Source organism: Tympanuchus pallidicinctus, unplaced genomic scaffold (genome assembly GCF_026119805.1).
Source record: "Tympanuchus pallidicinctus isolate F22 unplaced genomic scaffold, pur_lepc_1.0 scaffold3, whole genome shotgun sequence".
In the NCBI taxonomy this organism is placed as follows: domain Eukaryota; kingdom Metazoa; phylum Chordata; class Aves; order Galliformes; family Phasianidae; genus Tympanuchus; species Tympanuchus pallidicinctus.
In genome coordinates, this window is record NW_026294747.1 from 35957318 (window position 1) to 36534033 (window position 576716).

At 36.9% G+C, this 576716-nt stretch overlaps 4 protein-coding genes and 3 long non-coding RNA genes across 26 annotated transcripts; 5 read left to right on the forward strand and 2 right to left on the reverse strand.

Annotated features, from left to right (window-relative positions):
• Positions 1-1076: 1076 nt before the first annotated feature.
• On the reverse strand, positions 1077-223580 carry SLC25A21 (solute carrier family 25 member 21). Of its 5 annotated transcripts, none has more exons than XM_052696864.1 (11): positions 223420-223533; positions 146000-146074; positions 99808-99856; positions 59333-59416; positions 25636-25702; positions 20857-20916; positions 19048-19155; positions 15288-15452; positions 5700-5881; positions 4868-4920; positions 1077-2354 (listed from the first exon to the last, which is right to left on the reverse strand). In XM_052696864.1, the coding sequence occupies exons 3-11, from the start codon at positions 99834-99836 to the stop codon at positions 2284-2286; spliced, it is 819 nt and encodes a 272-aa protein (XP_052552824.1). In that variant the 5' UTR covers positions 99837-99856; positions 146000-146074; positions 223420-223533; the 3' UTR covers positions 1077-2283. The 5 variants fall into 5 exon arrangements, with proteins under 5 accessions (XP_052552824.1, XP_052552825.1, XP_052552822.1 ...); XM_052696865.1 differs by lacking the exon at positions 146000-146074 and adding an exon at positions 127732-127823 and having other exon boundaries at positions 223420-223526; XM_052696862.1 differs by lacking the exon at positions 146000-146074 and having other exon boundaries at positions 223420-223580.
• LOC128087373 (uncharacterized) lies at positions 223061-225365 on the forward strand. Its single transcript, XR_008209803.1, has 2 exons — positions 223061-223444; positions 223938-225365. It is a non-coding gene; the product is annotated as an uncharacterized LOC128087373 (long non-coding RNA).
• Positions 225366-226527: 1162 nt separating this feature from the next.
• On the forward strand, positions 226528-400811 carry MIPOL1 (mirror-image polydactyly 1). Of its 10 annotated transcripts, none has more exons than XM_052696878.1 (13): positions 226528-226683; positions 238574-238630; positions 252443-252522; positions 265287-265479; positions 266882-267017; positions 268563-268668; positions 280330-280459; positions 284724-284757; positions 285017-285187; positions 305409-305516; positions 348122-348216; positions 374616-374846; positions 392456-400811. In XM_052696878.1, exons 3-13 carry the CDS (start codon positions 252504-252506, stop codon positions 392520-392522), a joined length of 1290 nt encoding a protein of 429 aa, XP_052552838.1. In that variant the 5' UTR covers positions 226528-226683; positions 238574-238630; positions 252443-252503; the 3' UTR covers positions 392523-400811. The 10 variants fall into 10 exon arrangements, with proteins under 10 accessions (XP_052552838.1, XP_052552842.1, XP_052552835.1 ...); XM_052696882.1 differs by lacking the exon at positions 238574-238630 and adding an exon at positions 375670-375746; XM_052696877.1 differs by lacking the exon at positions 226528-226683 and adding an exon at positions 247903-248021 and having other exon boundaries at positions 238541-238630.
• Positions 400812-405975: 5164 nt separating this feature from the next.
• LOC128085894 (uncharacterized) lies at positions 405976-408473 on the forward strand. Its single transcript, XR_008209145.1, has 2 exons — positions 405976-406072; positions 406274-408473. It is a non-coding gene; the product is annotated as an uncharacterized LOC128085894 (long non-coding RNA).
• Positions 408474-416292: 7819 nt separating this feature from the next.
• On the reverse strand, positions 416293-420583 carry FOXA1 (forkhead box A1). The gene is made up of 2 exons (XM_052694628.1): positions 419779-420583; positions 416293-417886 (listed from the first exon to the last, which is right to left on the reverse strand). The coding sequence occupies exons 1-2, from the start codon at positions 419848-419850 to the stop codon at positions 416630-416632; spliced, it is 1329 nt and encodes a 442-aa protein (XP_052550588.1). The 5' UTR covers positions 419851-420583; the 3' UTR covers positions 416293-416629.
• Positions 420584-422235: 1652 nt separating this feature from the next.
• LOC128086257 (uncharacterized) lies at positions 422236-424748 on the forward strand. 2 transcript variants are annotated; one of them, XR_008209312.1, is made up of 2 exons: positions 422236-422463; positions 423543-424748. It is a non-coding gene; the product is annotated as an uncharacterized LOC128086257 (long non-coding RNA). The 2 variants fall into 2 exon arrangements; XR_008209311.1 differs by lacking the exon at positions 422236-422463 and adding an exon at positions 422470-423296.
• Positions 424749-429913: 5165 nt separating this feature from the next.
• On the forward strand, positions 429914-484137 carry TTC6 (tetratricopeptide repeat domain 6). Of its 6 annotated transcripts, none has more exons than XM_052694629.1 (32): positions 429914-430020; positions 430378-431473; positions 437040-437123; positions 437928-438017; positions 440927-441066; positions 444368-444577; positions 450594-450750; positions 451217-451321; positions 452308-452409; positions 453149-453211; positions 454772-455196; positions 456564-457047; positions 458307-458436; positions 461069-461244; positions 461619-461755; positions 462892-463061; positions 463524-463644; positions 464899-465049; positions 466286-466368; positions 466831-466907; positions 467706-467866; positions 468985-469119; positions 470352-470501; positions 470718-470858; positions 471984-472097; positions 472509-472628; positions 475203-475276; positions 476609-476819; positions 478459-478611; positions 478808-478978; positions 480842-481067; positions 483167-484137. In XM_052694629.1, exons 2-32 carry the CDS (start codon positions 430688-430690, stop codon positions 483301-483303), a joined length of 5484 nt encoding a protein of 1827 aa, XP_052550589.1. In that variant the 5' UTR covers positions 429914-430020; positions 430378-430687; the 3' UTR covers positions 483304-484137. The 6 variants fall into 6 exon arrangements, with proteins under 6 accessions (XP_052550589.1, XP_052550592.1, XP_052550591.1 ...); XM_052694632.1 differs by having other exon boundaries at positions 430378-431248; XM_052694630.1 differs by having other exon boundaries at positions 429929-430020; positions 430371-431473.
• Positions 484138-576716: the final 92579 nt, after the last annotated feature.

Below are 576716 nucleotides of genomic sequence, written 5' to 3' on the forward strand. Positions count from 1 at the left end.
GCCATGCTTCCTCTAGTGTAGCTCTTCATGCATTTGCCTGGTGTAAATAATACCTGACTCCATGTGGAAAATCAGCAGGGCTGTGTGGGAAGCATTGGTCAGCATGAATGAAGGGGCCTGACCTTGGCCCTTGATGATTGGCTTGTAGGTATTTTTTGGTCAAATTTTTTTTTTTAAATATATATATGAACATATGATACAGAATACTTTTTTGCCTAAGGATTTTCCTTACTGCTTATACTCACTGGTAAACTGAAAACCACAGTATGCTAGCTTAGTACCCATAGAACTTTAAGCCATTTTATGATTAAAAAAAAAAAAAAAATTGTTTTTCAAACCATAAAAAGGATCCAATGCTGCTGTTAGATACAAGGGTACAAATCTGGAGTGAAACCACTTAGCTGAAGGGGTTAATTTGGGAGATGTGCAAACTGTGTGAGCGCAGAACTTCAGTTTTTGGTACGAAAAGGCTAGGCTTCATTTCTAGAGCATCAAATGTTTAAATGCTTTCAAAAAAATCAGCAAGCCTAATACTCCCATTGACAGCCTCACTGTGTTTGCATAGTCCTGTGGTACAACTCAATCTGACATGTATAATCAATAGATATCAAGATGCTACAATCACAAAATAAACAAGAGAGTTAGGTGAAGTAGACTGTGATAACAAGAGAGAATAAATGGAAAGCTTACCCTTATACTGGGCTCACCACAAAACACCAGAAGGAGAGATCTCCAGACAAGATCCTTTCCCAGTGGCAGCCAGCTCTTAAATAGGTCTAGGAGGGGTGCAGCCAGGCTCCACCCCTTCCGGCAGCACAGGTGAATTGCCTTCAGCTGTGCTCCTCTGGCTGACTCATAGCTCGCCTCAGGCGATCAATCAGAGGTTCAGGTTGTGACTCAGTAGTTCCCATACACTGACACCATATTACACCAGGCAGGACTAGCCTGGAAAAGGCATTAAAAAAATGGTATACCCATTGGTTTGTTTTCTAAATGAATGCCATGGTTTTTTTTTTTTTTTTTTTTTTTTTTTTTTTTTTTTTTTTTTTTTGTGTGTGTGTGTGTGTGTGTGTATGTTTTTCTTTCAAATGGCTCTCTTTTTTCATCAAAGATCAGGGTGAGCTATTACATGGAAAAAAAATCACATTGGAAAGGATGTAAAACCTAAGGCTATATGTACATACAGTATGTTTAAAGTCTTCTATTTTTTATATTTTGAATGCCCTAAATTAATAAAAGACTAATTATGAAGCATTTTGCTTTTCACTTTTGAAATGATCATAGTAGCATTTTCTCTTTGGCTAAGTGCTGATAGGGAACATTTGCCTTAAAATTATAAACTGCAACAGAGCTAATTTTATTGATTTTAGCTACAAAGTAACATAGGAATGAGAAATTGCTGTTGTCAAATAAAGAGAAAAGAGAGGTTAACTGAACACCGTTCTTCTCCCTTGTGGTGGTGACAGAGGCAAAAAGATAATCAAGATACCCTGAGGATTTTTAGGATATGAAAGTGGATGAAAAAATTGCAGTAAGATCCTGTACATACAAAAATATTTCCTTGTTATTTGTGCAATTCTTGTATGATTTCCATAATTGCTTTGTATCTGAAACTAACTTGGTTAGAGTAATTTTGTTTAGTATCTTCTGTAACCTGCGTGAGCTTTATATGATATATATGGCTTATGAACAAGTAGGATATTTAATACTATGTTTATTTCTAAGGCTGTGGCTAGCCTTGCTGTACTATGTCTGTCCTAACTCTCAACAACTTAAGAAACAATTCTGCCACTGCTGCTGAAATTGTACCAAACATGGTACAACTGGAATAGAAACAGGACCCAATTTTGACGCATGAATTTCTAGAGTTTGGCTCTTGTTCTTAATCCCAAGCTGTCATTTTACATGATCTCAGTATCTGGTCCTAAGCAATTATTCCAGTTTTCTTTTTAAAATGCTCTGAAGGTCATTATTTTATCATTTCAGCTGCACTTTTAAAAGTACTGTCTGCACAGTACAATTCAGTGTGCAGAATTTTCAGTTTGTCCTTGAAAAACTACCTCATGTCTCTTTTATGTTTTCTCTTGACATGGACAAAGAAATTACAAATATCAATTTGATTATTTACTTTACACATTTTCAGACAGGTATCTACTTGAATATTTTCTTGTACCACCAATAATCTGAGTACATTCAAAACCGTAACAGCTGAGAATCAGTTTCACTTTATTAAAATGTATTTTAGAATGCATATAGTTTTAAGGAGTAAAATTTTCAGAAGCACTACTTGGGATCAACTGTGTCCTGAAGCCATGCATAAACGTATTCATAAACCAAAAGCATCACTGCACCACCTGGAAGAAAATGTAATAGTTTACTATGCACAAAATTCAGCACTTTCAAGATTTTTCAGAGTATTTAAAGTGTGTAATGTGAGACAGAATATGGCAAAGCCTTATTTAAAAAATAGTTAATTCTAGCAGTTTCCTAATCATGAAAAATTCACCAATTCTTGGACCATATGTATTTTACTTGATGTTAGACCATAAAATTGATGTGAAAAGGTTGCACATTAAATTAAGCTCATCTACAGTGCACTTCTGATATTTTTTGTAATATTTTTGCAAGATTAATTTGTGTTCATTCTTTTGCAAGTCATTGTTTTCATCTGTGAATGTGTGAACATTTGTGTGCCTGTTTGGAGTTGGATTTGGCCAAGAACAACTTAAATAATGGAATGACAAAAATACACAAAAGGTAAGATTCATGAAAGGTTTTCTACTGTTCATTTATCACATCTAAATTAGAAGACTGCAGTATTTAAATGATTATAGTCTTCCTGTGGCTTTACCTAACTATGAATTCACTGTTGAAGTGTTGATGAAGTGGTGTTATCTGCTAGCTAATGGTTAACAGTACAAAATCACACCTTAAGCTCAATAAATAAGCGAAGCCAGACTTAAGCCCTGATGTTGCTGTATCAGCTGAAGTAGGAAACATTTCAGAGGTGTATATATACCTAAACATACAGAAAGAAGCTGCTAGTGGAATCCAAGATGGGAAATAGAGCCAGGTTAAGGGCTGCAGTAGTGTGTTACAATGTACTATTTGCAGGTGCCAGCACAGGGGCACAAACGTTTTTCTTCCTTTGCCTTTTGCCTGTTGGCTCTTTGAGCAGGCTGCAGAGGCACTTGTAATAAACAAGTGCTGCTGAACTGGTCTGACCTTTGCATATGGATGGATAGGCTCAAACAACTAGGAACACAGAGATACCATGTGAATTTTCTCAGTTATTTATTCTTATGAACAAAACCGGACTTGAAATCTGTGAACAGTAACTCCCAGAGAGCTAGACAGAGCAGAAGTTTGCAACAGTTTGACCAACAAACAAATCATAAACACAATGTCTTGAAGATGTGATTTGAGCTCCAATCAGGGCTAATTCCACTCTTATACTGTGTGATGTTTGTGTATCTCTTTTCCTGAAAGTTTTCACGTTGAAAGAAGGAATTACCTTTCCAGTCACGATAAAGATTATGTCATTGTTTCATCAAAAATCCAAATCCTCTTACTAGTTAATGAGACTAAAAGGTGTTTAAAATGAAGCACACGCTTAACTGATTTGCTGGACCTGAGCCAGAGTGCATTGTCACTTGTAAGATGAAAAGTTTAATTCCAAAGTCAGCTATACTAAAGTATACTGGGGAAGTGAAGCCCTGTTGGCTCCTTGTCCTGTATGTAATTTAGTATCTGAGGGAAAAGGCTTTCAGCTGCAGTTACACTTAGCTGCCTTTTTTTCCCCTCCCCATTTTCTTCCTTTGTCCTGCACCATAACCAGGCATGGTCTTGTACTTAGTCAGAAGGATTGGATATACAAACATATACAGACAAACCTAATGCCTCCTTTGTTCTGCAGAGCAGACCTGCACCTACTTTCTTTTAACCATGTGTGCTCTAGCCTATTAAACCACCTTGCAGAATTGGAACTACGATTTCATGCGAGCAGGATACTATTCATACTGGGGCTTCTGCTCCTTTTTACACAGGCTGCCTCTGTGGGCTGACAAAGTCTAAAGGCCTGTTGCTTTGCTTTCATCATTGATCAAAAGCAGTTTGAGAACAACAATCTAGAAGTTTAAGAAGATCATAGAATTACAGAATCATAGAATCAGGGAATTCTAGATTGGGCTGGATTGAAAAGGACCACAATGATCATCAGGTTTCAACCCCCCTGCTATGTGCAGGGTCGTCTAGCACTGTGCCTTTGCATGCGGAGCAACAGCTAGTGAGAAGGGTCAATAAACAACCTACTCTGAAGCTATCCATGTCCTCTTGGTCTTCCAGTATCCTGCAAATCTCCTCCTAGCCCATATTATTGGCTCTTAAGAATACATTCCTTACAGACCCAGCAGAGCATAAGAAGCAGAAAGTAAATGGAATGTGATATGTTTGGGCTCAACTAGCTGAGAGCATTTATGCTGGAAAGACTCTAACCTGTGTTTTAAGGGGACATTACAGAATCGGCACAAAATCACATCAGAGGGAATACAGTAAGCTTTAAGAAACACTTCAAAAGCTTTTATAGTTCTGGTATTTGCAAAGATGCACTCTGGCTTATTCACAAATAAAGTAATTTCACCAACTAGAAGTTACTTGGAACTGTGATCACCTCATCTGTCTAAAATTTTTTAGATATTTTAGCCAAATTTTTCTATGATGTTATTAGATGATATTATCCAAAGGTATCATTCAAAGATGGTACAGTATCTCATTTAGTTGTTTGACACTCACTAAATTTTTTCAAGAAATTGAAAAAGAGGAAGACGAAAGAACGAAAACAACAGAGAAACGAGAAAGGAAAAACTACCTGGACCAAGCCTCATGATCTTGGGAATCAAGCCTTTGTACAGAGCCAGAAATCTGCAACAGAAGAAAAACAAACAAAGAATTTCAAACAATATTCTTGCTGTAAAAGAAGAATGGAATTTTAGCATGTGTTTGTTAAAATGCTGGCAGAGCACTTAGAAGCAATTATTTGAAATTACACATGTTCAATAGCAGGCAGTATCTGGATTTTAACATTTTACAGAGGCAGATTAGATGAAGAGAAAAAGTTAATCAATGTTCAGTCACAAAAGCTATGTTGTGAGTGCAGCCAATCAAAAATATGACTTTAATCAGTGAGATGGTTTTACTTTCAAGACAAGTCTGTTAACAACAGCTGCATACATGGACAAAATGACTGCTATAATTGAATATCAAAGCTACAACTTACTCCTCACTTGAGAAATATTTTAAAAAGTTGGAAAATGTTACTGCCACAAAGATTTGTCCCTAATTTAATTATTTCAGCAGCCATTTTACAAGTAGAGTTAAATTGTGAAATACTGTGTTTTCCAGCGATACTTTATTTTTTACAAAATAAAGAGTTGAAAAAATTACACAGGAGATATACAAAGCATTTATTTGTGGACCATGAATTTTGACCAGTAAGCCTTCTGTAAAAGTTCATGTGAAATAGGAAGAAGTTTCCTTTAATTCTAAAATACATTTTTGAAGCGTAACATTGTGTTCTTTTGATATGTGAATTCACGGTGGCTTCATGTCCTTGTGAAATCTGAAATATAACAACATGGCTTTATGGACCCATATGAACTAAAACAGAGGTCTGGACATTTATTAAAATAAGAATGTTTTACCCTTCCTCTTTATAGACTGTTGCCATAGTTTTAAGACAGGTTCTGTACTTGATCTCTCCAGGAACTGGCTGTGGTCCTTGAATCCTACTTTTTGCAACATCAAAAGGAATGTTAATAATTGAAGCTATTGTTCCTGAGACTAGCCCAATTCCAAATTTCCTCAAAAACTCCAAGTTTGGATCCTGGAAAAAAAAAAAAAAGAAAAAAAAAAAAAGAGAGAGAGAGAGAGAAAAAGAAGGAATAAGAAAGGAAGGGAAACGGAAGGACCTATGCAGGTTAAGCACTATAAAGTAATATGCATTTAATCAGAAAACTCACACAACACAACACACTCATGTTATTTTAGCGGAACACATTAGGATTTCCTATGCTGGAACTTGTTTTCTTGACAATCCTATTGGCTATGTTTTTACACATGGTCTAAATTGCTGAAGTACACATTTCCTCACACAGGATTTATAAACACAGTTCATAAAGAAAGACTGGTATGGCATATGGGGATGATTTGTATAATTGGGCTTCACAATGTACTTAGTATTACTGTATCAAAACAGGAGAAATCCAAGCACACTATTAGCTAATTGGCCAGAATATTTTACAAATGACAGCAACTTCCACCATGAAGCCTACTAAAATGCTCATTTGTGTGTTGGACCCCCAAATGCTAAATTAAATAAAGGCTAATCTCAGTCTGCTGCCATTCCCCTCCAGGTTTTTTACATTTATTTTCACATGTAGCTGATCCACTGTACTGAGAAGTGCTAGCTTCCTGCTATTAACAATCCAGCTCGGTGCAACGGCAAGGGAGCCTCCACGTTCTGCGCATTATAAGCAGTGGTAACTCACTCAGCTAATTGGCTGAAGAATTCACAACAGATTGCTTCTGAACCCTACTTTATGCTCAGAGAGCAAGTTAGAAGCAGGTCAGAAGTGCATCTAAAGTTTTTTGCTCTCTCTAGGTTCATGATCTGACTGGGTTTTATTTGATCATTTAGGAAGACCTCCTACCTTGCCATTTTCTATGACATCCGAGAATTCAGATCTATCTGGGAGTCAAAGTCTCTTGAAGCAAGCCTAATTCTACTTTTACAAGTAGTAGAAGTCAAGGGAAACATCCACCGGTGCCTTTCCTATGCATGTGATTCTTTTGCTACTGATGTTCCAAAACAAGGACACTTTTGTACTGTATCAAACTCCATACATGCAGTTCTATTTTTTCCTTAAGTCACTTCAGTTATAGAAAACCATCAGTAAAATAATAGATGATTTTGCCACGTCATAATGTCAGTATATTAGAAGTCTTTTGTTTGCTAAATCTGTACATTTGTAAGTGAAAACAAGAACAATGAAGGTTTCCTTTCCAGACCAGCAACAAGAATATACGTTAAAATCTGCACAGTATGCATTGTTGGAAGTTCATACAGTTGTTTGGATATCAAAATCAGCACAGCATTTTATTACTTGCAGAAAAACTCAACACTTTGATTTTACAAAACATGAAGAGTACTGATAATACATTTCAAAATTTAGAATAGCTAATACCCATTTCTTTCTACACAACAAATTGTACTTACTAGTAAAAAAATTAGCAGAAGACCTCTGTTTGTTCTGTACATACTGTCACTGGTTTAAATGGAAATAAAATGAAGCCTATTTTTCTGGTACCAGGGAAGAAAAAGAACCCCTTGGAAATCCAGGCACAGCAGCCCCTTTATAACAAGGTGCCCATCCCACAGCCATATGATCACATCTGTACCTGGGAACTGAGCTAACTCCTCTGGCCAGCCTGCAACGAGGCGGATACACTACTGATTTGACATTTCACAGTCTGGAATGATCTAAAATACCCCTTTCAAGTGCAAGAACAATTTTTCTGTAGTACTAAGCACACTGGGTTATACTCTGGGCTAAGCAATACATGTAAGGCAAAAGTATTTACTTCTTAAACAGTGAATTTCAAGCCTTGCTGCTTATATTTGAATGATTGCTCATTTTCATGTTTTGGTGAATTCTTGATGTCAGTGTTGCTTGCTTTGAAACTGGCAGTGCAACAGAGTACTGTATATGCAGGAGAATCCCACTAGGCAGCTTCTTTTGAAATGTAACATTGCACCAACATAACTAAAGGGAAATTAAAACTGCTTCATTTCTATTTCAGTATTTGTGACATTAAGAATGTTGGAAGGCAGCATTTTGCTTATTCATAAAAGTGGATTATAACCAAATTTGCTACAATATACACTAACTTTGCTCTGTAACTTCAGTTTTTATTACGTACTTTATGAGAAATGTTTTTCTGTGGTATTCATCACTGCAATACGCAAGTCATTTAATAAATACCATGGATTCCACATTAATGTAAAATAACTAAGAAGTTTTTTTCTAAAAGCACAGAGTAGTTTCTTTTTAGTGTGCTACTACTTCTACATATAAAAAAGAGATTTCCAAATACAACTCAGGCTTCTGCCTACAAAATTTATATGGACAAAAGAACATTGGTTATCTCTCACGCATGTGCAAGCTGGTGCTATCACAAAACACTTTCTTCTTACAGTGAAATCCAACCTTTTCTACTCAATGGACAATGCCAAAATATTCCTATCAGCCTCAGACCCCACGGAAAGACACATGAGGTAATGCATCTGCCAAGTGCAAATGCTGGAACTGGTTACCAGAGAAAATTATGATCATGCTATTGTCACTACATACATTTCACCGATTGCATATTATATATTTTATATTTGGTACATTAGAGAAAAAGATTCTGACGATCTCCCATTGCTTTTGTGAATGGCATAGCTGAGGAAGAAAAATGACTGTTTTTAAGCAAAAATAACTTTTCTGTAACATGAGCAAAAATGTGAATTAGAGCAGAAACATGATTTTATATGGTGCCATACCACAGTATAGTGTACCTCATGGAAGTTAACAGTTTTCTTATTCATAACACAATAACTTTGTTGTGGTTAGAAATGTAAACTTTGATCCTCTTATCTTTTTAGCACGTCCTTCATGATCACATCTCCTATACACATGAGCTCCTGCCATGTGAGCATAAACAGAGAAAAGTAGGTAATACTAACAAATGCATCCCATGCTGAGTATCCATACATTCTTAGGGAGAAAAAACAATTGAGATATTGCATTTCTGCTTGTTATACTTCATTACTATTATAATATTGTGAACAAAATGGAGACTCCGTAACTTCCACCTAGATCAGATGCTGCTTAATTCCTTCTTCTAAATACTATAATTTCTAGTAACAGAGCATTCTAACTCTGAATCTAGCACATATATACCCAAGTACAATATTGTTCCCCACTGGAGACACTTCACTTATCAGTTTCAGAATCCAAAATCCCAGGCTCTCCTATAACTACTCTTTATTCACACGCTTATTAGCTAGGTACTTGTCAAAACTATCTGTTTAAATCTTTAGTATAAGTCAAAAGTTCCATACTATCTTAATCTGTACTGAAGGAAGGTCACTAAAATCCACAAGCAGTATAGATATTAATCCAACAGTGATATAACTATTTGGTCAAGCCATATATGCTTGGAATTCAGTTAATTTAAGTCACTGATAAGACGTTGTGAATCCAAGTGCATAACTGATGGAGAACATGTGAAGAGAGAGCATCAGAAGGTTGATCTCTAGCTCCCTACCAGAAAAACTGAAAATTAATTTTAGAATAAATAATATGGTACTACTCACCATAGCAGATACATGTGTATTGATTTAGATGCTTATCTCAGATGCAATTCAATGAATGAAAGGTGGAATACTACACTCACTATAAAAAGTGAAGAGAGTAAGTATTTTCAAAGGAACAGCTGAAAGTATATAAGGTAGATGGTAGAGACAGATAGTGTGCACATACATGGTAGCATGCATAAAAGTGTGAAATAACTGCTAGAAGTAAGTACTTCTGCTCAACATGACATAATAGGTCAGTGGAGAAGCAATGAACAGAACTGAGAGGCTTTGCACTTTAGGCTGCACATCCATCTCCCTGTGTATAAAAAGGAAGACTTTAAAAGACAGAAGTCTGTGATTTGGCCAGAGGCCTTATCTCGGCTATATTTATTATTATCAAGTGTGTGGCAGCGTAACAGACCATGGTGTTGCATAGACTGAGTCTCAGAGGAGAGCTGGGAAGAAATGTTGTCATACTCTACTAGCAGGGAGGGAGGAGCTGGTACCGGTGTGTTCAGGTAGTTTGGAGGCACACAAACTCTGGGCAGAAATCAGCAGAAATGAAGAGAATTTAATGTAGATTCACTGCAAGGCTCCAGAGAGTGTGAAAATGAGAAGTGAAAACTAGTCTTGTCACTGTTGTGGTAATATCATGCTGTGATTCTTTTAAAGAACAGTCATAATTTTTGTTTGCAACTTACTCAACACTTGACCACAGTTTTACAAACAGCTTCATGTTCTTATTTACCCTGAACTTCTGAACATCTCGTGCACTTACATAGTAAACTCCTTACTGTAAACTATAGCTTGCTGTCTGATTAGTATAATCATGTTCTGATTTTTGTCAAGATGCATAGGAAATGCTCAACAACAACAAACATAATCGTGAGAGGCATTCCAAAACACGCAGTCACAGCTGCGTTTTGTTTGAATTAAATGTGCCTCTTCACACTGGTATTATCTTTGATTCCTCCTTGAGAGCAATCTCATTGTAGCAGACATTTATTTAAGTTTTTAAAATCCATCTGTCAGATGGCCAACAGCATAATAAATGAATGACAGCTACTAGGATAAGTATCCTGGCTATGCTCCAGAGTGAGATGACTGTCTGCTGTAAAATGCAGGCATTTTCAAACAGTTTGCAACCCTATCAGTGATCTTTCTTTTCCCCCTCACAATAGAATTTCCTGATACAACTATTAATCTTTAGTTACAAATTATTACCTATTATCTACTCTTCTGTCATAATCTTTCAGACCTCTCAGGCAAAGCTGGGACTCCTCTCCACTTAGTCCTAAAACAAACAACTGCACCAAAGAATTTTTGATATAAATAAATAAATAGTTAAAATCCAGGAGATGATAAAAATATGGTCACTGAATACAAGATACACAGAATTCTGGAAGTTCTGTACAGTCCCCAAGAGAAGAGGCAGACTGATCCGTACTTGTTCCTCTCAACAAATGTTACATTGCTGTAGATTACTGTCAGACCATTGAAAGTAGAACAGCAAAGAGACAAAAGAAACTCAACTCTTTTGTCTCCTCACAAACTCTTTATCGACTGTATCTTTCCATCACCTTCTGCATTCGTCCCATACCAGTGATGTTCTGTTTACCCAAAAGAGAGTACTTAATATTCCTGTCATTCAATATTTAGTGCTTGATGTTACACTTCCTAGGGAACAAATACCTGGAAGACTATCAACTACACTTCTAAAAACAGAATCAGTCAGCCAATTTCACATGAACCTTCTTTTGTAATCCCAATCAGCTCTACCACATAGAGTAAGTCTACACAGATCATCAGATTGTTCGTGATCTGTTGGGGTTACAAGCAGGCCACATCTTCAAGGCATCATTTAGACATCAACTATGAGTCCCTTCAAATTCCTTGAAGCAGAAACTGACACTCTGGAATGGACATCTTTTTGTGTACCCCCCGCATCCATCTGTTATCCATCATCAGCTTCAGTTACACAATTAGTTATGAAACAGGAAAAAAAAAAAAAAAAAAAGAGTAGCACCATAAATATTAGAACTAAAAAAGGCTGATGTCCTATGAATTCTTGTCTTGTGGCTGACTGACTGTGTATCTAGAAAGGCGCAGACTCAGACTAAGATTTACATGGTCTTTGTTTCCTATAAAGTTCAGTCTTTAACCAAGCACAAGCTCCCACTGACAATTTCCCTTAGCTAGGATGCTTGTACGATCTCTCCTCCTGTTACATGACCATTTATATGTCTTGTAAGAACTTAGCTACAAGTGTGCCTCTACAGGAATACCACAGACCAGGAGAAGGTAAGATAGCAAAGGACACTCCCCCTGTGATACAACATGTGGTGACGATGGCCAGGGAAGAAGCCCTTAAACAACACTGGTCAACATTTCAACAGCCTCAGGACACCTTAGCTGGAGAGCCATGATCAGTGGATGGCTTGTGACATTTTGCTGGGTACAGCACTGCAATTTTGTTTAGCTGATAGGACATCCTGAAACTTGAGATTGCACAGTATCTCCGAGGTTGTTCTGCCTTCCACTCTGATCCAGCCTTCTCCTAAATCACCTTGTTTCACTACTTATTCAACTGACTTGCACCATGTTCTCCTTGGACTCTGTTTCTACATATAACTTTTACACTGAGGTAGATCTGAAAACAACTGGAAATAAATCTGTTCTCTACAATCTTATTTATTTGCCAAACTGAATAGTCCATTTCCTTGCCTATAGGAGTTTAGGGCCCTTTCGCTGGCAAAACAAGACTGCTCAGCTACTGCTGCCCACTGCTCCCTTTTAACAGGAGGCAGCTGCAGCAGGCAGTGTCTGACTTGAAATGAGTTTTGCAGCTGACTATGATTCAAAGGGAGCTTTCGCCAGGCACTGTTTTCATATTGTTAACAAATATGATAGCCACTTGGAGGTGGTAGTGAGCAATGGTTTTAATGAAACTAATGTTTGCCATCAAACCAAACTGTGATAAAGTAAAAAAAGCAAGAACTGCTGGAAGCCTATGAAGCATGCTATAAAGGCATGTGCCATAAAACTGAGACGATATAAATTTTCAGACTAATTTGATTGCTAGTGCAGATGCATAGCCGTTAATGCTCTATGGGTGATACATTAGCGGCAATTGAAACAAGACTAGCTTATTCCATGTTCAGTAAACTGAGCATGAGGTTGGCTGTAAATGGTCTGTTTAACAGAATAGACTGAACATACGAAAAATTATTCATTATGAACATTTACAACCCACACATGTCATTTATATCATTTGACCACTCAACATAAAAAGTTTATTGTTTTTGGCAAAATAAGCTGCAAACATCCTTAATTGGGATGCAAATTTAATGCACAGTTTAGCACTGTTGACAGCTAAAAGGCTCATATGGATATTTCCATACATTTTTCCACTTACGCTACAGAAGGTGAACAGCAAATACATAGTCAAGAGCCAGAATTATTTTAAGTGTAGTATTCTTATTTCACAGTTTTAAATGCTTGTCAGTATCACAAGACTGACTTACAAGATTTTATGTGAAAAGCACAAAGTGAACAAATTAGGTTTTATAATGAAATCAAATGTGAGAAAACATGAAAAGCTACAACTAATTTTTCAGACTAACTGCCTAATAGCTTCTATCAAATTTATTGTATGGGTTTGATAACTCAGCCTCTACTACTTGCCTACTGACAGAAAATATTTAGAAAATACTTATATTTGATATATAGATTAATATATATATATTTATATTTAAAATAATAATATATAGAAAATGTTTAGAAAATATTTATCATGACATATTATTGAATGCTGATATTTTCCAATCACTGAAGCAAAGTTCAATTCGTATAAACATATTTGACATACTGTTGGCTAGCACAAGCAAGATGAGGCCTGACCTACACCTGGTTAAACTCAGGGTAAGACTTGAATCAATTTTAACGGGAGGTTGATCAGAATTATTGGCTACATCTGTATGTACAGAACTGTCTATGGCATGGCTGCCAGCTGGCCTACAGTGTCCTATTAACTTCATTATTGCTACTAAGAGCTATCATCATCTAAATCAGAGATCCTGCAGGAAATCTGCCCATTAAACTCTTTGCGTGCACAAACTCCCAAGCCATATCCAGGAACAGTGCTAGCTGTCTTGGGCCAGGGCATGCTGAGCAGCACACACAACTGAGTTTCAGTGATACTGCTTGATTTACTAGCTGAGATGTAGCCACTGCAAGCCACTGTACAAGCCACTTCACAACTGTTACGCACAATAAAAACCTCTCCACTTGTAATTAATACATTCTTGCTGTACAAAGATCACAGATAGCATACACAGGACACCTGTGTCACCAGGTGACACCACTGAAGTAATTTCTCTTTCACTGTCTGTATTTATTTAAATTTATGTTCTAGACGTTAACAATTCTCTTCGTCATACAGAATCTATACAAAGAGCTAATTTCTCACAGGTCATAAAGCTCTGAATCTTTCTAATCATGTGCTATACATAGATATTTAAATTGAAATGCTAGAAAAGCATGCTTATGCTGAATACTATTACTAATCTTCCATCACTATGCAGGTAAAGTACAGCATTTCCATAGAAGTTGTGCATAAGTTTCTGTCCTTACACGCATGTGGTTCTGAGTATTCCCCATAGTAACTACAATTTTCCATCTTTTCATCAGATTAAATGTTTTTACTCCTATCTTTGCATCAAGCTACCCTTGTGTCTTGAGTTTTTAGAATGTACGATTAAAGTACACTGCAGTGTATGCTTAAATACACTAAAATAAACTTGTAGAAACTTGTGGGTTAGCTGCTCTTTAACAATTCAATTTACTGTAATGATCTGCAAATAAGAAGTGGAGCTTTTCTCCATTTATACGGTCTTGCCAACAAAAATACCAGGCTACTCAGAAGTGCAGAAAAAAAGAGGTGTTGCTTCATATGGGAATAGAAACTGATCCCTTTTGATGCAAATTGCAGCTTCTTATATGAATATCCCTACATATTACACCTGTGACTGTTTAACTGTCATCATCTAAAAATCACATTAGTGAAAACACACTTCAGTAAGTAATGCACCGGAGTCATTAATAAACCATTAGTTGTGGTTCACACAGCCATTTAGAAAGTTTCCAGTATTAGTACATTTTCATTCATAAAATTTCCTTTTGTTATAAAGGGAAATGCCTACTTTATATAAAATCATATGAGACAATTGACTAAAATTTCTTCAAGAACAATTACAGCTTTATTCTTTTTCTCAGCTTGCTCATAGGTTATTCTACATAAAGTCTCTTAACCGTGTAAGTCCTGATTCTGGGCTGGTTCCCTCCCACGTGGGTAAATCTCTCCTGTCATCTTTCAAGATTAGGTTGAACTGCCTTCAGTAAACAGATCTGTGTATGGTCAGGATACCTCCATAGTGCAGCCCTATCTGCTCATCAAGCTTGACACCTTGCTTTGTGAGTACTTAGAAATTTTCTAGAAATCTCTTTCCTAGTCCAGTTTACCACAAACAAGCAAACAAACAAAACAATAGCAACGCACATACATACCTAGCATAGCATAACATACTTGCATACTGAGCATACTTGCACCATGTTTCTGCCTTTTCAATTTGCTTTTGTGGTACAAAGAAATATTCATAAAATTGTGATTTCAAACACGATTACTTTGTTTATACTCAGCTTTTCTTCAAAAGGTAGAACCTTAACTTGGTTCACAAATTTTGTCATGAAAATGCTACAGCATTTTCTGCAAAACAGGGAGTTATGTTAATCAGCAGTTAGTCACAGTACAGCTTTGCACTGTAAAATACAACGTTAATCAAATTGCCAAACCTCTTATCTGCTTGTCTACTCCATTGTATGAGAAACTTACTTTATTGACCGGAAGAATGTTTTTCACATTGAAGTAGAATCCAAAGTAAACCATGTTAAAAACTCCGTGACGGCCCAGTGTTGCAGTAAGACCTTTGTTGAGTCCATGGAGGCCCAAACCATCAGTTCTGATGATCTGCTGAGCTTGAACAAAGCTAGATGGTTGCTTCACAAGTTAAGTAAAGGAAGGAAGAGATCATCTTTAGAAAAAGAAAACAATAACCTCTGCCTCATTTCAATCCCGTTGACAAACACAGAGTTGTCAGCTCTTGTCATTTTATCTTAAGTATTGCCTTTTTTTTTTCATTACAAAAAATATTACTCATTTTTCTGATAGCAGAAAAAAAGATGAAAACATCCCTAAAGCAAAGAAAGCAATCTTAAAATCGTCATTTCAAATTTTAGTTGAATTTTATAGAGAAATTCATGGCATCAGATATGTGAATTTGGCAACAGTTTGCTTTTTTTTTTTTACATCACAGTGTATGCTGTTAAGATTATGACAGATGAAACCCTTGCACAACTAGAGTATACAACAATAATTCTGGACAATTAGAAGATTAGAAAAAAAGCTTCTAAAGTAAAACCAGTGGCACAGGGGCATGCACTACAAGGCAGTGATGAAAGCACAGAATTGGAAGAGGAAATAAGTTGAGCCATTATGGATAGGATAGCAAGTTGTTGGGAGCCATAGATTGAAGCAGCAAAGGACAATATAAATATCTGTTTGTTCAACTGTGTTGAACAGTTTGGCAGTTCCAGATTCAGTGTTAAAACACTGACTTTTGAAGGAGTTACTGAGCACACAGAACTTTTTAAAATTAGATCACACATTAAATGATTTTCTGTCACAGAGCAGGCAACTGACTTTAATATTGTAGTAATGAAACTGTAGAAAAGAAGGCACAAATTCTTTTTTCTCATAAGCATCCAACTGGAAATCCTGTTTTGCACTCCTGATGAATAACTTGAGGTAAAGGTGTAGGTAGACTTTGAAAATCACAACACTCACTTATATTCCAAGGTATAGATTTAGAAAATTGACTTTAGAAATTCTGTTTTGAAAACAATGTCCAAAAGGCATAGAAATCCTCTTAGCCCTTCCTACCTAATAAAAGCCAGAAAGGACAAAACTTCCTCAGGATCCACTTATATAACAATGAGTTCCACAGACACTATCTGCCTAAGTACACATTTGATCTGTACCACAATATACTGTGATACTACTGATGATACTTCAGAAGTATTAGATCTCTTTTTAACAGAATTATAGAAAAGCTCCTCTTAAAAGCTCCTCTCAAAGTTTTATGCTTTCCAAAGCATAAAACCAGCTCTATCAAATATTTAATTATAAGGGAAAAGATGACTTCCACTAGGCTGCTCAAACATGAAAAGATGGAGAAATTCTGACTACAGCACTGTGAACGTTGCTAATTTCAATGTGCTTACTTATTTATTGCCTTCTCATTTCAAAATAGCACTGTAGTAGATCAACACCATCAGCCAAATTATTCCTGTTATAACTGACACAGTATATCACTGCTTATTCAGGTGACTGACAAATTTAGTCTTTAATACTAGGTTTCATTCTGTTTCTTCATATTTAGCAACCAATATTATCCTGCTAATGCTTTGAACACATTTTACTAAATTTATTTTCCTAACTACTACCAGCATTCAAATCAGAATCTATTAAAAAATGTAGATTCCCAATATGGAATGTAGTCCACACACTTGCAATAGCATCTTTTCTCATGCACAAAGAATGAAGATTAGACTTAAAAAAAAAAAACACCACAAAAACAAACGAAAACTACTAGTTGTCTGGAATAAAGTCATTTAAGCTGAAGAAAGCAGCTTTCAATAGTAAGGTATTCCTTGGTCTTATACTGAATACAGATTTACTCCTGACTCACAAAGAATGCCTGCCAGTTGCTGAACACCCAAGATGAGATTCATCAGTCCTGATGTCTATATCTGCAAACTCTACATCTGCAGCTGAGCTACTCAAAAAGACTCATTTTTCAGTCCTTCAGCAATAAGAAGGGCTACCCTAGACATTTAAAATGTCGGCTGATCAAGACACAAAGTTCTAAATTCTATGCTGATGACAGAAGGACCTGAGGATAACTAACCTGGAGAAATGTGCTGTATAAACAACTAGAGTTTGATTCACTTCAGACAATTGCTGACTTGTACTTAATAGAGACCTGGACAGCATGATCTGAAGACTGTCATCTCATCTTAGAGCAGAAACTTGTAAAATCAAGTGAGAAGACTTTTATAATCACATCAGGATCTATACCCAGTGAGTTTTCCATGGCTACAGAGAAAAGACAAAAAGAGAAATCCAAACAAACAAAACTGGGACTCTATCTAAACAAAAAAAAATTGCATTATTTTTACCTGTAGCAATCCAAATGACAATAGTGCCAATATGTGATTTATTGCAGCCTTCCTCTTTAAATCTATCAGCCCTAGAAAGATGATCTGGTACCACTGAATAATTCAACTGTCACTGTACTGTGTGAATATTTGTTTTGGGGGTGTGCAGGAGTCTGGGTGTGGGTGTATGTGTTCATGCTCTTCCTTGTTCCTTTAGACGAGATGTATTTATTATTTCAATACAATAGTCAAAGAAATATGTGACTTGCATTAGGTTTCATCATATAATATGAAAGCTACACAATGGGATAGGTACATACCTTACTTAAACCTTTTAGAAAAACAGTGCATGGTAATGAAGTGAGTGTACCATTACCCTACACTCTGTAATAACATGCAAGAGCTTCTTCCAGTAGGCTTGAGTTTACATGCTTTGTATGGAATGTCCTTCAACATGTTCTTAATGAGAACTTGAGATTGTGGTACTGAAGCCACTAGTTTTTCTGATTTACAACAAATTCTAAAATTATAATCCCTTTTAAAATATATATTTAAAATGGATATCTGTGATTTAAGAACTTAAGACCCTTGGATTTTTTAATATCTGGGCAAATAGATACTTTCAATCCTATGTTAAGTGTAAATTAGGTACTTTCCTGAAATGGAAATCCTCCCATGCACTGCTTTCTCCTTGCAGTAACTCAACCCTTTTTTTTCTTGTGCAGTATGAGCTCTTTGTTTCAGCGGTTTTACTGCTCATAGTTAAAAAATGACTAGGCCAGAGACCCTGGGCAACCTGACATCTCTGGTATGCATTGAGAATGTAACAAAAATTTATCAAATGTTATAAAATTATTCTCTAGGAGAATGCTTCTCTGAGTGAATTACAGAGCCCATAACAGCTACTTTTAACATCAATAAATTCATCCAAGATTGTGAAATCTACCAGCTATATTTCAACATAAAAGACATCAGCTGGACCTGCCCAGCACACTGGACCTCAGCATCTTATGCCAACTCTCTGTTCTCACTAGAAGTCTGGAGACTGCCAGGGTAAATGTACATAAGAGTCTCAGATTTGTACTTCAGGATAACAATTCTTCACAGTGCTGTACTACTGGCTGCTGTGGGAGTAAAGAGATTCACTGAATATATGCAATGGAAATACTGACACAGAGGACAGTACTGTATGCATCTTGATGCAAATCTGACAGCACAATTTAATGAATCTTTTATCTCATTTTTCCTTCTCCACTAGGCTTGTGGAAAAATCATTTGCATCAACCCAGTACAGCATAGATATTTTGGTCTAAACATGAACTTTCAAGTGCACGACGCTTAATAAAACAAAACAAACAGTGGTGCAATTCTCATACCTCTGTGAAACTGTTTCGATTTGCCTGCAAGGTAACCTTTACTACTTCAAAAGGGTTGACCACTACTGCCTCTGTTAATCCAGATCCCAAGCCAGCAACTGCAAATGTCTAGGAAAGTTAAGTCAATCAGCATGTAAAAATCAAGTAGTAAAATATATTCAGATTATGAAACTGAATGAGAGAATACAATGAAATACTTCAGCTATGTCAGTGCTCTACTACAAAAAAAAAAAAAAAAAAAAGCTAGACCTTGATTGGATGCTGACAATTCTTGAAGACAATATGACAATAGCCATAAACCACATTCCAAAAAATGCAAAATAAAATGTCATTGCACTCTGTGGTATCGATTTATGATGAAAACATGGAAAAACAATGCCCTCCTAGTATCTTTGGGTGGAGCCTAAGTAAAAATACAAATATAAATGCAAGGGAAAAAGCTAGAAGCGAGGTACTTAGACAAACTGTGCAAGGAGAAGAAAAGTCCTCCTAAGTAAACATCCATCCTTGAAAAGGATGGGAATAAGTGGCACACATGGAAATGTCAGCATTTTTTCAAAGGGTGAATTATTTTTGTCTACTTAGAAGCTGATGGTACATTACAGCCACAGAAATGGTGATATTTACTACATTGCTTTCCACCAGGAAAGAGCAATTAGAAATACATGCTTTTTGGTAGGGTTTTTTGTTTGTTTGTTTGTTTTTGTTTTTGTTTTGTTTTGTTTTTGTTTTTTTAAATTACAGAAAAATAATTTAAATATTCAAATCACAAGAAAAATCAGAGCGATCATTTAATTTTTGTGATCACTTTGCACTTTTATTGCCTCCATTTCTTGTCTCTGAACTTTTGAGTGGCTGAAAAGAGTCCCAGTACCGTTATACAATACGTTGAGTATATCTGTCAAAATTTAAGGAAACCAGTGGTAAGGAAAAAACAATAGTGAGAAAAATAATTCATTCAATACAGAGGGTTTTGAGCCAGGATTCCAGGGAGCTCAAGAAAGAGAACGGTAAATTGGAAGGGTAGTGGCAGGCTTTATCCATAGTGCCTTTGCCTCCAGCCATACTACCATATTACCAACACACCAATTTTTCCAATGTAAGATAGAAACAGAAATCTATCTCTTTCACTGTCAACCAGCAACAATATAATGCTATATATGATGCATTATATATATAATGCATCCCTCTTTTGGCAGTAATTTTTATCTCAGAAAGAATCATGTGGAGGCACCTCTGGACATTCTGCGTAGCTTTGGCCAGAATCTCTCTCAGTTGTTTTTTCTCTCTCTATCATGCCTACCTCAGAAGCAAAAATGCCTCTATGGTAATCAAAAATGCACCAAAAATGTGCAAGAACATTGGGATGGCTGGTTGCTGTTTTATCTGCTGTATGAATTGGAGCGGCTTTTGGTCAGCAATGATGTGTTTGTTTTTTATGGGCAATTTTCTCAAGATTTTCCTGCAAATTTTAAGACAGTTGGTATTAGGAATTTTTCACTAGCCTAACCTATGTAGCATGTCCAGAAATATATCTGTTCTTTCATATAGTTGTCATGCCATTATTGTGAAAAATATGCATTAACTGTCATTTATAGAAAGTAGTAATATAAAATTATCTTATTCTAAAAGATACCATAGTAGAATTAAGCCCTATATATGAGCAGGCAGACAACACATGCTAGCCACATTTCGTATAAAAACATTTTGTGTACCCCTTAAAATTTGGGCTTCCAATATGGAAGGAAACAGATGGGGTTGTTCAATATATATGTATGAAAATAGAACATGAAGTGTTATCATACATACCAGTCCTGGAGGTAAAGATGAATATCCTAGTAGCTTCTTGTATTGTTCAAAGGTGAAAAACTATAAAGAGAAATTAGACTGAAATTGCATGGAAAAAATTATGAGTCAATTACGCAAGTTAGTAAACCAAGCTACAATATTTCACTACCTCACATCTAAAGTAGCCACATGGAGAGCTGAAAAATAAACACAAGCTACTTTCCATTTTTCAATGAGTTTCATGCTCACTCTATCAGTGTTTAATGTCCAGATGAAGATAACTAGGCTTCAAACCTGAAGTATAATATGCACATCAGCATAAATACAATTATTATTTCATATAAGAGTTCACTTAAAACACAGTTTTTGTTTTCAGTTTATTGTTTATCATCTAATTTTCTTGTATTAGTTTAAATGTACTAGCAGATACTACATCCCACAAGAAATCGCCCTCGTATTTAATGTAGAATATAGCAATCACCTTCATATTTCTCATATATTGGTCTACTTCTCAACAGAAAGATGTAATTGTACATTTTTAAGATGGAAAGTGAGTAGGTTATTATAGTTTTTCATTTTCAAGAGACACATTTTTTATAGTTCTTGTTCTTTATAAACAAGTGTCAGTCAGCGGCAATGGCGCTCAGAAGTTCTGATCGTCTGAAGTTCCTTATAGGATGAGTTTAACATGCTATGCTGTTTTGTGTTTGAACTTCAAGAAAGAAATGAGAACCTTTTTTCACCTGCACCAATGGTCTTCAGTTAAGACCTGCTTACTCTAAAAAGATGTTAAGATCTCACTGAGTACAGCAGAGATACAGTATTAATAATAACACCATATTTACAAAAGTAGGAAATGTATTACACTTCTGTAACATAAAATTAAGATTTTAAAAACTGAAACTGAAGGACTGAATACTCTAGCCAGTGGATATACATTTTTTTTATTACCAAAAAGGATTACAATGTTTTGCAGAAAAGGCCCTATAAACAGAGCCTTGATTACAACTGCAATCCAAATAGTGTACAGATCTAACATCCATTTTGCAAACATCCTGCAAATACATTTAAAATCATTGGATGGCTTTGACAACAATCAGAAAAGACAGAAGATTTTCTTAGGTCTGTCTTATTGGATAACTGAAGATATCATTTTACTTATAGTTAAAAGGAAATCTTTGAGAAAGTGTCAGTTGTAGGATGAGTTACTTCTCAGAACTAAATTCAGTTCTTACTGCAATAAAAGTTTGCTTTATTCACTCTCCAGCATCTTCCTACTCATTGCTGCCCTCCTAACCTTTAATGGAATTTCTGGTATTCCTTAATGTTTTCCATAGTGTCACAGATCTGTAAAATGGTTGTAATAAAGGCAGAAATACATTGATAGCAATTTTTTGGTCTTAAAATTTTTACCTTAAAAATCAATCACTTCCTACAGTCATAAATAGAATAAATACTTAATAGTAACGATGTTTCATATCATTTTTGAAAGAAAATAAATACATACCAGTAAAACCCAATCTAAACGTTTCCGGATATAATAGAGTAGCTAGTATACATACAGTTTTGCTAAAAGTATCCAGCTATATCATATGGATTTATATTATCTATATCTACCCAAGTTGCTTTTAAAAAAAGAGCAATTTGTCTTTCTACAGTTGTATTAAGTTAATAGCCTTGTGCAAAAATAAAATAAAATAAAATAAAATAAAAATAAAAAAATTCCACCATAAACGTATTTAATGCATGCTTTTGTGTATATAATAACCAATATTGTCCATCTGGCAAAGATACACTTTAATTCACAGAAAATAGTCAAAGTACTTACCAGATGTCTCAATAACACTGAGGTAAAAATACATGCTTGAAACAAGATGTCTGGGAATGCATGAACAATATAGATTGCCCCAAAAGTTCATCTGTTAACCATTCTATCGGCATCATCACTTCTTCCCTCTGAGTTCAATCTAACATAAATTTATAAACTTAGACTTTTCATCTTACAGAAATACCTATTTTCCTTCTTGGGAAGGGAGATGAAGAGAAAGAATAAAAAGAAATAGCAAGACAGATATGAGAATCTACTTGCCTAAATTGAACCTGCATCTTTGACGCAACACGAAAGCTGAATAACTGTGGCTATATAACTTTGTTTTAGCAACTTTATATTTTTTAGCAAATAATCATTTCAGGTAAATATATTTCAGTAGAAAAATTAAATCAACAGCAAAATTAAATTTCTTCTTAGTACAAAATCTGCCTAGCTCATGCTCTATACACTTTTATGAGATATAAAAGACACCTTACCTAGAAGTTTTCAAAAAAGTTCATTACAAACCCAAATCAAGGCAGAAAAATTGTCTCTCTATCTTTTGTGCTTTCTATGACCTCAAACACATAGGCATTGACAGAGATCTTCATGACCCTAGCCAGTTTGGCAATGGGCAAGGGACATACTTGGGCCTGTTGAAACATTTAATACCTTCAGAGGAATAAAAGGTGGAGAGTGAGCCAAAGGAAGCAGTGAGTTTCCATTAGAGTTTTACATTTATAACCAAACAAGTTTAGTGGAAATTAAGAGAAGAGAAATTAAGCCAAGCCTAATTCTCTTTGGGCCAAAGCATAGATTCACTATCTCTATTTGGATGTTAGAAATTGTGCTGGCAGATAACATCTGACATTAAACAGCTTCAGGATCCAAGATCTTACAAATACATCACTGTACTGTCCTATTCTTCCAGTGTAGAACAGAGCTGCTATGTCAGGATAACTTAATGCCACGTTGGTGTCCTTGGAACAGCAAAAAGTTTATAGGAATAGTGCAAAAATTAAGAAATCAATTATTTAATTTAGAGGCACGTTTAGCATTTAGACCTGTTTCTCAAAGTTTCAGAAACCATACTGGGCCCTCACATTGATGCCCAAAAAATATGTAGAAAGCATCTCACTAAGTAGCAGGTAGTAAAAATATATAAGAAGCTTATGATGTACAAAAGGAGGCTGAGACAACTGAGTTTGTTTATCCTGAAGTTATGAAGGCTGAGGGGATCTACTTCCTGCCTTATACTGTCTAGAGAAAGGTTAAAGAGAAGACACTCAGACTGTTCTCAGAAGTTCACAACAACAACAACAACAAAAAAAAAGAAGCAAGATGTAAAGCTGCAACAGAGAAAATTTGGACAGAATATAAGGTAAAATTCTTTACAGTGAGAGAAATTGAGCACTGAAGCAAGAACACAGACAGGCTGCAGTCTTCATCCTGGAAAATTTTGAGAACTCAACTACACAAGGCTCTAGCTATGAAGTCAGAAATGTTTTGGGTAATAGGTCACCAGATGACCCACAGAGATTTCTCCCAATTTTATATTTTATAACTATATTTAATATTGTGGAGACTAAGCCACAGGACTAAGAGAAAGTGATTTCTCATTTTTGAATGACTCAGGCTGGTAGGAGAGAAATCAAACTCGGGTTTGTATTTTAGTTAAATGTATGCTGGAATCTGAAATGCATGATCAGATGAACTTCAAGTCATTCGTACTGCAATGAAATAGAGAGACAGCCAAAACATCAGTCTGAAGAAAACAAGTTATTAGGAAGCTTTTAAATATCATCCATTTTTCTCCACTGCCACTTTGCCTTTAAACTGAACTTTAGTTTGCTTAGTTGAGTATCAAATAATTTTGAGATAGATGACATCATTTGCATCTAAAATGTTAATGCAAACAAGAAGATAACATTAACAGAACTCCAATTACAAGGTCATATCCTGGCACTTAATTCTAATATTCTTCCTCTATAAAGGAATTGGAATGTGAATGATGAATGGCAGGCTAAGGCTCAGGACCAGGTGCAGTTTTTTAGAATGAAACAAAAGAAGAAAGAAAGGAAAATCAAGATGTTCTGTATAGTAACTGCTTTCAAACATACTTGACATAACTATAGAAGACTTCAAAGTTGTGAAGTGAAAGACAAAATGGATTCTTTGATAGATTTAGAACTGTAAGATGAGGTGATTTTTTAAAGTATGTTTTGATAAAAGGGATTGTATGGTATAACTGAACAAAATTTGGCGTAATGATATATTTTGCATAGGAGTGGTACTAAAACAATGATCTACAAATTTACATAGGGGATAGTAAAAGGAAATCAGATCAACATTTGACACTGAATACACTGTTATAGGCTAGCATCCATTTCAAGAGATGGAGTAAAACATTCCTTGCATGATAGGAAGTTGTACCCACATATATATTCCATCTGGAAAAAAGCAACATTATAGATAAGGCTGTTCTTTAAAGTATATGAAAAATCTCAGGCAGCACTTAAAACCTACAGATACACCACTTCAAGTTTCTTAGTAAATACTTTCTAGGAGTGGCTTCCTTAATTTTTTTTGTGTTCATTTATTAAGCCATTCAGAGTATTAGCTGCTCTGTAAATTGTTAGGTGTTTCCAATTAAAGTTTAACGCAGAGGTAATTGTGAAGCTAAAATCTGACTTCTAGTATTTTATTATAAACTTTGCTTATATAAACTAATCACAATTTGTTTTTCAGTAACATTATATTCACAGATAAAAAATATCCTAACTTTTAAAAGCATTATCCTGCACTTCTTAGTCAAGTAGAGTTTTTATTCAACAGAAAAGTTTACTCCTTCTAAAAATCAGAAGATCAACATGCCAAAGAATCTTAAGAATCAAATGTCAATCAGTGTGGAAGAAACACAATATATTAGAGCTGCTCTTCTTCTTGCTTATGTTTTTAAAGGGAAAAGCATGTTGATTTATATTTTTTACCTTCACTGCCCTTTTGGGCGTCTCAGCCAAGATGGGAGGGAGTATTCCTTTGTAGAAACCAAGCAATCTATTGGAGAAAAAAAAAACATTTTTTGTATGGATAAACAGCAGATCATTGCCATATTGCCAATTCAATTTTCCCTTTCAGGCAAAGCAATTAATGTTTCCAAACATACAAACATATAATAGTAATGCTTTTTCTTTGCTTTACTAATTAATGTATTACCGATATTATTATGTGCCGGTGAAAAGACAATCAAAAGTCAGCAATTAAGAAGTAAAAATTCAGTCAAATTTTCCCAAGTAGACAAGAAATTATATTTAAAAGAAGAGGAACAATTTTGACACTGATGAGGAAGTAGTATTTCACTATATTTGTTTTTTTGATGTAGCAATAATGATATTTAAAATAGAAGTAACAAAATACAAATTTGAAAAAAAGCTTGATTTCAGCAAACTACATATAAAAATCTGCATGCTCATTTCAGATACTAGGTTAAGGCACCTTTTAAAATTTTGTTCTTTACATGCTTGAAAATACATGAAATAACTTTTTGGGGCAATTCATTTTTCAATACAAGTTAGGTATTCACAGAGACAGAATACATGGATTTCATCTTGGAAAAAAACTAAAAAAAAAAAAAAAAGAAAAGTAGCAATGTCTTGCTACTGTACTCATTCAGGTCTTTGCCCTTCTCTAAGCCTGGCCCCTTAAATGGTCATGGGATTTACAATAGGTGTAGTCTTCTGGAGTTCATATGAAGCCAAGCGTTGATCTACCGTGATACTTTGCATTACCTAAATTTTATATATATATATAATTTAGGTATTTAAAGGCAGTCTGAGTTCCACTTACTATACAAGGTTGGGTCTTGGGAATACATCAGATAGTTCTCAGAATCCCCAACTGATGTAAAAGTAGACATAGTTTGTGTCTGCTAGGCCTCCACATTACAGAGGTAGTGCTTTGCAATCTGCAAAAAGCTACCTTGTCAGCCAACAAGAGTATATCTTAACGCTTATCCATCTTCAGATATCTTATGCTTCTTTCAGGACTGTAAGAGGGAACAGTCTACAGAAGAAATCACATTTAGAAATGTTTAAAGGTGATTCATCTTTATAAAACTGCCCATTATGCTGGATACTTCTGCAGGGTGTAAAACAGTAATCACAACAGAACCTTCTATAGCTATCCTATGCACATCAAAGAAAAACAATTAAATTTACAGTCCTCATCCAACTAAGCTACAAATGCTATATCATCTTTTTCACCCTCCTAACATTTCTTTGAAGTTCTGTTACTAAGCCACTCCAATGTAAATAAAATATTTAGGTTTTGAAGAGTTTCCAGACTGGGAATATCACTTATAGCTCCTCTGAAGTGAGCAAGATATAGATTCCAGTCTACTGTGAAAAGAAACTTTGATCATTTTATACATTGATGGTTTCATGACAAAACACTGAACGTTCCTAGGTAAGAGATTTCAGGAATTCATTGGAGGAGTCAGATGTTTGAATTTCCTCCAAGTCTCAGTTTAGGAATATAAAAAAATACAGATATACAAACATATACCTGTATGTATTGCTCTACAGATATAGATATAGATATAAACAGATATATAGACATACATAACCATAGATATTGGTAAAACAATATAGGTATAAATAGAGTGGCTACAGTCTTAGCTTTTAACAGTTTATATATATTCAGAGTATACTCTTGCTGATTCAGCAAGCTATTGAAACATGGAACAACTTTATGCATGTGATTCACATAGTTTAACATGAGTTCAAACTGAAATCAAGGTCCAAGAAGGATCAGCAAAAAAGAACACAAATTCCTATAAACACCTTCTTCCTTACAGTTCAATCTAAAACACTGTAAGTGTATTTACAACAGGCATCACATTTGGAATTTCTAGTACTCCATCATGATTGGAAATTGAAAATGGAACATGCTCCGCTGCTCTACTCTCAGGTGTAGTTCTAAGTGATGAGAAGTGAGACCTAAACTTTATCCAGATTTTCTCATTACAAAAATATGTATAAATTGAGAGATAACTCTTTTAGCTCTAATTCCCACAACAGCATTACCTGGACTTACACAGCGGTTCAGGTTGCTTTTTCAGTGTAGCCTTCGTGCATGTTAAAATATATGTAGCTATTGAAAATATAAGTTACATAACATTCCAGTGGGCTCTGAAAATATCAGGAAAACTCTTCAGAGAAATTGTAGAGGGAAGGATAACCTAAAGTGAGCAACACATTCACAATCTCAGCAATATTGGTAGACCAAAAAAATTGTTTCTAAAAAGAAATCCAAAATTCTGCCACGTTTCAATATTGAAATATCAGCTATTCAGATGATCAGTAGGCCAAGCTGTGGGCTGTTCGAAAACTCTAGAGAAGTGAAACTGAAAATACTAAAAGCGATTATCCATTACTCCTGAATCACAGAATGGTTGAGGCTGGCAGGGACTTCCAAGTCCATCTGCTTCAACCCCTCCTCTACCAGGGGCACACAGACTAGGGTGCTCAGAACTGTGACCTGTCAGGCTACAAATACCTCTAAGGAGACAGACCTCAAAATGTCTCTGGTTACCCTGTTCAATCCTTCTTACAATACAAAATACAAAAGTGCTTCCTGATGTACAGATCACACCTTTGGTACTCTGTGCCTGTAGCCTCTTGTCCTGTCACTGGGCACCACTGACAGGAGCCTGGCCTCATCCTCTTTGCACCTTCTCTTCACATATTTATACACATTGATAAGAGCCCCTTAAGCCTTCTCTTTCCAGGCTGAACAGTTCCAGTTCTCCCAGCTTTTCTTCCATAGAAGAGATGTTTCAGTCATGTACTCATTTTTGTGGCTCTTTGCTGGACTTTCTCCAGTATGCCCAAGCATGCCATACAAGTCTTGTATGGAGGAGCTCAGAACTCAGCACAGCACTCAAGGCTTCATCACAGCTGATCACAAGAGAAGGATCACCTGCCTTCACCTGCTGGCAATAGTCCTCCAAATGCTTTTCTTGCTTCAGGCATTTATTTGCTTAAATGCAAACGCTTGAATCTGCTTGAGGTGACAGCTTATGGTGACAGCTGAGCTGTTGATGGTGTGTTCCCTTAGGTTCCCACTACCCATGCCCTTTGTCAGCCCCGTCTATTGCTCAGTGACAAGGCTGCTGATAAACTCACCTGTTTTTCCTGGTTTAAAGTTCTCAACAGGACAGCTGTCCTGGGCACATTATGTGAAGCCAATCTGCTATAAGGCCAACACTGATGGCTTTTCCTTGAAGAACCTCTACTGTGAGCAAGGAAAATCTGCAGAGATCAGCAGCTATATTCATGTCCCTGCAAGTGGGCTTCACTGTTTTAATCGTCTTTTCTTTCGTGGAGGCAAATTTTACCACACAAAAACAGAGAGGAAGGAGTTAAGATCTATTCCTATGGAACATATTAAGAAGTCTAAAAACACATGAAAACTTTGAGGATACATACATATAGGCAATATGTAATTCAGTAAACATGGTAAGAACTAGCTCAGTATTTAATTACAAAATGTGGTTTGTTTGGTTTCTTTTTCCTTGTTTGAAATAGAAACATCAAAAAAAAAAAAAAAAAAAAAAATGGTTAGGAAGCACAGTTATTGAGATGAAGTGAATGAGGGGAAGGAGAAATTAAAATAGTCCCATCTCATCACCATCTCTTATCAACTGAATACATTTTTGCATGAAGCAGAGACTCTTCTGTTCCTCAGACGAGTTGAGCAGCTGCCACCACATTTTTCAAGTAATGCTTTACAAATCATGCTCATTAAAGATTTCATTATTTGAAATCTTTGCAGAATGAGCTATTTAGTTATTTTTAAACACCAGCATGATGATAGCAGAAACTTAAATGGCTCCCATGCCAGCAAGAAAATGCATCCACACATGAAAATGTTATACTTCTTTTCTCTTTGGTCAATAACAACGAATTAGCCTACTTGCACACAGTGTACAAAATTTTTCAAAGTAAACTAATGAATGGTGATGACATTTCACATTTGAAAGATGTTATCACTTGGACTCAGAACTCTCTTCAGAAAACCAGTGTTCAGAAAAACTGTGGAACAGCAGCAATCACTGCAGCTTGTGATAGGAGAGAGAGTGTGACATCATATTCCTAGCTAGAAACATTGGAAAGAACAAGTAAATCTCTAACAGAAACACAGCCACAGCTACATCTTATTTTGTTTCAGCAATAATGGTCTAAATGAACACCACCATTCAATTGTATTCTGGGCCACAGCCCAAACTTGTCTTTGCAGAAGTTGATTTTGAAACATTACAGTCAATCATATATTCTCAATTTGTTCTTTAGGCTTTAGCTATCCTTCTGGTTTCCATTTCTTCTTTGGAAGCCTTGAGTCATTCATCCTGGCAAGACAACTAACCCAAATCAGTTATTTTCTCCAAAATATGCTGAAATTGTGATCTTGCTTAGTTTGTTGTTTTCTTTCTCTCTTTCACATAATTTTCTCTATAAGGATCTAATAAAGCTGATTGAAGGCATGAACACAATATTGCTTTTCTTATATTGCTGTCAAATTGAAGTTTCTTACCCACACTGTTTTATAATTGAAACAAAATACCTCTTAGGTCCAATACTACTTTCATTACCTCTATATTATCCCAAGTATAAATAAAAGACCTGGGTTTCATGATCATGTCACTTATACTAAATGGAATGTGCAACTTTCTGTTTTTACAAGGATTTTTCTTTCAACAAAGAGAAGGAATTCTAAAGACATACTTGGCAGAAGAGTGGCTATTCTTCAAAAAGAGAGAAAGAATACATATCTGAATGTAACAAAATTTACTTAAATTTTTTTACACCAGGGAAAAGATATTTTTTTATTTCATGGTATGTAGCATATTGTGAACTTATTACTATCAGACGGTAAAACATTTGAAATTGGAGCAATATGCCTTTAATATATGCACTAGTGTGAGGTAATCTCTATGTTGACCAAGCCGGAGATTTCAAAGATTTTGAATTCCCAGAAGTCTCAGGAAAACTAGCAAGTGTTTAGTGAAGACAGATGCAAATTAGTACTTCCTGCTGAGAAAAAGGGAAGAAAAATTTAGCCATTTATTTTGAGAGTAGCAACCCACCAGCCAATAGTCACACATGCAGTTCACCCAAATAACCGTGCCTACAACCATTTGCCCAGCTGAAGGGGCATCCAATAGGGAAATCTGGATATCCTTCAGCAGGAACAGGCAAGGAGCTGGGCATACTTGAAAATATATTAAAGGTTAGGAACATTCATAGAAAACCAAGTTTCAACACTCTGTTGCTATCCAAAAATCTTTTTTCTTGTGAAGTATATTATTCTACTGCAGATGTTAAGCACATGACACTACAGGAACCTCAGAGAAAGCTAGTAATGACACACTTAGCCGAGTTAGCTTCCGAACTTTTATTATGCAAATATTGCTTTGTATCTATTCTCTGCCTACACAGATACCTGCCATTTTAGCCACAAGCACCAAATACTAGGAACTTGTTTTTATAGCATACTTCATTATTTTTTTTTCACTGAGCTCTCATTCATCTAAACTACTATTTGTTGCAACACATAGGAATTAATGGAAAATATAATTTCTTCCCAGCAAGTAGAAGTAGTACAGAATTATATTTTATCACGGGGCTGAAGAAACACTGTACTATGTATTAGAATATCAAAAGTCCAGCTACAAGAATACTAGAAGCAGACTGTCTCAGGAAAGAAATCTCCCAAATAAATTAAGGTAACAGTCTGAAAAGTAACTGGCTAAAAAGGAAGAGACTTTCAGTGAAAGGTGCTCTTAAGATACTTCAGAAAAATACTAAGAAGTGGAGGAATTGGCTCAGAAACAATCAGACAGGCCAAGAAATGGATTAATAATCAGCATCAACCTACTTCACTTATTTAAAATGACAGTCATCCCCATATTTACTGCATGTGGGTCAGATTATGAAGTTATTATGATGCATCATCCATGTGTCTTTGTTATTCTTACTGAGAAATGAGTCTTTCTTTCATGAGTTTTAATCACCTCTCAATCCCTTGGTCAAAATCCTTGGTAATTTTTGGCTTTCTGGTCTGCGCTGAACCTAAATGAGCTACAGGACACACTTACATGTAAATCCCTCAAGAGGGGGAAAGATGAAACCTTCTTGTGTCTATGGCAGCAAAAAGTGGGAGTAAAAAAAGGGATCTTTGTTAGAATTTTTCACTATTGAAATGATTCTACTCTCTATAACTTATTCCTGTATTCTCTTTGTGTTTCACTATACCTAAGCAGCTAGCAAAAAGCATCTAGGAAGTAGAAGTGAGAGCCCTGCACTGTAATGGACAACATAGCCTCAATAGTTCTCCATGCATAAGAAAAAAGAATATCTTGTTCTGACTTCTTGTTTGGAAGATGAGTATCATTTAAGTAAGAGGGACATTTTTACCATGTCCTGCCTGAGTAACAGATTCACTTAAAGTAAGCCAGATTTTTAAAAATGTGAGTACTAAAATCAGATAGAACAATTAATTGTGTGCTTAATTAAAAGGGTGACTGTCATCAGGCTGTGCCATGACCCACCATGCCTTTTGGCAGAGTACTCAGATGGTGCAACCACCACCCAGCAGCCTCTGGCAGCGAGCTGAGGGCCTCCTTCTGAAATGTTTAGCTGGGGAGAGCACAATGCAAGTACCAGGGCTGGAAAGCTAGAATGACCTCCCCTACTAAGGGAGGATTTGGGCCATATGGGATAATGTTGGCTGTGACTGCCAGCTGCAAAAAGTGCTGCTGGTCTCTGTATCTCTGCAGGAAGAGCAGCAAAGCACACCCCATGGGGCTGGGTGCTGCCTTTCCTCTTCTTTCTTACCACTTTTTTTTGCATTCTGCCCCCCATCACCAATGAATGAAATACCAATTTTGTCTGTTTGATGCAATTCCTGTTGAAATTGGAGCAAATGGAAGCATTATCTCTGTCAGCTGCTCTATTCTCTTACAAAATTGCTGGGCTGCAGAATGGCTCTACATGTCTTATTTCTTAAAACTGACAGCATTTCCAAAAGACTTTCGCTGTAACTGCCCCTTTGTTTGCAGTTGGAATAAGCTACAGACATGCCAAAACAGCTTTGCCTAGAGCTTCTGAAACAGAAAAATTCTTCATTGTATTTTGGATTGTCAGAACTGGCAGAATGCTTCATTTGTTCAGTAGAAGTTTTAGTTGTTCAAACACTAGAAGAGAATTTAACTCTCCCCCCTCTTTTGCTAACAGCACTGCCATAACTGGTATGACAGGAAGCAGTCACTGCCTTAAAGCAGCTCCACACCTATATCTATTGAAGCTAAAGAATGCAAGAAAATGATTCATTTTCAGTTTTGAATCAGGTTAAAAAATTGGCTTTTCTAGCACCATACTTAGAAATCCATTTTCAACACTAATAAAAACATAGAAAGGATAACTAAGTGAATTTTCTGGAAGAGGCTGACAGCATTTGTCTGTGTTAAACTGATGCTATGACTCATTAAAGGAAAATTCATGAGATTAGCAAAATTTTCTGTACTTGCCCTGGGAGTTTGTCCTACTTAGATCAGTAGTGACTTAACAAAAATACATCATTTTAATTTCATCAGAAAGAATGTGGCTCAGGAAGGAAATTTTTGATTGCAAGTTAATGTTAGCCTTCACTAGAATAAGTTATACTCTTCAAAATCCACATGTGCAATCTCTAGGGAGTTATCTGAATACATGTATTCTTTCCCATCTGTGAGATAAATATGAGAGTCAAGAGGCTTTCAGTGTCATTATATAGATTAGTGACTCTCCCAGGAGGACTCTAGGTTCATGATACACTGAATAACTTCCAATGAAATTTGGAAGACCAACTATCAGAGATCATTTTGTCTGTGCATGGGTTTTGCACCTGCAATTATTTGTGCTTGTAATTTAGGTTACTTAGATGTTTTTAATTTTCAGATGCAATCAGTGATGTAAATACTTAAATAAATTGAACAGCAGGCAACAATTACTGCAGGTGCAAAATTTTGTCTGGAATAATTTGGATTCATAAACATATTGATTTTCTGAATTTAAAGGCATAACTAGGCCAGTAATAATTTTACAGTGTTTTTAACAAACTAAAAGGCACATATATTTTTCCTGTTTCTTCAAAAACCTCAAAGCAGCAGTTTTTAGTGTTAATAAGAAAAAGGTATCATCAAAAATACACAAACTTGTGTATAACAAATAATTTGATTCCATCTTTTAACACCTTGACCTTCTGTGTATTTTTGTTACTCACTTCATAATGTTTCTAGTAGGAAATCATAAAAGATTCATGACTTTGTAACAGGAATACCACTGATAGGTGCACCAGCAGAGTGCAACAGTCCTGTATGCACCAAGAACAAAGCATGTGGTATTTGGAGCACTGATCAGGTAGTGACAGTCTCAAGCTTTCGCTCCAGCCCATGTTATGCTTCTAAGAAAATTGCCACATGAAGGCCTCTGTTCCACACTGACTGCCATGGATGCTGGAACTGTGCCCAAAAACAATCTCCAGTTATTCAAGCACTGTGTGCAAATGCCCTAAAAATACCACAAGGATTAATAGCTTTTCCTTAACTTTATCCCAATCTAAAAACAAACAGAGTTGACAGTTAATAGAAACAAACATTTTCACTTTTTAGCACAATACATTCTGACTGTGAAAGCTCTCTTTCCAGATCATGTGAGGTAATGCTTCCAAACTTATTCCACTTCCAATACCTCCTATGCTGTGTAGGCACTCCTCTCGTGCTTCTCATGCAAATATTAAGGTAAAGCACCAAAATGTCACACTGTTACTTTGTCTGGAGAGGTGACCAAACTTCACACCCAACTTCTCAGAGAGAAAAGGTAAGGTTAAGCGACTGAGAAATGCTGAAGTCTTAGCGAAGAGTTACCGTAGAAATTCAGCCAAAGCTGAATGCTGAATGACAGGAAAGATTTTGCAAGGCTTTAGAGAAGCTCTCTCCCTCAGTGTAGTTACTGATGAAAAAACTGCTACAAGGCTTTGGTGTAGAGATATGTAAACACCTTCTGAGATCAAATCTATAGGAAGACAAATGTGTGAAGGAAGGAGTTGAGTAGAAGCAGCTGTCCTAATTAATATTATTGCTATTTATTTTTTAGCTGTATATTTATGCTTTCTATAGCCATGCCCCCCCTGCCAGTAGCCTCTTCATCTGCATAGCTGTCTATAACGAAATCAACACTTTATTAAATAAAGAAAGCAACGGTGTTTCATTGTGTCTCAGCGATATGGCAGTTTCTACCAAATTATTTATTTTTTTAAAAAAACTTGCATCTTGTTCTCTGAACAGCATACCTGCCTCAGCAGGTTAAACTTGAACATCTCTTTTGAAATGTTTTCTTTTTCTCAATATACTCCTCTGATCCAGTACCCTCCTCAACTTGAACCCTTCTGCAGAAAAGAAATTTTGCCACTTTGGCATTGAATAAACAAAACAAACCAACCCTATCTCCTAAATTACTTTTAAAAGCATGCAAAGTATTTCACTTTACAGATGAACAAGTTTCACACAGCAATCCAAGTAAATGTAACACAAGCTATTTAAGAGCACACAGTGAGATTAGTTTAGTAAAATTTTTCAGCATTTTATGACTTAAAATAGTTATACCTTTACAACCAACAATACCTAAAAAGTAAATAAGTTTGGATCAAACATTTTTCTTTTAGATCTATTTTTCTCTGAATTCCCAAAGAGAAATCTTTTTTCTTGCACAGCACACCAGCATGCTATTGGGCTTGTTCCACAATCAGCCCTGAGTGCTTAGGACTCAGCTGCATCAGCTGGTGACTACCACTTCCCTTCAGCAGCAATGTGGCTTGCAGTGATCACAGTTTGCAAGTGTAACTGCAAATTGCAACCACACTTCTTCCCAGCTCACCATCATCAGAGATCATTACAAAGTGAATAGAGACAACAGTTCAGTAGCCATGAACAAACTACCACCTGGTATTAAAGAGAGTTAATTTAGAAACATGTGAAAACCATTCCTCCACACAGTAAAACCAGAAAGGACACAAGAAGACATTTTTATCTTGTTTTAAGGGAGCAAGAAGCAGTTATAACTGCAGCTTCATTGTGAACCTGCACCTGGCAAACTGCTGTTGAAGAAGAAAGAGTCTGCTCTGAGCAGATTTGCATGGCAAGGGTGGGCTGGGAGCTCAGGCTGCAACGGTTGTGCTGCAGCTGCAACTGGTGCTGGAGGAACAGGTGCTGAATTGGTCGTGAGCTCTTGAGATCCACAGGGAACGCTAGGTGGAAATACTGGCAGTACTGACATGCAACATGGCAGATCCTTTTACAGGCCATGCTTTACTATGAGTTAATAATACTGAAAAGCCCTCAAGTGTCAGTACGCTTTAATAAAATATGTTTGCAGTGCAAGAAAGAACTACACGATTTATGATTTTGTACTGAAACCATGTAAAACTGGCAATGCAGTAAAAAGGCAGAGAAATTCACCAGTCTTGACAACTGCCTTGTGTTCTCCTTTGGGTTATGAAAATTCGCACGAGGACATCACCCGAGACCAGATGAAAATTATTTAAATAGCTCTGCGACTAAGAAGAAAAAGAAGTCATAAATTCCTGAGCAGCAGTAATTCTGAAAGAAGCTCAACCTAACTTTCTTTGTGCAATGGTGCACTGGTCGGTTCAGGATAATTTTTGTCTCCTGGGATGAACACACTTTTAAGTAAGTTTTTATATTTTCATGTGTAAAAGAGAGTGATAATAACAGAGATTCTTCCCTTCAATTCTCAGTGAAATCAAATCCTCTGTGTTTTTCTTCTATTTTTGTCTATGAAGCCCATGTGTGAAGATGTTTGGTACTGTAAGTTATTCAGAGACAAAGCAGAGTAGATTAACTGCTACATTCAAGCCTTGAGCAAAAATACTTCAATGAATTTGATGTACAAATGCTCACATATGTCTATTGCCTCATATGTACAAATATATAAATATGTATATACATATATACATCACTAACAAACAGGCTCACATGAGAAACATTGCACATTTTGATTCAGAATTTATAATAGAAACTTTTTGTTTTGTTTTGTTTGAAAAATGGCTAAATGTCTGTTCTGATAATGGCTGTGTAAAACTTACACTTGAGGATATAAGAAATCATAAATAATCAAATGAGAGTAGAAAGAGAAATATGATGCTTTCTGCCGTCTGCATGTGGACCCCTCAGAAACCGCAAAGCATAAACTGGTGCCTCATAATGTAATGAATACCTGTATTTGCAGGAAAAGTCGCTCCACATACAGACAGATGCAGGATGTAGCAGTGTACAGAGCCCTGGTACTGCAGCTCGAGCCTGCTACCATTTGAACTAAAGCAGAACTGCACAAGTTGGCACTAGCAGCAATTCCTTTATCCTTTCTGTGGGCAAGCCATCACAGCACACACACAGGCAGAATCACTTTTCAAGCAAAATGAGAAGAGAAAGGAAGTAAGGAGAAAAACGCAGCCTTGGATTAAGTTTGATGGATGTACCTATCTAATTAATTCTTTTAAAAAAATTATTTAAGCCTCTGAAATGCAGTCTTTCTACAGGATGTTATACTGGAGCAGTATTGCATCACAACAAGTCAAACGCATAAATTCAGATTAGAGTTGATGAATAATGAAGTATTATTGCACATTTTCAGTTTATTCACTCCATACTTGTTTGTGACGATGCCTTGGATCTCAGTGTTAACCATTTTACTGGACATCTGGTGTTTGCTGCCTACGGTTTCACTATTACCAGAGTCATTGTAATTCTATAGCACATCTGGGCCAAATTCTCTGGCAGTTCTTAGTGAATTCTGTGGCAGTGGAAACATCTGTGGTTGCACACAGTTCTACACATACAGAATTGTGAGGTGTGTAGAACGTTTTTGAACATTTCACATGTCAGTGAAATCTCCGGGAAATCACCCACCCATAATGGATTATCTTCTGGCATTTTTTAAAAAAAGTTTTGTGAGATATGTTCAAATCAAGTAAAAGCACAGAGACTCTAATCAATATTTTCATCAGTTATTAAAGAAAGAACCAGTGCCTCAGCCTTCATGTTTTCAGAACACACAGCATTTGGAAACATTTTCTTGGAAGTAGGAGGACTGATTCAATGTGAAACCGGCCCACTGCCATAGAGAATGTTGAGTACTGTAAATAAATCATAGGCTACAAAAGCTGAAGAGAATAAGAGGAGAAACTTAACAACAGATTCTCTCAATGAATACCAGGCATAATAATAATTTTTCGAAGGTAAAAAATAAAAATTAAAAATTGGAGCATTGCCATGCATCCAACATTTGTGTACTAAAAACTTTTTTGTTAATGTTCTTTTAATGGCATTATAACATAATCTAAATATCAGTCATTTTTTATGTATATTGTGCAGTTAAAATGACAAAATATTGTGCACTTTAAAATGATGGACTATTATTTGTTATAAAGAAAGGTTTGTGAGAGTGAGTGTGCTGGAAGAAACAGTTTTTACTCCACAGACACTGAAGTATTCCTGCCAACTAGTTAGGTATAAATCAGATATTACAACTGCATGGACTTGATGCAATTATTTCCCTTGGAAAAGGAAAAGGAAATGGAAAAGAAAAAGAAAAAGGAAACAGAAAAGAAAAAGGAAAAGAAAAAGAAAAAGGAAATGGAAAAGGAAAAGAAAAAGGAAATGGAAAATAAAAATAAAAATAAAAATAAAAAGAAAAAGAAAAAGAAAAAGAAAAATAAAAAGAAAAAGAAAAAGGAAAGAAAAAGAGGATCCTAGCACCAGCTCTCTTTCCAGGAGCACAACACACCACTGACTAAGCCACCAGATGACTAAAGTAAAATTGTCATTGACTGAGTCAGGTGGCTCTTGCTGCACATACTTGGATTGCTCAGGGTGAATCACTGGAGGGGGTAGAACCTCATCTAAATTTCAGCCTAAATCCTAATCTGAATTCAACTCTAAATTCTTAAGTAAAAATACCAAAGGCAATAAGGCTAGAGTTACAGTATCTTAGCTTACAGAGTTCAAAGGAGTTCTAGCCTCAAACGGGACTTTGAGATTGATTTTACAGAAGGAAAATAAAAATGTAGTACACCAGAAGGATTATTCGTAGTGATAACTACGATAAGGATGATGAGGAGCAATAATAAGTACAAGGAGTGAAAAACTGGAGAATGTATATCTGCAGTTAGAGCAGTGTGGGAAAACATAAGGATGACTACCATAGGAGGGAGAATCTGTGACTGAATACATCAGGAAGATTTAGAACACATTTAATGTCTGCATACAGTAATTGCTTGTTATAGGGCAAGTTCATCTCACCAGTGAACCTGATTTAAGAAATGCCTACATGTTCCTAACACAGCTTTTCCCAGGTTCTTGTTTCTATATGTGTATCATAGTCTTTCACACTAATTTGTGCTAATTAGTGTTTTTGTTGTGCTAATGTTTTTTGTCATGCTAAATGTTATGACCACACTTTATACAAGATTATTGAAGAAGAGTTCTAAAAAGGAAATGCAAGGTGACTAGAAATAGTGAAAGTCTTCTGAAATGGAAATTTACTTCCAAAAGAAACAAAAATTTGTGGAGATGATAGGCTGATAGTAAAAGAAGCTGAAATGGCAGAGCCATGATGGATGAGTAACACCAAACATTTATGGCCTGAAATTCTGTCTGGCCTGGCTGAAAGACTTTTCACTGTGCTATATTTGTTCTCATGCAGATTAAAGATGACACTGATCTTCAATATAGGGAATCTAGGCAGCAGACTAGGTGGAATGTAGAAAACAGACAGAAAGAGCAGGAAAGGGTGCCTGGAACAGGAAAGTTATATATCCCCTGCCAAACTGAGGTAGAAATTCAGAAATTCCTTCCTCAACCCCAAACAGTAAATAGGTGAGACTGATCTTCAGAAACAAACCATCCTCCTCTAAAGGATTTCCTTTTCACCTCAAAGGACAAATCTGTACTATCTCATCATCATCTGTGTCCAATCTTCCTTAAAAGAAAGGAAAAAAAAATCCTCTCTATCTTGCATCTAGTCAATTGTGCATTAAGAAAAATAATCCCTCTTGATCCCTGACAGTGACTTGCTGAAGCTCTGAAGCATGATGTAAGTGCTATCATTACTATAATGCAAACCTGCAAGTTTATGGCAGGTTCAGGGAAATGCAAGAATTCTTGTTCACAAAGCTTCATTCAGGAAGGGAGATGAGCTGGGAAACTGGAGGACAAACTAAGAAAGAATCCATCAGGATCTATCACTTTAATAGTACATACCTTCACCTAGAAAGTACATTAAATACTAGTACAATAAATAGTACTTTAAATTGCAAAGATCAAGTAACAGCCCTCCAACAAAAATTCCTCTATCTGATTGGTCTGGTGCTTTTAATAAATTGAGAGAATATATTTGAAGGCTGAATTTGCCTAATTTCAGGTTCCCAGGTACTGTTTACGCTGAGCAATGTTGAAAAAGCTTGAATTCACTGGTGTCAGAAAACATTTTCCTTAGGTGAAAAATATGCCTATGTATAGTTATCAAGTAACTTCTCAATATTCTCTTTTACTACTAGAAAAATGTAACCCTTGAATTGTGTGACATAAGATGTATTGTATTCCTAAAGCAGTTCTCTGGTTCTCTCAAATTTCTTCAGCATCTATTTTCTTTGAAGTGTTAAATAAATTAAGTATCATTTAATTTAGTATCTCTACATTTTCTTTGAAGCAATGATTTAATTCAGTATTCAGAACTTTGAGTTGTCTTACCAAAGCTGCACTCGGCATTTCTCTTCTTTTTGTCTTAGGATTGTATGATCATTTTTGCTACAATGCACTGTAAGCTCATGCTAAAGCAATTATTTGTAACTATTAATTCTTTTGGTGCTTATACTACCCAAGAAAATGCTCTTTATGTTTTTGATATAACAAATGTAATATGAATTCTGATTCCTCCACGAACTATTTTGTATTCGGCTATATAAAGACATAGTTGCATGGTGACTGTGTAATTGGGTGCAATTCTACATCCAATTTGCTAATCCAGCAAAACAGCAATTGTGTAAATTGAATCACTTACCACTTTCATTAAATGTTCACCAAGAAAATATCACAATATTGATGCATTTTAATGCATATTTTAACTTCCGCTTTCTGTATGTGACTTCTTTGTTTTTATTTAACCCAAACTCTTCCTACTCTTAATTACTGTTCTCTTTCTTGATTCAGAAAGGCTGGGTTGAATTATACATTTGATTCCAGAGATAACAATGGCTTTGAAGCAATCCCAAACCAAGCTTGGGAAAAGAAAGGCTATAACTGATAATATTTCAGCAAATGTGAGAGCATTAGTTTCACATCAGTGAAATTCTGAATTCTGTCATCTGTTTGGCAGACAGAAAATTCACCCTGCCAAGATAGCAGGGCCTGGTGATACCACAAATCTACTTTAGCCCATCTGAAGTTCCATTCTGTATTGTGGAAAAATGTCTGGGCTTGTTTTCACATCGGCACAAAAAACAAGAACAAGAAAACAACAAACAAAAGGTAGAGAGGATCTCCCTTTCAGCTGCATCATGTAAGGGCACAGACTTTTTTGCCAGATGAAAGGAAGGGACAGTGTGTAGCCAAGAGAGCAACTGGTAAAGAGATTATTTCTTCTTCTAAGTAGTTAGTTTATGTCAAATGTGGGTGAAAACAGAGCTTAAGAGTAGCCAGAGCTACTGGAGGCAAGCGGATGGCTTGTGGAGACTTGGCCTAGGATGTGGAGATATTCCCTAGCCACTGTGGTAGGATTATGACATCAGGTAGAATGCAAAATTAAGAAAATCAACAAGATAGACTGGCTTACTAAAGAGAAGATGCCAGAGAATTGCTACGTCTGTTATCAGTAAGACTGTAGTTCACAACTTGAGCTTGAATTCAACAAGCCATTTTCACTGCCTTCATGACCACTCAAACTGATCACCAGCTCTTAAACTCCAGGCATTGTAGACAGTTATTACTTTCACAAGGCATTTTCTGTAATCATGACTAGGAAGCCATTTGTTCACCCGACGGAGAAAAAGTAGTATATGCTAATATTGGACAGAAAGAAGATAGCTTAGATATGTCAAGATATGTAATATATATTTTGAAGATGTCTGATAACGACTGTTTGAAAGGAGAATCACTTTACTATCTTTGCTAGCATTATTTGATTACAAAACCTTGAAAATAATTTACCAAAGTAATATAAATCAACAAAAAAGGCTTCTTGTCTTTTGCTTTTGGTGCTATAATGTTTAATACTCATTACACAAATAATTTCTGGAAAGTGTTAGTCCCACTCAGTAAACCAATTCATGGCTCACAGACAGGTGCAGAAATGCATGAAGAAAGACACAAAATCAAGAGCATACAGGTCTGGGCACATAACAAGTGCTTGCTTCTTCTGGAGGCAGAACTGGTTTGAAATATTCATGGAACTATGGCTTTGGTTAGGCAGAAATCAGGATGTAGCTATTCTGTCATCTTCTTGAATTCAATTTTTTAATGTAAGGCTTACATGTTGCTGTATATTATACTCATCCAGCTGTGCTGCAATAATGGCACTTTTACCCTCTCATCAGGCAGTAATTTTGAATTTAAAAGCTTCTTTTAGGGATGGCTTCTAAAGTACAACACATACCACCTCATGAACGTGGTAACTGATATGTTGACATTCCAGAGTGCTAAATAGGTGAGGATGTTGGCTTTCAGGAACAATCTCTTGCCAGATAATACTTCATTATCTGACAGACCATCTGGTTTCCAGTCCATCAGTGCTATATTAATACCATCAGCTCTCTATGCTTGATTATTGCCCAACATTCTATTACTTTGTAAATAAGAGAACTCAAAAAAAGGAGTCTTCCAGGGACTGAGCAAGACAAATCACCACTTGCTCATGTACTTGTCATTGTCATTTTTGGATAATGGCCAAAGAGTGGATTTTTTTTTTCTATGTGACTCATGAATTCAGAGTACAGCATACTCCATTGCTATCAGGGAAAGGATCACCAAATTTTAATTGCACAATATACATAAACACAGCTGGCCTAATGACTCAGGTAGTAATGCAACATGTTACTCTCCAAATTTCTGTTTCAGGTGTGACCTCAGGACTCTTTCTATTCCAGACATTGAAAACTGTGATATTTACAGTGGTTTACTCCTAGATTACTGGGAATTTTCAAAGGGATCTTCCTTTTCTGGGATTTCAGAAAGAATGTTTGGTCTGTAAAAAGAAGCCGTACCTATTGGATATACTTTTGGTGTCTGTTCACAGCACCTTGTTTAAGAATGACTAATCACAAGAACATGCAGTTTGTAAATCTGTAAGCAATAATAGTTGATTTCTTTACAGTAAAATATACATTCCTCCAGTAAAAGAAATGTCACTGTGGTTATGTCATAACATTACAGTACTAGATCATGAAGAACAATGTAGGCTGCATTTTAAAATAAAGATATACATTAAATTATGAATCAAAATTTTGTTTTGGTGTAGTTAGTAATTGAATGAAATATTTATAAATATCAGATTCTATCTGAAGTACTTCTATTGTCAGTTTGGAAAGCTGGTGAATACTCAGCACTCATTTGTTGTCATCTCTGAGGATTTGCCTTTTGCACAGAATTCCTCTTTTGACAGGAACTAGCAACAACCTTGTTCACTCACGCAAATACTCTTTCTTTCTCTCTCTCTCAGTAGCGCTGACTTAACATTTTAGCTATCCTTCAGTGACCGATGTAATCATTACCGGCAATACAAGGGCAAAGTTAAATATCTGGTTCAAAATCTAGATGCCTAAGGAAATCCTGCAGCTAAGTAAATAAATCTCAGAACAAAATACTTTTGAAAAAAGGATTGTGGTTAGCGTCTAGTGAAAAAAATGCATAAATAATCAATTAAAGAAAAGTTCAAATTTTTTAATTCTCTTTTCTCCCAATTAATTGAATGTTTTTCCTGTGAGTACTCAAAACACCAATGATCATATTCTTATCAGGAGTGTCTCAAATCCTTTTTCCAATAATAAAACACAAGCATAAATACCAAGCAAGTTACTGTAAAAGAAAGACAAAATTGTTCCAAAAAGCACTTGCAAGTAGATTGTATCAGTATTAAATGCCTGTTTCAAATTTAATTGTTCTCCATAAGTCAGGTCAAATAAGAAAAAAGCAGGAAACAGAAATTGTCTCAAATAGCTTTCTTGAATTCCAATTTACTGCTTGATGCCTAAGAGACTTCAAAACATATGCCTCCGAGCCCAATTTCAGGGAAGCTCTTCCTCTTTTTCAGAACAATAAAATGTTAACTTAACAGTTTTGTAGACCTCAACTATGCATCTCAGCAGAGATACTACAGCAGATGGAACTCTGATGAAATAGGGTCAAGTTGAACATTGGTGGACTGTACCCATTATGCTGTACAAGAGCTGGCCCTGTCCCAGGGGATGCTAATGCAGGAACTAAAGCCCTGTATCCTTTGAAAACCATGCCAAGCTGCATGCATATGCTAACAAAATAAGCAGAGATGCTGCTGCACTGCCTCAGCAATGATGTCTACAAAAACTTGGCAAGAGGCCCTGCTCTCTACTTCTACAGTCAGTGCTATCCCTGCAGCGCAGATCTGCTTTTACAGTGTGTTTTCTTTCCCAGCAAAAACAGAAATTACTCTTCAGAGGCTGTAAATGCCTCCCCTGCTGAAGCAGTTCCCACTGCCATCTCCTGCAGTTCTGCCAGCTTGGTTTGCAGGACCTTCCCCCTCTCATGTCCTACACTACTCAAGAGTACACTCTCAGCACCCCAAGCCTCAGCACTTAAAGACTCGCCTTGTGATGTGATTCAACAACTACAGGCTTAAAATACCTCACTGGGTCAAAGAGAACCTAATTCAACATTGAAACACTTAATGGGACAATATAATAAATGTTATATATATATAACATATAATGAGAAAATAACAAGCCATAGTCTCTCAAAGCAGATCTGCAGCAACACATCCTGCCTGATTTCTAATCACAATTGCTCCCTGCAGCTTTGGGTATACATATTTTGTCACACACATGAGTGTTTACAATGGCCAGTTCTCCGAGGTACGCTGGGAATGCTGGAGATAGAAGTGAGGATGCAATATCTAATTCAAGATGCTGTATATATGAAGGTGCTGTAACTCCAGGTACATATATCCAGGTACAATACTCCAGGTATTGCAATGCTGACTGAGAAACAGGTTGATGAAATTCCCCAGACTCAAGTTTTTTCACACAAGCAGAGAGCTAGGTTTCATGAGCAGAAATGGTGAAGCATATTAAAAGCTTCTCAGCATGTGATACTGCAAAGCTCAGATTCACTCTGCAGAGTGAACACTCACTGTGTCTACAGAAGCTTTAATGTCTCAGCTTTTACTGCTGTGTATGTGGCTCCACGGGAAACAGCTCCTTTCATTTATGACCCATGGTTCACAACCATTCCTCAGAGAGAGACTCCTATTTCTCTTACAGTTAAGAAGATAAGCACCTTCTATTTTGCAGGGAAAAGAGTGGGAGGTATTGGTTACCTCTCAACCTCTCCAAAGTAGCTTTATTATAAGCAATTCACACTGTAGCTTTCCAGTATTTCCCAATACTTCATCACTGCTTTCTACAACATTTGCTGAGACAACCAAAACTCTAAGATTAAAAACAAGATCTTTCATAGATGAAAAGTATTACAGTTTCTAGAAAACAAATGGTTAGGAAAAATAGTATAACAGGTAATGCCTGGCCTATACATTTCAGTTATTGCCTAAACAATTTTATCTGAATTCAAATTTTATACAATTCTCATGATTTTTAGAAATGCCTGTTTGCCACACTACATGTATATTATTTACACAACAGAATTATTGGCATCTAAACTCTGCTTTCCACACTGGATATCTCAAAAAATTGGGTAATCATAAAATTAATGATTTTATAATTTACTATGGTGTCTTAAACACAAGTTTGGGAAATAAAACAGGAAAGACTTACAGAGAGAATGCAAAATAATCTGCAATATTGAGGGTGAATGTAGAAAGAGTACAGTGTTTATATGGAGCCCATGGCACTGTAGACTGTAATGAACACACAGCAGGACAAAAGAAAATTTACGTGCTAAGCTCTGAAAGGCAATATGAGTTTCATTTTGAATGAAATAACCTACTCAGCACAGAAGGAATCAAGGAATCTTCTAAGTAGGAAAGTAGCAACATGTCAAAGATCCCAGATTTCTTTTTGGTTTTAAAAATAAGAACTGAACTTGTGCACTTTGAATAATCTGCATTTAAATTCAGGCTTTTCCTCTACTCAAAAACAAATCTCGTTGCTTACATGAACTTGAAAGTACACATTCCAGTTTTCAGATTGCCTTCATCTTACACTGTACCCTTTCAGAACTACTTTTGAAAATTTTTGTTCTTCCTCACCTGCCTTTATGTCACCTTTTGGTATGGATCTCTTCCCTTTTCTCTGGCTACAACAGCTCCCCAGATTCTGTCTATTCAGATACATGCTAGCAACGTATTTCTTTGAGGAGATATCCTGAGAGTTAACACACAAAACTATGGATATTTCAGGATCTTTCTCCTGCCTTCCCCCTTTTCTACTTTTTTTTTTTTTTTTTTTTCTTTCCCTATATTCAGTACTCATTTATTTCTTTGTTTTAGAGAAATAGAGATGAGAGCATGTAATGCAAATGGAGAATATATAAAAATAATGAGAAGTGTATCTGTATAATACTATCACTAGCTGGAGCATGAAAATGGGCGTTGTCTGGCAGTTTTGGGTGGACGTCAGGGGATTATTAGTTTTATTAGTATTATATCATTGTCTACACCATCATGACAGTTTATCTCCCCAGAGAATACTATTTATTAGGTCATTTGAAATAGGAGTTGCTATAGAAAACATACTACCTAGTAAGTAAGCAGTTATGTGGAACCTTTATGGCTGTAACTAGAATTAACACCCTACTAGCCTCTAGCCATTATAAACTGTTGTGCATACAGGGCTAGTAAAAAATAAGGTCTGACACTTGAACAGATTTTGGCTTAAAATACTCTTTTCTTTTAATATGTACTACGTTTATTTATGTAGCAGAATATAAGAAGGAAATTCATTATTTATATGACACATAATTTAATGAATTATAAATGCTTTGGCTACCATCTGAACTTCTGACAAAATCTGCATGAAACAGATCTTGGCCAAGGACAGATTTTAACAGCCTACAAAAGTTTTTAACTCTGTCTTCATCAGAACAACTTCCAGAATAATGCCCATAAGTAAATAAAGTATAAAATCAGTGTACAATCTTCAAAGTCTATTATAGCGATAAGAAGAATCACGGACAAAAGAAAAAAATTAAGAAGAAATACCGTGTCAATATTTAACACCTCAAGCCCTGTTTTGATTCTTTCATGTGAAATCTATCAGGTTCTATGATCAACTCTCTGCATGGCTCCATCTTTAATCAAATCATTTGTGTAGGACAAAAAATTTAAGACATAAAGTAAGATTTATATTAATGTTACTACTGCGGTGTAAAACCATATGTAGTGAGAAATGGAAAAATATTTTCATGACAGCCTTGAATACCATGTCTTAAAAGACAAAGAAAATTAAAAGACTGATATGAAGACCATAAAGTCAACAGCATACTTTCCATTGATTTTAGAAGGATGTGAATCAGGCCCTTAAAGTAGCAACTCATTTACTACTGACTTCTAAATTTATAGCACTTCTTTATTTTCTCTAAGCATAACAGCATCCATTCATCAGACTGCAGTAACAAAGCCGTAACCTGATATATGACAAATATTACAAGCTCAATGGCTGATGTCCATTACTGACGGGACTTGCTCACCATTTAGAAAAGATTGGCACTGAAGGATTACTGAGCAAACATAGCACCTGAAAAAACTTGCATGCAAAAGTCTGTCATCAGGTGTGTGATCGAGGGCATTATCTGAGAACTCTGGCTCTTTATCTTCAGTTGGAAACTGCTGTAATTGCCAACAAATCTCAACAAAGAGCTTCCGTCATGGAAGGCTGAGACACTGAGCCAGTCTGGTGATGGTTTACCTTCCCAAGGCTTCATTCCTTTTTATGGATCACCTGAGACCAAGCAGCACACCAGTCTCTAATAGCTTAAATAGCAGGACAACCTAGCAAACTGATGACAATCAAGGGAAAACCAATCCTTTTTGGTAGAAAGACAAAATTCCAAGCATTCCCTCACAGTAACTGAGAAAGACCTACTTCTCAAGCTGCATTTTCCCAAACCTTTCAGTGGGATAAATAAGACAACTTTCTTGCAATTAATTCTGAGCATTTTGCAAAGACTGCTAACTCTTCTCAGATGATATCGTTCACTGGTTATTTTTTCACCTTTTAAACCACTATGATTGTTCCCATGAGTACATCCTATCCCACTGTCTCTTCCTCTTTTACTGGATAAAATTTCTAAAATTTTACGAGACAGCTTATAAAAATTGTAATTTGTATAAAAGCAAAGTTATTTTTCTTGTGTAAAATTTTTGAGGTATAAAAATATAACCATGAAGTATAAAAATAACTATTAGAAATTTGAAAAAATATTATTTACAATTTATTAACATGAGTTGCTGAAATACTGCATATTTTTTTTTTTTAAATTTGACAATACATTTAATTTCAATGTGAATTTTTTTAATGTACCTGAAAGTTCTTGCTTGCCTTTTATGTATGTCTTTAGAAAAACTGTTATTTTTCTTATGAATTTGTAATTAAATTACCAATTTATTCAGAAACATTTTAAAAGGAGATGAAATAGTTTAATAAGTTGTAAACTAATAAGCATGCAAATCTGAAGATTGTCAAAACAATTTTTGTTTCTACATTCAAAAGTAAAGACGTTATGTAAGGCTACATTAGAACAAAGGCTCAAATACATGTTAGTATTTCACTTTTATCCACAAAATTTATTCTTCTAAATCATAATTAAAATGGCAACAAAAGATACTACCTATATGTTAAACAGCAAATCCTAGACATTTCCAAATAAAAATTATGTAAAAGTCAGCTTAGCTATGGAATTTTTTGAAATTATTAAGTATTTTATGCAGATAGTTACTTACACTTCTATTTTTACTTGAAGAAACAAGTATATCTTGCAAATAGATTTTCTTATAAAACAGGGTTTTGCAAATAAAAAACAAATCCTGCTAAGCCAGGATATATATATGTATATTCTTTTTAAGAAGGACTCAAATAATGAAGAAATGAATTTTATTAAGAAATGCTCTAACAGTAAGTAAACTGAACCCATATCTACACTAGGAAGCATCTGGCGCATAGAAGAATTCATTCCTGTTGTGGAGTTCAACTGCTGCAGAATATAATGATTAGATGTACTGGGTTTTGGCTACCAAATTCCTATGATGTAAAAGTGTCTACTTTTTTATAGAAAATCCAATTTAGCAGATTAAAAGAACCTTCCAAAATCTTGCTGTACTTGAGACGCCCAATGCATGACAGTCAGCTACAGAGCAGTGGATACACAAGTTCAGGCAAAGCCAAAATATGCAAAAATACACAAACAGTGAAGGCAAGCTGTAAAAAAAAAATGCATTTCTGCCCAGATGGGAATTGATCTTGTATTCATAACTGGAGCCAATCTTTCAGTGAGAGTTACTGCCCCATACGCTGTATTAAAGAAATTTACTATGGAGTGTCAGCTTGCTAACCGTGAAAGAAACTTTCTACGCTAGACAGTAAGACAGAACGCAACAGCGTTTTTCTACGTTTATATGCATGCATTCCTTTAAGAAGATGCAGCAAATTATATGTACAGCACATTTGAGGCAGGCATTTTTTACAGTCAATTAAAATTATTTTTACTACATTGAAGTTATTATTTTTATTTGTACAGCAAAGAACAACAACAGACTGCATAAAAAAAGAATGTGAAAGTTAAAAATCCCCACTTCATATGTATTTAGAATTTTATTTCTTTCAGACAGATGATTGGCATGACAGGCAAGTGAACTATTTGTTTTTCAGTTTTCCGGAGTCATACGGAATGCAATGTGCCTTGAAATATGAATTAGCATTGTATAGAAAATATATTTTTCAAAAATATTTCCGTATCTAATGCTAATTCTTCATTTTACCTTGCTTTATTTAAGATACATTCAAAAAAAACCTACACAAAACTATCAAACATTCATAGATTTACATTGCCTTTTCACCTACATTATTATTATTGCTATTATTATTTTGTATTTATTTAGATGAAGATTTTTTCCTCCATGATCAAGCACAGCTATTCTCAGCATCTAGTTTACTGGATTTCTTTTAGAACGTGAAGCATAATACTCAGAAAACCATCAACTGGGGTATTGCAAACAGAAGAGCAATTAGCGATGGTGTTAGAGGGACTGATCAGCGCACCCAGTACTGACAGCTGCAGTGGCAGTTTTACATCTCCTCAAACATTCTCCTAATGAAGATACATTTTAAAAGTTCATCATACAATCGTATTAATCTTATGCATTTAGGAAGACGCTAAAGTAATGTAGTGTTCAAAAAAAAAAAATGAAAAAAAAAAGAGAAAATGTATTTTCAGCATACGGAGTAATAATAAGTTGTTAATAAAAATGCTAAAGATAACATATAATTAACCTGCCTTGAAAACATGGAAAAAAAAAAAACAACCCTATTAAATAAGTAATCTTATAAATATATTCTTATTACATCGTCATAATTTACAACTAAAGTGAGGAGCAAATTGTATAGTGTAAAGCTCAAATTATTCCTGAAGTGAAAATGTTTTATCAGTGAATGCAATACTTCATTTTGCATAGGATTTTCACCTGCATCTTTTAGAGATTAAATATTTAAGGGATTGAAGTGAATCAGAGTTATACATAAATAAAGAACTGAGGACTACGGTAATCAAAATGATTGACATAAAAGAGACAAAGCTTTGTTTTCACATGTAACAAGTGAAGAAAATGATGTTAGATGAACTAAACATATGCAAATTAAAGAACAGTATTACAGCATCATTATAAATAAATACGAAATACAGTCTAAGAAATGTGCTAACTGTATGTTGTCTGATTTGTTAGGTCTAGATGTAAAAAAAAAATCCAGATTTTTAATTTTTTCCTCTTCATTTTACAACTTACAGACTTGTACTTTAAAAAGGCTTTTGACCTGAAAAACTGTTGCTCATTTTCACATACATGCTTCCTACAATCCAAATAAAAATGCTTTACTTTGCATTTTATGCTGTCTGCCAGGTATTTCCTGTGAACATCCCATCTAAAATCTCTTGGTCCTAGTAACTAATGTCTGTAAAGAAAATCCTGGCAAAACTACAGTTCTAATCTTTGAGAGCAGCCATTTTAAACAGAAAGCTGCTTTAGTTGTGTTGACAATCACATTTTAAACTGATTCCTTCCAGATGAAAAGATGCTTTTTCAAACACTGCAATAAAAGTGTAAAGTCAGCTGTTCCAAGGATATAAAAGTGATTTATCTGTTCTCTGGTCACTGTTTTTCCCTTGGTACAGTAGAATTTTTCTTTTAAGGAATAGGTTAACAATTCCTTGCTACTAGAATCACAAATCACAGAGCAGTAAACAGTTTGCCTCTAAAAGAACTGCAGTACATAACTGAAATTAATTTTGCATTTCCTGATGCATATATGATTGTGATTGCATTTGTGAAATGTTAACCAATAATTACTAGATTTACCTAACAGACACACTGAATTTTGATAGCTGACTATTGACAATGTCACACTCAGATTTTGGAGCTATTACTTTTCATAGGAAAGAGGGCAGTGTGTGATTTTCAGCTCCTTTCCTCTACCTACAGCTAAACCTGACAGTACTGCACAGGACTGAGTTTGAGAGATCCCCCATCCCTCTGTCAGAGCTGGAAGCAGTTGTAATCTTTATAAATAAAGTTTTAATTCTGGTGGCAGAATATATGTATGCCATTTCAGAAATGAAAAGCTGCACAGGGACAGAGCCCCCTGAAGCAGCATGATTCAGAAATAGGACTTATGCAGAAACCAGCCTCTCAATCTTGAAGCAGCAATTAATTACATCTTTGCTCAGAGGACATGCAGCCTGCCTGTGACCACTGCTGGTAGTGCCTCTGTTTTTGACCTGAAAGCTCTTAGCTCACTAGCTGAGAATTTTCTACAGCTCCAGGAGAGACAAAGAAGCCCTGGAGAAGGGTGACATGATTGGGAGGGTGTGAGCCTCCCCAGCTTCCCAACTCTAGATGGCTCTGCTTAGCATCTCGGCTGCCTACTCTCCACTGATCACTGATGGCTCAGGGCTCAGCACTACATTGCAGCACCAAGTGGGGCAAAATTGTCCCCACTGAGGTCTCAGGTGCGAGCTCCTGCCTGGAGGAGCATTTGGCAGTGATGTTCTTCACCCTCAGAGAACATGATGTTGCAGGAAGTATAATATTTTCCATATTCTAGACTCAAATCTGTTTTTAAAATAAGCGTAATTATCACATTGATTTCTTTAAGCAATATGACAAATATACCTGAATCCAGCAAAAAACGAATGGGGTAAAATGATAAATATTTTTGAATGTTCACATCATAAGACTAAAAATTAAAGCTCTACTTGTATTTTGCTAACTAAAGTAGACAAAGGCAGATTGTAAACAATCCTTGGTATCTCCTTATTGCTCTAATCTTATAATACAGTCACCTATATCCAAACCAAACCCTACAGAAATTATTGCTATAAATATAATCATCTGAAGAGCTATATTTATGTGATATTAGCAAAACAGAGACACATAAGGAACCGTAACTCTAAGATTAAAACAATCTGAAAATATTTGAAATCTAAAAAAATATGACTTGAACCTTTAAAAATACAAAACAGATATCCAGCATAAAGTGGCCTTAGCAAAAAGTAACAAGTAAAACCAGTTAAGGCCTGGCCTTTTCACTTCTAAGGTGCTTATAAGATTTACATAATTTTATCATGTTCTTTTCCTATGGGAAATAAAGGAGCATGTGCTTCATCTTTAAGGCATCTGATCCTCAGAATTGATTCTCTAGAAGTGTCCCTGTTTACTGCGTTGCTATATATACCACATCAGGTTTTGCAAGTAAAATGTCTGTCTGTCAGTAATAAAAATGTGGTTGGCCAAGTGCTGCTTGAAGTTACACCAGTGCAACCTCATTGTATCCCAGAAAACTACACACATAAAACTGGGAATAAAAGTTTTTCACATTCCAGAGCCATTTCTTATGTTTTCAAGTGTTAACATATGAAGATGGGGATAGGGAACTGATGGTGAGGAACAGAGAATTGCTGAATGAGCAGGATGATGAAAACCTGCTGACAGTAACATTGGTGTAAGTGCTCTGGCTGCCTGCAGACAGTGCAGCCCATCCGGCAGGGCACTGGCTTTGCTGTCAGGATATCTGGCTACAGGCCTAAAACTGCATGCAGCTCCACAGAAAGCCAGAAAACAGACTGCCCCAAAAGTGATCAGACTTATGAATTATTCGTCCAACTCACACATTCTGAAGTGCTCAGATATTGAAATGTTACTGTGGGGCAAACAAATTACATGATGTCAGGCTGCTTCATGAGAAACATCTTTATTCAAGCTCCTGTCCATGTCTATTCTACTGCCTGGCACTTTACAACCCCGTATTCCCAACTGTGCAAATAAGATGATGATGATTCATTTTTCAGCAAGGTGTTTTGAGATGTGTAGATTAGAAGAATGGTTTTCAGCTTTGTTTCATGACTGACCAGTGTTGCAAAAGCATCCAGGCACTTGGGACTGTTGGCAAAACTTCACTGAATTATGAACAGGGTCATTTTTATCTACCAAGAGATTAAAAGAATGTATGAATATTTTACGAGTAGGTATGCATATGCATATAAAATTTTCTAAGATTTTTTGCTGTTTTTACTGGGAAATGAGATAAAATTTAAACATCAGATGTGAATGTTAATTTACAGAAGAAAGCACAGTACACATCACCTTCAAATAGCCAAAAGATTCTCCTTTGTGGCAATGCCCAATCTAAAACCTTGCAAGCATAATATAAATCACAGTCTTAAAGCAAATAATCTGAAAAATCTGTCAACTAACATTTCTGCCTTTCTCTTCTCCAAACTTAACAGCAATCTTAATGGTAATTTTACCCAAGGTTGTTCCATCACTTAAATTTTATGGCTTGATTCAAGGTAAAAACACAAATGATTTAAAGATGCAAGTGCAAACAAACTATAGACAATCAAATGAAACTGAAAACAGTAAGATCAGGTAAGTATGATATTACACATAGGTCTACAGGGAGTAAGAGTAGGAGTGAAGGGAGAGTAAATGGCAATGGAAACAGCTGTGTTGTATACGCTGTCCATATCCATACTGCAGGGTAAAGAGAGATATACTATTGACTATGGACTAAGTGGATTCAGAATAGGTACACATAGACATTTTGATACTGTAGTGCCCTTTTTAGTATCTTCATTGTCACTTTAGCAATCATATTATTATATGTTTCTAGGGCAGACATGTAAGACTAGAAAAGAGATTCATGTATGTATATATATTTCTGAGGTGTAAGCACTAGCAGCACTTTCTAAGCATTCATGTGGAAGTTTCTGTCCCTGTAGTAAGGGGCAGTAGAGAAAACGCGCCTTCAGCTGGCAAGAATACAGTCAAGTGCTGATGCAGGTGGGTCTGTGTGAAGGAATCAGGTTCCAGAAAGCAGTGATTAAGCACAAGTCCCAGTTCACCTCTGCTCCTCATGGTATAGGTGTTAAAATGAAACCAAAGAGTGGGGCAGATATCTGCGGCAGGAAACACCTTAATCTACCACTTCTGTTTACTTCAGAGCACTTCAGTCAGAGTCTGAACTCTGGTCTTTTGATACTGCAGGAATTTATGCATCCAGTATGTATAAATGGATTTCTGCTTCATAACTGCTAGATGGGAAAAGGGATTTTTGGCACGATTAACCACATCACAGTTCCCTGGTAGGCAATTTCATTGAAAGATTCTTGCACAAAGTAGCTAAGCATTTGTATGTTGTATAACATTTATTTGGCAGCCTGTTGATATGCCTCCTCAGCCCAGCTGGAAGAGCAGACAATACAGCTGGGCCCCAGGAATGGGCAGCGATGAGTTCTGGTATCAGAGATCAGAACTGGTTTGCAGCGCTGACAGTCCTGCAACCCCTCCTTCCCTGCCTGCTGGCAATTAGAAGAAACAGAGTATCATCCACTCCCTACCTGGAGCAGGGCTTCAGCACTGATCACCACAATAGATATCCAAGGGGTAGCAACAGGACAAATGGGAGTGTTAGCAAATTCCTTAATCAATGAATTATTGCTGGTAACACATAAGCCAGGAATCCTCTAGCTTCTGCATGTTTGCTGACAACTTAGCATTCATTCAGCTCCTGCTTAGCCTTGGCTGTTCTCCCACCTGCTACACCCATAACTAAAAAGTTTCATGCAGCTTTAAAGCCTAATCTCACTAATGTATGAGTCAGGGTGCAGCTTAGTAAAAGAAAGGTGTGTGGTCATATAAGGCACTTATAGGTACAACTGAGTGGTAAGACCACTCTGAAAAGACAGAAATAGTTGTAAAGCTCATTGGGCTTTTTTTTGTTGTTGATGATGTTGTTGTTTTATTGGGAGGCTCCTTTCCAAACCAAATTCAATATGAATAATCAAATAACTCAGCAGAAGTAATGAGATCTCAAATCAGATCAATAATCATGGTGTTCTGTAGTTTCCCACAACCATCTTAGTCCTAAGAAAAGCTAACAGCGCTTTAAACTTACTAAAATATTGAGTTATGAAACTAGAAACTAGGATTCTACTACCCTTTCTGTTCCAGGCAATCTAACCAACGTATGAGAAAAGTAACAAGTTTCCTTACTAAGTACCTATCAAAAAAGCCAACTGTAAGCCAGAACACTTACTGTTAAAATTATGAGCCCATGAAAATGTAAGTTTATATGAACAAAGTTGTTTACAGACCCAAAATAACGGCATCTATCATTTTAGTGCTACTCTAAATTAAGATAGTGCTGATGAGCATAGTTTTCCATTCCTAATACAAGACACAACACCATTATGTCTTTAATATAAAGCTATACTGTTGGCTTATTCTTACATTTCATATTCATATCTAAGTCATTATCAAAGAAGCAAGTGAATACAAATGTAGTGAAAATGTCAACAATACAATACAAAAATCAGTCATCTAACATTGTCTATCTCTTATTTGTAGGCCCTAAAAAGAATGAAAGTTTTCACTATTAATGGTTTCAGTTAATCCTCTATCCAAACATTTTCCTCAATAAACATCAGATTATTTTTATGTTGACTATAAAGTTGTCACCCCTCAATAAACAGATATACTCCTGGTGGTTTTACCTCTGCTTTCAAAGATCTGTCAATACATGCAGCATCTCGTAAGTGAAACCAGAGAAATGCAGAGGAAAGGCTCCTAGTGAACATAGCTGAGCAGAGTTTGTTCAGAGAGGATTCATGGAGATGTTGTCCAGCTTTTCTTCAGTGAATTAATTAATTTCTCAATTAAATTTTATGTTTTGTTGCCCCCATTTTCTTGTAAGACAAGAAAAGAGTTTCAAGGGATGAATCCCCATGGAGGAGATTTACTCCCATTCAAAATGCTCACCAAAGTTTGGGAGCTGCGGGAAGAGAGCTTCTGTAGGTTTTTGTTTGTTCGTTTGTTTGTTTGTTTCTTCCCTGCATTTTTTTCTTTATGAAATTTCTAGTGTTTTGTGAAAAAAAAAAGGAATCTTCAGAATCTTTGGAAAGGACACTATTTCATTAGTGGTTGGATTGGAAACATTTTCTCTGCCCTTTTCATTAGAACACGGAGAACATGGTTAAATGGTTAAAGAAATCCTGGCCACCATTTCTGATGAGTTTTCCATGAAAATATCAGATTGTTACTGTGATAAAAATGATGAGTGGCAGTTATTATGGAATGGACATGGGGCATCATTTCATTTGATGAACTCCCTGAGATTTACACACTCAAATCTGGATACCTCATGTGTTGTTTTTGTTTGCTTGATATCTGAAAATGAAACCCTTTCTGGTGCTCTCTTCTGTATAATTTACTGGCTGGACAAGGAGAGGATATTTGGCTTTAAGGTTTTCACTAACTTAAAGATTTAAAATAATCTCCCTCATTTCCCTTGAAGTGTCACAATCACCAAGCTTCAGAATCCGGACAACTTACACAGTCTGGAATAACAGACTTGAAGATTCAGACAAGTATGTCTGTTGATTACTTCTGTTTTTTGTTAGCCAACTTTTAAGACTATATTACATCTGAGATCTCCTATTTTTTGCCTTGTGCTGACTACTGATGACTAATTTTATGTAACTTTCTGTCTCTAACTTTCTGGACAAAAGTAGCTACTCAGAAGAATTTGCCTTTCATTTACATCAGTATAGTCTACATTGCAATTGGTAAGTAAAAATCTCCATTAGCTCTACCCTGATGGAAGTTTAGTGCGAGCCCCTGCTCAGTTGTTATTTAAATCTATAAAAATTTCATGTTATTATCTTTCATTCCTGGTTAAAGTTTCAAGCCTTGATACTCATAAATTTATTTTAAAAAATTCTAGTTTTGTTCAAGTATTGAGGCAATAAGCATTCCACAGAAAAAAAGCCCACAGCATTCATCTTTCCTCTCTGAAGCTCATTCATAGATGATTACTGTACTAAGACCCTTCAACATTTCTCCAGAGTCAAAAAGTTAATGTGTGTTACGTAGCATAGTGACACATCACACTGACCATTGGGAAAGTGAAAACAAAATCAAATCCATGCAATGGACATAGCTCTACCTCTAAGAAGCATTTGAAAAGCAGAACATATAAAAAAAATGAAAGATAAAGCATTTATTTCCTTTTCCCTCAAAATTAATAAGGCAATTATATCTTACATGGTACATTGAGACTTGCAGCATCTTACTAGTATTTTATGCATGTGGGTTTTACAAATATTTAATTACACAATATAATCACATAGGCAATAAAGCAAGATCCTAAATAAATTAGCTTGGAAGCAGTCTCTTGATTTAGACTCTTTCTCCAGATACGTCTCCCCATCACTAATTTTACATTTTGAGACTTGTCAATAATATAAAAAATAATAGTGAGTTTGACTTAATGTTCACTGTTTTAATTTTGAATCTATTCTGAAAAAAAAAGTTATATTGACATGAAAATAAATGTTACTGCTTTTCCATAGAGAAAACATTTAAAAAATCTTTCTGGAAGGAGCATACTCAATTTAGAAAACCCCAGAAGCCACAGATTATAATTTTTGTGATCCTTTTAGCTTTGGGACTTTTCAGCACCTTGTAGGTATAATGCACAGCATTAGTCTTTCATCAGAAATAAATCTACCACTGATAAGGGCAAATGTGACAATTCCCCCCCCTTAACACCTTAGTGAAACATCTCTACATTTCTCCTTAGCAATTCAAATCTAATTCTATATCTATGTACGTACGTAGTGTTATTTAGCTAATTATCATTACAAGAAAAAAAATGGGTCTAGTTCTTCATTTTCACTGCTACTTTTGCCTCTGCTTTTCCAGTGCAACTTCTGGACACCAGAAATCTGTGCCCTGCTGCATTAATGCTGCCTCCACATGTGGTACCTATAGTGCTCTTTATGAGCACAACTCCATTTTGATCAATATATGGACAAAAAAAGGTTGCAATTATGTTTGCAAAGTTCTTACGGAAAGTCTACTAGCTACTCCAAACTGGGATTGACTAATTAGAGCCACCTTGATTAAAGGCTAGCTCCTGAAGAGCTCCTGTGGATAACAGGCTTAACTAAGCATGTGATCAGTCCCATTACATTCACTGGCTTTAACAGGACTGCCCATAAAATTAAGCGTGTATTTAAATGCTGCTCTGGATCTGAGCCCATATCCCTCAGAGGAGCTGTGACTCAGAGAGTGGTGGTACCTTCTGAAGCCAGTTCGATTCAGGTGACTACGGCCCATAAATCCTCTTCTATATTCTGTCCAATTGAAAACTTGTGGAATTTTACTCACAGAGGTCTTGGAATCACTGCATACCACAGCTAACTGGGAATACCTGTTCATCAGAGCTAGGAAACAAGCACTTCACTCAACTCAAGCTCAGGCAGAGCTAGTTCAGAAAACCAGGAAAACAGGATATAAGAACCTAGACACTGAAATGCACTGCTGTGGCCTTCCAGCTCCTAGCACTGAAGCAGAGTTTACTCAATTATCTCTGCACAGCTGTTCATCACAGTCTTTAAACATATCCTAATGGCAAAATTTGGGATTGAGAGTGTAAGCAGTGGTAGGGCTTTTTACATTATGATCATTACGTAAGACTAAATGTTTGCTGAATTCTGGCAGTTGCATAAAGAGTGGAATATAAAGAGGATCTAATGTCTGGAAAATGGGTGATTAAAAAAGGTCACATAAAATTGACAATTCAAAAAACATATACTCTTACCCTTCTCTCTGGAAAATAGTCCTAAAACAGTCCCCCAGGTTCTTGTAACTGGTAGGATCAGTTTTCCCTCTTTGAATTTGGAACCTAAAAAAAATACAATTTACATCACAGCATGAGAAGTTAGGGATTTTAAGTCACTTTTAACTTTCCAATTATTATATAAAAGGAGTTTTAAAGGTCTGTTTACATATCTGATTCATTATTATATACTGTTCCTGATATACTTATTAACACTGTTTTCATAGAAGCTGTTAAACTAAGGAAAAATAGAGCTTTAGTAGTAACTTTTTTTGTAGTTTATGGAACTCACAGTATAACTATCACCTTTGACATTTACACCTCTTTCCAGTTGTTTGAAAAATAAGCTGCTAACCCTGTGCCTGATCCAAAGCCCACTGAAACTAATGGGAGACCTTGAATCAAACCCTGGTTTTGAAAATCTGAAATGGAATACTGTCGTGTATCCAGTGTGCAGTTTCCTTCTTTTTATATCTGATGCAGTTACAATTAAAATCAATCAGAGAAATGGCCATTTTTCACAATTTATGAAGAAGACAAATAATAAAACAAAGCAAGGGATTATTTTAATTAAAACTGTTTCATATTTTGATAATAAAAATTTCAACAGAAAGGCCTGGAAAGAAAAATCAAGATTTTGACTTATGGTTGTAAACATATTTTTATTTACAATTTTTGAATAGCAACAATAAGAGCAACATATATATTTGTAGTATATTATTTTATTCAATATCCCAGTTAGATTATACTACTTCTTGCAGTTTTAAAACTGCAGGCAAGACATTCAATGAAATAGTATGGATAAATTTTGAATACATCTTTTGCAGTAAAATATCTTTTGTTGAGATTACTACATAGAATTCAAACCAACCAACAAACAAAACAAACACTGATACAATCAATTCCAGCCTGCAAGAGCCTTCTATCAGGCAATTGGTAAATTGGCTTTATTACTATGTATAATAAGAATTCTAATCAGCAAATGTTTTCTCCATATATACATTTGTTTTGAAAAAGTAATAACCGCTGCTCATAGAAACATTTATTGTTAGTTATTCTGATTATCACACCAGCTCTTATTAAAATACAGAGGTGTGAAGATATTTTTAACTCAGTGTTAAGCAGTAGTGTTTTCTTTCTCACCAGAATTCAGTAGGATCAAATCAATGCTTATATTGGGACAAAAGACATTTATTGTTTAACATCAGTATTTCCTAAGCTGTGTTCTGTGCTAACACATCTAAAGTTTTATTCACTTTGAGGAAAAAAAAAAATCAAATGATGTAATACAATTCTTTGGGTAGTTATGAAAGCAAGCCCACACCTTTTTTGAAAACAGTCAGAAGGAAACACTGAGCCTCTCCGTAGTCCTAATAAAAGTAGTTCAGGCACATCTGGGATCTCTATCTGGGGTAACTTCTTTTATTAGCAGGAGAATGTGCTGCCAAGTTGGCAGAGAGGAGAATGCTATTCAATAGGCTTATGCTCAAATAAGAGCTGATGCATAACATTTTGTCTGAAACTCTGGGGAAGGCTAATAGTTGAAAATGCCTCAGTGTCATTGCACCAAGTCCAACAGTAATATCAGCTACAGAAGCTTTTACACTGCAGTAATCAAACAACTAACATTATCATTGAAAGTAGACTCTAATCAAATATGAATATATTTAGAACTTGATTATTTATACCTCTCATTTCAAACCAAAAATGTATTTATTTCAGGAAATCTTGCAGAAATTCACCAGTAAATTAGTTGTTCTCATGTACATATTTCAAAAGGAAAGCTTTCTTAACCCAAAGCTTTTCTCAAGTTTCAAGATTTGGCTGACTTATAAATTCAGAACAAAGCATTACTGTTTCTATAGCATCCTCAGAACAGTGTGCCTTCCTTCTCTCTTGCTCTGCAAATGCTCAAACCTACCCTTCCAGAACATACGCAAGCTTCCCAGTTACGTGCACACGCACAAGTGCTTGTAGAATGGCAGCATTAATCACTTGCTGTGCAGCCAACAACTCAATGAAAGTATATTACATAATTTGGCTTTACAATTATACTTTATCAATTTCTCAACAAAATTAAAATGATTTATTAAAAATGCATCTTTGACAGCAATACCGAAAATCATAACAAAATACATGAAAAAAGTATGTATTTTCTTTGTTTCGGATGAAGAAACACAAGGTCTATTTCTAACTGAAAAGTTAATAAAAGGGATTTGCATTTGTTTTTATTTTCTTTCCTTTTGTTTTAAAGTAGATAAGACTTTAGTATTAAATGAATCCATTTGTAACACTGAGTTACATGAGTAACATATTCCCTCCTTTAGGGTTTTTGGATCCATTCCTTCCCTAGTAAATCTTTTTTATAGCTTTAACAGCAATCCTAAAATACATGCCAATTATGTGCTTCAACCTAGATCTGCAAATTGCATTCTTTGATTCAGAATTGTTTGCCTCAATAAAATCATGTGTAACTTCTTAATGAACTTGCTAATTATTCACCAGCAGTTGTTATAAGAAGGTCAAGGAGGATTTGAAAAAATGTCTGTTAGTTTTTCTGGAGGCAGCAGCCCCAGTATCTTATTAATACAGAAGAGTGAAAACATTCACTTTAGAAAACAATCTGGCCTGTTTTTAATGATTGTTTAGAGGAATGAATACAACTGGGGGATTCATAATGGCTTTCTCTACTTCCAATCTATTTTTTTCTAAAATCCTTTGGATTTTATGCTTTTTTTTTGAAAACTGGATGCCAGCCCTGCAAGATACCAGCTTTGCTAGAACAAAAATGATAAACTAATATATAATCAGAGCACTAACTTCTGACCTAACTTATTGTTTTGATATCTGACAGGCACTATATGCAGTCATTGATCAATGATGTGCTGAACAGATGGCGAGGCAGACTGCTTATTGCTATCACCAGCATCACAAGTCACTGGATGTCTACACTGAGAGCATTCTCACCCTAAAAGACTGTCACATCAGACAGTCTTCCTTCCCTCTTCTTCTTCTCTTTTTAGGCTGTCCAGTGAGGTCCCACCTTGGCACTGCTGGCAGAGCCATGGCAATGTGTTAGGTCCCAGGTAACTTCCTCCTAGCTGGACCTGCAGCCAGCTCCCAGGCTTCTCCTCACTGTTCCCACCTCTGGTCCCTCAGGCCCCTGGGGACCTCACAGTCTCCTTTGTGAGTCACAGCAGCAACCTTGGACTTGGTCTTTCATGCCCTCAAGTCTGAGCACCAGACTTTGTGGTAACTACATTTGATACCAAAGTGTTTTGATACTGGTTTGAAAGAGAACATCAATGAAGGAAGGGATGCCATTCAGAGGGACCTCGAGAGGCTAGAAACGTGGGCCCGGGTGAACCTGATGAGGTTCAACACAGCAAAGTGCAGAGTTCTGCAGTTGGGCTGGAGGAATCCCAGGCATCCATACAGACTGGAAGGAGTGGTCCTTGAGAGCAGCCCTGTGGAGAGGGACCTGGGGATCTTGATAGATTAAAAACTTAACACGAGCCAGCAGTGTGCCCTCGTGGCTCAGAAGGCAAATGGTATCCTGGGCTCCATCAAAAGAGGGGTGGCCAGTAGGGACAGGGAGGTGATTGTCCCCCTCTACTCTGCTCTTGTGAGGCTCCATTTGGAAAACTGCATCTATGTGTGGAGCCCCCAGTAACTCTCTGAGTAACTTGGTCTTTAACGGTAGGTAGTGCATATTGGGAAACGACTCTTCTCTACACAAACACACGTATCTTTTTCCAATGCCTGACTTACAGGTCTTGTTGGCTTTATAATGGCCAGTATTTTATTCCAAGTTTTAGAAAATCCTCGTTCCATAGGATGTTTCCTGCAAAAGGTTAAAAGTTCTTTTAAATGTAGCATTCCTGCAAAAGCATCATATTGCAAATGTCCTTTAAGTAGTCTTTTCTAACACAATCTGTATCTACAAGAGAAGGAGATGTGTATTCCTTCTGGAAAATAAATAAATAAATGCATACACACATTTCTCTCTCCCTCTGTTACTCAATGAATTTTTTGTTTATGCTTGCTGAACATCTTCAAAAATGTGTTGTGGATTTTGCCACTAAATTATCTGTACATGTAGCATTCAAACTCTATTCAGCACAATGTTACCTAGCACTCCTCAACCTTCTATTTACTGTTCTGGGCTGCATAAAAATTATAAATTCATGCTGAAATTTTCTTAGTGATTCTAAAATCTAAAAGGAAGTAACTGTTATTTTCATATCTATATTCAAGTGAGCTGCTAGTCCCAGCAATGTAGAAGAACTACAATGTGATGTGCAGCAGACTCATTGAATTCTGTGATATGAACCAGATTCACCACTGTGATTACAAAGCCCATCCTCATTCATAAAACCTAAAATTTCTTGATGCTTGTATACAGCGCTGCTCACAAGTTTCTCAACCACGAAGTTCGGGGGGGGAAAGAAAAACATTTACTCAGAGAAGCAGACTTTATATCATGTCACAGTGCTTGCCAACGAGTGGCAGACTTAGCTGTATTTTCCCCTCTCTGTACATCTTGTTAGGATTTTATCATGTGCTCTACTCTATTTTGAATAAAGCTCCTAAATTTTTCTCTCATGATTGGGACCAAAACAAATAATCTCACTTACTGAGCTGTTCAGTTGACATAAAGAGAGTCATGTGGCCTAACAACAAAATGAATTAAATGATCTGTGCAATGTTAAATTTAAAACAAATTTTAAACAAATGTACAGCATTCTGAAAGCTGAAAACAACATTTATAGTTTTCCAGCACTTTCAGTAATTCCCATGATTCCAGACACACCTCTGTAGTTATTCCTAGTACAATAAATTGATCAGGAATGTATAGCCTGAAGCTCTGTATAAATATACATCATTTAGTAGTTCACATCTATAATAAAAATAACTGCATCATAATTTAAAAACATTTCCCTATGCTAACTTAAACATTTATTCAGGTGCTACTACTGGTTAGAGCTATCTACTGATGCTTAGATTTCATGCAAAACCTTGCTCTGCAAAATGGACCTTGATAATATATTTTATTTTGTTTTTCTGGCTCAGGTTCTTTGCATTGCATATGTTACTTACAGGATAATAACTAAATTGAGAGTATAATTTGGACACTTATTTTAACAGTAAATCATTTGAGTTGTTGAAGAACTAAATATGAGATTTCAAAACAAACATCCCAATTACTCAAAGGCAAAGATATAAATTATGCCATTGCAGAGGTCGTATTTTAAGCAATATAGTATTGCTTTGATGATTATTTAACTGCAAAAAACTTATATGTGTACTGTTAATTAGTAACACAGAAACAGGTGAAGAACAGACCTTACCACAGTCATTCTCTACTGTAGATGTTGATTTGCTTCCATCTAACACTAAATTTGTCTACTTTCATACAGTTCATATTTATCCTATCAGAATTGTTGCTAGAGAAGTATTATCAAAACAGATTTCAAAATTTACCTACATGAAAATTTTATTCACTTAGATGCAATTCATGATGCTTTTTATTTTATTTACCACTATATGTTTTGGAAGAACATTTATTTTTGGAGAAGAAAGAAGTGGTAATAATGGAAATAATTATAAAGATACTCGAAATCCTCTGCAGAGATGACTTTCATGCAAGTTATAACGTCAGTCAGTGGATATAAAGGTAAAATAAAGTTACCAAACACAAACTGATAAATTCTCATATGTACTGATTTATTCATCAAACAGTGTATACCAAGTATATCACTGGGAAAAAGAAAGCAACACTATGTATACCACTAGAGTGTAAAAAAGCATTTTAGAAATAAGAGCTGTATTTCGTCAGTTACTAACAAAAAACTATTTTCTTCTCTTAACACTGCATTGACTTTTCCGTTATGTATATGGGACAAAGTATGCAGAAGTTACAGTGATAGAAAGGAATTTTTCTCATATAGCTTGAGAAGAGAATATTTAGTGAAAAAAAACATTACCAGAAGCAGGTCAGATTAACCCATGTCATGTTTAATGCAAATCTCCTCTGATAACTCTCCTAATAATAAAAGTAACTAATTATACTAGTCAAATAGAAATTATTTACTGTTTTTCTGAGCAAGAAATATAGCAGAAATTAAGATCAAGTCCTAAATATTTCTAGCAATCAGATTCCATAAATGCATGTGTACATGTGTAGGAGAGTTCAAAACAGAAAAAACAAACAACAAACAAAAAACCCAAACCAAAAAATACCATTTTTTCATTGCTCATTAAAAGTTAGTCAGAGAAACAGTATTGTTCAAGTTTGCTTTTCTTTGAAAGATTAAAATAGTGACAACACTGGCAGTGCTCAGTGCAGTGCTGACCAGGTAATAGAAAAGCCTTTGTTTTGTTTACTTAAGCTTGGCACAGGAAATGCAAGCACACTTGAAGGAGCAAGGCCTCAGACCCAGTTGATTTCTGAGTTCAGTATATTTTATGTTCAAAGAAAATTCTATCTTTTTCTGATTTCCTGTACTGACGCTGTTACATAATCCTGATCAGGGTGAATCTATAAAAGGGGCTCAGTGCAGATGTCCTCCCCACCTATTGCACAGGCACACTTGGCTTCAGCTGCCAGCCTCCAAGCTCTGCTATGCTCTTGTGTTTCTGGCTGCCCAGGCACAACTGGCAGCTCTGAGCTCCTACACAGTCCTCTCAAAGTACCAATCCTTCCACTCAGTTAAGGATCTCATCAAGACTGGCTAGGAAGTGACAACTGTAAATGTGATATGTAAATTTAAAGACTTGCTGTGTTTTTTTTTGTCTATATTTTATTGCGCATAAAGTTTAGCTATGCTGGTGAATGTGCAGAAACTAGAAACAAAAAAAACAGCATTTTGTTTTTAAGAATGATACTTTATTCTGAAACCTCTTGTGATTTCTACTTCCTAAAATTTATGGAAATTTTTGTCATTAATCTAAGCAGAACAAAGCACTGAAATTGGCAGCATGAGGAATAATTTTGCATTGTCAGAGATGCTGAAGTTTCTTCTTGTGATTTTACATATGGGTAATTACCAATGGCCTAATACATCAACAGAAATCTGGCTTTCATTACTTTTGGATCAAGTCTAGAATGTTTTCATTCAAAGCAGCTTATAGATGAACAACAGACAAAGTGATGAGGAATACAAACTAACAACTAGAAGAGATTTCACAAGAAGCCAGATATTAGATTATATTACATAAAGGCTCCAGCAACGAGTCCCAATTCAGGGTAAAATGAAAATGTGGTTTGGCTGATTTGTGTGTGCAACATGTGTCTGCTTAACAAAAATGTCCAGTTCCTTATCTTAGTTGAATTGCTATTATAAAAATTTTGACCTTTCTTTGTTGGATTAGATGGAATTTAGCCTAATCCAGAAGTCATTCTTGTGTCCTGTGCCATTACTAAGATCAATGAATTTGTTACTGAGCCTCTGCAAATTACAGCCTTTGAAAAATTTAAAACTAAGAATGAAAATTTTATCAATCATCTAAAATTGTTATGAGATCAATTATATCAGATAAGAAGACTAATTTAGCTGCCTATAAAAAGTAAGGTTATTCTTTATTACCTCAAAAAGATACAAAGGCAAATCTTCAAACAGCTTTGTAAAACAAAACATGTATCTGATAAGTCACAGGAAGGATTCAAAGGAATAATTACTCTTAAATATGAATAGTAATCACTATTCATAAACCCTTCCAGTTTAAATACTGAAATAATATGCACTTAGGAAAATATATATCCCACAGGAAAAAGATACTTTTTTCTTCAACAATTCCTACAGAAGGAGCCAAGTTTTGTTTTTTTTTTTTTAAACAAAGCTTTGATTTCAGTTTCCCTTCTGGTAATCACACAGCACTTTTCCTTCTGAGAAGGCAGGAAAATTGTTGCAGCTTTATTTCTTTTGGGGGAGACATTTTTGAAGGGTTGTTTAATTTTTTACAGGGTTCATTAGCACTTTAAGGTTTTTTGATGAGATAAATCCCAGCTTAGTGTATTCTTTTTTTGTATGTGTTTTAAAAGGATTTATCACAAAAAATTTGCAAAACACAACAAAATATACATTACACTTGTTCCCTATGGCCAAAGTTGTAAAGATAACAAAAAATATCTTTTTTCTCAAAGGAAAGGAGAGAAATACAGAAATCCAAACTCATTTTCAGTGGAAAAGAGCCAAAATCAAATTGTGAGTTGCTGAAAGAAGTGTTAGTTTTGAGTGTTCACCCAACCTCCCATGCTTGTACTGGAATATATATAAGATTTGATTAAGATATTGTGGCTGAGGTTTTGAAAATGCTGAAAGGGATACAACACAGTTTACCCTCCTGAAAAATATAGCAAAATGCTCTGTATTTGAAAACTTTACTTTATATGACTTTTCTTATTAACAGAAAAACATTTTAATAAGACTGATGACAAATAGATGTAACATGAGCATTACCTTCTATGCATATGTTGATTCCAGGTTAAAACGTTATTTTTTCTATTAATTTGTATAGCTAAACAACAGAAAGCCCACATGCTTCAAGCAGCACTACAGTTTGAAATATAACTAGTAAAATGAAGAAATTCTGAATTAAAGACTGAAACTCAGTTCTTACTCACCCAGCTGCGCTCCAATAATGCAGCTTATATGGAATTCATTATCAGGCAGTGCTCAGCGACCTCAGCAACTCTTAACATACAGTAGGGTACAACAAGGCGAATTAAAGATGAAATTTCTTCTGAAGTGATATGAATTTCTGCTGTTGTAGCTTAAAGTAAAACTAGTAAAATTTTGGAATTCTCTCGCTTTCTGTAGCAATTTATCTGAAAGAGTACGAGAGTTTTCTTGTAACAAGAAAAACGAAAACGTGATCCCAGGAGTTTAAGTTTGCTGCACATTGAAATGGTAGCATGCTGGTATCTTTTAGACTCAGTGGATACATATAGCCACAATTTTGGCAAATCTCTGTCTGACAAGTTAAACTACATCCTAGGATGTGAAAACTTTGACACTTCGGAATATACCCTACTAACTCACAGCATGAAGATAAAGAAGGAGAGTTCTCCCTAATGCAGTATAGTAAACTACTCTGTAGGAGCAGCAATAGCATCTATTTTCACCCTTCAGTAGATTTATTTCTATTTTTCTTGTAACACTTGTACTATTAATAGGTAACAACAAAAGAATGATGTTAAACAAAACTTGGGAGAATCTAGAATACAGGCTATATGCTGTGGCCAGAAGACTCATTATGAGTATCCAAAACTGTGAATCACAATTGCTGCAAAGCTGTCAGGATATGTGTATATATATATATATATATATATACATATTTTTTTTGCAAAACTAATAAGCTTTTCCCAGTCAGATGATTCATCTTATTTGTAAATACATTTTGAAAATTATCAAAGTTTGACTTCAACTATTTTATGGCCTGGTTATAAACACCAGAAAACAAGATTTAATGCATAATGGAAACACTACCAGGCTCTTAACAACATCAGTGCAAGAGTGCACCTTTGTATCATAACATATTCTCCCAGCTGAAAAAACTCAGTAGTTATCTACGACATGTGAAGAGTACTACTGTTTTAGAAAAGACAATTGCTTGAAAACTGGCATAAAGTGGTGAAAATTAGAAAGGAGGGTATCCTTTTTTTTCCCCCATACGAACCTAACTACTCCATAAAGTAATGCACAAATCACTCATTATAATGAGTCATAACAATGATTTGTGATCTTCCAAGTTTTCATTTTATGCCCCTCTGTTTTTCCTTAAAGACAGGAGGATAGACAAAGACTGGAAACTGGGTCATATGGATCACGGCACCACTGCTATGTCTGGAATTTTCTTATAAATATCCTATTGCTCTGAGGTTCATAGGCCTGACTGAAACAGCAGGGACGATCTCATTTGTACTTTTATAGTTGTAGAGGGATTTGCAAGAGTTAACGCAATTTTCCATAATATTTCTTACTGACTTTAGGAATAAAGGGGGAGTTTTCTTTTTAATCAATATCTGAAACATTTTTTAGTCTAAGGAAAAACAGGACTACTTTCAGATTTAACAAGACTTTTCCAAGTGCTTATAATTTTAAAGGTACAAAAAAGGGAAACATCTGAAAAAAAGAGAGGATTGCAAATCTTCATGGGAAGCAGGCAGTACAGTAGCTGGAGGATAAACTTCTCAACAGATTTAACTGCATATTTGCAGTCTTGTGTCTTTTATGTAATGCTTTCAAAAAGAAGTGAAAGAAATAAAGAAAAAAAAAGTTAAATGACTGCTTTCGATTTCATGAAAAACTTCAAAGAAAGATTTGAAGATCCTGCTACAACAACCTGAGAAAACAAAATGTTCCATTAATCATCAGCTGGAAATTAGAAAAATTTCTCCACTCACAGAAGAGTTTTAAAGATATTTTGCTTAAGTTCCCCAGGCAGACTATGCTAACATATTTGATCTGCTCAGCTGCTGAACCCTAAGAGTGATGTTGTCATGCAGTATTTCCCAGGGACTACTTCTGTGTTTCTTGTCATATTCAGCACATCTTCCACACACCCACTTAGTCAAGTCTTTGTAGCAGTACATGGCCTTAGAGATAAAGCTAATTGATTTATTGATTTATTGAATGCCTACTGACAAATAAAATGGGCTTGTTGAAATATGACTGAAAAGACAATGTTTCATATAGAATTTGAAGACAATTACTATGTATAAAATAATATATAACAAGCAAGATTACAAGTAGGGTTACGTCTTTGTTGGTCCGTAACTGCTATTTGCTGTTTAAGGCTGAACTGAATAAGAGTGCAATAAATAAAAAAACAAAGTACAAAATGTTGGCCATACAATAGTTTCTCCTCTTTTTCTTAGCCTATATGCTAATGGTGGAAGCAACTACAGAGAAAGGAAGTTGTACTCTGCTTCTTCCAAAGAGATAGCCATATAAAAAGCAAAAACAAACCATCTCTCTGATAACAAACTTGACCGTAAGGGTCTGCAGAAGAGAACTTCCAGTTTCATTACATGCTAGGTAGCTTTTAGCCTTTTTCTGTTTCAAGACTCTCTTGAAAATGCACATAGCCATTCTGCCTACCAGCTAGCACTAACCCTGCTGTTTTTGGAGATCACAAGATGACGACTCATCACTGGAAGTGTTTGCAGAAACCACAGACTCATGATCCACAAACATTGCTGATTTTGTTGCAAAAAGTTTTCACTATGATACTGTGAGCCAGGAAAAGGGCAAATGGGGAAAGTCAGTTGCAGGGGAAATGACTGAAGGACACACAGGGAGTGAGAAAAATTATGAAAACTGGTAGGACAGAGAAGAGGGTGGTCCAAAGAACACAATATGTAGAGAGCAGATTGCACCTTCAGACAATCATTCGTCAAAATATCAGCAATGTATCATCACTTCTGACCCTTGCATGTCATCTCTTAACACCCATAACCAAACTCTGCAATTCTGAAATTTCCCTTTTTTCTCTACTACTTATTGAATGTACAGTCATAACGTAGACATCAATGATATCTGAATTACCATATGGTATAGATTTATTGTACCGTACTATATCAAATTAGAATGCTTAAATCCATCCACTTCCATCAATAGAAAGAGCAGCTTAGAAAATACATTAGAATCTCATGTTTTAACTTTATAAGAGAAACTTCTATAGGAATTTCTATATCTATTTTTAATCCTGAACAATAAGTATCACAACAAGGTATTAAGTTTTCAGAAGTTCTCTACATCTACACCACATCTCATCTCTTCATAATTTCAACAGGCATCTTTAATATGTCTTAAAGTCTTTTTTTAGGATCAAAGGCACTCTGATCACCATTGTGTTCAACATCCTTCAGCAAATGCTGTTTCCCTCCCTACCACCAGACTATATGTGTGCACAAGTGTAGCTTCCCTAAAATATGCTGTGAAAACATGATATGACTTAAGGAATTAATTATCTTTTAAGGAATGTGTGAAGTGAGAAAGGTTCAATTTATGCATCACTGTTATAAATTATGTCTGAAGAATAAGAATGATCAGAAAAGTAACATGTTTCCTGATCTGGTCATAAAATGGCCTCCAAGAAGCCTGCAAACTTCCTGCCCAGGTTAGGACTGTGCACTAAGAAGCACTTCAGCTGCTTCATTTCTTGTCGTTCTGTCACTGCCCTGAGAGCTATGAATTTGTGTTGTTTCAATGAATATCTTGAAGAAGCTCTTCTGTGTAGATGATATGGACAATTGCAAACATTGATCAAATAGTACTTGCTGCCTCCAAAAGTAGAAAATTTCTCTAAAAATGAATCCTAAAATATATGAAGTGTCAATGGGTATATATTGAATAAACATAGGCTAAAAAGTGTGAAAAACCCTACCCCTGTACCTAGATGGTGTCTAGATATGAAAGTGCCTAGAACTGCTCATTAACATATAGACTAAATAGTGCTGAATATGAAATACAATTCTGAAAAATGTAGAGGAGCAAATCAGTTTCCACTATTCTCCCTTAATAAATGTAAAAAAATTAAACCATTTTCTAAAAAAACCCAAAAACAACAAGCCAGCTGATCTATTTATATTTATGTAGCTAAATCAAGACCCACTTTCCAAAACTCTACTATAAATCCATCCTTTTTAGCAGAAACAAGACCTCATCAGAATTTTAAGAAGCTTTAAGAAAAAAAAAAGTCACTGTTAAAAACATCTACCAGTTGTTTCAAGTATAAAACCAGAATGATTTTATACATACGTACGTACACATACACACTCCTTGTCTTCCCTCTAATTATAAGAAATAAAAAGAATTAACACTTATAGGAAGAAACAATGAATGTAGCACAAATTCACATCTTAAAATTTGTTGTTCTTGTTGTTATACACTTGCATATTACTTAACAAAATATAAATCAGTAGGCTGACATATGCTGTAGAGTTTAGATACCAATTTAACACCTCCACATAAAGTTAGAGAGAAGAATTTATTATTTCTAAAAAGAGTAGACAAAAGTCTTTGAGGATTAATTTCATGCTGTGGGTTAAATTTCACTCTCACGATAGGCCAACTATTGCCTGGGGCACTACAGATAATGAACCTGCCAAGGGATTAGCAAGGAAACACTTGTGTTATTATAAATTGTGTACACTTCCCTTTCTAACCAACTTCATCCTTCATGACATTAACAAATTACACTCTGTCCATGTTTCAATATAATGCGAGGCTGTGAATGACCCTGGACCATTAGATAAGATCTTCTCAAGGCATACATAGCTATTAAATTTGATTGAAAGATCCAGACCTCTTGAAGTGAGAACATCAGATTTGTTCTCAAAGATCTTTCCAAGAAGCAGAGAAACATTTGTATGTAAAATCTGTTGAGAGTATCAGCTGATATAGTGTAAAACTGCTTATGGAGGACTGCACAGAAATTAAGCGCAACACTGAAGCAGAGAGAATCTAGGGGTAATTAATCTACCATAAATAACTATGGAAAGATGCTTATTACTAGGTATCAGTGTACGCATTGGATTTACTAAAAAACTACAATGCAATTTATCATATCTATTTTATTTTCAGTAATGATTTTATGCCTCAGTTAAAGGCATACATGATCAGTTAGAATAACTGATGCAAATCTAGATGCTTTGTGTATTTGATTCTTTTCTCCTTTCTTTTCTTGCAAAACTTCATACTTCTGCTCTTTTTCCTGTAGAAAACAGGTCAGGTTCTAGACAATTCATGTTCAGCTTGGCTGGCATCCACAGTGAAACTGCATAACATTACAATGTTAAAGTAGAAATCTGGCATCATGAACTGGATCCTGAACAGTATTTACACACTTCTATACAAATAAAATGGCAAGAATGGAAAGAAAGAGGTCTAGTCTCTGAAACTTCTCTTGTTGACCTGAATTGGCTTAGGACATCATTCCCAGAGTTCTAGAGATGGTAGTACTACTGCCAATGATTCCTAAAGGGAGGCAGACTTGAGGAAAAAAAAAACCAAAAATCAAAAAACAAAAAACAAGTAGGGTTCTAGCATTGTAACTTCCTTCTGCCGATTTCAGAGCATTTGAACAGAAAAACAGACAGCATTTTTCTGTACTCGTTTTGCTTTCTCACCCCTTGGAAGCCAAAGCTGCCTTTGAGACAAACCATCTCCAGGGTGTGGCAGCACATCGCTTCTTATCACCACAAATTAATCATTTGTGTTAAATTGCTCTGTGATTTATTTCTTGTGGCGGATTGTCAAAGGCATGGGCAGTTCTGCCTTTTATTCCTCTTGTCAAATGGTCTGGGCAGGACCCCTAGCTATTACTCCCTTAAACACTCTGAGAGAGCATGATCTGAGAGGGATCCTGGATCCAAAAAGTGTGAGTTTATTATGTTGGAAAAGTTTTGTCTATTCACCCTCAAAATGAGACCAGTGAGCTCTGCTCTGTTGCTGTGGTTTTGTTCTGCTGCTCTTTGGGGAACAGCCTGCACCCGCCTCTCCCAGCCTCCATGAATCACTCTGAGCTCTGCCAGATGATTCGGACCAGCTGCATGGCTGCAATTGTTCTCACGTGACCAAAACAGAGAGAAATTTTGCAATTGTTCTCTTACCATGTATCAGCATGACTTTCTTATACTGCTTTGGCAATAGTTGCTATATTTTCCTCAGCTTTCTAACAGGACAGGAAGTAATACTGTTGTTTTAGGAAGCTGATAATACAGAGTAATAAATGTCTCAATTTTCAGAACTTGCCATTCTGAGTCCTTGGCAATATGTAACACTTGGCAGCTGAGCTTGCTCTGCACCCAAGTGGAAACAGGCCTACTAAAGTGGCAACTAGACATTATCATAAAGGAATACTTGGATAGTATAACGAATCTTGTGGCAGCTCAAAAAACACTCCATCTTTTTTCCAGGATTTGAGGTGTTACAGGCTGGACTGCTAGGATTCAGGTGACCTTCTCTGGGAAGACAGAAATGTGCCATTAACATTTTGTACTTTCCATTCAGGATGTGATTTGGTGAATGGTTCTGCTAATGGCAAAGCCAACTGAAGAAGTTCTTATCTCCATCATTGTTTGTTGTCAGACTTTCTGTTTTACTGATGCAAACAATGAGATCATGCAGCCGAGCAAAAATTTTGCGTTATTTTTCATCACAAACTGCCTTTGGGTGCCTACATACAATTCACACCAAAATTAACATAGTTTTGCTTTAAATACTTTCATTTTTACTGATGCAGTCTGTTCTGTTTTATACCAGAGTATTTCATAGATACTCAGCATAGAATGAGATCTCAGCAAGTGCTATGTTTGTAGTAGAAAGTGATGCCTTCATCTAAAGAAGTTGAAAGAAAAGAGAGCAAGCAAAGACTGCATTCAAGTGAAGGGGAGACAAACTCGGAGGAATAAAGTGGGAGTTGAACAAGGCAAAGAATGAGAGACAGTACAGGTGAGATACATGTGGACAGATTTGAAGGAAAAAAAATAAAGCGAGCCACTGGTGGTGAATGGAAAAAGAGACAGAATGTTAGAGTTAGAAACTGAAAAGAAGGTTAGGGAGAAATGGGAGGTTGGCAGCAGAAGTAGATGGGAACACAGGAAGACTGAAATTATCTGGGCCTCAAGAGTCTGCAAGAATTTGTGCACATGCCTTATGATGCATTCCTTAAACAAAAATCTTTTCAGCATTTTCATTGAAGGGAATTGTTTCATAAAAAATATATGTTTTCTACCTCTTTGTGTTTGTTTTTGGAACTGGCAAGCTTTTCTTGTGAAAATTCTTAGAAAAAATGTCACCTTCAAACATCTTCACAAAATATACGTTTTGGTTATAAAAATGTGCAAGAAGACATTTATTTTTTGAGGCCCCTTCCTCATTAAATCCTCAGGATAAATTAGAGTCTGCAAACGAATCAGCTTGCATTAGCAACAAAGATGCTGAAGTTGGTGTATAACATGCAGAAGAAATTAAATATTGTCATGCGGCCCATGTCACTAAAGAGACACATTATTATGGATTGTGCAAGTTGTAGTTTCCTGAAAGCTAATGACTTTAAATTCAGACATATTAAGTTCACTTAGAATGTAATAGTACTGCGTATTTCTCAGTTGCTTTTTATTACAATAACAAATCTTAAGTCAGCTTAAAACAATTTTATGCTACGCTTCTAATCATAGAATAATATACATTCTACTTTGCATTAAATAATCTATATATGTTCACATCTGTTGCATATTACTTGTTGCCTCTTTGTCCCTTTCCCTGAAGGGAGCTTCTTGTTTTGGCAACATTAGTGTCTTTACTTCTGGCTAACTCTTGATTTATAAAGGAATAATTGCAAAAATAACGTAAATTTACTTCTAATTTTGATATTTCCACTTCCTCTTCAATGGCTAAGAGTTGTTACTCTTAGCATAAGGAGGAGGATTTTAAAGAAAATCCTACTAACAAATGGAGTGAGAGAAAAAAAAGATCCACCTGATTGATAACACCACCTGCTTTTATTACCTGTTTGTACTAAAGAAAAGGGATAAGAACCATCATCTTTGAAAGAGATTTGCCAAGTAGTTGTTAACAGACTAACTGATATCTTGGTCCACTTTTTGCCATTTATGAACTTCCTACTAATATATGGCAGATACAGGTGAGATCTGTTGGGAAATGCTTCCAGCAGACAGCCAAGTGGCAAAGATTTTCAGTATTAATTTCATTATTATGAGTACCCAGTGATACTGATCTCTACCCGAAAAGGCACTATAATGTAAAGAACATATTGAATTTTAAACAACTTTTACAATCCATAAACACTAAAAGCAGTAACTAAAAAGAAACGGAACAGAAAAGTTAATTATCAGTAATCAAAATAAATTATTTAATCTTATGTGCAGTACTAGTAATAATAATCAGCCTAAACTTTTTTTTTTTTTTTTGTCAGATTTGTTCAAATTTACTGTTAGCCTGATCTGCAAAAGAGAAGAGCTAGACACTGCTTGACAAGCTGAATTAATGTGTCTATCAGCATTAAGCCAATACTACACAGTGACATCTCTCTAGTAGATCACTTGCCTTTGAGACTAATGCGTCTTCAGTTACTACTTCACCACTCTTTGGCTAAGTTCTGAAATGCAGGCAGACACAAATTGCCTTGACTTCAAAATAATTTAAATCCTGCTATAACACAGATCTGAAAACAGTGAGCAAGGTCTCGTCAAAATGCAACATCAGCAGTGAGTGTCAGGAGGCAGAGCTTGCTGTCTGCAATCTGATCCTTCCACACACCATAATCTCCATTTTATTTTGCCTAATGAGGTAGGAGTTAAAGCAGTTGACCTGATCAAATTCAGATGGCAGCCCTAAAGGATGAGCCCCCTGCTGCACTCTTGTCCCGACACCCTTTGTTACCTCCAAGTGTGCTGAGACCAGGCTGTGAACCATGTAAATAGGAGGTTTCCAGGTTAATGAAAAGCTGCAACACCGTTCTAAACCGGGACTGAAGGTTATGCCTTTCTAATCCAAAGAAACTTTCATGAACCTCAGTAATAAAGTTTAACGAATGCTGGCCATTTTGAACCTTGCAAATAGAGACTGGACAAAAGGTAATAGCTTCCTTATAAAATTTCCCCTCTCTATAGTTACTGCTCAGGACATATAATTAAAGTGACATTAATTTATTTGCTTATGACAAAATCAAATATATAAATTAAAAAAGGAAGTATTCAGAAAAGGCAGTTAATGTTTCTTATGAATTGATGTTTTTATTAGGTGATGGCATGTTTGCCGTTTCATTTCATTACTTATCGGCCAAAGAGTTTCTTTCAACACCAAATCAGAATCTACATGCTACAATCATGTGACACATTCAACTACAGTCCATGTGTCCCAGCTGCTGACACAGATAAATCTTTAAAGGTGGGCAAGGCATAAAAGTGTTCTACATTATTTTTCAGCATGTGTTGTAATGGCACCTTTTACACAAATGCTATAACTGGTTTCACCAGTTTCACTTCTGCTCATTACTTTAAAGAAAAAATCCCATGTTTGATGGTAATGTCTATGGTGTCTACATACAACTATGGAGAGTCAAGGCATATGAATTTCAATTTACTGGTTGCATAGCTTTTTATTCAACTTTGGGTATGAGGGGGAGGGCAATCTCAGACGCAGTAAAAAGATCATGTACATTAATTAACTGGATAAGATATGCAAAAGAATGCCTCATTTAATCTCTGGAGTTTCATTAATATGTTGGAATACATTTCCTGGTTCAGGATGTCTGATTTGTTTTAGCATGTAAAGGATTCCATATTATGAAAACATGCATTTTAACACATACAGAAAACATTAAACTGGATATCGAGAAAATAATGCCTCTATGGATGAAAAATATATGTATAATTTATGGTAACATAATTTAACTCTACTGAAAATTTATTTTAATTTATCTGTCTTGAAGAAAACTGTGACAGACTTTACATTTGTCATTTTGGACTTATCTCCTGGGTGGCTATTCATTTGTTACTTAGTATGAATTATTTTTTTTGTGTGTGTTTAGATTTCACTGGATTGTATTTTTAGCCCCTTTTTCCTTTCCTCAACTTAGGCAGTCACAACACCACTTTTCCTACATACCAGTAATCAGTTCTGAAGCCATTCATCAGGATTTCAGAAGCTGCTCTTGAAAAATTAGATACATGTGCTCAGTATAAATGAGAATGCAATGATTTATGACACAGGTCATTCTGAAAACTCACGAGTTCTTCTCCTGTGACATGCTAGAAATCACAACTATTACTATTGGGCTGTAATCTGTTTATTATACAGCTTTTGGGTGGTGTGTGATGTCTAATTCATTTTTAATGTGTCACATTTTTCCTGGCTGATTTTTGAAAACAAGATTTACAGTTGTTTAGAGTTTGACTAGAACTGTAAACTGCTGGTTTAGTTAATACTTTTTAAAGTGGATTGATTAAACTACCGGCCTGTTTGCACTCAGTGTTTGAGCTGTGAAGGCAGTGTTATGTTAACTGTAACTACAGCAGTCAGCAGTTCTGTAAATCATGTGTTATGCATCTTCTGAGTGAAAAACCTGGATGGTCAATCTGACTGGCAGAAGAGAAATTCTATTCCTGGGTTCTTTTCATCTCCCTTTACAAAAGGGAGATGAGGAAATCACAACAGAACAAGAGCCTTTCCCAAATTCCATGGTCTCAGTCACGTGCTGGTGAGAGGATCTTAGCAAGTGGGTCAAAGCAGGTTCCTGACCTTACATCTGAAAAGGCCTCAGCATTTTGCATTTGCTGCAGAGTTCTTAGTCAGCTCCTGCTCATCCCTCTGTTGGTGATACGAGAGCAACAAGTCAGCACTGGCTGATCAGTACCAATTTACCCAGTGGCAATGGTTTGAAATTACAGATACTGAGATTTGCCATGACACTCAAAACAGCCAACAAGACAGTGGGGTTATTTTCTGCTTTATAGTTGGTGCAACTTCTAACCGCTGGCTAAGGGTAACCTGATAGAAGATATCAGCTAATTTGTTTCCAGTGTAGACACAGACATGGTTATGTGACACACTACTACCCATACAGCTATAAACATTCAAGCAAATAGCATCTCTGCTGCTGCCAGGGTGAGAACTAAGCAATATCTAGAAATTCCTATTTAATGGGACAAGGGGAGGATACTTAGGCCTACCCCAGACAACCCAGTGGCACAGAAGAGTTCTGTGTTCATACAGAGTCAGAATCTTGCCCAAACTCCTGTCACTATGCACAGCCTGTTCTGTACGCTAAAACAAAACTATTGCATACATTTTAAGTGCTTAAGAATGACTCATCTTGTTTAATTTCAGTCATCATTCATTTAAACACCCAATTTACATCAGTCACATAGGCTCCCTGCAAAATCAGTGGAGAGACTAGCACATCCATCACCAAATCCTAAATTGTGTATGAAGGACAGATGGAATGAAATGTCCTACATAATTGTTCTTCTCTTTCCCTTGACTATAGATGGAGCTCTCTACCTTTGGTACACTGCCCATATTCTAGCAAGTATCCTAGAAGAAGGGGCACACACTTGTCAATAGTTTGCTTTATTAGGTGACTGGTTTTCTTTTCCTTTATTTTATTTTTAAATCAGTAGATACTTCATATGAAGGCACAAACAACTTTTCATAGTAGAGAACAAGTCACTTAAACTTGCCAGCAGACTATTAACAAGTGCCCCTGTTTTCTGCACAGATTCTCATAATTACATCCTCGGGGAAGAGCAATCTGGCATTTAGCAGGTGTCTGAATATTTTGTGTAGGTCACCACAGGAGCACTAATGGTGAACTTTGGATAAGAGGCTCCCTTTGGTTTCCAAGATTACAGTGTCTGGGAAGGTTGTATTCTCTGGATGTGTGATGTAATTCAGAATCTGAAGGATGCCGAGGAAAGGTGGAAAAGGTCTAGAATAGAGACAAGGAATAAAGGAGGTTCAAAGATGCCAGTTCCAATACCTCAGTGTCTTGAGCAGCCACAAACATGTGCATGAACAGGAAGTTAGTATAAATCCATATGCTTGACATATAACCACTAGACTTGTCTGCAATCTAAAATATCATGCAAAAGAGATAAAATAAAGCACTCACTGAAAAAAAAAGCAACTAAGTCAGTCTCTAGTGTGTATTTCACACTGCTTAAATCTGGAAAAGCACCTATAAAATTGCAAAAAACTTTGCTCACTAAAATTTGAAAACAAGTATGTTCATTCAATTAAAAATTGATACCAGAATCACCTGAATCTTGCAAATGCACAAGAGACAAACATAAAAACAGAGAATAAACAAATTTCAATGTCTTGGACAATGACACTATGAATGATCTATCTACTATCTGTTGCTGTTAACTGTAATCATGGCTGTAGCTAGTACTGATGTACCAAGAAGGCTCTACTTTCTGTGCTTCTATTATGGAAGGGATAATACCTTCATGAAATGCACAAAGGAGAGAAATTGGGGGCAGAAGCCTGTTGTTTTGTATGTGTGCTAGCACATGGAGAATGAAGTCAGGTTGTAGCACAAGACATCCCCTACAGGGATGATAATATTTCAGGGCACCCTGGCAGGTCCTAGTGGTTATGATGTGAGGTGTGGCTTGCATATGGAATGCCTGAAAGATGTCTTTAAATGTGAGTAAAAAAGTATTTCTCAGTGAACTGCATGAGCAAGTGCTTCGTGGCTGCTAGGGGCTCACCTTGTGCTTGATCAAGGAGATTGTCATTTTGTAATAGTTTTGGATTAGAGGTCAGAAAAATTATCTCCATCTGTAAAACAGTTTAAAAAATATTTTTTACTTTAGCAGCCCTTTATTTAATTTTAAGATGAAGAACAGTAATATTTATTAGCTACAAATGAAAATCAGTTGCAGGAGAGAAAAAGAAACGATATTAGATTCTGCATGAAGGAAAAGATTTGTTGGCAGATCAGAGCAGAATACTGTAAAATGAAAAGAGGGAGAAATAGGAGTCAGGATTTAAATTGTTAAGGTTTAAGAAAATATATATTAAGCATAACATAAATTAATTTGGATTCAGAAAGTCCGCAGAAATAACATAGGAATTAAAAATAATGCCAGGGGAAGAATTTACATTACTAGACACATGAGGTTTTATCTAGATTATGTCTTATCTTAGTTTCCAACTTTAATTACCATCTTATCTATGAATAACTGATTCAGTAGCAGTAACTTTTAGCAAAAGATCAAATTAAATAGGCTGTTAGAAGCCTTTTCAGGCATCTCCCACATGCCTGTGTTATGCACACACAGCTTTGCTCAGACTTACAGCTACTGTTTTAAAAGATAAACTCTTCTGTAAGCAAACATAGGAAGACTGTGTTTCCACTCAAATGAAATTAACTGCAGAAGATGGCAGGTTCCCTAAGTGAGGAAACTTCTGTAAGCTTGGGCAGAGTGGATTTACCTTTCATAAATTCCTGTAACAGTGATAAATGTAGAAGGTAGAACTATGTTCTATGATGTTTCATCTACACTGCACAGCCCTACTGTCTCTATTTCAATCACATCTCTCTAAGTTGGGTGGGATAATTACTTTTTCAACAACACTTCTAGATACATTACTTACTGTACCATGCTGATTAAATACTTGAATGATCTCACTTCAAAATGCCAAGGGAATATCTATTAGAGTGAGTGTTGAACACCTTATCCAAGACATTCTTGATCTAGTAAGACAAATCAAGTTTACTTCTCTTAATCATGGAGTCTTTCACCACAGCGTAAGAAAAGGTAAAAAGCTATCATTAGGGCAAACACTGATCATCACTGACAACTATGAGATATGCTGAGTTAAAATCTACATGGAGGTATTAATCTCAGTACTATGACAGCATGTCATGACTTAGACAGGGTTAAGAATCTACCACAAGATATCTTTTACATCAGGTTTAAAGAACCTATGTCAGAGACTCCAAAGACAAAATGTCATCTTAGGAAAAACTTGGAAATTGGACTCAAGATTGTTCTTATTATTGATGGACTTTAGTATCTGAACTTGTAGTTCTGACAGGTAAAAGGCTAAATAACTTCCCTATCACAGAACAACAAACATTTCTGAGCAAATGTCAAGGTTGAGAGCTAATCTCACCAACACCATTCACAGAGAGGAGAGAAGAGAAACTTCTCGCAAGAGAAGATCCAGGGACATATTACTTTGTAAGCAAAGTAGCATGATGACCTGAAACACTAAGAAAAGGAAAAAAGGAATTCTGGAAGCATACAAAGATAGCTTTATGCCTCCAGAGTCAGCTGGCTGTATGAGCTTTCTTTTTCCTTTGACAATCCCAGTGCAGCTGAGTAACATGATCATGAGTGGAAGCTTAAAAATCAGCCTGAGGCTGGAAAAGTCTCCACAAACTTGGAAGACTCAGAGCTTGTCTATTAGTGTAAGCAAGAGCACTCGCTTTTGACTGTAGGTCTATGGATGAGCTACCCACGAAATAGGCACTACACTGTTGCTCTTCTGCTTGTCTTTTGTTTTTTTGGTATAATGTGTAGCAAGATTTGATCTGGGATCATTTCAGTCTTAAGTAAAGAGCAACAGTTTACTGAGTATATGCTTATACTTCGAGTGATCTCTGATTTTTGGGGTTAAGATCACCAAAAGTTGAATATTTGCTAAGCACTCATAAGGTAAATTTGCTAGGTACTTACAACAAGAAGTAGATGTGACCATGGAAAATAAGAATCAGACTTTCAAAAAGTCAAATGTTGTTTAAAGCCAGATAGCTGAAGCCAGAGAGGAGACATTTAAAGACGTGGCAAAAGCTGTAAGAAATACCATCCTGAATGGCTGAACAAAAACAATATGTGAGGAAACAAAAAAACTGCATACTTTTTTCCTGATGCTTTAATTAAATGAGATCGATGGAAAAACCTCAGGAGTAGCAGTAATATGAACAATGCTACTGACAGAACAATGGATGTGCCAGCATAGCTAGAGCACTGGGCATTTTCCAAGTGCCACAAAGACAGGAGATGCAGGAATACATTGTGGACACTGCTAAGACTTAAAAAAAAATTCGATACCTTGAGTGTGCAAATTCTGCACCTGCAGTATAAATATACATGAGACAATGATTATAAACATGACTCTATTTGACACAGATAAATTTTTTTTCTATTTTAAATTCCTTTGAGGAACAAAAAGTGTGCCCTTCTATCTTGTTATTTTGATCAAAGGAAGCTGTAGCTGTAGGAGAAATGAGAAGCAGGATATTAGTAGCTGCAGCACTTGTACTGGGATCTGGCAGATAGACCTTAAAGACCTTTCTTTAAGGTTTCTTACACAGTGCAGTTGAACAATTGCGCAAGTGAACATGCTGGAAGAATGTCTTAGAGCTCATGCTTCTAGTATTTCCTGGAAGAATTACTAAGGCTTGAATAAAGAATTACACCACAGAGACTCAGGTGAAGACACTGTGTAGTTTTTGGAAAGGTCAAGTCTGAATCTGACCAGGAGAGGAAGAATTTGAACAGGTTCTCTCCCTTCTTAGTTCTGTGTTATGAGGCAACTGGCTATTTAGATGAGAGCTTAATCTGTTGATTCTATTCTGAAATTAAGTTTCTTCACTGATGCTTAAAATGTTTCATTGATGAACATTTAATTTATATTTATTTCAGAAATTATATATTTCCTAAGTGCCTTTGAAGATTTTCATTGACTGTCAGAATTAGCACCTGAGTACTCAGAGATCCCAGCCCATCATACTTCACTTCAATGACCATGAAAATGAGGACAAATGGATCAAACTATGGTGAGCTTCTGTTTAACTACATGACGGAAACCAGCACAGCTGGAGGCAATTCTTAGCAAATTGATCAAAATTCCTTTACCTTAACTCCAGCTTAACTAATAAATAGACTTACATAATTTTCTGTAATCAATCTAAATGTATTTGCAAAATTAGTGAAACTGTTGATCTTGAAATGTTCACTAAAAATTAAGCACATGAATTTGAAAACCTTATATAGTTTATCTTTCTGCCAACCTGAAAAAGAATAACAGTTTATAACAAAATCTTATTAACTAAGTAAACTTTGTAGAAGGTACATGTTCATCATTCCTTTTCCTTGTAACAGAATTGTTTTGTTCGTGTTTCACAGCCCCCCTTCTAACATCCAGTATAACTTTTGAGGTCTGTACTCTGTTCTCTTATTTAAAGATATTTTTGTGTCAGTGTCTGGAAACACATTGAAAATCTGAACTGATTGCATGCACGTTGATGCTCTTTTTCTAAAATCACTCTTCATCCAACAGCCATTTTCTTAGATGCACAAGTTTTTTTTAAGAGGTTTTTCAAATATTCTGTGATCAAGACAATCTTGAGTTCCCTTTGATCATAATAGGCACTGGTAAAATTTAATGATAATGCACTTTTTTTTTTTTTTTAAATACAATTGATCTGCCTTTCACCTTTTCCTCGATCATTTTTGCAGTTGTAGACCATCAAAATCTGAAAGTGATAGAAATATCTTATTTGCTAAAATAAACGAATATACTGAACTCTTTTTTTTTTTTTTTTCCCCCTCCTAAAAGCCCATATTGCAGTCCCTCCTAAGGGACAAAAAATAACAAGAAAAAGATGGAGTTTGAACTCAAAGCAAACATAAAAGCTTTCTTAGAAAAAATCAATTACACACCCCAATTTGTTTTACCAGCAGCCAAAGGAAAACCTGGCTAGCATGTCTCAGGATCCAAACACCTTGGATCTATGTTTCACCAAATTTTACATTATGGCTATTTCTAAGAAGCAAACTAACAATTAGAGACACCTGTTAAAAGTGCCTGTGCTCTGTTCACACTTCATGTAGTATCTTAAAGTGACAGCATATTAAAATGTCAATGCAATCCTTTTACATTACACAAGTATTTATAACAACAGAAAATGCAATTAAATTCTCTGCTCCTAAGTACTTGTATTCAACTTGGTTAGTAGACAAGAAAAGTATTTAAATACACTGGATTGCAAAACTATTGAAAATAAATGCTAAAATAAAACAAAAGACGTGGCCAGACAAAATTCAATACCTAGATTAATGCACTCTGCTTTATGTACTGGTTAAGCACATATTTTTTCCATAGAAAAAAGAATTTAGAGTCAATTTAGAGAAAAATTCAAAAAAAATATAGAAGTTTACATTTATGAAAAAATGATTTCTTACAAAATTTGTCATAAACATCCATGTCGTGAGGTCATGCCTATGCAGATGGTCAGAGCAGAACATCTAAAATCCTCCAGCTCTATTTAAATGCTCAGAAAAGTGTGAAGGGTGCCATGCTGTCCTTTGATAACTCAATAGGGAAATGTAAAATTAGGCTTTAAAAATGCTTAATATTTTCTAAACAACTTGAAGTCATGGATGTATAGAACATATCACCATGAAATTACAGAAGATCTCTTTTGTCCCACCAAATCATCTACCAATACCAGATGTATATAACAATATTCTGAGCCACAGGACTGTGAGGAATAGATTTGAAAATACTGTTATTTTGCAGATAACAAAATAGACTCTTTCTAATGGCTTCTGACTATTCACACTGATTGAAATATGGTGCAACTGCATAAATTATGTTCTTCAAGAGCACCTGTGAGTTGGCCTAGTGCTGCACAAGTTTTATGATTTGTCACTCTGGACTGAAGTTTACATTATCCTTAAGCAATGTGAATAAGTGGGAGGAAGGACTGTGGATCAAGCTTTTCAAAGCTGTTTCTTGTAGTTCCATTACAGTCAGGCAAGCCAAGAACAGTGGAACTGTGTTAGCCCCAGCACACATAACACAAGTTTGGGAGTTGTTCTAATTGATGCTGAATTCCTATTAGTCACAAGGGTCTGTCCTGGCAGCCACAAAAAGCTGGAGTATAAAAGACATTCTGACTATTGACTTCTTTCCAGAATTACCAATTCCCATATAAGAGTTTGTGAAAAACAGGTGAAGTAGAGTCATTAATCCACCTCTATACCACCTAAGGATTTCTGTTCCATTAGGAAATTTTTCCAGTGCCAAAATCTCCCTCAAGGACCCTTGAGCAGTCAGAATAACATAAAAAGACAAGACTATTACTTTGTCCTCTCTTTTCAACATCTCTAAATACTTCTTGTATATATATTTCAATAAAGGCTGCGAAGTGAGTAAGTAAAAAGGGCATCATTAGTACATCTAACTAATCTCAAAATAATAACAAATCTCACTGCTGAACTGTGTTTAGACTTTTGATTTATGCAATTTAACAAATATTATCTGTTTATTTAATCAGGGAATGGTTTTGTGATATGGCAGCTTCTGTAGCATAGTGACCTGAAGATATTCTCTAGCCTGATCTAGTGATTGGTTGAAAATAGATGATCATTACAGTCCTTTTCAACCCAGGCCATTCTATGATTCTACCATACGATTCTGTTATTTGGCACTATTAACCTGGTTTCACAAATATGATTTTCTCTGGAAATTATCTTGTTGCAAATGGACAAAATGCATATAAGCATCATCTTTCTTTTGTTACTTTATTTTATAATTTACCAAGCAAATCAAACACTAGCTTGAAAGGGACTGGCTGAGTCAATGAATTCAGTCCCTGTTATTACAGGCAGCTATGTTACGTTAGCTCTTGTATGCAGCATATGCCCACTCTGTCACTTGTCCCAAGAAAATTACTAGGCTCCACTGTAAGCACAGTTCAGTAGTATACCATACTTATTTCTATACCCAGGTTTGCTTCCTAGGCAGGACAGGCCATGCACTGTGGTTATTCACATTTTTCAGTAGAGTTGATTGAAAAACTCACACCTATGTCTGGGGAGAGATCTCAGTTTACTTTCTTCCTTGTTCCTCTCTGCAACTATACTTATTCTCTTTTTGTCCTTGTTGAAATAATTTTTAGTTAAGTTAGAGAGCTGAATCAGCTGAGAGCAGGGCTGGTGCAAGGGCTTGTGAGGCTCCTCATAGTAGTCATGAGCTATAATCTGCAGAAGCTAGAACATGAAATTTCAAACTTAATTACATGTTTTACAAAGTCAACAGCTTCTTGTAACATGTAGTCATTTCTTATGGTGAAAGCTTCAAGTGACTATTGTAAAATTGTGCAACTTTATTAACAGGCAACTTCAAGAATCTTCTATTCATTCAGATTTGGCAATCTATTTAGACATATGATTTAAGTATTCCAAAATGATAAATAAGAACTCTGAAGAACAGGAATTTATTCCCGATTTAAATGATTTGAAGTCTCTCACTTAAGCTGTTTCATAAACAGTTGAACTATCTAAGAATTCACATAAGAAAAACAAGAAAAAAGGGAGATTTCACCATCAGTTCCTTCTCTCCTTTTCTTGTGTGGCTCTGCTCCTTCCTCTGTGGTAATTCTAGTACTCACTAACACTTCTATAATAAGCTGATTCAATAAGAAATTCATCAAAAAACAGTACAGTAAGTTTGTCTTCTCCTATCACGGTGTGTTGCACAGCTCCAGGAGAAACTACAATAAGGTCTACAGGTTGCACAAGGAGTGTTGCTGACATGGGAGGAGAAATGTATCCTGTTCTTTAGCAACAATCCACTGTAAATTTGGCATTTCTCATCTAATGAAATTGAATTCCAAATTTCAGCATATTCCTCAATTTCATGAGGTGTATACTGTAGTGCTATGGTACATGAACTACTTAAGAATAGAATTGTCAGCTGTTTCAGTTCTTAGGTATGTCAAATTGCTCAGACAATAAAACAATTCAGAAAAAGAAAAAAGAATAAGGAGAAAATATATGAGAAGGAAAATGATGCATTTAAAAATTCACCTTCCAGGGACTAAATTAGGAAAGTCTTTTACCTATCTAACATTCATGCTTTAATTTTATTCCTCTTGTAGTGAAACTCAAATTATGCCTTAGGAGGAACAACAGCTGCTTTCATCTTGAGTTTTGTATTCTAAGGAACGATACAACATTATGTGTTAACAGAAAAAAATGGCAATGAAAATAAAGTTCTTAACTTGGATATGTACTAAATAAACATGTAGGCATCTTTGATTAAGATGCAGTTTTGCACCTCAAATGAGTTGATCTAATGGTTATCTAGTGGCTGCATACATTTTTTTATGGATTAATTTTCTGACAAGTCAATAAGCTGAATCAACTTTTCCTGAAGTTTTGCATTTTCTAGGTCTGAGTAAGGGAAACAGTAAGGATGTAGTACATATAGAAGTGAAGGGAGCTTGGCAGCTCATGGTTCCCTAGCCATGAGTAGGACTGACTTGTTAATCAACAGATCACCCTTTCACCAGATTAAATGCAACATTACACTATAACGGTAGAGTATGCATGCATCGTTTCATGCATACCGTTAGCATACAGTTTGGTGATTGCCACTGACAATCTATGTGGTTTGCTCCCTTTTCTGCCCTGGTATTGCCTGTTTTACAAGAACCATTTCAGAAAACAAAGCTAGCAAAAAAAAAAAAAAAAAAAGAAAGAAAAAAGGTAATTAATTGATCGATTTTCCACTGAAATGTCAATGCATGGCAGTGTAAGTGTCAAGGGGAAAAACACGATTCTAAAATAATTGAGCTTAAACCTTTGTGAAATCATATTTTCAAATGAAATATGCCCTTTCTCAGTTCTTTCCAGGTACAAAAAGAAATGTCCAAAAAACTTTTCTACTTTTATTTTGCTTTCCTAATTTGTATTTCACTTTAGCAATTTCAGAACTATTAAATCAAAGCTTTCTAGTTTGTGGCTGACTTACTCAGGGAAACTGTCATGAGACAGTAGAGGTGGCTGTTAGGAAGACTTTCTGCTATCTGCAGGCACTTTTCCCATTCCAGAGGCACTTTTTTTCATCCTTTTTTCTCCATTGAACTGTCTCTGCCACATGTCTGACTCCTGAGTTGAGCTGATTCAGCACACTGATGTGCTAAAGAAAGAAGCATCCAAGTTGCATTCTGGGAGAATCCAACGTGATCCAAGTTGCTGCAGATAAAGTTAAAAACTAGACAAATGCTAGATGATAGCACCACATGCACAACTTGCAAATCTACTCGCCTTATCACAGTTACAGACATTGAAGCACATTGTACATGTGGGCACTTGCAGCACTTTCTAAGCACTCCATTGCAGACATGCACATGGCAGCCAGCACACGGGACTGTTGCATCTTCTTTTGTCACTGCTTCAAATGCATGGGAATAGATAAAGGTGAGGGGATGACAGAACCTTTTGTAATTACCAGCAGTTAGTACTGCTGCAGATCAGAAGTCTGCACTACCTATCAGGGACCAGGGACCAGCCAGGCCACAGACACTGAGGCCCAGCTGCTGGCTCTGTGCTCTGCCCTGTGTGTGACTCCGGCTGTAAAAGTACAGTCTGACCCTCTGTCTTCTTGCCAAGGAATCATCAAATCACTACAGCTTCACAGCAGTTAAGAACTTGAAAATATTTCCTTATTCCCTTCTGCCCCTCCTCCCCCCCTTTCTTTTCCTCCTGAGAAATAAATTCAAACGACAGTTCTTTTGTGCCAAGATTATTTTGGAGATGGTATTTTCCTTCATCCTACTCAACATCAAGACTTTTTTCTCAAAATCCCCTACAGACCCAGAATATACAATGATGCATCTGCTTGTAAAAACATACAAAAAGCATAGTTCATAATGATATTATCTCTCTTTTTTTATTTATAGATTCATTTGGCACATATCAGCCTAATGCAGTTATTTTAAGGACATACTTAAATACAGTATCAATGGCCAACTTCTCTGACAAAATTGTTGGCATTGCTACAGTTACACTGTGCTTCCAACACACAGACACTTCTATTCTCTTGTATACATATTCTACAAAAGCTAGTGCAAATACGAGTAAGAAAAAATGAAACATGAAGAGGCAGAAAATTGCTTTTAAGGTTATTATAATTGAAGATGTTAAATGGGGGTTTTCCATACTTCAGTTACCTCCCACTCAATCCAATTCATGACTAAATAATAACAGTTGTAGTAAACATAACTATTTTTTAAAATACAAAGTAATTCTTTGCTTCTTTTATTTTAGGTTTGTTCCATCCGTGGTTAGAAATCAGGCATGACAGTTGCCTAATGCAAAATTTTTGTCCATAGAGAAATCAGGCATGACCATGTTCTACCCCTGAATGTGATCTTAACTTTTTATTCCATGGACAAATCATTAACATCTGCTAATAACTACCCCAACTGATTTGTTATATTATTTTAAAATAATCTTATGTATACCATGATGTTTCCAACTTGCAGCCTACCTAACCTTTCCCAGCTGCTTAATCCTTATTTTAAATATCATTTAAAAATGCATGCATATTTAAAACTATCCCATTTCTTTGTCTCCAGACTACTATTTAAACTGTGCTAACATCTGGTTATTTCCACTCCCAATTCCCATTTTAAATACTTATTTTCAGCATATATTTTTCTTGTAAATAGAATCCCACGTACTTTATCACCTCCAAGCACTCCACTTTTTCCTTTCTGTTCTTGTTCTCATTCCACTCTCTCCCTCATGGTTTCACTTGACTCATTATATTTTAAATACAAGATTGATGCAGACGGAAGATTATGTGAAGAGTTTATTTGATTATCTACCCTAATTTAGACTTCGGAAAAGAAAATGCGGGCATGTCTAAAGGGAAACATAAAGAAAGGAAAAGGGGAGTAATGTACAGTAAAGGGGGTATTGGTTGTTGTTAGGGATGAAATTGCATTGTAAAAACATACGAACATTAGAAAATCCTTTCTGGTTCTGAGAGCTGTAGGCTATGAAGGAGTCCCCATAGGGAATTAAAGGGCACTTGTCACCTGGCACACCCTAAAATAGGCAGGACACAGCTGTGGTTTGCAGCTAGGGAGCCAACAGTGGTTGGGACTTCTGAACAGGAACAGAAAGCTGCCCTCTCGTCCTGCTTAGAGAAGGAGAGAATAAACAGAAACTGCCTCAGAACCAGGCACAAGAAAGCCAGGAGAAGAAAACAAAGCCAGTATTCCAGACTACCTGGGAGCCATTTTCCAGGAGGAAAAAAGGGAGAGGAGAGGCAAGAGAGGTCAGGATGGGTTGGGATGCACATTTCTGAGTGCTGCCACAGCAGTGGAAGAAGAGGTAAGATGAGCATAGGCTGTAACATCTTGCTTGGAAACTGGCTGCGAGTGTAAGCCTTGATTCTAGACTGGCCTAGTCTAAGCCGCCCTCTGTATAGTCCTGGGTGAGAAATTAGCAGTTTTGGTGGCAGTCCTCATTGCCATAAACACACAGATAAATAGGCAGGTGTATCTTCATTCAAAATGAATAAATGAGATTCAGAAGTGCGCACTGAGGTAATTTATGTAACTCAAAGAAGGTACATTATTATACATTATGACAATTTAGATTTATTTTTTTTTAAACAGAAATCAAATGGAATATTCTGAGGCTGTGAGAATCTAAATGAATAAAATAATTAAACATATATATTGTGTTTAATGAAAACCAAAACATACTATAATACTACAGGGTATTTTCTGCATTAACGTGTATATATTGTTCCAGAACTCTTAGCCTGACCTCAGCTGACCCACATAGCCAAAGTATTTAAAATTGAATTTCACTTTTAGTCATGAACGTGATACATCACCAAGTTTCTGATCTGTGTCTCTCTCCACACATCTGCATAAATCTTGAGATACTACAAAGAGAATGCAAACAGCTCTATTCTATTACTTCTTTGGAAGGCTCTAACTGGCGAAGCAACCAACTGTAGGATGAACGTAATTTGGAGAGCATTTTGTTCTAGATAGTCTTCCTCTCCCCATCAGACAGTGCTATGAGAAAATAATTATTACACCCTATCAATAATTCGTGACATTACAGTTCTGGAGCTCTTTTGTCACATTTACTCTGCCTGCAAGTGTTATCTGCAGTCTTATGCTATGAAAGGAAGTATTAAAAAACAAACAAATAAAATAAAATAAAATAAAAACAAAAGGAAGGAAAAAATTCAGAGCTTTTTTGGATTTAAAAAAGGAGTGCACAATGTGCAGCCCATGAAATCATAAAATGCAACCCACACCTACCCTCTTGCAACTCCATCACGGGACACAGCCAATAAGCTGCAGCTTTCTCCCAGTGCTAGAAATCACAAACATCAAGAAACTTCACCTTTTCTACTATGAAAGATACGATACCAGTAGAACCAAGTGGGTCTGTACACATCTGTTTTTAAAAGATTTAAATACATATTTATGTAGATTGTAGAAGTGAAACTCTCAGGCTTTTTGCTATTTCATAAGTTCTGCTCATGTAGTTGTCAGGAATTACACACTTCAATCTGGAACCTGATTGTGGTAAGCAGTGGAAGACCAAACACAGAAAGAATATTATGCTTTGGCATTAGAACAAAATCAAAACATACAATAAAGGGATCTGAAATTAGCTATTCTAATTCATAGCTGAAACAGAATGAAAAGCATAAAATTGTGAAAACACATATGCATTTTTACATTTGGCAAATATTCACAGTCAAAAGGCTGGTCACTATCCAGACAGATAATATTTGGTATGTCTTTTAGTATGATAGTACTTTAAGTTACCCACACAAGGAATCATCTGTGAAGTGTTCTACCAGACAGAGTTGTGTTTGGGGTGTGTAAAAGGACAGATTCACTCACGCAAAACTCCCCAGCAGATGTACAGACTACAGTTTGAAGAGCACTAAGGCCAAGTCAGCTGCGATCCAGCTTCCCTCCAGAAAGCACATCTTCCACAACTACTGAACTGAGAAGCAAACATGCAATATACCATCAGACATTTCCTCTTATCAGCCCTGGCTTTTTCTCAGGCATTCTTTCTCATTTGCCTTCTGTGGGAGATATTCATTTACTTCCTCTTCTGAGGAATCTCATCCCACATCTATCACCACTTGTCCCTTCCAGAGACAGCTTTGGCACTTACCTCCTGCACAGTGACCCACTTCTCTTCCTCCCTACAGTAAGGCGCTGGCCAGCTGCACACTTCTAGCATCCAGATTGCTAATTAGGCATCCAAAAATTTCATTTATTTTATTTTGTTCCTCTATTAACCTTAGAAGTAGGATTCTTTATAAGTGAGATTATTGTTCTATCTTGAGCATATTCATGACAAACATGGCTTATTAGGTGGATGTTGGAAAGTCCACATTGTTGCAGCACCCAAGTTAATTAAAAAATAGGATAGTTTTTGTACGTCCAGAGAAATGGCACAGATAACACATAACCTAAAGAGTAATATCATCTTACTACTGTGTAAACTGGAAATAGTTGTTTCAGGTTTTTAAAAAAGCACCTAGAATTCAAGAAGGCAGAGTAAATGGCAGAACACTCAATGAAAATAAAGGAAAAGCTTTAGAGAAAAGAACTCCGGCAGTCTGTTTTGATGACTAACAAATTCAGTTTCTAACAGCAGGGATAAGCTCATTCTAAAATCAAGAACTCCATGTTACTTTTTACAAAAATCAAGTTGATTTGAAGTAAGGATGCCATTAAACTGCTGCTTGATCACAAATGGTACAGTATCACATGAGGAGATGATGAAACTGTATTTATACAGTTTCTTTTTATCCTGAAGGATCTCAACAGACTTTAAAAAATATACATATGGCATGCCTACAAATACAAAATTAGAGCACAACAGAAATCACTTTGACTAGCACTGCAAATCAGAGCATCTGTTTAACAGTGCACATCAGTACTGTTCTTTAGTTCAGGGAAGGATTTAAATTGGAATAGTGTATCTAGCTGGGATTATTAACCCATTTGCCCTTATTAATTCCTAACAGACTGTATGTAGAAGGAAAATAAAGGGCAAATGACTGAGTCCTGGATCACATCCACAACCAAAAGATTGTAAACTTGAGATAAGTTTGTATTATATAAAACTTGGATCTGTAAAGAAATACTCAAAGTATTTAAATGCTGAAATTCAAATGCCAAAAACAGTATCAGATACAACAAGCCCAGTGAATAAATGTACTGAAGGCCACTGATTAATCAACTAAGACTAATATCCCAGGGAAAAACCTTGACATTTGATTGAAATAAGGACAGTAAGTTAATTTGGTCAGGGATTACTTTTACTAAGTATTTTCTTCCTGATGAAAGAAAAAATTTCTCAGGAAACAATCAGATCCAGTAAATCTATATATCTACATATTTGGAGAGACCAATATCCCTAAACATCTATTCTCAACATTTTCAAAGCAAAATTCTATTTTCCTCATTAAAAAGAAAAGGCCAAAATTCATTGTTTTTCTAGCACTTTTCCAAGAGCTCAGTCCAAAAATGGAATGCCAAAACATTTTGTATCCTCATAATTTTCCTATGATAGGAAAACTATTTTCTGCTTAAAATTATTATGAATCTAACTAGAGCATTTTGCATGAAGTAATATGAACTTATGCAAACCAAATGAGTTATGATCATTTGGAAATGGTAACATTGTATAAGGACAATGAATTCTTCTTTATACCATGTTTTTTCAGGGACAGGCTCCACTACTGCTCACTTAAACAAAAAGAAACCAGAAATCAAAGAGGAATTAATGATATAAAGGAAGTAGCTCTTGCAAAACAACAGATGGAATGAGATCGGAAACATATGTAGTAAGCTGAACATTTTTAATAAGACCAAAATGACAGAATTGGAACAAAGGAAAAAAATGGATAAACACACAGAAATCAGCAGAACAGTTGCTAACTAGAAATGAGTCTGTAATGCAGAGTTCAAATTTGGACTTAGATCCCAAATTCTTTTCTAAATGTGGGGCTTTAGATCCACGATGTTGGTCTGGATTGTTGCAGTAAGAATAGCAAACCATGAAATCTCAATTTTGATTGGAGGAAAACTTCCTCAAAATTTTCTAGGGTGAATTATTGGCCTTATTTTATATGCTGATATTCTGAATCACACAAGAGATGGAAAGTCACTTCACATTAAGATCCTGATCTAACGCTAACCTTTGTAAAAGAGCATTAAAGTAGAAGCAACTTGTACCATATCTTTCCCAGATTGTGAAGAGGCAGAATACAGCTTTAAGAAAATTAATGGTGAGGTCCAACAGGTTGACCCATAAAGCAAGCTATGTATATAAGGTATCCTCCTGAGAAACTAAAGTCAGAGATTTTGAAAAAGCGCCTCCTAGATTTCTCTCTTGGGTGTTGCTTCCCTAATTGCACATATCCATCCCAACGTGAGGCCAAGTTATGAGAACACAATTAAGTCTGAAAACAGGAGAGATTGTTTAAATATAGAACAAAACAAACACAAAATTAAAAGGATTTGGACCTATCATTATGTGAATTAACCAGAGAAGCATTAAAACACTGCCTCCTGAATATATGTTTAATTTGTTTAAACACAAGTTATCCTCATGGTTTTCTTTAGTCTAGTTTGTTACTAAATATCTCCTAGTCCTTTAGATGGTAGTTGGTTTGTGATGATGTTTAACACTCTCTGATTCCACATTATATGGAATTAGGAATCCTTAATACTCCAGATAGGAGGGATATATTAGCTGATGCTCCTAAAGTCAGCACAGATCTGGAGCACAATTTTTTTATTAATATAATGTAACAGAAACAATCTCTTTTTTTTGCATATTTGTCTCAAAATTTATGACAAATTACTGTCGAAATGAAAGAGAAGTAAATAATTCATCTAAGTCATGTACAAATTTTCCCACTCACAGGACTTTTAGACACAAAATTTTACATGCACTGTGCATTGGAAAGCTTTTTGTGATAACTTGTTAATTTTCTCTATTATTTCAAATCACTTAATCACACATTTCTTCACATTTTTTTTCTATTAAATTATCATATAGATGCGACTGTTAAAAATAGTTACAAAGTATGGTTTCCATTTTCATCAGTACAGAATACCAAGCTGCATCCAAAATCCGTATTTCCATTTTGATATATGCTTTATAGTTCTACACTAGCAACTAGGAAATCTGTTTTCAAGAACAGTGGAATGACTAAAACTCAAATAAAAAAATACTGGTGATAATTAATGAAAAAGAGGATTCATGTGTAATCAATTTACAAACCTGAAGAAATTAGCCAACATTTTATTTTTTGCTATAGGGTTTGTAAGTTCTAAAATGGACATAACCAAGAGTGATATTGCAAAATCAGAGGTGTTAAAATGTAGAGGTGTTAAAATGAAAATTGTCTGTCAGTGCAGAGGTAGTTTGGAAGCTAGCAAGCTCCTGGAAATGTCAACAGCAGGAAAATATAAAAAACTTCTTTTCTTAAAGCTGCAAGGTATTGAAGGCTGTGGGACTTCATAAAACCATAACCTGACAGACCACTGTGACTTTCTCCAATTATCATTCAGGTTTGCCTGGCTGACCAGTCAAACTGCATTAACTTTGGCCTGACATCTCCCTTTAACTCTCTCCCTTCTTCTCCGCAATCACTCTCATCAGCTGCTGCACAAGAATAAATTTTTTCCAGCAATAAATGGCAGTTCTGAATTTTGTACATTTGCTTAAACTGAAACGTATGTCATTAGGACACAAGGGATAAATTATAGGTAGAAAAGCACTCTACTGATTTTAATATAATATATAAATTTAATATAAGTATGTGAGATAATGCTTTGTCTTACATATCATGATCCGGCATATATTTTATCATCCAGATGTAAGTCTGATGTACAATAGATCCTCTAAGTTTCTTAATTAAAAAAAACCAAACCTTCAATGTCTTGGCTGCATCTGTACTAGGAAAATCTTCCTTGCTACTGTTCTCTCCGCTCATACATAGGCAGACACACACACTCTTACCAAATTCTGCATAACTTACTCACATTTAGGATGACAGGTGCAGAGATAAGGTATTTTACTTAATCCACAAATGAATAAAGTCATCATAACGGTAACTGGTAAATTAAAGAGTCTCTGTTATATACACATATACAAATTTTTTTGCGGAGTATCATCAAAAACTATACCAATGTATTTTCTATTTGAGAAGAAAGCATTATTTCATTCAAAGAAGAACTGAGTTTCATTGGGTTAAAGTAATGAATTTAGCACTCTCTAGGTAGGTAATTTGTATGAATTTCTTAAACTAGTCATGTTGATGCTATAGCAGTGAAGAAAATTATTTCGAAATTTCCATTTAGCAAAAAAAAAAAAAAAATTAAAATCTATTATGCATGCTCCTTTTCTCCTTTATAGATATGCATTCTTCTAGCATTGTTACTGTAGAATAATAGAATATTACTAAACAGAAAAAATATTGCAAAATGTTGTCGTAAAAGAGCCAAACTATTTTCCAGCATTTCAAAATAACCTTTGACAGAAACTTTCTTTTCTCCAAATTTTTATTAAAAACATACACAAAATAAATATAACAACCAAGCACTGATGCTGAGCCACAGATCCACTAGAAGTGAGCCTCTGGCATCTTCCCTACACTTCAGAATGCTAACTTTGATCAAATAAGATTCTACTAATTTGAAAAGACCATGGGAGTTTCCACCAAGCAAACACTTCATAGAAAAATGCAGGAAATTCAAAACTTCATAAAAAATAAGCAACAAGTGGCCCTTTTGTAAATCCTTTCACCTAGCCATAAGAAAAAATCCCAGCAACATATATTAGCTGGAAGTAATTAAGAAATGACAAACTATCAGTACAATGTTGGAAAAGACTGAGTGTACTGCAGTGCTCAGAGACAAGCAACTAAGGAATTAAGTGAAAATGTGTTACAAAACATACTAAATTCAAAGTCAATAATTAAAAACAGTGTTTCATTTTAACCTTTATGAAAAGATTAAGCTACTCTAGTTTTGAGAATTTTTAGCCATCACAAAATGAACGAAAAGGATACAATATACATAGAACTGAATGGTGATTGAGATCAGAGAATATTCCATTTTTGGTTTTACTACTGGCTTTCAAGATGTAAATATTTACAAGTACTGACAAATACTAAACTCAGCAGAACTATCAAAATCCATGTAATATCTTTAAATACATCTGCACCAACAGAACAGAGATAAGCTATTGCTTAGGTACTGCTCACTTCCACGGAGTTGAAATTAACACAATGAGAGAAAAATTTGCTTAGCAGCTTTTTTACTTGACTCAGCCCCTTGGTTTCCCTCTGAACTGTAATCTGCTTTCTCCCACACGGCTATTGTTCTTTTACTCTTTCTTCTTTTTTAATTTAATTGTTCACTGGCTCAGATTTCACATTTAAAAAGGCTCCTAATTTTTTTTTTTTTTTAATGTCGATAAAGCTTCACAAACATCCTCTTCAATTCTTGAATGCTATCCATTTCTAGATCTCACATATGATCTCTTTTAACAGTATGACACATAAAAAAGTAAAATCTACAATAGAAATGGATGGATTGGATGACAATCTCAAGGACAGCAAAGACATGAGAAGTAAAGTACTGATGGTGCATTTATGCTGAAGGACATACGACATCTAGTTTAGTATAAAGAGGAAGACATGAACAGATAATTCATCCACGGAGTTGAAGAATTCTTACAGCACTGTCTGCCAAAATGATGCCACTGAAGTACACTCACATGGACTACAAGAGAAATAGAAGAGCAAGAAAAATTTTTGTTCTTTTAAGTTTGGTCTTGTATCTCTTCTGCTTGTACTTTAATTTTTGTCTTGCTATGTAAATTAGGTTGTAATTGCAAAGCCTCAGTGTACGTGAAGAGTTACAAAGAACCTAGTTTGAAACTACTAGGTGTACTCTCTCTATAGAGCAATCAAATTATTCCTGATTAAGAATTTCCTGAGCAAATTCAGAGCACTGAGGAGCACCTCCTGCACCCAGTCAGCAATTGATGTGGATGCAGCCTGCACTGCTGTTCTCTGGTTTGGACCAATGACCATAGAGGGTCTCCCGCAAAAAAGCAAGCTACAGAAAAGTATCTAAAAGCCTTAGGTAAACCTCAGAAGAACCTAAAATACATCTGTAGCAACATGCTGACTAACAAACCGAACTCAGTGATGAACTCAAGTCCTCATTGACAGCTTCAAACATATTCTAGCCAATACAACTGTTCTCTTCATCATTTGTAGAGGTTTGATTCATCTTCCAGTGAAGCTTTTTTACTTAAATCAGTGAAAACTACACAGAGATACATATATAGTAAGTATAGATATTGCATGAAGTATACATGGAGTGACATTTTTTCTTCTCTTTGTTGTATACTTCTGCATTCTAGTTTGCCTTTCATATATGGTAGCACTCACTTAAGAATCAGTATGCAAACTGAAAAAGGAAAAGGAAAAATATATTAAAAAAATTAGGAACTTGACTATTATTCTTCTATCTCAAAAACAACACTGAAAAAAAACGTATAACCAAATTTTCCAGGTCATTTCATCATTTATACTCACATAAACGAGTAGTCAGAAAAGAAAATAGTGGCAAAAGGTAAAAGCATGAAGTTACTTAGCTCACAGAGCAAACACAAAACACCCCATTTCAACATTTTTATCATTTATGTCAGGTCTCAGAGATCTCTGACAATAACTTTGGAGGCATATGTTATTTCCCATTTACATTAAAAAAATATTACTGCAGATAATATGTATCTGAAGCAAATTTAATTGTAGCCATCTTCATACAGGAGGATTTCATTACAACCTCAAAATATGTGTCATAAAATATATTTATCACCTTTAGATGACCTCTAACCAGAAAAGTGTTGTGCTATTCAAATTCCAACTGTCAAATGCTGTAGATATAGGTAAGTAAATACAAATGCCATTAAAGACAGAAGTTATCTTACTTGGAGAAGTTCTAGCTTTTTATTTTCTGACAGCTCCTAAATTGGATGTCTTCCAGTGTCAACAAAACCTGTCCGAGCAGAATCTTACCTTGTTTTCACTACATCAAGGGGATGCATCAGGCAAATTTCTACAAGACCTATAAAATAATAATAAAAAAGGCCTAGTAAGCACTTGTACAAACTAATTTCGTTTTCACTGACTTAGCTAGTTCTTGAACTTTGAAAAGTGAAAACCTAAAGGTATCCTTAATGTTACAGTACTTAAATACCTCATATATGCAACATACTCTTCTTCAAAGAGTTTAGACACTAAGCTAAGTGATAGCTGTTTGCTGCAGAGAGGAAAGCTAGCACATATTAGCTATGGGATCACTTTATTCATCATTTCTGCTCAGTTCTCTGCCTTAAGATCACCAGGAATATTTGGCTGCCATCATAAACAAATACATTAATTCTCACAGAAAGTAGTTGGAGTTCAGGTTAACACAAGCTTCTTTGTCATATGTGACTAATCCTTAAAGATACTGTTGTTAAGGAAGACAGTGTTGGCGGCTCTGATGAACCTGGTATTAAAATGACTGGCCATTCTTGAGTTGGCCATTTGAGCTGAGGTCTTATTGGCTCTACATCTTGTCCTGCTTCTCAGCTACCACTGAATGCTGTCCACGTGTTCTCCCTTCCTGTTCCACAAGCCATCATAAACACTTAAATTCACATGCTGGGGACTTTCCATGTCCAAGAGGGGAGGGTGTGGATGGCACATGGAAAATTCTGGCAAAAGAAGAGATCTGGAAAATCCCTAATGCACTTGAAACCACTGGCTTCAAAGCTGGTTCCATTACCGTTTTCCACTCTGCTACTACCTCATGAAAAGCCCAGACCTTTACCACCTATTTATTGCCCCTGATCCATGGCAAAATTACAATTTTTCCCTCTTTTCTACAATTACACTGTAATGTATAATGCTTGCAAAACATAAAACTGGCCAGATAACCCCTTACACCCAGTCTCTTCTGGCTGTGTTTGAATGAAACTATCAAAGTAATATTTGACTATTGTTTTGCCGTGTTTTCTTTCCACCCTACTCAACATTTCATTTCTGCAAAAAAGGTAGACAACACACATGGGCATCAGCCATCAAACTAACATAAATATTAATATTAATGAAATTCATTCAAAATCATGTGATTTAATATTTTTAATTTTTTTTTCTAGAAAGTTAGAGGTGTAGATTTTATTTCTGAATAGATATATTTATTGCCATAATTATTGCCCAGGAATGACTTATATTTTAATAAAACAAGAACAAATCACATGTCACATAAGCGAACACAGACTGCAAGTTTTCTGTCCTCATTCTGTCCCAAAACCTATAAACCACGTCACAGCTGCCAACAGGTGCTTTACAAATAGAGCTGCAGTCAAGTGTTTCAGTGCTGGCACTGCCTATGAGTTTTTTCTTTTCTAATGACCCTCCTTTTCTAACTTCTCTCACCTGCAAGTGTTAGATCTTCTCTTCTGTTTTGTTTTGGCAGATACAAACAACAGTAGGGGGGCAAGCATGGGGTCAGGGGCTGTTCACCCTATTCTGTTTTTGTAGCATTAATGTCCATTTTGGGAGAAAAGTGTATAGTGCCAGAATTTGGCTCTATTTTCTTGGTCCTCATAGAATAATTTTTAATTCAGGCATTCTTCCAGCAACTGAATCAGATGAATTCCAAGGTCTTTGGCACGAGATCTGTTTTGATAGCTTCAGGATTCTATTGGTTATCTGTTTTTCTCAGTCCTTCTTTCGTATTATCATTTAATTACACACTAGGTTTTAAACAGTGTATAATTACTTGGGATTATTACAAGATTCTCTGAAGAGCACAAAAGGAGTGCACACTGTGCAAGATGTTAATGGAACAGCTACAAACACAAGCTACATTTTTCCATCTACTATAGTAGTCATGCAGATCATTACAACATCCTACTTGATAGCCTGCCCAGAAAGTGTGGTGGCCTTACTAAATTACAAGCACTCTGAGATGTGCCCAATAAAATAAAATATATTGCTCTTTCTTCAGCTAATGTTCATCAGGTTTGTGGCAAATTCTATTAGCATTATGAAAATCTAATTAGTTAAATAGATATGGTGCAATATATTTTAATTTATCATACTGAAAAGACTACTGTTTACCAACTTTATTTTCATGATAAAGTAGTCAACATAGCTACATAGATAGATTGTCCAAAAACATGTTCTAATAGTTCCACTGGGTCTCCTTGGTGATGTCACATGTGAACTAATTCAGAGTGATTTATAATGGTCTAATTATGTTTAAAGCAATTCAGATCCAACAAACTGAACAAGAGCCCAAAGGAAACATAGCAAAGAACAATTACTGGAGCAATCCAACCTTCGTTGTCTTCTGGGTGGGAAAACGTTCCTTGTGAAAACTGGATACCAACAATAAAATAAGACAATAAAAATCTGTGTGTAGAAGAAATAACCAGCTGTCATCATTGACAACATTTTGAACGTACACAAGTGGAAAATCAACAACCAAGAGGGAAGTCCAGAGTTCTGTTATGTAAACCATGATGCTGATTAGCTAAGGCTGCAGAGGGAGAAAATATCAGAGAATACTGACACCGAAGCAACTCTCCTAGGTGGAACATTTTCCATTTTCCAGATAATACTGCCTGTTTTTATACTGTTTTCCATAGTGGATTACATTACATTTCCCTCCACAAGAGTCACACTTAAAATATCAAATTGGCAGTCTTCTCTTCAAAGTAAACATTTCAGTGAGTGGTAGCTATGTTAAGTTCCTTTGCTCTTTGTTCCGTTGTTCCATCATACACACAAATCTTGTACCAATGAACATATAATATTTCCAGAAAATGCTATGACTCTTCAAAACAAGAATGATTCCATGTCTTGCATGTTCACTGAATAGGAAAAAAGAATGAAATGTAGCTAACAATTCTTGCTTAATTCTTGCACAGATAAGAATAGAATAATTACGGTTTTGGTCAAATTGGACAAATTCTTGCCTTCAGCTCTTCTTAGAACCTATGAACTGACTGCTTTGCTGTGTCTGTGATACACACTGCCCTGTCTTGCACAGAAATCTGAGTAGCTGACCTTCTATATGTTTTCTGCAAAATGCACCCTGAAAGGGTGTTCCAGTACAGACTGAGGAGATGCAGAGCATGATCCATGTGTGTTAGTTCAGACAACCCCCTACTGCTCAGAAGTCATTATGCACCCTCCTACCCTTGTGTTATTCATTTCCCTGGAATAACACAGTCACTGGAGAACCACAACAGAAAGGAGACTGGTCACAGAAAATGTGGCAATAAACACTTTAGGCGCTGCGCATTGTACAGTTGGAACAGTCTGTATTTATTTTGGCTTTTACGTAGACATAGTTACAAGGTAAGAAATGATGATAAATATTTTATGTATACTATGCATTTCCTTCTGAGAATATGTCTGACAGACAAAATCTTGTGTTGTTCTTTGTATCCTAACAAAGCAATGACATATTCTTATGTTTGTCTGTTAGCTAAAACGGTTTGGCAATATGAAGTGGAAGCACTTCCTGATTATGATGGCACTGTTGGAAAAATAATCAATGACTGTAAAAAAAAAAAAACACAAAAAACACAACAAAAACCAAACATTCCTGCAGTCAATTCCATACAGGCTAATTTTTGTTAGCTTGCTGTTTTGCTATATATTCATAGATACATAATGCTTTTACCCGTTCTGTGAGAGTAAATCTGAGTCATAAAAAAAACCAACAAAACTCTAGATTCACCATAATACATATACCTCTTTTCGCCTTTTCCAAGGAGATGGTCACATATTGTGCCCTTCCCATTTAAAGTAAGTGTTAAGTAATTCAGCAAGAAAATCTATTCAGCAATTAGTATGTGATATGCTGAAAAAGATCTGCACAATAGTTGTTACTAAAGAAAGTGATGCATATTTTAACTCTTGCCCAGGATTCTACTTAGCAGTTTGGTATTAACTAACAATACCCTGGAGCTCCTCAAAAATCATTAATGGCTATGTAATGAGCCAAACCAATGCTCACATTAGAAAATAGGGAGAAATGGATCCTTAGCTCAAAGAAACTCCATAATGGCAATGTAGTATTCATGAGTCATTCTTCCCTAGAGATCTTGTCTACACTGAGAAAATATGCTAGAAAACACGTTAATTAAACAAGATGTTGTATATGATTTTTCTCTTGGCAGAGACAATGATACCTGCGTTTAAAAATGTGTTAGCTGCTGATGATAATCTCAACAGGAGCTCCTGGTTTGCCATTACCTAGCACTTATTAGAAGAAGGTGGCTTTTGCATGCCTACATGATGAGCTGAGTCCTGTTCAACATCTTGCTAAGCAACAGTGTTTCCTTAATAGAGGCAGCCTGCCAGTGCAGCACTGCTATCTGAAACCTGGGGAGCAGTAGACTGGCTTTCAGAAAAGCAGGACTTCAGCTGCAGACAGAAGCTGTTGATGTTTGGTCCATAGTGCCTCTGCTGAAAATAGTGAGAGTCTGTTTACAGTGGGTTCTTAGAGCCCTCTTCGCAAAAGCAATTCAGCCTCTGTTGAATTAGCGAGGACTCTCTGGTTGTGCAGCAAACTAGCATTTTAATCTTCAGAATTTCAAGGAAAAGTCACTTACTGGAGAACTGCATCTTAGATGTGAGGAAGCTAAGCTGGAAGTTAGGTTTTTTTGCTCCTCTGGACTGGCTGCTGCTCAGCTGTGGATTTACAGCTGTCTCCAATTCAGAAGCCCTAATCCGGAACTGTGGCCATATTGGTACTCACAACAGACAGTTTAAATTGCTCAACATAGACACTGACAACACTCATGTAGAATCAGCATGATTTCACTGGTGCATGCCCAGGTAAAGAAAGCATAAAATTCATTAGTATTACAGATACTGAACTGCTTGTTCAGTTCTGTTGCAAATAAACGAAAATGGTAATTGTATTCCCTTATTTTTGCTGAGCTTGAAAAACTAGGTTATAGCATTTATGTGAATAATGACAGAAAATGGCATGGATCTTCTGAAATGGCAATAGCACAAATTAATATATTCAAAACTAAGCTTTCACTATACCTGGGCACAAATTCATAAACATTTATCTGCACTTACAGCCTTTGAAACGGCAAGTTTCACCTTGTGATGTCTCATGCAAATATAAGCAGCAAGAGGTTGTTCTAGTAATAAATCAGTATGTATATGAATACGAAATGTATGGTGAAGATCTTAATCCTTTTCTTCATGTTACTGAAAATTTGTGGGGAAAAAAAAATAAAAAATAAGCATTGCCTTAAAACAAACAAACAAACAAAAACAACCAACCATCCCTGAGATTATTTCTTTCATTTTATTTCAATTTGACTTATCTTTATAGTATCTCTAAATTGAAGATAAATGGTCCTATCAAGCTACTGTATTCTCTTTCACAGCCATTCTAACACAGAACATACTTTTCATCTTTTTCAATCTAACACACAGCCATGCTGATAAATGTAAATCAACTGTAAATAAAATAGGTGTAATTTAACCAGATCCCCAATCTGCATCTATCTTACATTTATCAGAATTCTGCAATAATTACCAATATATTTCTTCGCTCTGGTGGAAAAAGAAATCTAGCTATCTAGCTATCTAGCTATCTAGCTACATGTTGAAAGTATGCATGGCAAAGTACTCTAAATTTAGCATAAATTTATTCATTGTTTGCTTTTCACAATGTTTTTGGTACTATCAGCTGAATCAGTATATTATGCTCAAGCTGCCAGCAATACCCACATATTTATACTTGATGTTGCCTAGAATAGAGCTCAGTGAATCTTGAGATGTGCTTCAAATTAACTGTTCAGTGCTCATTTGAATACTGTTTTCTCTTTAAAAAACAAAGGTCATCTTCCAGTTTCATTTGAAATTTTTATTGCTCATTTTAAACTGGATACATTAAGTACTCAGTTCATAGATGTACCGGCTTGATTAACTTCACCTGCGATGAGTGAGAAATGAAGAAGTACCTACATAATTGCCTTTAAACATATCTACAAAAATTTGGAGGATTAAGTTAGTTTTATGTATAGTTAAATGCCTTTATAATAAGGCTAGGAGGAAATGCCAAAACATCCATGAAAATCAGTGGCTACTCAAAGATGATCTTTAATTTCATCTCCATCTCTTTGGAAGACAAGTTCTTCCAGATTCTGGTAGCACTTTCATAAGCAAGCAGTTCCTACTGCACTACTCACAGAGCCTTTCTGAGTAAAATGCCATGTAAATCAATTACTCTCTATAATAGTAAGACTTGTAAGATTTGCATTTATGGTATACTCAAAGAGAGAATAGACATAACCATATTTTATATTCCAGATTCCTCACAATTTTATCTGATTAAGAAAAAAAAAACAAAGCTGACTAAGTAAGGTTGAATACTACAGAAAATTTGATTACACAAATATAAGCAATGTTTAGGTTCTGGCACAAATGATAATTGAGAAATAAACAACAGAGCACACAGGAAAAGCTCAGAAATATACTGCATCCTTAGGTGGTATAAATTATTGTGGTCCCACTAAAGAAATGAAAAGATATGAAAATAAGAAACTGAAACTATAAAATATTTTCTCTGATTTCTTAAAGATTAGTAAGGTAATATAACATGCATCTCCAGAATTCACCATTGCAAAAATTTGCTTCATCTTAATTTTCTCTTCTATTCCAATTCTGAAAAAAAACATTTATTGGACTCACAAATAATTCTGAACAAAATCACTTTTTCTGAAATGATTTGCAATAGAGTTGCTCATATAACTGCTATTTTTTCCTTTATTTAATCTTTATACATCTTTTACTGATTTTGTATTGTCATTAAAGCTTCATCTTATAAAATAAACACTTGCAATTTACAAACTTAAGTGTTTGAGTCTCTAGACACAAGTGAAAGTCTATATTTCGACTAAATTCTCCATAAGTACTTTGGCAAGCATTACATACTATTATGTCACTCACAGATGACATATTCTTTCCATCACTTGTGTCTGAAAAGTAAGTTTTTTGAAACACAACGAAAGAGACCCACTGAGGTCAGCACTAGGTTATTCTATGTCTGTGTCACCACAGCCTTAGATATTTCAGTGCATATTGAATCAATATTCCCACAATGAAAATGTGTAACCTGTATTTTCTTTGCTGTTATAGTAAAATGCTGCTCAATAAACTTGTTTTCATAAGAAGTTTGCCCATTCATATGTCCCAAAGCTGTTGTAATCTTCATTGCTAATGCTGATCTAAGAGCATGGACATTATTCTATTTCTTGACACATTTAAAGTTCTCTAATGAATAAAGCAAGCAGCTTATGGCTGCTTGGACTGTCCCTTGATTGCCCCGGAGGGCTTTAATGTCTTTAAAATAGGCCTCCTAGTTTGTATTTAACTACCTTGTCCACAGAGGTCTGAGGGGTAGAGCAGATCAAAGATGTGCTAGAAACATAAAAAGCAGCTGTCCTTCATTTACCTTTAATTAGCTACATCTGACCAGATTCTTTATGGTCTCTTTGTCCCACATTCAACAGTCTATAGGCCTTCTGACCTGTCCTTGAGGACTGTATCATTACATGATTTTCAACAAAATACAAATTTAAAATATTTAATACAAGACTTTGAAAAAACCTTGGTCTTACTATGGAACCACTGCTACCTAAGGATTTTGGTTTTACTTGCCAAAGCCTACAAATTACTCAGCATTTGGAGTGTTAAAATGGAATGATTCTTCAACTTAGATTTAGTTATTTATTTATGCTCCTTTGTATACTACTCGACATTGCAATGCATAAATATCACCTGACAAGGAATCCCACAGAAAACTGAAAGGCAAGCAAGCACCTCTCTGTTGGCACAGAACTACTGCACTTCCACAGGATACTCCACAAGCGCTACAATAACTGAAACTGGCAATGATGCTGAGACGTTCAGATCTACTAACATGCATTTCAAGAAGGTCAGCTTTGTCTTCAATGCTAGGAAGCTAAAGAACATGTTCAAAGGAATACGATAACCTTCACACTGAATTCAGCATGAAGGTTTTATGTTCCTCAATAAAAGTATTTTTGAATACATAAGCTTTAAATAAAGCACTTCCCATGATGTCAACAGATAATTATAACACAAAGTCTACGAGATATTTATAAAGAAAGTCACATATCTGCACTCCCTTGTGCCCTTTTACACAGATCCCATTACTTAGAAGTCTCTCTATGCAGCACAGGCATTATATAAAGACACTGAGGTAAATGGATTTTGGATTAGGTCCAATCATAAAAAGAATTAACTAATCAAATCTGCTAACTTAACTGTAGAATCATAGAATGACTTGGGTTGGAATGGACCCCAAGAATCATCAAGTTCCAACCTCCTGCCACAAACAGGGCCATCAACCAAAAGCTTGACTTGGAACTGACCTCAAAGATGCTCAGTTCTCCTCTTGTGTATGTAAAAGCAATTTGTAACCCATATGTTCTATTTAAAAATGTAAACCTTGTAGTCTTCCCTAGGAAAGTTTAATTAATAATGTGCTAAATTGCTTGTAGACTCCTTCAAATGCCATAGTGGGAAGGTTCACAAGCAGTCAAAAAGCCTGCAATAGTATCAATACTGGAATCAGCAAGCAGGTGTGATGAGAAGCAAAACTATATTCTTCAAGAAATTCTTCTGAATGGGATGCAGTAAGAACTTTCTCCTAAACTAGGAACCATGAGAGATTATTGTTGCACCTCAACTTTATTCTTCAAATCTTCTTTTCTAGTATCTGATCCCAAATGTATAGCTGGAAACTTCAATTATTTATCACTTAATTCAAGAGGCATGCATCTTTCACCTATCATTTAAGAGATTTGATTTAAAACAAGAGTCAAAACTACTTCCACATATAATTAAAGGAAAAATTTGCATGAACAGAATAAAACTGAGTTTAAAAATCAAATCAACGTGCTTATTTTTGCCAAATACTTCCTGAAGTTGAGAATATTCGAATAGTTAATAATGAGATGTAGATTTTTTCCATTATGTTTTGAACCATCAATATAATCACATAACAAAGTATCTAGATGCATGAATAATGAAATGACAGTGTCAGCTGCTGTTCAGGTTGAAGAAAGCAAATAGAAACAGGCATAGTAATGCTGGAAGTGTAATATAGATAGCAGCAATTTTCTATGCCCTACTCTATGTTACCTCAAAAATGTATCATGTCTGACCTAAAAATTTCAGTTTAGGACACTGTACAGAAGGTATAAGAAAGTTCAAATTAAAGCTTGTCCAACAACAAATCTAATAGCAAGAAGGAAATGTTCCTAAAAGATTAACATTATAAAGCAGAGTAAAACCTTATTTTTTTTCTGGAATCACTTAATATAAATCATTCTTCTGACTAAAAAGATGCCAGGTAGCTAAAGAAAAAGACATACAAATTTTGTAAAAAATATACTGGTTAGCTATGGAACAAGCTGAAAACAAGAACTTTAGAGCAGGCTGTTCTGGAACAACTACTGAACTCCACAGTGCTATGAAAAATTAGAAGTGCAAAAATTATACTGTGAAGTATATGCTCTGAAGTGAATTAACTATTCACAAAGTGAGAAACTATCCCAGGGTGAGTTTTCTTCCTCAATCCCCACACAACATTTCAACAGCTTCACTTTCACGCTGATGTGAACAGAAACATTTCAGAAATATCAAAGAAGAATATTTTCTGTTCCCATCCAAATCAGTGATGTTACCCCACATGCAGTATGGCAAAATACATGACACTTCACAAAAAAACTAGCTAATTTTCATCTAGGATAAGCTTAGTATTGGATGACCAGTAGCTAGAGATTGAGACAACTGACCATGAAGAAAAGCAAACATTTCAGAATTAGGATTTGACATCGCTGCACCCTAACATACCAAACTGCATCCACCTTAGTTTTAGAAAGTGTTTTTGTAGCAATATCTCTCTCTGTTAATCTGTGTTTGAATGTTTTGGGTTATTTTTTATTGTTGTTGTTCATGATAAAAGACGTGGTTTGCATCAAGATAGTTGAAAAAAGTGGGTAAGTTGTTCTTTCCCCCCTCCCCCCCCCCCCCCCCGATGAAATCCACCACTAATTGCTGGAATGTAAACTGAACAACTCCTACTTTCTGAATTGGCTGTGAAACAACTCCATGGCTGATAACACTTTACAAAACTTTCATGGGAACATAAAACATTCAAAGTTCTATCTTCCCTGTCTAGTGAAAATGTACTTAGGATAGAATCCAAGAGTATAGGTATACTACTGCTATACAAATGTAAAAACTTAATTTTTCCATATGGCTACTGAAAAACTGTCTTACACGATCTTTCTGTTGTTTAATAACGAATGTTACATAAAAGCAATTATAAGACAATGTTTTTTTCTCATTTGAATTGCTAACTTTAGTCTCAAATGACATTTTCTTCATTTATTCTGATCTTAATTATGAAAGATTAAATTCACACCAAACTTTTCCTCTTTAGTGGGAAAAACAGTGATGAAATAATCAAATATATTGTATTAAAATCAATTACACAGCAGAAAATCTTTTTTACACTGCCAAAATCAGCTGTTTTACAGTTGAGACTCTTTCTAGTAAATATTTCATTTAATTAAAAACAAAAAGTTAGTACTGCATAAATTTAGATATTCATCCAGTGGTTTGCATATTCCTAAAATTTTCAAATACATTTTTTTTTTCTGCTTTACTACTACCAACAATTATAGTATTACAAAAGAATATATTACTGTTAAAATTAGGTAGACCTAGTGCCACTTTAAGATTTAGGTTTTCATTAAAGATTTTGTATTTAACATTTGCAGGCAGGGCTCATTCATTTTGTAGAGCTTTACATAAATAAGTAGAAATTGAATACCCACTCACAAGTACACCCATCTTTGATTCTTTTCTGTCCAAAATTTCCACTGAAGCTTGTAAACATTTATTGACTTAAAGCACTGCAGCTTCCTAGCATTTCAGAGAAGTCTGCTAATGTATACCAGCAAGGAACTGGACAATTGGTGCTAAAGCTGCTGAACACATCATCAAGTACCTATGGATAAAATAAAGATAAAATACCTTTTTGAGTAAGACTCCTATACAAAACACAGTAAAATACTCTAGATTCTTCTTATTGCATGCAATTTTTTAATTTTATTTTATTTTTTATTTTTTTTAATTCTGTGTTACGGCAATAGGTGATGACAGCACCACTATTTTGTGTTATTTTAACAGTCACTGGTCTTCCCATTATTTTTCACCACTCCCATTTGCTGGCAGTATATCATGGCAGAGTTTCAGAGAAATCTACTACAAAGCTATGTGTTAACTGGGAAATGTCAACATGCCATATCTAGAATTTTAACCTATCTTCAGCATTTTCAAGCACTAGCTCCCCTTTCCAAAACTATCACAGCAGCAGCTTGCCAGCATTAAAAAAAACAAAAAACAAGTAAACAAATAAGAAGGACAAAAGGTGTATCTCTATTTAACACAAAGATAGAACAATAATCCTTCAAGAGGAAGCTGCTAATGCTGAACTCACCAAGAAAAAAGTATCCTACATTTTCCACTAAGAGCACGAGGACTTACTACCATTACTGATAGCTATTCTCAACTTTTTCCTTGTGGAAAGCATTTTCCCAGGTAAGGCAGAAATGTCCTTATTCTGTTGTGCTGAAAGTGACTCTGAATTCATAAGGGTCTTTCTTTCTTGTTTTTTCTTTCTTTTCTTTTTTTCTCTGCTCAGTTTTGTAAAACAAGATAATTTACTTTCGGGACAAAATGAATCAAAAAAGCAAATGAGGATTCTTTAATCACCATTTATTTCTGTAATACAATTCTAATCTCTGACAAGTGTTTTTTACATGTAAACTAACAGCCAAAGAACACAGATGATCTGTCACAGAACTAATTCTCTGAACAGCATTGATGTGAGATAAAAGAGAAAGAGAAGGCAACCGGTGGCTTTTGAGGTAATTTGCAGCTCATCTACCAGAGGCATACCAGCTCATACTCTAGGTATTACAGAGCACTGAATACAGTATGGGCTGTGGATGAAATACCGTATAATTCAGTTTGGAATGCACATCCCTACATAATTAAGTCAGACACTAGAAAGCCCTGGTCTTCTGCTCCAGTCCCTTTGGTGCCACTCACAAACTTGCTGAGAATGCTCTCCACCCCATCATCAAGCCGATTAAAGAAGACTTGATTCACTGATACTCCTAGTATCAATTCCTAAACAATATCACTAGTTACTGGGCGCTAGTTGGACTTGGCATCACTGATCAACAACTCCCCAAGAGCTTACTACTAAAAATACCATGAGAAGTTAAATATCAGAATATGGATTGCCAGAAATATTTTTTATTATCATATTTCAGCACAGTCATCTGATCAGTTAAAGAAAACAGTTGTATTCACACAAAGTTGTAAAGGACTGTTTTTATATTATATATATATATATATATATTTTTTTTTTCCAAATACAAGCTTGCAACGTTGATATTAGTGAATGCATATCCCTGCCTGACTACACTGCGAAAGTGATGGCATCTCAACAGACAGAAAACTTGGAGTGTATGTACATAAAGTGGTATTAACAGTAGGGATATAATACATTCTTTAAAAATGGCTTGCAGGAAATAGGAAAAAAATAGGTTAGAGTATCTTACATACTTTACGTAACAGTAATAACTAGTTTCAAGAGCTAGTCATGTTCCAGTGCAGTTTTCTGACAGAGTAATAACCTCTGAATCACAGAGATTTTTTTATAATGCTGATTGCCCAAGCTATATTCAGCTTCTTATGAAGACAAAAACTTGAAAGGTGTTTGGGAAACTATCTGATGATGATTAGTTAAACCTAGAATTAAAATCTAGTCTCTATATCATCTAAACAAGTTATACCATGCAGAAAACTAATCAACAAAGCCATATTACATTTCCAAGAACAATGCATCTCATACTCAAGCCTTTACATAAACTGATGTAGAAACAAACTGTCATCTAGTGTTGTTGTCCTTTAAATAGTTAACAAAAAACATACATTATACAAACGAATTTTTAAAAGATTGTTTTGGATTTGCTTTAAAGGGCACAATATTTTATTCATTTCATTTTTTAAATGGCATTCTTTCCAAACTGTAAGATCTTTATTCTGAGCAACTATTGCAACTATGATCTGTCATTGAGCGACAGGTTTTTGAGATCCATTCATGAAATTCTCCTAGCACAGAGGCATCAGATCATTTTCACAGTTGTTAGCGATAATTTCAGGGAAGGGGTACTGACAAGGGAAAACTCCATCTACCTTATCTGACCTCACTAAGAATAAAAGAATTGGGCTAAAGAAGAGTTAAGTATGTGAAATCTTCGTTGTCAACACTGACAGGATGACTTAATTTAAATAAACAAAGATGGCTTAAAACAACTTGTCGGATGGCTTCCACAGTGATATTTTTAAAGGTGCTGAATAGTGCATAGTCATCTTCATCTTCCTTTGTCATTTTAGGATGCCAATATTGTGGTCAATTCTTTTGTCTATTGAAGGTGCCTACTTGTTTTTTATATGATACTGTAATCTCAGAAATAATACCTAATTTACAGTGATTTATTCCAAAGCAGGAATAGCCACCAGATTTGAGTCTGCCCTTTAGAGCAAAAAAAACCCCTCGTGTTTGTACAGTTTGATCTAAACTGAACAGCTAGTTTTATTAAATTTATCAAAATTCTATCTGTTAAATTACACAATTTCTCCAGACTTCAGCATTTATTCCAAGCATGCACAATGCGCACAAAAGTCTGAATTCTGAGGTATCCCTACATTTATTGAAGATTGAGCTGGGAACCTTCAGAATCAAAAGGAATCTCTCTGAACTGAATAGTTAGTGTGTGTGCATGCATACACACAGAAGCAAATATCTGTTTGTATGCTTGCATATTCATATGCACAATCAGACACTCACGTGTTTTACAGAGTTGTGTGAGGCCAGTGTTCCTTATCACCTGCATGCAGACAGGGCAACATTATTTTAATTCTTTTGCAAACCCTCAAATGCATGCTCCAGCTGGTGGCATGTTGCCATCAGAATGGTGGATTTTTCCCTAATTAAGGAATATGCTACCCTAACACCTTGTCTTCCTACTCCTGTCAATAGTCCCATAATTACAGAGGGCATTTCAGTTAGTGCTTCCAGCAGGAAGAGACCCAGAGGCATATTTCCTTTTGTTTTGGTACACAGCTCAGCACAAAAGGCAGAATGGCTGCTATGACCATGGCCCATTAGCTTCCTAAAACTGAAATCAGGTTACTAGAGCTACTGTTAGGAAATCATCCTACATTATTTTTTCTGTATTTATAAAAACAGAATCAAGAGATCTCACAAGATTTCAGAAGTCTTTATTTCACAAAATAACAGACTTTTCCTCAAAACTCATGCAAGCATTTCATCTCAAGATTCTAGATCTATTCCTAAACTATGTGAAATCATCTAAAGTATAAACCTTCTAGCTCTGACTCCAAGAATCAAGATGCTTTCTGGATTAAATGAGTACTGCACAAACTAAGTATTGCATATATACTATTTCTAAGATGCTAGAATAATGACTGTAATTGCTTGTAGAAGCTGGGAAAATGCCATGAACTTACAGATAAAGCATATAAATTTAAGAAATAGTTAAGATTATCAATAGATTTACCTTGTGAATTAAATAATCCAAGAGGCTCATCTTGTAATTTTCAACAACAAATTTCAAGACAAGTTTCTCATAACAGACACTTATGTTATTGAAATATGAATGTTAGAAATCAAGATTGATAAATAGTAAGAACTCAGAGGAAAAAAAGTTGTTTCAATAAATCCTAAAAACACAAATAATAACTTCAGTTCCCAGTATGTAAAAAAATATGTCAACCACTAAATTAATTAATTAATTAATAATTAATTAATAATTAGCTTTTTTGAAGGATCTCAGAGGCTATTTAAGATCCAGGTAAAGAGAAACATCAAGTTACAAAAATAATGAAAGTCCCCTGAGACTTAAAAACCCAATTGGGCTGATTGGAAGCCTTGGCAATAACAGCCAAAAAGACTTTTTAAATATTCCTTATATGCCACAGATGAAACTTCATGCCTCAGACACTGTAAGTATTCACATACTTAATTTGTAGGTTATGACTTCCTTGGAATGACTACCTTGGATAGCCTATCAGTATAAAATTATTCCATTCATTCAGAATTGTTTCTGAGAATTCATTCCTGCAGAAAACAGAAGTTCTTCAGAAGATTACCACCATTTTACTTTAGTTTTCCTCAAAAATAATAGCTGGTACCTCTGGATTAGACAACTTGCAATCACCGTACAAGTCTGTACTGGGAAGCACTCCATACCTGACCTACAAATGGAGGTAGGAAATAGGACAAAATGAGAGTGTGAGTGTGTGAGTGTAACAGAAAATTGCTCTGAGGAAACAATCAGTTCTCTGAACCAGTACAGATTGTGTTAAATAATTGCTATCCTTCACTTAATCTAGAATTAAAACACTCATTTTTTAGGAAAAGAAACAACATCTAAACAGTTTAAAAATTATATGAATTTTGAAGTAACAAAGAAGCTTCAAACCTTAGGTACAGCAATCTTTCTTCTAACAAACACAGTGTATCTTCCAATAACATTCAGCACTCAGAAGTGCTATTCGCAACACATGTAATTTTTTTTTTTCTCTTTTACAAACTAAACCCCCAGGACATTTTTCATTAGTTTTTGAGTATCAGTTTGCCATGGGCATCACCATCATGCTTCAGAATCAAAGTCCATCTGATAAGAAGGTTTGCATCTCTGTAAATCTATGTTGAGCCTTTGCTATTATAAGAAACATATGCACAGAACACAAATGCTATCAAAATAGAATTCCTTGTTCATCTGAGTGAATGGATCAGATGAAATCACATCAGCCGACATTCAAGGATAATCCTTGTATGCATCTGATAATGCACACACTATACAATGGCAACACAGAAGGTAAAACTTAAGTAATGATAGTTTAATCTGCTGAATCCAGATAGTTATAGCTATATCCAAACTTTGCACACATTTCTCTGTCATTGCATTATTCTTCTCCCTTTCATCTTAATTTATCACTGCCATCCACCTGTTGTATCTTGCCATTTCTGTCAGTTGCAAGCACCTGTATAGACACAGCCTAGCAGTAGGAGGCATAATCAACTCACAGAGGACATGATTTGCTAATGCTGTTACTTCTGAATATACAGCATTTTCCAACTTTCATCTTTTACCTTAATGTCTTCTTTTAAAATGAAACATATTTGTTTTCTCCATTAGAATCCTCCAAAAGCACAAATAAATATTGATGACATGCATTTTCTTGTTTTTCCCAGATCTCAATTCTAACCTCATGCAAGAGACTCATTTGTTAGTTTGCTCCAGGCCATTACATTTCTGCACATTTTACTTACACTGGCACTCAGCCAGCACAGTCTGTTCAACTCCTGAAAGCTCACAAGTTTTTGTGTTTTTTTTCAAACTAGCATGACAACCATTCTGAAGAGTAGCTCTCTCACCTGGTATATTAAAATGTAAAGCCATGAAACATTGATGTTGTTCTCTCACTATTTAGGGCTGAAAATGAAACTATTTTTTCAGGTGCAATAAGAGTCATATGAAATCTCCCTAACGTATAGGCGTTCTGTAGCTGTATTTTTAATGGAACAGATCCATTAAACTTATCTAGAAATGTTAAAAAAAACCCATGAGGAACAAGCTTGCTAAGCTGAGCCCTGCATATAATACAGGACAGAACCTTCACTCTGACAAATGCTGGGTATGCACATCTCTCAACTTTAGAAGAAACAGAAATAATGTAGTAGAAGAGGCCCCTTGTGCAAGCAGAACATAAGATTTCGTCTAACATCTGAATGCATCAGAATGAACTCTGATGCATAACTTAGGAAATCCTGAACAGAGAATATCATCATGTATCTATAAAACTAAGAAAGTATACATTGTTTACTTTGTCTTCACACATTGATGTAAGAATTATTTTCTTCAGTATATATTGCCTGAGTAAATTCTTAGACTAAAAGCCGAGCATGAGAAATACCTTAATCCAAATAATTAGCCAAAGCACTTCTACACTGTGGTGGGAAAAGTTTTGATTTAGCTAAGGAATCACAACCCCTTGCATTTCTAGCTTGAAAAAATCCAAACAGCTTTTTGCTTCCGAGTTTTTATCTGCATGTGTTTCATCAGTATCAGGTCAGTGGTCTGCATCTTCTCTGTTCACAACCCCATGAATCACAACTGAAAAATCCAACAAATCAATAGGGACCAATATTAGTAAATCCCAAATGCCACAAGTTAATTTGCATTTGCTTTACGAAGCTGAAACACAAACATTCTCCTTCTACCATGATCCTTCATCAAATAAGTTTTTTTTGCTATTGCTCATAAACCTCTAAAAGACACTGGGGAGGAGCTGAAGTTTTGACTTTATGAACAATTTTCTCTTGGAGATTTGTCAGCTAAGTTGCATGACATGCTTTTCCAATGGAAGCTCTTCTATCTGTTCTTGCCCTGATGTTTTCTTTCCTACTCTATTTGAGTCCCTTAATGGCTGGTACTCTTTGAACTCCTACTGGTAAGCAGAATTATCTCTCTGAATAAAGCTGGAAAACTAATTTGCTGTGTGTTTATTGCTAATATTACTTGAGAAGCAAGGGACAAAAGAGATTTTGAGTAAGTAACTCTCATTTAGCGTTCTACATCAGTTGATGGTCTTAAGCAGTGATCTCCTGAAAATTTTGGTGCTCAGTTTTTGTAAATAACTTGTCCTTCAGGTTCATTTGTACACTCAGAAAAAGAATGCATAAAAAGTTTTCAGGATGAGGAAGTAATTTGGTATACTATAAAAATAATAGCAAAAAGAAATGGAATTTTGGATATTGTTTAAAAAATGTATTTTCTATTTGCAAAATTAAATTAGAGTATCAGTAATTAATTAGAGAAATAGCATATGTTACTTTCTTCAATTAATCTATCTAAATATTCATTAAAGGTCACAATAACCTTTATTAATTGATGTCACTAATTGTGGGCTCACTAAATATCTTTCTGACTGAAGACAATTCTTCCATCACTACTTGCATATCAAAGCATATTATCAAATACAAAGATCAGCAAAAATCCTGACACAATCGCATTCTGTAGAGCATTACATTTAAAATTCCTTTTGTTTTTAGAGATTATAATAAAATGCTATTTTACGTGTAATGCTATTATAACAAATAGCATTTTATTCTTTTGAAATGCAAAAATGGAGAAAGAACTTGCAGATTAGAATTGCTTTTTCCTGTATGTCTATCTCACTTCGCTATGCCTGTTTTCTAGGCTTTTTTCATAATTGCCACTTCTGTATTGGAATACATCATGTTTCTTTAACCAAATGACAGGTAACTCAAAGCAAGAATACAAATAGTAATATAAAAAAACCCAAACAAATTTGATGAGGTGCAAGCACATTTAATATTTAATGGCTATTCTACAGTGTAACTACCTAAAAATGTGTACAATTCATAGGCATATTTTTGGTCCAAGTCTTAACTACTGAAATCAGTAAAAAGAATGTTATGCCCATACTACAGAACAATTTCCAAATTCACAGCTTCCAGCTAAAGTGACTTCTTTGAAAACAAATTGTGTCGGAGAGCACATCAAAATTGGAAGATTCAAGTACTTTCTGCAGATCACTCATATGTTTATATAATCTGCATAAAAGTCATTAAAAATTGAGGTGCAAGCAGCACATGGGATTGAGGCATTACTTTCCCAGTGTACTAGATTATTTTATCAAAGTTTGTTTATCCTGAACAACAAACAGTACTGTTGGCTACAGCAAAGATACTGCTTTCTTGCTGTGAAGAATTCTGCAAGTATTCCTTGTTGTAACTTCTGCACTTCTGATTATTTTACATACAGAGAAGAAAATCAAGTATACTTTTAATCCCATTGCCTGATAGTTTTTGAACCGATGCACAAAAAAATAATCACCTCTGACTGCTCAGTAAGTACAGCTTTCATACATACATTCTGCAGGACAGAATGGTAAGAACGGTGACAGGCAGCATGTACTGTCTTGTGCATGAACAGAAGGGATGTGGACAAACTGGAGCAAGTCCAACACAGGGCCCAAAAGAGACAGGAACTTCTGAAAGTCAAGGAAAGTCTGGGATCTGGCACTGCTTTGCCCTGAGAAGGGCAGGCTCAGGGAGATCTTGTCACTATATGTGAAAACCTCATGTGTGGGCTGCGGCTGACGAAGCCAGACTGCTCTTTCGCATTGGTGCCCAGGGACAGGACAAGAGGCAAGCTGAAAAACTAAAATACAGGAAACTGTTTCAACATAAGAAAAACTCTTCTCACAAAGGTGACTGTACAGGTTACCCAGACCGGTTGTGAAGTTACTCAGAACCTAAGTGGGCATAGCCTGGAGCAGTCGATCCTTCCTGAGAATTCTTTGAAATGAAGTTGATATGGACACTGCCACCAGAGATCCCTTCTAATCTCAGGTATCTGGGATTTTGTGACTGACCAATTTCAATTAAAAATATCACAGAGATAGATATAAAAAAAATATTTTAAATTATTATTACTATTATTATTATTTAAATCAGCTGCTGGAAAGTCAAGCTAGACAGGTTTTCAGTCTGATAGTCTTACCTGCTTTTATTTAAAGAGAAATAAGTATTTTATTTAAAGGGAAATAATAAATAAATAATTGTGCATTCAACAGTCATATATCTAGTTGCAGCTATTAATTACAAGTCTATTTATGCAGCCACTGCACCAATCTAGCCATAGTTCATGCTGACTCTGCCTAACAGTAAAATCACATGGGTGCTAGCCAGGTAATGAGGTTATGGGAAGATATTAGGGAAGAACTGAAGAGAAACACAGACAGAGCATCCCAAAGCACGAAGAAAGTACTGAAATAGCTGCTACTTACAGATAATTAATACATTATTACAAATTGATTCATATGAAACAGATAACAATGAATGTCACTTCTGAGTCTATTGTTGTTACTTAAAATGGGAGAAAAAGCCTTGCCTTCTTGCTTGTGCTGCAAAAAGATTGCAGTATCCTAGTGTTACCTAATGTTAGCAATAAACTATTCAGCTAAGGGTTGACAGATGATGCTATGGTTTGTCTACTATCTAGAGGCTATACTCTTCAAAGTCTCTGAAATAATGCTGCCAACTTTACATTTAGATTCTATGCATTTTGCTGTAAAACACTGAATGCTGTGAGGTCCTTAGCCATTTTTAATAGGAAAGGCAGTTCTTGCAACTGAAAAGACAAAAGCCAGATGCTATCCTTCCAACTACTACATTCTGTGTTAACATTCCAATTTTTCATTTAATTTGAATGACAATAGTTCTTAAACCTCATCCTCCAACTAGTCGTATGTTCCTTAAGCTAAGAGAACTTTCTTTTGCACATTTCCAATATTGTCTAGATGAAAATTTGTAAAGAAATAAATACAAAAAAAATTCAAATAAAAAGAAAACACCTCAACTGTGAATGATGCAACTAAAACTTATAAAACGAAACAAAGTAAATAAAAAAAAACTAATGCTAAAATTCAAGGCCCCCAGATTACCAGTGATTTTGCTTATGTGAAGTTAATGGATTTATGAGAAGGCATTTAAATCCTTGCAGGATCAGAATACAGGGCTTGACCCGATAGCTGCTGAAGCTGACAGAAAGCTTTATTTTTACAGATTTCAGCAAGTTCAGAATTAAACGTCTTTTTTTTTTTTTTTCCTTTCCATGTGAAACATGGAATAATGATGATCAAACTTTAGCAGCAAAGGTATTGCTTCATACCCTATTTTGTAGAGGGAGCTGCTAAGAGCATGACTGATCTGATGCTTCTCTTGCATTGCTATAAATCACAAATAACTAGAGTCATTAGTGTAATATGAGGAAGGTAAGAAACAGACTGCACCAGATGCCCTTCAAAAGCAATCTCTAGTTACTTTTGTTGTGCTTACAAACTGCTTACAGCATCTGCTTGCAACGTATGATAGAGCTTAGGTTTTGCTTTGGGAAAACATATACAAAACACAGCTAATTCCTCTCAAATACTAATATTTTGTTAACACTAATATTTTTTAGGTTTCTGAAATTGCATCTTGTAAGATAACATGTTCTTTTGCTCAGATGTACTTTACATGTACTTTAACTCTGTCAGAAAACCATTAACTTTGATTTATGTGCACCTCAAGATAGTAGAAATTTTCAGATATATATTTAAAAAAAAACACTGATAGAAAAGTATTTTATAATTTCTCTTTTTTTCTGTAATGGCTGAGTTTGGTCATAAACACCCTTAACTACAATTTGATTGTGGAAATTATATATTGTTTACCAGAAAGTTATGAACGGGAATGCCTCTCTGATTCCTGAATTATTGTAGAAAATTGCGGCATTTTTGTAAGTACAATTTTTTTGCATTTTTTAAATCATCTCTCAGTTAAAAGCTCAGTAAATTTTGTTTAACATTAGTGCCTATTATTTGTGTAACTAATTAACATCATGTATGTAGATTATTTCACTCTACTAGTATAAAACTGAATGGTACAGAAATGCTTCTTATGTTGTGAAGCAAAAAGATGGTATCTGCCTGAAATATGATCAATTACCACAATGAGCATGCATTTGACAACGTAAAAGGTATTAGATCTTGACTGTCTGAGAAAAAAAGCAGGAAAATGATGCAAGTTGTGGATGAACTCTTTAAAAAGTGAAGTATTCTCACTTCATGTTGTAGTAAAAAAAAAAAACAACAACAAACACAAAACCAAATAGCAGTTATATACATATATATTAAATGATGTCTCAAAGGCGAACCACAGCATTTCACTCGAAGCCCTGAAATAAGCCAGCCTTTAGCGTCACTAGAAATTCTAAGTCAACATACAAGGCGATCCTTTGTAATGCTCTATCATAAATTTTAAATGTGCAAGCCACACATGATCCTCAGCCATTAAACAGAAATGGGCCAAATTCTATTCCAACTTGCACCATTGCGGGGAATAATGTTTGTAACCAGAGCATAAATCCTGTCAAAATTTCAGCTAACAATTAGTACTGTAAATCATACTGAAATTCTGTCAAGGAGTAGTGAGGAAACTACCACGAGTCTTTTTTTTTTTTTTCCTAAATATTCAAAATAAACCTAAAAGGTTCACGTTCAGGGTGCTCATCAAGTGAGTGAATGTATTTCATTTTTTTATTTGCTGACTAGCATGTTTTGTAATTAATATGCAATATTTACTCTGTGTATCTAATTTGTCTATCTAATATTTAGATTTTTGTTTTAAAGATTTATTCTCAGAGAGTAGCACCGCAAGGATAAAATCAAATAATTCTACTGTGTAACAAAGTCCTTTTCTTTAAGAGGAATCACATCTATTTAGTGAGAATATACAGTTACACAAAATACAAGCAATACCCAAATTGAAAGTGTAACAAAAAAAAAAAAAAAAAATCATTGAAAAGATGTGCCATTATCAAATACATTCAAAAACTTGTTTATTATTAACAAAGGTATTACACTCCTGGTCTTTTAAAATACTTTCACCTGTTTTTTATATAACTGAAAAATGATCAGTTTGATTTATTATACACTTAAATGGTATTTATCTGTACTAAAATTAATTTTTACAGTAATTTTTATCTTGTGCAGGGACAGTGGTAGAGGGAATTTGTCTACAGAATTTGTCTACTTTCAGATTTAATTTACTGAAGTCTAGAGCAGCAGAGAGAAATGAATGTTAGCAGGGTCATTTTCCAAAATGCACGCAGCTTTACAAGGAAATATAGTTCTACCTTCTACTTTCCAGTGTTTGGGCTTCTAAAAAATTTACAAAAAGTAAGGAGTAAATAACTGCTGAAGTAAAAGACAACTACATTTTAAAACACAATTCTTTCATATCAGTAGCCCTGGGACATAGAACAGTAGAAGTTCAGAAAGTGTGTAACTTATTTTTGACCAATACCTGTAACAAGCCATCTAAACAAAGGTCAGTTACACTGTGCAATCTATTCTTTATTTAAAATACAGTTTTACTAATTTAAGCTCCTTTCTCATAGACAAATAAAAACATAACTGTTTTGCATATCTTACCTTGGGGCTGCAAACCGATTATTTTTTCAGTTACTTCCAGTGTTTGCTTTTTCGATAGTTATTTATCAGACCACAGCTAAGGCACTCGGTAGTGCCTTTCACAGTTAAAAGTAAATATGTTTGCCCAACGATGAGAAATGTTGTTTATACTAATTAACTATACTGATAAAAAATTCTGCACAGAATTTTTTCCCATTACAAAAAAAAAAATAAAGCACACAGCACGTACTTCTCAGCTGAAAACAACATGTTCTTAAGTGTGTATAACACGACTTTTTAAAAAACACCTATGGACAAAGATACAAAAGGTAAAAGAGCTGTACTGTCACCTAGTGGATAAAGGTAGTAGACAAGTACACCTAGGATTACTTTTAAGCTACTTGCTATTTTAACAACCTTAAAACATATATTTTTTTTAAATTGATTTCCTGGAGGGGATGAGTAAACAGTAAGATTTGGATCTACTGTGTCAGAAGTCCTATCCGTATTGAAATGACACCCCTACAGATCCTTTGGCTCTGAATACACCTTTAATTGATTCATTGTAATGTGGAACATTACATTCTAAATCTGAATGAAAACATTGCATTTTTAAGATCTTCAGATGTAGGGGAAAAGTCTCAGATGAAGAGGCTGACTGGTAGCACGGACAGCACTTAGAATAAGGCTAAAAAAACAGTGTGACCATTCTCTCTGCCTTCTGCTCTGAATATGTCTTCTTAGTATTGTGTTACTGCCATAATATGTCTTTAAAGAAAGCTTGACAAAGAAAAACTATAGGAGCAATGTTTCTGAGACACAAGAAAGCACCAACACTAGAAAATTTAAGAAACCAAATTCAATGAATAATTCAGTGTAATTATATGCATGGGTTAGACCACTCACTTAGTTTCCTTTTTTTTTTTTTCCCCTCCATAGATAATTTCTTAACATAGGAGCAGGCAAAAATTCCGCTGAAATTTTGCCAAAACTTCTTACACTAGAATTTGGGATTTAGTTCCAAAAAAGAAAATTTGCTGCAGGACACAGGTGTCAGAACTCAAGCCAAATAAATGATGCCAGTCTTCCCACTGCCGTTCTCCTTCAGCAGACGTGGTAAAGTGAGGTGCTAATGCCAGACATCTGAGGGGGCTTCCCTCCACATCCCATAATATCACAGAAGAGGAAAAGGATTTTGGGAATGGTCATTTTACTAAGATACAGGAATTATATGGGAAAATAGTACATCTTATTGAAACAATTTAAGGTAATATCTTCTACTCACATCCCTTGTCACAGCTTCAGAAAAATTATTCTATTCTATTCCAGCACTTGAAACATTCCCTGAAGTTATTTCTTTTCTTTTTTATAACCACTACATCCTTGTCCATGGATTGAGGAATTCTAGAAGAATGTAGCAAACATTGATTTCTCCTGGATGACCATTTTTAGGACTTTTTTTTTAACCCATATTCATTTTGCAACAGTTATGCAGTTCTGTGGGAACATGTATTAGAACACGTTACCACAGACCATTATTATCATAAGAAGTAAGGCACATGCACAGGAACTCACTAAGAGACGCCCTCATGGTGTTGTATTACCTGACTTTAAATCATTTCACCCTTGTTTGCCTTCAGCGAAGCAAACAGATTTACTTGTTCTTAATGCTCTGGTCTGAAGGCTAATTCATTCAACCAAGGTTCACACTAGAGAGAAAGAAGGGGAAAAAAAAAAACCAAAAAAAAGGCAGGCTATCCTACCTTATATTATACTTTTCAGAAGACTTAAAAGCTGAAGTATAGAGCTTAGCACCAGAGAATTTGAAAAACACCAACACTCTCTTTCTATGTAATACATATAGATTCTATCTCGAAAAGTTCAAACAAGTAAATAGTCAACCAACCAATTAAACATTTGTAGATTTCAGTAATATGCACTATACTAGGAGCTGTTTTCCAGTGAAAAGTATATTTTTCCTTACACATTCCTTATATGGGAAGTGATGGCTACACATTGCAAATACACAGCTTGGAATAAACAGTCAACTTTCTGCACTGAACAAATTCTTATGAAGAATAGAGCACAGGCAGAGGTAAATGACTTCAGTGAGAATATCCGCACTTTAAAAGCATATTTTGAGTGGCAAATAATATGATATACTGGGTTGTCCTTAGCGTGTGAGAATTTTGCCTGAACTCGATGTTCACTATAATTACTTGCAACACAGATTCCTAATTCTTGTTCTGGAAGTAGTCAGCAGTATATGCTTTCAGTTTGTTCTTTCAGTGAATGTTCTTACAAGTAAACATGTTTGTTAGAGTACTCATGCTGGAAAGCAAACATCAAAGGGCAAGATCCATCATAGCAATTAAAATAAAAGGGGTTGGAAAAGCATTTACAAATTCCTTCCTAGAATGCAACACCTTTTCAAACATTACAATATTTGCAATATTCAGTGTTACTGCATACGGACATTACAGCTCTTTAAGTGGTACTATGACATGAAAAGATACCTCTAGTGATAAGTAAATAATAAATAATTTAAATTCAAGAACTACTTGAGCTCTAATAATGTTTCACCTGTAGAAACTAGACACGAGTTTCATAGCTATGGAGGTGGGGAATTCATTTTCATTCACTGCACCTTCTTTACAAGGTATAAAAGGAAAATTGGTTACTTTGCACAGACATGATAATCTCTCTGATATGCACAGTATAGCAACATGATGATTTGCAAAAACATTTTTAATTTTGCCCAAGCATGTGTTAGCAAATCATCCAAACTCAAAATACATGTGCTAATAACCCATGTTAAGGCTGAGGACAGTGCAAGAACTGTGGAACTACTTAGTGAAGCAGATATAGCAGTAGAAATCAGGCAGAATTTGCCTGCGATGGGCAGAAAAATTTGGTCAGTGGGTTTTTGTATCACCAGTCATCTGCTTCCTTCCCTATCTAATTAAAGTAGGATGGTTGTGGCATGGCTGCACAAGTTATCAACATCCATATTCTCCAAGCCCCTGAGAGCAAAAAACTGACACCACCTCTCCAAGGTTCTTAATAACTTTATGAGTTATTAAGTTGACCACTTGTGCACTTCTTTTCTTTCATATCTGCCTAAAGGGACAACACCATAAGCAAAACTTTCCGCTAAGTTTTCCTGCTAGTCTTAAGTTTTGCAAGGTTGAAGATGTTGCAGTTTCTTCTTCTATTTCTCAATTCCACAAAAGCAGAACGTTCAGAGAAGTAAAAAAAAAAAACAAACAACCAAACACAAAACAACCCCAACTCTTAAAGAAAGTTAAGAAAAAAATTCCAAAAGAAAAATGCAGCTTTTGTTTAAGTTTCATTTCAGTGAAGATCTAGGGATTGCTCTAAGGATTTATAAAAAGTTCTATTTTAAAAAAGAAAATCCCAGCCTAACACAAGTACTAAATGAGAATTAAAATAACAAATGGCTTAATATATAGCTCTAAACAAAAGATGAGACTAGATCAGGCTCAAGAGACCTTGCTGCAATTCTCAGCCCAACCACAGGCTTCCTCTGTGTGACCTCTGTGTGCCATTCAATCTATCTGACGTTATAGTTCCTTGCCTATCTAATTAAGCTAATACTTCTCTGTCTTAGAGGGCTCCACTGAGGATAAAATTAAGAAATAATAGGTTTTCTATTAGTATAGTTAAGAAACTTACATAAGTAGATTCCTAAAAAGAAATTACAGCAATAAGTGTTACAATGTTTAACACATTTGAAAATACAAATAAGGATTTTGAAAGTAGAAGGATTTATGACCCAAATAATTTTTAAATCTTCCTATATCAACTTAAGAAAAAAATAAAAAGGAAAGAAAAAAAATCCCACAACCTGTTAACAAGCTGCTAATTATACAAACTGTTTACATATAGAACAGGAAGTTGTAAATGCAAAATTACTTTCTGCAAGTAGGTTAATTCCAGAATTAACCTATAATAATTTTAACAATGAACTGTAACACTTGTTCAAATGCACTTGTATTTTGTAAGTTCTAAAGTATAATGTCATAAAAGACTAGTGTTAAGAGCTTTAAATAAGAATTAGCAATCCAGTAAACAACAGATGCCTGCAAGGCTTTCTACTGTTTTCTAAAAGCAGCTGTAGCCTGGAAAATGGAAGCATCATTGCCTTAGGAGAAGACAGCAAGGATGCCAAGCAAATATAGTTAAGAACTCTTCTATGATTTGTTTCAACATGGACACAAATTCTTATGCATCAAAGGGACATGACAAAGTTATTTAACTGCATTTAAACATGCAATTTTTGCTATTTTCATCCAGTATTAATGCTTACATTTGAACATTATGATTAGAAGAACAAGAAACTAAAAGGTCTAAAATTCGAAGGTATATAATTAATACACACATTCATAAGAAATCAGAAAAAGTGCTTAGAAAAAGCAATAGCAGGAATAAATCAAAAGTAGTTTGCTGTCTAGATTTAGCAGAGACAGCTTACCTAAAAATACATTTAACACTTCATATCACTGTAACAGGTCAATGAACAGGGCTACACTTCAGCAGTCTAACTGCATACCTAGCTTGCAGTCAGGGTATCACAGACTGGGCACAGCTTCTACTGTGACAGATATTCTTAGCATGACTGTTGACACAGGCTGACTTGCCCAGTCAAGCTTTTAATATTTCTTGTGTATCTCTTAATGTTACAGCTTCCTTCACTCATCTCACCTCTGATAGCACCGTCATTAAGAAAACCTGCTTCTTCAGCAATAGAAAACCGTCAGGTCCTTCTGAGTCAAAGGTGAAATGCAGTCAATTTACTAAAAAAAAACAACAACAAAACACTAAAAAGTCTCAGCTGCAAGTTACTACTTCACTCTATGCAGTTTTATATTTTCCTTGTCTTTTGAAACAACCCATAAGTGATAATGAAATGCTTAAAGCAGTGAGAATCAGATTTCATCTACCTGAACTGTCTGGCAGCACACTGTGTAACAATAAACGAGTGTTCTTAAGTCACAGCATTTCACTGGAAATGAGGCAGAACTTGTGTATTTTAACAGCTTTTTACAACTAGTAACCACTAGCAAATTTATTTTACTTTCTCAAGGAAGACCAGTGAACGTCCTTAATTTAAACTAAAGGGTCTTTCAGCCCTGAAGACAAAAAGCACTTCTGCTTAGCACCTGAGTAATACATGGAATATGCACAGGTGAATCAAGAGTATTGGAATCAAAGATAGTTTGTCTTTGGCTGGTCTGAAAGGTCTGACTCATTTCCAGTTCTGTGATCATTTATTATCCAGAAAAGAAAGGCTAGCTTTTTGCACTGCAAACACGGTGGTGGTCTGCAGCTCATGATGAATAGATTTCCCAGGTCTGCTCTGAATTGCATGACATAGAGTTTTCCAGCAGGCTCTGACACATATACACCTGATGCATGTTTAACTTCCCTTGCATAGTCAGACCTGAATATCTACCTGTATGTACTTTTTCTTTAAACGTATTATACAGAAAATACATTTTGAGGTGGCAGGTTTTCTAAAATAGTATTATAATACAAACCTGTTTTTCATCAGTAATTTTATTTGAGACAAAGTCTTATTCCCTGCAGGTGTATAAGTCCTCTAATTACTTCAGTACAGCACGGGAGCTTAATTTTGGTGCTAAAACATCAGATTCCATATTTTCAAATTGCATGCTATATTGTGTTTACATACTACTGCGTTTACATTTGTGAATAACAAAAAAAGTAAAAAATAGCATTGATGTTTCTCCTAATTTACACTGTGATAAGCAGCAACTCTATGCAACTGTTCCTGAATTTGGGATTTATATGCCAAACTAAGCTTTTCAAAGTGCTAATCAAAATCAAAATATTAAATGGAAGAATATGACAAAATGAAGAATATTCACTGGCAACATTTAGCAGCTGTCAGTTTGATAGCTACACAGTTCTTTACAGTTTACCTGTTTTTGCAGATAAAAACTAACATGATTTAGTTGATTAGCCTGATGATTATTTTTAGTTCCATTTACAAAGCAAATGTGAAGCCAGTGACAATACAGAAGAAAGAACAGTGAAATGCCTTTTCATTCAGTCCCTACTGAATCAATCATGGTAAATTCTACGCAGCATTAAGCAAAGTAGTTAGTACTGCCTAAGGCTTCCTAGATAATGTAAGCACTGTCTACGATATCCAAAATGCAAAGGAGTCCTCTGAGCATTCATAAATGATGAGTTGTTTTTCAAAAATAAGTTATTTTTAATCACTGAATTCTTTCAAAACAGACCATACTCTAATATTCTTCTAGTTGTACTGAAGTTTACTTGTCCCTACTCTCACAGTAAATTTTGTTGAGCACAGGAACTTCCCTTCACTGTGCTTTGTAAAGCTTAGCTTCCTTTATTTACTCCTCCCTTGATATACCCTCAGTTGATGTCTGTAATTCTACCCAGTTCTTTAACTTCTTTCTCACAAGGAAGAGAATAGAACATTTTCGTGTGAGTGGTAAAGAGTGTTTTGTCATTCTTTCAATACTGATATCTGACCTCTACATTCAAGTACCTCCTACTTCTCTAGTTAACAGGGTAAGAGAGAAAAAAAAATTAAAATAAATAAAATTACAGAGCCCTAAAGAGCATTAGCTATCACCAAGCTTACACCCTTACAACCATTACAAATTTGGAGAGACATTCAGATGACTGAAAGAAGTAATTATTTCCTGGTTAAAATGGCTTGACCACAACTAGAAAAGATTCTGAACTGAGTTCCTTCAGAACTAAAATCAGATGTATAGAACAGTCCTAGTTTAGCTAAATTATTTCAAGTAGTTCCAATTTGCTGGAAGGGAATAGTTCTTGGACAGGTTAACTCCTGGTGGCCTAAGGCCTGAACTGTACATGCACTAACAGCTGTCACTTTTCTACAGTATCTGTGAACAGTACAGCGGAAAATCTACGAACTGTAATGTTAGACATTTTATATAGTAGAATCTATACAGTGACCATCAGACAGAAGTGGTTATTCAGACTAACAGATGAAGGAGATTCTCTTCCTATGCAGATAAGATATTAAAAAAATGAGATGGCTGGAGAGCCCTGGAGTACTTTCCATGATTTTTCACAAGCCAGATGCTCACTGTGAAGCTGAAAAGATACAGATAAAGACTACATTCTCCATGCGTCTCTAAAGATATCCATGAGCCAAGACAACCTGGACCATTTGATTGCTACTTTCTTGATATTGTTATTTTAAGGCCAGGTGAAAAACAAACAATGTATAAAGTACCCTATCTATGTGAAGAGATATTGAGCCTATTTTTTTGGACTGAAGGGCTGAAGAAGTTCTCATTTCACATTTATTTCAATTAAGAGCAGTATGTATGCTGCTCTTCTTGTGATAATGTTGTTAATATACCTTGCCAAATTTTTTTGTTTGCTTGTTCTTTAGTATTTTGAATATCAGAAAGTACCCTAAAATATTAAATTCTGCTTCCAGAGTGGAACTTAAGTTTTACATGGATTTGAAGAATGGTTTTGGATATGCATATATTCACAGTTTTAATTTTAATTCTGGGTTCAGATAACAGGCTGGTGCAATTTAAAGTGTAGTATTCTGAGCTGTAAGTGAAGATATCCATTATTCTACTGATTTGATTGTGTAAAAGAGAAAAAATAATTAATTTATTAATAGTGACATGATCTTCCAGTTCCATTTGCAATTGTTAGGAGCTGACGTTCTCCCATTTTCTTAGAGATTTTTCTTTACACGAAATTCAACAGAAATAATCTTCCAAACTGAAGACAGATGTATTTGAATTGTATATCAACTGTTATTTTTGCCTTCAGTAAGAAAATGAAGGTAAACAAAGTTCTATAACATCTGCTCAGAAAGTCAATCCCAGAATCCTTTCTCTAAATATTCTTTAAATATTCATCTGAAATTTTCAGTTCAATGGAGTATTTTTAAAAGGAAAAATTAGATTAAGAAAAATAGTAGTTATAAAATAATCTAAGGTCATCCATGAACTCATGATGGGAGAGAAAAGGTCAATACAGATTTTTTATCCAGAAAAAAATGAAGAAAAAAAGACACTATACCAAGTCCCAGTTTGGTCATACATTTTGGTACCAGTCAATAAACCAGACCACCGCATATAAACAAAACATTCCATTCAACATTATGTCAACCTTTAACAAAAAGATCATCAATCACTGCAAATGCATGTTCTGTGCACCTGTATAATCTGATGGACATTCTTTCAAGTTTTTATTTCAACACTGTGTCTGTCAGAATTACCCCCCACTATAAACTTACTATTAATGTTGGGAGAAGTATTCCAAATGTCACAGAAATGAATTAGTATCACACTGAGCCCAAGACTTAAGAGAGTCACCATGTGCATTTATGTATTTTTCCTCCTATAATACTGACATATTTATATCTTTTCCAGTCTGCTCTAGGTCTGGTGGAACTGCACAGCACATGTCTCATTTACTTTGCTATAAAATGGTGACAAAAAACCCCACAACCATTATTTGCATCATTTTTTTGAAAAAAAGTTAGTAATGACCTCCAAATCTAAGATGCTCCAAATTAAAACAAAGAAAAAAACCTGGCCCAATTATATGAAAAAATGAGGTAGAACATGTGTTGTGCTGTATGTCATTTCTATTGCGATGTTAGAACTTTGTTGGGTTTCACATGTGATGTGATTTCATTTTTGCTTTCAAATAATTTTATGAGAAGTAAATTCAGAGTTTCAATTTGTACATTTAGGATGGTATGTTTGATAACAAAATACCCTTCATTTAGGCAAAGATATAATAGTATAAAAAAGCTGCTAGGCATAGCTAGACAATTAAAACTAGAAATAAAACACTTAACAATATTGGTTAGTCTTCAAAAAATTTCCTAAGTCCTTTGTATTCTCTGCCACAAGGTTTTATGATTTTTAAAAATATATAGGTTAGTTTAAACAAGAGCTAAGTAAAGGAAGATGTGTAATGCCTCTTACATCAGAGAACCCTACTGCAAAATAGTGCTTTTCTGATTTCCACAAACGTTGAATCAAATTGAGTATACTGCTCATGAGCACAACATTTGAGAGATTTATAGCAAATATATGATAGGAACAGGCTAACACTGATTTGCCACAAAGTAAGAAAACAACTTTCAGATTGGGACAGAAAATAGTGTTTCAAAGAAAAGAGACTATTTTCCATTTTAGTTTTTCAAAAAACATATACGAACACGTGCATGATTTTGAGAGCAACCCACTTGATTTGTGTCTATCCCCTATATCTATAAAGGTAGGGACAGGATAACAATATATTTGGGATATTATGCATTTTGGAATGTCCATTTGACTTTCTGAAACAAAAACTGTACTTCTCAACTTCCTCATTACATATGCAGTGTAAAGAAATCCAAGTGCGTAAATGCAGTGTGTTTAATTTTCTGTAATCTAGCTAGATTTTTTATTTATGTTTTTCCTTACATCACTGATTCAATAATTTGCTCTGGCACAATTCAACCATCTGAAGTTTCTTCAGTCTTCACTTGTACCCTAAAAGACTGTCACTATGAACAAAGCAGAATCTTGAACAAATGAGTGGTGATCCAGGTCACAGCTCCACTGATTTTATTAAGATGAAAAGGCAGTAAAAGTCACTAAAGGTCATATTATGAGACCCTCATCCAGATTTTACTAAAGCAAGATAAATTCCAGCTTCTATAGACTTCAAGAACAGTTTGCCTGAAGAAAAACTTGCTGTATGTTTAATGGTTTGTCCTGATGTGAACAACTGTCACTCACTGGTAGTAAGGACGCAGACAACTCATAAATACATTACACAGATACTAAAAACAGAAAACAAGACTTTCACAAAGAAATTTTTTTGGCTCATGTGGCTTAGGAATTCTTTGCTGGATCCTGGAATTGTTTCATTTGGACCAGGTATTAGATTTCTCTCTACAGCTGTGTGAATCCTGCAGGGTTCAGTTCACAAAATGAACCCCTGCAGTTTGATTCAGAGGGCTTGGAAAGGAACCAATATTTCTTTGTTCACTTACAGATTTAGGCATTTGGTCATCTCTTGGCACCTTTACATTAAGAGATTGATCCCTGTAAACACTAACGAATGAATGCCAGGCAGCCAGAAGATTCCTCACGTATACTGAAAGGGATATAATTAACAGAGCTCTGCAGTCACAGAGTTCCCTGAGAAGATGACTCTAAGCAGGAAGAATAGAAGCATTTTCCTCTCCTGACTACTGGGAAATCATGCCATTAAAGAGGGCCAGAAATGGGGAAAGCACCAACCAGTACCTTGGGTAACTCCACTCACAGCGCATGACTGAGATATATTCTGAAGAAGCTGAAAAGTAACAACAGAACTGAATTCCTGTAGATTCTCAGAAACTATGGAACAAGGATGTACTAGGCTACTTGATTTAAAAATTGTTAAGCATTTCAGGATGAATGAATATAGTCGGCTACACAAAGAAAATTGCAGGATATTCATAGTTACAAATGGTCACAACCTTCGTAAACACAGACTGAGATTCTCTTCAAGGCACTGCTTCTGAATTAGAATAAATTTCATACATTATAAAACAATTTGTTCACCTCTCCCATGCTTCCAACCTCACCACTTTGGGCCCCTGCGTTCTTTGTATTACACAGTAACAGATATGCAAAATATTTCCACTTTGTGAAGTTACTGCTTCTTTTTACTTGACCTTTTCTGATAGTCTGCAGCTATCAAGCCCTGCATTAAACAGAAGTTAACATCTTTCACTTGTGCCTCCTTTCAGTCCCTGCATCTCACAGCATCAAATTAGACTGAAGGCATTAGGTTACCTTCACAAATCATTTGTCCACCAACGCTACAGCTGAGCTATCATTTATACTAGCAGAGTTGCAGATTATATTACTCACATGCTGTGCTGGCTTCTAGTGTTTCTTCAAAAATGGCTGATAAATTAAAGTCAGTGATTGAAATTCATCACTTTGCATTGAAGAGTCTGGTGTTAATCCAAGGGTGAATCATCTTATGTACTCTCCCTGGTGTGAATGAAATGCCTATATCTTTGCTGGTGATATTGCAGGAACAGGGTGAGTGGGGTAAATGTGAAGAATTCTGAGAGAATGCATGTGAGAATTTGGATGAGATTGAATCAACCTCTTCTGCAAATTTTTTCACAAGGCAAGAAGGAAAAAGAAATAAATGGTTACAAAATTAAAGATTTGCTAACTCTACAAAGTGTTTTAATTCAATGGATGGACACAATTTTAAACAAACTTATTTTCATGTCTGTAATGAAAGGTTACACTTTAACCAGTAACAGTAACCAGTAACACATTCAACCAGTCAAACTTTAGACCAAGCTATTATAATGTACTCCACGTGAGCCTGCTTTTAAAAACTAACTGTACACTGGACTTTTGTAGAGAAGGGTAATAAAAACAAATCAAGACCTGTGCCTGTGGGACTAATGTTACATTCGGTATTTGCCATGTGTCAAGGGAGAGCAATGTCAAGGTTTTGCAGTCTTACGCTATTTGAGATTAGCTTTGCTGGGAAGAAAAGATGGAAAGAAGAAAAGATTAAAAGGAAGGAAATCTTCAAATTGGGAGAGGATAAGAAGCAAAACCATTCTGCTGAAGATCTAGAAGTCTGGGATCAACACTGAAGAGAATCTCCAGCTGCACTGATGGCATAGTTCTTTGAAGTAGTTCTATTGCCTTATACTTCTGTGATTCATAGCTATTTTATTCTTTTGCTTTATATGTTAGAACTGTAATAGATTGTGTGCTCCTCCTGTACAAAATACTGATCATCACATGCATTTCATGGGTAAGTGCATTTAATGTGGTTAATTTGTACAAAAGCAGGTCAAAACATTCAAGACACTGAGAACAGTGATTATAGTATGAAGTAAGTGTTAATTTATGAGCAGTTCTCTCTGCTTAATGTACTGAGGGGATGGTTTTAAATCAGTGCTCCACAAGCTCAGAATTAATCTCCTTGTATGACATGTCTAAATGAGGTAGCATACAGTCATGAAAAGAGGCATTTAAAAGCACAGTCAGTAGTCACAATGTCTGATAAAAATATTCAAGCAGATAGTTCTTTGGAAGCGGTTTTCCTAATCAGAAAGGAATGTTGTATTAATTCATCATATCTTGACACAGTTTCTGGAACCATATGTGCTGCAGATCCTCTTCTAGTTTGGAAGACAGCAAGACTCTCAGGATAGAAAAGCACACAAAGCACATCTGGGAATGAAGAAGTCCTGTAGACTGCTGGTTCTAAGCGCATTGCATGAAGCCTGAATTGGAATGGAGTTTAGGTGTGCTGAATCACTTTTAGATCTATTATGTGGACACTGCTACCACTGTTCTATAAAAAGATCACATTCTGTCCATTATGTACACTGGTGTTACAAACCCATAAATCCAGTCATAATTCTGCTATTCTTGCTTCCTGAGCACTAGAGATGAACATAAGAAGCATGCAGGGTTGCTAGGTTGTAAGCAAAAATAGGGGGCTGGGCAGAGGGGAAGCAATGGGTGAATAAAGATAAAAAGAGAATGTGACAAAAGTAATTTAATATGTGAAATGCATTTATGATTTTTCATTAAGGATGCAGATATTAACAAATAACTGAAAAGAATGAGAATTATTTGGGCCCCTTATAAAGTTTTACATATCACAAAATACTATGATTATTATGCTATAGGCTGTTCAGTTTGTTCAATCATATGAGCACAAGCAAGTCTGTGCTAGGTCAGCTCTGTCCAGCCCAGAGCCCACCAGATGAATGTTAGAGAATGGAGTGAACAGAGCGATGCCCTTGCCCTTCAATAGGACCCAGTAATTCCTTCTGTATTTCGTATTCCTCGGAACTTCTCAGCACTTCATTATTTCAAGGTGAGTCTTACTCTGAGAGTCCCAGCAAGCTCCAGCCTATCTTTATAGACAGGGAGAGGCAGACTGTAACTGTGTATCTTCAGAACGTGGTAACACAATAGCTGGAAAAAGAAACATAAATTCTGTTCTCGTTTTGTTCTGTTCCCTTCCACATAACTTCTAACACTGAATCTGTTCTCCTTTGAAAGAAGCAATTATTCTCATGTTTTCACCAGACTATTATTTGCCTCTTTTGCTAAGCTTGAGATCTAACTTGGTAAAAATAGGTATATTTATTCATATGCAAAGCCGACATCTTTTTTTTTTTTTTTCTTTTCTTTTCTTTTCGAGAAATCTCAATGTTGATTGTTTTCTGTGAAAACTGACCATTTGCACAGTTTCTATTTGTTCAGTTATTTATCCAATGTCAATAAATTTTTTGTTATTCTCTGGCAGATTCTACAATAATCTAATGAAGAAATTCTTGAAAATCCATCTTGCCCACATCTCTCTTGACTCCTTCTGAATACTCCCATAGCTTACCTTAACTTTACTATTTTGATTTACCCCAGATGCTTACTAAATCTAGACAATTCCAGTTCCTGCTAATCTACATAGCACAGATGATAGATTCTTCCCTGTGTGTTTCCTCAATGTCACCCAAAACTCTTTGTAAAAAATAACAGAACCATTAATCTTAACAAAACAACAGTATGGTATTCTGGCTTAGTTCCGTGGCTGGCTTACCATGGAGCCTAGCAGGTCCCTCACTGATCATAGAATCACTCAGGTTGGAAAAGACCTTAAAGATCATCGAGTCCAACCACAACCTAACCATACTACCTTACTAACAACTATCCACTAAATCATGTCCCTGAGCACCACATCCAAACGGTTTTTAAACACATTCAGAGATGGTGACTAAACCACCTCCCTGGTGAGACTATTCCTGTGCTTAACCACCCTTTCTGTAAAGAAGTGTTTCCTAATATCCAACCTAAACTTACACTGGCACAACTTGAGGCCATTTCCCCTCATCCTGTCACCTGTCCCCACTGAGAAGATACTAACCCCACTCTCACTGTAAGCATCTTTCAGGTATTGGTAGTGAGCAATGAGGGGAAACCTCATTATGGCCTTCCAGTATTCAAAGGGAGTCAATAAACATGAGAGAAATCAACTTCTTACATGGATCGATAGTGATAGGACAAGAGAACTTGATCTTAAACTAAAGGAAGGGAGATTTAGATTAGATATCATGGAAGTTCTTCACTGAGAGAGTGGTGAGATGCTGGAACGGGCTACCCAGAGAGGTTATGAATGCTGGGTTCCTGGAGGTGTTCGAGACCAGGTTGGAAAGAGTCCTGGACATTCTGGTCTAGCATTTGATCTAAGCATTTGGCAACCCTGTCTGTGGCAGAGGGATTGAAATTTGATGATCTTTTACATCCTTTCCAAACCTAGCCATTCTACAATTTCTATGACATACATAAGAAAGAAAAGAGAATATGGCTACCTTTTTCCATAATAGCTAGCTGTTTGTCAGCTGAGGCATTAGAGTCTATATGAATAGTTTAAAGCAACTTGGTTGATTTCCAATGAAGAGCACAGGTGAGCCACCATATAGCAAACACGCAGTGGAGAACCGCAAACGGTCAGTGATATATTCAACTGGCACAACTGAATGCAAAAAAATTTTCAGGCTAAACCTGAGCGTCACTTGCCAAACTGATATTATGGCTTAGGACAAATATTACTGAAGTGGATTTTTGTAATAGCTTTTGTTTTTTTCTGTATAATTGTAAAGGGAATCCTTAAGTTCTTTTAAGTAGATAGGCAGTTGAAATGAAAACAGTTTTTACCCAGATATAAGTAGATACAACCAAATCTGGACAGAGATGTTCAGCTGCATGTGTTTGCCCATCAATAAAATTGTGACAAAAAGCCTAGAAAAAAATCATTGAGAAAGCAACAAAGCAGGACTGAACAGGTATGTAATGACGCCGCTTTTTCAAATTCAGGAGACTCTGCTCTTTTCGGTGGGGTAGTACAAAGCAGCAATAACATGAGTGAGAGAGAAGAGGGGACACAAAAAGTTTCTCTCCTCTGCGCCTTAAAATTATGATGTCTAATCTCTGCACCAGGAACAATACCAGAAATATTTGTCCACGTGCTACTGATTCAATAAAAGGAGGAATCTTTCATAAAAGGAAGTCATATCTCACAAGGCTGCTTCAAATAATGCCTGTTGCCGGCAAATAAGTGAGACTGAACCGGTTGATAAAGACGAGGTGCAGGAAGCACATAACATGATAGCCAGAAGCTGGGGAAATATACCGGAAGATATACTTATATATTTTCCACTTGCTCTGTTCTTGAATTATTTTCCTAACCACTTTCTCGTGGCCATTGTCATGAAGACACTTACTGGACATTTGCTCTGACCCAGTGCATACATTCCTATCTCATGATATTGCACAGTATTTATAGAAACTTAATAGTTCTGAGGCTTTCGCCCCTCTGCTAAACCTGGTTAAGACAAGCAAAAGAGCGAAAAAGTTAAGAAGGGGAAGGAGCAAAAGGCAGCAAGAGACACACTGCAGGATTACATGAGCCTCCTTTCCTCACATTCCTGAACAATTCCAGTAACAGCTTCTGCTGAAGACTTGGCCACAGTTTTTGCCTTGAAACATTAAGACTTCAGTAGTATCCAAAATTCAACAGGGCATTTTGAATATTGCTCACAAACATATTTGGATTTAATGATAAGAATCCCATGGAGAGCATTTTTCAGAATTCATTTTCTTTTAGCAATATGTTCCATTTTCTGCGATACATATGAATTAAAGTTTCCAAACATATTCAAACACTATGTCCTTGCTGATATATTAGCATTTACATTTCTCTATTCTAAGTGAGGAAATATCTTAATTAAGGCTATTGAGCAGTTTAACCAATTAGGTATACTATATTAGCTGATTTAATGTGGAATTTTACTGTAGTTTTGCATATTTCAATTTTTTTAGAACTCACTAAATAACATTGTTATTAAAAAAGCAAGGAATTTATCCTACTCTACATTAAATTTACTTTGACTTAATAGGTTTAAATTATTTACTAGGACATATTTGAACATACCAATACCATGAAAATCAAAACTGTTCTAAGCTCTGCTGTTGATTCATATAACCGAGTAAGAAGTTAAATAAATCATTAAATAAATAAAATCTAAACACACTGGAACTTTCAAAAAATGAAATTGCAATTCTGTAGCATGAACATATTTCTAATAAGAATTTATTGCTATTTTGAATTGTAAATGAGCTATTTGGAATATAAATAGGACCATCTGTAAATAATGGTATTCAAGTACCCATCACAGATGAAAACAAATTTATTTTGCATCATTGTAGAAAGCACTTTATTTGGAGAGATCCATAGTAGTAATTAGAGAAAAGTGCATTCAGTATGTTGAAAGCAACTGGGTTAAGGGAAGAAGTGACAGGGAAAACCTCGTGGCACAGGAAGTCCTTTCCCTTTTCAGAACGTCATCCATCATGCTGGGGAAACGGCAGGAGAGTAACCTACTACTTCTTAATAGGCTTCTGCATAGAGAGCTCCTTTGAAGCAGCAGCTGCCCATAGTAAATTTCGCTGACCCTTACAGCCTTTCTCCAAATTTTCCAACTGCTTTGTCTCCTGACTTACAACTTAGTGTTAGGTCCAAGTCACAAGCACCTGACAAAACTTAGAAGCTCCAACAATGTGAGAATGTAAAGCTTTCAGGGATGTTGTTTTTTCCATACAGCAGTAGCAGAGAAACATGATGCCATTATATTTACCTATAGAGAAACTTTTCTCCTCTCAAAACAGGGACTACTTTAAAGGATGGCATTACATTATAAATGTATGAAGTACAGAACCTAAGAAAACCAAAATGTTAGATTCTTGGCACAGAAATTAAGACTCTGCAATGACACCAAGTGCTATATCTTATTTATTAAACCTTAAGCATGTAATAGTTCAAGTCTGCTGTATGCACCAAACTGTTGAAATTAAATATTAATATGCAATTATAAAGAACAGCAAAGAACAGGATCCTAACAGTATTCAACAAATCAATTAAGCCTCACAATGCACGTTTAGTCATGTCTTCCTAATCAAACGCAGTCTTGCATTTTTTTTTCCAATGCAACTTCTGCTGTCACAGTGCCAGCAAATTACTTGTTCTATTTAATTTATTCTTAAATCTTTCCTTCTCCTGTCCTCTCTGATACCAGAGTGTCATCCTATTCCTGCTCCTTGTCTGTTTCCTGTGGATTGCTGTTCTCTTATTTTTCTTAATGCTGACTTTTTTTTTGTTTCCTATATCCATAGCAGAAAGATAGGTGTTCTTTGCACTCCACATAATACTCTATGTGCATAAATCTTTCACATCTTTCACACACAATCCTTCATCTACAAAAAATATATTGCAACAAAAGCAAAAAATCACATGTTTGTAAGATAGTCCAGTCTTTTCCACAAATTTTGCAAACCAGACTATAGGTATATTTTCCCATTTTCATGTGCCTCTGTTTTCTTAGTCATTTTTCACATGGATTGGATAGACAATACAAGTTTTATTTAACTTCAACAGTGGTGAGTAATCTAGCCCAATATAAATGCTTGGCAGGCTTATGTTAGTGTTGGAGCTCCAGCTATTCTGTTAATGTTCAAGGTTAGCTCTTCTGTACAGAATGCTGCTAGATTAAATTGTGTTTAACACCAAAAATAGAACATTAGCACACTACAGTACTATGGCATTGCATGATCACCATTTGTTCTTTACATGCATAATAAAGGGATTGTACATCTTCCTTAGTTCCTCATAAATAGAAAGCCACATAATGACTGAAAAATATTCATTCCAAGATCATCTGTTCCCAAACAACAGGAGATCAGGTAGGAGATCAGAAGAATATTTGCCTCTATTGGAAGTGTAACAATGAAGTTAGAAAATAAATAAAGAATGAGATTAATTTGCTAGCAGTATAAACACATCTAACCAAAACAAAAGGAAAAAAATGTTATGTGGAATCAGAATTTATGACTTTATCTGTTTTTGAGATAATGCAAGTTAATGTTGTCCTTTACGCACCACTCTATGTGAAGATTTCTAAATAAACAAGTAAAAGCATTGCTTCATGAGAAAATTTCATTGCGTTTCCTCTTTTAGAATCATTGTGAATGAGCAGGAGAAATAAAGATTAAAATAGAAATCTGACCGAATGATTTGTACAGCTAAACTTATATTCATGAAAATCCAACATATGAGCACTGAATGTGTTGTAGAGCGACCTGAAAGCCAGGCAACACTAACATACTCATTAAACATTGAAAATGCTCCTAAATGGGGAAAATCTCACCCGCACTTGTAGTTTTTAAGATTCTAAGTAAAGCACAATTAGAAACAAAATTGTAAATACACAGAGTCTTGGAATGTACTGAGTTGCCTAATGAAAGCAATATCTTCACTAAGTACCAAAATTGGAGAAAATGGTGTAAAAATATTTTTCTCCAGAAAAATCATGGAGAATAAATGCTCAAACAAGCTAACTTTTTCTTAGCAAGGGTTTTGTTTTTTGTTTTTTGTTTTTTAATTATTTTTTTTCTACTTCTTTATGTTATTATCTTTTACCTGTGATTAAGCCCATCTCAGAGCAAATTAGAAATACCCATTTGAGAAATGGGGCATACACTTGGGTCATGAACTCATGGTAGGTCCTAAGCAACTGCAAAGCACATAGCAGAATGTTTGTATGTTGTCAATAACATAGTACTGATCACAATGAAAAGATGCACACTTGTACCAGGTAGCATAGCAAGAATTAATTTGGCAAAATTAAAAAAAGCACTTTGCAGGGCTTTCTTTGCTTTCTGTATTATGAACATACAACTCAGGCAGGATTTGTAAAGATAACTCTGAGCTGAAAGTTTTGGGTTAGATAAAATGTAACTCAAGGAATGCTTCTAAGGTCCTGTACCTTGCCAAGTATTGTAACAGCCTTGCTACTTGCATGAAATAAATCTGGAATCTTTAAAATTCTGGAATATAATAAAAGCCCCATTTAAAATAAACAGGGTACGGTCTCCATCAGGGAGAAGAAGGAATATATGAACTCAGATTAAAACAGCTTCCAGAATGAATTAAGACTAATTTGGTAACATGAACTTTAGAAAGCAGTTTTGAAAGTACATTCAAGATCTGAATTGCTCTGGAGTATCTCAGAAATTCTCAGTAAGTGTGGTAAAGTAAAAAATCTAGCTCTGTTTTGAATGAAAATATTAAGATGGAATACCACCAAACCTTTGGCTCCCACCTGAGGAAGCGACATCAATTTCTCAGGGTAATAAAATTTGAGTCTGTGTGTCATGGTTCTATGTTTTTTGTTTGTTTGTTTGTTTGTTTTTATTTTGGGTTAACAACTACATCCCAAATGGAATAGCTGATTTTACAAACAAACAAACAAAAAACATAGAACCATGACACTGTGTTGCAAGGCCTTAAAAATTCAATTGAAAAATAAAACAACAAAAGGGTCTACAAATTTACTTAAACATTGCAGAGGTAGTGCATGCTTAAGTACTGAAACCTGATTGTCAAAATTTAAGCTAAAGAAGAAGCTAGTAAGAAATCAGTAAAATGCCATATGAAATAAAACTTCTTTTAAAAAGTATGTACTGGGAGAGATGGATATGGAGTTCAAAATTCAATATACACAGAGGCTAAACCACGGAAATAATCAAAGATGAAGAATAGCATGAACCATCTATTTCCCAACAATTAGTATATGAATAGAGAAAGAGAAATGGTAATATACATATATATATATATATATGTATGTATATGTAATATGTATATGTATATGTAATATATATATATAATGGCATAATGCCCCATGAGGGAAAAAACTGGAAAAAAAAATGCAAAAACTCAGGACATCTAGTAGGAGGTTAGGTCACAAAAAAAGAATAGCTGAAGAAGAAAACTGCAGAGAAAACATCTGTGTGTAGTGCTACTGCTGAGAGAACAGGGATAAGAAAATTCTCGTGTACACCAATACTAAGCAGTCTGAAACTAAAACAGCATTGATATGGGACTTTTCTTACAAGATCAAGAGGAAGCAGCAATGCCATCTGCTGTTTGCTTTGAAAAATTGCTAGAGTACATATTCCCATGTGTGGATCCTCCACCTCTTCTACTAAGAAGTCACTTGAAAAATAACCATGAAATAACACAGGGAAAACATCTGCATGGAATACAGCAGACCACCAGTAGTGAAGCACAGGAAAGCCAAGAGAGGAGGAGAGAAAGGGTTGGAACAATTCAAACTCATCTAAGACTAGGTCAGAGACAGGCACCCCATGGTGTGGCATAACCTCCATATGTATACATATGTATAACCACTCACTGATTGTCTTTTCCTTTCATTACTCAGCAGGAGTAAGCCAGACTTCTCACCCATCAGACTTGTATCATGCGAGACACTGTGTGTGTAGTGAAGCCAAATACTACAAAGAATGTGCTAAGGAATCTGTAAGGCATGGCATGAGAATGACTTACTCCTTCCTCTCTCTATATGCATATGTCCCACCTAGCACAGTAAGAACATGGTAGTGTATTTATCATTATGGATGGAGAAATTACTCACTTCCCATATTTCTAAAACTTATTTCAAAGAATATGAGATCTTCAACAATATGAAGAGCCTGGCTTGTATAAATTAATTAACCCCTCACTACTGCTTTTTCTTATTAGAGAATTATAGTTACTGATACTCCAGCAACTGTATTTGTAACATTGTATGTGTTCTGTTAAACCATTCAACAATAAAAATACAGTAAATTCATGGGCACTAAGATATTATGGTACAATCTAATTACTGTAGGAGACAGACAGCATTAGTGTACCATAGAAAGAAGATACAAAGCATATTTACCATCTTATAAGTATCTTGGCTGTCTTATGAGGGCACGTTCACCAGTTCCACAGTCCCTTCAGAGGTGATATTAAAATACACTGCCAACATATAGACTAGTCTTAAAATATACACATCATAACAAAAGGAATTCTAGATAGTTGTGAGATTAGGTAAGTAGTTTGTCTAAATAGAATTTTAAAAAAACAATGGCAGAACATTTTAAAAGGATTGATGCATTTGCACAGTATGTGATTGCAGTTTAGAAATTATACACTATTAAAAAGTTATGAAATGAGTTAGAGAGGATGATAAGCATCATTGCAAAATGACTGAAGAAAAGTCTACATAAAGAATGAATTTTTTTTAAACAGTAGAGCAATCATAGTGAATTGTTTCTTTCTCTTCATCTCACAATCTCATTTTAATTTTAATAAGTTAATTAATTAAGAAAGTTAACTCATTTTCCATTACATATATACTCTATATCTGTAGTTCTGTAAAGAGCTACTCCACATTTCGTATTTCTGTAATGCAACAATAGGATGGAAAGTTTTGAAATAATAGTAGAGTGGCGAAACTGTTGGCTACAGCAAATGCAAACAAGCCCAAATGCAGCAGCTGCAGAAATGAAGGAAAAGATCTTCTCAGCTTCAGAAGGCCTTAGGTAGGCACGGATCTCAATAAAAGACACCCTCACCCCCACTGCCAGGTGTGCACTGCGTACACCTGAGCCCCCCTGGGTTGGCCTTCCCTTTCCACCATATGCTCAGTCACTGTTTCAAGCTATGGCTTAGCATTTCCACTACAGTTTCCACTGATATTACTGCCTACCATCCCCACTCCCAAAGAAGTGCTTTAGTTTTAAATTTGAAATGGTAGCAATGAGGACTAAGCATGATTTTACCAGCAAAGCAAAGAAAGAATGGGATGCTGCTACATAATCTTTCAATATTATATGACCATAGAGTGACTGAGATTGGTAGGAACTGTAGACAGGGCCTCATCAGTCCTGAAGAGAGGAAAGGGATCAACATTCCATTACCTGCTGGCAACACTCCTTCTAATGGAGCCCAGAATACCATTGGCTTTCTGATATGGTTCAAGTAAAAAAGGTGTCAGATTTTTTTTTCTGAATGTGTTCCTCAATCAGCTTACATTAGTCATTCTCAGAAGAATTTAGCACTTAATTTAATGTGTTGTGCAGATATTCCTATCTTCTCATGCAGTTTGAACCATCTATTCAGTATTTCTATAGGGTTGTTCACGTGGACTCTACACCTTATACATACTTCTTCCATTTCATGAATTGATGGAGTAACACCTCACCCAAATTAAGGCTGAATAGAAAATGCGAATATGTCAAGATTACTTCTTCAACCATTTCTCCTTGATTAACAAAAAATGCTGTTGGGAGGATTATTGCCTGATAATTCCCTCCTTCATGATATTCCCCAAGATGTCTAATGAACTATCCCCAGAACCTTACACTCCCTTTGAGTCACTGAGAAAAGCATAAGCTTTTTGAATTATTTAAATGATATTTTAGAAAATTCATAAATATATAGCTTGTTCCTGAAGGCCTGAATTTGTCTTACAAATGACTGAGAAGTAGCTTTGTAACTGTATTAACAGGTAGCTATGCATTTCTGTGTAAAAAACATACAGGCAGTTCAGCTCTCAGAGACACATGAATCTGGATCTGCAGAAGAAATTATACTCAAGGCACTGAAAGCACAGAAGTGACTTTGAGAAGTCTGGAAATTATTTTGGCCCAACTTAGTTTCAGATGGCTACCATCTGTGAGTTTCTTAAAGACCTGACACAGATAGATGTGGCAATCCTTCAAATAGGAAGCACAGCAACATGTACACACATCTTTCTATTCAGATCCAATATGATGAATAAGAAACAATGTATGCTGATTTATTACAGCAACATTTCTTCTTTATGCATTTTGGTGCCTTTTTTTCTCCTCCTTTTCTTTTTCTGTTTACTATTTCTCTTTCCTTTCTATTTTTATTTCTCCTTCTCTCTTTTAGTGATACAAATTAAAACAAATCAGCATGACAACAGAACATGATAAATATTTGTGTAAAAGTAAAAGTTTCTTACTTGTATTTCCAAAGCCTGGTTGTTTGACAGTCAGAAAACTCCTTTCTAAATCCTATTTGAAGGTTTAGTCATCATCTATAGTGTAGAAATAAGGGGATGGATAAGAGGCAACAAGAGACAACCATTCTGTAATTAGTATTAAAAAAATTAAAAGCCACATAATCTCAGCAGCACCAAGTTCTAGTAACATCCACTGAGAGCAACATGCTAAAAATACTGCAGTTTAACTGGTGACTAAATGAATGCTTATGTGTGATTAAAAGCTATTTCATCCAATTTTGCCATTTTTTTCCCTTAAACTGGCAAAAGCAGATCATGAAGATAACTGCAAGTATGTAAAATTTCAAAGATAGTATTTTTTTCAAAACCTTAGGTAAGATGGTAGAACTTACATGCTTATAGTAATTTCTTGTTTGCTGCACTTTTGTCTAAATTTTCAGATAACAAGTAGTATTATTTCTGCGAATTTTTGAAGCCAAAAAGTATTTTGTATAGTATTACCATAAATAATTGTTTACTTGTGCATTATATGTTCAGTTGATATCAAGAGCATGACAACAGACTGTTCGGGCTGGTTCACATATCCACATCTTCTATTGCAATTAAAACCACCATGCCTGTTTTAGATTTATATACTACTTCCACTTGCAAGTTTTGCATTTTCACATCAGAAGGCTTGCTTCAGGTGGGGATAAGAGATAAAAAAAAAATGATTCTTAGTTCCAGAATATGTTTGTATTAACAAAATATTTTGAAAGGACAAAAGGTTTTCTCAAGTGATTACAGCTGGAGACAATTATTGCCATTATCCTACCAGTGATTACATTTATCCCATAGGGATAGAAAATATATCTCTGCAATGGATACTAGAAATGGACGTGTGTTATCAGGACAGGCAGAACAACTGGTTTTCAAATGGGTACTCTCAATATGACAGTAAAGAATGTTGCTACCTCAAAAAAGCAAGCAAAGAAGATAATAAATTAATGGGAGAAGTTCAATATTATTGATTTCTACAGTGAGATTCATATTATGTCACTTGGCGCAGATCTAATGCTTTTACCACTTTAATCTTGGATGATCCACTTTTGATTCCAAACATCAAATAGGTCAAAGAATAATTATTTTCTCTTTCTCTGGTTTCTGAAGTATTTATTTCTGATTATGCTACAAAAGCAGCACCACTTGCACACATTAGAAAGTATTCAGTGGGGACAGAAAGACAACAACTAAAGTATTATTGTTGGTAAGGAGTTTTGTGGATTTCATAGAATAAGAGAATAAAAAAATCATCTGAATTGGAAGGGACCCTAAAAGGCCATTAAAAGGCCATCTAGACCAACTCCCTGCAATGAACAGGGACACCTACACCTAAATGAGGTTGCTCAGAACCCCACTCAGTCCTGTCCTGACCAGAAAAATAAATCAATTACAAATGAAAATTGATTTCAGAATGTCTTTAAACAGAGTTCTTATTCTTTCATGTTATTTTTATCTTTATAAAAAACTTTAGTTTTTTATCAAAACTAATTTGTAATTGAAATAAGATAAGTGGTTTTAAAAGTACCAGTTTAGACCTTTATACTACCTAACTTGTATCTACCAAAAGAAAATGTGAGGTTGCTGACTGTTCTTAAGATCTGAGATCCAAGATGCATGTTTCAATGCAATATTTTTACCAGGAAATTCAATCATATAATGGGCACTAAAATGCAATATCATAAATTCTGTTCAAATTAAATTGGTCACATATTGTCTATCTTGTTCCTTATCCATGAAGGCTGCCAAAGGAGGTAGAATACTGGACTGTGCCCAGAACTTGAAATTCATGAGTATTTTTGTTTGTGAAAAAGCATGCTTCTTATGCCTGTAAGCAAGTGAGAGACAATGAAGCTGAATAAGAAGTCAGCACACTGTGAGCAGATGATGAATGTGTCTAGCTTTGTAAAGAGTTCCATCTGGTTTTATAGTTTCTTGCCTCTCCAACTTTGATAATTAAATAGTATATATTTTCCTTAAGAATTTTGATTAAAAAAAAAAAAACAAACAAAAAAAAAATTGATGTACAAACCTTGCAATTCTTGAAAATATGCTTCCTACAAAACTTGCTGGTTAGGGAGATAGTCAGAGATTTTAATGATAACTATGCTGAAGTGCAGTAAATAAGAGAAAAACATCGGAATACTATCAGAGGAATACTATCAGAGTTTAGCTTTCAAACACACCCATAACTGTAACTAGATCTTCCATACATCCACAGTATTGGAAGTCAAGTGGATTGAATGACAATCCATCGTGCAGTACAGACTTACAAAATGAGGCACACTTGACTCTCAGGGTTACTGTGGGCAGCTTGTTGAGGAGTAAATGTGATCAACTAGTTAGATCTGCAATTCATTCAAAAGTTACCTTGACTTCTTTCAGTGGTTGTGATAATCAAAACTGTTTCACAAAGTATCGTGGATAAGCACTAAAACGGTGTTAAAACTAACTGGATTTAACACACCCTTTTTCTCAGCATATCCCACCTAGCTCTTTTACATACTGAAGGCTTCTTTTTTTCCCTAAACTCTATCTTTGCAAACTCTGTCTGAAGCAAATATATATATATATATATCCTCATTTAGCCTCTCATCTTTGCATGAATGTTACTTAATTGTAATACAATTCTTTTAATTGCCATTAGCATTTTGTTAATATGTCCCATATTCTCCTGCTATATAAGCAAATTTCAGTCATTCTAGAGCTCTGATCCTTCACCCAACAGACCATAAATCACACTATATCCACCAGCATCCTTTCTGTAGGATACCTTACTTCTTTCTCCATGCTCCTGCCTAGTGTAGAACTATGACAGGGAGGGAGAAAAAGCAGCTTAGATTCCATGTGGCTCTGCAATGTATGCAGTCTTTCCTATTTCTCATTCTTTACAAAACTATTTCATGCTGCACAGAAAAAATAGAATTCAAGAAATTAAGCTGTGTAACCTGAAAAGATAATGAAAAGATGCCCAGGAAATGGCGTACATACAAATTTTAGGAAAGTATTAGACTCATAAGGATGATAGCCAACAGATTAATTAAAACTATTTTCCTATACAAGATAGAGTCCAATCTACACTATCTTGTTCGAAAAAGAAATCTTCAACTGAAATGTAATATTTGAGTAACAAATATACCACCGCCAAAATTGCTATTTTCCTCTTCAGATGAATGAATTCCCACAAAAAGGACGAATGAGAAAGGAAATAAATCACACAAGACATCTTGTGCATAGAAAACTATTTTTCATGGAGGCACATGGAAATGGAAGTTCTCTACCACAATCAGTAAGTAGTTAGAATGCAGCACTATGCTAAGGTAACAGAAAATAATTTCGTAGGCACAGTCCTCATGACTATGTAAGGAACTTTTCCCACACTATTCTGATGAATTTTACTTTATATGAGCAAATGCCATTGAAAAATGCTTCACCAGGCTCCCCAGCATGCAGTATGACCCCACAATTCAGATTACTTTCCTATGCAATTGTGGAATCTGTGAGGCAATTTTTCAGCAGAGATTCTGAATTTGTTATGCTGTTGCCATCTGGTCCTCTGTAACCAGCACAGGCATGGATCTGGTTAACAACAGGATCCTAAGTCACAACGACAGACAGTATTTCTATTCTGCAGCTCATGACCATTGCTCTTCCGGTTCAGACCGTCTTGATCATTCTTTTGGTCTTTTTTCCTTGGGGTGACATAGTGGTATGAAGAAATCCATTATCTCTCATGAAAATAAATGCTTTTCGAATATTGTATTTGCACATTGTGAATTTCAAAAATTCATGATATAGCTTCCCTTAGCAAGATAAACATATTTAAGACCTGATTAATGATTGAAATCCTCAAATATCCTATGCTTTCTTTCAGATTACAGTTATTTATCATCCCTACCAGCACAACTAATTTAAAGTAAAAGCAACTGTGAAGAAAAGGCACTTTTTTTTTTTTTTTAACTTTTTTCCTTTTTAACTTTTTTGTTTTGTTTTGTTTTGTTTTTTAGCACTTGTATGAGAAGTGTCATGCAACAAATTACTTGCTTATTTTTGCTAGCATCATATATCAAATCAGCAACTGCTAAACAATGGACAAATCCGACAGGAAATCCTATAGAACTGCCTGAAAGAGCTGGTCTAATAAACCATTGAAAAATGGAAAACTAGCCAGTCAGAGCCACAGACTAATGGAAATAGCCAATATCACCATGAACAACCTGATAGCAAACTTTAAGACTGTACAGAATTCTACTAGAGATAGCTTAATGGAAGTTTTCATTTATGTTGCCAACTTGATACTTCTGAGACAAGGAAAAAAAAATCGAAACAAAAAGAGGAACATTTTAGCAATTTCCACAGCATAAAATGTAAGGATATAAAAATATCACCACGACTGAGGTATTTTGCTCTTCATACTGCCAATATTTCTTCTGGCAGTATTGAGATTTTCAATTTCTTCAGTTGAAAAAAATACGCATAATCTCCTATAAATTCTGCTTTATTGATTTTTAAAAACTTATAAGGTTAAAAATGAAATAATTTCATAAGCGAAAAGATATAAGTGATGTGTATATATATATATGTTCACTATACAAAGTAATAAACCATTCTGATCAAAGTCACTGAAATAAAATTTTCTACCACAGAAAACCATTTTTTTTTAATGTAATGAAGTCAGAAAATTGTTGCACTCTATCATTTCTATTTTTATTCCTGATAAGTTGTCAAAAAGACTTGTTTCTACAAAACTTTTTTACTGCACTAAAACTGCATGTAAATTTTTTATAGAAAAAGTTACATTAAAAATACTTTAACCAGTTCTAGTCAGTCTGGAAACAGATGAGCACATGTGATCTGCTGGAATGTGTTACAGAGCCTGCAGAGGATATGAATGATTGTTAACTGTAGCTGGGGAACCATGAATCTTTTAAAGGTTTAAATTTTGGTTTCTATTCCTTGTTTACCAACAGGATGATCAGTGTGCCATCCGTCACATGCATCTGGAGCCAAGAGGCTAAGAACAACAGTGAGCTACATACTGAGAGCATACAGGTGACAAACTACAGAAAGGAAACTCATGCAAAGGCTGAGATAAAAGGCCTACCAAATAAAGACAAGGATGAAACAGTACCTTTTCAAACTTACGTTGCTACTTTATCTGCCTAAATCAAATTGACAGGCATAAAGTCAGCAGTTCTATTTTCTCCTCATTCTGTAAATTATGCCAACTTAATTAAAAGCTTCCGTTTAATAATAATTAAAAAAAAAAGGGGGGGGAGGGAGGGGGGGAATAACAGTAACATTCACCTCTCCTCCTTTATCTTGCATATGGAATAAATTACCAGCACATAAACAGTTGACAACTACATATCTTTGAGTAGAAACTTAGCCCAATCTTTTCGTGTTCTTATCCAAATATACCGCTGAATAGTCTAGTTGGCCTTGGTCTCAACACTGTTTTACCTGTCTGGAGGCCAGAGCTCATATGCCAATATGGCAGAGCTCTGACATTCAATATCACAATGCTTACTTTACTGATAGATTTATTTCACCACAGATGAACTCCACTACTGCAAAATGGCTCCAGAATACAGCGTGAGAATTGAGGACTGACATAAACAAAGTAGATAATGCAAATTATTCTTATGCATATCTATTATTATTCATACATACTTGTATTTTTTTATTTAGTTCATGATTTAATGCTTAGTTGTGCAAGTTACAGAATGTATTGCCTATATGTGAACATTCAGCTAGGAGTATTTTTCTAAATAAGACATTGTTCTATTCTCACGATTCACATTAAAGATCTCATACTATTGTGGACATTTAAAGAGTTATCCAGGAAAATACCTAACTATACAAAAATGTCTGCTTTAATTTATTGATTCATTTTGGACCATCATGGGAAACTTAGGGCCTAAAAATATCTTACCCATAGGCTTTATGTTCACATTTCACATGCACTGAGAATGACTGACTGTATTAGAGGCCCTTGGTACCTGTTGCTGAAGTTTCTGTTCTCGGTATTTTTCTTGGATTAGATTTGTAGCCAACTGGTTGTAATTGACCCTCTACTGGGAGAAGTTAGGATAAGAACATATGCCTTTCCTTAAGAAAGGGAAAGAGAAAAAGAGAAGGAGAAAGGCAGAGAGAAAGAGAAATATCACCAGTATTTATTTTAAGTTGCCTTCATTTCCAGCTTTTCTGGCAGACTGTCAAGCTTCTGTCACAATGCAGAACTCCATTTAACAGCAGCTCCTGGAAGAATAGACTATACAAGGAACTATAATCTAACTAAAATATAAAATGTAAGAATGAATCTGTAGAGTTATTTCTGCCCTGTAGAGTTGACAGTACACCTGATACTGCCTTACAATTTCTGCATATGAAATGCCAGGCTGGCATTTCTCTTTAGGGCAGTCATTAGTCAATTTGTCATACATCAGGCAAACATAAATTACTAAATTCTAACTGCAAATGTGCAAGCCTCCAATGGTTCTTTACCTCAGGCCAACTATTTCTAGGCTAAACAAACTTGACACCAGGCTTCAGCAGCAATAGTAACAATTCCACAAAGATCTCAAGAGAGTTAATGGCTATACCATGTGAAAAGATGCAAATTCTATCTAATTTTTAGTGCATGAAAAAGGAACTTTATTTTTGCTAAACTTTTGCATGCAAAAAAGTATATAAAAACACAAAGTTATTGTTTGCTTCTATTAATCTTTCTGCAACATACTATATGCTAAACTTTGGTGCACATGAATGAAGAATGTTGCCATCTTGCAATTACTGATGAGCTTACACACATGGTAGCTTCATTCTGATCTTCAGTGTATAAAGTGAATCTCACTCTGAAACAAGCAGTCCACACCTAATAAAGCTCAGAATCCTCTTGGTCCTTTTCTGGTGTCCAAACACAAGATTGCATTTTAAACTTACTAGAAAGTTTTTTTCTTTAAATATGTGCAGCAAAACTTTTCAATTTTGATATGCACGCATGTCTTACCAAAGGAGTACATAACTTTTTTTCTAGTAAAGTACACAAACACTTTTTTCAGACCTAAATTAAATACTAAACTGCAAAATATTGACTGATTAGATACAGCCCCCCTTCTCTCCTCACACACAACTCAAAGACAGATGAAATTATTTCATTTGTCATTGAAATCTATATTATAAAATACCACAATGGGGAACTGCACAGCCATAGACTCCGGTGGCATCTTTAACAAACAAATACTTGTTATCAGTATTAGATATTGCTCCCAAAGGACCACCGCAAAAGATAAAAAAAAATATTCTTACAAACACATTAACAACAAAAGTAAGGCCAAGGAAAATTCCCATCCTTTACTGGATGTAGTGGGGAACATTACCACCAAGGATGAAGAAAAGACTGAAGCACTCAACACCTTCTTTGCAGTCAGAACTGTTATCCTCAAGGTTCTCAACCCCCTGCGCTGGAATATGCTTTTGGGTGTTTGGGGGAACAGAATAAACCACCCACCATTCAAGAGGAAACAGTGATCTGCTATTCCATCTAGACTATCATAAATCTATGGAGCTAGATTGAATTCACCTCATGATACTGAGCAAGTTATTGGAAGTACTTGCCAAGGCAATTTCCATCATTTATCAGCAGTTCTGGTCAAGCGGGGAGGTCCCAGATGACTGGAAAGTTGTTAATCTGTAAGAAGGATTGGAAGAAGGATCCGGGGAGCTACAGGTCTGTCAGCTTGACCTTGATATCAGGAAAGGACATAGAGTAGGTCATCTTGAGTGCGATCACACAGCATGTGTGGGACAACCAAGGGATCAGGCGAACCAGCATGAGTTCATGAAAGGCATTTCCTTCTTGACCAACCTTCCAAAAGCAAGTGACCCACTTAATGGATAAAAGAATGTAATCTACCTAGATTTCAGCAAAGTCTTTTATGCTGTCTCCTACAGTATTCTCCTGGATGACAGGGAGGTGGTGGAGTCACTGTCCCTGGAAGTGTTCCAAGAAATGTGTAGATGTGGCACTGAGGGGCATGGTTAGTGGGCATGTTAGTGATGGGCTGATCTTTGGACTAGATGACCTTAGAGGCTTTTTCCAGCATTAATGATACAATGATTCTATGATTCCACGAAACAATGCAGCCGTGTGTGTGTGTGTGTGTGTGTGTGTGTGTGTGTGTGTGGCAGGGAGGAGGGGGGGTTGAAGGAGAAGGGGAGATAAGTGCAGAAGGAAGCAGAGTATCTGTTCAGCTTACTTTTAATACAGCAGCCAATCATGGAAGAAACTTCCATCCGGGTTGTTGGTATGAAGCCAGAATGGCACTAACATCGACAACATCTGTTAAGGTGGACTGCAGCACATGGCAGTGGGTACAGCTGGGTCTCTGAAACCACCCAGGAGAAAATGGGCCTCAGCTTTCTCACAAACTTGGCTTACGTATTTACTCTTTCACCACTGAGAGGGAACAAATTCCTAGCAAAAACAAGCAAGTAAGCTTGCAGAGAAGCTGTCATATTCTGGATAGTGCATGGACACCTTCAAAATTAAAAAAGAGTATCAGACTTCACTAAACTTCTGGTAGTTTAGGATAATCTGAAAAGAAAAATGTTAATGCAGAATACAAACAGTTTTCTCTCTTTTGTATCTTTTTCAAAAGCAGAAATGTTATCCCTCCCATGGATTTAACATCATAATTTGTTGCAACCACGGTGTTTGTATTAACTATGTTATCACAACCAGAATAGTCAAAGAAATTGTATCAGAAGACACTGTTTAAGTACAAGTCTAATTGCTGCAATCATTTTTTCTTTTTCTTCCCTTCTTTTTGCTTCCTTTGCATAGATCCACTTAATCCCATCTCTTACTGTGGGCAAAAGCTGACAGTTGCATGACGTGGAATGTTTCCCTTTGTAAAAGCCTACTTCCTTTCTGTGTAGTTTTAGCCTAATTGAAATGTTTCCTATTAAGCTCAATCAAGGCAGCAATTATCTAATTACTCACTTATGCTTTTCCAGTCAAAAACTGTGCAACCAAGCATATTAGAGGGCTGCATACATATTTATTATTGTTTTTATATGTCCTTGTTTGGGTTTAAGCAGCAATCAAACATTTTTACAGTTCTTTTGTACTGCCTCTAAGTCAGCACACAATTATTTTTTCCTATAAAGATTTGTGCAGGTCACAAAATCTCTTCTGTGCCTCCCACAAGTTCTCCAGTAGGTAGAGAGCAGTTTCAGAATCAAGTTACTGCTACATCATATGGTAAAGAGAAAAGAGGGTTACAAACAAACTTATTTCATATGAATGGGTCTCGAATGAGTAAGTTTGCCAGACTGAACTAATCTATGGGAACTTTTAGGCCTTCTAAATGCATCACATATATGATGTAATTTTTTTTTATTTTTTTTTTAAACTGGATCAACCAATGAGCCAGTAAACATACCTTGTGAATATCTAGACTTACTATTTAGCAGGATTCCTGAAATAAAGAGTATTAACACTGCAAGTAATCTGAATTCCATGTCAGTAAATTCATTGTTTGTCACTGAAAAAAAATAGTTGTTGTAAAGCACCTGACTTTACTAAAGGTACATTGACTAAAGCAATTTGTACAACACAAATTACATTACGTTTATGTTTTCTATGCCAGTGCTAGCTAGATACCCAATTCTTCTCTATACAGATATAGACAGCTATCATTTTGTTATTTCAATAATTAAAAAATAAATTAGGAAGACTTTGAATGCAAGATAGTTTGTTTAAGAATGTTTCATTATTCTTGAAGCAGGCATAAAATTTTATTGAAGTATTCTACATAATTTACATGCAATAGTTTGTGGCTGGAATTAATTTAACTGATGCTAATTATCTTTACAAAACTGACTATAACTTTGGATCCCATACTTCCTAGGCTCATAACACACTGAACAGTAGCAGCATGTTTTTCAGAATGGTACTGAATAAATCTTCACTGAACACAGAGGTCTACACACTATCCCACTTGTATCCCACAAGAACGCAAAAGAGTTAAAGATCAACAGTGATGAGTCTAGATTCCTCTCTTAAAGGGCACTTGAATCATGTAATTGGGATCGTGGACATTTAGAACTCCATTTGAACCCAGAAATAATTTTGCAGGTGCAAAGGACTCTAGATTTCTATCTGAGCCTTTTAGAGCAGTCCTTCCAACACTTGTATGGCCTATGAAACTGTATACTCATGTTGCTCTCCTCACATTCATTTTTGTACAGCAGCCTCTTTGTGTGAGATAGAACAGTAACACAGCTACAGAAAGCTTCTGCTCTGTGTTGCAGAAATAGCACGTTAACAGCTTTGACTCCTCACTAAAGGCTCCCTGCAATGCACTAGGGAGACAGAGATCCTCTTTGACATCACATGGTCTATTTGCATACCTACACAGGCAGTCTGAAAACTTAGTTTCCTATGTGCTAGTGTGTGCTGCCACTGCTATCTCTAATTTCTAGACCCAGAACATTTGAGGTGAAAGTAAATGACATTCATTACATTCCTGTCCTTGCAGACTGTAATACCTTCTTGTCATACTGTTATGAATATGTGCCTTTTTTTTCCCCCCTCGTTTTCAGAGCTAAAACGTTCATTCTTTGTATGAAGGATAATTTTACAGGGAAAAAAGTAGAAATTTCAGAACTATGTTGTCATAGTTAGAGTGTAAATGGATACTTACACTGTTTTTTATAAATGCATGAAATACACTACTTTTCCTGCCACCTGACTGTGATGTTACATATACAAAATACAGCTGTCTGGACTTTCTGGAAGATATAGGTATGTGGCACACATGTTCTGAATACACACAGGTAATATCCAAGTGAAAAATTGGAGAGGTATGTCATATCCATGATTGTATCACCTGCTTGCTAATCCAGCTCCCTAGAAGTTAGTCTAACCTTCCAAACTCCTGAGCAGCTTCAAATAGCTGCTAGGAGAAGATAGAGGAGAAGATAGAGAAGAGAGACCCAACCAGCTAAGTATGACAGTGAGACCATGGAATACATCTCCCAGTGTATGCTGGTGGATACTTTTCTACCTGTAGAAAATCCAGCCATTTCCCTAGTGAATTTTAAAACTATCATGGTATTGACTGAAAAGATTTATTATAATAGCTGCAGCTATAAAGAGCAATTTCAAATTTAAGAAAACATTGAAAGACTCAGAATTCCTGATATCCCAGTGCAATGATTGATATGCCCTTAAGAATGAGCACAAGGAAACAGTCTAACTGCACAGAGATTTTCATTCAACTTTAAAAGACTATATCATTACAATACGAAAAAACTCAGTGAAAAACCGATATAAACTGTATCAAATGTGCAATCCATGCTGTCTTTAAAATTACAAGAGGACATTTTCAATCAGTAGCTTTAGTAGGGCTTGTCAATGACAGTACATTTTATTTTCATCAGTCTAGATAACACAGAGCACAGTCAGACCTATTATTTCTTCTAGGTGACATAAACAATGACATAAATACTTGAGTTTACTAAATATTCCTTTTCATCACTGCTGTAGTGTAGTCCACTTTGTAAATAAGTAGGACCATATGTTATATCAGATACATCTCGACTTTAAATAAATCTGGTCCATCTGTCATCAGTAAAAAAATTCTATAACTTAACAGTGGTGTTTTCGTCACATATCTACCAAGCAATATCAAGTTCTGCAAACAGCTAATATGTAAAAAAATGACACAAGGAGACCTTAGGTTGTACATTAGGAAATACTTCTCCTAATGAGTGGGCAGGAATGGGCTGTCCAGGGAGGTGGTGGAGTCACAGACCTTGGAGGTATTCAAGCAACTTCTAGATGGTCCACTCAGGTACGTGGTTTAGAAGGAAATACTGGTGATAGATGGATAATTGACTTTGAGATGATCTTTGAGATCTTTTCCAACCTTGGTGATTGTAATTTCTTCCTTGTGAATTCACTGAATTCAAACATTTAACTGTTGGGAAGGTGCATGCTCCTTGCAGAGGAGAAATCAACCTAGCATTCCGGTACTAAAATTATTTACATAGTTGTTTTTATTTCTGTCAAACAATGTAAAACTCATCCTACATTTTTAAAGTGCAATGCTAACCCAAAGTCTCAGATCTTGATCTGAGTGCAATATACAGCTACAGCAATTCTACAATTTTTTAAAAAAAATTTTTTATTATTTTTATTTTTTACAGTTAGTGTTGTCAAGCATTGGAACAAGATGCCTGAATGGATTCTGGAATCTCCACTCTCAAAGATATGATAACTCACCTAGACATGGGCAGAGCAATCCCATTTAACTCTGTCCCAGAACCAGATGACTTCCAGAGGTTCCTTAGGACCTATATGAGTCTAACAATAATTTTAGTACCAATAATAATATTAACAACACAATGAGTCTATAAGACAAAAGCTCCAAATGAATATGTACACTAAATAAGGTAATTCATCCGAAAATTTCTTACGAACATGTGTATTATGGAAAGTAAAACATCTCAAGATTTCCTTTACATCACAATTCTATGAATTCAAATATAAAGATTACTTGTATATGTAACATTTCTGACTCTCTTTCCAAATATAAAGCTTTGGAAAATACGAAAGGTCTGAAAATTGTTTGGATTAAGTTTGTTAAAAGGTTTAGGGGAATATAATCCATACAAAGCCAGAAAGAAAATGCAATAAAAGGCACATTAGTGCTCCAAATTCTATTATTATTACATCATTGCTAACTAATTAGTGAAATAGATAATTAGGAATTCTGTTTTCATGACACATTAACACTTACAGAATTTGGATAGTTAATACTAATAGCTGAAGGAACAAAAAATATTTAAAAAGTATTTATCCTAACATTTTTCTTCATACTGCAGAGAATAGAAGTAATAGAAATAAAACAAAAAGATTAAAAATAGCTACTGATTTGTAACTTTTCCTGAGACCAATAAAATCTAAAGGTAGAAATGTTAAGAGTGGAGAGGGAAAGGACTATGAGAATTAAAATCCTTAAAATCTTTAAATCATTGTAAAGTCAATAGGGCCAGAGGGGATTGAGAACATTACAAAAATCCCAACTGCACATGTGAAAAAAAAGAATGGAAAAAACATATGTAAAACATGAACATTTTTATATTAAAAAGAACAGTACTTCAAGTATTACTGCTGTCTGATTAGAAAATTGAAGAATAGTGAATGCTGGAAAGCATGATCTCTACAATTTACCACACTGTTTTCTCAAGAAAAACATGACGTAAGGAACTTGGTGGTAGGTGGTCTTTGAAGGCAATGTTGATTTCACATAACACAGATTCAATTTAAAGTTTATGTGGAAATAGACAGTGCACATCCAAAGCACAAACCACAATATATTACCTTCATACACAGATATGTAACAGCACAAATTCCTCTAAATTAAAGGTTAAACTGCTCCCAGAGGAAGAATTGTCTAGCCAGCCCCATAGCAGTATAATCAAGTTACAGACCCCAGAGGAAGTTAGGAGCCATCGGGAAAACTGCCTTCAGAATCTACCATGAAGGCAGATGCTGCTGCCAGTAAGTGGCTTTCCACAAGCAAGAATTCATTCTTAAAAACAGTTATAATCCACTCTGCATTGAGCACCACAGCCAAAACAAGGAGATAAAATAGATAGTCAAAGGCTATCTGTCTTATTAATATGGACCTGTTTCCCAGGGACTTCCTACATGAAGAACTCACTGCACACTCTAGAACAAGCAACTCATCGGAAAGTAGTATCAGAAATTTAGTAAAAAAAAAATACTTGTTCAGTATTGGCTTCCCCTCCAGATGTGCCCACTTCTCCCCACTGCCTGCCTAGCTGCTTAATTCTCACATTCCACCCTCTTGCAATACACAAACACCTGTTCTTTAAGTATTGTGATCCTTAAATTGAAGGCATCTGGTAGGTATTCTGAGCATTAGTCTGCTACATGGATGCTGAGATTATTTTTTTCTCAGTCTTAATGATGTTATAGCTATGCAAATCTGCCAATGTCCAGTTCTAGCTGTAATGCCCATCCACAGGATCTGCTAGAAGAAAAAAGTAAGTGGTATTTTGTAGTAACAGCAACATTAAAAAAAAAAAGCATAAACAGTACATGGCTACTTTATTCATTGTCTACTCCTAGGGCAATTACAAACTGTAGCTCAACCTCTAGCAGTCAAATAATTAAAGAGAACTTCCAGCTTAGCCGGAATAAACTTGTTCCAAAGATCTAAAAATTCACTTTCAAAGAACCTGCCACAGAACGTTTTCTCTGGTGGCTTTTCATAAAGCTTGGCTGAGTGTTCTTTTTTGTCCAGTTATTTCTCAGCTAGCATCTTACCTCAATTGCCAGCTCACTCACATAGTTAAGAGACACACAGCCAACATCACACTTTCCAACTTCTGCATGATTCTGTCTTATAACACCTTCTCCTCTCACAGGAGGAGTCATTACTGGGGTTCAGCATAAAGTCATATTTTCTTTAGATTTAGGCTCAGCATGAATATTTGTCTGTTAATACAATAATTGCCAAAGCATATGAAAAAGGGAAAATTGAAAAAGTAAACTTCTGTATGAAGTAACTGTTGATATAAAGAAGCCTAATGATTAATTATATTTTCAGTCACTAAGTACAATATATCCTCAATGTTGTGTATTTTTGTATACTTCATTATATTTGTAAAAAATGTTATTTAAAATGATCATCCACAAAGGCGGTAAGGATGAACCCAATGACGCCAGATGTTAAGAGCTCTCAATTCCAATTAATTTTAATGAGAGCTGAAGGTATTCAGAATGTCTACCCCGTTGCTAGTTAAATAGAGAACTTGCAGTCATACTGAAATTTCTGAATCCTAGTAAAATTATGCAAAGACATACAGAGCCCCGAATTGAAATACATAATCTCACTAGTATTTGCAGCTTACTAGCACAAATACTCTCATTCCCTCTTTCAACAAGACCAATCAATTTCTACCCATTTTATCTCTGTGTTTACCATGTTACAAAAAAAAAAAAAAAAAAAAAAAAAAGAAAACAAGGCAACTGGCCACAACCCACAACTGGCCTGCTTCTAGACGCCCACTGAAAAACTCAAATATTTTCCTGTACCACTCAAGCTTTACATCATTTCAGACACCCCACTCATTCTGCCCAATTCTGTGGAGTTTGAACCAAGTTACAAGAATGTGTTGAGGCTAATCAGCTGTATGCTGATTAGGGTAAGGAAGGAATGTTCCCTACTGAGCCAAGTTATCTGAGATGCAGTCAACTCATCACCCTCCCAGCAGGATTATAGAGACAGGCATATTTGAATTCAGAGCAGTACAAGTTAGAATGTAATATTAAAAGTAAAGTAACATACTGTACAACGAGCTGCAGCTAATACATGTGAAAATAGGCTAAATATACTGCTTCCTAGATGTAAATGAGATTTTCACCTATATTTCTAAGGAAAATGGGAATACTGAACCCTTCAGATCATTTCTTACTTCTCCTACAGCTGGAAATAGTGAGAAGAACTATAAATTGAGTTTTAAGAGGGACAGACCGAGGGCATCTGCCTCAAATCATGTTGGGAGCAACTGTTACATAGTATGTTTGTACTTAAATAGGTGAATTTCTGCACACTGCCAAGATTATAATTTCTAGTCTGCCTCAACCTCTATTTCTTTTGGCTACAAAGCTAGGCAGAAACAGAGATGCTATGCGACTTCTCTATGGGAATTATAAGGTCCCAGACATACAGCCCAGTTATCTCAATTTTGCTAGTTAACGTGGTTCAGCTGAACCATAGTAACTGCCTTTATACCCATTCTAAGCCCTAGGAATACATACTACTGTAATTTACAGGCTAAACTATAGACAGAAGGTTAAATTTGAGGTTCAACGAATCTAAATGCAAGATCTTGCACTTGGATAGAGGCAACCCTCACCAAAAATACAAGCTGAGAGACAAAACAGTGAGCACAGCTCTGCCAAAAAAGTGCTGGGGGTACTGGTGAATGGAAAGCTGGACATAAATCAGCAATGCACCCTCACAGCCCAGAAAGGCAACTGTACTCTGGGCGGCATTGAAAGAAACATAGCCAGTGGGTTGAGGGAGGTGATAATGTCCCTCTGCGCTGGTGAGGCTTCATCTGGAGTACTGCATCCAAATGTGGAGTGCTCAGTACAGGAGAGACATGGACCTGTTAGAATGCACTCAGAGGAGGGCCACAAAAATGATCAAAGGGATGGAACAACTCTCCTACAAAGACAAGATAAAAGAGCTGGGGATGTTCAGACTGGAGAATAGAAGCCTTCAAGGTGACCCAATAACAACCTTTTAATATCTAAAAGGGAGCTACAGGAAAGAAGGGGACAGACTCTCTGCAGTGATAGAGAAAGAGGAAAAGACTTCACGCTTAAAGAGCATAGATTTCAGTTGGATATAAGAAAAAAGTCTTCCACAGTGAGGGTGGTGAGGTAATGGAAGAGGCAGCCTAGAAATGTGGTTGGTGCTCTGTTCCTGGAGACTTTCAAGGCAAGGCTGAATCAGGGCCCAGGGAACCTGATCTAGCTGTCCATGTCCCAGTTCATTGCAAGGGAGTTGGACCAGATGACCTTTAAAGGTTCCTTCCAATTCTAAAGGATTCTATGATTCTGTGAAACCATAAAGCCATAATAGAACTTGCTTCATGTTGAGCCTTTATGGGTAAAGTGAAAATTAAAGTGGAGGTTCCCTCTCTCCCCATTTTGTCAGTCAGTCCTAAGATGCTCATGAGGCGACAGAATGTATCACATTTGTATTTGCTTCCTCAATGCTTCTATACAATACTTGAAATGTTTAATAAACATGCAGTTAAGAACTCTAAAATTACTCTGAAGTACACAGAAATCAGCTTACTTTCCTGACTTACTGCTTTGGCTTCCAGTCTTACATGGATTTGATCACATGCTTAAGTTTAAACGAAGGAGAAAGACAGCTCATGAGGGGGTGGGCGGGTGTTACTTTCAGGCCAAGATCACTGTCCTCTTCTGCCTGCACTATAGAAGCCTTTATCACAGAAAATGTGATCTACCACCAAGTCAGGCATTTAATCTATGGAAATGACTTCCCACTCAACAGTGAGAGATAAGAGCCCCAGGAGTACACTTGTCCCAACTTTAAAGACAACTCTTAGGGAAGCTTTGGACAAGATGTCTCACTGTACTCTTTATTAACAGAGGAATCTGAGACAACTTAGACAACTGAAACTAGACAGAATATATACATTGCTAAAATTAAGACAACTTTGGCTTTCCATTTTGTTTAAAGTTTTTAAATTGTGCAAATTTTATTTACATGAATCACGCATATACAAGCACAAAGAGGAATATGCATGTGATATTTACTTGTAATAATAATACATGCCTAGCAGCCACGTGCCATCCTATTTACTACTGTTCTGTATGAAAAGAGACACATTATTTGTTCATGTGCTTTGAGAACAATTACTAGAATACAAACAGACCTATCTTAACAGTGCTTGTTTTCTCCTATTATCTGTTGTTCATCATAAAAACCCACTGCACAACAGAAGTATCACTAAAAAGGTGGCCTCAGCATTTTAATTGTAAATACTTCCAGAAAGAGATAGATTATTACACTATATTGATGATCATTCTGCAAATCCTTAAGTAGAGAGTGATACTCCGGAGTTGGCAAATCAGCCAGTGATTCATCTGAGCTCTATCAGCTGCTGCCATACTGGCTTAAGCGTAAGAGTTGTGCTTCTCAACACCATCAATAATTTAAAGTTTAGAAAGAAATCTAAGTAATTAGTTCTTCCTTGGAAATATCTCAGTCTTTCAGTTCTTATGCAAATAGGAAAAAGAAGAGACTTCCGCTCAAAACAGAAGTGTAATTTAGATTTTTTAATTGTATATATTTATTTTACTTCAGTAGCTTGATTTTAGCTTTTGAAATCAGAGCTGAAGTGCTTTAAAAACAAAAAACAGACAAAAAAAACCAACAAATATTTCAATAGATCTACAAATCTGCTCATACCAGCAGTTTTCCACTGGAGGACATCCTAGAATTGATAACTGCAGAAGATCAGTGCTTCTTTGCTTGGAGCCACAGTTAAGGGACCTTGGCATGGAACACCAAATCAGCTATGTGACAGGCTGAACATTTGGCACACACTATACATACTACATACTACATATCCCCCCTCACTGGTTAGGCAGTGGGCAGACATGGCTTATTTCCCTGGCATATCATCACACCTTGCTGGTAGCAGGCAGAACTTGTCTTTTTTTTTTTTTTTTTTTTAATTTCATTTCTCTGGCTGCACTGATACTACGGTGGTATTAGTTGAAATTAAGAAAAGAAATCTGAACATTACAATTAAGCATGGGTGAATTATTGCTTAAAAAACAAACAAACAAACAAAAAAAACCCCACAACACCAGAAAACCACATACTGAGCATGTGGAATGGGTGAACAGACTTCAGCCTGCTCTGACACAATATACAAAGCAGCTGGAAATCTGCCTGTCTTTGGTTACTGACCAACTAAAAATTGATCTGATGTAATTTTTCCTTAAAGGTTGTGTATGCTTCCAGAATCCTGGCCAATATTTCCTTTCTCAATAAAGTAGGATCTTAACACCTGTAATGCCCCACTTACTCACTGCGTCACCAATAACCAAAAATGTTACTTTGTAAAAGAATTTTGTATTCCTTGGTATTGAAAAAGTATGTACGCATTTTTAATATGTATATATAAAATAAATTTTGAATATATACTGTTTTGTTTTGATAGGTCCCTTAATATATAGGCAGTAAAAGTTATATATGTACTTTATGTTCCCAGTTCCTTATAGAAATGGATTGGAAAAGCTGTTTTCAATACTTCATCAGTGTATATTTTAATAGGAAAAAATAACTGCTGATTATTATGAAACCTATTTCAAGTAATCCAGCCAATCAGTAGAAAGGATTTTAGGCCTTCTGTTTTGTATTTGCATGCAAACAGCTGTATTTCATTTTTTAGCCTCTTTTGTTTTGTTAATTTTTGTTTTGTTTTGTTTTGTTTTTTGTTTTTTGAAGCTTTTTAACTTTTTGTCAGATAAAAATCCCTGTTGTCATGGTGGCCAACGCACTAGTAAAATTAGAGTGGAGGAAGGGGGAGAGCTATAGAGGAATGGAAAGCCCCTGGTTGAAGTTTGTAAATACATAACATGAAAAGAATGAGTAAGATCAGTTTGTCCCCAGGGATAATATTGATTTCATAACATACTTTAAATTGCAAATATTGCTTTGGTTTCAAGTCAAAACATTGACTTACTCACATCTACAATGTACTCATTGTACATGCCATCATACAAAGATAACACCATAGTATTCCTTGCTTCCTAATTTTGATAACCATTTATAACTTCCTTGAGAGACAGTTTAGATTTATTTTGTAAAGCCAATGGGAAAAATGAACACTGGAATAACTCCAGCTGTAGTGCATGCAGTCCTTAAAATTAAAAATAAAATAATTTCATGACTTATTAGTGGTTTATTGGTTATTTTGAGATTTACTTCAAAATTTAATAATTTTGTTGCATTCTAGGAAGAATTTGGAGTCAAAAAGTCTAAATCTAGCTGGCAGCACAAATTTAAATGAATGCTGAATTCTTGGTTTGTTTTGAGATCTCCTGAGACAAAAGTTAATGTAACAAAACTACTTTATGTATATAGTAAAATGATGGAAGTGCTCCATATTCCTTGTTCTCCATGCATGTGGCTTACACGCATGCCGGCTTGATCAAGCCTATGTTTTAGAATTACAGGGAGCTTTGATCAGGAAAGATCCAAGAAATAACTGCAAGACACAGCTGCTAGGCTAAAGGAAGAACATGTCAGGGCAGGCGATGGCCAAAACAGTTTAACTAAGCAGAGAAGGCCTTTGTGGTACAGAAGTCAAGTAGTGCATGAATTCATCTGTTCTTCCAACCTCTTTTCAAAGAGTAGTTCATTCTAAGAATTTTAGCTAAAAGCTGATGTTCAAGAGAAAACCTCAGCATTTAAGCTCAGTTGGCCAAACTCAGAGACATGCTCAGGATTCTCTCTGAGAAGACATAGCTTTGTCATGTCAAACGCAGAAAACAGTTAAAGTAACCTTTTAAATCTTTTATCTCAGCTATGGCCCAAGTTGACCCTTGAATTTCTTGCAATATTTTGCTGCAAACAAATCAGAAACACAACAAGTTTAGTCAAAATTGTTTATGTAATTGTAAAATTGATTTTTTTCCTTTAATACTAAAATTTAATCCAGCTGTTGATAAAACAAAATATTCTGAATATACAGAGTAGAACTGCTTCATTCCACTGAGTACACCCTGTGATAGATGCATTTTCATCAGAATGTTAGTCTTGCAGACAAAATGAATATCAGATGGTCGTTTTGAAAAAAGGCAGACCTAACATGAAGTGATTAGTTTCAAAAACAGATTTTTATTCTTGATAAATTATTACCAAATACAATCATCTGTTGATTGAGGACATAGAACAGATTGGTCATATAATAACCCACAGGTCAAGTGAAAAATTGAAATAAGTTTATCTAACATAGTCTTTCATCATGTTCCCAAGCAGTGAAAAGCTATGGATATATACTAAAGATGTATGATTTATCAAATATATATCTTTAGCTATATATTTAAAGTCATTTATGTCTTCGTTGGCCATGCTATCTACATTGTGTACTACATTTGTACACAGACTTTTACACATGTATATAAATACATCACTTCAACTTGCAATCAGTGATTAATGTACTTTGCACAGAACTTACTAGAGTTGCCATTGTCCTTTTACTCAATTAAAATCTGTAATCTACAACATTTGCTGATTATTTGTGAAGAAATCAGAGAAATATGCAGGCCGACAAGTAATTCTAGTAGAGTGCACTCAAAAAAAGGAGCTCATAAGAATACTTGCATAGCAGTTCTTATTGAAATGCTGGCATAACTAATAACTTATGTTTCAGGAAGAAATTATATACCATGAAAATTATCTTTTACTTTCTCTTACAGTTTTACCATACTTAACATGAAAATGGAAAAAAAGAAAAACAAGCTTCCATGTTTCTTATCCTACAAAGATGATATTTATGGAAAGAAGTTTTATTAAGAGCAGCAGAATATGATCCAAAGTTTTTATGTTATTGTTTTGGTTAGTATGCAAATTTTTTTTTTTTTTTTTAACATGTAAGAAAAGCTTTACACTTTCCCATCCTCCAGCTGTCAGTAGCAGGCTTACCTTTCCAATGTGAACCATAATGCACATGTACACTATTGAAGTGAGGAAGAAAACAGTAAGTTTCGCATTCTTGAGTACATAGGACTATTTAAATTGAGAAAAACAGAAGCATTGCTAATTAAGTTTTATTGCCATTCTGTAATTACTAATTATTTGATAAACAGTTAAGTGGTTTTGGACATTCCTGCTGAATAAGAACAAGTTCATTTGTTACTTTCTCCACAGAACTTAAAGGTACCTAATATATTAAAGTTCCACTGACATGTAAAATGGTAGGAATTGTGAATTCTCTTCCAAGTGTTAACTAATACGGAGTTAAAGAACATTTAAACATATTACTGCATTTCAGAAAATTCTGTTAATGACACTCTTTTTTAAAAAAAAAAACAACAACTCATTTCCTAATTTTTTATATTCTCAACCTATGGTATTGTTAACTTCCTCATTTTGTTGAATGTATTCAGGTTTTTTGTGAAGGCTTTATTCAGATGGGGACTAAATGGGATCTGAAAGAACTTACAGTCCTTAGTCAGTAGAATCTAAATAAAACTTTGTGCATTGCCTTTTGAATATCTTTTGTTCCATCCAAGTTCTATTACTTAGACTTGAGTCAATTACATAATATCCTGAGACTCCTCTGAATACCATCATTTGCTTCAAAAGGCAGGAGACACACTGAAGTAAAAGGGATCAGTAATCATCATTAGAACATCATTCATATGGAGTTTAATTCTTCGCCCTCCCTATCAGCCATTTATATTTATTCTCCAGTTGTGATTCCCCCTCCCCTGCCTCTCCCACCCCCCGCACACACACACTTATTTGTTGCATGCAAGATGCTCCACAGTCATAAAATTGTGTAGGCACTCCTGTTAAATGAACAAGGAATTGATCGATTCACATAACCTTGTTTGTGTAGCGTGTTCTTATACATTCAGCCCTCTTAAGCAAAAGAGGGAAGAGTGCCTAGCTGATTATCACTGGTTTTGCCAGCTTTACATCATACATTAGTAACAGTAAAATTGTACTATTTAGCTTATGTCAGACAGGAAAGGTGAAATGAGCAGCATCAATGGGAAAACTCTAAAAACCAAAACTGAGTGACCAGGAAAATGTGTACACAAATGAGTACACAAACACAGTCCTTTGTAGACATCATCCGAAACCAGCAGCTACATGATCTCACATCCGTCCTGTCTATTATATGACTGAAGTGTACCAAGTCTGCAAACACTAAGAACACATTTCTACATACAGCATGCAGAAACCTAGTCCTCAAAAACATCAAAATATGCTTCAAAGCTTATTTCATATAATGAAATCCACAGCAAAACATTGTGATGCAGACATAAGAATTCCTGCTTCAGACTACAGTGCAACATCAAATCCTTTTCAAAATATTTTTTCTAGATCTGTTCCTATCATTGTCACAAAAGATTTTAATGAAGCGCTGTCATCTTCCATATGTTTACAGCCTCATGTAATGTGAATGTATGCATAAAAGCTAAAAAAAAAAGTGACTTTTCCTACCAGTTGAGCAGAAGTTCATTGAGCCTTTCACCACAACTACTGTTTAGAGAAATAGTTCCTTCACTGAAATGAATCCTCAGCAATTTATAGCTCAGTTGCTTCCCTCAGAATCTGGAAACCAGTGTATGGACTCACTTCATAGTTTTCCTCTATATTCACTAACTCTATTTAACAATGTCCCCAAGAAGTTCCACCTTTACATAGGCATCATTAAGCAATTTAAATGAGCATATACTAGTGTTCTGTGTCCTTCCTCGATGCTCAAATGCTCCCTAGCTTTAGTTTTGGGTATGAAGTAATGTTAGCTTACAATCTTCAGAAAGCATAAATATCTGCTACAGAGACAAAGTTTACCATGCTTACATTATAGAATACAATATTACATAGATCTTGAGGATCATAACTCTCCACTAACCAAATAACATGCTATCAGTGTGTCAGCTGTAACAACACAAACATTTGTCTTCTCCCTTTCTGCTCAAGATATGAAAGCCATGAGAACACTCAGTACCCACTGGAGATACTCTCACAAAGCTCCCTCTCCAACTTTTCCATGTTGAATTTTTTCCACGTTGAATTTTTTCCACTTTTATTTTTTGCACTCTAAAGAGCATTTATTTGGTCATTGCATTAAGTAAGGTGATGAATTGGTGAAGTTTGCACCTGTCTCAATGAAAGTGAGCTCAACACTAAACTGATTAAAAAAAAAAAAACCCAAACCATAGGTTTTTCTGCCTGAGATGAAAGGAAGCAAAGTATAACTTTCTGACGAGTGAAAAACATACAGAAATAGTGTAACCATTTTACTGTTGTTTACTGAGAATTACCAATTAAACTTCAGGAATTCTTTATCCTATAACATTAGTGCCCATGTCTCCCTAAGAATATTTCTGTGAGTCTTTCAATATTAGATCACTATCAGATGTGTTCTGAAGGAAAAAAAACACCAAAAGCTAAGCCCACTCCTTAAAAAAATTCCTATTTAGCCCCTCTGGGTTCCAAGTGCTATTGGAGGGTTTTTTTTCCCCCCCTTTCCTGTATCTAGGCAGACAGAAATTCTAACACACCAATGCCTAAGTAAAAAGAGGATGATAGTCTGGGGGGGTTGTTTGCAGTATGAAATGCTACATACTTAAGCTAAGAAAGAACTCAGATCCTGGCTGAGGCAAATGTAGAAGAATGAAAACAGATTTCACAGAAAGAGAAAAACCTGAGTTTAAGCTTCCTCTTGGCATGCACAAGTTAGTCTGAGGATGCTGAACAGTCTTAGGCCTCAGGAGACCCTAGGAACAACCACTAGGGAAAGACAGCACTGTCTTTCGATCTAAGAAACTTAAAAAGAGCTTAGGATTTAAAGGCTTGGAACAAGAGAACAGCTACTTTCAACTTGCAGTTTATAATTTAACTGGGAGGAAAAAAAGCACCCCATGAAGCCTTCTCAACCTTGTCAGATGCAGGAAAATCACATATAGAGATGTATTTTTAGTGTTTCCATCAGATCACCCTTTTTGTCTTGTATACAGAAAGTTCTAGAAAGAGCCAGCAAAGGGCAACTGTTCTTAGGCTAGGTTGACACTTTGCCTACACTCAGAGAGGCACTGGGATTTCAGAGCCAAGGGATCAAAACCCAGTTTCTTTGCTTTCACTTTTTCTAGGCTGAAAGCACTCAAAAACAAAAAACACCAATTCCAATATTATATCCTTATTTTTTCTTCCTATTTTAAACCACAACACGAAGAACTTGCTTGAGTGAGATTTCCAAGAACCAATCTTAATAACAAGATGCCATAACAATTTCATAAGAAAGTGTTACGGATAGCCTTCTCAGGAGGTGCCTAAGTATCGATCACCTTCAGTCATACATTGTTTCTGTCATTTGATACTGCACATGGGTTTTCAAACACCAATTTGAATGCCACACATTTTTAACTACAAAATTAGTTTATCATTTAAGTATTCATGTGGAACCAGAGAGCAAGAGCATCACCAACATCCTAGTATTTACACTGCATGAAGTCTCCCCGCTCAAAGAAAAAACAACCCATATATGTCAGGATAAAACCTAATACCACTGGAGGTAGAGTGAACTAGCAGTTTGAGCAATCAGAAGTTCATGTTTCCTATACATAAAATCCATTGACTTAAAAGTTACAATGCAGATACCTTGACAACTTCAAACTCCCAAACTGATTTTTGTATTAAGTATGTACATGATATGATGAGACTAAAATTCTACTTAATACATAATTACTGCTCTGAAGGCAAGAAAAGCCAAGCAAAAAACCTATAGTATTAATTTCCCACGTCACAACTGAACAGATAGATAGTCACAACAAGAAGTGCAACATTTGTCACCCCCATTTTCCAGGGGTTGACTTTTCTGAAGCAGTAGAGGGAGGGATAGAGTACAGAAATGTTAAGTGTGCTTGATGAGGAATACAACTAATGAGGCATAGTACTATCTTTTCTAAATGGAAAAACATAATTAGAAAGGGCAGGAAATGCAGTTACTGAAAATGTTACTTCCGTGTATATGTCTTTATACACAATTGTTGATTTATATATACAAGTTTGAAACTACTTCCAAAGATGTGAGATATGTTTAACAGTTCCCCTTTCCCGTGTCTGCTTTTTGACTACCAAAAAAAAAAAAAAAAAGACTGCAAGAATGGAACTCACACTGTAAATGAACTTATCAGAAGCTTCTTGATTCTGTCAGCTGCTTCAGGCACAAAAAAAATCCGTCATCTTACAGATATGCTAAGACATTCTTACAGCAGGCAGAAAAGCCAGAGAATGTATCAACTGAAATAACAGTAAGAAAAAGATATACAAAACAAGGAAAAGAACCCAATAATTTTAAGTCCCTAGATTCAAACAATAATGCAATAATTTTAAGTCCCTAGATTCAAACTCTTTCTGTCTCCCTGTATTATCAGTACATCCCACTGAAGCCACATTAACACTACAGACCTGGTTACATCCTGCCAACAGCTAGATAGAGGACAGTGTTACATTTCAAACTTCACAGCAACAAAACCTGGAAATTAAAGGAAACTTCAGGCAGCAGAGATGCATTGACTTTGTACAATACCAACAAGAAAAGCGCAACAGTTTGTGTGTCAAACAATTTCTACACCACATATTCGCAATGATCCACCATGTTCGCTGATAAAGAGCTATTCAAATTGCATTTATTTAAGGTATTTTCCCCTCTACTGCCATGGAAGAGGACAGAATAGGCATGTAGATACATGTCCAGGATGACATGATATATGAACTTGGTATTTGAAACTACTTACACTGAAAACTGGTATCGGCGTAAAACAGTAGCTCCCCCACATGTTGGGTGGCTGTGGCAGTTCAAGCATGCAATTTTATAGCAGGCAGCAAACAAGACTGGGAATTCAGGGTTAAATATCCAGTGAAATTTTGTCTTATAGAGTAATGAAAGTTGACCAAAGGAATAAATCAAATGGATCTCCTAACAAACTGAAAACAGCTGTTTGGCTGACTTTGTCTTTAAATTTGGTAATTATTACCCTACTGTGGTTCAAGGTTATTCTGTATTAGTGAAACAGGATATCATATGAAAATCTTCCAACTTCTTAATTCACTGTAGCGTCATATATTCCACTGTATAAAAATATGGTGGAAAGTAGCCATCTAAAAACTTACCTATAAACCTTTTAAATGATTCTTTATTTACTCATCTTACACACAATTATACAAAAATTAAAACTAAAATACCTATTTCAACCAAATGATATTTCACTCTAGTCACTACAAATGTCTTGTCACACAGATGCATTAAAAAACAACTTTATAATTACAGAGTCAGTCATAAATCATCTTGGCTTAGTTGCCTACTCCCTGGACTACCATACTAACTTATCATGCAGAATTATTTTTATTTATTTTTATAGGGTACTTTTTCTGAAATAATTTTTACACCAATTGCAGCACACAACAGATAATGACTAAATTTAATTTTCTGAAGTTTTCAACTTCAGAAAGAAATCATGATAGACGTGATTAATCTAAGTTGAAGTCATTCAAATTACGCTTTATCTCCTATTAACTCCAGCATACATTGTGGCTTTCTTAGTTACACTTAGTTAGTGTCATTAATGCCTAGCAGAAATGAATGAAAAACCTATGTTAATAATTTAACTACTATAATATTCTTGGTCTGCCTGCTGGGCACAAAGTCGTGTTCAAGTACACGTTTACTACCCATAATGTCATTTTAAGACCTATAAAATGAAGAACATCATATGTGTTCTACAAACAGCATGCTATTATTATGACATAACAAGATGGAAAGTACCACAATAAGAGCAGGATAGAAAAGTCTGGCTACAGCAAATAAGAACAAGCCCAAACACAGCAACCACAGAGACAATTACATGCACCTGAGCTACCCTTGGTTGGCCCTGCCTTTCCTTCCAACCAGGTGCTTAATCACTTTTTCAGGCCATGACTTAGCATTTCCACTACAATTACGATTTCCAGAAAGTCAGCAAAAAGTCTGGCTATCCCTCACATACTAGCTGCAATTTTTGAGTCAGTACTGATCATTGTACTTTACTGGATTGAATCTTCAATTCTAAGAACAAGAGAGTAATACTGAAAAATATTTTATTAAGCAATAACATATCTCTGGCAAATGACTACAAATCAAAAAGATTATTCTTTTTGAACCTTTCTTTTAAGAAGTCTCAAATCAAATGATTCAGGTTTAAGGTCAGCTCCAAATAAATACTGAATTCAGCTCAGTAAATTATTAGCAGAAAAAAAACTGGAAATGGAGGGTCATTCAACACAGACTAACTGCAAACAGGTATTTTAAGAGTGTCCTTGTGTTACCCAGAACACCATTCTCTTTTTCTGTTTCTTATTTCCTTGGTTGAAATATGGGCAAATAAAACTTTTTTCCAGAACAAAATTTGCATATATACGGTCTAAAAATGTGATAAATGCTGAGTACATGCCATAGAAGCATACTTTTGAAAACAGTGCTAATACATTTTTTTAATGTCAACATAATTGGACAGATTCAAGCAAGATTAGTAATAAACGGACTCTGCTTGCTCTTTAAATTAGAATGGGCTTTATGCAAGCCTGTCTGAATTTTTAACACAGATCAGGCAACAAATATCAATCTGAAATCTCTTCTGTATATTCTTTGCCAAGGAGCAATTTCCATTGACACTGTTTAAATACACATACAATAGAAGCCAACAAAAGCACTTTGGCTATGAAAAACATCAATACATACATCCACACAAAACTTCCTAGCAGCATTTCAGAACAAACAGCTGGAAAAAATGAAGTTTACACTCTGTTTTGAATGAAGTGCCCATGACAGAAGGAGATGAATTGAAGGAGGAAAGGAAAATACAAGGGCATATTAATTCTAGATTTTTATTTGCTGATCTTAAGCTGCTTTGTACTTAGGGCAACGTCAGAAATAAGTACTAGCTAAGTAATGAATGCAGTGCGCTCCAGCCCTGACTCTTACAGGACCAGAAGCAGAAGACTTAAAAGCAAAGCTTGCATGTTTTTAGGGATTTCCCCCGGTGTCCTTTTAGGTTACACTTTTCTAGCTACTTCTTACTCTGAATGTATTCTGAAGTACAAAACTGTATAAAATTTTGCACTTTACTAGCAAATACAGGCTAGACCCAAAGAAATATCTGGTCATCCAAAGTCATTCTTTAGTTCCAGTATCTGATGTCAATTGCATCACCTACTGCATAACATTTTCTTATGTGCAAACATACTCTGGATACATGAATGACAGCATGTGCTGACATAGCTAGAAGTCAAATATTCTCTATGTATTAAAGGACTTCTATTCCTGCAATTCCATTCAAAGAAGTATGAAGCAGTTATTCCCTTTAAGAAAGCATACATGAGGAGAGTAAAACAGAACATTTTAATTTTCATATCATTAAGTAGATTGTGAGGAAGGCTTACTCCAAATGGAAGTGACAGAAGTCTTTCATTAGCATTTTAGTTCAATAAAGCTGACTTAATTTATTTACTATTGCTTTTAATTAATTATATTTACTGCTGATTTCCATGGGAAAACAAACAAACAACAGCAACAAACAAAACAAAACATGAAACATCTGGTAGAGAATGTAAATTTCTAAAATAAGATGATAAGATTTGGGACAGCTTTATGAACTCATTTCCAAACAGTTCTATTCAGGAGCTGCATAACACTGAAGGCAAACCTCTAATCTTAATGTGCTCATCAAGATCTGCCTTTCACAGATAAATTAACTTCTTAAGTTAACTTCTTAAGAGTAAAAGTAGAATGTGGTATGCGCTAGTAGGAAGCGCATCGATCCAGAGTATTTCATAACCTAAAATGTGATCTAGCCTTCTTTGGATCTAATCACCACCCAGGAATATAGAAAAGATCTTTAACATGACTATTCTATAATGTTTCCCATGAAGTTCATCTGTTAAACTGTGTATATTGCAGGGAAATACAGTTTTGAAAATTCACTGAAACAGTTCTACAAAGCAACCATAAGGAATGCTGTAATATCAAGGTAATCATCTCTTCTGAAGCATGATAAAATTGATTTCTCAATCATAGCAGTAGATTCAATGGAGACTGTTCTTTTTCAGACAGTAGCCATATCATGTCTTTTAAAAGTCTGGAAGACATGGCCTATGTATCAAGAACATTTTTTTTCCAATTTCATATGCAATCTCATCTCTCCTTATGGGGAAAAAAGAAAAAAAAAATAAAAGGAGGGCTATGATGTGTCTGTCTATTACTAGATGGATATTGTTTCTTGTAAAAAACGTCTCATACAAAAGCTGCTAATTCTGTTAACAGCAATGAAGTAGTTAATTCTTTAAAACATGTATTTACTTTTTTCTTTGAGAAAACCAGTATTTTCTCTATTTCATTCAGAAGGAAACACAAATTAGTTCCCCAGAATGTTCCTAACTCTTTTCTACATTTGGAATATTATTCAAATGTGACACAGAAAGAACAGGTTGTAAAGATGAAGGAGTAGTGACAATCTGCTGGGATCCTGTGTTTCCATAGTGCCTTTAATTTCAAGATCAATGATGCCTTCTCCATTTTACTTTCACATGCCTGATATACATAAAGAGGAGATCATCCAACATCAAAATGCTACTATCTCTGCAGTCAGTATGCAATGAATTTTACAATAATATTTTGAAGTTTCAAATGACAGTCCTAAACAGTGATGACAGGATCCAGCAACACTAAGTTCTGTTTGTTGACAGTTTGTATGCATTGCAATCCGCATTATTTATTGTGCCTTAACTAGGGATAGCAATAATAAAAGAGGACCCACTGTGACAATGAACAGAGGCTCACATATTTCTCCCTCCTCCAGCACACTTTTGGAGCACAGTGTTCAGCACTGCAATGCTTCTAAAGCTTCTCTTGTAAAAGGATCAAGGGGAGAGGTAGCTTCTTTAAAACTCTTCACCAATAAGTTTTAGTAAGATCTGTTCTCTTCAACTTCCACAGATGATTCAAAAAGAGGGAATAAATCCTGGGCTACGTTACAAAAAATATGTTATACTACTGTCTATATTTCAGTATGTGGCTATCTGCAATGTCAAATTGCAAGTGTCCTTGCACATAGTGCAAATCACTGCCCAGCTGTACAGCAGCTGGCTCACACTAAGCCCATGAAAGGTCGAGGGTGACACAAATCCTCAAAGTACTGCTGGCTCATCATGGTGATCTTTGACGGCCAGAGAGTGCAAATGGCAAAAAAAGAAAACAAACATTTTCCTTCACTTAGGATTTCTTAAATGATTTAATGTCTTTGTCTCCTATGAGAAGCAGTTCAAAACATCTGCAGACTGGAGGCCACTGTGCATGAAACAGAGGCCTCTAAACAGGCAGATTTCAGTAGCCTACCTTGACAAAGACGTGGGAATATCTACAAAGACCTCTGTTGACCTAGCAGTCTCAGTGGGTTCTCAAGTAACATTTTACTGATAGGTACATGACTTCCAATTTGCAAAGCCATCAAAGGGCTGAGATTTAGCCAATTGTCAATCTCTCACATGCTGAAAAAGTTATTCTGTTCTGAAACTGTAGCAACGCAACACTGGAGGAGAGTACTCAGAATAATCTACTAAGGTGGATTAAATTGCACTACATTTAATACATACATATTAAATGATCTCTTTGAGAAAAATTCTGTATCAATTGCAGTTTCATACTTAACATGCTTAAAGCAGAGAAAAAGTAAAACAGTAACACTCCACCAAAGCTCATTATAAGCTTTACAGAAATCTAATAGTATAGCAGACACCTAACAGAGGAGCATACTGGAAAAATAAAGCCAGACGTACACACAAAAGTTGGTACTGCTATAACTTCCAAAATAGATCTTTCTCTCTGTATTTAGTTTTGATCTTCTGCTGACAAAACAGACTTCAGAGACTTCTGATAGTTTTATCATTTGAAAATTTAACCCTCTTTTAACAGGTTATTTGGAACATAAACATGGTAAATGGTACAGAAGTCAACAATATGCTATGTAATGAAAATGCACAGGGCTCAGGGGAGAAGTTAGGCATGAGCTACAAATCCAGGAACTCTGCTCAGTTTTGTTTAAAAAAAAATCTTTACATTCACATAATTTTCTTTGTTACTCAGGTGACTATGACAGAAGATGAGGCTACATTATCATCTACTTAGGACTTCTGTTTCACTGCCTCCTACCTATAAATTATGTAATATTCTATTTTGAGAATAGCAAGAGAGGAAAGCAAACAAAAAATGCTATTTCCAATTGCACATGATGATCCTAACCACTCACCAGTAACCATCTTCTTGCAAGCTGTGGACTCAGGAATCTTGTACTCTGCTACTCAAGAAGCTTTGCCAGGGGACAGAAAGGGTCTTCACCCTGTCAAGCCCTCAGTCTTGCAGTTGACATAGATCCCAAATTTCTCAAAATCATCTTCCATAAGACACAAAGACTCACAACTGGTCTTTGTGTCTTCATGTGGACTGTTGATGCCAAAAACTTCCCACCAGTGTTCCTCTGCCCTGTTTTAAAAGTAGTGTACATCTGGAATGTCACGAGAAAGCAGTTGCCACCAGCACTTCCTCAGACACGTGGATACAGCTAGTCTCTGGTTATGATTTTGTGCTTTGCATCTTGAATGAGGAATTCTGTTTATTCCTGTTTGTGTGTCCTGTACTTACATAGGGTGGTGGGTCTAGACACCTAACTTTGTTGTTGCATCTATATTGCTTAATTTAATTGTATTGGAAAGCTTTTGTTTAAACCTGTTTACATATCCAAAATGCTCCCATGGGTATCTGAAATTGATGGATGTAAAGCTAATAAAATCTGAATGTTCTTAATGTCAGTCAACAGTTAGTATAAACAGTACAGATTAATGGAATTTTATGATGTAACTGATCTTTAAAAATAGTAAATTCAGATTAGTTTATATTGTACTGGTAGGTAATTATGTAAATTATATACACATACAAAATGAGGATGTGCATGCACATACAAATAATTTAAGGTTGTCCAGACTGCTTTGCTTTGGGCTCAGTTGTATTCAAATATATGTATAAAAAAGGTTTGTGTTTTTTTTTATAAAAAAAAACACTATATTTCTATTTCAATAGAAGCGTTCATATCACTGTACACTGCAATGACAGTGCTTATTCAAATACTATCCTTGAAATCACTTAGAGACAATGATAAACAATTAGTTGTAGAAGAGAACTACTCTCATAACCAGTCCCAGGGATCTCAACTGAACTAAGCAAGACAACAATTTGACAGTCTGGCCTTATATAAATAAGTACCAACACCCTGACCTTAATTTAACAGGAATTCTCCTCTTACCATGCTTTTGCTTAATATAAATCTGCTGTCCTAAGTGTTTTGTCTTAAATCAACAACATCACAAAAATACCATTTGCCAAAGTCAGCTGTGACTCCTAACTCATGCAAAGAAAAGTGAAGGATTAATTTGAGCTTTAGTAGAAGGAGAGAGCATCACTGGTACTTCTTTTTTTTCCTAGCAATTTTTTCCCTCTTTCATTATTCCATTTTAGTACTTCAAGTTATTGCCTGCAAAAGAAATTAGAAAATGTTTTCCACATATAACTTGAATACTTGAATGCAATCCAATGCACTCTTAATAGGCAGAAGTTGTCACAAATTCTTTTAAAAAGTGTTTTAAAACATCTTGTTACTTATACTTTAATGCCTAGATTTTCAGGTCCAGTTGCAAGTGTTTTCTGTAGAAAACTGGGTCAAGCTGGTGTTTGACCTTTGACATAAAGCTGCCCTCACTCCAGCTAGTCCCAACAAACTGGGCCCAAGACAATAAGCTGCTTTATAGCTATTAGCCAGGCCAGCGTGTTTCTCCAGGAAGACCTCAAGCTGAAAAGCCAACATGCTTGACAACCACAGCCAAGGTACCAAGGGTCCAAGCACTAGACATTAGAAAACAAATGGAAAAGCACACATGGCTACATCTGGAATCCTAATGGGCCACCAATGGTTCCCAGCTAAAGGAAGAATTACCAATGTTATTTTATCATCCCTTGTGCTAACTTAGCTGTTTATGTACAGCAATAAATGATTTTTTAAAAACATATTTGGGTCATTATGTCATATACCACCAGCAAGTACGATTGTTTTATTGTGCTTGGAGTCAAAATACACTCCTTTACCCAGATGTGAGGGAAGTTCAAAACCTCTACTCCTTCTGTATTCATTCCTGTTGGACAAATGGATTAAGTTTTTAAAAGGGAAACTGAGAATTTTTATGGCCTGTACTCCCATCTCACTAGTAAAATTCACACTGATATTTTCCTACAGAAGCTTGCCTTGCCAATGATAACATTAAATATTAACTTAGTAAGCAAACCAAAATTTCAACCAACAGGAAATGGCAAACATTTTGATGTCAAAACACCTCCATTCTCTTTGTCCACAGCCACAATATGTTACATTAAGGAAATATTTTTGATATATTTTTTTAACCTGAGTACTAATTCAAGGTAAAGTAATCAGCATATAGTGTATTGAAAATATATAGATATATTTATTAATAGAATTTAAAAAGGAGGACCCTCTAGTTATGGCCATAAATGTATATATGCAAAACCAAGGTTTTTCAAAATGTATAATCAGAATGTTCTTTTTCCATAAACATATAATGGAATATGGAATTTGTGTTAAGACTTAGCAGTTTTTATTATTATGGCATTTAAACATTGAGATTAAAGCAGGCTACAGAAAAACAAAACTTTGGCATTTGCTACTTGAGAAAAATATCAAAAATTCAGTAAATAATACCAGCCAGAAGTATAATGTATTTAAACATATCATAATAATTTAAAGTAAATGAAAGTCTTGTCATTTGTTAAAAATGTTATTCTAACATTGACAGTATCCCAACAACTTTATTCAATAATTATCAATTATTTTACAATTTTCCATTCCAAAAGACATTAAAGGTGTTTGAAAATACTGAAGGAATTTGAAAATAAGTTTAGTTTGCAGTTTAGCAAGTGACATCTGAATCCAGTTCCAGTAACTCTAAATTAATTTCAGTGGATGCTGGATAAATATGCAATCAAAATTAACAAATAATTCAAAGAAACCCAGTATTTAGTAGGGGGTTTTTCCTACTCAATTGTGTTTTTCCTCTTTGTTTCTAGACCAGACATATTTTTCCTGTCCATTTAACATCAAGCTGCAGATGAACAAAGCTGTACCATGTTTAAAGCCATCCAGCTTCACAGAAGATAGCACACACACCTTCAAACAGGTAATCCACAGTTTTGCCAACCTGCTCACAGAGTTACAGACAAACCCTGCTGGAAAAACTGCTGAGGAGCAAATGAGCCAAAATGATTCAAGACAGTGCTAAAAGACAAGTGAGAAAGTGCTAAGCATGTGCATGTCTGACAGATAACACTGATGACAATGATGCACAGTGTGACACTCCTAGTTACATTACAGGCAATCCAGATAGATAGAAGAGACGGTCAATATCCCACAGGAGACTTCAATTAAATTAGTCAGAAGAGAGCTCAGAAGATTTTTGGGTATCTTCTCTGAAGCAATCTAAATTACTTTCATACATAATGAAAAAGGAAGTGGCAATTAAAGTAGTTATCTGCAGAAAAGTCAATACTAGAAGTAGCTTATTTTCAAAACAGATTTGACCATCCCATTTTTCCTTTACTGTTATATCCTGGGTAACCCTTGTTTGCCATGGAAAAACAGATGTGTGAATTTGATACCCTGTACTTGTTCATTTGCTTTTAAAGCTGACAGCAGAGTGCAGAATGTGAAATTTTCCTTGCTTTTGCTGCCACATGGCAGGTTAAAAGAACAATTAAGTAAATAACTAAGTGCTTCCCCTAATTTCCAGGAAAAGCAGAAATTTTATATTAAACATAAAAGCAAAAAAAACCACCAAAAACAACAACAAATCAACAAACACGAACAACTCAACATCATAGCAACTGCAGGGTCACATAGACACTGTAAGGTCACTTAAGAAATATCTTTTCCATTTTCAAAATGTTCACTAAATACGGAAGCACAATATTTAGAAATTCTGGGACTGCTGCAAAATACCACATCCCTGTATAGCGTAGTGCAATATATCTTCCCAGATGGTTTTTACTTAATGCAAGAAGCAGAGCAAGGAGTAGAGAAAAGTTTGAGGAAAACACCAACCATTGTTGTCAAATTTGTATTGTCAAATACTGAAAAGATAAATAAACATGTTTTCTACACAAGGAAGTGATTCTTTACGTATGCCGGTTACTCCGTCATGTTAGGAAGATTAGGAAGATTTGATCCTTGACTAAAATATATTTAAAAGATACTTAAACCCCAGGAGACCTTACAGTAACAGATGTAGAAGAAATAAAAAGTTCTGTACTCAGTTCCTATTTCACCTGCAAACATTTGAATTATTTTCTTCCATTTCCTCCACTTTATGCCTCCATATTCCCCACATCTTTTCACAGGAAGAAAAGCTGATTAGTTGATTAATGAATCTCTGTGTTTGCCACATTCATCCGTGCAAGACTCTACCCATCTTAAGCACAATTCATTACATTAAAACAAAGTTTAAATAACACAGACAGCTTTGTGAGATGTCACAAACAGGAATATCATTGTATGCCACTATTTAATAAATAAATAAAACAAAATCAGATTTCCAGAGTCTTATTAATGAGTCCTATTCTTGCCACAACAGTAATTGTACTGCCGTATACTGAAACTAATTCCAAAAACAAAATCGAAATATCACTGCTAAAAGCATGAATTGTATTTATTGGTGGTCTTGGTTATAATTTTGTATTTATTTAGCAATGATAATGAGTAATTTCTAGTGTTTCTCAGTATGCTCTCATAAATTAATTAGAAAACATCAGTTTCTAATTTTATTGGTCTGCCATTTAGCTCAGTAACTAATTTTATTGTGGAAAAAATGTGTTTTCCCCCCAGTGACTACTTGGCAATTGTGTGTTGAGTATTCTTACCATTAATTAAAGATGTTTACTCTTGTTTACTTCTCTGTATGTCCCCGTATCTTCAACAATTTTAAAAAGAATGTTGGCAGCTGGGAAGAGGCTTGTCTAACAGCTTGATGCAGCTCAAGAGGTTCCACTTTGGTTGAGTCACAAAAATGGCGATCTCTTCAAAATGTTTGTTTGAAGAGATATGGCAAATATTTTTGAAAGAAAAATATTCAGAAGTACATTTTCTGCTAGGCAATAAGAAATATTTTACACCAGTGCATAAGTACATTTTTAAAAGCAAATACATGTTTGTAGAGAGTTATGAAATACTTCCACATGTGATTATATTTTCACAATAATGGTGACTATAATACATTATATTGCACATTAATTTTTACTGTTGAATAAGGTCCTGGAGCCAAGAATACTGCAGACTGTAAAGCATAGCCTGTTGCAGCATATTCCCTGGCCAGCTCTTCATACCACAGATGTCGGGCTGCTGTCCCAAACCACTGCACGTATTTACTGGTGCTCTCATTTTTTCATATTAGAAGTCCCATATTTAGCTGCTTGCTCTCCTTAGTAGCATTAACCAAGCAGTTCATAAAGTGCAGCTGCAAATAACTAACTGCTTTGTGAAGCCACTTGTTTCATGCTCCCCATAAGATCCACCATTAAGAGGAACTAAATGGCCCATGACCTAGGTTGAAAAAGTTGCTCAAAAGCTAACTAGCATCTTGATTCAAAGAGCAGTTTCCAAGTAAATGTAAAACATCAAGATTAAATATAGGTTTGTGATTAAGCACATGAGGTAGCCAAAGCTTAAATACACTGTCAATGAAATGCCCTGCTAGAATAAAGACATGGTCTCCAAAGTCAGAATAGTGATAAATTCTTTTGGAAACATTAATAAGGAACACCAATATAACAATGATACAAAGTACTGAAAGGCCAGGGCTTCCAGCAAAAATACTTGTAACCATATGTGAAGACCTTTTTCAAGTACTGAGCAGTACAACACTCTTTCTACCAAGAGCAGCGTGTGTACAGGCTGTCTTCTCACGTGTGAACCAAAACCTGTCTTCCAACAGAATTTTATAAGTAAATAAATCCAAATTTAAAGCTCAGAATCTCAGGACAACTCCAGGTATCCTATCTTATTCAAGTCAGAAGTGTCCAAATGTGAAGGCATGCAAAGTACTAAGCTTTAAGATGGGTGTATAGCTGATTATTGCCCAGTTTTTCACACAGGCCAGCATATTTTCCATAGAGAAATTTCATTGGCTCGTAGAAAAGCAGGAAATTTTTCTTTGGCTTTTTTCTTTTTTCTCTTTTTTTTTTTTTTTTAAATTAGCAGATGTTAGAAGCTGCTCCAAGGTTTGGAATGTTGAATAAATCCCAGTGGAAATAGAATAGTGGCAGAAAGCAGGTGAGGTGGTCAAAGGTGGATGTAAAATACAATTTATCAGATTATTCTGTAATTTGTCACATTGGTATCACCACTAAGCATGTGGCATATGTAAAAGCCTTGGCAACAAAGAATGAGAATCAGCCCTCCCCTCAGTGTAGTTCGAGATGAATTGTACAGCAAACCAGAAACGTGTTATCACTAAACTAAACAAGAAAAATCCTAGAAAAAATTACTCCTTAGTTCATAAAAAGTCTTTGGCATCTATCATTGCTCTTAGAGAGTAGAACAGGTGTTCTACTATAAAGAAAACAAAAACACAGCAGGAAACAAAACAAACAAAAAAAAACCCACATGCTCTTCCTTAACTGGCAAACTAAACAAGTTAAATATCAACTGCCACACCAAATGCTAGGTATAGGTCTTTGATTCTCTTTTCCATATAATAAAAACTCAGTAAAACATATTAAAAAATATATATAAATAAATAAAAACAAAAAACAAAAAAAAAAAAAAAAAAAACCATCATAAGATCAGTTCTCTCCCATACCTGATAGTAAGAAATGTGGGTCTCCAATTGAACTGTCTCACTAGGAAGTGAATAAATTAAAATTTTCAGAACATTCTAGGAAACACTAAAGTCTGTCTCTTACTCAAAGCACCTGATTAGTCTGATTTACTGCTACAACCCTAACAACATTTTATTCATCTTATGAATAAACCCATATGATAATGTTTTGTGATGAAATGCTATAGCATCGATAAGCTAATTCACTTATGACTGGGAGTTTCCCTTCAATTCTCTTCCCTTCAAGAGAATATCAGCATCAAGCAGTGCATACATACATTATTTGGAGCCCTGGCTCCTGGCCAGGAGGCAGTTGAACATATATCGCAATTTGGAAAAACGAATTTCAAGATTGGTGACACATTTGACTTCTGTGAGGAAACTGAAGTGTACAGTCAAGTATGCAAAGACATAGGCAGAATATCCATGTATACATATACATATACATATATATATGCATATACATATACGTATACATACATGGACATGTTGGAACTGTTAATATAACTAAGAGCTTCCTAAATTGGGGTGTTGTGGGTTGGTTGTTTTTTTTTTAATTCAGACAATCTACCCATAAGTGCAGTTTTGACTTTGCCATAATTTTTCATTAATGGATAAAAAGATTATGGAATTATTTTATAGGATTTTTCTCACATGTGACAAACAAGAAATACATATGCAAAAGTAATGCTACGTTGTCTTGTTTTATTATTAGGATAAAATAAAATGGAACAGAAATAGTGAAGTATGAAAGCACCACTATTATGTGCTGATTAGCTAAAGGACAAGGCGTTTCATAACTATGTCTACAAGACATGATTTCATAGGACTTTGAGCAGAAAGGCATAGGCAATTGTATCTCAGAGAAGAAGCAAAACAGTTGCAGCGTTCAGACTGCATGCTTCCTCTCAAAGCTATTCTTACACTGCTCCAAACAGGACTTGAGAAGTGACCCTTCCAAAGATTTGAAAGAGACACTAGATGATGTCTTAGCTTACATTATTTATGAAATGGAAAACACTGAAGTGTAAAATAACTTACAGTGAGATTGACTCTCTGCAAATGTCTTCAGTGTGAACTGAATTACAACAGAATTACGAAGCAACAGCGCTCTTAAGATAACCCGCAAACATTTTATTATCTTTAAAACACATTATTGCACAACAGCCATATGTATATATAAATATATATGAAACATCCTCTCAAAGCACTGATTATTCTGTGCCCATGCATTCCTTTTTGAAGATGAAAGGTGAGAAAAGACCTATTAATACCATATATGTGTACTATGTATTTTTTCATTTAAGTGAATTCTGTGTTTCTGAAAACAAGAGTAAATCATGCAAGGAACTAATTCAGGCAAGAAAAAGTGAGGAATGCTAATAAAACTTTTTCATTAAAAATTACAATCAAATTGCTTATACAACTTTTCCAGTTCCAAAAAAAATCATGTACAAAACAGTGATGAAGGAGATTTTCCTATCAGTACATGGTTCTTATAAATATGATGAACACTCTTCCCTTAGACCCAACCTTCTATAGTTACTTTTTCTTTATAACCAAAATGGACTTTCTCAGAAAGGCCAAATTAAACTACCTTTAGATCACTGAAAATTGGCACATTTCATTCAAGTTGTGCTTTATTCAAGTCCTCTGTCCACTCACGTAGTTGTATTACTTTTATTACACTAGTAATTATGCATTAGAGTAAAAAGCAAACAAAAACAAAATCTATGGGTCCTGCTGCTAAGTGGCCTACAGACTACTGGGAAAAAGGACTAACAAGTTCAGGCAATCACTCGCCATGATTTGACCTACCTCAAGTGTCAGTAAGGTTCTCTTATAACCATGTTCAAAGAGTGAATGGAAATAGAAATGACAGAAACAGTACAGGGTGAGTGGTGGAGTGCCAGTAATGCTATGAATGAAAGATCCTGCAGCTTGAAGATTAGTGTACTTCAGAAAAATACATAATTGAATTAAAAAATATAAAAGTAAGTAAAATGAAATATGCAGACACATCAAAGTTGTCCTGATTGAAGAAAAGTGATTTCAGATATGCTGTCAGCTGCAGGAATACTCAAGTGATAATTACATGAATGGAAAGAAAAGGAAATAAAAAGGAATATTTTTTTCCTTTTAAAATGTTCCATCATTGCATTCTCACTTGCACAATACATGCAGTATTGTAGATGAAACAATACACAAAGCATAATTAATAGCCCCTCATGTAGGAGCCGTTTCATGTATGCAGAAGTGCACCAACCCCAAACTAATTTAAGTGCCATTTTAGGCATTTTTAGCTTTAATAAAAACTTTAATTTAAGGAGCCATTTTAGGTCCAGAGGCACCCTTAACACAGAGGAGTTGAGTTAGTGCAGATCTCTGCCTCATCTGTAAGTCACCCATTCTTTATGTACTGTCACAGACACAAAAATTTTCTTTATTGTTCCACTGCACCCTCATTGCACATTCCTATGGTTTGACTTTCTAATTCCTGAGGTTTTTCATTAGGCTTATTTCAAGACTTACCCATGGTACATAAGAGCTGATTAGACACCAAAACATGAATCACTCTGGCAGCAAAAGAAAGGTTTATAGTTGCACTGTTTTCAGGAAAGTGAGATATCTCAAATTCTGAGCTTAGTATCTCAAACCTGCATATACTACTATTCTATTGATCATTAATGAAGTAATTAATTCATCCACATAGACTGGGCGAAAGACCCCTTGAGAGCAGTCCTGTGGAGAAGGACCTTGGGGTGCTGGTGGATAAGAAGCTGGATGTGAGCCAGCAGTATGCACTGGCAGCCTGGAAGGCCAACTGTATCCTGGGCTACATTAAAAGCAGAGTGGCCAGCAGGGAGAGGGAGGTGATTGTCCCCCTCTACTCAGCTCTTGTGAGGCCCCATCTGGAGTATTGCATCCAGATCTGGGGCCCCTAGTACAGGAAGGATGTAGAGCTCTTGGAGCAGGACCAGAGGAATGCCACTAAGATGATCAGAGAGCTGGAGCACCTCTTCTATGAAGAAAGGTTGAGGGAACTGGGCTTGTTTATCTTGAAGAAGAGAAGGCTTCAGGGAGTCCTCACTGTGGCCTTCCAGTACTTGAAGGGAGCTTATACACAGGAGGGGCAACGGCTGTTTGAAAGGGTGGATAGTGATAGGACAAGGGGGAAATGGATTTAAACTAAGACAAGGGAGATTCAGGTTGGATATTAGGAGGAAATTTTTCCACACAGAGGGTGGTGAAGCACTGGAACAGGTTGCCCAAGGCAGTTGTGGATGCCCCATCCCTGGCATCCCTGGGCATCAAGACCAGGCTGGATGTGGTTCTGGGCAGCCAGGTCTAGTGGTTAGCAATGCTGCACATAGTGGGGGCATTGAAACTAGATGATCATTGTGGTTCAACCCAGGCTATTCTATGATTCAATGATGATTAACTTCTGCTAGGACAATTTATGTTCAAGTAACTTGAACAGATGAAATAAGTTACGAAAGAGTAGTATTTCCCTACTCTAAAACTACGGAAATTCAGAAAAGTAGATGATGTAGAGGAAACTAGCTATTCCAACCATGGATTCATTTATGGAAACTCCTCTGAACAAACAGACATCTATTAGTGAGCTAATCATTCAGACTCCCTGTGTAGTGTAACACAGTAACAAGCACTGTTTTGCATGCTTTGACTCAATCTAAGAAACATGTCTAACACAGGTCAGATGAAGCGTACCCTACACAGACTTACTTATATCTAAGGCATGTAGGCAGAGCCCAGAATGATTGAAACAAATATAAGTGTCTAAAATTATCTGGGATCAATTTGTTTGCATGTTGCACATGCATACATGTTCTTGGGATATACCATAAGTGAATAAAGATACTTGCTTGTCTGTCATTTAGGTATGCAAAATGAGTCCATGTGCATGATAATTTTACAGAGTCTAGACAAATTTCTGGTTCATTTCAGTCAATATATTCACATATTAGCTCCACAGTCGTGTAAGAGATCTTGGAAGATCATAGTTTCTGACATTAGCCTAAGCAAGCGGGTAACTAAAGAAGGTGAATTCTGTTCTCACGTGGTCAGCCACTCAACAACCACTGGTTGCAGTTCACGTACCAGTCCGTCCACCAGAAAACTTGCATTGAGCATGGCGAAGCCTGAGAAAATGCTTCCTCCTCTCCTTGAACTCAGGATCCATTGATGTGAGAATTTCTATGCACACAGAATTCACAGTATGGACAATTATTAATATAGGGTCATAAATGCTAACATAGTATGACAAATACCAAGACGGCTTATTGCTTTGTCATTCTCAACAGGCAGTCTTCTCAGGACCCACTAGCTCAGGAATGACAACACTGTCATTGGGATTGTTTTTCAAAATAAAACCGGCTACTTATTGGACATGATTCGATTAAGTTGCAGTCACAGTCTGCCTTTAATCCTCCTGCTGCTCCGACGCATGAACACAAATACAGGACTGCTGCTTGGAAACACTTTGCTTCACTTATCAGATGCAGCCCTTGCAAAGTTGCTATTCAGTGGCTAGTCTTTAATAGGCTCTCAGAAAAGATTTAATACATGTGATCTTTAGTATGTACCATTTAGAATCACAGACAAATACAGATCAAGATCAATTTATTTGCTTATTAAAGTCTCTGAATATTTACCCAAAATGAAGCATATACCTAGAGACAAGCCAGATACAAAAAAAGAGTGCTTTACTGACTTAGATAACTGAATATTTTAGAATGATTTATTGATTTAAAACTACATTTTAGGGTAACATAAGAAAATCATGTTATTTTGAGGAACTTGGAAAAGATTCTAGTTTAATTTTTGCATTCTGTAAACAGACAATATTTAATCTGTTTAAAATTAAGCTCAAAAGATCAGATAGGCTTTTGAAGAGCTCAGACACTGCAAGTAGTTTAGCATTGTATTTGCAAGAGATACAGCCAGTTTAACCACAGAGATATCATTTGGTCTATAACTTAAACAAGCATTGATAAAGTTTTTTATAAAAAGATGCTATCAGCAAAATAAACACAGTACTTTGCATTACTTCAAAGCTTATTTATAATGTGTTTAGAAATATTCAGTGGAAACAGGAAAATAATGTCTTGATTTTCTAAACTTTACAACATCTGCTTTTACTTACTTGCAGCATTGTGAAGTTCTCTGGATTTCAAATGGGTAATTCTTGTTTTCTGTCTGGTCCCAAATTTGAAAGTGTTCATATTATTTTTTAACTTCCACAATTTTCCATTTTTTTTGTGCATAAACACAGCCATACAAAAATCTTTGCTGCTTAATAACAGTAATAAATACTTAGATTTTAAATAAGGACATTAGAAACCTACTAGGAATTACTCTTCCCTCAGATGACTGAAATTCTTCCGTCATTATGATTTCCCTATTATACTGACTCTTTTAAATCAGATTTCACACTGTTTATTCATACTACTGTCCCCAGTTGGGTATAACCTGCAGTAATTTCCACTGGAAAAAGCATTCTTTTCTACAAACATGGTTCTTTTCACTGGCTTGTCCTAGGAGAAATGGCTACAACTTTCTACATCAAAAGGACTTCTCCTTTAACATTTTCTCCATCAATAATAAAGAGTGCAGCCTGTAATCTAGGACATTAAACTGTATCAAATGCATGTATATCACTTTAACACTTTACTACAAAAGTGTATGAAGATGTATTATTGCATATATCTCTACTGATTCTCTTCTGCATTAAAAACATCAAAGTTCTTTGTCATTTAATCAGAAGTCACTTCAAAAGCCTTCAAGTACACCATCACATGTTCTTCCATAAACACACCTTATGATCTAAGTAACTTCCTTTGCCTGCTTAGATTCCAGGTAGAGAAGCTACTGCTGGTCATGAGTCACTTTGTGGCTGCACATGGGCTAGAACATAGGGCACCTACTAGGGTATATCTTGCTGCAGTGTACGTTGGTCTCCTGCTCTCCAATCAGGCTATTCAGCTATTGAATGGTCTGGCTCCCATCTGGCCTCAGGCTCAGGTTTCCCTCCCATCAATCAGTAGCACCTGGGGGGACAGCAGGAAGAAAGAAACTGGTGGAAGTCTGTGTCTTGGACCACTATTGAGGTACATGGCTGCAGGGTGAGGCAAGAAGGCTCTCTTCGTGCTCTCATTTTTTGCAATATGAGATGAGGTCAGAGTCGGACATGCCCAGGCCCCAGAGGTTGGAAATGCTTCCAGGTACTGGCTTAAACGCAGCTTCTCTGTGCCTGACAAGCAAAGGCAGTGAAAAAAGAAAAATTTTCTGTGTAGTGTCTGAATAAACAGAAGGGTGTTGCTGTGTTGTAAACAGCTGTGTAGCAATGATGCTTCTCATTTCTTACTAATTATGCAACAACAACAACAAAATGGTTAGTTTTACCTGTGACTTTCCTCCTAAAGCCACTATTCTTCATCCCTATTCTGGAGTAGACACTGGAACATGCAACTGGCAGATGCACAGCAGTAGGCTTTGTAATGCATTGATTTACAGCAGAGAGGAGGTGGAACCCATCTGGCCAGCTCAGGCTGAGCTCATGCATACTGGGTGATCTTTTATCAAATTCAGATCTGAATCCCAAAATTTCCTTTTTAATCACTTTTCAAGGCTTGGCAGGCATATTGGATTCCTTTCACCTCAACCAAACTTGTGAAACGCTTGGACTTTTTTAAAAATGCATTTTTAGAAGTTAAAAAAAAAAAAAAAGCAGTATTTCAATAAGTCTTTTCTAAATGACTTCCATGTAATTGCAGATTTAACAATATCTATGCTCTAAGATATCTAAGTTCTAAGCTGAATTTTTACACATACAGGTACCATATTTTTGGTTCATGGTTTCCCAAGTTACAATGGCAGCAGGTTACCTGAACACTAGAGACTTAAAAATGAAATCCAATCCACTGTTATAGGATTGCTGGCACAATAGTTTGAGAGTTAGACTCACCCAGTAATTTGCATTTAAAGCCCCAAGAAGCAAACAGGAAACCTGCTCCCTTCTGGGTACTCAAATGCTATTAATTTCAGTGACTGTTAAAGAAGTCCTTGGCCCCAGTTAAGGAAGATATAGGAACAAAGTCAAAATTTAGATTCTCAGAAATGCTTCACACTTTTTGCCTGAAACATCTGACAAGACACTAGAATCTACATTTTCAATATGTCACAGGCTTCTTGGGCAGATGAAATCTGCATCCCCTAAATATAATGCTCTAACATCCCTTACCACCCACCTATCTATAGACTTCAGTTCCCCATTCACAACAGTTGTTTGGAACATTTTAGGCAAAGACTATAAAACAGAGAGTATCCTCAAGACTGCTGATGCTTGAGGCACTTCTCCAAAAACAAAAAGGTGTGGAATTCATGTCCAGATCCAGTAGTTTCAGCATTTTTGATACATGTTACAACAAACACCCATTAAAACAGGATCTGGAATCCATGACTCTTGCCAACATCTTGCCTTAGTTAGAAGGTTGAAAAGCCATGTTCTTCAGTGTTTATCCTCCCTGGCCACTGCCAAGCTGTTTGAAGCTGTTTGAAGAGTTAGAGGGTGCCTTGTTCCATGATAGGATCAAAAGATATAAATCTCATCCTCTGCATTTTCACCTAGAGTGTTTTCTGATCTGCTTATTGAGAATAAAAGTACCTGATTCAAAAGCACAGATCCTAGTGCCAGGGCATATCACCATCTTTTTTTGTGGATATGGGCCATCTTTGTCAGTTTTAAAACAAATAATATGTCAAATATTTGAAAGAAGAGTGAACTGCAGAATAACCCTCTTCACTTTAGCCATGAGTAAGATGCTTGCTGAAGCCAGCAAGGACAGAAGCAAATTCTTGAGCAAGCAGAGTTGCTAAGCCTGTCATGTCTACCTGACGAGCAGATGGCAGAAGTCCTCTCTACTTCCATATGTACCAGGGTGTACTCAATGAATATCCCAAACCATTTCAACCCTGTGATGCTCAACAGGATCTGTGGTCCTCGTGTTTGTGAGATCATGCCCTTTGACATCTTTTGCAGGCAGTCAAAAGATTTAGGGGAATTTTTTTGAAGGAGAGAAAAAGATCATTGAGTGAGGCATGTGTTTCAGGCATTTATCCCTTTTTTTTTTCCTTTTTTTTTTTTTTTTTTTTTTTTTTTTTTTGCCACAGTTGTTACCTGAAACAGCCCTGATTCTTCAGTTTTTGGTCTAACTTGACATGCATCATAATATCTAGCCAGGAGAGCAGTGACATTAAAAAACTCACCCTTCTGTGATATTATTAATCAGCCTTCTTATTGTCTAAATAAGTCACAGGTGTGCATGTATGCAGGTAGGAATGCAATGCAATAGGCTGAAGAAATGGAAATAGCTTGGGATTTCTGGAACAAATATTATCAGGTTCTAAGCTTCAGCAAGGGTGATGGAGACGACTCAAATTTACTAATTTTTCAACTTAGGAAGAGATCTTCTGGAGCTATGCATTGCTCTGGGGCACTACAATTACAGCTACCACTAAAGATTTCTCAACCCTGTACTCAGATGATCACTGCAAACAGCCTAGCTCCATTTTCCCTCAGCTGCCTGCATGAATCACTCTCAACGTTAGTCCCCGCAGAGAAAAGTAGAAATGATGAGAGAGGACAGAGCTGAAAAAATCTAGAATCCAGCAGAAAACATGTGGAGACAAAAGTAGAAGAGATGGTAGACAGAAAGTCAGCTGTAAAGTACAGTGTCTCAGCTTTGAAAAATTACTATTGGGCAGTAAAGGAGAGGATGCTCAACCATTAGAAACTTGTTGACCAGACAGATTGCAGAACATACCATTTAAAAGCTCTCTAGTCTTTGAGATGGATCTTGAGAAATGTTTTCAGGTAGAAATATATCAGTTTTCATACTGTATGATCCTCCCCAAAATTTTATTTTTTCCCACTCCCATTCTTATCTAATGTCCTATTCTAACTGGCAGTACAAATGCTTAAACAGCTAAAAACAGATCAGCAGCTAAAGCAGCAATAGAACCAGGAAAATATGACTTGCAGTCCTCTGCATTTATTATTAGACAAGTCTCCTTAACCAAATAAGCCACAGAAATGAATGTAAATAAATATTGTTCTCCTCTTCATTCGTTTATTCATTATGTGTAAGCAAGGGGATACCTCACCACTACTGGAACAGCTACTTGTGGCTGGTCAAGTTGAGTAACAAACCACTCGATAGTCCTCTTGTGGGGAAAATAAAAACCCCTTGAATGGCAATTTTGTGTGTGTGTGTTACTTGTTGGTAAAATCAAACATTGGATTTTTACTCAAAACAAGCATGAAATAAGCAACTGATCATTTGTTTTCCCTTGCTTGAGTTTGATGACTGCATAAACCTTGCTTGTCTTATACTGGCATCACAACAACAACGTTGTCCAAATGCAAGGTTTTATTTTAAGTCTCTCTCAAGATGGAAATTAAAAGCTTAAATCATGGGTAAATATTCTTCCAAATCTTTAGCTCCCCATTCTCTGTTATCCCTAGGCAAAAGTAAAAGATGGAGTTAATTTTTAAAATTAAACAAACAAAATATTTGATCACTTAGTTTCAGTTTCTTTTGGCATTGATATCTTGTGGTACTGTACCAAGCCATGAAAAATAAATAAAAGGGAGCTGAACATTTCAAACACTGTCAGTGAACTTTTTTTCCAGTTCAATGAGGTTAATAGGTCTTTTAATTCACAAATTCATAAGAATAGAATTATATGTGGTTAATATGTACTTTATATACTCATAAACATTTTCTACTAGAAACAGATTAGTTCCTCATGACAGAGTTAGGATTACTTGTAATTAACAAAAAAGTCCCATTCAAACAGATTTCAGACAGCAAGAGCTAATTACAGCAACCAGAATGTACAGGCAAGAGAGATGTGAGCTTGCAAACCATTGAAAAAATGATTAACTTGAGTGTCTCAGTAGGCCCAGAGAATCTGTTCAAGCAAGTTAAAAACACGCACAAGTAATTCACAGGACTTTGAACATATTAATGATTTCATTTTGAGATCGACTCAAGTAAATTTCAGATCCTTCAGAAACACCTTCAATTGCAAAAAAGAAGAATATATGTTGTATTCCTTGTGTCAACTGTCTAGCGCAAATCTTCAGACCTAAACAACTTGGAACTTCAGTGGTGTTTTTTATTCTATAGTCGTATTTACTACGGCTGTATATGCTATACATATTTCATTGTATCCATCCATCAACTAAAAACGGGAAAAAAAGAGAAAAAAAAAACAAGCAGCAACTAAAAAATAGTTCAGGAGTTTATAAAGGAATGTTTTCCATTTCTGTTTGTTTTTGTTGTTGTTGTTTTTAAAGCATGGCAAACATTTGCAGCGCTGTATTAAAAAAAAGAAAAATTATCAAGGCAATAAATAAAAGGAAACAAAAAGTAGGAAGTCCTCTATCAAATGTCCTTCAGACTCTGTGAACCCAGAGGAAAAATTTAACCTGCTGCTCATTCCAATTATTTCTTCGTGCTAAGAAAAATATTGCTCAGTATAGAAGTTATGATTCTCCTTTACACAACTATTTGTGGATAAAATGTTTTATTGAAGGAACTTTCACGAAGTAACAGTGTCAGCACGCACAATTTCCATTTCTTTCATATGCTTTTCCAAATGTCAAATCAAAACATGGCAATGGGATTAAAATATATTGCTAGGTAATCATAGTTTTATTATAGCTGCATTATAAATCATGTTACAGTTAATTATCTATTAACAGTCCCACATGCATTACAGGAAAAGACCAAATCAAGAAAAGACCAAGAAACCACTAATATGTCTTAGATACCAATCCTTTATTTGTTGAAAATTCATTGAATATTGATGTTCTGTGACAGTATTACTATACATGCTGCTTTTATGGGGCTGGGTTTTGACTGCCCTTTTTTCCCCTTAAAAAACAAACAAAAAGTTTAGGAACACCAAAATTAACGCTATACTCTAAAGACACTTTGCTAGTGGCCTACCATTTGAAAAATTAAGTTGATTAGATGAACCTTCTTTCAGCTTTTAAGATTCACAGGTTGACAATTTAGCATTTTTCTGCAGTGTACTTTTCTTCTTCTGTGCAAATGAAAATACTGGTATGCAAATAACACCTCAGTAAATCCCTTGAAACGTGGGCTGTAAAGTCTCACATTTTCAGAAGGCAAATAAAAAGCATGTTGAAGCAGAGCAGAGTTTCTAATGAGTTAATGTAAAAAAAAACTCATACAAAAGCAGTCCGCATCAAAGGTAGCAGGCTATACCCTGACAGTCATCCATCAAACCAAAAGTCCCCTTAGTAAATGCCAATTATAGGGCAAATATGCACAAACGCGGATAGCATAAGCCATGGGATCATTTCCTTCCAAGAAAATTAGTGACCAACAAAACACCCATGCAGTGTAAACTACCAGCCTGCCCTACAGCAACACTCACTCCTGACCGGAATACTAACTACTATTATTATTTCACTCCTTTTTATTTTATTTTACTTTGTTTTGTACTCTGAAAGAGTTCAGAACCACACAGAATTTTGTTTGGGGTTATACAAATTCCTTCACAATTTGTATAGAAGTCTAACATAACTTTTTAAAAGCCATGACATGCCTATAATGTATACAGAGTCTTTGACTTCCGCCGTAAGCGAGCCTTTTTCCTAACTTAATCATACTCAAATTTCACCCCTTTTAAAGATCCTGATTCAAAAATGTTCACTCATTCTCCACAGTCCACAAATTTATACCATCTCTTCCTGTGGTATTATATGTGCATAAATTAAAAAAGAATGGTCTTGTATAAGGCCTAAAAACATTCCAGGTTCCCACCCCCCAAATCTAAGTTCAATTTATCAAGGAATAAAATACAAAATATACATTCTTACAAAATTAGCCTTCTGCGTATGCACAGGATGTTTTGAATTTGAGCAGAATTATGTTTCCCAAGCCTAAAACAAAGACTAATACAGCATGCTGTGCAAAGTCAAGTGGATAATATTAAAAGCTTTTCCATTGTTATACATTGCTATACATCTGATGCATTTCAGCCACATTTGCTAACACTGCTTGCAATCACACCTGACCAATGTTTTTTTTCTCCCAAGAGCAGAATTTTTAGATTAATTTTATCTGATACACAGTATACTGAAAAGTAGCACATTTTCTCATGGTGTCAGAGGTCCACACCTCAAGGTAGTAAGCTAAAGTCTAAGATAAAAACATTATGCTAATAAGCGAAAGCTGCCTCTCAAGATGAAAACCTAAATACTAGTATAGTGACAGAGAGAATTAATTTTTTAGATGAAAACACTCACATTTGCCATATTTATACAATTGAATTAGAGAATGCTGTGTTAGTCCTGGTTTGATGTCTTACCTAATTGACCCTTAAAGTGACATCTTCCATTGTACAGGCCGGCCCGTGCTACGTTCGTTTATTTCCATCTTACCTAAAATTATGATGAATGGTCTGAGCTCCATTCAATTATTGAAAATGTGCAAAGAAACAGAAACAATGAAACTGGCAAAGTGCTCTGCATTCTTAGGAACAATTTAGGCTAATTAGCATCAACTTCTCCCCCATTCATCATACCCCTTTAGAAATATAAACAAACTGTCAGCTCTAACCTAACAAACAGATCACTGAGCTACTTAACACAAATTATTCCTACATGAAAAGCTCCTTCTCAGGCAATATTCTCCTCTAGGGCATCTGGGAAGCTGAGCTATTAAAATTGAAGACATATGTTTCAGTCAAACTTAACTCCTAGATTGCAGTGATGGCTGTTGTGACAGTTTTCCGTCAGCATACTGCTGCTGGCAGTGTAGTGCAGGTTTAAACAAAGCGATGCCACGACAGACCTCAACAATGCATGCTGGCTAACTGCACTATCAATAGCAGCCAATTAGCATTCTGCACCTACAAGTGGAGCTATTAATTATTGCTTGGGTACACCTCAAATCTCAGGTTTCATTTTGCAATCGCACTTTCAGCATCTTCATGCTCAGTGTAGAAGGCAACAGCTGTGACAAGGCTAGCTGCAGTCATGGACTCACAGCTCAGAGCAGTCGAGGTGATGCTGTCACAGGACTGTGGTAGGGCGCTACCATCATCTGGAGCTCCACTTATGCTTCTCCAGAGATGACACAAATACCAGGTCAGCTCTTTGAGCTACAAGAGGACAGGGGGATATGACAAGCTGGGCTCTTCTTTGGTGCTGCTAGCTCTGTTCTACTTTAAAAGTTAAATTGAGACTGAAATACTTTCTTCTGCCCATTCTCCAAAATGCAGAAGAAGCTAAACTCGTTCCCCATACCATGCCTAAGACACTTTTAATCACTTCAGTGAAATTGATGACTATCTGGTGAAAGTGAACATAAACGCTGTCCTTGACCTTCCTGCATCACAGGTATTTGAGATTTTCTGCATAAGCAAGCATAAGCCTTTTCCAGTAAAGTACTGCAAAATTAGGAAACATCCTACACTGTTTTCTAGAAACACATATTCTGGCAAATATAGTCTAGGAACTCCAAAGATACTTGAAATAATCAATGGTGAAGAGCTATTTCCTAACTGGGTTTGGGGGTTTGGACTTTTCTTTTAGCTCTATGAAAATAACAATAATAAAAAAGTCCTACTTACTTCTTTGCTTCCCTTAAAACAGCAAAATATAAAACTGCCACTTTGTGAATTAAAAGGGGTAGACTTTCCTGTCATTTCTTATTTGATTTCCTCCCATTACTCTACTTTCTATTGCTCCCTAACTCTAATTTTGTTTTGTTGGAATTACTTGCAGCACATCATAGGTTTTTGTTTGTTTGTTTGTTTAATAATAATAATCTTCTTCCCCATTGTTTTCTTCTGAGGAAGTTACTGAAACCAAACAGTACTGGCTTTGTGACCCGTGTGCCTAAAATGCAGTCAGAATTTAATTTTAACTTGTTCTTTGGGTGAGATGAGGAAGGAGGATCTTCCTTTAATGTCCTGATTTGGCCTTCACTATAGGCACACACAATTGTTTTTTCCCCTTGGATACAGAATTTCCTAGGTTTGGAGGAATGATATGAGAACGAAAAGAATTTGAGACATGAGGTCCATAAACACATTGAAGGTGATATACTTCATCCTGCCACTGTATATCCTCTTCATGAACAAGCAAGATCACATTTCTTGCTTCCAAAGAAAAGGATCTTGTATTAAGAAAGATAAAATATGGCAGCTATCTCAAAAAGTGTTTTACATATTAGTATTGTCCAGAAAACCTGATCCTAGAAAACTTATGCACACAGGCTGATGAGATTGACAACGAGCATCAAAGTTTCCTCCCTGTCCTGCCTGAAAGGACACCATAGCTAAAGATCTGACTGATCAACAGTCAGTAATGTAACACCTCTTTACCAAATCTACAGTAAAAAGGCTTCAAATCTGTCATGGATCTCCTGAATGTGAACTGACATGTCAAAGATTTTAATCTAGACAAAAACACTTGAGGTCTGAAGTAAAAGTAATACAAGCAACAGCAGAGAAACAGCACTTGAACTCATGTTTATAGATACGACTGCTCAAAAGCTAGGTGCAAAGTATGAAAAAAGCACGATAAGAAAGAAGAAAGTCTCATGAGAATATCAAAGGGCTGAAGTGAAGGAAGAAATTAAAGTATCCGCCTTTGGTTATGCAAGAATACAAAAAACAACAACAAAAAAAACCCAAACCAAACAAAACATCATCACCAACAACTATAACAAAAACATGACAGAAGTTTTAGGATTCTACCTCTGCAACTGTGCCTCTCTAAGCTTATTCCCAGAGAAGCAAAGATAAACATGAACAACTCGACTCTAGAAACATGGGCATGGAAACAATCACAAAGGGACAGAGAATCGCTGAAGTCTTCTCTGCATTAAAGCAGAAAACAGAGGTACACCAAAGATGCAGCAAAGAAAATGTCAAAGGATCAGTAGCATTCTTTGTGCTAGAAAAAAATATTTTCTAAATTGTGGTGCATTTTATATAAGACAGTCTCAAAGGAGTTTTTTTGCTAGATTAGTGGAAAGAAAATAGAGGATATGGTATGCTACCTAAATACCAAGGTGCACTGTCCAGTTCACCTATCTAAGGGCTGAGCTGAGAAAAACAAATGCACACACATACTTTCCATATTCTCATCTAAAGAGCATCTTGTGTATACGAACACATTGATATCATCTTCACAGTTTAATTGCTGTTCTAACAGCTGCAATGTTATCCTTATTTTTAGGAAGTCAAAGGTATGTGAACACAATGACTGCTGTAAAGCCAAAGAAAATAAACACTAAATTGTATATATTGAAATCATTTCAAAACTGGAATCAGATTTTCAGAACTTGAACACAGTACTATGGCTTCTAAGTTATGTAATCAAATGTGCAACATTCAAGAATTAATTGGTTTTTTACATTGAGTTGCTCTCACACAGCTGTTTCTTCCATTTTTCCTTATATTTTCAAGTTTTTTCTTTTGATTCAGAAACTGTTTTCTTCCTGGTTGCAGTGCCTTTTTAAGGCACGGCATCAAGTAATAGAAGCAGACAGGAAATAAGCACTGCTGCTCTCCAGAGGATGATTAAGCAAGTCTGCACAAGTTCCCTGAAGTTCCCACAAACAGACTCTTATGTAAGAACATATGTTTTCAAAGATATTTTCTCTGAGCAGTGAAGAGACTTCATGGGAAAAGTATAAACTGGCTTCATGCTAAACGCTGCAGAACATGAAATGAAAATCACTATGAATGAAATAAATTACTAGATGCTTAAAATACTATTGCAACTGATTCTTATTTACATTCCTCACAATTAAACTATCTTCTAAACTTTTGCTTGTGCAAGGAGAGCATCTTTGATGTTAGAACATTATCTGTAACCCTCTCAGAACAGACCAGGTTTCAATGCAAGTAGTCCAGATAACTTCAGTACATTGCCTCTGTGCAGGAAGTAGGATCTCTCCTCTCAGCCATGTCAGAGCAGAATTTAATTTAACTTCAGAAAACCTTTTATAAAACAGTACCCTATCATTTAACTTGTGTGAAATCTTCCTAATATGTACCCCAATAGATTATCAGTATAGCAACTAGCAGGTTGAAGCCATTTACTATTGCTTAGTTTTTTATTCTCTGAAAAATACACAATATAAGACACTAAATTTTTCTGTCTTTATTAATTTCAAACAAAATTATCAATAATTTTATTGCAAGTATTTAAAGCCCATGGAAGAGATTATTTAGATTCAGGAGAGGAAAATGACTAAGCATTAAATGTAAGGATAAGATATTAAATGTAATGTAAGCATTACAAATGACTAAGCATTAAATGTAAGCATTAAATGTAAGGATAAGATATGGTACCGTTTGATTTTTGTGCCCATAAATAAAACAAATTTGGAACGTGAACATTGAAAAAGACAAATTAACACAAATAACATAGCATACATGTTAAGCTTTCAAGATACTTTGATTTCACTTCATTGCTCTTCTACCAAGATTTGACTTTGCAAATGTAAGAAATACAGGCCAGCTAAAAATGCCAACTATACTCCCACAAATCAGCCCTCAAGTTGCGCTCCAGAAGAACATCTTGCATGCCCTGGAAGTCTGCTAGCAGTAAGATTTCTATGAATCTTACCATACATTTAATTTTTACATTATATAGACAGAGGGTTAGCATTCTGTGCATTAAAAACATTGCCCAGATATGTAAGATTGCATACAGCTTATTCTGTTGGTCCTAAAAACTACAGTTGAATGTTTCACATGAAAGGAACCTCTATTAATAAAAGATGAAGACTGGATGACATGGATCCTTGACTTCTAACTGGTCTCCGATATTTCTACCATATACTGATTTTCAAAGATTTTGTTTTAACTGTTGTTAAAGACATAGAGGAAGCTTATAACGAAGGAGTTTCCCAAGCAAAGCAAAAGCAGAAACAAAAAATGTACGATGTTTTCTGCCTTTTAGCATCAATGTGGTCCCCACTGAGTTGACTTTATCTTGTTTTTTCCATTTTCAATAAATATTCTTAGAATTTGTTGTTCCTGCATAGCTGGTGGTTTGCTGTACTGTTACATGCCTTGATTTTACTTGATTATGACTGAGTATAAACTATAGTCAAAACAGACATAATGGAGATTATCAGAGCATCAGATATTACTAGGGGAGGGCAAAAAGTATTCTAGAATAATCCTGGTAAGGAAGATGGATAAGATATCTTCGAAGCTTTGCTTTTAACTCTTTAAATGATATTAATTAGTGGTGGAAACCAAACCAACATTTTTTTTCCTGTAAGTCTATTAGAGAAAGACAACTTGATAGTTTGAGTGAAAATTCGCTGTGTTCCCTTAACATGCATCATCCCCATACAAAGTAATCACAAAGCAATCATAACATGAATAAATTATTCTCTCATTGTATTAAACCAGACCTAAGAGACATTATTTGGAAGAAGAATTAAGAAAGTAAACCCTACAGCTTTTTCTGCCCTAAAACCAAGTGAGGCTATCCAGAACAGAAAACCTGTGCCTTCTAGGTTTCTCAAGCCTCTGAAAAAGCAGATGGAAGACTGTACCTTTAGGAAACATCAGGAAAATCCAGAAAGCTGCCAAAGCATTCCTGCTCTTTGGTCAGGAACTGTGGGGTTGCCAAAAGCTGGGGTCAGGCACAAAGAACTGTCAGCTCATGCAAATGCTTTCCAGGCTATGAAAGCTATTATTCTCAATCCAGCTCACCTCCCTTGTTGAGCCTACACAACTTGAAAAAAATATCATTTTTATTTAAAAAGTCATGGGTGGGAAGGCAGGCCCCAGTCCAGCTTCTAAAAACTGAACTAAAACCACTTTTATTTGCATTCTAAAAAACAAAACAGGAGCGGGGGAGATGGGCTCAGGCCAAAGTCTGTTTGCAATTCCACCGAAGCTGACAGACATGCTTTGAACTAGGGAAATGCCTGCTCATGCATTAAAGGGCTCCCTAATGAACAGGGACATGAATGGGAGTCTTCCTACTGAGTTCACGTAAGGGCTGCATCAAACCAAGCTGTCAGATGATTCAATGGCTGCTCTTCCTGAAATTTCAACTCCTATAAGTTACCAGCGCTGATGGACTCCCTCAGACACATCCACCCATAGCAGATGTCAGTTTTGGAGCCTTGAGTAAGTGTACAGGTTTTGCTTCAAATCCACAAACTTGTTATTAACCGATCTTCACATGTATGTGGATGTTCCTTTTAGGAGTAGTTTAAGCACTCGGGTAGTGAATGTTGGTTAAACAAATGATTAATGAAAGACTAATGGTTAAAAACAAGCAAATATCAAGGAACTCCAGGTGCCTGAAATTTATGTTCTGAGTTTCTGTTGACTCATCAGTGAAGCAGTAGAGAAACTCAAAGGCTATGCATCCTCTGTCGTCTAACATATTTCTCTCTCAGTTGAAGTTTGACACACAGAAGTCTCCAAAAACCAGCCACCTAGCAGCCAGGATATCCCCATATCTCCACGTAATCCAGTGATGAAAATACTGTTCCCAAAGTCATTGTAATGCAAAATTGCAAGTCACTGGCAGAAAAAACAATTATTCTTGAAACAAGGGACATTCACTTCTTAAACTGAAGATTAAGAATAGGACAATAATCATGAAGCCTTAACTCTCAAATAGAAGTAGTCACTAACAGCCTGCATAGGTATCTCACAGTTACTCAAAAAATGTTTCCACAGCACCTGGAGCTTCAGTTCCTCTCCTTTGCACAGTATGTGTACCCCACCAGCTACACTTCAATAGAACACACTTTCTTCTGAAATTTTCATTCAAAATTTGCTGTTCTTCACTTTTATAGAATCGTCAAAGTGTCATTTCAAAAAATGCACGCCAGAAGGAAGAGTACAATAGAATGTTCAGCATTTTGCTTTACTGCACATTTTAGTGACACTATAGTAAGCAGCTTGTTTCAGGACACACAACTGCACAACAGAATAATTGCTGTCTGAACTACTAAAACGGATGCTACACTCAACTCCTTTTGAACCTATTTTGCTAGTTTTTCTCCCTATTATTGCAGGAATGGGTATTTATTCAAATCTCAGTCTCAGTCTCCCTTTCCTCTAGAGTACCCCTCACACATACTCTTGACACACTCAAAGTCTGAAATGGCTGCCTTGAGACTAAGACTATAAAACACACACTAAAAAACATTGAATGCGACTGTACCTCCATCAAGTTCTCTGCCTCGTTTGTGCAATTCACTCAGTGTTAGGCAGGATGCCCAAATGCCTAATTTGCATACATGGTGAATATTTGTGGTATTCCTGTAAAGAGCTAAACCCCTAAACAGCCACCTGAAGAGCAGCATTGGGAAACGCCAACAGTGAGAGTCCTCCCCTTGCTCTCAGATGCCCAAATTCCCAGCAGGTTTAAGCTCTTTCAGCCTGGTGTTTTCAGCCTGTAGCCTCACCCTTGAATTAGATGCATGAACATTTGTTCCTCCTTTGAAAGGGCAAAGATGGGGATCGTACTTACAAAACTAACAAGTAAACAAATTAATAGCATTGAGGCAAAGGAAACAATTTCCTCATCTGTCTTTACCAAAAGAGATTTAACCTGACTTTATCAGCTCCTGGGAGACTGCCCTAAATGTAGTACTAGAACAGAGTAACAGTAGAAGGTGAGTGCATTCATTCTCTCTAGTTCAGACTGGTGCACTTTGCATAATTAAAGATCCTTGGGATCAAAGGCTATGCACTGGCCTGGTGGAAGAAGCACTCAGGTGGGAGGCAGGAAGTCAGGATTGCAATCACAGCTTTGAGGAAATATTTGACACTTCAATTGAAGCCACCTTCCCTGCTACTTCCACAGTCATGGTTGGTATAACAAGCACACCATCCCTCTCAGCCCTTAAATCTTTCATGAAATAGTGCTCAATACAGGCAGCTTAGAGCATGAGCTGTTCCAACAGCCTGAAGTGGGCACCCTGCTCCCCCCATGCAGTGAATAATACCAGCTTCTTGGTTGGCAAAGGAGCTGAACACAAGTCACTTGCATCACAGCCAAGCAATCTAATGCTGGAGAAGTGAGAAGAGCAGAAGCAGGACAAAACTGGTGGGAATTATCCTTCTACCCTTGTCTCGCCCCAATATACAACGGTGATCCAACAATGCTGTATTATACATCTGCTGAATGCATTCCTGCAGAGAAATAGGATGCCAACACTGTTGGCAACAGCATGGCTTGGAACTGAGTAAGTCTACAAACTGAATGTTTATGCCCAGCAAATCAGATTTTGAAACCTGAACTCTAATTCAAATAAAAACTGAAAGAACTTTTAATAATTAAAAAAATCAGTCACCTAGTCTACAAAATTTAAGTCCTAAAGGACTGTGACACTTAGTCTGTTTCTACAACCTTGACATACAATGCTTCAGACAAAGGTTTCTGATTTTCTGGATTGGGATTTCTTTGGTACAGTTGGTTTTTTTTTCATCTGGTTGGTTGTCTTTTGTTTGCTTCCCTCCTCCCCCCATAAGTAATTTGTCACATCCAGGCAGGTTAGTGTTAAAAATGGAAAATCAATAGGAGGTTAGAGTATGCAATGCAATAAGAATGTTTAGCATACTTTGATGCTCCAGTTCCCCCTCACATCCCTCCCCTTTTCAGGCATCTAATTGTTTGCTTTTCCTCCTACATAGAATAATGAAATGAACTACAATCAAAGTGTGATGACAAATGGTCCCAGGGTTTGCATTCTTTGGAATAAATTGGCATTTGTAAACTAAAAGATAGATGTAATCAACCACCCTCATACAAGAGAAGGAGCTGGAAGGTTATGTTGGCAAAATCTTCAAACCACATTAAGCAGTATTTTGAAAGTATGTTTGAAAGAAAGAAAGCAGTGCATTTATTACCAGTTTATTTGTGTAACAACAACTAAAAAATGAACTTGTTAGATATATTTTGATAGATGGAAACAATTAAAATATATTAGTGATCTAAACAGGCACAGTATTCTAAAAGAAAAGACTTTTAAACAGTCAAGGTTATGTACATCTACTTTTTTTAACTAATCCCCTCACCTTCCATTGATCTGCAAATATTCAATACTTATAGTAGTGTTTATGCTTACAGCAGAAATTCACAGGAGTGAAATACTCTTATATAATGAAATCCACACCAGCTGCAGGATGGCAATTGTTCTGGCTCAAATATTAAACACCTTGACCTTTCTACCCAAATGACAGCATACAGCTTCAAATACAGAATGGCCAGGCCACCACACATCAGTGTAAGCAGTAAATGCTTTTTTACACAGGGAAACAAAATGGATAGAGAGTGCTGAGGAGACACATTGCTTGCATGTTCCTCTTTGCTAGCAACACTTTTATGAGAAGGGACAAGGATACAGTATGGGAGAAGGCTTAGCAAAGAGGAGAATAATAAGAATCTATTTAAGATCCATGTTTTAAATGCAGCACTTCAGACTTCTGGACACTTTTTTAAAATAAGAACAAGTGACTTCAAAGCCCTCGCACAAACTGTAACAAAAAATAATCTAGTCATCTTTAGAGACTTACTGCAGTCCATGGCTATCAGGTCATTGCAGACACACACAAGCTGCAGAAAATGCTGGCATATGTCCCCATAACATGATACTTCCCCTCATTTTTCTGCATGCTTTGATGAGCAACAAAATTGTTAGCATTTGTAAGTATCATCATTAAAATAGATTAGCACACAGTGAAAGGAGTAGTTCATGCCCACAAACAACCATCTCTAATCTTCTGAAAACTTAGCACTACACTGGTTATGGTAGATTTTAGTCTTCAGGATTTCATATGCAGCAAAAGTCTGGCTTCAGAGGAAGAAGATATAGAGCTGGGGATTTCTTGATTGATTTTGATCTCCTCATTTTACATGAGGCATGGTTCCAATCATTAACTTTAGTGGGAAGTGACTTTTAATTGCATAAGCTACATGAATGTTTTAAGCCATAATTCATCCTTTTTTTTTTTTTTTTTTTTTTTTTAAGTGGGTATATTCACTGCATATCAGTCACTATTGTAGAAACCCGAGGAAATATATCCATATATCAGAATTTTCAAATAAGGTGTAGCTTTTTGCAACTAATACATGAGAGTTTGAAATAGAAAACAAAAACAGAGATAATGTAATAACAATAGTAGTATACAGGAACAATGTGGTGCTGAGTACCCCCATGAAACAGCTTCAGCATTCACTAAAAAAAAAAAAAAAAAAAAAAAAAAAAGCACTGAAGACAAAGAACAATGGTCTATTTTATGATAACTCCGAAAATCACCACAGATACAAATGGGTAGATTTCAAACATGCAACACTTCTACCATAACGTAGACTATATTATTTACGTTTTAAGCATAATGATGCACCTTGGTCTGGAGCCATTTTACAGGAAATTTCTGTTTCAGAGGAATAGAAAATATAGTAGTGAAATAGTGAAATAGGACTTGGATAGACAATCAGGACTAGAAGATATGAATTATGTCACCTTTAAATTATCAGTTTTTTAAGCAGCAAATTGCAGATCGATTTCTAGTGCTAAATACAACCGGAGCCATTGAAGAAACAGATACATTGTAGACACAGAACACAAATGTGTCACATATGGCCCCTCTTCTAACCCTGTTTCACATTTCTTTATGTGAAGGTTATTAAGTCTTAAGTGTCAAAGGCTTTACTTCTAAGATACAAAAGGTAAGTTTTGGTAGCAAAAGAAACTCTACCACATACTTACAAAGGGCTTTGCTCTTAAAACTTCCACTACCAATGTGAGTTGCAAGAGTAATAAAGAACTAAACATGTTTATGCTGCTGATATACATTATACTTTCATACTATTTGACTTCATATTTCCAAAAATATTTAGACAATTGCTACTGAATTCTCCTAATAGCTGTGTTCGGACATAGCATTTTACCAACAGATGCACATTCTTGATGGCAGAGGTAGAATAAAAATGTACAGTGAAACTATTCAACCAGAAAGTGGTCGATGAATCGGTGAAGAGACAAGGAGTAAAATTAGAGGATTAAAAATAAAAGCATCATGGAATAACAGAGACATCCATCATCTGCAAGCCTCTGTTAGCAACAGACTCAAAAAGTATTTGCTTATATAGTTAACGTCATGATATGAGAACAAGAGAGCTGAGACAGAAGTAATCAGCAGGGTTTAGCTGTTCAGACATCATCGTGCAAGATGCTGCACAGGGTGAGGGTATCTGAGAGCTCCATGGGACTGGGCTGGGCACGATGCCCACAGGTGCAGGACCACCAAGCTCAGCATCTGGCTGCTTTCCAGATGCTAAGCCGAAGTCCCAGATGTTCCCATACACTGCTTTGTTTCCACTAAGAACACAAACTATCAGTCTTCTGAACACAGAACTGGGATCTTATTCAAGCCAATGAGTTTTTGCCCAGACATCTTTAACACCCTAGGGACAATGTGGGCTTTTTTTGTTTGGTTGGTTGGTTTGGTTTTTGTTTGTTTGCTTGTTTTCTGAAAAGAATCTTATATTTTTCAAGAGCTTTTATAAAACTTCCATAAATATTACGAAACTTTGTAAGTTCTGGATGATGAACAGCTCAAAATCCATAGTTCTTCCATTGTAAGTGGAACTAACAAAGCCAATGGTTTTTGTGAAATAAAACTATTCTCAATTTAAAGATTTTTCAATTAAGTCTTTTATATTACAATTTTTCAATTAGAACCACACCAACACTTACAGACTGATCTTTATCTACCTGCTGTAGTTTAATTTCAAGATTTCGTTTCATATTGAAGATGAATTTAACTCCCTACAGAAAAACTTGCACACAGCAAAACCATCTGCGCTGTTAGGCTTAGAGTCCATAGAGACAAAAGCGAGTGAGCCATCATCAAGTAGACTGCAAAACTCAAAGCAAGACAGCGAAGAAGCACAACACTGCCATCTCCACCTTAAATGGTGAAGTACAAGTATGACACACAAAAAGATTACAGAATACTGTAAATAACTAACGTAAGTAAAATCCTCTAACCATTTATAAGCAAATTAAGAAGAATATTGTCAGGCATAAAAATACAGTTAACAAACTAGTGTAAGGTAGTAGAAAGACATTAAAATCAATGGTCTTAGAGAAAGCGAGCTGAAAAGGTAAATTCCCTCGTGCTTCCAGCTTCAGCCCCTGCCTTCAAGTGACACTCATCAGCCAGGCAAAAAACATTTCTGAAAGTGTTTCTATGCCTTGGTTTATCTGTCATTGTTCCAGATTAATGCCAACAGTAGTGATGGGTTGCACTGGGAAGTAGAAGAGAAGCAACTCAATCACCACAGCTGCAACTCATTGCACATAAAATCACACAAGTTATACAGTGAGCAAAGTGTGATACAAAGCCCAAAATTCACTTGCCAAACTCTAACCTCATTTCAGAATGAGTACATGTTCATTAGTGTACCATTACTACAAACAGGAGTTTCTTAAACTCCTTCCTAAAAAGCAGAATGAAACATTCTTTCCTTCTTAATCCTCACACAAAGCTGAACAAAGTCCTTTTTCCTCGTGTGGATTATTTGAATATGCATTTTCCTTGAATGGTATTTGTTAAGGCTTCGGGTTTCCTGAGAAGCAGGTCTGACAGGTGAATGAATATATGGAAGGTGACAAACAGCTTCATCAGTATCACAATAGAGCAAGTTAAATCGCTGATATCTGTTAAGCTTTGAACGACGCTCAGAAGCTGAAGCGTTCTTGGCACTCACCCACAGCCTATAAAACAAGTCAGCAATCTAAGGAGCCAGCTGCCACCCAAACCAGGCCCTGCTTCTCCTCCCCTGCCTGGGTATTTCTGACAGCTTCCCCAGATCAGGCAAATAAACTAACAGAAAGCAAACTCTACCAAAACCAAGGTTTGTCACCTAAGCTCCTTGGATCAGTTCCCTAAAAGGTGAGCATCATTTCAAAGAGATTTCTAACACCATAAGAGCAAGCACAGACAATAGCACATCTCTCTTCTTTACAGGTCAGTGAGAAGTCTTGTAACAGAAGAGCCATATATGGTTAACTTAAATATACCCAAAATTTGTGCTAACTTTAACCTAGATATTAATAAAATGAAAGAAACAACAGGAAAAAAAAAACAAAAACAAAAACAAACAAACAAAAAAAAACACCTCAATGAAAGAAAGTGTTCTCACTGTAGCTAGCACTTGGTTCATGAGAGAAACAGGGTTGACATGAGCATCATCCGTAACAGCAACATTGGAGCTGACTGTAAAGACAAATAGCAAATGGAAAAACTCCAAAACACCCAACTGACAAGCACTCTTTCTGGTACTGGATTTTTGCAGTGTTGCAATACAATAAGGAAAAGTCAGCTATGTGGGGCTAAACCAGGAAAGGATCTGCTTAAGACAAATTGCCAGAAAGTTCTACATGCAGAAGAAACATGAAAAGTTTATTTCTTCTTTCCTACAGCTGATGCTCAGTAAATAGAGAACTTTCTCTAAGAGATAGCCTCTAAAGATTGAGTTTATTGCAGGCAGGAAGAGAGTGAATAAATGAACTGCATTAGATAGGAAAAAAGCAGGGGGCCTTCATTTATTTACCCAGTTTGTCTGTAGGTATGGAGAAAAATTATATTTAAATTATACATGAGAAGAGAAATGTTAGGAGAGATCGCTAATAGCAAATATTTTCCCCATTAGAAGTTTGACACCATTAGGTTTCTGGCAAGAATAAAGGACAATCTGCATGCATTCAGAGCACACTGCTATTTAGGTCCTGCTTGGCACAAGACACGCATTAGAAAAATACATCAGACACCAGATATTCTACATGCGATGATCTGATCTGGGGAGAAGACTTTTAGGAAAACTATAGATGATGAGCAGCTCTAGGCTAAGCAAATCCAAACGGAACTTTGATCAAATGCAAGAATCTCTGCCAATCTCTCAGAGCATTATCTACATCCATCCAGCAACAGATGAAGGAGAAAGACAAATAACAGCATGTACAACGGCAGAGGAGACATATGCTTGGTTCAGGCCCAGAAGCTGGAGCTGAGCCTCCAGCTCAAAGCTGTTGAAGGTGATCAACAGAGATGGGATGCAAAACTCAGTAGAAAACATGAGAAGTCAACAGGTCCCAGCTCTGACTGAAAGAAGTAAGATGTCCGGAGAAGTTGCTAAGACAAATATTGACATTCCGCTTACCTAACACTTTCAAAGTGTAACCCAGGAAGTCAAGATGGAACAGCAATGCTATCAGATAACTGAGAGTAAATAGGCTCAGACAGAGAAGGCTGTTTTTCTTGTAGCTTGCTCATTAAAAACCTGTGCTGACTTTACTGTACTAAGAGCCCATGGGAGCCATGCCTCTCACTCAGCAAGACAATCACGTGCAGACTAAATACAAATCAGAGAGAAAATATCTCCAAATAAGCATCCCAGACCCTTTAGCAAAAGGCAATAGAAAATCAAAAATATGCCAGTATCAATGTGACTTTATATTTCTAACTTGGAAAAAGGGAAATTAAGCACTAAAAAGAATGATTTTCCTTCAAGTTTGAGAATAAGTTTGAGAGATGTGATAATCTGGTGCCACTGAGCAGTGGCAGCAAGCAGTAGACTAATGTGTGCCACAGATGGCTATCGCAGTGGTAGATCAAAAGGGCTTTCCTCTTTATCTGCAACAAAGGCAGCTTCAATTTGTTGAGGAGCAAATGTGCTTTTATATAAAGCCCTAGGGTGGCCACTTCTCCAAGAGATTTAAGGCACTTTTCTGTGCATCACACAGCGATTTTCACTAAACACAATGCATCTGATCCAGCAGTACCTCGCAGAGGGTTGCACGTTTTAGAAGCACAGTCAGAGCTGATTGGATCTTTCAAGCTCCCTGGGTATGAACTATACAGCCTGTTTTAGAAATCATTTCTTTCACTATGGATATATACTGAGACTATGATCTGTAAGAGAAATGTGATTGACTACCATAAAACTATTTTCCTGTAGGATACAATTTTTTATTATTATTATTAAAAGACAGCAATTTTTTAACATGACCAACTACAGATGTAGATATCAGATAAAGTCTTGTGCAGGGTTCCCAACAAACAATCTAGTTTACTAGATTGTCTCTGATTTACAACTAGTTGGGTTTTTTTTGTTTGTTTTTGTTTTTTTTTTACACCAAATGGCATCTGCAGTCAAGTTAGAACAAGTAATTTAGGTGAAATGGGAACTTGGATTGAACACCTCTGTGCCTCTAACACTGAGAAATGCCCATTTCCCCAAAAGTGCACATGAAACATAAATACAATAGGGCCCAGAGAGTAGAGTAGTTGTGTTTGAGGCTCTACTAAGCTTAAAAAAATTAACACCAATATGTCATTTCTTGGGAGATTTGACTCCCTACCCTGGCTGCTGCATATGCAGCTACTCTCCTGCTGAACCTGCACCACTGTGTAAAAACTGCAAGACATAAACACCCTCCAGAAAAGCAAGAATGAACCCAGTTTCGTATACCAATGAAAAAAACCCAGAAAATGGTGCTTTCTCGGTTCCTCAGTATCCTGGGTCACAAGATAATCCAAGGAAGGTCCCAGCTTCTTCCCTGTCCTCAGGCCTATTTTGAATTGCTCTGTAAGCCACAGGCATCAAATTTTTGCTTAGGCAGAGTGCAGGCAGTCTAAATTTTGCTCTTAGTCAAAACTATTTATATTACAAATTTGAATACTGAAGGGTTTACAAAACAATTAGCAAACAGAAATATAAAATATGTTCAAGTTTTACAAACAATCCAATGATAATACAAAATGCAATAGAATGATTTATTCCTGTCTGAATTTAATTTCCTAACTACAGAGTTTGTAGCCAAAATAAAGATAAATAAAGATATTCTTATTCCAGTTGAGCTAAGTAAGGTTCCAGCCCTCTTTATGTCCTCTGAAAAAGAGATTCATTAAACATGACTGAACCTCCCTTCAGAGGTTTCAGTTCTTCACGGATTTTGCAACCATGCTTCTAGGTGCAGTTATAACCACAAATTAAAGTGTAGAAAATAAGGTATAAGATAGAACAGAAGATGACCAATTTAAAACTGAGCTTGCAATAAATGAGAATCTATCTTTACTTGACTGCTGTTTTTCTCTGAAAGATGCTGCCATCACTCAGTACACAGACTGCACATGACTCAGTCCAAGCATCACAACAGCATGCCACCTTAGGATCCCTCCCCATTCTTAAAAATAGTTGAAAGATGCACAGTAACAGTATATTAAGTGCGAAGATAACAGATATTTAAGTAGAACAGCCATTATTTATTCCTTTTACATTGATACATAGAAAAGAGAGAAGGTAGGAAAGGTGGGATCAAGCTACACAAGAACAAGAGTTGTTACCTGTTACTTCAGCGTAATTCCAAGCATTCACTGTAGGGCTACAAGATCAAGCAAACTACAAGTCCATGTAAAGTGTTATGGCGAGTCCCTGATGATCAGTGTGTTCCTAATGATTCTGAAGGACATTCACGAATGTACAAAATCTCTGTATGAACAATATCTAACCAAGACACCGTGAAACTGCTTTATCCAGAAAATTTTTTAACAATTCATTATCTACTGCCCCTTAGCTTCATGCCAAGAAGTTTGGTAAGTGACATTTCTAGCAAATGTGTAAGGACTACCTGCTCCAATTTTATTGGCACTTCTTGCTTTTCATAAGTTTTCAGTCTCTTTGTATAAAATTTAATATTAAATAAACTTATTTTTCCCTATTTCCAGTAAGTATTTTTTTCTGACGATCTTGCTGTTTATTCTTCAGTTGCCAGAAATATTTGAATTGCAGGTAAATACAATGTTACATAAGAAATGATACTAAAGAGTAATGTTCAAATATACAGTAAATTCTACATTTTTCAAGTTTTCCAAAACAATGAACATAGCTTGAATTCTTATGCATATTAATATAGAAAAGGAGTTACACTGATGTACTACTTCAAAAATTGGTCATATTTTCTTTTAGTTCATGTGTGAAATACCAGATGACATCCTAGTTTTTATGCAAAACATCTAATACTCATTTAGAAGAATATTTGCTATTACTTTCCAGAGTTACAAGCTAAAGCCCAAATCTTTATTCAGGAAGAAAGAGAAACAAAATACTATTTGCTTACAGTAATTGCATCACATGGGTACCCACATTCCTTTGCTAGTCTTTAATTAAATCCATGTTATGCAGAACAGTAATTATCCATGCCTGACATATCTTTTTCTGTATGCATTAACCTAACAACAATGAACTTTTGACAGACAAGGCAGAATGAAATTTCATTTTTCAAGATCAGGATGAGATCTCTTATTTTACTCCCTTCAATATCCACCCTTTTAAGAAAAAAGAGCCTTCAATTACTGCAAGATGATTTGTTTCTTCCAGAAAGCAGTGGACCTGGATGAGTTGATTGAAAAACATTGCAGCTTCTGCATGAATTTATCAACGTCTAGCCCAAAGTAGGTTTCCAGCTCTGCTGGCTACATCCATCTTCATAATCAGCCCAGATGACAGAAAACCATAAAAAAAGGCTGCCCTACAGAAGTGTTCACGTCAGACCTGAGCAAAGGGTATTTGAAGTCCAAGAGCCAAGCATCTAATTACTGCTTTAATGCAACCTTTGCATCAGGCTACAGATAGTACATTCTGTCAGGAAAGTAGCAATTAGGAAGAAAAATATTTAGCAGAGGCAAGACTAGTTGTACATCTATTAATACAGTACTTCAGTTACTATTCCAAATGGCAGAATTCCAACAACTCAGTAACTCGTTTATCTAACCAAACACGTTAACTGCAAGTGTTGCCCACATAAACTTCAAAAGACTGAAAAATCTTAATTTTATCTGTCAATCAATAAATCTATTTTAAACAGACCAATTTTGACAATTATGACTTGACGAAATACTGAAGAGCATTTCCAAAATGTTGTTCAACGTCACATATGGAACCACCACAAGCATCTACACCATGATGTCAGCTGCAGCTTGAGAAGAAACTATTACTTAGCCCTTCAAAGCCAGAACACAATAAAAATACTGACTACTGCTAGGTGCTATTATAATGTAATATTAGTTGAAGAATGCACACATTCTACTGTAGTCTTTAAGAAGCTATGGGGGAAGGCATAAATGACATGGTAAATTTATATTTGAGTTCATGGAACTTTTTTAAGAGTCTGTTTCCCATTTAACTCTCAAACCAGAAACAATATTTTCATTTATAAACATACTCTTTCATAATCAGGCATTTTGTGCTTTTGAGGGACCCTCAAAATAAAACCTGCAGAATTTTAATAACTTATTTTTAAAATAAAGCAGTATCTTTTCAACATACATAATTTGATACTTTCTGCACTGCTCCACAGTCTAACATATAAGGAAAGATTTTAGGGAAAATTTAATGTAGTGTCCAAGTATAACTTTACTTTAAACATGAGGTCATCTAAACATCTGTCTGCAATATATCCCTAGGGATTTAAATCAAAAGTCTGCTAAACATGTACAATCATTTTGAAAATAAATAACAGAACAAATTTAGTCTTGATTATGATTATCATGCTTTTTAAAAGGAAACATTTATTCTAATAAGAAAAGTCTGAACTAATTTAAACTTTATGGACATTAACCTAGAAGAGTTTCATACTCCAAATAAACATTTTTTTTCCATTTAGTGTAGTCTCTAACAATATTCATTGTTTAATATTTGCAGAAAGGCAGCCCAAGTGCTTTCTTTAGCCCCCTTTAGAAGCATCTAATCAATAATGCTCTATTTCTTCTTCTATTAAGAATTATTATTTTGCAGAAAAGACAAAACCTTGTTGACAGATCAGGAAAAAGAGGTTGATTTGCTTCATTTTTATCATGTAGAATATCATCATATTTTATGCTAAGGAAGAACATGCCAGATGTAATGTACTGCTTATTGATAGGTATTTTCTTCATTACTTAAAAAAAAAAAAACAAACCACAAACAAACAAACAAACAAAAAAACAAAAACAGGAGAGGCTGTTTTAAGTAAAGACCATCTTATTGCTCGCCTAGCATTTCAGTTTTGCTATTTATTTATTTTTACTAACAGGTAGAATGAGCAATGAGTAGAGCCTCCTCTGCTTAATTCAGGGGAATGCCTAATTTCATTTCAAATCCTAACTCCATTTCTGAAAAGAGAATGGAACACTCATCCAAAAGACAAAATACTATCTTGGTCCTTAAATTACTTTGGTTCCGCAACCACAGACCATAAAATGAGTGCGAGGAGCAGGACTGTGACTCTCAAAGCTCTCAAGTTCTTCCAGAAGTCTTTTCCTCTTCAAATTGCTTTAAGTCTGAATGGAGAACTGTTTTTGTTGAGGAACTGTTTCAAACATGAACTAGTACAACAATACAGGAAAAACAGATGTTACCTAAGATATACTCACAGAGATATAAAAAGTGTGCTGGACACTGTGTTTAGAGTGTGCAGCACGAACAAGGCAACCATTCTTGTTCACACATTTAGCAAGCCTGACAAAACTGGAGTGTATATACATGTACAAGATCATGCTGACACTTGTCAGCATTTATAACAAGAAAGTCTTTTGAAAACCAAATTCTTCTAACAACCTACAAGCAGTGTGATGCTTTGTTTTGTACTTGTCTCCACAAGGTTAAGCATGAATTTATGTCGTAGGCAAGGCAGCACTGCAAACCAGCCTGAAGAGAACACACATAAGGCTGGTTTATCATCACCAACACCTAACATTCATAACCTCATGACTCAGATCCCAAATTAATCTAAAAATCATGGGAACTGCCCTCAAATTAAGTTTGTTTTTAAAACCTTTGCAACTTACCATTCTTTGCTTTCATGCTGCAGCACTGACATTAAGATAAGAGCAAAGTTGAACAACCGTGACTACACATTCAAACTACATATGCATCTTTAGTAAATCTTTACTAAGTATCTTTAATTAAATACTAAGAAGCAAATACAGACAACAGAAAAATATATAAAACTCTGCCACAAGAACACTTGCAATCTGCTGTAATGGGAAGTGAAATATAACAAGCAACGAATTTTTCCAAACTGAAGATACTAAGGCTCTCATTTTGCTTTTGGGACTGTGTCTGTTTGGAGACACCAGCTATACATTACACTTCAGTACAACAAAAGCAACAGAAGTCCTGGGAAACTAGGATAACAAAATGGGAAATGATTCATTGACTAAAGGCTGAAAGATGACCCATAAACTATGCTTCCTGCCTAAATGTAGCAGAATGAAAGGGATCCAAAGGGAAGGAGGGGGAAAAAGAAACAACCAATAAAACAGCAACTGTTAATAGGGTGGTTTAACAATTAAAAAGCAGATAAAGCAGATCTAAAGGCCAATTACTCCTGTATTTTCTTTCCCACTATACAGGTTGGACTTATCAACAGCCTTAAGACTCTTTGAGACATAACTCCATTGTCCCATCAGGGCACCAGTGTTATAGGTAGTTCAGCCTTAGGTATTCCAGCTATCAGTGGTGCTGTATTTAAAAGTAATGAGACCTCAGGACAAGACCTGCTGTTGAAAAATGGAAGGTACTTTTCCTGCAACTATGTAGCTTTTGACTTCTGTTACAAAAGAAGCCTTTGACATGAATTACAAACCCTCAGTACAGAAACTACTACTTTATAGTGACTGAAGTTTAACCTTCTTCTTGCAAAATTGATAACTCAGCATCAGAGAGTGAGAACTCTTGATTACAAATAAGATTAAGGTTAATAAGATAACCATTTTTAAGGGAGAGTTTTGGCAGTCTGACATGTCACACCTGATGAGCTCTTCCAATTTCACTGTTGTGCTAGCTTGAAGTAGAAAAATAACTAGAATAAGAACAAATGATTGCAAACTAATAAGAACATCCAAGGGAATGCCACAAAAGGGAATGTCACAGAAACTGAGCTATAGTTCTGAAGAAACACTTATCTGCAAGTATTTACACATCACTGTAGGTCATGTTCTTGCCAATACTTGAAAGGCATTAATTTAAGTTAAAGCAGCCCATTGTGCCTCTGTCTTAATTGTTTATAAATGGGCAATGAGAGTTTGAAGAGATTTCAGCTACATCACATGAAATCTATGGTAAAATAAAACAATCATCAAGCAAATTCCTCTCCGTGAAAATCAGTAGCTAGTTGCACACTGATTCAATTGGGCCAAAAGTTTATCCCAAGTTTTCTGACTTAAATGTGGTATCTCTGCCTTACCACCACCCTTGGACCTTAAGTCAGTGATATAACATTCTGATTGTCATCCTCTGTAGGTTTCTCTTCATAACTGAAAGTCAAATTCAGTATCATTGGCTTTGCAGTGCACATGAAATAAGTATTCACTGATTGTGAATTGTTTTATGCTTTTGAGTTGTACTTTCAAAATTCTAATCCAAATTCCCATATCCTAATCTTCTCACCAGCACCAACCTCAACATACCTTTCAAATCACGTTCTACCACAGCATGACATATTTAGCATCTTATTGTAATACTACACTGCCACCTCGTGGGCAATAGAACAAATGAGTTAAGATCACCATCATTACTCTTCAGGTTTTGAGCATCTGGGTTTTTGTGAGGTGGGTTGTGTGTTTTTGAGATAAAATCTATTGTATTAGAAACTAACAGTAGAAAATACATAATCTTTCTCAAAGCCCTGAGTCTCATATGTACAAAATCTTAAGGATAAATGTTTATTGCACACCACACGCCACTCAAAATCTCAGCCAGCTTTTTTTTTTTTTTTAATGCTTGAGGAAATTTGGGATATATGGTATTTCTGCCGACAAAACCTTGACCTTTTTTATTTTCTCTTCACCCAAACTTCTTCCCACCCTGCTTCCAAAGAAGAAATTCCCCTCTGAAACACTAAGCCCAGCATCTCATACAAAACCACCAATTCTCAGCCCAGCAGAGAAAATCAGCTTTATGCTAAGAACAAGTTCATTCCCTTGGAATACTTTAGCTTGCAAGACTTTTTTTTCCTGAAATTGGTTCTATTTAACTGCTTCCTACTCTTCATTTGTTAATATAAACAGTTTCTGTTAATGTCCAAAATGCCAGTTTAGTAGAAGCAGTGAAAAACAATTAAAACATACTCAGATAAAATTTCAACCTTAAAAGACTTCAGAAACAATAAAGTTTGAGCACTTTAAAACCATATGGTTTCCTGTCAAGATATTTAGCAGCTTTAGCTTTATACTTAGCTAGTTGAAACTACCTCTGAGCATTAAGTGATTGTTTTAGTAATACGTGAATGCCAAGAGTATGACTTAAAAGCAAGAAAAAAGCAAAGAGGAAAACATGAAGTGGTCATCCTAAATTTTAGTTTCCAGGAAAAAAAAATTGAAAAAAAACCCCAAAAAACAAGAGAGTCAGCAAAATAATCAAGGCAACACCTGGGGGTGGGGGGGACGACAGAAGGAGGGAAGTGGAGAATTAGCCAATTCTCTTGCTACTTGAAAGTGCTTCCTATTCTTCCATTATGCTCCTTCTCCCCTTTGTATAGGCCAAACAACCAAACAACCTCAGGTGTTTCAGACTATGATGGCTGGCATGCCTTGCAGTGATTTTTGCCAGCTTAATGCCTCCAGTGATAGGAGGACCAAAAACTGCTTTTAATATTGCATCCAACACTCTCACTCTGATGATTGGTTTTCCTGTTATAGATCTGCTTCAAAGGAGTTGCTGCAATCCAGGATAATCAACTCTGCTTACTCTTGAAATAAAACACCTCTCAAAAGACAAGGTTTGGACTTTCAAAGGAGCTTAAGAGAATTAGACTCCCAAATCCTATTAGATTTCAATGCTGCTGGAAACCTAACTCTTTCAAAAAAAATCAAAGCCCAGAAGTCTAGACAGGCAGAAATCCTGCTGTTTCATGAAGATATGGAGAATGAGAGGGAAAAAAAAAAAGACCAGCTACAGTTATTCTTACATAGAAAGTAGATACCTTTATTAAAAAAAAAAACAAAAAAAAAACAAAAAAACAAAACACAAACAAACAAAAAACAAAAACAAAAAACCAGAAACAGCTCATTCTGACTTTCCCATATTCATTAGGCAATAATAGAAAGCCAATAGTTCACGATGATTTATTAAACAGAATTAAGAAACTAAAAACACTGAATTATAGTAGGAAAGTATTTAAAGATGAGTTAAATATTACAGATTTAAAAGACATAATCTTTTGTATTTATCACCTACTACATATAGTGAATAAACCTTTCAACATTTTTACTTCAAAATTAAAGATGATAATCGTGTTTATGTGAAGGTATATGGGAGCAAAAGAAATGAACATAAAATCTCAGTTGTATTTACTTTGTATTTACATTACCTGCAGTTTTAGCTGTTTCCATCTGCAAAATTATTACAATTTAAAAAAATAATAATAATGAACACACACCTATACCAAGCAGCAACATGCTAAAACATTCAGGGTAGCCAAATTCAAAACCTCCAGCCAAATTCAGCCACTTCACTCAGCCAATAGTCCTCTGTGCAATTGTTTAAGATGACATTTCACTCAATCTTTCAAATTGACTCAAGAGCCTTCTCTCTGAATGTCTTGGCAAATCTACTCAGGTATCACAGAATGTAATTGGCAGTGTTTGATTCCTTTTTCTATGGAATGAAATCTCTGTTGACTTTGCATGCAACACTATTTATCGCTTTAATTTCTGCCTCTTCTATACTGGCAGAAAAAAATAATTATTTTCTGATCCTTATGAAACGGAGAAATAAATTATTCTTCCCATTACTTTAACTCTGCATGTACAGGGCTGCTGAAATAACCATTTTGTCTTCCTAAATATAAAGCAATTCTGCAGTTACAAATTCAAAAGCTCTTCCTTTCACAGTGATTTTTACAGTTTAAAGGGTTTGTTTTCTATTTATTTTTTCCTGTAAGTTCCACACGTGCCTTAGTGTACTAATTACCCACAAGAGAAAAGGAACACACCATCAATTCACTACACTGGAAGGGGCAAAACTTAATAATGAAGTGCCCCAATTGTATTTCAGTCAAACTCCTGTTCATCTCTATACACCTAGGCAAGCAAACAAAATCAAATTATTCTCTATTTATAGTTGATCAATCCAGGAATCCAAAAGATGAGAGCAAACTGAAAATCAGCAGGAAGAACATACATCAAGACTAAGTAAAACTTCATATTTAAGATCTGAGGTCACCCTCAGAGCTTTCAGCCTAACATGAAGTCAAACTCTGAGCTCCACAGAAGCAGATGCACTCTTTGCCATAGACATCAAGAAGGTCTGAGATCCTGTCATGCCTGAGTGTTACAGTTCAGTGGTATCAGAGCACTGACTAGTTTATCTTTAACTCTGAAACGCCTCAAACACACAACAGTATGCTAAAATCTTCTCTTTTACAGCACCAAATGCTTGCATTTCTCCTTACTTCAGCATGCCAGTATCTTCCATTCTATCAGGCTTGTAGACTGATGTGTCAAGCTTGACAAGTAGACTAGGTGTCAAGCTTGATTTCTTTTCCCCCTTCCTCTCTCTTTATCAAATACATGAACAAGCCCTGACACCTTCCATAAAGCTCCAAAAATCCCTTTCTTCCTGTTCTGACAGCTTAGACTTATCTCTAATCATTTTCCACTTGACCTAGCAAAATCACATCTTCTCAGATCCTTTTGCATCAGACATGCGGATGCTAACTAACTTCTCATTTTACTTATGCAGACATTCATTACACCCACTCTGGTGTACAATTTGTTCTCTGACTTACCTTGCTACTTTCCTACCACTGTTTTGACAAAGACACCAAATTAGGGCAACTTTCTTAGAGCTTCCTTCCTACACTCCTTCTGCTTAACTGTATGAGATAAGATGATCAGAACTTCTTAAAATCTATGCATTCATTCATATTGTGATTTTTTTCCCCCAGTTTCCTACTAAATATCAGTCTGTGGTACAGGTATCACAGACACCCTATGGTATCTGTGGTATTTGCGCACTAGTAAATATGACAAAGGGCCTACAAAAACCCCCGGTCCTTCTGCAGAGGCAGCCAAAAGCAATACGGGTTGTCAAAAAGTGATACTGGAAAACTGAATTCAGGAAACCAAGTCCCCTGCATGGATGAAATACTAAGTACACTCTCAGCAACTGTCACCCACCATCCTTTCCTTCCTGCTTTCATCACCTCCCTGTTGGATCCACACTTGTCTGAAATTTAACAATTGGACTAAAGACCTCAAAGCCAAGGCCTTCGTCTTCTATCTTCTCTATAAATCACAATAATTCCATTGAGTTTCTAAGCATGTGTTATGAGTGTTAATATTCAAGTTTCATCCATTTCCCTCCAATACCTGAAAACTCCTCTGTCATGATGCTGCTGTTATTTAAGGATTTAAGGAACAGTCCTTGTTTACTTCAAACCCAATGAGTAGAGATCTCTGCACAGATTCTAAGTCAGTGATGGAGCTAATGAACATGCCTGACAACCACACAAATTGTTGCAAGCACTTTAGCAGTATGCCTCTGGATTAAATGCAATAGATTTTCCTTATCATACTTGAAAAAGTGTTAGGTGCGGATTAGTTGTCTCCTTGAAAGTTGTCTTAAAATTTATGCCTGCCGGATAAGCACAGTTTTTAGTCCATCTCTTCCCTACACCACCCTCACACATACTTCCGTTTTCCAATTGCAGTCCTTCTCTAAGACTCTCCTTTCAACTCTGTGACAATTTTCTTTCCAAACTAGGATAGTTATCCAAACTACCCTTCTGCAAACAAGAGCAATTTTTTTAAAGAAAGCAGACTGACTTCAGAGTACAGAAATCAATCAGTCTGAATCAGTTACATACAGACCCTCAGCTATAGGCAGAGAAATATGTCATCTTGCAGAACAACTGCTGCCAAAACATCTTGGTATCTCACCAGGTTTGAAGAGCCTTCAACAGGCTGGCACTGATTAAATCCTTCTTCTTCCATGGGGAAAGAGGGGGTGGGTACCAAGCAGAGCCTAAAAACATTTTAGGATTTCCAAAGCCACACAAGAGCTGTGTAAATCCAGCACATGGAAAAGGCCAGTACAGCACAGCTCTTTTCTGTTGTGACATCTCCTTGTCAAAGCCGAGGGCTGAACATGAAGGACTGCAAAGTCAGGGGCACAAAAAGGAAGCACAACGCCACAAAAACGATACATAAAACACAGTTTTCCTCTCTCCGTTATAACATAACATGGCAAACAGCATGCTGACTGAAAGTGATACTAAAAACCAATTAAAAACACAATGCATAGCTGAGATGCCAACAGGATTTACAAACACGCTGAAACAGCAGGATCTGGTATCAACACTCCCCACACCTAACATAAATATTTAAAGTTTATTGTTAGGTAGGGGAAGCAGATTAAAGAAATGACACAGCAGTGCTTTTGCTATTACACAGAGTGATGTGGGCGGCTTTGACGTTTGTAGTTCCCAGTCCAAGTAATGTAACGTAACTACAGTTGTCCTGCAAACCGAGAGGGACCTTTCCTACACACCACCGTGTCCCGCGAGGGTTGAGCGGTTGAACGGTTGATAAGGTTGTAGCCTTATCGCCTACAGGGCTGCGGAGTGCGCTGAGAGCGATACGCCGCAGACGCCCGCCCCCGGGAGGGCAGCACGCTTCCAGAAGTTACCGCAGCGATCCGGCAACGCTGCCCAAGGTAACGGGATCCTCGAGACCCCCCGCTCCGCCCGAGGGGCCACCCGCCCTTCCCGCTCCCGCCGGGGGAGGAGCTGCCGCCTCACGGAGTCGTTCCCCACCGCCTCGTGCGTTGTAGCAGCGCGGCGCGGCTGGACGGGACGGGCAGTTTCTCCGCCGTGGGCCCGCGCGAAGGGAGCGTGCACTTACCCGCCGAGCCGCCGGCGGCGATCTGGTGAGAGGCCTCTTGCAGAAAGCCGCCGGGCTGCCGAGCCATGGTGACCGCGCCGAGGAGGTCGGCTGCCGGAGAGTGGATGCGAGCCGAGGCCGGGGCCGGGGCCGCGCGAGGCGGGAGGGGGGCAGAGCCGTCCCGCTGGAGCCGGGGGGAGGCGGGGAGCCGCGGTTATCTGCGGGGGGGCCGCAGCACGGCCCTTGCAGAGCCGGGCCCTGCCCTCTGCCCGCCGGCCCCTGACGGCCGCAGCGCGAGGCTCGGGCTGGCGGCTGAACTCTGGCTCCGAGCCCGCGAGCCCGGCAGCACTTTGCGCTGCTGGGAGAGCAGCAGTGTCCTGTCAGCGCGCTGGCGGAGCGGCTGCCACCTCCACCGCCTCGGCCCATTCACTAGTCTGTGGGGTTTGTGCCACACTGCACGCGCTTCCTGCAGTCCCGATCCCCACCGGGGCTTAGACCCAGCGAACGCCCACCAGTTCTCCTCATTGTTCTGCTTTCAGGAGGCGTCGGTGGTGCCATTTGGCTCACTCACCATCTTCCTGAAGCGCACTGTGCTATAAAAACCTTTGGACTATGGCTGCTGCTCTTTGGTGGTCAAAGGACACGGGGATTTGGGGTGGACGGTGCATGCATCATGCAAACCCACAGGCTCAGCAAAAGCTCCCTGGCCTTGAGCACTGTGACAGTCAGCCCTGGTTCTGACAGTCTCTAGCGTTATTCCTGCCAAGGCCAACCGACGCTTTTCAGAAGATGCCAGGATACAGTGCAGGGGGTGATATTGGCCAGAGGCTCTTCTCCAGAGTCTGTGTTGGCAGGGCTACACTGCTGAAGGGGAGGACAGATCACCTGTATGGATGTGGAGCAGCCAAGGGCGTTTATTCTCAGAGACATTGGGCATAGGTATAAATGCCAACATGTCTGTTGTTGCTGTCTTTTCCCTAACTCTGAGTAGCACTGTGGTTTCTCACAGTCCTCTCCATATTTTCTTCTAATACTACTACTTTTTCTTAAGCCAACAGAAGGCTTGTCCATTCAGCTCAAACTTGGTCCTTTTCTAACAGTGAGAAGATACTTACATACAAGCATGGTTCCATTGGTTTTGAGGAGAGAACAGAGATAGTGTTGATCTCAATGGTACATTTATTAGAGTTAAGAACATAGATTTTAAAGGAGATGTCTCTTGAATAAGATTCTAGATTGCTGTTAACCACTCGGATAACTTGGGTTTAATTTGTTTTCTTGCTAAGAGCTCTACAATGCTAACGCTGACAAGAATATTCTTTTTGAGTCAGAAATCCTTAACATTATCTTCAAAGTGATTCCATTAATAACCTTGAACTTTATGAAATAAAACTAGGCTAGATTTGCTGGCACATCTCCAAAAGAAAGGGAAAAGAAAGATAGTTTTTGCATCCTTATTTTTTCACTTCACTAGAGGGAAAACAAAAACAAACAAATAAAAAAGAAGACAACACCACCACAGTTTGCTGTTATCTTACCAAGTCAAGAAGTTTAAGTCTAAAATCTCTTAAAAGCATTATTTATAACAAGATGCATATTATATATTCCTGCAGCACAGCTACTGAAAGCAAATGTTGGTACTCAGTTCTTTTTCTGTTAGAAAAGGGATCTGTGGTCCACCTCTTTCACTGGGAAATAACCTGTGTACACACAAAAACCCATAATGTTCTGTGATGAGGTGCAATTTGAGAAGGGAGGATTCTTTAACAGCCTACAAATGGGTTTTGTGCATAAGGTTTTGAAACTGCAGTACTTTCATCCCCTTAATTTGCCTTTCTGAGAATCATTTGCCAAACCTTTGCAAATGTTTTCCTGTTTTGAGAAGCAATTGCAGGTACCTTAGAATTTGGAAGTCAAAACTTAAATATAACTTAATAAAATATATATTTGGAAAATGCTTCCATGAAGTCTGCTCTTGAAGTGTTGTTCTGATAAGTTGGTTTGTGGAGTGCGTGCGTGTCTGTTGTGATAGTTTAGCAACAAACGTTGCTAAGTGACCGGAAGTTCCAAGGATAAAATGAAATGCAGCCTTCAACAATTCAGAACAAAGAGAAAAGGGAAGTTTTTATCGTTACTGTAAAACACAAGAACACACAAAATATACACAAAAGAGTTAATAAAACAATAAAACTGAGCTATAATATTCAGTTAGATAATTTGCAAGCATCAGCAAACAAGCAGTAACTTGAATTCTTAAATATATATAAGAGCAGAGTGGGAATTGCTGTGGGAATGCAGAATAACTTCCTAAAATTAAAGAATTTATAATGTGTTGACATTTAAGTGATTGAAATCTCAACTTCAGTGTTTCATTAACATTAGCATCATTTCCCTTGGTTTTGCACTTTGAGACTGCTGCTCAATTAAATACAGCAGGATCACCAGTTCTCCAGTGTTTGGTATCAACAAAAAGCAGATGCTGAAACATCACTACTTCACTTATTGCAGGGATGTAGGTCTCACTGTGCAATGCTTTTTTATTACAAATAGCAAATCTGGTATTAAGCCAGACTTGTTGGAGTTGTTCAACAGTCAAGAAAATTCGGAGTTGGCCAGATGAAGGTGTTTGGTTAGAGTTGTTGTCTGCACAAGGTGTCGCTGCAACAAAAAGATTTACATAAAAATTTACTTGTATTTAAAACACAAATGTGTTGACCCCGTCACCGTTAAATTCTCACATAAATATATAGCATTTCTTCCTCCCTATGCTTCCTCAACAGGCAGCGTTCCCATTATGTAGGTTTCCCAAAGCACTTCCAGGCTTAATCCCATTTCCACGTGGCCTCTTCCCAAACCAATGCGGCTCTCCATGGCCTTGGCGGCACTTCTCTCTCCATAGGCGGGGAATACCGCTCCTCGCCAGTCTGGGCAGCACTCCAGCGCTAACCCCTCCAAAAGAAAACAACTTCTTCCCGCGCACGGGAGGACAAGCCTGCCAGACGCCAGCTGTGTCCGCACACCGCCCCGCAGACCTCAGCCTTGCGCTACCTCTCTCGCCCGCACGGCGGCGCCGGCTGCCCTGCAACGCCCGGCCCGAGTCCGCAGCCGTGCCATGCCGTGCCGCGCCGTGCCCCGCCCTCAGACCGCGGCCCCACCGCCGGCCCTTGCACGCTGCGTGCTTGTGGGGGTGGTGCGTTCGGCCCTCCTCCTGCCGCGGCCGCAGCTCTCGGGCTTTGTTGTGAAGGCTGCACGCCGGCAGCTTGCCCGCGGGGGAGGAGCGCGCAGGTAACGGGGCTGGCGGGGCGCTTCCTTCGGCTGCTCCGCGGCGCTCGGGTTCCAGCTCGGCCCTTCTCTCGCGGTGGGGCCCCGCGCTGTGCCCGCAGCGCTTCTCCGCCCCCTCGGCCCTCCCCGCCTCCTGCCGGGCCTGCTCTGCCGCCGGGTCAGCGGCTGTGCGGGAGGAGGGTGCGCAGCATTGGAGAAGCGCTGGTCGTTCCCTGTATGACTGGGAAAGTGGGAAGCGAGTTGGCCGCGCAGGAGTACGCGGCTCGGAGTGCAAAATGGTGCCAGCTCGGTGGGAGAGGGCACCATGGGCAGCTGCTCCTCCGGGGAGGAAAAGTCACAGGGGGAGCTTGGGGTTACTCCTCCCCGAGCAAAACCGGGAAGGTCAGAGCTGGGTGTTGTAGTCAAGCAAGAACGGGTTGCGGGCGGCACTCAGAATTGTAATGCGTTAAAAAGAGAGGAAAAACAGACCAAAAAAACCACCCACACGCATTAACAAATACCAAAGTAAAGCTTGTAAGTCTGTGCTTCTGTTTTGAAAATTCATGACTTAAGAAAAACATCTTTAAGAAGTTCCCATGTGTTTTGCACTTCAAGTAAGCTTCATAGGAGCCTGTTTCCTTAATGATGCTGTAAAGGTCTATTTAATTTGAAGCAAGGAACAATATTTTTTGAGTGCAAGCAATTTGCAGAATTGTTTCTGTCTGTCTTTGAGGACATATTTTACTATGGCAGTGCGCACCCTTGGATCGACAGGAACCACCGTTTTTATCTTTGTTCATTTAAACACGCTGTGTCATTGACTTAAATGTTCTGTAAACTTTTAGGGAAAGTTAAACGAAGTCTAAATTGTTAAGGTAAACATAATGTGTGAAGTGGCTGGCCATTCTGTTTTTATTTTGGTTTTGTTTTCATAACAAAAGGTAGCCATACACATTGAGGCCCTTCAGCCCTTAGGCAGAGATGTGAAGCTGACCCTTGTACACGGGCAGTTCCGTGAGCGTGGTGGGAAGCAGCTCTTCTGCTCATCGCGGATTTCATTCTCTTGAAAGTGATTGCCTTACCTGTCCAGCTGAGGATAAGTGACTGCAGCTCTAGGTGCAATATAGTAAGTGAATGGAAGGGCTGAGCAGTATCATGTACCGTATTTTAGAAAGAACAACTTCTGCTGCAGACTTGGGGGAAAGAGATGGAGCTGTAAAGCTGTGCCGCATCTGAACAGTGACAGCATTGCTGAAGGGACTGCAGCCCTTCCCAGAACTTTGCTTGCCTGTGGCAAGAACAGACGGGTGCAAAGCACCCTCCTGCCGGTTTCTTACTTGTTTTGTCTAGTTTATTCTAAATGCCCAGACTGGTAAGCCTCAAACCAAGCTAGTGGATCTCGGTGTCAAGAAAGTGATGTAGTCTCTTATATTTAATGAACAACTCCTTATTGTGTGCATTTCTGTATACCCTTTTTGAAATTGTTAAAGTTTTTCATGCAGCAACGCCACATTTCTTTTTATAGCCTATTTCTGATTCCCATCGCAGTTCGCAATGAGAATAACTCTCCCCTCTTAGTGGGTAGAAAATGAAACTTTAAAAAATATTCATCCCCAGTTTTCAGAACTAACTAGACTTCTTGATATGGTTATTTTGTTTAAATTATTACTTTTTTCCTTTTGGAGAAGGAAGTGTTACTCTTGTTCTTTGCATTTTGTTATTCTCTATCCATTTTTAGAAGTCATTCTGTGCTAAATTAGAAATACCTGATTAGGGTATTAATTGATTTACTTGACCAAAAAAAACAAAAAAAAAAAAAAAAAAAAAAAACAATTTTGTTGGTCTCTCCTTGCACCTAGGCAGTTGGGTTTCTGGCAGTTACAGGAGTGTGGAGTTAATACTCTCTGACCCAGCCCTGGTCATTAGCATGTTGTGTTTTTGAGAGTCATGAAGTTGGAGAAACACAAAGAAACATTCAGAGCTTGATAGAAAGTGACAGAGGGCTGAAAACATGGTTTTGATATGCTGATACGTGGAAATAATCATTAAGTTATTAATTGATCACAAGAATCAAAAGAAGGAAGATAGACATGAGCTGAGAGTAAAGGGCAATAAGTGTTTAAAAACTTATTTAAAAGAAAGAAAGAAACAAACAAAAAAACCACAAAACCTGGGCTCCAGTGCGTTAACAAACTTTGGCACATGGTAATTTTGCAACTCCTGAAAGTATCATCTGTGGCAGTGGCCCATTCCTTTTGAAGGAAGGGACTCAGCTGTGAAAGGAGCCAGTGTGCACACTCATTTATTGAGAGGGATCTGTGCTACTTTGATCCACCAATTTGTTACATGGTAAGATGGTTTGCATGCTCCCTGCTGGCATTGTGGTCCATAGTATGAAACTATAGCAGCAGACTTCTGTTTGCCATGGTGCCACTTAACGTAGACTTTTATATGTTTGTTAAGGACAGGTTAAAAAAAAAACAACCAGGTTAAAATGGGAAATAGTAATTACTGCAGGGTGGTGGCATAGGTTGCACACCACTTACATGTGTGTTTTTGTAGGGAAGGGGATGAATGGTGGAATCCCCATGTGAACATACAGCCTAACATCATAACATGATCTAGCATCTGGCTTCCTCTTTTGTGAGTGATTGTGCTGTGTGACACAGCAGTAACACAATTTTAACAAGTCAAAAAATAAAACCAAGTCAACCTGTAGGCCAGCAGATACGCATTTTCTTGTTTAGGCAATTCTTAAAAAGAAAAGTGTTTCTATATATATGGGAATCCAGAGTGCATCTGACAGTGTTGGTATGCATCAGCCTGTTGGGCAGTCCTGTAACGAAAAGGAGTATTGAGAAGATATAAAAAAAGGAGCTTTCACCTGTAGGACATTGATTCTGGTTTTTAGGGAATTGTCTAAAGAAAAAAGGCAGGACACAAGAAAAGAATCTATGCTTGTTGTCGATAAAATTTATACTAGAAGTTCACATTGACAAACATAATTCTGTTGGCAACTTTTTGCATAGTTAAAATTATCAATATGTATGGGAATCACAATTTTAGCAGGCAATAAATTACATCACACTGGTTCTTAATGTTATTTTCTTATTAGAAAGAAGCTCTCATCTGTGACATCGTTTAGCTAGAGTACCACTTGCTAGAGTAACAAATCAAGGAACAAACACAACTTGCCTTCAGGCGAGCAGCGGAACTTCCACTAGTTACAGGGAAATAGGATTATGTTGTAGGTGTGGGAGAAATAATTGGTAATGACTTCAGTTCCTGGAGGGGCATTAATTCTTGCACCATGAAATCCGTAGTAAATTGAGTTAAGGAGATCCACGTAACATGCTGGTAGACAAATGTTATCCTTTCTGTCCTTTTATGTAAATCTGTTGAGGATAGAATTTGATCTTTAAGTTACACATTCATTTAAGTTGTAATATTTCAGCCAGCTATGCTCTAATTTAAATGTTAAGTGTGAAATAAATTAGAAAAATCTAATCTGCCTCAGTAGTGTAACACTGGGACAAAGAAAGATTAAAATGTTTGGTTATCGATTAGTTCTGTGGAGGAAGGGGGTGGCAGTTCCTGTCAGAATTCATGGAAGGAGAGCACGGTTGTGTGAGAGTATAAACTGGAGATTCTGTTATGCTCTGCCACGAGGAAGCTTAGTAAGGGATCAAGGATTGCTTGAAGGCAACAGATTGAATTTTTAATGGTCTTTTTAAAACGTAAAAATCTAGTGATGTATGTTGGTTTGTATTTTAGTTTATAAATAACAATGTCCACTTGTAAAGAGAGGGTTAAGTGCTGACGAACTGCTTCGTGGTTGGATATATGTGTGGTTTTCACTTTATGGGACCAAATCCATAATTTCTGTTGTTAACCATGAATCTAAAAAATTGTACAGGGTTGGCTTGGATTGGCTTAGGGAGAGGGAATAGGGCATGGCAGTTGTTATATTTGTAAATGAAAAGTATTACTTATTTTTTATTTTGGCAGAGCAAAATGGAAAACGTTATTATTCCTCATTTCAGTTTCTAATGAACAAGTTTAATGTGTATAAATATTTGTATAATGAATATTGACTGCTCCTCTAGGTGTCTGTGGTTTGTTTCCTCTGGGAGTCACCAGTTCTAACTTGCTTTCTTTACACTGTTTCCAAATTGTATATTTGCCTTCTCTCTGTGAATTCTAACCTATCAACAGATGAGAAAGTGAAAGTCTTCTTGCTGCTTACACATCACATCTGATAGTAAATACCAGTTTATGTCATGTTTTTCTTTTTTTGTTCCCCCTTGTTTTTAGATTTAGAAGCTTAATTGATGTGTAGAAAGGTAAGCGTACTTCCCAAAGGAGAGTGGTAACTCAACTTCTAGCTGAGTGTCCTTAGAGATGTGAAAGTGCTGACTGAGCATAACTGGAAAATTGCTCTAGGACTTTCTATTTGTGATTTAAATGCTATTGAAGGCAGTTATGCAAATGTAAGTATTTTCATTTTAAGCATTCAGTTCTCTCGGTAATGGCATTTGTAGATATAAATTTTATAAAATGTTTTTTAAAATGTACATCTAGTCTTATGTGAAAGAGATTGGATGGTGAAATGTAGAGGAGATACATATCCTAGTGGAGTATCCTGTCTGAACGTTGTCATTTTTTATTGCTGTCACTGCATAAATTATATTTATCCTCTGGTAAAGTTATTAGTATTACTTCTGGAGAGGAATGTTTATTTTCTCAAGTACAGTTCTTAATTTCTGATTTTTATGATCTACAACTGCACTTGCTTTAGGATTCTATTTCTCAGTGTGGTGTCTTTGTGATTTGCATTCAAGTAAGCAGAAATTGCTGCTTCTATAGGATTATTCAGCATTAAGTTCTTGATAGGTGAGAATGTGTTAACTTGTTTATGTAAATTCTAAGATACAAGCATGAGAAACAAAGCAGTATCTTCATTGTGGTTAGCTGTAATGTACTTATGTGTGTTATGTGTGCAGATGGAGGAAGTTCTTCCATTTGCCATTGTAAGGTTGTGGCTTCCCTTGTGTATGGGAACTGTTGAGTCACAGCCTGAACCACTAATTGATCACCTGAGGAAAGGACTAAGTCAGCCGTGGGAGCACAGGTGAAGGCAATTCACCTGTGTGACCAGAAGGGGTGGAGCCTGGCTGCACCCCTTGTAGACCCCATTTAAGGGCTGACTGCGACTGGGGAAGGATCTCTTTCTGGAGTTCCCTCCTCCTTGGAGTTCTTCCTGTGAGCCTAGATCTTTGGGTACAGGTAGGCATTCCTTCCCTGTTTGTTTCTTTTCCCATTTTTGCCATGATAATATGTAACAATAATAACAACTGTAACAGCTTATTTGAAGAGGTTGACACAAGCACTACCTGTTTGCTGCTTTGTATCTTCCTTGGAAAGAGGAAAATAGTACTATGAAACATCTACCACAGCTTTAAGATCTACTGGATGTATCTTTCTCAAAAATAAATAAATGTGAAACATGGGAAGGACAGGTTTCAGTCTGAATCCCCGCAGTTTCAGTATGCCGTCTGGTAACAAACTAAATAAAACAAAAATAAAAACACGTGTGTTTCTGTCTACTGGGCAGCTGATTTAAAGTTGTGGGAAAATGGTGCAGTTCTACTTAGGCAGTAGGTGAAATTGTTTTATGTTGTGTTTTGAAGTATGGTACCTCATGCAGAAATGTTTCCTGGTACTGAATTTCTTTATTCAGATTATTACTAGATGATTGACAGAGGTGGTTTCAAAGACATTCAGTGTAAGCAAAGTAGAATCAATAGTCAGAATCCAATTAGCATCTGCTTTCACATATGTGGACTTTTATTCCACTTAATTTTTTTATTATTATTTTGCTGCTAATTATCAGGATACCATGAGCTTGCTGTCAGTGTAAACAGTTAAGATAGAATAAAAATGAGGCTTGAAGTAGTTAAATACTTGCATGATCTACGTCTAAAGGAAAATAAACACTTATTAATAGATCTGTCTGTGTGGATGTGTTTGTAATGGCATTTATTTTCATTAAACCACAGGAATCCTGAAGTTAAACTTTTCCCTTTGCACCTGATTACATATGATGAAAGAGGATGTGGTTCCACACCTACATCCTTCTCAACTGATGTAACTGTTCCTTAAAGAGACCTCAGCAACCCCATTGTTGTGCTTAAATACATGTTAAAATGCATTTGGATTAAAATTTGAATTTGGCAAATGAAAATCCACCTTTCAGGTTTCAAATTATGTTTTTCCTTGCAGTTTAAAAAAAAAAAAAAAAAAAAAGGCAAGGAAGCATTCTAGTCTGATTTTGTAGTACTTACAGCTGAGTTCAGTGTAGGAGATTTTGTCCATGAGTCTCTTCAGGGGGACAAGCTATATGGGGAGAGCTGGGCCCTAGTCAGGGCTGTGTGCTTGTCTTCCTTCACCACTGCTCATTGCTTCTGTAGGATGTCCCACAGTGCTGGGGTTTTATCACTCACCACTGCATCCCAGCCTTCTTGCTGCTATGTCTCTTGGCTGTTCCCAGTGTTCCTGGCTGAGTAGTCTCCTCTCTTTTTCTCCTCTTTTTCTGGGGAGGTGTTTAGGGTGTTATGATGGAGGGGATACAGGTCTTCCCCTGATTTTAATGTCTGACCTCACTGTCCTGCAGCAGTTGATCCCTCTTGGCTGACTTACATGTTTAATAGCAAAGGAGGAGGCAGGGACAAGGTGTGGAGTCCTTTCTATGTATGCCATCTCTTTTCTTGCATCGAGTCCTCAGTGAGTCACAGGCCTTCCCAGGCAGCACTGAAGGAGAGAGCAACTCCCTGTCAGCCTGTGAGCAGCCCTCCTGGCAGGGAGACCAACGGGAATGGAAAGCAGACTAGAGTCAGCAAGGCAAGGAGTAGAATCGTAGAAATGAAGGCCACCTGTTATCATATCCTAAACCATGCAGAAATACAGGTAATTTTCTAAAATTTTCCTACACTTACACGCGTATGTAGCAGCAGCAGCCAAACTTGAGTACGCGGCTCTCGCCAGCAGGTGGCGCTGTGCGCTGCTTGCCGGGACCGAGTGGGGCCGGCAGGCGGAGCCCCGGGCGGCTCTGAGCGCCACATGGGCACCCACCGCCCCCTGCTTAGCGGCTGTAGCTCTTGGGCACGTCCCAGCTGCGGCGCGGTGCGGTCGCTGTGGTTCACTGCCCGACTCTTTGCTGCAGTGGACGAGGTTTGCTGACGTTTGTGGGGTCGCCTGTAAAATTCAAGAATGCCTGAACTGCAAACATTTCTTTAGAAATACGTTTACCAGATGCAGCCCTGTAGGCAGACTCATTACTGCTGCAGTGTGGGAAGGGTTACTTATTTAAAGAGATGAGGTACAGCTCTTAAAGAGACAGCGCAGGATACTGTTTTAGAGGTAGTAATTTTTTTTGTTTGTTTGGTATTGTTTTGCTTTAGGGTTTTTTGGTTGCTTTTATTTTTATTTTATTTTTTGTCTGCATGCTTTTTTTGAGGGTTTTTTGTTGTTGTTGTTTGGTTGTTTTTTTCTTGAGATTGTTTTTTTTTTTTTTTTGTCTTTTTTTGCTGTCAATTAGTATGTACCTGCTGGATTAGGGTTGTGTCTGCTCTGTGCAGTGCATATCCTGCACTCCTTATTTGAAACTGATGGACTGATGTTTACATTCCAAAACAATGCAAAGGGTGTGTGTGTCATGGTGCTCTGGCTCTGACATATGTCTGTACAATAGCACCCCTATGCTTTACAACCTGACAGAGAAATACAGCCATCCCCACAGATTGCAGGGTTGTTTGGTGGCTGCAGGAACACCAGGCTGAGCTGCAAGCTGAAATAACCTTTGGGAATGTGTTTCTGTGTGCTGATTATCACGCACAAGAAACCTGCATTCAGCTCTTAGGGAACTAGGGTAGAAGAGATTGTGAAAATGTTTGTCAGAGAAATTATGGATTTAGAATTGTACTGAAATGCTGTCATTTGGTTAGCTTTACTTGTTTTGATGATTAATAGTCACTTTTGGTTTGGAAAAAGGAAATTGTGTTGTTGTTTTTTGTTTGTTTGTTTTAGTATGGCACATTAGCAAACTATAATAATAACACAACACTGAAGTGTCAGTCCAGCTTGGCACACACTCCCCAAATTGCAACAAAAAAGTGACTCTGTGAAACATATATATAAAGCTTCTCACTTCTCTTTGTGTCTGCCATTGATAAGTGCTAGTAAAAAATAAAGACAATTAGAAGATGAGCTTGTTCAAACAGTATTCTTTTTCTTTCTAAAAAAGGTTTTCTGAAGTTTTTAAGTTAGCACTTATTTTCAGCCAACTGTGTATAATTAGGCTTTCCAGAACATTGTGATGTTAGACTTTCCAGAACATTGTGATAATGTGCGAGGTGATCTGAAGTGTGTCCCTGAAACACATCAGTGATGCGTTTTTAAGAGCAGCTTAAAAAAAAAAAAAAAAAACTGTGGAAACACTGAAGAGTTTGCATTTCGGCTAGCAGCAGTTATAAGTGAGCAGTTTTGAAGAGATCAGTTTGTGTCAGACATCTGGGCAAAACACTTTGTCAGTTGCTTTGCTAATATTTTCTAAGCAGTTAGAATTCAACCAACAAAGATCATCTTGGACTGTTGGCCTTAAGTTTTGGTGGGGATGGGAAGTGCAGCTGAAGATCCTATTGGGCTAGAGATCAGGAAGAAACGTGATAATCCTTCAATCCCCTTCTTCCTAGGTAGAAAAACAGAAATAATCTTGTGCAAATAGTCTGTAGTATAAAACATCAGAAGTCCAGGTGTCCAGCAATATCTGTTGATATCCCTTTTCAACATCAGCAAAATATCCAAACATTATGATGAGGATGATGGTATGTACGTTCAGTTCTGAGGATATTACCCTGGGTAGTGTGATGTAGAGGCACGAAGCATCTGTCTGAAGCCAAATGGAGGTTATATCATTTGGACGGCACAAGTGTGAAAACCAGAGTGGTGTTGCCAGAGGCTGGGATGTTAGCACAAAATAGAAGCTGTAGAAGAATGTAAATATATGCGCTAAGTGTATGTTTATGTAGCAATCTTACAGTTATTAAGGGAAGATTTGCTAAGTTTTAGCTCGTGTTCTTGGTAAAGGACTACTTTCTTTTGGGGATGGAGGGGACTTTATAGGGAATAGTTAGTAAAATTTTCAGTGAGATACAGGATAGAGCTGAGGAGACAAATGGTCCATAAAATGACATGCCAACAAGTGTTGGCGCTTAGAACCAAAAATAGAGCTTCTTCATAATCTTGTATGAAACGTGAAATGAGTAACAGGATCAACAAGATGAGTTTTAGTAGTTATTAAATGTGGGGGGGAGGGAAAGACCAGCCTTCATTAAACTTCTTGGCATTAAAATGTTTTTGATATGAAAAACAAAAAATTCCAAACTCACCTGCCAGCGCACAGTGAAAATCATGATGAGGTGACTGATAACAAATGGTTTTCTATGCTCCATGCATCAGTAGAATTTGGCAGTTGCCCTGAAGGAGGCAAAGAATAAATCTGTGTGTTCAGCATTCCTCATGTATCAGCACCTGCTTCTTTTGAGAGACATTTAGATTTTACAGAGTGCCTGAAGCATTAGCAGAGAAATTCAACAAATGTTTAATAGCAGATATCGAAGGAAGATGATGGAAATGTAGAGCTAGTAGTTGTGGAAAACTCTGGGAAGATCCAGGGCTTCTGGGATTTGGTTCCATCTTTTTTAATCCGGAAGATCTCAGATGGTAATTGAACATGGTAATTCTGAATTATGATATAGGCAGAAATAATAGATTTTTCTCCTGACAGTCAAGAGCATCTAAAAGAACTATAAATGATTGTCCATAAAGTAATGTGAGATTTCGCTTCATTTAACAGGTAACACTGAAGTGGGGGATGAGTTCATGGTAGCTGAGTGCCCCTTGGAGAGCTCAAAGCAGGACAAAGTACAACACTGTGCAGAAACCTCTGATCCTCTGCACTGACCACATGTGATACAGCAACTGACCGATAAAAGTCTCCTGAAGTCTGAGGGATTTCTGAGTGCAAATGGGAGGATACAGAACACTTAGACTACTGCAGTCTTATGCAAAAAAATATTTTGCATGAGATTCTTGAACTTTCTGTGGCTTAAATTTGCATCTCAGCAGTAGGACACAGCAGACTTTGAATATTCGGGGTTTAACATTCACTCAAAGAAGCTTGCTAGATCTAATGCAAAGCATCTTGTGAAATATTCCTTTTTCTGTTCTGTCAGTAAAATATATGTGCTGTAAACTGAGAATCTGGCCCATGCCACGTGGGCTAATTATCCCTATTTGTGGTACTTTTGTTTAACAATAAAGGAAACTAGCAGAATAAACTGGCACAATACTGACATTTATGAGGTAAACAATACAGACTATACTATTCATGGAGATGTCCCAAATTTTAGTTGAAAAGTGCATCAGGCAGCTAAGAGGGAAAATCAGTCGATAACTAAAATATTTTAAATTGTGTGCATTTGTCACAGCCTTTTCTCAGTGCTTAATGACTTTGGGGGTTATTTTTTTCTTATTTCCATTCGGAAGTGGATCATACAAGGTTGGAAATTGTGCTTGCTTCCTTGCTTAGCTTTTTAAAGTCAATGTGATTCAAACTGCCATTACCACTTCTCATCCAGCAATGAGCAGCTCTCCCTATGCCTTCTTCTAAGGCACAGATTGCAGATGAATGTCACAAAACCCCTTCTTCCTCATTTTCTTGTTTGTAGAATAGATCTGAATTTCCAGAAGGAGCTGGTGATGCGTCCCAGTCATTCCTGCAGGAACTTGTTTGCAGTCTGATATGAGATGAATATTCCCATTTGAGCTTGAATCAAAAGTTTTTGGTGCATGTATCCTTTCTTAAATAGCGTAACTTGCCTTCAAAATATTTTAAACTTATTTTACACTATATATATGTGTATGTTTCTATTTATATATATATATATATATATATATATATATATAAAAAGTAATTTTAAATATGCCAATATTAGGATTTGTAACTGTTTATTTTCTATAATCTGGCCATGTTAAAACTATAGTCTTTTTGAAAATGTCTCTAGCTATCTGTTACAGTGAGATTTTACTGAAGGACTTTGTTGATCAGTTTTTCTTAGTTTGAAAAAGCTATTTGAGAACCCCTGTACCTATTTTTGTATAAAATCTAATGACAATATGAAAAAGTTGCTATCCAATTCAATTTTCTTGATGTATTTAACTGCTTTAATACCAGATGAACAACTTGATATTTATGTACACAAAATTGCCTATACAAATAGGGCCTTGACAAAATGCTTTAATCACTTATTTGCTCATATCCTATGATTTTATAGTTAACTTGGGGAGTAAGAGTGATCATTTTTGTTGTATGCTTTTGCGAGCTGGATGTAAATTAATTACAGAAATACAGTGTCAGCATGAATTAATTATGCAAGTAAGCCGTATGGCTATTTATTTTATTTAAACGGCAATAGCTTGAGAAAATCTTTTATCTTAATAGATTAGCCAGAATTCATTTGAAAAATTCTTAGTATGTTTAAGGTAATGGGAAAAAAAAATTGCTTTCAGTACATCCTAGCAGAGATCCTGTTTAAAACAGATGACAGCCTGTCACGTTCAGTAGCATATCAGTCATCAGATTTATTCTAATTCCTTAAGCTGAACATTTCATTCAAGCTTGTAGATTGTCTTGTCAAGCTACCAAAAGCTTCATAGCAATTCTGTCAAGCATACAGTTGCACCAGCAGTTCACAAATGAATGCTAAGCTACAAAAATGTTGTTTATTTTCTTTAACATTTTATTCATATAACTGAACTTTTCTCTCATGAAGAGAAAATAACATCTGTTTATCAGAAGGCATTCAAGGAGCTACTTTCTGAACGTGCCTCATCCTGACCATACCCATTTCAGGTCAGGGGCCATTGTTTGTGGATGTGTTGTTTTTACTCATAGCAGTCTAGACCACCGTGGTTATGACATTTCTCCTGTAATCACAAGGGTCCAGTGAGTCGTCTTTTCCTGCAAATGTGAAGAAATGCCACTGCTGCTGTGCATTAGGTCCTTGTGTAGTCAGTCCTGCTTTGTGGCACTTGGTGGTGGAGTTCTGACCATATGAGAAGTCAAAATTTTGTTATCAAACCAAATGGTTATGGCATTCTTCCTGTTTATTCATCAGAATCTCTTTGGAATTTTTTTTATGCTTTACTGGGCACGTTTGCACACACATGGTGTGGCTGAGTTGGGCTCCTTGCTTCTGTTTCAGATCTGCTGCCTTCAAGGGAAGATGTTTTTCTTGTGGTGTTTTTTTTTCACCCCTTCTAGTGAGTCTTCTACTTTGCTTAAACGAAAGCTTCTACATAAATTTGTATCACTTGCAAACAAATATACAAAGTAGTTGAGCCTGCACAGTAGTGAGAACTTGTCTTAAGACACAGTTGGCTTTCTTTAAAATCAAGATGCACAAGTCTAGGTTAGTAAGGCACTAACAATGATTAGTTGAAGCAGTGCTTATTAATTTGCACTAAAAAAACCTACCCTACAACCTACTAGGTTACAGTATTTGATTCATACAAGCTCCAAAAAATTGTTCAGTGAAGTGAGTTTTCATGAAAGCCATGTGTCCAGGTTAGATTGATCTCTATATCAAACTGCTAATGCTATGACATTCATTATAAAGTCATGACTGCCCTTTTATAGAGAAGGAAACCACATTGGTTACCTTTGTCAGCAGTAAGAAAAATTTAATCTGTGTTAATTGTCCACAGTCACCAATTTCAGAATTTAACTCCACTTTCTACTTCCTCACTGGAGCTTTTATTTATTCAAATATATGATGATTTTTTTTCTGTCCTTTGCATACAGTGCTACGTTTTCTTTCCTGATCAGATGGTTTTCTTCGTTGTAAATTACTGGAGCTTTTACATTGTATTTTGATTTGTTAAATAGCAAATATGTTCTTCTAGTAGGCTTATTCCTTTAACAGGTATTCCATAAGACAAACTGTATGTGTCTGAAATCAACTGTGCGGTTGAATCCCCCAGATAAATTTGAAGCCTGAGTGCATTAAAAAAAAATAAATCATTAATATATCAAGATAGCGAATAGTCAGAAAATAAAGTCCCCACAGAGAAGAATATACTCTGTTGATGCTTTTGTTCTGTAAGGTGACTCTGTCTTACATACCTCAGCTGTTTATGTCAGAATGACCTAAAGGAGAACGCACTCCAAGTAACCAGACTGCAATCAGTCCATGGAAATGTGAATGGCTAACTGAAATGACTTAGTTCTCATCTTACTAAATGGGTTGGATTGCTAACCTGAAACATTGACTGACAGCATGATTTCATATGTTATGAATTGAAGCTGATGAATCCTAGAATAATAAGAAAGTAGTCTCAAGATAATCGTCTGCCTTACAAAAACTGTTAGACCTGCCAGGTTATTCTGTCAGACTGGATAAAAAGTGCTGGCTTCTAAGACATGTATTGTTCTTGTTGTATAGAAACGGTCATTTTTTTCATCAGTTACTTATTAGAGACCCAGTCCACTAGTTTGTGGTACCACGAAGGTATACAAAAATGGGTCATCTATGAAAAATTCCTTTTATCATAAAGGTTTTCTATTAGGTTGTAATGTGTCAAGAGACTCTTCTATCCTGGGACGTAGTCATTGGGTGCTTAAGTTTCTTTTCTGCACTAGAGCAGAAAAGTGCAGTGATATAAATATGGCTGGGAGCAAAATTTACCTTCTTGCTTTAAGAACTCAGAATTTGATGGTAGCGTAAGTAAACATGGTTGTGGGGTGTAACACTTTTTCTCACACTATACTGAAGGTGACTGCTGTGCAGCTGTACAAGGTAACTCTAATTAAAACAGTTTCCCCTTGAAATGTAATTTTGTTCTTCCTCTTCACTATCCAGTGGTAGACTAATATTTGTCTCCAGAATGTTTTTCCAGGATCTGAAGTGGAATTACAGTGTGTGAAGGTTACTAAATATTAGGCAAAAATTATAATTCTCTTCATAGTTTAAAAGTATCTTTCATATTTCAAAAACCCTCCTGGATCTAAAATTCTTTTGGCAAACATTCACTTTCTTGCACATAACAGAGAAAACTTACTAAAAATAGCATACGCTGCTATCATGGCAAGGTTCCTCTCCAGTAGCTTGTTTCCTGCTTAGTGTACTATTCACTTGCTACTGATTACATTTTCTTTTCAGTAATTCAGTCATCCAGCCTGTAAGAAAGTAAAGTAAAATTAAGGGAAATTAAGAATTAACTGTACATCTCTAGTTATTCCACATGTAGCATACATAAATAAAGCAGTGGTGGATGCATACTTATGTGTATATATGTATGTTTGTGTGAATATTAAAAAAACAAACAAACAAACAAACCTATAATCCATCATTGAATAATTTATCACTAGGTACAGGTGAGGAATCAGTTATTGTGAGAAAAAGCAAAAATTTATTCCAGTTACTATAGAAATTAATTCTGACTAATGTTAAATCTTTGTATTATCACAAAGGGAAATAACTGATTAGATGCTGTAGTTTTGAAGTCTTGAAGAAATTAAGAGAATGTTGAACTATAATATGAAAACAGTGTCAAAGTGGCATAACTTAATCAGAAAAACTATACTTTTTTATATTAAAGCTTGAAAATGTCAGGATTTGCTCTTGACAGCAAGAAGTCATGTTAAGATTTGCCTTTGACGGTGAAGAATCAAGAAAGCATAACAATCAAGAAAAGTTGCCTTTGGTTATGAAGTGTTTAAGAACTATTTCAGAAGATTTTCCCCCATTTTTTTCTCACAGTTTAACTGTGAAATAGAAAGCTATTCAGGAGTTTTTCTAGTGCTATGATAGCACAGAAGCCATCCTAGTGCTAATACCTAACCTTCCTGTCAGCTGCTCTTTCATTGTGAAAAGCAAGATAAATCTCTGGAATCTGAAAGTATTTAGAACATTTGAGAATATCTTGCAGAATTGTTTTATTGGAGCTGTTGACTATATTTTTTTTTTCTTTTTTTTTTTCCTAAATCTTGTGTTTGATCTATACTTCTGTTTCTGTCAGGTCCTTTTTTGTTACTTTTTAGCGATGCCAAGCAGTACAACTTGCCATGTCCAGAAAATCTGAGAAGCAAGCTTCAAAATTTTCAGTGAGATTATATGCGTGAGAAAGCAGTCACCAAAATAAGCCTGGGTTAAAATAAGTGCTAAGTAAGGAATTTGCCTCCTTTGTCTTGTAAGTGGATTTAGAGCACTTTTGCTCTGCCCAGGAATAACTGTTGTGGGGCCAAGATTCAGCTACTATCTCAACTTTCTGGAACTGAACCTAATTTCTTCTTTTTGCCTCTGATGTCAAGTGTTTTAGCAATTAAAAAGTTAATGTAGCTTGATGAATCAAGGAATAATGAGTACTCGATATCTGAATTTGTGATGAAGTTGAAAGAAAGAACATGCATCTGTTGCTTTTTGGAAAAAAAAAAAAGAAGAGAATAATCTCATAAATGATGACAAGATTAAGGAACTCTAGTTTCTCAATGATCTAAGTATTCACATGTGTTATTTCCAAAACCACTGAAATATTTCATTGATTGCAAAAGAGCAGAAATGGCAGAGCTTACATTCTATGGGGAACCTGACTGTTCTGCCTGTTTTCTAAGTTCTACTGCGCCTTTCTTGGGGAGCCCTTTTTCCTTCTGTTTTCTGTCATTCGTACCTTTAACATTTTAGATGGAAACTTTAAACATTTCCTTTATACTGAGTGAAAATAACTCTTTTATTTTTGATCATTTTTAGTTGCAATGAAGTTTTGAGTGTTTTCCAGTGTAGCTTTGATTAAATATATTTTTTCCCCAGAGTAAACAAAAATATTGCAGCAGTTTGATTGGGAATGAAGCATGTGGTCATGTTTTAGATAGTTTTCTTAAAATTTGGCAAGGAGGTCATCCCAATATCAGAAATTTATGCGATAATGTGACTGGTGTTCTAAACATCTTTGTGTTTCGCTAATATCTCTTTTTTTTTTTCTTTTTTTCTTTTTTTTTTTCTCCTCATTTCTTTTCTCAACTGCCTGGCACTGATTTGGAGTCCATAGAGACTCTCCCTTTAACCTTCCTTTGCTGGTGCAAGATCAGGACAAATTACCAAATGTGTGTGAGTTTACTCTGTTTTTCTTAGCTTCCATTTGAATTCTAGACATTCTCAATGGACTTCACTTCCTGACCTGTGGCACCTATCTCCCATTCTCATGGGTTTTGGCCCACCTCAGAATACCTGATTATCCCAGACTATTTCTGGATATGTAGCTTGCTCTTTTAAACACTAGTGGACTTCAGCATCCTTTGATACTCCATTAAGTCTCAGGGAAGCATCTGGCTTAAGTTATTAAAAACACTAGCTTGCCAGCTGTAACTAAATAGGCAATAATACTCAATAGGTCATGCGCTGTATCTTACACATTAAATGAGTTGTTAAACACACAGTCAATGCATAATCACTAGATGAGGTTCAAATGATGTTGACAGAGTATAACCAACAAATTTTGAAGTGTGTTCTTTCATAGAATGGTTGGAAGGGATACTACAGACAATCTAGTTCCATGGGCAGGGGTACCTAAAACTAAATCATGTTGTTCAGAGTCCCATTCAGTCTGGCTTTGAATGTTTCCAGGAGGATGGAGCATCTACAACTTCTTTGCGCAAGCTGTTCAGTGCCTCACTGTAAACAATCTATTGTCTTTTTAATCTAAATCTCTTCTAGCTTAGAGCCATTACCCCTTGTCCCATCACTGCAATTCCTGATGAAGTCTCCTTGTAGGCTCCTTCTACGTACTGGAAGGCCCCTAGAAATCTCCCTGGAGTCTTCTCCAGGATGAATAACCCCAATTTCCTCAGTTATTCTTCACAAGAGAGGTGCTCGAGCCCACTGATCATCTCAGAGCCATCCTCTGGACCCACTCTAAAAGATCTGTGTCTTTGTGCTGGGGGCACTAGAGCTAAATACAGTACTCATGTGGGGTCTTATGAGAGTAGGGTATAGGTGGATTATCACCTCATTTGGTTGCCTGCTATTGATGTAGCCCAGGACAGTTGCTTTCTGACTGCAAGAGCACAATGCTGGCTCATGTTGAGCTCATCAACCAACACCAAGTCCTTTTCAGGGCTGACATCAATATACTCATCACCCAGTTTGTATTCATGTTTGAGATTGCCTCGACCCATCAACAGCCTGTTGCACTTGGCTTGTTGAGCTTCATGAGGTTTGTATGTGCCCACCTCCCAAGCCTGTCACATTCCATCTAGATGGCAATCCTTCCCCCCCAGTATGTCCACCCTGTCACTCAGCTTGGAGTCATCCACAAATGCGTTGAGTGTACACTCAATCGCACTGTCCATGTTGCTGACAAAGATTTTCAATTATACAGATCCCTGTACAGACATATCCCTGAGGGTATGTCACTGGTCTTGAGCTTCTCACTTTAACTACAATTAGTAGCTCAGTAGTAGTAAATGAAGGCACTGTACTGGATCTAGTTGGTAGATTTAAAAAGAAATGAAGTTGAAAAGGCACTGTATGTTTTTGAGCTGCAGGCAGAATTATGTCTATGTTCACACCTGGGTAACTGTTTCAGTAACCTTAATATTCTGCAAGCACAGTTTAGGGAACAATTATGCTCTTAGTTAAAGGATAGCTTTCTCATCAGATATTCATTTGAAAAAATGACAGCTTAATTCTTTTAAAGAATGAAATCAGGTTATCTGTAGTGAGTGATGTTTTATTTCTCTGCTCATTTTAGTTTGTGAGATTTCAGGTGCTGTGATTCTCATCAACTTGAGTGCACGCTCTTGAGTTTGAGTGTGTGGATAATTTGGGATGTATCCAATGTGCTTATTATTTTGGCTTGTAACAGTAGTGGAGGTGTATTTGTGTTCTAATGTTGCTCCAAACAGTCTGACAGAAGTAAATGGTGCAGCTGTATCTCTTTGAGAGGACTGCAGGCCTCGCTTGGAACTGGAACTTGAAGGGTTGGCACATTTCTAGCAAGCCTTTACATGTTTAGCTAATGACAGTTCTTGATCAGGCTCCAATATCTGTACTATTCTGTATCCTTTATGCTTTAGCTTTTTAATGCGTTTGCTGTCAAAAAAAAAATTGAAGGTACTTTGAGAAATGTGAATTTGCTGGATAAACTGAGTTTCTTCAGTTTTGTTTGTTGCCTCCCATCCTTTTCAAAAATCCTGTTCAAACTTCCTTTGTTCTGCAAAGTCAGCTTAATAATTAAATTGAGACGCTTTGGACGGAAGGAATGTCATTTCAGTTTGATGTTACTACTAATAGTGGTTTACACTTATGGCACACAAAGTTACCACCTTTCATTTTTACACCCTCGTAATAGTCTGTTATTTTTACTTTTATGGTATAATGTAGGCTAGTAAGTTGTTTGCATGTTAAAAGAAATCATGACTAGGGATTTGGAAATTTTGAGGTATTTAATATATTGTGCAATTCATTTTGCAAATAGCAAGTATGAACTGTATCTGCGAATGTTTCTCAAATTATTTCCATAGCTAGCTTTGGAATTACTTTTGTTGCAGTGACTCTTTCTTAAGCGACTTCTTTCTTGGGGGATGTAAAAGACTGGGGATTTGTGAGGTTTGAGCTTTCAAAAAGTCAGTTGATACACCTATATAATAGTGGTCCAGTTTTATGAAGGTTAGTGTGTAAGTCAGAATTCTAAATTAAGCCTAATACTACTATGTTGTCCAGTCTTGCAGGAAACTGGAAAAAAGATGGTGCTCTTGACAAGTAATGCTCAAAATGCTATACTGATGCTGGTGTTTTATTGTTACCTCCTTATTGGCTTTCTGCCTTTTTCTCTTTGTGCCAGACAAAAAGCCTCTGACTAGACACATAACTTAAGTATTGTCTCAAAAGTGACAAAAAGAGTAGAGACAAACTTTGACAAGATCTTGCAGTTTACTTTAAATTTTAAGAAGGTGTCACGGGAAAAAGGAAAATATGTATTATTAAGGAGAAGACAAAAGCTAGGAAAAAAAGAAAAGGAAAAAAAAGTTAAATACTGGAGAAGAAGAGGACAGAACAGACTGAAAATTACTAAATAAAATACAAAGTTGGTTGAAAAGATATGGGGATGTTGGCTATCAGTGATTTAATGTGCACATGAAACACTTTCTGTTATGTGTAAAGAAAATATTGATCTAAGGGCAGAAATTAGGGAGGAAAAAATAAAGAAAAAGACAAGTCCTTTATCCAGATAAGTAGGTGAAAACTTCTCTAAAACAGTTGAAAATTGCAACAACTCTTACCTTTATCAAAAGCACAACATAGAGGACAAGTGCTCGGTGATTTAGTATATGTCTTCATTAAAACATCAGATGCAAATACTTCAGAGAAAATGAAAAGGAGCTGCTAGAGCAGTACAATAAAAAATATCTGTGCCCCAGTTCTTCATATTTTTCTGATTTACACAACTTACTTGGAATTTAATGCAAGTGTCTCATCTCTTTTTGGGACAAGAATAATGAGGGGAGAAAAGTTAGGGATTTTTATATGATTCTATCCTCTAGAACAGTGTTTTTATCAAGCTTCCAAATAATGCAATTACTTCCGTAAGTAAAAATCTTGAAGACTTTGCGGCAGTAATGGAATTCTATGTTTGAAGTACTGCTTAAGCTGCATTCATCCACTGAGAGGTTTAATACACTTGCATTTGTCTTATATTTCCTTAAAAAGAAACATAATATTTTGCTTGAAATATTTATATATAAAAGCAAGTAGGAGTAATAAAATATAATTCAGAAGGCAACATTATTGGCAAATTTCTGTAGTAGATTGTATTTCATGGTTATCAAGTGTGTAAAATTGTTCCATTCTTTGAAAAATACTTGAAGTGGCTATTTCAGTTGTTATTCTTTGAGTAACAATTTTCTAACTGCCTCAAAGAAATTTTAATTAATATTGGGTTGTATTAGATTTCTGATTTTACATAACATTTTGCACGGTCATGAGGAAATGTGATATTTTTTTTTTTGTGGAGGAGTATATCAGTATATCAAAACTTGGCAAGCTCCTAAAACTAAAGAAAAGAGTCTGTTCCTTTGCAAAGCACTTCTAGATGGCAGCTTTGTTTCTTATGTGGTATACCCTCTTAAATTAAGTTTATTAGCTTAGCTTAGCCTGAGGCAAAACGTTTCAGGATATTTTAGGAGATCCTGGTAATCTAATTAATCTTACAATAATAATACAAAAAGGTATTCTTTGGATTTCCTTGTCCATGAAGTATGTGGTGTCACCTCTCCTTAATAGCTCCGTCCCCACGCTGTCAGTGGCAACTCTCAGCTGCACCATTAAGCAGGACAATGACTGGCATGGTGCCATTCCGAAGGGCAGTGGATCTGGTGTCTTGTTCTGCCAGCAGTGGATAGGGTAGCCATCCTTTGTGACAAATCCTCCCAAGGATTTTTCATTAAGTGGTGAATTCCATTGTCACCATCAAGCACTTGTTTCCTATTGCAGGAGCAAAGGCCATGATCAAAACACCTGTTAAGGCAAGTAGAAGGAATGTGGGCTTTACAACCGTCACGATTTCCAATAGAAGGGCCTCAGCAACCGTTTGGTTTCTAGGAAGGGTAGTTACTCCGGATCTGAGCAGCTGAATGAAGGATTTTGCTGGGGTTACAGTAGCCTGGCAGTGATCTCAGTGTCTAGAGAGGTCAGGTTGCTGAAAGTTTGCGATTTTGTATGGTATTCACTTGTGTTGTCTGTATGGTGCAGAAGCTCTTTCCTCTGAAAGTGGGATTACCTCCACAGCTGTAATAAAGACTACTCAGAACTGCAAAAGTAAAACATGAATGCTTCAAACTTTGTAGATTTGTTGTTTTTCTATACCTTTTGTTTTTAATTTCTGCTAAGTGTTTTTGATGATGAGTATTGGAATACTCTCCCTCTAAGTCATTTTATTTAGCTTTTTTTTTCTTGTAAAATTCGTTCACATTGCAATATAATGAAAGCTGAAATATTTTGATTGCCATCTTTTCAGAAAATATCGCTGAATGAATGAGGAAGTAGTAATTTTAGCATTAGTGTATTAAAAAAGAAAAAAAAAAGTAAAGACAGTGAAGTTAGCTTAGTTTTCCTTGTTTGTTTCTCACAGATGTGAATTCAAACATGTAAGTATGAAAAGAAGTTGGGAGTTTGCAAGTGTGACTGCTTGACCTTGTTGGATCACGTTAACGTTTCCTTTGAATTTCAGTTCAGCATTCTTTAGAAAAGGTTGGTTTTGCTCAAGTGTACCCTTGTTAGAAGTTAATGCTGTTTTTCACCGGGCACCTACACTAAATGAGAATGCTCATCTATTTCATATGCATGCTCATGTAATTAGGCATGTGCTGATTTCTTTCTCTTTGGAAAATATTTCTGCAAATTAGCACTCCAATATGAAGAGTTAAGGTGATGTCATCTGTTTTTTAAGATAAAGATAGACATTATCATTTTTTATTAGATGCTTCATCCTTTGGTCTGAGATGTGTTGATGTTTTCATTAAACTTAAAATGTGTTGCATGTTTATTGAAAGCATGAAATTTCAATATGCGAACCTATCAATTCTAATTATTTGACTCATTAGAACATAAGGGTTGGGGTTTTTTTGCCTAAGGGTACACAAATGTACTATTGAATCTGGTTTTTAAGTTTTTTTTCCACTTTAATGTCTGAATCCAAATTCATAAAGAGTTGGAAAAATGAGATGTCTGAGCTATAGGATTCACAGGGATTTTATATGAAGCCTATTTAATCAGGATAACACTGCTATTAATATTCATAAAGTCAGCTGGAACACAAATGATGGACTATGGAGCCTAAAATTTTTTACTTGTGAATTTATTAAAAGCAGCTTAAAAAATTAATGGAATTTAAGTAAAGTTGACGAAAATGAAAATCTTATGTTAGCAGAAAAAATCTTTATTAGAACTTTCTCTAAGACCATCTTGCATTGATATCTTTGACAGATTTCATTGGCACTTAAAGAAGAAAGATGCATGAATGGTCATTTAAAAGGATTTAAACACATTGGCACATTAATTTTTACATGAATAATAAGTAGTTTCCAAAAGCAATTAACTTACAGTGTACAAGATTTGAATAGAAAAATAGGACTGTGACACAAAAGGGCAAAGCAAATGTGCTATACATTTTAAACTTTTAATAATATCGCTTCTTAAACTGATTTATTTCATTTCCACTGTAGATATAGTAGCAGTGATGATATTTGTGTTCAGCTTTGGTTTCTTTTGAAATAAACAAAGATGTGAAACAAAGGCATATTTTGATGCTGAAGTGCTACTGGTACAGAATTTCAGGCCTTAACATTGATTGTACCTTTTTGAAAAAAGCTTTTTTACTTTTTTTCATTTGTGTTTGTGGAAAATGGATTCTGACCACAGTATGATTTTTCTCACGTACTGCTGTGTGCTGTGCTGGAAAAGCATTTGTTATTTCTGTAGGGGACAAAATAGGTAGATCTAGGATTTCTTCTATTGAGTGGAAAGATATTGGTTAATTTATATTCATATATGTAAATAGTTTTGTACTTAATTATTTAGAGTGAATTTTACTTGATCAGTGCCTTTCATATTCAACAGATAAGTATCTTAGGTTTCTTTGCTTGATGAAGGAGTGTTTTAACTAACAGAGGTTGAACTGAAGGAAGTTAGTAGCTAAAATTAACTCTAGATTTGGGGTTACAGTTCCTTTTTGTATTTTCCATTTTGTTTGGGTACAGTGATATACTTTATTATAATCTCCACTTTTAATTTCTTTTTATTATTAGATAAATCAGTAACACTGTATTCAAATGAAAGTGAAGAAAAGCCTGAAAATAAGTGAATTTTATTTATTTTAATTAATGATGACGATTTTTGCTGAGAAAACCTTCACAGTTGTAGCCAGCTGCTGATTGTTGTTGGCTTGAAGGTTAACACTGAATAATAAAAGGCTCCGCTGAGAGAGAACGGGGAGCAGCCTTTCAGAATCCAACAGGGCACTCACTATGGGATACAAGGGGACAGACTCTTTAGTGCGGTCTGTTGTGATAGGACAGGGAGAAATGATTTCAAACTAAATGAGGGGAGATTTAGACTGGACATAAGGTAAAAGGTATTTTTATGATAGGCAGTGGAACAGGTTGCCCAGAGGTGGAAGCCCCGTCCCTGGAGACATTCAAGCTCAGGCTGGAAGAGGCTCTGGGCATCCTCATCGAGCTGTTTGTGTCCCTGTTCATTGCAGGGATTTGGACTAGATGGCCTTTAAGCATCCCTTCCAACTCACATAATTCTAGGATTCAATAATGTTTTGTAAGTTTGGGTTCTAAAGATACCTGACCTTTTGAAATACGCTTTATAAAGCTTTATCTTGAATGATACTTGAGTGTTGTGTGTAAGTTAGATACGCGTTGGAGTGTCAGTATTCAGAACAACCAGTTTACTTTGTGTACTGAAAGTTTGTTCTTGTTTTTAACATCAATTTCTTTCTAATAGTAGGGAAATTATACTGAGAACCATAGGGAGTGGCAAAAGGTCTTTGTTTCTCTTTAATCAAAAGGTTACATTAGTATGGTATCAAAAATATTTTTATTCTCTCTGACTTAAAAACAATTCATTCCCATTAGTTAGCAGAACATATTTCTGCTATTGAAGACTGAATATCTTAAAGACTCCCGACTTCTTTCTCTAATATGCATTTCATATCCATAATTTCCAGGAGAGGGCAGCATTTTCCTACATCAGGTCCTTGAAAGAACATGCCCTGCTCAGACTGTCAATGTTTCTTGTAATTACTCCCAGTATATTTGTTGCTTGCTTATGAATTAACTTGCATTTATGGAACTAAATCATTCCAATCATTTAATTACACCTGAGGAGCTGAACTATAATTGCTTGCTTCCAACTAGGATCTGATATGGCTTGAGCAGTATTAATTTGGTGTTTACTTTTCTGAGTGCTAAAAGCATTAAAATGATTGTGCAATGGGATTACATTTTACTAATTGCTGGCATTCATTAGCTGGGTAAATGGCGAGGAAGAATGACTGTATATTGTGGAGGGATAAAATTATGGTTTTAAATAGTATATTACTAGGCACATTAAGGCCCTAAGACATGTTTTAAAATACTCCAGAGGTTATTAAATACCGTATTTTCTTCATGTCTTGCTATATGACTATCTTATTAAAATACTGCAATTATTATGAACCTTTTTGTGCAATATGTCAGGAAATGGCTTCATTGACAGAAACCTACTGCTTGATATTAATAACCTTCTAAATTTTAAGCTAATCCAAAAGTAAATGAGGAACTTAGGAAAAGATTGACAACTCCAAATCAACACAGTTATACAGAATTGAAAAAGAAGTGTACAGCTTCATTTGAGGAACTTCTGTAAGGAGCTTGGAGTTCTGCAATTTAGAGTGAAGTCTTTTTTTTTTTTTGTTAGGACCTAAGCACATCAAATCAACAAGTTCTTATTTGTTATTAATTATAAATAGACGCAATATGAGCTAGATATGTATTTCTTGAGTATGTGTTAGTCTTGAATCATAAGTGTTTGCAGGAGTATTATACTTTTTTAAATTATCTGAAAGATAAAATGAAAACATCTATTTTGTGTATAATCTAAAACAAAAAACAACAATAAAAAACCCCACTTTCTCCTTCTGCAGTATTTGTAAAAAAATTTATGTCCTGGTGAAACTCACTTGAATTTTCAAATACTTTCTTAATTTTATTGTTGTTGTTTTAATTATTATCAGCCCAATGACAATTGTATTTTCATGATTGAGTCACTGCTTCTTCAAGTAATGTGTTCTATCTTGTAATAAATTTAAGAAAAAAATTCATGAGAAGACAAAATAAACATGATGCAGTGAAAGATGAAAAATTATTCTTTGTATAATACATTCTAAAGGAGATGCTTGAGCAAATAATAAAATTGTTACTATATTAATAAGATTACAAATTTACTGATTTATTTATATTTTCATGAAATATGTAATATAATTTGATTTTTATCCTATAAGAGAACATATATTTTAACATAAAAATGTTACGTAGTAAGTCTAACTTTATATTGAAGCGCTTTTTTTTGGAATGACAGGGATTATCTTTCGCAATGATATTATTAACTGTATAGTCTGAAGCAACATGTAGCCCATAGTATGATGGGTTAAATTATTTAGCTGTTTTAAAAAGTCTGCAAATTCAGAGGTGCAATAGTCAAGGACTACTTCACCTCTGTTTTATCCAGGAAATTCAAACAGGTGAAAGAATTGAAGCACGTTCTGCCATCTGTAATAAGTGCCAAAATCTCATTGCCTCAAGTGTGGTTTGTGCTGTTGCTCAGTAGCATGTCCTTCCAAGACCAGACTCTAGAACAAGAAGACAAACATAAATTTTGTCATGAAGGCATTGCATACAGTAGAAAGCTAAAGCAAATTAATAGAAAAAAATAGATACATGAAGAAAAAAAAAATTTTACCGAGAAAAATAAATTCTCACTTTTAGAGTATGTGGACTTTATTGTGCTATTATAAATATCCTAAAATCATTTGTCTTTAAATTTTATGTCAAATGAAAGCAAAGTATAGATGTGTTATAATGTATTGTTTCAAGTTTATTTATCTAGAGTTTGCTTTATTTTAGCTCTGAAATGTTGGAGGAAAAACTGGAGCTAGTGCCAGATCAAACAACTTGAGAAGAACAAATGGAGAACTTGTCTGAAGGTAAGGACTTCTAAGATATTAATAAGGAACCTCAGGTGTTTTACCAGTGCTAGGCAGTGACTGGAATGTATTTGTTCTTGCCGATACATAGCTGACTTTGGAAGTAAAGAAAAAAAGGAAAGAAAAAAATACACCGCCTCTTAAAAGTGTTTGGGTTAACAGGAGAGCAACTACAAATACAATTCTTCCCAGACTTCTGTATATGTACATGCAAAGTAACAAATGTCGTTTATCAACTTAACTTTATGAGTTATGAAACTACTTTATTAAAATTCTGAGAAGTATAATTTTAATTCTTAGCCTATATATTGTACTTACTAAAAATGTAGGGAAGTAAACAACAAACATGAAGGCTATCTCTAACTTTCTTGTCTATTCACACCTGGCTAAAGTACAGTTAAGACATCCACTAATATTTAGTAATTTCTTACTACTACCTCAACCACATATAGGCAGTAATGAGGTTGAGAGGGCTTTGATTTGTTTGTTTGGAAGGAACTTCACCACTTCCGTGGTTCATAGAGTTTTAAATTTCATCAGGACAGAAGGATATTTTTGTATTTGGATGACCACGGTGTTGCTCTCAGATATTTTTTCTATGCTTTGTGAGAGAAAGTTTTACAAAGGCTGAGTTTGAGAGGATGCTACATGACTGACTTTGCAGAAGTGTCAGAAAGTGACCTGTATCTAGATAAGAATATAAAAAGACTGAAGAAAGCATACACACAGGAAGGAGACATTCAGTACATCATAGAAGGGTGGATTTTTTCCAGGAGGTGGCTTTATGTAGATTGAAAAAATATGGAACAGGTGTGTTACATCAAAGATGCCTCCTGTATGGGAGACAGATAGTATTTTGTGTATTTCTTTTTTGGAATGTTATTGTATGTTTTCTTTCAGAAGCCACAGTAAGTGACGAGTGTTTCCATAAGGAGAGTCTGATGTTTGGAACAGAGTAGAAACGCTTCTTCTTGGAGATTATACCTTTCTTAATATTTACAGGAATTCCTTTCTATATTGTGTATGACAAACTACTTGTAGACCCAATTTAATAATGATATTTCGGGCTATTATTGAGATAAATTGAAAACGTTCTAGGATCAAATGCACTGAAAAAAGCAATAATCATGGTCTGTTAACTTAATGGAGAATGTATTCTGAGAATTTATGCTTTCAGTGTATTATGGCTTAGTCAGATTTAGTATTTTTAGACCTTTAGGGGTCAGCATACTCTAAGAATGGTTCAAAAGGTTAACTTTTCCAGAGTAGGCTGCAAGTGAATGCTATAAACTGATTCTCTGTGAAATGTTTTCTATCCATTTGCAAGAAATGCTGTTCTGCAGCTCTCAGGTACTTTAAAAACTGGATATTTGCTGAGTTTCATATGCATTATTTTTCTGATGCCTTAAATTAACATTTTGTGCTGTTAAGAAAGCTATTTCTTCTAAGCTACCACTTACCTATTAGTGAATCTAATAGAATTATTCATATGGTCACAGAAAAACTGGAAAGAAAAATTAATACCCTCTTATCTCTTTTTTTTTTTTTTTTTTTTTTTTTGTATCAATCATCACATGATGTCTTTGTTTGTACTCTTAGGGAAGTTTAAAAAAAACTAGAGCAACTTTAAGTTTTCTGTTTAAATGTCTAAAGTTGAATTGTGTACTTTTCTGTGTTCTACTTTCTTTATCTGTGATATCTTTCCTTTTTGCAGTGGGTGCTGTACTGTAGCTGGCTGTTCCTACTCACAAGTTCAAAAGCTCTTTTTAGAAAAAAACTAATAGTATTCATTTTTAATAACATACTGAATAAATTGAGGTTAAATTTAGCTGGCTTGATGAAAATGCAGTTAAGCAATGAGAGTTATCTTTTTTAAATGCTAGGTACTGAGAAGTGGTAGGTTTGTGGTGTCTATGTGGGTTAATATGTAGCATGTTAATAGGTGTTATAAAATATTTGAAAAATAAAGTCGATGTTTAATATATCTGAAGTGTTTGAAAGTTGATAATTTGTTTTTAGCATTCTGGATTGTTTGGATCAGTAAGTCCAAGATATATTATTTTGAGTTTGTATCTGATTAAATGTACTGTTTATTATTTACCATAGGACTCAGTTTTTAAAAAGATAGTGAGTTTTCTAACAATACTTGAGGGAATGTATTAGGGATGTTGGCAGCAGGCCAGTAAAGATTCTGTAATTTCGAAAGGAAAAATATTTAGAATAGAAACTATAAAGCCTAGGATCATCGTTTATTATAAAAATAAATTATAATAATAAAATTATATATATAAATTATATTAGTAAATAGCTGCATCACTTAATGTTGTAGGGCTGTAGATGCACTCTGCACCTGGATTACATTGTTACTTCTTCAGGGTTTACATGCATGAAAAAACATGCAGAAACATTAATAATGTGAAAATATAAAAGTATTCTTTCTGTCCTTAGATATATATTCATGACCTGATATGTCAATTTTTCAAAAGAGTTATAATGATAGTGAAGCAGTAAGTGTTGAAATATTGGAAATTGTGTTTCATTTGACTCATGCCATGTATGGATTTGAATGAGTGAACGTATACTTGTTTTTCACTGCTGTAGTGTTTTACTTGGGTCATATTTCTGAGTGAACATTTTTTTTTAAGGACAAAGCAGAAATTAGGGTGAATTTTTAGAATACAGAATACTGTTTGGTCTGTTTTGACAACAACTTTACGATTTTGCTGATCTAGAATAAAATACATTGTGTAATTATTATTCAAAATTCATAAGATGTTTGTTTTTAATGGGAAAGTAGTTGACTTCTTTTAAAAGATAGATGTTACATTTTTCAAGCAGGGGAATAATGCACATTTCTAAGTCGCTACTTAAAGCATCTACAGAAATATATGTCAATGAACCAGTTTCACCCTTAAGAATTTGTTGTCAGTTCTAAGTTATTATAAATATGGACACTTTCATTATAGCTTGTTGTCCTGCAAGAGAATGTTTGCATGACTCATAAAAATACTTTAAAATTGCCTGCCTGGAAACTATAGTTCAGAGGAGATTCCAGTATGAAAGACAATGTAGATTGGAATGGGATTGCAGAATCAGATGGTGCAAGGAAGTTTGAAAAGTGTTGGATTAGGTGGTGAGCTGTTACTTTCTAGTTTTTGCTTCATCCAGGAGAAAGAGAGGAGAACAGCTATGCAAACCTAATGACCAAATTATCTGTATATAGAACTGCTTAGACACAAGTGCATGCCACAAGCTTATTTGTAGACAGTAGTTTTCATTGCATTGTGTATTTGTGCATTCATTTGTGTTGCATGAGTGCGTGGTGTTTTCTGTAAAGAATCTGGCCATAGCTTTCCTTGTATTGTCATGGTCATGATGTGTGTGTGTCTGTACTGCTTAGAAAAATACTTCTGTATTCTTTTGCTGCATAATTAATAATATTCCAGGGAATAAATACTCACTAGAATGTTTCGTGCATTTATTTACTGCCATCTATAAATGCTCTTCATCATCAGCCATTACTTTTGTGTTCATGGTAATTGAGGCAGTGGCAGTCATATGCATAGGCTGAATAAAATGTATAATCTTTTTTCACTAATTTCCTAGAAATGAAATTTCTGCCCCTCACCATTTATTTGTAAACTGTCATTAAGAAAAGCTAATTTTTCAAGCTGTGCAGTTATTTAATTTTTTTTTTGGGGGGTGGGGGGGGCTGTAATATTTACAAGAATTTGTGTGGAATTACTGTTGTGTGACTTTAACACCCACCCACCAAGATGAAGGGGTAAAGGAAGCTTTAAAAGTACTGAGATGTTGTAAAGATTTTACTCTTTTTTTTTTTTTTGTCTGATGATCTAGCTAGGTCAGAAAGCAATTGGTGGTAGAAGAGTTGCTTCCTCTTTCTCCAGAATATATCAGTTACAACTGCAGGATAGAGTAAATCTGAAGTTTTTCTTCCAAGGCTGCAGTAGATGCAGAATAAACAGTTGTCATATTGAAGTCTGTTTCTTCTTTCACATGCCTCAAGATGAGATACTGTGAGTTTTGTTCTTCCTTTCCTTCCTGCTTATCTGGAAAAGGAGGAAGACCTGAACGCTGCATGTGTATTTATGCAGAGGAATCCACATTATACACACAGAGACAGTATTCTCTTGTGATTCAATTTGTGTCTTGCATGGGTGTTGTGCTTTTAGCCTCAGGCTCGCTGCATGCTAGCTGCCCATTTTCAAGTGGTAAGAATGGTGGCAGGTTTCTCTGCAGAGTATAGGATGTAAAGATCTGCTGCTATCTAATCTTTCCTATAAATATAATTCCTCTTTCATACATATAAATTCTCATATTTCCTTTTCCTACCCCATTCTTTTCTTATATATTTCTAGTATATTCTTAAATATAGCACATTTGTACAGACTGAGTGGAAGAAGACTTGTCATAAGAAGCACAAATAAGTTTTCTTATCTGCCTGAGTATCTGCCTGACTCATTCAAGTGTTGTGATGTGATTTTGTTAAAAGGCTGAAAATACCAAGTGCCCAGTCTGCACCAAGTCTTGCAAGCAGTACAGATGGGGAGAGGGCACACCTTGAAGTATTGCACTTTGAATCTCCTTAGTGTTTAATATTTGAGTGCAGCTGACTTCAGAATGTCTTGAAATGTGCTTCAGGAAGGAGCAGCAGTTATTTCACAGTGATTGTTATGTGGTGCATCAGGAGGACCTTTAGAAGACTTGGCAAAAGTGCAGAAATTTGGTTATTTTCTTCTTTAGAAACTTTTGCTGCTAGTACTTTATTAACTAGAATGACATTTATGTTCAGCATGAAGGTGTAACAAAGGATTTTATTTAATAAATAAGCATGCCCTGGATCTCCAGAGTGCGTTGGAGATTCACCTCTGAGAGTCCATGTGTGTTTTTAGTAGAGGTATGCATGTATCAGGGTATGTGGATGAGGTGTCTTCCTGTCACTTCACACAGTGACATTTCTCTTATGTTGGACATTTAAAGTTACAGTATTATTTTTTTTTTAATAATTGTAAGTGTGTAGTTTTCTGGGACGTAGCTTGGAACACGAAATTCAGCAAAGCCTCAGTTGTTTGTTTGTGGTAGGGGAGGTTGAGTACATTTGGATAAGAGAATTTCCACAATAATTAATGGGCACCAGGAAACATGACCCTGCCTAGATAAAAGGGAGTTCTGGATCATTAAGATTTAGATAATGAAAGAGGCTATATGTGAAAAGCAATTGTCTAGAATCACAATAGCAAAAGAAAAATGGGATAGAAGAGTTTACTTTGTTTTCAGCTGTTTTAGAAAATATAAGCACAGCATGCTTAGTAAAACTCTAGCACACACTATGTTTGGAAATTATGTAATAAGTCCATATAGGCTGTAATGATATCCTGAAACCCTGTATTTAAACTAACCTGAATTACAATGAGAGATAAACAGAATATTTACCCATCCCTTATGAGCTGCTGCTGATATGTAAATTTATTCTTCTACTTTGCACAAATATACTTTTGAGCTACTGCTTAAACACTTCAAGGTCCTTAGCCAAACAGTTTTAATGATGCCTCCAATATTATGAAAGTGTGACATTTGATGAATGCCTTGTATAGTTGTGATATCGGGGAAAGTGTAAACAAAAAACGCACATCAAGTCATCGTGCAACACCTAGATAATTTATAATTTTACTGTTTATATCCATCTTGACATTTTTTATCTGCCAAAGGCAGGTTTCATTTGGAATCTTAATCTGAGATTTATTTGGTGGATCTGGAAATCATAGCTAGAGTTCCCACAGGAAATGGTCCATCTACCAACAGATTAAATGGCAGTCCTGCAGTTGTTAAGGGAGCTCTGCATTTAACACACATGCATACTCATTCAGTCAGCACTGTGGAGAAAAATTAAAGTAGTAACCCAGGTTTAGGAACAATGTAGCTAAAAAGTCCCGTATTTGCTGAATGACAAAGGGTTATATAGCAGCATTTCATTTTATTATTCGTGCTTGAATTTCTTGTTTGCTTTGTTGAGTCTGCTGACGAATACTAATAAATGCCTGCAACAATCCAGACGAGAGATGCCTGGCAACAAAGCTATGCGGTGGACCTCCCTGATCTTCTCCAGTTCACAACCTGACCTTTTGAAAAATTGGCTGGGCTAAGCTGCAGAATTTGGGTGTAATAGTTATTGTTAACTCCAGCTTTAGGATTTATTAATTTGTGTGATCAAGACTTACCTATACTTCAAAGTTTCAAAAGACCAAACACAATCATCCATCCATTAGAACTAACATTGTGTTGCTGTGAATCCCACTTAGTATCTGTTTAAAGATTCTGCTGTTTTGATGCATTCTGAGTATAAAAACGCTTTTTTCAAGTATGAGACCAATCCAGTGAAAATCTGGTGTCTTCTCAGAGACTAATATTTTAAAATAACTGTGTGTTAATGAATTGCAAACAGAGAGTGGAATGCCAAAGGAAATGTGTGATATTTGCACATTAATAAATGCATCACTATTTAACAGCGGTGACTACCGAAATAATGGTTGGTCACTTATTTTAAACACTTGGAAGCTTTTTTTTACCTTTTCTAATGGTTCTTTCTTCAACTGCTGCTTAGATGCAAAATAGGAGAGGGAAAGACTTGATGAGAGACACACAAGGGAAACATCATTACAAAAATAATCAGTCTTCAGAGAATTGTAAAAATAGCCTTAGCCAGAATAACTCCAACTGTTCTTAATCTCCTTCTGAATTTATTTTTTTATGAAGGGTGTTGCCAGTGTTCCATGCAAGTACGGGTGAATAAAGAAGCGCTCAAAGTAACACAGGTGTCACCCCCTGCTTAAGTTGCCATCACAGAATGAATTCAGTGTTCTCTTCAGATTCCTTTAAGGAATTAAAAATGAATCATTAAACTTCCGACTTTTGTCTGTATTTTAGCTGCCAAAAAGATATTTTCAAGCCTCTTTTTTTTTTGTGTGTGTTTATGTTATGAGATATACAGCAAGCTTTAATTCCAAATACAGCTTAAGTTATTTTTACTTCATCTGCAGAGAACTTTTTCAGTAAAATTCTGATAAGAATACATTGATATATTTGATTGGGATTTTGGACTTAATAAGTACAAACCATAGCTAATGATCATTCATTAGAGTTTTACTGTTTTATTAATCTGAATAATAAAAAGATTAACTGACAGTTTTAATTATTCACATTTTCTGTATTAAAACTATAGCCAATGTAAAAAAGAAAAGTGGTTTCATTTCTTCTGCCTTCTACTGAAATTATGTGAAGTTTCTGTACGTGTACACAGCATGTCAGCATGTCTTCTAACATAAAAATACTGTAGTTTGTCATGTGTATTATGGTCATCATAAAGGAATGTGAAAGATGATTTGAAATTCCTCTTAATCTTTTGGTTCTGTAAACATTATCATTAATAGGTAAAAATGATATATTTTTCTTGGAATTCATTTGAAGTTAGTTGTTTTTTGCAGTTATTCAAGTTGCATTAGGCCTCTCTGATGGAAAGAAAAGAATTCCATTTCTCCAAGCAGAATGGAGCAAGGGCCACCAGTGAGGCTCCATGATAAAACACAAACTTCTGCAGTTTTATTTCCACCATGACTTTTTTGTTCTTTAGTCTTGCTCATACTAAAATTTCTATCATGGTACTTACGTATCCTTTCTAAAATATCTTGAGAAAATGTTCCTTTCAAGATTTATTTGAAATGAACCTCGGTCAGTTGTTTCTTACAGTAAGATCACATAGTCTATCTCAGTAAGAGTTGCCTCATCCTGTTCACTTGATGATTGTTGTAACACTGAACATACAATGCATCTTTGTGAATATTTCCTCTTTATAAGCACCAATGCCTTGGCACTTCTTTGTGTGATATTTTTGGCTATGCAGAGCACTGAGAAATTAAAAGGAATTAGATTTATATTACAAAAATATGCAGAGCTCAGCCTTGATGTTATCAGGTTTCCTGTGACTGCCATTCTGTCTTGCTGCCCAAGTGATTTAGTGAGATCTTTGAGTCCTACTGAACAACTGTCTTAAATGTTGTCCAATTTTCTTTGAACGGTAGGAAGTGTGCCATAAAATATCAGTGATTTATTTGTAATTGAAAGTTACTAGTTGTCAGTGAACTACGTGATACTGAAGGGGACTAAGTAACCATATCTTAAGTATATTTGTAATAAACCCAAAGGTGAGTAAAGCTGCACTTGTTTGTTTTAGTTATGTCTTTTTGGGTTTGTTTGTTTGTTTGTTTGTTTTTTCTTCAAGAAAATGTATCTTGAGCTTAAAATTTATGTATGGAGCTTTTGTAATTGTTTTCCAGAAACAGGAATTACATTCTTCTTGAAAACAAGAACTGTATCTTTTCTTGGGAATTTGGAAAAAGTAAAATTTTGAGAGAAAGTGAAAAATAATATAATGCACTTTGAGATATGCATGTTAATTATACATGCTGTGTCTGTGTTAACTCCAATAGAAATTAAAAAGGAAAGGACAGACGCTCTGAAAGTGCACAAATCCTAACCCAACTCTTATTTTTTCTGCTTATGCCAAGCAATAGGATCAGATTTCTTCTACCAGCCTCAATTTCTTTTCTTGCATATCTATATCTATAAAATCTTTTACTTTTGCGTTTCCCACTCATTTTCAGGATTTATGCCTCTTAGACATTCAGTATGAGGTGAATTGTTAAGTTATCTGAGCCTTTCACAAGCATTCTGTTTAGTAGAAGTTGCAGTGGTTAACGTGAATGAGCATTTGTCTTTGTCAGAAAGACTTAGTCGTCATTTTCAGCTCATGAATGAATATTCAGGCATAGTACTAACTTAACTACCAGAGATGGGAAAGTTGGAATCATAGAATGCTCATAGAATGTTCATAAAATCACCAAGGTTGGAAAAGACCTCTAGGATCATTCAGTCCAACCATTCACCTATCACCAGTACTTCCTACTAAACCATGTCCCTCAGTACAACATCTAAAAGTTTCTTAAACACTTTCAGGGACAGTGACTCCACCACATCCTTGGGCTGCCTGTTCCAGTGCCTACCCACTCTCTTGGATAATTATTTCCTAATGTACAACCTGAATCTTCCCTGGTGCAACCTAAGGCTGTTTCCTCTAGTCCTGTTGCTAGTTACGTGGGAGAAGAGGCCGATTCCCACCTCACCACAACCTCCTTTCAGGTAGTTGTAGAGAGCAATAAAGTCTCTCCTGAGCCTCCTCAAGACTAAACAGTTCCAGGTTCCTTGGTCACTCCTCATAAAGCTTGTGCTCCAAATGCCTCACCAGCTTTGTTGACTTTTCTGAGCAGCCTTTCATGTAGTGAGGGTCCCAAAACAGTACTCGAGGTGTGGCCTCACCAGTGCCAAGCACAGAGGATGATCTCTGCTCCTATTGGCAACACTATTTCTGAAATAGGATGCCACGATGGCCTTCTTGCTGGCACATTGCTTGCTCATGTTCAACTGAGCATCAATCAGTACCCCAGATCTGTTTCTCTACATGGTCTTCCAGCCACTCTGCTCTAATTCTGTAGGGTTGTCTGGGTTTGTTGTGGCCAAAGTGCAAGGCTTGGCACTTGGACTTGTTGAACTTCATCCCACTGACCTCAGCCCAGCTATCCAGCCTGTCCAGATCCCTCTGTAGGGACTTCCTACCCTGGCAGATCGACACTTTCTCCCAACTTGGTGTCATCTGAAAGCTTACTGAAGGTGCACTCAATTCTGTCATCAGTAAAAATACTGAATAGGACAGGTCCCAGTATCAACCCCTGGGGAATGGCTGGTCAGCAGCTGGGTGTGACCACCACACTCTGGGGCCAGCCATCCAGCCAGTTCTTTACCCAGCGGAGAGCATATCTGCCCAAGCTATGGGCTGCCAGCTTCTTCATGAGAATACTATGGGAAACAGTGTCAAACTATCAGTACTTTACAGGCCGATTTGGCCTGGTTCCATGACTAATGGTATGGGGAGACCCACAGACCCATGCCCCAGGAGAGAGGTGGGGAAAAAGGAGTACATGTGTCCTTATTAGTTTGTTAACAAGTGGATTTTGGAGGGATTTAGTCGTTAAAGTTGTAGTCAGCTCTTCAAGTACAGCAACATGTTTTGTTCTGCATTTTTTTCCCCCGAAATGCGTATGGTTGTTCTCTTCCTTCCCTATTTTACTCCTTTTTCTGTTCTCTTAGTCCCATTCCTTTACGGGTTCATTCATGCAGTCTTTTGCAGGCAGACAAGAACATGCTTTATCTGTGCTACATACTGAATTAAAGTCCTAGAAATCTCTGAATAGCTATTGTTACATTTGAAGCTGGCTTGGGACTTCTGATGTCCCCATCATCCTCTGCAGGGTGGATTGTAGCCTAGCATAGATTCTACAGTGCTGTGTGCATGTTCTAGATTTGTTGTTGTTGCTGCTGTTTTTTCCTTTTGTTGTGGCTCCTCAGAGACCCCCCTGCAAATCTCAGAGGTGATCAGAGCAGTTTGGATAGCAGTTTGCAGACAGAAGAGGATCCAGCTTTGCTGGATGGTGGAATGGTGAATGCATCTCACCAGATGTGCATAAAAGAGGCTGCTGCCTCCTTGGCCTTGAAGGCAAAACTCTGCCTTCTGTGCACTTGCATCTTTCTGTATTATGAGTTTCCATATTAAAGGATTCTCTGATGCTCTTTCACTTCTGTCACTTCCGGTCCCCTCTTTCTGAGAAAAAGCTCTGAGAAATTGCGGCTGCCTTCCAATTGCTTTAGGTTTAATTTTTTTACTTTGACTTTTTAACCATTTCTAGCTTACCAACATTGAAGTCTGTTCTACCTTTACTATTTCAAGCTGTGGCGACATTATCTTCTTCCTTCTTCCCCTATAATCAATTCCCAGCTTTATTTCTAGTGTCTCTATATTTCTTCCTAACATTTGCCTTTCTTTCCCTTAATGTGAATGAGCTATTCATTCAAGATAAATACATAAAACAGAAGATCAGCTATTCTGCTTCTCCCTATAGTGAAATATTAATCTGAGCTACTGAGCTTGTTCTATTCTATATGGAAAATATGTTGTTTAGTGTACTAAAGAACCAGAATCAGTGGTGGTGATACCACTTAATGAAAACTACACCATTTTTCATGAAGATTTCAAGGCTGTTGTATGCTTTCTCTGATGTTCTTTGTGCAGCCTGATTATTGCAAATGCTACTTACTCCCCAGTGTGTCTCTGCAGCATTGGTAATTAGTGCATAATACAATTTGCAGAAGGCATGAAGAAAAGCACTGAAGTGCATTGATTAACATTGCTGCTTGGTTTAAAGGGAAGACAAGACTCTACCTTATACCAAGGCCTAAATTACTTGGGGTGGGGAGCAGTGTCACAGACTAAATGTAGAAGTGTTTTTAGAAATAAAAAATTCATTGCCCTAAATAAATGTCAAAACAGGCCTAGTCCCAGACTAAATTCTTTTCTTGTTTCCATAAGGTTTCATATACTTGTAGATAGAGAATATAGATGAGTTGCACGTATGAAAACTTCTCTACATGATGATAATGCACAGCTTTTTGTGGAGACTTGTTAAACCATCTCCAGCCAATCCAGAAGAAGATTCTCTTTTCGCTCTCAGGATGTTACCTGTGCCATTGTCTGTGCCTTTTCTTCTTCACAGAAAGAAGAATCTCTTGCACCTGATTTTACAGACGTGCTTTAGTATTTTTTCACTTGGAATTTGTGCTTTTCTGTTTTATATGCAGCATGACACATTGGTGCTGTCAATTAGACATCTGTCATCTGTCAATTAGACAGATGACAGACTAGATGTCAGTTTCTTATTATTTTTGATGAATCTGTTCTCATTTTTTGATGTGGAAGTAATAAGTTGGATCAAAGAGTATTTAAAGTACAATTTATCCAAAAACTGGAAATGCTAACTTTATTAAATAAGCAAAAGCTTCACTATGTGTTCCCTACTTGTGAAAAATACTTTTTTTTCCATTTTCAGGTTTTTTTTAATGTCTTCCTCATCATTTTTTAATATAGTTCTATAATTAAAACTTGTTCTTGCTTTATGAAAGAATATTCTTGGTATGTAGATCCTTCTTTTATTTAAGTACCATGATATCAGAAATACATCATAAAAAAAAATATCTAGTAGCCAGGCTTAGGAGAATTGCCTGTCATACTCAACCTTATAATCAGATGATTTTTCCCTTTGACACAATTTGTGCTTTGCATTCTCTGGATTCTTTAGTTGTATGAGCCTCTAGTTCACGCATTCTGGAAGTGACCAGTGGGACCTTAAGTTGTTTGTCGCTAATTACAACTTGTTAATACTCCTTTTGTAACCAAAATTTGAAAAAGACCTCAATGTAAGTGAAACTGTAGTTCAAAATGTGAAAATTCACTTCTTTAGAGTGGAAATTCATCATGCCTTACTAGGATAATTTTTTCCCAAAAAGATAGGTAGATGGTTTGCAAGGTCATTTTAAGCAGTCATTGAAGGGGAAGAAGGATTGGGAAATGGTAGTGAATTTTTCAGGACTGCATGAGAAAAGTCTGGTAAGTAGGCAGTAACTGCTATGTCAGCACCTGAAGCAGCACAGTGCTCATTCCTTTGTGGAATGAAGAAGGTGTGCTTGAAAAACTAAACTTTTGCTAAAATAACAACGTAGCAAACCATTTTTAAGTGATAAAAAATGCTCTTTTTCTCCAAATAGAAAAATAAAATTAAAAATTCATCTCTGTTTCCAATTAGAAACCCACAACCTGGGACAGAAAGGAGAAGACTTCTGTGCAGAATTTCAATTTCATCCAAATTCCTCCAGAAAAGCGGATTTTTTCATCCAAGCAGAAGATGAAGCACTGAAACTTTCAGATTTGTTAGTAACCAGTCAAGGAAGATCTCCAAATATGTGTGCGCAGTTCAGTTCCAGTCCTGGAGAATCAAGGTACAGAAATACCTCAATATATGTTGTTTTTTTTTTTCTAAAATTCATAATGCAAACAAAGTAGCTATAATATTTTATAATGTCAGGGAAGTTGAGAGTCAGTAAATCTTTTTACTTAGACTAGGAAAACTGATTTGTCTAGGCATTGAGTACTAGTTGATGGCTTGCACATGTAACTGTGACGACCGTATCTGTCCTTCTTTCCTGTTGGAATGCAGCATTTTAACACTGTCTCCTCCAGCACTTATAAAGAATATGTTCATGGCAGTGGCTTGTCTGCACACTGTAGGTACTTCAATTAATTGTAATCTCTTCAGGTAATTTAAAATGCGCGTATTGTACAGATTTAGAAAGGGTGATCTAAAGTCTAGTAGTATGTGTGGCTTTACACCATAAATGTACCCTAAGTATGATGACTGATTAGGCAATTAGATGGCATAAGCTAGGAAAGAAGAATGAATCAGGGTGAAATCTAGGTGAAGTCGGAAGACTAAAGGTGAGGAGTTGTAATACTTTGTAGGCAGGGTCTGTGACAGAAATCTAGAGAAGAGCAAATCTGACGATTCTATTCTGTCCTAAAGTTTTGTACTAAGCTATGGCCCTATATTGAAATCTTAAGAAACATACACACACATCCTATATGTGATGTAATATATGCACTGTAATGTATATACTAAAAATATATATATATAATATATTTTAAGCTCAAGGAAGGAGGGTTTAGATTGGATGTCAGGGAGAAGTTATTTACAGAGAGAGTGGTGAGGTGCTGCAATAAGCTGCCCAGGGAGGTTGAATACCTCCATCCCTGGAGGTATTCAAGACCAGGTTGGATGGAGCCCTGGGCAGCCTCGTCTAGTATCAGATCTGGAGGTTGGTGGCCCTGCACGTATTTGAATCTCTTCTCATTTTTCGCTGTCTCTGGCTAAATAAAGTAATCTTAAAACTGGAATTCTTGCCATCAAATATAATAATTAGAATAGCCCTATAATTTTGTAGTTTTCTGCAATACTAACTTCTAGATCTTCTCATTTCAGTAAATGTGAAATTGTTCATCCTGAAGAATTTGGTTTCTTATAAACTAAGCATCAATTTGATTCGCAAATGTTTCACTGCTTTGTTTTTCCATATTAATATTTGCTTCTCATAAGCATTTTCTGTTTATAGCCACTTTCTATTCATCAGTTTTATGCATTAGCACTGTAGTATATTTGCTTATTATTTCCATACTTAGAAGTTTTCTTTTAGACTTACAGGTTTAAGATGTAATAGAAACACATTTCTGTTATTGCTTCTGAACACATTTATAACAGTTAACAACTTTTGTTAGTTTATTTTTGCATACATTTCGGGAGGGTGAAGTGTTGTTTCCATTAATTTTTTTTTTTCTTTCTCCTATAAGTGGTGCTGTAGGAAGTAGAGGGAAAATACTCCCTGAATTTATATCTTCAAGGGAAGATCCCACAGGTTTTGGTGGAAAGACACAAACTTCATTCCTCCTAAAAGAATTGGACACTCTAAGGGCCAAAAATAAAAAGGTACAATTTAGATTCTCAGATCACAGAATTTATTATTTTACAATTGTCTCATAAAGCATAAATTTTAAACTGTTCCTAATTTAGTTTTGTTATTTATTTAAGCACTCTAAACAATAACTTTCTAGTTATTTTAGATTGTTAGTGCCTGGTTAACAACTGCTTTTCCAGAATTAAAAAATCTTTCATCCTGCTCTTTGACCTTTTTAATCAGTGACGTAAGTTCCAGCATCATGGATAAAAAAAAACCTACTGACGCTAATGGAAAAGTTTTCTTTGGCTTGAAAAAGCTTGTGGACTGGAGTCTCCACATAAAACATTATGTGTGGAATTATTTACAATAGAACACTTTGTAGTGATGACTGGCATCCTATTCATGTTATCAGAGCAGACAGTGTATTTTATATATGTAATTTGAGTATGTTTTGCCTTTGCTACCTCTTTTCTCTTTTGTACTTCTGATATAATAAAGACAGGACTGTAGCTTCTCTGTTATAATAGAGTAGTTCAAATGATGACACTATGGCACAATTCAAAATCTGAAATTTACGTTCTGCAGTACACGTGATCTATTTCATTAAACACTCCATTCCTAATCTTAGGTGGCTCAAGCATTTCATTATAAGTTTTTGAGCTCTTAAATGCAAAAAAATTAGCAAAACTAAAGCCAATGTTTCATGAACGTAATCTGGAACTCATATACTGTACATGAGATCCATATAGCAACCTCACCTGGGTACCTCTGTGTTATTTCTACCATTAGGAATGGTTGTATCTGCATAAACAACAGAAAAATGTATAACCTTTTCACTAAATGTTCCCCAGTGAGGGGACAAAAAGCAGTTAGAACAAACTGGAACACAGGAGATTCTGTCTAATCAGGAAACGCTTCTTTACAGTTGGTTGGCTGAGCACTGGCACAAGCTACGTAGAGGCTATGAAGCATATCTTCCATGGAGATCTCCAAAAACTGCCTGAATGTGGTGTTGGGCAACCTGCTAAGGGTTTCCCTGCTTGAGCAGGGGATAGAGCAGTTGGACCCAAAGGGCCTGCCAACCTCAACCATCCTGTTATTATGTGGAATGTCACTGACTGTTCAATGACAAGCTCAGACATTTCTCCATAAGCAGAGCCAGTGAATTCCCAATTAAAAGAAAGACCTCAGCATGTAGAAGAATATCTGTTTTCTATCTGGTGATGCACATGGAAAATGATACATTTGCAGCTCTTCAGATATAAATTATGTCAGTACTCTTGATGGGAAATAGGCTACTCATGCAGTTACCACCTACATTATATTCCACGTAACTGAACTTCCTTTGTGAGAATGACCACAGACGTCCCCATTATCGTAAGAGGGGATTCCCAAATGAAAACAATGGCATCTACATTGCTGCTTTTCTCAAAGAGCAAGATAAAACAATTTATCTTAAATAAATTTGTCCTTTAAATAAATAAATTAAATAAATTGAATTTGTGGTATTACCAATATTTGTATTTTGGGAGTAAGACTGCAATTTAATATTTTGTTACACTTGTTCAATTCAGCTTCAAGATGAGGTGTTGGAAAAGGACAAGGAATTGAAGACAATAAAACTGGACTTAGAACTGCAAGAGAGAGCTACAGAAGCTAAGATTGCAGAAAAGATTGCAGGTACAGTAGGCAAGCGTTTAACAGATGGCTATATAGCTCATGCAGTACACGAGGTTGCTATATGACGTGGCCTAGTGAGTGTTAGCTTTATTTGCTAAAGGAGGGAAGATTTGACTTTTTTTTTTTCTTTCTTTCTTTTTTTTTTTTTTTGTGTGTGCATGTGTGGCTGTTTAGAGTTGCTTAGAAAATAGGTGGCTTTAACATCCTGGTACTGGTATTAGCAGGAGCTTTACCTGTATTCATACTGATTTGGGCATTAAATGCATTGTTAACACCATGTCAATCCAATCACAAAAAGGTTGTTTGTTTTGTTGGAAGGTCCTGAACAAACAAGGGGAAATAATGATTACCAGTGCCTCTACCTTTCAACCAGCAGTTCAAATACCACTTATTGTTTTAGCTCATGCAGAGCAATACTACCCCTCTCCTGGTGTATGAAAGTAGTTGCACATTCCCCTCACCTAGAGACCTGCACCTTTCTTGAAAATATGTGTTCTTCTGGCAGTTAATGAATTTTTATCTGATTATGTTATGTCTCCAGCGAAAGAGGCCTTAATGTTTTTAAGTTTATGGTTAAGAGTGGATACATGCTTATATCTGTTGTTAATCATCCTTTGGTATACACACAAGACTGGAAACAGTTTGCATTCTGTGATTTCAGAAATGTCTAAAGTAATGAAGGGTGAGCATTTTTATTATTATTGAAAGGTGACAGTGTGTATCTTGTACTCTATAGATGAAATGTTCTCTGAGGTTTTCCTCTAGGTGTTTCAAATAAATTAATGAGAGTACTTTTCTTAATTAATCGTATTATTTGTTCATAAATACAGTGTAAGCTATGTAAAGTTGTGTCCTTGTGGAGGATAAATATTCAAATAATATTGATAGTAATAATACCTGTTCCCAAAATATCAGTGTTGGGGTAGGGAGTAACTAGGAAAACAGCAGTGAAAATAAACTGAAAAAACAGACGGCTGACTTTACGCTTAACATGAAACTCCTGGGAGTAAATTAGTCTCTGCATACTCCAAGTAGAAAATTGCTAGATTTTCTGTGGTAGAGGATGAGAAAGGAGGAAATGGCCATTATAAGTCAAGTTTAAGTGAAATGCAGGCAGAATTTTACTTTTCTATCACCCTAAATGATCTTGTTTTCGGTACTTTCAGAAGACAAAAGAAGGCTGCACTGCACATCATAGTTGTATCCATCAGCCAAATGCTATTGCAAATTGTTTGGGTTGAATTCCAAGTTTTGTGTTTGTTCTTGGATGTTTGCACAGTGTTTTACCTCTGTGCACCTGTAGCACATAAATACTCTATTTGATATAGGTGTTAAAGCCTCGTTAAAACCTGGAAATGAATATATGACTGTCTAAATGCTATTTAGTCTTCCTGTTATGGAAACATTTGAAATATTTGTTAGTAAATTGTTTTCTCCTGCATTACTGTTTAAACTTTCTAATTATGTCCTAACCATGATGTTCCCCCTAAAACAGTATGGCAGGTATATTGATAGAATAATTATCATAGTTATTACAGTTAAAAAGAGTATGCCAAATTTTAATGAGAGCTGCAATAAGTAATAAGGATTGTCTTTTAAAAAGATAATCTTTTTGATCTTTTTACTGGTTCAGGAAGTATAAAATTCTTTAAATGCTGTGAGAGAGGCTAAGAGTCTTAGTACTTAGGCTGTTTGGAAAAAGGAAAAAAAAGTAGCAGCAGTAGCCTTGTTAATGTCTAGCATTTTGCTTACCATTTTGCTGTTCTAAGACTCTTCCGAAGTTTGAATAAACATTTTGAAATATGGAATGATGTGAACTGAACTGAGTTTGTGGAGGTCTGTATGTGTCTTTGTGAAGGTCTATACTTGTCTGTCATAAAAGCCTTGGGGAGAATTCTAATGGACAAGCAGAACATTATAAAGACTCAGTGTGTTTCAGGAAAAACATTTTTCCCTTATTTTAAGTCCTTTGTGGAAAGGAGAGCACATGCTGCTGTGATTTCATGTTACTAGTTAATGTTTAATTACCACAGCGTATAACACATGGTAAAGTGAAGCTTGTAAATATGGGTGTTTGCATTTTTATTATTACTTTGTACTGACTTTATGATAAGAAAATGACTCCACAAAATTATACTGCAAAAAATGTCAGAAAGGTACACCATAAAATGTTATCTACTTTGAGGAATATTAAAATTCTATTTTTAAATGGAACTCTCTAATTGATTGGCTTTACCTAAATGTGCCCTTTGGGAAGAACAGAAAAGCTGAAGACAAAGGCCATCTTAAAATTTTACTACAATGGTCTTCAGAAGCAAATAACCTAAAGCTTGTCATTTTTTGATTTTTACTTTGTTCGGAGGAAAATGTAAAGAGAACTGCAAATTTGTGAGATGGCTTATGAGAGAATAAAAAAGTAAATAATAAATGTAAAAGAGCGACATGGTGGAAGAGAATGTTTACCATGTGCAATAAATGGCTTATTTTCAGAAGATTTTTATTTTAAGATTTTACTAAACTGGCGTTTACAGTTCATGAGAGGATTCGCAGTTCTGTTTGCATACGCTTGACCACTAGAGGTGTTATTTCTGGTGGACATATTTGCCACAGATTACAATTGATTCTTCACTAGCCTGTTAGATTTCTTCTCATACGAGACATTGCCAGAAGGTACAATTAGTTTCCCTACTTATCTTGAAGATTAGAAAAAAAGAGAAGGAGGCAACGCTATGGAAATCAAGGGAAGAGCACTTTATAAAGGAACTGGGGCCAGAATAATGTAAAGAAGAAACACAACACCAACTGTGAGGTGGTCATGAAGAACAGAAAAGGAAATAGTGAAATACTGGACTGCAGAACTTTTGTCTGTTGAACAGAAAAGGGAATGAGTGCCCTCTGTGGGAGGGCAAGGGGAGGAGGAGGACAGACTGAACGTTAAGGATGGAGGTGTTACTAAGTCTACAAAACAGCCAGCAGAGAGAATAGGTCTCACTTTGAACTGATAGAATAGATTACTTTATTTTTGCCTAACAAGAATTACACTGGGCATATATAGAAATTTTTAGAGGAATGAGCTGCTTGTGTGTGACAGACATAGACAATGGTAGTGTCTATAGTCTTGGAAAGCTATCTAAGCCCTGAGCTTCTGGCAGCTACATCCACCGTACCTCACCTCAAGAAGATAAACTGCAGTTGACAGCAGAGCTCTCTTAATTTGTTTTCATATTGCTATCATGCTCCAGTGTATTGGGATTAAGAATAAGTCTGAAGGAAAATATGGTCAGAAATACTTTGTATCAAATCTTTCTATAACAAGGGGCTATTTTCTTTATTTGTTTGCTAACATTTTCAGCAATATCTGATAGTAATGTTACCAGGATCTAATACTATTCTTAATCAGAGTCAACTCTGCAGGAAAAAATCAGTTTATACAAAAATGCTGGGAATTAACATTTGTGGTATTTTGGAATTCTTGAGCCTGCTGTGGGAGTGGTCGTGGATGTTATTTAGTGTTTATTGATTTAACTTGAAAATTATTTACTGAATGAATGTGCAAAAGTAATAGTTTTAATAGTAAAAATGAGAACTAAAATCCAAATGACTATTATCTTCAAGTTAGATATAGCATCCCATAAACTAAGAGGAAGTAAGTAATCTTGCTAGTAATAAACTTAGGGTGGCGATAACTTCCAGCACAGAAGCATTTTCCATTTCTTCAAAGCTCAATTGTCCCTTTTTAGATGTTATTTTTCTTTCTTGCATGTCATCCATTAAAGATTAGCCGTGGAAGGCTGGAGCATGGAGAGATTATGAGTGGAAGAACAACTCCTGCAGAATAATAATCAGTTTTTGGTATTTAATGCTGTTTGACTTTTGCAGACACATTTCTTATTAACCTTTGGTACAAACAGAAATCCAGGTTCCTGATAGCTCATGGAGAAGATGAATTCAAGATCCTCTTCCAATTAAAGCGAAATAAGGCCAATATTGGGCTTTAACCAAAAGAACTCAATAGTTCCCCAACCCTTGTGTTTATAAACCTAAATATGAATGACATTTTACAGTTTAAGTAGGTAATGCATGCACTTTCCTAACTTGTTTTTAGTGCATAATTCATTTCTATATGTATTTATAAGATTCTGAGCTTTTATTGTTGTTTTTCTATTTGTGCCTCCTTATGCAGTTACATTTTTTCAAAGTATTTACTGATATATAAGGGAATTTTGAAACTAGCTGTATGATTTGAATCCTCTATGTGGGGTGGTCTATTTATTTAAAGAACAGAGAAAAAAAAAAAAAGAAATTCAACTTCAAGGTAGGAGTGTTGCCAGTGATGGTATCTTAATTTTTGAGAGCTCAATTTGAAAAAATTTAATTTTAGCTTTGAATTGTCAGAATCATCAACTATCAAAAAAAGTAGCATGCAGCTCTTTGGCAATATAAAATAAGCAAATAGGTTAAAAATATAAACTATTAAGCTATTGATGGGCTAAAGTTTGTTTGTTTGTTTGTTTTTGTAAAAAGCTAGCCAATATGTTCTGCAAATTGTGTGATTAGTCTGGCCCCTTCTTTGTTCCCCACTGCATCGTGCTTGATGAATGTAAAAAATTGGGGTTTATTCATGATATTCTATTTCTTGGGACATTACAGAAACTCTTACTTAACCTTTCAAATCATAACTTGCAAACTTCATTGCAATATTTATTGTTTTCTCCCTGAAGTAAATATTTATCAGCAATCATTAACTGGAAAAAAAAAAAAAAAAAAGTTTAACAGCATTACTGTTTGAGTTTTGAAGTCAGCTGTGTTTAGTATACTAGAAGCAGAGGCTTAAGGATTGCCTTTCACAAGAACTGCCTTGGGGTCTGTGTATAATACTCCCTCCTATTCTTTACCCACTTTATTTTTTTTTTTTTAATTGAACCAGGATCTAAGTACACAAAGAAAACTGTACAGAACTGCCACTAAGCAACTTCAGCCTTTTATTAGGAACGCTGTGTTTATATCATTGGAAATGTAGGAGCAAATGAATGCTGTGCACTAAATACGTACAACAAACAGAAAGCAATAAAGTCAGTGTGTTCTATCAGTGTTTGTTCAGATTGCTTTATCTATAAAGTCACATTTAGGTGTAAACAACTTGTAGTCTATAATTCCTGGTATAGACCAGTGAAAACTCTTACTCAATTTTCCTGTGATCATCTTATCACTATTTTTGCTTTTATTTTGTCAGTTATAGGTTATAACTGAAGGTAAATGAATGGTGGTTTTCAAAAAAACAACAGCAAGCAACTTAAGTTGTCTGTTTCATAACAGAACATTTCAGCACTGTTTTTAAGTCAACAGTCACCCAGAGCTCGTGGTAGTTTGCCATTAACCTGAATGAGACCAGCATCAGGGCCTTAGGCTTTGAACGTTTCTAGGGATTATCTGCATTTTGCAACATGTATGCACAGACCAATTAGTGACACATTTTAAAGGCTTTCATAGCAATGCAGTAAATCTGTTTTTCAGTTTATTTGCCTATGATAAGAATGACTTCTTATTTAAGGATTGTGCGCACAGTCATTAAACCTAGTAGAAAAAGAAGTCTCAGAGGATTTCTAAATTGACTGAATAACAAACGCATGCATTTGTATTTTTATAAGATGATGCATATATCTACATTGTTAAATGAAATGTAATAATATTGGTCCATCTAGCAATGGCAAGGATATTTCCAGGTCCTTCTGTGATTAGATAGACAGAGATCAGGTAATGTAGGATAAAAATGGGATGGCTGATAAAAAGGAAAATGCAAGTATTTATTGTATTCCATTTCACCCTAGTTTACTTCCCTAATTCTTCACATCATCTAGCTGCTCTTCAGCAATACAAAGTGAAAGCACAGCAACAAAAATCTTCATTTAAAAGTTTCTGTACAATAAATATCAACTGACAGTTGTTTTATGGAAACAACAGAGAAGGGTAAACAAGAAGCTTATTACAGAAATCTTGAATTCTAAGTATTATTTGGCCAAGTAAGTTGTTTTGTGTTTCTACTTTTTCTTTAAAATAATATACAACCTCAAATGGTAGAAAAGAAAACAGTTTTTTGCTTCATTTTTCTTGTGAAATCAACCTTCACTCTCATCTTATAGATATATGCCTGTTTGAGACAGAATTTGAATCATACAGCAAAAAGTTTGGCATAATTACTTATGATTATTTCCAGAAATTCTTGAATATTTAAGATGTCTTGTGCATTTTTTATAAAAAAATATATATCCTCTCTTATGTATTTCTTGTTTCTGTAATGATGGGAGTAACCAGGTCAGTTATCTTGGTTGTATCAGAATCTAGGCTAAAGAAAATCCCAAGTCGCTTATTTTTCAGCAACCACTGACCACTAATGTTAAATTTTAAATTGCAGAATTTTTCTATTCTGCACCAATACATTATTATTAACAGAAAAACTTGCCGACTGTGTATTTTCTTAAAAGCAACCGATCACTAAAGCTAGTGTTAGAAAAGCACTTAGCAGAGTCTTAACTGTAGTATTATTTTGTTTTCATGTAATTCAAAGCAAAATTAATTATCATATAACATCAGTTAATGTTGAATACTTTGCAAAGTCAAAAATATCATCATTTCTATAAGCTTTATTTACCTTTAAAGCCAATTGTTATATTATTATAGTATTTAATGTATCTTATGAGTTGGTGGTGTGGATATTGCTCTGATCTTTTTCTTGTAATGTCATGCCTGTATTCTTGCTTTTAAATACAAATATGAGTACTCAATTAATTTCTATTTAATTTTTTAATTTAATTTTTACTATTTATATTGATGACCTCTAGGAAATCAGCAAACAGTTTTTTTCTGGGAACTGAGCTTACCTCTCTTCTCCTAGAGATTTATTGTTTGGAAAATGTGAACCACTGTTTAAACTGGAATGATTTCCAACATGCCTTCTCACTCCTGCTGTGTTTTAAAGGTAGCTTAAAAAGTGTAGAAGACAGGTTTGCCAAAGAATCAGGTTCAACTAAGAAAATATGTACACTTCTTTGACTCAATAAACTCATACTCTGTATGGTTCATCTTCTTCATATTTACTTTTGCCCATATTAGAAAACAATTAGCTTACTAAACAAATTTGAGTATTTGGGAAGAAAATATCTACTTTGAGTCTCTCTCATTTGACTAAGAATTACATGATATTTGATAAGCTTGTTTAAAAATGGACATATCCAAATATTATTGTAAACACCCATTGATTTGTTTTACCTGCAATATAAGTATTTTACTTAGTTGGCTTACATAGTAGCTAATAATATTTGTTAATGTAATTTAACTGCTGTGAACCTTTACTGAACAAATATTGAAATTTATACAAGTCAAAGAAAGAGAATCTCTAATGACTTTTGTAAAAGCTTCCATTTAATAGTTAAGGAGAAAAGTTTATATGACATACCAGATGCAATTAACAGTAGATTTTACATTTAATAAAAAGAAAGAAGCATATGTATTTGCTTTATTCATTCCATCATAATTTGCATTAGAGCTGTGGGTGTTTAATGAGCAAATTCCAGCTAAAATGCTATATTGATTTTCTAAGTGAACTTTGTAATAGCTATCTACCTTACAAAAGCTCTCTGTTTACAATTGTTTTCTTTACTAAAAACTAAAAATGTTTTAGAATTGATGAGTTTAGCATAATGATTCTTTTAAAATAAAGAGCTCTTTTAGAGTATGCATGGATTTTAGTTACAAGGAGAAAGATGTTATTAAATTATTCCAAAGCAAATAAAGTTTATTCAACTAAATAGTAGTCATACTTGCATATTTTACAAGCATTGGAAAATAATCTTTTTTCTTAATTTATCACTATAGAAATTGAACATTTTAACTCTTGATTATCATATGTATATGAATTTGAAAATGACACCATTTTAGCTTAATATTTGCCCCATTCATACTTCATTTTGTATGTCATTTTTGTGCTTGAAACATAAGTACTATAGGAATTTGCGTTTCTTGTTGGTCAGGCCTCAAGATAAACAGGATAGGGTTGGTTGGCGTGCCATTGGATGCTATCCAAGAAAAACCTCATGGTTCCAACCAGAGCAGTGGGTAACTAAGTAGCTGGATCAGGCATCAAGCCAGTATGCCAGTATGGGGCTAGTGGTTTACTTGGATATACCATATCTTGAATGAGATTTTGGAACCTGCCTTCTTACTTTCAATTACTTTTTGCCTGGCATTTGAAAGAAAATTTTGGTTAGTAAACTAGATATTTTTGGCTGTTTTTATTATGGGGGATTTTTGTCCCTTTCATACACATTAAATTATGTGACTTGACATGTCACACGCTTATGAAATATTTCATCAAATGTTTTGTTTTATTGCTACACTGAAACTCAGAGATGAGATGTATGCGTTTCAGTGGCTTATTTGAAGAATGTCATGAAGCTCATGATTTGGATGAGTTGTGTCCATGAGGAAAGTGCAGTATTCTGCTGTCAGTTTCCTCAAAGTCATGAAGACTAATGTGATGCTGAATCCTTGTTTGAAAATGTTCAGAAATGTTTTTTATCCCATGCTCTTTGCCCAATTTTCCAATTAATCCTTATAATTTTTTAACCTAGGGTTAGTGTTTATTATTTCCTTTGGTCAATGTCAGTAAAATTACATGGTATTAAAATGACTGTGCTAAGTATCTTTTAAAAAAACAGCAACACAACTTGTGCAAATTAAGTCGCTATTTCGTAGCCAACAGCTTAAAGACAGTAATTTGTAATGATGAACCTTTGAGTGGGAGAAGAGTTCATTGTTCAAGGCAACCTGCCTCTTGGTTGTTATCAGGGATGGTGAGATTTGAGATAAGCAGGATGCTTACGTCACTTGAAAAATCTCTGAATGTTTTCATACCACCATACATAAAATACTGCTATATATACTGCTGCTTCATACTGCTATATATAATGTCTTTGATTTCAAGATGAAAAAGCAATAATACAGATTTTAAAAGCCTGTGTAGTCATTTATTAACACTAGTTATTATTCCTCAGAGAGGGAATTACGTATGCCAAAACATAGTCATAGTCCTGCTAAGTGTACTCACGTGCTCAAGATTCATTTTAGCATTCAGCAAATGAGAGTTTTCCATGCTGACATAAGAGATAAATAAGGTATGATAGAAGGAGTACACTCAATAAATAGATAAATAACCTCCCTCCCTTCTCCTCCCCACCCTCCTGAAAGAAAGAACAACAAGAGAAAGATAATTAATGCCAGAATAAGTGCCAAATCTGCAGTTATTTTAGACAGCTTTGTACTCATTCCAGCAATTATTTTCATGCTGAAAATTGCATAATATTTTCAGTTTTGCAGCTTTGTGGAAAGGATTCTCTGTGCGGTATCACTGGCGTAATAGAAGATAAAATGACATAATTTAATGAAAAAACTATAGTAAATGTATCTGTACTTTAAGGTACAGATAGGTAATAATTATCATAGATAATAAAACTAATTGTATATTCCAGATCCAGCCAGGACACAGAGGTTGCACTGTGATGTGCCTTAGAGATGAATCACTAGTTTCCCTATTAGCACTGATCACAGCAAGCTAAATGGAAGTCTGACGATCTGAAATGCATAGTCTGCTCCATACAGTTTGTTCTTCTTCTTGCTGAACCACCTACCTTTGCAGGCATTGGACTCCTGCAAGTGCTACAGATTTGTTCCTGACTACCAAACTGTGTACATGCAGTTTTACAGCTGCTTTATTCATGTCTAAGTTTTGTCATTCCGTATCAAGGACAGTCTTGTTGTGAATGGCAAATAAATCTTCTAAAAAATAATACTGTTCATGTGGAAGAAGAAAATACTCAAATGAGAGAGAATTAGATCAATGTTTCATAAATTTTGTGTACATACCAAATTCAGGGTGCTGATGCTGATTTCTTTTGGGGTGTACAGGGCTGGAGGGATGAAGATGCATTTTATTAAATGGATTTTTGTGAGAGATAGGACTGCACCCCCAGAAGTAGCATTTAGCCTTTCTTTATCCTCTTTTGTCCAGTCTGCTGTTACTGCACAACCTTTTCCCTTTTTGCTTGAGATGCAAAAACACTTCTTTACTTCTCTGTTAACACACTTCTCTGTTGCCTTGATCATCTTCCTAATTTGTCTCCCAGCATTCTTTTTCAGTTCCTTTTCTCACCCATTTTATTTCACTCGTTATTTGAGCTTCTTATATTATTTGTTTTATTCTTTTTCCTCAGTACTGATAACATGTAAGTATTTTGTGCCACTGATACAGCTGCTACCAAAAACTCCTGTTTTCTTACACTTTTTAGTAAAGAGCAACAAAGTGTTTTATTTTCCACTGTGAAGGTCTTGTGCAATAATGTACAAAGGCAAAGTAAGAGTACAGAAAAGTAATTATAAAGGCAGTGAAGTTAATCTTGATTGAGGTAAGAGTGGAGGCATAAAAGCTCCAAATAAAGAGGAAGGCTTCCTCTGCAGTCTTCACATAATGATTTCAGCAGTGGCTCATAGTGGAGTTGAGAGTTCTGACAGGAGTAAGGAGGTCCATCAGCAGTGGCTTAATACAGAAGAGTTTTGAGAAGAGTAGTAAACATTGCCAAAATTCTAAAGCGAGGTATCAGGAGCCTGTAGCTAAACAGAAGCTCAACACACTAGAAGACGAGCATTGAGAATTCTGGGACCTGCAGACCTCACTTATAGTTTTTGCTGGAGGTGCCTGTGACAATTAGGGAGGATGTAGTCCTCTTTCTGGGACCCACAGCAGCCTTTTTTCTTTGGCATCCCAGAAGTCCCTAGATATTCAGGCTGCGGGGTTTTATGATGGCTGTGAGGAGATCTGCAGTATTGCAGAGGGAAATGAGGAAAGTATGAATAAAGATTTTAGTGAAGGCAGGGTGGGGGTAAGGATTTTGGCAGTGTGCCAGGGATGATGTTAGACATACTGACAGGGGAGAGGCAGGAAGAAAGCATAAGCTCAGGATGAGGAATGACTAGAAGGTGTTAGTTTGCTCCCAGGGATAGACAGTAAATCTTAGTTTATTGGTACCTAATGCTCCAAGGTCCATGTATGCAGTAACAGATAATACAACAGTATATTACACAATAAAGCAAAGGCTTGGCAGAGTAGGAGACGTGCCAGCTGTGCCACTTCTGTGATACTAGAGATAGACATGCTGTGAAAATATTAACATTTTTAGTATTTATGTCAGTGTGTCATTGTGATATGAAGCATTGTGATGACAGATGTACTTTCAATGGGTCATTGCTCTTAACTCTATGTACTGTAGAAGAAACCTACTGTATCTCATGTGATCTGGAGATTTAAAAATTACTTTTCCATGAAGCAAGTGTTGAGAATGCAAAGCAAATCAATTCCTTGCCTTGTTTCAAGGGTGAATTTGAAAACCCATGGCTTAATTTAATTCTTGAAAGATTTAATTTCAGCAGTCAACAGCTATTTATTGTTCTGTCTGGAAAGTAATAGAGAGCAGAGCAATCTGAGGTTGGTGGAAAAATGTTGATTTATGGAGATGCTGAAAATGGTCCATGTAAGTGTACATAATGGTGTATTTTCCTGCCAAACTGTTACCAGCTGTTACTGTATGCCAAACATACTGGTTACTTTTGCAGCTCTGGTTGAAGAAGTTTATTCTGCTCAACGGGAACGTGACAAGGCTGTCATGGCAAGGCTTAGGTTAGCCAACGAAGAGAGAGATGAAGCATTTCTACGAGTCCGGCGTTTAGAAGAGTCACTCAAAGAGTAAGTCTTTACATCCTGTCCTGTGCAGACAGGCTGTTGTGTGGATATGTAAAGGTCATAAATTGTTTGACAGTAATTACGCAGAAAATCTTACCTTAATTTTTTAGCCATCTTATGAGACCATATTTTTCTCTAGATACTAACTGCAAGTTGAACAATTTGATTACAAAAATTATAATATACAAAAATATAATCAAGAGCTTTGGTATTGATTTATTCAGAGATAAATAAGAGTAATGTGACATTTTACGAGGATCTTTTGACATGAAATACAAGAATGTCAGTTAGAAGTTGCAATGTATAGAAAATCAATCAAACCTTTAAGCCCAGGAGATATTTCCTACAGCAAAACTTTTACTAATTATGTGGATGATTTGGTAAAAATATGTTTTCTTCCATATCTTCATTGTAGAAGCAGTTTTAGCACATGAAGGGTATACTTAATACTTTCTAGAAATTTGTGTATGCCATGCTAACCTAACAGAAATAGTCAATCTATTGATAATAAAACTGTTTAGTCAGGAGAGGAAGATCATAAATAGCTTCTTTTCTGACTTTGGGTATAGGTAGCCTTGAATCTACAGCTTGCTTCTTCATGTAACCCTCCTCCAATCAGCTTGGTTACCATTCAGTGGTAACCCTTTACTAGTTGAGAAATTTCCTTGCCAAGAGAAATGGAAAAACATAAATAAGAAAATGAGTAACTGAGAGAAAGTTAGTACCTCTCATGGAAAATATGCATAAATGTTTGTGGAACTTCATGAACATGAACTTATTATCTACATGTATCCTCGTGAATATTTGTCTGTTCCCTGAGACCATTCCAACACAGTACTTGCTTTATGTTCAGTCTAGGCTAAAATGACCTTCAATCTCATAATTCCCTGTGGAATCTGTTTTGCTTGTTTTTAATTTCAAATTTTCATTCTCCTTCTTTGCATTGCAACTCTGTAATTACACTTCTATCGCTTATCTACTTTTTCTTCCCACTTTCCTTGTCTGTCTTTTAATTCCACTTCTGTATCACTTCTTCCATAAGTCAAAGAAGACTGCACAGCATAATTAAAATAGTAGTAGCTAGAGGAAAATGTGAAAGGCAAAGATATGCAAGAGAGGAAGGGCAAGCAAGATAGGAGGACTGAGGGAGAAAAATTAGTATACTGAGTAACATCCAGTAGTAATCATGTTATCTGCGTCAGCTTTCTTAATATTTGCCTCTTTCCTGATCTTTTTTACCTATTAAGTCAAACTGCAGTTTTGATAGGAATGTTGTAAACTTTAACTATATCAGACAAGGGTTCCTTGCCCTATTCCACCAATTTACATATAGTACTACCTCAGTCCATTCTGACCACAACCATTTCCACAACCTGTTAACAAGCTGACAACAACCCATCCTTGACCCTTGTCAGTCAACTCTGAAACAGCACCTTCTCAATAATATGATGTTTCTTCCTTAAAGAGTAATACTTTAATAAAGAGAAACATTGCTTGTTGTGGTTGCTGATTTGGATTTTTGGGGAAGAGGTTGCATTCTTTTTCTGTGAAGCCTTTGGGGATTACAAACTCCAGAAGTCCACATGCACTAAGCTTACAGGATGCTTATTCATGCAGCTGTACACCTTGGAAGCAGGAAGCAGTCAAGTGGAGCCAAGATTCTTGCTGGACAACCAGCCTGGCTCAAGCACGGCAGCTTTTCATTACATTAAGCATCTTTACTAACTGTGTAATGCTTACCTGAGGTGACAAAATATGCTTTACTTCTTGGACTTACAACATGTTGCAACGAGAGGAGAAAGCCAGGGTGGTGCTGCAAAGAATTGAAGTGGTAAAGGCTCAGATGATCTCTGCAGTATTCACAAAAGTGGAGTGATTTAGACTTTGCCCCTAATTTACCAGTAAATATCACCTCACTATATAGCTTCAATAAGTCTTATTCTTACAAGCTTTGTAGTTAACCACACAAGGAAATTACTTTGCTCAGCTTATTCATTCTAAATAATTTAATACTGTGGCTGAATGGAAATTTTTGGGGAGCATTCACCTTGCCACTAGTCCTTCAGTAGGAGCAGTGATGATAAGATGAGCCACAAGAAACTTAGTTCATTTTGTTTAATTTGGGTGGCTTATTTCCAAAAATGTTGTATTTTTCCCAACTACCATCCTTCATATGTTCTTCATGCAGTTGTTTAAAATACCAAGCTATCTGTCTGAGAGGTGAAGCCTACAGAGTATTTTTTGTAATGTTTTTAGGCTACTTGTGCCACAAGCATCAAATTTTAGAGCACAAGTCATTCCCTCCATCTGCTTTGGACTTCTTCCAATGAGAGATTTCTACAAGAGGGCAATACTGAACAAGCTGCCAACCCTTATCAAATGCTTTAATGCTTGCTTTAAATTATGTGCTATAGCAATTCTATTGTCATTATTTAACTGTAGTAACTGAAATTCTTTCTGTTCTGTTAGCCCTAGGGTACGTATTAGTGTAATGTGTGCAGAGATGGGGGAAGAGGGAATCATTGATTATTGATGTTTAAAATCAAGAGAAACATCAAGGCAAATACTCAGCTCTAGATGTTCAGTATTTTTAAAAAATACTGTCATCTTAGAAGAATGCATCCTCTGTGACAGCAGTTTGCTGAAAAGCTACCCTTATGTGGGAACTGATGTTCATTTTCCCACCCCCTTTCCAGTCTAAGGTGTCCTGCTTACCCAGCCTTATGGTTGGCTGGGTGATTTGTTAACCCATACTTTTAGCAGGGTAGAAGTCCTCTAGAGAAGCAGATCAGTCCTGCCAATTTACTTTGGCAAATACTGTTCCTGTCATGTTGAATACAAACTAGCTTAAGATCCATTTTTAAGTCTCTCATGAAGTGAAACTTGCAGCATTAATTATGAAACCAAAAGTAGGAAGTCTATGAGAAGCCAACTCAAGGAGCCAGTTCTGATTTTATGATTTATGTTACTTTATGAATATATCTATAACCCACCAAAGATTAGCATTTACCTTTTTTTTTTCATTGTTTCGTTCTGATGCTGACTGTAGGTGTTGGAATAATTACTGCTTTTAAACTCCATATAAATAAACTCCATATAAACACACTAGCTACTGTACATAATAGTACATTCTGAGCTGTTTCTTTTTTATTTAAGCAGTTAAGTTTTGTATGGTTGATTTATCATGCATTATAAGTAAAACTAATTCTTTAAAGTAAAAGATGCTAATGTTCTATCAAGTACTCTATGATGTTTGCTAGCTTAAGTCTTGGCCTTAGAGCAGCATCTATCACAGCACTGAAAAAGTGTGCATTGTTTTATAGCAGATGTTTAGTGGCTACTATTTATCATTTTAAATAGTATACAAGTAACAAATATTTTTTTGTGAAAGTGACCATTAAATAAGTAGCAATGAAGTGGTGTAATTGTAATATACTCATTTTTCCAGAATAGAGGTCTCCTCCATTTTAAAATATGTATAAATGCTGTAAATACTATGTTGTCCATATAATTAAGCTTAAGTAAAGTAAAATATATAGGTTGTTAGATCTCAGTTGTTAGATCTTTGCACTGTCACTCAGTGCTTTTGCACAATGTTCTACTGCGTATAACTAAATTCCTCATATCATTTCTATATTTGACAGATTAGAATACATACTATGAAATGAAATGGGGGAAAGCAAAAGCAGCTTATGTGCTTAAATAAGGACTTTGCAGGGGGTTGTCCTAACTTGCTATTTTGTGCAAGATACAAAAGCAAAACATTTTCAAGGAAACTTCAACTAGTTCAGTTCCTCCTTTTGGAAGAGAGGTGGGAAAATAATTGCATAAAAATGAAAAAGAAAAACAAACCACAAAACAAACATCTTTACAAACCTTGTCCTGTTACATTTATGGTGTACTAAAAACAACAAAAGTACAGTGTTGGGTAAAAGTTGTAAGTCCAGAAATAAATAAAATAAGAGCATCAGTCATTTCTATCACTGGGGAACTTTCTTCATCTAAGCACATATGAACAATTGATCCTTGTAGTCATATATAGCAGTAAACATTAATAACTTAACAGTCTGAAGTCAGTGCTGAAGATATGGAGCATTATTGAAAGATGGAGTCGAGCAGGTGGCACTTTAATATGTTCAGTGTCATGGTTGACTCTAAAGACTAGTAGAATGAAATTACTTGAGGTTCTAAAGATTTAAAAAGCGAACTCATTTTGCTGCACTAAGGAAATGCTACTGATCAGGCTTTCTGTGTCCCTTTTTTCTAGGCTAGAAAATATTAACCCTGAAGAAAATGACATGGTAAGCCATTCTCTGAGGAGATTTCTTGATGTCAGTCTTATATCTTAGAGGCTTAAGTTCAATTGAGTGGGTTTCAAGAACTAAGATGTGGGAAAAAGAAGAATTGACACACTAATAATGTACATCTTTGCTGCAATATGAAAATTCAATAACTTCACTCAGTCAATTTACAATTCACATGTGCCTATTAATTAAAACCCTATATTAAATAAAATATATTAAAACTTCATGTCTGACTAACATATAATGCTGTTGGTAGACATTACAGGAATTACTGAACAGAATAAACAATGCAGACACAGGGATAGATATACTCAAGAATGGAGCTATAATTCTGAATCGAATACACAGGACCAAAGAACGTAAAAAGAAAATAATAGCTGAGGAAATGAACACAGTGATAGAACAACGGGATGCTGCTTTGTCTCAAGTAAGTCTCTACAAGTATGTAATCAATACCAATTTTTAAAAATTTTTTTATTTTTATTTTTTTTAATTTTGGGGAATTTACTTTGTTAACTTTCTTCTGTTGAAAATCTCAATTACAGTCCCTATAGTAAATGGCTGATTAACAAGCAACAGTTTCTTCAAGGCAGTAGTGGTTATTGAAATGACACCGATCTATTTCACAGGAGGGATTGTGTATTCTTTCTACCTGGTCACTAGCTGACCCTTTAAAAACAAATAAATATTGTATTCATTATACTGAGTAATTTAAAAAGGTGTTAAGATCTTAATTTTCCAGTATTCTGTAGCTGTATAAAACAGTTTGTGATTGGGACTCAAGGATTTGTAAAGAGTGACAGAAGCATACACTGAAGGAAGATAAGACTGCTGCATGTGACTTTTTATTGCTTTACATTCAGAAGCTGAAAATTGGCATGTGGTCCTTGACTCTCGATGTTTAACACTTCTACTGTGTAGCTTAAAACAATCTGGTGTATTCTCTTCTGCTCAGATCAATCATTCTCTTTGCTTCCCTATCTTCAAAGAAGAATATTATCTTCATTCTCTTTACCCTGGAGAGTATCTCCTTATTTTTCCTATCACATAGAAGAGTTGTTATGTTTGGGGGTTTTTTCCCACAGCTTTCTTTCCTGTTGTTTTTTTTTTAACCTAGATTGAACTCAATAGTAGTAGTCTGTAGAAAGAATACTAAGCAGGGGGCTACATCTCACAGAATTTTAGACTGGATGAACATCCTTACGCTTTCGTGCAAGGCAAGAAATTTCATCTATGTCTTGTTCCAATATTGAAAATTTCAATGTCCACTGAATGTGAGCTTATACCTAAGTAATTCTTTAATTCTAACAGAATTAAAGTCAAATCTGTGATCTTGACTAGTATTATGATGATTGAATTTATTTTGCATTGACATGTTTTTCTGTAAAAGAATACTCTTCCACTCACTCTGTGATTCTCATGTTTTGTTTTTTTTGTTTCTTTGTTTGCACTCATTTTTTTGCATTCTGTCCTCCTGCAGCCTTGAAAGACTCATCTTCTCAGTTCCTAACATATTTTTTGTCTGTATCCTGTGTGCACTACAAAAGATACTGATGAAGTTAATGTGGGAAGTTCACTTTTTCACAGTGCTTTCTTTTATATTAATGAGGAGCAGCATAGCTACTCAACTGTTCTGCCAAAAAATTTATGCTCTTTATTTTTTAATTATGATTGGATTTCTTATTTGCAAAGGGCATTTGGAAAGTGGCAGCTTATTAGAAAAAAAGCTTTTAGCTCAAGAGAAGGAACTTTAGATAGTTTTATTTTTCTTCTGCAAGATTTTGCTTCTTTGGCGTAGTAAACTTTTCAGACACACTTGGACTTTAAATATTTAATGAAAGATATCAGAAGAATGTCATTGCAGGGTGTTATAATATACATTTTATTTTTAAGCTACCTGTTCAAGGAATAATATACAGACATTTATACAATCTGGCTTTCAGGTAATCAAATTGGAACTTAATAAAGATCATTAGTTTATATAATAATGGGTTAATTGCCACAGCTAGCAAAGCTGTCTTTAGGCCTGACAGCAGAAAGCATAGGTAATGTTACATAGGTACTGCAGCTGAAAAATAAATAAATGAATAAAGCAAAACACACATTTCCAAAAATTTTCAATATTTGGTATTAAGGTGTAATACTGTGATAGTGTTTGCAATTTACAATACAATTTTTTTTTAAATTAGTTATTATTGTTAATAAAACTTTATTACTCATGTATTATGCTTCCATATCTGTGATTCTTTTATGACTGTAGCTATCAAAGCTAGAAAATAGATCCTATCGTTTCAACTTGCATTTCTTACTTGATGATTCCCTGGGAATTCACACAGTACTTGAATTATTAGTAGTCTTTTGTTAACATTGCAATAGCAGTAGTTATTACAGTGCTAACAGCAAGAACAGTAGGAGAGGGATTCCTACATTAGACCACAAGGGGACTAGGAATAATTCAGGGGATGTATATGCTTAGCATAACAAATGCAAATTATTAGAAGTTAGATCTGAGGTCGCCTCAGGTGTTCATAACATCTCCAAGTTAAAATCTTTTTCTTTTCATTGAAAGTGACATTAAATATAAGGGTGGATTGATGAGAACAGACCAAGGCAAAGCAGAAATAGAGTAAGCCATTAGTATGCTATGCCTCTCTTCTGCAAAAAACACTTTTAAAGTTCAGAGGCCATTGGCAATGGAGGAAGCTAAATACTTCCTGACACTTTATTTGAAGGCTGTGTTGCTCTGTTTCTGCTTGCTCTTGTGCAGTGCTGGAGACTGCAGTGTCATTTCAGTGACCACCATAGCCAGTTCTATATAAGAGAAGACTGTCTATCTGAGAATGTTGGGACAGAAGTTTAATAAAGCCAGATCTATTATCCTTTGTAATGGATTTGTTCACAATACCGTGACAGCTGACAATTTAACACCATAAATATAAGTAACATCTAGTGTTCTACATGTAGGATTTCTGATTTTTCTCAGTAAGAGAGAATAACACAAAAGTTTTCCCTCTCAGTAATGTTGCTTTGATTTCAAGTAAGCTCCTAGAGAATGGGCAATCTGTAACCTACGCTTTTTTTTTTTACCGAATATATGCTGTCTGATTTCAACTCATCTTTCAGTAGCTTAGCAAAAACTAGGAGTTTTACACTGCCTTCCTGGTAGTTATACTGTGAAGGTACTCTTTGCTGGACTGTGGCTGCATGCATTCTTGGTAACGGTTAGCTAGTTGTCATTCTTCTGTTGAAATTTCACTGGAATAATTTTTTTATTCTTAAAAAGAACTGCCAAAGTCTTAGCACATGAAAAAATTCTTTGAATCTTCACACCCAAGCACCTCTGCATCTTTTTTGAGATTTTAAATGTGAATGCTACTTCTCATTAGGAAGCAAATAGAGGCACTGCTATCACTGTATTGAGCTGCACATGTGTATGTAATCTTAGATCATTCACTAGATTGCTGAGCAAATATGCAAACTACTTTTTGTGTGTGTGAAAACAAATAAAATGGTATAAACTCAAATATTTGATACTACTTTTAGTATGTATTTTCAAGTGAATAAAAAACAAACAACTAAAGCGTGGCTAAACATTGACATCCATCTTCTCTTGTACCAGCCTCCTTAAAAAAACACACTCAACTGTTTGGTTGTGTTTGCTAAGATATATTTGTTAGTGAACAGATACTGTGTTGTACTGGGAGCTTGTGTCTGTTTTATGACCGATCCTCTGAAAAGAAAATGGAGAAAGATGTTCTATTTCTCATGACTGTCAACATAAGTTTCTTTTTAAATGTTCAGTTTTGTCTTAATCACAAGGAAAAATCTCACTTTCCCAGTTTGTTATCCTATAATTCTGCCTTTCTTCCAGAGTCTTTCTTGCTTGATCAATACAATTAGTGACCGATATTTAGTAAAGCTCACGTATGGCCACAGTCACATTGTGGAATCTTCATAAAATAATTTAAAGAAAGCGGTTTCCAGCAGGAGGCAATACAGTGCAATATCTCAGACAAGCAATCACCTATTAACCACATCATACCATATGGACAGGAATGTTAATATGATTTCAGAGTTTGCAGCTGGAGCCAGTGACTTGATAAGTCATAATCACTTTCCTTATGGTTTAGAGAAGAAAGGGGACCTTTCAGTTGGTACAGCTTGAAATAAGTGATTTTTAAAAACAATACAAGAGATGACTTATTGTTCAGAATGTTGTGCGTGTGATATGCTTTTCATCCTAACTTTCATTCTGTAGATAATTTTTAATTGGCAAGTCAGTTCTAAACAGAATTTTAAATATTAAAGATGTCGTGTTTTCTATTTAACAAAAACAAACAGAAAACCAATAGGTTTCACGGTTGGCAAAGTATCATCTGTAATACCCTGCTCTTGAAGCTATAACGTAAACTGGCAAGCAGACCTGGTTTTACAGCTTTGAATAGTTTGATCACATCCTGCTGTGCAGGAACATGCTTATGACTGCTCATGTAAAAAAAATTGGCACGCACCCAGTTGCTCATCTGGAGCAAGTTAAGTACCTTCCTCCATTTTGAGGAACTGTTTGGCAACAAGCAGGAGTTTAGCGTCATTGAAAACAACAGTGAGAAGCACTGCACTTGACTGCCCATCATTATCAGCTTCAGCTAATGACTAATAAATGTCTGCTGTTATAAGTCAGTTTCTTCCTTCTTTTTTGTCAAGTCCTGCTTTTGTACCAAATAAGGTGTACAATTCTATTTTCTGTGTTTCATAGAGCATTAAGGCATTCTCAGCACACCTCAGTGAACTGGTCTTACTGAAGTAATAAACTCAAGAGTTGTAATATATGTAAAAACAGCAAAAGCATATGTAAATGAGAAAAAAAATGGATTACATATCTTGGATCCTTAATTGGTGAAGGGTTACAATGTTACATGACTTTTACCTGAAGGAAAAGATAATTCCTTTGCAACCCAAAGCACAATTTGGGATATTAAATATATTAGTAACCAGTAGTTCAGTTTTCCATTCTGTGTTTTGGTAGACTTAGATGTTTCCCAAATAGGGATAATGAATGAATTCTTGTTTGTACAAACATGTTTTGTGGTGTCCTAGCTGCTCTTCTATCTTTCCTTTTGTATCTGATAGTTGGGAAATGCAAGAAAAGAAAAGGTAGAATGAATTCACCATTGTTTGTGAACAAGACAGCTGGTGTGAATTATAGATAATTTTTGGTCACAGGCTTATTTCAGGAGGAGAGAGAAGTTAAAGGGGCTGTTTATTGTAATTTGAGGATCCAAGGGCCATGCTGGTTCCCACTTGTGGCTGATTTGCTTTGAGCGTGCAATGGCAAGTTCCTGTTGCCTCACTTGCAGTGGGAAGCAGCGAATGAGTAGGCAAGGAGAAATTGCTTGCAGGATGGTTAAAGCAGGGGAAGGGAGCTGCCTTTCAAGATACTTCTTTTGCTGCACGGCTTCTTTCCTACCTAGCTGCTTTATTCTTCTAAAAATAAACCAAGCTGGAAAAAGAAGGTAATTATTTACATTCTGAAATGATAGGTACAGCCTGACAATCTACTTAAGATATATTTCTGCTACTTGGAGTATGAGTGTTTTCCAGGGACACACTCAGTTAAATATTTGGCTACGTTCAAAAAACGTATGAAGTAATCTTTCTCTTCTGAAGTAGCTATTTCAGCCCATGAGAACCCAATGTAGAGGAAACTGACTGAAATCCTCTTGATGTCTTTCATTGGGAATTTTTATTTGTGCAGTATTCTCCTGAAAAGAATGATGCCTCTTTAAGCTTTCATTGTGATTCTCCTTTCTTTTGGTTAATTGCTGTATACAAAACAGTTTTCAGAGCATTAAGGAAAGTGAGGTGAGATGTTCAGGCGGAATAATAGGAGGTCAGATAGAGAAGATTTGATGACATCATACATTTGTGTGCAATGTCAGTTTCCTGATAAAGCAGAGATTACAAGCTTTTTGTTGGCAAGTATTTGTTTGTTGTGAATGAAACTCACTGTAACTTCACTGAAGCCAGAATTTCACTAGTAAAAGCAAATGTCGTGCAGCTGATACCTTAGTTTGACTTCAGCAGTCCTTTGGTAGCATAAAGTGATGTAGTTTTCAAGTTAATGCTGGTCACAACAGCGAGTGCAGGTCAGCTGGCAGGACAGCAGTGGAGGAGAGTGGAGGATCTGGAGGAAATTACCCTAAAGAACTCTTATACTTTATAACTTTTATATTTAGCCCATGAATGCTAAGTATGAGTAAATTTGTAAATGTTAATGCAGTGTTTCCTTGAAGAAAGGGATTACAGTTAGTCTTTTTGAACTTGCGAAGCAAATTTTTAATTGCTATTGCATTTCCTCTTTTTACACGCATAAGGTTTTCATTGAATGATGCCCTGAGACACATGATTGTTTGCATTGTTAAATCACCTGTTGTTCCTCTGCAAACAGAGTGTTGTGCAGAATTCGGAGAGTACATATCTGAATGGTGTTTGAGAGCATGATGGAGCCTTATGCCTTTAATTGTAAACTTTAATGATCTTCCAATAGAACATTCATCTTTTTTCCGGTACCTAGAAAATCCTGCCCAAATCCAAAATGCTGAAAATGATAGAAAATTTTCTTGCAAGCTTGTTTGATTAATTGATATTTGACATGTCTATCATGGTGCTAAACTCTAGGTTCACACGGCTTAATTTCCAGAACAATTTCTAGAATTAATTTAAATATTTATGTCGAAACTCTAGGATGACATAGAAAAATGTTTTGTATGCTTATTGATCATCTGATTCAATAGCAAAAATCTGTGGAGGAAATTTCCAATGTAACACAAGCAGAGTTCAAACAGTATTCCTTCTGAAGACAAGACTGAATCACTATGTGTGTATTAAACTCTATAGGTACCAGAACTGTTTAGAAGTACTGAAAGTAAGTTTTCTGTGGGGCAAGTTAGGTGCTCAGTGTTAGTTTAGATTTTGGGCAGGTTACCTGTTGGTTGAAACAGCTCTAATTTTCTTGCGAGTTAAAAATGTCCATCTATATGTTTCACATTTTAAGCAAGTTTTCTTAGGCAACATTCTGAGAAATCTCACTGCAAAAGCATTTTGTTATTTTAGGCACTCAAACTGAGTTTGCATAAAGATTCTCTCTGATAGATGACACAGAAGATTTCTGTGCTTGATACTTACATTTAATGTGGAGTCTTGGAAGGATGGTGTCTGACCTCTGCATTCATTTTCCTTCTTTTTGTTACTCTCTTACTGCTTGTTGAATGTTTACAGTTACAATGCTGATGTCAGTTATGTCTCTATGACCAAGTGGTTTGAACAAACAGGAATGAATGTGGAGTAGGAAGTAGTTTCCACCATCTGCCATCTACATGAATGTATTTCTAGGTGTGCTGTGGGAGGAGGGGTCTTGTCAGATTGGGTTGGTTTTGTTTATGCAGAGGTGAGGGGTTGGTTGGTTTTGTTTTTTACTTTTGCCTGGCTGTAGCCTAGTCCTGTGAACTGAATGCTCATTTTTGTCAGAGTGCACCGAGTGCATTCCTGGAGTGCATCTTTGAATTTGCTTTAATCAAAAAAGGAATTCATTTCATGCTGTCAGAGAGCACTCAGTGGTGCAGATTGAGCATAAGAAATAGAGACAAGTTAGAGAAATTCCAGATTGAACCTCCAGTGTAAGGTAGCATGCAAAATGTGCTTTTTCAGTGAAAATCTCTGAAGGCCACTGAGAATTTTTATCTGAAGTTTAAGGCTTCCTTGTTTATAAGTATAAAAAGGAAGAATTAATCCTTTTGATAGAAGCAAATATATTTAAAATTAGTTAGGTTAATGCTCTGATAGAGTATTAAATAAAATTAAAGGTGCAAGAGATGACTTCAGGAAGGAGAATAAGATTTTTAAAAACTATTTTAAAAAAATATCTAGGAAGAAGGAAATAGTATCCCACTATGTTATATGCACTCTTGCTATGAAAATTACTAGCTACTTTGTATGCAGACTTGTCTAATGAAGATTTTGGACCAGTCCACAGCACATAAATCTGTTCCATCACTGAGAAATAGGTTTTTGAAATACTAGCATGGTTCAGAAATAGATTGACATGAAGAATGTAAAGTTAGGTTTTAAATAGGTAGGAAAGATATTTTCCTAGAATATAGTGCGAATTATGCCACTGTAGCACATCAGTATTGACTACACATCAGTAGTTGACTGAATTTTTGTGGATCTGGAGCCATGGCAAATGAACAGAACTGCTTTCTGTTGACTTCATCCCGGAGTCCCTAAAATTCATTTCATTCTAACTTTCTAGAACTGCTGTCATCCTCAGTCATCATTAGGATTCAGGATGTGTTTTAAGCTGTAAAGAGAGATGATGATTAAGGAAATTTATGTCCAGTAGTAACAGAGAATGTAAGGGGACATGATGTTAATTGTGCTAATCTGTTTACACATTTTCAGCAGAATGGTAGACTACAGATGAAATGTAACTTAATGACCATTATATTTATTTCAATTTCTCTCTAGGCATTTAATCATTTTAAAATGAACGGGAAACGAAGATTGTCACAATGGAAATTTCCCTGCTTTCTTTGGTCTGAACATTGTGATTTTTATTTATTTATTTATTTATTTATTTTGCAAAGGCAGTTTCTGGAAGCCCTGACTTGCTAAAGTCAGCTTAAGTATTCTGGTCTGCATTGTTTTGTGGCCCAGGCAGAAAAGTGGAGCAAGAAAATCCATGAATATTCTTTTGTGAAAGAAAGATTCACTTTAGCGTTGTTTAATTTATCTATGTCTCATTCACCAAGTATACCTAGATCTGTTTGTTGTATGGCTTTACTGTTTCGTGCTTCAGATTGAGATTTGCCCTCTTTTCCATGTTCTGTTTATTCACTGTTAATTATTTTTCAAGCGGAGTTGCTTTGAGAAGAAAAATTTAGCTTCCATTACCCTCTATTGCAAATGAAGGACAGACTTTTCTTTTGCACGTGGAGTGCTTGTGATTGTGAGATGCTGTTGTCAGGGAATTTGTTCATGCTTTCTGATGTTGTTGTTTTATTTCCATTCTCTTCAGTAGTGTTTTTAAAGTTCTTATTATTGAGTGTGTTGTAGGTATGCAGAGTTTAAAAACATCATATTCTCATTTCCAATTATGTCTACTGAAAATACTTTTTAAAATGACCCAATTCAATTATGTAGAAATATTTATTAGAAGGCCATTTATAAAACTGAGATTTTGTGAAAAGCATCAAATTTTGGATATACTTCTCCAAAATAAACTATCTGCAGAAAAAGAACAGTATTAAGCCATAAAAAGACAACTTTTTACAATTCTAGAATTATCAGAAATACAAAATTTATATTCCTGATAAGTTGTTTGCTACAGTATACTACATTTTTATATTGTACTGATGCAGGATAAAGCAAAACACAGAAACAGTAATGCTTCTGAGTATTGTTGTTCCTTTTTTTAGTCATTGATAACATAGAGTTGATGTCTGTTGTTGGGGGAGGGTTTTAACGTTACCTCTAACTAATGAATTATCTGTTCTAAACATAGAAATCTAGGAATATTAAGCAAAGTTCTATTGCAGTTACTGTTGATCTTCAGTTATGATCAGCACCACCAAAGTTTAGATAAAACTCAAAAGAAGTGTGAAGATCTATGTTTGAGGAATGGTTATGACTACTTTCCTACCAATTGTCTCACTTGATGGTGGTAAGTCATCAGTTAGGTTTCCTTCGAAATCATTTTCTGATCATAATTTCATACCTTAGAGATTGCTTTCACTCTTTCTGTCTGAAAAATCTGTGTGTTCAAGACAAGTGTGAACATCACCCTTCCTGTGCTTCTCCTTCATCTCCTGTAGTTTTGAGACAAAGCTCTGTTTCTCAATCTACAAAATCATTTTTGCATGCAGCCTTACTGTTTGAGGTTCTGTTCACAATCGAAATGTTAGAATTCTGACTGAATCTCAGTTTACAAAACTAGTCCTGAAATCTTGCATGAAGATGAAAGTGTCCAGTGCCAGCCTCCCAGAAGAAACAGCAAAATGCTTGTTAATCCCTTGTATTAGTCATCAGCCTATGCTCTACAGTAGGGCTAGCCAGCAGCTGTGCATCTCATTACATGTTCTCTTTATGTTGTGTGTCTTGTCTTCTATCGTATCCAGACACTTCTCAGCAGTAGTTATGCATTTATCCATTTTGTTTGTTTTGGCAGTCAGGCCAGTCTCTTTACTTTCAACATTTGTCATAACATTCCTCCATCTTTATGTTTTTCTTAAAATTTCTCTGCTTAGATTGTCTTATCCTCTATGCATGAGGGATACAAGGGGTTGGATGACGGTGACGTTGATAATTATACATGTCAAAGACAGCTGATTTTAGGTTTAAGCATGCCTGCTTTTCAGTAACATATCTGAATGCTGTTAGGTGGCTGTTAATTTAAAGCTGCATAATCAAGGTATAGAATGGTTTTTAGCATGAGTTTGGGTACCTAGTTCCATCAGTCCCTGTAAAACACTTTAGTGAAAGTTAAAATACTTTCTGTTACAGAGGCAAAACTTTCAGATTCAGCCACTACTTCATATTTGAAAATCTTTTACATGTAGCAAAATAATATAGATGTTTCTGATTGAAACTGTGCAATATATACCTTAAAAATGTGTGGTTTTGTTTTAGTTTTGCAAAGTTTTTTATTTACTTTCTTAAAATTTTCTTTGTGAAGTATCTGTATTCCCATAGGAGGTCTATGAAATATGAATCAAATTTACCTTGTGCAAAGCTGATTAATTTCTTGATTTAAAAAAAAAAAAGTTTTTATTTCACTTAGCAGTGCAATTAAGCAAATTTGAAAAAGATGTCTAAAAAATGTGAGTCTTATAGATGTGCTGATAACGAGATATCAGCATTGGTGAGAAATAATCTGATTTCATATTTCCCATTCTTTCACAGGGTAGTAAAGCACTAATGTTAGTTTTGCTTTCAGACAATTGTCATCTTCTTTGTTACAGTTTCCTGAAACAACATGTTGGTTTCTTGGAGAAAAGAGCAACCACTGCTGATGCAGGTCATTTGTTCAAAGAGCAATTATTGTCCCTGACATATCTGTAGGGTCCTGTGCTCTCACATACCTGGTTATATGGCTTTTGCATCATCTCTAGTTTAAAATATTTTTTTCTATTTTATGGTTAAGAATAACACATTGCACAACAGGAAAACTGAAGAATTGCCACTCTAGCAACTGATGGCTTAATTAAGAGTACAGTATTTACTACTGTAAATAGTAGTAAAAGAGTAAATAGTGTAAAAGAGTAGTATTTACTACTACTATACAGTAGTATATACAGGACAAATAGAGCATGTACTACCAAGAAAATCTACAATCCCATGATAATTGTGTCTGATCATAGGGATTAAAAAAATTACAGCTTCTGTGCAGTGGTCCATGATACTGTTTTCTGAAATAAATTGATGATATTTAAAATGGACCGGAAGTATTCCTGTCCTTTTATGCTGTAAATGCCAACTTAAGGTTTAGACAGTAGTCTTGTTTGCATATGGATTTTAAGAAAATCCATTGAAGATTATTTGAAAACCACCTCATTAGAATGACAGATTGTTTACCAGATCTTGTTTTCTTGTCAACTAATATTGGTTATGTACAACTGAACAGGGTTACGCTTTCTGAAAACATGCCTTTGTTAGTAACTGAGTGCCTTGCATATATCTGAGAATCAGATTCATTCCTGATTTCTAGAGTTTGATGGAGGATCAGTCTCTAAAATTTCTTTTATGCACTTTCACTAGCAGACATGACTAAAAGCTCAGGTATATCCGGCAGTGCTGTCTGTCTCTACTGTACTGTATATATTTTTGACCTGTGTTATTGTGGTTTATTAACTGGGGATGCAGGAAAGGTTTTAAAAAAAAAAAAACAAAAACCATTATCGGTCATGACACGTTATGTCAGATGTTTGACAAGCTGTCTCCTGGCTGTGGGCCATCTGGTTCTAATGGATCTGGCTATGCTGCTGAGGAACCAGCAAGACGTGGCTGCAGGATGATCTGAAGATCATTTAGTCAAATCACCAAAGCCAAGGCTTTAGGTGCAGTAATGCTAGTTCTGACATAATCTTGTAGGTTGATTTAACTTTCTTAAAGTTCCTGTGCTAATTTCTCATCCCATGAAACCAGAATCTATTTACTAATGTCATAAAAGTGATGGAAAAACTGACCAGTCAGTATTCATCAAGCGCTATCACCAAACGCTCATTAAACAAGTAGAGCTATTGGTAAAATTTGCATAATGCTGCATCATTAATTAAATGAAGAAAAAAAAAAAGGTAGATCAGTGATACAGTGCTGTGGAATGGGCATCACACAGGCTAAGATGAGAACTGAGAATTGAAGTGTGCACACACTAAAGTGTGCATAGGGAAGGTGCTGCATTCAAATGAGGAAGACTTCTTGAAGAGAAGTGACTTGTTTCCTCCTTCAACAACAACAAAGGACACGTAGAGCAAAAAGTAAAATAGCTAGTAATGAAAAGTTTCATATCTTTTTGTATTTTGCCTCCTTTTATTGCTTTTTCATTTTCAAAGGAATGTATTTAGAACCTTTGAATCTGTAGGAATATAATATTATTTTCTGACTCCGTGTGATGAAGAGGTGGTTGTCCACTGTGGTATTTTTCCCTATTTAAGAGAAGACAAAAAATCAACAGTGTATTTGGTTTTCTGCAGTTTCTGAGTTTTGTGACTTCAGTGGCCCATTTCATAACATTACAGCTCATCGTACTAACAAATCACACAGCAGTTAGCACTGCCTTTCAAAATAGTCTGTGAACAAATATGTAGGAGTGCTGTGACTTGGACTATAGACACTGAGACTGTGTAGTAAAATAATAACAGTGTAATATTTTACTATTCAGCTGACTGGCTTCAGTAGGACCTTTGCTGCAGTGTTACATAATACACAGCCAGGACAGAAATGATTTCAGGTGGACTGTTTCAGTCCTACTTCTCTCGTAAGTAGTATGATACGCAGTGTGTACTAAGGTCATTTACTCCGAGACTTTTTTGTGTAATTTTATTCTTTAAATATTCCTCAAGGTGTTGTGGTTAGCTATACTGAATTATTTTCTATTCAGAAGTTTATATAGTGAAACTATGTGCTGGAATTGCTGCCATGCATTGAAAGTATAGCAGATCTTATTCTCAAAATTATTGTACTTATTTATTCAGTGATTTAGAATTTAGCTAATGAAGCTTTACTTTTTTTTTTTTTGGTGATGTCTTTGACATTGTTTTTGAACAATGAGATTTTGAGATTCTTCAAAATCTTCATGGTTTTTCCTCTTATCGTTTTTAACTAGTATTTTTCTTGTTTGTCAATATTTTTCATTTTCTTTGTTTCTGAACAAACTGACTTGTGAACAATGTGAAGTTCATTATATCATGCCTGTTGCTAGTGTTTCAACAACTCTGCTGTGAGATATTATCTCAAGACAAAAGGGTGAGCAAGCATAACCTTGTATACTACTGATCAGCTTGCATGCTTAGTTTATACATTATTTATTAGAATTATAAACCTGAAATAAAAAAATAAAAAGAATAGTAATGTGCCAACTCTGTGTTAAAGAAGTCACATTTATTTATATATGACAGGTAATTAGGAAAAACACTATTAGGTTGGTTGAAAACATTTTTACTTCAGACCCCTTACAGCTAGAGGAGTAAATGTTTGACTCTGAGTTACTGGATTTAGTTTAGATTAGAAATTACTATGAAGAATTCATTAGATATGAGGTGAAAAAAAGAATGTGACAGAAATTAAAAATAAGAAATAAAGACAATATAAAAAGATTGGTTACTTAATATACAACAGGTAAAGTACATATTTATTCCAGCTTCATTTAGTGAAGTTTCTAGTTTCTTTTACACAGTTCTCTTTCTTCCTCTGAGATACGGGGTTGTCTGCAGTGTTCTAAGTGTTATGAGTAAGGGTAAGCTGTAGGAGGACCTGTGTGAGAACCTGGAACTATAGCATTTAGTAAGTTTAAAATACTTAGACTTAAGCAGTATTCAGCTCCATTGAACATGACTAATTATACTGTGGAAAGAGGAAATATGTAATACCTTGCTACCAAGTAAAAGATATCAGGTAAAAAGAAAGCAGTTTAAAAGGTATATGCCATGTATGTAGAAGTGTGCTCTGCATGAAGAAGTGTAAATAAATACACACATTTTAAAGTACTGCACACATTTTAAAGTACTTCCATGGCTTCATTTTCTGTGCCATAGCTTTGCTTTGGTTAGAATGATAACATGTTTAGATGAAGGTATGCTCATAAATTCTGAGGACAGAGGCCTGATTTTATAGTTAGGACTTTTCTGTTCTACACAATTAAAGTAAAACAACTTGGTTTGGTTCTCCTGGAGGCTTTCGTATGTCTGTCAGGCCTGCATAGAGGCTTCAGATAACCTAAGGCTTCCAAATGAACCTAAGGCTTCCAACATGAAAAAAGTTCTTTTTAACAGCCTTCATGCAGGGTGATACAGCAAGCTATGAAGGTGACCAACTTGTATAGCTTCAAGAACCCTACTGTTATTTGCTCCTGTAAATGAGCAGTCACTCACAACCCTGCGTTTGTAGAACTGTGCTGGGTCATGGCATAGCCAGCACAGGGATCCTGCTTGAATGATCAATGAATTGCATACATCTCAAGAACATCAGGTTTTTCTTTTTCTTTTTTTTTTTTCCATCACTTTTCATGTAGCATCATTGATGAGAAAAGCCGGTGTGCACTGAGCTCTTGGAGAAATAGATCCAACTTGGCTTATTCTTTAAAATGTCATCATTGAAAGAGCAATAGAATTATCAAAATTTGCTGATGTCTGCGCACTTTAATCTGGTTCCTTTAAGAGTTCCTTTAGCTGTTCAAATGAAAATGAAAGCTTTCTTTTCTACATTTTCAAGTGTTCAGAAGTAGAAATGGAGGGAAATTGTAGGAAGAGACCAAGTAGTATACAGCATATTATCTGCCTTAATGATGCAGATTCCAACTGGCTCATGCTAACAAGAAAGACAAAAACATTTCATATGTATTTTAATGTATTTCCTCTGATGGAGCAAAACACCACTGCAGTACAAAAAAAAATATGTATATAGTTGTTTACATTTAAGTGTTTGTTTTACTAATAAAATACAATATTTTTAAATAATATTTTTAAATGTTGCATATGTTCCTAAGGCCTGAGCGCCACAAAAGCACTTTTCTTTCCTGTAATTCAAATAATTCTAAGCTGTTGGGCATTGTATAAATAATCTTTAAACACATTTGTTGATATTTTGCCAGAACTTTGAAGAAATGTTTTTTCTTTTTGAGGTTTGAAAATCTTAACATTATAATTAAATGGAAAAATTCTTCTAGTGATTATTATGTAGAGACTCCTTTATTTCTTTATTTCTCTTTAAATGATTATTTTAGAAGAAAAAAGGATAAAAAATGTGTTTGTATAAACATAAGTGCTTCCAAACATCTGCAGTTCAAAGTACATAATTCATAGTGACACCAAAGGTTGGCTTGTGTTTTGACTGGATGACTTTGGTATTATTTTTGTCTGCAAAGGAAAGAGTGGAGTAGCATCCAAGTGGTGCAAGATGTTTGCCTCTCAAGAAATCATGATGAATTTGGGACAAGGGGTAGACTGTTTTTTTTGTTTTTTTTGTTGTTTTTTTTTTTTGGTTTTTTTTTTTTGTTGTTGTTGTTGTTTTTAAAAAAAAGCATACCAAAGGGAGAAGAAAAGAAGATCTGTCGAACTGAGAACACTTACATTCAATTGGGAATCCTTGAGCTGGGAGCTACTCTAAAGTGTAGGTCATTATAAACAAAATAAGGAAAGGAGAATAATAAACTAAGAGTACAGTCAGTTTAATCAATTTTGTTCACTTCATGCTGTTATTTATTGTATTTATGTTCCACAGACAACAGCTTAAAAATAACAGGTGAAAATATGCTCATGTTTGTTCATGTTTTTAATGTGTTTGGTATTTAGATTATTTGTTCTTCAGTTTTCGTTGATGTGAATTTCCATTACCTAATTTCAAAGTATATCTGATGTATTCTTTCTGTATCACCATGTTAACATGCTGTAGGTACAAGTTGAAGAAGAAAACTCTGGTAAGCTGACAGCATGTTTAAAATTATTTGTATATACAAGTGCTAAAGTTATGTTTGGTATGTTAATGCAATCTCACTTTTTAGTAAAGGCCAAACAGTGTTAAGTGGTTATCTGCATTGATTTTTCTGTCTTCCATCTTTATTCCTTTTGCGTACCTGGAAATAGGACCATCTATTAATAGCCTCTTCCTGGGTGAGCCTCCAGAACTCTATTCTCAGTTGGTCCACTTTTTGAACTCTCCAGCAGTGTTCCCCTATGAGGTGCTCATTTTTTGGAGTTTATCTGCATTTTTCCCTCCTGGTGTTCTCAAGCCTTCTGCTACATCACCACTGAAACAGGTCAGCACCTGCTGAGAGTTTAACTGGTGCTCACCTTGAACATGCTTGTTCTGCTGAGTCATGTTAGCTAATTTTTCTTCAAAAAAAAGGCTTGTCTTGTGGGAAGTGTTCTTACTGTCTGTCTTTTCTTTCCTGTCTGAATCTCTTCTTCTCCTTTTGATACATCAGCTGTTTGCTTTTCATTTTATATTTAATTGCTCATGAAATATCCTGTGTTGGGTACAAGAGTATTTCTTTGGAAAGACTGGGTGCATTTAGAAGAGTGAAACTAGTTCTAATATGAAAATATGGCTAAAGAGAAGATTGAGTGCCTGTTGTTGGGAATAGAATATGTTCTAGTGGAATCCATATGTATGGGCATTGATGATTGCCCAAGGAACATTAGAAGTAGGCCTAAAGAAATTTGTTGTCTGGCTTGAGTGAATCTAGCTGAGGTGGGAAACTTGTAGAGGGAAAGTGTATTTTTAAAGAGGGGAACAAATGGTAGGATTTGAAAGAAGAGGGGCTGATTTTTTTTCTTTTTTTTCTTTTTTTTTCTTTTTTTTTCTTTTTTTTCTTTTTTTTCTTTTTTTTTTCTTTTTTCTTTTTTTTCTTTTCTTTTTTTTTTTTTTCTTTTTTTGTTTTTTGTTTTTCCTCCAATCAGCATTGCCTCCAAATAAACACAGTGGTCTATGTGCTGAAGCTGATCCTTGGTGAATTGTGTCAAGCCTTATAAAATGACATGCTACCGTTTCCAAGGCTTTAAAATCCTTTTCTTGGCAAAGTCTTCAGTGCTCTGCTCAAGGCACGTTCTCCTTGACATCTGTCTACATTGCTGTCATATTCTTTGAAGTATCCACAGTGTCTGAGATATAAAAGATGTTTTCTCAGTTATGGTCCTGTCTTTGTAAGTGTACAATTGCACTTAAGATCAGAATGTTAAGCAACCTGTGCTGCGCAAAATATTTTATCTCTGTCTTTAAGAGGATTCAAATTTGTTATAATTAAAATAAAACACTTGCCTTAGAATTCAGCTTTCTCAAAAGGATACAACTGACATTTCCTTTTTGCCAGTACTGAACCAGACGATGTCTTCTCCTCACTGTGCTCCAAAAAGTATTTTTATATATGTTTTTAGAAGGAAATCCAGTTCCTTACTTGCAGCTGTTGACATTTTAGAGCCTTGGATTGAACCAATAAAAACACATGTTCTTTCAAAGAACACCTATTTTTACTGGACCTTGCTAATGACCAATGACACAGAATTCAAAAAATGTTGGCTGAAATGAAGAGAAAAGCTGTATTGTTTTAAATTATATTTTTAAAACTTTTCCTTATAGCAAAACTACACAGAAATTTCATATGCTCTTGATCTTGTGAAAAATTACTTGTTTTTGGAATTCAGTTTTTAATGGTTGAAAAATAGTTCAGGCGTAAATGTGTTGCAGCTTATAAAATGTTAGTAAAACATACAAAATATTGTCATTTAAGATTATTATAATATTTTCCCGTGCAGAGCATTTAAAGATCTTACTTCCTAGACATTTCCTGGACAGCTAAGAATACATTTGGATTTGTAATGCATTTGAAACATCTTCTGTAAATACATTGTTTCAAACATATTAAGACACTTATGTGCAAAGGTCAAATTAGATCATCACTTCTTTCAATGGTATTCTCAAAATAGATTCAAGCTATATACAGATTTAATATGCCTTTTTTTTTTTTTTTAACATTAACATTCTTACTGAAAATGAAGTGAAATGTGAATGATGTTATGCCACCAAGGCTGATGTTCTAAGGCTGAGTTGATAGAGATGTACATGCCTTTTACATTACTTGTGTTGCATCTTTATCCTGTGTGTGTGTTGGATCTGCCGTGTGGCTCAAGGATCCCCCTGTTTGTTTCAGTATTTTGACTTCACAAGAGGAGAACGGAGAGCAGGATAACATGGCACCCATGCTCTTAATTGTGCAACCAGCTCTGTACATCAAGAAATTTTACTGTTTTCTCCTGGAGCTACACTGTTATTCTTAGCATATTTTCACTTTTTTTGTAGTCAAGAGAATAGCATTAATAAAAATTCTTGTGTTAAAGGTAGGTTGAGATTTTTGCCTTCTACATATTTCCTGTAAGAAATCCACGCTGCTCCTGATTCAAACGGGGAATTGCAGAGCAAAAAAAGGTGTCTGCAAAACAGAAAAGCAAGATGCCTACTGATACTACATGGCAACAGAAGCACCATGAATAATACCTAAAGTAGTAGTAGTTTTTTAAGATAACGTTTAGATCCTTTATGGTGCAGAAAACAAACAAGAAATCCAGAGAAAAAATAGCATACTGTGGGTTTCCTTTTTAGTATTTTTCAGAGCTCCTGTTTCTCAAATGCTTAGACACATAATTTTTATTACTGACAGAAGAAGAATTCCAAGTGTGATTTATAACTTTTATGTGAGATAGACATTAAATGTCTAAAGTTTAGAAATACATTTGCAGTCAAATTTATTTTAGCATTTTTTTCTGCATTTTCCTATATTATTAGAAAGTGGTTTTTTCTCATTTTATTGGTATAAAATTGAAACTGTGCTTTAAGAAACTTTGACTCTCACTGACAGTTGCATTACTCCTGGGAGACATGCTAATACCACAGCTGATATAAAATCAGATATTTTAATATTACTGTTGGACACCTACAATTATTTAAAATTTATTTTTATATAGGATCAGATTATTTTGTTTTATATTCTAAAATGTACTATCTTGACTTGCAGTACATTATTCAGAAGAGAAAATGATGTCTTTTGTGTTTGGGAATATGTTGATGTGTTTTATTTAAAATTTCTGTCTCAAACTCCTTTGCATCTCTATTTTACTTAGGCTTCGGTTGTAGTTTATATATATAGTTCAGTTATACCACAGCTCTCTATTTCACGTTTTTTCTCTGTTTAGAGTTGACTCCAGTAAGAACTGCACTGGAATAAATTCTATGCATTTGATAGGAAGCTCTTTTCTGTGCCTTCCAAAGCCAGCAAGGTAGCAAAAGAGACTGAAATATTCAAGCCTTTTATTTGAGACAACAGTGCTTATGTGAGCATTAAATCACAATTCTCATTTCTTTCTTACTAGTGTTTTCAGAAGGTGTTTATTAAAATCTTCTTTCTCAGTGAATTGTCTAATGTCCCAACAGGATCTACCAGCTTAGTTTTTTTAGTGATGATATCTGAACTACTTCTTTGTAATATGCTGTTCAAAAATGTTCTTGTTAATGTTGTAATTTTGCCTAGATCTGTCCAACAATTGTTCCCTTATGTCTTCCTGGTCCTTAATCTGCTTTTTTTTCTTTTCTTTTTTTTTTTTTTTAAGGATTATTTTTCATAAAACAGTGCATTGTTTGCTGGCAACTAATTGCTCTTTTTAACCAAAGTTAAAAAGAGGCAAGGCTTCTTATGGTTACTGTAAAAAATGGTCAAATATAATTTAGCTCACTACACAATTTGCAGATCTTTAATCTTTAGAATAGGTGTTCAGGTTACAGCAGTAAGTACATATATGTATGCACACAGCAGCAAATGTTAAATTTTTCATTCTTTGTCATTAAATTAATATTTAAGCATAATACTCTTAAAACTTATTTTCTTCCAAGCTGTGGTATGTGCTCGGGAATTAGAGTAATCTCAACATAAAAGGAAAAAAAAAAAAAGAATAAAAGCTACACATATATTTTCTTCTAAAAGGCTGATTGAGTTGGAGGATGTTTAATTTGCTCATTTTCCTAAAAGCATATGTTGCTTCCTTTATACATACTTAATACGACAAAATTTGGCATTATATAGGTATGAGCAGAATTTCATCTCAATATCTTTGTAATTTTTAAGACTTCTTAAAATGTTCTGCAAAAATTCTTTATCTGATAATAAACTTAGCTTTGTTTTGGCATACAGTTGGACAGGAGGAAGCTAAATAATGCTGCACATTTTAAAAACAGCTCTAGTACTATTTAGGAATTGCAACATGCTTTTGTCTGATGCTTTCTCTACTTGTAGAAATGGTGATGGGGTTATTTACGTTAATTCATTTGGCTTGTTGAAAAGAAAATATGCTCACACTCTTCTACTTAATGGGATTCTTTCCTCGTTGCAGTGCAAACGGTTAGAGCAGGAGCTTCATCATCTGAAAGAGCAGAACCAGACTTCAGCAAACAACACGAGACATCTGACTGCTGAAAACAATCAAGAACGTGCTCTGAAGGTAAATCTCCATTTCTTCTTGCAGGCAAATTAAGGTTGTAAGCCCCTGGTGCCAGCTTTCTGGGCTGCATATATCAGTTGTGTACATTTCAGCAGAAGTGAGCTATGGTGTTTGCCAACAACCCCTTCTTTAAACACAGATACAGCACCCTTCTGTTACGGTTTTATTTTATTTTGTGTATGAAAACAACAAGAAAAAAATAACATCCAGTCCGAATTATTGGGCTGGAAATTTATACTGAATTCTTGGAGACTGTCCTTGGATTACATTTTATAACGTGAAGAAAACTGCAGCTATTTGCTTCACAGTACCTTTGCAAAACTAATATTTTAAAGTATGGCTGTTTGATCTGCTCCTAGCAGTGTGTGCTATATTAATAACATTGTTGACCTATACTACTAGTGACCACACAGTTGATACTACTATTTGCAAAAGGGTAGCTAGTTGGAATTGGGAAGAGGAATAATAAGTCTTGTCAATAAGAATAAAAATGAGCAGAGAGGCAGGAGAGGGTCAAAGAAAGGACAGTATAAAGTGACAGGTTATTGCTGCATTGAGAAAGGGAAATTGTAACGTCAGTGAAATTGATAGCTACATAACCAGCCGTCTCACCACTAGGCAGAATAAGAGCAAAAGCCAAGTAAGATGCGCAAGTGTTCACGCACGCCTGTTTAGCTGCTGTATTCATAAAAATCTTTTTGACTGGTAATGGAAAGAGTGTAAAGGCAGAAGTTGCTCTGTTGAAACTGTGTTGCCATTTTAAAACCGCTTGATGTAGGTAGTAAGATCCAAGTGTATCATTTGTAGGCAGATGTTCCTCTGTATGTGCGCGTTAGGAAAGTGTCGTTATTCATGCTGCATGTTGACCAATGCAAAGTAAAGGAATTGAGGCAAATCCTTGTGTAGTTTGATGTTTCTCAGTTAAAAAAAAAAAAAAAAGTGTAATGAATAAACAGAAAGAGGCTGTATGGCATATAAACCAAGTGTGTTTATGGGCTTATAATTCCCATCAGAATCTATGGTGATTTTTACAAAATCAAGTCAGCAATATTGAAAGCAATCTAACCTCAGATGTCTGGTAATAGAGACTGTAAACACTCAGGGCTGTTTCTGACTATGCTAATGGTATTTTTTTGAATCTGAGATCACTGAAAGTTCCTGTTTGTCAGGCACATTGTTTGTAATAAGTAGTATTGTCTTTCATTAATTGCATACTGACTTGTTTTTTCTGTCATTGAAACCGTTATGCACAGGCACTTTCCTTTAGAAAACATCAATGTTTTATAAAGAGTACGTTTTTTACATACAATATTGTCTGACATAATGCTCACAGGATAATTATATTTTCAGAGCAAGAAGTGACTTAATAGTTCAGAGTGTTACTAGGATTTCATCCTAAGCCTGACATTGCTCTCGCAGCACATAATCTTTAAAGAATTTAATTTCTGTCTGTCACAGGCATTTTTTGATATTTTCAGAGTTAGAGGTTAATTGGTCATTGTCTTTTAGAGATGAGAGTCTGGGGAGGAAAAAAAGGAATGCTTTTCAATTTTTGGTAGTTGTACTTTCTTAACATTATACCTCTCTTGAGTTTGTTTCAGTTCTTATTACTGCAGTCTACGGTGAGGGTAGGTCCATCTGAGCACTTTTTGGAAGGCCACTTGCTTAGATTGAATTCCTAACCTTAGAAACTCTGAAATGCATGTATGCAGTCTTAGCAAAAGTGGTCAGCATTGTTGTGCAACTTATCAACACTTGTTCTGCCCTAAGCTGTCATCAAAAGGAAAAGTTTATCAGCTCTTTTTAGTGCAGCTGTAGCTGTAGGAAGGTACAGAGCTGCTGGTAGGGATGGGAGTCAGGTCAGCGATGTCTTCAGCCATGGATGGGCCTGTCTGCCTGTTGATTGCAGTGCTGCATTGAGTAATGTTGATTCAAATACAAACACCTATTCTGTGAGAGATGTTCAGATACCAAATCCATCCTGAACAAATTTGATTAAGAAAGATTAAAAAAAGAATCTGTCTTAAAATTATTATCTCTTAAATATAATTGATGCTGGTGAATTAGTTTGGCAAAATACGCATTTTGGTGCTAGGGGACAGATGAGAAATTTGACCAGCTTCAGATTTGCTGCAGGGAGCAATGGAAGTGCAAATATCAAAGGCAGTGTAAGGATACTTGCAATCATATCTGGGTGAAAATACAGTAATCGGGATCAACTGGATTAAGAATGGCATAAAAAGTTGTGACAAATAATGAGATCATTGCCTTGCAGCATCCTGAAATATTCTTAACGAGACCTACAGATAATTATTTCTTCCTTATTTTTTTAAATTATCTTAATGTGATGAGTTGCTCAGAAGGAAGAAATGGCATAAGACCAATATTCAGAAAAAAACCTATTTCATTTCACAGATGGTATGGTCTAACATGTGAGATAAACTGCAAGCTTTTTGTTTTATTTTTAGCTATATTAGCTCAAAGAGCTGCTTCCAGCCTGGTTTGAGGCTACAGCAGTACACAGACTCCTGAGTGAGATAAAGCAGCAAAGAGACTTTTCATCAGAGAGAAGGGGTGCAGACAGTAAAATGGCCAGACTCAGGCAGGGATCACAAAAGTGATGTAAGCATTCCTGCTTACTTTTGGTTTTACATACTTTTAGATCCCTTATCACACCAGAGGATCATCTTTCAGATAAGACACTTGACACATAATGCACAGTGTATAGATATATACTGTGATTTTACATATGTACATCTTTGCTAAGATGTTTTTAAGTAATCTCTTTCAGACATATTAGTGCTATGTAATTTAAAATTTCTGCATTTATTGTATTGATGGAATAGAATATTTCTTAGTGTTGTGGGCCATTCAGTCCCACAATTCCAAATTGATACTCCTAATTTTTATATTATTCTTTTTGATCGTCGGAGTATATATTAAATGAATGACAAGACTGATGTCAAATCTTTCCTCGAAGTAATGCGCATAACTGCACAGGGGTCATTCAGGGAAGGGTGTGAACACCTACATTCATCACTAAAGTAAAATAATCCTCTTCTTTGTGAAACCATTTAAAAAATCTTATCATATTTCAGATTGAATTATACCTAAATCTTTTAGGGATAATTGCTTCCTAAGGGCCTATACATTTGTGCTCTTGGTACATTTTCATAAAATAAGATCTGCAGAGTACTTTGCAGTTCTAGTGTGTCAGGGTCTATAAGTAAGAGTATTCATTTGTGCTTGGCCTTCATAATTAACATTTGGTCTCTGCTGATTCTGATAAACGTATTCCCATAATACACTGAGATATCAGATTAAATTAAACATAGAAAAGTTGAAGAATTGATTTTTTTTCATTAGTATTAAATATTTTTTGTCGATCATTTTGTTGTTGTTGGTTTTGTAGTGTGTGGTTTTGAAAGGCAGAGCTTTAAGTAATACATTTTCACTAAGAAAAATAAAGATTTTGCCAGTGTGAAAGTCCTCTACTCTGGTGAAAAAGAATAGGAAATAAGTCTTATGGATCAAATAATTTAATGTGAAAATTCATGTAACACGTTTAACTGAATTTGAATGAAATGTAGGGAGAGGTGACTTTTCACGACTGATTTATTTTGTAGCTTTTAATTAGGTGGCACATTCTTCTTGAATCAGCTCTTAATCTGCTTTAAACACCAAAGAGACATAGTGATTTACTTTTCAGCTAAACTCTCAACATGGAGGAGAGGCTGTTTCATGATATACTTATCAGGCGCCCTTAATGACTTAATGAGTTTACTTCAGCCAAGTATGATGTCATTAGAATTTGTGAAGGTAATTAATCTACTTTAGAACTGTTAGTATGTTAATCTTTAATTATGATTGACTTTTCTTTAAAAACAATTTTTTGTGTTCTGATTAATATTTTTAGTTGTCATTTTCTGTAAAATTCGAAGTGCTTCCAAGGCTTTCTTATTAATATATTGTAATTCAGAGTAATATGCAAGAAACTGGTATGATGGAGCTGTTAGATACTTACTGTGGGTTCATAAAGCAATTATAGCTATTGTCATGTGCTTTCTGCTGACAAATAAGAATTATGTCAAGGGCAAGAAATCTACAATGCATAGCAGTTTGTTAGATAATGCAGTGAGGATGGCTATGAAATAGACATTCTGGAAGTGCTTTCTTATGCCTTTCATAAATTGTTTTAAGCTCCATTTTGATTCACAGAATTTTCAGGATTCTTAGAGTGGAAACCATTTTTTCTGTATCTGCTTTACTTTGCCAGACACAGGAATAAATCTGGTCAGAGTGTGAGCTGATGAAGAGCTCCATCTCTGATGTCATTTTTTACAAAAGCTTGAACATGAAGTTTAAAAATATTCCTACTGTTGAAGTGCATGGAATATCCATGCTATTTAGAAATATTGTATTAGTTATGGAATAAAGTCCTGCTTTCAGAAGTTATATATGTGGCCTATATCTGTAAAACCTAAATCATTCTTATACTGTTTTTATGTTTAGAGCTTTAGGGCTGAAGTTTTAGAGCTTCATTTTAATGTGTTTTTATGCCTATAAAACATCTGATTTGCTTCTGACTGAACAACACGCTTTTGAAATATTCTGTAATCCAGAGAAACTTGCCTGAACCAGCAATGGGAAATGGGAGATTGAAATCTTCATCTCGTCAAATTTCAATTCAACATATGTTTTTTTACATTTATTATAGTTATAGGATCATAGGATCATAGAATCACAAGGTTAAAAATGACCTGCAAAATCATCTAGTCCAATTGTCCTCCTATTACTATTGCAACCACAAGCTACTAAACCATATCTTGTAGCTCCTCATCCAGATGCCTCTTGAACACTGCCAGGAACAGCGACTCACCGCATCCTTGGGCAGCCACTCCAGTGCCTGACCACTCTCTGAGAGAAAAAGTTCTTCCTTATGTCCAACCTAAACCTCCTCTGTTACGTCTTGTGGCCATTTCCTTGGGTCCTGTTTGTTGCCTGGGAGAAGAGGCCAAACCCCTTCTCATCACAACCTCTCTTCAGGAAGTTGTAGAGTGCAAATAGTAGTTAATTGCATCCTAGAAGACTGAAAGAAAAGCCTCTAAATACTTTCAAAATCATTTTATATAAGGCAGTAGAGATCTTGTTGATTTATTAGAAACCTGTGAACATGGCAAGACCCGGCATCATCCAGAACACTTTTCTGCTGATTTCAGCTATTTTGACTGTCATGCCATTATTAACTTCAGTGCTGTTTGAGTGATAGAAAACAATTGTTGATTGCCAATATTTTATACTTAGCAAATGAATAGCTCCATTACCTAGTAGGGAAGTGGCTATTACACCTTTGTCCAGAATGTAGTCTACAGTGTAACTAGAGGTTTCTCTCCAAGAATTTAAACTTAGTTACAGTTAATCTTGCTCTTGTCCTGCTGTTACTCTTAGTCAGCCATATGACAAAACATGATTTGAAATTTTGTATTTGTCTCAGTGTTGTTGGTTTGTTGTTTTTTTTGTTTTGTTTTGTTTTTTTTTAAATGAAACAACTCACCAATATGAATCTGAGTAATCCAGTCATCCTCTGCTCAACTCAGGTGCCCTTCAGAGCATCTTCAGATGAGATGAGATCTTCAGCCAGATATTTTTCCTTCATCTAGTGTCGTATATTTAAAGTGTAACAGTTTGATTATGTGCATCCCTTTCAAGATTAAAGTGACTAGTTTAGCATGTATTTTTTAATATGAGTCAAAAAGCCAAGTTTATAAACTCTCTTCACTCATCACTTTCCATGGCTGGTTTTGCTAATAGTTTTTGTAGCCATTCAGGCTGGTAGGCTCTAGTTAGGCAGATCTTGAAAGAAGAGTTGTTTAAGAGTGGCATCCACATTCTTAATGACAGTATCTTCCCGTCTGGTGACTGATGTTTTTGGACTGACAGATATTTATATTCATCAATGAAAATATCTTAGTTTGTATAGTTTGGCAGTATCTGTAAATTACAGTAATTGCTTAAAAGTAGAATAAGTTATTAAAACAGTATTTTCCTCTATTGGAAATAAAAGATGAGATGAACACTTTCCATTCACTGAAAGTGGAGTCATCCAGGATCTTTTTAGAAACTCAAGCACCTAGAGTCTGAAAAATATGATTTGTATGAAACATTATATCCTTGGCTTAAGAGAAATGATGCTTGATATCATCTATATTTACATGATTTTCATTGTCTTTAAGTGGCCATCTTTCTTGCAGGGCTATGGATAGAAGGCAGTAGTTTGTTCTGTTCTTGGTTCGCTAAGGCATCACTATGGAACAAGATTTTGAACCTGTCCAAGTGTTAGATTGTTTCCAAACTGTAGGAAACAAACAGATGTACCAGAATTCTCTTTGCTTCATCAGCTGCACTGGTTGTGCCACCACTCTGTATCTGTAAGGCTGTCCTTTCCCAGACAGCACTGTCTAGCAAGGCAGCATGTGTGTACCTTGTTCTCTTCATAGCAGTAACTAAGGATTTCTTGGAGTCTTTTCAAAAGAAAAAAAAATCAAGCAGTGGTGTTTCTTATTGTGATTTCAAGTCAATCACAACTGTTTTAAATGAAAGGAGCACGTGGATGTTTTTTGGGAAAACAATATCTGTCTGGAAAATGATCCTAAGAAAAGTTTCATCTAATTTAGTTATACTTTTTAAGAGCACCATATATCTTACGTAATTTTGGAATGCTGCTTATTGCCTGTAAGCAGCAGCACAAAAGTGGCACTGAGTGTGTCTTGACACACTGAACAAATAGCATCTTGGCTAAAAGAGTTTGTTCACCTTACCTGATGAGTTTGTCCTCCTTCTTTTCTGTTAGCAGATAATGAACATCGCTAACCAAAGCAGATATGTTTATTGAATTTTGATTTAGTTTTAAGCATTAAGGAATTCATTACTCATTTACACTGTGTTTTGGGTCAGGTTTCATCTGCTCCACTAGAATTCCTTGGAGTTCTGTTGCCTTTTATTTTATGGACTTCAAATCTGTCTTGATATCAGATTACCCTTGACAATCTTAAACATCAACAAACTGTTTGCATACGCTATAAATGTCCCTTTGTCATCGGGGAATTATGTGGTCGTTCAAATCTTTTTTGGGAGAGGAGTGTTTCATCTTACAGGTGGAAACTGTCTTTCCATTAGGTCAATCAGTATAATTTATTTCTGATGAATACAGCAGGTACTTAGTATGCAATACATAGGCTTTATGTTATTCTATATCTGGATGGTCATTCGCCCATTCATCTAGAGTGCTTCCATGTCCTCACTTCTTGTGTGCAAAAAATGATCTCTTTCATGACAGTAGACTTCTGTGACTATTAATGACAAAGCCCTCTCATCCATGATTTTCATTTCATTTAACCGTTCTGTATTTGTGCATCTGCACATTTTATATTAATTTAGTATTTTACAAATAATTTGCCCTTTCAGATACCTGTTTTTCCTGCTATAAGAATGGGTTCCATTTTCTGTAGTTGATTCTTTTGACAATTATCTGGTCACCTTCCTAGAAGTTTCATGCTTGCTGAATGGTGTGGCCACTTGGTCTTGCAATACAGTAAGATCCAAAATGTTTTTGTTTTTTTTTTTTCTTTTTTTTCCCCAATTCTAAATCTTTTGTTGCATTCTTAGATTGTTTTCTGAATTGTGTCAAAGTACCTCAAAACTCAAGTAGTATATGCATCTGGGAGAGATCTCAGGTATATGTATTCCAGAAATAGTTGTACTGAAATAAACTGACCTTCTGAAGTTGTTGAAGGTGGAACAAGTTAAGGCTAGGACTTAATAATTTCTTAAGATCCCTTCCAATCCCAACAATTCTGTGATTCTGTGAAGCATCTTCAAGTAAGCTGGCTGCATGGTCTTTCAATTCTTATCTCCACGGAAGTGATACTCATGCCTTAAATCCATGACAATAAAATAACGTGTTCTAAAATACAACAAAATTCATCAGTATCTTGTAAATTAGAATCAAAGAATCTGATACATAAGCAAAACAGATGCCATATAAACCACAAATGTTAGAAAAGCTACTCATGTAGAAAGATGAGTTGTTACAAAAACAAAAATTCCCTAACTGTAACAATAAGCTTCATTTCCATCAGTGGCATAGTTAATCACTCTAGTCATAGGTTCATTTTTCTTTCATTCTGACTAAAAATACACCAATAGTGGTACTATTGTGAATGTTTTTAATGACTGAGTCAGTATCATATTGCCATACTTTGAACAACTGTAAAAATATGTGTATATGTATCTTTCACTTTCTCTTGTATGGAGCTTCATTTCAAGATTACATGGATCAAAAATAAAGGGCGTATGTTAATCTAATTATAAAGCAGTCATGAGGCCTGCAGTGTCAGACTTTCTGTCAGGAAACTAGTCTTCCTCCTTCTTTTGCCACTTTCCAATACTATAAAATGTATTCCCTAACTTGGAATGGAACAGAATGGAATGGAATGGAATAGAGTATTTGGAGGGGACCTTCAAAGATCATGTGGTTCAACTACCTGACTATTTCATGACTAAACAAAAGTTAAAGTTCAGTTATTGAGGGAATTGTCCAAATGCCTCTTGATGAATACTGACAGGCCTGGGCCATGAGGCACAGTGTCTGACCATTCACATGGTAAACAAATATTTCCCGATGTCCAGTCTGAACATCCTCTTGTGCAGCTTTGTGCCAGTCCTGTACAATCTACTCAGTCTCCTTAGTTGTGAGATTCGTAATCGGAAGCTATTTCTTACATAAATTAGTAACCATTTTCAGTAGTGTTTAAAGAACCTTTTAGCATTAGTTTCTATTAATATACTCTTCAACTTTCAGTTGACTTATAGTTCTGCATGTAACAGCACCTTGTGGCTTTATGGTGTGAAAGAGTAAAAGAAATGCTCCCAACATCTCATCTTAAGACTTACATTGGTGAAGTTTTCAAAGATGTATCAGTGCAGTACTGTCATAAATCAAAGCAAGAACCAAAAATATTTAGCAATTGTTATTATTTTCCCTTTTCAGAGAGGCTGAGAATTAAAAGATGCTGGGGACAAGATACCAGATTCATTGAATGAAAAGAAACAGTGATATTGTCATGTGTAATTTTTTATTTTGTGAAAATTATTTCTTTATACATGTGAAACCATATTCTTGTATTCAGAAAGTGTGATAAATCTTAATTTGCAACCATTTTTTCAGTGTGTTACTGAACAGTCTTTTTTCTTTTTTTTTTTTTTTTTTTAATATGCTGCACAGGAAAACGATCCTCTTTTGTTTGAACAACAACTGTAAACAAAATCATGAGCCTCAGTGCATGATGACATGTTAGTTATTTGTCTCAATAAAATGTATAAAAGGTAGTAACCTAAGCTCTTGTGCAAAAGGCAAGCTACAGGGTCATCAAATAGCAAAGGTCTTGCTCTGACCCATCCATGACCCTCTTATCTAAAATGCCTCTTAGAATTGATAGAATCTACTTTAGATCTTGGCTAGAGGAAACCAGGAGTTTGACAATGGATCAGTATAAATATTTTAGAAAATTATGTACTTACTCAGAGGTGGTCTTTTTTTATTCTTAAATTTATCCAAGTTTCTGTTCAGAACTAGGGGACTAGCAAGTGATCATGAAAAGTACTGGTCGGAGTAGAAGGGGAAATAAATATTAAAGGAAGACATTGAAATATTGGGTCTGAATATGTTTTTGTAGATTAAATTTGATTCAGAAGTCCCAGGATGCTGCATGTTTACTCCTCTTTATCTGTCCGTCTTCTATAATATGTAAATCTTTCCTAGTCTTTTCCCAGATGAGAAGCTTCTTTAAGTTTTAGAATGATATGAACTTATGTCCAGAAAGCGCAGTTTGTTCATAGCTGTCATTTCATTGATCCTTACTCAGGATTTTATTTGGCTTTTTTTTAATTACCATTTATTTGGTCTGTTGCAGAAGTGTATTTATGATGGTAGGGGGTCTTATTCTTTTCCCCACAAATAAGAGCAAAATCCTGTTTTTCCTTTTAAGTGTGTGGTTGTGCAGAGGTGTCAAGGAGAAGTGGACTTTTCTGTTCACATGTTCAGGCTGCAAAGGCGAAGAGATGTGCTCCTTTTGTACAGCAGATGTGTATTTCTATTCTGGCCATACACAGGTCATTACAAGAACTGCTTGAAGAGCAGGAAGAACAAATGGACTTGGATTTCTTTTTATCTTTTTATTCTTCTTCTGTGAAGTAAAATATTATTTATTTCTTTTCTGGTAGACCTCTGTAGCTTCTTTGATGAGATGGACTGGCAGCTATGCTTTGGCTTTTCTATAGGAGAAAGCTTTATTTATGAGCTTTTCTAACTTATACACTAGGGGTTTAGTAGCAAGTTTGATAGTACTAATCAGTAATTCTGAGTGTCCAAACCTTAACTGTAAGACCTATGCAGGCACAGCAGTATTCCACCTATTCAGAAAGTAATATTATCTTTACTAATTAATACAGTGCTGATAGAATTTTGGCATATGAAATACTTAACCTCATTTTATATTGTTCACAAGATTTCAAAAACATAAAGCAAGGTTTACATCAGCAGAAATATATCAATGCATTAAGATTTCAATTCAATACATGTTATCTTGATCTTCATATTTAGAAACACTGCATGCATTGCTACCTCTGTCATGTAGCTGAATCATGTTACATTACACAAAGAAAAAAAAAGAGGTATTCACTTGGAAAGTTTGATTTCTCCTGTAAAATTTCTTTTTCAATTAACACTTTAATATCTTATGCTCCAGAATTCAGCCTGCTGTCTTCTTATTTCCAAGATTCAGCTTTCATTTGTAATAAGGTAAATATTTCTTGCAAAGTAAAAGCAATGAAAAGGTAAATTTAGAAGAGAACTGCCTTAAAACTTTGGCAGCTTAAAACTTTACTATTGTGTAATAGTAAGTAAGTGCATATCACATTTCTTAAACGTAGTTTTAATGATATTAATTAACTGGTGATTTTATTAAACTCCTAAGCAGACAAATTTGCAACATTAAATTTAAACCAAAAGACCCAAATTCCATTTTGTAGTTAGATGCAATAAATAAAGAAACCTACTGGGACTTTATTTTTTGAACTGTTGTTCTGTACTGGATTTTCCATGTCCAAAATTGCTTCTCTGCTCAAGAACAGAGGTCATCTTTCCCAGTTTTTCTAGTAATATTTAGATTCTATTTAGTGTTACAAGTTTGCCATTTCCTTATGGATCACAGTCAATTTGCTTATTTCGGTGCTTGTTTGTATGTTTATTAGAGAAATACTTGTAATACTGGATGGGTTATTAAGGCATTGTGATTTGCACATGGAGTTTTTTCTTTCAGTGCATCTTGTCCACACACTGAAGAATCACGAGAACTTAATTTAAAAAATCAATACAATTTAAACTATTATTTACATTAAAAGCACTATTTGAACAAGGCTTTCAAACAATAAAGGTAATCTTGTAGATTAAGCCCTCATTCTGATTATGTAGCAGTGACTCTGCTGGAGAGCAGTCCCCTGACATTAATAGTTGCTATTGTAACTACTGTAACTAAATTCTGAAGAGAATCAAACCCTTTCTGACTTTGATCTAGAAGCTTGCGAGTTCCACATGCACTTGAACGTTAATGGGACTAGGTCCCAAACGATTGGAGCCTTAAAGGAGGTACCACACATCTTTAGGCTCTTGGAACAGTACTTTGAGATTAGTGGAAACTGTCAAAATTTGTTTTCATAATCTATATATTTTGCAAGATACAAGGTGATCTTGTAAAGATTTGCTGGTATTTTACTAGTTCTTTTAGAAAAGCTCAGATCAGAAGACATAATAGGAAAAAGATGTCTACGCTAGAAGAATTTATTTTGCTTTCTCAGTGATAGCTGTCACATCTCTTCAGAACCTTTCAAAATCAAAGTCTTATTAAGAACACCTCTGCCTTAACTGTGCTTCTAACAACTGAGTACTCTGGGGAAAAAAATCTGAACAAATCTTAAAATACCTTGTTGTCCTGGTACTTTAATCCTTCACTTTATCTCCTAAAAGGAGGGAAGTATTTAATACCAGTTCCTAGTTTAAAAAACGAAACTGTGTTTGCCTCCCATCTTCAACAACTAAGTGAGCAGTTTGAATACATTTGGTTTCAAGTAGCTGCATTTTGAAGAGAGGCAGGTTTCAAACTTTTTTCCTGAAAAAGGAGCATGTTGTCTATAGAGGAGACAGTATACCAAATACTATTTGTTTTTCTGTAACTGGACTTTTCATTAGCCTGTTAAGTATTATCGCAGAATTGTAGGGTTTGGAAGGGACCTCTAGAGATCCTTGAGTCCAACCCCACTGCAAAGCAAAGTCCCTACAGCAGGCTGCACATGTTAGCATCCAGGCAGGTCTTGAATGTCTCCAGAGAAGGAGAATCCACAATGCTAGTGCTCTACAATGTTCCAGTGCTCCGTCATTCTTACCATAAAGAAGTTCCTTTGCATATTGGTGCAGAACTTCTTATGCTCAAGTTTATGCCTGTTTTCCCTTATCCTTTCCCCATGAATCACTGAAAAGGGCCTTGTCCCTTTGACTCCCAAACTTAAGATATTTATAAACATTAATAAGCTCACCTCTGAGTCGTCTTTTCTAAAGGCTAAACAAATCCAGTTCTCTCAGCCTTTCCTCATAGGGGAGATGCTCCAGGCCCTTTATCATCTTTGTGGCCCTCCACTGGACTCTCTCCAGGAGATCCCTGTCTTTTTTTGCCTGGAACTGGTGTACAGTATTTCAGGTGAGGCCTGACCAGTGCAGAGTAGAGGGGGAGGGGGAGGATCACCTCCCTTGACCTGCTGGCCATGTTCCTTTTAACGCACCTCAGGATCCCATCGACCTTCTTGGTCACCAGGGCACACTGCTGGTTCATCACCAACCTGTCTATGACCATTATGTGCTAATATTTACTTTATGAGATATTCTTAAATTGGCTTAGTTAGTTATCTGTTTTTTTTTTTTCTCACAACTGAGCTGAGTAGTAGATGTTGGAGGAGACAGTCTGAGAGAAAGAATACTGAAATCTTGGAGATGCTGCTTCTAGCTACTTCCATTTGGAGTTGCAGTATAACAGTAACAGCAAAGTCGCTCATTTTCCAAACTAGATAAAATCTGTTTATCTCTACCCTATTAAATCTAGGTGCCAACTTTCAAGCAGATGCAGTTATAAGCACTGTAGATGCTAAATCCTGAAACATTTGCTCTATAAACAATAAGCTGACATTGAATATAGCATTGCAGCTAGACATAGTAATGGTGTGTATATGCTATAGTCACAGAAAACAGGGAGATGATGGCTCTTTTGTATGTTGCTTGGGGTTTTTTCTTATGTTAGAGTATTAAAACAGATATTAAATTTTATCATTAATGCAGTGCGTGGTCTCTCTTCAAATCCCCTTAATTACAGATTGACTCCAAGGATTACACAGCATGGATTTTAATTTTAACTGAAACAAAAGGAAAAGCCTCTTAAAAATTATTCTTGTTGAGTGACTTGTTGAACCACACAACAATTTCTAACATCTTTTGAGGAGTGTTGTCAAATTTTTTGAAACATTAGAGCAGAAGAACTAAGTACACCTTCGAACTCCAATTATATCATGTCTACCTCCCAAATAAAATGTTTTATTAACTTTGTCCTCAGGAAGGAATGTCTGCTTCTCATATTTTTGTTTTTTCAGTTATCCTTCAGGAGAAAAAGGCTGTAGTCTTGCTGAGATGTGTTTATGTTTCAAGAAAATGACATCAGACTCTATATTTCCTTTCTTTACTAAAAATTACCAAGCAAACTTGACGATGTAGCTGCAGCAGCTTATTTCACACCCTTGCATTGTTCCCATTCTAGCCCCTATCTTGAGAGCTTAAGAGCTCCTCTCTGAAAATCTCATTCCAGCCTGAGAGTTAAAATAGCATGCCTCAGTCCAGAAACAACATTTTCACAAATTGGAGCCTAATCCAGTAAGCCTCACTCAGGAAGCTACTTCTGTGAGTACGTATTACTTATCACAGTAAAACTTGCAGGATCAGGGCCCCATTCTTTAATCGGAGGTTTCTTTCCCCATTTCTTCAAAGATAATGCCAGCATCTCAAGTTGTTAATTTCATTTATTAACGCTTATTTTTTTACAGTTAAAAGATTACTAGTCTATTTTTACAGTCTTACTATCCAACTCCTGTTCTTCAAGATGCATAGAAAAAAATAAGTTGCTCTCCACAGTTGCATCAAACAATAAATCTCAAATCTGAGTGTGTGTGATTTCTCCTGAAGTTAGTGTAGTCGAAAGCGTCTCTTGCCTCTCAAAACATGAGTGTGTGTTCCTTGCTTCAAAAATCATCCCCTTTTGTGACCGTGTAATAACTTCAAATACAAAAGGCTGAAAGAATGAGAAAGTAGTTTATGGCCAGGAGGTCACTTTAGTGCCAAGGGATAAATCTATCATTGCTGTTTAATGGTAGTTAGTGGTTTGATAAACTTCGCCTAATTCCAGCTTGTTAGCTTAAAACTTGCTTCCTGAGGCTTCCCAGATCTGCAGGTAAATAATGCCATTATTGCTGCGTCTATGTATGGGGTGAAGTTTTTGCCCTTAGAAAGGTTATTTCAACAAGCTTTTCTTTCTTTTGTCTTCAGCTGTCTCTGAGTTGTTGCTTTGAGAATGTTTAATGGCTTTCTCCATTAGTGTATTCATGCACTCTTTTTTCTTAATGGATCAAATTAAACTCTATTGCTTCGTATTACAGCCAAGCATAAATCCTTCCAATTTTAATGGACAAGTATTTCTAATGCGAACCAATAAACTGGCTAATTTATACACAGTGTTGTTCAGTCTAATTTGTCCATTATATGCAATAGTCTCAACAGTATATGATTTTCAAGTCATACATGCTTAATGCAGAGGCTAGAAATAGCAACAAATGAGGCTAAATTGTGAATGCACTTGCTTTTTATGGCTTTTACTGCAATCTTAGCAGATGTAGGTTAAGAAGTGTGCTTGTTTGCAATTTAATTATTTGCTAGGTGGTACACAGCACTGTGAGTGACACTAATTGGTACAGAAATGTGCTATTATAGTTGTGTTATGTTGGTTAGATACAGTAAACATTTTGTATGTATTCTTGGTTAAACTTTTAATAATAAAGTATACAAACTAGTGCCTAATTTGAGCATAAAATACCCTATGAGGAATAGCAATGTCTGTTTTTTCATGTAAACTTTAATTTTGAGGGTCATATTTTGAGGACTATTCTGTGAGACTGAGTGGTTTTGAGTGCCCAGGGAGGTTAACAAGGGATGAGAAGGCTCAGGGCCTTTCAGAGAGATCCTTTGATAAATAATACTGACTCTGCCATATTGGACAAAATCTGGAAAAAAGAAAAATCCTATTTGCGTCCTAACATAAATAAATGTGTGCATGAGCGCTGTCTATCTTACAGAGTAGTTCATGTTTGTTTAAGTTAGAGTGCAGGACACGCAGACAGTCTGGTGTCTGGCTTTTGAAGCAGGGGTGTTGTAAGCATCTATGTCAAAAAGAAAATCGTTCAGGAATTTGAAGGCTGAGACTGACAGGAAAAATCATCCTTTGCAATAAATAAGACCTGATTTTGACATATATTATTATTGAAAGATAATATATGTCTGCAGTGCATTCAGTGTTGACATAGCTGTGAAGCCCACCTCGTTTCCCATATAAACCATTAGATTTTTTGCTGAATTTAGATTATGATGTTTAGATTGTGAATTTTGGGGCGAGTGTTCTTGGGGCTGTAGATTCAGTCCAACTGTCACCATGTCTCTTTCATGCACCAGGGATGCTACTGTGACTGTCAGCAGCTGTTCCTTTTTTGACACTTGATTGCTATTTTCTTCCTTTTTTCTTTTCACATAGACTGCATGTGTGAACTACATGCACTAACTACATAATTTTTGGGAATTAGGTCACCTTTTGCTTTCCATGGTTTTTCCTTAGTCAGTAGTTCAAGCCTGCTGAACAGGATGTGCCGTTTCCTGGAATAGCTGATTTTAAAGCAAGTGCATTTTCAGTTCTGTACATATTCTTGCACAATAATTTAAAAAAAAATCAAGGTTCATTCTTTCAGTTTGGAGGATTTGGGTTTTTTCTGTTGGTTGGTTGGTTTTTCTGGTGGGTTTTTGTTGTTGTTGCTTTGCTTTGTTTTAGTTTTTTTATCCTCTTATCCACTGGATTAAATCTCTTGTTTAGCTATTGCAAAATCCCCCAACTACCTTTCGTTGAACCTGAATCATGAAAATGAGGAGTATGAATTACATTTTGAGGAAGGAAATGTTCAACTTGAAACACGGTGTTACAGGTAAATTGGTGGATACTGAAAATAAAATGATTAGAAATAGAATGGCTTTTTTCTATGTAGTTGATTTGTAGTTGACTACACTTGAGGAGGAATGAAAAAATGACCTCTCTGCTTGAGATTTTCCAAACAATGCTATAAGCTCCAAGTAATTTTGAGGTGGTGAAAGGTGAAACATTTGACATGTTCTTTTGGGGCAATGCATTAAAAAAAAGAGGGCGGGAAAGAGGCGTTGCCACATCAGAGTTAAGGGTGTTTGTGGTTGTCTGTGACAGCGGCTCCGGTTTTAGAACACCTGTGTTTACCTTCCAGCTTTTCTCAATCGGCCTGAAAGTGGCCTAAGAATGGCACAGACAGACCTGCAGTGTGGCTGTGGTGCCTTTGCAACGCACATGCAGAGAAAAAAAAAAAAAAAAAAAAAAGGCAAAAAAAGACAGATAAATCTCTTGTTATGCAGGTAATCATTAACTGCATTTTTATGCCAAGCTGAAAACATGTGGAACTTTTCTAAATTTTCTAGTCTATCAGATTTTGCTTATACTTTTTTTCCTTATCTATTAAGCTTTTTTTTTTTTTTTTTTTTTTTAATCTCATTGCTCATTTATTTCCTAACAAAAATAGAGTTAACTTACTGGAATTTTTAAATTACTATTAGTTTTAATTGTAAAAATAATACCAAAAAAAAAAAACTAATTTTTGCAAAGAAATATCTCATTCCAGTATTTGGAAATATTTTCAATTGATTTAGCACCTCATCTGCCTTTCTGCTCCAAGTGTTACGTATGACACTTTTGCTTGTAGAAATGTCTGCCTCATAATTACTATGCTGTGGGCTTTTTTGTGGAACTCCACACAAAACTTGAGTTTTGTTTTCCTGACATAGAAAGAAAGAGAAAATGAGAACAGTGAACAGTGCTGATACAAAGGCACAGGTGATTCCTCCCTTAGACTAATTCCTTCTTAGATTTATGAGCAAGAAGAACAGCTTTAAGGTCAGTGTAGTGGGTGAGCAACTACCTTTACCTAAGACACCAAATCTAACCACAGCAAAATTACTTTTTTACTGTTGATTTCATACAACATCTCAACAGAGCAAAGTGGGAACTGGCCAGTTGTCACTGGATTGAGCACTTTGATTAAACCAAGAGGTTGTACTAGAATGATCTCCTTTGTGCTGTGCAGCAGAACCACCTCTGCTGTCTTGATTAGAGAGAGGTAGATAAGGAACTAATATTCAAAGTGAGTCTCTGTGGTTTAGATGCCTCTTTCTTATGAGTTTTAGTAGTACCTAACTCACATCTTTTGAATCTCACTAAGTACCCATCTTGAGCTGCCTCAGCACTTCTAAAAATCGGCTGGTCATTTTTTGACCTCTGAAAATTACTCCCTGCTCCTAATATTTAAATAAGAGCAAAATTAAAGACTGCAGTTTCCTATCAGTTAAAACTTGTGTGGCTTTAAAAATACATATATTCAGTTTGTGCTTCATCTTGCCGCTTTGAATTGTTCTTTGAAACTACAGTGAGGAGGAAGCTTTATAAAACTGGTGTCCTAACAGGATAAAACTATGGCTTGTTAAGTCTGTCGTGTTGTAGCTGTGCATCACTTCAGTCTGTAGACTCAGTCTGGTTAAATCTACATGTGCATTTCTCCGTTTTGGTGATAGGAATCTCGTACACAGCTGAAGAATGCAGTCTTAAGTGATTTATTCTATTATTCTGCCATTTCTTCTTCTTTTTCTTCTTTTTCACTAACTTCGCTTTTTATTCAGTGTAATTCAGGCTAGAGTTGTTAGTGTACTCAGAATTTACTCTCCCCCATCACTTCAGGTACTGTTGTGAAATTCTGGTACAGAAGTTTCCTAACCTTCTGCTCCATCTGTATCACAGTCAGGAAGTTGTCCTACGTAGAATTAGAAAGGTCAAAAACTATTTATTGTTTCCTCCCAGTGGCTTAAGGTAGATTCTGTCTAATAAGTCATTCTAGTCATTCTAGTTTTTCATTCAAGATTTTATGACATTAAAATATCTGTGAAATACCACAGAGTCCTTACAGAAATAAGACAGAATCAGCCATCAAAGAAAAGCCATTATTATTTAAGCAATAGACCCTTGTCATCTTTGGGAATGTATACACTGGTTCCAGTCACACAGTTTTTCTGATCTTGACCATAACAGTGTTAGGGTGCTACTGATTGCAACAGTTGATAGCTAGCATCTCACTGTTTTATATAGACTCTCAAGAAGAGCCTGTCTGGGCAGTTGTAGTGAATCCGCAAAGCAGTTTCCTGGGATCCTTCTTAAATCTACTGGGCTTTGCACTTTTCCTATTCCTTATTCTGCATCACATCAATATTGAGAAGGTCGTCTTTCTGAAGCAAGTGAGGCCTACAGGAGCCAAATACAGTCAAAATACAGAAGTTGCACAGTGCAGTTTTGTTTTGTTTCTTACTCAACAGTGCATCCTTTGCTTGCTCCTTCTGTTATGCCTAAATTTATTGTAGAATTTGTTTCAAGACTTGAATCAGTTTCATCCGAAAGCCTAATGACCTTTTTGGGTTGTCTAGAGCTGATTTTGAAAAACCCAGGGCAATATTCCACACAGAATTTCAGTCACTATAATTAATTGGCTATGGGAGTATTTTAGGGAGAGATTGTTTTTTCAATTAATATATGCACCAAGCAAGACACTCTTCATGGTCCTCCTTTCCTAATATGAATTTTTTTAAAATATGCTTGAGTGACCTAATGCAGGTTTGATTTGCTACAGGCTTTGATACCACAGATCTTGGATATATGGCTAGAACCTAGATATCATGGATTACCCTTCAGTTTAGTCAAGGCGGGTGTGCTAGCAAGATTGCTGTAACCATTTTACTTAAGTCACTTTGTTCTTTCCTGGTCCAGGGTGGGGATCTTGTAGGTAAGATACATGTTTGTCAGCCTTGGCATCATCTCTTTTCTGCCTTTCTTGTAGATATTATATCCTTAGAAGAGTATGCGTAGCAGAATTTTTGTGTTTCTGATTCAGCATGGACTATGGGTGTTGTCTCATCTGTTCTTTTTGAAGGTGCAGTCTGAGATAAACCAATTTATTTGTCTTGTTTCTAAAATATTCAATATCTGAGATTTGCAAAGCACTTCATTCTTATTTGTAAATGTCATTTGGTTTCCACATTCATTCCTCGATTTGGGAAAGCTGCTTTCTTAGCCACCTGATATGTTGTCTTCTATATCTGATCTTCTCAGGGTGGTTGCCACCTGCAGAATTACATATATATATATATGTGTGCGTAATTTCTAAAAGCTATGGGTCTTTCACTCACTGTAAAAACTCAAAACCATAAAATCTGCGTTATTCATTTTTTAGTCAGAAAACTGTGAACAAGAAGAAAATGAGGTAGAGTTTCACGTATGCTCTACATTTATATCTGTGTTTGCAGCAATTGTTTATACAATGTATGTGAAACAATTGTTTAAATATGTCCAAGTTTGCAAAGTGAGGCTCATCTTCATCTTCCTGAATTACCTTTTATTGTTCTTTTCTTTTCATGTGTACCAATGTGACTGGAAGCCATCTGTGGCTTTTAGATCACAGCCTCTTAGAAATGATTTCTCAAGAGTATACTTCATGAGAATGCATTACCTTAATTTTAAATAGAGGGTGAAAAAATAAAGGATTTTCAGTGAAGCAGGCTGTATTTAGCTGTTTCCTAAGAGAATGAGGCATATATGATTGTGCAGTCTTTAGTTTTTATGTTAGCATTTTTAGCTTTCTTCAGCCAAACTTGACAGAGGAATGGGGGTTGGATCCATAAGAGGATTCTCTCTCTCAGTGTCCCGCTCAAGGAAGACATAGGAAGAACTTTATCAGCAGTTATTACCATTTAGCAGTGGGCAGCTGTGCAGCAATAGATAACTGCTATATAAATTGTGAAAGAAAAAGGTAAGTGGGGGTTAAGTAGGAGTTTTAGGCTGAGCTGGAGGTGCGTAATAAAATGCTATATACAGGTAGAATCTGAGAATTCTATGAGAATATTGGAAGGAATATGGGGATGTTATGAGGAAAGGTAATATAAGGAAAGCATAAGAGAGAGAGGTTGAAATATTGGACAAGGCTTCCTTAGTATTGCAAGTACAGAACTGACTTGGTTTGCATATTTGTAAAAAGGTCCTTTTCCTTCAGCGAATTATAAGCATTCTGATGTCAGGTTTTAGTATTCTATATTTCAAAGTGCTGTATATAGCAGTACAACTGCAAATTAAAATCTATGAAGCACAGTGCAGAGCTTCAATCATTTCTCTCTGCTGCTCTTTTTATGCTACATTTAAAGTGATAACATTAAGACATGAAGAGTTTTTAACTTATCAAATTAAAATCTACACTTTTCATTAATTTTTAATAGCATGAATGTCAGCTGATCTATGGCAGTTTTGTGGGAAGCAGTAGAGATTAAGTGGCAGTACTAGAATTAAGTTGGTGTAGAAAAGATGCTGGCACCAAAGCCACCTCTCATAGTTTTAAACTCATTCACTTCTACGCTCAAAGACTCATTCAGTGTAATTATTTAAGATTTTTTTATTATTATTTTTACGACAGTTAAAAAGAAATTATTTTCTGATACTTGGAATATTTCAAGTTGCTTACCCTTAGTAGAACAATCGTTTTAATATCTATTACACGATGAATTTTCTTTATGCAAATACTTCAAAACTGAAAGGTTAAAAAAAAAGATTTTAAAAATCGCAGAAAAAATTGATAAAAGAAAATAGGACATAAAAAAGTATTTCATTTAATTTTTATTTTCATATTCTGCTCCTTCTATCTTTTGTCTTAAATCCAAAGAGTACACTGAGCTTCATATTCTTCTTTTCTATTTTTCCATTCAAGTTATCACTTCTCCTTTCTCACATCTTACACCATACCTTCAGCTTTCTTCTTTTTCCCTAGCATCAAAAATGTTTTCTTTTGTCTTCCCTCGTTGTTCTCCTAACTTACCCTTCCCTTTTTTCAGCCTGGATGTTTGTTTCTTCCTCATCTGTCTCAGCCACTTCATTGCACCAACAAGAGCCTGAACATCCTCAAAGACCTTTGTCCCATGCTAAGAGCTGTACCTAAGATACTGGTATTTTCGTGTATGTTGGCTTTAGTTGTTCTGTGAAGCAGAAAGATTACTTCAGGTCCCCACTAATCAAGCGGAAAATGGGTGACAAGAGCAAGATGTGAAAAGCTCATTGGTAGCCCCTGGAGAAGTATTGCATTCAAAGTTGACAAATTGCAGGGGATTTAAGGAGTGCATGATAGGGCAAGCAAATGGTCTGGCTTTCCAACAAAGTTGTTTGTCAGAACATTTGTTCTTTTAGGAACAGTTTAGACAATTGTTATTGAATATTTTATACGCGTACAATTCTGGTATGTTGTTTGCTATGCATGCTAACAGTTAGACTGAGGTAGCTCGTTAATGAGGAGTTAAGATCAGTTCTGGCATTTCTAAAGCGAGTGTCTACATTTACTTCCCTTTCCTCTGAAACTGTGTTAACATTTTTCATTACAGAATCGTGTGCTTTATTTCACAGCATTCCTGCTTCACACCATATTCAGAGAACAGCCAATCAGTATGTTTTTTTTTATCTTCCTTGTTCATTATGTGTGCCAATCTCTTGTTTATTGGATACTGTTCAAACCTTTCCCTGAAAACAGAATTCTGAGTAACAATCATGGGGATTTTCTGTAATATTTGGTGTTATAAGAATGAAAGGTTTAATAATCAACTATACTTTGTATTTTGTAGGAACATTTTATTTGCATTTTTTGCATGTCAAGTAAACAAGATCAAAACTATCCAGAGTTTTCATAACTATTTGAGACATACAAGATGTTACCTTCTGGAACATTTATAATTCATAAATTCCTAGCATTTAAGGCCAATCCCAGAACCCATTTCTAAGAAAAATAGGATGCATTTTGTGGCATTGTTCCTCAGAGCAATGCATATAGTAAAATCACCCAGTTTTTATCCCACTCATCATCTTTTTTTTTTCTTTTTTTTTTTCCTTTTTTTCCCCAGGCGTGTCTTAGTATTCTAAAATTGATTAAAACCAAACATTATCCAAACAGGTATCTTCTCTAACAACCCTCCAACACCTGAATTGAAAACTGTCATAATCTGTAAAAGCTTTCCTTCTTAGATAGCTAGAAAAGTGAAAAGTACTTATTAATTCTGTGTAAAAATGTATGTAGCTATGTATGCCTCCTGTTTTGTGATGCTGGCTCGCGACATCAGAGGCAGATGGTGATATGGTGGTAGAGGTTGAATCTTCCCACCAATATTTCATTACTTGTTGCCATGCAACAGATGGCAGCAGAGGGGCAGTCTGACAAAATGGTTTCTGACATGGGAGTGCGAATGAAGCAAAGGTGTGGAATTGAATTCTTCCACATGGAAAAAAGGCAGCCATTGACATTCATCAATGCTTGCTGAACATTGGTGGAGACCAACCAGTGGAGGTGAGCACAGTGAGGCAGTGGGTGTTGCATTTCAGCAGCAGCAACAGAGGTAGTGCTCACCTCCACTTGTGCAGATATTTAGAAGTGATGCATGCAGGCTAATGGTAGTGGCTATGTTGAAAAATAGATCTTTGTAGCTGAGAATTAGCTGACAAATAGTGTTATTGTGATCTTAGTAGCTATTGTAGATTCCATGGAAATAAGAAGAAGGCATTATTTTGGAGCAACTTGTGTAAATCTCCAGCACAGTGACTAACATCTCTTGTGTTGTAAGGAGGTACAGATTGTATCATGCTGATAAATAATGTATGATTTTTGAAACATACTATAACGTTATACTATAGTTGACCACCAAATACTTTCAGCTTGTGTCTCCTAAATCAAAGTCCCTATAGTGTCATTAGTTTTCTTTTCAAACATTATAGATAGGTGCTGAAGAAAAGCTTGTTCCCTTCCCTAATTAGATTAGCTTGCCAGCAAGTTTCTATTTGTATTAGTTAGCATATTGACCTGTATGTATTAAAGAACTGTGGTTCTCTGTTACGGATCATTCTAAAAAGAATAATGGTATGGGCCTTGTTTTTTAAGGCATTGGGGTTTTTTTTTACTACTTCTCTAGTTGTTCATCAGATGATTTTAGTAATGCTGGTTACATAAATTTATTCCCATCAATGAGAATTTCCTCTTCTTATCTAGATTTCTAGGATCAATACAGAAGCACAAATGAAGAGATTGTTTTCATTATATTCTTTGCCACATTGGTTCCACTTTCTTGTTAGGTGCTGAATTTGATCATGTACCTCATTTGCCTTCCAAATAACCTCCTCTTGTGTTGCTGACTTAATATCCTGGCTGCTCCAGCTAGTTTCCAACTGAGAAGATTAGCCTCCTACTTGTGTGGTGTGGGCCATCCTGTTCATACAGTCCCTCCCTTCGTTGATGGACTGTTTCACAGATCAAAATCTGTTTCTTTTCAGTCCTGGATAACAGGCAGATAATACTGGAAATAAACTTTTTCACTTTGATAGCTGTAGAAAGCCACCACTTACATTTTAATTTTCCTCTTAATTGTTTTTAGTGTATATCAAGCCTTCAGTAATTTCCTATCAGGCCTGATGTGTGGACATTATATAGTATTTATGTTCTGTCCTCCATAGACTTCAGTTGCAGCTGTGATTCTACAGTACTTCTGCAGATTAGACCAGGAGATTTGTCTTGCACAGTTGGAAAATGGGTGACATACTGTGAACCGCTCTGAAAACTTTCAGTTAAGTCATGCTGAAGTATCTTGACCAAAGCTTGGACAGATTCCACTAATGCCCAGCAGCACTTGCTTCCTTTAAATATGAGGTGCATTTGCTCAGTCCCGAACCTATGGTTCCAACAAAAGGAACAGGAATAAGCAGGTAACAGCTCCTTCCCTGGGCAAGGATGATTCATTCCCTCACTTAGGTCCAACCAGAATAATCTCTTACCAACCTCTTACCCCTGCAGGTCACCAGCTCAGAAGAATTTTCTTATTTCTATCCTGATTTTAGTTATGGTAAGAGACGGTAAGAATTACTCTGGTTCATAAAGAACAGCTTTGAATGAGCTGAGAATTTCTCAAGATTTGATGCATTTAATGGGCTTCCATCTAAATCTTGATAACACATTAAGCAGCAAGAGGTTGTCTGACTTTTGTCCTTTCTTGTTTATAATGAAATACATTAAAGATGTATTCACTGGAAATGCAATGGTACTTTTTTTTTTTTTCCTTAATCAGTTGCTAATGATATCTGATATTTTTAAAGATATACATTTAGGAGATAAGCCTAACCCTGACACAGGTTCCCAAGCATTGTGCTCTCTTCACTTTTATGTAAAAACATCAGATATAAAGCCATTACGTGTCATTTTAACAAGCTCTTCTTCGTGTTAAGTTCCTAAAATGTATGTTGGCATAGCTTTTTCCAGTTAGTATCCTTGATTTAATTTTTGTTCTTAGTAATGTTGCTTACTTTTTTTCTTGTGAAATAGTAACTACAATAAATATACAATAATATAATATATAATAATTATATATATATTATATATAATATAATATATAATATTAATATAATATATACATATTATATATTATATATATTATTATATAATAATAATATATATTATTATATGTATATTATACATATATATACATATATAGTTATATTATATATAATATAAACAACTATTTATATTATATAAAATAGTAACTACAAAATATTTATCTGATGCTGGAAAGATTATGAAGTTAGTTTAAATTATTGCTTTTTGTTTTTTTGTTTTGTTTTGTTTTTTACAAACTTTGGGTCAGGTAGGTGTTTGGCTTATTGTTTTTTGTTCTTTTGTTTTTTAAAGAATTGGTTGAGTGCAGTAATAATGAAATATCAAGATCCTTATATTAGCAAATATAATTTCATCTTGTTAATTAGTATATACTTAGGCGGGATTTTTTTCTACTGAGCTGAGAATAGTGTAAAACAAGCAATAGGGAATGTTAGCAACTCAGTCAAAGGAGTGGTCACCTGAAGTTAAAAAACCATTGCTGATTAACAACTAAGTTGGCAGTTCATCTAGTACAGATGCAGATTTTGTTTAATATACAATGATTTGTTTTCAGAGAAATGTGTAATTTTACTGCAGTCTGGTTGATGTTAAAAGTTTTTGTGAAAAGTTATATATCACATAGCTAATGATGTAAATTTCAGATTTTTTCAGAGTACCACAGTGCAGTAAATTAAAGAGAAAATATTAAATTTTACACTGTGTTGCATTTTAAATTTATCTCATACCTTGAAGCCTCAGCAGACATTTGGTATTGAATAATGTTTCTTTGAGTGCAGAAGTATCATTTTCTTGAAGCCTGAAATATTAATTAATCTTTGTAGGAATTAAGAAGTTAATTAATTCTTGACAACAGTGACAAGTCGTTACTGACTAGAACAGAAAGAAGTCCCTTGCCCCTTCTGAGATACTGTGACATCTTTTATCAACTTAAGTGGCACCAGTGTTGGGCCCTGTGTAAATAGGTTCCAGTGAACTGTAAATATGCATATGAAATAATATTCACTGCTACAGTCCATCTTTAATTATTTACATTTCATGAGTTATCTCTAACTCTTTGCTAAAGACTTTATTTGATGCTTTGAAAAACCATGACCTGTTAATCGCTTCTCCATTCAGCTGCTGGTAGTATATCCTTAAGACTTGGTATGAATTTGACAGTACTTTGCATCCCCTCAAGAGGTCCAGGATTTCCACGGGATGAAATGATAGGATTTCAATGTATCTTCACAAGTAATTATCTGAAAAAACACTATTTTGGGGGCCTGAACTTGGACGTTCCTTAATTTTGTGAGTACAGTCTTTTGGGGTATTTGATTTCAGTGTATAGATCATTCATTTTATTAACTTTGATAGTTGAACTGAGTTTAGGGGATATCTTTTATTGAAAACAATTACATTTTACCATCTGCCAGGATTCTGGGCAGAGCAATACTGCCATAAATGAAACTGATAACTTACACTCTTCCTTACAAAAATGTAAATTCAGTCATATTATGAAATACAGAAGAAGAAAAAAAGTGAGTGATTTGAAGAAACGAATCTTGATTTCTTAATGTTTAACTTCATATTCTGTTAAGTTTTTCCTACTGTTTTGACCTCTAACCATAATAGCCACAGACGTTCATACAGTATTTCATTTCACCTGAGGCCGTTGATAATTTAGTCATCCGAAACAGCTTCTTCTAAACAGTGTCACTAGGATGTAGTTCCTCCCTCGAAGAGGAGTGGTCTTTTGTTAGATTATGTAAATCATGAAGCTCATTCATTATCACCGCATTAATAACTCCTGCCGTAACCTGTAGAACCAGGGATCAAGCAACACTTTTCCTGCATGCAGTAAATATTAGAAGCTACCGTTCCTGCATTTGCTTTAGTTTCTTGGGGGAATTGCATAAAAGTAAATTCAAATCAGCGAGGGATTTGTTTGTCAAATTTTGCAGATCATGTTCCAGAAAAGGGAGTTTTGCAAACCCTGCTCAGGAGCCCCAGATACCAAACTCACTTCAGCTTTAACAGTAACGTTTGTACTGACTCGTTCAATCTTAATTTTGATTGATTACTTACCAGCAGAAGTATATACTAAAATCTTTCCTTTGTCCTCTTTATCCCTTACTCACCTTTTCATTCTTCTCCTGTCAATTATTAACAGTCTGACGTTATTTGTTGCTGCAGTAACTTTGTTTCAATGCAGCTGTTGCCAGGTGAATTTTCTTGGGAGCTTGGTTGTCACACTTAGATTTTGTGAGATAGCTGAAAAGGGGTTTCAGGCAGCAGTCTTCAGGTTTAACTTTTTTCGTACAGAACAGCCTGGCTGTTTATAGACGTTTTATCTGAAAGCAAAATGCAAAAGGAAACGTGCTGTGGGTTGGTTCCAGACCATGCATTCTAGGCTTTGTTCCACCAGGTGAAATATGTATAGGATTGAATTAAATGGGACAGATTTGCTGTGGTCTGGCGTAGTGGAGTTTGAGACTATTAGGAGACAGAGTGTGCCTGCTTTATTTGTTAATTCAGATCTTTGCAGGCCTGTTTCTTGGCTGGGAAGTGTAACTGTAATTATGTAGGGAATCTAGTCATGCTGTGCATTGCGGGACTGTGACTGTTGCAAAACCTGAGACCAAAGTCCAGGTGCTTTTAGTTCCCTGACAGAATGGCCGAGGCCAAACAGCACACACCCTGCTGTGCTCTGCTGTTGGTACCGGGACTGAGGTTGTGCCACACGCACAGTAGTGTCCCTTATGATCAGCTTGCAGGCTGGAATGGGTCACCCAGCTGCAGGATTTGGGCATCTGAGGACCTCACCACATAAATGCAATTTGAAAGATTTTGGAATGTATTGGCTGTGGTAGAACAACATCCACTACAGTTTTGGTGTTGTTTTTTTTTTCTTACAGGATAGTTTCTTCTTGCTTTGTGGTGATTCTGTCATGAAAACCCCTGCAGGTCACTAGTTCAGAAGAATTTTCTTGTTTCTATCCTGATTGTAGTTAATACCTTTTCATATAGCTTATAAATCCGTCTTCAGATCTCTTCCTAAGGCAGAGGGTCTGCCCATCACTCTGAAGAGTTCCCAGCTGGCACAGTCCAAATGTTAACTTTTCATTGATTGACCATAGCAAAACAAGACCAAAACTTAACCATATTCCCCCTTTCCCCCCTCTACCAGACCTCATAGCTCATTAATGGATAACAAGCAAAAAGCAGAGCCAATTTTTGTTCTCCAGGGGAAAACCCAGTGCAATGGCCTAAATGCGTTGTAAGAACAGAGGGAAGCAGCTGGAGAGAGAAGGAAGGAATGAAACACAAATGTGAAGCTGTTGCTTAAAATCATTCCATCCTCTTTCCTTTTCCCACTTCAGCATTCTTCTGGAGTAAAAAACCCAACTAGGCTCTGAATTGGCAACTATTTGTTTTTACAGCATGCTGCTAATAGATGTAAGATTTTGTGTACAAGGATGCATTCTAATTTTGTTGCTGTAATGATATGTGTTTTTTTTCTCTTGAGTCTGAAGTGGAAACACTGAAGTACAGTTGCTTTCCTTTATTTCTGAATTATATACCAATATCCTTCTATGTGTCTCTCTTAAAACATCACTGCCATAGCAGTGTGATATACTTTTACTCATCTCTCTGGCTGAAACTTTTTTGCCAGTTGGCTTCTTTATATGTCTGTTAAAATGTTGGTAGCTTCTGTTAATTGTCCAGTGCCTACTGATGAGCCCAGAGCTGATTGTCAAGCTTCCCTACTTAAAGTCCAGAGAACAAGCTGCTTACGATGACCCAGCAGAAACATGAGGGAGGTCTATGAAAGGGAGAGTATTCAACCAGTTTTAATCCTTGTTTTCATAAGGCAGTGTCTTTAAGTGCCGACTAATTAGTGAATAGAAATGGTTGTAGTTCTTGTAGTCATGGCTTTTGTTGGCCTGAGATGAACTGAGCAGCTAATAGAAATGGTTTAAAATCCCTGCTTTGCTTTTTTTTTTTTTTAAATGCACTTTAATAGGATATGGAGATGAGGAAATATAAATCAAAGCAGGAACAAAAGTAAGTAGAAACTATCCGACTACCTATGTTGATACACTTCATTTAGATACTAACAATTACACTTGTGACTCCCACTCGAGGAAGTCTGGCTCAGTGCTAAAATAACTATTCATTTTATAAACTTTGACATATATTGATACTAGAAAAGTGTGTAATTTTTTTTTCCTGTTACAGTAATGTTATACAAGCATTACTTTGCATTTCAATAGCATGTTAAAATCATCAATTACAAAGTAATCAATCAAGATAAATATAGTTCTCCCAGCTAGCAGCACTGAAACCAAATTCCAAGAAGTGAAGTAAATTTGTTTAAGAATTGACAGCACGCCTAAGACTACAGCCTAAATTTATAGAGGGATAGCTCCCTCTTTAAGCATTTGTGTATCATATCTTATTAGATATTGTACAATAAAATTTTTCAGTAGGTACAGTTAACCATTTTACACATTCCAAAAAGTCATTTCTTGTAAAATTGAGTGCAAGGAAAGAGGGAAATTGAGCTAATGATAATGGCACCTGAAAGAGAATGCATTCCTTGAAGATCAGCAAGATATTTGAAACATAGCAAGAGGGTTGGAAAAAAAGTTGTGGTTGTTTTCTGTTTGTATTTCCCCTGCTACTTGCATGTTGCTTGACCTTGACATGGTGCAGACAAAAAGCAGGCAAAGCAGCCTGCAGCAGCTTACTGTTCAATTCATTTTCTAAAATTAAACAGAAAAATCCAGTGATATTCAATAACAGCACCTTGGTTATTGAAGCTCATAACCTTTTTGCTGCCTTTATCACCTGTATTATCGATTGGAGATAATTACTGCAAAGCAGCTGGCTGTTGGTTTTAGAGAGCATCAATTGTTCTCCTGTCCCAGCTGTTGGCTAATAAGGACAGTCAACACATCTGTTTCAACAGCTGGTAATTAACAAAAGCCTAATTGCTGCAACTCTTTTAACAACAAATCTATGAAAGAGTAGGGATGTGGAGGAATATTATTTACTCTGTGCTTTGCACTGTCTTTGACGAGTCTCTTTTTCTTTTTCTACTTTGAACACCACTGCCTTTGTCTGACACATTGAATGGCAGCAGAACACAATATGGTAATCCAGAGCTTAAGTTTTTCAGATCTTTGTTGGTGTTTCTTACTGCAACGTTTCTTTGCTAAGTTGCAAGATAAAATGGATCAAAAGCATTTTGTGGAGTTTCATACCACAGCTACAATCTGCAACAGTATGCCTAGGAATAGGGCTGCCAATCCAACAGCTCCCAAAAGAAAGTAATGAGTTTTTCCATCTCAGTATGAATGTAACAGCCTTGCAACCTTCCACAAAAAAGGTTTCTTCATTCTAAAAGTGGTGCCTCTTTGAAAAATTTTATCACTGCTGTTAAGATGTTTCACAAACCCGGTTGCACAGATGAAACCTACTATATTTGTCAGCTTAAAAGTTAATATCAAGTTGTACCTCACACTTCATAAATGTCACCATTGTATCCGCACCAAATTGGAGAGAGTTCTACACAATGTTTGCTTACATATCTACATTTGTAGTATTGATCAGCAATACAGTCAAAGACATTGCTCTTGGCTAGGTTTATTCTGTGGGTTAGCCTTGTATACAGCACACATATAACTGGAATATTCAGCACTAAATAGAATGCATGTATATACAAACACAGGGTCAGTAGCAAACTTCTGTTGGCTTCAATGGGTCAGGGCTTTCTGTGCAAAACTAAATTTTCTTAAAAGCTAAAGACAAATTTGGCATTCATCACACTGCACATGAAAAGAAAGTGTTCAAGTATTAATGGAACGATTGCCTGGAGTATTATGCAAGTCAGGCATGTATTGCAGACTGTGAAAATGACTGAGTCTATACAATTTTCTAAGACATAGCGTTTAAAGTGGCTAAACTGATGATGAAAAATTGTGATTCTTTGCTAAAAGTTAGTCAAGATCACTTGATTAAACTTGCTGCACTAGCATTTCAGTTGGCAAATATTTTTGTACATTGAGTTCTTTAATTGTCTTCTGGGTATGTTGAAAGGTATATAAGAAATTCTACCTAAGTGCTTGCCATTGACAGAATACAGATTGCATAATTAAAAGTATTCTGGCAAGACAAGTTTAGTTCAACAGGTGTTCAAGTGAAGAAATGTATAGTAGGTGCAGTGAAAAAGTGTAAGATATGCTTTGAACAAGTGAAAACAAAAGAATTGGTTGAAATTCTAGTTGTAGGACAGTAACAGAGGAGTGTTTGCTGTCTGGTTTCACTGGAACATAATTTCTGTACATCACAATCTGTGGTGATTGAAATGGTCTCGTTTGCCTTGCACAGATAATATAGGACAAATATACCTTCTGCATTACATTATATCATGGAAAATTGCTGCAGAATTTGATAGTTAAAGCATTTGAAATGTTTTTTTTTCTCTGGGTTATGTTGTTTTATTTTGCCAACTATGATTTTAAAGAACATGACTGCAGATGATGCATACGCTTCTCCTTCCCTTCCATTTTCCTTCCTCAAATTATTTCAAGTATTGTAAGATATGCAGGAGCCCCTTTTTTTTTTTCCAGGTAAAATGTGGTTGAGTCTGAGTGAACTGTGACAGAATTTTAGAAGTGTTTTGCAACTGTGCATCTAAACTTCAGTAGAAAATGAAATGAATGCTTTTGCCTGAGGCAAAGATTTGATAGAATCAAATCAAATAGACATGCAATAATGACAAGCATAATTACCTCATATAAAATGTAGTAAATAGATTCATTTAGTAGAAAGGATCAGACATCTTTTGTCTCAAGCTTTTGAGTTCTGATTGAATGTAACTTACCTACATTAAAAGATCTCATCCAAAAGTATAGAATTCATAACAATCTGTGGAGATGTCTGTCCCCTGCTATTTCCATGGGAAAGTGCTATCTATTGAATTCTCTCCTGCATTTTTTCCAGCAGATCAGTGGTTCTGATAAGACTTGAATGTATACGTATGTTCTCAGAAATGTCTGTATTTGCCTTTGTTAATATAATTTAAATTCCTGACTTGAAGTTCTACTTCTGTGAAAAACACTGCAGTAAGAATATGGGGGAAAAAAAGATTCAAGGACTTGTTCTGTATAAATATGATCTAAATCAGTACCAGGTACTCAGATTTAGAATATCTGATCCCTTTTATACGCCAAGAACTACGCAGATATTGAAGCTCTTTTAAAGTGCCTCTTGAGGATCCCCTCATCACAGGAGACATGGTGGTGTCTTGCTCACAGTGAATCAGCAATTCACAGCCATCCCAGATGCATTTGCGGCTCAAGGTAATAAAGGCTGTCATCGGCCTCAGGAGCAGGCATGCGGCTTTTGCCCAGAAGAGCTAGCCACAAAACTGGTCCAGCTGGAGAAAGAGCCCAAATTGGTCCTCTAGCTAATCTGATGAGAACTTCAGATATCAAAGGAGGAGTATTAACAGACTTGCCAGGTTCAAAGTCAATTTAAGAATGTCTGGGTTACTTAAAGTCTGTACATGTCTGTGTGGGACGTATGGTCACTTTTTTTCTTTCTTATACCTACATTTCATAACAGAAACATTTATTCAGTAATTATTTATTCTTTTCTTAAGTTTACCTGTTCTGTCAAACTCAGCGTGTTGATTCTGTGTTGTATATATGAAAATACCAGATAAATTTGAGGATGTACTCCTCCTAGTAGGTTTTTTTTCCAGAAATGAAGACTAAGGTGAAGTAGTAAATACTACCTCAAGCTTTTTCTTAACTTTCATTCCAAATCTTGCAAGAAGTATGGACAGACACAGTCAGAATGTAGCCAGTGGGATAGTTCATTTTTATGATCCTGTACAGATTCATGGCCTTTGTGGAAGTTTCATAGTTTGATTGTAGCAGTCAGATTCTGACTGCTGCCTCCTGCAAAAGTACTTTCTGTCAAGAGGTAACAGTCACTCTGCCTCCTTGCATAGGTTAAAATTTGGGATATAATGTCACTTGGCACCAGTTATGAGCCTTTGAGCGTAAATTGTCAACTGCTTGTTCACTCAAGTTACTGCCTCGTGTGTTTTTTTCTGTCACTTTAATGAGGCATGGATGATTTCAATGTACATATTTTCTTATGGAAGAGGGATTTGTGAAATGTCAGTGTCTCACTAAGGAGCTACTGTCAAGATGAAATCAAGGATAGGGAGCTCTAGTAAGTGAATGTCTCAATGCAGAAACCAAAGGATAACCAAGTCCAAATTGTTCTGGAAGGGCATGGTCAATAGCTGGTCATAGGTCAAAGACAAGAACTTTACTGTAAGGTGGAGTCTGCAATAAAGGCTAGGTAGTGAAATAGGAGCAAGAATTACTCCTATATCTCTGGAGCTGCAGGTGAGCCCTGATAATCAGGAGCGCCTCATCTACCTACCAGGAGAGAGAAGTAATTTATCAATCAAATTCAAATATAAGGCTTATCAAGCTTGTCTAAGTTTGAGTCCCTGTTAGTTGCCAAGACTTTTTGTGTCTACTGTAGTAACTAAAATAGGATCAGGACAGGGATTTGCAGAATGTCACACAATCACCTATGCTTTTTGTTAGAAAGCTCCCTGGCATGGTTTTAACCTGGAATCCCAGACAAAGCCTTTGAAAGATAACTGTATACCAGGGCCTGTTCCCTTAAACAACCTGGTAATGGCAGCCCAGCTTTTTGGAGGTTGGCAGAAGAAGTTTTGGTGTATAAACCCAAGCCATGCCAAAAGGTCTCAAAGCAGAAAATGGTTCCTGGATGGTTCTGTTTAGTAATAAAGGGGTGCTGCTGTGCTCAGGTTTTGTTAGCAGAGCCTGAAAATGTAGCAGACTGAGTACTGAAAGTACACACTGGTTCTGCCTGCAGCTCACCTAAAATATGTCTAGGTGTAATATGAACTTTCTTCTGTTCTTCTGCCAGCACAGTTCCGCCCCAAACTGGATAGGACACTTCTGGGGCTGAGGGAAATGTGTTTTTTATTGAATAGGGGCTTTGTTATTGTAAAGCTTCTGAGACAACATTACAACACTACCTTTTGGATCCTGTGATGATGACTTACTGTTTGTAGCAGATATTGACTTGATATCCTAGTGGCTCGAGTCATTTATGTGGACAACGGGTTTATCATGGGTACTGACATTTGAAGCTTTCCCATAGCAGCCTGCCAGTAGACAACCTGGAGAGCTGCTTGCAGACTATTGAGCTTATTGCAGTCTACATGGTCATTTCCTCCTTGATTTCCTCTAAGGAGACTGCTGGTAAAGATTGCTATAAAGTGTAATAGTCTTCATGGTGCACGTGAAGCAAGTGAGATCTCTCAGAGTTGAAAGAAAGATACCTGTTATTAAAGCAGATTAGAGAGATTTTTCCTTTTTTGTTTTAAACTTACATGTGATAATTCTCTGTCTTTGAAAGGGATATGTGTGTTTTCTAGTCCAGTTACCTAAGCAGCCATGAATGGGGCATAAGAAGGTTTCCTCAGATAATCAGAATATTTTAAATTTTACAGAAAATATTTTCTACTTTAGACACATCTTACCCAAAGCAATGTGGTTAAATTCAAGTTTTTCTGTATTAGTCGTGTCTCTCCATTATTTGAAACTGTATTTTTAGATCAGAAACAAAGTATGTGATGTTACTATGGCCAAACTTGAATTACAGATCATAGAGAAATATGCCCTTTCCACATGCCCAGAGCTGAAGGCATTTTTTAATCTGGAAAGTAAAGGAATTTACTGTAATTTTTTAAATTTGCATTGTTCTATAAGTTAATTCTAAAGCCATAGATACCTTGCAAATATAACTGTTGTGAATGGCTATTTGCCCCTGTTTTAAGATGAAGGCTTCTTGGTAATTTCTTTTTATTTCATTCTCACTGTGTGCATCATAGTTTAATAGCAAGACAAGCATCTACCTATCTGCATATGGAGTCTCAGCTACATAGGTATTTTAAATTCCCTCCATCTTGTGTTCTTATTTAAATATCTCCTGCTAAAAAATCTGTGTCCCTGTACATGACATTGCGTGCAAAGTCTAATGCAGCTATGAATGTATATTTCTGGTGCTGTCATGCTTGGAAATTTTCAGACTTTGCAGTATCCATAGTTGTTCTCCGTAAGCATGGAGTAGATATCTATGATAGTATCTCTGTGTTCTGTAGCGTTTCACTCCAACAAATGGAAACCATAAATGAAGTCTTGACCCCATGAAGTCAATTACAGTTTGGGGTCAACCTCACGGGCAGACTTTCCAATTAATCTTCCTCACTGTGAATCATTCTGTACAATAAAGTAGTTCCGGGTGTTAGTCTTAGAGACTCACCATGTGTGTAGGATTGTCTTCTGAACAGGTAATACTTCCTGTAATTTCAGTATTCTGTATATTGCTAAGAAAATATTACAAAATAATGTGTGAATGGTGAGGAAATTTGCATAAATGTAGTACCTAAGTTTAGGTAGGCAAATTCTCATTAAAAAAAAAACTGACATTTCATATAGAATTTTTCTTGTATAATGTGATAACGGACTGAATCTGTCTAGTATGTGCTAATGTGGACACATCACTAGGTAAAAGATTACACTGCTTGTTAAAGTCTTCTGCGGCAGTGTGATGTGACTGCAGTACAAGAATGAGATCTCTACCTTTCAGACATAATGATTCAAATGTTTTTTCCTTCAGGATAGTTCATAGATACTAAGTTTGTTCTCCTTGTAATTTAATGAACCAGGTGTGTGCATAGTCTAGTAAAAGGTGTTATTGGATCCTTTAATTTTCCTTGACAGAACAGTAAGAAGTTCTTTGGTAATATTTTTTTTTTTCTGATTGCACAATCTGCATAATATTTGTTATGGCTTGTTCCTATCATTCAAAACTGCAATGGCACCTCTCAGGATTAGTGACCATGCAAGCAATATTCTTAGAACATGATCATGTATTCTTACTGGGAGTTTTTGTTGTGATGAAGACAGAATCTTATACTTAGTTTGACCAACAATAACATTAAATGGTGAAGTAATATCTCAGTATTATTAATTGGTCCTGATGCTAATTCATAAAGGTCGTGTTTGCTGTGAGATCTCATTCCCTTGTGCCCAAAGGGAATGTTCACCTGGGTGTGTGTGTGGCAGGGTGCTGGGAAATCTGTAGTTGGTTCTCACTACCACTGCCTTTACTCCAGAATTCATGTGCGCAAACAGTCCTCAGTTGGTTCTTTAGGGTAATTTTCTAACTGTACTGATCCTCCAGAACAACACAGATCTGTCAGAAAACAGTATTACAGCTCCTTAATTTAGTCCAAGTTAATGTAACTTAAAAACTATTTCCATTAGAGAATGATGTGTTGAGAAACTAAACTTTCTTGAATTTCTAAAATTTTCAGTTAGCACTCCAAGCTTTTTCATCTCAGTTTATCTCCCAGAATTTTCATGATTATTTTGTGAAAATTTGCATCTGCATTTTCAAGTTTTTATTTGTTTTAAATTTGGAATTTTTCTTTAGTTACATATTACGTGGCGCATCAATAATTTGTAACATCTATCATCATTCAGTTCCAATTTTTACTTTTCATTTTTAAAATTGCCCAAGCCAGCTGCTACTTAAACACACATTGCAATATTTTATCTAATGTTCTAGGTCAAACTGTCCCCTGTTTGCATTGTAATGAAACGGTTTGACACGCTAATGCTATGAGTTAAAAAGGAAGGTGATCACTTAGCTGTTAGTACGGAGTCAGCCATTTCCAGATCCTTCCTGTTAGCTGGAGTCTTGTTCTTGACCCTGAAAACCTCTGATCCCCTAATTAATAAGACAAGTGCTCATATTCTTTTCCAGATCAAAGTATCATCTGCTTCTGTCTGGGAAAAATTTGATGTGTTGACATTCTGAAATAGAAAACAAGATGAGATGTTGTAATCTGCACTAAGTAGCAGCTGCTAATGTAAAAATAACAGAATGGTTAGAAGTTGGATGTCATAATGTGTCACAACATGACCTGCTCTATCATGCAGTACGTGTTACTGTTATTGACTGGAGATGTAAAATATAAAGTGTAAAATATAAATAAGCCTTAATATTTTTAATTTCTTTAATTTTTTTTTCCTTACTCATTCTAATTTGAAGTGAAAGAAATCTTTCCTGCCCTAAGCATCTCCTGCTGCTGTAAGAACACAACTGACCTTTTACTGCTTCCCTAGCCAACTAATATCACCAGAAACATAATTCTATCCCCAGGAGAAATTGGGTAATTCTCAGTTGACCACTTACGTCTAGTTTCCATCTCAGACCCCAGGTAGCATAAGACCAGAGGAGCAGAATGACACTTTGCTGTCATCTCTCCTCATTACACAGCTCTAACAAATGTAAATGATTGAGCCCATAAATTGCAGAAATGACTGTTGAGACTTATTATCTAGCCTTCCTCTACTCCAGAGGAGTATCCCAGATCAGTTGAAAGAAAGCAATTGGTAGCAGCCATTACTAATTCAGGTAATACCTACCCATTAATAACTCTATCCGTTAAACCAGGGAAAAATGTTTGGAGGAAAGAGTGTCAGTTCTAATTGGCTGAATTATGATCTTGATAAGAATAAACTGAGCATCTACAAAAAGGAGAACTTATTAACCAACAAAGTTAAATCATAGAAAATAGAAGATACAAGAATTAATAAAGATTGCAGGAGGTTAAGCTAAATTGGCCCATAGATAGTGAAACGACCAAAATGAGAACAAGAAAAGAGGAAATGTGCTACCATTCTAAGAATGGCACACACATCAAGGATAATCTGTATTAGATCCAAAACTGCTTGATCTTTGTTTTTCTATCAGCGCTGAGAAATGATGATGTTAAATATTAGGAAAAGGGTTAAGAGAACTGAAGATATGGAAATTGAGTTTATCATTGTTGTTGAAAAGTTATTGTGCTCATACTGGGATAATGGTTGCCTCTATCCAAAATTCCAAAAGAGCTCCTAACTAAAATTGCAGAAATGTTTAGTAAAGTTATTTAATAAATCCTATGAGATTCTGTATGATATGATTTGACAATTAGCGGAGGAAGCACCTACATTTAGAAAACAAACAAACAAAAAGTAATCCTGGCAGTTATACACCAGTTAGTATTTATTTTGAGTCTTCAGAGTAAATTTGGAAGGAAAATACTTAAAGCAACAGTAGATTGAAGAACATTGTTCACTCACATGAATTCATGCAAGTATTCTTAGACCCGATACTGGTTATTTAGACAAGGAAACTTGTTATGTATAAGCTGACAAAAAAAGTAGAGTTTCTGATCTGGTACCACATGGAAAATTATTAATTAAAAAGATGGAGCTTGTGTATGCTGTTATTTTACAAGCAGCCACAAGCTTAGTATAGGAAATCCTGCTTGCTATTAACTGGGTTCAGCTAGCATCTCTTGTTTGGAAGGATGGGCAAGTTGAGCTCCATCTGCAAAATATCATGCACCTATGAAGGTGGTGAGAGATTATTCAAAGGCAATAAGGAACTAGTCAGCAGAAAGGCAACAGCAAACAGCTTTGAAAGGAGTAGTGTTAAAGTCCAAGGATTTCTACTGTGAAGTTTCTACATAGTTTCTCACCAGTTGGTGCTGAAACAATTTTTTTTAATGTTTTCATTAGTAACATTTGGTATGAAGAACAGAAGTGTACTAGTGAAATAGCTTGATGCTGTAGAGCTAAGAGGGGTTATTAATATAAAGTAATCCAGGCTGTCATGCAGAATGATTGCAATGACCTCAAGTACTGGAGAAAAAAAAAAACAGTGGATGATGTTCAGTGGCACCAAGAATTTTTACTATTAGCTGGATTGTACCAGTGGGCAGGCAGACAGTTGATATAGGATGGTGGCTGTGAGCAAAAGGAGTGCAAGAACATGTCAGGTGAAGTGTGTCCATTGGAGTTAAGTAGCACTGTTACCACAGCATGCATGAGAGATAGATTTGGAAAGACTGAGGAACTGGAGAGCCTACCGACTGAGACATAATGGAAGAAGCTATGTTTAGCCCACATAATGAAGAAAATTTATATTCTGTCTGTAAATATATGAAGGTGAAAATACAAATGCTCTCTATAAGTGCATGAGGAGAAAAAACCATCAGTAAGACAATCATACTCTTCAGTTTTTCTACTTAGGGTCATTGAACATTTTTTCCTTCTGTGGGCTGCAGAAAAACACCATAAAAGTCATCTGCCATCCATAGGAAGTCTGACAACATACAAATTCTAAGTTTTTTTAATTAATAATTTTCCATGTGGCACTGTATCAGAAGCTTTAGATCTGTGTCAGCTTACATATAACAAGTTTCAAATTAGATTAGGGTTTAGGGTGCTTGTGTTTGCCCTAGGGGAGTAGGAAAAGGATAACAACTCTCTTTTCCATTGCTTTAGTTTGCACATAGGATTGTGCTTTAAATATTTTCAAATAAAAGCAACAACAGTGAGATCAATAATGGCATTTTCTTATTCAAGACATGGCTATTTTATGTTTCAATATGTAGCAATTAACTTTTAGATCTAATTTAATTTGAAAATACAGTTTTTCTATAAGTAACTATTAAAATGCAAAATGGGATAAGTGTAGAAACAAGGGTATTGTTTTTCTTTTGACAGAAATTGGGCTGGGAGGCAAAGAGAGAAGGATCTATCCATATTAAACCGTATGTGAAAGCTTTAGAATTTGCAGTCAAACAAAAGTTCTGAGAAAGAGACCATATCCAAATACCGTTTCTGAGTTTAACAGAAACTTCACTGAGAGCATCCCATATACCAAGATGGTGACCAACTTCACCACTAAGTGAGTCTTTTGGGGGAAAACCTCCACCAGAGGAATATGGGTGTAATTCTTTTGGTTGTCAACGCTCCTTCTTTCCCCTACTTTCAAAATAATAATAATAATCAAAACTGATACAGTTCAGTGAGAAGTTCTGATATCCACATTGTGACATTTTCCAAAGAAATAATATTTTGTTTAAAAGTTCCCATAAAGCTATTGTTATTACTGGAGGTGAGGTCATATAGGACTTCTGCCATGTACACTGTGGATGGATTTCAACGTACATTATAGAAGTCTTCAAATATTTTATAGTTGTGCAAGCGATGTTGTTGTAGTTAGCAGTTAGCATAACATCGTTATGTGTGTTGTTCTGCTTTCCTCCTCCTAGTAAGGATACTTCAGTCATTTGTTTGTGTTTACCACTCTTCAGGCTGTGAATGATGGCCATTTTGTTGCATGGTGGCATACCATGCACCAAGACACCTGGGCTGGAATTTTGATTGATCTCACGTAACTCCCTAGTATCAACTCACTCAGGGTTGCCTTATTTTCTTCCCTTGAGATTTTGTAGCTGTTTTTTGGTATTGCTTTATTTTTTAATTTTTAATCCAGAGCACCTGATTCTACTGTTAATTTTGATTGTGTAAGTCAGATGAGAACCCAGTCAAAACAGTATGGTTTTTCTGATGAAAATGGACATAAATAAGAGTCTTCAGACTCCAATGCCTTCTGACTTTTGTCCTGAAAAGTGAGTGGAACATGAGATGTATTTTTTATGATAGTTCTCCAAAGAGACTAGCCGTTAATCTCCCTGTGAGTAGGTGTGTCAGCTGCAAACATTTCCTTCCAGTCTCCCATTTCAATCACACTTCACAGTACACTGAAAATTGGCAAGGATTTTAATTATTGGCCTCTAGAACAAACCACCTACTTTGATTCAAGCATGTTTTCCAATTTTTAAGAATGTTGTTTCACCTACAGTACAGTATAATTATAGAAAATAGCTTGGTTTGGCTGACATTCCTGTGTTCTGTGCGTTCTGCTTGCAAGGCAGCAAGCAGCACCAGGCAAGCAGCTCACCTGCAGAGGATTTTAACCTCTTGCTGGCAGAGTTAGGGCTTGCCAGCATCCAGTACATTGTTTTTGATATCAGAAGCTCTATACTACTGTCACTTGAAGGTTAAACATTAACGCTTTTTGCCTTTCAAGCTGCAGGAATGCTCTATATTGTAAGAAAGTTTGTTTTTATTCTCCAGGGAGCCCTCTGTTAAAATTTTATGTATGTCTGTTACAGGAGCAGCTGCAGCAGTGGGTCCTGAACCCCAGTGACACAAAGCCCTGGGTACAGCATGATCCTCTGGTCAGCACAGTGCTGACTGGCTGTGTGGCTGCATTTGCGCAGAGCAGTGCTCAGTAAAATCTGCCAGTAGTGAGCCATGTATCCAGGACATGATTAATCAGCTAGCAGGATAAATTGTCTATAGATGACTGGGAGTTGACAGTAAACAGTAAAACACCTGCCTTGAAGACTTACAGTCTTAACAGACAAGCAGGAAACAGAAGCAAGCATGAGCCCTGTTTCAAGAGACTGAGGCACAGACTGAGTTGCTGATGATTATGCAGTGAGTCTGGCAGAGCTCAAAGCTGAATTCTCTATCATTCCCTTCGTGTGTTTGTAGCTCATGTAACAAGTCTTTAATTTACCAAGAAACTGTTCCGCAACGCTGTCCTGAGAAGTTGGTAGAATTCACCTCAGCATTTCTCTCACACGTACCCCTTGGTTTGAGGCTCTACAATTTGTACAGCTAATAACTTACACCATGAATTAGAAACATTGGAAACCAGCCCAATGCTCAGGCTCGTGTGTCAAGGAATTGCTGTGCAAGCCCAGTCTTATTTGTTGTTACAACAATTAATCATCCAATGATTATCAGGTAATTTATATGGTATCTGGGCCCTCAAGGGAGTTCTGCAGTGCTATTGAAATTGGACATTTTAAAATTAATGGTGATTAAGCTGTAAAGCCTTATTAAATATGCATGAGTGCTATTTCTCCTTCCTCCTCGCTACCCGTAGAGCCATGTTGGGGCTGGCTGCCTTCCTGACCTACCAGCCGCGCACTGCAATCTCCACCATGGCTGTGAGTCACAGGCTGCTCAGCTCCACGCCAGCAAACAAAGGCAGGGGAACATCCGGGACGATGCACAGGTGGGAGATGGCAGTGGCTGCTCAGGGAGTCCCTCGCTCCACCATAAACCAGGTTCTGGATGGGAATGCAGCCAGCTCCTGGAGCAATCCAGCACTGCCTGTCTCAGCAGACTTCACCAGGAGCGTCAGGTGGCTCTTAGGGCAGGAGCTGCAACATGGCCACATGCTGACCAAGAGGTGCACATCAGTAGCTGAAGATTGAGTGCTTTGTTTCACTCACTATAGAGTATGTCGCTTACAGAATTTTGCAGTGAGAATGTTATATAACTATGACGTGTTTCTCAAGAAACTTGGCTCAACTAAGTATGGTTAACCTCACCCATTCAAAAAGTTTACTGTGTATGCGAAGGAAACCTTTCAAAACATCATCCTGCTGTGAAAAGGAATTAGAAACAGTTATAATGCTACAAGAAATATTTTTTTCTAAAAATGGCACAGGCAGTGTTATGGAATAGTATAAACAAGTACTTCTCTTACAATAAAACATGGCTGAAATGAATGCATAAAAGATTGCAATGTTTTCAAAGAGATATAGATATTCTGAATAAATTGTTTCTCCTTTGCTTACCATTCTGCAGGCAGAACTGATAGCCCTGCAACAAGAAAAAGAAGCCACTCTTCAGCAGTGCAGAAAGTTAGAAGAAGAAATCCAGAGATTGCATGTACATTACAGGTAAAATAATTAATACCAAAACAAGTCAGTGACTCATAGGGGAAATTTTCTGTATGGTGTCTGACTCTAAGTAAGGAAATAGCTTTATCAAGTAGGTATTTGTTGGAAATGTGAATACATCAATGAATCAAAGCTGCATTTCTGCTTTGTTGCTCGCCAACCACCTCTTTGAAATAGAAGTCCTCTTGTAACCTAAATATTGTATTAGTTTCTTCTAAGAGAAGGGGAAGGTTGCTGGCAGTTAATTCTCATAAGAATGAAAAACCTGTCTAATAATGATTCATTCACTTAAAAATACCAGGGTAAAAGAACCAGTAGTCATAAACGCTTATTTTTTCCCTGTTCGCACATACATGCATAACCTTTTCAACATAGATTTTAAAATAATCAGTAATTTTTAAAGCCTGTTTTCTAATTCCCAACATCATGTATGTGTTTTAATTCCTTATGTTCTGTAGCAGTACATAGAATAAGAGAAATAGCCATTCTCTCATTAATTTAGGTGGGCTGCACTGAACGTTTGCATGGATCAGTGGATGGTAATCCCTAAGGAAGAGCTCTGTGTGGTCCAGTGAAGGAGTTAGGTTGTTTTATGGAGTGATGTTGGGTTACAGCTCTCATTTCATCCTGACCTCCTATGTGAGAGGGGATACAGAGCTGCCAGCAGGTTAGAAGCAGGAGAATTGGCATCAACACAGCAGAAAATTGTGAATCTGAAGGCTGAATGTCTGTGATGAGGGATGTGGGCTGCAGAGGTAAATAATAAATGTAGTGTGAATATTACGTTCATTGGAAATAAAGGAAACTAGTTAGTTATAACTAAAAAAAAAAAAAAAAAAGCAGTTGCAGAACTGTGTTTTCAGTGTTTCAGCATTTACAAGTGAAAAATACTTGGGTTTCCAGAGGTTTTTAGAGTTTCCCCTTCTCATTAAGTTTATTAAAACCTGGGAGGGAAGTTTCAAAAACAACTTCTGTTCCTAAATCTCACAGGCATTTATTTAAAACCTGTTAATAGTGAATAGAAACCCCAAGCAATTTGTGATTATTGCTTTTAATGAATTTGGTCAGCATTTAGTGTGTGCACAAATTATGGTATGATTTACTGAGCTAGAAAGAATTTATTATAGTGCCCTTATTACTCACTTAAATGGGATTTGTAGAATAATTTTAAAAGAAAAATGCAATTTTTATATTGATATTTTAGAAATAAAGACTTTGCTTGTGTTGATCTGAACATCGTAGGGGATTTTTCATTGACTTTTGACTGTTGAGATAGTCTCAGGCTTGCTGTAATATATTTAACAAGTGCAGTAGCCAGCAGCTGCAATTTAGTCTTGTAAATAACTTAAATCTCAGAAAATAATAATGGCTTGCAGGAGTCACCATTAGAATGTAGCATGTTAATATCTTTTGGCTCTTGAACAAGCAGTATTTCATTGTAAATTTGATTACGATCTTCTACAAGATTTACTTATAAGTTGTGACAGTAGTCACCTGAATATCCTTTGGGGCAAGAATGTTTTTTCATTACTTCTTATTCAAGTTGTAAGATAATTCAGAACATCAAAAATTATTTTCTCTCTTTTGTCACTGTCCTTAGGGAGTCACTGAGTAGTTCTCATACCAAATAAGACAGATGAAGAAAAGAGTATCAGACCAACATGGGATTGATCATAAAAAACATAAATAGCAAAGCAATGCATTTTCTCAGGCCATCTCAAATGAGTGAAAACTTATTCTCTGTTTCATATGTTGGCTATTTCCAACAATGGTCTTGATACCACGTTCAGAGTAACCTTGTCTGATGAAGTAGAAACTGCTAGAAGACTGCTGGCTTGAAGAGAAGTTTTGAGAAAAATAGGAGCAGGATTTGCAAGATCCAAACCAAAATTAAAATGAAAATGAACTCTGCGGGAATACATCATGAAACACTGCTTTTCATATGAATTCTGACTTTTTTTTAAGAGAGACCAGGTCCCAGTACTATTACAATCTTCTTTGAAGAGAATGATAAATAAAAATGAGGGAAAAGAAAAGGTGGAGGAATCTAATTCACATAGAGAAAGGAGAGGAAGTTGGCTCACAGTAAAGTTGAGCAAGTTCACCACTTCTGTTTACTCCTCCTATATTGTTCCTATGTCATGTCTCATAAGGAAAGTTGAATTTTCTGGAAAGTAACCTGAAAACGCTTATCAGAAATGAAAATTTGCATAACAGTTAGGAACTGTATAGAGTTTCTAGCTTACTAGGGTAATTGTTTCACCACAATGCTCTTTAAGCTAGGGATTAATGCAAATCATAGATCATCAGTGACCGAAAGAGGCTATATCCAAATAATCAGTTTTGAACTGTGTGGGAGTGTTAATCCCACTGCCACTTTCTCACATATTTCTGTTGTTTGAATGTCATCATAAGTATTTCATTTGCATAGTTTTCAGTTGTGGACTACCCGTTTCTATAATCAATTTCCTTCTATTTCAGTAATGCTTCAGAAGTGTACTTCTGCTACATATAAAATGCTGGCATAGACATATGCTATTGCATACTGATTATTTTTTCACATATCAGATACAACAGCATGACTGTGAATAAGGACTATATTTCTATATAATGAAGTACCTATATATTTTTCCAAATTTAAAAAAAAAAAAAAAAAACAATCTAAAATACTTCACTCAAAAGCTCTGGGACTGGGAGTTTTCATAGGTAGATAATTTGAACAGATTATAAGTAGTAGAACAAAATGATGTGTCTGACTTTGAATTGGATTTAACCTCCATTACCAAGAAAGGTGAGAGAGCAAAATATAAATACAGGGCGATCTTTGCTTAAAAGTATGTTTTTGTAGGTTTCATGTTGGGGTCAGATGTAGGGTTGCTCAGTTCAGAAAAACTATAATTTTTTGCTCCACAGCTGTGTAAGAAATGCACACTTGTGTTCACACACTTTTGAATAAAACTGCTAAAGAAAATAATGCGTATGTCCAGCAATAAGAGTTAATTAGGGCTGTAAGGTAGAATTTAGGAATGCTATTAGAAGTGTGAGTAGTTATTTCAGTGATAGGTACGAGTTTCATTTGTGATTTAATCAAGCACTTAAAAGCCATATATTTACCAAGTCTAAATTCACAGGGGAGGAGGGACAGGAAGAACTTTGGAAAAAATATTTACCCAGAGGCTCCTCCAGTTTGCTGTTGAAATGTGTAAGATGCAGTAATAGCTACAAGCTGTAAGTTACAATAGGAAGAAACTTACATTTATTGCAGCAAGTTTCCTATTGAATGGGTATTTCTTTCTAACTTGCAATGTTAAAATGAAATCATAATTTGTCTCGTGAAGAATTGAAGTTTTAATAGATGGATGTCACAGTCTGGGGAGTTGCATGTAGAAGAGTAATTAGAATTGAACCAGCATGAAAGAAAACTACTTGTATTTTACAATTATGTGACAATTTTCGATAATGAGATAGAACTCAAACTTCAGTGAGATCCTTGTAATAGCAAGTAGTATGATTTGAAATACATATTTTTAGAATCAGGCATTCAGTCAGCTTGGGCAGCTTCTCTTGCTACCTAACTAGTTGTATCACTTTTAAAAGTTATAAACTATTGTGAAGAGATTTAATAAGATTTCAGTACCAAAGCTGCTGGTGCTTCTGCTGCTTCAGTTAACCTAGAATTCATGGTTTAAGTAGCACAAGCAAATAGTTGAAAAAACAATTGATTTTGCAAAGGTACGTAGATTTTTCCCACAAAGTGTGTCATAAACTGATGTGCGGGTTGATATTTTTAGAGATGGAAATTGATAGAGTTGAAAGGGAATTGAGAGTTTTTGATTATTTCCTCAGATGAAAGACATATAAACACAAACTCAATTTTCATTTTAATTACAGTATTAAATCAACATATAACAGGAGAAATAGATGAAGAAGGACACTTTGCAAGGCAATATCTGCACCTCTGGGGAAAAAAAAAGGTTGTATTCTATTCTAGTTCTGAATACAGTGGTGCATTCCATTCTATAGATTCCTGGCCAATGTAATGGATTATAATACTTAAATGAAGCCATTTTAGAATCAAAGAATCATAGAGTGGTCTGTGTTGAAAAGAACCTCAAAGATCACCTAGTTTCAACCCCACCCCTCCCCCTCTGTTGTAGGGAGGGTTGCCAACCACTAGACCAGGCTGCCCAGAGTTACATCCAGCCTGGCCTTGAATGCCTTCAGGGATGGGGCATCCACAACTTCTCTTTAGCACTGTTCCATGGGTTCTGCAAATGGATAGGTAGTGACATAATAATTACGATTATACTGTCTTCTTGTTCAGGCAATAAGATCTGTTATAAGCTATAAAATATTTTACCTAACACCAGTAATCATTCTTTTGTATTCAGTATTCAGCTTCACAGTCACTGTAATGGCAAGTCAGAATACAACTGCGTATTTAGTCTCCTGTTTTCCGAATGACCCCCTGCTCAAGCCTCTTTCTTTATTTCAGCCTTATTGTTTTGCCACCTCTTTTTCAGAGATTTATCCAGGCTGTATTTATCTCATGCTTATAGGATGTGTAGCAGGAGATGGGGCTGCTCTACTGCCCAGCTTCCCAGTCCAAATGAAATGAAACCTATTCACACTGGGATGAGTGAGGCTGCAGCTGTTGGCTCAGAGGAGTGATCTCAGTTCTTCCTTTGCAGCTGAAGCAGGATACCTTGAGCACCTGCCACTGCAGCTTACCTCAAAGAACTGCTCTTTTCATTGCTAGTTTTCATCTCATTTTTTTCAGTTACATTTGTTGACTCATCTTCCTGCTCTTTTCAACCTGTCTGCTCAGTGTTTTTCTGGCACTGTAGTCTCAGTCTTAGTTGATTCAGACATCATAATGTGGCTAGCTATAGTCATTAAGAAGAGTGCTGTTTTTGAAGAGTGATTTTGGGGAGATCAGAGGAGAAGATGACAGTTGTGTTTTCAGTATTCTGTGTGCAACATTAACTTCCATTTATCCAGGAGTTTCAGACATCCATCTTCAAAAGTAAATCTTGAGCTAAGCAAATTTCCCACTTCTTCCAAGAAGAGGAGAGGTTATTTTTTATACCAGAGATGAGATGCTTGCATGCGTTGTACAGTGAGAGACAGTATGGTATGTCTTCTTGTGAGAAGAAACCTAACTCTCTGCAATGTGATATGGCTCAACATACAGAAAACGTCTCTGTAAGGGAACACTAAGCCTTTGTTTGTCTTTTGTTACTACGTAAAACAAAGCAAACTCATGTACTACCCAAGCTATATTTTTTAGTTTATTCTCTACATAGTCCCACAGATTTCTGTGGGAGATTTGGACATTCACTGAATGACAATTTAGCTTTGTTTTTCTGTGTATGTATTCTTCCTGTTCATCGAACCAGAGTTCTGAAATCGGTTGAGAATGTTGGCTTTTTTTTTTCTGTATTACTTTTATCAGATTGGTTAAAATCCCACCTTCTCTGAGTGACCTGTGGGGCTTTCAGAGAATTTTAGTCAATTTGTGGGTGCAAGAGAAGGCAGCACCCAGAGGACTGTTTCACAAACTGGATCAGATAGCTGAAGAGAGGAAAGTGGATCAGTTGGCTGCTCTGCTTTGTCAAAGCAGTTATGTAAAGTGTTACCAGGGCTGCTGAGATGGCTACAACCTGCAGTGTCTAGGTGCAGGTGAGCAGACGACAGAGTCCTGCTCTGTAATCCATATGTATTTCACATTTTAATGGGTTTATTGTCCTCTTCCCTTCACCCCATCCTCAGACTTCATGTTCTCTAGCCTGCAATTGGTTATTCTTTCCTTCTGTAGTTGCTTCATTTTCTAGCAATGATTGCCAGAGAGTCTGACTTCAATAATCAGTAGATAAGGAGTTCCTTGGAAGTGTGGCAGACCAGATCGTCGTGCATACTCCAGTTAACACTTGATCATTTGCCCAGAAGAGGAATAGTAAAGAGAGACTCCAGCATGGACCATAAGCTTGGTGTTTACAGCACCTATGTGGCAGGCAGTGAAAAAGCAGAGCAGTGTCTGAACCTGTTTGGAAGGATGGTGTTTTTCTTTTTTTGCCTCCCAATGGAATATTTTAGCCATCAGCATGCTCTTTCATTCATTAAGACAAACACACACGCACGCACACAGAAAAGTTTTGAAAGTTTCTGTTTTTGCCCTGACATGATTTTGAAAATTTTCCCATCACTGGGAAAAAATGTTGCAGCATGGAAAAATAATTTCCTTCTCAGCTTTCATGATTTATAAAAATGGAGAAAGAGAGGAAGCACTGCACTGCCACAGATCCCCACTGCTGGTGGAACAAGCTAGCCCATGCCATCCCTGCAGCCTGGGGTGGACGTCAAGCATTTGCTTTGCCTTATGCTGCTGTTGACTCAGGCAAGGATTGGTCTGACCTACATTTAATGAAAACTTTGCGCCTAATTTTTCCACTGGCTGGCTGTTGGCCTTCAGAGGCGCTTTGCCAATAGGAAACACTAAGCAGCAAATCTGAGGAGGAATGTGGGCAGCATGAGTATGGACTGAAGTGCTTTACATGCTCTCTGATGCAGTTTTAACTCGTACTGTGCCCTAGGCTGAGTCTGCTACTGCTTCTGTCAGTGGGTGTGTTATACTGGCAAACCTTCTCCAGGTTTTTAATTTTTCTGTGGACTGATCAGCCCCATGTTGTGCCAACAACATTAAAGCAAGAAGCACTGCACACTGGATTATGGTGTATTTCATCAGACTTGCACAGACTTCTTCCTACCTACTTCTGTGGGGTAACTTGAACTGAAACAACAATTACCTTGTCAGTTTTGCTATGATAGACTTTAGATGACTTTCTGCTGTTCTCTAAGAGCACAGATTTGCTTGACAGAAAGGAATTCCTTGCCAGTGGACGCTGCCATGGTCCTGTGACTCTGTATGCACTGCGCAGCTGACTTTCTGTTAGCAGCTGTTCCTGGTTCAGGCTGATTCTCTTCCCCCTCTGTTTCACCTGGGTTCTCTGTGGTTTTCTGCTCTAGCCTTCTCAGTTTTGCAGTGAGCTGAAAAGTGTAAGAAGTGTAATTTTGTTCTGTACTTTTCGGAATAAGTGCATAGCTAGCGGTTTCTAGGAATTGTTTTTCAAATTTGTTAAAGCTTAATAAAGTGGAATTGCTGGAAGGAAGATTTAAAGGCTCTGGAATAACTACCTGCAAGCAACCAGCTGGTAGTTTGGAGCTAATTGTTAATACAAAATATACTACTGTAGACATACTTGTAAAAATTAGGGTATTGAGTTCAGTGAAGTTAATAGCAATTCTGTGTTAATCTGAAGTATATACTTCTTTTCAAGTGTATACTTGAAAAAGAATGTTCAAAATCTACACAGAGCATTTGTAGAATGGTAAAATCTTTTCCTTCATAGAAAGGGTGTGTGACTAGAAGCTATATGTTCTGATTGTGCAATTTAAACACTGGGTGAATATGGATGAATCACATCACTAATCAGAATCACAGAACGGTTTGGGTTGGAAGGGACCTTTAAAGACCATCTAGTCCAACTCCCTAATTTCTTCAGCTGCTTTATTTGTACGAAACAAAGTATTACCATTTTCTGTCATACTTTTAGATACGTATAGTCTATCAAAAAGTGCTCTTATTTTAAAGTCAGAGAAAGAAAACAGACACAGGATTTAAAAAATAAAATAAAAAATAAAAAAAAAGAGAGCATTCTTTGAAGCAAGAAATACAGAAAAGTTGTGTAGTCGGAGCCGTTTGGAAGACAAATTTTCCCATGAAAAGTTTAGAAGAAAATCTAAAACTACAACAAAGAGAATTCAACTTGCCCTGCAAATGGTGTATTAAAGGGAATTTCTTTCGTTATAAATATGGTTTTTAGGAATAAAGTCATAACATTGTCAGAAGGACTTTAAATGCCATTTATTTTCTGTTGATTTTTCACATGACATGTTTTTATGCCAAAATTTCAATTCAGTGGGAAAAAAAGATTATTTTGACTTGTGTTCTGGTTCAGTTCTCTTCTGTTGATGAACTGAAAGAAAATAGCATTTGAAGTTGAAATCTGAAGGTGAAAGGAAAACTTTCTCTCAGAAATTTGCCACAGGAAGCCAACATATTTTTTTCACTGGAATTTACCTCTTCCAATAGAAAAACATTTGTTTGTTGAGAAGACTTTCCACATGAAAAATTTTTAGGCAGTGCTAGACATAACATTACTTCTTGGGCTTAGCCCTGCTCCCAGTTGAGTCAGTGGAAAACTTCATTTAGGAAACAAGTCAGAATTCAGGTGTGAAAAGAAGTGTTCTCTCTGCCTATTGCAGAATGTAAGCTACAGGACTGCTTACCTGCAATGCTGAGAGCTGAGAGCAAGATAGTGTTTCTATTCAGCTGGGTGTTTTTTGGGTTTTTTTTTGTTTAGTTTTTTGAAAGTTAGAGGTTTTGTTAAGCTGCTACAAGCTTATCTTGCTGATGCCTCTCCCTGGAAGGTGTCCAATTTTACACTCCATCCACAAGCTGCTCTGCTAACTAATGAGACCGGGGTCTGTGCTTAGGAAGTGGAAGGCTTTTAATATTGTGTCCAAAATTACGTAATGCTGTGTTGCTCCTCCAGTACAGATAATTCTTCCAGCACAGGTGTGATGGTTGTCATTTTTAATTGTAGAAATAGGAATGGACTTGATGATTTCCGTCAGTTTTCCAGTAAAGAAATGGCACTGCTGTGATTTGCACAATTCTAAGCCTTTGAAATATTTGAATAAAATACAATATGTTCATAATGCTTTTCAATTCAAAGCTGAAGTTCATACTGTCATGAGAGGAAGAAAAAGTGTCCCAGAACACACTGATAGCTTTTTCCACCACCATCAAGAACATATGTATGCAGAGGTGCAGCATCACTGTCTCCTGGCAGAGGGGCTGTGAGCTAGACAAGAAGAGCCACACAAGGGCAAGGAGGAAGTTAGGCCAAGCATACAGTCAACTTCCTAGTGACTTTACATTTCCTTCCCAACTGGAGACACTTCATATCTTGTTTTTATCTTCCCTTCACCTGTACTATACCAATGATTCAGATTGGACATGACCACCCAGAAATGTATTCACTGGCAACACAGATCAGATGGTTAGCAGTGACACAGAAGCAGCAACAAGCACTAACAGGTGAGACTATTAACTGCTAAAGGAGAACGTCTTGTCATACTGCAGCCTGAAAAATCCCAGAGATGAGCACATAGGCTCTGCTCTCCTATCTGCAGTTGAAAACTTTGCTGCCTTTAGCTAACATAATTGAACTTTATTTTAAAGTTGCAGTGGGTTTTAAAGCCTGTTTGGGGATCACAAAGAATTTTTTTTCACTGCACCCTCGGGCTTGATAGGGGTTTTGTTTCTTAATTTCCCATTCTTCAGTAACTGAAACAAAGCCCCTATCAAGCCTGAGGGCGCAGTGAATAAAGCTAGCACGAGGGCTACTGAAGTGAGACATACAGTATTGCAGTATGTGGTAACACCATGTTCTTTTGGTACCTGGTGTGTCTTAAGGGAGTAAAAGAATCTAATCTCAGCATGTCCTGTAATCTCAAGGTGCAAACCAATGGGACTGCTTATAATTAAATCAAATGAAGTCATGGACTGCCACACAGAATATATCTCTGTGTCTGTTCTGTCTTCAGGAGAGGCATTTTTATGCGGTCTTACCACATACCAGTTCTTAGGGATGCTGCTTTCATATTTGAAAGAAATTTCTTGGCTCTGATAATTTCAACATTTTTGTTTTATGCTTGATGTTTTTGCTTCTGAGCTTGTGGAGTCCACAGCACGTATCTGTGGTAGACACTAGTATGAAAAAATTGGTCACCACAAAGTAGGCTATGAGGTGCCCAGATTGTTTTAAGAATTTTACAGGAAATAATTAGGGTAACTGTGCAAAATGTTTGCAAATACTATCATGAATATTGTAACTGTAAAGGATCTCTCTCTTCCCATGTAAATTTGTATTCAGTGCTGGCCAGACTAGATTACTGTGTGAAAATATTATCTGCCCAAAAGCCAAAAGACAATACTGTAAATATAGTAGTTTATTTGGGATATGTTTACTTCCCTTCTGTATATTTTTTTCAAAACAAAGGAGGAAAGTAGTGAAAAAAGAAAGAATGCTTGTTTGTGATTTTTTTTTTATCATTTTTATCAACCTTTTTATTTCATTTACCTTCATTTTGTTCTTTGAAAGTAACATAGAAAGAAGTGTCGGGTAGAAACAAAGAGAGCTCACAGTTGGATTTTACTGTTACAAGATAGGAGATGACAATAGTATCTTTTTAGTGTATCTGTTATCTGTGGTATCATTAAACTGAATGATGTGCTAAATAATAAAAGCAGCCTTATCACATCACAAGGCCTTGAATTGTATCTCAAAGTTGCATTGCCTATGGATTCCGTTTGGCTTTCAGAAAGGGTTTGGAGTCAGAAGAAGCTGCAGTTCAGAGTGTATTTCTGCAATCAAAGCTCTTTAGACAGATGGCTGCTAGCACTCCAAAATGATTAAAATATGTTCCAAGCAACATCAGTCTGTGGGCTTGGGGACCCAACCTTTCATTAGTCAATAAAGGGTCTTGAGTTCTTGAAAATGAAATCTTTAAAAGCTAATAAGGCTGCTGGTTTGCTCTGAGCTGTTTCTTTGGATTTGCAGTTGTAGATTGGACTTGGGCCAGTATCTATTCAATAATACAAGGCTTTAAAAAAAATCCAGTTACAAGAGGCCTCCCGGCAGATCTGTGTTTTAAATAGCGGGGCCAAAATTTTTGGTGTTGAATAAATAAGCTCAGGCACCTGAGTTTGCATTTAGGAAGCTGGGAAGGGACCTGCGAGTACCACCTTGGACAACTAGTCACTTACTGAATTAAATGACACCACCAATGCTTGGCCATTTGGACCTGTTCTATTTTATTTGTAAAAACATTGTGAGCTGGTCTAGCATTGTCTCCAGGATACCTTCAGCATGCCATAACCAAGATACTAACTCATTAAGCAAATTTTCTACTGCTTCTAGAAGTCAGTAGTATTATTTGCAGCATCCCTGAGTCTTGTCAGTGCTTGTAAATTATGAATGTGCCGTAGATGGTTTGGTGCTTCGGTGCAATCAGGTTTTTTCTATTGTCTGCAGCAGGGTTATGAGAGAGAGCAACTGGGGGCTTGTGCAAACGCAAAGTGTCTGTAGCCTCTGCATATGTATGTCAGGGCAGTAGCAGTAAATGTCTGTTCAATAAGATATTAACAAGTCCAAGCCTTCTGTTTCTTTTTTTTTTCTCTCTCTCCAATAAAGACCCCTCTCACAAATTTGTAAACTTCTGAACTTAAAGTGCTTTTGCCTCATAAACTCTTTCTACATGAAAATCTGAAGATACACTCCTTTTCCCAATCTCTCAAAAATCCGTCAAGATTTAACCCACTGCTAGCTAAAAGAGGATTTTTTTTTGTCAGTTTTTACATACACCAACGGAAGCAAAGCAAGTCTCAGTGATCTCATTAGCTTCAGTGTGATCCCATTAGTCAGATTGTTCAGCATGTCTTTTTTCACCTTGGGAACAGTTCTCACATTCCTTTTGTCAGTACTTGATGGGGCCGGTGACTGAAGTTCTATCCCCAGACACACCACAGTTACTCGGAGAATGTCATACTCCATTTTACATTCCCATAGTCTCTCTCTGAAGGTTTTTCTCTGCTTCAGCATTAACAGCTAGTGATTATTTTTTCTTGTTTTAAGTACAGGCAAAGTGTTACTGTTTTTGTAAGCATACAGCAGATTTTGGATTCTGATAATTTTATCGGGCTGCTATTTTTCTTCCATTTGTTGTAAAATACTTGCTTTGTGTTTCCCAAAGGTTTTGCCCATCAAAACAATCCCATCATATATACTCTTAGAAATAACTTCTGAACTGAGTCATTTTCTTGCTGGAAAACATACAGTTGTAGGAATAGTTTTTTCTTCTTCGAAATTTGTATGAACTTTTTTTTTCCAACAAAACTAAGAGGTTGTTTTCCCTGTTGTGTTCTGTAGGTCACAGAAGACAAGAGAATGTACTAAAAGCTCCTTCTCTTGATGTCTCCCTTTCTGGAATTCCTTAAAAACAGATATATTTACCCTGGACTCTCTTATAGTATTTTGTGTTCTGGTGTGGTCCTGATACTTTCTATTATTGTTTGATTGTGCTTCCTAAAATTTACAGAGTTGACCTAACCACTTAAACAAGTCAGATCTTCTGAATAAGGTGGTGCACAAAGTCTTCTTAAAAAAAATTATTTTTTTTTTTAGGTTTGATAGATCCTGAAGAACTAGGAAAGGAGACTAAAAAGAAGAGATTCATAGTGTATTGGGAGAAGACAGTTCATTTTCCTGTGTAGAAATTGTCTCTCGTTTATACATAGGTCACTCCAAAAAGCAATGCCTCTTATTTCTTTCCATAGAAATTGCAGCATTTTTGCCAGCAATAAACAAGAGCCTGCATGCCGCACTCGTAAAAATCTTCATCGGTGTATGGATTCTTCATGGCTTGGCTTTCATGCCACTATCACCGTAGCTGAAATGCACCACCCACCACCTCAATGCACTTACATTCATTGTTTGGTCTCCAGAAATGTTCAGCAAGTGTCAATGAATGTCAACAGGTGCCATGTTTTTTGCATGGAGGAATTCAGTGGCACACCTTTGCTTCATGTCTAATGCCATTTTGTCAGATTGCCCCTCCGCTGCCATCTGTCACACAACAACACCAAAATGTAATGGAATATTGGTGGAACGGTTCAACCTCTACTGCCATACCACCACCTCTGACATTGTGGACCAACAAAATAAAATAGAAGGCATTACTTTTGGAGCAGCCCTTATATCTCCTGGGTCTGCACATCTTATTTGTCACTTTTTCCTGTACTCCAGGGAATCATATGAACCCTTGTATTAAGCAAACCAGCATCCCGCATAGTCTGTGACACTTTTGGATCATTTTCCAGAGCCCTACAAGATCTGTTTCCAAATACAAGGTAATGAGAAAATGCCTCAGAGTGCTCCATGTGCATACATACTCAGGCCTGAGAATTCCAGGAACTGAGCAGGATGTCCAGAGTGACATGAATCTGGAGTAGTGGGTGATTTTTACATGCTGCCAAAATTTTTTGGGGGGATTCTATTTTGAGTTTTGGGATTTAGCATTGTTTTCATCTGGACCTGCAAGTCCTGAAACCTGTAAATATCAAATCCTAAAAGTCTCCATTTGGGGAGTGAAAGTGAAGGGCCTCTTTTGGAATGTTTTTTCTTTGCCTCTCGATTACCCTAGCTGTAAGATGTGAATAGTGCTACTCATACATTTTTGGAAAATACATCAATTTAAGTTTTCTTTATTAGATTCTGCTAAAAGTTAAGTGAGGGAAACCTAAATTTATCACAGTAGCTATTGTATTCCAGCAGTCCTTCTAAAATGCAAGTACAGAACTGCCTTTTCCAGACAAACGATATACTGTGAGTGCCTCATTAATACATCTAATGTTTAATGACCAACTGTTTCTCCTGCTTCCTCTAAATTACTGTAAAGTTACTATTCCAAGGAGAGAAAGTAGCTTTTTATTCTGGAGAAGACTGTGGCATTCATTGCTTCAAGTAAAAATGTGATCTCAAATAGTTCATAATATTTCCTCTACTAAAAGACAGAAAGTACTTGAAATCCTTTGAAATGATGCTGCAAGACAGAAAAATATATCTGCTTTCTAGATAGGTGAATGCAGTTGTATTATTTCACATTTAAGGATCTTTTTGGTGAAATCAATGAATATATGTACATAACTTTGCTTTAGAAGGGTTGCAGAGTTCCTTCTTTCTGTTTGTAACACTGCAGCTCTTTATGAAAAAAAAAAAAAAAAAAACTGGTTTAGCAAAGGAGGTGTTGAGCCTGCCAAAGTTGATGGAGTTGAATTTGGATAGCCATTTAGTGTGGGACAGCTAGACAGGAACAGAGAAGCATGTAAAATGAGTAGATTGCTGCAGATTTATGCTTGCCAGAACGTAACAGGTAAACTGTGAGTTTAAAGATCCTGAGTTTGCAAACTTATATTAAAACACGCCTCTGAAAAAAGGTTGAGAAGATGTTGATATAATGATAATTCTTCCAAACATTATCCAGAAGGAAGATTACAGTAATGTAAAATACTTCAAAATGATTTTTGCTCAACTAATGCTTCAATAATGGACGTTAATACTGTTGACTTTATTCGTGGATTGAATGCAGGCAATTTAGACAATAGATAGTATCAGGTGCTAATAGATCAAACGTAATTACTCTTGATGAAATAATTTTACACAGCTTAACAAAATCGTTTCAATTATTTATTCATTGTAAAAGAAAACATTGAGTAAAAGTGGAAATACTAAGCTTTCTCCTGTAGGGGCATTGTATGCATCTCTGAGTCATAGTTTTTCTTCATAGCAACCTTTCCTCTACCCCAACTTCCTGTGCAAGTTATTACAATACTTTTTGCATAAGATAGGTCATGTGAAGTTCAGCTGTAGGTGGGGCCACTGTAGGAGATTGGGGGACAGTCTTAATAGATCCGTTTCATTAATTAAGTCATGCATTTTTTTATTAACAAAACCTGTATGTCAGGTTTAGCCAGCTGGGAACCATTCTTACGGTTGTTATCTTTGTCAGAAGGAATATTGTGAAAATAAGGAATTACTGTACAGGCTTTAACTCCTGATTAAACAGAGGAATGACATCCTCTCATCCACAGTCCATGAGAAAATAACTTAGAGGCATATCATAGGTTTGATTCAGATGCTGTGGTCTTATGTATCTCGTTAAGGTAAAAATTGTGTACTATGCATTCACAATTTATCGTGAAAGGTTTGTTTCATACCTATTCTGTGGTCACTGAGGTAAGCTCAAAAAAAATTTTAGACCAAAATTTCAGATATCTAGATTACTTGTTGTTATTCTTGTTTGCTTGTTTGTTTTCGTTTGTTTTGTTTTTTGTGGTTGTTGGTTTTCCATTTGTTTGTTTCATTAGCTATTGAAGAAACTGCAACCTACACCTCTTTTTGAATGTAAAAAGCAATATTTTCTTGTGTTCTTCCCCTTCTAGTGTTCTATTTCTGTACATCAGAGAAAGGTGGAAGATTTTCAGGAACTATTTTGTAATAGACGTGGAGAATGCTGTAGACACCTAATGTTGGCCTCAGCCTTTAGCTTCTTAATACAATTAATTCAGGTCTTTCTTCACAGGGCTACATCGTAGTCCTCAACAGGAAATGTACAAATGACTTCCACTGTCACTGAAGAGAATTGAACTGGTGGGAGGACTCACCAGGGAGGAGTGCTGTGAATTTATCCCTCACTTGTGCCTTACACAAAAGGAGTGGGGAGAAGGATAGGTAATACCTTTCAGATTGGTTTTTTTCCTTGTCCTTCTGAGCTAGACAGGATCTTTATTTTATCCAGGTTTGTCTAATTAATTGCAATCTATTTATTTCAGTCAGATTCTGTAAGATTCTAGAGTCTGAGCCTAATGTCAATTGGATGAGTTACAGAATTACCTGTTCTTCCATTTAGCTCTTTTTCCTTATCATCTTTAACCAAAAGAGTCATATACTTCTACTGTGTGACAGTAAAACAAAAACTACTGTCTTTGAGATGTAAGAATTTAGTTCTCTTTCTTGAGCAGTTCACTGCTCCTGTCAGAGAAGAACAGGCTACTCAATGTACATGTATTAGTATAGTGTATTATCTTGTCCTGTCCAAAAAAATGAAAATATGAATCAAATATTGTTGAATTCAGTACTGGCTAGATTTCACAAGAACTTTCATACTCATTCATTTTCCTTGTCAGGTCCTGAGAAAATAATTAGATCTTTGGTTTAGTGCAGCCAATTTGTTTCCTGCTACAATTATTCACTTTTACCTGCTGGCTATGGAGAAATTATATGCTGGCAAAAAGAAAAAGCTGCAGTTTTTCTCATGAACTTCTGCCTCATGAAGTTACCACTGGTGTTTTCTTCTTTGCTCAGACTGAGTTAAAGGACACAGAAATGTTACTCTTTCACAGATTTTATTTCAATAGCCCAGTGGTTAAAACTCTAGAGGATAGAAGAAGAGAGAAGTGAGGAAGCAGATTTAAGAGTTCTAGGATAAAGAAATCAACTCAGCATCACTTTTTAGTATCTTTCCAACCCTTACCCTTTTGAGCTTCCTCTTCAATTATCATTCTCTAGTAGCATCCAGTCTCATCCCTCACATTTCAATAAGAATGATATTATTCAGCTTCCCTCTGATAGGCCCTTCCTGCCAATGGTCTTTTCACTTAGGAGGATGCAAGAGACATCCTTGGGTAACACAGTTTTGGGGCTCACAGCAGAGGGGAGACTGCTGTCACTGCTCACACCTTGTGGTAGCGTTGGCTGCTTAAGCCACAACAGGAAGGCAGGAACTGCCTCCTTGTGAGAAGCTGCAGAGATTCCTCTGTGCAGGTCCCAAACCTGGATCTGTCTCCTAAGGTTAACCAGGCTGATGTGCATTGCCAACATGCACATAGTATTAATTACCTCTTTTGTATCTTCCCATGAATACTGTAAATCTGTGCTGAGACTTCAACCAAGATTAAGGCATCAGGTTTCTAAATGTGGCACGCATATGTAACAGGAAGCAATCCTGGGCCCACAAGCTTAGAATTTAACTAGGAGAAGTGGTGAGGGAAAGGCACTTAACTTCCAGTTTCAACATGGCAGACTGAGGTGAGCATGTTGTGACTTGTTCTGTGCCACACAGAAGACATGAAACAGAAGAGGGAACTCAAGACAGAGCTCTGATCTCCAATCTACTAAATCATTCCACAGCATGTGTCCTTGTTTTGTACTAGGGAGAATGGCCCAGACAAGCCTGCCCCATCACCCCAGTAAGCACAGGTACAATAGAGAAGCAGACTTCCCCGGTATTAAATTTCTCAGGCGTTCCCTTTATCATTTAAACCATCGTTTTAACTGCCTTGTTTCATAGTTCTCAACTGCCCAAGGAGATATATGATTTATATATGAACAAGGTTTGGCAGCTGCAGCTAGGCAAGGCATGGCTTACTGAGTAGCGATACACTGCTGTTATGTCATTTATGTGGCATTCAGGAGGCAACTTGCTAGATGTATTTCTACACTGCTTTCCCCAAGCGAATCTCATTTTTGTAGAGGAGAAGCTGCAATAGCTTTAAGGTAGACACCAGTCAGTGCCAGTCTGGATGAAGGCTCTCAGCCTGCAGCACCAGATCCCTGGTGACTCAGCAGCCATTTCAGAAAGGTCTAAGTACCAAGAGAGTGAGGAAGCCATGTGCTGGGCACAGTCATGTAGAGTTCATTGGCATACTTCATTTCCTGGCACATTGGTTCCCACAGCCAGGCATGTGTTGGAGCACAGAACATTTTGTTCCTCTATGTTCAGAGTTGCTTCATGTTTTTCGGTAACTCTAGTGAGAAAAATCAGACAAAACTGTTTAAATACACTATTTTTCTGGGGCAGCAGGGAAGTATACTCAGAACAAAAAGAAAAACAAACAAGCAAAAGCACACATTTATTTAATTTTTTAAAAATGACATTCAAAGATCATTCGCCAAAAAAGTAATGATAAGAGGACAAACCCTGTGTGCATCCCTTTCCCGGGTCAGTTACAGTGAGAGTTTCTAGCTTTAGGGCTACTCAGCTCATCCATTAGATCATCACTCTCTCAAATTCCAAATGTGTTTAGTTATTCCATCTTTGAAACACGTTTCCATTCTTTTTATTTCTTTTAATTGCCTTCTCCTGGAGAGACACTTCTCTTCCATCTACTCAGCTGGATGTTCCTGGCTATGCTGGAAGGCAGGACTGGCTTTCTGCCCTGTGTCCGAAACAGACTTGCCTCTTAGTTTTCTGGTTCAGTGGGGGAGTTAAGCCATGTGATCACAATAGCAAATCAGGACAGCCATAAAATTCACAATCATGTATTATTTATAAAGATAACATTGTATTAAATACAGATATTTCCTATGGTTATTAGTAACAGGCTCTCTTCAGCTGGTCATTTCTGGATGGTACCATGAACTTTACTTCAGATTGATTTATTTGCTTTTATGATTTTAATTAATACTGTTTTCATCAGAGACAAGTAGTATTGATTTGAAAACTCCTAGCTGTCCAATTTATCTGTGCCAGCATTAGGGAATTATTATTCTGATCTTTTTTTTGAAAATCCATTGAATAGCATCATAGGCACTAAAGAGGCCATTTAAACACTGGGGAAAATAATAGTGCTTATACTTCTGGGAAAACATTTATGGTGATTCACATTTTGGAAGCTGAAATGCTATCAATGTTTTATTCCCATATTATTTTCCAAGAAAAAGCTTGGATCCAATGCTGAATCAGTTTCTTCAAAATACTTATGCTCATAGTGGAGTTGAATCACGCAGAAAAGTCTGGAAGACGGTGCTGGTAGAGGGGATCAGGAGACTTCTCTGTGCTGGGACATTAGGCATGGAGTAATCCTATCTAAGTCCCTTGGGAGACATTTGGACCCTCCCTGGCTGGGGCAGAGGGGTACGTACACACATTAGGTGCTAAACTATCAGGATGAAAGTGCTTATCTATTATCTGGACAAGCTGCTCTGCACAGAAAAATACAAAATGGAAAAAACGCCTAATAAAACTCATTAGCTGAGTCTGTATCTACTTCAAGATGGGAATATTCACTTCAGGGGAACGAAAAGTGTCTGAATCTTGTTGTAACAATCTTAAAAAGCTGGGTTTCTCCCTGGTGAAAAGAGGCTAGAAATTGAAGGTCTTCTTGATGTAAGCAAGAGCTAGGAATTTTATAGAAACTGAAGCCTTGTAAGAAAATCTTAAATGTGCACTAGTATAACAGGTTTTGAAAGAGTCTGGCGCAGTATTTACTACTACAGTATAAAGGGCTGGGTTCCTTGATGTATATTTCTAGTTGGCATTTTATCAAGGAAATAACTGATTTTTTTATTTATTTTATTTTTTTTTTTTTACATGGAGATTGAAACTACAAATTCTGTGTTCAAAGTCTTGATTTAAAAGCATTTTAGTACTTTTGTATAAAACTAAAATTTTAACTGAACAAATTATTTATGCAGAAAGAAACAAGATAGAGTTTCTTTCAAGAGTTCTTTAACATATCAGATTGATAACAGTAAAAACACCTTTACTGCCATTAAATATTTACCAAGACTTGGCTTTTGGAAGAGGGGCAGTTCAGTGCAGTGTGTTTGGCTCCATGCAGAGCTATTGATTAGCTATCAGAAGGACATAGTTAATGAATAACTTGAGGTATTACAGAGCGCTCCACATTCTTGTCAAGTCTTTTCTCTGAAGATGACCTAAAATAAAGTCAGTTACAACTGGCGTTCACTCTGCGACAGATTGCACAAGCTTACCTACGGTATGAACAAAAGGTTCACAAGAATCAGTTGACCAGGGCTTAAGCAATCCTTTCTAGTAGTTGTTGTCATCACTGCTGGACTTTAGAACGGAACGTGTTTACATTTAATTAAAAAGAACACACAGTTTACATCGCACAGTAGCTATCAGTATCGAATCAGAATTGATTTCCGCTCTCTTTCTCGAATGACTGTTTCCTTCAAACTAATTAAAAAAAGGCACATAACAAAATGACTCATATAAATTTTAAAGCAAAGTAAACAATATTCCCTGGAGACAAAAATAAAAGTCAACAGCACAAAGTCATTACACTGAGCTTGTTTTCAGGTGATTCCAATGCCTTGTTATAGTCTATACCAGTGCTATCAGATTTATTTTATGTGTATATATACATTTATAGGTATATTGGTGAATGTATATATGAAGTATCACTTTCTACTGTATGGATGCTCCACTGATTGTGTCAGTTTTCAGGGTCAGGATTCTTATTTGTTCCATCTGAATTGCTGCAGTTTATCTAATTCAAGGGGTGATACAACAATATTAGTACTTTTTGCAGAAGGATTTTGTCTATTCCAAATAACATAGTTTATGTGTAGTCACTCAGATAAAATGGAAATCAGAAGCCATTATCCTTACCAATGAGAAGCAGTAAAGGAAACTAAAGGCACAAACCAAATTAGCCCTAGCTACATGTGTAACACCTAACAAAGAGATCTATTAGATTTTCTTAGTTATGCAGGCAAATCAGAATTCAAACTATAGTGGCATGTTATTTAAGTCTTGGAGCTGAAATGCCTGACCCTTGAATGTGCACATTCTTTGTCAATAGGAAAGATTTCCATGGTTGGCATTTTGGAGACAGGAGGCTCAGGCCAGCTCAGGCCAGCTACACACTTGTTCTGCCAAGTGCAGTGAAGTCAGCGAGAGCCCAGAGGCTGCCTGCCAGACCTGGCTGGGGTTAGATGCACATAGCTGTACAAGCTTGTCCTGGCAAGCCTGCTGTGAAGACCTATGTCCATCTATCCCACAAAACCATGTAAGGGAGAGTGCTCAGAATGGAGCTCTTGGCAGAGATCATCAAAAAAGGGACAAACAATACCTACTGTGACTGTTTTCTACCTGTTTTAGGTGACGTACCAAAAGCTCTGTTATTTCAATGTGTAACCAGAATTACTGCTTTCTTAATTATATTTAGCTTTGGAAAAAAATTAGACCGTTCTTAAAACTGATGTGATCAAAAACAAACTCAAAGCATGAAAAGTAAAACACTCCAATCAGGAGTTAAGCCATAATCCTCCATCGCTATTCCACCAAGGTTGGGTGCAAATCCCAGACACGGGCCTTTTCTCTACTGGCCAACGCTGCTGGCTTTGCACCACCTCTCACACACCTCTTCAGCCACCTGTGGAGCAGCCTTCAGCAGCCACTGGAGAGCCCAGGAGTTGGGAGGGTGAAAGCAGCTCATGTCTCTGGGGCTTCTCTGCCCACCTCCAGGCCCAGTGCATCACAGCCATGGGGTGAGCACTTGCCAGGGAAGCATTCAGGGTTCTGTGGCATGCTGTGAAGCATGGAGCTTTTGGCATCATCTTAAACATCCTTTATATTCAAACTGAGGTCACTCCCGATGACTTGATGCCAGTTCTATCTTCGATTAATAGATAAGGTTTCCTCTGTATTTGCAGTGTTACCTAAACAATCTATTACTGTGGGGAATAACTGCAGTATTACAAATACAATGTTAATGTTATTTTGTTAACTAAAGCCATTGGCAAATATTTAAGAATGGCCAAAGCATATAAATTGGCAATAAAGAGAAGATAAAAGATAGTAAAATTATTTCTTGTAACTTCTAGTGTGGTTAAGCACTATACAAAATAAAATTATTTATAAAATTTTAGATTAATTTCGTAGTGATCTTAGGCTTCACAAATGAATAGTCTCTCTCAGTGAATGCTAGGCTAAAATATACTAATACAGCTAATTTGCTGTCAGAACATGACAGGAGCATTTTATGGCGAGACTGTAGGAATAACATATAGCTAAATAAAACTGAGGAGTATCTACTATTGTAGGTAGTAGAGCCATGTAGATCGTAGTTTGCTGCTATTATGCTGAAAACACAATCGCCTAATTCATGGGGAAAAAAAATGATAGCCTGTTGATATGTGCCTTGCAATTAATACAGATTTGTTGTGAAATCTTGTTATTTTATTATTCATGTTAACAAGTATCAAGTAATATTTAGGATTAAAGCATAGAACATATCCAAGTCTCTTCTGTAAATTCAGATGCATTCTGTTTGAGAGTAGATGTATGTGTGAAAAAAGCTAATGCTAAGTTATCAACTGCCAGACTTCCATTAATCAATCAGAGAAAATCATAGAATCACCAAGGTTGGAAAAAACCTACAAGATCATGCAGTCCAACTGTCCACCTATCACCAACAGTTCTCACTAAAATAGAGGGCCCTGCTCCATGTGCTGCTGCAAGAGAGCATCATAAGCTCAGGAAATTCGGGAGCATTTCTTGGCCACAAGCTAGTAACTATGTGTCTGCATCTATCTGAAGGTATGCAAAAATCTTTAGTATGCTTTCTTCTGCTTATGGATACCGCTTCATGTATGGATGTTTTGCTTGGATTCTGTTTAACCAAGCGTTAGTCACCCATAAGATATTTTTAAGGGTTTCCTGGACCATTCAATGCTATAGTAAATGCGAGGAATAATGGGTAATATTGAATCTCATGTGCATATTGCTGACATGCGAGTCAGTGCTATCTGAGCAGTTTGCCCATTGGCTACATGAGGTGATTTCTGACTACCATGCAACTGTAGAAATAAAGAGTTTGTAATGAAAGTATGGCTTCCAATTATTTCTTGCTGAGAACATGTCTCAGCAATCCTTCAAGCTTGAGAAGGACACCTTATTTAATCATTTGAGCTGTCAGTCTTTGCTACCTCTCACAGACTAGTCTACACTTGGGAATGGTGTGAGTACTGGAGGTGCACTGGAGAATGAAAATGAGATCCAAAAGAGAATGCTGCTTGATGTCATCAGAAGATTTAACTTTTCCTAAAATCAAATTGTGCTGGATTTAGTTTTTCCTGAATTCAAACTGTGCTGCATCTGACTTCAGTTTCAACAATGACAAGTCTCTTTTCAGCAGTGAATCACAGAATTGTAGGGATTGGAAGGGACCTCCAGAGATCATCGAGTTAATGCAATTGCTTTTACGGAAAGGTGAAAAGGTTGAGATCCAAGGAGGCAAATGATTTGTATTTGTTTAAAAATGGAAGGTCTGAGATGGGCGATCATCAGATAACGAACCCATACAATCGTACAGCAGCCCCATTATTTGGACCCTTGTACAGGTCACAGGTTTCTCTAGATGAATTCAACAGAGAAGGATGAAACTCAGTCTACTGTTCTCCTAGGATCCAGATTAACAAGCAGTTAATTTTGGTGGCGTGAGCAAGCATGATCAGTGCTAATTTGTTGAGATGTTATCCTGTAAAACCCTAAGGTTATATCAACAGCCAACACAGGGAAGAACATCAGCAGTGGGCTCTGTCCTACATGTGCTTATTCTTGAGTTTGGTGAAAGAACGTAATATAAAGAGGATGCCTGAGCTCATGCTAGAGTTAAGATAGTGACACTGTGATGGATCAGAAGAATGCACAAAATGCAGTCTGCATTGTACATAACGTGCTCAACACAGTCTGTGCTAACAAAGCTGGTGCCATTGATTAAGCTAGTGAAAGATGTTTAGGTGGTTATAGTGGAGAGAAAACAGTACTCTTAACTCTTTTAATTGTGGAGGAAGGAAGGCTGATAAAATATTTGTCTATGGTAGGGCAATGCCATCTAGCTACCTGTCTACCAGCTGTCAGGCTACTGACTCATGTGTTATGCAAACTTCATCATTTTATATCCTCTGCTTTGCAGCAAAATGTCAAAGTCCTTCTAGATGTTATAGGCTTTTTAAATCTTGTCTTATTGCATTGTTTCCCATGAGTACCTCAGAGGTGGTATTTCCCAGATTTCCATGCTGCCCAACCCTTGAGAGCTTGCAGCAGGATGAACAGACCTCTTCCACACCAACCTGAGTGTGAGCTGGCTGCTGAGGGGTCTACAGAACCTGAGTGTCAGTGATACTTGTGGTGAAAACACCACAGATCAGATCTGCATGTGCTTGGGGACACTAGAGATGTTTATCATTGGGGATGAGGTGGAAGGAGAGGACAAATTGGGCATATTTGGTTTCCACTTTTTTTTTTTTTTTTTTTCCCTTTAGATAGAAGGTTTCTGTGTGTTATTCAGTAATTGCTTCAGGTGGAAAAGCATTTCTCACCTTGCAGCAAAAGTATGCCTGGCAAAAAGAGAGAAGTGTTTTAAGAGCAGCACTTCATGCCGTTGACTTTCAGCCAGTATTAAGGCCCTTTGGGAACAGTTAGAATTGGTGCAATTTGTAGCAGGCTTGAAACTGCTCTGGCTTTGGGAGGACTTCATGCTATCTGTTGGAGTTGCATAAATGACAGCATCACATTTGACTTTTTCTTCCTCCTGGACACAGAAAAGGCAGCCTTTAATTGAAGCTCTCAGACCTAGCTTGAATACAGTTATGTCAGAGTAAGCAAAAAGGTTTTGTATAATCAAAATGTGAATTACTTAAATCAAGTAGCTGTTTGAATGCTTTTGTAAACCACCCCCAGGCATAGAACTCTCATTTATTTTTGATTCATAACATCAACATTTTTTGAAGAAATAATCCTATGGAGATTAATGAAAGAATTTCAAATTAGTATTATCAACCCAGACTAAAGCATTTTAGCAAAGTACATATTCTTGAAAATTTGGCAGTTTTATGCTTTTGAAAAAAAGGTTTAAAAGATTGTCAACCATGGTGCCATGCTGGCTTACAAAATGTGTATATATCATGTATATATCAGAATCTATTTGTCTCTCAGGTGCAATCATTAAGAGTTAAAACATGTAACTGTGTACTGCATGCTATATTGCTCACAGCCAGTCTTTCAGAAGGGGCCCAGTTGTAGTCAGACATAGACAGTATTTTGAATATAAATAAAAGGCTCTGTTTTTTCATATGTTCTAGAAAGAGGAAAAAACAACCAAAAAATAAAAACAAGTCACATTTGGTGTGAAAATGTTAGGATTTTTAGGTTTAGATTCTTATTTGTGTGTGTGTGTGTGTGTGTGTGTGTGTGTGTGAAAACCAGGGATCCATATATTCACTGAACAGATTACCGTCTCAGCGACTTTTTTGTTTGTTTGTTTGTTTTCATTTTGTTCTTGTAGCAGGTGTTTAAGAACTGGACATCAGTTTGGCTTTTCATTACCCAGCTTTCAGCATTATTTGCATATCTTTGTATTTTTCCATGGTGATCAACACTCAACCGTAGTAGAACTTCAGTCAATAAATTTTATGTGCAACTGTAAAAGTAATTTTATTTTTAGTGAGACTGTTCTAGGGATTTTAATATCTCTTTATAAATATTTATATTTTCAATATGTCTTCATTTAATTGAAAAGGTTCTTCACTTTATTTTCAGACAACCTCAGGTAGTAGACGTAATGACATACCAACACTCTGACCTTTTAGCTTCTAGATTTCCATTAGCTTATTCACATTTTGCTTGTCCCTGTGTATTATATTTTAGTTTGTATATGATTTTCATCTATGGATTGACAGAAAGAAGGATGTTTTCAGTACAGATACCTTGGGAAGGAAGAAAGTGTGCTATTGCATACTAGCTGCTGACATGCAGAGTGTCTCAAATAGTGCAATTAGTCTGCACGGCTACTAGAAATTCACACAGAAATAACGTTTGATGTTTGTATGGTCATTAGTCAAAAGGATGATATCAATTCATACTCATAATATAGCAACAGCTTCTGATATCTGTAAAGTTGTCTTGAAATTACTTACGTTATTTATCTAAACACCATGCTCATTATGATATCCTGCTGCCATTGTTTTTTATAAATGTGCTCCGTGAGTTTCTTGTACTACCATTATCGTTTTCACTGGTGTAAAATTCATCATAAAAATGTAACTATGAAGAGGAGGGAAAAAATCACTGTCAATTCCATGAAGAGCCTTCTGGTGCAGGCTTCTTCACTGGGAGTCAGTTATTAATGTGATTTTTGCATTGTACCTTAATAACTCAGGCAGTTGGACACCTGCTGCTTCCTTGGAAAATAATTCACAATCTAACAGGCTCACAGTTTTTTTCCCAATACACAGTCTTCTTCATTCTTCTTTTTTGAATTTCTGCTCATGACTTACATGTAAACTGCCTGTCCAACATCCTTTTTTTTGCTTATCATCTTTAGTTATTGATAGCTTTGGCATTGGTTAGCATTCACAAATGATTCATATTTCTGAATAGTCCATTTGTTTGTACATTGTTGCACTTTTATTCCTTTCATTATGTTGAAAAACCTGCAATTCTCAAATAAACCCCCTGTAGCTGATCTGTCTGCTTGCTAAAAGAAAGGGCTGTGCAACATGAGTTAATAACACAGTAGTAATATTCACTGACTAATTCAACTTTATGTAAATCACACTAACAGCTTGTTTCTGCAGGTGATGAAGTGATTGGGAAGATGTTGCAGTTGAAAAATACTATTTAAGTTTTTGTGTAATAACCTTTTTGCTTTTTAAACATCTGCTAGTTGTTACATACATTTAGAAGACACTTGTGGAAATCAAATGTTCTTTTTGTTTTCCATCATCTTCGAAGCAGAACTTACTTCATTATATATAGATAATATCTATATATAATTTATAACAGAACTTATTTGTTATCTAGATCCATATGTGATAATATTAATTAAACTGAGTGTACGATTCTTGCAGTTCAGTGTTATGCTGAAACCTAAGGAAGTGTGTATGCTTTTGTTTCCCCAGTTTACACAAACCTGTGTCTCAAGGAGTGAGCCTGAATGACTGGCTTCACTGTGCTTTCATTACTTCTGAAGGTGGCCTGAAAGACAGGGACGACATTGTGACCATTACCTATGGCCAGCTTAAGGACCTGGCAGCTCAGCTGCAGCAATCTCAGTCCGAGCAGCAGGACACCGAGCTGAAGCTTCAGAAGGCCTTGGAGGCTTTGAAGGAGGCCAATGAGAAGGTTCAGAAGTAAGTCACTTGCCTTCTTTCGGGTAAAACTGCAATGGAAAACCAAGAGAAAATAGTGTTTCTTCTGGTATTTTTTCTTGAATGAAAGTATGATGCTACTCATAACTAAGTTCCTTTCAAATTCCTTCCTTCCTTCCTTCCTTCCTTCCTTCCTTCCTTCCTTCCTTCCTTCCTTCCTTCCTTCCTTCCTTTCCTTTCCTTTCCTTTCCTTTTCTTTCCTTTTTTTTTTTCTTGTTCTGTTATTGACTCAGCTAAGAAGCTGATTTTAACAGTGCTGTGGTGGTTAGGATGCTTTTCACTTGTGTTACAGAAACTGCTTTCTGCATGTGCAGTGTACAGGGAAAATGTTTCCATTCCCACTGAATGATTTACATCCATGGCACTCCAATGATAACAGAGCATTTACCTTTAAAACTGCAAGGTAGAATCTTAAGGCTCTCTCATGATTTCTTGTCTGTTACATATGGGGCAGGATTCATTCAATAGGAAATGCTGTTGAATTTGTTTAGGAGTAGCTTCAAAATCTCACTGAAATCAGCAGGGAGTCTCTGAATGGGTGAGCAGAGATGATATTCTCTTTCCCAAAGTGTAATTCTCAAAGTTTATCTCTACTGAAGTTGTTATTGTCATGATAGTTATTGCTAGCATGTAAGTTTTTGACAGAATGATTTCTTGGAAATAGGAAAATGTGTAGACAGTGCCTCCTCAACGTCTGGCACTTATCTCTGTATTCCACTCCTTAGCCTCAAAGCACCCTTCCAAGGTTGTGAAGGCTGAACTGATGCAAATTTTCTCATCAGTCTATATTTGTTTTCAACTTCAGTGTCTGCAGTGTATTTCAAGAGCAACTAGGAATTGGCTGATAATATATTGCAGGGACCTAATGAGAGTTCTTCTTGAGTAAGTAAAAAATCATACTGAGTTTTTCTATTTAACAAAATGCAAATTATATCATTATTTTTAATGTATTTTTATCTACCTAAAAATTAATTAATATTAGTATTTTTCATTAATTTTTAATATGAAAGTTCTTATTTTCAGTCATCACTTTAAAACCTCCAATGACTGAGAATTATTCAGGTCTTTAGTATCACTAGTTAGGTGCATTTGAAACTTCAACAGATGCATTAAATGTGCTTGCTGAAAAAAAAACTATGAAAAATAACTACAGCACCTAAAAGTGAGTATTGGTAGTGCCTTTCTGTACAGTGCGTAATTTTAAAGTTGCTATTGCTTCTTTTTATTTATAAACACTTGCAATCTACATTTAAGTGAAGGTTTTTGCTTTGTTTTTGTTTTGGAGAAGTCTTATTAAATCCTGTGTAACCAGAGTGCATGGAGCAGAAGTGCAGACACAACCCGAACTAAAGTTGTGCTGATGCACTGCTGTAGTGCAAAGAATTTATGCAATTTAACATGCTCAAGTACTTGGGAAATTTTTGATCAGGTTAGTTTTCATTATTGCTGAGATCAGACCACTGAGCCTATAGCAAAATTAAACAATTGGGTGAAGTCTTTTGATGACAATAGCATGCCCTTTTTACCAAGAAACTGTGGAAATGCTCTGTGCGTCTTCCCAGCACCCAGAGTCATCCACCCCCATCTTATAATTCAACCTGCAAACAGATTAAGCAGCTGAGTTTGTGGAAAGTGTGTTTACTTTGAGCTAAGAACCCTTGTGTGACACTATAGAGATTCCTCTGACACCTCTGGGAGAACTACACAGACAGTTCTTACTCATCAGCAGGGAAACCGGGCTGAGAATTCCCAATTCCTTTGTAGCCTCAACTGCTTCATACAAATCAGTGTTTGGCAATTAGGCAGGAACTCATTTGTTAGCTTTTTATTTCCAAGATGTAGGATGCTCTACATTTCAAAAAGGAACTAGCATTTATAAACCTGTCAGCTGAAAGGCTTCATGATATCAATTGCGCTGGTATTAATTACTAGCAGTCATAAGATCGTGCTTATTGTAATTGGAAATGAGATGCTAAAATTCATCACCTAAGCAGGGTTTTTAAATGTCTGTTTACCTGACTTCTTGTTCTTGTAAATGCCTAAGTAACATTTAATTCTGACATGAGACACACATTTAGCAACTATACAAAATAGTTTCTCGGTATTATTCAGTAAAATATCTGAATAAGTAACTACAGTTAAAAATTAGACAAGTAAAATAATTATGAGCTTCCCTAAAAAAGAATATAACTGGAGTAATTAATGTTGAAATAGAGTGTACTTTGTATCTTTGTATCATGTGATTTATTCATGCTCGCTGTGTCTTTGCTAATTGATTCTCTGTCCATAATTTCATTAATTTGTGTACTTACTTGCAATTGTTGCTTTCTAAGTGCAAGATCCAAATCAGAACAGTGGTCCTGGGCTCTCTGTGATCAGGACACAAGGCATCTAAAAAATTTCTGGATCCTGTCCCACATGAAACAGCAGCTGGGAACCAGAAGGGGAATATACTGGAATCTGCTTATAGTGAACTTAGATGTAGTCAAATTCTGTTGACACTGAAAAAGGGTAAACATCTCCCATCAGCTCACAGCAGTGTGATGGATGTGTGCTCTTGCCTGTGAAGCAGACAGGGATGGTATGAAACAGAAAACAGTGATGGGTGGAGAGTGGCTGCACAGATTTAATAGCATTTGTTTGAATGTATTTTGGTTTTGAAACACTAACAAGATATATATTAGACTTTGAAGAAAGTATTATTCTGGTTTATAAATCATATACACATCTGAACTATGCTGTGTGTGTAAATAAATACATGTTCATGTACGCATAACGTAGTACATACTTTTTCAGTTGGAAATTACAAAAAATCTGCGGGACTCTAAAGATTTTTAACTGATGCTATACTCTGATTTTCACTGCGTCATTAACATTTACAAAGGACAAATACAGAGGCATAGGACCCCAAGGAGCTCTGGCACAGTGCCACAGCCTTGCAAGTGTGTCCTGCCGGAGTCAGGAGTCAGCTGCTGCAGCTTCAGCAGTGAGGTGGAGAAGGTGGCCGTAAAACCTGGCAAATTCATTAATGCCTCTGCCAGCAAGGGAAGAGAGGTGTTTTAAAACTGGCCTTCCCACTGGAGCCTCTGGGATTGAGGAATGGCTACCAGTGTCAGTGAGATCAGAGGAGATCATGGTGTAGTAGCAAATCAATATGAGCCAATTATCACTAAAGGTTGAGGCCATTTTTGATGCATTTTTTTTTCCAGGAAATTTTCCTGCAATGACTTTGCAGCTAGAGTGAATTTTAATGCAGTTTATCTATCAAGGCTTTTATTCTTTTTCTCACAGTTTAATGATTCTGGCTCAGGAAAGTGTAGCTCTGCATCTGTGAACGCAGCCTTTGCACGCTCATATAGCTGTGTGCAGGAGATGGCAGTGGAGGGTATGCATGTAGAATTTCTATGTAGTCCTCTAAAAGTAAACACACAACCATGCAGTAATGGTGCAGTGCTAAAATATAAAGCAGAAATTCTTACTTGTTTTTTCCTTAACTGACTATTAAAGAAACTGTCTTTTTATTTTCTTCCTTTTAAGGAGGAGCTCAGGAAAGTTAGTTACAGATTAGATAAAATTTATCAATATTTTGAATACAAGAAAAAAATAAACTAGTTCTAAACAGTCAGGTGGTTTTAGTAAAAAAAAAAATTACTGCCTCTCACCAAAAAAAACCCACAATTTGTAATAACATTGATTTGCTTTACCTCCTAAGGTGTGCCGTTTGACCACCTAGCTTTCACTGTTGTTGGAATGCACCCATGTATGAGTGGTCCCGGGTTTCCCTCTAGCATTTCTGAACATGATTTCTCTGTTATCAGAGTTGCTCACATAGTTTTGCTTTTTAGCTGATGCTGATAAATAAGTCTGTCAATAAGACAGCAGAAACAAAAAGTTCTTACCAGCATTTGCCAGAGTATAGAAATGAAAAAATTACGGTTGAGCATTTACTAAGTGATTGGAGTCCCCTTCTGCAATTAAAGCTAATCTGCCCTGCCAGTACAGGAGCCGTGTGCATTTCACATGGATGTCCAGGACATTCTCCAGTGCTCACTGGAGGGCCTAATCTCTCTCAGAATGATCGGAGCAGTGCAGCTCAAGAACAAGAATGAATATTTGAATAATCACACCACAATGCGAGGTGACCTTCTGACGGGGGACTGACCAGATACACATATGGATTTTGGGAAGACGCTCTGATGCTGTTTTTTAACACAGCTGTGAGAAGAATGTGGCTAAGACCCAGTAGTCTTTCTGGAGTATAGCTGGCAAAGGAAACCATGAGGAGAAGAGAATTTAACACATGGGTGTAAGAGAGTCCGCTTCATTGATGCGATCTGAGGGGAATGTCTAATCACTGGAAGAATCAAACTTGGCAATGAAAACACAAAGCTCTTTTCATCAATTCAAACGCAGCCTCTAAAGCTGCAGATGGTTACCTCCAGCCTTGCCTATTCAGTGTGGGGTTGTGTAAAATGGCTCTTTGGTGAATACTAATAGATCAAAACAAAGATTTAATAACATAAAGATGGAGTGTTCATTTTTAAATGAGGATACAGGTCAGTGTCTCAGAAAAGAGTAAAATAAGTATCTTTATGTATAGGTCTAAGGTCCCTGGAGATTTTTAACAGCAAACATGGTATCTTTAATGTACAGTTTGTATTCAGTACAGCACAACTATGCAGGGAGCAGGCTAAAAGCAAGCAGTTCTGGTTTATTATACCTATTGAGCCTCCTTGCTGTATGCAAATGTTGTTAACTAGTTGTCTCCCTTTTAAAATCATACCTACGTATATTTAGTTGAAGTCTATATTGTGGCTTGTATGCTTTCAGTCTCCTGTTGTAAATAAGAATAGAGCTAGTTAATTAGAAATTGCAGGCAGAAGCGCTACACAAAGGAAACAAGTTGCACATTCACCCAGACTTAGAGCCATTTGTTTTGGATGTAACACCAAATGCCAGATAACTTGATTGGTTTTATTTTAATTTGAAGATACATGTCTTTTATTTTCATCCTTCAAAAGAATTAATATAATTTGATTTCTTATTTTATCAAGATGATACATTTAGATACATTTGGATCTTCTGTCTATGCTAAACTGCTATTTTTTTTAGCTTACAAAAATACGTTCTGGTGAACGTGAGATCATGTCAACTACTGGCAATGAGAAGTGCAACTTTATAGATTTTAATAGTTTCACTGATTTGTGTCAAAAGTGATTTTGCTTTTAATGAAACCACCACATTGTCTGCTACTGTGAATTTCTGCTGGGATTTAATAGTTGGTAATCTTTTAATATCATATAGGGAATTTAATTGATGCTAGCATTTTGAAATGTAAAGGAAGTTCTGGTGACTCGTTGAAGAATGTAAACATAGAGGTACTTTCTTACTTACAGTAAATTGGCTTAGCTGTGTTGCACTGAGTTGCATTAATTTGTCCTGACTAAGGATCTGACCTCTAGTTTGCTATGAAACAGATGCTGGTGGCTATATTCAAAAGACCAGTAAGTGAGAGCAAAGTGTTATGAATCTGCTACTTACTGTAACAAGCAGTAGAAGTCAATGGTTATGAGACTTTGCATGGAAGGAGTCGAGGGAGGAAAATCTTGTAGCAGTCAGGATACCAATGAAAATCAGCAATAGTTCTGGACTCTCAGAACTGGATCAAAAGTCATTAAAGGATATTCAAAGTGGAAAAAAGTGCTTGATGAGAACTGATGTGTTGGCTGCTTTGTGCAATGATTAAAAGCAGATTATAAACTCCATGGGGCCCATAAGAGATATACAATCTCCACAGGCGGGGTTTTATAGTGTTTAGGAAACCCACACTAGCCAGATGGAAGATTCCCAGACACGCAAAACTACCACATACCCCAAAGAATTCTGCAGTGCAGCAGAGCTGATGTAAAGTTTCTTTGGCATGCAAGGCATGAAGAGGAACATAAGAGAGTCTGAAATGCAAAATGTAGTAACAAGCATATCGTGTCTTATATGAAAATATTGCCATTAACAAGGGTAGCAAAAACAGGCAGCGTGAAATTATCAGGTTTAGGAGTAATAGGCTTGGAAGTGATCTGCTTAAGGAATTAGATTTAGTGAGGAATTAAGAATAATTGAAATGTATTTAAAAAAAATATATATATATATATATAAATATATATATATAAATAAATAAATATATATATATATAAAACCATCTAGTAAGCCAGTGAGGTTGTGCTCAACTTCAGAGAAATTCAGCATAGAGTAAAATCACTTTAAAATTCACTCAGTTTTGAGGAAATAAATTATTGAACTAGTGTGAAATCTAAGGTGAGCTGAACAAATTCAGTCACTCATGGCATATTCTCCACTTTTGTTGATATGCTATGTTTCAGTATCACCAAGTGGATCTTGTTTTCCTTGGTGTGCCCAACGTTCCTGCAGTTCAGAAGGAAATACATCACTTCTGCAAAGCTGGAGTGAAATGTGTGTTCAGCATTGAATGATACTATCTTAATTGGATGACGCTTTTCTTGCCAGTTTTTGAATTACATGTTCCCTATTGCAATCCAGTTAGCATTTGAAGACTGGGATGGAGGGAGCTGCAGATTCTAACTGTCTCTAATACTGATAGCTTCCCAGCTCAGAGAAGAGAAGGCTTGTGTTATCACAAGTGAAAAACTTCTGACTGAGTAACACAAAAACTCTTTGGCTGGTTTAGAAGCACCCTTCCCTTATAGTTGTTACAAATCCTATCCAAGGTACTGCCAGGCTTTCTCTGCAGTCTGGAGGTTGGATATATTAATGATTCATAATGTCTTCTGTCATCTCCTTTTTGTTGGAGGATGGGCCTTTGTAGATGATGTTGTGGTTTCAATACCAAAAGTTGTAGTCTGTGGTACTGCCACAGTAGGTTGTGAAATATGAATTTAATGGATGCTTTGTGTGTCATAAGTAATGGTTAGGTCTTTAGCATCTGTACGTTATCCTGGCATCGATCATGAACACCTAGCAGAATAAAGGCAAAAAAATCTCAAGCAAAGTAGAAATACAGAGAAGTCTTTCCTGCATTACTTGCACAACCAAGATGTCCATTGACTGCAGGGACTTTCATGTGGATGAAGAACACAAAACTGAGTGTACAGTCTAAGCAAAGTGTTTATTTTCTTTGTGTAGCTATGATTTACACTTACTTAACCTCTGTAAATTGTGGATTGCAGTGCAATACTTTTCTTAAAGTATGGGTAGTTACAATATAAGCACAAATATTTATCATCATTTGAATATTTATCATCTGTCTTTCAGGAAAACATAAGCAGTGCTGAAACTTCATTCTCTCAAACACTAGAATGTATTCTATGAAAGTCAAATGTTTTCAGAGTCAACATAATCACTGCATCCTAGTTTTTGACCTGTGTGTTCATTTGCAGTTTGCTTATAGCTGCTTCACAGAGATGGAAGTTTGTAGATTACAACATGGTTTTATTGATTTATCAGTAGCAAAATACGCTAAGTACTCTCAGTAAACTGGATTGGCTAGCTCTTGGGTTTGTATTGTATAATATCAGCTTGTTGTGGAATACTTCAGTGCAAAATCAGAATGTTGGCATATTTAACATAAATGGTATAAACCAGACTTGCAAAGGCCATTATTTAGTAAGGCCAATAACACAAACAAATCAGATTTTGAAGTTGTTTGCCCAATAGGAGGAAGCATTCTGACACAGTATTTGTAAGTTTATAGATAACTATTCTATGAAAAAAATATTTAATAACTTGGAGAAACAGATTGAGTTCTCCTTGAAGAAAGAGAACTTTTTCTCAGAGGTGCTTTTCTACCAAGATGATAAAATGAGTATCACAGCAAATAATCATTTTCTTTAATATTTTATATCCAAATAAAATAAATTAATGGCATTTGCATTGCCGTTACTAAATAGTATTTAGTTTGTTTGCAGGAGTCATTTATTTGTGGCTTGGCTGAGGGAATAAAAATAAATTTGCGGTATTTCTGTTAATGCTCATACTGTTTCCTAACATATGCAAAAGGCTGAATACTGTAAATCTATGTGCAGAGCTGAACAAGAAATACCAGGCTTGCTGAAGCTTCTGAAATACATATAAACTTTTAGAGAATTGCTGGATTAGTCATCATCAGATAAAAATAATTGAGAAGACCCAAACCAGTGAAGTATTTAATTTTAAGCAAGCTTGAAATCACTGAATATTCTCCCACTCCTTAAAATTAAGTGTACTTTACTGAAGCAGGTACCAGTTCTTTAATGAGTATATGTGTGTGTGTGTGTGTATGTATATATGTATATGTATATACAAACTGTTCATGTTTCTAATCTAAGTCATCTAAGTAATAGCCAAATGTTTTAAAAGCCGTTTAATTTTTCAAACAAGATTTTTTTTTTAAAATGCAGTATTAACTGTGTTTCTAGATATGAGTACCAGCAACATCTTTAACCCCATAATTGCCTGTTCTAGTTTTCTGCTATACGTGGGTTAAATATAAGGACACACAACTAAAGACTGAGTTGCCGTAAGACATAAATCTTTAGGACCAAATTTTATCATTTCTCTTTCAGGTTATAGAATTTTTACCTGTAGAAAGTATCAAAATTCATCCTTTGGATGGAAGACGCTGCAGATATTGGAGATAAATAAATTGGAGAATAATTGGAGAATAATAAAATGACTGTATTTTGCACTTTATTCCATATATCAGTTTCTATTACTTTATATTTTTATTTAGCAATATAATCATGTAAATGATTTGAAGGGTGTAGTAAGTGCACATCTACATATAATGAAAAGAATATCCTAAACAGAAAACTACACAAAAGACATTTGAAAGTACTCTGATTTTAAACACTAATGCTTTTCAAGAATTTTAGAAGTTTTGATGTAAAGCCAAATTTTTATGCTTGCATCAGCAGAAATTAAAAGCCTTTTTTATTTTTTAATATCAGTCTCATTCATATCACCACCAGGCAGAATTGCTAGCAAGATTAGAGTCTGGAAGGTCACTAGTTGAGAAAAATTAAAGCTGTCTTAAAAATTAGCTTCAGGAGCACTGATTCTTTCCTAATTCATCCTCACTCATGAATTCTCTCATCTCCCAGAAGCAAGAGAACAGAAATGTGACACTGAAACTCATTTCCAGTTGCATGGAAAATGTAGCAAAATGGGCCTAGAAGGCCAGTGCAAAAAAAATATCCGTGAATGGTATTGCAGGAGAATGTTGGAAATAGTTTAGGTGCCTGCTTCTGCAGGTAGCTCACTGAGGCTTAAAAGTGGGAAGACTTGGTTTTACTTCTTTACTTCTTTACTTACTTTATATGGCTTCAAATGGTTGGTAACATGGTGGAAGGTCTTGGTTGTGCTTTAAGGAATGCTACACATTTGAAGAAGACACTTCAGTTTGTGATGCTGATTCTCAGCTAATATTTTAAAATTCCATTTTTTATGTGTGAATGAGCAATGAGGCATTTTTTCTAGTTTTGTCCCTACACGTAGGACTCCGTTGCAACATCACTTCAATAACCTTCATGCTGATTTCATCTATCTATCCTACTAAGAGAAGGAGAGGATGTTTCATGCATGTTTGGTTATTTTGTTGTTTGTTTTGGGTTTTTTTTTGCGGATCCACTAGTGAGGAAAGACTGCTCTTATTTTCTCTAGAAATATTTTTTAGGAGGATGACTTCATGCATCCAGGAGAAGTCTTTGGGCATCCTTGTCTTCAATCAGACAGGTGGGGAGCTCAGCTACCAGTCTGAGCCCGTTATGAAGGGCTTATCGCAACTGAGCTCCACTAAATCCTTTCTTCTTGCATCCAAACCCTTTTCTACAGTTCTTTGATCTTTCCAGTTCCACAAAAATCTTTCCAATGTGGACAGCATCACATGAGTTACACAAGAGAGAAAGTATATTGAAATACATCAAACCTATTTAAATGTGATACTTTTAATGTATAGGGCAGGAATTTGACAGTATTTTATGGGAAGGAATTTTCTCACTGCAAGTTCCAGATTGCTCTTGGTCACAACCACCTCAGGGAGACAGAACATAGCTGAGTGCTGCCTAGAGCCAGCAAAACTGCATCAGGTTTTGTAAAATGGTTGTGGAATCATGAAAAGCTAATGCTGTCTTCATTGCTTATGATATCAAGGGGAGTCGGCCAAGGTTGTGTTTTGGTGGGGTGGACTTGGGAAACAGCCTGAGCAGTGCATCAGTGTTTTAGATTTTATGAACTCGCTGTAAGCATTGCTTAACTAGAACATGCTCAAAAGTGGTGGGACTGGCAACTGAGAGGTTCAGACCTGGCCCTACAAAGAAGGCTTATAAGAAATACACAGAGTGGTGTAATAAGGTGACTTACCTCATACTGATCCTTTTGAAGTTTAGAGTCTCTTAGTAACCCCATTTTCTACAGATTCTTATAAGTATTATCAAACTACTCTTCCTGCATCTGAAATCCTAACTCTTTGTTTTGAGCATATTAGTTGTTTTGGCATTAGATTTTTGACCTTTTTTTTATATTCCTGAAGAAGAATTTACAACAAAACAAAACTTGCTTCAAAGAAGGTTCTTTCTGCATTTACTGAAGTATGTCTCAGCTGAATATGGAATAAGAGGGTTAAGTAGTGCCAAGTGCCAAGAGAACTGTGCTCTGTACCCAGCAATTTTAGACTCTTAATTCTGTAGGCATTTATGCCCGTACTTCTAAAATATGTGTGCATGCATGCGCTCACATGAGGAACCCAGTCCAGCTCAAAACTACTTGTGTATAAAGTTAAACTAGGAAAAAAAAAAAACACAATTGCAGGTCTTTTCTGTCTTCTTGTCTGACTGAGCTTCAGCAGGTCATTTCCCTTCTCTGCATGCTGTTTTTGCCACGTGCAAAATGTGCATGATTCAAAATAGGCTTGATGTCTGCCTTTTAAACACATAACATTTCTGACCATCCTTCCAGATTGTGAGTGTTCAAATGAAAGAATATGTGCTTTTCTGAGACTGTATTGCTCTCAAAAAAAGAAGGTGGGGAACTCTTCAGAGACAGAATAAGCGAGCCTGTAAGTCATGGCTCTCTAGTCATACTTTTCATTATTACCAGATGGCAGAACTAGTGCTCTTCAGGAGTTGATAGGAAGTATCAGCTTTCTTCTCAGCTTATTTTATTCCTCTTTTGAGATGAATAAATACTATGACAGAATACTTTCTGTGGTGAAGATACATTAGCAATAAAGTAAAACTGCTGGCTTTTCTTAGGCAGATGATGGAGAGTTCCTGCAAGAAAATCTAGGAGATCCTTGCCTAGTCATATCAGCACAAACTATGTGGAAGTGCTGTCACAGTGAAGTGTAGGCTTATGTGTCAAGATTTCTTCTAGAAAGAGACTGTGATACAAAGAGAGTGGAAACAATAACTGTCAGTACTAAAAGCATTCCAGGCTTATGGAAAGAGGTATGGAAAAGGGTTTTCTTGCACAAGTAAAAGTAGTAAACTTTGCATAAAACCGGTATATAAACTGTGGGACTGAAGCTGGTGGTAATTAGGTGAAGTTCTGTGATCTGATTAAATAATGTGATGAGTATCATTTGGCCTCCAGTAAGCCAATATATTCTCTATTTCAATTACTTTTTGTTTCTTAACTCTTCAATGCCAGGCATGTGCTTAGATCTGAAAGTTGGATCCAGCAGTACAGGTCTCTGTCTGTTCTAAAGGGCAAGTATACTGTAGATTTCAGTTTACTGAAGCAGATGGTGCCATAGCATAATAATTTCAGGGTTTCTTTTTATTTCTCATAACTTCATTTATTTTAGACAATTGGTGTATGCTGTCTTGAGAAAGTATTTGAAAGCAAAGGAGCAATACCTTTCACAAGGTAGCATAAAACCTGGCACAGATGCAGAAGTGCTTATTCTGTATTATTCTGTACTTTCTGTACACAGTAATCTATGTTGCAATCTACAGTAATTCAAAGTAGAGTGAAATACTGTAAAAACAGACCAACTGCGTTTATCACTTACTTTTCCTGCTGCTGGTGGTGGCACAAGGTGAATAGTAATGGTGAGCTAGCTCATAATCTTCCAAACAGAAGGTAGAAAGCAAACAGTGTGACAAGATTAGTTATTGTGGACCACAGATAAAGGCTTAATATTTTAGCCAAGGCCTGTGTAAGCCCGGTTTATTTTGAAATATGTCTGCTGTCAGGAGCCCAACTGGCTGTATTTGCTTCTAAGTTTAATCATATACAGAATTACTCTTTTGAGCTGAGAAGATGAGCTGAGAAAGGGATTTAATAGGAATGCTTGTTTTGTGACAGGGCTTTTCAGAGACAGAATGGCTTGCCGAGCCAAATTTAAGGTCTGTAAGTTTAATTGAACATACATTTTGGAGTGACATTACAACCAGTGTTGGTCAGGAAGGAATTGGCTGCAGTGTCTGGAGTAATTAGATTCAACACTGTGGTGTACCACAGTTTAGAGTTTGCTGATGCTGCTAAATCAGTCTCTAAGACTTATCTTTTAAGACTATTTATATCAGTCAGTCCAGCCACCTGTCTACCACAGGGCACAGAATTCTACCCAGTAATTCTGGCATCAGGTTTAAAACCGCTGCTGAATACCCAGAATCCAATGCAAAAAGTGCAGAGGAAACTTGGTTAGGCAGTTAGGAAACTGGTCCTTCTGAGCCAGTGTAGTCATTAACAGAATGATGGTTTACGAAGGAATTATTAGAGTTTGGTATATGACCCATTACAGCCAGGTTATGTTTTTTAGTAAATCAGTTGGAACTTACTGTTTTTCTAAAGGCAGGTTTTTATGGTGACAAAAATAATATTTAAGTTTAGGAGTAAGAATAGTTAAAGTTTCATTCACCCACACAGAGGGCAAGAGAGAGATGCCTCTGTAGCATGGCAGGCCACCTACTGCAAGGCCTTACCTGTACATTCCAGGCTTTGGTGCTATAAATATTTAAACATTTTATTCGAAGAGAACAGCTTCCACAATAGAAACTGAAAACAGTTCCTCAGAACCCAATGTTAGCACAGTGCTGCTTCCTGAAGAGGGAAGCCACTGGAGTCTGGCTCACTTCTACAAAACCCAGATCTGAACCAGTTTCCTCTCACCTCTAGAGTAAATGATGCACTAACCAAGCACCTAATTCTAGGAAGGTGCTTTTCTCAAAGCAGCCTCTCCTCTCTGTCTCACTAGTTTCCTTGACTTTTGCAAAAATACTCTGCAGAGTTCAGTGAAACATATCCAAGAGGAAAACCAAAGGAAAGGAGAGAAAAAAGTTGTTTTTTTTCATACTGAAGTGAAATTAAGTGAATTTTTTTTGTGTGACTCCTCAGTGAGCAGTCAGTTATTCACTGAGCTTAGCTGCTAAATTGCTTGCAATGCTTTTGTCCAATGCATTGTACTTATCTAATATATTTTTAAATGCTTGGTTTCTAAAGGGAATTTGTGTTCACAAAACACATTCCAGAAGAAGCTAGATATCATGCAAGTAAGGCCATCTTCATAGCCTAAACCTAATCTTATCTATTGGAAAGATAACTAAGGGTTGTAGTTTAGGTTTATAAGCCTTTATATAGCATTTCAAAATCCAGGAGGATTTTGCTTTTATCACTTACCCTCCCCATATGCAGGTAGAAGCTATTGTTTTCTGCTAGTCTGTATATTACTTTGCAGATTAGGGCATAGGCTACTTGAAGGATGCTTTCATTGGGTTTCTTTTCATTTGAACATACGTTTTGGCCACTTCTGGGGCACAATGCGCTGGAAGATCTGTGACAATGCAACTCTGTCATGTACAGAACTTATGGATGAAAGCCACCACATTCATTTGGAGTGAGTTCTTTTGGTCAAAAATGTAGCAGTGTGGGAAGAGCTATGTGGATTTACATGGTTTCAGATTTTTTCCTGATCCCAAGCTCCAGCTTAAAGCTGGATTTCTTCATTAGTCAGCAGTAGAGAAGGTGGTTACACCAGTAGATACTGTTTTTTTCAACTCTACATCCAGCTTCTGGGCTCCTTAAACAAACTTCTCTGGCAGTAAGAATTTTAAGTCTTATTGAAGCTGATTCTGTGATCGAAATGTTTATGCTCAAGGGAATAAAACTCTATGAAGATCTGCTAAAAGTCAAATTATTTTGTCAGTCTTTTCAGGAACTATTTAAGAGTATTCCATGTAATATCATGCAGTCTGTTTAGGCTCTAGTCAGCTGTATAGATGGTAAGAGAATGCAATTTAAAATAATTGAAAGAGGAGCTGAGAATGATGGAGAATCTGTCTTGAGAAAGACATAGCTGACAACATTCATGTTCAGGCAACATTTCAAGACTCTTCACAATGATGCATCTTTTGCTCAGTTGTTCCAGGCGTCATATTGCACACTGCGTTTATACCAAGAAAAGTGTTTATTCGCAAGGAAAAGAAACCTTCATTTGTTAAATCCGTGTCTTAGCATACCATCAAGTGTAGTCAGTGCTGCTTTTAGCAAAGTAAAATATAGTGAGGCTGTACTGGTAGGTGAATCATGATTGCACAAAGCAATAGAAGATGCTTTCTTCAGGTCACTGCCCTCTGTATTTTGAATCAAACTCTTCAGACCTCTAGACTTTCAGGGTAGTTCTCAGCATGTCTCATTTGGCTGTTGAGACATTTCAGTTAGTTTCGATTTTGAGGCATCGCACTATTCTTTTAGCTTATTGCAGATTAAGATGCTCACTTTCCAAAAGGAGCAGCCTGCAGTAAGCCACCAGGCTTGGTGCAAAGCCTAGCCAAGCAGGGGTGATTCTGTCATCCTCACCCCTCACAGGTAGTGCCTCGCTTACACAAATGGTCTTATTAGCTGTCTTTTATTACTCACAAAGAAAAATGTTGCTTAGTGTGAGTCAGAATGGCAGAGTTGGGCCCTGGGTGAACAAAGAGTCCAGGATTATCTTTCCGAAAAGCCCCCTGAGGCCTGTATCAAGAGTTATTAAGCACTGATTCAGCCCATAGCATTATTTTGTAGGCTTAAGAGGGATTTCAGTGGTATATTGGGTCTTGTGTCTGTGTAGGGGTGAATTTTGCCCTCTGGTTTTTTTATCTTATAAATAGCTGTTACTGTTTCTCTTTTACATTATTGTTTAAATCTCTTTCAAAGGTACAGTTTCTTAATCCCCTGCTGCATTTTTTTTTCCTTCTTCTAATAAAGAATAAATAAATTTGCAAATCCACACATGACTGAAACAAAAGGCAAATAAGCCCTGCACGATCTGAATTTGGTGCTGGATACTTCATTTTGATTATTTCAGTCATCATTCATTTGAAAAGCAGAAGCTATGTTTGTTAAGCCTCATTATTTTCTATGAAGCCTGACAGTTTCAAGGTTAAACAGAAGACATCTACTTTCATCCCAGTGGCATTTCTGTTCAAACACGGGCAGCTCCTCACTAACTTGCATACTGCCATGTGCAGTGCCATTGGCTGATCCCAGTGTGGAGTATAGCTGAGCCTTACTGTAGGACCCCTAGCCTGCATCTCTGAAGGAAACCTCAATCATTAAATACATTTTTACCCCTCTTCTGTAAGCTACGTGATTTCCTTTAGACTGAGCAGAAATTTTAATAAGCTCTGGCTTTGGATTTTGCTGTTTCTGCTGTTTATCAAGAAACAATTGGCAATCCAAACCTTCTGTTTTAAATGTTACTCCTTTCCTTTGTGTCCTGAAGCATATTAGAGAAGGTTTTAGTGAGAGAGAGTGGAGGGGGAGGACCTCCAGTGATGTTTAAAGTGGTAAAAAAGCTGCAGTGGTGCTTCTGAAAGTAGAGGGTAGAAAGTCCTCATTTCTGTTGATATTGAGGGATGATCTGTCATTGTTTTCTAAAGTTGCACATGGAGCTGATTTAACAGGAAAACATCTCAGGATGAGGAGCTGAGGAAAGTGTGACCTAAAAGTAACTATGAGTTAGAGCTGTTAGAACCCAGAAAGCATAGATTCATCCATTTTAAGGAATAAATATGCCTGACTTTGTACATGTGTGAACAAACTGTAGTGTTTTAGAACTGTCTGGGCAGCGCCTTCAGAAAGACAGTGCCATAGATTTATGTTACAAAACAGGAAAAAATGCACTTGTTGGTTAAAAAAGGAAAATCAGTACATGGACAATAGGAGGGAGAGGCATGGCTAAGCAGTAACTTTTTACCTATACTTAAAAAGTGAAATTGAAGTCATTAATAGTTGATTCTTCAGAATCCCTATGAAACAACTAGAACCAGGTGAACTTTCCACATACATTTCCTGGTGTCTGATAATTGTGTTAGGGTGGTGAATTCTTAATCAAGTTTCAGGAATTAAGTCATCTGGTGAGTACAATAAGAGGTGTAGTTTCATGTCACTTTGTGGTTCCTGGAAAACAAGAGTGTTTCAGTACGTACCATGCGTGTTAGTCACGACTTGTGGCATTAAATCCAAAATGTGTTAACTGGTTTTCCTGCTCTGATACAGCCATTAGATAAAATACATTTTACAGTTTTGATAAAATAATGTTATTTTTTTACTTCCTATCTACATTCCTTATGTTATATAATATTTATTAAAAAAAAAAAAAAAAAAAAAACTTTTCTGATAAGAAGCAATGGTCAACTTTGCAGTAGTGAATACAGCTACTTGAACTTGTGGTTCTTTTTGATCCATTGTGGAAGGTGTGTGCATAATATGCTGGTTCTGCTCTGAAAGTGTTCCATTACTTGCAGTGCCTAGCTCTGTATAGATAGTTTATATGTGGGATAGCTTTCATGGAAGAATTCCATGAAGTTGAAGAAGTAGCTTAAATGCAAGATTACTGGAATGCTGAAAATAAATGCCTGCAAATGGAAAAACCCTAAACACATGTATAGCCCTTTGTGTTTCCCTACCTACAAAAGGAAAGAACAAATGAAGCCCTCAAGGTGCTGGACATGCTTATAGCTTGTCCATTAAAATTAAGGATTAGATGCCTCTCTGACTCACTTATTTTGACTGCTAATTTTTCTGTAATCTCCATAACAATCATACAGGCCACCTTCAAATATCATTGTGCACATCAGAGACTTGGCTTGTCGTTACTTTGAAAGAGCTTCTGACATAAAACACATGGGATTTGGGCATAAATTTATAAATTGAACAATAAAAATATCTTGCACTGCTGGTTAACAGCAGGGTGTTTTTTAAAGGGAAACAACAGCTAAGTGTTAAGTTTAAGAAGAGGTATGAACTGGCCAAATTTTTAAAAGTGCAAGAGCTGAACATTGTGCTAACACCAAAGAGTATGTGTGCCACAATTGCTGTACAGCGTTTTGTGTTTGTTCCTTATGGGGATTCACATACTCCATATACTATAAAAGAAAAGCAAGTTGCTATGGGTTGGGTTTTAGGTTAAAAAGTTTTCTGTAAGTTGTCTGCGTTTTCCCTTAATGTCTCTCCTTTACAGTAGTGCTTTGTTTCTGAGCGTGACCACCACCAGGACAGCTTGGTTCAGTGCAAACACTGTCTCTTTCAGCCAGAACATTCCTAACATTAGCTTCCTTTTTTTTCTCCTCTCCCTCTTCCCTGCCCCCTCTCAGGTTGGAAAGGCTGGTGGACGTCCTGAGGAAGAAGGTTGGAGCAGGGACCATTAGGACCGTGATCTGATTGAAAGCTTCAGTCTAAGGAAGCATTCACATCTGGTGACCAGGCTGCTTCATTCAGCACTGTGTAAACACTAAAGCCTTAACTTAGCAAACAGTTGTTAGAAGTGGGACACTCCAGCGACATTCCAAGCTGAGATAAAATCAAATCATAAATGTTTAACTACTTTGCTGCTGAGTTCTGTGATTTGTTGAAATGTTTCACTGCAAACATATATTTGTTTTTAAGCAGATGCATTGTGGCTCTGTGTACTATGAAAAATGATGTAGATGCTTATTTTAACAGTCTGTTCCATCAGTGTAACTAGACTACAGTCTGCTGCAAGCAAGGCACAGCTTGACCGTGTGTTCAAATACCTCCAGCTTCAGGTGCAAAATCCTGGAAAACAGCTTCAAAATTTGAATCCCTTGTGTTATTTATGAAACTGCAAACAGTCTGGTATTTGTATATTAAATGCAGTATTTGATAAAGTAAGTTTACGTTCAAGAAATAGTTCTGTCCACTGTGTTGGAGATTTTTTTCCTCTTTACTTACAGCCCATTGCAGCTAATAACCATAGCTACATCTAAAGGAAGGATGCACTTATAGCTTTATACAACACTTGAATAACTGCTGGAGTACATGGTATTTTCAGCATACCTTCTAAAGAAGTGTATAGCTAGGTTTCACTGGAGGAACAACTGCATAAATAATCATAAATCGCTGTGTGAAAGCCTTGAGACATTGTGGGGTATCTCAGACAGTGGGGAAGGTTTCCTGGTTTGTTTTCAGTTACTCCTCTGTCCTTCCCTATAGGGTAAATCCTTCAGATGTTCAGAAATCACCTTACGGTCAAAACGCATCTATTTGTTGTAAGGTGAGTGGCTCAGACATTTCCTGCAAGAATGTTTTCCCAGCTTTATTTTGACCTCTGATTGCTCTGCAATGCAGGAGTACCATCCTGGTTGGATTTGGGGCCAGAATGCCAGCCCTCTGCTTTGCTGACTCCCAAAGTGCCCTGGGAGAAAACTTGAATGCTGAAGGACAAAAGAGGAAAGAAACAGAGGAGTGGGGAAGAAAATTGCAGGTACACAGTCATTGTAGACATTACCCAAAGATATAGGAGAGTTGGCCCTAGATGTATATTTGGGAACCAAATATCTCCATGTACTCCATATTTTTATCACACAAGCAAATGCGAACTAAAGAGTCAGCTCAAGGCAGCTGCCTAACAAATCTGGCCCCTTGCAGGGAAATGAGTAGCATTCCTTCAAGCCAAATTTATCCAGGGTCACTTCAGAAACTCCTGATGAGCTCCTTTTTGACCTTCGTTCAATCCTGAGATAGCCAGTGAGACTGAAGTCTCTCCACATGTATTCAGTGGGATGAAAGTTTCATGCTTCCAGTCCAGAAGCCCATCAACCCAGCACCCAGCCCCTTCCAACTCTCTACAGTGCTCCCATTCTGCATTCAGACAACTCAATGCTCTTTTTTCCATTGTCTTCATTGAACCTTGGATCACTAATAGAAAGAAAAGATCGCCTGAGCTGTCAGCACTGTTGAAGCAGTTCTGCTTGAGGAAATGGTATAACCTAATTTTTCTACTACAAAAACATCGAACAGCCATTCCTGTTTGTACCATTTTTTCATCCCTTATGATTTTATGTATTTTTCATCATTCACTCACCCATCTTCCAGACAGAAGCCCGAGTCTCTCATAGAGGAGCTGTCTCATGTTTTCAACTTGCCTTGTCATGCTGATCTATTTCTTTTCTAGTTCTTCGGTGTTTTTACCAAGATAGAGCAGGATTTGTGCATGGTATTCAAGCTGTGACTTTAACAGATGTCATAATTATGTTTTCTGTTTTATTCTTCAAGCTATTTGTAATTGTTTAAGCATTAGAATTTCTTTAGGAAAGCTTATGTCTTTTAAGTTAGTACTTGTATAATAATAATAACTTTAGATCTTATTCTTCAGTTATAATATCCAGTTCAGGATTCATCATGGGGTGTACAAGATCAGAACAGATCAAAACCATTTTCTGAACGTTCAGCTGCTGTATTACTATGCATTCCCTGACTGATTACCACTTGTTCCTATTCTGCAGCTCATCCTCAGCAATGATAATTCTTTAGGAAATATCATTTATCTCCAGATTATCCCCTTTTTCAAGGCAATTTCTTATGGCCTTGAAATAAGTTGAACAGCATGGTCTCTGACAAAGATTCCTATAGGACAGTAAGTTAGTTTATATTCACTGTGAAAATGATACATTTATTGTTAGCTGTTGTTTTGAACTAACTTTTAACTACATATTTTTCCGTGTGAAGATTTTCCATCTTACTCCTTTGGCAACTGTGTTGAGGGAGCTTGTTTGTTGCTTGGGAAATGCAAGTTTACTTAATCACGGCTTGTTTTCTATGCATGAATGTGCTAGGTTCCTCCTCCCCATGTGTATCAGAATTTCTCACCTTGCCCCAAATCCTTCCTCCTCTGAGCCAATTACTGTGTGAGTGCAGGCTCTGTATAGCACAGCTGTTGGCCCTCCCTCCCCTTGCATCAGCTGGCTTTGTTTAGGAACGTAGCATCAGCATACTTCTTATTGTGGGTGTTACTTGATTATGTACATTTATATGGTAAATTTGCTACATTATTTTCTTTTTGACATGCTATACCTAAGATAAAAAAATATTTCCTGATTCTGTCTTACATCTTGTACCAAGTGACCATGAGATGTAATGAGCTTTTAAGTTAGCTTTTTTTTTATATCACCCTGCACATGTTACTTTGAATCATAATTAAATTAGGCATCAATTTTTAAAATTCAGATAGAAAAGTTTGTTTTCTTTTGGAAAAAGCCTTGGGAAATTGGCTGTGCTGGGAGGTGAAGATTCTGAAGCAGTTGGGCTCTGTCTCCTCCTTGCTCATAGCATGGTGTGTGGTCCTCAACAAATCCTGCAGTGACTGTTGTAAAAGGCATGAAGACCCTCAAGAGGCCCACGGGCACCCTGGGGGGGATCTCAGGCACCTCTGTAGGTTAATGGCAAAACACTTTCACTTCTTCACCCGCTGTAGTGAATGACAAAGGTTGGGCAGTTCCAGAAATAGAGGCCTAGCCCTTGGTGCCTTCAGGTGGATTTCTGGCCTCAGTGAACTCAGTCTGAGTTTTGTCTTTCAGTGTAATGAGGGCAGGAACTCTGATCTGACATGTAGAAATAGGCAATAATGATAACACAGATTAATTGGCTTTTGTTGTGCAGTTTATTCAGTGAGAAGTGATTGATGTCTGTGAAATGTTCTGAAGGCAGAGAAAACCTGCTCTATATAGCAGATATGGAGAAGTCACTTCTGTCCTAACTTGTGGAGAAAGATGAGCTTGCATCAGATTAAGTAACAGAAATAGCAGTTTGTTTTCCTCCCGGTGATGAAAGATGGCTCACCATGGGCAATACTTATGGTGACAGTTGTAATTACTGGTCAAATTAGTGTCCCTGTTGTTTTGAAGAGCACTGAGATATTCAGGAATACTCAACCCCTGTGAGATTTCCTGTGTTTCTCTTGATGATCCTGCAGCATGCTTGCATTGGGAGCCATTTCTGCAATATGCCAGGGTAAAATATGTAAATAGCATCATGTTGGCTTGGGATAAAAGCGTTATTAATGCTTTTCGGCACTGTAATTATATTCATAGTAAGCCTTCCCTAAGCCCACACTAATTAACAATATTATGACAAATCAACTTTAACTGAAAAGAACTGTGAACCTTTAGTCATTTAGTACTGTTTTCATTCAGCCCATAACCCAAAATCAGTAGTGTGGTTTTCTGCACGAGTGCCAGAAAAACTACAGATACTTGCAAAGTTCAGAGCCAGATCAGTCATGTTTGCAGAATCCCAGAGATGAAGTCAGTTTGATTCTGCTTTAAATATATTCACAATAAAGCAAGATTCACTAGTTAACCATTAATATAGGGGAACATGAAAACAGCTCTTATGAATAAGCCATCATATTTAAATAGTTTAGTAAAGTCATTATGTTGTCACTGGCATACTTGTTTATCTATTTATTTCAAATCACAGGACACTTTACAGATATTCACCTTAATTTTCAAATTAAATGGCTTTATAAATTTTCTTATCAAATGATCAAGAATTATAACATCCTTAATCCATGTACACAAATGAACTTGCTATCTAAATGTCAATATTCTTCTGTGCTATTATCTTCTTCATTTAGAACACTTCCTGATGAAGGCTGCTAGCATTTTTTTCTTCTTCTTTTTAATTTGTGTGCCACAAGATTTTTGTCACTTGCAGGAATAAGCTGCAATACACATTAAGTCTCTCACTGACAGTTTCTCTCATATTGATCTCACTATGATCACAGTGTTATGCTGACTATTATTATTGTACCATTTCACATCAGGTCTACAGAGCTGGACTTCCCTTGTTTGTTTTTCTCATGCATTGGTAAATAAAATGCATTCACAAGTCCAAAAAACAAAGTGGTGTTCTCATATTAGGTTGATTATAAGTCAGCTGTTGAGCTTCACTGGTCTAAACATTTCATTCTTCAGTTTTGTTGGGAGCACACGTGTTCTGGGAGGCTTTTAAACAAATGCTTGAAATGGTTGAAAGATTTACATTGCTGGTGCCTAGCTAAATATGTAGTCTTTAGAAAAGACATGGTTTATTTTGGCACCATTTGAAAAACTCAAATATTTTAAACATTTGTTAAGTTTGAGCTTGCACATTTCAACGAAAAGTTTGCATTCCAAAATTACATCTCAGATTACCTGTCTCTCTCTCTCTTTTGTATTTTGTAATCCTTTTATTAAAATAGTCTTTGTAAAAGAAGTTCATTTTTGAGGGGAGGTGTTTGTTTGGTTGGTTTTTTTAATTTGTAAAATATTGCCTTTACCTTAATCAATTTTTAAGGTAACATTTACCTGGTAACTCTATTCAACTAAACTTCAGAAATGCAACTACAGAATGCTTTCAGAATTTAGATCTTCATGTGAGTGGCCAAGGCTTGTTTGTAAAATTAGTCAAATACAAGAATTCTGGCCAAATCCTGCAGAGCTTCAACTTAGTCGTTCTGAATGCTAAGATAAATAAGTAGTAACCCTAATGTTAGGGGTGCAGGGCCAGACAATAAAGAGAGCAGGTTGAATGAGTACTGAACTGATAAAATAGAACAGCTCAGGGAAAAAGAAAACCTTTTGCCTGGAGTTGTTTTTCTTTTTGGTCTTTCCCTCCCTTGGCTGGGGGAGGGGCTGCAATGTTTAGCCTAAATTTTTATTTTAAAATCAACTTCTACCTTTGGTTTTCCCATAGGATTTAACCTGAAAGTTGTACTGAATCTTAAAAAATTGAGAACGTATAAATTGAAAACAGTATATTTTGTATAAATCCTGACAGATTCCCAGTTCAACAAACACTTGAGCATACCACTACAATTATGCACGTGCTTTGGTGCGTTGCCCAGTCAACAGCCAACTGCAAAGGGTCACACGCCTTTCTGCGAAGCTGTCATCAGGAGGAGTTTGGCGTGTTTCCTCCATGGTTACCTGGAGCCAAAGGTCGAAACAGTGCCACATTCACAGGAGTTCCTAAGCATTTGAATGGCTTCTGAACGTGCTATGGCAGATCCATTGTCATATAGTGAAATAGCAACGTACCTGGCAGAATTCGTCACACCTGATAAACCTTGCAGAATACATTACATGAATTTAAGATGATTACTGGACATACATGAATATGAATACTGTATTTCACATATGACTGAACAATGACATGATTTCCTGAAGAATTCAAAAGGTGGAAGCTATGCGTTTGAGGTTTTTTGTTTCGTTTTGTTTTTGATAAAGTATATTACTAGAACTACTACCAAAGCCAAATTCATAACAGAAAAGGAAAATACAAAAATTTAAGACGGAAAAATGAAAATTTAGTTTAGTGCTATTCTAATTTATTGTCTGTAACCTCAAGACCTTTGCTCACAATTTTTTACTTTCACTGAAGTAGTGCCACTATTTCACAAATTCTTTCTTTTCAGATAAGTAAACAGTTTTCAAAAATGAGAAATGAGTCTAAGTTGAAATCAAGCAAGATTTCATACACTTCTATGTGACACTTAGCTTTTCAAAAAGTTAACTAATATCTTCACTTGGATGTTTGGATTATTGAGAGAACATGCACAGCTCAGATGCAGCCTATGTGGAAGTATACTAGAGTAGAAATAGAATAAAAAATGGTAGGTTTCTTCATCAACACATGGTTTCCAAACATTAGTGGTACACTTAAGCAAAAGAAGACACAGGAGATAAAATTTGCAGTGTGATCTGCTATGGCATTTGTTATATCAGCATGCTTTGAAATGGAGGTGCATCAAATGAAACACTTGAAGCTATGACCTCCAGACTGGCAGACCAGTTCTACCACTTAACTGTATTCTCTCTGGTGAGGAGAGATTACAGCTTTGCACACAAGTCAAAAATATAGAGCTCTGTATCAATGTCATAGGATATGGAGCTGTAGGGCTCCAAAACAGCATATCATGATTTTCATACCTGGAGTTATGAGTTCTCAATGTGTGATCCAGTCAGCATACTGAGAAAGATGTAGGTAAATCCAAGTAAGTAGAATCCAAGTAAAAGCTGTGATTTACTTGGATTCTACTTCCTACAAGGACATGGAAGGCATACATCAGGACGCCAGGACTGGTCAGCGCTGAAGCTGCATAATAGCAAAGTGCAAGTTAGAAATTACATTTTGAACAGAACAGCAGAAGAGTAGTACGAGAAAAAAAAATTGCATGAGTGTGGAAGCATAGTCTGCTTCAGATGGAAAAAAAGGAGGAAAATTTATTGCAATAAGCAACAGAAATACTTCACTTTGCAGACACACAGAGGTGTTGAAAATGTCAGGGAAGTCATAGCACAACACGGATTCTGAAGTCTTTGAGTGTAGGTGTCTCACTGAAGCTGAAGTTGATGTGAGAGTGTGAGGATAAGAAAAATGCTGAAATTTGGTTGTGTTCAGTTTGTTCACTGAATTCTTGTTTGATATGACAAGATATCTCAGTTCTAAATTTTGAATAAAACAACATTCCTAATTAACATTTAGCTGGTTTGGTCACTGTGTAGCCAATATGTACAGTTGGCAGTGTCCCCCCTGCTTCTCTCAGGTTGAGCAATAGAAATCACACCTGTCCTATCGCTAAAGCTTTTTTGTTATAAAGAAGCATACATTTAATATCACCAAAATGGTAAATATTGAACCTTCTTAAGGTTTTCATTAAGAAATCTTAGCACACATATAAAAGAAAGTGAAAAACAATAGCACTTTCTCCCAGTGATAGGTTTCTTCACACAGGGGATGATCAGAGTTGGTCACAATGAATGGAGGATGTTCCAAGCAGATTTTAACACCTCTACTGCAGGTATTGTGTGTCCATATGTCAGTTTTACTGTGGCTTGGGTGTGTGAAATGCCATCACCCACAGCTCTTTGTCATGTCTCTAACAGTCGCCACTCTGCCTTTCAGAGCCACAGCTTCATCTGTCCCATAGAGTAGTTCTCCATTCTGACCCAGAGGCATTGCTTATGGAACTTGCTGCTCCCATGTGTGGTAATTTTGAACTGGTAGGTTGAAGTGCAGGAGAGGGTCAGAGATGTGCAAACTTGCATTGTGCTCTGTGTTGAGCAAAGATGTACCAGGATGCAGGGAGATGTGTGCAGTGTGAGGGACAGCTCTTATCTGCAGACATACAGCATCAAATATCTGAGTACAGCAGTGCTGCAGTAGCATGCACTGGAAAAGAGGCCAAAAAGCTTCACAGTTTTGCCCTGCTTTGATCACATAATGGAGAAACTCACCTCAATTACTTTTCAAGCAGCTAAATGCCCCACTTCCTCTGCATTTTGCTAGTCTGCTCGCGATAACTTTATTTCCCAAGAGCTCTAACAGCCACTAGAGTAAGACTTATAAATCTGAACTGCCTCTGCCTGAAGAAAATATGGTTTCATCACATGTGTTTTTGTGAGTTCCCACAGGACTGTTCTCAACATTCCTATATAGCAAAGCCACTGCTGCCTGTGTTGGCTGCCTACTCTGATTTTCAGTAGAGGTGCTATTCTTGTAATTTTCCATACATTGAGATTTGATCTGCAGGCAACAAACACTGCACATTATGAGGTGCTTCGTGCAAAACTTCACCCTTGCACAGACTGATTTCCTGTATCACCAACCATTCGTTATCGGGTGACCTGCTGCCTACTATCTCATTAAATGTCCAATTTCTTTTTTTCAGCACTGTTTTCATTTTCTCTCCTTAAAGCCACCTGCTGCAGGTACCTGCTGGGAGTAGTTACTGTAACTTCTCACCAGCAGTGAGTTGAGCCAGTGCCTGGCAGGCTGCACCGCACACTGACCTCCTGACCCAGGATGTGCTGGAGTTACACCACCACCTGTCACTAACATGTCCTGTTCCCTACTTCACCCCACCCCCACTTGTCAAACCTGTAAATTACGTCTTTGGTTCCTGTTCAGTTTCTCTTCTACCCAAGTAATTCATACACAACACGTGTCCAGCTAGCTGCCATGTTGGTTTTTGGGGATTATAGCATGCCCACGTAGCATAGTTCTCCTCAAGAAAAAATATTGCTACTACTCTTCATAAAGGTGGGAAACAGTCCCTGATAGAATGGTTCAACAGGTCAACCCCCAAGTTCCTTGATTTCCTGTTGCTTTCCAGGTACACAGGCTGCCTACGGGGCAGAAGTTAACCCAGCACCCCTCAGCATGTCAGAAAGAGGCCACCCCATAGCTGGCCCAGGTCTTCACATGGAACCACAGCCATGAGGTTTTGGAGCCTTCTAAGGGGCTGCACAGAGAACCCACTGCTGTTATTGGACTTGCTTTCTGGTCTGTCTTCTGTCACCTTCAGATCAGAAGGTCTCAATATCCTGCTTTTGCCTGTGGTGTTAAAGAGGAAACTAATCTCTCAAATCCTTCCCTGTTTTGATAACTGGAGACCCTGAATGGCCTAATCTTCCCTTGGACAAACTGACTAAAGAGAGTTTCTGATACCACCTACTAGATACAGTTCAAACATTACAGTATTCCTGAGTTCTAACTCTTGGATGTGAGGATACTTGAACAGAACACAGCACTCCTTCCCTGTCTCAGACCTGGGCTGTACAGAGCCCATTCCCATTCTCTTACTATATGTTCTACCTATCCCCAGCACTATGCTCACCACTGGGGCTCAGTGTCGCTCATGGCCTGGTGGATCGCCTGTCACAGCCAACCAGCTGTGCAGCCTGTGTCCTGCTTGGGTGTCGTTTGTTCTTGATGACCTTGGTGATAAGGGAACCTGCCTTCAATTCAGGCTGGAATGTCTCTGTAGTCAAACTAAACTGCTGTAATAGAAGTGAGGTTGGAAGGAGGTGAAGAGGAAAATAAGTGCACAGACTGTAGGAACATGGATCGATGAAAGAGAGTGGGGAGAGAGATTGCATGAGGATGAAAAGTGAAAAGGTAAGCTGAGGGAAATATGATGAAATAGAAGTAGGAGCTCATATTATCAAGCTTGTTGCCATTGTTTCCAATACCCATGTCCTGTATTTTTATTTCTGGGCCACGAATGGTCCCAGTATGGAAAGAATTAAATCCCTATCACAGCTGTTTGAAAGTCACAAGAGGTGAAGCCAGGAAGATGTCTGATAAGGCTGCCAAACAGGAGGAAAAAAAAAAAAAAAAAAAAAAAAAAAAAAAAAAAGAAAGAAAAAAGAAAAGAAAAAGAAACCTGAAGTGATCATGCAGTTAATCTTGTTGGTTTAGTTGTGTTCCATGGTGATTTTAATTGCACTGTAATTTGAGCTAAGTCAAAGGATGGCAAGAAGGATGGCTGGGCAGAGGCTGGTGGAATGTGCATGAGAAGCAGTGGTGCTGGTGTTGGTGTCAGTGCTGGGGCAGATCTGCTAGGCAGGATCTGAAGGCTTTTAGAGGGGCCTTGGCACAAAAAGGCGGTGATTGGCCCTGGGGCAGGCAGGGCTGGCAGTGGGGGTGACAGCCACTTACAGGTGACATGATGATATAGTAACATGGTGCTGACCTTAACAGGGGAGAAACACAGCACTGAGGATGTTTAGGAGGAAGTCAGAAGGACTCAGGGCTGTGAGAAGGAATATCACAAGAACAGGACTGCAGAGCTGAATGGCAGCATGGGGAATCCGCCAACCCAGGCAGGCACCACGCAGAATATCTGAGGCCATACCTTGAGTCTCTTTGAGTTTTGCTTTAGCTTACAGCAAGACCTGCCCTTCATAACAGGAGGGGCAGCCAGCCCCCAGGAGTGGTTAAGTGCCCAGGCCCAGCAGCAGCAGCTGCACTCTGTCATTGTTATGGCACTGAGGAATCATAGATGACCACTGTTTAATTGAGAGATGCTATCAGGGATGTGTGCTCTGCAGCAATTGAAAGAAAGGTCATGTAAGTCAACTGGCATGGAGTGGCAAGAATTTTTGACCAACATATTCCTAGGAACATTAACTCTGGTTGAAATACAGTTGGCACAGCCACTGTGGGCTCTAAACATGCAAAGGATGAAGTGAAGTTTCACTCCTTCAGTCTGTGCTGCAGCCTTCTTACAGTAACAAGGTGCTGACAATGAATATTAAGAGCACTCATTTCAGTGATATTTGATATTGATCAAACAAATGAAAATTGAAATGAATTTGTGTTTCTGCAGTATATACTATGCATGTGGCAAATATTTCAGAGGCAAGACATGGCAGTTTGTGCTGTCATGCAGCATATCTAGAGGCCTCATATTAGAAGACAAAGCAGCTGTAGGAACAAGGCTGGCTGACAGAGCAGTGCAAGTAGAGGTCCTGGGGCTCCTCTTAGAGCCAGGAACTCCCCTTCAGCAAACCCTTACTGCCTCAGGGATAGAGCCCACAGATTTCCCCTTTGATTTCTCAAGAGCCCTTGTCATACCAAAGAAAAGACAACACTAAATGTGTGCCACCTTTGTCCCTGAACTTTAGGGAGCTCTTATCACAGGAGAAACTGCATTTTGACTACAGATTTTAGCCAGGCACAGAATCTCCTGCACTTCCTCACAGTGCCCTGAACACTGCTTCAAAGCAGAACACCAGTGATAGACAGGTTGCAAAACAAATGCCATGGGGTTTTCTTTGTGAAGAAGCTGATCCAACTTTTTTTTTTTTTTTTTCCCACAACAAAAACTGTTTCAGAGGGACAGCTAGAAGCCTCGCTGCCTTTTTCCCTTCAATGCAGCACCTAGTGTTATAGATTTAATAGCGCATTTCATATTCAATTTATTTCTGTTACATACATGTACAGATGAGATTTTAATTCGCCTTCAGATTTTCAAGCGCTGGAAAGTAAGAACTGTGACATTTTAGGAAAAATGACTTGAGCTCCATGTATTATTTTCATAATCCCCTCTCCTATTCCTGTACATCAGCATTTTTTCTGTAAAGACCCTGTGGCTTCTATAAGGTCCAACTTTCTATAGTGTTTCCTGCCAGGTGTTGCCAGGTGCTGAGCAGCCTCTGCTGCCGTGGCTGTGGGTGCGACACCACAGCTCTGAGCTCCATTCTGTGGAATGCTACATTTGTATTAACATGTATCTCCCTTTGTGACTTTTTTTTTTTTTTTTTAGAACTGAAAATGATGTCCTTTAAAACCTCTTCCTGGAGAGAGAGAGAGAGAGGGAGGGAGGGAGGGAGGGAGACTGAGAGAAAAAAATACACTCCCCCTGGAATTTAACCTTAATTTGAACCAAGATCAGTGAAAGAAAAGCACTTTCGTGCATTGTTCGGCAGCTCCACCCAGCCAGCCCCTTATCTAACCTGAGTCTCTATTGCCCACAGCTTTGTAACTTTTGCAGCAGGAGCTCCACAAGCTCTTACATGCTTTAAAGCAGGCTTGGAGACAGGGTGGCATTGGAATAGCAAGAAACACTGAGCGATCCCATCTTGCTCATCCCCAGACTGCACAGCACTGCACCTCTGAGGGCATAGAGGGGCCTGGGAGCAGGGCTTGCAGCCTGAGGCCAGTCCCCACCTGTACCCCGAAACCAGGGGCTTTAAAACGTTTGTAACTCTTGGGTTTAACCCAGCTCCTTGGATTTCTTCTGCCTTCAGAGGGGCAGACAACCCTTGTATTGCATGACGTCAACTCGAGGTCAAAATTCAACCTTAAGCACACACATAAACCAGCGAGCTTCCTTGTTTGCTGTTCAGAGGCGGACTTCCACTGTACGTCTCCTATCGTCTAGGCTGGGGGAACAGCCCATGTATTGCCTTCCTATCTCTTCTCACTTCCTAGAGAAGGCAGGCAGCTGCTCCAGGTGTGGTCCACATTTACACCGTCCACAACTCCTGCCAACCACCTGCTCCCTGCAGCCACCTCCCGCTCCCTGCTCCTCCTTGGAACTCTCCTGTCCCTGCATGCCTGCTGCTTGATATCCGTTCCTCCATGTCCTGCTTCCTCCTCCTTCACTCTTGCCGTCCTTCAGGCTCTGCTTTTCCAGTACCACAGCCCTTTGGACCTAGTGCTGCCTCCCTTCACCCGCACTTTTTTCTGTGGAGCAAATGCTTTGAATATGAGGGCAAGGCATGTACAGTAACTACTCAAAATAAAGACCCAATATCACAGTTATAGAATCGTGGAATCATTAAGGTTGGAAAAGACCACTAACATCATCTAGTCCAATCACTGACCCATCATCACCATCACCACATCATGCAGTTCACATGGAAAGGAGGATGCTTTTCAATGCAGAGCACTTTACCACGAGTCCTCCCCTTTTTAACAACTGTCAGCTGCTTTTCTTCCAAAGGGAAGTTTTGCAGAATGCTCTTTGGTTTTGTTTCAGATTGAATGCAATAAAACTCTCCAAGGAAACCCGGCATGTGGCTCTGTTCTCATGCTCCTCGAGTATTTGAAGGACCCCTTGGAAGGAGTGTGCACTGGAAGATAGAGAGAGGAAGCAGGAAAAAAAAATAAATAAGAAATATCAGGGAGACACGGTCAGCGTGAATCATTTCAGGCTCTCGATTGAGCCTGGGATGAGATCATGTTTCACTTCTACCCTCGATGGAGCGTTCTCGCACCCTTCAAACCCGTGGGCACAGAGTCTAGTGGTTAGCATGGAGTCATTGGCAAATGTTTCAACCAAACGTACACGAGTTTTTTTGGTGTTTAAGGTAACCACTGATCAGAAGAGCAGTTATGGTTACGTTTATGCTTAAAGCAAAGAAATCACAGGTGCGGGCAGATGGGCAGCTGGGGAGGTCCCCCGGAGGGGAGCTGCGGGGGGGCGGGTCGGGAGGCTCCCTGGCAAAGCAGCCGCAGCCCCTAGAGCCGCCTTCCACGGCTTCCTACGGGGCTCGGCCGGCGGCGGGAGGAGGAGATTGGGAAATCCCCGGCGTGCGGCGGCGCTCCGACCGCTGCCCCTCCCCGCTCCTCCTGGGCTCGGCGGTGCCCGCATCGTGCTCGTTAGGCGGGGGAGGGGAAGTCTCTGTGCCCTGCAGAGGGTGAGGGCTGCGGTTCGGAATCCCTCTCCTGGTCCCAAAGCCTCACTCCGTTCCTCCAAAGCACCCTGCCAAGTGCCATCGCTGGGAGATGCCACGTGTTTAGTAGCCTGAGCGATCCGTTTATAATTTAAACCAGTGTTATTCTGTATACCCTTCTTTTCACCTTTTTTTTATTTCTTTTTCCCTCCTCCCGTTTTCCAGTACCCCGCTATGCCGACGCTGGCGCAAGCGCCGAGACGCAGAGCCCACGGAGCACAGGTCCTTGCAGATATGGAAATCTCGAGGCTGCGACTGTGGGAATTGAGGAACTCCGTGTCCTCATGTGTCTGTGTATTGACCAATTACGTAAGGCTCTATCTGTGGTTGGCATCTCAGTACTGAAAGGCGTTATGATACTTAGAGGAGAAAGGCGAGAAAAAGATGGTATTGGTGTTAATGGTATTGGTATTTCTATGGGTATTGGGTACGGGTGTTGGTATTAACGTTAGTGTTAGTATTTAGTTTCCCCGCTTCTATTGTATTCCCATCGCCATGGAGAGGACTGCTGCACTGTACCTCCAGCACTGTATGCTGGCTGCAGTCTGAAGGCTGTTAGAAATTTTCCATCCAACACGTATACACTGGCTGGCTGTTGCCCTGTCACAGACAACGCACCCGGTTAGGTACAATGATACTCCTTTCTTTGAAATGAGAAATTTGAAAAAGAAAGACTCGTTTCCATGAATGGCTTTTCTGGTTAATGCACGCTGCAGCTTTTATTCTGTTCCTGTATTTCTAGGATGGTGACAGTACATACAGTGGGAAAACAATTACACTCAGAAAATTGATTAATGCACATTGAAGCCTTGCATGTATACCATGACTTGGAGACATTGCCAGGCATGCCAGCATAGCAAGTAAGGTGTTCTGATTTCTCAGATAAAGATGTATTTGCTACGAAGTTCAGAACTGCTGTGTGAAGAAACCTCATTATCAGATAATGTGCACCAAAATGTCCCATCTCGTTTTTACTTTTAGTGAAAGGCCATCAAGATGAGACTGAAAACATACATCATTTCTCTAAGCTTTTAAATCCTCACTGTGGTTAAGACTCCTTGAGCAGCTCTCGCAGGACCGTCCTGCAGAGTACTGTGCAATTCGTGGAAGTGCCCCAAATCACTGTCATTTGACTTCGTGTTACTGGCTTATGGCATTCCCGTAGGGCACGAGCTGCGTTGTGCTCTGTAGCTGAGGGGCTCCGCGGCAAGGTGTACCCCAGGGCTCCCCCAGACACCTACAGGTACCCCGCAGAGAGAGAGAAAGTGGAAACCACCAGCAACACTGAGCCCCTGGCATGCTTAAGCACCCTTGTCTTTCCTTAGAAGTTTTAAGACCTCAGTTGTCCTCTAGCTTACAGCAGGATGGTTTCGAGGAGAGATGGACCAGTCGGACACCTCTTTCATGTAGAGGGACACTGCAAATATCTCTCGGGGCTGTCTTTCCTACCCATCTCTTTTCCCAATTTTTACTGAACCAACTTGCATTGCATTTACTGAACCTGGTTTGGCTTATTTGTTTGTTAATTTGTTGGTTGATTCATCCATTCATTTATTCATTCGTTCGATCGTTCAGGTATTTGTTTCTTCCAGGAGATCACGGACAGTTCCCACCTCACTGTTGCCAAACGGCAGTGATGGGGAGAAGCTGAAGCACAAAGGGCGAAGGGGCCAGGCCCGTGCCGCTGCCTCCGCGGCCGCTCTGTCCCAGGACGGCGGTGGGGACCCGGGGGAGCTTCCTCGAGCCCATGGAGCGGTGCTCTCGGGGCAGGCTGAGGGCGGTGGGTCGCGGTTTGGGGTGCGCTCGTCTTTCTCGTCCGCTGCGCTTTTCTTCCAAATTGCGGCCGACCGCAAGAAATGAAGAAACCGCAGATCAACGCAAATGGAACTGCTATTGTAAATCCAATCGCCATCGCATCTGTTTCACTGGAAATGCGAACTGCACAGTGAAATGCACGGAGCTCACTTCAATTCGTTAGTTAAATCGTGATTGGGGGGGAGGGGGAAGGAAGAGAGAGAGAGAGAGAAAATTCTGATTGATTTGGCGTATCTCTTACGTTTATTTTTGCTTAGCACTGCATGCCTTACACGCAGTTTTTGGCCCTGAGTTGTTGAAGGGCAGATTCAGGGCAGCGGATGGCGCCGAGCGGTGTCCGCCGGGAGCAGAATTTCGGGTTCTCTTCCTACCCAGAAGGGGTCCGGAGTGACAGCAGGACCCTTGTTGCCTAGGAATTAAGTTGTTTCTGCTGCTTATTCCTTACCTGAAGCCCTAATCCTCTGTTTGTGCTGCAGCACAGAACAAATTATTTCTTATCAACCAAAGAGCTCCCTTGTAACAATTAAAGTCTATTGTGTAAAAGTATAAATGGCGCCTTGATCCTTAAGGGAAGATGAGCTGTAAAAAGCAATCTTTGGGCATGGTGTGGTCATTGAATGGATAATGTGGAGAAGTTCAGGGAGATAAGCCACAAATTAGCAAAGCCCACGGTTAGCTGACGTGTGTGCTTGGTCTGCATAGACCTCAGCAGAAAGAAAGTGAGGTTTGCTTCCATTTCTGTGGAAGATATTTTGCCACTGTTTTCCGTGGGAGCATCCACATTATTCTCTACTTTTAAAATTATTATTATTATTTCTTAAGCAAAGAAACACACAAAATCCTCAAATAAAAATAAGCCCCAGGGCATTTTACAAAGTGGGACATTTTCTGAGATCCTTGAACCTCGGACTCTGCTGAGGTCAGCGCAATCTCGGTCCATACTCATTAGGGGAAAAAAAGTCTCTCCCTGCCAGGGGAGTGTTTAAAAGCAGTGAGGATCCATATAAACCAGCGCTGTCAAGGTCAGCTTTGCCTTGTGAAAGGAAAGGCGACAGCATTATTGCACATGAGGAAATCCCCACAGGGATAGAGAAAATCATCTCTCTCTCCTTGTTTCTCCCAAATGCCAATGCGCCCCTATTCGGGGGCCGGACCGATGGGAAGCCCTCATATGCCCGGTTTGGGGCTCCTGGCTCCCGTGCAGGTTGGGAGGACTCGTGCTCCCCGAAGAGTCCTCTGAGTCGTCGAGATGCTGTGTGGGGCCCCTTTCCCTGGAAAACGTGAAGGGTGCCGTGGTGGGACGGAGGCACGGAGCTGAATCTCAGCCCACCGGGCACACGCATGGGACCTCACGCACCCCACGCACAGGGCCCCCGGCAGCCTCCCGCCCCACGTGAGATGCCTTTAGCCGCTCCTTGGGATATTTTGCTTGGCTTTGAAAATTAGCCTGTTTGGATAACACGCGATAGAAAACATTGACGCTGGAAGCCAAGTAGACAAATATTTTGATCTCTCATACGAACACAGCGGGTTTCCGATCGGTCGGGTTTTGTGCCCTATTATTTATTTATTTGTGCTCACGTTATTCATTCATCTACTGCTCGCGTTCATTCATCCACCCACTTCCCCCGTTCACTTGCCCAGCCACCCTACACACTTCACCGACTTGACAGGACTCGGCGTTGGGGTGCGCTCGGTGCCGAAGACCCTTCCCCGACTCCCATTAAGACACATTCCGGGGGTCCACCCGCTCCGTGTAGGTGTTTCTGGCCGGAGGGGACTGCTCGCCCACTGGTTCTCGCCGGTCCCGTTCACTGCGACTAATTCGACGCGATGTCCCCGGCTGCTTAGGGGACTGCGGATGCCCCGATGGTACACAGAGTGTCTAAAGGCAGGGAGAGCTCTATGCCCGCCCGCAGCCCGGCCGCCGAGAGGATAAGTGCGGGGACATCAGGGCAGAGCAGGCCAGGTAGCGGCAGCCGAGGGCAGCGGTGGCCGTGGCCGTCCTGAAGGGAAACGTGTCAGGAGTCTCTAACTCGCTGGGTGCCGACTCGGCCGGCAAAGGGAGGAATTCGCAGTCGGACCACCAACGCGCCTTGATCTGTACAATGCACCACTTAATGCACTTCTGTAATTTAAACTGCCGGGACCCCCTCCTTCCAAGCCGATTTTCGGTATAGGTGTTTTCTCATCCCCCCTTTCCCTTTGAAATGCCCCCACCCCCCTACCCTCTCGCTCCCTTTCTTCTGAGCCCCGCTCTCTAATTCTAGATGAGTATTACTTTGCTCTTTTCGTTGGCCAAGCACAATTGTGTTATTGGAGATAATGAATTCAATCCCCATCAAAGAGTATTAGGAGCGCCTTGGCCCTGTAGTGCCTTTTTTCAAACAGGGAATGAAAGGCAGAGAGAAAATTCTCTGGGTAGCCTCCGCGATGGCCGCTTTTGAAGTGAGGGGAGGCGGGCATTGTTGTTCACATTTTTGTCCATACGGCTGAAGAAAGCCCGGCGGCTTTTGATGAGGAGATGAGAACCGCCTCGTAAGTTGAGCAACAAGTTCGATGGCGGAGCCTCAACCGCTGCCCGCTGCCTGTGGATAACATATGTCCCGCATTAATAGGGGCTCGGGGGAACAATTGCTGGGGGGTGGGGTGGACAGAGCCGTGCACCGCCTCACGGCCCCTTTTCCCCTTTCCTCTGTGCTTAAGGCAGAGACGGAGATAGGCGGGGAGGGGGAAGCGGTTTGGGGCTCCGCGGCGGGTACCGGGGCGCGGGAGGTTGGGGGTCCTTTGAGGGGGACATGGCACCCCCCTCTGCCACAGCCTCTGCCTGGGTGATGCTTCTGGGAGCGATGCTGAGCGTTGGCACCTCCCCCCCCCTCCCGAACAGGGTTATCTCTCTCTTTTTAAAAAAAATTTAATTTTTTACTGAATGTGTACTTGAGTCTTCCTTTAGTTTCCTTGTTTGTCTGGTTTTTTTCCCCTTTCTGTGTTTTACAGCTTAATGTAATACCTGAAGTCTGCAAAGTACTTCCTCAGATAAAGCAGCCAAGCAAGAAAAAAAGGGCAGAGGGAGAACGTCTGTTGGTACTATCAGATAACCTCAGAACTGGAAAACTTGTTGCAGACATGTGAATGAGTTCGAACGCGCTCTTATTCCCATCTCCTGCCCCTCAGTTCAGAGATTCCCCGCCCCAGGGTCTTTATTATGCTAAAGAGGTCATTACTGGGAATCGCAATGGAGAGATGTCGGTGTGCAGAGTGGGGCCCACCTCCTGGTTACCGACCTGTTTACATTTTCCGCCGGTCAAAACCGGAGGAAATGCGTGCTAGCAACCTGCCGGGCAGGCTGGGTGTAAAGAAGGAATAAAAGGGAAAAAGAGATTCCTGCGCGGTAGCTCGCAGATGGAGGTGATGAGCCAGCAGCCCCCGGAGCTGAGGGCAGCGGGGCGGTGTGTGCCGCGGGATGGGTGGCGGATACCGTCCGGACCCTTCCCCGGGTGTTGGGCGATCCCCGCGGGTCCACTCGCGACGGCATGGGAGCTCCGCACCCCGCCGACTGCCCGAGAAGGGAGCGTCCCTTTCCCGAGGGCAACCCCGCACCCTTTCATAGCCGGGAGATATTCAAATGAGGCTGATTTCCCTCAGACACCATAGGCACGATCAGCCTACAGATGCTGCCCCCCCCGTACCCCCCCCCCCCCCCCGTAGCTCTTTCTGGTCCACAGGGCGCGAAGCCCCAGCCCTGATCACGCTGCAAGTGGGAAGGTGCTGCTGTCCGGCCCCGCAGCTGGTCCTGGTCTGACCTCGAGCCTGCTTGGGGACCCCGGAGACCGGCCAGGCTGTGGGAGCACGGCGAGGCTCGGGCTCGCAGCTGAATGCAATGGTCATCATCACCATTAATAAAAAATTCCGTTCTCTAGCAGGTTCCCCTTGGAATGAGGAGCAGGTGTAAGAGCTTTGATGGGTAAATTACAGCACCGATAATACATCAGTCGTGGCAAAATAACGATAAAAGGCAGCGAGGGGTTTGCTCCTAACAGAACCCTCCTGGTCAGAGCCTGTTTGAGCAGCACTCCCGTAGCGGAGACTCCATGCGGGAGTTCAGTGTTCATGTGGAAGTTTTGGGGTGGGGGGAACAGAACATTTTTGGCCTCTCGCGGAGACCGATGGATCCCGTCATGAGGTTATATGTGTTTTAAATCCTACTGCCCCGAGACAAAGGTGAGCGCTGGCAGTTTGATCCGTCCAAAGTTCAAAGTTCTGAAATCTCAGAGAGTTTCTATTGGAGGTGAAGGGAAGGAACACAAACACGGCGGCACGGCTCAGGCCGGGCGCTGTGCGGTGCGGGGCGAAACGCGGTGTTATGTACACTAATCTGCCCTTAACTGCGACTTTGTCACAATAGGCAGAATAATTAGCAGAAAATGACCAGGGAGAACAAAGGCAGGTTTTTTTCTTATCGCCTCCCATTTTCCACTCTTCCCTCATTTGTTTCTCCTCCTGTAATGATCCGCAAAGCGCAGAAAAAGCACATTCCATTTCTTTCTTTCTTTTTCTTTTTTTTAAATTAGCTTTTATTCTGCATTTGCTGGTGGATGAGTTTGCGTTAAGATTAAAAAATGACTCCTTTTCACAATGCCGCCCTCGACATTTAAAAAATCAAACTAATTGCGTTTTGATTTCAGCTGTTAGCCGTTATCCCGCATTTCCGAACCCAGCACCGCAGCGTGGGAGTGCGGCGCCCACATTCCTCTCCGCTGCCACTCCGCGCCCCTTTGTGCGGTGATTTTCTCCCGGCCATTGTGTGCTGTGTATATTTTCCACTTGTCCCCCTGGAAACAAATACATATTAATTATCTATATGTTAATATATTCAATATACTCACCTATGAGCCTCCCGAGAGAACTTTTCATCTTATGTTTTATGAGGATAATTAACTTCTCTATGAATTAAGATGCTCACTCTGAATGCACACGAGAAACGTCAATTCCTTAAATGTCTGTTTAAAACCGTTTTTATCTTTTTTTGAGTAACCGAACACTTATAGGCACACCTATGTGTCCAGATCCCACTTTGTCCCAGAGGAGAATTAATACTAGGTGCGCTACTACCGCAACCAAGAGTTTTAGCTACAGTATCTCTATAAAATTAGAAGAAATCAAATTTCTCCTTAAAGGAGAGTTGGAGCTGCAGCGAAAGGATGCCTTTATTTCTGGTTTAACCATCCAAATCTTTAGCATCAACTCCACCATTCAAACCAATATCTGAAGCCACGCCAAAGGCTGAAGTGTTTTCCTGCGCCATCCCTTTACGAGTCACTTTTATCGACGCGACTCAGTTTCAAAGGGAAAAACTGACCGGGAAATATTTTCCCTCATCTATCAGTCCCGAAAATTTTAAATTAATTCCTTCCAATAAATACACACCCGCGGCCGATGTATGTGCCAGTATTGTCCATCCGGACCCCGACACTAGACCGAGACGTTCATGTGCCTTTTTTTCCCATCCCCGATTTGGGTGATGGAAGAGCTTTTATCCTACCGAGCCCCGTGGGTGGGGGGGGGGGGGAGTCGGGTCGGAGGGACCTGGACAGCGCCGCGGGGGCCTCGCAGTGCCCGGGGGAAGAGCGGAGCCGGGGGGGCAGCGCCGGCCCCATAGAACAACGGGGATCGCTGCCGGCCCCCACTCTGTATGCAGCATTCAGTGCCCGCTCTCTGCATGGGTGTACAGCGATCCCCACCTCCCCTCATCGCTCCCCGCTCTGCTGCACTCCGTGAGCTTGTCTCTCTGCCTCGCACGTGGCAGAAGTAATCACCGTGAAGCAAAAGGCGAAAAGTCCCTGTGAGCGGCAGGGAGTGGAGGTTGCAGCTCGGAGGGTTCCGCTTTGCTATGCTCGTGGCCGAGCCCACCACTGGCCCGGGCACATCCCCGCACCTCCCTCCGCCTCCCTCCGTCAGCGAACCGATCAGGCCGAAGGGAGATGCTCGCACGCTGATGGAGTGGGGGGCATTCGGAATTCGCCCTGTTTCTTATCGAGCCCATTTACAGCTTACTTTCATACTGTTGCCGGGTGCTACTTGAGCGTGGGCTTAAAATGGGGCAGAAAGTACGGGGCTCCTCTTCCTTCTGTTGGATACCGAGCATTACACTGCACTCTGCAGTGCCCGCTGAGGCAAGGACCCTGATTTTTGCCCGGAGCCAATATGCCTGCAGTGTCAGCGGGTCACTGCCCACCATTCGCCTGTAGCGAGAAAAGGAAAGAACAAGCTCTCGGCGGCGATGGGGCACACGCAGTCTCTGTGACGGGCTCTGCTCCTTATCTCTGAAAGGCTGGGAGCCGCGGCGCTCCGCTTAAGCCCTTTTACTACCCACGCCCCGAATATTTCCATTACACAAGGTCTGTGCTCCTCAGCTGATATGCGAAACCCGTTGCCTTATCGCTGTCGGTCGATTGATATTTTCTGTGCACAAACCCAAGGCATTAAATCAATGTCTCTGCTTTGAAGCTGCATATTATCCATAGAGCAGCCTGTGGGAGACAAGCGAGGTCCTGCCGAGAACGGGCTCCATCCTGCCGCGGTGTCTCACCGAGCAGCTCTTGGCAGCAGCGGAATTGGTACTTTGAATATCATCCACCTGCCCGGATCCGGGGCCGCGCTGCCGGGGCTGTGGGGACGAGCCAGGCGGAGGGATGAGCCGGGGCCCCAGCTCCGTATCACAGAATCACAGAATGGCCAGGGTTGGAAGGGACCTCAAGGATCATGAATCTCCAACCTCCCTGCCACATGCGGGGCCACCAACCTCCCCATTTAATACTAGAATGTAGCAAAGCAGAAGGACTTTAAAATAATTTTTTCTCCTTTTTCGCCGAGTAACAACGTTGGAGTAATTGGGTTGGCTTAGGAGATTTCTGTGACTCCTGCTCGTGTGCTTTTTTTTTTTTTTCTTTTTTTTTTTTCCCCCCTTCCCCTTCCTCCCCCCCCCCCCATACATCACCTTCTAAATGTAGTTTGTTGCCGCTGTCCCTAACCCATCAGGAGGCAATTATGCGATAATTACGAGAATGACACAGAGCTTTCATCGGGCCGTCTGGCCCGAGGGGGCTGAGCGCAAGGAGATCTGCGGTGGTGCCTCTCGCGGGGGATCGGAGCTGCTGTTGGTATTCCCGCGGTCAGCCCGAGCCGACACAGCGAGGGGTATCTCCCTCAGTTGGCTCCGTGCCTTCTTCCCGCCACCGGAATGTTAACAACAACAGCAAAAAAGGTATATATGTATATATACATAAATACATATGATACCAACCCAGGCGCAGGCAGCCCCTGCCCATTGCGCGTGCGAGCTCTACAAAAGGATCTCGAAAATCCACCCGCACCGACACAAGCTGCGCGCCCCCCAAAGCCTCGCGCTCCCGAGGCTCGCACCGATCCCCGCACGGACGATGCCCCTCCGCACCCCTCCCACGGCCGCGTCCGCCCGCACCGCGCGTGGCTCCGCGCTCCGGGGCCCGCCGCAGAAATTTCGTAAGGAAACGGTGGCAGTCGTTCATTGTTAACATTTGATTTATTTGAAGTCCTTAACTGCAAATGATCAAAAAACCATACTTCACGCGTTAAATTCTCAGTTATCGTTTTAAATCAAAATATTTTTTTTCAATTACAATCACATTTATAAAATTAACAAAAAATTCTTAAATTCACGTGTAATTCTTTTTACTGTCATTTAAAGCAATTTCCAGCTGTAAAGAAAGAAAAAAAAATATAAACCATGCAATAAATTAAGGACATTGAGACAGCGAACAGGAATAATAATAAAACCCGTCTGGCTATGCTAACACCGTGTAAAACTGTGGAAAGTGCATTAACACTGGATGAAACAAGCTAATGATGGCGATAATTAAACGGCCACAAAAATGATGGGTGTGTAATGTATTAAACGAGGTGGGAAAGGGGAGAGGAAGGGCTCTCCTCTGTTCCTGGCGCTGGTGTGAGGGCCAGCGCCTCCCGGGAAGGGGATAACCTTATTTTCAGTCCATAGCTCCGCTGGTACGCGACGAAGAGACCTTAAATTAAATAAGCATGTCATCCACACGTCGGCGAGAGTGCCTGAGGAACGAGAACCTTCAGTAACAGATGGGAAAGAAAAAAAATCCAACTGGCTGTGACCTCTTGTAACTTTATATTACATCCCAAGACAGGTAACACTTGGAAAAAAATATAGGAAGGTTTGGGGGGGGTGAGGGGGGTGTCTGTCCCGACCCCGGGCTGCAGCTGGGCCGGGTGCGGGGTGCGGCTGTCCGAGCCGGAGGTTTGTTTTGCAAGTATCAAAAGGATGATCCGAGAGAGCAAACAGTCCTCTTGTTGCTTAGAGATTCTCTTAGTGTGTTGCTACTTCACAGCAGTATTGTCCTTCAAAGCCTTCTTAATTAAAAAAAAAAAAAAAAAAAAAAAAGCCTTAAATCTCTACTCGCTTCTTCATCTCCGTATTGGTAAAGTATTGCCACATACCTTGTAAACTTACATGAGATTATAGAGCGGGGCGGGGGGCGGAAAGCACAACGAGTAGTTTACAAGCTCACCCATTTCTTTTCAGTGACACCCTGCGGGGTGCGGGGCATATGTACAGCGAGGGGGGATGCGGGACAGAGACAGCGCACGACCATCGGGAAGTAACAGTCCTGTGCACGGCGTGCGCCCCGATACAGCGAGCTACGAGGTGTTGAGCACGGGTCTGGAGTACACCCCCTGGTAGTAGGAGGGCTCCAGCGCCGAGGGCTCGATGCTGCCGCGGGCCGCCATGGAGCCGCCGCCCAGGGGCAGCCCGCCGGGGATGGCAGCCCCGTACGAGGAGTACTGCAGCGCCTGCTCGTAGGCTTTGAAGTCCAGCTTGTGCTGCTGCTCCGAGGAGGACATGAGGTTGTTGATGGAGAACGGGTGGTTGAAAGAATAGTGGGGGTCCCCTTTGAGGTGCAGCTGGGGTTCGTGGGCCAGGGAGTGCGGGGGGTGCGGGACGGATGCCAGGGCAGGCACGGAGCCGAGCGAGGAGGCGGCGGCCGGGGCTGAGGGCTTCAGTTCGGCGCTCGGGCCGCTGTGGTCCATGGGCTGGGGGCTGGCGGCTGGGTTGGGGCCGGGCAGGGGGGCGGCGGCATCGGGCTGCGCCGCTTTTCCGTGGGCGCGGGGCAGGGGAGAACCGGAGCCCGAGGCGGACGTCTGGTCCTTGCGGCCCTCCGACGGGGCCTTGCCGCCCGCCGGCTTCTCACACTTGAAGCGCTTCTGGCGGCGGAGGTAGCAGCCGTTCTCGAACATGTTGCCGGAGTCGGGGTGCAGGGTCCAGTAGGAGCCCTTGCCGGGCTTATCGGGGGAGCGAGCCACCTTGACGAAGCAGTCGTTGAATGAGAGCGAGTGGCGGATGCTGTTCTGCCAGCGCTGCTGGTTCTGTCTGTAGTAGGGGAAGAGGTCCATGATCCACTGGTAGATCTCGCTCAGCGTCAGCATCTTGCTGGGCGCCTGCTGGATGGCCATGGTGATGAGAGAGATGTACGAGTAGGGTGGCTTGGCGTGCGGGTAGCTCCGCTTGAAGCTCTTGGCGTCCCGCGTGCGGCCGAGGTTGGACTGCGAGTAGGCCATGGGGCTGACGCAGGGATTCATGCCGCCGTAGGGGCCCAGTCCGTTCATGGCAGCCGGCTGCCCCGACATGGCGCCCAGCCCTCCGGGGCTCAGCGCCGCGCCCATGGCCGCCACGCCGGCCGTCATCCCGTTCACCGCACCCGCAGAGCCCGCCGGCATGGCGGCCACCGCTCCGGGACTCAGCCCGGCTCCCAGCCCCGTGTTGGCGTAGGACATGTTGAAGGAGCCGGAGGTCATGTTGCCGCTGGTCGTCATGGTGTTCATGCTCATGTAGGTGTTCATGGTGTTCATGGAGCCCAGCCCCGAGTTCATGTTGCTCACGGGGACAGAGGAATAGGCCTAGGGCAGCGAGACGAGAGAGGGTTAGCATGGAGCCCGGCACCACGGAGCCTCCGAACCCGCCCAGGACGATCGCCGAGAGCCCGAATCCTCGTGACGGGAACGGAGAGAGACCGTTCGGTGCCGCCGAGCCCAGCCCCGGCACCGCGGGCCCTCAATTTGGTCGCCCCGAGTGCTGCAGGGCTCTGTGGGCTCCGTGTCCCGTGTTTGAATCCGTCCGATTACTGCAATCTATGGGCGCACGCCGGTGTGCTAGGGAAAACTTTCCCGGAATAACCGCACGAAGGTCTCCCTCCGCGCTGATTTATATTTCTCTTCCTACAGATAGTGTCTTGTCACAAATAAAAATATTTGAAAAAAAAAAAAAAAAATTATCAGCTCTGTCTGCACATAGTACCTGTGGAAAGCTGCCCCTGTTCGCATTTCCGAGTCGGGCTTAAAGTTCAAACCCACCGCCCCAGCCTTCGCGAAGCACGCCGAGCTCCGGCTCCCAAAGCACGGGATTCTCTGTAGCCCTCAACGTAAGGTATCGCAGCCCGATCCCTCCTCACCGCTCTCACAAAATGCAGAACCTGGAGCCCCCAAAATGTGCGTTCTGGGTCCGCATCTGATTTCACGTGAGGGAGAAGGGCTCTGCGAAACGCGTTCCCGTTCACCTCGAACAAAGGCAATGCGGCCGAGGAAAGGTTGTTAGGCGCGGGTTAAGCGCTCTGTAACATTCCCCATTATTCCCTACATATTCCGCGAACTTCTCAATGCGGTTTGAATTTGGAGGATCTCAGTAATTATCCGAAGGGCTCAACGCGGCGGGGCTCCCACCTCACACCCAAACAGCGATTCCAGTTCAATAGCACAGGAGGAGAAAAGAGCAGGGCTAAAAAACAGCAAAAGGGCAGGTCGTGTAATTTAAGGTGCGTGGACAACGAGCATGGCGAGGAAAAACGAGCGCGATATTGACACCCCACGGGGATGCCCCCCTTTTCTCTGAGCTCTCCCCGCTGAGGGGGTAGCAGCGAGGTAACAGTGGCGTGGCAACAGGGTGGCCGTGGGGTGACACAGAGCTGTGCGGCCCTGCAGGCGTGGGGACGGCGCCGTGTCCGGGTGCGCTGATGCAATGCCAGTGCGCACCTCGCGGCTCCCGCACTTCCTTAAAGCGGCTCCTGCCAGGGCACCGCTCCCGGTTCTTCCACGGTGGTGCCACGCTGCTTTCCCTCGCGGACCCCCGCAGAGGCCAGGCTATACCGGGGCCTGGATCACGGCGCTCCCCGGCCCTCTCCTAACGGCCTTCGGGCCGCTCCTCTCACACCACGCCGGAGCACGGGGGGGGCCCGGAAGCGGCTGCCGGGTGCCGCGGGTCGGCGGCGGGCTGCCGGGCCGGGCCCCCTCCGGGTTCCCTGGCCGCTCTCCGCAGCGCCGCCAGCCGGTATCTGGGCAGCAGCGCCCACCGCGGGCGAGCTGTCTCGCAAAATCCGAACAAACGGCGATTTATTCTTTTTCTCTTCCTTTCTTTTCTCTCGGCTCTAACAGGTGAGGCCCCGGCGGCAGCCAGCAGCGTGGGGCCCCAGAGGAGGGGGGGAGGCGTGGGGAGTGTGCTGCCATCGGCCCGGCGCGCCCTGTGTCCGTGCCATATGTAGTGGGAGTGGGACGGCAACGCAGCGGTCCCCTGCTCCGAACCAGGAGTTCTCTGGGGCGAGCTCAGCGCTGCCCCCCCGGTTCTCCTGCGGGCGGTGCGGAGTTTCTCGGGGCGACTTGGCCGAGGAGAGACACGATGGCGCTGGCGGGAGCCGCAGCGCGAAGCGATCCCCCCCTCTCACTGCCCCCCTCCGCACCCCAGCCCTCCCCGGTCCCCTCTCCTCCCCCTCGGAGGTACAGCGGACCTGGGACTCGCTCACCTCCTGCGTGTCGGCGTAGTAGCTGTTCCAGTCGCTGGTCTCATGCCCTTCCATTTTCACAGTCCCTAACATTATGGAACCAACCTGCCCGGTGTAACCATCCAGCCCTCTTGCAAGCGAGCGACGGGTGGCAGGAAAAGAGCCCAGGAGGCCGACCTAGCAGGAAGCCAGCTCCCAGGAGGGGCGGGAGTGCCGAAATTGCCTCTATAATGAAGTCAAAAAGGAGGCAGGGAGTGGTGCGGGGCGAGACAGTCGAGAAAGTGAGGAAGTGCCGGCTGGGATGTGAGTGGAGTTGAGCTGATGTGGATCTTACGTCGCACAAAGTACCCTCCTCCTCCTCTCCCCATTTGTCCGCCTCACAAAGGCGTTCGCACCTACAAAGCCGGAGATGCACCTGCCAGCGAGGCAGCTCCCCTCGCCTGCGGCTCCCCCCGGGGCGGCACTTTATTTGTAAAGCGGCGTAATTGGTTTAAGCTTGCGGAGAAAGAAGGAGAGACGGAGGTGGGAGAGGGGAGGGAGGAACTCTCCCCTCGTAGACAGACAGGACAAGCTCTAGGAAGGCTCACTGGAAATGAAATGAGGTAGATAAGGGAAGGGCAGTCCCCTCTGTTTGAATAGAATGCTAAAGGCCATCCAGCCCTAAAACTCCGAGATTAGGGGCCATATTTACTGAAGTCTAGTAGATGCTCCTCTAATAAAATGGCAGGGAAGTCCTCGCACGCTCCCCCTCTTTCTCCCGTCGAGGCACGGGGGTTCGATCCGGGTCCCCGAGCCCTCAGCCCGCCGAGCCTTCCACCCGGGAGTGTGATGGTGATGATGATGGTACCTCTTTCTTGTTGTCTTACTTTTAGAAACTCTATGAGTCACCGCGCTGAGCGGTAACACTCTAGACACCCAATAAATGCGGACAGAGACTCGAATGCGGATCCACAGAGGTCAGCCTCCGCCTGACAAACACCAGGTGAGTCATGGAACCATTTTATTTCTTTTCTGGCGAAAATCTCCAGGCCAGAAGGCTGTTTGAGAGTCTTGGAGAGCCTTCTCTGGGGCCGGGCACCAGGAAGCACCATTGCCTTCTTCCCAGCTTCTCTTGTGGAAGAAGGAGAATCTGCATAGGCTGGAGGGCGAAAAGGGGCCATAGAGATAAAGTAAATGGATATTGGACAAAGCTCTTTAAAGTATGGAACCTCAGTCTTCACAGACGGATCTAACACGCTCCCATTCTGTCCCTGCCCTGCCCGGCTCTTCGAACTTACGCCAAGACCGCCGACTGTTCCTGGGTTTCTTGCTTTGCGCTTTTTCGTTCCAATCGACATTTATCATCTGATAGCGAAAAAAAAAAAAGAGTAAACAAACCCAGAAACAAAAATAAAACACGCCACACACACGCCAACGAAGCAAAACATAAAAACCCAAACTCAAGTAGCTGTTCGTGGAATGGCAATTTGAAGGGGAAATAAAGGTTGTTGGGATTTTGAAAACCTTAGGCGTACCATATGACACAAAATACAATGCCTGGATCTGATTTTTTTCCGGGCGTTTATCGCCCAGCTCCTGGTGCTCCCACACCAGTATGTACTCCAAGGCTCTGCGAGGACGTCACCGCCACAAAAACGTTCTTTAAAAGAAGTTTATCATACAGAAACGCGGGACCGAAATTCCAAGTTATAGGTTATCTCCTCCTAGAGAACAATGTTTTAACTTGTCCTCTGAGTTTTCTGCTCTCCCTTTCTTTGTTCTTTCCCTCCTGTCTTCCCCCTTCCTTCCCCCTTCCCCTTCTCCCCCCCCCCCCCCCCCCCCCCTTTTTTTTTTTTCTTTAAATCTGGGAACAGAATTAAGTCAAATCCCTGAAACAGACACAAACTTGGAATAATCCAGCTAGAAAAAGGGATGAGAATGTGTTTTCAAGGAAACAAAATGAAAAAGATAAAAGCAGTGAGTTAAACTTCTCAAGTGGTCAAACTGCACAAATGAAGATCGGATAAAAACCCAGAGGAAAATCTAACAGATACTCAAATTGCGGTCTTTATGTATGCACCCTCTCTCTTTCCCTAGTGGAAACAGTCTGAACACAGAGACCCTTCGGTACCGGCTCGCTCAGCCCGGTGCTCCGGCTCCGTTCAAAGCCTCCCAAAGGGAGGGAGGGCTCCGGCAGCCCGCTGCCCGCCGCAGGGTGACCTCGGGGCGGTGCTGCCGCTTCCCAGCACGGCCCCGCGAGAGCAACGCCCGGCGGGACGCGGGCAGCCTGTTCAGGGCTCGCCGTGTGCCGGGAGGGCAGCAGGCACGGACCCCACGGGCGGCACGTAGCTCTACGCTGGGGCACACGCTGAGTCGCGCTGACAGTGCCGTGCTGAGCCGTGCCGAGCGGTGCGCGGAAGCCGGGGTTGTGCAAAGCCGCAGCGCCTCCTGTTGTCCGGCCGCGGCTTCCTGCTCCTAACGTTGCCCCTGAAGGTGAGACTCAGGCAGGCGGTCTGTTATCTTCTTAGAAGAGAGCGTTTCAGCTTATTGCACAGATGGATCAGTGCGCCTCAGGCAGTGACAGCCGGTCCTGGAAATCCCCCTCCCAACCCCGGCGGCCGGAAGCCTCCCGTGTGCGCAGCAGCGGAGCGCGGCGGTGCGGTGCTTCCCGTCGGGCCGGGGCTCAGCGCTGTGAGGGATGCGCGGGGACACCGGCGCGACGGGACCGTATCCTTTCGCAGCCCCCGAGGGGAGGGGAGAGCAGGGCTCTGCGGGGATGGAGGACATAGAAAGACTTCTGCCATTCTAGCAGTTAGAACAGTAATCGCGGCCCCAGAGCCTTTCCCCGAATCTCGTTAGAGCAATGCCGTTTTGTCGGTTTCTCATCAAGCTGTACCTGCTACATTTTTTTTCGCCCGTGGGATGGCATCAGGGCCGGCACCGCGCGAGAGCTCCGCACAAACCGGGAGCCCCGGCCCCGCGCTGCTCGGGCACTGACCCACTCGTGGAATGGGAGATGGAATAGGTGACAACTATCATTTTGACTTCAAGGGGCGGATGGGACAGCGCTACTTCAATCCGCTCCTGCGTAAGAGCTCCTTTTCCTCTGGAAGAGGCAGTTATTAGTTCAACTTGTAGGGTCTTGCTTGATTATTTCCAGTGGACGGGAACCTCTCGGCAGCGTCCGTGCGGGGCAGGTTTCAACCTCGGGAAGGAACCGCGAGACTGCATCAGAATGCCTTCCCTGTTCATCTCTGTCCGGCCGCCTTTCCATTTCCCCGGCTCTGACTCCTACCCACCCATCCCTCCCGGCAGTAGGAAATTCCCGTTCCACCCGTTTCCGATCTGGAATCCCCCCCACGTAAAAGTGAACACAGGAATCGCGTGCGAGCCGCGCCGGTGGCCGCAGCCGGATGAAAGCCCCGGGACGCTGTCAGTGGCGGCGGCGGCCGGCGGCAGCCCCGCACCGAGGGACGCACAGTGCAGCCCCTGCCGGCCTTTGCCTCCCCTTCTTCGCCCTCCCTGAGCCGCGGGGCCACTCTTCGGCCACAGCAGCGCCGGTACGGAGCTCCCACTCGTACCGGGGCGCCCGGGGTCTTATGCATGGAGCACGTTGCCTTCCACGAGGCCCCGAGGACGCTGCAGCAGCGACTTGACGCTGTTGGATTTTGATTTGTTTCATTTTATTTATCTTTGTTATCTATTATTTTATTACTCTGTTTCAATTTATTTCATTTCTTTTTATTTTTCTCTCTTTTTATTTTTCGTTACATTTCCTTAACATTCATTACGTTTCTTTTTTTCAGGCATCATTCAGCACACAGGTAGCGACTTGATACACTCCTGACATGGAAAAAAATACGTTGCCTACACCCAAAAGCCCTCATATATCACAGCCCAGTTAAAGGAGAAAGAAGCACAAATAACGAATTGAAAAGCTACATATAACCTACTGTCCGATGGCCACAGCATTCAGAGTAAGGAAGTCCCTGGGTTTGGTTTACTTTTTTCTTCAGTGCAACAATATAGTTCTTAAGCAGGTAAATCACACCCCGGTGTATTCAGTCACTTCATTTTTGTTAATAGGGCTGGCTGTGGGCTTGCAGAAGTTGAGCAAGCAGGATGCCCAACCTGCTGTGTGTTGTTGGCAAAGTCTGTTTTACTCTTCATAAAAATAAATGCATTTCATGCTTCTCACTTGAATCAAGAACAGCCATATTGTATGCATTTCAATTAGTGGGTGTATTATTTATGTTATATTTCCTGAAACACGAGTGGCAATGCTTCTGATGCTTATTTTAATCAGTGTGCCAATTCTGATGCAGCCACTGTCCCTTTCTGAAAGTTTTGTTTGCAAATTTTTTAAAAACCATATTTTGTTTCAAAGTAACTGCAGTAATACAGTACAAAAGAAGCAGTATCAGAGGAGATGGGACTACACACAGATAAACAAATATACTTCAATGGCACCCAGTTTGTAGAGTTTCACCTGAATAGAAAAATTAATTTTTTAAACAATTTTTTAAAATAAAACATACACGGACTTCTGCAACATAAATATAAGGAATAAAGATATCAAAGCCTGCACAGTTAATCTACATAAACCAGTATCAGAAACAAACGTTGGGAGGAGACACACTTTTGTGTAGAACCTAGAGCTGGGAGAGTGACTTCGTGGACCACTGTCTGTCCATCTTTTCCAATATTATTTGCTGATTGAACAAAAGGTATTTTCATACCCCATGAATCTTCAAACACTGCAATGAGTTCTCTGGGAGAATATCTGTTTCCCTGATATAAGCCAAATATTGCTGTACTGGTCAAGTGATGCAGAGTTGATCAGCGACTTGGGATATTCACGTCAACAGAAACACATCAGTTCTTCTGCAAACTGACCTTCCTATGCAGAAGATTGAATTTGCAACTTGGATTTAGCACCACATTTTTAATTTTTTCCCCCCATTTTCCTTACCAAAAAATAAATAAATGAAATAAAAGATTATTTTCCCTTCTCTGTGTCTACAGTAGTTTTACAGAAGATAGAGAGCAGTATCCACTATAAATAGCTTCCTTGACTGCCTTCAGCTCTGAAGAATCAAATGTATAAAATCAAGGCTGGCTTACTTAAAGTCCTCCCCAGGGAACAGTTCTGCAGTGTTACTTGGCTTGCACTTCTTAGAACACAAATTAATTCTGTCTGTATTAACTGCACTTTTTTTGAGCTGCATTAACAAGGACACCCAGAAACTGTGGGATATGTGGCAGTGTGTGATCACATACATACAGAAACACTTTGGCCATTTTCTCCTTCATGGGACATGCATGATATCTGCCCTGAAAAAGGATGCATAGAGGCTCTATGTAACAATGTCCGATAGTTGTACATTTTATGTTGAAAGTGAGACTCTAAACAGCATGAAATCATAAGCAAGACTTGTAAAATAGGACAGTCAACTCACTTCTATGGGAAAGTAGAGGGTGATCTGGATTCAGAAGCATTTTGGGACTCCTCAGGAGCAGCGGTTGTTCAGCAGTTTGGAGAGTGGCTGGCTCACCCAGCAGTCGGTCTGAACTTCAGCTGCTCTTCAGGCATTTTGGGGGTGAATCTTCCTGCTGAGCAGATTTAAAGCAATGGCAACAGGAAGGTGACTTTGCTCATCACATGCCTTCCCTTCTGCCTCCACACAGACTCTGCTCTCTGTGCAACTACTGGCGAGACAAGGAGAGCCAGGTTGGGCAGATGCAATTCATTCCTCCTCCACCCTTTCCCAGGCAATGAGGCAGGTGTCAGAATATTCCTGAAGTTCATGTGGTTTCAGGGTTACTCCTTTTTAGGTAGTAACTTAAGGTAGGATGACTGGGAGAGAATCCAGCGCTGCTTTCCTTCATCTCCTCCAAAGAGAAACTTAGTCTTCCAGCCCAATAATTTCATTGCTAGATGAAGGTGGCTTTCTTGTTATCTGTTGAACTTACAATCTTTTGCCTTTTTTCAGGATCAATACCAAGGAATATTCCATTCACTACTCGCTCTGTGTTTTTTTTTAACCTTTCCCTTAGATACAACAGAAACTTCAGCCTCCGCAGATCTCTCTTTTCACCCCTTGGAGGACATGTCCTTTTGCTGAAGAAACAGAGCAGATGTGAAAATTTTTCTTGTGATTAAATGGGATTTCTATGTTCCCCAATGCTGATACTCCAGCTGTGAAACCTACGAGATCTACAAACACACACTTGTATCTTTCTATATATCCACAGTCAAGCTGCTGTCCTACGAGAAAAGAGGAGTTGGACAGGAATAGGGGTCTGGAAAACCTGCTGTTTTCTAGTATTAACTGAAAGACAGTGGAGAACAGAGATAATATGATCAAATTTTAGAACTAAAGCAAGTAAAGGGCTGAACCCAACAAAGACTTCGGCAGGTGCTTTGCTGTAATTTCTCTGTTTATTGCTTACAGCCCTTTTTAAAGCCAGGAGTGCCTCTGACCTTGTGCCTATAATAAAGGCTGTGAGTGATGGGCTGCTAGAAGAAACTCATGTAATTTTTCTTGGGCTCTATAATAAAATGGCACATAACTGAAAATATTACATTATCATCATACCAAAAAATAAACCTGGGATTCATGATCACTCAAGACAACCTGATTTTATCATTTCAAGTATAGTTGAAAATGAAAAGGTTCCATCTTGTTTCCATCTTCTTACTGCGTTTTATTTTGAATTATAAGGGAAACATCACTATTTAAACAAAGTCTTTCAATTGTGTGGGGGGAAGCAAAGCTCAAAATCATAGGAGGAAGAAAAAATTTAACTACTTCTTCTGGCTTAGTACCAGCAAGTACAGATATCACACAATCACAATGGAGATTAGTAGGGGCTGGGTGTGCGTATTTGTAATGCGTCAAAGAGAGGATATAGTGATTAGAAGCATGACGATGCTTTCAACACTCACAGAGGGATTGAATGTATGATTTATAATACTAATTCTGCAAAACCTTTCTATGCTTGTGCTTACTGCTCAAGGGATTCAGCATGAATTGATCACCGAAAAAAAAAAGGTGTTTTCTTCTGCTCAGCTGGATCAAACTCTTGCGACTAATCAAAAGCCTTTTCAGTATTGACACTGTCTGATCTAAGAGATTGTTTGCTACCTACATGTTTACTCCATTGTTCTGCTGCAGATTATTGTTCCTACAGTGTAATTGTCATAAAAGTTTGTTCTATGTCCACAGTGGCAATACTTCACTGATTGGTATTTTAGATGATAATCATTTGATTTTCTCTGAGTATTTATGGCCATTTTTATACATATATGTGTTGGAAACATTAAAACAAAGATGTTGATGCCCTTAAAGAGCAAGCAGTAACCCGTAATCTGAGTTCCTGGTCTCTGAAATGGTATATTGGACACTGATAAATAGCCTTGAATGAGTGAGTCCCATTTTGAGGCAGGGCATGCTTTGGCTGTACCAAAGGGAGATTAAGAGCACCCAGCAGAGCTGCTGAGAATTTATGCTTTCTCAGGTGAAAAAGTTTTCACAGCCAGCTGCAGCTGGATGTTAAGGTGAGGCCCAGCCTCTAGTGGCTATCTGGGTGTAAGCCACAGAACTAACAATGTAATTCTGCCCTTACTTGCCTTTCCTTTAAGTGATCGCTATTTAGCTTCACAGGAACTCTTTCTGGCATTGCTGGGCAGCACATACCATTTGTGCATATTTCATGTGCTTTCTTCCCCTTATTCACAATTGCCAAGATCAAGATGGCTTCCAGAGAGCACAATACTTACTCCTGATTTCATGTCTGCGTCCTTCCAAAGCCTGGGGGACAATGCCATCAATGTCTCACTCCAGCTTGAAATTGTATTATGGCAAATGTGTGCACCGGGGTGCGGACTCAGATGATAAATGAGAAAAGAAGCTGCTTTCTGACCTTTTTCCAACCAACAAAAACAATTTTTAATAACAGCTTTTCTTCCTAGAAAGAAAAAAAACCCCACAATTCCCTGTAACATTTATGGACAAATAACCTAGATGGCAAAATTTATGTGATATTAGAAAGCTTAGTGATCTGGTAAGATGTAATTAAAATAAATAATAATAATGTGTACCAAGGGAATAAAATTGCACAAGGTTTTCCAAAGCTAGATTCATTTGCTCAGTATAAGGATTCATCTGCTCATTAAATTTTGGACTTTGCATGCTACATAGATGAGGCTTAACCTGTTTAAATAAATACTTCACATTAATAAAAAAAAAAGAGAACTTGCTGGTCTCAAGCGGCACTGTGATTATGAAAGGAAGGGAACATACTAATAATACCTGGGGAAATGGGAGAAAGATTTCCATTAATTTCTGTGTATTGGGGCTCATTGTCATCTTCAGAGCTCAAGCTGAGGGTGTAGAGGATATACTTACTCCTGGGTTGAATGCTAAGCAATGTGTGGGGCTTAGTAGGTAAAAAACATCACATTTTGGATTTAACTTGTCATCAGCCACCCTTGGGTGCTAATTCCCTTTGCTACAAAACTGAGAACCTCAATGCTGTAGCACAGGAAACATTTTTGAACTACTGCTTGAACCTTTCATGCAACTTAACTGCATCTTCCTGTAGCCAGTCCCTGCTTTACTACAAGCAGAGCTGATGAATAGCAGACACAGTAAGATAATACAGAATGCTTGTTTTCCAGCTGCACACGACCACTTTACCACAGCTATTAACCTCAAGAAGAAATCCATGCCTAAGGATTTTTTCTCCTTTCTAACATTTCTTTTGATGCAAATACTTCTTGCCATTCAGCAGCTCCTTCCTGGAACTTCCTGATGCAAATACCTCTTCACATGCAGGGCTTTTCCTCCTATGTCCCACTGTGACTCCTGCAGAGAGGAGCTGCTCTCAGTAAACCAAATTGCTGGGGCTTCACTGGTTGTGTAACTAGTTTGGAATTGATCTTCCCTCTTGACTCAGAACTACATTAAACTGCTGATCAGGTTTATCTTCAATGAGGGAATTAAACACTTTCATTCCTGTTCAGAACATCTCCAATATTTTGGACAGGCAGTGGGAATCCTTCCACACAGAACAACTGCTTTCTTTTCCACCCACTCCTCTTCCTGCAATTCTGATATTCCCGCTAGGGAGCACGAGAAGTTAAGTAATATTAAATAGATAGTGTTCCTAGGGTGTGTTACATGGCTTTCATCAGTTATCTACAATAAAAAAGAAGAAAATCTACTTTAAATTTGGTTTTAATGTGACTGGCTAATGAGTTTTCAATCTTTAACAAGTCCTTAGTTGCCTCAGGAAGCCAAAATTTGGCCATGAAACCTGGTGCAAGGCATGTTGTCTGCAGGAAGTGCATTGGCCACCCCCTTGGGCTCCAGGAATGCAATTAAGAAGGAAAAAAGCTGAAGCTGAAAGCCACAAAGAAAGAAGAGGACAATGGAAGACACTTTCCCATTAGATCAGTGGAGGCTTTTAATCAGTTGTGTGGCTTATTTCAATCCAATCTGTGCCAATAGTTGCAACATCCCCTTGTTACATGGAGGTATTTGGTAATCCAAACAACAACAAAAAGATTTTATTTTTTACCCACCAAAAAGGCATACACTAGTTGCAAACTTAATTTCGTGAAGTGTTACAGCCCAGGGACTCCTGAAAAGCAGTTCATTTTTAAAGGTCCCCTCCAACCCAAGACATCATGGCTCTGTGAAGCCCATTTTCCCTCTTTATGAGCTATGAACTGCCTAAGGGCCCCTGTGAAGACCTTGTAGACCTGTACTTTTCACACTTTCCTTTAATTTATGTTTTGCTTTGGCTTTTTTTTTTTTTTTTTGGGCTCTTTTTACCTGGTGATTTTTGACACGTGCCATCATTCCCACAATTCCCCTAAGAGAGCTGTTTCTGACTTCCAGACACATTAACGCTGCATAAGATCTGCAAGAAGCCTATCCTACTAATAACTGACAAAGCTATTGGTGATGGTTAACCAGGCGCACGCAGCTGGGTTTATCCCTTGCGCCCCAGCCGTGCCTCTGACAGCAGGAGTGTGTGTGACTGCGTGGCACACGCAGGTGTCCTCCCCTCCGGTAGGGGGCCCTCGCCTCCCTGCTGACCCTCTTGCCTCCCGGTTGCTTGGTTACGGAGCGCGTCCTTCCGTACGACGGGAGCGGCGTGGCCCCGTCCGCGGCGCTGGGCGGGGAGAAGCGAGCGGCGGGGTTATAGGGTCTCGGGGGCCGTGCTGTGCCTGCTGGATGCTGTGTCGCGGCTGCTGGCGTGTCCTCGTGGGAGGTACTTTTCCTGCTGTGGGGGGGGGGAGGAGAAAGGGGGCTGGCAGGGGCCTGAGGTCACTTGTTTTTGTAGGTGGAAAGCCTTTGTAGTTACTTTAGTAAGTGCAGAGCTTCAGCCTGCCTCATTTCTTCCTCTGCTGGGGGTTTCTGTGCGACTTCTGGTTTATGCTCCCAAAGATAGCAACAGTTCAGTTCTTTCCCTTGGTAGATGGTACTGTCACTGGTGCTTAGTGATATGCACTATGTGGTGGTCATAATGAAATCTGTAGGGACTTCAGCAAAATGCGGTCCTCTTAAAAGGATTGGGTTCTGCATTGGTATATGAAGTATAAAAGCTAATTTCTGTTTGAGTTTACAGGTTGTGTACTGCAGGAGAGAATTGCTGGAAAATGTGAGCGCTTTGAACTGAGTTATCTGGAAGAGCTGGCTGTGGTTACAGGACCAGGCTGTATGTGGGGAATCTCAGTGGGACAGCCTGAAGATCAAATTAGCAATAGTTACTGCTTCTAGGAGTGTGAGCATGTGCAAGATTTAACACCAGGTCAATTGCACTGTTTAAGAATATTATCCTCTCCAGAGGTCAAAGAGTTCACATAAGCCTGCCATGAATATAAATAAAAATATTCCTTATTAATTGCTCAGAAAGTAAGGAGATTCTCGGAAGAAAAATGAAAAAACAAGCTTCTGGTCACAGGGTAATGAACCACAGAAATAGAACTCTGGGAGAAGACAGTGATGACAAAAATCAAAGTTGCTCTGAAAAAGGTCACAGTGAAAATGCCACTTATAGTCATGGAAGTTGCACTGTAAAACTTCCAGTAATAGCATCGTTTGCAGGTACTGCTAAAAAAATTCCACCTCAGAAGCTAAGAGATGGCGGATCTAATTTTTGCACCAGTAACTCCCCGGTCTTGTTGGAGAAGACAAAAACTGTTAGTAAAGTAAAGGATAGAGCACGTATGCTACAGGCGAATCTCTACAACTTAAGGAATGATAAAGCTGAAAAAATAGGTACTGTGATTAAAGATAGTGATGAGTTTAGCTCTGCAGACTTAGAGAGAAATGAAAACATTCCCAGGAAGGGAAAATTAACCAGGGAAAGCTGTAAGAAGAGAAGCAAAGAGATTTCAAAACTAAAGCAGCAAGATTTATGTGTTGAATTGGGACAAGTGCTGAGAAAAGGAAGCAAGCAGCCAAGTGTGAGGTCTGCTCAGGAACAGTTGGAAGAGGTAAGAGATGTGACTAGACTAGACACTTCAAAAATATATGAGAACTTCCAGCAGAGCAAACCTGAAGAACCTACTTCCACAGCAGCATTGCCTGTGAAAGTAGTTGCAAGGATTGTTGATGAAATAATCGCTTCCCCGCAGTCTACTTCTCCATCTTCCTCAGAACAGATGATCAAAGAACTCCTGGAGAGTGTTCTTGGCCAGAAATGCAACATAAAAATGGAAGTAGGTGAACCAGAACGAGAGCAATATTTTTGTCTTAGATAAATATTACTTTTATAGGAGTTGTATATTTTTTTCCAGCTCCTACAACACAAAAGCCAGACAAAACAAACAGACGCAAACACTAATGTACCATAGAATATTCTTCACTGTTTCTTCTGCCAGATCTTTAATTCCCTTAACATATGAAAATGAGTCGATATCAAAATCTATTAAAACATAAATCCTCTGGGGTGGGAATTGCTAGTCTATTTATAGATTAGTACAGCTTTTTCTTTTTTCTCTTTCCCCCTTTTTAAGATGGCAATTCCAGTCTAAGAGATGATCAAGTGCATTAAGTATACCTGAAGCATTGTTCCTTTCAGTTTGGCATACGAAGTCTCAAGAAAACAATTTCATTATTGTAGTTAAGTAGATTGTATCAGCTGTTGTAAGAGTCCCTTCACTTACAGTAAGAGGTACCAGTAACATCAATATCATAGAGGACTTTCCTGGATTCTCACCAGAGGGTAGCCTCTTTTGTTGTTGTCGGTTTATTTATTAACTAGTAACTTAGATTTACTAGTAAATTACTCTCAGTACTTTGTCTTTTCTGAGCAAGAGTAATGGTTTTGTTAGAATGAACCATTTCACAAGGGCTGAAACTCGTGTTATGAAAATAGCTATCATACTTTGTATGCATACTAGCTTTTGTTGTGAGGGGTGGAGTACACCCATATAGGATGCAATACTTACAAGAAGGAACTGCCATTGCAAGGAATCATATGGAAGACTGATGTGTTTGTGTTTTAGGAAATCATGATGGAAATTGTTTCCTACAGCTATTAAAATGCTACCTTTTATGATTACAGAGTATCTTGCACAGAATGTAAGTGCAGTACTTTAATATTTCTTTAATGTGAGATTGATTGTCATTGGTTAGATTAAAAAAAAAAATTAAGACAAAAAAGAATGCAGAACTGATTTAATTATGTCTGAGTAGCAATAGTCTGAAACTGCATTTCTAATAGATTTATGTCCTATGATTTACTTTTGTTCTCAGAGCTGTTTGTGTGGCTCAGGTACTCAGAATGCCTTTTACTCTGTATATTTTCTGGTGTGTATTTGGGTTGAAATGAGAGAAGCCTTTCCTCAGTGTGGCAGCATTGTATGATCCCTCTTCATTGCTTTACTCTGATTTTAGGAATGTAATAATTTGAGTCTCTTCTCTTGTTAAGTCTGGTTGAAGTTTGCCAAAAGGCATCAGAGGAGATTGGGAAATGAAGAAGACTAAAGAAAATCCCAGACATGGAAAACAATTTCTTGTTCAACTTACAAAAAAAAAAAGTCATTAGCGTTGCGGTAATTATGTTACATTGCTTGTCCTGTCTTACTCATTTACAATTGTATTTTATGTTTTATAGGTAAGATTTTCAAAATCTGACCTCTATCAGGTCCTGGTGTTCTTGATTTGAAGTGAACTGAGTTTTCTGTTGTTTGTATTGGGAGTTACTGCACTCTGAGCTTTGAAAGTGATCTCTGGAGTACTGTGAAAACTAAACATATCAATCAAATTTAAAGTAAAACAGAAGTAGAGACTTGGTGATCAGACTTTCTGGTCCAGTTGTTAGTTGTTTAGTGTTTTTTTTTAGATATGGATTTTTGGAAAATGCATATGAATGACACTTACTGATTGCTCTTTTTAAATTAAAGGCATTTACAGCTGGCGTCTTATGAACTGAAGTGATCTTACAAATAGGATGAGGACTCTAGCAATTCTTTATTATTATTATTATTATTATTATTATTATGTGTGACTTGTTTGCTTTAGACTGAGTTTCAAGACTTGTCTTCTCTGATGAAATAAGGAGTATATTATTTTGAATGAAATAGAACAGAACTACTAAAATGAAAACAAGCTTTCAGAATTAAATGTGATTTTTATTCCCTAAAAAAAGAAAAAAGTATTTTATTCTCTTTATCTTATTTTTTATTTTGAATTAATGAGTGGTTAGTATTGATAGTTTGTACTGTTGCTGTGGAGTCTGAGCATTTTTTTTTTTTTTTTTTTCCCCCCACAGTGTTACAAAGAACATTACATGGGAAATGGGATGCCAGCTCTGTGGGACATTAGTACTTAGCCCTGTTTCCTTGGAGGAAATCGGTTATAAATAATTATTCCTATCACGTTTTCTGTTAAAAAGTGAAATGCTTATTATAATCAGAATATCATTTCCAATGCCTGGAGTCACTTTGTTGCCTTGGGGCATGTTGCACCCCTGAAGTATCTTGTTATCAAGTTATATGTTGGATTTAGTATCCATAGGAGGGTGTTTATATTCATTCCAGAAATACATTTTCTTGGTGTTCAGCTTCCTTAGTGATGAGTTTGCAACTCATCTTTTTTTAGTTGGCTTATTGTTTTCAGCAGATCAATTGTTTGGTATCTCAGATGAGCATGAGAAGGTGGTAACTAAAAGAAAATACTTTTTTTGTTTTGTTTTTCTCTCTGGAAAAATAGAATCAGATTTGAATGTTTCTATTAAAGGATGATGGTACAGTGCACCATGCCATCAAAGAACAAACAAAATATTCTTCTGCTTTGGTACACATCTCTAACTCTTCAACTACTCAACAGAAAGTGAGGCCTTGAGGAGCCTTTCTCAGTAAAATATTAGTACTCTCTCAGAAGTACAGTTTTGTTTGCTTTAGCTACAAGCAAATATAAACAAGTATTTGCTCATCACTTTATAGCATCTTAAGTATTTAGTGTATAGCTTCTTTATATTTCAACTGACGTGAAAATTATACATTTTTTTTTTTCTTTTGACTAAAATGGTAGGAGGCTCACTGAAAATATATTTCTGAAGTGCTGTAAGATGTATTCTTTTCTTGGAAATGAATGAGATTTCTATTTATTTGAATGTGTAAAAAGTTCATGAGTCACAATAATGAAGCCTTGTATTATGATTTTTCTAGTGTATTCTTAATTCTGTAACTGCGTGTTATTGATTATACTCAACAAGGTTAATTGTAGCATAGCAAAGGCAATGTTATTGCCTACCTTTGCATTACCAATCCTGGAGATACGTTTGATTTTTCTTTTTTTTTTTTTTTTTCCCTGTGGAACAGTTGACCTGTACTACTTCAAATATTAGTTTTTTTTTAAGATATACAGTTTTAATGATGTTACAAGAAGCTGCCTAATCAGAAATGCTTATTATATGATATACATGTGGGAACATCTGGAATCTAATCTGTTTATCTCTTCAGAGTTACTAATACAGGTAACTAACTAAAGATAATCCAGTTGTGCGGTTTATGAGATTTGTATCAACAATCATTTTCCAGTATCCTGGTTCTTTATGCTTATTAGCATAATTACCACATGATCACCTCTTGTTGCAAGAAATGCTGCAGGCTTCATGGACTGTCTTTTTACCCTGAAGTCTAACAAAAGGGGAGAATGCTCCTGATTAGTCTGGTGGGATGCTGTTATGAGAACAAACTGATTTTAATCTGATAAACTGTAATTTCATATGATTTCAAGATTTCTCAAAGGGATACAGGATGATTACCAATGCCTGTATAAATAATCTATACAAGTTCACCAAGATAAGAGTGTTTTAGGGTATTTGCATGATCACACATCAAGACTGATAAATGGCAGAATAAATGTAGAGTCTTTTCTACATTGGTGATGGCTTTCTATCATCAGAAGAGAGAAATCATTTGCAGTGAATGAAGAACAAGGCTATGAAGATGATCAGGGTGTTGGAGCACCTCTTCTGTGAAGACAGGCTGAGGGAGCTGGGAGATTAAATATATAGAAGTTATTAACAATGGTGCTGAGACAGTGGCATAGGCTGCCTGGAAAAGCCGTGGATGTCCTGTTCCTAGAGGTGTTTGAGGCCAAGTTAGATGTAGCTTTGAGCAACCTGTTGTAGTGGAAGGTGCCCCTACCCATGGCAGGGGGATTGGAACTAGATGGTCTTCAAGATCCTTTCTAACCAAAACCATTCTAGAATTCTTTTAAAATAAATTATTTTCATAGCATTTAACTATTAAAGGAGAAGTTGAAAATTTTTGGTAAGATGAATTTAGAGATAATTATTAAAAACACTAAAAAGTCTTGATTTTTCTATATGTCAAGAGTCTCAAAGTTTCTTTTCAGCACCCAAGGATACCAAAGACGTATCAAAATCACTGGAAACTGTTCCAACATTTTTAGTTAGTTATGAAGGTACTTAAATCCATAAATTGATAAATTGTTTTTTACAATGAGGCAGAAGGCTATGACTGCTCAAATGGCATTTTTTTTTTTTTTAAAGGCACAATAAAATTTTCTGTCACAAAATATCAGTGCAGGAAGAATCAGCAGAATGCTTGAGAATGGACCCACAGGAATTAAGAGTTGCCGTGGTCTCAACACTTTTATTTCTAAATAAAATTGACTTAGTTTTTGTTAATACAAACACACAACCCATAGTACATATACACATGGTACACATTATGTTAAAATACCAGAACAGCATTGTGCCTGCAATTCTCCCATGGGGAGTGAACAAAAGAAGAAATACCACACCCAGCAAAGAAAAGCAGTTGTGTAACATGTACAGGTATCTAAAATAGCATGAAAATACTGTTTGTTCATATAATTTTGATTTTGATAAGGAAATTAGTATAGAAAACTGATCTACCTATTCTGTCGGTTTTGATCCAGCCTGTTTGAATGAAAGGATATGTGAAAAATTCTCTTTGAATTCATGCATTAGATAATAAATTGTGTGGGGGAAAGAATTCCACTTAGCTAAGATGGAGTCTAATTAATAGTCCATTGTAGTCACCGTGTCTGGAAATGTGCATGTATTGCAAAGAAAAGGAGGATTATTTGGTGTAGTTTGGGAAGGTATTGCTGAATCTGTATTTTAATCCAGGATGTTTCATTCCTTTGTTTTTCCATAGTTATGAAAGTTATATGGAATAAGGTTGTTTTTTTTTTTTTTTTTTTTTAAATTAAGCTCTGCCTTTTCTGTCAAAAGTAACTATTTACTAGAGCTTTGTCTAAAAATAAAATCACCAATGCATGCAATATTTTGCAAGTAAAGTTTTTTTTTTTCCTTTTTACTATTTACTTTTTGGTGTTTTTTTTTTTTTTTTTTGCTTGAAAACTCCTTTCGTATCATCTTCATTTTCTAATACGCAGGCAGAACAATGTTGCAACTCAGAATACACTTTTTACATGTTTTGTTAGAATGGAATTGAGTATGGCATGCAAAAAAATCCTAGGCATTAAAAATACGCTTTTAGATTACTGGTTGGACAATGCACAAAATAAGGAGTGAAATGTGTAGAAATCTTTTCAAAAGATCACCCTAAGTTTGTTTCTTCATGTGTATGTTGATTTCTAGTATATTTCAAATATATATAATAAAGTCCGAGCCTTTAATTTGTGCATGAATATTGATTTGATGTTTTGTTCTATTAGGTAGTGAAAATTGCACTATATATGTATATATATATAGTGCACTCTATAGTATAGTGTGTGTGTGTATATATATATACATATCTTTCCCTCTGGTTTGTGCAGCAGGCCCCAGTTGAATGTAAGGAAATAAAAACTGATTCTCAAGCTAGCAAGGAAATCCTGCCAAGTTTTCACCAAGCAAGCCTGGTAACATTCTACATTATCTAGGAATGTTGAAATATAATAAGTTAATTGTACTTGTATTTGCTTGTAGAGTTGTTAAGATAGGTAGATCATATTTTAAACTGATAAAACAGGGAAGGAAAGGAAATAGTGCTTGAAAACATTTTGGTACTTCATAAATTATAAATATACTTTTATTTTTATTTCTATCCCTTTTGTGTCTCTTATTCCTTTCTTTTCTTTGGGAGTTTGATTCTTTAGTTACTGGATATGCAGAATTTCCCTCTTATTAAGTAGTATGAGGATTAGGGCAATGAACTTGCAAAGCATTCACTGATATTCATGTATATTAATGCTCGTCACTTTGTCTTGCATTCAAATTGTTTTTAAAATTTAAATTTGTAAGCTTAGATGTGTTTGGAGATGTTGCTTAATGTTTAGAGTTGTTGATTTATTTGTTTTAAAGGATCCATATATATTGATACACATTTCTGATGTATGTTAATTTGTACATTTTTGAAGTATAATTTGTAGAAAAAGCTTTTCAGAAGAAATCTCTCTATATATTATTATTTAGTGTTGATCATTGTAAACCCTTTGCCTGTTAGTGTACTGATTTTGTAAATCCAGTTCTCGATCGAAGAAATATTTGGCTTAAGATAAAATAGATACAGTGATCCATGTGCTTCATAAAATGCATGTACCATGAAAGAGTAATTGAAAATAATAAATACTGTAATGAATTATTTGTCAGGGAGTGTAAAAATGTGTTTTTAAGAAAATGCTATATGTTCTTCTCCTAAATGGATTTTCCCTTTCTCTTGAAAGATGCCAGTTGTTCAAAAAGAATCTCAAGTAGCAGAAAATGAATCTCAGCCTACAGATGAGCTGTTAACATATAATAAGCAGGTGAAACAGGTAAGCAGGCTTTGTACTATTATGAGATAGTGTTAGTTTTCCCATGCTTGAGGTTTTGATGTTTTAGAGCATATGGGGATTTGTAAGCGCTTTTTTTTTTTTTTTTTTTAAACCACCTGCCATTTAAAAGACTCTTCTATAATACAGGTCTCCATACTGGTCTTGCAGCTTAATGTTAGAGGAAAAAATAAATTAAGGTTCATTCGGTCATATGTTGGGTTAGGCTTTTCATTATGAGATTGAGAAGATTAGGAATGAAACAATGTATAAATAGAATCCTCATTTACATTTAACAACTGTGTGCCTTCCTGGAAAATGGCATAATGATCAACATCCTCTTGGTTATGTGATGTTTCACACATGACAAGAGCTTTCATTTGATATCAACCACTTAAAGCTTTTCTAGTAAAGAACATATACCAAGATTACAGAGGCAGGACAAACTTGTTACAAAGACCAAAAAATGTCTTTGGCCACATATTGCTGGTTTTAATCATTCTGGTGTTTTGAGGATACCACCTTAATGTGCTTCCTTCTGCTGCTTCTATATGAATGATTACTTTACCTTACAGTTACCATATTTGCTAAATGTATTATGTGAAGAACAACCAAGATTGGAGGTGTTTCCACTACATAGTTATGTACCAAAAATACTCAGTAGCCTTGGCCGAAACTTAAATAGAGGTGAACACAAGGTTTGATATGGTACATGAAGACAGATGCAGGTATTGAAATGGAGGAGGTAAAAGGGAACAAAATGAAAAGGGGACGAGAGAGAGAGAGAGATTCCTATCAACAAGAAATCCATATTATTGGAGAGCAGATTGTTTCTAGGTCTAGTCATAAGACAGATCTAATCAAAATGAGAAACTTTTTGCATGCCTAAGGGCCTTGTGTCGGCTGCTTCTTCAGCTTTTCACATTGACTGTAGTTTGGCTCTGGTTGTGTCTTGTCAAAAGGCACGGAGAAAGGCAAAGAGAGTGGTAGTCATACCCTTAGGAGCCCAGAATAGTAGAGTTTCCTCATCAGTTTTAGGGTAGCTAAGAACCTGTTCTGAAGAGCTCAAGGATGTGGGCTACTCTGAGAGTAAGTTACAGGGAGATAACAAACTCCCCATCATTCCTGGTGCTGCATTTTGTGTTGGAGCTATAGTGAATGTGAAGCAAAACCCTAAATGGTCTGAGTAGTTCCAGTTGACTGGCATTTTTCTACAGTCAAGTATTTGGTTGTATCTGTTCTTGTGGAAGCATAATGATTTCTGTTAGACAGATTAGATAGCTACTGCTGAAGAGCATGAATGATAACAGTAATTTGAAAAATTTCTTCTAAATTAGAAATAATATTCTTTTGACATTGTCCTTACAATATTTAGAAATTATAGTTTAAAATTTTTCTAATCATTCGTACTGTCTGTTCTTGACTTTAGATAATTAACAATGATGCTTGCAATAGGTAGTTGTAAGAAATTGCTCTACAATCATACCTATATATATAATATATATATTGATCTGTTGGTTACAGAAGTAGGTACTAAATGATGTGTAAACAATATACAATGTCAAATATTTTTTATAATATCTAAGACTATATTAAAACTACATATTCTAAATTATATACTGTTGTCTAACAGTATTTTCACAGTTAGTTAAACAGTACTTGGGTACTGTGATGGTTTTTAGACAGTATTGTTTTGGGTAACATGCTACTTCTGTAATGCTCTAGCAGTGTTGTTGTAACAACACCCATCAAACATATGTTTAGTGAGGTTACAACAAAAAGCAGTTTCCATGATAGGCACCTGGAAAGATAAAATACATTTGGTTCTACTTGATGTAAGTACTGCAGAATTTAAATGGTTTTTTTTTTTTTTTTTTTTCAATTGGTTTTCCACAGTGTTCTGTTTCTATCTTTCATGTAGCTTTTGTTATAGCTTTTAATTTTCTTGAACCTGCTTTGCTGTATTACGTATGGTACATTTTTGGGGGAGCTCAGATGAATCCTTTTTATTGGTTGCAGTTAGTCTGTTTTGTGAAGATGTTTAACATCTTGCAGGAAATAGAGTTGTCAAATGCTTAAAGTTGGAAGGGGCTTCTGTTTCTTCTAGACTATGATGGCCTCCAGCATATTCTGTAGATTTTGAAGCTCAAGTTTATGAAACAAATGTAGATGCCTTGGGAACAAATATCTTTAAGAGGTTCCTTCCCCTTGCTGTTTGGTCTTGCTCCTGGACTTCAATGAGTTGCTCCATGACAAAATTCTTTGGTGGAACAGGGATCAAAGATCAGGATTAATTTCTGCCTTCTCCTTGCATGCTTGCATGCATACAATGTTTTTCAACAGTTATCTGGTCTGTTTTAACTGTGTGGGGGGGAAAAAAAAAAATTATTGGCATTAATAAATTGGAATGATCAGCTGTGGGTGGAAACTATAGCAATTCCTTTTGTATTGCTGTACTGAATAAACATAACCTTGAATAAACTTTTCTAAAAGTTTATCCTTTAAACCACATTTGTCTATCTTAATTTGCATAAAAATACAAATTGTAGATACTACTCAAATTTTAGGTAGTACTCATGTACTTCTAAGAGTAGGAGTTCTGAATTGTGATAATTTTGATGCTCTTTTGATTATTCTATTGATTATCATAGGGTACACTGGACATTTTGTTTTACCACACTTTTCTGCATATCCTGTGCCCTGAATAGCTGTGGGTGTTACTGTTACTGGGTGTAACTACTGCTCAAAGACAGTAGTTACATGCTACTCTTGTTTAACTGAATTTTGTTTTCTGTTAGTCAGGGTTTCTTGTGTACCATTGCTTCTTGTTCTTCTGTGGAGTGGGTATGAAAATATCTGTATAGCTTGCCATCTATAACACTGTGCTTATCTTTTGCTTGTGAACATCTTAGGCTTCATCCACAGATGTGCTAAGGGTGGAAGGAAAAGCGATATCAAAAATTAAACCAAATGAGTTTCAGAAAGATCTACAAGAGGAACACAACTTGCAACAGTGTTTGTCTTTCCTGCCCACTCATGCTTCAAATGTCAAGTAATACTTTAATCTTAATTCATTATAATGAAATTGATATTGAAAATGTGTTAAGTTACAAAAACATATGATGGCAGATAAGTACGGAGAAGAAATATTGCTATCTCCCAAAATATGGATCTGAAACATAAAGTTCTAAGCAATTTCTGATCTATCAAGTTTAGCTTGGTGGTTTGTTTGCTACTTACCTCCTTGAAATGGATTTGATTTACAGTTTTTAAAATCTAGAGGGCCTGCTCATTCCTGCTGTATGCAGATGAAACTTTTTTTTGACTGCAGCAGAGACTGAAGTTGCTTATGCAGAGGTTGAATTTGTCCATACAATTCCAAGCGTAATCTAATCAAAATAATTAAAAACAAACAATGGAACATACCACAAATTTAATATAAGCAATGCCAGCTGTAAGTCATCATCTTTAAATAGAGAAGATATATTAAAAATTCATTAACTTGAATTTGTATTACACAGTCAGTGCTTGTCTGAAATTCAGGAGATTTTACACAGAGCAGTAATTTAAGGACAACTGCTTCTTACATTGCTGTTGTCATAGGTGGCATCTGTCATTCTCTAGTAGGAGTGCAGATTACGAAAGTAGTACAGCTTGTGTCCTGATTTAACTAATCTTGTCCTGTCTCATGTCGAGTGAGACTCCTCAATTTTATGGTGTTCACTACTAACATCTTTATGGCTAGCTTTGCCTAGGTATACCATAAGTTGCTTCTTCACTTCTTCTGAGTTTTTTTTTAAAGAGTGAGAGAAGCAGCTTTAATTATTAGCTTTTGTTGTTCTTAGGGTCTTGAATGGTCTGTTGGATACAGAAGAGAGCCTTTTTATGGGAGGTCTGAAGTTTGTAAATGGATAATACTTTCAATTAAGTAGCTGAGAATAGTCATGGGAAAAGAATGCTTAAGTTTATGAAACAGTCAAATTGGCATTTAAGTGACCCTTTGCATGCCATTGCTTATCTGCATTGCTTAAAGATCATTTGGTTAGCAAGATTATATATTAAAACAAATAGTGACAACAGACAATGAGTGTTTTACCTTCAATAAATACTTACTGTCAGATTATCAATGGTGCAGAAACTGCATGATTTTCTAAAAAACCTGTATTTAGTGCATTAAATGAGGGTAATGTAGGCCACACACACAGTATTGTTTCTTCATGTCCACTTTTTCAAAGAATGATAAATAGTCTGTTTTAAGAGTGTGTGTTGTAAAAACATTCACCTTTACCTGAAGCATGCCCTGAATATTTTAGTTTACATTCATAAAGCATTCAGTTAGTTAATTCAATGAAATGATAAACTTCTATAATATAAAAGTAATTATACTACAATTAAGATATCATTCAAGCTTTTTTTATTGATTTTAAATAATTTACAAAATCTATGTGAAAAAAGTTCGCAGATGATTTTAAAATAATTTTGCTTAGTTTTGTTTACATATGTTACTCCAACTGTTTGAAGTTCAAAGTTGAATTGTTTGCCTATTTTTATTTTTAAATGCATATGTATTGATTTGCAGAGTAAGTGTACTGTTAGAGAATCCTGAAATAAAATATTTCATATTAGGTGTTCTTTTTTCAGCTAAAGTATCATGGAATATTTCTTTTTATTTTAAATTAGCATGATCTTAAAGCATGGATCTCTGGTTTCACACACTGGAACAATTGCTTATTTTCATTTGTGCTGTGAAATGTATGAATTTAGTTTCAAAAAACCCCAAGCCTATCAATTTCATTATATGGAACTGCTGTAAGCCTTACGTTCTAATCAGTATTATGTATTCTGTGTTGCTTTTCCAACTGGATATTTCATTTTAAATGTTTAGCTTCCAAACTTTATTCAATTCCTGTTTTCTTTTAGGAAAAAAAAATCACAAATTTGAGTAGAGACTTTGGATTGCAGTTTATGGTAAAAATGTCTTGTTGAAACGTGAAGTGGCGAGGCTTTCTTCTTTATCTTATTTCTATATATTACATATATTGCATAAAACATATTATGGCTTGACAGAAATTATTTTAATTAAAATGTTATTTTGTTGTCACTCATTTATATTCTGTTGTCATGTGCCTGTAAACATCAGGACTCAGTTGAGAATAATATAACTGATGTGGTAAGCTCTTAATTGTGAGTCAAACTGATGTTATATTGCACTTTTTTTTTTGCCTATTTTCTTTACATGTGTGGTTTCTTTAAACTTCTTTTGCTGTCATTGATTTTCAGGAAAGGTAAGTACATTAAAAAAATTTACATTAACTGGAATATGTATTGCATGATTAGACTGATCTTGTATTTTTTTTCCCTGTTTTGTAGTTTTTACTAATTTTCCTTTTATAATCTCTTTATTAAAAAAGAAAAAGCCATAGTTATCAGTAAAATAGACAACTTGCTGAAGGACTGAAAACACAAAGTTATACCTGAAAGCTAATCAGCATAGTTTCAAAGTGGAGTTTTAACCATTTTCATTTAGGAATTTATTTTAAATACGATGATATTTGTGAACTTTAATTAAAAGTAGCATGCATTTGGGGAGCTCGGATATTTTCTCTATACTGTTTTTCACATTGTAGCTGTCTGCACTTTTAGATACTTATTAACTTTGTAGAGTTCATACAGTAGCTGCAGACTGTTTTTAGAGCTTGATCCATGGCCTGTAGAAGTCAATAGACTTTCATCACTTTTAGCACAACTTAGATTGGAGGCTTAAATGGTAGACTTTTTTTTTTTTTAGTTATTAACTTTTTAAAGATTGTCAAAGGTACTGTGTTTTACTGTGTTTCCTCCAAAATCAACAGCTGAATTGAAATATTAGGAAAAATGTTCAAATGATAGCATAAAAAAAACTAATTCCAAAATTTAAGAGTATTTACCTGGTGTTCTGTCATGAGAGAGAATGCACAGATGAATGTACACATAACATTTTAACATAACATTTATGCAAATACCCAATTTAAGCTGTAAATATACTGTGCTTAGATACTTTAAGCTTTCAGGGCAGACGGTGTGAAAGCTCCGCTGTGGGAAAGTAAAAATGTGACTACTGCAGTTATTCTGTAATTTTAAGATTATTGCCAACATTTTTGCTTTTACCTGTGGGTCCCTTCGCCTTCACCAATACTCCAAGTGATATTAACTCTGCTTTCAGTAGAAGTCATCTGGATTACCAGGCAACTTTTGCCGAGTATTTATATTAGCAATTTACATTGTGACGTTACAGACCATTGGATATAATGTTTCGATAAGTTGCATACTTTTACAATTCAGAGAATGGTTAAGGCTTCTTTTTCCCTTTCTAGACAGCAAAATTATTCAAGCATTCATCATCTATGTACTGCTTTTCCCGGATTTATGTTGCCTCCGTATCTACAAATGGCTTCGAGAATTTATCATACTTCAAATAGAAGAGGTCACAATATCTTGTTTACGGCAGAGGATATAGACAATAGGCAGAAAGAATCCATATATTCTGAGTATATTTACTTGAAAGAACAAGCTGAAAAGAAAAGGTATGAACTTATTATTGATGTTACTGTGATTTAATTAATTTTGTAAATTAAGGGATTATATTTTGAGAAATAATGGTGTTTCAATATTTAGTAGTTTCACAGAAGTGGCAAATAAAAATGCTTTATTTTTTTACCGTGTTTGTAAGGTATGCTTTAAATTATATAGCCCAAAGGTCTTATCTTGCTTAGAATGAAAAAGGTGATGTTAATTTTTAAGAGTGAAATTCACTTTATGAATTTTTGTATTTAGCTCTACTAATGATGAGTCTCACTGTAATAACAAGCAATGTTGAACACTTAGACTAAGCTTCCTATGAATGTAAAATTCTGCAAGAGTAGAAGGTGTGTAAAGTGTACAGTCACTAACCCTTTATCAAATGGACAATCTTATGATCCTGATTCTTCAAGCACTTAGCATCAATTGTAAGTTCAAGTAATTTAATGAAGTTCTGTTGAGTTCAACGCATACAAAATTAATATAAAACCTTGGATAGATCTGTAGTCAACAATACTAATTGTACATGTAAGAGGTACTCATGATAACAGCATTATCATTTTTTACATTTGATTGAATTCCTAAATCCTTACTTGTTGTTTTCTTAATGTATTTTACGCTAAAATAATGTGAAATAAAACTAAACAACATGAAGAATGTTCATTTTTCACTCCATATTATTTCATTAATTTTTTTTCCTTTTTCTGTGTCTTTCTGGATGAACATCTTGGAACTAGAACCTTTACACTCAAGTTTTTTTCCTTAAGATTTTTCAGACTGACAATTTGCAACTGAGTTTCTGTATTGCACCAGGTCCAGAAATATAAAATTATTGCTCGTAAAGTTTGTAGTGATCTAAAGAATGATAGAGAGGTAAATAAGGATAAGGACAGGTCAGTTTTACAGGGCAATTTGTGTAGCTTGTTAACTTGGGCTCCCTTGAAAAACGTGCATTTTAGTGCAGCCAAATGCAAGGTCATAAGGCTAGGAATAGGGAATAGAAGTCATTGTTTGTAGGAGGGCAGATTGTATCCTGAGAAGCTGTAATTCTGAGCAGAGTTTTACACTCTTGAAAGATAAGTAACTGAAGATGGCTATGTAATAGACTCAAACCTTCAAGCATGTATGTTAAAATGGAGATGAGACGCTTTGAATAATATAGAGAAAGTAATAGTTTTGGGGTTAGAAATCTTGTACAGAGCTGTTTTGCTTTGTTTTGTTCCAGGTAAGTGCTCTTACAACTGAGGCAATCATGCCACCACTTGTTTTTTCTCCTGGCTACATGATTTTTGTATTCTTTTATGCTCAGCAGCACAACTTCCTGCACCCAGAACAGTCAAATCATGTAGTGGTGATTGAGGTTTGAATCCTCACATAAGCAATGAATTCTCATATCCTGGCTCTGTGCTTCAATAGCAAATTGCCATGAAGAAAGAAATAGTCCATTGTTGCATTTTTTCCCATTGCTGTCTAACAAAACAAAAAAACCACAACCACCATACCCCCCCCCCCCCCCCCCCCCCTTCATGGGGGGGGGAAGTGTACCCTGAGAAAAGGGCCTCATGTTCTGGATTTGAAATGGAGGAAAAATTCTGCCTGCAGTCTCTGAGAAATCTAAGTTTAAGAAAGGGGCAATAGACTTCCTGCAGGTGTCTGCCATTCTTCCACATGCAGATTTGTAGGAAGGCTGTGCACTTAGCAGTGAGTTCCAAATATTGTTCTTGGGGAGTTAACAGAAATCTGGATTCCTGTATGTGATCTCTCTCTTACTTAAATGCTTGTTCTATGTGAAGACACTTAAAAAGATCATTATGTTGGTCTTTGTGTAAGAAATAAGAGATACTTTTAATCTGTTACCTAAGTGGCGTAGTTTCTGTTGCAAGAGAACTTGCATAAATGAAAACAGACTCAGTAGCTGACATTTCAGTCTAGACAAATTTGAGAGTAGCTGTAAGACCTCATTGCATAGCAATGAGAGTACCTTATGAAACTACTCACTGATTGCAGTCTTTAAATCAAGACTTAATTTCTTTGAGTTGTATCCTGAGTTTCACCAAGGGAACTATGAGCTTAGTGCAGGAATATTGATGAAGTTGCATTATTTGTGTTGTTTGGAAGATCAGTACGGGTTTGTCATAATATTTCTTTTTCCATAAAATCTGAATCCATAAAATTGTTGTACGAAAGCTTCTAGATCTCAAATTCTTTTGATGCAGTCAAGTTTCTCCCAACCATCAAGTATGGTGTTATTTAAGATTAGGCCCTCATCTTTCTGATAGGTTTGTGTCAGCTTCAGCTGGAGTGGCCAGAAGCCTGGCTGTTCATTGTTTTGCAGGTCATGAGGGAAGATCATTAAGGAAGTTCTGAGAAAATAAGCTAATAGCTGTGATTCTTTTCTCAAGCGTGGGAGGCAATTTAAGTGTGGGCAAAAAAGTGTTCATAAAGGGGGAAAATAAAACCCTTAGGAAGTCAGTTATGAAGTCAGAAGTTGCGTTGAAATAGCAGTTGGCACAGCTTTACTAATCTAGAGATAACAGAAAAAGGAAGGTCTTTGAGTGCTTTGAAAGCAGAGGAGCATCTCATATTTGCATTAGCACTCTCTTTTGTTATCTCAAAGAATAGCATAACATTCAAAGCAAGGAGCTATGATCTTTGCAGTAGCACTTTAAATGAACAAGAACAGAACAACAAAATGAGTGAATAGAAGAAGGTGGTGCTTATCTGGGTTAAAGAAACAGATGCTGCAGCAACTGAGGTGATATTAAATACCAGAGAAATAGCTTATTAGGGAGATTGAAAGAAAGCTTTAATTTTAGTATGTTGTGAATGTTACCTGTTGAATGATGGAGGTGCTCACCATAGCGATGAAAGCAAGTAGTGGGGAAACCATGAATACTGCAAAGTCTTGTAAGATCCTTGAACTTCAGAATTGCTGAGCTAGCACTGGCATCTCTAGGAGGTGGGTAGTTTGATATTTTTGTTGGTGCAGAATAGTTATGAATCATACTGATTCATTATTTTGGAGAGGCGACTTGTACAAGGTGTTTTTTTGTACATTTTACTAGGAATAGAGGAAATGAGTGGAGGACAGGATGCTGTAATGTAAAGAGATGCTAGTGAAACTAAGAACTGTGGAAGCTATGTGAAGATGGGGCTTGAAGGTGAAAATGGTTTTGCTTTCAAGGGTAGCTGATGAGCAAAGGATGAGCCTGAGCTTTATGTGTCAGAAAGGTTTCAATGCAGATCTAAATTCCCACAGATGAGAAGTTTTAAGATGCCTGTTTTCTTTAAAAAGAAAACAAAAACAAAAACATCCTTGCTCAAATTTGTTTAATCTGGAAAAACTAGAAAACGTAACTCTTTGGAGCACTGCCATCTAGTGGCGTAACCTGCAACAGCCTGTTACTATTAAGAACTGGTTCACTTACAGGAGCATAACAGATATCATTTATATGGTACTAATTTAAGTTTATTTACACTACTCACATCTATTGCTGAAAAATTCCTGGCACTTGTCTAATTTCACAGATACAAATAACGTAACTGAGAATAAGCATGATTTCTATGTAATTCATAGTAAAATTTAAATGACTTTGTTGAGCAAGTTACAATTGTGATTTTTTTTTAATAGTGGATCAGATTAATAAAGCAATAATTATTTTGCTTTCAACATTGTTGTTTTTTAAACCTCCAGACATTTTTTCACAACAAACTTTTCATTCACATCTGTGAAAAACATATAACAGAGCAGAGTGTTACTTATCAATATACATACATCTCCAGGTCAGCCATAACCAGGAAACCAGGACTGACTGCATTGTGTTTATTTTGTGTATGAAGGTCCCTTGCTTTCTATGTCCTGCTTAACATGCTCTGCAAGTATCAGTTGTTTGAGAGTTAAAAATGCTACTTTCTAGCCATAAAGACTTAAGAGTTAATCAGAATGTATGTTTATGAACATTATATGTGGATGGTCTAATCCATTCCTCGTAGAAATCTTGCAAATATTTTAACATGGTTTTTAGCTTCATCTTATCTTTGTTAAAATTCCTTCAAGCAGGAATGCTTTAATCTCCTGGAAACATTCTGATTGAATTTGTATTTATTAACCAGCAGGTGGAATAAGAACATTATTAGAATTTATTATTATTGCATTGAGCTGCTTTTCTTCATTTGTTTCTGTCTTCCAGAAATGAGAAGCCTGAATGTTGTTTCACATTAACTCACATTTTATTAGTTGGTATAAACTCACTGAATTGATAACTATTTATGACAAAAGTGCCCTAAAAGAGTAACAACTCTTATGTTGTTCACTTAAGATGGTCAAATGCTAAAGAATCTTTTGGTTGTTTTATACCATTCTCTATCTTGTTATAACTTCTTGACATACTTTTATGCAGACTCTCACCTTGAAGACTCAAAACCACTGACCACTTAAATAGAAACAAAAACTAGGAAGGCCATACATTTGCCAAAAGTTAGGCTTTCAGTTCATTTTACAAGAAACAGGTCTTTTTTCAAAGCTTCCACTTCAAGAAAGGAGCATTCCAGAAAGAGTTCAAGAAGTACTCTCAGGTCTACAATCTTTCTTTGCACTAGTGCTGCATTTTAAAGATTCCTTCTCAACTTGGGGCTGTACTTCAGAGGCATTTTGTTTGCTAAATCAAATGGCTGGTTCTTAGTTACAGTGAGACCTCCCCGCTGCTCCCATTTACATACGGTTTTGATAAGTCTTAAATGAAATGCAACATATTTCTATTTTAAGTGAGAATGAAGCCCACTGCAGCAGATATACAGCTGACAGTGGTGTTGCAGATAACTGGAATCAAGCACTTTAATTCCACGAAAACACAAGGAAACTTCATTATTTAGTGTTTGCAAACTACCCCAAATCTGATTAACACCAGTAGATGTCAGTGTTGGCATATGCCAATGTGCCAATATGTTATGAAAAATTGTGTTTATGTCATAAACAATTTATATGCTGTTTGCATGCATATACCTAGTTATGTTTTTCTTGTTCCTCTGTATATATAATAATAGATGAAACATTCAATGTATTTTGTTTGTAATTCTGGTACTGAATAATTATATAAGTGACAACAGAAGTAATTAATGCACTGTCAAACAAGCAAAAACAAGAATAGCTAAATATACAGATGTATTTTCTACTCTCTTAAGTAAAAAATATTCATTATCAGTTTTTATGTAAATCCTGTAAAATACCTGTTTAAGTGATGAATGATAGTAGGCTTGTAATTGTGATTGCTGCTATTCTCTAAAATAGTTTTACTAGTTTCTTAGAAGTAATATGTTCTTCAGATCTAAATCTGGCTTTTCAGGTGCCAGGAACAAAGGAAATAAAGATAAGTTATTATAGGATTTTATACGTATATATATATATGTGTGTGTGTGTATAATATATGGACTTATACAGATGAGTTACATTGTGTTGCTTAAGTGTTCAGTATTTTTGAAATTGAAACATTGACAGAAAATTAAGATGCATAATTACTTCAGCAACTTTCTGAAGTGAAATTCTTTTCCAAGGTGATTGCCATAGGTGAGTTTATTTAAAATAATAAAGGGCAAGCAAACAATCAGAATCCTATCCCAAAGTAATCACAAAAAATACTGCTCAAAACCAGCCCAACGTTCCTGCTGATATAATTTCTCTTGGTTGTTTAAGTATATCTAACCATAACCAGTTCTTGAATTGGGTATTTGCCATGCATGAAGTTACTTATTTTATAAAACGTACTTAATACTTGGAGGTTACTGTTATATAGTGACTTCATTTACAAGTAATATACACCATAGACCTAGTTGTGGAAGTCTTAAAACTAGAGGCTTAGCAGCAGGTTTCTCAAATGAGTTAAGTCATTTTAGCCTTTAGCTCTTTCCTTCTGAGAAAAAATAAAAGCATTTCTAGTTTGATTAAAAATTACCTACTTTTCTATTTTTCTAATTTCAAACCTGACAGCATCCAAATAACTTAAATCCTCTTCTGTGTTGCTGCAGAATTTGTTATGAAGGAGTTCCTGCTTCAGAACTGTTTCAGAATGATCAGAAAGATGGGATTTGCTCTCTTCCACCTCATACATCACAAACGCTAGCTGAGTGGCAAAAAGCTGATTGTAGTCTTAAAAAACCACAGCTTCAACTGGTAGGAGAGAAAGTAAGAAATAATTTTAATAATTATGTCATGTAATTGTGCAATTCTGCAATTAAAGCACAATATTTTGGAAGTATTTTTTAATTTTTTTCTTCTGTTGCATGAAAGAAGTAAAGATTTTTCTTTTTTGACATTTGACAAGATGCAGTGTAACAATAGTTAAAGTTTTTATTGATGGAGAGTGTTATTCTAAAATCTCATGGCTCAATTCTCATCTGTGATAATATTATGCTAATGTGCTAATAACAAACATAACTACAAACAGTGTAATTCTTTTGGGTGGCAGAGCCCTGTTGGTCACAAAATTTCATTGTATTTGATGCGCTTTAAAGTGGTGTGTCTTTTGTTTTTTTTTCCTTATGAAATAATGTACAAAATAATATTTTATCACCTAATAGTTTAGACTAAATACTGACAGAAATAAGCTTGATTTGTGTAAGTTGATAACTGCATTCCATTGGTTTTGAAGGTTTCCATTTATCCAGAAGCTTTGAAAATGTTTTGGGCTCCTGTTCCACCAAAGTTCTTTGCTCCAATTTCTTCTATGAAGGAAATTTTATTTCCTAAATATGAGGTAAATATTCTGAAAACATATCTTTTGCAAAAATATTTGATTTTCTAATGTTATATTTGTTGAATGTCATAGTTGCATTTTGAACTGCTATTTTAGTAATGCTTCACTATTTCTAAGTGTGGTATATAACTCAGTGTACAGTTTGTATTAATATACACTATGTAGTATTATTTAATTTCCATTTTAACAATAAGAAAGTTTCTGGTAGTAGTTCTTTAGTAGAATTAGTAGTTACTAATTGCTACTCTATCTGTCTTACTGGCTTTCAACAAAATGTAAACATATTTTTGCACAGGCTTTCTTCTGCTGTGCTGGCTGAGGTATATATCAAAGTTTAAAAAAATTACAAAATCTATCAAAGTCTATTTTAACAGTTGCCAATGTTTTTGAATTATGAATTTCTTGAATGTAAAAACTTCTCTATGTTGTTAGGTTATGGTGTTGCAAGAGATTAGCCTTTCATATAAAAGGCCATGCCTACTGGAATCCCATATTCATGGTACATTGCACCTTCCTATGGCAAAGGTTACAGAAAAAACAGCCTTTCACAACCAGTCCACACCCCTGTGCAAGATGTGAAGCACACTTACATCTGGATTAATTAACAGCAGGAATAAACTTTATTTGCTATTTCCTAGCCTTACTTTTACCTGAACTGAAAGCTGTGTTAGTGTTATTATATGGACTCCTGTGAGCTGACATAAATTACAAAGGCTACAGATAAAAACTTTATGGAATCAGGTAGCAATAACTGTTTATTTCAGGTTATATGCCCCTTTTGCACCATATCATTCTTGATCTTAATGTGTTCCACTGCCTGTCCTTCAGTAGTTTAAGATAAATGGCTTCTATGATGTTGATCTTGATCATCATATCTCTTTAGCTCAAATATGGAATAGGCTTGGCTTGTCTGTTACTATGGTTTCTGTAGCTGACAAATAATAATGTTGTACTTATTTAAATATGTGAATATATTAATATTTCAGAGCAACGTTATTGAAGATATCACGTATGAAGACTTCTTAATTGATTATGAAGAAGAGTTAGAAACTGAGCAAGCTGATCTTGATTTGTATGATTATTTGCCAGTGTGTATCATGGTATTTTTTTGAATGTAATTAAGCTTAACAAAACAATTCTTAGTTTGAGGTCATAAAGTGATATATGTATGGTTGACTGCTGATATGTGTGCAAATGAAGTACAGTATTTAAATTTGGTTTGTTTTTGAATATATAGAAAATGCTAGGTTTCATGTTTTAGAACCCAAGACTATTCTTAGTTGTTTTTGGAGTAGGAGCTATAATGTAAATGAGAGATTTCTGGGGTACAACAGAAAGGTTACTGGATGTTCCATTACATACAGCCATCTAAAAAAAACAGTGGGAGGCAAGGAGGAGAACAGGGGAAGAGGAATATTTCCACATATATGAATTTTTTATGTAGAATTTCTCTGAAGGTATTAAAAATGTTTAAGAATAGTCAAGAAATTCTGTGCAGGTGATTTGTAAACAAGAACTATGAATGTAAGTTGTAGTGTGAGTCTGTCCATTTATAAAATCGTGCACATTTTAAATGGCTTTGGTCTTTGGAGGCAGTGCGGTAATGAGACCCGTAGGCTTCACAGAGAGTCTCAAGTGCCAAATTATGCTATTCATTTCAAAGTGCTAACTCTATGTAAACATATTTAAGTGAAAGGATCTGAGAGGTAGAAGTAGGTAAAAGCTTACCCAGATCCCACAGGAATATCTGAGTATTTGTTTATCTGAAACAACTGAAACCTGGTTTATTATGATATGATTTACTTTCACTTTTTGTTTTACTTATAGACAGAAAATCAGCTGAGAAGATGCCAGTCTTTCTCACATTTTTCTGACAGGGAGAGCTCAAAGGTATTTTATATTTACTTGTTCCCAAACTGTGATTTTCTATTTGGAGAAGAAGTTCTTATGCTGAACTAAACTGAAGTTAATATTTTCGTATTAAATGAAAAGTGAACACTTCAAAGATCTTTTTCAAGTGCATTGGTTAAGCTAAACCTTTCAGTTTCCTATTAGGAGAACATAGCTTTGTAATGAGAAACTACCATTAACTTAACAGGCACTTGGAGAGAGGTAAGTGAGAGGAGCCTGTACTCCCTCAACGTGATATAAGTGGACCAGTGGGCTAGTAAAGATTTGCAGTATCTAGTTTGGATTTCTGACATATAGTGGGGTCAATATTAAGTTTACAATCCATAAGATGATGTCTTCTAAAATTGAAGTAATGTTAGGTGTTTCATGAAATAGATTAAGCTGCAATAAATCATGCATGTTTTACACGTACACAACAAGGAGTTTATAGTTTATATAGATAGTGTTTAATTGAGAAATTAGATTTTGAGTAAGAATTTGCAGAGGCTATATTTAAAAGTTCTGTATAGGTCATAAAAACCTGCTTAAAGTGTTATGGCCATTTTATTTGTAAGAGGGATAGGAAGCATGGTAGCAGTTCAAAGTGTACGTAATAATAAATTGAGTAACTTAAACACTATGTCTGCAGTTTGAACTGAGCATTGATGCTTGATTTTTTTTTTTTTTAAAGCTTCAGCATTTCCTATTCAAATACAAGTAGTCTTGTTCAATGCTTCATTTTTATTTTTTTTTTCAGATTAACAAATGTTTTCTTTCCTCGTTAACCTTCAGGTAGTGGATATGAAATTGCATTTTAATTTCTTTGACAAATTTATGTCAAATTTATACCTCATATTATAGTGTAAGACAAGTGAAATGGAGTTATCTAAAAGAGTAAGATGCAATATGCTTTTAAATTGCAGATGTTATATAATGACTACAATTAAACACCAGATCATTACAATTATTCTTTTTTATTTTTTATTTTTGTCAGGTGATTCGGGAATTGGCACACAAAATATAAGGATGCCTAATTCAATTCAGGTTTCAACTGTATTTCTAGATAGTACAATTTCCAGTATTTCCAAACTTCACAGTTGTCCCATCTTTTATTCTAATGTTATGAATATATCTCTGTTCATCTTTTTTTTTTTTTTTTTTTTTTTTTTTTTTTTTTTTTTTTTTTAAGTTTTACCACCAGTGGTGTACATTTTTCACTTTAAAATTTTTCCATTCTTTCTGGGGGGGGTTATCTACTTCAAATTTCTCATGATAACATTCTAGAGAAAATTAATTTTAGCCTTATACGAGCTTCAAATAACTTTCACTTAATGTTTCAGATGCCTTTATTTTGATACATATCTGGAGGTGTGTGGCTCTTTTGTCCCATTCAATACTACATGGTTTTCAAGTATAGTATCCCGGTTGCTTTTTTCTTTATAATTCTATTCAAAATAAAATCCAGTCCATTCAAGCCAAGGAAATGTGATAAGTAAATATTAATACAAATGAACATTTAAATGAAAAATAATTTCCTTTTTTTTTTTTTTTTAAAACCAGATAAATTTGATTAAAAGATCAGCCTCTGCGCCGGAGATGACTGCTTTCAAACATGATACTGTATTGAAGATGTCAGCTGATTTCAAAACCAGTATGAAAGAGTTGAAGTTTATGAAGCAACAAATAGCTGAGTCAAAGGTTGAGACTGAGACTGCGAACAGCTCCCCTGCCAAGCATCTTTTGAACCAAGTCTGTGATGATTGCCACTCAAAGATGACAAATGCACCAGTGGAAAAAATGCCTACTTTGACTGGACAAGAGGATAGTGAGAATACTGTACTTGCAAAGAGAGCTCAAAAGGCTGGAATTAAATATGTTATTGTCTCAAAAGGAAAGAGGAAGAAGAAATCAAGGAAAGCAATAAATACTAGAAAATTAGAAGCTGTGATTAAGAAATTAAATGAACCTCCAAGAATTCTTAAAAGGTCTTTTTTACTGTTTTGCCATTTTAAAGAATGTATTTTAATTTGTAGCTGTATTATCTAATTACAGCTGTTATTTTTTTACATAATAAGTATTGCTCTAAAACACTGTTCTAGTGAATGCTTATTGTTTATATATGGGTTACTTTTAAGAAAAACAAACAAAAAAAAAAATCCAAGCTGTAGTTTTGATTTTACCAGAATGATACTTTTTAAATACAGGTGCTTAAAGTGGTAAGCTCAAAAAACCTCCCAAAGTTATTCTTGTTTTATTTGCAGTCATGTTTTGTGTCCCCAGTGTAACTTGTATTGATGCTTAGGCCTGGTCTTTCAGGCCAGTTTCACATTCAGGTTCTCCTTTTTCTGCCTTTACACTTTTCTGTATGTTTATTGTTAAGAAAATCAATATACTGAAATTACTGAGTGATACACTGCTATAATACGAAGAAACTTATGGAGATGGTGGCCTTTCTCCAAAGTTCTGTTTTAGACAGTACTATGAAGTTGTTAAGTATTTTATATCAGTTTATTTAATCCACAAAGCTTTCATCTTTGTATTATTTTACATATTCATACACAAGATTGCTTTATTTTTCCTTCAATTTCTCTTTTTCTCAGTGGGATCTTCAAATTTAAAATATAAATATTATAATTACCTATCTTTTATATAAAGCATTGTAGATTTCTTAGTATTCTCTCCTAGTATTTCATTCTGTGTTAGCAAGGCTAGAGTATTCTTTGTGAAAAATATTGAATTCTGTTTCTGTTAAAGATTTGTTTCTTTCACTTTGAGGTCCCAAGCAGATGTTAATCATGATCCTTTGTGGAGGCTCTTTTAGAACAGGCAATTTTTCTTAGCTTACAATTTTGAAAGTGTCCTTTTGAGTTCATGTGGTCTTGTTGTAGTTGTTTAACTTTGATTGCTAATTCTTATATTTTCATGGCCTCCTTTGAATATCTATCATCCATGTAGATGATAGATCCATCCATATATATATAATCCATATATATATAATCAGTATATTCATCCATCTAGTATTTGTCATCAACATATTTAGCCAAACTGAAATATTGTCCTTTCTTAAATTTAAATTCAGCACTGTCGTTGTAAACTGAGGTAAGAAGCTTTTGGAAGAAATTAGCATGAAATTGCAAATAAGCACTGAACTACTTGGGATCATGGATCATTCAGGATTCTGCTTACCTCCCAACTTCAACAGTATTCTTTATAAGTGGCTGGTGTTTAAAAGTCATTATTATTCATAAATATATTGTCAACTCTTTTGTTAATTATTGATTGGCAGACTGTAATTTAATATCATTAATATAGCTGAAAATATTTAGTTAATTTTAAAATATTTTTTCCTTAGGTCTGTGTCTCTAGGAAGACTTCTTATTCATAATAAATTCATTATCAAGGTGTCGCCAGCAATCAAACTATATCAAAGCCCAAGCATCCCTTGTTTGTTGGATTTTCAAAAGTTTGCTAAAGTGAGGGGTGGAATTCCAAAAGAAACTTCTGCTCGTGCGTGGGTCAGTGGAATCTGGAGCTGCTGGTTTGATGAGACATTCCCTGCTTGTGGGACTGTTCCTGAGAAAGGTCCTGAATTGCTAGAAGGAGCTAAGGCAGTTGGCTCTAAAGAAACAAATCTACAAATAGAACTAGTTGACTCAATACAACCTGTTCTGCTTGATGATGCAGTAGTTAACACTGAAGATTTAGAAGAAGAAGTAAGAAGACTGACTGATCTAATAGAAAAGGTTGAGCATCCTTCAGCTTTTCAATATTGCAGGCGTGGAGCAATACGAAGAAAGTTAGGCAAGCTAAAATCAGCTATGGATGACTTGGAAAAAGTAAGCTTAATGCCAAGCTTTCCTACTGTGTCAGGGCCCCCTGCCCCCTCTATTCTTTTTTTTTCTTTTTTAAACTGAACTTAGGACTCTTGCTCAGGATACAGCACTTAAGACCTGAAGTGATATGATGTATGTTGGAGAGAGGATAGATGGAAAGGATGGAGGCTATTTGCTTCAAGTAATGCTACTGACAAACATATTTTTAATTTCTGCAAAAGCATAGTGAGAAATTAAAATGGAAAGTAATGTATTTTCTTTTTATGATTGAGCTATCATTTAACACTGATGTTTTATGCAGTAGTATTAGTGGCTTTCTGTGCATTTTTGTTTATATAACTTTGTTTCCTCTGTACAGGGGAACAGCAGGACTACAAAACCTGCTGTTAATTCTGCCAAATACCCTGCACAACTAGTCAGAAGTAATCCAACAGAATAAAAACACTGACAAAAAGGAAAAAAAAAAATGAATTTTTTACCTTGAACTTCAGAAATGGGCAGTCAAGTGTCTGAAAAGGCCAAAAATTCCACAATGACAAAATGACCAATTGACCAGTGGGCCCCTATTAACTACTTGCAAAGCTACTGCACAATTTAGTGAAAACATTGACTGTTATTTTCATGGTACACAAAAGCAATCTCTGCGTAGTTAATGGATCCTAGAAATGGCTTACAGACCCAAATCTGAGAATTACTTTTGTAGCAGACCAGTCTCAGATGTGTATCTGTCTATATACTTATTTCCATATGGCTGTTAAGTTTGTATTATCTGCACAGTGATATATATATGGATAAGATCTATCAAATAATATCTTAGGGTACTAGGAATATAGGAATATTAGCATATACTAGGAAATGTGAAGTACTTTTATAGGAATCATAACAGTGTAGTTTGAAAAATGGATACATTTTTAATGGAGACATACCTATTCGAAAGTAAGAAATAAGCAACATTGTTTCACATGGTTTCTAGAAATAATTCAGGTAACTACTAAAGAAAGAAATCTGGTAATATCACAACTGATCTGTTTTATACTGAATTCTGGTAGACTGATTTCTGATTCTGCATATTTATAAGCATATATTGCTTTTAAATGGGTGCATCAGTCAAACTCTTCAGATTTATGGGTTAAATAGAAGTTTGTCTAAGATTTATTAAAAATCATTTTAGTACAAAAAGATTTCATTTCTCATGTGCTATTGTTAGCACACTTCAGAATTTTCTTCTGCAAAACAAAATATTATTCTTATTTTGTTTGTAGGCTATAAGCTTAGAACCACTACTACTTGATGCTTATTGGCATAGACATTTGATTTACCTCTTTCAAGACAAATTCTCTGCTGCTTTAAATGACCTGAATTTCATTACTAAATGGAACAAAAATAAAGCAGGTAAGTATCTACTGAAGCGTAATTTAACTTTCTAAACAGCTTGCTTTTCATCCAAAGTAGATATTTAATAAACTTCAGTTGGTTTACCCCTATTAGAGGAAAACTGTGAAGGTGACATCTTCAAGTATTTGTGACAGGAAATTGATTTCTAAGAAAAAAATAAGTACTTAATTTCATTGTACTTAAAAAAAAAAAAAAAAAAATTAATGGGGAAATCTGATTTCCTGTAGTGGGGACAACATGCTATTTTGCATTCAGTCAGACCTGTTCTACTGTGAGCTTGTGAGCTTTATACTATGGAGGAGGACCTTAAAAGGAAAATCAAGTTTGGTCCGTGTCTTCTAAAGAAGAATTGGTATAAGTTTTTTTTATGTGCCTGTTATCTGTATGGATTGGGAACTGGTAGCTGAGTATCAGCCCTCCAGAACAAGTTATGCGAGTCATCAGTGCAGCCTTGCAGCAGAGGAGGCTAGCTGTGCTCTGGATACATTGAAAAGTGTGGCCCTGCAGGTGAGGTAAAGTGATTCTCCCCTGCCTGATTGTGGTGTTTCGTCTCCAGTACTGTGCTTGATATGACAGAGGGAAACTGGAGAGAGTCCTTCGAAATCTGTGAGGTGCCTGGTCATGTGACTGAAACATACCTTTTTGTATGGAAAGGCTGAGGAAGCTGATTTAGCTTTGAGAAAGTGAGGCTAATAGGTAAATGTTCTCAGCTATGTGATGCATAGTAATAGGAAAGACAGAATCAGACTTTTCTTTGAGATGCTCTGTCAAATGGGAGATAATATGTGCAAGTTGCAACAGCAGAGATCTTTGGGCATGAAAATATTTGCTGTAGGAATGGTGAAGTACTGAAGCAGATACTTCTTGGAGATTTAAAATCTGGATAAGGCCCTGCATTGCTTGACCTAAAATTTAGTTCTGAAATTAAGCCCCTGGACTAGGGGAATTGAAAGCTCCTTTGTGATCTACCTTTTTTTTTTTTTTTCTTTAATGCTTCTTCAAATAACTCAGATTTTAATTTGCTGAAACCATTTCTATGTGCAGAACATCCAAAGGATAGGTAAGCAATATGTTAAATTTTAAAGTCACTGTATTGTTGTTTTGAACACAATAAATTCATTATATGATCTCATTGCATTGTTTAAATTGTTAGAGTTGATCAGAAATGCCTACATTTGATGATAAACATCTATATACTGCAAGTAGGTATGGGAAGTATTTTTCATGAGGAGAAAAACTTTAAATTGAAGGATGACAGTGCAATATATATGAGTGTACATTTTTCACGGATAAATGTTGAGTTGTGAATTAGGGGAGATTTCTAACCATTTTAGGAATGAAACTCAGGAGTGGCTTTCTAAATTGAGTAATGTAGTTAAGTGAGGATTTTAAAGCAGAGCTCTATAAAGTGAAATGAATTTTATAACAGTATTTAACAGTGGTTATACAGATGTAAATTCATACTGGTCTTTGGTTGTCAGATCCTGCACTTTATTGGAAGTGAGGGAAAAGTGACTTGCTGTTTCTTGCATTACATCTATTACATGTTACTCAGGGCTTTGGCTAAGCTATTTGTAAGGACCAGGGGGTGGTGTGGCTTTCTTTGTGGTTCCCCCCCCCCCCCCACTTTCAAATATCTCACTTATGCTCTACTTATGATCAGTAGATCATACTGATTAGTGACCAGCCTTGCTTAGGGCTAGGAGAAACTATTTTATTCCTTCATCAGATTGTCAGTGTCTACTGGAGAGTTCTGTTTTCTTATTGGTATTGTGGTTGAGGCTACAGAACACAAAAATGAGAACATTGTACTTCTGAGGATCATTTGGAAGTTTTGTATTACTTGCTAGTGTGGAGGCTTAAAAGATTATTAGTGCCTTTGTTTTCTGCTGTTCTGGTGCCACTGTCCTCAGTGCTCTATTACAATTTTTTCTTTGAATTTTTTTTCACTAGAAGTTTGTTAGAAGGTGTTGGGAAGTGTTCAGCCATTTGTGGTTGTGAACATTTGGGATGAGTTGACTCAAGCCAGCACCTAAGGATCTGTATAGCTGTTCCCTTGCTCTACCCCACCCCTGGCAGGATGGGAGAAAATAGGTAGATCAAGAGAGAACTTGTGGCTTGAGGTGCTAACACTTTAACAAATAAAAAGGAAAGATAGAAAGAAAGGGAATACAATCACTCATCACTTCACACATGCAGTATTGATACCCCTAGTTTTAGCCCCAAATTCAAAACATAGCACCACATGGGCAGTTAAGAAGAAAGCTAGCTCTATTTGACCAGGCTCAGTAACTATTTACAGTTACTGAAAACCAAATCTACTCTGTCTGTTTGTGGTCAACATGACTAACTCAAATGGCTTGATGGGACATTTCTACTGAGCTCTGCAGAGAGGAAAGAGATTTGAGCTCTTGTAGGATTCATGGGTACTATCAGTTTCCATCTATATGGGCTTGAGGACAGAGCACACAGCTCTAAATTTCTGAGCTCTGTTCCTCAGATTAAATGACTTCCAAACTTTTTGGTTTAATTTCTACTGCTTGTTTCAAATACTATGTAAGAAGGAGATGACATTATTTTGGACTGCTAAATAAAATAGTGCCTTTTCTGTTTTGTGGGATTATTTCAGATGCATACCTGTCAAAGGCTGAAATTTACAGAAAACAGGGTGATAATACAATGGCAATCATCAATTACAGCTCTGCAATACAATGCAACTCTACAGATGATGACATGTATTTCAGAAGAGCTGAGTTGTATTTTGAGGAAAATCAATTGTTGTTGGCTGTAGATGATTATGCCAAAGTAAGTTAACTTTTTTGTATTGTTACAATAATGTTGTAGTTCTTGTTAACTTTGAAAATAAACTGTATGTGAATATATCTGGAAAGTAGCTTTGAGCACAGATATCCTTTCTAATAAATGATGTTTTAAAAGAAATCAGTGTCATAAAAATTATTTATTTCTGTTATTTCTGTCTGGTAATTCACTAAGTTACTGAATGTCTACACATTCTCAGGCACTGATCAGTTTGCATCATTGCTACTCTATCTCACTGAACTGTTAGTGGAAATGATAGCAGAGAAGAGAATTAGGAAAAAAAAAAGAGAGAATGAAGAAATGTAATTTTATAACATTATTTTTATAGCACTGTGTAATTCTTTATTTTTTTATTATAGTGTTTTCAGTGTAACCCAAAAAGAACAGATGCACGTATGAAACATGGAATATATTTCTTTGACCATTCAATTTTGACTACAGCTATTCAGGATTTTACAGCTGTGATTAGAGAAGACCCTAGCAATGCTCAAGCAAGGTATAATATAGAGTATGACATAAATATTTGAATTTTGATTGGATTATTAAAACATTACTATGCAAAAGACTAAATATGCATTATACAGTAATAAAGCAATTGCATTTTCAAAGAGGTATATGTCAGAAATAGAGTAAGACTATTAGGCCATGATATTCATTGAGGAATCTTTGTATTGCTTTAGTGACTTTGGATTAGTACCTAAACCTTAATTTAACTAAGGATAGAACCATATATTCAGATTCATCTGAAGTATTGCAAATATAGAGTGGGTTGGATTGTGCTTTGCTGTAAAGAACTGGATTTAAATAAATGCTTAAAGTGAAGAACATCTTCAGTATTGTGTAGATCTATGCTGAATTTCAATTTGTTTTCTTGACACTTCTTAACATTATGCTTAGTTAACGCTTTCTGCAGGGGAAAAAAAAAATCCAAATATATGGATGAGAATAATCTTTATTTTCAAATTACAACAATGTTTTTGAGTTTTGACTTTGAAAGACTTTTTTTTTCTTGTTTTCTTTTTTTTCATTGGGAAATGTGTTCAATTTTTATTAAAGTTCCTACAAAGTTTTACATTATTTCTATACTGCAATCTATGAAATAATTAAAAAGATGCAATATGCAATACCATATGATGACACTTCAATTTTGATGTAAGTGCTATTTCCTTGAGATGTAGAACTTTGAATTTCACTGAAGAGTAGTATAATAGGTGACTGTAAACCTGTCTGCTTTAAATATTGAAAATAGAATGAATGTTTTCAGAAAGCTTTAATATAGTAATGAGACTGCTTTTATTTCTTGTTTATGTAAGATTTGAGGAAAACTAGAATTTTCCATACTCAAACTGCTGCACCAGTACTCTGTGGAACTCGAGAGTCTCGCATTCAACTCATCTTTAAGCTGATAGTGCTGTGTTATATTGAGCTTGGGTTATTGAAGTGCAATAATCTGCCTATATGGTATAGGTTATATGATCTTGTTCCTTTAGACTTCTTTTAATGCACTGAGAAACAGAATGAGCATTTGCTTATATTCTTCAACATTTTCCCCTCTAAGTGCTTCAAATTTGCATGCCATTAAAGAAAGGATGCTTGTTATTAAGTTGACTCAAATTATTCCTTCTTTATTAGGCTATATCGAGGAAGAGCATATGCTAAACAGAAGCAGTATAGAAATGCAGTACACGACTTGGCAGCAGCAATTCATCTAGACCCCTCTTGTTGGTTAGCATTCTACTATAGAGGTTGCATCTTACGGGAGATTGATCCAAAAAGAGCTCTGCAGGACTTCAGTGTTTCTGGTATTGTTAGTTCTAAAGCTGCACATCTTTGTTTAAAAAGATCATCAGCCATTAATTACTATATTATAGTACAGCAAAATTATTTCCTGTTCATTTTCTGGAAAATATAGTTGTTTTTCAGTATATGCTAATAATTTGTTCCTTTTCTATTAAGTTCATCACATCAACTGTTGCTGCTTTTGCTACTCCTCAGGTATTTTCAGTCTGATCCCTAAGCCTTTTTTATTTCAATTCTAACAGTTTGAATGAACGTAAGTGAGAATTCTATACACCTTGAAGATATTTGAAGCACTATTAAAACTAACTGTATTATGATATAATGTGTTGTGTTACAATGCTGTTAAACAATTATATTTTATAAAACTCTTGAAAAGCTAAAGAGTGAACTGCAGGTAAGTTGAGTGGAGTAACAGAAATACATGAGGATATTTTAACAATTGATTTTTCATTTCTTTCTCACAGTCCTCATCAATGACACTCAGGAGAATTTTTCTGCTTTTCTTCATCGTGGGGTCATTTACTCAAAGCAACAGCAATGGTCATTTGCAATCCGTGACTTTGAAAGCGTCATAGCTTTGGACAGGTAACTGGACTTGACAGTTTCAGTGTATTTTGTTTATATTCTTATTAACTTAAAGCATAAAAATACTAAAACAACAACAAACCAAACCCAAAACAAACAAACAAAAAAAAAACAATCAAGGAAGTAAGTACTAATAAAGGAAAGTGAAGTCACTACTTACTCAGAAAAGAGATTGAAATGAAATACGATGCTGTCTCTTCACAGTATCTTCTCTTTTAACCTAGTACAAAATACAATAAAAACTATTTATTTGTTTAGGATTTAAATTTTATTTTACCTTATATGGCAACTTGGCAAACAAATTGCTATTTGGCAAATGAAAGATGAAATTGAAATCTTAATTACAGGTGATCATTCTTGCTAAAATTATTTCACAGGTCTTCTGAAAGGAAATTTGCATTATGCAATTATACATACAATGCAGATGAAAGCACCTTTTTTTTTTTTTTTAAAAAAAAATTATGTTACAACATTTTGCTTAGCAAAATCAGTAGTGTCCATGAAATAAATTAAAACAAAAAATTCCTGATAACACAAAATAAAACAAAACTGCTTGTGATCTGTTACAGTTGGTGACTAAAGCTCGTGCTGTTTCTGTGAGTTGGACTTCTTCCTACCACTTAGTACTCTATAAACAGGCTGTTTGTTGGTAGGCTTCTGCACACAGTCTTGCAAATTGAAAAAAGCTTCCTATTCCAGTTATTTAGATTAGTTACCCATTCTTTTAAGATAGAGTTCTTTCAGTTTCAACAGTCTTTTTTTGAGCAAATGCTTCCATTCCAATCTGTGGCGGATGTACAATCCCCTCAGCTCGCCTTTTTTCTTGGCTTTTTTGTTGGGAATCTAGAACTTGCCTAGTAACTTTCTCCAAGAGAGGCTACACAAGATATTGTAAATCCTGGAATCTCTGATCTTTCACACTGCTAGCCAAAGAAGTAAAGGAGCAGGCTAAATGGGAGATGTGTATGTTTTGTTGGAGTCTTTTTTAAGTAAACTTTTATGCTTTTATGTTGGAGAGTTCAATGTTTCTTGGTGTATTCAGAATATGTGAATTACCATCTATGTCTATTGTTAATCTATTCTGTGCATAGAAGCTATCTCCTCTGCTGGAAATTAATATTATTTTGCTCAGTGTGATCACAATATGTTGTAAATTTCATAAAAGCAAATTAAGCCTGTTGCAGAGTTTATATAGTTATATATTTAATGAAATAACAAAAGAGAAATCTTTTTTTTTTTTTTTTTTTTTTTTAGCTCTATCATCTCTGCTTACTTAAATACTGGTTTGATACTGCTGTTGCATCTGGATCAATACTATGAAGCAATTCGGCAGTTTACTAATGCTATAAAAATTGATCCTCTCAATGTTCAAGCCTACTTGTGTAGAGCACAAGCATATCACAAGGTAATACTCCCCTTTAGTTTTTGATCATCACTTATACAGCTCTACATTTGGTGTTGTTGCAAGTATTTTAATATTTACAACTTGATGTTGCATCGTTATAACCTGTTTATAGCTACACACTTCAAGTAGTCCTCATCACTATAATAGAATTACATGCATTTTGAATACTGTAAAACAAACTTGGCATGTGATGCAACAACATAAAATATTTCAATTTTCATTCAATTTTATTCTATGTCAGTGTTCATCTAGTCAGAGCTTTAATAAAATATACTCGAAATAAAATAAATTGAAATACTTTTTTCTGGACCTAGGGTTCCTGAGAACTTTTGTTTTTCAGGAAACTGGAAGCTGTTGTAAAGTTTTAATTTCCCATTAATATATTTTACATCTGTAACAGCTTTGGCTAGCTGTTGTTTTTTGTGAACTTCTCAGGAGCATGAGAAACATAGTCTTCAGTGTGACCTAATTTCTGTGGACTGTCATTGGAAAAATGGAAATAATTATTTCTCATTTAAGCGTTTTGAGGATTATTTAACACTGTTCACTTTATTTGTCTAAAGAAAGCTACTTTTAACTCATCAATTCACTTGGATGGACTCATTAAAAAAATAAAACTTAAAGATATGATACTGACTTTAAGAACTTGTCTCATAGTTCACATAAAATGTCTTCTACTAATGCTCAGGTTGCTTCTAGTTTTTTGAAATATGTAGAGTAGCTAAATTAAGATTAGTATGTGAATTTCAGCAATACTATTTGATGGCAGTTCCAGCAGGCACCTAGCCATCTGGATAGATTAGTCCCTGGGATCTTTTCTGCAATGATTCCTGCCATTTCTCCTCCCCTTCTGAAAAACAGTGAATGGGACCACAGACACAACCTTGACAAATCATTGCTGTAATGATTTGCATTTAAAATCAATCAGGAAATATGTTCATGTGGATCTCATTATCTACTCTTCTTCCAAGTAGTCCAGAATCTTATTTGGATTTTGGAAAAGTAAAGAAAATGTCTGCTGTTCAAGTCTGCTGTGTGGGAGAGTATGGAAATCTGTAGGTGGCAGACCTTTTAATTAAAAAGCGTTGAGCCCTTACTTTAGAAGGCATATCCCTCGTGAGTTGTTATTATTACGTGGGTACTATGACCTGTAGGACCACATTTACAGAAATAATTGTCTCCAAGTTGTGTTCATAATACCAGCTAAATAGTAGAGTTTTTTGTTTTAAATTACAGATTCATAATTTATCACATGCTGTGAAAGACATAAATCGAGTAATTCATCTTTACCCAGATAAGTCAGAACTGCAGATACTAAGGTAGGAAAGTGTTTAGTGGAAGTCTTTAAATGTACCTTACCCTTACAGCATTTCCCATTGAAAATGTTTTGGTAGATGCTTTGTGTGCCTTGAACCCTGCTCTCAATAGGTTAAAAAAAAAAAAGTATTTTAATGGCATTTTCAAACCTTAGGAACTTTATCTGTATAATGTCATCCTGTTAATATAATCTCAAAGGAAATGTAATTCTGTAATTCCTACAATCTGCAAAGTAAGCATATTGTTTCTTGGTGCTTTTATGTTAGAGGAAAAAAATAAAATTGAATATATACTTCTGATGGTCATAAAAAGGAAAAAATTCAAATGCTTTTATTGAAATGCATTGTTTCTCATTTTTTTTCTCTCTTTCTATAAAAGAAAATATATTGCAGCAGCATTTGCATTTTGACAGAAATACCTGGGAAGAACTTTGCTAATTGCATCCAACAAATATTTCCTTACAGGGGACAGTATTTGTTGGAGTTGAGGAAATATGAGCTGGCAAGTTTATGTATTCATCAACTTGCAAAAATGAATGAAGGTAATGTCAATTTGCTTGTGTTGTTGTGTGATCTCTAATCAAGGAATTATGGTTTTTATAAAAAAAAAAAAGTTCAAGCGCTCTAATAGGTTAGTTATCATGAATCAGCTAAAATATGATAACTTGATATGTACATTATTTCCTGATTACCTCCTGTGATTTCAGAATTTCTTTCTTTTGAGTTCTTGTGGTGGTGTTCTTTTTTGAGTTTGTGTGGTGGGTTTTTTGGTGCTTTTTCTTCCTTCAATTTTGGTGACTTCTGCTTTAAAAGGAATACTGAGTAAGGATTCTGTACTGTACTTCTTTATGGTCCTTCCTAAAGAATACTACATAGCTCCAGGATTAAGCCTCTGCAATGCATTTGAACAGTAAAAATGTTGCAGTATAGAAGTTCCTTTTTATGTGATGAGCATAAGGTGTCAGTGTCAGTGCATCCTTACAGTTATTTAGAAATCCATATCAATACCTATTCTACTCAAGATGAATGATCTGTCTCTGGTAGGGACAAACTGTGGGTGCAGAGTATAATAATACAGAAATGATGCAAGTGTGTGGTGATACTTCAACATAGCACAGACTTCCTAGATACGGGGAGAGGAGGGTTTGTGGATGTTTAGCTGTTGAGCTGCTTATTAATAATTGTTCAGCCTGAGATTTTTATATGGAATTTTGTTAGTCCTTTTGAAACAAACTATTTTAACAATATTCTGAAATTCGCATGTAATTTAAAGAGATTTTATACTGGAAAACACATGCTGAAGTAAAAGATTATAATTTTCTGTGATGGTTTTCTTCCAGTGTCCTTTCAGTTTCAGCCTGTTCAGCAAGCACTCATACAGTCATTTTGTCAAAATCACAGTAAAGCCATCGAATGCTTACGTGAAGCTGCTACAACTCAACCTGAGCCTTCAGTGTTTGTCCTCTTAGGAAAAATGCAAATGAAAGCTGAGAAAATAGAGGTTAGAAAGATTTGTTATACTCCTATGCCAAGAAAGACAATGTTTTTTCTTAATTCTTTCAATATTTGATATCTTAGTATGTAAATAAATCTTTGGTGCACCTTACTGCTAAAATTTAAGAAGACCTGTGTAAAACTTTTCAATAACAGCAATTCTGCATAATTTAGGCAATTTGAATTTTAAAACATTTTTGTTAAAATAAATTATTAATATTTTTGTTAAACAACTGACCTTATTCTATAACTGTATGTAACAATTTTTCTTTTTTCTGAAATAACTATAATATCTAGTGTTCTTTTTCTAATTACTGTACAAATATTTCATTAATGTATATGTAGTGAATATATAACATTGAAAGTATTTTTCAACTTCTTGAATACTTACATGTCATAAGATTTAACTAATGCTGTCACTTCTCTGGCTCATTTAGTTAGCTAATGCTTGAAGCCTGCAGAATTGTTGAAATCAGCATTATGGATATGCAATTTCTTTTTGTACAGTATGTATTTATGCAGAATATACAGAGTCTTGTTTCCTTAAATAAAAGCAGCAAGCAACAGGTAGATCAAGAGTGACTTGAATCTACCTATATATTGAGTTGTGTATTTGACCTGCATGGTCCTTCTGTTTCATTTTAGATTTTGTTTGTGCATTTCTTTAAATGAATGTTAGGTATACTGTACACGAAGACTGTACTCCTCTGTGCTTGTATCAATTGAAATATCTTGACACATTCAACTGTTTTTTGTTAAGCTTTTGTGTTCTGTTAGTCTCAAATCATAATGGAGCAATATTATTTCCACTGTCTTTGAAAGAATGCTAAGTGGAAGATGGCAATTGTTAGTGCCATCTGATCCAACTTTCAGCTGTCACGATTAAGAGATGTGTATTAGAGTCCTACCCTGATTCCTCAGAGTATTAGTCCCGGGGGGGGGCCTCACTGCTGGACAGGAATTAGACAATTCTTCTAATATGAGTAAATGACCAGACATCAGGCTATGCTGCTCCAGCATTAAGGATCTTTGTACTTGTCATTTTTGCATTTATGTTTCAAAGACTAAAACATTTAAAAATTTCACTCAAGTACTTTAAAATTCTTAAAATTCCCTGTATTGTAGGATGCTGTGGGAAGTTTTAAACAAGCTATAAATCTGCTGATGACCTCAGAAAAAATCCTTCCTCCTACATTTGAAGCTGCAGAAATGTATTATCTCATGGGCTTGTGTTATATGGAACAAATAAATTTATTAGAGGTTGGTACTCGTTATATATATTTGACTTGTTTGGCTCCAGTGCCTATAGACAGAAGTGATAACTTCAGTATTTCCAACAGCCTTAACTGCCTTAACAATTCTTTATAACTTATGATGTACATTAGATTGTCTTGTGAGTTTGTGAATCATTTTTCAGTGTTAACGTTCTGATTTTTAATGTATGAAAATAATTCATATTCTGATATCATTAAAAAGTGGCACTAATTTCTTTCTTATCAATACTTTCACAGATCTTATAAATACTCATGTAGTAATTAGTGGCTTTGTTAATAAGTGCTGAACTTAGACAAAGGAAATCCTAGATTATTCTATTAATTATGGAGTTTGTATTTAAATTGTCTTTTGTATTACTGTAGCTGAAAACACTCCCTAGATGGTTCTATTTGGCACTTAACTTACATATGATATTTAACAAAACAAATAGTAATAATAAACATTTTTCAATAAAATCAATACCACACATTAGAGGTATTGAAAAAAAAACAATTAGTCTTCTTGAAAAAAACATTAAAAGTATTAAAGTCTACCTGTGAGCTCTGTGGCAGGCTTAGGGCGGGTTCTTGAAAATGTTTTCTATGTTGATATTTTAGTAAATATGTGTCAGTAGCTAATTTACCAAAGGCTCAAGACTGTAACTAGAATCATTTGAAACATCAAATTTTCACAGGGCACAATGTTTTTCTGTGTCTGCCTCTGATCTGAATTGTGGTAAGTCAAAGTGACGTTCTTTTGGTAGAAAGCTTTCAAAGTTGTCATATGTTACCACACCAGATAATCCAGACCACTGATGAAGTTAACTCTGCCATTGCACATCTAATATTATAGCTGTACATCCTGGAAAAGCCCATGACTGTGTAATGAGCAGTGTGGAAGGAAAAAAATGCCTGGATGAATTATGAAGGAGTTTCACATCAACCACTGTCATAAATAATTGCACAATTTCAGGTTTTACAGACAGAAGACCATGTGCTTTATAAGGTTCACTGAAGATGATAAAATGAGTTAGACTGTACCTCCCTGTGGTTGTGATTGTGCTATTAGGGCATTTTAAGTTGCAGTGGGCAAAAACAATAAAAAAGTGGACACGTATATAAATTATTTATGCATTTGGAATATAATCTCCCTGTAAAAATGAATCAGTTACTTGGCAGCCTGTGGTTTCAGCTGTACAAACCAACTGTTTAAGTCAGATGATATGTAATTTTTTTTAGGCCTGTGATGCTTTTAGTATGGCTATCAGACTACATTCAAGTTACCCTGATGCTTTTTATCAACGAGGGCTGTGTCGAATGCAACTCGGACAAACAAAGTGCATCCAAGACTTCAATCATACACTTGAACTTTGTCCATCACATTTCCAGGTAATATAAAAACTCCTGATGGTTTGTTTCCTTGTGGCATGTTAGTATGGGTTCAGAGTATGACTGGTTCTGCATTTATGGGTATGTTGCCTTGTAATCTACCAGCAAGCACAATGATGATATTTTTATAAAGCTTTTTTTATTTCTTTTATTTAACCCTTGCCTTAAATAAGCAGCTTTTTTTCTTTTAGCATTATTCTGTCTTTAATTCTATAGGCATATATGGGTCGTGCTGCTTACTATGGAAGTAAAGGCAGATATTCTAAGGCAATTATGAATTGTAATGAAGCAATCAAAATTCATCCCAACAGTGTAAAAGCTTATTTTTACCGAGGAATACTGAAGTATCAAAATAAGGTAGGTATCTCTTGTTGCTGTACTATTGCTTTCTCCCTTAGAGCTCAGTGAATGAGGGCCACGCTGAAAGTAATCCTTCCTATTTTATTATGGTGGCCCACAACATCAGAGGTAGCTATTGGTGGAATAGCAGTAGAGGTTGAACCCTCTGCCAGTATTCCATCACTTGTTATTGCTATGTGACAGGTGGCAGCAGAGGGGCACTCTGACACAATGATGTCTGACATGGAAGTGTGTATGAAGCAAGGGCATGGAATTAAATACTTCCATGTGGAAAAAAAATTGCATTTGTTGACATTCATCAGTTCTTGCTGATGAGACCAAAGAGTGGATGTGTGCACAGTGAGGCAGTGGGTGGTATGTTTCAGCAGTGGCAATGTTTGTATGAAAGACAACCCATGTCCAGGCAGGCAGACTTCTGTGAGTGTGGCATGCAAACTCTTGTACAATGCTGGCAAAAATGCACAGCTAATGGTGGTGATTATGCTGGGGGGAAAAAAGTGTTTTGTAAATGAGATTTTTTTTTTTAATCAAATAGCTACAGAGAACACTACAACGCTATTATAATTTTCATGGAAACAGATAGGAGGCATTACTTTTGGAGCAGCCCTCATATCTTACTTATCACTTCATAATAGTAAAATAATGGTAAAACTTTGGAAACCAGTGTTACTAATGGAACCTAATAATTATGTTGCTTTCTTGCCTGAAGCCACTCTGATCTGTATAGTTTAATGATGAATTGAGCAAGCTACTGGGCATCTATCTGCATATTCTATTCTGAAGTTCTTTGGCATAGATTCTCACTTAATAATAGGCATGATATATACTTTTTGGGTTAAAAGATAAACCAGAAAAATTAAAGGTTGATTATGTGTTGCAACATATGAAAATTTTCTAAGCAATCACTAAAAAAGATTTGGATGTCCTGACTGTCCATATAGAGTTTCTGAAGAAGCATTCCCTTTACATAAACTCATTTCTGGTGAAATGATACCTTCCAGTACTGATGAAGAAATAAGAATGGAAAACTATGAAATCAAATTCTACAAAATGCTATTATTTCAGGAAGAATATATGATGCTGTGAATTATAATTTGTATTTGATGTGTTTTTCATTTCCAGACATTTAAAGCTGCAATTGAGGATCTTTCAAAAACTATTGTCCTTGACAATACCTGCATTTTGGCATATTATAACAGAGCAATCTGTTATCATCAAATAAAGAATTTCAGAAAGGTACAATACACAATTTTACAACATCACATGATCACTCTGTTGCTAATACCTACTTCACAAAATTAAAAGAAAAATTCAGTTAATGCAAGTAGTGCTTAGTCTTTTCAGTAAAAATAAAATTATTTGAAAATAGTTCTAAAAATACCTTATTTCAATAATAGATAAAGAATAATGCATTTATAATATTAAAAATAAGAATATAGACAAAAAATTTAGTAGTAGAAGCCACTATGAATTTGAGTGTTGGTAAAAAATTGAAATAACAAAATGAGTTTTAATGAAGTCTGTTTAATATATCTATATTATCTTTAATTTTGTACTCTGGGTTTGGATATCTATGTAATTATGGAAGGCAATGTATATATCTCTCTGAATAAACAGTTGTTTAAAAAAAAAAAACATTTTACACAGGCTTTGAAAGATTACGGAATTTTTCTTCTGCATGAGGAGCATAAGGAAATAGTTTTAAAAGTGTTCATCAATCGTGGACTACTCTACATGGAACTTGGTGATTACGCTAATGCCTGTGAGGTAAAATAAATAAGCAAATGAATCCTTCTTTGTGTAGAGCAAATCTAGAGTTTCTCTTAATTATGAGCCCTTGGTTACATAGAGATAAATTTGCCAGATTTAGTATTTCTAAAATAGTTAAGGTTTCCTTATTTAATTTGCATAGCATCTAATACCAAACTAGGCAGTGAATATGCAAATATAGGGCAGTCCTAGCCATTTTACAATTTTATACAGCTGGAGTTGAGCATAAGAATTGCAAGAAATTAATGTAATGACAACTGACTTGTCCTTTCTGTAAAACAAACAAACAAAAACAAACAAAAACAAACAATCCAAAAGCAGACATAAACAAAATGCAACTTTGTCATTTATTTTAGGTCTAAATAAGTACTGATTCATTGTGGAATCCAAAGTAAATGCAGGAATTTGTCTGTGTGAGCTTGTTTTCTCTTCGTCTATGTTTGTGTGTGTAAGTGACTTTTACTGAAAGACAGGGAGCATCAGATCTCAAGAAAGAAATGTCTGACACAGTGCAGATGACTCATTCAGTGGGACTCCACCTGGTATTGTAGCAGCAGGCTTAAAATCTAAGTATTTAAAATTACTTTTTCAAATACAAGTTTTTTATTTTTCAGTTCTAGTTTGCAAGTTTTCTAAAACTTTTTTTGGGGCATGTGAAGTAATATATGTATATGTATTTTTTTTAGCAGTAGTTGGTGCATTCATTGACTGCTGTGGACTGTTAGCTTTAAACTTCATTATCTTTGTCACATGATAGCAACAATGTCAATATAAGCATTCTAAAAATTGAGTAATGACTAATTTCTGATTTGTAAAGAGATATTAAAGAAAGAATATTAATCCCTTTCCATTAACTCAAAAATATCTGGAAGCGTGTGCTAAAAGCTCTTGACAGTTGGCAGACCTTGGACCTTATTTAGAAATAAGTAGAAACATTGCATAATTGGTGTCATGCTTCAGGATGAAATTGATCAATACAGTTCAGAAAGATGCTGAGAGTAAAAGGAGATTAGGAAATGGACCAGAACTAGCAGGATGAGCAAAGAATTACTTGATTATAAGGAAGACAAATCTTAAAAAGGCAATTGAAAATAGGCACAAAATTATATTAGCTAATTTAAGAAAAGAATCAGTGATTATAAATGTGCTAGAGCTCTATCAGTTCTGTTACTTCATTAAGGTATATCTGTATACATGTATAGTGCTTGCTGAAATAAGATGTAATTATTTTACCTCTACTCAAAGTGAAGGTATTTCTGAATTGTGTACACTGGAAGAAAGACAAAGTTTGTAGTTCAGTTTATGAAAGATCTGAATTGATGCATAGAGGTGCCTGTCTTTTCTACATGATTCTATGAAGAGTGTGTGGTGATGTTTAAGGGTAGGACTTCTGGTTTAAGTAAGCCAAACCTAATCCTTGGAATGATCCAGCATTTGCTGTGCTCCATGAATGCAGCAGAGTGCATAGTTCAAACTGTACACATGAAGAGAATCACATTAGCTTCGGGAATTCACTGACAGGGCTTGGTAGGTTGGAACATTGCTGCTCAATAGTGGTTTTTTTTTTTTTTTTTTTTTTTAGAGTTTTTGTGATATAATTTTATGATGGCATTTCATGCTTAGTGAAAGAAATGTTTTAACTGACATACATACATACATATATCAAAGTATTTTGTCACTTTCGTAAATCTAATAGTACTGAAATCTTCTTCCACACTTTTAAATTTGCACAAGTAGAAAATGCTTTCTGACTTGTAATTCAGTGGATACATCAGCTAAACCACTCCTACTGCCTACTGATTTCTTTCCTGTTAAAAAGTCCTGAAGTGCTTCCTTTCATCCTAACTGAAATGATTGCATTTGATTTTTAAATCACTTTTATGGTTTTTACAATTGAGTACATTATCGTTCAATTGTGCAATTGAACTCACTAAGCGGTGAGCACTAAGGAAACTACAATTGGAAACTGGCTTAGTGGGCTATGTGGGTGGTAGGGGGATGACAATACTAGATTTTAGAGGGCTTTTCCAGTGTTAATGATTCTATGAGTATGAAAGCCACAGGCATTTTGATAATGCTTTGAGTGTTAGTAAAAAGGGAAAGTTAAAAGCCCTGGAACAGTGATTTATAATAATTTATAGGATGTCCTTCCCTAGAACATTGTGAGTAGAGTTCTAATACAAATATGAATTTGGTTTACTGTAACTTGAAAAAGTGGTAATTAAATAATTTTCTTACTAAAATAGTTCTGTTGAAATTGCATGTAGCAAAACATACTTTCAATATTTGTCTTTAAGAATAGCTATCATTTTTATTAAAAACAATGTCCCTCTGGGAAGCTTTTTTCCCTCCCCCTGGAGGTAATACTTCCAGCTTTGTGAGAAATACTGTGATATCATAACGTCAGAGGTTTCATTCTATCAGAGCACGGGCCATAAAATATGAAAAACAATTAAGTTATGCAGTACTTCTGATATGCACCAACATCAGAAGTTATCTCCCTTTTCCTGTGGAGGTGTAGAACTGTGAGTGAAACAATGTAAATTCTCATTTTGGATCTGTTTATTTCAGGACTTGAAAGAAGCAGTGCTGCTTAGTCCAGGTGATAGCCAGATCTTTCAAGTTATTGGAACCTGCCATTATCGGTAAGATATGTAACTTTGGTGCAGAGTAGAAAAATGAAATAATTCCTAAAATTTACTTTTTTCATATTGAGGGCACTGACAACGGAGAGAAGGAAAAGTGGTAGAGAGGACTGCTTATTGTAGTGACACAAGGAGTCAGTCATACCCATTTCACACAAATATCACCTAGGGTAAAAAGGGAATTTTAATGATTCTCTACCTATTAGTCAATTTTTTTTTTTTTTTCCCCTAAGGTTACTGTGTCATCTATCTCTGTATAACCTTATTTCTTCTGAGGTAGTCTGGAAGTGGACATGTTCAGGTTTGTAGCATTAAAACTTCTTGTGTTACTGTGCTTGTAGTTAAAGCACTGCTGGCTCCATCTTTCAGTGTCTGAATGATTCTGAATTAACACAATGCTGAGTCCTGCTTCTAAAAAATAGTTTGTGTTTATATATATATATATATATATATATAAGTATATATATAGCTATAAAAAGATTCACTGGCAACTCATCTATTATAAACTTTTAAAAGCTTGTTTTTGCAACAGTTGTTCTACTTGGAAGAAAATCTACAACATTTAGTCTTTATCCTTTTGTTTCTTTGTTATCTTTGTCTATAATCTTTCCTTTTTTGTCAGGCTGTTCTTCAGGTAGATTCAAAACAGGTAGCTTATAATCAAAGAACATCTTTCAATTTTTTCTCAGTGAAATGCTTATTTATTTTGACATGTTGAAATTTTTGCTTTGTATGTAAAGGCACCTACTAGCACTCATTGATATGTCAGGTATTTCTGGAATTCTGTTTCTACTTGGAATACTCTCCAGATATATAAAATATTGTTTAAGGATGGAATTCCACATTTGGCCTACTCCTAAAACTAGAATTGGCTGAATATTGGCTCTTTTTTGCCCTGCTGTTTTTAACATAGTGTGGATAATTTTAAGAATCGATATGAGGGAAGTCAGATAATCTTAGATGTAGATGATTTATGACTGAAAACCTCTGCCTGAGCAGAATGCCAAAAGTATGTTTGGTCATGAGATTTGGATAGTGTGAATGACTCAGATGAAGTCTCTACTAGACTCTGCTCAGGACAAACGATGAAAAGTTGAAATCTTTGCCCAGCAGAAGTTGAATGAGTTTTGCTGCTTTCTTCTTCAGGTCAAGGAATTTAAACCGATGTTTGACTGTCTTCTGTTTATAATAACCATCAAGATGCACATGTAGAAAGCAAAGTTAAGAAATAGAGTATTCTCAGTCAGAGCTGAACTACTTCTTGAAGGCATTACGTCAGTCTTGTTTATAAATTTTGTAAGCATTAAACAGTTAATATTAATTTTTTTTTAGACTTAATGAGTTTGAAGACGCTGTGAGATCATTTAATCAGGTTCTCAGACTAGAACCCATTTCTGTGGAAGCCTATATTGGACGAGGAAATTCATATATGAAAAAAGGACATGAGGCTAATCTTGAACAGGCACAGAAAGATTTCTTGAAAGCAATTCACCTGAATCCAATGTGTATGAAAGCCAGAATTTGCTTGGGGTACAACTTGCAGGTAACACATCAAAATTCATTGTAAATATGATGTATAATCTAACATAAAAATTAATATTATGTGTGTATTTCTATAGAATCATAGAATGGCTCATGTTGAAGGGGACCTTAAAAATCATGTAGTTCAAACCCCCTGCCGTGGGCAGGGTTGCCAGGAACCAGACTGGCAATCCTTTCCATGCAAAATGCAAAATATAGAACAATCTGTGTACTTAAGACAGATTGTAGTGTGTTTTCTTTCTAAATCAGTGGATAGACCACACTTGTACCCAGTCATCTTGTATATCTGTTCTTAATGAAATAGCAAGTAACCTTATGTTTGACTTGCATATTTGATTATCTAGTAAATGAACATTAAGAACTTGTATATTTTGTGTGTATGAGCTGTTTACAGATTTAAGTGGCAAAAAAAGGAAATCGGTGTAAAACAATCTTATCTGTTCCAATTATCTGTAATAATGTTAGCAAATCTAACAATATCCCTTGGAAAAGAGCTTGTGATCACTGAAAAATACTTAACTACATAGACAATGTAATTCTATGTTAGCAGAGGGATATAAAATATGACTTGACAGTTTTCCTTCTTCTGTGTCTAATTCCTATGATTTACGTACTCTGATTTATTATATCCACTTATCTGAAATGTCTTGAATTGTCATGAATCTTGCTGGGAGTTATTTTTACCAATGTAGCTGAGGGACTAATGTCAATGGCTTGGGTCAGATTGTTTGGCGCAAGTGTCAAAAATTTCCTTTACCTTACAGATTTACTAGTACAGTATTAGTACACTGCTTTCACAGTGGTCTGTGAAATAGTGTGAGAAAAAACTTGGAGGGGCCACATAGTTAGAAATTAGATCTCTCAGAGGCAGGAGGAAATCCAGAAAATTCACGTAATGGCAGGTGCTTAATTTCAAGAGGCCTAAATCTCATTAAATGCCTTTTCTTCAGCCTGATCATACCTTAGGACTGAAACATACATGTGTGTGAGTATTTTGATGTGGGGAGCTAGATATTTAGCTTTCCACCTTTACAATTAGTCTGTATTATTGCCACAGGGAAAGGGAAATCTGGAAGTATAAGGAGGGTATTTTATCAATGTATAAAAATACATAATGGAGGAGCACAGAGGAAAGAGGAGCCAGGTTTTCTTAATGGTGTCTAGCTATAGGACAGGAATAAAAGGCCAGTAACTAAAATAGAGTAAATTCAACTGAAAAGTCAGATTATCATTATTATTTTTACTGTGAGGATGAGCTAAAGCTGAGAGTAATTACACACAGGCTGTGAAATCTCCATCCTTGAAGTTGTTTAAAACACAGCTGGGCATGATGCTGAGTGACCTGCTCTAGATGATCCTGTTTTCAGCAAGGAGTTAGGAATAGCCTCAACTATTTGGTTAATCTATGATTTAAGAAAAAAAAAAAACATGTATGGTTGATATATAGCATAGTTATAAAGTCAATGATTATTGCACAATTAACAAAGCCTTGTAATTTATTTATTTATTTATTTATTTTACAATTTAGTAAATATAAGCATGCTTCCATATTCTACTGTAGTTTTGTTAAGTTGGACCATTAGTAGGGTTTTTGATACTTTGTAGATTTCTTATTGTGGGCATATTGCAATTCATTTTAGGCCATTGGAAAGCTCCAGAGTGCTTGGAACCAGTTAACAATTGTCATTGCTATTGATTCAAAATGCAATGCTGCATATGAAGGACGAGCTTCAGTGTCTCTTCAGATGGGTGAAGTTTTTTCTGCGCTTCAAGACATAAATGCTGCATTAAAGGTAGCTATTAGATTAAAGTGGTTTTACTAAGATTAAGCTATTTCTATGAGGTCAGCCAATACTGTACATTGAACAATTGATGATTTGGATTAGAAAGTGTTCTTCTACTTCAAATAAATGCATTTTTGAAAAATGACAGTTACTACGTAAGTGTAAATTTTCCCTAAATAAGGGTGTCTCTGCTATCTCCTTCTAGCTCACTACTACTGCTCCTCTGCTAACAAATCGGGGTATCATCAATCAGTTAATGGGGCATTTGTCCTGTGCCATGAAGGACTATCAACAGGCAATTTCTGTTGACCCCACCTATGCATTATCTTATTTCTGTGCAGCAAATATCTACTTCCATAATCATCAGTTTTCACAGGTAAGTCTTCAGAAAATTTATACTGTCTTTATGCTGTCTTCAGAGAACTTTTTTATTTGACTTATCTTCGTACCTACAATATTTATTAATGTCTTCTAATATGCTTAACTTGACACTTTTTTACATTGTTTTTTTTTGTGATCCTCTATCAGGACATTAATTTCAGTGTAGTAATTAGTAATAAGTAATTGCTCTACTACTATTTATTGCAGCATTGATATGAATTGAGATTCATGACAGTTAAGATACTCATCACAGAAATTCGTAATGGAGCACGGTACCAAAATCTCACTGATGTTAAGTAAGCTCCCTCAAGCCTAATTGCTGTGTGTTAAATAACTTGCCCAGATTCACCATAATGCCATCACGAAGAAAATTAAGAGAATCTTCTGCTGATGAGCTTCAATCAAGAAGTCAGATCTTACATCTGTTAGTACAGTAACTTAAGGACTTTAAATAACCTAATTCTGCTAAAATACAGTATGCATCTTCCAAATACAGAGAAAATATTCAAATTCCTCCTGGGAGTATTCAAAACTTGAAGGCAAGAACCATTTGTTTTTCTCTCTGTGACGAGGGCCCTTACAGATTTTATTTTTTTTTTTTCCATTTGGCTTTCTGTCTTGCTGCTTATCACATTTAATGGGTAAAATCAGGCTTTTGACCAGAACATTATAGTCCAGCAGTTGTAGGAATGCAATGTAGGAACCAGTAAAGATGCTTCAACACTTCTGATCAACTTGAATTAATCCCATACTAGAACTGCATCTGTAAACACTTCAGCCTGTAATTCATATGTTGAGAAATTCATCATGTATAGTACAGACTTGGCATATGGTTTGAAGTTGAGATTGTACTTCATACAGCACAAGAAATCAATGATGTCAGAAAGCAATTTACTGTTCCTGTTTGTTTCTCTGAATTAGACTCCTGTTGCTCAGTCAATAGAATTAGTCAAACATGGATCATAAATTCCTACAAGGCCAGTGTCCTGCGTGTGGCTTCTCCTGTGATCTTGTACTCTCTTTTTATCTGAGTCTGGAATCATTCACCAAGACTTGTCTTGGAAGGGTTGTGTTTAATCTTTCCTATAGTTCTGTGATTCCTTACTCTGTCTCCCAGAAGCTGTTTCTTTATGGAGAAACAAGGAGTTGGACTATTAATTGCTTTGTATGTTAATCCAAACTGTCCCTAGTGTGTGGTTCATTTATTCTGTGCGATACTTACAATTCAGTGAAGCCAGCTGTTCCTTTTTCAGAAGTCTGTCTAGGTGACTACTGACCCTGTATTGGATGATGTGGTTAACTCTGGTAGGCAGCTAAGCTCCATGTAGCCATTCACTCTGTCCCTACCAGTGTGATGTGGAAGAGAAAGGGTTAAAGTAAAAAATTCGTGAGTTGAGATAAAGACAGTTTGTAATACGTAAACCGTATGACAGTTTGAAATATATAAACCAAAGGCTGTGTGTACAAGCAAAGCAAAACAAGGAGTTCATTCACTACTACCCATTAGCGTGCATGTATTTAATCGTTTTCAGGAAAACAGGGCTTCATTGTACATTATGGTTACTTGACAAGACAGGCACCATCAGATTAAATTTATCTCCTCCATAGTTCTTTCTCCCAGATTTTGATGAGCTCAGTGCTGTATAGAATCATTAAGGTTGGAAAAGACCACTAAAAGCATCCAGTCCAACCATCAACCGTGGTGTGAAATATCACTTTCATCAGGTAGGGCCAGCTGTTCTGGCCATGTGGATGCTGTGTGTGCCTCTTTTCTATGTGCAAATAATGCTAAACAGAATGTTAAAATTTGAGGAATGTTTATTCAGTCTATTTTATCTCCAATTCATGTTTTTTATAGGCTTATTGCTATTATTCAGAGGTACTAAATCTTGAACCAAGAAATGAATCTGCTATCATGAATCGTGCTGTTACAAATACAATATTAAGAAATTTTGAAGAGGCAAAAGAAGACTTTGAGAAGGCAGTCTGCCTCTGTCCATGCTCTGCAGCGGTGTATTTTAACAGGGCAAACTTCTATAATGCATTAAAGCAGTATGAGCTAGCTGAGAAAGACATTTCAACAGGTAATCTTTTTTACCTACTGTATAGTAGCATACTGGAAATTATGGTAAGCAACTTGGTTTTATTTCATAACTCAGCAACTGTGTATGTATTTTTGCTAATGCTTTCTAACTAATTTGATCTGATATTGTGATGTGACTAGAAAGAGGAAGACTGATTAATTTCAGACTTTGTTCCAATCTTATAAAGAACAAATAAAGAATTATGTGGATTAGAAAGAAAAAAACCTTCATATTGTCATAGCAGCTGAACGTGTTCGGAACCATGTTCTAAACAAAATTGCTGAAATAAGTGCAGGAAAATACGTACCAAAATTTTTGTATGTGATGAGGATTCTAGGTGACATGAACCAGGGTTTCATGTAGCTTATTTCATGTATTAGGAAGAAATTTAGTGTGTGCTTATGCTAGAACAAGTTTTAAAATGGTATTAATCTTCGATAAGATTTTGTGGGAGAATAGCATGGTTTGTAGAGAAGAGGAGCTGAATCAAGTTTTTATCAAGGTCCGGCAAATGGGTTGGGGCAATTTCAAGCACAGATACAGGTTAGGTGGAGAAGGGCTCGAGTGCAGCCCTGAGAAGAATTTCTGGGGCGTGCTGGTTGATGAAAGATTCAGTGTGAAACGGCAATGTGTGCTTGCAGCCCCAAAGGCCAACTGTATCCTGGGTTGCATCAAGAGAAGCATGACCAGCAGGTTGAGGGAGGTGATTCTGCCCCTCTACTCTGCTCCTGTGAGATGCCACCTCGGTCCAATTCTGGGACCCCAACAGAAGTAGGACATGGAGATGTTGGAGCAGATCCAGAAGAAAGCCATGAAAACGATCAGAGGGCTGGAGCATCTCCCCTTTGAGGACAAAAACTGAGAGAACTTCAGACTGGAGAAGAGAAGACTCCGAGGGGACCTTATGGCAGCCTTCCAGTACCTGAATGGGGCCTACAGGAAGGCTGGGGAGGGACTTATAAGGTCAAGTAGTGACAGGACAAGGAGAAATAGTTTTAAACTGAAAGAGGGTAGATTCAGACTAGATATTAGGAAGAAATTGTTTATTGTGAGGGTGGTGAGACACTGGAACAGATTACTGAGTGAGGTTGTGGATGCTGCCTCCTTGGAAGAATTAAGACCAGGCTGGATGGGGCTTTGAGTAACTTGTCTAGAGGAAGCTGTCCCTGCTTATACCAAAGGGGTTGTAACTAAATCTTAAAGGTCCCTTCCAACTCAAATAATTCTATGATTTTATCTTGATCTTTGTGAAATAGAAACATTTTGTTTAGGTTCAGAATAGCTGAACCATATTACTTCTTTGCTACTGCTATCCTTGGTACTAACCAGAGATCCAGCAACTCTGGACACACAGGCCACTTCTTCCTGGAAACTAAATCTGTATTTAGTTTGTATTTTATGGAACAAAATTTAGTAGTAGACTTTAATTTGACAACATTTGTTTGCACAAACAGTGAACTTTCTGTAAAGAATAACTCCAAGTTGTAGATTTTCTTTTTGAAAAATTAGCTATTTTTACAGTAAGATTTATCAAAATTATCTTGGTTTTTGTGACTAATAATAATTACATCTTGGCTTTAATGACTATTCCATGGTGTTTTAATAGTGAAAATTGACTAGACTACTAATTTTCTCTTTAAAGCAGAATTTAAAACAGCAGATGAAACTTCCCATCAATTTCCCAAGTATTTCTTATATAAAAGAGAAACTGAGTAGGATATTGGGTTGCTTGCCATGTTGTAAAATGTGGATGGTCAGAGTGTTTTCTCTTTAAGATTTTGCTCATTTTACATAGGACAGCATAGTTTCTGCTGTTAGGGCAGTGTTGAAGGTGAGATGTGTAAATTGCATCAAAAAGAAAACAAAATCTAAGAAATAAGTGTTGTGACAAAGTTGCCTACCTTTTCATGGAACATCAGCACAGGTAATGTTTTCTCTTATGAAAACATGCTTGGAGAAGAATCAGAACACAAACTTTTTGACAATGCTTCTTTGCCTGCATTAGCAAGGGGGGTTGGCTTGGTGATCTCTGAGGTCCCTTCTGACCCCTGCAATTCTGTGATTCTCTTTACCTAACATTCTATTTCTGATTTTTACAGCATTGTCAATTCAGCCTAATGATGCCATGATGTACAGACTTAGAGCTGATATTCGTGCTAAATTGGGTTTCAGTAGAGAAGCTATAGAAGACTACAAGCAAGCAATCAGCATACAAGAACAGACTGACTACATGTGAAAAGACATTGGTTCTATTTACGCATTTCTCACACTTTAATTAAAAAGTCCAGTGTGCAAGAAATATTTTAATATATTTTATACACATTGTATTTTCCTAACTACTATAATTACTTTGTTTCAGCCAGAGTTATGAGAACAGACTGCCATATTTTAATTGTTACATGTTATAAATCGTTCTTTATTTCTTAATGGTTGAAAAAACATTTTTTTGGTAAATGAAAGTAGTAGTAATTACAAACAAAAAGCTTGAAGTTCTGGTGACAGAAGGATGAGAGAGATATGCTACCAACCAGTATAAATGCTTACAGTGATGGCAGTTGTATGTTGCCTGGACCATCTAAGAAGTAATGGTTTTAAGGTTGATGGCTATCAAATGCTGGTAACTGCTAACTAGGTCTCACTTTTTACTTCATTGTACTTCTACACCTCTTCATAATATTCCCTGTCCCCTACCACTGGCAGTAGACAATGTGTAACATATGCTGTTGTGGTGCATGAGAACTACTCCAAGAAGTTGAATTTGAGAGGAAGGTGTAATTCATCCTGAAAGCAAAGTTGAGATCACTTTCTTCTGTGTAAATGTATTACAGTGTATCAGCTTTGAAGAGCCACATAAAAAGCCTGAGTAATAGACCATAGGTTTTGTTCTAAATTTATAAGAATCAATAGATATGGAGATATAAGTATGAATCAATGTGATCAACATTAAAAAAATGTCAGGCTCTGCTCACATGCTAAATTAAACCCCCTAGTTTTGGCATACTATAGAGAAGGATGGAGCTAAATTGTTGTCTTTGCCTTAGAAAAGTGAAGAATTTTTTTTTATTTTTTTTTATTTTTTTTTTTTGCACTCCAAAAGTGATTTTTGTTAAGTTGCATTGTTGAGATGAAAGTAAAAAATGTCACTGATTTTTGTCATTAAAAAAATCACATTTTATTTTCTGAGTACTTAACGCAATGCTTTACACTCTTTTTGTGTAGTCCCTATTCTTCATACCTATGTGGCAATTGTGTAGCCAATATAACAGACAAGAAGTTTAGCTTTGTTCTGGCAGCTAAATTTTGCATTTGTAATATCATATTACATTATGAACATTTCTATGCTTGTCATACTTATGATTTTAGGCTGAAAAAAAAAAAAGTACTGGAAATTGAGTATCACAACTAATGCCTTAATTCAGAGAAGCATTTGACTCTATCCCTGCTCTCCTTGATTGCCCTCTTATTTTGGTGCTTAACACCTACAGTGATGAGACTTTGTACTTTGTAAGATCTGTTACGTTATGGTTGACTGGAATAGATGAAGCGAAATGCATACAAGTTAAGAAAAAAAGAATCCCCATGTATTCTATACTTAATTTTTCTATATTTATGATTAGTCTTTCTTTAAGAACAGACATTTACGAGCTAAATTAAAACAGGTATAGATGTTCTATGATGATACATTAATATTTATGTTTGGTATTGTAACATGAAGTATTGCAACCTACACAAGTAGATTAAGTATAATTTACAGTGTATACATTTACATGCATCTATACTTAAGTGCATGATTATCATGGTTGTTAATGCAAACTAGGAAACTATTTACCTGATTTCCTGTATGTGCTCAATTCCAAACTTTTCTTGCAAACTAGTTTCAATGTGATGCAAAAATGGGGTCTTTTTTCCCTTTCTCTTTCTCCACATTTCTCTCAGTTCTCTTTATTATCTGAAGAATTGTTTATTGATGAAATCGTTAAATTATGCATGATTCTATGGCATTTTCCTTTCTTTGATCTCGTTATGAATTACCTGCTGATGGGTTGTGAGATAGCAATGCCCTCATCGTGTATAGAACATCATCAAAGTTAAATCAGAATGAAGAGGTCAAACTTTTCCCTTAGATCCTTTTCTTGAGGTATTCAGTGCTGATTTTCTTTAGCTTAACTCCTTTTGAATGTCAAACACAAATGGGCATTTATAAGATTTTTATCTTCACATTTAAAACATGAAACTAAGGACAATCCGTTATGACTCACTATTGAGAGAATAACTTAAATGACACGGGTTATTGTTTTCCCTTCTGCTTGTTCTAATTTTATATTCTGGATGTTATTTCCAATTCTTAAAAAGTGAAAAACTGTGTAATTCTCTGGCTCCATGGAGGTTTGGGTTTTTTTTTTTTTTCTTCAGAGTTTTTCATGCTCAGTGATGACCCAGTGTATTTCTGATTTCATAATTTAGCATCACACTCATTCACATCTTAGGGAGCATGCTAGATGCTTGTGAAAGATGCTGTGGATGAAGAATATATTTGCACAATATAACAAGAAGGGTTCAGGTTGCATGATTAAAAAAAACAACAACAAACAGCATGATTTCTTTGAAAAATAAATTACTGTCTCTTTTCTTCAAATAGTTCTAAGTTTTCTTTAGAATATAAATACTTTCTAAAAATTTCTGAAAGTCAGTGGAAGTGTTTTGTGTAATAGTACTTCCTTGTTTTTTAAAATAAAGTTGCTAACAAGGATAATAGTGATTCCAGTCTTCTTTCCACTAAATTACAATTGTATTTTGCAGGCTGTACAGTAACACTTGAACTTCTATGTTGGAAGGCACTAGTATTGCTGCAGCCTAGACTTTGCCCAATTCAAAGTGGGATGGTTACTAAAGTCTGAGATTTCTTCCACTGCTAGTAATAGATCCAGTGAATTTTAATACTTGGTACTACCAAAGCAAACTTGCTTTCCAAACTCATTTTAAGAGAAGCTCTTGTCTGTTGTTATATAGTGGTAGTAGTTCTTCCTGTGTTTACAATATTTTCAGTGGAGCTTAATTTTTTTCTGTATTTCTTATTTTACCCCAAACAAATCCATTTAACCGTAGAATCCTTACTTGGAAGGGACACATAAAAGTAATCTTTTCCAACTCCCTGCCATGAACAGAGATGTGCACTGCTAGATCAGATTTATGTAATGAAGGGCAAAATACATAAGGAATGGAACATCTCTATTGCTTTTCTATTGCATTTGTATGTGTTATGCTTTACTGTTAAGGACTGTGCACTACCTGTGATCCAACAGAGCTCTACTTTGCTAAACTAGTCTTGCTGTAGTATCAGTGAAATTGTGGTGTTTTTACACAGTCTAACAGTGATAGCAGAAGGGAAAATGTCTTAAGATTAGATGTTAAGAGAAAATTTTTCACTTAGAGTGCTGAGGCCCTGGCACAGGTGCCCGGAAGCTGTGGATGCCCCATCCCTGGAGATGCTGAAGGCCAGGCTGGATGGGGCCATGGGCGGCAGCCCGAGCTCGTGAGGGGCAGCCTTGCACATGGCACGGGTTGGGGCTGGGTGGGCTTCAAGATTGCTTTCAACCCAAGCCTTTCTGTGATCCTATGTGCTCTGAAAGAAACAGTGCGAAGAAGACAATGTGTTAAGAAAACTTTTTTCAAAAGAAGAATTTATGTGAGAGTGCCAGCAGATGGCAGCCTGTAATCTCAAGTGAGAGAACTTTGCTGGGAGTGGGAGAACCAGGACAGATCAGTTATACTGGCATCTGCTGCTCCTTGTTCTGAGGAGGGATTACTGTATAACTGATTGGTGTGTGCTAGGGTCTACTGCTAATTGACAGTATTGTTCTCTTACTTCCTTTTTGATATGCTATATACAATTATTTTACAATAAAATAAATACCTTGCAAGATTTTAAGTAATAGACAATGTTAATATTCTGAGTTAGTTATGTATTATAATAATATAATATTTAGAGACTAAACATATATTTACATGTGTGCATGCTTGTATGCAGGCATATAGAGTAATGCAAGCAGTAAACAGCACAAGTCTTGAATAACAGCTCCATTTGTGTGCTGTTTTTTTCTCTCCAGTTTTGAGGCACATTTCTACAAAATGAGGCATTCAGAAAAGAAAGTGAAAGAGCGTGGAAGCTTTTAACTGCTCCCAGCTGTTATATTTTACAGCAGGTTGCTTTAGATTGTATGCCACTTTTTATTTGCTGTATGAAGTCTGTAATTTAGTTTTGTTGCAAAGGGAAAAGTGACCTTTGTGAGACTCTCTCTCTCTTTCTCTCTCTCTTTCTCTCTTTCTCTCTCTCTTTTTTTTTTTTTTTTTTCCATTCTCAAGATTGGCACAATGTTTCATTTGCAGAAAGTGAAAATGAAGCGCCTTCTCCCTGAGAGAAAAACAAAAACCAAGCCCAACCAAACCAACCAACAAACAAAAACAACAATGCAACAGACAAGTTTAACAGCAGTGTGGCAAACAGCTTACTTACAACTCCCCAGATATAAATCTACAGTGCGTAAGCAAGTTTATATTGCGCAAAATAGTTTTATCAAGTAGTGTGTGCAACTTCATTTTGCAATCTCTTAAGCATACTGTTTACTGACTTTGTTTACATGGGGAAATAATGCGCAGTCTGCAGGGCAAAAAATGTGCTAGAAATGCATATGCCATATTACTTGAGAGTAGCTTCCCAGGCAGGCTACTGTAGTGTAAAGGATGTCATCATGTGCTGGATTTAACTCTAGTCTTGCTAAAAAGAGAAGTCTGGTATAAACTGATGAAAAGCTTGTATTGGACATGGCGAAGTGGAGTTCTGCTACTCTTAGAGATCCCTTTTCCTCAAAAATACTAGGTGGCAACAAATGTTGGAGCTATTCTGTGTATCCTTCATACATATGCCTAGTCACAGACCCTTTTCCAGTGATCTTCTATCCTAGTGTTGTCAGTCAAGGAAGAGCTTATTAAGAGTATTTATATGTGTATCCTTAAATATAGCAAGTATTTACCTTTTTCCAGGTTGAGATGATCATCCTTGTAAATGAAAACGTGGTTAACTAGAGGAATCCTTAACAGAAATGCTATGACTAAGCTTGTCTTTGGAGACAGAAGCTTCTTGAGACAACATGCAATTAATTAGAATGCATAGCTGGTCTGCAGGTAGAGAGAAGAGCCCTGTCTTTAACAGACTGGCTGGAGGCTGTATTGGAGAAGTGATCAGGAGATGAAAGTTTATTAACTGATTAAAAAGCACAGTGCTATCACTGTGGGAGACAATCTTAAACTAAAACTTATGCAAATTTGCAATAAATCAGTATCTCTTTGTGCACACCGGGCAATGAAACTGCCTTTGGGAGAGCACTAACTGAAAACAACAGTGGTACAATGAGTGACAAAGCTTTTAGAAAATTATTTTTCATGGTGATGTGCCTTATTTTGAAAGTCCGTGTAGTAAGCAGACTTGATGTAGGTCACATGGCTGCATTTTCCCAGACTTCATATCAGAGTCCTTTCATACAGATTCTTCTAAGCTTTGTGTTTATAGCATTGCCCTTTCTGATCTGCTTGTTCATTGTGAGATAAATTCTAGTTTATTGTTTGCAAAATGAAATCTGTAATGTATTCCTCCAGTGCTTTATTTCATAAAACTATGACAGCCAGTGTGGAATATTAATTACACTGGAAGGAGTCTACATAGTCTTCACAGCCAGTCTCTATCATGACAACTAAAAAAATTCAACTAAGTCACATTTTCACTTACTTAAAAAGTGGGAATGGTATCTTATTTGTGTGTTTAGTAAGGCTTTTGCTTAGCCCTAGTTAACATGTTGATGAATCTGAGAAAGCCAGTCTGTACAGTTAGCAACTTTAAGCTGGGTTTTAATGAGAAATGTTTATGCGTGTCTTTAAATAATCAGTTGTCTTTAGGTAAGTAATTTTCACCTATTTTTGGGCCCTCCAACTCTGATTAGTGTTATTCGGAAGCCATGAAGAAAGAAAATCTGCATCATTGAAGATTAGCTCTTTAGATACTATGCTGAGTATCAAGTAGAACCAATGTGCTAAGGTAATATCAATAGGGAGCTAACCAGCTCAAGAGCCATTAGCCTTTTTTTCTAGTAGTAGCATTATCTAATATGCCAGCCTTCCCTCCTGGTTGTTTTCATGAGCTCGTGGGGAGAAAGTACATTTTATTTTCTAACAGTGCCGTAAACTTGCTGCCTTGCTTAATCTCATTAAGTAATAGAATGTTATTTCTGTATCGGGGGACACTGCCAATTTTCAGGTGTTAAAACATACATGTGAGACATTTGGTATGTGCATTTAAAAAGCAACAACAGTAAGTAGGATGTGAGTATAGAAAAGGGTAGAAAATTGAGAATCGGCTTTTTGGAGATACAAATCCCATGATAAATTAATCATCCCAAGCAATGTGGCTATGACTGTGCAGTATTTATGCAATGAATCCTTCTTCAGCTATTGCTCTCAGTCACAGGATGGGGCTCTGGTTTTGCAATGTTTTGTGCAAGAGGACTGGGTCTGTGCAAAAGCAAACTAGCAGCCCTTTTTCTGATAAGGAAAGGCTACCCTTGGCTGCAGATGTAGAGAACAGCTGGTACTATCTTCTAAAGGCTTAAATGGTCTGCAGGTCCTGGTGTAGCTGGTGTACTAAGATAAGGAAGTGGTTGCCGCTAGTCAGAGATGAAACTGTGCAGCCTCGCAGACATCCCCATGGCACTTGAAGGCTTCTAGTGGTTACAATCAGCTTTTAATGCCCAAGTTATAACTCACAATTTCTGGCAAACTGTTTTTTGCTCTTCTTGCTGTATTATTACATGGGTTTTGGGAGTGTGAGCGTCTGCAGTGTTGAGCCATAACAGTGGAAGTGCATTCACAACGGAAGGCCTTAGCACTTCTTTAGCAGTCCTTCTCCATGAAATATTTAACAGTGCATTCTAGAAGAACTGCTGTCCACTGCTGGCCTATTTGCAGAAGTGCTCTTAATTCATGAATTTAGTAAACAGAAGTCCTTCTGGCATAGCACAGCAAGGTGTGGCAATTCAAAGATTCTGCCTCAAATAGAAGAGATGCACAGAGGACTTATTCCTATTGCTGGAGACAGTATATCTCTTATCTTCAGAAAGGCAAGTGAATGCCAAGGAAGGAACCCCAGCGGAGTGTCATCTTGAGGTGGTAACATTCCTCTGATAAAATTTTGCAGGCTCTGTGCAGAAATGCTGGGGAACAAAGGCTGGTGTGCATGTTAATAAGTGCATTAATGTGACTGTCTGAAACAAGACTACCCATACTGTGAGGCTGGACAGACCAGCAGAATGAAAAGGAAGAAAATTTTTTGTGAACAGTATGTATGCATTGTGAGATATACAGGTCAGTGAGGTAATCGTGCCTGTTCAGCTGCAGGAGGTTGCTTCTTCCTGCAACTTGGTTGTAATGGATGCACATGCATCTTCTTTCTTTCCTGTTTTGCTGTTCTGTGCTGATTTATCTGATATTCATTATGCTATAGCAAAGGTTTTCTGTAAGGTAGCATCCTCTTACAGCATTCAAAAGTACTGAGGTAATCTGCAGAAATGAGAGCTGGACTTGGATAGATGAACAGAGCTCACTGTTCTAGAAATGCTGGCAGTATCTTCCATCAGTTGCCAGGAATGAGGATGACTTGCAGCGCTGCCAGCTCAGTCCAGTTGGAGGGCACATGGATAGCATAGCTCTCAAGTTCCGGTTATTAGTTTCTCCTTTAACTTCTGGAAAATAACAACAGATGGATTACTTGTTTAGAACACACAAGAAAGCCAACAGTAGAGCAGAGCCAACTGTGCTGGTATCCTAATCATTCCCTAATGATCCATTAGTCCTGCGACTGATGTGACTTTGTGTTGTCGAGCAGGAAATTACAAAACACAGTCCAACATGAATGGTGGAGCTTTCCTGCCTTCTGTTCTGGAGCACAGTGGCCAGGATTTCCCAAAACATTTTTTCTTTAAGCAAAATATAATTACAAAATTAAACAGTTGAGCTTAAAATGACTATTTTCTGTACGTTCCCTGAGAGAGAAGGAAACGAGAGTAATTCAAAATGTGATGATCAGATTTAAATAAATTTTTCAAAAATACCCAAATGTGTCAGAAGGTTATTTCTCATTTTTGAAAGTGATGTATATATATTCCAGCACTCTAAAATATTCCAGTTAAGAACTATCTGCATGTTCATGTGCTCAAATAAATCTGAAAATCAGTGATGCTACTTTAACATTTGTTGAAAGACTGAATGACTAGGGTTCATTGACAGAAAGTTTTTCTATCACAGCTCAGACATTCTTTGCAAGTGTGTTCCTGTCTCAGTATTCTTGTTTAGATGGAAGCCGGTTGAAATAAAATATCCCAGTGACTTTCTATTTCGATGTTTACAGAACAAAGTGCTTTGACTTTTGCTTCAAAACAGTGCTTTTATTTTTTTGAAAAGCTGTATTTGCTTTACTAATAAGGTTGAAAGGAGTATAATTGAGTTGATAACATTTTTAATTAGCCCAAAAGAAAAATCTTAGTCTGCCAAAAATGAAATTTCATCTGGAGTATTAGTTCCAAAGGGGACTTACTCTTCCTCTCTGAACCATATGAAGATTTCAAATTCATTTTACTTTCATTTTACTAAAAAAGTCTAGTTCTCCTCCCAGTCAATGTGAGGATACTACATTTTGAAAATTTAAACCAAACTTGAGATTTTTCTTGTGCTACATTTCCAGTCAGTAACAGAAGACTTACGTTTACCGACTGTTTTCTGAATGTTTTTTGTATGCTTTGCAATCTTTTAGTGATTTTTAAAATTCTGTGTTCTTACCATTTTTGTTTTTCTCTGTGCATTTTGTTTCTCTGCAGCAGAATGTAGCCATGGTGAAAGAAACTAAAGTAAAAAGTGTGAAGTTTCGGAAAGCTCAAAGTTTTTTTTCCTTTCATCCTCCTATTTTGTTTCTCTGGACTTTTGAGGCAGATTTTGGTCTAAAACTACAAGCATAAACAAAACTGTAAGCTAAGAAAGATAAGAAATTGTGGTGAGGCAAAAAAAATTCTTTCATTAGCTTTCTGGAGGAAAAAGTAAAAGAAAAGACATAGTGACAGAAACAAATCAAACAGAGGGAATCTCACTTCATAGGGAGAAATATCCATAAAAGAATAAAAACAAACTAATTAAGTTGAGATAAACCCATTACATTTTTATGGTAATGAAAATATTTTTATTTATGAACATTAGAAAAAATACTTCAGAATATAGCATGGCTATTTTCCTTCTTAATTGAATTTTGCATGCTTAATTTCAGCTGCAGTTCATACTGAGATCTGATTAGGACTTCGCAATGAACAATTTAAAGTTTTTGTATGGCTTTTGTTTCCTCAGTGGAAGTTATTTTTGTTTAAATTAATGAAAATCTAAGATCATTATGCACATAAATGATGACTGCAAAGACCACCAAGCCTATTTCATGCTATAGATTGCACTGAAAGTTGGAGTTTACCCGTCATTTTCCTTGTGTCATAATTTAATAAGATTTATAGTGTGGAAATAATGCATTTCTATGATTGTACCAAAAAGAGTTAAAAGGAGCCCAATTGTCTTTGGTACCACAATGGTAAATGCATGGAATTTTTTATGGCTTTTTTTTTTTTTTTTTTTTTTTAAGTGAAGTGAAGCCTGGAGAAACAGCAAAATAAATGAAAGCAGAACACCAGATGTGGAAAACCAGACATACTGGTTACCACTTGCTTTGGTAAACCCTTGGACCAGGTATTGTAAAGGAACAGCATGAAGAACCAGAAGCTTTGGAAGCCCCCATCTGAGAGGTGAGGTGGCTGGTTTTAGAGCCCCTGGCTGACCTCGGGCACCTGATGCCAACCTCACACACTGTGCTTCCCAGCACTCCAAGAGCTCTCAGCACTGAACTGCACAGAGTTCCTGGGATCTGCTCTGACACTGCTGCTAAATTGGATGCAGACAATGTTAAGTAGTCCTTTAATCAAATAACAGTTTTGAGAATGATGTTATGTTCCATCAGAGGTCATATTTTAACCTTTCCTGTAGAATAAAATAAGTCATTATCATTTTTATGTGCAGCTCTTTGCATTTTATGCATTTTGTATAGCAATTGTCCAGGGTAAGGTTTTCAAAACCATTTAGGAGACATGAATTTTATGAGTGGTGTTCTTGTCCTGAGTAACTGATCAAGGCTGGGAGATTCCTTTTGGGTGCTGTAGGTTTTGCAAGGGCCAGAATGAACAGTGCTTTGATGATTGCCTGTGATTTGACTTCCTCCCATAAGCAGATGTTGGGTACTGGAGATTTATTTGAATTAATTAACTTTGTCTCTGCCATTCTTCTTACTGTTTACTTTTCACTCACTTGAGTTAATATAATATAACCATTTCTAGGTGGTCTCACTCTTCACAATCACTAGCACAGAAATTCATGCCCAAGATACCCCCGCAGCAATTTTTGTAAATGTTTTTATTTCCCAAATGTTCGTTTTTTCAAGGAACTACAAATTGTTCATAGATGATTTAAAAAAAAAAAAAAAAAAAGAAAAAAGAAAAAAGAGGACTTAAAGCAGAAAAAATAAGCTTATTTTAGGTTGCTTGCAAAATAACTGATCAAATAACATGGCAATTGTCACTAGATGTTTAACATAATTACACAAATCAGGTCAGCATAGAGTCTTCTTTATGAAGTTTCTGAGAATATTTTCTGTCCATCACTTCAGTAAGAAGTACTTAATATTTAATGCCTATGTAACAGAAAAAAGTGTGCTTTCAGAAGTTCCATGCCCATACACACTTCAACGTGTGAATGGCTTTCACAAAATACTAAGAAATGTATTTCTCTTACAATACCTAATTGTCTTTTTGAAATATGTGAAATTAATTTGTATGATCTCTGACAATTCTGCTAACATAGGAGGGTGATTTTCAGTGGAAAGACAGAGTTACCATAGAGTAGACTGGAAGATTCTTGAAAGTGTAGACTTGTTTGGATGACTCAATAAGGGCAGGCAGGCATACAAAACCTTGGCATGAGTCAGGACTAATTAATTTACCAAAGCTTTTATCTACTACTTGTGCTCTTCTTTTCAGTCTTTTTTTTTTTTTTTTTTTTTTTTTTTTTTTTTTTTTTTGGATTCCCTGCACTTATGCCATGAGATGTATCTAAAATTCTTCCAGAGGTCAATTTCTGTTTTTTGTTAAGCTTGTTGTATTACATGGCAGCTTCTTACATAATAGTGAGGATCTGGGGAAATCCGCTAGTGCACTAATTAGGTGAAAATTGGCAGTCTTAGTGCTTAATACATCTGCCATAAACAGTGTTTAGGGCATTACTGATTCATAGCCTTACATCTTTCCAGGGGAGAGTCACTACCTTTTTAGAGAAAAAAACAAACCCTGGGGAACTACAATGTACAATTCAATAAATATTATTTGTGTGCTGTGCTGTACAAGAGGAAATTTTGTCTTTGGAAGCTGAATGTGATATTTTTCTAAATCTTGCAAGTTAGAATCATAGAATCATGGGATCGTTTGAGATGGAAGGATCACTTAAAGGTCATCTAGTCCAAATCCCCTGCGATGAACAGGGGCATCCACTGCTAAATCAGGTTGCTCAGAGCCTGGACCAGACTGGCCTTAACTGTCTCCAGGAATGGAACATCCGCCACCTCTCTGGGCAACTTGTTCTGTAGCACTCACTGATGTTATTGTAAAAAAAATTTCTTCCTTATGTCCAGTCTAAATTTCCCCTCTTTTGGATTGAAACAATTTCCCCTTCTCCTATCTTAGACCCTTCTAAGGAGACTGCTTCTTACTTATAGCCCCCCTTTAAATATTGAAAGGCATACCTCCGGCCTCTCCAGAGCCTTTTCTAAATTTTCAGATGTTATAAATAGACACATTATAATAGATCTTCCTTGAAATATGGATTTCCTTCCTTTAAAACTTCACTAAGTTATTATGGAATATTTTCTAGTTAAAGTTACCTATTGCTAATCATTTCTTTATTTCTATTTTGATGAAAATTTGGCACATATTTTAGATAAAGGACAATCATCAGAATGATTAATCAAATTTCTGCAAGCTTTGGTGTTTTTTTTTGCCATCTTTTTCACTTTTTCAGTCTAATAGTGACTGCAATCATACCGAAATATTATGAGCAAATTATAACATGGCTGTGAGTGGGAGAATCAATTTACCCAGGAGAAAAATAAAACAAGCCCAACCAGACAGTGAGAGCGAGCCTTTCTTTGTACCATGCCTTGTTGTTGATTGAACCCGAAGAGTTACTTTGTTAAGCTCTGAATCTCATTTGCATTTTCCTTCTCTCCATAAACAGAAACTTGTCAAGTTCCTTCCAACCCAAACCATTCTATGATTCTATGAAATCTTGTGTAGTCTGTATGAAACATACGTCACCTGTTTCTTCACATCACCTCTTCTCCCTATTGTATCTGCATAGAGAACTCCTGTTGCTTGAGGCAACCATGGTAGAGCAGAGCTTGGGGCCATGCTCTTGGGAAAGTGGAGCCACAACCATCATCTGCCACTGCAGAGCCCCTCCAGAAGGCTCCTGCTGAAGTCAACAGTCCTAAGAGTAGGATATTTAAAATGGAGTGAATTTATTGTTTTGGAGACACTTTAAGTATTTGCAAAAGTGTGTGAGCTAGATTAGTCTGTAAGCTTTTGGGACATAACTTTTTCTTTTATGTGCAATTAATAGAACCTTTTGCAACTACTGCCTGGCTATAGAAGCTGCTGTAATTCAACAGTAATTATAATATGTCTGCAGTAAAAGGTTTGAGTGCGCACTCGTAACATATGCTATAGGAAGTTACTTCTTTGTTTTGGTATGAAATTGCTCACTAGGTGTCCTCACAGGATCAGAACTCAGGATATTTTTTATAAGCAAATTTGGAGAGTTGTGTTTGCCCAGTGCTGAAAGATTATGAGCTATAAAGGGGGACCAATGAAGTGTGTTTGTCTCTGATTCAGAGGGGGGATTAAGGCAGACAGATGGAGGTGTCCAGATCTGTATCCATTGCTACACTGTAGGTTTAGAATTGACATGGATTACTCTACAGATAATTATTGCGTAGAACCAGCACAGGAAATTGAGCTAATATCAATAATAAGTATTTTATATACTTCTATATATATACTTATATAAAAGTATATAAGTAGCATATAGATAAAAAATACTGTAATAATCTTTTTGAGGGAGATAAAAATGTGGAGTCATTAACAGGCAAGGAACTAACCAAGAATTAGTAAGCCATCCTGTTCTATATCATCCTGTGGAGGATCATGTAGAACACAAGAATTACACAAGTTTCAAGTTAAAATTGTTAGTTCTCCCGGAAAATATTTTATGTTCTGCAGAGGTAAGTGCAGATTTACTTTGCATCAACTGAGCAATTGTTCCTGTGCGTCTCTCTTTTCTGGTTCTTAATTCTTTGCCATCAGTATGACTGAAAGTATTCCCACTGTAAGGCAGCTTTCTATTTGGTTTTATGTCAACCAAATTATCCTTCTTGGGAAGCCAGTTTCTAGGCTAGTTTAATATATAATAGAATTTTCAATTGGAACACCAAAACTGGCATGACATCAGTTAACGTCTTCCATAACATAAATCATAAATGTTCAGTAAAAGTACATCTAAACAATAGTGGACTGTTCCTACTGCACATTTAGAGCTGCTGTCTTTGAAAAGCTTCTGCATATAGCAACCAGCCAGAGACTAACTTATTCCTTCATACAGATCCATCCTGAGCTGTTCATTTTTCCTCACATAGGACCTAGGAAAAGGGTTGCTACGGAACTGCTAGAGTGGTACTGCTCTATACGAGATTAACACACTTTCCCATTTTATTTTCACTTCTAAGACAGAGACCTGAGTTGTGGTGTGAAGAACCTTTTTCTATTTGCAATTAGCTACACATAGTAGCATGAGTAGAATTTTCTTTTCTCATGTTCTTAATAGTTTTAGTGATGAAGATGTTTAGGCAGTTACTCCCTAGAAGTGTCATTAGCAAACTGTACCCCACAAAAACCTTTCAGTGGAGCGTGCTTCTTTTTGTGAGATAGCAAATCAATTGGCCTTCAACTATGTCAAAGATGGTTTTGGCTGGGGAAAAAAAAGGACAGGAAAAAAAAAAGCAGGTATTTTGAAACTCAGTAACAAAACCTAGCTCAGAACAGGGTAAAACTTGTACTTTTCTGGGTGATAAACTTAATGTGTAAAGCACTTTGAAGTGCAGACATTTGCATCAAATGCTTTGACAGTCTGACTTTATCTAACAATGAACAGCAAAGTGCTTCAGTTGCTGACCTCCTGCAAAACATGAGTTCCAGCATGGCATAAAGTGAAAAATATTTTCTTTGCAGCTGTCCATTTCCTCATGCACTTTTCTTTGTCTGTAACTTTTAAAATGAAGCTCTGACCTCAGATCCATAAGCTTTGCCTTCTGAGTGCATTCATTATCTTTCCATGGTTTCACTCTCAGCTTTTCAGTTGATAGCTTTCCCACTTACTGCCAACTCCATTCTCTCTTTGGTCAGTCTTGTGGGTGATGGCATCCACCTTAGTGAGATCAACCAAATATGTAGCCATGAGGACTCCACTGCAGGGCACATTGTTTCAGCTACTTTGCCAATTTTGATTTAGAATGGCATTGCTTTTTATAGTTGTTTGCAGCCTGTGGCAATGTTTTTCTACTGTACTTCTCATAGAACATGAAACCACAAAGTAAAAATTTGTACTATTCATATCAGCATAAATGGTTTTTTCAGCAAGACCCATAAAAAGCAGATAGCAGTAAGTGTTTATGTGTAGAATGTTATTCAGTAAGTGCAAATATTTCTTCTGTTTTCTTATGGCCATGAGCTACAACTGGGCTAAGGCTCTGCAGCAGGATCTTGAACTCCCTGAGTAAAAATTGGACAAGTTGCCTCCAGGCAACAGTGTGCTCTGTTTAATTAGTCATAGGACAAGAGGCACATGGATATTACATGGCTCAAGTATCCTTCCAATGTACCTGTGCTGTGCCTTGTAAACATCCTGGGCTATTTAAAGTTTGGCTGGGGACACAGGAACTTGTTTGACGCGTTCCTGCATTCTTGTTTGTAGACATGCTCATTTGTCTTATTCTTCAAGGGTTAAATGTATTCACAGATATGCCTATGTAGAAATATATGGCAAGTTAGGGCAATTACATAGTGGTTTATACAGAAATAGAAATGACAAATGGAGGTGCATACTTCTTGGAAATTGTACTTACCAAGAGGTATCAGGAAGCAGAGTGAAATAGTACCTGGAAGGCAGCTGTGCTATAGTAAAACTAAATTTCATCATAGATGATGGTTTAATGTTAAAAAGAATAGGAAGTGGAAGATTTGAGCTGTAAATACTAAAACATCCTAGCAAAGCCCAACTCTGCCAGCATCATAGACCTAGATTTTCTTCTGATAAATCTGTATTTACGTCTCAATCAATGTTTTCCAACACTTGGAAAGTACTGTTAGGCATTTGGGTAGAAGGAATGAGGGTGGCATTTCACTTCACCTGCTGGACTCCTAAACATAGCTAGGAAGAGGGAAAACTCTTATCTGTGAAGAAGTGCTCAGCCACTGTGGAATCCCTAAATTATTCTGGAAATAGGGACAACAGAATCCTGGTCTAGAGAAAGAACAAAATATTACGTACATGGCCTGCCAGAACTGCAGTGTTTTCAAAGCAGAAATGGAAGAAAAAGGAGGCTGTAGATGCATTAGCAACACTCTGAAATAAGTTATCTGAGAAATAAGCACAGAATTTGTAGCTATCTGAAAAAGAAATTAGAACTCACAGTGGAGAAGCGGGGAAAGGTATGCAAGAATGGATGCCTCCAAATAGATGCACACTGAAGTGTCTGGCTTGATCAGGAACATCAAGCATCATCTGACAGACTTATTAAGAAAGAAGACTGAAAGATTTCAAATAGTGCTGGGACTCAAAGTGCATGTTTTGCTGAGTCAGCAAATGCAGGTAAGAGATGGAGACTGAGCATTTACTGGAGCAAATTTGAGAGCCTAAGCAGCTCATTGCAGAAAGGCAGGTGTAAAGACATGAGTTCTGTCTTACTTTCTGTATGACTCAGGGACTCTAAGAAAGCAAGCACTGAAACCTCTTGCTGGTGCATACCTGTGCTGCTCTGTTCATGTCACTGTTTTTTCTTTTTTACTTTTAGCTATTAGTACCTTCATGCAAGTGAAAGCAGAATTTTGTCTAACTTTGCTGTCTTCAGTTTTGTGTTTTGCACAAACACTGATGATCTCAGGTGCAGCATTTCTGTTATCTGCTACAGTGACAGCATGACCCAGTGGCTGCTTTTTCAAACTAGAAACTAATCAAGCAATACTTTCAGCAGATAGCAGTACTTGTGGGAAATTATCTGAAGATCACATGGATTTTTCCATAGTACTTCTTTTCATGAAAAAGAGGAGATATTTTGCTTTCATTAGTGTTTTCTGAGCTGGTCAGAATAGTGCTGCTTAACTGAAATTCTGCTAGTAAACCAAATAGTCAGCCATGCAACGGTAGGTTAAGTCCAAGCTGATGCTGCTGTGGTGGTTTGGTCTCCACTGTAATTGGGAGTGTCTCCATAGTTTCTCTAAATCAAAGATAGCAGGATACCTATATTATAGTGTTATCTTACAAATAAAATTGCCAGCACAGATCATCTCTGCGATAGTCTGTTGGTTTCTCCTTTTCAGTGTGGTATCAACCATGCTCTAACTCAGGCATGCCATGAAATTTTGTGTCAAAACTCAGAAAGTACGAGTTTTGATCTTGATCTAATTTGCAGAAATTCTGTTATTTATTATGTCTGTGATGTGATATCATTAATCCTTGGCACTGAATTCAGTAGGCAACAATTACTGCAAGAATTCCTCCTAGAAGACTGCTAGAGACTTCAGTGAGCAGAAGCAGTTGCAATGAACCCATCTCTGAAAAGATAATAAAAAAAAGCATCAGTTCAGGCAGGACTATCCTTGTTTTGTGTGGATTGGTGATTTATTCCAATCCTTCCTTCTTCTGCAGTTTCTACCTCTTAGCTTTGGAGCATACCTGGGCTATAGCTGACCTGCTCCTATTTAGCTCACACCACCTTAGGTAATATAGGGATTTTAACAAGGATGACATTTGTTTTCATCATATTGAGTTCCAGCCTGTGTGCAGCCCCTGTTTAGTGCATGGCTGCAGCTGTCTGTAATTCTGTTAGTACAGTCTCCAGCATTGTAAGCAGGCAAGTGGTCAACATGGAGAAACAGGCACAATAAATGTAATTACAGCAAATAACAGTGAAATAGGAGAAACTACTGCACATGAGTCTGTCAGTAAGACAGAATTTTTATCTTTTATGTATGCTTTTTCTTTTCAAAATCATACCCTGACATTGAAGAAAGAAATAGTACTTAATTTTAGCATTACATTATTTTTCATCTCTTCAGTTGCTCCTATAGGGAAGTACATCTCAGTTTGTGACCTTTACTGCAGTCAGAAAGGTTGTTTGAACTTCAGGCACCAGCATTAAGATGAAATAGAAAAACCTGAAATACCTCTTTAAGTAAGAACTAGCATGAGAAATTACACTGAAATTTACTTTTAAAGCCACTCCTATGCTTACCCTGGTCTTTTTTTGGTATTCGAAAGGTCCACGATCACAATGGCCCTGAAGCCTGGACAGCCCAACTTCTGCTGTGTAGTCACTGGACACAGCTGAGGCACATCCTGAACAACCCACAGGTGAGGCCACAGAGTTGCTGCATAGGCAAGAGTGGCATGAGAAAATGAGATTGTTTATGTGTTGCCTCAGTAATATCATTTTTTGTTCTGCATGCTCTTTCAATGTGTAGGAATTGGGTGTGGTGTAAGGGCACCCTATCAGTACGCAGCCTAGGTCCTGCAGAAGTTATAAATCACGTTCAAATAAACTCAGGATAAGTGGTTTGTGTCGGTTTTGTGTCTACATGTAAATCTCTGTACATGTGCACGTGTGTTCATCTATTTTTTTTATATCCAAGTAAGACTAAGTGGAAGTTGTTCGTCTAACAATAATCTATTCGTTGGTATATTTTTTCCACATTAAAATATTTTTAGGAGAAGATATTGCATTGCAAACAATTCAAATTATCATTCTAATGGTCACATTAATGCTGTGTAAAATGGAATGATCTTTTCTCAGGGCCTCAGCATGATGTCTGCCATAACACATAATGTTTTGGGACATTACTTCATTTTAGGGTTTTCATCTTTTAGTCATCATTACCATCATTAATCCATCAATTTTTCAGCCAATGCAACAGATCTTTTAGCATCTACTACACAATCAGCATGAAAGCTGAGGCACTAAGATTACAGTTGTTTTCAAGCAGAGGCATTCAGACTTGTAAATGCGTATCTGAGATATCAAAATGCAACGACTGTTAGACACGTGAAGTATTAATTCTGTTGGAATTGTGAAATTTAATGCACAAATATGCACAACTTAAGAAATATCAACCCACTTGAGTTTTCCAGCATTATTCAGGAAGTTTGTAGCTGAGCTGAAAGTGAGTGTGAATCTCTCACCTTTCACTCTTCTAGTTTATTTACTATAACTCCCTCTTTCTGTGTTGACATTTTCTAACTAGATTTTTCCCAATTGTTTTTAGAATCATATAATTGCACCCCTTCCTACATTTTGCTAATTAGTCAGCATTTTATCTCTGTATGTCTTTCACTGACATATGTCTGTTGATGTCATTGCAATGCTGTTATCTGAGATGCATGTTGGACCACATGATGAGAATGGGTTTTGTGGTTCCGACATTACTTTTTTTTTTTTTTTTTTTTTTTTAATTTAGAAGAAGTATGGCTAGAGTAAAAGCAACTGTTTCGGTATAATGGCTATATAAAGAAAAAAAAAAAAAAAGAGTGGAAAAATACATTGGGTCTCTCCAAAATGGATATTGTTCATTATTTTATTTTCAGTGAAACAAATTTAATTTCTGAGCCTGGAAAAGAGAAGGCTGTTGGGAGACCTTGCTGCAGCCTTCCAATATTTAAAGGAAGTTTATAAACATCAACTTTTTACATGGATAGATAGCAATAGGACAAGGGGAAATGGTTTTAAACCATTAAACACTTACCTAAACTCTTAATTTGTGGGGTAATATTGACCCCTTAGAGGACTAATATCTGATATCTTTAGAAAAGGACATTAATCTTTAAATGAATTTGCAAAATATTCTATTTTCAGACAACTGAAACCTATTAATTTCCCATTCTACATAGTTGGTCTGGAATGTAAATCCTTTCTTCCTCTTTACTTATGTTGCTTATGAGAATGAGATAGGTGCAGTGAACAATAAATGTTACTAAGCTCTTTCTGTGTTCTCATGGATATAATAAATTAAGCAGTCTGAACTACTTTTGGCAGGTCTTTCACATGCAGAAAAATCAGGTCAGCTTGCTCAGCTTTTGTCTGGTTACTGTGACACTGGAAAAAAAGTACAAACATAGTGTACAATGGGTACTGGAAATCTGTAGATGTACCATACCTGTACCATTTGACATGTAATTTATTGGGAACAAGGCACACCCCAGGCACAAGTGCACTTAGAAATAGGTTGTGTTTGTCACTGGAAGTAAAGTGGTACCAAGTACATCATCAGCCTGCTATAAAGACTGCCAATGCCAAATGCCCAGTGTCATGGAGTTCCCAAATAGCAGCTGACACCAGTGTTTGGCTGTTATATGACACGGATCAAATTCCTAAATGGTGAATAATTTTGAAGATAATTGTGGAGAAAACTATTTGACACATTTTTTGCAATGTCTGTTCAAATGATGAAATGATATTATTTTGGCAGAAATATGACAAAATACTGAAATCTGATATGGACATAGCAAATTTTCAGCATTGTTGTCACTATGTTTGGGCACAGTTCACTGGTTATCCTCTATTTTCTCTTACTATTACTTCATTATTGTTTTAGAGTGCTTTTATTTCCTCTTGGCCCTGAAATGTCTTATGACACTGTGATCCCCTATTCCTCAGCCCAGCTGCAAAGGAATCTATCTGAGAGAGAAGGAAAATAACTTCTCTGTTACACTTCTGAACTTGTCTTGGAGTAGGCTGTGTTCTTTCCCAGGTTTCACTGGACCTGTTTTAAAGTGTCATGGCTTCCTAATGAGACTCTAAAGAACTCTGGTATTTTTTTGCAGATCAAGACATACCTATGTCCTTGAAGAAAGGAAGGGTATCCTCTTCAATTTCTTTACCTTAAGAAGTAGTGATTTTTTATTTGCCTTCTGATAGATGAACTGTTCCTGGTTTACAAGAGCGCACCTGTTCTCATATGTCCTACAAGTCTTTCTGAAGCTCAGTGACAACTTTGATACGCGTAATTCTGAGGGAACAGCTGATCCATACTTTGAACTAAAGTTCAGCGACAGTAGTTCGGCATTTTATCATTCAGCATACAACAATCAGTTGTGTACTGTGTGGAGAAACTTTGATCAAAGCAGTTCACTTACCTTTCCTTTATGGTAAGTATTTATTTGCATAGAAAGATATTTAATTTTATGCAATAACAATGCTGTCTACCCACCTGTGAGGGCATTAGCAATTTCAAGAGATGTTTTTATTTCCAAACGCTGGAGTAAAGCTAAAAAATCAAGTACAAAATCTTCAGAGAGTTTATAGGAAAAGAATCAAAGGATCTAGTTTTAGTTGGTGTGGCATATTGTCACGTCCCAATATAGATGATTTTGCAACAGTCTGTCCTACTTTCAGGTGGGATGGAATTGTTTTCTCCAGAGTGCCTCATATGAAACTATATTTTTCTAGGAGAAAAACAATGCTGATAACATACTGGTGTTTATAGCTGTGTGCTAAGCAGAGCCCAAGAAGCAGTGAGGGAACAGAACTAGAACAAATATGACTTAAACTGCAAAGGGATATTCCACATCATATGACATCTTGTGGAAGGAGTTTTAATGGGGATGGAACTTAATCTCTCTTTTGCTGCTCAGGGAACGGCTGGGCATCAGTCAGGGAATGATGAGGAATTTGTGCTTGTGCATCATTTGTGACATACGCTCACACACACACAAACATACACATATATATAATCATAACTATTATCCTTTTCCTTTTCTCTATCTTAGTAAATAGTTTTATCTCAACCCAGAATTTCTACTTTTTTCCCAGATTCTCTCCCTAATCCCATTGGGAAGATGGACAGTGAGCGAGCAACTGTGTAGTGCTGAGTCACCTGTTGGTTTAAACCACAACACAGTCCCATAGGGATGTTACTGTTTCTTGTTTCAGGAAGGATGTCCTACTTCAATAAATGACTTTAATTTCTCAGCACCAGTATAATTCCTAGTGCTGGACTAAGAAGAAGTTTTAGTGGAAACATCTGTGTACATGTGAAGTACAGTTCTGGGTAATATTATTGATCTTTTATATTTCCAGTTGATTGAATTACACAGTTGGGAGTACAGTAAAACTTTGATCTATTTATCATGGAATGGGTTCTTTTATGTCTATTTTTGGAGACATTTTTTCTTCCGCAAAGAATTTTTAATTAGACATCTCTTTTTCTAGATTACAGTAAAAAAAATGTGTAATTTAATTTCTCTTTATTACACATTTGCTGCTGACTTGGAAAAATGAATAACTGAATTATTTCAGGAATACTTATCAAAATTTGGAGTGGACATGGGTATCTGGTGAGGAAAGATATTAGCTGCTATGCAACTGCAAGTGTAGAGAGGAAGTGCCATATAGAAAGAGCAGCCTCTCGGACTAACTGAATTCCTTCTGAAACAGGAAACCTATTTGCTTACTTTAAGATTGAACTGATTCATATTTGATGGGTTGATGTTTCCTGCCAGTAGGGTTTCCTGATTGGCTTAGCTGGTGTTTGTTTGGAGGTCAAACATGAGGATATTGCCTTCAAAGCAACAAAGAGGAAGCAGATGAAGGTAAGAAAAAATGAGTCTGTTATTTGGAAAGATCTGGCATGAGCAAATTTCAGATAATTTCTAATATTTACTGTTTTTTGTGACTTGTGAATCATCTGTGTAAATTTTATTTGTAAAAACAAGGTAGATAATTTTTAATGAGCGGCTGTTGACTGATCCCTCTAATTGTCCCAGACAGGCCCCAAAGACATTAGAGTGCATGGCTGGCAAAATAATAGAGAGTGATTACATAAAATTCTATTTAGAAATTAGCTTTGTGTGGTACTCTGTCTAGCTCTACTTATTGACTGACCAGACAATGTATTTTACATCTTCTGCACTTGAATGAATCACAGCATGTTATTAAAAATTGACTCTTATTATCTCCCATCCTCTAATCACTCTGTGCTATGCAGCAGTAATGGTGCTTCTGATAAGTTTACATAGTTAACATGTTGCTCTTACATTGTATCCAGCCCTCTTTTTTAAAAATTTTTTTAAATTTTCTATAAAAATTATGAAACAAAGGGCATGGCATCTTTGTGTTTTGCCTGCAGCAGAAAATAGGGGAGAGGAGACCAGTATCCTGACACGACAAGAGCTAATGGTGAAGGCACTGTTCAATCTATTTCAGAGGCATTTTTTCTTATATTACTGTTGTGGGCCTTTTGGAACTTTTGACAAGTATTAAGAGGAAAGAGAGGGAAATTACTCAGTATAGTGAAAGCTTGTGAAACATGTAAAAGAAAATTCCACGTATGCAGATGAGTTAGTTGAAGAAAGATGTGGAAAATGAACATATGAACATATATGTACAACTATCATAGAATCATAGAATGGCCTGGGTTGAAAAGAACCACAATGATCATCTCGTTTCAACCCCTCTGCCATGTGCAGAGTCACCAACTACTACACCAAGCTGCCCAAAGCCACATCCAGCTGGCCTTGAATGACTCCAGGGATGGCGCATCGGCAACCTCCTTGGGCAACCTGTTCCAGTTTGTATACATAAAAAGGATGCATAAATGTGTATGCAATAATATATTTATATTTATAAAGTATTTTCAGTAATGATAAAGAGGATCAGATCACATACTCTCAGTTTTTGCAAAAAAAATAATCATGTTAAATGTTTCTCAGGTTCTCAACATTGTCCTAAGGGAGGAAGCTGTGTAGGTCAATACATTAGGATTAGGTAGTGACATAGTGGGATTAGCAAATAAAAGTCATGAGTAAAAATGAGCTGTTCCTCTCAGGAGAACTTTAGTCTTGTGCCTAAAACCCAGTGAAGTTTGTGAGATTTATCTGATAATGGTAATGCAGATTCTGAATATATCGCAGGACAGAAAATATACTGTGGAAATCAGTATTGTACTGTAGAGAGGAGGCATTCTAATTTAAATATATAAGAAATATTAATGAGTGTTCATTAAATCTATGTCTAATGGAAAGATAGTTATTCAATAACTTTCTCTGAATCCTTAATGCACACTGTAGAAAAAAATTAAATCTAATATTTCTTTCTGTGTTCTGTTCAAAGTAAATAAAATTAACCCAGTGAAACATCGTCAAAAGATGGAGAGCACACCAAACTGGGCGTATTTATGTGGACACAGGAATCAATTAACTGAAAAAAGGAGGATGTTTTGTGCAGCCCAAACTATGGCAATGTACAGCTTCTCTGTTTAGTACTACAAATGTTGTAGTTTAGAAAAGTACATAATTTTCTCTGGAGAATTCCACTGAAATGGCATCCACAGCTTGGAAACAGCCCCTCTGCCATAGCTCTGCATATAGGACTCCAGAAGGACATGTCTTTCACATCTCATTGAAAATGTTTCTACATTGAAATCTCCTATTTGGAACTGGGTGAACATGAACTAGTGCATTCTGAGACATTTCAAGCATCTTAATTCCTCAAGTGAATCAATGGGGATTTTTCCTTTTTTTTTTTTTTTTTTTTTTTTGCCTGCTTCAGAAATAGAAAAAATTGAAAGTGACACGTCAATCAGTTAGAAAAATGAACAAATCTCTGTAAGAACTGAACTTATGAAGCTTATCTGGGATTATTTTACATGCAATGAATTTAACGAGATCAGCTTAAGTAAGAGGTGAGTTTTAAAACCTCTTACTTCTTTTACTTTGATTTTATTTACTGTTTTCTTATGAACAATTTTGTAAAGTGAGACAGTCCCACAGAGAGAGACAATGATTTCTGCAAGTAACCATCTCTCTGACACTGTCCATGCGCATTCCTTAGAGAGTTATTCTCATATGTGACAAGCAGATGGGATAAGACAATCTTTATTTTCTAGTATGAATGGCCTCCATCTTCCTTCATTGGATATAGGAAGTTTCAAAAATTAGCTTTTCACTTCATCTTGATGTTGGTGGCTTACCCAATCTTTAGTTACTCTAGTAACTAGTACTCTAGTAACTCTAGTGACTTTAGTCACACTCTAGATCAGCTGGAATCTACAAGTAATGATCTACAGCATACAAAAAGGAGTAGGAATTGTTTCCACTGCGTCATGTGTGATGTTTACTGGACTCAGATTGAATTTTAAGAGAAAATCACTCAAAATTTGTTCCATAAGTCAATGCCCACTGATGTAATCAAGTGTTAGAACTTTATTTCATTGAGTGAGGTTTAAAAGGGAATATACTACTTAAGAGAGAAAAATACTTAGAGACCAGCTATTTTTGCCACTAGAAAACTCATCTGTTTACTTACTAGCATATTGCCATATTTTATACAGTAAAAAACTATTCAGTGTTCTGCACATTGCTATGGTTATTACACTAATGCTAACTAGCTCATTATCCTATAATCTTCTTTAAATAATTTGATTTTATGGTTGGCTGGTTTGCCTGAGAAAATTAAGTAAATGTGCTAAGAACGGAGATGGGGAATAAACTGTTATCTACACGTGAAACAAAAATAGCTGATGTTCTGAGGTGAATTGTAGTTATAGCACTCCCTTGTAAAGATGTCCTCTGAGTTTGGTGAATTTGAAAAAGATATTTCACAAAAACAGGTTAGAAGACCTTGAAAATACAGGTAGAAATGCACCACATGCTGCTTTACAGACATTCATGCAGACTGTGGTTATGTAGAAGGTCACTTGGTTAAATATACATTAAATGCACAAATTGGGAAAAGACACAGAAAAGAAGAGAGGAAAAGAAAATGAGACCAAGAGAATATGGCTTCTTGATTTTCACTGAAAGCCAAGTTCTGGCAAAGGATTTTCTCTACTCTTCACTCATGCGTTGTTACAAAGATATTTTGATGTGTTTGGCAGGATGCTACAGGCTTTTTTCTTTTCATTTTTGTTTTCAGCTACTGACTTGCTTTTAAAATCAGGTTCACAGCCCTTAGAATAGCCTGACATAAACAGTCACATCTCTCACTTTCAATGCACTCCATCAGAGGAAGTATAGCATGCCATGATGTTGTCTCTCTACAACCATCATTTAATCAAAAGTGCATTAATCCATCACCTCAGCATAGGCAAGGATCATTGCCCAATCAGAGCATTACCAGAGGGATGAATATTTTTTATATCCTGCTATTTGATTTATGGAATGAAGGTAAAATAGTGAAAAGCTGATGAATAGCATTTCAGACCATGGTACAGAAATGGGAAAGAATTTTTAAAAAGCCATTTGCATCTTGGTGCTGTTAGTTGTAGGGAGCACTTAGGAAGGTTCCTCTGGTAAAGGAATTGAGATGTCATATCAAGAGAAACATATACAGATGCTAAGTTACTGGTTAGAAGCTAAATCCAAAACTGTGGCCAAATGATAATGATGGCTGTGTAGTAGACATGGAGGTGAGCTGACTGTGTCTATTCCATTCATAAACAGTCATAAAATCATCAAAGTTAGAAAATACCTCAAGATTGTGTAGTCCAACCATCAGCCCATCCCAAACATACCCACTAACCATGTCCCTAGGTACTACATCTACAAGTTTCTTCAACTTCTCCAGGGACTGTTGGTTGTGGATGCCCCGTTCCTGGAGGTGTTCAAGACCAGGGTGGATGGGGTCCTGAGCAGCCTGGTCTAGTATTTGATACGGAGATTGGAGGCTCACCCTGTGGCAGGGAGGTCGGAACTTGATGATCCTTGAAGTCCCTTCTAACTGAAGCCATTGTATGATTCTATGACTGTGATTCCACTGCCTCCCAGGGCAACATGTTCCGATGCATCACTGCATTTCTGAGAAGAAATGTTTCCTCCTCTGGTGCAACTTGATGCCATTTCCTCTTGTCCTATCACCAGTCAGTGTCCCCTTCACAAAAACACAGCCATAACTGATTCTTTTCTGAAAAGTTTTTGTTGGTTTGCTTTTCCTTTCAAGAGAAGAACATACATGAGAGAGATAATGTAGCTCTTCTGAGACCACAGCCTTAGGCGGGATCTCTTACTGGGAGTTTTGTGCCTGCCAGGCAGCACCAAGGACTTAAAGCACAGTTCCTTCTCCTGCTGACAGGAAGGAGGTTTAAATTTCTACTGAGGACACATTTAGACTGAAGCTGTGACTGAAGCAGATAATGCAGCCCTAAGACTGATGCATCCAGGTCACTGCTCCTGCTATCTGCCAGTGCTTTTCTAGCCCCAGAAGAGAGCAAAATGCCCAGGTAATATAAGCAGTGATGTCTTCTGGATGTTGTTCTTTATTTGAGGCAGAGAAGATATTTCCTCCAGATTCTTCCTCTGTGCGTTCATGACCAAAGTCAGTTTTAAAGTGGTGCATTCCTTAAATATTCATGGAATAGGAAAAGGCTATATCCAAGGCGAAGAAGGGGGAAGATTGATCCTCAGGTATAGAAATGCAGCAGCTCATGTTTCCTCTCTGATATATATTGTGTCATTGCAATGGAGTGAGTTATTAAATACAAACTCCCGCTTAGATAACAGGTTTCAAAGGGTCCTGAAAACTGCTTTTTTTTTCATTCTCCTATAAAAGAGACAAATCTTTACATTGCTTAAACACAATTTCTAGAAAAATGGCTAATCTAAAGTCTGTGTTTGTGCAGATAGTTTTGCATGTATCTGTTATTTTTCTAAACAGAGGCCTGCTTGAAATAATGGGTGCACATTTTAAAATTTGTAGGCATATACCTGAACTTCTGTTATTGTCAACAATGCTTGTGACAACAAGTTCTACCATGTTGGCAAGCAATAGAAGGTACTGTGAACAGTTTGGGGAGTAGTCTTCCTGTGAAACTCTCTTCTACATCCTGTTATTGGCCTTATTTTTCTACCCTTTTAAGAAATAAAATGATACAATGATTTTCATGCTATTGCCATTATTGCAGTTATAATGTTACTTCTCTCACTGGCGAAACACGATGTTTAGAGATCTTATTTTTAACGAGAACAAGAAAACCTGCTTCATTGAAAGAAATGAAATTTAGACTGAACATATCATGATCGAGTTTAAATTTAAAGCAATTGAGAAGTTTTGGAACACGACAGCTGAAACATAGAGTTTCCTGCAGAGAAGGGTTTATGAAATGCTGCAGGGGGCAGGGAAGGATGCATTACAATATGGCACTTCCCACAGAGAAGGATTTTACAGAAATCTAACCTAAAATTGCCTCTCTTCTATAGGCATCTTAAAAGAAGCTCGGTTCATTTACATGCAGAAGTGTCTGGCCTCCACTTTTCCCCAGAGAAACCGCACAGAAAACCTAGAGGAGTGCCTGTATACTTTATATGTGACTGGCTACTTCCAGAGCTGCTAAATTAAGCTGAGACTTTCAAGTGGAAATCTTATTCACTGCTTTATATTTCAGTTGGTATTTTCTAACTTTGCCAGTATCTGATTCCTCTGTGACTACTGAACTATATAGTAAGATTTTGTGACCATTGCATTAACTTTTCCTAAAGCAGCAAAGGAAGCAGTGCTCTTTCTCTCTTGAGAAAGCAGAACTGCAGAACCATTGAAACACCAAGAGATTACTAGCCTTTCAGGCCAACAGTGTCTTCTTCATTTACATCTATATTATTGTAAAAGAGCATCTGAGGGGAAAAAAAAAAAAAAACAAAAAAAGCCTGCAGGCAGGATGATTAATGACCTGTGTGAGATGTATATAACAGATTACTCCTGTGATTTCCAGAAATACTGCTGCTGTATTAAGTTATTCCTGGTACCGCATCCATGCTGAGAGAATCCTCACTGTGGTTTCAGGCCAGTTTTAAGCCTTAACCTTTGTCTCTTATGTGCACTGACATGCAGCAATTGTGTGTGTAGTGCAGCACATATCCAGATGAAATATGCATGTCTTGGGTCTACTTAGTTCTTTGTTTTTGGGCTCTGGTGTCAAATGAGCATAAGTGACTGGTGGTCTGGTTGTTACATGTTGGCACACATCAATTATTGGCTAATGTGTGCTGAGGATTATTATGGCTATGAACTGCTTTACTGTGCATTATGCACTGGATTTGTACAATAAAAAGCAAAATCTCCAAAATGGAATGAAAGGGGCAACAAGAGTTGATTTCCATGCCAGTGGTGCCTGTGTTACTTGTGAATGAGAACCCACTGTAGAACTATCAGAATTTGCAAAGACAAGGCTATGAAAGCAACAGTAAGAATGCAGTGGACTGAGAAGAGTTAGGGAAAAATATTGACACAGGCTCTGGTAATGCTGCCTCAGTGGCTTAGGAAAAGGTTACAGAGTTGTACATAGCTCTTAGTATTACTAAGACTAAGGCACCAAGTTACAGACAAGACAGATTTGGCTTTTATTACATCTGCATCCTTGAAAGAAAATGGATGCACTTGGGAGGCAGATAAAGGGAGTATGAGGACATTTGTCAAGGCTCAGGCTCAAGAGAACATTTAAGTGCAGAAGTGTTCCTGTGAATATACTTGGTTGGCTTTTCATGCTCTGTGAGGATGCCCTGTGTACACACGAAGAAAGAGAGCAATCAATATGCTTTTTGGTTTCTGTCATAAATCTGTCAGTGATGTTTTTCTCTCTTCAGCAAGCAAAAATGCTTGGAAGGGATTCCTCTCTATTGAATGCATATCAACATGATGTAGTTGTGAAATGGCATGCGTAACTATGATAGGAAGAGATGAACTTTCATAATGCTTCCTTTACAAGTAGGTTAGCCATAAGCAGCTAGGATACTACAAGTGCAAACATTTTTCTGGTGATTGCATGGACATCACAGAAAGACAACACAAAACTATGGATGGGGTGAATGCACCTAACTCTATCTTCTTGGATGTCAGATATTCTTGTCGCTGCACCAGTACTCAGACATTGGGTAGCACAGAAGTGCCAGTACCTCTAAAACCAACTTATTCTGGTTGTCGTGTAGGATTGGTTTAGAAATGCCAGATGAAGGAAGGACATGAGCTGCCAAGGCCTGGTGCTAGATTAAAAAAGATGTTAGCATGCTATCAGCTGGTACTTCTAGTTTTAGCGCAACTAGCTCTGATTCAGCAAAGTGATGGACAGACTGATGTCTGAGCCTGCCTTCGCCACGGAGAAACATTGAGAGAGTTCACAGTGACTCACCTCCATTATTAATCAGCATCGGTGGTGTTTTGCTTCAGGTAACTCCTCTCGTACTGTTGACCTTGAGGTACTATGGTGACCTTCAAGAGCGTGTTGAAAACTGTCACAACTCTCGTGAAATTAAAAAAAATGCTGCATTTTTTGTGTTTAGACTCATATTTTTTCATAAGGTGAGATGAGTCAAATTTCCTTTTTTGTGTGTGCTGACATAAATTCTGTTTTGTAATTTCCACAGCTTCTCCACTGACAGTGAATGAGTTTTCTAACAGCAGAACAAATTTTTTTTTACAGTTCAGCTATAGATGCTCAGTAATAACCTACACTGTCTGTTCTGCCTTTCCCCAACATGAACGCTGCTGGATAGCTGTGCTGTGTCACAGCCAGCACTGCCCATTCCGTGTGGAGATGAGGAGGGCAGCAGCTCTCTGCAGGGATGTGGCAGCACACCAGCTGTCTCGCTCTGCGTGTCACCTCATTTGCACACAAAGCTTCCAGCCTGCACAATATGAAAGATGGGGAAGGTGATGGATCTAAATGTACAAGTACCTCTGTTCTGTAGACTCTGTAGGCCTCTGAGAATGAACAACTCTGTGAAAATTGTGATTTTGGCTGAGTATCTTTATTATTCGTGTTACATTCCTTGCAGTAGTGCTGCTCAGATTTGCAGCAGGGAATGGATCGTATTTGTTTCTTGATTTTTAATACTTTGTTCAGTAGGTACTGCCCATGGTTTCAGAGGCTCCTATGTGGATAATGGGCACTGGAAAACCATTCTACTGCTATGCAAAATCACTCTGAATTTCAGGATACACCTGCCCACATCCTTACGTACATACATATAGATAGGAAGACCTAGATCCACAAAGATCTAGAAACTGGACAAGTGCAGAGAATAAACTCAGGGCTGAGGTTTTTCTTGAGTACTCCTGGATGCAAAGTGCTAGAGGACCTGTGGACTCAGATGGCTATTATAGCTGGGTGAAGTTGGAGGTGTGCTCTTTGGGCTACCTCACTGCAAAGACTGGTATATTGCTCTGTTGGGTTACCCAGCAGCTTCTAGAGCCCACGGAACTTCTCACTCCTCATTTCCTACTCTTGAAATAATGAAAATGTAAGCGTATTTGGCTTTTTCAATGGCATCTGTATTACAGCTAAAGAGAAACTGCCCAGATTTAAATTTGCATTTATTGGATTGGTCTAAGAGCATAAGATTATATTTCCACTTTCATTTAGAAGTCTGAGGTGATTTTAGCCAATGTTCTAGGAAAGCACACTGAACTATTTAATTTCGCAAATACGTATTTACTAGTATAAACATTAAATAACATCTTGCTTTTTGTAGAAATAGCAATTACTTAAGTCATTTAATTTCTCATAATTTATTTTATTGCATAAGAGACTCATTCCATAAGCACAGTGTTCCCAGCTACAAACTGAACGCAGGGCAGAAATTTTGCAGAATCATTCTAAGCATAAAAACAGATGATAAGTTCAAAATCCTGACATAAAATATTCAAAGCATTATACCCATTAACAAATGTTACTGAAGCTTACCTACATTCACTTAGGTAGATCCACCTTAATAGAAGTCTATTGGGCTAGGTGATGTACTAACATTTAAGAAAATGTTAATTGGCATAAATCAAAAACAGTCCAGCAAATTATGTAAAGAGACTAATAATTTACCAGAGCATGTTTTAGAGTGAAAAGCAATTGGAAATTATTCTAAGAACTATTATTCCAGGTACAAAACGGAGCAAAGTTTTATTAAAGTTCAGAGAAAGAGATCAATCAATAAATTACATCTCAGTAGCTCTGCAGCTGAGGGGAAAGCAAAAGGTTCTCATGTTTGTTCAAAGCATGCAGCACCATTTTAAGGTTTTTAATACACACTTGCCTTATTTTCAACTTGACCTAAAGTTACATTGTTAGATTACTCATGCTTGGTCAGGGGTTGCAAGAAGGTATAATGATTAGAAATTGTCTATAAAAAAAAAACAAAAATAACACACAAACTATGAAACAGGAAAAAGCAACAACAAAAAACAACCAACAATGCCCTTCCAAGTCCTTCAAACTTAACTAGTTTTCTTTAAAAGCTGGATTTAAAAGTCAGCTAATTTAAGAATCAGCTAGAATACCAGAATATTAGTGACATAAAGAGGCTAGTCAGGTTTATAATAGGGAATATTTCTTGCATAGAGTGCAGAGGAATAGGAAGGTGTCAAAAAGTCTTTAAGGCATGCCATTCTGTCTTTGCTTCTGTGTTTTTTCTTGTGGAAAATTAATTCCACAGGAGGCATTAAGACATGGATAAGGAGAAGACTCAAATCAGACTTCTTTTCTGCTAATTTATAATGTTTCATCTGCCTGATCACCTGCAGGGAAAACTTTATACTACTTTTTGACATATCATTAGCATAGACCACAGGTTCCCAGCTACTAACTGTGTCTTTTTTATCTCTGCTGTCAAACTTGTTCACAATGTGAGCAATCTCTTTTGCATCTTCAAGGATACCTGTGAAGCTTTTTATTGTCCCTGTAGAGCTCACTATTGGCTCTTGTTCTGTTCACAGCTTATATTCTAGTGACAGTACACAAACAAGTCAGAATAAAGACATCTAAGAGTTGTAAACAACACAAGCAAATCCCTTTTTCTCCGCATCTTCTCCAGGTTTGATGAATAAAATCTGCTTCAAGCAAATGATAAAAGAGGTAGAAAAAGAAACACTAAAGAAACTCTTTCCTTCTCTTTAGTTTTCCTCTTCCTTTCAAGCAAATTTTACTGACTTATCAGAAGCTACATTTCTCAGGAATAGGTGTATATCCCACATATCCACATATCTCCACACTGAGAAACATGAGGTAGAGCAGTACCTCTGCTGTATCTAAGCAAAAATTTTTCCCATGAAGTTTCAACTACAAATGCTGCTTCTCAGCTAGGAACTTCAGAAAAGTGCTTCAACATTCACTTAACTCTTTGATTTATTTTCAAATTTATTAGGCAGAGAAGCGGATTTGTTTCCAAACAGACAAACCAAGAGCCTGCCATAGTGCAGAGCTGCATGGGTCGTAAAAAGGTTTTCAGCATGTTTGTTTACCGTATGGAATAGTAGAGCTTGAGCAGCTGTTTTTCATTGCTCTTGGTGCATTTCTGTAACTGCAGCATAGGTCTTTAATGGAATACTTTTGAGACAAGTGGATACAGAGATTTCTCAAAACATGCTCTCAAATAAGATCTGACTGACTGCATGATACTCAGCCAGCTACATGCTTTGTGGCAAACAAATCTCTTTTTCTGCTTCAAGGTGTTAAAACCATAAAGAATTTCCTGGAAGTAAATTCACTATAGATGGCAGTCCTTTTTTGGGAAGTGGGGACTGCTTTTGTCTTTTTAATCTTTCAGTTCTGTAAGAACTGGAAAGGTGAAGTAACAATGGGAGGATCTCACCTGTTGCACACTGCAGGACTCTGATTCCATGAACTTTAAAACCCTGGAGACTGGTTTTACTGTGGATATGACAGAGCAGTCTGCTCTTCATCAAGCATAATAACTTTTGTTTGTTTTGCAAAGATATCTTTCCATAACAAGTAGTCCAAATTCTACTGTTCCTCAAGAGAAGGCTGCAAAATTTTTGTTTGAAGGTGTAAGTCCCCTGCAGGGTTAGGCTGGTAGTTCATGCAGCTCTTTATTCTGCCTTTTGACAGAGACAGAATATCCATGGCAAGGGCTCGCCCTTCTCAGGGGGAGTGCTTTTTTTGCAGGGTTTGTCTGCCTAGAAAATCGCTGATTGCACCAAGAGGGACCACTGGGCATGCTGTTTACAGCAGTATCTGAATCTCCCTTTGTTTGTCTTCTTTGGCAGCTCTCTACTATATGTGCAAATGTTGCTTGTAAGAAAACTGGTTGTCATGCAAATGTCAATGTAGACATCCCTCAAAGTGTTTTTAAAAGTTAATTGCTTTATTCTGTGTTCCATTTTCTGCTACAGGATGTATAAGTAAAATAATTGTTTCACTACAGTGTGATAGCTAAAAGACTGAAAAGGTTTCTTTCATTAATTGTTCAAGTCCTCCACTACTGTAGCTAAGATATAAAGTCATTTCCAAAATAGAGCAAATTAATATTTTCATATGTATTCATATATGTATTTTACAATATCTAGATCTAGTGCCATCTTTGCTCTCACAGCTCTTACCAAGTCCCTTCTAGAACAAAGGAACAACAATCTCTATTTTCAGCTTGTGTTTATTCACAACCAATTTTAACTTAACAGTGCTTGAGATGACACTTTTTGGATTCAAAATCCAATTTTTCCTTTTTCCTATCTGTTGAAAAGCCTGTACGTTCTTGTGATTATCCTACGAATCCACTTCAAGACTCATTCATTTTGAAGACTAGTGGAAATACTTTACTTGATGCACTTCATAATTGTATTTCCCTTTTTTCCACAGCCAGATCATATTGGTGGCTTATGGACATCCTATAACCAAGAAAAACACACTGTTTTTCTCTCTGTCATTCCAGATCAATAAGCCTCTGGGTTAATTGCAGAATTTCTTGCAGTTAAGTCCAGAACACCTGCTGTAAAATAAGAGGGTAATGTCCAGTTCTGTTGCTTCTAGCAACCAGAAATAGCTCTCTCCAGGAAACAGAGGAGCATGCAATATAAAAGTAGTTTCTCATGTTCCACATTAATCTGGCTGCATTTATTTCTAACAGCAATGTGTGGATTACTACTGCATGTCAGAGGAGTTATTTGTAACCAGGGACAGTATGGCAAGCAATTGGCATGCAGATGAATGTTATGCTTAGTCAATTGCACAGCTTGAATTTATGCCCTGTTAGAATGCATAGCAACAACTTTGTTCTGTCGTGACCTCTTCAGGTGCCACTGTCATATCTCACCCAGAAGGGTCTTAGGCATCTTACGTAGCCTTAAAACATCTAGATTTCTGAATTGCTTGCATTACTTAACATGTTTGCTCCAGATTCTTTAGCTTCCCACTGTTATTTGTGATTTCCACAGTGCTGTAGGGGATTTTAGATACTATCAGCAATTAATATTTGTGATATTAATTGGCTTGAAATTAATCCTTGCAATTTTAATGGTTCTTGCAATTTTATAATTATAAGGGTCATACATAACGTTTTGCACTTTACTGTGTGAAAACTAAAGTAGAATTGATTGCTGAAATGTGTTTCAGAGTCATATCTATGCCAGCATAATGATTTGGGGACACAGAAAAAGGTTCTGCAAGGTTCTTCATCATTTCTGTTGCAAAAGGATAGGTAATCCTAGTCACTGCATCAGTGAAGGATTCTCCTTCAAGTTCTCCACTTTCATTTCCAGGGTCCCAGGAGGCCAACCAGGACGGGAGTGTTTGGTTAGAAAGTTTGGTCAGGCTGAGATGCCTGTGGGGCCGGGCTGGTAGGTATATGCATTTCAGAACTTGTATCTTTTTACCGATGTAAATTGGTAATATTAGGGAACTATAGTGCATCTTGGTTGTATCTGTCAGTTACAGTTACTTGCCTGCATTTGAAAAGTTGTCAGTAGTTCCAGAGAAGAAGCTAATTCCTCTTCTTCCTCCTATCTACTCACTCAGATTTCCAGAGTATCCTGAGGAAAACCAGTACTTGGCCTTCGGGACTACAGAAAATGTTACTCTTTAACTGCTCCCTGGTCTGAAATGGCTTAGAGTGCCTTATCTCCTCTACCACACATCTCTGCCAGAAGATCTGAAGCACCCTGCAAACATAACACCTTCCAGGAGGTACAGTGTACTATATATGACTGGTGGGTTTTGTCTTGAGTAAAGTGTATGAGAGGGCTCTTACTACAGCCAGTCCTTATCTCAGAAAAATATTTTTGTTGATGGAAAGGTATTTGCCATTTCTGTTGATTTGAAACCGTAAGATAAAGCTACTGGACTTTTGCCTGTCCAGTTAGTTACACTGGTACAGAAGAGAGTCTAACTCCAAAACACACACATAACAAATGGAGAGCAACTTGCAGCCCATAAAATAGGACACTTGCAGCACAGGGTCTGATAGGTAACAATGCATTTATTAATGGCTGTTTGAACCTGGACGTGTTATCTGAACAGACTTATTGCCGTTATTACTGCTACTATTCTCCTATTCTTTGGAAAAAAATCAGAGCTGGGAAAGTGGTCCAAAAAGTACTTAGAGCAAGCAAAAACATGACATTACTCCCATGCCAGAACACCATAGGTGCAGGGAAGCTTTTTGCACGGCATTTCAAATTTTGAGACTAATTCTCGCGTAGACATTCTCTTGAAATTATTTTCCCTTGCCCATAAGGCTGAGTTTGAACAGCAGACTTGAACATACTGAGAAATGTGCTCAATCTTTGTTAACATACTGGGTTCAAGCTGCACCAAGAGTGACTGTTGATGGAAGGACCAATTCTTATTCACAGAGTCTGTGAGCAAGGTTACTGTTTCCCGCCTAGTTAATTTTGATAGCTAGTCATTTATTATCTTGCTTTGCAAGAAGATAACTAAAAATAAAGTCTACAAAATAGTCCATTTCCATGCAAGATTTTGAAATTCTTAACTAACAAAAACAACAAAAAAAGAGCAGTACTGGGATTAGGCAGGACAGTGGAAGAGACACTCTCTGGTATTCTTGGAAATCTCTCTTGGTATTCTTGCAGGCAAAATCCTACGCTAGGTAAAGGCACTTCATTCTTATTTCATATCTTGGAAGGAAGAAGGCAATCACAAAACCGGGTAGAATATTTTAAACTATATTTTAGCAGACTGCTAAATATATTCCATTTATGCAGAATTAACTATCTTTTTAAAAGCTCAGCTCTGATGACTGGTTAGTTCACAACAGATTTGAAATAGTATCAAAAACTACTGTGGGGGGTTTATGGGACTTGAAAGTCTTACTAAATGTCTTTCTAGCTACCTCTTCAGAGCCTCAGTAAAGAGGTGCTTAATGCTGAGGGTGTTCGTGTTTGTATCTAGAAACATAATGTGTACATTTATATGCATGTGTACACACATAGCTCTCTTCAAAAGTAATGCCTCCCATTTTTTTTCATGGAAACTACAACAGACACAAAAAGCATTATAACACTTTATGATACAGAACATTCTCAGCTACATGACACCATTTTTCAACCCTGTCACTATATTTAGGTGTGCATTTTTGCTAGCCATGAACAAGAGCCTGCATGCTGCACTCATGAACATCTGCACTAGTGGAGATTATGTGCTGTTGCCACTGCTGAAACACACCACCCACTGCCTCACTGTGCTCACATCCACCGGTTGTTCTCCACAAATGTTCAGAAGTATTGATGAATGTCAGTGCATGCCATTTTTTCTGCATGGGGGAATTCAATGACATGCTTTTTCTTCAATGGTACTTCCATGTTAGACACCATTTTGACAGACTGCCCCTCTTCTGCCATCCATCACATAGCAACAAAATGTAACAGAGTATTGGTGGGAAAGTTCAGTGTCTACTGCCATACCTCCAACATCTGCTTCTGACACTGTGGGCCACCATAATAAAATAGGAGACATTACTTTTGGAGCAGTACTATACTTACTATATTTTCAGCAATGCCCCACCTTCCCTGACTCTGAAGTTGCTTCTGCTCTCTGCATTCTCAGATCCCAACGTGAGCTATGAATGCACAAATAGACTTTTTTTTTTTTTTTGTTAACGAATAATGAGAACATCTTAAATTGTCTAGCAAATTCTTTCCCATTTTTCTTTTTATATTCAGAGAAACCAGGTAGAAATAGGCTTCCTCAAGTTCCCATTTTAAATTTTCCTTACAATTTCCTTCCAGCTTTTTGCTGTGACAATACTCTGGCAGTTATGAACTCATCTTTTCTTATTGATGTAAATCATTAAGGCAATACCCTTTTCTGCTACAGGCACAATGGCCATTTACTGGGAGTTTCTCTCCCAATTACATGCTTCACTGGGCCCTTTTTTATTTAAATATTCTCTCATTTTTTCTTTGTTCTAAGCTATCAGTGTTGCTCTTCAGCAAAGCCGAGTTGGAAAATCATACTATCAGTTCCCACAAGATATTGTGCCTTTTGAACTGTGCTTTACTCTTCATAGCAGAGTATTTGTTGGTCTTAAAAAGCTTCTCTTTCTGGTGTGGCGGAGTGCAGTGCATGCTTTCAGTCAGCATTAAGAGCTGTGTCTGAAAGACAGGTTTCAACTGAAAAACTGTAACAAAAACAAAGGTGAGCATCCTAATAATCCTTCACTCTTCTAAAGAAGTGCTTTGAAACCCAGCTGAAGTAAATCCTCATGGTTTCTGGAAATATTATTTAGATGTGCTCTTCTTTGTGATTTCTGAAGTTTGTACCCATTGCTGAACTGCTTTTGAAATGTCATGCATGAGGGGGGTGGGGCACCTCCAGCTAGCAGTAGACTTCAGGGCTGTTAATCTACCCTCTGTAATTAATCACTAAGGCCCTTTCTTAGGAGGGTGGGACCTTGGTAGGTGACTGGGGGCATGCTATAAAACATAGCATGGTTGTACTGAAAACAGTCCTTCAGGGCATATAATGATATATATATTTTTAAACACACTTACATGTCAGTTGTTGTCTCATCGCAGAGAGCGGACCCTATGGGCTACATGATGCCAAAAAGAGGGCTCAGTCTCAGACTTGTCTGTAGAATAGGGTGGAAAGGCTGACTTCAGGCACCTGGACAGCATTGGGTCACCTTTTGGTAATTACTGTCCCAGACTGATCTGTGTGGCATTTAGGTATTAGTACTGTTGTATGCACATCCAAGGCTCTATTTGAATCAACTGTGTGTTATGAAACCCGGGAATGTGGGGGATGCACCCTATGTAAGAATTTTGTGTAGCTTATCCTATTGCTTTCATGCCCCATTCTCTTCGGGTCAACAAAAATGCTTTGATTTATTCTGATGTCAGGAGATTCAAAATTGCATCTGCAGCCTTTTTTTTCTGTGGGTCTGGAGAGAAAACTTCAGAAGTTTTCTTCACCTAGGGTGAAAGGTGTAATTGAATTGTCCTACCCTGTAAAGCTGTTCTTTCTTTCTTTCTCTTCTTAAGAGTGGAATAAGGTCATACCTTTGCATGCAGTTCAAAATTAGATGCTCACAACTTGACTAGTGAACTTTATTATGGAGATGGAAGCCTGCCAGCATGAAGTCAGGGTTAGCCAATATTAGTTTGTGTGAAGTATTAGAGTCACCTTCACAGTTGTTGGGATCTATGTTTTGGGCACTAAGAAGACTGTGCATCTTTCTTGAAGGAGAACAGTAAGGACTTTACACAGGGTCAGCCAATTATGCAGTTTGCTCACAGTTTTGCCAATCATTCATTTTAATGAAGAGAATTTGAACTTAGATACATAAGTATGTCCTTGACATTTTTAGTAGTGGTGACATTAACTGAGCAGCTTGTTCTAAGAGAAATATCAGACAAGCACAAGTATGCCTACCTCTACAGGGAAAAACACTAAGCAAAGTGACCTGCTTAGCAAAACCAGCAACAGCTAATTATATATTGCTGGAATTCAGTTGTCTTCTGCTCTGTTAATTTATGTAGACTATTTGAGACAAAAAGCTGCAACAGACGCCTGTAAAACTACAAGATTCAAAAACAGCTTTAAGAATTGATGCTAAACAAATAAAAAATGGTAATTAGTAAACATTTTTTTCTTAAAACTAGTACCCAGAGTTCCTGCTTAACATTTGCTGTATAAAGGACCTCTGAAAATGGAGACATGCTGGAATTCTGTTCATCAGTGTTACCTATAGGGAAGTCTTTGATTTATGATGTCAGTTAATAGAATCATAGAATCAGAATCATTAATGTTGGAAGAGACCACTAAGATCCTCTAGCCCCTGAGCCCATTACTACCATCAGAACAAAACCACGCCCCTCAATGCCACATCGCCATGGTTCTTGAACATCTCCAGGAGTGGTGATTCCACAACCTCCCTGAACAGCCCATTTCAGTGCCTCACCACTCTTCTGGAGAAGAAGCATTTTCTAACATCCAACCTGAACCTTCTTTGGTGCAATTTGAGGCTATTGCCTTTCATCCGATTGCTGTTATCTGGGAGAAGAGGCTGACCCCCATCTCACCACAACCTCTGTTCACGTAGAGTGTGAACCTCCTCTTTTGCAGGGTAAACAATCCCAGGTCCCTCAGCTACTCACTCCTCACAGAACTTGTGCTCCACACCCTTCGCAGTTTCATTGCTCTTGTCTAGACGTGCTCCAGGGCCTCAACTTCTTGTAGGGACTTAAAAACCTAACAAAGTACTCAAGCTGATAACACTATTTCTCTTCTGAGAGGTATCAAAGCATACTCTTTTTACCTCATTAGAATATTCTTCTTGTGAACAGATTGTTCTAATTTTAAATAGGAAAAGACATTTTTGATGGACTCCATACTATTTATTCATTATAAAGCAGGTATCTCAGCAAACTTAATTTCAGTGTGTTAGTGGCTATAAAAGCTGTGAGAATATAGGCCAGGTTTTTAGATGTATTTTGACATTTAACTCTGACTGAGCAGAATTGGAAATAGATACCTAAAATATATCTTCATCCATCTAGACAAGGCATGTGAAAATGTTAGGTGTGTGTAAAGAAAGATTCACTAACTATATTTCACTAACTGATAGGGATTAGAGACATGGAGCTCAAGGTTTTGTGGCATATTTTGAGGATACTGCAAAGACTTAGATGTATAGTGGATGGGTGATGGCATGTCAGAATGACTTTCCCAGCAGGAAATCCCCTCCCCCTCTTTTTTGTTTTGTTTTTCTTTCCATTTTAAAGGGGAGCTGGGAGCTTTGGCTGTTGATACACTGGGATCTTGATTTGTGAAGTTCCTTGATGCCGCAGACAACTAACTTTTCTCATAAATATGGATATTATTCCATCTTGAGAAGAGCAGGTTTTCTCACATTTCCTCTACATAATGAAATTAGCATTGCACATTTTCCTCTAATTTACTGCTTTCATTTAGTTGGGACAATCTGTATTTATTCACTCTAATTTCAATTCTGGTACGTTTTTGCTAGTTCAATAGCTGTTCTCTCTGGGTTGTTTAAACTTTGAGGTATTTACAGCATTTACTTCTAATTTCTTTGTATTTCCTGGTTACGATGTAGAATTTTTACATTCTCTGATCATTCCATTTGTGAAAATTTGGAATAGTTAAGCCAAATAACTAAAAAAGTAACAGGCAGATTCTGTATTTATAATTAGCAGTCTTGAATAGTGAAAAACTTTATCTTAAATTTATTTGACTGAAACGGTTTCCCTACTGTGTTTGCTAGTGAAATAGGCTTTTTTCCTAAACTTGACACATTACACCAATGAAGACCTGTTTATTATTATTATATTTGTACTTACTTCCACTTTTTCCCCCCACAACTCTGTGGATGATTGTATCTTCTATAAATTACACTGAAGGTTTTCCAATTCTGTTTCATGCAGATGTTGGTATCCATGTCATACACAATTTCTTCAGTTTTGTCAGCCAAGAAGTAGAAGTAGAATTGCATTTTCCCTGACATATGATGTGCATTTCATGATATCAATAGTTTGGTTTCCCATGGCCTTTGACAATGTAGGTAATAATTTTTGCCCTAGAAAAGTTCCAAAGATGAAGTTGATGTTAAATATCTTTAACTTGGTTTGTCAAGAATGGAAAAAAAAAATTCTTTTTCCTTTTTTTTAAGCTTCATGTTCTAAATTTGCTGGCAAGATTTGGAATAGTTGGATGGAACTAATTTTTATAACTATGTAGAAGTTTTTCAGAGTTTTTAGTACGATGATGACTGTGGACTATTTCTCCTAGGCAACATATTTTCCCTCGATATTTACCTGGACTGACAGGCCAAATTTTGTTCTCTCTTCCTTTGAATTATGGAATCCCAGAATCACAAAATCTTAGGGGTTGGAACAGACCTCTAGAGATCGTCAAGTCCAAAACTCTGCTAGGCTTCATATGTTTCTTTTAAACTTTTCCACAGCAGAAACAGAATCTACCACAGTGTATTTTTTGAGTTTGACCTACGTAATTCTTCTAATGACTTCTTCAGTGGTAAGTGTGGAGTGAATGACCTTACAAAGCTAAGAGACTGTGCTTGTTGAGTATCTTCTTCGTTTTAGAGCTGCGTCACGTCACAGGTCACTGAATCCTCAGAGAATCACTAGTCTTTGAGAATGTGAGAATGGAAAATGGAGCCATATATAAGAAGGTTATGGCAAGGTCACTGCTACAGGAAAGCAACCAAATTCTAAACTAAGAGTGAACTAAACACTGTCAGACTCAGCAGAGACATTTGAAAAGCTAAAAATTCTTCTTGCTGCAGATTTAATTTATTTCTTTCTCAAAGAAGGTGCAAATAGCTGTAGCACAAAAGGAATCACAGACTCTCTTCCACTCTGCCATATAACCCACACTTTTGTAGGGAATTTAAAAGGGAATCTTGGCATTTTCTGTGCATTGACTGTAGCTGTGGAGTAGCAAGCCTGGTCTGATTTTAACTGCAAGATAAGCTAAATGATTTTTTGGAAACAAAAGTTTGTTGGTTTAGCTCTCTGTTTTCCAGTGAAGATCACCAGAAAATGTCAGTGTTACAGTCAACAGTCAAGGATTCACCTGATTAGTGGTGTGAGGAGTTTTTGTGCTGCTGTGATTAACACGGCAGAAAATTCTAATGTAGTGAGTCAGCTTGCCCAAGGCAAAGGCTTTTTTTACCACAAAAATTTTCCCACCATGCGGCAGATGCAATCCTGTTCTTTGAACAGCTTTAACTGAACATCTCTCAGTATGTCTCAGCTTCATAGACACCAAGCCTGAAATATATGCTGCAGCTTTAACTCTATTATGGCAATTCATATTCCCATACAAGATCCTTTGTTCTAATCTGAGAGTTAAAAAAGGAAATAGGCAAAGTTAGTACAAATTTGAAATACTTGACCATTTCTTTGGAATAGTTTGTTTATAGTGCCATCAAATGAACAGAAAGGCATACTGTAGAAGTTGAAAGTAATTTATCTGAAGGCTGCTGGTAGAAAATGATGAAATTAAATTAAAAATTAAATTAAAAATCCTTAGGTATCATTTCTTTCTCTGCTTCAAAACAATCCAGGAATAATTCTTAAGCATCTCACCAACATCCAAGGTAATTTAGAGGAGCAAGTGTGTAAATTTCTCAGTAAAATCTACTATTTTATATAAAATTCACTCAAATATTTACTACTCCTAAATTACTAACTACACTTTATGTTTGGTCACTGAAAAAATTTTAGATTGTATTTACCTCTAAATGCGTGGCTTCTGAATGAGCTGGTAAGTCCATTAAAATGTATAATCATATGAATGCACACCATACTTGTGTGCATTTAACATGCTTTTGGTTTGATTGGGTTTTGTGTCTGTGTGTGTTGTTTTTGTCTTTTTTTTCTCAAATGTGCCCTTATGAACAAAACTTTATTCATATATGAAAGTTCCCCTCATGTGGGTGAACACTGTTCATGAATGCCTTCAGACATAGTTTGATTTTTATTTGAATCAAGGTTCTAAAGACCATTTTATGCAGTATTGTTATTTCCATACCACAGTAAGTTTCAAAGTGGATTAACCCACAGTACCTGAGCTTTAATACTCTTTCATTCTCAATTTGAATTTATTAGCCACAGAATTTCAGACTGGGAATATCTTTAACCTTTTAATTAGTTCTTTATTGTGGAGAACAGAACAAGCTGGCAGACTACAGTCACAGTTATCAAAAGCAAATACAGACAGCATTATACATCCCAGCTTCTGATGAAAAAGGATAATGAGAAATATGATTTGATCCACGACAAACTATGGATCAGCAAATCATGCCTGCTTCTTGTGTTCCAAACCATGCATTTTTTTCACTAATTTTAACTTCAGGCTTTTTTTTAGAAGGTCAAACTCATGAACACTCACACTTTCATCATCTGGGAAGTGCTTATAACCACCATTCGATAATTTAAAATTAAAATATCCCCCTGTTGTCTTTTCTGGGTATAATGCAAGACTTTTTTTTTTTTTTTTTTTTTCTCTGTAAGAGGATTTTTGAGACCTCAAATGACCAACATGTGGTCTGCCATTAGCTTCTGTGACCGGAGTAGTGTGGCATAGGCACCCATGGGAAGCCTAGGAGGATGTTATGAAGGCTTCAGACATTTGTCTGAGGCAACTAATGGAAGAATATAATCATTGCAAACACCTTCAGTAGTCAACAGAGAAAGAGATAAGCCTTCCCCACTGCACAGCCAGCTACTCTGCTATGAGTCTCTTTGCTCCCTGCATTTTGCTCCAGAGCAATCAAGTGCCCTCACTGTTTGCTGACTGAGAATTCTACTTTTATTAAAAAAGTAAATTTGCCTTGGAATCAGCAGGTATCCTACAGAAACCCTGCAAGGGTGCAGGCAGTAGGCGCTAGAGCAGATGCAGTTGCCACATAGAGATTAACCAGATGAGTGTTTCAGATGGCACTGCTGGGATTTCTTACTGCTCTCTGATGTCCAAACACTGCGGAAACTATTATGAGAGTGAAATTTGTTCTGTGTGGTGCTGTCACAATACAACTGCTGTTTCTTTTCATCAGCATCAGAACATGAAAATAGAGCAAAGAATCATGCACAAGCTGCAGTGAAGCTCATACTGAAGAGCTTCATATATTTTATAGCTAATAATGAAACACTGTTCTTCATACAAATGCCTCATTAACTCATTATTCTAGGCAAGGTGCAAGTTCATATAACTCACAAATTATGTTATTTCAATAATAGCTGTGGAAGTTAGAATGGAAACACTTTAATCTTGCAGAGGCAAATGTCATGACAACAATCAGTAATGTTGTCTTCCCTGTATTAAGCCAGAAGCTGTGCTAGAAAATGAATATGCTCCATATGCTGCTAGGCACACCCAGAGCTGCATGATAGCAATCTTTTTGTTATAAAGCAGGATTTAAAAGTGACATTTATACCAACATTTTCCTTTATAACAAAATTTTGTTTAAAACCTCCAACATATTTTGCTTATAAATGAGGACTTTTTTTTTTCTTCTTTTTTCTTCTCAATACAAAGCTGGGGAACTCTGGGCTCAGGAGTTCTATGGCTATTATTTTCTGTTTTATAAGCTTATAATCCCGCACAGGTTCAGTTTATGTTTCCGTAGTTCTCATACCATAATGCACAAATACAAAAGCAACTGTAAAGAAAAAAATCTGAAATATTTTCACTTTGGTTTTACTGTGTAGGGCCCAGTCACATTCTCCTATCCTCACTTACACCATTATTAACTTTTCTGTTATAGTTATTCATATTTCTTTTACCAAAACATTCTTTTTTTGCAATTTATTTTCTGAATACAGGGATATGCAGATAGTTCCATCGTGTTCCATTGTTTAAGCTGGACTATGGTTTCATTACAAAGTAAAGTTTTTTCTCAATTGGTCATTGTTAACATGGCATACCTAGGACAAAATTTTGCTTCCCCTTCAAACCATTTCATTCCTGATGGCTAGAGGCCTGGAATTTTGTGCACACACCCAGGCACAACAAAATCCTTTTGGATTTTGCAATCTTCTCTTCAAGTTGGTTGTTCTAAAGTTAATTAGAAGCTTGTGGCAGCAATAAATAACAGAAGAGTAACATGTTAGGCAACTCTTGACTTAAAAAAAAGACAGAAATTTGAAGGGGATGGGGACAGTCGACTTTGTTGACCGTGCTGCTAACAAATAGTCAGAATGATGGGAAAATGATTAGAGGGGCCACCCTTCTGTCAGACTCACTCAAAAAATGCAGCAGCCTGGGAGAAGTTTTCAAGACTCTTGTGTAGAAACACATGGTTATTTTCCTGCCCCAGCTATTTGTAGCCATTAGCAACTGCTTGTAGTACTTATCCTACACTGGACCATGTATTTACATGCACACAGGTATGTAACATATCTGTGTATATAAATGTGCTATATATATATATATGTATACACACACACACACACACACACACACTTAGTGGTTTTCTAGTGTATCAGAACCTCTTCTTGACAGATAACAGGTATTACTAACAAACAGTGGAGAATTTTCTTAGGTGCTTGGGCTTTTTTGGAACAGAAGAGACAATTTCCTGTGGTTAACTTGAAACCATGTGGGCTATGGTGCTCTTAGTTAAGAAGTTTCCTACTATTTACCATCAGATTTAGCACAGCACCAAACAAAGAATCTCTGTGCCCAGTTGAAATATATTTTTAAGATGTAGAAATCTGGCTAGAAAAAGTCTGCAGTGGTGACATGTGTATGTTTGGTGGCCCTGCTAGGCAGGGGGGTTGGAACTACATGATCCTTGAGGTCCCTTCCAACCCAGGTGATTCTGTGATTCTGTGATTCTGTGACATGCAAGAACCAGAAACCTTACACTGCAGCTCTAGGTTCATCCTAGTTCTAGGGGGACATAGCTAGCACTTACCAATTCATATCCTTTTCTCCACACCCAGCTTCAGCCTGGAGGTGTCTTTCCTTCCTGGAAAGTGTTCCCATTGATTTTGAAACAGATGAAGTGAGACATCCTGGTAAGTAAATAGGAATTCGCAGCACTTTAAGAATATTCATTTTTTCTGTCTAAATACAATGATCAAAACCTAACATTTTAATCTCTGGAGATTTCTGAATGTGCAAATCAGATGCTAAATGGCAGCTTTAGGAAACTATTAATATAAACTTAGTTTGCTCTGCTAGTAAAAAAGCAGAGATTTCTTATCTCCAATTTAAAGCATGACCCAAGTGGATATATTTATCACTACAGTTTTTGTTTTAATACATCAGTTGATAGTAGGAGGACTGGAGCCAGAAGCAGCCACACTCTCTTGTGTGCAGTAGAAGGTGCAGAGTGCAGAGCTGTGTGCCTGAACCTGCACTGTGTCACCTGCAGCCAGCTCTGGAATAGAAGGAAAGGTGAGTTATTTGTACCTGGAAGAAACATGGAGACAGTTCAAAAAGGTACAGCACTTAGTAAAGAAAACCTGTGCTAGACCTAAACAAGACCCTACAGTTCTGAATAACTTCTATGAGCCCTTCCAGCAGGACAAGCTATGCTGAACTACAACAGGGAGATGTTGAGGCTGAGTTGCCACAACCTAGGAGTGGATGTGGGAGCTCATGTTTCACAGAACGACTCAAGCACAAGCACTGCTTTGTTCCCAGTGCTCTGTGGGGCATTGCAAATTTGTGCCTTTACATCAGAGCAGCTATAGCCATGCAATCAGGTATCTACTAGCTTACTGCCTTAAGGGAGATTTTTTAAGATTTGCTGCCTGTCTGATGACTGAAACTGCCATCTGGATCACAGTGAGTGGTACTTCTATGCAAACCTTTCTAGTGCTGGTGGGAATCAAGCTATAAAAACATGAAAGCCTTCTTAATTCTTTTTCTCTAGATTGTGGCACCCAGCTAAAACACTTGAAAGAACAATTTAAGCAAAGTGACAAGCTAGTGGCACTTGTCTAAACTATTACTTTTAAACACTACAGGTTAATCTCTTTGATTGGGAAGCTTTAGGATTCTCTTCCTAGAGAACTCCCAATGGCAATTGGTAGAAAAGTAAAAACAACATTTAAATCATCTCTTCTGAAAGCCATTGTGAAGGAAAGACATTCTCTGAAATGTACACATCAGGTCACAGCATAAAAAAGTGAAGAAGGTAAACAGTCATGATCTGTGTATCATTTTTTTTCATCCAAGAATAATTTCCTTTTACAAAAGATTGAGTCTGGATATAAAACCAAAAGCAGAATCTGTCTTAACAAAGCTAATGAAATTTGAGCAAAACTTTCAGTCATTTGCAACAAGAAAAGCAACCTTATGACTCCAGGAATAGATTCCTTTTATGTCTCTATCAAATCTGAAATGCATTTCTTAGAATATTGTTAAAATGACAGTTTGGAGGAAAAATCATGGCTGTTCATCAAACGAATCTCAGTCTATACTGCAGACATCTCTAAGCACTAATATATTAAGTGGAAGGATATTATAATATATATTATTATAATTATATATATATAATATATTATAATTAGTGGATATAATATATCCACTAATATATTGTGGAAGGATAAGGTTTCAAGGCTGTCTCAATGCTAAATAATGCATGCATGCTTCAAATATCCATTGTGCTTATTTCATAATATGGGGCACCTGCTGTTGAAATTTCAAATTAATACATAAGAAAAAGAATTGTTTCTGTCTCTTTATTGAGGGGTTTGGTTTTTTTTCATTCTATATTGCATCTTCAATATGAATTAATTATTTTCAGCTTGCTTGCCCTTTTTCTAAGAGCTTCAACTCATATGAGCACAGGGTTTTGTGCTTAATCTTCGAATGCAAAATATTATGAGGATTGAGATCCCATTTCCAAATTGTTGAGTAAATATCATGATAAGGTAGCAAAATATTAAATAGAACTTAACTAGATTAGATCCTGTAAGTTACTTAGAAGCCCATTAAGCTTAACTTTTTGTTTTATTTGTGAATCTTAAGCTAGAATAATTTTTTAAAATTCTCTGTACCTGTGACAAGCCCATATATTTGATTTCCATTCCTCATGTTCACCATGAAGATACTTCTAAAACATTTATAATGATAGCATTGTGGTTACATCAAATAATTTGTCAACTGAGAATGGAAAAAATTGTAAAAGAAATCACAATGTCTAAAAATAGAGCCTGTTTGTTGGAGACGAACTCCTTTGAGCAACATGTTTTTTAACAGCTGGTGAAGTGTTGATTTTTTAAAACCATGTGGATGTGCAGACACAAGATGTTAGTAATTGTGTATCGGGAACCACACATTTCCTCTATGTACACAGAACAAGAATGCTTCCTCTTTCTATCTCTGCCACCACTTATCTCCCTGGGTTATGTTAAAGACCAGATGGAGTCAGTCTTGCTGCTGATGAGAGGAAATGTACAGGTGACAAATACATATCCAATGACTTTCTGTTGCTGCTCTGGAGCGGAGACAAATTCAATGAGAGTCTAAATGTGCGGTAACAAGGCACTGGGAAATAAATGTAACTAGCATGTCACCCACAAGAAATGTGGTGTGCTTAATAGACTGGATTGGTTTTCTGCACTCTGTGGCAGATTACTTAGGCGTTACAGTGAGTTCTTTCCCAGACATTTGGCTTACTCTTCTGACAGTCATATGATACTGGCTGCACATAATGATCTGTTGGAAAGTAATGCCAGGTGCTCAGGTACCTGCCAATCTGGCAGCATAGGCAGATTTCACATTTATCTGATATGAAATATGTAACTCTGGGGAGACTCATCCTTTTAGGAAGATATTTTCACATTTTAAGGTATAGGAGACATCTTCTTCACCTTTTGAGCAGAGTGCTAATTATATTAATTGCTGTAAACAGTTAACAAATACTGTCTTTGGCATATGCTATCATATTGTCTTAAAGCAAAAAAGAACATAAACTTAACAGAGCTGATAATACTGAAACGTGCCTTTATACATTCTTAGTCTCTCTTTCACATGCTGCACCTGATTTTAAATCTACAAAGTCTATTTGAAACAGAAACATATGCTTTTTAAAAAAATTCTTGCTTATTAAGAAAGATTCAGATGATAAGCAACAAATGGAGACCTGACAATGCATTCAACAAATGTACAAATTAAACAGATGCATTTAAAGTAAGTGGTAGTCACTTTGTTTACATTCATTTTTCACGAAGTAAGTCCTATAGCACCTGAATGTTAGTACTACATAGATAGTAAGATGAAATAGAAACTGAAGAATTAAAAAGAAGCATTTGAGCACCTTAATAATCAAAGGTTAATTGTATGGAAAACTCAGGGTCTGTAGATTCCCTTCCAGGTTTCAGTTTTCTTTGAGACTTTTCTCCTTGTAGCCTTGGCCTATGTCCAGGGGTCATGTTTTCCTTCTCACCATTTTCTCCTCAATAGTTGCAGCACATTTTGAATATTTATGCCTTTCCCTTGCAGTACAAATGTTGAGAAATGTGCATTTTTTCTGGACAGAGATGACAGCTGAAGCTAGCTGTATGTTGAAAGTACTAACTATTGGGATTTGGGTAACCGAGGACAGAAGAAGCTGGGAAAGGAGAAAGTGAATGTTGTAGAATCCAAGAAAGGAAGATGTGAAAGATAAGAAGAAAAGAGTACTGAGGGGATAGTGTTTCCTGTAATTTAGTAACTCAAAGGACAAGGTGACATATTTGACTTAGGAGGGAAAAATGACCAATTTCTATCAATATTAAAATAAATGTATTTTTCTTATCATTTTCATAGCAAGCATATTTAGCTTCCCTTTCCAGGATCTTGAAAGTCACACGGAAGAGAGGAGATAATTCACAGTTATACGTGCACACACATGCACATTACCTATCAAACCTTCCTGCTGTGTGTGTTAATCTAGTGCTGGTTTCTGTGTCTGTGAGTCGTCATTAATGGTCTAAATGTATGTACTGTCTGGAGAAGTATTTTAATCCCTCTATATTTTTGTTAAACACCTGCTTCTTTTTTGACCCCGCCAGATAAGCGATGCAAGTAGTTGAGAGACTACTTTGTTTCCCAACCCCACAGAATGGCCTTTGGATTTTTCATTTGCATGAGAAACTGTTATTTTAGAAGGTAATTGGAAAGAAATTATTTTTAAAAACAATTCAGCAAAGCAGACAGTCTGCACTGGTAAATCTCATCAGAAGTGCTTCAGGCTGCATCATTATGGCCTGGAAATCACTGATATGCAGTTGAAACTCTAAATGAGGAGAAAATAATATGAAGATTATATTTTATTTGGCGTTACATATGAATATCAACTTAGTTGTCTGTTTTTTAAATTCAGGTTTTTTTGGTGAAAGTCAGCTGGGGCTAAACAACAAAGTAACTGCAATTTCTTTTCATTAGCAATTAATATTACATATTATTTTCCGTTCTATTTTGGATCACCTTACATGAACTGTAGAGCTTTCAAAAGTCATGAGTGATGCCTAGTGAATAAATAACACTTTAGCAGCAGGCGTTTGAAGTTAAGGGGCTTGCTGAGTGCATTGCGAGCGGTAGATCTGAAAGTGGAACTCAGATCCTTGGATACCCAATATTCTGTTTCAATCTGTCCAAAACTGAGGTGCTATTTTCAAGAACAGATCTTATACCCCCATTCAATGGTGTTTTGATGAAATAAGACAATCTTTAAATGCAATTTTTACTGCGTTTTTCTATGAATCTCACATTGGGTAGTGTGATTAAATGGGAAAACAATTCTTATAATGTTAATGACATTCCAGCTAGGAAAGTGTTCCAGTGAGGAAAGTCTTCCAGCTGTGTTCAGCATGGTTGGCAGAAGTCGTATCCTAGACATCACTATGGAGCAAGGTAAGTGCACAGCAGATTATGGTTATGTGAGGATTTTGCTTGGAGAGGCATTCTGATTACAGGAAATTGTTCTGAAGGTATATGAGGGCATACATTTACCTGGAGAATGTCAGCCTTCCCATCAATAACACCCAGTTAACTGCTTTTTCATAGGATCATAGAAAGGCTTGAGTTGGAAGAGACCTTAAAAAACACCCAGTCCCCTGAGTGCCTCCAGGGATGGGGCATCCATAGCTTCTCTGGGCAACCTGTCCTGTGCCTTACTACCTTCTGACTAAACATTTTTTCCTAACATCTAATCTAAATCTCCTCTTACTTTACCATTATCTTTTAAAAAGGTCCGTTCTCCATATACTACCACAGCCTTTGAGATTGATGCTTGCAACATCATATTTATTATTTAAGCTTATATGTTTCTTTAATTTTTAATGTAAGGTTCAGAGGTTTGGAATTTTAAGAAATTAATCTTAAAGAAAAGCTCTTAAGTGACAGATCAGATCATGTCCCCTATCTGGTTTTGAAGCTTTGAAAATTGGATCTTGACAGATCCATGACCTATACAAATACATACATCTAGTCTCCTTTGAAGCCACTGGACATGAGGCATTTTAGTATCTTTTGAGGACCTGTAGTATGATATAACACTCACTGCCTGCTTTCTAAATGCAAACCAACCTTTTTCTTATAATTTTCTGTGGCTCAATATGCAGTTAATAGAACTGCTTTCGCAGTTTGCTATGCCAAAGTCAGCGATCCCTTCACTTCCTATTATATGTTTACAGAGAAGACATTTGATTATGGACCCAGATATGGCATTTTTTTATAGCGCGGATGTTTGTTGGTTTCTAGGCAGACAGAAGTAATAGCTCCTGATACTGGGTCTTGGTGAAGCAGATCTGTGAAGCTGAAAAGTATCAAAGACAGGAAGAATGCTGCAACAAATTTAGGCAATCTACAAGTCCATGTAAAAGAGCACAGTGCTGGAAGTTAGCCTGCATGCTATACGCAGCTGGATAGCATCTGTGGGAATCATCTTATTTCATAACAAATCTGAAAACCTGTTTCTTTTTAACTCATATTACTAAATTACCTCATTTCTGAACAAAATATTTACCCTTGAGGTCAGCTGATTTGAAATTACATTAGCTTAGAGAATTCTCATTTAATTGCAACTTTCACATACAAACACAATAAAGTCTAATGACTTCGCTTTTACTACCTATTCATAACTTAATTTTAGTTACTACTAAAACAACCTTCCTCAGCCTTATGATGAAAAACCTGTGTTTGACTATGCAAGTGGGTATCAGCTGACTGGAATGTGTATACAAAACAGGTGGCAGCGTATCTTCTAATCCTGATGGAGCTCTCTTATGCTGGCTGGGGCAAGAGTAATCTCCCCAAGATGGCTCACGAGAGGTCTTTCTTTTGAAAAAGATTTCAGGGATTGCAAGTGTCACTGCATCTCCCGCAAAGCCGCATGATTACAGCTATTGTAGCCTGAGCACAGGTTTGTGTTCCTCCACTTGTTCTGCTTTCTCTCCCCCTCCTTTTCTTCCTTCGCAATGGCTTAGAAGCTTTCTAAATATAATTGAGTGGCTTTAGTTTCATGGAGTGCTATGAAATAAAAAAGAAACTCCTCTGTATCTAATTTAGCCTAATATGATTCATACTGCTTTGTTTAGAAATAGCTGTGAGCACCACAGCTTTGAGTTCTGTTCTGGGAGGTTTTAATTTGTAAGCCTAGCCACACCTCCTACTTTTTACACAACCACGTTATTGCATTTCCTTGGATTATTCCAAAACTGTATACAAAAAAACTGTGACTCAAGCACTTGAAAATACATTGTTTTGTTATTATCACTTACATACTAAAGCTGTAATTCATGATTATCATCTTCTTAAGTAGTACTAGCTCCAAATAGAAAAGCTGCTTTCTGGTACTTACTGTTTATAACTCCTTTTTTTGCTTTAACAGTGTACTCCTAAGTATACTCCTAAGCATTTCTTTTCTGCTTTGTGATTCTTAGACCATACAAATTATTTGCTGTAATTTTTTCTGACGTTTCCTGAGACAACAGAGACTTGACAGGGCCTCATGTGTCCTTATGGTGTAAGCTACCTTTAAATCATTAACTAATTATTGGAAGTAAACCTCTGCCATATAGTGGTTGAACATTTTTCAGTTCTATCTTTCTAACAACATAATTACAGTTGATATAAGCTTTGTCTTTATTTGTCAAAAATGTCAAATTGTGGCACATTTAAATAATTATAACTTTTAGCTTACATACCAATTTATGTGCTTTCCAAAAAGCCCAAACCCTTTAATCTATCATTTAAATTGTCTTCATTCTCAATTTTAATCAGTTATTTATTTATTTCTTTATGATTTAAAGTAATATTTTACAATTCTAGAACAGTGTGATATCTCCATATGAATTGTCAGTCCATTGCGTTTAAGTGGTGGCACTGAGTCACCAGTGACTGCTCATGTCCCTTCGTCTGCCTTCAGATAATTTTTTTCCGCTCTTCGAGAGCTTCTTTTAAAAACACTTTCTTTCTGGGAATGTCGTCGTCTTCTGTGTGTTGAAAGTCACATTTCATGGTGCAACTGCATGGGGTTTTAAGCCAAAAAGCACTTATGCTCTCTTCATCTCCATAGAGAAACTGCAGTTTTGCAGGACTTTAGCCTAGACTCAGGTTCATGACTAAGCTGCTCTCACATCCCTTTTTGCTCCAAGGAGAGATGGAGCATATTGGCAGGGTAGGTGTAACACAGACAAGTCTTTGGAGAAAAGAAGATTAAGAGGCTGTGACTGCATGAGCAGTCATACAGAAGCCCTCACTCCAGAAGCAAAAAAAAAAGTAGCTGGTGTTCTAAACATAGATTTGGAAGCTAAGGGAGTAAAAGCAGCAGCTTTTCCAAGCAATGCTGATTACTAATAACTCTCCAGTGGGGGCCAAAGCCCAAGCAGCTCACACAGCACACACTCTTTTCTTGGATCGTCCAGCCCAAAAGCAGGGCAGTTTGATTTTTATTCTCAAATAATGAATAAACAGTTAGTTAATACCAGAAGAGACCTGCCCTGAGGATTTGTCTTTTGCTTTCACACACACCCCAAATTTTTTGTTACACAGGAAAAATAAAATCCCAAATCATAAATAAAAAAGAAAGACCTCAGTAGGGAAATGCACGCATGGTTTATTTAGACCACGTAAACAGTTTTCCTCCAGTTCTATTACATTGGAAGAACTGTTGATTTTCCTCTCACATGATGTTTTAAGCTTTACGTACTGTGTTTTGCAAATTGTCTGGAAATTTTTGTTGTTGTTTATTTGTGTGTTCTGTTAGTCTTGATTTCTCTTCCTTGGAAATCTTTCATTACCAATCTCATTTTTCTTACCTATACTGTCCTTTCTAGCTCACTGTTTCTCCTTTTGCTCACTTCTTCTCAATCAATGCATCTTCACATTCTAAATATTCCTGCAAATATTTTGAAATCATGGTGATATTTTGGTTTGGCTTATCAGTATGAAAAATTTAATATCTTTGCTTTAGAAAAAGAGTCTAAGCATAAAAATAATAAAAATAAAAAATAAAATAAAATAAAATAAAAAATAATAAAAATAATAGATGTAATTTTACAAAGCATCTCTCTGGAACAATCTTTCCTTGACCAATCTGAACTTTTTCAGATAGTCATTTAACAGAAAACTATGACAGACTATGTGTTCACACTGGCATAAGATAGCATTCTGTCTCACTGCCCATAAAGTTTCACATGCAGTATAATCACACATGAATATATTAATTATACTGTTCCCCTGAGTGTTGTTATTTTAATTTACTTGCAGTGCTGAATTTAGAGCAAAATAAAAAATAATGAGGTCAGAAGAACTAATAGCCAAGTTATTTCTGATGTAGGCTGTCAAACTGTTTTTCTTTCAGGTTTTCCTAATAGTATTTTCCTCTGAAGTATCTAGTTTCTGTACTACAATCATGTGTCAATGTCTTTTTTTAGAAAATATGTATTAGTAAAAGGGTCACAACATTTATAATTTTTTTGTAGTAAAGCTGCATCAGTCAGAAAAATGACTGGAGGACCTGTAGTTGCTTTCAGGTTAATTTTCCAAATAATTATCCTATGAAATAAATATTTGTTTTATAATAGTCTTTATAGTTTGTCTTATAATAGGTCTTTAATGTGCTTTCCAACCCAACATATTCTGTGATTCTTTCATTATCTCCTCTAGCAGGCTACACATTTAATTCATTATAGAATTTTGTTAATAACCAACAGATCTACACAATCTTAAATCTCATACCTGAATTACTGACTTCTGTCTTTGACTACAGAAGGTGCTACAAGAGATACTATGTTCAGAAAAGGTAGTGATTTTTGCAGGGAGTGAGTACAATGTTCTGAGGAGTAGCACAGATATGATCTATACATGTTGACTCTGAAGTGGAAGCATCCAATGATTTATTACCAAACAGATGGATACTTAGAAGTTGGGGAAGATACTCTTCTCCTGAGGAAAAAATGTTGATTTAGCTATTTGTGTGGGAACTGCTGAATCATGGCCTGAACCATCAGGTGATTGACCACCTGAGGCAAGCAATGAGTCAGCCACAGGAGCACAGGTGAAGGCAATTCACCTGTGCTACCCGAAGGGGTAGAGCCTTGCTCAACCTCTTCTAGACCCCATTTAAGAGCTGACTGCCACAGGGGAAGGATATTTTTTGGAGGTCACTCCTCTTGGATTCTTCTCAGCGAGCCCAGGATAAGGGTAAGCTTTCCATCCATTCTTCTTTAGTGTGGTAACCTGGTTAGCCTAACTTTCTTGTATACTTCTTAATTATAACATCCATATATTCATTGATTATATGCTAATAATATAGCTTCACTTACCCAGCAGTGTATTATGGGACCTCTCAACCTTTTCTCTTACATGTTCCGGACTTGCCTCAATCTCCTAATTATGCAGGAGGGAGGGGCTGTCTTTCATTGCAGAATGAAAAAAAAAGATAAATTGCAGATTAGCATAAAGCTATTTCTCTTTTCCCCTTTTCTTTACTTTCCCTGTCTTTGCAAGCAGTGCTCCAAATATTTAAACGTTTATCATAGTAAAACTGTTTCTATCCAAGTACTTATCATCTGAGGAGCCACTTACCTCATAGTGTACATTCATCAAACATAGCAGGTTTTTTTTCTTTAATAACACATACCTATCAAATGGATGACACCACAGACACACGGAACTGAATGGAGGAAAAAAACTTTTCTGAGGGTGAGAGGCTTCTTTGCAAGCTTTTAAACTAGTGTGTCACTCTCTTAGTTAAAAATTGTTAAACACATCCACACTAAGTTGAGATGATTGCAAAATTTTAACAAATTTGTGATTTTGTGGTGAATGGGACAGAATCCATTGCATGTATCTCTCCCTACACAGGACTTACCATCAGACTTCCTTCTCACTGTCGGAATGTTATTGTATAACCTTAGCTGTTTTTCTCTGTATAGCTTCTCCTACCACATTTATCATCTCCATATTTGAGTAGCGTTCATCAGTGCATTAAGCAGCTTAAGTACCATCTGTCATATGTTTGTCTCCTGATGCTCCTGTAGGGAGTGTAATGTGCTCAGTAAGGTGCTTTATTTTGATAGGGTTTTTTGGTGGGGTAGATTTTTACATGTACATAAAAACAGAAGGATATATGCCTTGATCTTAGAGAAGATGAAGACTTCAGTGATGTTCTAGGTTCCTTGTTCACGGGAGCATTTACTCCATGAATTGGATCAGCCTTTAGGAAAGTTATGTTTTTCTAAGAGGACCCCTGCACTTCCAGAAGGTACTGCTAGGCCTTTCCAGATTTCAGTAGCTTTTTTAATTAGCCTGAGCTCACACCATAAATCATTTCAATGAAAAGACTCATGGATTTGATTCAGGTGATTTTCAGATCATCCAGCAAGGTGAGGCAGAAGATGCCAGCATTGCAGTATTCCAGTAGCTTCTGTTACTGAAGAGACAGATAATTCTTAATCGTGTGCTTTCTGTCTCAGATGGGTAATTCAGTTGAGTTCATCAATGAGTCAGGATACTTTTTCACAGTGCCTCAACAATGACATTATCTCTGTCTGCAGGCTCTCACCCAGGCCTTTCTGGGGGAAAAAAAAAAAACACTTTATTTCCTTCTCAGAAACATTCTGAACTTTCAGAAAGTTCTCAGGATTTTCTTAACTTGCTGGTGGCCATCTTTAATTCCTGAAATGCTTTCATTAATTGCTTCATTTTGGCTTAAGAGGAGAACTTCAGAAATTCAGCAATTTAGAAGAAATGGATGGGGAAAAGTAGGCAGCTCTCAGATACAGTCCCATTTGTGAGATTTAGAGTGTGTTTCTATATAAGCTGTGTTTTGTTTTTCTGTACTTTATGTTTTTGTTGCTTGTTTGTAGGATGGACAATAAACAGACAGCTGAAGTCATTAGTCCCCAGATTCTGTGTTTATTATCAGGAAATTCTAAGGACTGCAAACACTAACTACTGCATGACCTTACAAAAGTTCATTGTTAAAGAATGTTTTCATGGCTAAACTGTGCGTAGTATATCGTTTCCTGTAGTAGCCTAACACTAAAGCACCTGCTATAATGAATATCTCTGAAGTGGTGCAATTGATTTCAATGTCTAGAAATAATGAGTGAATAAATTTGGTAATAATATACAAGAGTTTTAACAGAGGTGAGGTGAAGCATGGAGCTTGAAAACCTGTAAATGAGTTGCAAGACTTGCTGTAAAACTCAAGATGCAAGATGGCATCATCACAGACAAGTGCAGCACATTTTGTTACTGCTTTCAAAAAAAGCAGTAGAATCTAGAACTATTAATGTGAGGGCTGTTACACCAGAATTAGTTCTGGCTCTCTATTGGGCTATTGGTAATGCAGCACTAAGTTCTAGTCTTATCTATGCTCCGTTGTGCAGGTCTTTCTACGTATGTGATTCTTAAATCCATTTAGTGAAACCCAGCAATACACTCAAGGTGATTTTGGCCTCAGTTTTTAATTAAGCTTTTAAATCATGGAATATAGATAAGGTCTTTATTGCAGTTGGTGGTACATCATTTCTGTATCCAGGCTGAAACCTGCTTCATGACAGGGCCATTGCTAACTTTAATTATTTTGGTCATTTTTCCCCTTCTATAAACAAGAATAGATAGTAAAGTCATAGCAGAGCTGTAATGTTCAGAAATTCAACTCCAACCTTTTATCTCTATTAGCTCTTGCTCACCTTTTTTACAGTTTAATTTTACTGTAGCTGATGTACCAGTGCAGAGCTGTGTGAAAAGGATTTTTTTAAAGTGTCCAATAAAATCTTTTCAGATAATGCAGAGGCTTCCAGGCTGTCGTTGAGAGATCATATCTAATAATTTCCTCAGGACACAGTGCCTCACAGGTGCTAATGGGAAAAGCTGTAGCTCTTAAAGTTTGATTCTGTAAAGACTGTGGTCCACAAAACATGGTCAGTGCCCTGCAGAAATCAAACAAAGCAGCAGTAGATGTAAAGGTCCTGAGCAGAAGCTGGCAGGGTGGTGCCCAGAGGTCTCTTGCAACTTAAATTATTTTATGCGCAAAAATATAGAAATGTAACAGTAACGCTGGGTAGGCTGATTGATCAGGGCAAGCCTGATCTATGTGGAGCAGCACCAATAGTGAAGGTGTGAGAGCTATAGGAGAGTAGCAAAGGAAAGTTCAGATTATTTTTCTGCCTTTACAAGCAACAGAGGAGAGAGAATCTTAGGGATGAGAGGCTGCACAGCTGACTGGTGGGAAAGAAGATTTTGATTTTCTGGAGCACTGAACTTTGTATTAGTTTATTAGTGCCATTTGTCCAGAACATATTATGGAAAGGGAACTAATTTTCTCAGCTAGAGACTAGCTTGGATAAGCAGGAAAGTAAGTAATGTGAAACAGTGGTGTAAAAAATAGTCAAGGTAGTAACCACTTAAATTCAAAAGCAAAGTGGTCTGATATGGGAAGGAAAGTGAAGGCAATACATTTTTCACTACATTTTTACCCAGGCTAGAAGACTGACTAATGAGCTCAGGGAACCAGTTCTCATCAATTCTAACTGATGAGAAAAGGTTTGATTTAAAGGGTAGTATTGAAGCCTAGTGGGAAGCTCTGTATAAGGAGAATGTTAAAATCTCTATCTGTTACCTGTTCGGAAAATACACAGTAAGAAAATTATGTATTGAAGATACAATTGATAACAGAACTACAACATCTTGAATGCATTTTAATCAATGTACTTATTTTTACTCAAATGTTCATACTACTTTATGAGCTTTTATGATGTAGAGACTTCAGCATTTTGATGAAGCATTATTTTGTGACATGATGAAAAGGCACAAAACTTATTCTCCTGGGAATTAAAGCAAAGCAGAAAAAATAAATAAAACTTGTGTTTTGGCTGCTCCAAGTGGAATGTGTCTTGTTTTATTATGTTGGTCCACAAGGTCAGTGGTGGCTTTTGGTGATGTGGCAGTAGATGTTTAATCTTCCCACCAATATATTATTCTGTATTTTTGCTGGCAGCAGAGGAGCAGTCTGACAAAATGGCATCTAACATGGGAGTGCAAATGAAGCAAAGAGGTACAAATGAATTAATCGATGTGGGAAAAAATGGCACCCCCTGACATTCATTGACACTTGCTGAATGTTTATGGAGACCAAAGAGTGAATGTGAGTGCGATGAGGTGTCGTGCTGCATTCCACCAGTGCTAACAGTGACAGTGGACAACTTCCACTAGTGCAGATGTTTATGGGAGTGGCATGCAGGCTCTTGCCCATGGCTGGAAAGAATGCATAGCTAATGGGGGTGACTATTTTGAAAAATGGTATTTTGTAGCTGAGAATTTGCTCAATCAAATGGTATTATTGTATTCTTTGTATCTGTTGTAGTTTTCATGGAAATAAATAGGGGGCCTTACCTTCAGAAAGAATTATGTATATATTTTTCAGAGGTACTCATCACTACATTCTATATCCTAGTCTGTGCAGAGCAATACAATAATGCTAAAATCAGGATCCAATCCAATGTTCTCTATTAGCTAAGGTATAAAAAATAAAGCAAAACATGAAACACTCTTTGAGGTTGAATCAGGTAGATTCACAAGACAACTTGTTTCAGTGCTGGAAAGAAGAATTTTGAAAGTGGTTTTTTTTTTTTTTCTATCTTTATTTTTCACTCCTCTTGTTACCAGCTTGTTAAAATATTGCCACGCTAAGAGAGAAAGCTTATGACATATGTTAGCAGAGAGGAAGGGGATAATAATTTGACAGGTATTTTTATAGAGAGAATCCACTAACTTCAGTTTAAACAACTGTCCTGTATGACTTCATTTTTACTATGATACTGTGTCCAGAATTTAAAGAGGGTACATTTTAACCCTTAGAGCAAGTGAGAGATTGTAGAATAACAAATCTGTAAATCTACTGGCTCCCTTTGGAGGTCAGTAGCAACCCGGACTGTTTAGCCTCTTCCAGGATCAGTCCTAGTATAAATTCCATCAATTTTTCTGTAACAATGTTAATTCCTTCTGTCAGACCTGAACAAATGGCTTTTCAGTCACAGGACAGCCAAAGTGACAGGAATAGATTAACGTCACACATAGGAATAGTTGAATTTTGCATATTGTCACCCAGTGCAGTCAGACTGAGCAAATTAAAGAAACAGCATCTCTACCTCCCCTGCTTTCTGAAAATGCTAACAAAGCTGCATGGTTTGACTGCTGCTGATAACTTGGTCCTGAGCATGAAAAGCAACATGAGGTTAAAGGGCTGCTGTCACAAAACTATTATATGCTTATTGGATCTGGCTAAAATGTTTCCACTTTCCATCATAAAACTATGGCCATTTATACTTAATCTGTAATGCTGAGAAGCTAATTTATAGTGTTGAAAAGCCATAAAACACTGAGGATGTCCTAACACTGTAATGACTTATAGACTTCTTTCATCTGCAGTTCCCTGAAATCTGTTTAGCTGGATGTATGGTTTGGGAGAGACGAAGTCTCAGATTTCTGAATTCTGCTTTAAGATGGAGGTAGAAACAAAAAGATTATTGATCTAGGAATTTATTGCTAGAATAACCAACTGTTGGGCTTGAAACTAGAGTTCAACCTTGCTCCAAATAACTCACACATTCTTGTTTTTCCTCAGAGCCTGAAAGCGCTTCTTGAGTACTTTGTGGAATATACAATTTGTCTTCACTTTTACATCTTCCTGAAACCATAGATTTCAAAGCACATGGGCCCACTCAGGTTTCACTATTTATTGTTTCACAGCTTTGTACATGGATTTACCTCCCTTTATTTGCTCAACAAATAAGGGTTCGTCCTGGCCTTAGCCTTACAGCAGCTTTACCCTGTAAAAGAAACCAATTTCCCTCCTGGTTGATGGGGGTCAAAAAGAATGGGGGAGAGAAATATTGGAAGAAATGGCAAGAATATGCTGGGGAAAAAAAAAAAAAACCAAAACACCTAGCGAAAGATGGAGGAAAAGCAATCCAGGTATTTGTGACTGTTATACTGACCTCTGCTTTGAATGTGCATCATAACCAGAAAGGCTCTGAACACCTGTGATTTTTCTCACTAAGTGTTTTGTTTTTTTCACAATATTGAAATGTGTTTACAGTGAATCAAATCCTGAAAATCGTGCAAAATTCCTGCAAAAACTTCAGATCCCTCTCACTAGTTTTCTAGGACAAAATTAGTTGGAATCCAACTCCTTTTTTTGGCATTGTTCTCATTGTATGTGTTCTAGTTTTACAGTTACAAACGCAGTAAGATTTGTAATGCACCAAACATAAAGGAATAATATGAGAGGCAGTATTGGTAGAAAATAAGACCTCTTCTATGGCCTAAGAAGAAGCCTGAGGAAACCTGATGACAGGTTAATGGAAACATCACTGTGTTCATGTGCCCACTCACAGGAGACATCTGTCACAGAGCCTGGAGATTTAATCGAAACTGAGGATAAGAACAGTTCCTCAGTAACATGGCTAATCCTTATTTCTTCTGTGGTATAATTCCTCTCTGAGTGTAACACATTGCATGTATTACTATAATGACTTTCTCATAATTAATTTGAACATAAGAAAGGTTTCTTTTCCCTGACAGAATGATCACAAGAAGTTATACCTTTCATATAATATCCTGTCTTATTAGGCGCATTATGTTCAAATTCAAATTTGAGCAGCTCTGTCTTTACAGCTGAGTCTGGTACTTGTCACATTCTGGCAAATATTACTGATTTATTGAAGACAGTAAAGGAGCATGGAAGCTATTAACAGCAGCCCTCATCAATAACGCATCTGAACTCATAGCACACAAAAAAAGATATAATAGAAATGGTTTCTTTATGGTACTGCTCAAACTGCTTGCTAGCACAGGAGTTTAACTGTTACAGAGAATTTGACCTGAGATTTCATTTGCAGTTATTTCACGCCCATGATTATACTGAGGCTAACCCAAGAACTAGTGAAGATAAATCTATCTTTATTAACTATAGCAGAGTGAAAGAAAATGGCTTTCATGAATAAGTTAAAAGTAATCAGCATAAATCTCATGCTTATTAAAATTAATAAATAAGACTAACTGAAAAGTGCTCTATGTCCAGCTTGATTTCTTTTTCTTTTTTTTTTTTATTTCTGCTTTTGCAGAGTAGACAGAGAAGCATTAAGAGGGACAGTGCATTGCTCTCTAATGATAATACTCTGGTTCCTCCTGAAGAGCAGATTTCTGCTTGGACAAACTACCTAAAGATTACCTAAAATCCAAGCTGAGAAAACTAATGCTGTATCAGTCCTGTTTCTGACTCCCACTGCACTGTTCTTCTCTTCTGCCTCCCAGCCACACTATGTATTTGGGACGCAGAACAATAGAATATCCAGCCACAGTGCCTAGTGTCACTCTTGGGTAACTGTCTGGAAAGCAGTGGTTGATTTTTTTCTGTTCCAGACTAATTGGCAATTTAAGAGACTCTTTGAAAGTAGAAACAGATTTAGGGAAGGTTTGTATGTTTCCACTTGGGCATTTTTCAAAATTGATGCTGGGCAGCATGTATCATTAATAATGATTTATTTCTTATTCTGTTATTTGAGCTGCAATTAGAGTCTGTGCAAAATGCTTCACAGAGCAAAGGCAAGAATAAAAGCTATGATGCTCAAACTGCCTAGCTTAGAGATCTCAGGTAAATTCTTTCTCAAAAAGAAGAGCGTGTGCCAGTCCTGTGGCAGGAGAACCTACAGATGGACCCTTGTCTGTTTAACAAGACTCCTTCTAAAAGAAGAGATATGTGAGGACCATTGCCCTGTGTCCTACAATAGGTTGCAAGTCAGACCAGCCAAGTGCATTTGGCATTGGAAACCTAGAGCAGGATAGAGACCATGATGCTGTGTTGTAAGTGAATGAGGTACAGAACTACCCTCAGGGTCAAGGTGGAGGGGGAGCAGGGCTAGCTTGCTCTATAGCTGTCTTGGCTGGTAGTATAGTGTGTAATTTTCTTGGGTGCAGAACTGAGAGAGGAAGGGAGGACAGGTGCAGATGGCATTGTTAGATGGTGTAGCTGGGAAAGAGCAAACAAGATAAGAAGGAATACAGATTAATCCAATTGACATTAGCAAAACAAAAGTAGTCAAAGCAGCCTATTAGCATGCCCTTTCACATTTTTTGTATTCTGATTATCAATGTGATAGAAACTTTCATGAGAGTTTTGTTGCTTTCAAAGGGTCTTTCTGAAAGACCTATAATTATTCTCCTTGCTAGCTTGTGAGCTCAGGTGTACTGTAGTAACTGATGGAAAATATTTCCAGAGAAAATAGATGAGGACATACGTTTGCTGTAAGTTCTTTGACATCATGGCTGTTTGCAATAAAGTACAACTTTACTGATTTGGTCATCTGTATGTTCCATAGCCTATATGGAACTCAAAGGAGCTACCAAAATGAGCAGGATGCTGCACAATGCTACACATTGCCAAAGTGAACACAAAAGGAATCAGATGTCTCTAAATGGAAAAACCTGCTCTGCCTAGAGCTCAGGTTTTCCCTCAAAACCAAGAAAGGCTAGAGTATTGTACTCATCAGAGCTTAGTAGTGATAGCGTTATTGTAGAAGATAGGTTCAAGGACTTTCTCTTTGTGAATTATAGGTTTGATATTATGTCAGATATTGCTGAAAGAAATGCTGTAATTATGACAGATCTGCAGCTAGTAATTCCCAGTAAGTTGAGGAATTGTCATTAAAGATAATATAATATAAACTATTCTGTGTTGATTTTGCATCCAACATGTGAGTATTCGGGAAGCTTCATCAACTCTTTTGCTCCATCATCTGTATAGGAACATGAGTCTTTGCACTTATTCCTCTCCCTCTTTTTCTTGCTGATGATTTTCTGGTCCTGCATCAACTTAAAATGAAGACAGATATTCATTTATCACATTTACCCAATCCAGAATATTATAATCTGTGTTATAAAAGAAAGAATCTAAAAGTACTCTGGTTTCCTGAAATCTCCTTAAATTGATTTTCCGTCATCTATGAGCTGAGATGGTGGCATAAAGATTATTTATAGCATAACTCCTGATCCCTTTAATGGTCAGTGTTCTCCATAGTTATGATGTTAAATATATACTATCTATTTGCTTTGTTGACCTCAAACTTAATATTGCTCATTTATTTTCATTAAATTACATTTTCTATTTTCATGCCAAATTATATGGGAGATCAAAATGTTTCAAAATCTGGCCATGATATGCCTGAATAATAGTTTCACCTTGAAATTATTATAATTGAATTTGGTTTATTCTTTAGATAGTTGCATAAAAATACGTAAACAGTTTTCAAATAGGACAGGTTCTCAAAATAATCTTACAAAGCTATCAATAATAATATAAAGCTCTCACACCTTTTCAACTCAGTGTTAGTCACTGTTACATTGCAAGTGTAAGTGCTTAAGTGCTTTTTTTTTTTTTAAACAGTATTTTAGCCCTCATGTAATTTTATAACTTTTATCATCATGGTTGAGCTTTTATTATTATTTTTTAAGTGCAAACTTTGAGGTCCAACATGAAACTCACTAAATAAGTTGAGATATATTTTCTGAGCTAGATGTACCACAGTGTCTTCCTTTAGTGCAGCAGACAGTGGAATTCAGGATTTATAGATCTAAATTCTGGGTGCTGTCTCATTCTGATCAGTTGATTAGTGGTTAGGGCATTCATTTAAGCAGTAGCAGTTATGCTTAGATCTTCTCAGCTAGTGATCAGCTCAAAATTACTAGTCTGGTTAAGGTTGCTCAGCTCCAAATGACTGGATAGTTGCAGAAGATAGCATTTTTTTCCAATAGTTTTGTGAATTATATGCATAATTTCATTTGCCTACTTGTCCACATGCATAAACCTGAGGTGATTCCTAATACAAAAGAGTAAATGAAACAAAATAGTTTTGATTAGTTTTCCTCAGTACAAAGAATTTTGCTTGGACTGAAGCCTTTCAGGATTTTGGTTCATCTGTTGATTGAAAAAGCAGTTATGAGCACAGTCTTAATTACTTCTCAGTGCTCTGATACTCGTACCATCTGTCAGAGGAACTTGTAGAAAGTTCATTGCCCCTTTACAGATTAGATGCAATTTTTCTTGCAAAATACAATTGAGTTTCCAGATACCAGAGGAGGGTGAAGACAAAGTGTATTGTTTTACTAAGGGACAAATCCAAGCTCTTCCACTGTCTTCATGAATTTGAGAAGGCTTTCAGAAAGGAACCCATGCTGACTTTTCTAGTTCTGTTGGATTTTCTCACTCCCAGGTCTACATGAGAAGTGGGTGTGGAAAAGCAGAATGAAAATTACAGATCTACCCATTCTGTGGCTTCCTCAGAGAAATGGAGAATGGAGGGCCATGGTGGAGTAAAGACATTGCCAGTTAAGTACCCCTATTACTGAGACACGTCTGAGTCTGTAAAGTTAACCAGCAAGTTGGCACTGAGTTAGAACATTTGTTTTCTGTCAATAAATAATTATCTTGCATCATTCTAGACTTTGAATTTATTTAACCAAGAACACAACCGTGTAACTATTTCACAGGATCATAAGAGGTTTTGGATTTTAGTAAATGTAATTTTGTAGTGTAAAGTAGATGGCAGAAGAAAAGAGAAACAGCATTAGAAGTGCAATGCTTCCCATATTTCGGAGTTAAGTTGGCAGAACAGGTTAAAAAAATGGGAAATAATTAATGAATCAGCATTCACTATGAATAAGGATGGGAGGTAGTAATCAAGTACTTTTAAATCTGCAATACTTTAGAGACTCTCCAGGAGAGCTACAAACAGGAAAGTAAATAGACTGCAACGAGGCTTCCACTGGCTGAGTTCTTGCAGGCGTAAGCTTAAACCTGACATTTTCTGCTTGTAAAGAGTTTGGCTAATGGCACACTAGTACAGACAGCAGCATTTTCAATAAGTAGCAGGTGGCTGGCTGCTGCCTACTTTTACTCTCAGCTGGGAAGCAAAAAGGCCTTTTTGGCTTCCCTAATTTGCTTGCTTTCTAAAGCAGTAAGCATGACTTATAAATGTTTCATGTTAAAGTTACTCTTTGAATGTCACACAGCCAGGCAAATCTGTGTAGCTGGGCAGGAGTGAAAAGGGGTTAACGATAAACCTTCTATAATCAACGACAAAAGAAATTCCTCAAAATTTAAGCCACTAGCTCTCTGGGGCTGTTCCCATTCATGTCTTCATGCTACTGTCAAAGGCCTTGCAACAAATGTGTAGAGCTTTCTATTTGACCCTTACATGAACACTTTGCTCAGAGAGAATGCAGAAGAGAATGCAGCAGGTTTCTATTTCCACTTGGTGCGATTTTGCTTCATGTCTGTTTTATGGTTCCCCTTCCCTCCTATTCTCAATTGCAGATTGTATGAGGAGGAAGTGCCCCTGCTGTGGGCTTCACCTCCTTTCCACGCTAAGGTCTCAGAGATGGGAATGAAAGGCAAGAGGGACATAAAAGCCAAACAAGATTGGACTGGGATGCTGTACAATCAATGAATATAGTGTGGAATTTAGAGGATTTCATTGTTCCTAATAGAAAAGAGATTTAAGGCATTTAACAGTGGCCATGCCACTGCCTTTCTTTTGTAGTTAGGATGTCTCTGTCTCATCCTTGAAAGTATTCTGTCATGCAGAATGGGGAAATATTCCCCATAGTATGCAGGGGACCTCATTTCTCAACTATGGTTGCTAATTGCTAATAAGGCGATCCCAGAAACATTGGGATCTGTCCAGGGACCATTTTATCTAGGGGAATGATGTGCTCCCCCTGACCCCTTTATAGAAATTCCACAAAAAAGCCATGATGTAAAGCATATTTGGCCTGCCTGGCTCACCAATTGTACAATCAATAAATATACAGATAATATAGTATATTTGAGAGCTTGGCTTATGTAGTTATTATGCTAGAGCAGAAAAGGACACTCACCCAATCCTAGGCTTGCATAGGAAACTCTGGTGGAGTGGATGTCCAGAACAGATCCTTTCCTGCTGACAGTCAGCTCTTAAATGGGTCTAGGAGAGGTGGAGCCAGGCTCTACCCCTTCCAGCAGCACAGGTGAATTGCCTTCACCTGTACTCCCATGGCTGACTCATTGCTTGCCTCAGGTGATTAATCAGAGGTTCAGGCCATATTCAGCAGCCCCATACACTCAACCCTTTCACAGCATGAACCAATGATTAGGTTGACTAATGGGTGAGCTTTTCCTAATACAGAGATCCTATATACTATGACGCTTATACAATTTCATCACACCACATGTTGGTAAAATTCAAGATGAGTGACAATCAGTGAACGTTGATATTCTTTTATGGGGCAGTGCTCGATGATGTTACTGGAGGCATGCAGCTGTGAGGTGCAGGTCTGTCCTGTGTTCCATCAGTCCGATATAGATCATCACTGGGTGTTGCATGTGATCTGACAGTAACACTGGAACGCTTTGATGACATTATGTTCCTTCTGGTGATCCTGAAGGCTTAAAGACCCACAGGGTGTAATACAGATGTTTCAGAGGTACCAAGAGGGGAAGGTCTGCCCTCCAGGGCAAGATACAGGCCGTATTTCTATCCTGGGTCAACACTTCCACATGTACTGGGGCACATCCTGGCCACCTGTACCACACCTTCTGGCTGGATGTCTGCCGCAGCATAATAATATCAGGCACCAAAGGAGGGGTCCTGATCTACCATAAGGACATGATGGGAGTCCCTTTAGCAAAGGAAATTGGAGTGTTGACCACAATATCAGTAGGCTATGTACCTATTACTGGAGGGACTACTGAGGAGGGACTACTGAGCCTCCCGCCTCCAACAATCTCCCCCAACGTGCAAGTAGGCCATACCACTTGGGTCCTACCTCCACCCTCTAATGCCATTTTATTTTATGGGTACCTGGATCTAAATTCACAGGTGCAGGGAGCAGAACATTATTTTCATTACCAATCTGGGGTCTTACCTGATGATCAGTGCCCGTAATTTGGATCATAAGCAGGGTGGCCCATGTCATCTGCAACATTCTCAGGGCACTGGGTCTGACATCTCAGGGTCTTTCATTCAGGTCCCGCAAGGTTTCATACAGTCTTCTCATCCACCCCTGCAGGGACTGGGAGTCTGTCTTCAGGGCAGCCTTAAGAATACCGTTATAACATTCAATGAGGCCTGCTCCCATTGGATTATATGGCAGGTGGAATCGCCATTCAATGTTATTTTCTTCTGCCCAGCGCTGTATCGTTGCACCAATAAAACTATTTCCTTGGTTTCTCTCAAGGACTTGAGATGATCCGTAGGCAGACTTCAGTTTAGTGAGTGCCTTGATGGTATATGCCTGGTTTGCTTTTCGCACTGGATAGGCCTGCAGTAGCCCACTTGCAGTGTTGATGCAGATCAGGATATATCTTGCCCCCTCAGACTGAGGAAGGGGCCCAATGTAATTGACCTGCCATTGCTGGAGAGGATTGTGTCCTCTAGCAAGATGGGCTGTTTTGGGCAACGATCTCAGTCTCATCTTGGAGCAAGCGTCACAATCCCGGCATGCCTGGACGATGTCCGGTAGCTGTATGGGCAGTCTACATGCTTTAGCAGCTGCCCCCATTGTCTTTTGTCCCACATGCCGTAGCTTCTGGTGTAACCCATGGGCGATGTTCTCAGATGGTGAATTCTCAATCCATTGAACTCAGGCCAGCTTGTTGAATTCATTATTTCCCAGTGACTGTAGGGGCTGATGACCAGAAACATGGTAGACACATACAGTCCTGTGTTTGACCATATTCCATATGTCTAACCACATGTCCTTGCCCCAGATTGGCCAGGCCTGGATAGTCCATTCCTGGGCGGTCCACTGCACAATCCAAAGAGTGAGCCCCTGTACATAGCCCAACTATCTGTACAGATATTCAGGATACCATCACCGGCTTCCTTAGATACAACCATCCACAAGGCTCACAGTTCTGCCAATTGTCTGCTCTGACCATCCCACTTGTCCAACCATACTGTCTCAGTAGAAGGATGGTATGCTATTGCTCTCCACTTGCTCTGGTTGCCCTTGCTGGACCCCTCTGCATACCAGGCATCTTCAGGGGTATTTTCCTGAGAGTCCTGAACGGGACTCCTCTCTGGTGGAACAACCAGTATTTCTTTTGGTGCATCACTGTGATATCTTACTGGGCCTAGGATCTTCTGGAGTTCTTCTTTCAATGGTGATGAAGACAGACTACTCCTTTGGCTGAGATAGGCGACCCATCGTGCCACTGTTTGTGCTTGGGCCACCCCTGTCTTAGGAAGGTGGGTCAGATCTTTCACTCACCCCTGAATCAGCAGGGTGGTCTTGACTATAACTTCAGCTGTTTGAGTTATTGGCTCTACCGCCTGTAATGCCGAATAGGCAGCCAATAACTGCTTTTCAATCATACTGTATCTTTCATCTGCTCAGTGCCAAACCTGAGACCAGAAACCAACGGAGGCCCAAACAGAACTCTGGCATCGCCACAGGCCCCAACCAAACCCATCTTGAATAACATGAACATCCAACTCGGCTGGGAGGGTAAGATCAAGTATACCCAATGCCTGGGCTTGGGTAACTGCCAATTTTGCCTGTAGGAAAGCGTCCTGTTTTCCCCCAGTCCCATAGATGCCCCTTTTTTGTGAGCCTATACAGTGGCCTTAGCAGTTGCACTAGGTGAGGTATGAAAGAACGCCAATAACCCAATATACCTAGAAACTCTTGCAGCTGTTTTGATGTTGTAGTGACTGGGAACACCTGTACCTTATCTATGACAGCATTGGTAAGTACTTTGGTCTTTCCTGACCAAACTATTCCCAGGAATTTTACAGACAGGCCCGGACCTTGCACCTTTTGGGGATTTATAGCCCATCCCCTCTGTTGTAAATAGGCGGTTAATGAATTCGCCGCCTGTCCTACTGCCTCCAGTGAGTCAGATGTCAGCAGGAGATCATCAATATAATGATATAGGTTAACATTATCAGGTTTTTTCCAATCAGCTACGTCACGTGCCACTAGATTATGACCATACGTTGGCAAATGCACATACCCCCGTGGCAGGACCTGAAAGGTCCACTGCCTGCCTCCCCACGTAAACGCAAACTGATCTTGCGATTCTTCAGCAATTGGGATACTGAAGAACGCATTCACTAAATCTAGGAGACAGTGATAGGTTTTTATCTCCCTACTCAATGTGTCCATTAGGGAGGCAAAATTGGGTACGGCTGCATGAATAGGCAGCGTGACCTTATTTAATTCTCTATAATCTACCGTCATTCTCCATGTGCCATCTGATTTTTGCACTGGCCGTATGGGGGAATTATATGGGCTGTGAACAGGTCTTATAATGCCCACTTTTTCTAATTCCTGCACCATTTTTGATATTTTGTTCTGCCCTCCTGGGAGTCTATACTGTCTTATGTTAGTAACCCAGTGTGGTTTTGGCAGGCAAAGAGGCTCATGTTTCGCGTGGCCTCTTAATATTGCCTGCACCTCCCAGATACTAATACATCTCTGTTGAAGTCTGAACTCTCCCATTCACTCCATAGAACATCTATGCTCAAGATGTATTCCTAGACTGGGGCAATAGATACCTTATACTCCCAGGGTGGGAGACACCCAACCCCCAATTTTAACCATATTTGGGTGACAGGAATAGTTTGTCCCCCAAAACCACCAATCATCACTCTGTCTCCATGGAATTTGTTCGGATCTCCATAGATAATTGATCTTTCTGCTCCAGTATCAACAAGTGCCATAACTCTGGACATTTTTCCAGGACCAGTAAATTGTCAACTCTACATAGGCCTCCAGTCCCATCTGGAGGCCCTAGGGGGACTAACATCCCTCGTCACACCATGAACTGGACCAAAATCAAGACTTTTGCTTCAGGTAGCTCAGGCATTGTAGCCCGAGACACATGAGGGGACTTCTTTTTTCTATTGGGAACAATGAAATCCTCTAAATTCCACGTCATCATCATCAGTACTGTTCCTATAACTCTTGGTTTCTTAGGATAGTTTTGGAACCTCTGATTGTCCTTCAACTGTGGAGACAGCTGAAGGAGGATGCGATTGAGCCTGGTGGTCGATCTTTGCAAGTCAGACACCAGCCCGAATAAGGTCGTTAAACATTTGTTTTCATGAGACCCTTACAGGCCCTGACTGAGAGTTCTGCACAGGTGGCCTCTTAGTTTTAACTACTGGAAGCACCTCTGCTTCTTCTACTACTCTGATATTGTGCCTAATGCGCAGATGCTCTGTCTCCCCCAGATCAGCTACTAACTGGGCAACCTGTTGAATCACAGCTTACGAGGTCACCAGAGGGTTTAATATAGAAAGAAAGGTCCCATATAGGTGAGAAGGGGCCTGTTGTAAGATTTTATCTCGCATATCTGCCAAAAACTTTACCCTATCTGGGCTATCAAATGAGTCCTTGTATATCGCTTCTCTTATGCCCAATTCACAAATATAATTTTGAAGGTCCTCCATGGAGGACCACAATCCTGTGTTTGCTGGAATATCTGATTTGTTCGGCCAAACCATGCAGCATGCTGCCATTAACCAGTCTATTATTGAATGGTTCTCATTGCTATGCTGAACAGCAGCATACAGTCTCTGCCTGACAGCAGAGTGTAGCGTCATGGTGGCTAACTTTGATACTTCTGGCCCATTAACCATGATGCTTTACACCCCTAAATCCCATAACCTAAGTAACCATGTAGGTATGCTCTATTTTGGCCTCTGCCCAAATTGCTGCGCCATATCCATTAGTTCTGTTGGTGTATATAGCCTAGCCATTACACGTAAATGCGTTTCAGCAGAGGGCATTGGTCAGGAGGCACCCCTGCTGGTCTATCTTGTCTTTCTTTGTCTTTTGGGTTATAATAGGACAGAGTTCCAAGGAATCCGCCGTAAGCGGAACCTCTAAATCTGACTTAGAGTTTTTGTTTTCCTGTTCAACCAGGTCCATTACTTCAGACGTGAGTCTATCATCTATTCAAAAACTGCAGATCTGACCTAGGGACTGTAAAATTGTTTTTTTTTTCCCCCCGGTAATACATTAAGTTCCTGTTGCAGTTTTTCAATACAAGCTTTTAATAGCTGATTTTCACTTTCTAAGGTGTCTGATCTTATCTCAGTTTGATTTAAGGCATTTAACAGTGGCCATGCCACTGTGGATGCAGCTAACTGCCTTTCTTTTGTAGTTAGGATGTCTCTGTCTCATCCTTGAAAGTATTCCATCATGCGGAATGGGGAAATATTCCCCATAGTATGCAGGGGACCTCATTTCTCAACTATGGTTGCTAATTGCTAATAAGGAGATCTCAGAAACATTGGGATCTGTCCAGGGACCATTTTATCTAGGGGAATGATGTGCTCCCCCTGACCCCTTTATAGAAATTCCACAAAAAAGCCATGATGTAAAGCATATTTGGCCTGCCTAGCTCACCAATTGTACAATCAATAAATATACAGATAATATAGTATATTTGAGAGCTTGGCTTATGTAGTTATTATGCTAGAGCAGAAAAGGACACTCACCCAATCCTAGGCTTGCATAGGAAACTCTGGTGGAGTGGATGTCCAGAACAGATCCTTTCCTGCTGACAGTCAGCTCTTAAATGGGTCTAGGAGAGGTGGAGCCAGGCTCTACCCCTTCCAGCAGCACAGGTGAATTGCCTTCACCTGTACTCCCATGGCTGACTCATTGCTTGCCTCAGGTGATTAATCAGAGGTTCAGGCCATATTCAGCAGCCCCATACAGTTGGCAGACACACACATAAAATTAAGGCAGATGCCTTTCTTCTCTGTACTGAAGTTTAAATACTCCTACATTTTCAGGTCTTGTTCAAAAATAAAACTTTACCTGTATCTGCAAATGTACCTCACACAGTGCACCCATCTTCCTTAGCCGTAAATCTGGTTCACAGAATTTTCCCTTCCTGTCTCCATCCCTAACCTCTTGTCATTTGAAACATTTTTTCTTCTTTTTGCCTATGCTATACTTCATTATTCTTTCAGTATTGCTTTTTAAAATATTTATAAGTGTTTTCTTTTCCTTTCTATGCAAATGTTTAATGAGTCTCCTATAATATTTTCAAGACCCATCAAAGCCACTAACTAGTCCACAGTAAACAATTGTTTTTTTTTGTATTTTTTATTGCAAGTGCAATGATAGAAAGTATGTAAATTATATAGATGATTCTAAAACAGAATGAGTGATAACATTTTAAGGAGCAGTAGATTGTAAGGGGAGATGGCAACTATTAGGTTATTAGTTCTAATTTTAAAAGGAAGATAATTTGCTCCTACCCATCCTTCTGTTTCACAAAGTTGAGCCAAAAGTAAAGCTTACCAGGGAAACCTGCAAATAAATATGCTCAGAAAATGCAACACAATGGTTTTGGTACATCATGAATTTTCAGTTCAAGGAGCATAGGCTTCTCTGTGTACAAAGAGCAGCAAACCTCAGCACGTATGCCTGAGGCATTTGAAATAATTGTTCGAAGTCAGAGATTGCTGTTCAAAGCTATGACTGTAATCCACACACACACACACACACACACACACACACACACACACACAAAAAGCTTTTATGTTAATTATGTTCCACAGTTTTTCCAGGATTTCTATTTGTTATTGCTGATTATACTTGGACCCGTGTTTGCACTATTTGCACATTCTACATTCTTCAGAATTAACATTTTATCTCATTATTCAACTTCGGAAGATATATAACCTAGTTTTGGTTTCATACATTTCAGTGGTGTTCTTTAAGTAAATACTTTTATTATTCTGTGCAAATAAGTTATAAATCAGAGCCCTTCACTGTTTACAGAGGGAAATCCTGCTTAAAAATCTTGATGGTACAGTGCCCCCATTGCATATACAACTTGCCTATTCCCATCCTTTGATTTACTCTGTGCATATATTTAACCTGATGAACACAGATTGTTCCATTGGGACTACTCTTCTGTTTTAAAATATTTGCAGTGCAAGTACTTGTATTGAGGTTAATGCATAATGGAAAGGAAAAATGAATATCTTGCAGCTAAATTACTGAACCAGGTGGCAGGTTTTCCTTCTGCTCTTTGACTAGGATACAAAGTTGATTTCAGTGAGTGATATTTTTGGAGCATTCACCAAGACTATACCACTGCAGCAGTGATTGTCTTTTGTATGGAGAACTTGCTAAAATAGACTACTGTTGAGGTAAAGCTTTATACTCTTTATATATTAACTTTGGATCTGTTGTAGATAATGACCCAAAGAGCAGCACAGTGCCAGAGCTTCTTGATAGAGTGGTTATTGAAAGGGTGTTGTGAAGCATATGAAATTGGTACTATTAAAGTCCTCCATGCGTCTTGGAGGAAAAAAAAAACAACTGTACTCTCAATCTCTCAATGATAATTACACAGATATTCTTCTTAGCACCTGGTTGCTCAGCTCTTGGCTACTATTCAAGCCTGGTGCTAAAATATCCTCTGATGCAAGTGTTTGCAATCTCAATAAAAGCTAATTCCATTATTCATTAGAATATATTCAACTGAGTATATTTATGCAGTTCATCCTTATTGCCACTTCTCTGACACAGTTATACTCTTCCAGAACTTGGCTGCAGTTTGTCTATTTGGGCAGTTTGCTTGGTGCAGTCTTTGTGTAAAATCTTTTGCAGTTCTTTTTGATGTTAATGAAATGACAGCTGAGCAAGCCAGACAGAGAGACTATTTGAGGTCTACGTCTTCTTCATTATCGGCAATGCTTTTTGGAGAGACTAAGGAGACATTGAACACATCCGGACAGGTTGTTGATGTGTAGAAACCTGCATGGAGATAGAGCCTGCAGCAGCAGTTAGAGAGATCTCTGTTTCTGAGCAATCCTGAAGCTCTCCTTAGGGAGAAATGTAGAATTACTCATAGACTTGAGGCCTACAGTTTGTCTGAATTGATGTCTCATGCAGCAGTGTATTGTGCTGTCAGCCATTTTCTCAAGTGCTTGTATTATTCTTCCATGCATTCTTCACAATTTTAAAATCCCTCTTTTATTATGCATATCTGACTAATTCTACATAATTGGTATCAGTCACATCAATGCTTTCACAGTATTAGTTAGATGTCTTTTCTGTCTAGTCACAGTATTAGTTAGATGTCTTTTCTGTCTAGTCAAACATGTTTCATATTACCTGGCTATGGCATCTGTAGTGGAGTGATATACATCTGGAATAATATTCTGGACTTCTTTTACTTTCAGTGTGAAGACATAGAGAGCACTCTAATTGTTGCAGCTTTCTTTTAGCATTTCATTTCATCTGAATCTGAGTCCCAGAGCATTCCTTCTGGACTAGCACAGAACTGCAAGTGTCCCACTATTCCCAAGACAGAGTATGAGAAAAATCACATCATCTGAACGCTAGGAAATGTACAATAAAATGCTAAGGTGTTTTGTCATAAAGAGATCCATGTTCACAAAATATTTACAGGGTAAACTGCATTGCTGATGAACTTTTAAACGAATAGTTTGAGGCTGAAAATTGTCAAATTTTGTTTGACTTGGATGAATATACTCCATTCTCAATTACTGGTACTGCATACCTGGTTGATTCATCATAAACTTCAAGTGAAAGTTGTATCATTCCAAAACCTATACCGTTCTCTACATTGTACTCTGAGAGAACACTGTGGTTAGAAAAAAATGTAGGGAAAGTCTCATCTTCTTTCCATTTATATGGAAAATGATCTGAGGTAGTTACAGATGCAGTTGCAAGCAGTCGTGTAATTTCAAACAAGTGTCTAAAAGCACAAATCTGTAAAAACAGAGAGCTGTCAGGCAATTACATCTTTTTAGTCACAACAGGTATAAAAGAATGGTATACTGCTATTTGTAAAGAACACTCTCAGTTACTTGTCTGTGTTAAATGGCTGAGTACTGGTGCATATTTAATGCTGCACACTGGAATGGTATAATGTGTCTCATCAAGCAGTTTTTGGGTATTTAAGATCAGCTGAGCTTCACTGCTGTGAATGAGATTTCTGATGTGCATTGTAGGAGACTAGTGCTGCTTGGGGCCAGCAATAGGTGAGATGTTGCCAATGTTGCTTTGCAAAGTTGATATGCCACTCAGCCCTTTAAAAACAATGTCTGCCAGAACTCACCTACATTTATTCAATTGTAACCAAAGTGTAGGTCAGGTGAGGCAGAGAAAATAAAACCATTTCATGTATGTGTGTATTTTTCACTGTAAGGCAAAAAATTACGTATACATTCTGTATCCAGAAAGCTGCTAAAAATGAAAATCCACATAGTTAGATGGCTCTGTTATGCATTTTACACTAGTAATAATCCTTCAAAAGAAATTTTAAATAGTTCTGGCAGAATAATGCATAATATCCTTTGGCAAGATTGCTAATTGTGCCCTTTGTTAATTTCAGTGAGGCCTGAACTGAGACTTACCTACAAGTACATGTAATTTGCTGCATCCTACCTCCTAGATTTTCTGTGGATAACACTCCATAAATAAGACAGTAGCACACATGAAATTATGTTTGTGGGTTTTTAAAATTTATTAAAAAATATCACTAATCTTCCTGCAATTCAGGAACGTTTATTAGTGTTTAATTGTTTTGCCCATAGTATGCTCAAACAAGCTACAGACAGATGTGATCTGCCATTTGATGGTTTTTCAATTTTGTGGAGTCAAACTATGGTCACAAAAAATAACAGATCTTACATTTTCTCTTAATTATTTTGTAATTGTTAAGTAGTTTGCACATTTTCACTTACAATCAATTTTAATGTCATGCTGGGAGTTTTATTTTACCTTGTGAATTAATTACCACTTTCTGATTAAATTGCAATAGGACCTGGAGCAGGATATACAGAACAGGGCAACAGGGAAATCAAAATTAAGTAAACTCCGGAATCAATTTTTCTGTTGTCTGTAGTTATATAGATATGTTCCTTTGATATCAGAGCTTCTAGCTATGTTGAATATTTACGCACTAATAAGTCTCTCCTAGCAAAAACCATCAGAGGTGATGTCAGGTCATTTTAGAGTACTGTTCTCAAGATCAACACTTGGAGTGGTGGTGTACAGGACTGCATCAACGGTCAGTGTGGTGTATGCTGAGAGCAATCACATTCCTTTGAAATCAGAGGTACTGTCGGTGCTAATTAGCAGACGTGTGAAATAATGATGTGCTTTTAATCAAGAGGTCTCAGTAGGAGCTAAGCTTATGCACATATTTTATAGTCTTTACATTGTGTTTAATTGGGACACCTCTGAGGCTACTTGCAGGATAACTGGGACAGTTGGAATTGCATCTGGTGGCTTATTAACTCTCAGTTAGTTGTAATTATGAGAGAAAGGCCCAAGTGTTTGCATCAGCACTGCATCACACTGTGCTGTGGTGTTTATCTTTTAATTTCTGTGTTTATCTTTTAATGTTCTCTCTCAAGATACTGAATATCCCTTAGCCAACAATGTATTGAAAGCTGATAAGTAATTTCAGTACTGTGACTGCAGCAGCTACCAAGCCTTCCAGTGTCTTAAAATATCTGGCATTGTCAGATTTCTGAAAGGCAAACCTATGGTGTGGGCTCAGTCTGGGCTACTGCAGCCACAGTACAGGTCTGGACTGACCAGAAGTGGACAACAGAGTTCTAACACATCCCCTGGAGGTGATGTGCTGCTACCAGAAGAAAGAATCGCAGAATCACAGAAAGCTCACCCCCAATCCAGAAATTCTTAATAAAAGATGCCACAATAATACACAATATAACAATAATTAGCACCAAACTAGAGCAGGTTTGATGACTGAGACTTTGATGAATGTAGTTCCTTTCAAGGGATGTTTTAGGTTCAGTGGAATAGGGCCAAAGCCTTTTTCCTTCTGCAGATTGTATCCCTTCAGAAACATTTTCTATTTTTTGTCTTTGTTGTTGCTATCAAAGTCTGGGGTAAATGTTTTTTATTGACTTTTGACTAAGGGCAAGAACATGACATATGGAAGAGAGGTGTTTGAGACAAGTTGGAGCTCCTCTTGGGATACCCTGAGATTGGATTTGATGTTAAAGTGCTTTTGGAAATACCTGGGAGAAAGTGGGGAGACTATGGAGTAGCTTAGGAAAAAGATGAGAGACTCCACGTAGTGAGGAGTGGGGAGAAGCAGAGTCTCAAGCAGTGGAGTTAGGAATCTATAGGTATTTGAAAAATCATCATGGGACATCTCACCAGAAATGCATCTGTGAGTCAAATAGTTTTTTTCATACAGAGCTGAGAATTTCTATTATACCTTTACTGCTTTTATTTACTACGGTTCTAAATTAATCTGTATGTGTGGTAGGGAAAAACAAGGCTGAGCAAACAAAAGTAAGATGATATTACTGTATCATGCTACCATTAAAATTATTACCTAAAGTTACACTACAGTGCTTGTACCTGAAAGCCACATAGTAGCATTTGAAGACTGTGAATTAAGGCAGCTAAACAACGCAGGGAAAATAATGAGGACTAACTGCTTCAGCTGCAAAAGGTCTGATACACAGCTCAGTAGCATGTCTAATGGAACAAAAGATGGTAGAAAAAATGTGAGTGCCAAAATGGCAGGAGGCAAAATGAACCTCTGGGATCAGCAAAAGTGAGAACTGTTCCATGCACCTTAATTCATAATAGAAAGGAGTCCTCCTGAAACCTGACATAAATAATGCTGCTTTACCACTGCACTACTGTCCTTATGAAAAGCAACAATACTTACACTTTCTACCAGAGATGATGGGAAACAGATGGCCTGTGGGGGAAGTCTTTAATTGCATTATGTAGAGAGTAAAGATTAGGAATGACAATCAGTTTTCTTAGAAGGTTCCTGCTTGTAGCTGATAAGTATGTTAAATGTATGTTTTTATTTGCTAGTACCTTTTTGCTATATATGTCTCAATTCTTTGCATCTTTTTTTTGTGGAAATGACAGTCATGCATTTTAAGATGAAAACAGTGTGGGTGGTGGTTTTGTTTCTCTCTCTCTTTCTCTCTTTCTCTCTTTTGGTTTTTCTTTATTTATGGTTTTCTTTGTTTGCTTTTCACAGCTTTCTCTGAATTTTATATCTTTTGATACTAATTAGCTATTAAAATCCCAGAGAACTGTAAACCACTGACTCTGGAGAGCAGTGATGCTGTCAGATGCTGTCACTTATTTTAAATCTTAAAATGTTAAAATGTTAATTCTTTGAGGCTTCATCTATTTCTGTATGTCTTTTCATTTTTTCCACAATGTAGAGTTCTGTAACGGACTGTTCATGCTAGCAAGGCCCTATTGCAGCTTGTTGTTGACGAGCAAAAGTGTTTGTTTTGGGAAAAACAAAGTTGTTATTGGGTCATACAACATTTCTTCCTGGATCCCTGTTTGTGGTCAAACTGGAAGCTAAACAAAAAAATGTTTTGAATCTCTTGGCAGTATTTTGGACTATGTATGGGGTTTGGTGAGGATAGCTGAGCCAGCTTCTCATATAACTTAGCCACCTTAGATGATGTGCTGGTGCCACCAACTTCCTTCTAGATAGCAATAAAGTTCAGCTACAGAGCTGTGAGGAGTAGATCCATCTTTGCTCACTGAAGACCCCTCCTTGTGAGGAATGGCTTTATTAAAAGCATTTTTAAAGGTCTAATTTTGAAAGTATAAACTATTATCTTTGTGTAATTAATGTTTTTTAATTCAACATGGAATTTAGGAAGTTTTCATCTTTATACCATATTTATTTAGTAATTGCTATGAGGTTACTGTCTACAATGGAAAGATCAATAATACTCACCACAGGCAACACAATGCCTAGCAGTCCTTTCACAATAAAATAAAATGTCCCTGAAATACACCCTGCCTCTAATAAAATTCCTTCCAGCCTTTTTAATAACCACATTTTCTTCAGTGAATCTATTGTAGCTAACATTTTAGGATCAATTTAGTAGATGAAAAAATAATAACAATCATTTTTCCATGTCAAAGCATTTTGAAAAACGTGAAGAATTACTGAGCAAGTATTTATTTTATGTCTGACCAGAAACAATATTTTTAGAAACTTCTACTGTGTTGACATTTAAAATGGGATAGAAATAGAATTGTGGGGAAAAAAAAAAAAGAGAACAACTCAAGAAACGAAACAGAACAAAACTTTTGTGGGCAAGCCAGATCAAATAGATACTGCATTCCAATCTTGTGATGAGGACAGGCTTGCCCTCAGGTTTGCTGAGGTATAGGAACCAGTTGGAGAAGTTATTCTGAATTTTGAGCATTCTGAGTCTGCTTAGAGAAAGCTGAACTGAGGTTCTTATTTCAAACACACAGAAACCAAGACAACACAGTGACTGGATTAAAAAACAAGCAGCAGTTCCCCAAGCAGAGAAAAAAATACTCCTTAGGAATAATTTGTCTTCTGTTTTGTTTATTTTGTACTAAACCTCAAAATATATGAACTCATTGTGTTCCCATTGATGTTTTATTGTCAGATTGGGAATCATTGAAAAAACTGAAATGTTAAATTATGATTCCATTATGGAATGCAGCAGTCAAGATGAGATGAGCGTCTGACCCAGCATTACCTCTGGATCTGATATTCATAACAGATAGTCTGTGCTTAGATGCAAGCTTCCAAGTTAGCCTCAGCTCTAGAAGTTACTGGTTTGACCTAAAGCTTTTAAGTCAATGGAAATCTTACAATGGGTTTCGAAGAATTTTGGGTCAGGATTTTTGAGAATAGCAAGTTCAATAATGCATTAAGACCCACCTCCTATAATTTGCTTTGGACACTGACATTGAACAAGGTCAGTCTAAAAAAAAGCCTTTGAGCTGATGATTAAGAGGAAGCAAAGCTGAAATAGTAAATGATTATCTCACAAGGAGCTCATTTGGTGCTTTAACATATTCGAAGTAAGATATTTACATTTTCTAAGGATGGCAAATGGAGAAGGAAAAATATCTCTTAAGACTTACTTTATATTTCTGTGAATGTTTCCAGAGTGTGATTACCACTGTTGAGTTTTCTAAGTACAGCACCTTGACAGAAATAGCTTGTAAATTCAATGATTGTTGAAAAATTGTGTCTTTCACCCAGTTCTTTTCTCTGACATGTTTAAGGATTCAGAACCAAGGAAACTGGAAAATGAAATAGTTCACTTAGAATGCTGGGTATTCACTGCTCAGTGGGAATAGCAAGCAAAGACAAAGCTTCTCTAAGTGTGATAAAATTTCTTTATGTTTATAATGCGCTTGTGGAGTTGCTATTCAGACAAAAGATCTCATTTGATGAAATAAATCTGTGCAACTCTTCAAGTAAATTCTGCCTGCTAATAAGCATGGCCTGTAGATCAGGCGGAAGATTGCTGTGTTGATGTGGAAGCACTGCATCATCACTTGTGGTCTGGAAGGTGTAATTACAGAATGCATAAAGGGGTTGTAAAGAGCTGAGATGTGTGTTTTCTGTGGTACTGTACAAACCAGTTCTAAGCCTGCTAATGTCAAATACTGCTTATGTGGGGGAAATCATTGTCAGATGAAATCCAGTGACTCTAGACAAGTGGAAAGAATGGTATGAAATAAAAAGTGTTCTGAAACACTATCAATCATACTCCAAAAAATAACTGTGGTGAGGCAGAGATTATTTTGGGCAGACTTTTGCACTGTTAACTTGCTACAGAGCCACAAGCTGTCCTTGGTTATTGAGAACCATGGGCAGTATGTATGTTTATATTTTTATCAGATGCTGCCCTTTGCAAGGCAAAATCAAGGAGAAGAGAATTAATTATGCTTTCACGCAGCAAGACCAACCTGTTTTGTGTTTGGAAAGGAGTGGTGCCAAAGTGAACTGCCTCCCAAAACAATTTAATAGTCAATTGTTTGTTCGAGGTGACAGAATATCAATTCTTGAAACAAAGAAAAGGGAAACGTATACTGTGGATAAGGCAGACTCAAGAGTCAAAATGTAGGAAGTAAAAACTAATGATGCTGACTTGGAAAAATGGACTTGGAAAAATTACATCTAAATGCTGGAGCTGAACATGCAGTCTGTCATCTCATAGTACCAAGAAAACTGAACTGGAAGGGAAAAAGAGATCTCTGAAGGTTTGCTTGCTGCTTAATCAAAAAATATGTTCTTATTTGAGACTGCTGAAAAGTCTTTGCCTCAGGGAAGTAACTGGAAATCAAAGTACAGAAGATGGAGCACACCACCATCAATGAAGAAATTTGAAATTTCAAACAATGAAATGATGGAAAGAAATGTTTTACATTGAAGACAAGTGGATAAAATGGATGTAAAAGAGCAGGGAGAGGGTAAAAGTTGTGGAATCTCAGAATACAAATAAACATTCAAAATTAAAAGTGAGAAAAACAAAAAGCAAAACAATGCAAGAAAATTTGTAATTAACAGTTGCGTCTATGAATAAGTTGTAGCTATATCTGGAAACAGCACTGCAGAACTATTTGCCTGTTCCCAACCCTGTTATCAGCAGTTCTCTTTCATATGAGCCCTGTTTATCCCCTGCATGTGATCAGACACAGGTTGTCTGACAGAGAAGGCTTCTGCTGAGGAAAAATGCTCTGTATCACGTTACTTAGCCATGAATTGATCTTTGCAGTTCAATGGAAAATGTGCCTCTCAACTACTGAGAACCCCATTACTTATTTTCACAAACACTTTGTCCTGGAATACCTATGTTCACCATAACTGATGATACGTGCTGTATCTCTTCTGAAGTTATGAAGTCCAATGAGACATTTAATTTGGAAAAAAAAGTGCCTTTTTAGATCTCTTCTGGTTTGTGGTTCAAGAGATGTGACTTTTTCACTAAACTATATATTATAAGAATTAAAGTCAGATGTATCACAGAATCACAGAATGGCCCGGGTTGGAAGGGACCTCAAGGATCATGAATCTCCAATCTCCCTGCCACAGGCAGGGCCACCAACCCCCACATCTAACACGAGACCAGGCTGCCCAGGGCCCCATCCAATCTGGCCTTGAACACCTCCAGGGACGGGGCATCCACAACCTCTCTGGGCAGCTGTTACAGCACCTCACCACTCTCTCTGTAAAGAACTTCCCCCTGACATCCAACCTAAATCTTCCCTCCCTCAACTTAAAAATATTTCCCCTTTTCCTGCTGTTATCTACCCTTTCAAAGAGTTAATTCCCCTCCTTTTTGTAGGCTCCCTTTAGGTACTGAAAGGCTGCAATGAGGTCACCCTGCAGCCTTCTCTTCTCCAGGCTGAACAAGCCCAGCTCCCTCAGCCTGTCTTTGTAGGGGAGGTGTTCCAGCCCCCTGATCATCTTTGTGGTTCTCCACTGGACCCTCCCCAACAGCTCTGTCTTTCTTGTACTAGGGGTTCCAGACCTGGATGCAGTACTCCAGATCAAGCCTCAGAAGAGCAGAGTAGAGAGGGGCAATCACCTCCCTGTCTCTGCTGATCACTCTCTTCTGATGGAGCCCAGGATATCATTTGCTTTCCAAGCTGCAAGAGCACACTGCTGGCTCACGTTAAGTTTTTAATCGACCAGGACCCCAGATGAGACTCACTGGCCTCACTGTCTTCCTTGCTGCCTTTCTTGTAAATGAGAGTGACAGGACCTTCCTCCAGTCATCCCAGACCTCACCTGATAGCCCACAACTTTCCAAATATGATGCAAATATGATGATGTATGGTTCCTGATTGCATAGAAATATGGTTTGGTACAGCTGATCCAGGCAAAGATGGCTTCTACTGAGTATTTTTCATATAGAGAGTCACATAACATCAAAATAAATAAATTTAAGTCTTCAGCTGCGTACCGGAAACACTAAGTCATGGCCTGAAACAGTGATTGATCACCTGGTGGGAAGGCAGGACCAACACAGGGAAGCTCAGATGCATGCAATGCATCTGAGTAACTGAAAGGGGTGGAGCCAGGATCCACCCCTTCCTAGACTTCATTTAAGGGTCAGCAGTGGAGGTGAAGGTATCTTCCTGGAGACTCTTGTCTTCCTGAGACTTTCTTAAGGTAAGCAAATTTTTTTTTTTTTTAAATTTTTTTTTTTTTTTTTTTGTATCTATGGCTGCTGCATTTGAGCTTGTCATTTACTGCAGCTAAAACCTTTGCTACTCTGATATTATTGTTATACTTTCTATCACTTTATAGCACTACAAGCTGTTAACCAGTGCATTAATCAAAGTAAAAACAAAAAAAAATCCCACATCTGACTAGCTAGGTTGTTTGCCATCACAGCTGCTTCAGTTCAGTGGGTTTATCAAGTATATAATCTGTCTTGCTAATTGGAGTGGGATGTAGTTCATTATAAGTGTTTTGCTCCTTCATCTGCTAAAAATTAAGATGAAAACTTCTGCTTCAGTGAGCAGAGGATGCGTCACAGGCAGGTTATGGAGGCACAAAAAAATCAACTGAGGCTCTGTCTTGTCAGATGGTTTCCTGCCCTGCAAGCAACGTGACATCCTCCACAACTAGGTAAACTAAATACTTATGCGTGTCCTATCACGTGGTCAGATGCCCATCAGATGAAATGCATCTCAAGGAGTTGTCTTTCCCTATGACACAGATGTTGAAATGTCAATCACATGAATGAGGGCCAAACAAATATTTGGACCAATGAGAAAGAGTAGTTAGAACCTACTGAAGAAAGACACTCAAATTTTGATTTGCCAGGAAAGCCCTGGTCCAAGGGAGAGAGGGTGTATGTACCACACCTATATTAACCCTATTGCACCTATTTCGTTTAATTAGTAAGTCCATATTCCTTGAGACTCTGAATCAGTGAATATCCTTTCACCACCACCCTGCAGCTTCTGTCTCTTTCTCTAACTTCAGATCTGCCTGGGCTGACATGGATTCATGAAGGTTAACAGTGGAGAACCTTGATTTCAATGTATGTTTCTGATGTTAAATGCAGCCAGGCAAATGTAGTTCATTTGTTGTCACTAAAGCTAATAGAGCTGCACAGCAGGACTTGAAAGCGTAATTGAGACTATTATCTCTTATACTAGCGAATGCAAAAGCAATTCTCTTGCTGAAGCTGTATCTATCTATTCCCATAATCTCAGAGACAGGTTGGTTTCCAAAATACCTGCTTGTAACATTGGCACAGTACCTACTTATAGACTGCTATGGCTGCTTAATTCAGTCATTTAGTTCTTCAGGATGTGGAAACCATACAGAGGTGACTTCACCATTTCTATTTGCATAAATTTATGTGCACTGCTGAAGAGTTTATACTCCAGCTGTTACAGAAACGAAGTCACACAAGGGCCAAAGGATTTGTCATGACATCAGGTTATATATGATCACACAGCATACAAGAAGATTAAACAGACCTTTTGTTTCAAATGACTTGGCACAGAGTCCAGCAAAGCATCTAAATGATTATTGTGTATTCATTGTCTAATTCCCCTGAAGGGGAGTTTTTCAGCCAGTATGTTCTCTCTAAAGCCAATGTTATGATGATGCTGAAGTTAACATTCTAGTTCAGGAAAACAGTTTTGAGGGTTTTCTGAGAGGCCATAGAGATGTGATTGTATATTCTGTATGCAGCCTTCAAACACCAAGGGGGTGGTGATGTGTCTTCTCTAGAAGAACACAGGAAACTTTCAATTTTCTAATTTCCTTCTGGTTTTGTCCTTCAGATACGAATGGTAAGGAAGAATGTATGCTGAGGTTGTGAGAAACAGTAACTCTCTGGTGAGTTTGTAGAAAAGTAGCCACAACAAAGGTAAATGTGAGGAGGCAAGCATTATTTATTTATAGGATCTCTCTGGTGACTTTACCAACTTGCATGAATTTGATCTCAAATTTCATTCAGTCATAGGCTTGCATTCACATACTCGTTAATAGTAAATGCCCAAATGTTCTGGCCAAGATCACTGATGTGCTGCACAGGGGCACAGACTGTTGAGTTGTTCTTGGTATGTCTCTGAGGTTGGTTTTTTTTTTTTTTTTTTTTTGTCTTGCAACAGTGAAATACTTTGGGGGACAAATTTTTTTAGACTCTCGAGGATGTATGGTTTGTATGGTATAGTCATTTTCTTTAGAACCTTGCTTGCTTCAGTCCCCATAAATTATAATCAAGGTTATTCCTAATAGTTGTTGTTGGCAGGTTATTCCTAATTGGAGGTGGTGATGTGTGGTGTGTGTGGTTTTTTTTGTTGTTGGGTTGTGTTTGGTTTTTTTTTTTTTTTTTTTTTAAATCTGTGTCTGTTTTCCTGGTGGGCTGACAAGACAAGGAATATTGTATGTGATGTGCTGCAACCTGGCTGCAGTCATCCTGTTAACAAGTCATTTACACTGTGGTCTTCTCAGGGCACAGGTCTTCAGATCTTGGCAGGCACAACACATGACTTAATTTTACTGCTGGGAAAGGTTTTCTGGGAGCAGTGTCCTGGGAATGATGTCCTCTGTTATCAATACAGGCCATTCATTTAACCCTTGTTCTGTTGTATCTTCTGGTGTTCTCACACACGAACATCCAGTCATAGTTCACTATGCCATTCTTATTTGTAAGAGATTTGTTATAGAATTATCTTTTTTTAAAATCATATTAGTATGAATGTGTATTCCCCTTTGCCATGATTCAGTCATCGTACTGAGCAATAGACATGAACTGTTTATATCTGAAAGTCACACCAGCATGCCAGTAGAAACATTACCTCAATCAGAACTGTAGTCAGCAATTTTGAACAAGGCATTGCTGCCAGGTGGTCAGATGTCAATTTAACACTCAAACTAGATATGTCAGAAAGTTGAAACAAATCAATAAAACTATTTAGAAGAAATTTGCAATGTGAATTTTCTGGTAACTAGTTTTTTTTTTTTTTTTTTTTTTTTTTTTTTTTTTTTTTAAGATAAACTGATTAGATTTAGACACTATGAATAAAAAAAAAAAAAAAGCAAAACACTGAAAGCCAGACATATTATAGTCTGAATTATTCAACAACAAGAGATTCAGAAAAAAAAAAGTATAAATACACTACTTTTATCTACTTGTTAATAGTCTCTATGTTATTGTGCTCTGTCTTCTTTATCCAAAGTGAACTATTTAGATAACCTATTAAAATATCTTTGGATGAAATTCACTTTTTTCTCCTAAAGCCAAAGCATAGTATCATGCCAGACAATACAAAGAAAATCACCTCTGTCCCAGCTGAAACAGGATAACAGGTTGGATATGAAGTGCCAACAGTCAACATGCTAGACAAAGAACAAAATTCAAGGGCATATTTGCAAATAGTAATATTGGAAAACTGGCCATGAAATAGTTCTCTTCCCATGAGAACTTCTAAGAACAGTCTGATTTTTTTTTTTTTTTTTTTTTTTTTCCAGCAGAGTTCATGCTGGCCTTATACTACCCGTACATGCCTCTGCACTGAGGTTACAAAAGAAGCATATCCTAGGCAGCTTAATGCCAATATTAGTGCTCATTCACAGAGTGCATCACTTTCTTCATCAGATCTCTCTGTTGTTAATGTTTATCTGATATATCTAAAGATGGAAATCTTTGCCTACATATACAGCAGATTTATTAGACACTGGCTGCAGCACATATTTGTGTGTTCAAATGGGAAAAAAATATATGCAAGAGCAGATGAAGGTCACAACTTAAGAATCAGAAGAGGTATTAATTACAGGTAGACTATAGAGAAACTGTCTGTTTCTTTTTCTTCAAAGAAACTTTTCATTCCTTTTGCCCTCGTAAAACAAGTAATAAAGGCATAGCTTTGCTAATATCCTCTAGATTCAATAGCTCAATTCCAAAGTTTCCCTGATTGCATGTAATATAATGCTTGAAATTCAGATAATAGGAGCATGTAGAATAGCACAAAGACAAAATTCTGTGGCAGTCCACAAGCCTGTAACAATTTAAAAAAAAAAAAAAAAAAAAAAGCATTTGCATTTTAAAATTTTTGAAATCCTTACCCATTCTGAAATGAAGTGTGAAGAGAACTGATTTATGGTCTCCGCAGCAATGTAACAGATCCACTGGAGAAAACTTCTACCAGTACAGATGAGATCAAGCTCTGGGACAAAAAAAAAAAAAAAAAAAAAAACACCTTGGAATTGTTTTTTAAATGCCATACTTTGTGACACATCTATATGTATAAAGAGATATCTGATCTCAAAGTAGACAGATGCTTGTTTAATTGGTTAGACTGCCCGCACAAAAATTGTTGAATTGGGAATTTTGGAATTCTCTTCTGCTAAGTCTTGCTAATTGGATTTGCTCCACAAAGGAATGGTTGGACAACATGCAGACTCGTGAGTTAATAGATGTGTCCTTGCTAACTGTCTAGGTTTTTTTGCCTGGGGTTTGAGAGCAAGAGATCACATATATCTTAATTTTTCCTGCACTTTTAAAATTCAGATAACAATGGAATTATTTTGTGATGCGTATTTTGGTCGGAGTTAATGCTTTCATAAATGTTATTTTTTTTTTTTTTTTTAAATTTCAGGGAAATATGCCGTACCTTCTTACTGACACAAAGTGCAAGCAGATGATAATAACATTGAAGGATGTCTGTGTAGTATGAAAAGTTGTTTTTTGTTTGTTTTTTTTTTTCCTCTCCAGTGTATTGACATCAGGGTTGTCTTTTCCCCAACAGCAGGAGCAAAAGAAAAGAAACTCTTCTTCACTTTGCAAAACAAGAGACTTCTTTTGTACCATTGACCTTTTTCACTTCGTAACTGTTATGAATAAATATAACTTACAAATTTATGTTGTGGCAATCTTATAACTTTTTCTCATTGAAAGTTATTGTTCTGAAACAGTCTTTCAATCATGATTAACTTTATATTTGGCTGACTCATTTTGTCTTGCAATTAGATACATTGTGTGCATGCTTTCATCTTTAGAGAAGTAATTGAATTAGTTTGTATGTAGAATTTTTTTATAGTTCAGACATGTTTAGTTAAATAGATAGGCTTGTTCTCCAATTGACTTACTTTGTTTTCTTTTTAAATAATCTTGCTAGCTCCGTGATACATGAGTTTTGCATTTTTCAGGAGGCTGAGAGCAAGATAAATGCACTGTGTTGTGGTTTTTATGGAAAAACAGACAAAAAACCCACCCACCCAAACTACTGAACTGAGGAAAAACGTAGTGGATGGAGTCTTGCTTCAGGTCCCTGTGACTAGAGGGATCCCAGGCCTTCCAGTATGGACTTCATTATGACATCTGGGCTCAAACTCTCAGCAGTGTAGATCCTGCCCTGTGTTTTAGAAGGAGCCTCACAGATGAGCTGTTCTTACACCAAGAGTAAGTGCTGACTCTTCCTACGTTCTCTATCTCCAATGCTCTAAGCTCATGGGTCCTCACACCATTTTCTTCTGGGGCAGAATTTGGAGGAACTAAGGAAGACTCCATATCACAAGAATGTCATAACAGACAACGTATTTCTTACATGCTGGTAATTTTTTTTCTCATTTGTTTATTTAAAAGTTTTATCTGTATTTTTTCGCTTGAAACATTAGCAATCTGATGTAGTTTACTTCTTCATCACACTATACTAAGACATTTATTTTGTATTATCATATCACATAAATTATTATGTTGCAGTAATATTGTAATTCAGTGCAATAGCACTTACATACTATTACACTCCAGAAAATAATATTGCAGGCTTCAATCAGTTCCAGTGTTAAGATGAGGGATGTACAGAATAATTGCACTAGCATTTACAGAATAAGCCCCTTTTCTTATTGTTCCTTAGCTGAAAATGAGTCAGTGATAGTGCTAATAGTACTTGAAATCAGGCTTTGAGTGAATCAGACATCTGAAGAAACAACAAAACAAAAATGTTGCAGACGTGTGTAGAGATAATTAAATTTTTGATTCTAGAGATATGATTAATCCCTTCATGAAAGTAAGTAATGAATGTGTACTCATAGAGAGATTCTCTATATAAAATAAACCTGAGAATGATAAATTAAGTAATTTTCATAGTCTTACTGATGTTTTGCTAGCGCTGTTAATTTGTACCTCCACATGATACTTCTGTTCTTTGACTTTGTCAGCTTTGAATGTGCCTGTGTATGTGTTTGTACAAGATATTGAGTAACTTTTTTACCCTATTACATGGTACTGGATTTGATTTATTTTGAATATTGATATTAAAAAAACAAACAAACAAAAACAACTGTGCACTTACAAGCTTGAGTAATGCCTTAAATCTCCTTTAAAATTGCCTATTCTCACTATTTTGTACTGCAAATGGGGGGGAAATTATGGCAACAGCAGAAGAAATATATTCTATGACCCCTTAGAATAGCTAAATTTAGTAAATGGAGGGAAACAATTCCTATGAATACATTCATAAACATTCTACTTCCCAATTATTGTCTGCAATACTAATACCTCTTCAAACTCTGATGTTTATTCCCTATTAATTTAGATAGATAATGTTCTTCTCATTCTTCACTTTCTAATTATCTAAACTAAACCATACTTTGAATTTTGTTAGACATTAGTTTCTTTGGATGGCTCAGTCCCATACCTAATGAACTTTAGTCCTTTGGATTAAGTATTCCCATATAACTCAGTTCCTCCTTCCCAGAGCTCTATGAATTATCTGCCTGTTTAGTCTGTACATTCACCAATGTAAAGTACTTTTTCTGCAAATTAGTAGATCAAAACAGAATGCTCTACTGAGAATGTAGTCCATGCAGGCCTCTATTAAATATTTACATATTATCCTTAGACTCTTTGTATATACATAAATATCATGGAGCCAACCACTATGTGAAGAGCTGAGCACCTTCCTGATTTGTGAGATAGAAATTGTTTCTTTCACAGTCCCAGATCTCTGTAACAGACTGAAATAATTGGTTTAAGCCATCTTTAGAGCATTTTCAGAAGAGTTGTGCCATTTATTTTTGTGAGTCATTTCAAACACTGTTAATTACTTCTTGATACTTCTGCTGATAGCTTCCATCCCAAGTCTGCCAATGTCCTTATAGGCAGGTCATTTGGTCAGTAACTTATACAATTGTATCAAATGAGAAAGAAGATCCAGCTCTGGATTTGCTGGACTATTGCTGGACTATTTGCTGGACTATTAATCAGACTGATTAAATTTTTGCTATAGCTCATGCATTATTTCTACTGAAGTCAGTTACTTAACTCTTGGATTTTTATGTTCTAATCCTCCTTTCTCTGAATACTTTATTTAATATTTAAGCATTCAGAGGTTTATTGTGCATCCACTTCCTCTTTTCAGTGTTGTGTGACAGTGACCTACAACACAGCTCATTTTGAACTATAAGGTGATTTGTTTTATTGTAAGGTCCATATTTTATGTAAAGCAACATTGCCTTAGAGAGATCTGTATTTATTTGTTCCCAGTTCACTTTTTAAAAATGTTATTGGTATGTAGTCATGCATAGAAACACTCTTGATATGCTTGATTTCACAATGACAGGCATTGAAAGAGCCAAATAGCAAGGCTACAATTTCAGTCTCAAATAAAGAACGCTACCAACGAAACCAAGCAAACAACCACCACTGCAAATGCACAAAAAGCAAATGCACAAAACAATAAAAAAAAAGTAGTCTGGGCTGTAGAGCTGAGTTCACAGCTTTTGTTTGTGCAAATGTAAAAGTACGTAATGACTGTATCTGAACAGTAGAGTGGGAAGACGCTCACAGAGAGCTGGAAGCTCTTTGACCTTACAGAGGAAAAGCCAACAAATGAAGTTGTTAATTTGGACAAATTTGAAGTAAAAATAAGGTGCACACTTCAACAGTGGTGACAATTAACCACTATCTGTGGTAGCATCTCCTTTACTTGGTTATTTTAATATCATTATTATCTCAAACACTTATCTGTCAAAAGAGATGGAAATACATGAAGGACAGATCTATCAAGAACTGTTCATTGTGGGAGACCACATGCAGTTTCCATAACAGACTGTCTTTAAATTGCCAAATGTGAGAAATAAACAAAATATCCTGTAAGAAGTATTCCTCAGAACATACTCTCTGTGTTTGTTACTTGCTACCATAGATGTTCTTTGGTACATGTAAAGGCCCTTACATTCTTAAAGAAAATGCAGAGGAAGGAAAGGAAAAGGAAGTTCTACAGCATTCCTAAGAGAATCACAGTAGTAATTACAATAACGCTTACTTCTGAACTTGAAACACCTGAAAAAAAAATCCTTGTGTTGTATGAAAATTGCAAGCAGGCATACAAGAAAAATTTAATGATATATTGACTCATTTGAGATATCAGTTTCCACAGAGAAGGCAAGTGCACTGAGAAGAACACAAAACAGCTTTAACACTGCAGTCAAATGCATTCTAAATATTGAAATAAAATCATTGCTTTTGTTTTTCAGCCTACCAAAACTTACAGGTTTATGTTCATCACAGCTTGGCACAGACAGATAAAATAGCGACTAAGTATTTAAATATTTTGTGAAGATCAAAGAGATTGCCAAGCTGCAACAGGAAACAACTGTCAGACATGTTCCAATAACTATTTATCTATACTAACTGCGGTCCAACCACTGAACTAAAAGTGGTCTGGCAGCAATTTGTAGTACCTATTTGGACAAACATGTTTAATACGAGGTTCAGGAAGATGAAATTCCTACTATGAGAAATCAAGCAGAAAAGCTATTCAGAATGAAAAATGACTATCCTAATAGTCATTTCATATCTATCCTAAGATAGAGTGCAAGATTTATCAAAAGTGATCAATCTGTACACCTAAAGAGCTATAATCCATACAAGGCAAATTGATTCATAAATTGATCTCAACTGAGAATGCCAAAAATTAATATTAATAGATTCATTTCAAAGGCAATTAAGAAAAGTTTGGAAGGAACATTTACAACTCCTTACCCATGTCTCTCATTTTTAATACTGAAATGTATTTTTGATGCAATAGCAATGAAGGCTAGCATCTAACAAAGAGATGCTATACAGAACATGCAAAAATAAGGCTGCACAGTAGG

Coding starts and splice junctions, on each gene's coding strand:
- SLC25A21 (XM_052696862.1), bottom strand. CDS start 223,486: ATGGCTCGGCAGCCCGGCGGCTTTCTGCAAGAGGCCTCTCACCAGATC. Junction 59,417..99,807: donor CTTGATGTAGTGAAAACAAG/GTAAGATTCTGC, acceptor TATTTTTTTTAG/GTTCCAAATTCAAAGAGGGA. Junction 25,703..59,332: donor ACTATTTTCCAGAGAGAAGG/GTAAGAGTATAT, acceptor TTTCTCCAATAG/ATTGCTTGGTTTCTACAAAG.
- FOXA1 (XM_052694628.1), bottom strand. CDS start 419,850: ATGTTAGGGACTGTGAAAATGGAAGGGCATGAGACCAGCGACTGGAAC. Junction 417,887..419,778: donor ACTACGCCGACACGCAGGAG/GTGAGCGAGTCC, acceptor TCGCTGCCCTAG/GCCTATTCCTCTGTCCCCGT.
- TTC6 (XM_052694629.1), top strand. CDS start 430,688: ATGAAAAAACAAGCTTCTGGTCACAGGGTAATGAACCACAGAAATAGA. Junction 441,067..444,367: donor ACTCATGCTTCAAATGTCAA/GTAATACTTTAA, acceptor TTCCCTTTCTAG/ACAGCAAAATTATTCAAGCA. Junction 463,645..464,898: donor AGCGTCATAGCTTTGGACAG/GTAACTGGACTT, acceptor TTTTTTTTTTAG/CTCTATCATCTCTGCTTACT.
- MIPOL1 (XM_052696878.1), top strand. Junction 348,217..374,615: donor AGATTGCATGTACATTACAG/GTAAAATAATTA, acceptor TTGTTTCCCCAG/TTTACACAAACCTGTGTCTC. Junction 374,847..392,455: donor GCCAATGAGAAGGTTCAGAA/GTAAGTCACTTG, acceptor GCCCCCTCTCAG/GTTGGAAAGGCTGGTGGACG.